General features: G+C 40.6%; 7 protein-coding genes, 1 long non-coding RNA gene and 1 other non-coding gene across 20 annotated transcripts in view; 5 read left to right on the top strand and 4 right to left on the bottom strand.

Moving 5' to 3' along the window:
* Window positions 1-71612: 71612 nt before the first annotated feature.
* Window positions 71613-76995, top strand: LOC114710380 (olfactory receptor 2T6-like). Of its 2 annotated transcripts, XM_028894511.1 has the most exons (2): window positions 71613-72518; window positions 76984-76995. In XM_028894511.1, exons 1-2 carry the CDS (start codon window positions 71613-71615, stop codon window positions 76993-76995), a joined length of 918 nt encoding a protein of 305 aa, XP_028750344.1. The 2 variants fall into 2 exon arrangements, with proteins under 2 accessions (XP_028750344.1, XP_028750343.1); XM_028894510.1 differs by lacking the exon at window positions 76984-76995 and having other exon boundaries at window positions 71613-72563.
* Window positions 76996-107288: 30293 nt separating this feature from the next.
* Psmd6 (proteasome 26S subunit, non-ATPase 6) lies at window positions 107289-116942 on the top strand. The gene is made up of 8 exons (XM_028894505.2): window positions 107289-107508; window positions 108004-108209; window positions 110953-111098; window positions 111302-111521; window positions 111643-111751; window positions 114408-114576; window positions 116525-116602; window positions 116737-116942. The coding sequence occupies exons 1-8, from the start codon at window positions 107364-107366 to the stop codon at window positions 116831-116833; spliced, it is 1170 nt and encodes a 389-aa protein (XP_028750338.1). The 5' UTR covers window positions 107289-107363; the 3' UTR covers window positions 116834-116942.
* Window positions 116943-122717: 5775 nt separating this feature from the next.
* Atxn7 (ataxin 7) lies at window positions 122718-285267 on the bottom strand. Of its 6 annotated transcripts, XM_028894492.2 has the most exons (15): window positions 285214-285267; window positions 247365-247453; window positions 224153-224287; window positions 223070-223363; window positions 222768-222836; window positions 171324-171428; window positions 141128-141380; window positions 138501-138760; window positions 137966-138048; window positions 136770-137017; window positions 134975-135173; window positions 134534-134655; window positions 129211-130186; window positions 128386-128452; window positions 122718-126745 (listed from the first exon to the last, which is right to left on the bottom strand). In XM_028894492.2, the coding sequence occupies exons 4-15, from the start codon at window positions 223350-223352 to the stop codon at window positions 126636-126638; spliced, it is 2775 nt and encodes a 924-aa protein (XP_028750325.1). In that variant the 5' UTR covers window positions 223353-223363; window positions 224153-224287; window positions 247365-247453; window positions 285214-285267; the 3' UTR covers window positions 122718-126635. The 6 variants fall into 6 exon arrangements, with proteins under 6 accessions (XP_028750325.1, XP_028750322.1, XP_028750323.1 ...); XM_028894489.2 differs by lacking the exon at window positions 224153-224287; XM_028894490.2 differs by lacking the exons at window positions 224153-224287; window positions 247365-247453; window positions 285214-285267 and adding an exon at window positions 223681-223766.
* LOC119088547 lies at window positions 266859-270928 on the top strand. Its single transcript, XR_005092213.1, has 2 exons — window positions 266859-267547; window positions 268829-270928. It is a non-coding gene; the product is annotated as an uncharacterized LOC119088547 (long non-coding RNA).
* Thoc7 (THO complex 7) lies at window positions 284700-300893 on the top strand. Of its 6 annotated transcripts, none has more exons than XM_028894500.2 (8): window positions 284700-284901; window positions 294456-294573; window positions 295208-295335; window positions 295597-295683; window positions 298460-298517; window positions 299533-299599; window positions 299701-299770; window positions 300574-300893. In XM_028894500.2, the coding sequence occupies exons 1-8, from the start codon at window positions 284853-284855 to the stop codon at window positions 300639-300641; spliced, it is 645 nt and encodes a 214-aa protein (XP_028750333.1). In that variant the 5' UTR covers window positions 284700-284852; the 3' UTR covers window positions 300642-300893. The 6 variants fall into 6 exon arrangements, with proteins under 6 accessions (XP_028750333.1, XP_028750335.1, XP_028750336.1 ...); XM_028894502.2 differs by lacking the exon at window positions 284700-284901 and adding an exon at window positions 285445-285578; XM_028894498.2 differs by lacking the exon at window positions 284700-284901 and adding an exon at window positions 285751-285905.
* Window positions 300894-300994: 101 nt separating this feature from the next.
* C9H3orf49 (chromosome 9 C3orf49 homolog) lies at window positions 300995-315650 on the bottom strand. The gene is made up of 5 exons (XM_028894506.2): window positions 315526-315650; window positions 312535-312857; window positions 305798-305922; window positions 301946-302059; window positions 300995-301573 (listed from the first exon to the last, which is right to left on the bottom strand). Exons 1-5 carry the CDS (start codon window positions 315648-315650, stop codon window positions 301376-301378), a joined length of 885 nt encoding a protein of 294 aa, XP_028750339.1. The 3' UTR covers window positions 300995-301375.
* A 2744-nt stretch (window positions 315651-318394) lies between these two features.
* On the top strand, window positions 318395-400104 carry LOC114710375 (cadherin-related family member 3-like). Its single transcript, XM_028894507.2, has 18 exons — window positions 318395-318847; window positions 328273-328469; window positions 331275-331446; window positions 336149-336237; window positions 366140-366234; window positions 369466-369573; window positions 370250-370446; window positions 372431-372608; window positions 376166-376328; window positions 378437-378539; window positions 382275-382373; window positions 388167-388399; window positions 393031-393202; window positions 394715-394956; window positions 395965-396164; window positions 398329-398348; window positions 399441-399508; window positions 400063-400104. The coding sequence occupies exons 1-18, from the start codon at window positions 318805-318807 to the stop codon at window positions 400102-400104; spliced, it is 2421 nt and encodes an 806-aa protein (XP_028750340.2). The 5' UTR covers window positions 318395-318804.
* On the bottom strand, window positions 369141-369244 carry LOC114710382. The gene has a single exon (XR_003737049.1). It is a non-coding gene; the product is annotated as a U6 spliceosomal RNA (small nuclear RNA).
* Window positions 400105-485763: 85659 nt separating the features above from the next.
* The window catches only part of Sntn (sentan, cilia apical structure protein), a 12348-nt gene continuing 1963 nt past the window's right edge, over window positions 485764-496148 (bottom strand). Inside the window, 3 exon segments of the mRNA XM_028894509.2 lie at window positions 485764-487006; window positions 489372-489511; window positions 494872-494906. Of these exon segments, the coding sequence (XP_028750342.1) occupies window positions 486848-487006; window positions 489372-489511; window positions 494872-494906 (334 nt within the window). The 3' untranslated portion in view covers window positions 485764-486847.

Raw genomic sequence — 496148 nt, 5'->3', positions numbered from 1 at the left:
ATATCCTATAATGACTTCACTTTTTCATTCAGCTGTTTATTTGTGTTCTTATTCATATTTTGAATATATTCATAATCACCATTTTTATTATTTTTTTTTACTGAAAATTTTTTACACAATGTATTTAGATCACGGTTTTCCATCACTGACATTTCTCAAGTGGTCAAGAATCTGAGAATTGATAGGTCAAGGGTCTAGGGAACCCAAATTCTACTGTTCTGCTGCGGGAACGTAGCAATAAAAAAGACTCCTAAGGCGTTCTTCTAGTTTACTCATAGCTTAAAAACAAAACCCCAATAATAGTATGGGACATAGTGAGGACAGTGTCTCACTCAGCCATCATTAGAGAAGCTTCCTCCTGCACTAGATGAGAACAAATACAGAGACTCACAGCCAGAAAATGTACAGAGAGTGAGAGACCTTTGAACACTCAGTCCTAAATAGGATGTCTCCATCTAATCCACGCCCTGCCTCAGGGTTCAGGGAACCCTGCAGAAGAGAAAGAGGGAAGATATTATGAGTCAGAGGTGGTGGATGATACACAATGAGACAAAATCCATATGAACTCACAGAGCCTGAGGCAGAAGGCACAGGGCCTACATAGTTCTAAGCCAGATCAGGTCCCAGCACTGAGTATGAAGTGTGCATGAGCTCTCATCCCTAACCAAGAAACTGACTCCTGTTGACAACCATTTGCAAAGAAAAAAAAATTAGTTTTATCCAACAGAGTCTCACTGGTTATATAAACCACACAAAGGCGGGTCCCATGCCCCAAAGTAGGTGGCCAACACAGAACTCACTCAATGGTATTATGGGAGATTTTTTTTCTCATATTGCTTTGTGTAGGCATTGTTTAGTGGTCTTTTACTTATATATTATGGTTATTAATTTTGTGTTTATATGTTTGTGTATATGTGGGTGTGTGAGTGTGAGTTTCTTGTGCTTCTCATTTTCTTTATTCTGGTTTGTTTTATTGTCTGTTTCTTTTCTTTTTAAACTTAAATAGACTTGTTTTATTTAGAAATTATTTCCTTTATTCTTCACATCTCTTAAATGATAAATGTTTCTTTTTAAATTTTTCATGGTTAAGCCACAAACTTCCCTTTCTTGTTCACCCCCAAGATCGCACTTACTAGTGACATCACAATATAAAACATTTACAAACATAGTCACAAAATCTTACAAATTCAAACATTAAAAGTTCAGTATCTTTTAAAAACTCAAAAGCCTCTTTTAAAATCTAAAGTCTCTCAACTGTGAGCTCCTATAAAATCAAAAATATTTTAAATACTTTCTTGGTTTTTTGGGTTTTGTGTGTGTGTGTGTGTGTGTCATTGAAAATAGGTTTCTTTTCATTCAATATATTGTGATTGTGGTTACCCCCACCCCAGGTTCATATCCTTTCTTGCTCTCTCTCTCTCTCTCTCTCTCTCTCTCTCTCTCTCTCTCTCTCTCTCTCTCTCTCTCTCTCTCATTAGAACACAAGTATTTAAGAAAGGAAGAAAGAAAAGCAGGCAGGCAGGCAGAAAGAAGAAGGAAGAAAGGAAGGAAGAAAATAAAGAAGGAAGGAAGGAAAAGAAAGGAGGAAAGAAAGAAAGAAATGTCCAGACAAAGCATTATTAGACAAAAAAAAAAAAAACCTTCAAAAATACCATGAAGTTCTTTTTGTATTGGGGCCTGGCCTTAAGAGTTGTTTGTATGCCCAGTGAGACTTGAGAAAACTAATTTTTCATTTGTGCTGAGCAGTTATCAGTTTGAGAAGCTTCTGGGTTGGGGATGGAAGCATGTGTCCACTTCCACTCCCAGCACTGAGATCCCATCAGGCTGAGGCTTATGGAGGCCCTGTGCATGCTGCCAGTCTCTGTGAGTGCATATTGGCACTGGGCCTATAGTGTTTAGAGGGCTTTATTTCCTTAGCATTTTCTATCTGCTCTTGTCCTTACAACTTTTCCTCTTCCTTTTTTCCTGAGCCATGGGAGGAAAGAATTGATGGAGACATACCATGTAGGACTGAATTTTCCAAGTTCTCCCACTCTCCTTGTCCAGCTGTAGGCCTCTGTATTTGTTCCCATTAACTGTGGGATGAAGCTCCTCTGATAATGGCTGAGCAAGGCACTGATCTACGAGTATAGCAGAATGTCATCAGAAGTCATTTTATTACTACATTCCTTTAGTGGAGCAGTAATATTTGGTTTTCTCCTAATTCGCTGGCCTATCTATTCTCAAGTTCTTAGCAACCCTATCAGTTTCAAGAATGAGTTCCACTCATGGAGTGGGCCTTAAATCCGATCAGATATTGGTTAGTTAGTTCCTCAAGCTTTGTGCCACTATTGCACTGTGCATCTTGCATGCAGATCGCCATTGTACATCAGAGGGTTTGTGTTTACCTTTCTTCTTTAGTAGTGTTCAGAGTATCAACAATATTCTGAACACCAGTCAGTAGGGGTGAAGGCAATAGGTAGGCACCAGCTCAACCTGTCTATGTTCAGTGAGTTGTGTGGGTGTTGTCTTCAGTGATAGGGCTTTACCATCAGTTTGCAGAAGGCAACCAATAGTCTTGGCAACAGCCTAGGTTATTTGGGGGTTCTCATGGAACCCCTTGGGTCAACAACTGGCTTAGATAGAACTCATTCACAGAACTGGAGTGTTCATTTGTTGATGAGAGATGTCCAGCTGGGGCTCCATCTTTTCTGTTACTTGGATATTCCATTTAGATCACCTTTATATTTGTTAATATAAAGCTTCTATTGTGCTAGACTTCCATACAACCCCTCAAATGGACCTTGGCTTTGGTTGCCTCTCCTCATATTCCCTCCCTTCCCCTCCCCCCGTCTTTCCTCCCCTTTTCCATTTGGTCTTCCAATTACAGTACCCCATCTACCCACAACTATTTATTCTATTTCCTCTTACTATGGTGAGCCAATCCTCCTAAAGTTTCTTACTTTATATTTAACTGCAGTGATTATATAAACTGCAGCCTGCTTATAGAAAGACTTAACAGCTAGTATCCATATGTAAGCGAATGCATACCATACTTGTCTTTTGGGGTCTGGGTTACCTCACTTGGGATGATTTTTTTCTAACTCCATTCATTTACTTGTGGATTTCATGATTTCATTTTTAAAAGCTGAATAGTATTCCATTGCATAAATACACCACATTCTCTTCATTCATTCATCTACTATTTCACTTTGTCCAATTTCTGGCTATTATGAATAGAGAAGCAGTGAATATGGCTGAGCAAGTGTCTCTGAAATAGGATGTAGAGTTCTTTGGATACATGCCCTAGAATGGTACAGCTAGTCGTTGAGGTAGATTCACAGCCTCCTGAGAAATCACCACACTATTTCCACAGTAGCTATATAAGTTTGCACCCTGACAATTCATCAGCAATGAATGAATTCCCCTTATTCCATACCCTCGCCAACATGAGCTGTCATTTGGTTTGTTCATCTTAGCCATTATGACTGATGTAAGATGAAATCTCAAAGTCGTACTGTTCTGCATTTCCCTAGTGAACTCCCTATCAGATGTTCCCTGGCTCTTACAATCTTTCCTCCTGCTCTCCTGCATAGTTCACTGAGTCCTGTGTATTTCCCACCTCTGCATGGTTTATTCCTATTTTTACTTCTCTCTTTAAAGACTTGACTTTATTTTTTTAAAACTACAATTTTTCTATGACTGTCTATATCCTTTCTTTTTTCTTAAGCCTACACACATTGTTAAACACATTGTAACCTATTTAGAGATTTTTTTTTTTCCATCTGGACCTCTTTACTGCGTATCTCTAGTCTTTTTTGACTGCATGAGCCTTTAAACTACTAAGCAGCTTGGCTAAGATGTCCCCTATAGCATGAGTGGCTAGTTCTGCTCATTGAGAACCAAGCCTAAAGCTCATAGCCTGGTTGGAGATATGTGACTGGGAACTGCATTCAACCACCCAGAGCTCTAGAATGCCAATGGTTGCCAATGCTTGTGCTGCAGCAAGCATTTTTCACTTAGCTTTTTTTTGTTTTGTTTTTAACTTAATGTACTGGCTGCTTAAGGGCTTGCTGTAAGGCAGAAACTCTTATGGGAGCCATGTCCAGGTTTCTGTTTTCAGCTTTCTCAGGCCCTGCATGGAAATATGGGCCCATGTTGGAATACCAATATATAATTGGTGTTTTTTTTTTAACCATTTACTCTTTGGGGGCCCCCATTCAGCTCCCAAATAAACACACAGTGACTTATTCTTACTTATAAATGCCAGGCCTTAGCTTGGCTTATTTCTAGCTGGCTTTTTTAAAATTATACCATCTACCTTTTGCCTTTTGGATTTTACCTTTCTCTATTCTATATTTCTTTCCTTCCTTCTTACTTCATGTAATTTTTTATTACACAAGTCTTTTACTTGCTTGATTTATTCATGTCCTCTTTAAGGTCCTTGAACTTATTCATGAGAAGGGTTAGGCACTAATCTCATGAAAATATTCATCTACTACAAACAATATACAGATGAAATATAATATGTAAAATACTAATATCATTAATCATATAATAAATTATAAGTCTAAAAATTGTATGAAATTACAAGACTGCATAGTCAATGAAATCTCATGTAAAAATTATAAAACTGGAGTTTTCATACTATGTTACTTAAAAGACTAGAAAACTATAGAATAACCAAATTGGTGTGTCACTAGCTTACAAGCAGAAAAATAAAATGAGTGGCAGAGCCCAGAACTAAATCAACCAACTGATGTTCCACAGAAATCTGAAGAATACAAAATGAGGAAAGAACAGATTCTCCCATAAATGTTATTGAGAAATCAGGCTATCAATAGGCAAAAGAATGAAAGTAGATCCCTATCTCTTACCATGTACAAAGTCCTTTTTTGTATAAAAGAATACTCAAAGAGAAGAGCCCAAGCTACCAAGCTTGCATAATAAATGATAAGGGAAGTGCCACAAGACACCATGGAATATCTTTTGTTAAGATGCTTACATAATAATTTAAACATAAATTGTCAAAAATGAAACCCAATTAATAGTAGTGCTTCAAACTAAAATAACTTTGCCACAGCAAGGTAAAAACAAAATATAGAGACAAACCAAAAATACATATAACATTCTCAAGCCAGATATGTGATAATGAGTTAAAACCTAGAATGTATAAAGACATTAACTAAATAGGATAAACAATTTAATTTAAAAGTGAGCAAGTGACATAAGTAGCCATTTTTCAAAAGAACATATACAAATGACCATAAGATACATGAAGAACACTAAAAATTATTAGCAATAAAGGAAATGCAAATCAAAACCATAATTATCTATCTTAACAATAATGGCCACAGTCATAAAATAGAAATTAACAAATGTTAAGTGAAGATGCTGAGAAATAAGAGCTCTGAATATATCTGATGAGAATGTAAGTTGCTACAGTCATTATGGAAAACAGTATGGGGGTTCCAGAAAAGAAACATATATTGAAATAATATGACACTCTGGATGTATGTTCAGAGAAATTAAATCAAGATATCAATGACATAGTTGTCCTACTGTGTGAATTGTAACAATATTTAACTGGAAAAGTTAAAGTTAAACATTGAAGAATAAAGTTAATGGTCATATAAAGTAATGTATATAGAATATGTAGAATCCATTCCGTTCATAATGGAATACTATTTGGCCTTCAAAAATGAGTTATAACTGTATCATTTAACATCACGTGGATGATATGGTAAGCATTACTTCAAGGGAAATAAAGCAGACTTCAAAAACAAATGCTAAGAAATCTAACCTGTGTGTGTGTGTGTGTGTGTGTGTGTGTGTGTGTGTGTGTGTGTGTGTTTTACAGTTGATCTTATGTGAGCTTAACACCAAATAGCAGTACTAAAGGTTGTGGAGTATAAAAGGGAAGCAGACTTTGTAGATTGTGTGTAAGGCTCAGGGAACATCTTAAAACAGATGTTTTAGTAAATGTTGGACCCCAGCGATGGGGAGAAGGGTTATGAATTCCTGTCTTCTAAGCACGACATGGCCATTGCAATCATTAATTTATAATAGCTGTGGTTGCCTCTACTGGGTCCCCACAAGGCTGGACCTCTCAATTTTCAGTAACAGATTACTTACCCTCTCTGAGGAGCTATTGGCTGTTGACAGATGCTGAAAAGTCACTATCTTTAATTGCATATCCACTGGTGAACCCAGCATGTTTCAATCAATAATTCCACACCTATGCATACACAAATAAAATAAAACAAAGATACATCAAAAGGGATAAGAACTCTTGGGACGGAGGGGTTAATATGATTGGAGGGCGATAGGAGCAAGGATAAGGATAATAAAAATGTATAAAATACACATATAAAACTGTTAGAGAATAAATTTAAAAAAAATAAAAATAAAAACTTCTTTGAGAGTTATGTCAGTAAAATGGCAATTGCCAAGAATGCAACTGACAGCAAATGATGGTGAAGATGTGATAAAAGGGGGATATGTGTATACTGTTGGTGGAATAAACTGGTACAACCACTGTGGAAATCAAAGTGGAGATTTCACTAAGTACTAAAAATTGAATACATATACCACCCATGGGCATATATCTAAAGGGGCCTAAACACTATGTCAGAGACATCTACACAGCCATATCAATTGCTCTCCTATTCACAGTGGCCAGAAAGTAGAATCAGCCTTGATGACTATCACCTGATGAACAGCGTCATACAAAACTGTTCTAAGAACCAAGAAAACTGTATCGTGGGGCATTCATCTGTGGCCCCCTGCAAAAAACCATCCCAGCTGAACTTGCTGACTGTTTATGCCTTCTCATGGAGGGGCAAAGAAGGTCAAGAGACCCTCACTTGAGTATCCAGCTGCTCTCTCTTACCTGTTTTTGTAACCAATTACATGTGGCCTTGGGGAAGAGCATATAGACAGAGGAAGACTAGGGAAGGAGGACGCTGTTGATGTAGCTACAGAGACGCCCTTATGCCTGCTGGGTAAGGCTTTTCAGGTGTGATTGGCTCGGGGGGGGGGGCATCAACACCCCTGTAAGCAACCCCCACATGTGCTCTGTAAAGAAGCCCAACAAATGTACTGGTTCCTTCAAAGTGGACTAACAAAGTCCCCCCAAGTGCCAGCCTTGAGGAGATTTCTATCAGGGTCCAGAACAGATGCTACAAGTGGCTAAGGATTATAATCTGAGGGACATCAAATGAATCTAAGCACACTGAGTTCTTTAGTATTCTTCTAAGTCGATTCTATCTACACAGTTGCAGCCCGTCCTCACATTGAGCTCCTCTCTGTGCCCAGTTTTCCTGTCCTCATAGTTTTAGTGAGCTCTTATGCTTTTGACCTGATCTTCATCATCTTCCTTTGTCCTCCATCTATATCCTTGCAGGCTCCTTACCCCTGGCCCTGATAAACTCTACAAGAGATCTGCTTTACCCTCTACTGAACCTCTGTCTTTCTGTCTTCTCTCTGCCCATGTGATCCTGTGTCTGCTGTTCCTGCCTTACCCTTCCCTCTTCCTCTCCTCTCTCTGGCCACGTGGTTCTGTGTCCGCCTGTGGAATTCTGCTCCATTCCTTACTGCACCTGGTTATGCAAAATGCCCTATTGTCCTCAGTCAATCTCTGCCTTGCCCTCAGGCCCAAAGGAAGGGGATGGTCTGAGCTTCATTTGCACAAGAAACAAAGCTATGCATCTATATCCTGCTTGTCTCCTAGCCTGGGGAAGGAGTAGTTAGTACCAAGTGGAACAGTGTCTGAGAAGCTTATCTGTTTGCCAAATGGTCTATAGTATTTGGGCACACAAGAATTTCATAGCAGAAAACAGCTGAAATATTAAAAACTGGATAACACCAAATATTCCATAGTAAATGACTTGCCTTTTGACAGACCCTTGGCTGGTCAAAGTATAGCTTTAATACACAGTTGAATCTCCATAATATATTCTTGTGGGCCTGTAAGAGTGAACTTTGAAATTTTGCCTCAGTTTGCCTTGGGACCTTAGGAGAATGGGCAGACATTGCTAAAGTCTACCTTTGGGTTACCTCACTCAAAATCACATCGGCATTCTATTTTTTGGGTCTTGTTTAGGCAGCCAAGGACTGTGGGCAAGGCAGGAAAACTCTAGCTACATATGTGTTACATGTGATTTTAGGTAAATATAAAATAATGTTTCCTTAGAGCTTTTTAAACATCGTTAGTGTTATATCCCTCTTTCCTCCTTCCTCTCCAATTAAAGTACTCCTCCCCACTCTTCCCATCCTCTACTTCATATCACTTGTATCTTCTTATTTCTCTCTCTAGGGCCTTTCACTCCCCATGATCCTCTTTTGCTTTCCTGGTTTCTGTGATTACTCTAATTCTCTCCCAGCTTCATGTCTATTATCGTTATTACTATATCATTATTATTATTTTCAACCCAATGAGTTCAGTAATGCTGTGATGTGTGAATGAGTGTGAGGCTATCTGCTGGGGTACTGGAAACCTACCAGAAATCACTAATGTGATTAGTAAACTCCAAGGAGCCTTGTTTATACCTGAACTATGCATTTTTATTTAAAAAACTAGTCAACATGTCATTGTAAAGCATTATATCAGCATATTCATAATATTAACTGTGCTCTTATCTGTATACTTGAAATATTTTAAGAAAATTAAGAAGTTATTTTATTAAATTATTCTGTTTATAAGGTATGTAAACATAATTTAATTGTTGATATTAATAAAAATACAAAATTGTACTATTAGATTGTCAGTCTTGAAGAATACCCAAAGTAAATCTGCATAAATGTCCAATGACCCTTCATGAACTCACATCATGGAATATCTTCTCTAAGCATATTGAAAGGAAGTAGATTTTACTAAATGTGCTTTATGTGTACCAGATTAATTATCACAATGAATATATGAATAACATTTTGAATTGAACACTTGTTTTTCATGTGCCTAATTGCTTTTAAATTTCTTAGTTTAAATTATTGTATAATATCATGACTTTGTTTTAGGGCAACAGAGTTAAGTTAGAAGTTATGATGTAACTAGCAATCAATGCATACAAAGCAGAGGCTGTCTAGCAGACAATTAGTTTGATATTTAGTTCATAGAATAGTAACTATTGCTATGAGACTCATTTCTCTGCTTACTGCAACTGCATCAAATGCAACTTTGTATGTTTTGAATTTGCTAGTAAAGGGTCCATATTGTTTCAAGACAATTCACTACAGTTTCTTTAATATATTGAGGATCCAATTAACCACAAGTCATAAGGGGAAAAATAAAGTTTTAACTCTTGATAATTGGGAAGCTATTTAGCAAGGCTCCCTGGGACCTCAGTGTTATCAAACTCATTAAAAGTTTTCTTCCACAATCCCCAAAGCATGACTTAATGGGTCTCTGAAAAAAATACTCTTATTAAGAACTCTCTGTTCCATAACTCATGCAGGGACATACATTTTCCTTTGATTGGTGCCTTACTGCCTTTGTTAGTGAACATCCCTAATCCCATGTGTGTAAAACTTAAAAATTAATTTAAATTTCTGGTTACTGAAGAAATCGTTTTATGTATTAGATATTCTTAGCATTTTTGTTTAGTATAAATTAACTTGTTATGTGGGCCCTTGTTTTAATGCCCTCGACTCATGAATGTATTTTTAAGGGAAATATTAAAATGTTTTAATTACTAAAGAATTAATAATTACTTTAATTATTGTAAAAATTTTTACAACACATCTTTACAACACACTCTGAGTCAGGTAATTTGATGATTCAGTACTTTTGCGCTAGATTTTTTTGGCATTTTTGTGGGTCATATGAATGTTACAATTAATTTTTTTCAACTTATTTACAAAGTTGCATTAGAGTTCTTTATATTTAATATATTTTAATATTAACTTATACAATTTTACATACACATATAAGGCATTTAAATCAACTGCTGAATATAATTCCATAAAAAAATAAAGTAAATATCTAAAAGAGAAAAATTAAGTGGACTAAGAGTACAAAATACACATAATATATTAGAAATATTTTATTTTATAAAAATTAATGAAAGGTATGTTTTGGATCATAAGCATGTGTATACATGATAGGCAATCTGAAGAAAATCTTGGAAAAACCAAGAGGAAGAAAGTAAATCCTAAAATTAATTTCTCTTATGAGCAGAAGTTAGTGTTTATATGCATACAGTATACAATAGGAACAATGCTATCATGATTAATTATTTGCTGTATTATTTATAATAGGTACCAAGGAGTCCCCACTCCATTCACTTATAAAAATAGGACTTTACATTTTCTTTATTATAATTAAAAAATATCTTTTTTGACATTAAATAGTGTTTCTCATAAATTATGGGTAAGGAAATTCAAGTGAGAAATGATGAGTTTTTCAAACTACAGAAACCCATTATTTCATTTGATGGAAAACTTTTTGTCAATACTTCTCTCTATTATGGTATTGTATTCCCTAAGTTGTCATGAATGCCTTCTATTGTCACTCATGCCTTTTATTGTCTACTGCTCATAACCAACTTTTCCCCTCATACTTTCACGTTTTCCTACACAGAGATTTTCTTTGTTTTTATTTAAAATTAAAATACAATTACACAATTTCTCTTTTCCCTTTCCTCCCTTCAGTACCATCCATGGATAACCTGTACTGCTTCCTCTCAAAATCGTGGCTTCTTTCTCTGTAGTAACACACACACACATATATATGCATGTATATATGTATATACATGTATATGTAACAGTGACGTGTGTGGATAAATATGTCAATAAAACATGTTCTATCTGTCTTGTATCATTGTGTGTATATGATTTCAAGACCACTTCATATCAGAGGGCTCATCCCTGGAGAGGAATGTTTCTCCCACTCTCCACATTCCTTAGTTACCTGTATTCTTTGTCTAGGAGTGGAGCCCTGTGAGACTTGACCTTTCCATGTTAGCATGTCTATTGTTATTCTCCAGGTCTTCTTTTGGCAGCCACATTCCTTGTTGAGGTGTCATGGAGAAAGCTTCCCTGTCATTTTTAGGAGACACAATCTCACAGCAGCTTTCCTGGTCCTCTAGCTCCTACAATTTTTCTTCCCCCTCTTCTGTGATAATCTCTGATCCTTAGATGCAGGAGTTGTTTTATATATGGATCCTTTAAGCCTGAACACCCCACGATTCTCTGTATTTTGAATAGTTGTTGTTTAGTGTAATGGCCTTCTGTTGAAAAGAGAAGCTACTTTGATGACAGGTGAAAGCTATACTTACTTGTGGGTGTAAGGGTAGGTTTTAGAAGGCAGTTAGGGTAGGCTGGTCTAGTAGAGGATACGTGTTCTTGTCTAGAATCTGTGACCTCACTAGCCCCAGATGGTTGGCTAGGTTTCTAGTATCAGGCATGATTTCCTCTTGTTGAATGTGCCTTGAGTCTAACTATAGGAGATGTTGGTCACCACCAAGATCTGAGCCCCACTATTGCACTCTTGGGCTATCATGCCATAGTCATTGTGGTCATACTATCACAGCTGGGCAGGTAGGGCTATTGGTTCCTATCTGCCCTTGGAAAGTTGCATAGCATCTTCTTCTACTATGAAACTAATCTTCAGGGAGGATACTTTCAGGTTAGGTCTAGCTCACATCTTTCCAAACTTGTTTTTGAATTTCATGATGTCTTAAAAATAGGGCCTTACCTTCAACCTCTGGGAGGCAACCAAAGGCAACATCAATAGCCTATCATATTTTAACAGTCTCTTGGACAACTCTGACCAACATTTTGTAAGGGGGCTTCTCATGCGTGGTGTTGGGGGTTTTGTTAGATGGTCTGTGGCTTTTGGGGAGGGGGAAATCATTGCCAGCCCAAATGGGAAACTTCATTGAACTCTATGTATATGTATACACATAGAATTACATGTATAGTATGTAATTTAGATAAATGAATTAAATAATATGATTTCTCATGACTTTTTCCTATATCCTTGGTTAGTCTACCCTCAGTCCTTGCTCTCTTGTCATGGTCTCCCCCCCTAACCTCAGTTAAACTCCGACTTTATACACTTCCCCCTCCCAAACCATTTGTATCCCTTCTCTAGTGATCCTCATCCCACCGTAGTCCCCTTTACCTCCCCTGACCTGTGGTTACTCTAGGCTGTATACTCACATCAGAAAATCTGTGGCTAAGAACCACAAATGAGAGAGAACGTGTAATTTGCCTTTCCGCATCTGGTTTACTGCACCCCATGTAGTATCTTCTAGTTCCTGCTGCAAAATGTGCAGGACCAGGCAGGGCTAAAAATCTAATGCACAATTAGATTTTTATTGGGAATGAATTATTTATAGATCACTTTTATATGGATAGATAGCTAAAACATGGAATACAATTTATTTTATTGCAATCTATTAACTTCCTATAATCAAGTTTTTATAGTTTTAAGTGTATGGATTTTTTACCTACCTGGTTAAATTGATTCTTCTTTTTATATTTATTGTAAAGGTGATATATTTTTTTCATATATATGTCATATTTATATCTACAGATATAGGTACAATGCTTACTTATGAGTCAAAATGTCAAAACTTTTGAATCAAAAGCCCCAATAAAGAGACAACAATTAACAGACTGAATTAGAAAACAAGACGCATCTTTTTGCATCAGTGATAAACATCATATTAGGGTAAAGAATGGGAAAGGTATAACAACAACAACAAAGAAACCAAAGAGGACACCATCATCCAAGGTGGGTGTTTATGAATTCAAGCACTAATTTAACTCTCACCATGTGTAAATGACTACTTTCCTACTCTCTTCTACTCCTTGATGTTACCTTATAAGGCCTAAAGGAGACAGGCTCTTTTTGCACTTCATCAAGCCAAGCATGCCTGCATAGCATTTTATTTAGCCCTAGCTAGCTAAGATTCTGTACCTTCTTATCCTGCTCCTAGGATTCCTGGTGTGGCAACACATACTTAACTGGATAGTTGGGACTCCTCAGACACCAACCATGCCTCCTTCCTGCCATACACTGGGGAAGCTCTGTGTCACTACAAGATCAGTTGTCCATCCCTGTCTTGTCCTCTTGTCCACCCCAACTCCCCTTCCAGGATAATGGCTTTGATGGCCCTAACAATCTAAAAGGACAGGGGAAACCTTTAACATGTAAGAAAAGGAGATATCCCCCCTGGGATGCACAAATCACACCCCCTGCCATGCATGGAATGGGGGTAGTGTTGGTCTGGCCCAGGAAATCTGCTCTCTTAGCCTCCTACCATCCTCAACAAACCCCAGGCATTCCTGAACAGACTATTATGACTGCCTGGGGCCAGGCTTAATGTAGCTCAAGGACTCTGACTGATCCTCAGATGAACATTAAGTAAGTGCACAGTAGGGACAGCACTTCGTTTCTTCTGTCTTCCCGTTCATAGCAGATTAAGTAACACAGTCTAACCCAGCAGCTGCCATTGCTTAAGAAAATGGGCTATCCCTGCGTTAATTTCATATTCAAAGGACATAAAGGACATCTGCTAACAGCAGCCCTTACGGACTTACAAGCCTTTATTTCTGTGTATGTGAGAAGACACACCACATGCCATGGTGCTATGAACCCATGAGTCAGGGAAGGGGTTCAGGCTTTGGAGTCAGTGGTTCTCAACCTCCCCAATGTTGCAACCATTTGTTCCTCATGTGTGGTGACCCCAACCATAAAATTATTTTCATTGCTACTTCCTAACTGTAATTTTTCTACTGTTACGAATCATAATGTAAACATTGGTGTTTTCCAATGGTCTTAGGAGACCCCCATGAAAGGGTTGTTTGACCGCCCCCCCCGGGTCACAACCCACAGGTTGAGAAAGCACTGCCCTAGAGGCTGACTTCTAGTTGCCCAGCTTACAGGCCCCACAATTCCAGGTGAGTTTCTGAGATGTTCAGTCTGTTTCCTCCTTAGAGAAAGGACATCATGGCCTTGCCTATTTTATAAGATTGGTATGAGGGTCAAAGGAACTGATGTACTTACTGCTTTGCCATGGCAAACAACTCTTTAAAGTCTCAGTGATAATATTTATTCTATTTTATTATGATTATACAAAGGTCAGGAAGAGGAAGAAAATACAATAGAACAGAGAAGAGGGAGAGGGGAGAGAACCATGAAAGGAGGGTGTCATGAAACCAAGGGGAAGGATGCCAGGAAGGAGGGAAACCACAGAAAAGGCCACTCAGAGGCCAGATGCTTCTGACAAGACAAAAAGCCATTTTCAGCCCATCATGACCAGTGAGGGTGGAGGGAGAAGGGGGAAGATAAGCCTTTAGCTTGGAAGGAAAGGATTACAGTCAGATTGCCCTAGTCACCTTCCTTTAGCAGTCTCAGTGGTCCATCTGAAAACCCACATACCCAACCTGAGAAAACTGTGCTTTTCTTTCATAAAGGAAGGGGTGCTATCTCATAAGATGAAGTAAAAGAAAGAATGGAAGTTAGTTTAGCAGAAATTTTGAAGTAAACAGTTTTGATGTGCACAAGAGAGGCTGGGGAGGGCTGAGAGAGACAACACCCAAGGATCCCAGAATGGATGTTCCAAGCACTACACCAGCTCCAGTGAGGACAGTCATGAACAGCCAGGACTTAATTCTTTTCCTTTCTGTGTTTCTACCCTTCCTGGGCCAGAAAACAATGCTGATACCATAGTCTATGTCTGTGGGCAGAGCATTCAACAAGTATTTAAAGAGTGAAATCAAACAAAGTTGATTTGGAACATAGAACTTTTTAAAAGCTGTGCTAGACACTGGGGACAGGTATTTAGCAAGGGATGATGTAATGCTTAATTTTCATTGTCAGCTTGACTGGATCACTATGGAAAAACATCTCTGGGGATGTCTGTGATTGTGTTTCCAGAAAAGTTCAGCTGTAGAGGGAAGACCCATCCTGTATGTGGGCGACACTATCCACCCATAAGTTGAAGTCCTAAATGGAATTAAAAAGGAAAGGCAGATGAGCATTGTTATGCCCAGATCTCAGGGACCCACAAAAGACCACCACGGAGACTGAATCCCATATGGAAAAGCAAAGAGCCTTTATTTCAAGCTTGGAGGTTGGTCTCTATGTCTGTCTGATGCGGTGGTGAGAGCAGAGGACCCAGAGCCCAGGCAGGGTGGGGTTTTTATCATAGCAGAGGTTGGGGTGAGGAGAATTCCAGGGTTCAGGACTCTGATTAGCTGACATTTGTCTATGGGTATAGGGAATGTTTGGAAAGTTTTTTCTCCTTAGATGCAGGCCCTCTCTGGGTGGAGTCAGCTTATGGCTTTCCTGGGTCCAGGTGTTGCCTGCCAGTAAGCCTGTCACAGAAGCTGTGTCTGGGCCTCTAAGTCTACCATGGCAGCTGTGTGGTCAAGTTGTTTTGGGCCCCCACAAGCATCACAGCACTCGCCTCTCTGTCTCCTGACTGAAGGTGCAGCATGACAAACTGCTTAATACTCATGCTACCATGTGTTCTCCACCGTGATGGAGTGCACTGCCAAACTGTGAGCCAAAACAAACTCTTCCAAACAAATAAAAATAAGACCACAGATGAGCCCCAATACTGTTTGCAGGGAATCATGGAACTGGAGCTGTTAGCTGCCTTGAGACCATGTTTCGTAGGTTTTTCAGGTGAGAGTCCATGGCCCCTGGGGCACTGCGTAACTTTTAGTTCCTGAGAAACTGAGGCACACCCTCAGGCAGTGGAGCAATCAGGCCACCTGTGCATCTCCACATTCCCCAGCAGTCAGCAAAGCATAGAAGTCTGGCAGAACAAAAATTCTTCTGTTAATCTGTGCACCCAGTATGGCTTGCACATGTCATTGTGTCTGACAACTACAGCTGTATTCTTCCTGGCAAACTGCCATTATATCCTGATAAGGCTATAAAGGGCCTGATTGCTTACAATAAACTGGTCTCAGCCTCAGTCTTGCTGAGACTCCTCAGAACCAACCTGGTTTTAGTTCCCACTCACCTCATCTGGTTCAGTAGGTGGTGGCACTTGCAGGTGGCACTTGAACAGAAAACTGAAACATGGGAATTAAAACAAAATTAAGGTAAAGACCTCCTGGTTGTGGTGCATGCACAAGTGTAATAAGGCAGGAGATGAATTCATAGAAGGTAATATGGGACAGACAGGGTCGAAGGAGGGACATTTGTTTACAGAAGTTCTGTGAACTTTGTTGCTGGAAGGAGTTAATGTAGGATACCATCAACTGATGAAATTTCTGGAGTTCATTAGTGGACTTCAGCCTTTTTTCCCTGAAGAGGGGTCTCTGAATCATAGAACTTGGTCCCAGTTAGGAAGAGCAATTCAGGGAGAATTAGATACAAGAGAAACAGTGAAAAATCCTAGTAATGCTTTTCAGCTTTGGAAAGAAGTAAAAACAGTAACTGATAAAACTGATGTAGATAAAATTAAAAATGAAAGAGATCAGAAAGTAACACTAGGAACAGAAAAAAAAAATAGCACCCTAGAATATATGCTCTAGTGTCTCTCTCTGTGATAAAGTTGACTGTTTCCTCTTCTGTGTGCTGATTTTACCCCTCCACCTCCTGCTCCGATTCCCTCCATTCCTAACCTCTTATAGTGCTTAATATAAAGGACTGCTTCAATACTAGATCTTTACATCCTAAAAATTGTAAAAGATTTGCCCTTAGTGTACCTTCTCTTAACTTATATAAACAAATGAAAAGATGTTATTGGAAAATTTTGCCTCAGGGAATGTCAAATTGCCCAACTTTGTGTCAAAAATCTGCTGCTGCTGCTGAACAGGATAAAGTTAGGCGGAAGAGTCAAAGTAAGAATGCTGGGAAGAAGGGCAGAGTCTGGAGTAGCCAACCAGATGCAGAGAGAGCAGGAGATGAACATGCCATGCTAATAAAGGTACCATCACATGGCAGAACATAAATAAGAAATATGGGTTAACTTAAAGTGTAAGAGCTGGTTAGTAATAAGCCTGAGCTATTGGCCAATCATTTATAATTTATATAAGCCTCTGAGTTGAGCCAGTTATTCGGGAAGTGGCTGCCAGGTATTTCGGAGCAGGAGGGCAGGAAAGAAATGTCTGATTACACATGGCGCTCCACCATGGGGCCAAAATTTCCAGACAAAGCTTAAAAAAAGGTTCCAGATACACAAGAATGGAGTCAATCATGGCTTCTTGGTAGCTGCCTTTTCTCAGGTAGGCTCTTTTTCTGGCAGTGAGCATAGGCATGGCTCCTTTAAGAGACAGCTTACTAGCTCAGGGCTAGTGTCAAAAAATGGCAAGACTCTTTTGAGAGGCTTTGGTACTGAACACTTGGATGGGGTTTGTGAGCAGCAGGCAGAGTGCTGCTCAGTGGCAGCATGGACCCAGAAGCTTCTCAGAGTTGGGGTGGTGAACATGGCTCTTGCCAGTGCCTCTTCCATGAAGGTGAACTCTTAGGGAACAAAGTAGGGTAGAACCAGCTGTCAGGGTGGAGGCAGAGGTCCTAGGCATGCCACTTACCAGTTTAAAGACTCATGTGGTCAGAAAAAGTTAGAGATCTACAGTAAAGCCAGATTCAGATTTGGAAAAAAAAAATCTCGAAATGATTTGCAATGGGTTTAAAAATATACATAGGTTTGGGAGAGAGAAGAGATTATATACAGTCTTAGATGAAAAAATACAGTTTTAAAATAATAAAAAGTTATAATTAATATAAGAAAAACTATATACAATAAGTACAAGTATACATAATATATACAGCCAAGAATTACATTAATAATGTCCAGTCCATTAACATTTGGCAAATTCAGAGAAATTGCTTCATTATTTATTCTATTTTGGTGAGTCCAAGGGTAATGAAGACTACTGGGGTCCAGCCTCTCTATGGCCTTCTCCCAGAGTTCCAGAAGAGATGCTATCAGTGGCAGATTAATTAAGCTGAGGGATTCTCAAATAAATCTATATACATGAAATCTTTAGTTCGTTCATTTTATTCTTCTGAGTCAGTTCTCTCTATACACAGTTTTAATTCTGTTCTCATACTTAGCTCATCTGCCCCTTCCTCTCCTGTCTTCTAGTTGTTCTATCTAAGTTCCTTCCATCTTTGTTCTCTTCCTCTCTCCCCAGTCCAGTTTAAATACACATACAATCTGCAATTCTCTGGCTCCACCACTTTCTGCTTAGATGGGGCAAGTCTGTTCAGTGGCTAGGAAGCCTGCACCATAGCTTGATGTACCTGGTATGTAAAAAAGCTCTTTAGTTCTGAGTTAATTGTTAAAATGGAAGTCTAAAGATACTATTAAGGCTCTGAGAGAAAGGATGGTTAAGTTTAATTTGAACAAGAAATAAAACATTATACCTAACATCCACCTGACCTTGGCATTTTTCTCTGGATGGATATTTACATTATTTTAAGAGACTAACAGATGATCTGGAATGTTTATCTGTCTGCAGTAATTACTTGGAATTTTGAAAAATCTTAGACAAAATGCATTTGTCTGGAGATGACCCTGGCCCCAGATACTTGCTAATGAAAATAGTTACAGAAGACAGATATCTGAGTCTAATGCTAAAAAGGGAAGCTATATGACTGTTGTCAATACAGTTGGGGCAAGTATCCAAATACCTTAATTGTATGGGGAAAAATTGTGCCCAATAAATGATCAAACACACTGTAAAAAGTTCTAAGGAATAACGATCAGTTGGGAAAACTATAATAGCAAACATAAACTCATTGCAGTAAACAGAAGATATATACAATATCTAAATAACACCAATATTCTTTGAGCCTTGGCTTCCTCTGGAAAAAGTCTTTGATTCCTTCAGGATTCTTTGTCATAGTAAGTTGAATTCCTACATATTTCTCTGGCCCACAGCACAAAGTGTTGTACCTAATTCACTTTCTATCCTGTCTTATATTATCAATGGAAAACTATCTTTTGATGTCTTTCAAACTTATGAACTTTACACCTCTTTAGTTTCTTTTCTGAATTTGTTAACAAGAAAAACTGTAACTATCTAGTCTTCAACTCCCTCAGAGACCCAAGGAAAAAATAATATTAACTGAGTAAGCAGGAAGCGCAAGCAAGTGACTTCCAAAAAATGTGAGAAGTGACAGAAACAGCTGGCTGCCTGGACAGTCACTCACAGTTCCTCTGCAGTGTTGGGACATCCATCTTTGGTCTACAGGCCAAGCATATCTGACAGGCTCATCTGTGAAGCAGGATTTTCTACAGTGCTGTCCTACCTTGTCTTGGCAAAGTTTGTCAGTCCTTTCTTTTGTGTCCTGCTTTTCCCATTTGGACTGCATACTGTCAGCAGTCAAGGGAAGGGCACTTTCTTGCTCAGCAGCTAACATTTGCCACAAAGAAAGAAAACTCCATAATGAGTTTCTTCAGTGCCCATCATCTTCTCTGAAGTAGACTGATGCTGCCAGAAGCAGACATGTCTCACTATCATTAAAAAAAAGAATCTATGTTTTTAAAACATCTTAAATGTTTTATTTATTTTTGTTTTTTATTTTTATTTTTCTGTATTGATTTTATTTCTTTTTTTTCATTTTTCTTTATTAAGAAATTTCTACTCATTCTACATACCACCCAAAGATTCCTCCCTCCTCTCTCCTCCCACCCTCTAGCCCTTTCTCCCTAGCCACCCCACATCCCCACATCCCCCAAATCAAGGTCTCCTATAGGGAGTCAACAGAGCCTGACACACTGAGCCTAGGCAGATCCAACCCCTCCCCACTGTACCAAGGCTGCGCAAGGCATCATACCACAGTCACTGGGCTCCCAAAAGCCTGCCCATGCACCAGGGATGGATCCCTATCCCCCTGCCAGTTGCCCCCCAAACAGTTCAAGCCAAACAACTGTTCCCCTGCTCCACATCCTCTCCAACATAAGCTGTCTTCAGTGTTTTTGATCTTAGCCATTCTGACACGTATAAGATGGTATCTCAGAGTTGTTTTGATTTGCATTTCCCTTATGACTAAGGATGTTGAGCAATTCCTGAAATTCTTAAATGTCTTTCAGCCATTTGAGATTCTTCTGTAAAGCTCTGTAGCCCATTTTTTAAATTAGATTGTTCAGTATTTTGAAGTCTAGCTTTTTGAGTTCTTTATATATTTTGGAGATCAGCCTTATGTCAGATGTGGGGTTGGTGAAGATCTTTTTGCATTCTGTAGGTTGTCATTTTGCCTTATTGACCATGTCCTTTCCTCTACAAAAGCTTCTCAGTTTTAGGAGGTCCCGCTTATTAATTGTTGCTCTCAGTGCCTGTGCTACTGGTATTATATTTAGGAAGTGGTCTCCTGTGCCGATGCGTTCAAGACTACTTCCTACTTTCTCTTGAATGTTTTATATTATAATCTATATTCTATAGATCTCTGAAGTATTTGAAGACAACCTATCTAAAATATATCTCTGTTTGATCTTGAAAACATACCTAACATGACTACAAGTTTGATTGTAATGACTGACTACTAACTTTCATTTCTTTTTTTTTTTTTTTTTTTTGGTTTTTTCGAGACAGGGTTTCTCTGTGTAGCTTTGCTCCTTTCCTGGAACTCACTTGGTAGCCTAGGCTGGCCTTGAACTCACAAAGATCCACCTGGCTCTGCCTCCTGAGTGCTGGGATTAAAAGCGTGCGCCACCACCGCCCAGCGGTTTCTTTATATCCTAATTAGTTGATAATAATAACTTTCAAGGACTATACATTTGTGTTACTTTGTTAAATGAGCTGTATCAGTACAATACCTTGAACAAGAGTAGAAATATATATAAAGTATATTCTAACAAAATTAATCTCAAATTTGTATCAATATATACAAATGCAATCCAATGTAAAATATTTAAAACTAGTAGTTTCTTTTTAAAAGTAGATTCAATAATCTACCTTTTTATTTTACATCTATATTCCTGGTTTTTTCTTTTCAGAGTAGATTCCATAATCTATTCTTTTATCATATCATATCTGTATCCATCTTTTTCTTTTAAAAACAAGAAGCCTGAACCTAATCTCCTTTGTTTAGCTTTTTCCTGACCATTACCAATAACAACTTATAACCAACCATCCTAAACAATGACAATTATCTATAACTCATTAAACAACCAAAAACCACCCACCCCACCTCTTGGGAAAGTAGGCATTGTGTCCTTAAAATTACTTCCTGCTGTCTGGAGGTAAAGAAATCTTTAGGAGATCCCAAAGAGAGAAATTTGGGGTTAATTGTCAAGTCCTGGGAGAGGGAGCTATATCATTTGTTTTCCAATCTCTGCATAATGGAAAAGTACAGGGCTTGTCTCAAGCCGGGGCTCGAGTATCCTGTGAGGCTGGATCATCTCAGCTAGCCATCTCGAAACTGTTCTGAGCAGTTTATAGTCAAAGCTGATCTTTGGGTAGTGTTTGTCAGCTTAATGATGTTATTACAGTCCATGTGGAATCATCATTGTGGACTCCTATCATCTTTTTGGAGACTTCAGAGATTGCATTAGGTCAGATTATTTCTTTTCTTGGTAATTGTTTCCTGATAGTACTTCCTTCTTCTTTGGATGCTTATTTGTTGAAAGGAAGGTCTTTCAATTCTTAAGATGGTTGTTTTTATTTTCCTGAAAAGATAAAAACAAATCCTTCCCCAACTCTAACTTTGGGGAGTTTTCAAATCTAATCTTTACAAATTTTGATTTGTGATTTCTCCTTAATTTTTGTTTTATTTTCTAAAGCTGTTCTATCATCCAGAGCAGTATGTTTTTTTTACAAAAGGCATTAGATTCTGTAATTGCTCTGGGAAGGAGTTTCCTCTATGATGACAGGAAATGACTGAACTGAATTTGAAATGGGGGTCTACAAGAGACCCCTCAGGGAGTTTCCTGATGGCAAAGGCAAAGGATTGCCTTGCTTATTCCTTGTTGATCTACATTTGTGAGTCCAATGTCTACCATTTCCATACCTTCACATAATCCAGAAGGGAGAGACATTTTGTTGGAATTATTTCTTTAAAATACATTGTTTCTAGGAACACTCTGTTTACACTCTCTTTTTAGGTGACCTTGTTTACCACAATTGAAACCTTTGACATTTCAATTTTGGTTCAAACTTCTGGAAATCACTTCTCCTACCCAAGCATCTTCATGACCATGAGATTCAATATTGATTCTATCTCAGATCCATTCCTCCAAGGATGCTGATCCTGCCTTTAATGGCCCAATTATACTTTTTTATTGTGCATTAGCATTTTCAAAAGCCAGAGATTCAATTGTTATTTCTCTAGCTTCTGATTTTGGTATCACTCTATTTATTGCTGAAGTCAATCTTTGCAAGAAAACAATGAAGGTTTCTTTTGGGCCCTATATAACTTTTGTGAATGACTCAATTTTCTTTCCTACTTCTTCAATTCTGTCCCAAGCATTCAAGGCTGCTGTGTGGCATAAAGCCAGAGTGTGATCATCATATAAAGACTGTCTTTGTATATAAGTATATTTGCCCTCTCTAAGAAATAGATCTTGGAATATTTCAAAACCTCTAGCCCTACTTTGTTGTTCAATAGTCCTAGCCTCATCTTTACACCAGGTCCTCCATTGTAATTGGGGACCAGACTCCTAGAGTGCTGTAACCAATTCTCTCCAGTCTTAAGGGATAATTCTATTATAAGTTGACCAGGAGTTTAACATCTGCTTCACAAAAGGTGAAAGCATGCTACCATATGAGACTATTTTTTCCTTGAATCTCTTCAAATCTAAATTTGCGTATGAGTCCATTCAGTTCTTACACAGTCTTTGGGATATCTATCATTTGGCAGATCCTGTAAAGTTACTGGATAAATTAAGGTTGGCTGTTGGAAAGCCTTAGGCTGTTTCTCTGTAACCTTATAATGCAATGCTGAAACTGGTTCTCCCTTAAGTTCTTCTGTCTGGGTCTGAATATCTCTATGATCTGTTTTAATAAGTTTTTCTAAGACTTGTATCTTGGCATTCATATTAACCAACTTTTTAGGGATAAAACAAGAATGATCAAACCAATAATGTTTATAATTGACATCATATAAATCCCATGTAAGTTAATTATCCTCTCATTTAATTGTTCCATGTTCAAACCATCTAGCATATTATCAAACAGAGACCAAACTCCTTCCATTGTAATGGTATTTCCCATTTTTTAATATGGGAAAACTCTCTGACTTTTTAAAACTAATCCCCCACCTTTAAGAAATCCCATTTGACTTACCAAATCTGCTGACAATAATGATTCAAATAATGGCAAGTGAGGCAGCCACCTCATGTGGCTGCAGCTAGAGGAGGGGCTCCAGTGAAAGCCACAACCCACCAGGACAGACAAGAAGTGAACGAGTCAGTTGTCTCACTGGCTGTGTGAAATGTGTGAAAGCTGCTAATTCTTGTAGCTTTTGAAGCTCAAAAGTCTATGGAGTTTGCTGAAGATAGGCTGTAACATAAACCTAGCCAGCAGGGAAGGGATTCTGACCCAAGTAGGGTGGAGACTCTGGCCATATGCAGCTCCAGCCTGAGCCAGTGGCTACAAAGCCACAAGACAAGCTGCTTTTTCATGAATTTGTGCCCCAAAAATTGGATGCCAGATATTGATAGAATCCTAATTGGTCATAATAAAAACCTGGAGCCAGATATCAGAGTGAAATCTGAAAGATCAGAGAAATAGAGCAAGCCAGTCACCACCTCTTACCTTACCAACTCCTTAGGCTGAAAGAACAAGAGTTCCTGTCCCTTCCCACCTTATATTTCTTTCTCTGCCCAGTCATATCACTTCCTGTCTCAACCTTTATAGTGCTTGGATTAAAGATGTGTGATCCCAGGTGCTGGAATTAAAAGTGTGTGTTACCACTGCCTGACCTCTATGGCTGGCCCTATCCTCTGATCTTCAGGCAAGCTATATTTCTTAGGTTACAAATATATCACCACATATTATCTTTAAAAGTTTATGTATTTTCAGAGCAGTGGCACCAGATACCAATGAAAATGGATGACCCAGGTGATCCAGCATCTCAAAATGCCTCTGTTATAGTCTCCTCAGAATTCTTCATCCAGAACAGCTTTGAGGCTGCTGACTGAGATGATCCAGCCTCACATAATACTCCAGTCAGGACTTGACCATAATCTTGAGTTTTCTCAGGGTCCTCCAAAGATTACCAGTTCCCCCAATCAACAAGAAGTAGTCTAGAAAACTACCCACATTCCCAAAAAATGGGTCATGAGGTATTTATTATCATTTAAAAGGGGTTGATTATAAATTGTCATTGGTAATGGTCAGGAAAAAAGCTGAGTGAAGGAAATTAGATTCAGGGATCTCATTCTAAAAAGAAAAAGGGGGATATAAAAATGATAGGATAAAAGGGAAGATTATTGGATCTTCTTTAGTCCAAAAAACAGCTATTAAATATTTTACACTGGTGTGGATTTTGGTTTACTGATACAAATTTAAAGTTATTTTGTTATACTGTATATATATTTCTACTCTTGTTTAAAGTATTTTGTTTATGTACCTCATTTTAAAATGTAATGTATAATGAAGAAATACAGATTAATAGTCATCTATAAGAGTCACATAAGAATATCATATGCGGATCTAGCAGCCAGAAAAGGAGGAGGACTCCAGGGTCAGCCACCCACCTACACAGCCAGCCATGGAGTAAGAGTAAGATTTACAGGTAGACAGGCCCAGTGGTGAAGACAAGCAGACGCAGGTAGGCCTGTGGCGGTGGCCCGCGGAGTAGACCGACCCAGCGGCGGCCTGCAGAAGTAAATGGGCCCGTTGGCGGAGACAAGCAAACGCAGGTAGGACCACGGAGGCGGCCCGCAGAGGTAGACGGGCCCGGCGGCGGCGGCCGACAGGGACATTCAGGCCCGGCGGCAGCCGGCAGAGACATTCAGGCCCAGCGGTGGTCCACAGAGGTAGACAGGCCCCGCAGTGGAGACAAGCAGACGCAGGTAGGCCTGTGGCAGCAGCCTGCGTAGGTAGACGGGTCCGGCCGCAGCCGACAGGGACATTCAGGCCCCGCGGCAGCCGACAGGGACATTCAGGCCCGGCGGCAGCCGGCAGAGACATTCAGGCCCAGCGGCGGTCCACAGAGGTAGACAGGCCATGTGGCGGAGACAAGCAGATGCAGGTAGGCCTGTGGCAGTGGACCGCAGAGGTAGACAGGCCCAGGGATGGAGACAAGTAGACGCAGCTTGGAACAGGGACACCCCTAACCCCAACACCTGGGGAAGAAGCTATCTCCATGGGTCAGAACCAGAATGAATCTGAACACTCCATCTGAGGACAACCCAGGGCCCAACTGCTGATCCTGTGAAACCCAACAACTTGGAGGTATTGGTGAGACTACCCTGCTCAGCTGAAACCCATCTGGGAGAGGATTCAGATGCCTACAGTTTGAAGTCTGAAGAAACAAGATCAGCTGAGGAGTTGACAAATGAACAAAATGTGACCTGGGAACACAGAAGAAGGCGCTACCCAGCCACCAAACCAGATCACCAGAATCATAAGTATATATTTCACCGACTGAAATCAGCTGCCCCTGAAGAAACAGCCCAATAGCACCAATTTAACCAAGAACCCCTACTAAACCAAGACTAAAAATTAGAACAAGAGAGGCACTCTCAGACACAGACACCACTAGCACCGCACAGAGGAAGAGATGAGTAGACGCCAGTGCAAAAATACAGGCAACAACATCAAGACCTATATGGCAACATCAGAACCTAGTGATTCTACACCTGCAAGATCTAAACATACCATGACAGAAGAAACAGAAGAAACCAACCCTAAAAATGACTTTAAGAAGATGATAGAGGCCCTTAAAGAAGAAATAAAACATGCCCTCAAAGAGGAAATAAAAACTTTCCTTAAAGAGGAAATGAAAAACTACCTTAAAGAGGAAATAAAAACTTTCCTTAAAGAGGAAATGAAAAACTACCTTAAAGAGGAAATAAAAACTTTCTTTAAAGAGGAAATGAAAAACTACCTTAAAAAGGAAATAAAAACTTCCCTTAAAGAGGAAATGAAAAACTCCATTAAAGAGGAAATAAAAAACTCCCTTAAAGAAATGGAAGAAAAAAAACAAACAAAAAATGGGAAGAAATCAAATCAAGCCAAGAAAAAGCAATTAGACAGATGAAAGAAACATTCCAAGATCTGAAAAATGAATTTGAGACAATAAAGAAAACACATGCTGAGGAAATGCTGGAAATAGAAATCCTGACTAAACGAACAGGAACTACAGAAACAAGCATAACCAACCGATTGCAAGAGATGGAACAGAGAATCTCTGACACTGAAGACACAATAGAGAAAATAGATTCGTCAGTCAAAGAAAACACTAAAGACAAAAAAGTCGTAACACAAAACATCCAGGAAATTTGGGACACCATGAAAAGACCAAACCTAAGAATAATAGGGATAGAAGAAGGAGAAGAATACCAACTCAAAGGCACAGAAAATATATTCAACAAAATCATAGAAGAAAACTTTCCTAACCTAAAGAAAGAAATACCTATGAAGGAAGATACAAGAAACTTACAGAACACCGAATAGGCTGGATCCAAAAAAAAAAAGTCCCCTCGCCACATAATAATCAAAACACTAAACACACAGAACAAAGAAAAAATATTAAGAGCCACAAAGGAAAAAGACCAAGTAACATATAAAGGCAAACCCATCAGAATAACACCAGACTACTCAATAGAGACTATGAAAGCTAGAAGATCATGGGCAAATCTTATGCAGACACTAAGAGACCACTGATGCCAACCCAGACTATTATACCCAGTAAAACTCTCAATCACCATAGGCGGAGTAAACAAAATATTCCAGGATAAAACCAGATTTAATCAATACCTGTCCACAAACCCAGCCCTACAGAAAGCACTAGAAGGGAAAATCCAACCCAAAGAAGCTAAACACATCCATGAAAAATCAAGCAATAGATAATTCCACACCAACATACACCACAGAAAGACAACACAACACAACCACAAAAAACAACAGGAATTAACAATCACTGGTCATTAATACCCATCAATATCAATGGTCTCAACTCACCTATAAAAAGCCACAGGCTAACAGAATGGATAAGAAAACAGGACCCATCCATCTGCTGCATACAAGAAACACACCTTAACTTCAAAGACAGACACTACCTCCGAGTAAAGGGCTTGGAAAAGGCTTTCCAAGCAAATGGACCTAAGAAACAAGCTGGTGTAGCTATCCTAATATCTAATAAAATAGACTTCAAACTAAAATCAATCAAAAGAGACCAGGATGGACATTACATATTTATCACGGGAAAAATCCACCAAGATGAAGTCTCGATTCTAAACATTTATGCTCCAAATACAAAAGCACCCACATTCATTAAAGAAACACTACTAAAGTTTAAAACGCACATCAAACCCCACACATTAGTAGTGGGAGATTTTAACACACTACTCTCACCAAAAGATAGATCTACCAGACTGAAACTTAACAAAGAAATAAAGGACCTAACAGATGTTATGACTCAAATAGACCTAATAAATATCTACAGAATATTCCATCCTAACACAAAAGAATATACCTTCTTCTCAGCATCCCATGGAACCTTCTCAAAAATTGACCACATGCTTGGACACAAAACAAATCTCAACAGATACAAAAAAATTGGAATGACCTCCTGTATCTTATCAGACCACCATGCCTTAAAGTTAGACCTCAACAACAACAAAAATTATAGAAAACCCACAAACTCATGGAAACTGAATAATGCCCACCTGAAATATCAATGGGTCAAGGAAGAAATAAAGAAAGAAATTAAAGAGTTCCTAGAATTCAATGAAAATGAAAGTACAACATAGCCAAACTTATGGGACACTATGAAAGCAGTGCTAAGAGGAAAATTCATTGCTCTAAATGCACACATAAAGAAGATGGAGCAATCCCATACCAATAAATTAACAACACAACTGAATGCTCTAGAACAAAAAGAAACAAACTCACCCAGGAGAAATAGATGCCATTAAATAATCAAATTGAGGGCTGAAATCAACGAAATAGAAAACAAGAGAACAATACAAAAAATCAATGAAACAAAGAGTTGGTTCTTTGAAAAAAATCAACAAGATAGACAAACCCCTAGCCAAATTAACCAAAAGGCAAAGAGAGAGCACCCAAATTCACAAAATCAGAAATGAAAAGGGAGACATAACAACAGACAACGAGGAAATCCAGAGAATCATCAGATCATACTTCAAAAACCTGTACTCCACAAAAATGGAAAACCAGGAAGAAATGGACAATTTTCTGGATAAATACCACATACCAAAATTAAATCAAGACCAGATAAACCATTTAAATAGACCAATAACCCCTAAAGAAATAGAAACAGTCATCAAAAGTCTCCCAACCAAAAAAAAAGCCCAGCACCAGATGGTTTCAGTGCAGAATTCTACCAGACTTTCAAAGAAGAACTAATACCAATCCTCTTCAAAGTGTTCCACACAATAGAAACAGAAGGAACACTACCAAACTCTTTTTATGAGGCTACAATTACCCTCATACCCAAACCACACAAAGATGCAACAAAGAAAGAGAACTACAGACCAATCTCCCTCATGAACATTGATGCAAAAATACTCAACAAAATATTGGCAAACCAAATCCAAGAATACATCAAAACAATCATCCATCACGACCAAGTAGGATTCATCCCAGGGATGCAAGGATGGTTCAACATACGAAAATCAGTCAATGTAATACACCATATAAACAAACTGAAAGAAAAAAACCACATGATCATCTCCTTAGATGCTGAAAAAGCCTTTGACAAAATCCAACACCCCTTCATGATATAGAAAGATCAGGAATACAAGGAACATTTCTAAACATAATAAAAGCAATTTATAGCAAGCCAACAGCAAACATCAAATTAAATGGAGAGAAACTCAAAGCGATACCACTAAATTCAGGAACAAGACAAGGCTGTCCACTCTCCCCATATTTATTCAATATAGTACTAGAAGTTCTAGCTAGAGCAATAAGACAACAAAAGGAGATCAAAGGGATACAAAGTGGCAAGGAAGAAGTCAAACTTTCACTATTTGCAGATGATATGATAGTATACATAAGTGACCCCAAAAACTCTACCAGGGAACTCCTACAGCTGATAAACTCCTTCAGTAAAGTGGCAGGATACAAGATCAACTCAAAAAAATCAGTAGCCCTCCTATACACAAATGATAAAAGGGCTGAGAAAGAAGTCAGTGAAACATCACCCTTTACAATAGCCACAAATAATATAAAATACCTTGGGATAACACTAACTAAACAAGTGAAGGAACCTTTTTGATAAGAATTTTAAATCTCTAAAGAAAGAAATTGAAGAAGATATCAGAAAATGGAAGGATCTCCCATGCTCATGGATAGGTAGGATTAACATAGTAAAAATGGCAATCTTACCAAAAACAATCTACAGATTGAATGCAATCCCCATCAAAATCCCAACACAATTCTTCACAGACTTGGAAAAAAAATACTCAACATTATATGGAAAAACAAAAGACCCAGGATAGCTAAAAGAATCCTATATGATAAAGCAACCCTTGGAGGTATCACCACCCCTGACCTCAAACTCTACTATAAAGCTATAGTAATAAAAACAGCTTGGTACTGGTATAAAAACCGACATACGGACCAATGGAATCGAATTGAAGACCCTGACACTAATCCATGCACTTATGAACACCTGGTTTTTGACAAAGGAGCCAAAACTATACAATGGAAAAAAGAAAGTATCTTCAACAAATGGTGCTGGCATAACTGGATGTCAATATGTAAAAGATTACAAATAGATCCATATCTGTCACCATGCACAAAACTCAAGTCCAAGTGGATCAAAGACCTAAACATAAATCCAGTTACACTAAACTTAATAGAAAAGAAAATAGGAAGTACTCTTGAACGCATTGGCACCGGAGACCTTTTCCTAAATAAAACACCAACAGCACAGACCCTGAGCACAACAATTAATAAATGGGACCTCTCGAAACTTAGAAGCTTTTGCAGGGCAAAAGACACAGTCAATAAGACAAAAAAGACAGCCAACAGAATGGGAAAAGATCTTCACCAACCCCACATCTGACAGAGGATTGATCTCCACAATATATAAAGAACTCAAGAAACTAGACATCAAAGTACTGAACAGTCCAATTAAAAAAAATGGACTAAAGAGCTAAACAGAGAATTCACAAAACAAGAACTACAAATGGCTGAAAGACATTTAAAGAAATGCTCAACATCCTTAATCATCAGAGAAATGCAAATCAAAATGACTCTGAGATACCACCTTATACCTGTTAGAATGGCTATGATCAAAAACACCAATGACAACTAATGTTGGAGAGAATGTGGAGCAAAGGGAACACTCCTCCACTGTTGGTGGGAATGTAAACTTGTACAACCACTGTGGAAATCAGTATCTCGGTTTCTCAGAAAATTAGGAATCGAACTACCTCAAGACCCAGCCATCCCACTCTTTGGCATATACCCAAGGAATGCTGATTCATACCATAAAGATACATGCTCAGCTATGTTCATAGCAGCACTATTTGTAATAGCCAGAACCTGGAAACAACCTAGATGCCCATCAATGGACGAATGGATGAAAAAAATGTGGTACATATACACAATGGAGTACTACTCAGCAGAGAAAAACAATGAAAGCATGAAATTTGCAGGCAAATGGATGGAACTAGAAAAAATCATCCTGAGTGAGGTAACCCAAACCCAGAAAAACAATTATCGTATGTACTCACTCATAGGTGGATTCTAGATATAAAATAAAGAACAATCAGACCACAACCCATAGAACCATAGAGGCTATATATATAGCATGGAGGTCCCTAGGATGACTGTGGCTTATAATAAATTTCAGTTTTACTCAATTATTGGAAAAAAAAAATGCCAAGCGAATGGAAACACATGAACTATGAACCAAAGGCTGAGGGGCCCCCAGCTGGATCAGGCCCTCTGAATAGGTGAGACAGTTGATTGGCTTGATCAGTTTGGGAGGCAACTAGGCAGTGGGACCAAGTCCTGTGCTCATTGCATGAGTTGGCTGTTTGAAACCTGGAGCTTATGCAGGGACACTTGGCTCAGTCTGGGAGGAAGGGACTGGACCTCCCTGGACTGAGTCTACCAGGTTGATCGCAGTCCTCGGGGGAGGACTTATCCTGGAGGAGGTGGGAATGGAGGGTAGGCTGGGGGTAAGGGGAGGGGGTGGGAGGGGAGAGAATAGGGGAACCCATGGCTGATATGTAGAACTGAATGATATTGTAAAATTATATATATATATAAAATTATATATATAAAGAATTAAATGAAAACACAGGTTGAGAATATCAGACAATACTTGATCCATTGTAAATATAAAAAAGAATGTCACATGCATCAAATATCACATGCATGAAATATCACATGCATCAAAGAAATTTTGTATAGAGTTTTTCTTTATGGCAAAAGTTAGCCATGTGTGCAAATAAACTGCCTTACCTCAATTGCTGACATTTACTGTCCAAATTGGACCAGCAGTACACAGGAAAGGTGACTGGTGAACTTTGCCAAGACAAAGTAGGACAATCCTTCAAATTTCCATGCTTCACAGGAAAGTCTGTCACATATGCTAGGCCTATAGGTCAGAGTTGGATACCCCAACATTGTAGAGGAACCTAGAGTGACTGTCCAGGCAGCCAGATGTCCCTGTCATTAGGTAACATTTCACCCTTCTGGGGTCTTTGATGGAGTTAAAGGCTAAAGAGTTAAACTTATAGTTTTCTTTAGTTAAAATAGAAAGCAAATTAGGTATAAAACTTTAGACTCACCAAGATAGGATAGATGATTGAGTATTTTGTCTTTATTTGCCCAATATAAATAGACTGGATATTTTAACTGTGATTCTTACTTAATAACTATTTTTGTTGTATGTAATTTTACTATGTTAAAATTAAAACCTTTTTTATTAAACAAAAGGGGGAAAATGCTGTGGAATAATCCTTTTGTATAGTGAAGATTTGTCATTGTGATGGTTGAATAAAGAAGCTGACTGGCCCATAGCTGAACAGGATAAAATTAGGCAGAAAAGCCAAACTGAAAATGGTAGGAAGAAGAAGGGCAGAGTCTGTAGTAGCCAGTCAGATGCAGAGAGCAGGAGATGAACACATCATGCCAATAAAGGTACCACCATGTGGCAGAGGGTAAATAAGAAATATAGGTTAACTTAAAATGTAAAAGCTAGCTAGTAATAAGCCTGTGTCATTGGCCTAGCATTTCTAATTTATTTAAGCCTCTTAGTCAATTATTTGGGAAGCAGCTGCCAGATATTTAGGAATAGGCAGGTGGGAAAGAAATGTTCATTTGCAGACCTAGGTTAAAAAAATCCCACACCACAAATGCAACCTTTATTTGATGTTTTTAAGGGGAATTCTGATCTTTCATCTCCTAGGGAATGGACTGAGCCTGAACATATAGAATTATAGTAAGTGGAAAATGAGTGTAGGAATGAATGCTCACTGTCAGTGCATCTCAAATTCCTATGCTGTTGCTTCATCATTAGTTATCACTTCTTCCAACACCCCACAGAGTTGCTCTGAAATAAGGTGGCAAGATACATCTAGGATGAGATACTCGCCTATCAGTCCAAAAAAGGTTATCGCTCCATATTGGCTTATAGTTGCTGAATTGATAATTCTTGAGAGTTCTCATGCAAAGTAATTATTTGGACAAGAGCTTATAAAAGTTTTTATTCTTTTATGTATGTATTTTTTTAGGTATGAGTGCTCTGTCTGCACATATGCCTGCATTCCAGAAGAGAACATCAGATTTCATTATAGATGGCTGTGAGCCACTATGTGGTTGCTCAGGATTGAACTCAGGACCTCTTGAATAGCAGCCAGTGCTCTTAACCACTGAGCCATCTCTCCAGCCCAAAATTTTTATTCTTTATAAGAAAAAAACAGGATTTTTTGTTAAATACCTCAGATAAGTTAGCAATGGCTTTTCCTGTATATTCTTTTCCAATTGATAGTCATTTCCTTGCAAGCAAGCTTATTGATTTTGCATCCTAACGTGCTATTTTATTTCCTGGAAGTACCAGGCTTCAGCCAATACCCTCTGCATAAGTCATATTTGTAGATGGCACAAAAGATGGTAGGATGCCCTTGTTTCTAGAGATGCTTCACTGATTTTAATCACCCAGCTGTTTCTGCACAACAGATGGAATTACATCACCTTTCGATGTTACCCTCAACCTCAAAACATATATTCTGATTCACAACATGCAGTCCGGGCAGTGCAGAGTCTAAAAACAGCATGGATCACTTCATCAGGGACCTCTGGTCATGATTTGTTACAGCTAATTCAACAGGAATTGCAGACATGGGAAAACCCAGTTTGTTTTGGCTATATTGGATCACATTCTAATCTTCTAGGACCTTGGTCTGAAGATAATGGCAAAGGTAGAATCCCTTTTAACACTGTCTCTTCTCCTAGGAACTAACAACCTAAAAGAAACATGAGAATCTTTTGCACACTTTCATCAAAATGCTTCAACATTAAAAAAAACATGTTTTACTAACTAAAGAGCAAGCTCCTTTGATAGTTAAGGAATGACTTTCATGTATAAAAATTAATATCATGCCTCTTCCTTCCTATGCCATAACTCCCCAAAGAATATTGACAAATCATATTTGGCACATGGATGTTACTCATGTCCTAGTTTGGGAAAGTTAAAATATGGTCATGTCATTGTGGACACCTATTCATTGCTCATTTTCACTGTTCCCCTATCAGCAGATAGGGTGTTATCACCTTTTTACTCAGCTTTTGCTGTTTTAGGTCCCTGTGAAATATTAAAAACTGACAATGCTCCTACATATACTGCCAAGTCTTTTCAGGAATTTTGCCAGCAGTATGCTATAAGCCACATCACAGGCATTCCATATAACCCTCAGGGTCAATATTTTTGGAAAGAGCTAGTGGACAACTTAAATATTATTTAAAAATAAAGGAAGGGGGAAGGGTAGCATGGCTACTCCTCACAATACTTATCTTCTATTTTATATGCTTAAAAATTTTTAATTTGGGCAAGGATGGTTTTACTGCTGCAGAACATTTTGCCCCTCCAAAACAACTCAAGGTCACAGTTCTCTGAAGAGATGTTATGTCTGGTCAATGGAATGGCCCAGGTACTACAAGGTGCTGAAAAGCCAGCGTGGAGAGGTGAAAGACAGACTTGAGTTGTGGAAGATGGATGAAGAGGTTCCAAAGCATCTGCAGAGGCTACACCTGAAGAGAAGGAAGAGAATGGGGTGACATCAAGCCATGAAGAACAGAGTCTGCCTATGAACACTGGCTCAGATGAAGAAACTAGTGACTGAAGGAAAAGATTTAGTAAAATCTTGGGGGAAGGATCTGGCTGTAGAATTGCTATTTCTTGCTATGTTTTCTTTGCTGAATGCATCTGTTACTGCTGAGATATACTGGACTTATGTGTCGGATACTCTTGTGCTTCACATTGTTAACTGGGAAGAGAACAAAATTCCTGTTTATGTCAATTATTTTCAGACTTTGAGTGCCCCTACTGCTGATAATATTGCTTCCCAGACAAATATGGTCACTTAACAGTTTAAGTATTGATGTGCAAGCTTTGCATGATGAAATATTAACTGTTCAACATTCAAAGTAAAATGGATTGCCCTCCTCCATTGCTGTACAAAACCTTGCAAAGAATTTTGGTTATTTATTTTTCTGTCTCTAATTGTGGTCCATAAGAATGTCTCTGGGAAATTTGTTATTGGTTATACTGGGAAGCATAATAATTTTAAGATTAATTTGCTACTCCAGGTCTGTTTTGAAGATTGACTTGCATGGCCTGAAATTAAAAAACAAAGAGGGAAAAACTGCAAGGGATCATGGAGTTGGCCTGGTCTAACTGCTTTGAGAGGTATGCATCATACGATTTTCAGGTGAGAGCCTGTGGCTCCTCTGACAATGTGTGTCTTTCAGTTCCTGAGAAACCAAGACACTCCCTCAGGCATTGGAGCATTCAGGGCACCTGTGTGTCTCTGCATTCTCTAGAAGTCAGCAAATCATATAGACATTTGGCAGAGAAATTAGTCCTAGAGATTAATCTTGTGTGCTCTGGATGGGTTGCAAACGTCATTGTATCCTGGTACCTACAATTGTTCTCTTTCTGGCAACCACCTTTATGTTCCTTTTTCTGATAAGGGTATAAAAGTCTAATTGATTGCAATAAACTTATCTTAGCCTCAGTCTTGCTGAGACTTCTCCAACACAACCTGGTTTTAATTTCCACCAACCATATCAGGAGAACCTGGTTCAGTAAGTGCTTTCTCTTACAACTGTAATAATAGGGTTATATAAAGAATGAAAGTGTTCCATTCTCAACAGTAGACAGGCCACTTGGGCAAAAATTAAGCAAATGTTGTAGTTAACAGGCTCATAAGTCTAATGGACCTAATGGAAATCTATAGAACATTCCACCTAAACAATAAAGAACACACATTCTCCTCAGCAGTCCATGTAACTTTCTCCAAAATTAATTACATATTGGAACACAAAGCAAATCTCAACCAGCATAGGAAAATAAGATAATATCCTGTATTCTATGTGTCCACAATGGAGGAAAGTTAGATATCAACATATTGGAAAGGAAACAAGTCCTGGAAGCTGAGTAACACACAATTAAATGACAGTTGGTCACAGAAGAACTGAAGTAGAAAATTTAAAAATTCCTTGAACTAAATGAAAATAAAAACACAATATATCAAAATACATGAGACATAATGAAGGCGCCCCTAGTGGGAAAATTTTTAGTGTTAAAAGTCAACATAAAATATTTTAGGAGAGTAATGATTTTAATGAATAAGTTATGGTTTTAAGGTTTTGGAAAAGCAAGAACATTCAAAATCCCCAAACAGTAGATAAGGAGAGAGAAACAAAATCAGGGCTGCAATTAATTAAATAGGAATGAAGACAATTATATAAAGAAAACAAAGAGAGGTTCTTTGAAAGGATAAACAAGAATAATAAGCCCATACCCAATCAATGAAAAAGAGAGAAAACACAAATTATTAAAATTATAAATGAAAAGGGAGATGTCAAGCAGATACTAATTAAATTCAAAGAAGTATAAGGACATACTTTGAAAATCCCTGTTCAATGAAAATGGAAGCTTAAAAGAAATGGATAAATGTCTAGATGCATAGCATTCCAAAATTAAACCAAAACAGTGCAAATAATTGACCAGAAATAAGATTTAATCTGTAACAAATGCTCTTGCAACAAATAAAAGCCCAGAACTTTAAAAAATAACTAAAACTAATACTACTAAAATCATCTCATAAAATTAAAAAAGAAAAGGTTTCCAAATTCCTTTTATAAAGGTAATACCTTATACTTGCAAAAAAATACTGTTTATAAGTATTACTTTGGTACCAAAAGAAGATAAAGATATAACAGAAAGCTACATATTGATCTTGATAAATCTACATAGATATATTCTCAATAAAATGCTTCCAAAGAAAATTTAATATCACAACAAAAGATTATTCATCATGACCAAGTTGGTTTTATTTAAGAGATGCAGGATGGTTCAACATACAAAAACCAATAAATGATTCCCATCACATAAATAGACTCAAAGACAGAACTTGCCAGGCGGTGGTGGCACATGTCTTTAAGAAAAACTCAGTTCCCAACTTAGACCAGGAACAAAATGAGAATATCTACCAGTCTCTCAAATATAATTTGACATAGAGCCTTAATTCTTACCTAGATCAATAAAACACAAAGAAGAAGAAAATAACATGGATAACAGTAGAAAGAGAAGTCAAAGTACTACTATTTGTGAATGGTGTCATTTATCTACATAAGAGACTCTAAAACCCACTAAAAGAATCTTAGAGCTGATAAATGTTTTCAGCAAAGTGGCAAAATACAAAATTAACACAAAGAGCCCAGTAAATATTGTCTTTGTGTTCTATTGCTATGGAGAGATACCATGGCATGGCAACTCTGAGGAAAAAAAAGATTTTGAGACTTGCTTACAGTTTCAGAGGTTTAGTGCATTATCATCATGGCATGGAGCATGGCTGAATGCAGGCAGACATGGTGTTTGAGAAGTAACTGAGAATTCTACATCTGGAACCATGGGCAGCAGGAAAAAATAGCAAGCCACTCGCTGGGCCTGGCTTGGGATTCTGAAACCTCAAAGACCACCCCCAATGACACACTTTCTCCAACAAGGATACATCTAATCCTTCTCAAATAGTGCCACTCCTTAATGACCAAGTTTTCAAATCTGTGACCCTACAGGACCACCACCACATTCCACTCCCTGGCTCCCATAGGCTTGTATCCATTTCATAATGCAAAAAAAAAAAAAAAAAATGCATTCAGTCCAACTTCAAAAGTCTCCAGTTTATAACCATCTCAATACTGTTCAAAAGTCTGAAGGTCAAAGTATCTTCTGAGACTCATTGCAATCTGTTACCTCTATAAAATCAAGATCAAAAAGCAGATCACATACTTCCAACAAACCATGACATATAATATACATTACTATTCCAAAATGGAGGAAATGGAGCATAGTAAGGAAATACTGGACAAAAGCAAGATGGAAAACCATCAGTGTAAACTCCAAATTCTGCATCTCCGTATCTAATGTCAAAGCACTCCAACTCATTTTAGCTTTGTTGACTGCAACACGCTTCTTTCTTTTGGGCTTGCTCCACTTCCTGTTAGCAGCTCTCCTTGACAAGTATCCCACAGCTTGACTATCTTCAACATTTTGGGATTTCCAAGGCAATCCAGGCTTACCTTCACTGCTTCACACAATAGCCTCTCTAGGCCTCCATACAAGAACACCCTGACACATGCCTGGCCTTAGTGGATTTCTTTAGCCATGGAGGTAGATTCCATAACCCCTTTCTTCTACCCTTGACTCTAAAGTCAGAATCATGTGGTTGAAACTTCCTACTTCTTCTGTTTTCTGGGGCCGGACCTTGGGCCCTTGTTCAAATACATTTTTATCAGCTTTCTGTTTGTAATGGTTTCCTTCACTACTTAAGTTTATCTTTAATTTCTTTTCATAAGTTGAAAGCTTATCTGGGCAGGATCTTTCCCTGAGGTCACCACTCCCTTTATCTACTTAGCATCAGGCTTTCCTTTAAAGTTTTTATCTCCTTGGGCACTGGACTTGAATCCATTACATTTCCTGGTGCCCCTTTTCTCCTCAAACTGTACATTATGTATTTTCCCTTGCTCAGCTTTCTCCTTTTCATTATAAATCTGCCTAAGAGGTTCTAGTACTAGAGGTACTAATAACCATGTGATACAGTCAATAGGATAGTTTTGACAACATCTCTGCCAATGTCATTAATCCAAAAGTCATCAATTTAGCCTCAGACATATTTTTCAGACAAGAGCAAAAAGCAGCCTCAATATTTGCCAAAAAATTACAGGAATTGCTTCTAGGCCACTTACTAATGTTCTTATCCTCTAAAACCTCTTGATCCATCCAGGCTCCCACATTCCACATTGCTCTCAGCACCATTATCCTCCCTGCTTCTACTAGTATGGCCCATTAAACCTATCTTAAAGTATCTGGCCAATTTTCTAGTCTCAAGTCCCAAACTCTTTCATAGTACCCCAACAAACAGCATGAGGTTGTGGCAATACCTCACTCCTGGCACCAATTTCTGTCTTACCCAGTGTTCTACTGATATGAAAAGACACCATAGCCACAGCAACTCTTAGAAAGAAAGGCATTTAATGGTGCTTGTTTACAGTTTAAGAAGTTTACTTCATTGTCATCATGGTAGGGAACCTGGTCACATGCAGGCAAATGTGGTGTTGGAGAAATAGCTGAGAGTTCTACATCTGGATCTTCAGGCAGTAGAAAGAGGGAGCCACTGGGCCTTGCTCGGGCTTCTGAAACTGCAAAGCCCACACCTAATGGCATATTTTCTCCAACAAGGACATACCTCCTAATTCTTCTCAAGTAAAACCACTCCTTAATGAGCAAGCATTCAAATATATGAACTATAGAAGCCTTCCTTATTCAAACCACCATAGACAGACATACTAAAAAGGAAGACAATCCCATTCACAGTACACACACACACACACACACACACACACACACACACACACACACCTTGGAATAAACCTAACTGCTGGTAGCCATGTCAGAGGAGCAGCAGGTGGCAATTGAAGTTCAAGGTGTCAGCCAATCAAGAGGAAACTCTCTGATGGGTGAATCTTGGATGGGCAAGGTCCCAAGACCCCAGACCCCAGAATGTCTTTTGCTTCTGCTGTGCCTTTACATGTTTGGTGCTACTATCTTTCTCTAGTATCTGGCATGGTGTGAATGGGTATGGGGAGATGCCCACTACCTGTAATGTAGTATGTTTATCTCATGGAAACATCTCATTCTACTGGGATTTTACCTGTGGACTATTGTTAAGATGATTTCTTCCTAAGCTGTACTGTCTGAATGATAATAATGTTAGTTTAAATAGAGTTTTGATTATTACAAATATAAACAAGGAAGTGTCACACTGCTATAAAAAAACACATGAGTTTATATTGAGGAGCCATATAGATTGTTGCTTAGGTTAATGATTAAGAAAAACAATTGAGTACCAGCTAGCCCAACTAGTTTAAAAATTTTTTACCTTAATGTTGAGAGATGTGTTCACAGGTTTCAGAGTGTATTGTAGCTGAAACAAATCTTTGAAAACAACTTAAAGTTAGACTAAGTTGTTTTTTGTCAAATTGCTTTGAGGTGAAAAACCCAAGAAGATAATCTAAAGTTTTAGAAAGGCACAGAGTTGAAGGCAGAACTCTTTAAGGTCAGGGAACAAGAACAAATCAACCCAATTATTATTAGCTGATATACTTTTCTTGCTAGCATTGGTTAATGGTCAAAGGTTATGATCAATTCCTTGTACCTGTTTTTGCCCACTACCTGTAATGTAGTGTGTCTCAGTGTATCAATATATCTCCTGATATAATAAACTATTGATGAGTAGGTATGCATCCCAAAGATTTAAAGTAAAGTAGAGCTAACTGATTCTTTTTCATATATAAAAGTTTAGGTTTGTGATTCCTTTAAGATTCTTTTAAGACCACCTTTAAAGATAAGTAATAAAGTAATTGGCCCTTTCTTTGTAACTGCAAAATGCAGCCTGCCAGTAAAAGATCTGATTGAGAAGAATACCTTGCTTGCCCACACAGTTGATCTATAATGAGTTGCTTAGGTGTGAATGTACATGGATTCTTAGGATAATTTGTTTTTCAACTGTAATAAGTAAAACATTTAATCATGCAATGGATATGGAAAACATGCTGCATTTTACTGTTTGTTTTGTATTCATTGTAATCATTCACTTGAAAAACAATGTAAGCAATTGTAATTTTTATATTGCCTAAAACATTTTGCTGGGGTATATAAGCTGTGAGGGAAAAAAATAGAGATAGAGTTAGGGAAGGTTAAAATGGTCTAAAAGGAAAATATCAAGAATGAGAGTTAAAAGGAACTAGAAGGAAAACAACAAGAATAAAGATAGAGCTAGAAGGAAAACATCATGAATGAGAGGAGGAAATCACCAGGAAAATAAAGAATAGAGAATACAAAAGAAGAATAAAGAAAAGGGCTGAAGAAAACCATCAAGAGAGTGTGTGGGTGTCTTTTTCCCTTAACTCCCTCAGATAAGAAAGTCACCTCAGATAAACCCATTTGCTGACTCTGGACTCCTTCCAAGCCCTCTACTGCAGAAGGCTGACCCCCCATGCAGCGATACCTAACCAGGAAAACAAGAGAGATTTTTTAATGAAAACTTTAAATCACTGAAGAAAGAAATTGAGGAAGAAAACAGAAGTTAGAAATACTACCCAGGGTCATAGTTTGGAAGACTTAATCTTATGAAAATGGCTATCCTATCAAAAACAACCTACAGATTGCATTCAATCCTGTGCAAAATATTGGGACCTTTTTTTCACAGATATAGAAAAAAAACAAGGAATAGGAGACCATGGCAAATGAAGACCACATGAGAAAAGGAAGAAACAAAGTGCTAAAGAGGCCCACAGAAATCCACAAAGATAACCCCACAAAAGACTGCTGGCAATGGCCGAGTGACAGCCGGGACTGACCTACTCTGGTGATGGGATGGCCAAACACCCTAATAGTTGTGCCAGAAACCCCATCCAAGGACTGAGGAATCTGGATGCAGACATCCACAGCTAGGCCCCTGGTGGAGCGCCGGGAGTCTAATTAGCGAGAAAGAGGAGGGTTTATATAAGCGAGAATTGTTGAAACCAAGGTTGGATAAAGCACAGGGACAAATAGCCAAACGAATGGAAACACATGAACTATGAACCAAAGGCTGAGGGGCCCCCAACTGGATCAGACCCTCTGAATAGGTAAGACAGTCGATTGGCTTGATCTGCTTGGGAGGCATCTAGACAGTGGTACCAGGTCCTGGGCTCATTGCATGAGTTATCTGTTTGAAACCTGGGACTTATGCAGGGACGCTTGGCTCAATCTGGGAGGAGGGGACTGGACCTGCCTGGACTGAGTCTACCAGGTTGATCTCAGTCCTCAGGGGAGGCTTTGCCCTGGAGGAGATGGGAATGGGGGGTGTGCTGGGGGGAAGGGGAGGGGGACATGAAGGGGGAGAACAAGGGAATCTGTGGCTGTTATGTAGAACTGAATGGTATTGTAAAATAAAATAAAAGGAAAAAAAAAAACACTAAAATGTGTGAGAGCCTGAACACCACTGAGTATTAGAAAACCAATTGGTATGATCTTTGTAGAAAAGCCTATTTCTCCAACTTTCAGCATTCCTGTTATACATATACAAAATGGAAAATTATTCAGCTTAATAGAAAAATACTTTTTTTTATTTTTAGGTAATGAACATTTAGAAATGTTCAGGTAAATTAATAGAACTGGAAAATTTATCATCCAGGCTCCAAAACACAGAAGACCCATGTCCTCTTTTTGAGCTGGCTCTGAGTCTTGTGTTTTATTTTTTTATAACTTGGAGTATATCTGGAATTAGGAAACTGAAAAGGGGCCATTTGCAAGCCTCAATTAAGGGTGTATTGGGGCATAATAGAAAATATGTGAAATAAAAATAAAGAGTAGTATTATAAGAATAAATAATTAGGGCAGAAGGGACAAAGACACAACAATAACAATGAAAATTATGAGCCTGAATCCTTGATGAACACTGGTGGGAAAAAATTCTTAATAAAATATTTGTAAACAAAATTTAAGAATATGTCAAAAAGCTTATTATCATGAAGGTTATTTGCAAATGCTTTGCTTCTGTATACATGAGACCCTAAACTTTAGGGCCTAAAGGTACCAGAAAATTCTCAAAACTGTTAAACACTTTCAGCAAAGTGTCAGGATACCAAGATGATATACAATACCATGAAGGTGGCTTCATTCAAGGGATGTGAGAATAGTCTGACATATGAAGATGTATAAATACAACATACCATATAAATGGACTCAAGGACAGAAATCACCTGATCATCTTAAGAGATAAAGAAAATTCTTGTGACAAAAATCTAATACCTCATCCCAATAAAAGCTCCAAAGAAAATAGAAGAAAATGAATAAAGCATAACAAAAGCTATACACGGCAAACCTGTTGTGGTGGTTTGAATAAGAATGATCCCCACAAGCTATTGCATACTTGGTCATCATGGTGTAGCATTATTTGAAAGGATCAGGAGATGTGGCCCTGTATACTAGGGGGCATTGTATTTTGGAAGTATGTAAATTTGGTTTTAGTTATGTGGGATTTCAGTTAAGAGAGTGCAGTAAGTCCCTTAAGAAACTTTGGGGGGAATACAGCTTCACAAAAAAAAAAAAAAAAAAAAAAAAAAAGCCTAATAAATTGATTCAATGTAAGTTTTCTATGACATTGAGGCCTTCAGCATGAAAATCTGAATGTTTGGTGGTTCCTGTGTATTTTTCTGGGTAGCCAAGCAGAAGTTAGAGTGTAAGACAGTGGGAATGATCTAACAGCCATAACCTGGGAGAATGTGGTGATTTCAATAGAATGGCTCACTCTGGCTCATAGATTTGACTTCTTGAATGACTGGAAGTGCAACTATTTGAAAGAATTAGAAGGTGTGGCCTTGTTGGAGAAAGCGTGTCACTGGGAGTGGGCTTTGAGATTTCAAACAGCCCATTCCAGGCCCAGGGTCTCTCTCTTCCTGCTGTGTGCAGATTCAGATGTAGAACTCTCAGCTACTTCTCCAGTACCATGTCTGACTGAGTGCCACCATGCTCCCTGCCATGATGACAATGAACTAAACCTCTGGAAATGTAAGCAACTCCAGTTAAATGCTTTCTTTTATAAGAGTTGTCATGGTTACAGTATCTCTTCAGAGCAATAGTAACCTTAATGGAGACACCTATAGTCACCATTATACAAAATGATAGAAATATAAGTCATAGCCACAAAATACTTTCTCTACTTTTTGAATATAGTGCTGTAGGTCTTGCCTAGGTCAAAACAAAAAAAAGTACAAAATAGCAAAGGAAGAAATCAAAGCACACTTTTTTGCAAATGCTTTGCTTCTCTGCATGAAACTAAGGGCCTAAAGGTCCAGAAAATTTTCAAAACTGAAAAACACTTTCAGCAAAGTGCCAGGATACTAAGGTGAGATGCAGTGATCTGTAAGTAGCCTTTATGCCAATACCAATCACATTCAATAACCTTCCAAATCATAAAATGCTTTGGAGCAAATGTAACAACAGCCATGAAATACCTCCACAGTGAAACTTTAAGACACCAAAAGAAAGAAATTGAAGAACACACTAGAGAATAGGAAGACCTCCCATGTCTATGGAGCATCAGAGTCAATGTTGTGAAAATGATTATGCTCTCAAGTGCAATCTACATTTCCAATACACAACCTGTCAAGATGCCAATGGAATTCTCTACAGAAATAGCAAAAACAGTCAGACAAATAATTCCAGAACAAAATGAATAAAGCTGGAGGTATCACCAATCATGATGTCAAGTTATATTTTAGACCAAAAGTGACAAAAAAAATCACATGATCCTGACACAAAAAGTAGACACATAGATCAATGGACTATAATATAGAATTCAAACTCATCTACCTGGATTCACATGATTTTTGATCCAGATGACTAAACCATAATTTGGAGAAATGGCATCTTCTTCATCCAAAATGCTAGAAAAACTAAATATCCACATGATGCTAGACCCATATCTCTCATCGTGTATTTAAAAAAAAAAAATGTCAGCAAGGCAGTGGTGGTGCATGCCTTTAATCCCAGCACTTGGGAAGTAGAGCCAGGCAGATCTCTGTGAGTTTGAGGCCAGCCTGGTCTACAGAGCGAGAGCCAGAACAGACACCAAAACTACACAGAGAAACCCTGTCTCAAAAAAAAAAAAAAATGTCAAGTCAAAATGTACCAACATTCACATAAATCCTAAAAGCCTGAAACTTTTAGATGAAAATACCTTAAAGCATATTCATGGGAAAGAACTTTTTTTCTTTAGAGCATCTAACTTTTTTTTTTTTATTAAGAGATCTTCTATTCATTTTACATACCAACCAAGATTCCTCTGTCCTCCCTACTCCGACCCCCAACCCACTGCCATTCCCACCTCCTCCAAGGCAAGGTCTCCCTTGGGGAGTCAGCAGAGCCTGGTACATTCAGTTGAGGTAGGTCCAAGGCCCTCCTCCCTGCACCAAGTCTTCTCAAAGTGTCTTCACTATAGGCACTAGGCTCCAAAAGGCTGACTCATGCCCTAGGGACAGGTCTCTATCCCACTACCTGGGGGCCCCCTATACAGTTCAAGCTTATCCAGAGGACCTAGTCCAGCACCATGGGGGCTCTTCAGCTATTGGTCCACAGTTCATGCATTTCCACTAGTTTAGCTAGTTGTCTCTGTACTTTTTCCAGTCATGATCTCGATATTCCTTGCTCAGAGTCTCTCTCTCTCTCTCTCTCTCTCTCTCTCTCTCTCTCTCTCTCTCTCTCTCTCTCTCTCTCTCCCTCCCTCCCTCCCTCCCTCCCTCCCTCCCTCCCTCCCTCCCTCTCTCTCTCTCTCTCTCTCTCTCTCTCTCTCTATCTATCTATCTATCTATCTCTCTCTCTCATCGATTGGACTCCTGGAGCTCCACCTGGAACCCAGCTTTGGATCTCTGCATCTGCTCCAATAAGTCACTGGAAGAGGGTTCTATGATGACTGTTAGGGTTTTCAGCCATCTGATCACCAGAGTAGGCCAGCTCGGGCACCCTCTCCACCATTGCCAGTAGTCTATGTTGGAGTCATTTTTCTGGTTTCCTGGGAACCTCCCTAGCACTCTGCTTCTCCTTGTTCCCATGATGTCTTCATTTATCATGTTATATACTTCCTTGCTCTCCCACTCTGTTCTGGTTCCAGCTTGAACCTCCGGCTCCCCTAAGCTCTCTTCCCTCCATCCCTTGCCCTCCATTAGCCCCTCACCCCCAGTTTGCTAATGTAGATCTTATCCATTTCTCCATCACTGGGCAATCCATGCATCCTTCCTAGGGTCCTCCTTACCAGCTAGCCTTCCTGGAGCTATGGGTTGCAGTCTGGTTATCCTTTGCTTTGTATCTAGTATTCACTTATGAGTGAGTACATACCATGTTTGTCCTTCTGAGTCTGGGTTACCTCACTCAGGACGATATTTTCTAGTTCCATCCATTTGCTTGCAAATTTCGTGATGTCATTGTTTTTCTCTGCTGAGTAGTACTCCATTGTGTATATCTACCACATTTTCTTTATTGATTCTTCAGTTGACAGGCATCTAGGTTGTTTCCAGGTTGTTTCTGGCTATTGCAAATAATGCTGCTATGAACATAGTTGAGCTTGTGTCCTTGTGGTATGATTGAGCACTCTTTGGGTATATACACAAGAGTGGTATAGCTGGGTCTTGAGGAAGATTGATTCCCAATTTTCTGAGAAACTGCCATACTGATTTCCAAAGTGGCTGTACAAGTTTGCATTCCCACAAACAGTGGAGGAGTGTTCCCTTTGCTCCATATCCTCTCCAACATAAGCTGTCTTCAGTGTTTTTGATCTTAGCCATTCTGACAGGTGCAAGATGGTATCTCAGAGTCATTTTGATTTGCATTTCCCTGATGACTAAGGATGTTGAGCAATTCCTTAAATGTCTTTCAACCATTTGAGATTCTTCTGTTGAGAATTCTCTGTTTAGCTCTGTAGCCTATTTTTTAAATTGGACTGTTAGGTATTTAGATGTCTAGTTTCTTGAGTCCTTTATATATTCTGGAGATCAACCCTCTGCCAGATGTGAGGTTGGTGAAGATCTTTTCCCATTCTGTAGGCTATCGTTTAGTCTTATTGACCATGTTCTTTGCCCTACAAAAGCTTTTTAGTTTCAAGAGGTCCCATATATTAATTGTTGCTCTCAGTGTCTGTACTACTGGTGTTATATTTAGGAAGTGATCTCTGGTGCCAATGCATTCAAGAGTACTTTCTACTTTCTCTTCTATCAGGTTCAGAGAAACTGGATTTATGTTGAGGTCTTTGTTATGCATGGTGACAGATATTGATCGATTTGCAATCTTCTACATTTTATCCAGTTATGCCAGCACCATTTGTTGAAGATGCTTTCTTTTTTTCATTGTACAGTTTCGGCTTTTTGTCAAAAATTAGGTGTTCATATGTGTGCAGATTAATGTCAGGGTCTTCAATTTGATTCCAGTGGTCCATATGTCAGTACCAAGCTGTTTTTATTACTGTAGCTCTATAGTAGAGCTTGAAGTCAGGGACCATGATGCTTCCAGAGGTTGCTTTATTGTATAAGATTCTTTGAGGTATCCTGGGATTTTTGTTTTTCCATATGAAGTTGAGTATTGTTCTTTCCAGGTCTGTGAATAATTGTGTTGGGATTTTGATGAAGATTGCATTGAATCTGTAGATTGCTTTTGGTAATATTACCATTTTTACTATGTTAATCCTACCTATCCATGAGCATGGGAGATCCTTCCATTTTCTGATATCTTCTTCAATTTCTTTCTTCAGAGACTTAAAGTTCTTGTCATACATGTCCTTCACTTGCTTAGTTAGTGTTACCCCAAGGTAGTTTATGTTATTTGTGGCTCTTGTGAAGGGTTATGTTTCTCTGATTTCTTTCTCAGCCCTTTTATCTTTTGCATATAGGAGGGCTACCGATTTTTTAAAATAAATCTTGTATCCTGCCACATTACTGAAGGTGTTTATCAGCTATAGGAGTTCCCTGGCAGAATTTTTGGGGTCACTTATGTACACTATCATATCATCTGCAAATAGTGAAAGTTTGACTTCTTCCTTTCCTATTTCTATCCCTTTGATCTCCTTTTGTTGTCTTATTGCTCTAGCTAGAACTTCAAGTATTATACTGAATAAATATGGGGAGAGTGGACACCTTGACTTGTGTCTGATTTTTTTTTTGTTTTTTTGTTTTTTTGTTTTTCGAGACAGGGTTTCTCTGCATAGCTTTGCGCCTTTCCTGGAGCTCACTTGGTAGCCCAGGCTGGCCTCGAACTCACAGAGATCCGCCTGGCTCTGCCTCCCGAGTGCTGGGATTAAAGGCGTGCGCCACCACCGCCCGGCTAGACTTGTGTCTGATTTTAGTGGAATCACTTTGAGTTTCTCTCCATTTAATTTGATGTTAGCTGTTGTCTTGCTGTAAATTGCCTTTGTTATGTTTAGGTGTGTTCCTTGTATTCCTGATCTTTCTAAGACCTTTATCATGAAGGGGTGTTGGATTTTGTTAAATTCTTTTTCAGCATCTAATGAGATGATCATGTGTTTTTTTTTCTTTCAGTTTGTTTATATGGTGTATTACATTGACAAATTTTCATATATTGAACCACCCTTGCATCTCTGGGATGAAGCCTACTTGATCATGGTGGATAATTTTTTTATGTGCTCTTGGATTTGGTTTGTCAATATTTTATTGAGTATTTTTGAAACAATGTTCATGAGGGAGACTCATCTGTAATTCTCTTTCTTTGTTGCATCTTTGTGCGGTTTGGGTATCAGGATAAATGTAGCCTCATAAAAAGAGTTTGGCAATGTTCCTTCTATTTCTATTGTGTGGAACAATTTGAAAAATATTGGTATTAACTCTTCTTTAAAATTCTGGTAGAATTCTACACTGAAACCATCTGGTCCTGGATTTTTTTTGGTTGGGAGAATTTTAATGACTGTTTATATTTCATTGGGGGTCATTGGCCTATTTAAATAGTTTATCTGGTCTTGATTTAACTTTGGTATGTGGTATTTATCCAGAAAATTGTTAATTTCCTTCAGATTTTCCAATTTTGTGGAGTACAGGTTTTTGAAATATGACCTGACAGTTCTCTGGATTTCTTCATTGTCTGTTGTTACATCTCTCCTTTCATTTCTGATTTTGTTGATTTGGATGCCCTGTCTCTGCCTTTTGGTTAATCTGAATTATTAACCAAAGGCCTTATCTATCTTCTTGATTTTTTTGATAGAATCAACTCTATGTTTTATTGATACATTGTATCGTTCTGTTTCTTTTCCATTGATTTCAGCCCTCAATTTGATTATTTCCTGGTGTCAATTCCTCCTGGGTGATTTTGCTTTGTTTTGTTCTAGAGCTTTCAGGTGTGTTGTTAAGTCACTAGTGTGATATTTCTCCATCTTCTTTATGTGGGTATTTAGTGCTATGAATTTTCCTCTTAGCACTACTTTCTTAGTGTCCTATAAGCTTGGGTATGTTGTATTTTCATTGAATTCTAGGAAATCTTTAATCCCTTTCTTTATTTCTTTCTTGACCCATTGGTGATTCATTTGGGCATTGTTCAGTTTCCATGAGATTGTAGGCTTTCTGTAAATTTTGTTGTTGTTGAAATCTAACTTTAAGCCATGGTGGTCTGAAAAAATACAGAAAGTTATTCCAATTTTTTTGTATCTGTTGAGATTTGTTTTGTGACCAAGCATGTGTTCAATTTCAGAGAAGTTTCCATGGGGTGCTAAGAAGAAGGTATATTTCTTTGTGTTAGGGTGGAATGTTCTGTAGATATCTACTAAGTCTATCTGATTCATAACTTCTGTTAGGTCCCTTATTTCTCTGTTAAGTTTCAGTCTGGCAGATCTATCCAGTGGTGAGAGTGGGGTGTTGGAAACTCCCACTATTAGTGTGTGGGGTTTGATGTGCAATTTAGGCTTTAGTGATGTTTCTTTTACAAGTGTGGGTGTCCTTGGATTTGGGGCATAAATGTTCAGAAATGAGAATTCATCTTGGTGAATTTTCCCTGTGATACGTATGCAATGAATGTCCTTCCTGATCTCTTTTGATTGATTTTAGTTTGAAGTTTATTTTATTAGATATTAGGATAGCTATTCCAGCTTGCTTCTTAAGTCTATTTGATTGGAAAGTCTTTTCCCAGTCTTTTACTATGAGGTAGTGTCTGTCTTCAAAGTTGAGGTGTGTTTCTTGTATGCAGCAGAAGGATGGATCCCTGTTTTTGTGTCCATTCTGTCAGCCTGTGTCTTTTTATAGGTGAATTGAGACCATTGATATTAATGGATATTAATGATCAGTGATTGCTAATTCCTGTTATTTTTTGTTGGTAGTGTTGTGTGTTTCTCTTCTTTGGTATTTGTTGGTGTGGGATTATCTATTGCCTATATTTTCATGGTAGTATCTAACTTCCTTACATTGGATTTTTCCTTCTAGTGCTGGATTTGTGGATAGGTATTGGTTAAATCTGGTTTTATCATGGAATTTTTTTTACTCCATCCATGGCAATTGAGAGTTTTGCTGGATATAATAGTCTGGGTTGGCATCCATGGTCTCTTAGTGTCTGCATAACATCTGTCCAGGACCTTATGGCTTTTAGAGTCTCCATTGAGAAATCAGGTGTTATTCTTATGGGTCTGCCTTTATATATTACTTGGCCTTTTTCCTTTGCAGCTCTTAATATTTTTTCTTTATTCTGTATGTTTAGTTGTTTGATTATTATGTGGTGAGGGGTCTTTGTTTTGGATCCAGTCTATTTGGTGTTCTGTAAGCTTCTTGTACCTTCATAGGCATTTCCTTCTCTAAGTTGGGAAAGTTTTCTTCTAAAATTTTGTTGAATATATTTTCTGTGCCTTTGAGTTGGTATTCTTCTCCTTCTTTTATCCCTATTATTCTTAGGTTTGTTCTTTTCATGGTATCCCAAATTTCCTGGATGCTTGTGTTATGCTTTTTTTTTTTTTGCTTAGTGTTTTCTTTGACTGATGAAATCTATTTCTGCTATTGTATCTTCAATGCCAGAGATCTGCTCTTCCATCTCTTGCATTCTGTTGGTTATGCTTGCATCTGTAGTTCCTGTTCATTTACTCAGATTTTCCATTCCCAGCCTTCCCTCAGTTTGTGTCTTTTTTATTGCCTCTATTTCAGTTTTCAAATCTTGGACTTTTTCATTCATCTGTTTAATTGCTTTTTCTTGGTTTTCTTTAAGGGATTTATTGATTTCTTCCAATTTTTTTATTTGTCTTTTCTTTGAATTCTTTAAGGGTAGTTTTCACTTCCTCTTTAAAGGCTTTTATCATCTTCTTAAAGTCATTTTTAATGTCTATTTCTTCTGCTTCTTCTGTTTTGGGATGTTCAGGTCTTGCTGATTTAGCACCACTAGGTTCTGATGGTGCCATATTGGTCTTTATGTTGTTGACTGTATTTTTGCACCGGCATCTACCCATTTCTTCCTCCACTCCATGCAAGTGCTGTCTGTCTGAGGGAGCCTCTTTTGGTCTGATTGATACTCTTGGTCTATTGGTAGCTCTTAGTCAAATCCAGGCTCTTGGTCCAATCAGTGCTGATGGATTCTGTGTCTCAGGGAGTAGATCTTAGTCCAATGGGCACCAGTGGGCTCTGTCTCAGGGAGGGCTATTCCCAATCAGCACAGGGTGAGACCTGTTTTCTGTTCCCAATTGGTACAAGATCGGCTTATGTCTTCTGTTTTCACTGATGTCACAGGGGGCTGTTTTCTTGGTGAGGGGGCAGGGGAAGGGGCATCTGGCCAGTCCCTGGGACTCCAATGGCTTGGACAGGGGCATAGGATGTGCCCCCAGGGCCTAGGGACTAGGGACCTGGTCTGCCCAATCCAGAGATGGGGTCTTACCTCTTCCTAATTGGTGTAGGGTGGCAGGAAAGAACTTTATAAAAAGAACTCCAGTTGCTTAGGATATTGTGTTCATAAATAATAAATAAGTTTGCATAAAATTAGAAAATTATAGATGTAAAGAAAGCAATTTATTGAGTGAAAAGACACCTAAGGGGTAGAAGAAAATTTTTGCTGACAATACATTCAACAGAGGATTCTTATCCAAATTGAAATAAATAAATGAATGAATCTCATGACTCAATCAATAATGGGCATTTGAAATGAACAGAGATTTCCCAAAAAGTAAAGTAGAAATGGCTAGTAAGGATGTGAAAGTTTGTGATGTCACTAGCCGTCAGAGTGGCACAAACGGCATTCACCTTGAGATTTTATCTTACCCTGTTAAAACTGTAATCATCATGAATATGGATAACAGTGAATATTTGAGAGGAAACAGAGAACATAAAACTTTTGTATGCTGCTGGAAGAAATGTTAATTAGTCTGTCCTGAGATATCATAATCCATATCTCAAAGGTGGAAGTAAAGAACTTTGAAGAACCCAAGAAAATTTATAAGATATAAAAAGCAAAATAATGAACACAAAGTATTCACAACTTCTTTGACAGAGAAGAAACTTTACAAGTCAGAGGAGGGGAACATAATGTTTTCACAATAATGAGAGAAAATAAAAGATAATCCTGCCAACAGAGACTATAATGCCCAGAAATTTATTTTTTAAATAATAGGATAAAGGTTGGGTAAATATCTTATCCAAACAAAGCCTGAAAAAAGGTACCTCCATCTTATCTGTCATTTAAAAATGTTTACATTTATAAGACCTAAAGAAAGACACATCAAAGAAAACACAGAAATGTACAAAATTCACTAGTAAGAGAACAGACAAAATCAGAATGTAATATTTCAAACATTAGTTATGCACCATTCATATCTTTTTCTATAAAGAAAACAACAATAGTAACTACTTTCATTTGTTAAGAGATAAGCAATATAAGGTTTAAAGATATCAAAAATTCAAAAATCTCAGGAAGATTGTAATGCAATTGTAAACAGTATATTTTAAAATTATTAATGCTTTGAGAAATTTGTACAATGTATCATAATCATATTCACCCTTAATTCCTCCCAGATCTACCTCCTCCTCTCTACTCCTCCCTTTGTGGGTTTTTTTTAAGTAGACTGTTTTTCAGCAGATTCCCTGGTCCTTTGGCTCTTACAATCCTCACCCCCCCACGTTCGGCAATGTTCCCTGAGTCTTAGGTGTAGAGTTTCTTGTAAATGTGTTAGTTAGGGGCAGACACTCTCAAGGTCAGCTCATTTCTATATCTGAACATTTGTGGCTTTCTGTAGTGATATCATTCTGCTGCCAAAAGAAGTTATTTAGATGAGGGGTGAGGACCACACATACTTGTGGGTATAAGAATAATTATTTACAATGTCGTTAGAAATGGTACTGTTTAGGAATGTGGCAGTGGAAGGTTCTCTCTAGGTTCTGTGGCATCACCAACCACAGGTTGTGGGCTAAGTTTGCAGTCCAACCATAACCTCCCTCCTGTTGAGTGGGCCTCGAGTGTAATTAGGTGACTACTGGTTACCCCCAGGATGTTAGTGTCACTACTGCACCTTTCAGAGTATCTTGCCATGCTAGTCATCACAGGCTGAAATCCCATGAGGAGGCTCTCATGTCTGTGAAGTATTGGACTTGCTAGTAAGGTGAGAGCAAGCAGGTGAAAAGCAAAATTTTCTTCTTCCAAGTCCTTGTATAGGATTCCAGCAGAAGGTATGGTCCATATTAGACCTGGATTAAAGATCTGGACTGAAGGTGTGTCTTTCTACCTTGAAGATCTGAATTAGAGGTAGATCTTCCCTGTTCAAATTAAACAGAAATCCCTCAAAGGCATACCCTCTATTTTGAGGTTTTAGTTAATTCCAGATGTAGTCAATTTGACAACCAAGAATAGCCATCACACCCAACTAAAAACAAAAACAAGGACCAGAGAGACTGTAGAGTTATACAAGAACGTCAAAGAATAACTAATAACAATGTACTCAAAGTATTCAATAAAAGTAAAAGAAAGGAAGTTTTCCAAATATTTTTAATGAAGTCTCAGTATTACCATGATACCAAATCAGATAAAGATACCACAAAAGAGAGAAAATTATAGACCAAATTCCTGATGAACATATATGCAAAATTATCAATAAAATACAAACCAAATTCAGTATGACATCAACAATTTCATTCTTCATGACTAAGTTGATTTTATTCTAATGATTCAGGAATCGATCAACATACATAAATCAGTAAAGGTAATTCATCATAAGAGTAGACTCAAAGATAGAAAATACATGGTTATATCAGTAGATGTAGAAAACATCTTTGACAAAATCTAGAACCTCTTCATGATAAATATCATGGAAAGAACAGGGATAGAGGCAATATATAGAAAGGCTATGTACAACAAACCTATTGGTAACATTTTGCTAATTGGAGAAAAATTCAAAATATTTCCACTTAGATCAGGAACAAGAATGTCCACTCTCTCCACTTCAATTCAATATAATCCTTAAAGTCTTATCTAGAGCAATACCACAAGAGAAGAGACTATAAAGAATATAAAGGGAAAAGAAGAAGAATGAGTTGCCACCAAAAGTCTCTTAGAACTCAAAAGAGACGTTACAGGGTACAAAATTAACATGTGAATAAATAACTTTCATGACAAACATACAGAAAAAGGAGACAATTTTACTCACAACAAACACACACACACACACACACACACACACACACACACACACACACACACACACACACACTTCCTAGGAATAACTCTAACCAAGACAATAAAAGACCTCTACAATGAAAATTTTAAGACTCTCAAGAAAGAAGACAACAAAATATGGGAGAATGCCCCATGGTCATGGATTGGAAGAGTTAATGTAAAACTGGCCATATTACTAAAAGAAATTTACTGATTCAATGCAGCTTCATTCAAAGCACTAGAAGCCTTTTCACAGACAGAAAATGCAATCTAAAAGTATATACAGAGACCCAAAAAAATCAGGGCAAAGTAAGCCTCGACAAAAAGAATATTGCAGAAAGTATCACCATACTTGATTCAAATTGTACTAAGGTAAGCTATGGTAATAAAACAATTTGGTACTAGTATAAAAACAGACACATAACATAAATCAATGGACTAGGTATGTGCAAACTACTCTTATAAATGTACTTTTAAGCCTGTCATCTGGATGATTTTCTTCTTCAACACTTTCTTATTTAACAAGTTCAGTCACCACTTTTAGCAGATACAACTTAAGAATTTTTGCTCAGTCAGTTTCTCACAACCTGATTTATTCATAACTTTGTGCATGCTCAGTTGAAGTTGTAATTGAATAATCACATCTTTGTTCTAATATGTGTTTGCATACAGGTGTGTATATGTATATATACTTATATATTTTACATAATTGTAGGTAAACATAAAATTATGATTCCCTATGGCTTTTTCAAATACCCTTAGTGTTACTTATCACTCTCCCCTCCCTCTGTATTGTCCTCCACCCACAGCCCCAGTTAAAGCCCCCCTCATTTTTCATTTCCTTCTTCATAATACTGGTATCCTGCTATTACCCTCTGTAAGGCTCCCCCCCATTTTCCACCCCATGGTGCTCTTTACTTTTGGCTTCTACACTTACTCCAATTTATATGCACACATGTGAAATTCTCAATGAATCATATTGCATCAAAAGAAGAAATCCACTTAAAACATCTTGGAACTAGAGCAATTATCAGTAATCAAGCAATTTCCAGATTCAGTTTCCTCATCTATGACCTCTAGTTCAAGAAAATATAAACTTTCTTGTATTCTGAATTAAACAATTTGTTTAATACATAATATTTTATGATTTCCAAATGAACCTCTCTATTTCTTGCTGTTTACTTCATTATCTTGATTCTATTATAGTTTGCATTCTACTATTCATTTCCTAAAATTTTCTTTTCAGTATTAGATTATAGGGAGTATGGCTTAGTTGGTGAGTGCTGTGAGTGCTTGCTTAATATGCCTAAAGTCCTGGATTCCAGTTCCAGAACTGCATAAAGTTGGGCATGTTGGCACATCTCTGTGATACAGTACATGGGAGATAGATATGGGAGGGTAAGAGTTCAGGCACTTTCTCTGCCCCCTACTGGTAATCCTTCTTATAGCTGCGATTTCCCCACTTTGGGGTAACCACCTACTTACTGTTGAACTAGTATATTTTAAAAGTGCCCCTTGATCTATGATATTATTGTTTTATTATTACAAAAACTATCAAACTGCTACCATGTTAGAATATCTTTCCCAGTCCATTGACACTTATATTTAGCTTCAGAATAAATTATCTCTTATTACCCTGTGGTGATATTTTATTTGTGCTAAAATGTGATATTTTATTTGTATGTTAATAAATAAGTTTGCCTGGAGATCAGAGGTCGGTGGTGGTAGCACATGCCCTTAATCCAATCACATGGCAGGCAGGGTCTTTGTGTGGTCAAGGACACAGCTAAGCATGGTGACACACACCTTTAATCCCAGTACCAACCATAGAGACCTGGAAGTCTATATAGACAGGCAGTGATGAGTAAGTGATGTGGCTGGGCTTACAGCCAATGAGAAGGCAGAACAGAAAGGCAATAAAGGAACAGGTTAGACAGGAAGAAGCTCTCTTGGGAAGCTACAGCGAAGGTGGTAGGCTAAGGCTAGTTGTGGCTATTCGCTATTTCTCTCATCCCTTCGGCTATTACCCCTGTATTTGACTCTGTGTTTCTTATTTAATAAGACTGTTTAGAAATGTGTATACATTACCCTTTATGTGAAAGCTGTTAGTTTTTGTGTAGACACTGTGAACCCTCTGTGGTTATCATTAGTTTTTTAATTCAAACACTGACTCTCTGGATTTCTTCTTGAGGTCCAAGGGGAAAGAAAATTTCTGGCATATGAAGATTCTCCTGACACATTTCTTAAACACATTTACTTCTGCAAAGGTTTCTCTTTATTCAGTGGGACACACAGAAGGTACAACTTTTCTGTGTACAGGTCTTCACTTTGAACAGTAAGTGCTCCAGTTTCCACCTCATTTCTTACATCACCTCCATTTAAAGGCTTCCTGCCAGGCTACTGAGCCAGTAGCCTGGAAAACACTACAGGAAAAAGGGAACATCCACCATTTCTTCTTTTGACCAAAATCTCTGAACTTTAAAGATCTCTGAATCACTGAATGGTAAATAGGAAAAAAATTATTTGCTAAAAATCCTTTATGGCTTACTATGTGATCCATTTTGAAGAAATTAAAATAAAATTGAGTGCACTAAATTCAACCCAGAAGAGGAATCATCTCTGCTTGGTATGAAGACAGCAGAGTCTGTTCCAGGCCACCTTACCCCCTCTTATCTCCACATATTACTATGGCTCCTTTTAGTTTCAGCTGTCCAGGACCTGTAAGGTTATTTACTTATGAGTCTCAAGATCATCCTTCATCCCTCCAGGAGGGAGTGTCTCAATTTCAAAGAAATTATTGTATAGCATCCCCCTTAGCCACCTTCTTCTCTATCTCTGCCTTCCCATTCCTGTTCAAACCTTTACACTGCAGAATCCCCCTCTTGGTTTCCATGGTACCTATGTTCTATTATCCCCCTCTATATTGTTTTAGGTTTTTGTTGCTGTGATAAAACACCATGCCAAAAACCACTTGTGAAGGAAAGGGTGTATTTCAACTTATAGTTCATATTACATTCTATCACTGAAAGAAGTCAGGACAGGAATTTGAGGCAGGAACTCAAAGAGGAACATTGCTGACTGGCCTTTTCCTGGTGGTTTGCTCAGCCTGTTTTCTTATATGGCCCAGGACTACCTTCTCTTGCTTGTGTTAAGTTGACAAAACACTAACCATCACACCTTTCTCTAAGGAATTCTCCACACCAAGGGCCCCTTGCTAGTTTCCTGGCTTCTCCAGACACTCCAGGTCAAACATGTGGACCTAAAGAGTCAGTTCTGGGATCTACATAAGAGAGATAGTGTGCAATATTTGTTTTTCTGGGCCTGGATTATTTCACTCAGTATAATTCTTTTCAGTACCATCCATTTACTTCCAAATTTCATAATCCCACTTTTCTTTATAGTTGGATAAAATTCCACCATATATATGTACTACATGATTACCCATTCATCAGTTGATGGACAACCAGATAATATTCCTAAAATCCATAGGTTATTAAACAAACATACTAGTCCTAGATGTGGCATATCTCCTTATAGTTCCTGCTTCAGGATGTTAAGAGTGCCCCTAAGGGCCCTAAATCAGTGAAGTTCTTTTCATTTCTCTTGGTTGACCATGAGAACTGGTTGCTAAAACTCTATTGCTGAAGACATGACACACCTTAATTGCAAGAAATATGGAAACCAAGCTGGAACTGAACCAGAAACTTGTTCACTGCAGGCTAGCTTTTACAGCACCAGAAAATGTTGTGTAGCATCCTGAACTTTAAAAAAAGAAAGAAAGCATCGGTGGTCTTACACAGCAATAAACACTGTGAACTCCAATGCCAACTCCCAAGCCAAGATGTGCCCCTTGATGCAATAGTGTATAACTGCTGTTGAGGTGACCAATTGCTCTCTGACTGTCTCGAGGCCCCTTGCCTAGTGTAGTTGGAAGTTTTCCTGTGTCCCTCCCAATCCTGCAGTCACTTGGACCCAAATAAACACACAGAGGCTAATATTAATTACAAACTGTTTGGCCATGGCCTATGGCTCAAGCTTCTTGCTAGCTAGCTCTTATACTTAACTCAGCCTGTTTTTATTAATCTATATGTTGCTATGTGTTCCATGGCTTTACCTGTGTGTCATTACATGCTGCTCCCTGGAAGACGGGATGGTGTCACTTCAGCCTCTCCTTTCCTCTTCCTCTATCTCCAGTTGGAATGTACTGCCTAACCTTATTCTGCCTCACCATTGGCCAAACAGCTTTATTTATCAACCAATCAGAGCAACACATATTCACAACATACAGAAAGACATCCTACAGCACTTCCCCTTTTCTGTCTAATCAAAAAGGAAGGTTATAACTTTAACCTAATAAAATTACATATATAAACTGGACATGCAGGACCCATAGGAACTGAATTGTAATGGGTAGTCATTCCAGCTTGGATCTGGAAGTTCCAACCCCCATTGAGACTCTGACAACTGTCATGCCTACAAGGTGGGGCCAGGGGAGGCACCTGGGTACCAGAGACCTGGATTGGCGAGTGCGCTCTCTTGGTTCCTGGACCCTGGACGCTGGAGGTAGACAGAGCAGAGTTCTCCAGAGAACACCACTGGACTGCATGTGCACGCCTTTCCAAGACCCTGTAACCTATCCCTTCACTTGTAAGTTACTTCATAAAATAAACCTCCCTTTTAACTACGTGGAGTGGCCTTAATAATTTCACCAATATCTGGCACCCAACGTGGGGCAAATTCCAAAGCTCCCACGATCAGCTTCCTCCCTGGCTGGCTGACAGGAACTTGAAGCTGCAGGGTACCTCCTGCAGAGCTCCGTAAAACCAGGAAAAACCTACATGGTTCCATTCCTGAAAAGGAGCTAATCCTGTCTCAGTTCCACAAGTTTAGCCCCCAGACCCGCCAAACCACTGTGAGTGAGGCATTCCTCCTCCTCCTTGAATGCCAGCTCCCCCCCCAGTCCGAGGTTTCCACAGTTTCACCTAGTTAAAATAGACAAGGCACTGTCCCTGGTGGCAGCTTCACAAAATAAACCTCCCTTTTAACTACATGGAGTGGCCTTAATAATTTCACCAATACTGAACTTTGCAAAGCAAGATGGTCCTTCAAGTTCCTGCTTCACAGAAGAAACTGCCAGACATTCATTCTATAGGACACAGAGAGAAGCAACTGAGAGACTCTAGACATATAGACTGAAGATGGATGCCCCAACATTGCAGAGGAACTTTGGGTGACTGTCCATGAAGCCAGCTGTCTCTGTCATTCTAGATTTTTGGGAGTTGCTTACAATGCACTTCCTCTGTACTTAGGTAATATTATATCCTTTGTGGTCTTTGATGTAGTTGAAGACTAGATAGTTATAATTGTAATTTTTCTTTGTTATGATAAAAGATAAATTGGATATGAAACTTTAGACTCACAAATATAGGATAGATAGAATATTTTCTTTAATTTTGCCAAATACAAGTAGACTAGATATTGTAACTGTAATTCTTGCTTGATAACTGTTCCATTATATGTAATTTTACTATGTTAAAGTTAAAATCTTCCTTTTTGATTAGACAGAAAAGGGGAAATGCCATGGGATAATGCTTTTGCACACTGGTTTAATAAAGCACTGATTGGCCAGTAGCCAGACAGGATGTATAAGTAGGGCAAGCAGACAAGGAGAATTCTGGGAAGAGGAAGGGTTGAGTCAGGAGTCACCAGCCAAACACAGAGGAGGCAAGATGACAAGGCAGAACTGAGAAAAAGGTAACAAGCCATATGGCTAAACATAGATAAGAATTATGGGTTAATTTAAGTGTAAGAGCCAGTCAGTAATAAGCCTGAGCTAATGGCCAAGCAGTTATAACTAATACAAGCTTCTGAGTGATTATTTTGTAAGTGGGCCACAGGATTGTGGGGGCCTGATGGGACGAGAGAAAAACCTCTGACTACAGCCTGGTACTGTAAAACCAATAAAAAAAATGCTGGGGGAAGTAATAGGCCCTAGGGGAAAACTAAGTACTGATGGCTAGTTAAATTGACTTAATATCAAACTACTTTCTAAATATCTATGTTTATTCCTATAGACAAATATTACTCTCCTTGTTGATCACAGAAGTCTCTCTCTCTCTCCAGTTAACAGAAATAAATGCAGAGATTCACAGATGTTCAAGGTGCTAAGTACAAGTAATGGTGCTCAGCCCTAAACAAGGCCATCCCTTTTAGGGCTCAGAGAACATTGCAGAAACCAGGTAGGGACAGAAAGAATGTAGTAGCCAGAAAACAGGAAGGAAGGCTGAAAAAGCCACCATCTGGGCATGAAATAGCCCTGAACACATGCACTCACATCAGATGTTGTTTCCTTCATGGCCCTGCACAAGACTGGCCCTGTCAACAATCAGTGATGAATAGGGGATACAATCATAGAGCCCTACTGTTCCCTGCAGTCTACTGATACATTCTGAGAAATGGGGAGGCATTGTTGTATACCCACTGCCAACCCCACTAGGTTCCAGTGAATAACTCCAACCCAATTCTTACCTGGTTGAGCCTGGTTAAACTCAGTGGGTCACCAAACAAGTATGCATTAATACTGGAGAAAATAGTTTATAAGGAGAGAGTGTTTCCATGAGTGGCAGGAAGATGGGAGAGGGTGGCGTGAGAGTAATTGGAGTGCCTTATGTACATGTATGTAATGGCAAAGAATAAACAGTAAAAGTTATAAAAAATAGTTCAGACTACAGTGGTAAAAGTGATAATTATGAAGATATTGCTACAGCCATTTTAGTAGTCTTACACATAAATAAATAATGTATACCTATTGCATACATAGCCACACACCAGAAGAGTAGAACCTAACTAAAGAAATAGAAAATCTCCTGTACATTATTGAGGATGCTGTAAATGTACCTTGAAGTTCATTTGGCCTGGTTATTTCTGTCTCTTGACCACATCTTGGGAATTTTTCTGAAGATGAAAAACTGTTTATAGGTATTTCTGCAGTTATTCATAACTGCTGCCCATAATGGCTCATAGAGGAACCATGGTAAATAGATTTTAAAGACTACATTTTATATCATTTACTTCAAGGCTGTTAAACTAAAATTATAAAAGTGCAAGACTGTTTATAATGCATTTTGAAATTAACAAATTGATTAGACATATTTAATTATATGGCTTAGCGACGATGTAGCATCCTTTTAAAAGCACATATCCCAAAATAACACTGGATTTGTGGTTGGTAGAATGGCATAGTATTAATTATGATCACTTTTACCCAAAACCTGTAAATCTTCCATCTCTAGAGAGAAAATGGGTGAGTACTGTAAACTTTTCCAGCAGCTCATTTCAATTATAGCAACAAGAAATTACTCTAAAATGACCTACTACCTTAAAAAAAGGAAAAATGGCTTTGTAGGCCTGAAGAGATGACTTAGGAGTTAAGAGCACTGGCTGCTCTTCCAGAAGTCATACATTCACTTCCCAGCATCACTGGCACAGCTCACAACTGCATGCAGTCCCTGGGATCTGATGCCCTCTTCTGGTGTATAGATGTACATGCAGGATGAGATATCTATATGCATAAAATACATAAACAAAAATCTTTTTTAAAATGACTTTGTAAAATTGTGTATTCTTTATTAAATGAGAACTCTCAATCTAGGTTAAAATAGGGTTTTGTTTTTAACAATTTGATTTTCAGTTGCATACTTAAAAGTGTTCAACAGCAATACTTTCCATAAATTGAATTGTTGCTTTAGTTCAACTATTAAGCAAAATCTTGCCTTGAGCTGTTTTCTTCTCAGATTTCTCTTTGTCTCTGCTGCATTGATGAAAATTGGCTGACCATTCTCAAAGGATAAAACACAAATGTCCAATAAACATGAAAACAATGTTCCACCTCACTAGCCATCAGAGAAATGCAGACTGAAAATACACTGAGATTCCATCTATTTCCAGCCAGAAAGGCATTCATTAAGAGAACAAAAGAAATGGCTGGAGAGTTGGCTCAGTCCTGAGTTCAATTCCCAGCAACCACATGGTGGCTCACAACCATCTATAATGTCATATATGCAGGAGCATATGCAAATAGAGTACTCATATACAGAGAGAGAGAGAGAGAGAGAGAGAGAGAGAGAGAGAGAGAGAGAGAGAGAGAGAGAGAGAGAGAGAAATGAAGGAAGAAAGGAAGGAAGGAAGGAAGGAAGGAAGGAAGGAAGGAAGGAAGGGAGGGAGGAAGGAAGGAAGGAAGGAAGGAAGGAAATGACAAGAGCTAGTTAGGACATGGATACAGGGACTTACACTCTTCTGATGAGAGTGTCAACTAGTCTAGCCATTACGTTAGTCAGTATGGAAGTTCCTCAAAATGCTAAAAATTGTCCTGCTGTGTCACCTAGCTCTTCCTCTCTCGGGTGTGTAGCTGAAGGATTAAGCTGTCACAGAGATACCGACACATCAGTGTTTACCATAGTGCTATGCACAAAGCTACAGAATCAACCTTGGTGTTCTGTAGCAGAGTCACAGGTCATGAAAGTATGGTATACACATAAGAAAGATTGTTTTCACCTGTAAAGAATGAAATTGTGCCATTTGCAGGGAAATGGACACAACTGGAAATAATCATACAAAAAGTCGAATATTATGTTGTCTCTCAATTGTGGGTCCTAGGATTTACATACACACAAAATCTTATGTGAATAGATGACATGAAATTGGAAACTGTCTAAGGGAGCAAAGGGGCCTCGTGAGTGGGAGCAGGAGCAGGGAGGCTATTGTGGTATGAGGGGTGGGCATGGGGGGTGAGCATGAATTGCATCATACACTTGCTTGAAAATAGCCCCATATCACCCATCTAAGGTTTGTAAAAATCTTTACTTATTTGTATTTAGTTAATGAATGATAGTAATTGGGAAGCTACTTCATAGAAGAGAAAAATGGGAGCGCTAGAATTCTGAATGTAAAGTGCCTAATTGAGTGAGTACATGAACTGCTTCCTTTCTTTGGCAACATTCCAAATATTACTAAGTTAGACTCTAGAGATATGAGGGACATAAGGATCCTGGTGATGAAACATTCTCTCAACAGTTATCCTCAAGCTGTTAATTAAAAGTGAAGTTCTCTTCAAAGATGGCCCGTTCTCTGCTTGCTATCTGGCATTGGGAGTGAAGGGTCTGCTTTCAGGCTGGGCCAGTTTAATTGATACCCTCTGGATTCTTAGACATTTTTCCTATGAGAAATCTCAGGCTTGTTATGATGTCCTTTTCTAAGTTATTTAAACTTTCCCTTCCTTGGTTGCCTAGTGCTGAGTGCTCCAACTTTGTGTAGTGATCAAGTGGAAAGCCAATGGCTCAGGTAAGTGGCCATCTTCACAGGTTCTAAGTAACTGTCCTTCCTTGATGCTCTGTGCTTTTCAGCCTGGATATCCACTAGAGAGAGAGAGAGAGAGAGAGAGAGAGAGAGAGAGAGAGAGAGAGAGAGAGAGAGAGAGAGAGAGATGAGCACAGAAAACAAAACTCGTTTTCCTCTTCAATTTCTAAAATCATATCTCTTTTGAAGGTTGTTGTAACTGATTTTGGCTTTAACTAATATTCCTCTTTCTAGCTATGTTAAACTTATAAGTGATCCATGTCACCATCTTCCACTTTCATCCTGAAGGCAAGAAGGTCACACATCTATCTTGGATCATGTCTAAGTAGAACTATAGATAAGGGAGATTCCCCATTTGGGACCACTCACATAACTTGTAGTTTTTGAAGTGACACAAACTTTCTATAAGAATGACACACAGGGACACTGGATAGGACTGGGAAGTGAAGTCTTTTCTGGTGCTGTAATAAGGATGCTCACCTTACAGAGACTGGGTCAGAAACAGACAAAACATATCCAGCAGTACAAAGATAATTATTTATCTGGGTTTAGTACAATAAAAACTTCAGTCAAAAGTCTAGTTCTCAAACACAGAAATAGATTTCTTAGCTCACTCGGAGATACATTTCTGATAGGAGTGAAATTCTTACAGTCAGCAGTAGACTATAAGAGTCAAAAGATGGGAAAGATTGCAAATGTTCCGCAGCTTTACATACCAAATGAAGCACTTGCCTGTCTGTGAAACAAACCTGACTTCACTACACAGTGCCTGGACTGGACATAGGATGGACTACCCTGCAGGCATTGTGATACTGAAAATTGGCTATAATGGGGACATATTTTACTTATGACTTTGATGGTTCATTCAAGACACACCATGAAACAGGCTTGGAGCATAGGCACACTCCCACTGTGATGTGGTTTATGTATATATGTATGATATGAACATATCCATTATAGGGAGATTGGTCAGATGCCATCAGTCACACTGTATTGAAACTACAGGCTTAACGTACTCAATTGAGTTAGAAGAGAGCAAATGATCTGCACATTTTTATTTCCTCTAATTGCTGGTGTCATCTTCCTTTCTGTTCTCAAGGTCTCTCTCTTTCAGACTCATGTTAGCCCTTTTTGTGATGTTAGATCATAGAGAAGAACAAGGTAAATACATCTTCGGGCTTTTGTTCTCTCACTTAAGAGTACCAAGTTTGGGGTAGAAAATGATTGCCTATAACATCATTAAACTTTAGAAGTGATCAATGTATTGACTAGCTAATGGCTGTGGGTACAAAGACCATTTATAGAAGACTACATTCACAAATATAACACATTTGAAGATGTATAAATGCGGAATAAGTAACCCAGGACATCAACATGACTTGTAGAAGAAAGATAAAGACATACTGAGGACAAGGGCAATGGGGATTCCTCTTGGACAGAGTTAGAGCACCATAAAGTAGAAAGGGTCTGCATGGCCTCTATAGAGCAGCAGTCTAGTTTTACTAGGTTTCAAGACATAAAATATATAGTTATTAGCATACAGCTAAGTAAACTACCTAGTTTATTTAATATTTTTACATATATCTCTGGCTTTATGCTATGTTCTTTATGTTTAAGAATAAATTCCTAAAAGTGGTTGAAACACAGATGATCTTCTAATAACTTCAACACATTTTGCCAAATACTCCCACAAAATTGTTTGTTTAAATTCACAGTAGTAGCACATGGTATCACCTACATCCTCACCTTGAAGCTTATAAATGATGCTGTGATCACACACACACACACACACACACACACACAACACACACAAACAAACAAACAAACATGTATATGTTCTTTTACCATTTTGCTATCAGTGCAGAGAAATATTTTGTTAATAGTTTGGCAATGTGAAAATTGTTGGCATATATACACACACATAAATATTCTGCTGTTAAAATAGTATACCTTTTGCTAGAGAGATTCAAACAGTACACAAAATTGTCTTTAAATACATATTTTTACTCATATTTTTGAGCCACTTAGTCTAAAGATTTCATTGTTTAAAAGTCTTATTCTACATCTTGAAGCTTCAATTTTTGTTTCCATGTACATATTGTAAATTCTATCATTTGAACTCTTATGTATGTGAAAAAAAATCCATTATGGGGATTTCGTCTAGTTTCTTTGGCGGTTTTGATAATTATTTCTAGAGTTTCTTTTCTGTCCAGTTGTTCAACCCCTATTGTTTTGTTGTGTTCTGTGTATTGTAGTCATGTTTTTAGATCCACCCAGAAAAACAACCACCAATGGTCATTCTTCAGATTGCAATTTAGATGAATTTTGTAAACACTTCCTAGAAGAATTTCTGTTGGAGTTTAAGACTGCAATTCTATTAACTTTATAATTTCCTTCAAGTTTTAGTAAATGTACCAGCTATTTCAGTTTGTATTGTTACTGCATAGATGTTTTCTGTTGATATGTCATTGATACAATTAAAGCAAGCTTATTGGCATATGACGGGGCATGTGAAGCAGCTATGTATCCCAAAGAGACTTCCTGAAGTGTATATATATAAAGAGAAGTCAAGATCTGGAATTGCTCAAACAGATGGGGAGAGAGGGAGTCTGTTCTGGGCAGAGTTCCTCAGTCAAGTTGTTTCCTAAGAGCCAAATGTTAGTGATTGAAAGCCCTGGAGAGCCAGAGCCCTGTCCAGGTCTCTTACCAACCTGTGAACTACACTCAGGATGTTTTCTTTAGCCAACAATTAATGCAGAATGTTCTAAGGGAATTGAGAAGCCAATGGGCATTTATGAAAAAGTGTGTATATGTGTGGTTATTGATGAACTGCTGATGTTAGATAACATTCATATGTAAGTGAGATGGGTTTATAGTTACGGATGTTATAAATAAATAAAAATTACACTTTTCTGCATGAATAATTTTGGAATATTTTACTCTTAGAAGAATTTCATTTCTTTATTAGTGTGTAGTAATTATATCAAGAGCTTAATTATAACCATGTTATAAACATGGTTGTTATAAACATGGTTATAACATAATTTGATCACATCCACAATCCTTATATTAATGCTCCCTTCCTCCCCCCCCCTTTCCTGTTGGGTCCTCTCTCTCCTCTTCCATAGCCTCCCTCTGCTTTCTTTTTCTTCACCCTACTCTATTCCACATCAGAAGAAGGAAGCATTCAGTGCTTGCCCTCCTGAGTCTAGATTGTTTCATTTAACATGGTTTGCATTTCCATCTCTGTTTCCTGAAAATAGTGTGATTCCATTCTTTTTTATAGCTGAATGCAACTCCACTGTGGGAGCTAGGAAATGTCTCTCTGCAGTAGACCACTTTGTCAGGTCTTGGTTTTCTGGACCCAGAACTGATAAAAATGGATGTTTCTTTCCATACACCACATTCTCTATCTATTCAACCACTGATTGGCACCGAGGTCGATTCTGTGGCTTTGCTCCTGTAGCTGGTGGAGTGGAAGCACAGGTAGGTATATTGTTATCATGCACTGGCTCTGATCCCTTCAGGTATAGACAGAGCAATGGTGTTGCTGGCTCACTCAGTCATCTGCTCTGTCCTGTGAGGAGCTTCCAGAATGACTTCCATGGTGGCGACACTAATTTAGGACAGGTAACTTTCCTCCTGTGCCTTGCCAGCTGCTTATTTTTTTAATTTTTAGTTTTTCTTGGTGGTAGTCATTTTGAATAGGATGAAATGGATCTCAGTGTAATATCATTGTGTTTCCCTGATGGCTAAAGATGTTAAATATTTTAAAGATGTATTCATTGACCCTTTTTACTTCTTCTGGAAACTGTTTGGCTCATTTGATGATTTATTGAATAGATTTGGGTTTGGGTGTTTGCTTGTCTGAGTTCTGTGTTTGTCTCTATGTTACTAGATGGTAAGTGAAGAGCTTGCTAAGCCTTTCTGTCTCTAAGCTGTCTTCACTGCATTGTTTCCTCTGCTGTGCAGGGTTTTTAATGTGATGTGGTATGATTTGTTTTGAGTTGCCATAGTCTGGATTACTGGAGTCCTGGGAACCCCAAGCCTGTACCTAATATTGAAGAGTTTTCTCTGTTTTCTTAAGGTAGCTTGAAACTTCCAGGTTCTTATACTGAAGTCTTTAATCCATTTTTAGTTGATTTTTTTAAATGAGATGAGAAAAAAAATTCTAACTTCAATTTTAGGGGTGTTATTAGTTGCTTTCTCAAGTAGAAAATTTGAAGGTCCATAGTTATACTTTAAAAAATTCCCATGTCTTCCATATTTATAGATACTAGTTAACATTTTTAGATTTATTTATATATGCATGTTTATACATTGTACGTATATCTAACATGCCTATTATATATACATATGCTAATAAACACATAAAATTAGCCTCATTGGAATTTCCAAATATATCCATATAAACTTAACATATTTACTTCAATAAATATGTTGCTCTTGTCTTATCTGTGGCTCAACTGTTTATTTTTATTTTTAAATAATTTTCTTCCAACTATTATTAGCATGGAGAAATATGGGTGAATTTTATCTCTGTTTCAAAGAAACATGTTTTTATTTAATTCATTTTGTGTAAGGATGTTCCTTTTCTAGAATGGATATGATGGATGCTAATGTGATAAATGACTGATTTAAGAAAGACTCTGGAGGGCAAGGCCAACTCACGCCTGTGAACTATCAGTGGAGTCCTTGGAGCCTTAGTAAGTCTCAGAGACAGGCGATAGAGGGAGGGAGAAGCCCTCCCTACTCACCCCCTACCCCACCCCTTTACCCCACCCAAGCCCCCACAGGACCTGAAGGTGAAGCATCCAGGGAGGTCAAGTAGCAGGCCCTTCACCCAGTGCCTGGGGTGTGGCAGTGTGAGTGAAAACGCTGGTGGGATAGGCCAGTAGTAGCTGGCTTTCAGGAGCCACACAGGTGGCTTGTCTGGTCTAACACACTCCTACCCAACCACTCCTGTATCTCAGGGTCTGCTTCTAGTCCTGCCCTATATACTCTGACCCTTTATAGGAGATGTAGGTGGCACATCTTCTCTGTCACACAGGTCTGATCCCATGGCAACCCATAGTGAGTATCAGGCAGGGATGCAGGTCCAGACTCTCTTCAGTGACTTTAGATGAGGTCTGTGTAGTGGTAAACATGGTCCCCTCAAATGCCACATGGCCCTGCACAGCCCACCATCAATTTCAGAATACATAGGCATTTAACTTAGAGTCTATGGGTGTCTGTTGCATATTTTTAGTTTAAGATTAGTTTTAGAATTTCATATATGAGTATATATGAATTTATTTATATAATTTACATAATTTCTACCTTTTTGTTCCTCGCCCTCCAACTTCTACTATGCCTCTAACTCCCTCTCAAACTCATTAGGACATATTCAGCATTTGTTATATGCATTTTGGGTACAGACTGATAGGTGGATGTGTGGATGTGCAGTGTCATAACAACATTTTTAAAAATTACCATTGTCATTTTGCAACTCCCCCTCGTGTGTGTGTGTGTGTGTGTGTGTGTGTGTGTGTGTGTGTGTGTGATGAGAACATCAGTTATTTTCCAGTTACTTTGAAATACACAATATGCTATTACTCACTATGGTTGTCCTGACATATGTGAATGTATTCATATATTCATATATATATATACATATATATGTGTGTACTTTGTATAAAAGGTGACAATCTTCACACCCTGAACCCTCTCCTTGCCCTTGCTATCTACTAGATCTCTCTATTCTGAACTTCTAGGATGTCAATTTTATATTCTGCATATGAGAAAAAGCCTGTGATATTTATTATTTCATGTGAGTTACTTAATGTCATTTCAATATAGTTATATCTGAGCTGTATTCTGGTGTGTGTGTATATATGTATCCTTACCTACTCATTCATATTTGGACAGCTATGTGGCTTCCATTCAGTGACTGCTGCACTGTGGGAGTTAGTGCTGCCATCAGTATGGGAAGGCAGCCATCAGCACTTGTTATTTTGTCTTTTTGACAATAACCATTAGCTGGCAGTGATACTGATTCATGATTTTGATTTGAATTTCCCTGATTATTAGTGATACTGAGCAGTGGTGCTGGGATAAAATCCAGAGCCACATGCATGCTAGGTGTTACAGTTAGGATATAAAATAGTCCCAACAAACTCATATTAAATATTTGGACTCTAGCTATTTGCAGCAGTGGGCTTTGTAGAATTTTTGCAAGGTGAATATATCTGGGAATCAGGCCATGAGGTGTATAGTCTAGCCCATTTTTCTGTCCCATCTCTGTTTCTTGATCTGCCCAGATGTGAATAAGTGCTTTCTGTCACAGCTGTATGCGGCAACCTACAGCCAAGCCTTCCCTGCATGAGAGCTGCACCCTCCAACATGTGCCCAAATAAGTCTTTCCTTTAAGCTGCTTCCTGTCAGTGACAAGTTCACAGCAAGGATAGAGGTAGGTATGTGTTCTGCAACCCAGGTCTCTGCAAGTCAGGTGTGATTTGCCCTACACAATGGTCTCAACCCTACACAAAGAACTCCATGTGGGCCAGGGGTGTAGTGGTGCACATCCTTGATCACAGCACTCAGGAGACAGAGGCAAGTAGATCTCTATGAGTTCAAGTGTAGCCTTATCTACATAGTGAGTTTCAGGACAGCCAGGGCTACATAGTGAGACCCAGTCTCAAAAGAAGAAGGAAGAGGAAAAAGAAGGAGGAAGAAAGAAGGAGGAGAAGGAGAAGAAGGAGAAGGAGAAAAGAAGATGAAGAAGAAGAAGAAGAAGAAGAAGAAGAAGAAGAAGAAGAAGAAGAAGAAGAAGAAGTAGAAAAAGAAGAAGAAGAAGAAGAAGAAGAAGAAGAAGAAGAAGAAGAAGAAGAAGAAGAAGAAGAAGAAGAAGAAGAAGAAGAAGAAGAAGAAGAAGAAGAAGAAGAAGAAACAGTACAAATGTTGAGAAGGGAGGATTTCCTAAAATATCGGGATAACCATGTTAAATGTTATGTAATTTCTTAAAATCGAACTGCAGTTCATTACACTGGTAATACTTAAAAAATTAATTTGAGCTCCTTACTCTGGCCCCCTTACTTTGAGAAACTGACTACCAATCCCTTGCTGTCCCTTTCCCTGTTTTATGTCTGTGTAATGTGGTGCTGAAGATAGTACCCAGGGCTTCACATATACTAAGCCCTACGACTGGGCTCGGCCCTCAACTCCTCCCCCACAGTCAGTTCGCCTCCTGAGTTGGCTTTTGATTCCTCCATAGACTGAGTTCTGTTATGCTTTACAACATACAGTTGTCTTCTGTAATAAAAGCCCAACTCAAAGTCTACTAGTGGTCATTTTATGTCCATTCCATGATAATGTTCTCCCACTAGCTCTTATTAGCGCTATCCAAATGCATTTCCCCTCCTCTGTTACTTCTATCAGTGTTTGTCTTCCAAGAAAATATTAACACAAATGAAACACACTCCTTGTCATCTACAACATTGTCACCAAAATTTATGCACAGGTGTCACTGTATAGACAGAATATGGCTGTAAATTAACGAGAAATTGAATAATGATCATGGTCAGTTATGAATGATATTGTTATCCAATTCACTACAGCTTATTAGTTTTCAGCAGAGTCCACACATTATGGTTATTTCTAGTGGAATTGGTAAGTTTTAATATTTTTTAAAGCATTATCACATTTTTTATCTAGCATGGATGAGGGGGTATCCTGGCATGGATGTAGGCATCGGAAGAGAGCTTGCAGGAGTCAGCTCTCTCCTTCCATCATGAGTCCGGGGCTCAAACTCAGGTCATCAAGCTTGGTGATGAGCACCTCCATCTGCTGATCCATCTTTATGTCTAGCCTGTGATTGACAAATTTTAAAACTGGGAAGAAAATTCACAATCTGATCAAATATCATTTTGATTATGTGGTTGTATATATGAATTTAAAATATCAATTGTTTTGCTGTTCAATATACATTTTAAGTAATTAGGCTGTGCTCCAAGAAAAGGAGCCTCTCTGAGACCCAGATACTATGCAATGAAAATGAAACTTTATTGTATTAACTACTCTTTGTCAAATATCCACTCAATTTTGGGAAACAGACTTTTGGATTACTCTCCAACAAGAAGAAACGGCCAAAAGCAAAGCTGCAATTGACTTCCCAGAAAGCGCTTGACATTAGACAGATGAGTCTCCCTTAAGGATCTCATTCATAGATTTGTAATGACTCCTCTTACCTTCATGATTACAATAACTCCTGCTTCTCTCTTAATGCTTCCAGCTCAGGAATAGACATATGGATGGAAACAAAACTTTTCCCAGTGACTTCACCTTCGTGGGGCTCTTTACTCACAACAAATCCTCAGGATTCCTTTTCAGTGTTATCTGTGCCACATTCTTCATGGCCATAATGGCTAATGGAGTCATGATCTTTCTCATTCACATAGATCCTCACCTCCACACCCCCATGTATTTCCTCCTCAGCCACCTCTCCTTCATCGACATGATGTATATCTCCACTATTGTGCCTAAGATACTGATTGATTACCTTGTGGGCAAAGGGACCATCTCCTTTGCTGCCTGTACAGCGCAGTACTTTCTCTACATGGGCTTTGTAGGGGCTGAGTTCTTCCTGCTGGGACTTATGGCCTATGACCGATACGTGGCCATCTGCAACCCACTCCGTTATCCTGTCCTCATGAGTCGGAGGGTCTGCTGGTTTATTTTGACCAGCTCTTGGTTTGGTGGTGCTTTGGACAGTTTTCTCCTCACTCCCATCACCATGAGTCTCCCGTTCTGTGCATCCCACAAGATCAACCACTTTTTCTGCGAGGCTCCCACGATGCTGAGGCTGGCCTGTGGTGACAAAGCCGTATATGAAATGGTGATGTACATCTGCTGTGTTGTGATGCTGTTGGTCCCCTTCTCTGTGGTGATCACATCCTATGCACGGATACTTGTCACAGTACATCAGATAAAGTCAGAAGAAGGGAGGAAGAAGGCTTTTGCCACTTGCTCATCACATGTGATTGTCGTGACTTTATTTTATGGGGCTGCTTTGTACACCTATATGCTTCCCCAATCCTACCACACCCCACTCAAAGATAAAATCTTCTCAGCCTTTTACACTATCCTCACCCCCTTACTAAATCCTGTTATTTACAGTCTGAGGAACAGAGATGTGGCAGGTGCTTTGAAGAGAGTGATAGCAAGACATAGAGGGACTTGCAGTGTGGAGAGGAAATAATTACAAGAAGCTAAAATTCCTGTGCCTATCTGGGATAAATCATGGATAATGTGGATATGCTACAGTGATTTCAAAAGCCAGTTCCATAAAATAATGCATCATCAGTGTTTACATCAAAGATAAGGAGCTGTGACCACATTTCACTCGTAAATGATGCTAACTTCACATCAGTATCACTTATTTTCAACTCTTTTGTTTCCATTGGCTTTAATTCACTCTTAGGAATTTTTTTTTTTTCTTGGTTTTTCGAGACAGGGTTTCTCTGTGTAGCTTTGCGCCTTTCCTGGAACTCGCATTGTAGACCAGGCTGGCCTTGAACTCACAGAGATCTGCCTGCCTCTGCCTCCCGAGTGCTGGGATTAAAGGCGTGCGCCACCACCACCTGGCTTAGGAAAGTTCTTATTGAAATTTATGTACATAGAGGTCCAAAAGTGTGTGGTTAATGTTACATATCAACCATCAGTGACCTTATAAGAACCTGTGAACTTAAAGGCATTGTTTAAACTATTCAATGATATATTTTATGAAACTCTTATGAATGTCAAAATTTAAAGGACAATAACACATTACTATAAATCTCCACAGGGCATACCTACAGATACTCAACAATAGAATTTATAAAATCCAGACATTCCTTTCTGGAATAGCAATCGAAAAAATTCTCCTTTATCTAAGCTTGAAGGTGGAAAAAAGGAACCATATTAATATAGCAATTCAAAGACCAAGTTATCACAGAGCAAGTGTCCTATTGTATTTCCTGCTCATTATATTGGGGTATGTAGCAACATATAGTTGAGAAAGAAGTAGCTCATGCAAGAGAAAATTCGACAAGTCTACAAACGTCCCAGGTTCTTTTCCAAATCATTGTGATTCAGTGTAGATGTTAGAGATCAGAGGGACAATGCCATCTTCTTTCCGCATCCAGAAAAAGGCTGTTTTCTTCTCCACAGGCTTTTTCACTGGATACATATAAGGAGGAAAAAGGTTAACTCAGCTTTGTATTTGTAAGTCACAACTAGAAAATCCCTTTTGGAGATAATCTAATATCATTTCTGTTTTAGGAAATTAAAAACTGGTAAAAATATTTAGAGTGGACACAGTCATAAAAACCACACACACCCCTTCTTGGACCGACTCTGTGTGGTACAGTGCCAGGCTTCGTACCTCTGCCTATTGGACAAAATCCAAGCTGTGTCTAGTGATGTCCCACTACTCTGATAATAGTGTGTAGATTGAACAGAGCCAGACTCTTGTTGTACTGAAATGTTGCTGTGTATTAGACACAAAATAGTCAAACTGAGTGGTCTTCTCAGAGTTCTCAAACTGAGCAATTTTCTCAGAGTTCTGTGCTGGGCTACCAGCTGACTCAGGAGAAAGACCCAGTCCTGTTTGCCTGTGCAGTTTACCACCTTTAAGAAGAGAAGCAGCCTCTCTGAGACTCCATCGGGAGAATTTTGTGTACTTTAAACATGTGAGGCTAGCTCAGAACATACCATATGTTGGAATGCAAAGTTGACTAGCCATTATGGAAGTCAGAATGGAGGTTTCTCAAAAAACAAAAACAAAAACAAAAAAAACAGGAGATGTACTATATGACCCATCTATACTCTGTTGGGTGAACACCCACTTGCTGGTGTAATACTTGTATACTAGTTTATTGTGGCACTGTTCACAGCAGTTAAGCTACAGAGCCACCCAGCATCCACAACAGAGGAACGGATGAGAAAAACATGACATACACACACAATGGGGTTTTTTGTTTGTTTGTTTGTTTTTTGTTTTGTTTTGTTTTGTTTTTTTACTCACTAAGAAGAATGACATTGTATTGGTTTTGGGAAAATGGGTGCAACCTGAGATAACCATACTAAGTGAACCAAAGGCAGTCATAGAAAAAGAAATATATGCTTTTCTCATTTTCTCATTTGTAGTTTCTAGATTATTTACTGATACATAAAATCATATGCATGCATACACATACACACATATGTAAAAATTGCCACTGGAATGTGATTTCCAATCTAGGAAATGACATTCGAAAGGCCTAATAAATGAGGAAGGATTGAGGGGACTAATGCATGATAGCTGTGTATCCATTTCTAGTATATGCTTTTATTAGGTAGGGTTTCCCCCCAATGAAGTGTGTGTGTGTGTGTGTGTGTGTGTGTGTGTGTGTGTGTGTGTGTGTGTGTTATTATATAAAGAGAGGTCATTAACTGGCTTTGGTTATTGGGGCTGATAGCCCAAAGTAACAGAAAATTATTTTAAAAATAGATGATTCAGGCTGGTTTTCCTCCCTCTCCTCTTAGGCATTGGCCTCTTTGCCAAGGGCCACATATTGTTGGGGGCTGTTTCATAGGTATCTCAAGGAATTAGCTCTGCTAAAAGACACCAAAAATAAAAACTAGGAACTACAGGATTGTCTGTCTTTACAGCTACTTCTGCTGTGGGACTATCAGTGGGGACCATTACAAGAACTAGCGGGACTCCCACTAGTGCAGAAGGCAATGACCGTGAACAATGCCACTCTGGGGAGTAAGATCACCATATCCAGCCCCCACTTTACAGCACCAGGAGAAAATCAGTATACAAGATGGAGCCAGTCCAGATATGCACAGGAGATGTAACTTCTTCCCAGGGCTACCCCAAGTAGAGACCAGTATCTATATAAAAGCTAAGCCAGTTTTTCTAGAAACTATGCAAGTCTAATATTATATTTTAGCTAATAAGTCACTAGAAGCTTTTGTCAAATAATTGTAGAAGTTTATGGACTAGGGTGGACCTGGACATGACAAAAGTTTGTTCATAAAACCAGGCTTGGGCTTATGAGTATTTAGTTGAAGACCGTGTAGCTAGTATTTATTGAACATGAAAAGTAATAAGAAAAAGATGAAGTAAATTTTAGCTTCCCACATTGGAGATATGGTGGTATAATAATTGGTAATCCATGTTCTAAATTAGCTTCTATACTGGTTGCTAATGCACTGTCTTTGTACAGAGGGGAGATAAGTGGTTTGTTTTAAGAGAATAAAACATTCTACCCCAAATGTTTCTTGTCATATTTCAAGTTTTTCAGATGCTGCAGACCTCTGAGGACAGAAATGGCTCTGAACAACTGTCTTTTCATAATAAGAAATTCACATCTGCATTAGTACAGCAAATAAAGACTGTTGTCTCTTACCTGGTATCACCACCTCCTCTCCTGTATAGCAAGGGTATGCCATGGCCACACTGACATTACGAGAGGGCTGCTACCTGGACATCTATCTGCACAGTGACAACTCTTTCTTACTGTACACATTCTCCCCAGACCTCCATCACCCATCTTCTTCATCCAGAGACTTGGGGCATCCCTTTGCTCAAATCTGCATGGAGTTAAATGACCATTTCACCTGTCCTTAGGTTTCACAGTCCCAGGTCTCCGTCTTGTAATAGAGCATGCATACTTTTTTTTTAACTCTTGTCTATTGTCAGTTTATTTCATGAACCAAAAGTTTTTAATCCTCAAAGAAAAAATAGTTCATGTAAAACATAAATGCCCTGCAGTGTATTTCTGTGAGATCTGCAGGTCCCTTCTTACCAGAGCAAACAGCCTATTGAACCAAGGCTGTTAGAGAGAATTGTCTTTTCTAATTGAGATGACTAGTTGGTTATTTGTCTTTGTGGTACTTCATCCTCCATTGTAAGTCTCAACCCCTAAAAGTTCTCTCAAAGGACTATGTAGTTTAAGTGGTTATCGCTGTGAGAAACTAAATGGAATTTTAGATTAGCCCATTTCTCCTCTCGGTCATCATGCAAGAACTTTCACTCCTTTGTAGACCCCTGTGAGGATCTGACATGTCAGGCACTTACTCCTCTGTGAGCCTTTTGGCTGTGTCTGAATGAGACTTATTTCAGTGTCTAGGATGGTGAAAATCTTAGGATTTTGTGCTCCTAGTAAAAAGAAATTAGTGAAATGTGTAATTTGTATTCATAGAAGAATCACTCAAGAATGGAGAAAGAGTATTTAAGGATGTTATATATGTGTTTGCAGCCTTTTACTAAGTATCTCCCTCATGCTGACCCCTAATAACTAGGGGAGAATGGAAGGATTGTAACCTGGCAATGACATAAGAATGCAGAACTCTAGAACACCAACCCAATGTAAGACGAAGCAGAGAGCAAACCAAAGATATCAAATGCTTAATTGGCTCTAGGGCCTTAGCATTTAACCAGACTGTAACTTCTTGGAGATCTTCTTATTCCCCTGAAGGACTGTGTTAATTCACATTACCTACTGCAAGATATATTTCCAATTGATTTTATGGTTGTATGCACAGGAAATCTATATTTCTCACTCACATATTCCCATGATAAGTATCAAGAGCCTGACTGTAGCATGAATTTTAACAGTTCTTATTAATAAAATCAAACCCAGGGCCAGTTATTGGGGTGAAATGCTGGTTGGCAGAGAGACAGAACAAGCCACAGCTAACCTCACCTCGCTAGATCCTTAGCTTGTCTTGTTTCCTCAGACTGGAAGCCTCTGTGTCCTCATATCCGAATGGCTCTCAGCTGAACTGTGCTGCTAGAAGCCTGGAAGCTTAACCAGCCAAATACTTCTAGTTTCTGGTCCTCATGCCTTATATACTTTTCTGCTTTCTACCACCACTCCCTGGGATTAAGGGCTTGCTTTCTGGGATTAAAGGCATGATGAATCATTATGCCTGTCAGTATCCTTGAACACATGGATTTCTGCCTCTGGAATGCTAGGATTAAAGGTGTGTGCTACCACTGCCTATCCTGTATGATTAATATTGTGGCTGCTCTGTCTCTGACCACAGATAAGATTATTAGCATGCACAATATTTGGGGGAATACGACACCACACCTGACATTGTCAATAGGTGTTTACATGTGAATCCTTTCTCTCTCCTTTCATGTATATTCCTTCCAACACACATGTGAACACACCTCCAGATAACATATAGGGTTGTTTTCGTCTTGACTCATCACTATTGGTGGTCAAGGGAAACCATAATGGAGAAAATGTAGATCAGGTGTTGAAGACTCTACATAAGATTAAAATCATTTTATAGTGTTCTTGTAGAGTTTTTTAATGCTTAGTTTTAAGTTATAATTTTTCTAAGATCATAAATAATTGAGTATGAACCTCCTTTTCAATTTGGGGGAAAATATTCTTGTTTGTTTAGAAGTTTTCTCAAGATGCCAAATCCTTGCCACTTAGGACCAATGGGACAGTACTCCTTTCTGTCCAGGAGTCTTGGTCCCCCCATTCCTCTGAGATTGACCAACTCTCATAGAAGAGAGCCAATAATGGCTCAAAGAGGAATATTTCTGATGACCTTACTCAGGGCAGTATGATAAGGAATGTTCTCTGTGTTGTCTCATGAAACTTTATGCATCAACATTGACCTGTAGGTTGCAGGATATACAGCACATCGTCCAACTTTACCCAGCTTCTGAATTCCTCTCTTCAAGGTGCTTGGTTTCACTAACTATAAGATAAAATAATTCAAGCTCCAATCGTTTTTAATTTTTTTAAAGATTTATTTATTTTTATTTTACATTTATGTGCTGTTGGTTGTTTTTTGGCTCTTTTCTCTTTTGGGGGGCCCACCACCCAGCTCCCAAATAAGTATACATGAAGGCCTATTCTTAATTATGAATGCCTGGACTTAGTATAGCTTGTTGCTAGCCAGCTTTCCTTAACTTAACCTATCTGTCTTTTGTCTCTGGGCTTTTCCTGTTCTCTTATTTTTATAAATCTTACTCTTACTCCATGTCTCGCTGTGTAGCTGGGTGGCTGGTCTCTAATGTCCTCCTCCTTCTCTGGTTCTTTCTTCCTTTTCCCATACTTCTCCTTCTAGTTATCGTCTCTGCCTGCCAGCCCCACCTATTTCTCTCTCCTTCCTCACTATTGACCATTCAGTTCTTTACTAGATCATCAGGTGTTTTATACAGGCACAGTAACACAGCTTCACAGAGTTAAACAAATGCAGCATAAACAAAAGTCACACACCTTAAAATAATATTCTACAACATTTCCCCCATTTTGTCTAAATAAAAAGAAAGATTTTTAACATTAACATAGTATAACTACATACAACAAAAACAGTTATCAAATAAGAAATAATTTACAATATTCAATCCATTTACATTTAGCAAATTCAGAGAAAGCACTCTACCATCCATCCATCTTAGTGACTCCAAAGATTTATACATAATCTACTTTCTATCATAACTAAGGAAAACTATAATTATAACTATCTTGTCTTCATATCTTTCAAAGACACAGAAGGATGTAATATTATATTATCTAACAACAGAGACATTTGGTTGCCTGGACAGTCACCCAAAGTTCCTCTGCAATGTTGGGGCATCCATCTTCAGCCTATAGGCCTAGAGTATCTGGCAGATTTTTCTATGAAGCAGAAAATTTGGACTGTTCTGCATTGTTTTGGCAAAGTTCATCAGTCACTTTCCTTTGTGTCCTGCAGAATGTCTGGTAGTAGTTACTTCTGTGAAGTATAAACCCTGAAAGACCATCCTGCCCTGTTCTGGCAAAGTTCAGTGGTCATTTTCCTGTGGGTCCTGCATGTCCAGTCTGCACAGCATGCAGTCAAGCAGTCAAGACAAAAGCAGTTTCTTTGCCAAGTGGCTAGCCTTGCCACAAAGAAAGCAAATTCCAATAGGGGTTCTTCAATGCCCATCATCTCTGAAGCAAATTGGTACTGCCAGGAACAGATGTGTCACATTATAATGAAAAGCCCTAAATTAGCAAAACATTTTAAATGCCATATTGTGTAGGTCTTTGAAGTGCTTGAAAACTATTTACTATGTAAAATATATCTCTTTATGATCTTGAAAGCACACCTAATGTATCTACGAATTTGATCCTCATAAATGACTAACTACTAACCTATGCTTCTTGATTGTCCTGTATAGTTTATAATAATAGCTTTCAAAAACTAGAACTTTATCTTCCATTTTTAAATGAGCTGATTAGGTATAATACCTTAACCAAGAGTAGAAACATATATACACTATGTTACAACAAAAATAACCTTGAATTTGTATCAATATACAACAATTCTTTAAACAAGAGTAAAAACATATATACAGTGTAAAAAAAACTTTAAATTTGTATCAATATACTATATCCACCTAAATGATAACAAACATCCATAAACCCATCAAATAACCAAAAACCACCTACACCCCCCAACTTTTGGGAATGTGGGTGTAGTTTTCTCTAAAGTGCTTCCTGCTGTCTGTGGATGAAGTATCTTTAGGGTCTCAGAGAGAAAATTTTGAGATAATGACCAAGTCCTGGGAAGACCAGCAGTAACCTTTGCTGACAGATATCACCTGTCAAGTTTCAGGAGGTCTTGCCTGATCAAACCTGATTCATATTAACCCTGAAGGAATCCACAGCCTCTCATCTCCTGTGGGAACAAAACTATAAAGCATTTTTTATTTCCTTTTGGACTTTTTAAAAGCTAAAGCATTCCTAAAGTATATAGGCTGATTTATTTCAACAGTCCCTCTTTCAATTCCAGGTCTCTTTGCAGCTGTCCTTTGCTTTTCAATAATCAAAAAATTCAAAATCAACACAATAACATACAAGATGCAGACTCCCTGTATATTTCCCATCTTATATGGTTTTCTTCTTTTATTTTAGTTTTACTCTTTCTTTAAAGGCTTTATTTTTGAACTATGTATTTCTTTCTATGACTGTTTATGCCAATATTCTTTACATCTTAAGCCTATGCACATTGTAAAACACACTGGAACCTGTTTAGAGATTTTTTTCCATCTTGACTTCTTTTACTGCATATCTTTTAGCCTTTTTGACCATGTGAGCAAACCTTTAAACTGGTTTAAAGTCTATGCCTGGATCCTCTATAGACAGCTCTCAGCTGGCTCTGCCTGCTTCTCAGGTCATGAATATCAAGTGTGAAACTTGAAGCCGGTCAGAGGTTTGTCTGACCAGGAACTTCATTCAACATTCCTAGAGTACTAGAATGTCAATGCTTGCACTGTAGCAGGCAACTTTTCTGAGTTTTTTTTCCCTACTTAACATACTGTCTTCTCAAGGGCTTGTGAGCAGGCAGAAACTCTTAAAGAAGAGTTTTTTTTCCTAAGTGTTTTCAGTCACTATGTAAATTTTGAGCACCATGTTAGGCACCCAAATGTTGGTTGGTTTTGCTCTTTTGGAGGGCCTGCCACCCAAATCCCAAATAAATACGCATGGAGGCTTAGTTTTAATTATAAATGCCCAGCCTTAGCTTAGCTTATTGCTAGCCAGCTTTCCTTAACTTAACCTATCTGTCTTTTGTCTCTGGGCTTTTCCTGCTCTTACTTCTATAAATCTTATTCTTACTCCATGACTTGCTGTGTAGCTGGGTGGCTGGTCTCTGTCTATCCTGTCTGCCTGCCAGCCACACCTATTTCTCTCTCCTTCCTCACTATTGACCATTCAGTTCTTTACTAGATCATCAGGTCTTTTACATCGGCAAAGTAACACAGCTTCATAGAGTTAAACAAATGCAGCATAAACAAAAGTAATACACCTTAGACTAATATTCTAAAGCACTTTGGGTGTTTTGACTGCATGTTTGTCAATGCACCATGTACATGCTGTGCCCAAACAGGCCAGAAGAGGGAATTAGATCCCCAGAACTGGTGTTATAGTGCTGGGAACTGGACCCTGTTCCTTTAGAAGTGCATTAAGTTCTGTTAATCATTGAGCCTTCTCTCCAGCTCCTCAAGTTCCAATATAAAGATTACCAAAGGTACTATATTATTTAATTTGGGGTAATAATTCCTTATAAGTCACTTGATATCCATCTTTATATGTCAGGGAAAGGAGGTATCTGTATGTTTTCCACGGGGGTTCCACTTTCCCTTTATCATTGGTATTGGGGAAATGAATATTTTTTTACTATGATGTATCCATTACATTTTAGTGAATTTTATATTACTATTGTGTATGTGTGTGCATGAACGTGTACATGCATGCATGTGTGTGCCTGTGTGAGAGAGGGAGGCAGGAGAGATCTATTTGCTCTCATCATTCTCTGGATGCAGAAAAAGAGAGTAGAAATGACTGCACCCATGCCTGTGTAGTCCTAAGTTAAAGAGCCAGGATAGGAACGGAAACACATGGCCCCAGTAATAAGGTTATCCATTACTCAGCTTTTATCAGACATCATTAATTACTCTCCGAAGGTATCCCATGATTTCTATAAACACTTAAGCTTCTTTGAGCCTATATAAACCCTATAGACTATCTGCAGTGTAAGATAGTGGCAGTGACCCATAAATCAAGAATGGAATCACTATACTAAGATAATGGATTTTATTACAATCATTATCTGGAAAGCACATGGAAAGCCCTGATGCTTTTGGACAGGTCACATATTCTGAAAGTTGGTACACACTACTTAGGATACCCGGTGAATCTCTGCCAATACTATGACCCTCCTAAGCACATGCCCCAACGCTTGTAAAAAAAAAAGGGGAGGGGATATCCCTTCATGGTTTTTGAAAATTATTAAATATACATTTATCATAGAAAGTGATGCATTTCATAGTGACATTTTTGTTTATGTACATCAATTACCACATTTTGACCATAGTCACTCTGTTAACTCTTTCCAAGTCCACTGTCCCTCTCTCTCTGGTCCTCTTGTTTTTCCAAAGTCTCCCTCTTTGATTTTTATGCCAACATCGTTCTCTAAAATAAGAATAGTAACTTAATTTCCTTTTTAATGTTTAATATTGTGTCCATTATAGGTAATTATGTCCATATAGGTAATGTTTACTTCAGAGGAAGAGAATCTTACCAACTGATACTTGATTCAAAAGGGAATATAGAATTGTCAGACATGGGTTAATGATTGTATGCTGAGGTGACCTGGTAAGGTTTATGTCATATATCTAGATAAATATCCAGTAGTCCAGTATAATTCTCAGTGACAAATCTTTCTTTCTTTCTTTCTTTCTTTCTTTCTTTCTTTCTTTCTTTCTTTCTTTCTTTCTTCCTTCCTTCCTTCCTTCCTTCCTTCCTTCCTTCCTTTCTTTCTTTCTTTCTTTCTTTCTTTCTTTCTTTCTTTCTTTCTTTCGACAGGGTTTCTCTGTGTAGCTTTGGCATCTTTCCTGAAACTCACTCTGTAGCCCAAGCTGACCTTGAACTCACAAAGATCTGCCTGCCTCTGCCTCCCAAGTGCTGGGATTAAAGGTATGCACCACCACCGCCTGGCTGATAATTTTTTTATTAGTGTATACTTATATTGCTGGATGTGGCAGCACATGCCTTTAATTCCAGCATTTGGAAAGTGGAGGCAAGTGGATCTCTGTGAGCATGAGGCCAGTCTGATCTACACGGTGAGTTCCAGCTAGGGCTATGTGGAGAGACCTGCCAGGGACCAGCCTCAGCAGTTTCAGGGGGTCTGAAAGGATGGGATACCTGGAAGGCACAATAACAACTCAGAGATAATGTTCGTGCAAGCTGACAGGGCACTTCGGGCTTCTGCAGTTGCTAAGTTTCCTTTGCTTCCCTGGCTCCTCTTAGGGTCTCTTAGTTTCTCTTAGCTTCTCTTAGCTTTTGCTACAGCTTCTTTAGCTTCTGCTTTTGCCCTGGTGACCTCAGTTTCTTATTGTCATAAGCAAGAGGGAACAGAAAGGAAAGGGGAAATCACCCAATACAAAATATTCTCATGATTCCAAAGGTTATTCTTAGAAAATCTCCAATATATTCTTCATCATCTTTTACTAAACACAGGAACTATCCTAGACTTAACACCAAAGCAAGCATAATCTATTTTTATTATTAGTGATTATACAATCTTTTGAGCACTTGACCCAAAAGCTAGAAACATGCAATTTTGAAAAAAAAAAAAAGGTAAAAATAAGAACAATAGTCGGGCTGGAGAGATGGTTCAGTGGTTAAGAGCACAGACTGCTCTTCCAGAGGTCCTGAGTTCAATTCCCAGCAACCACATGGTGGCTCACAACCATCTGTAATGAGATCTGGTGCCTTCTTCTGTCCTGCAGTCATACATGCTGTATACATAATAAATAAATAAATAAATAAATAAATAAATAAATAAATAAATAAATAAATAAATCTTTAAAAAAAAGAACCATGGTCAGTGTACCAGACAGTCATTTCCTTCTCACACAGCCTGCTCCGACCTCAAGACCCCTGTAGCCACCTAAGTTCCTCCTCAGCCCTCTGCAAACACCAAGCCCCATGACTGGTGGGCCACAATGACCTCAGACAAGAATCTGTCCCTGCAAATCAGCAACTTCTGTCCTTCTATATCCAACAATTCCAAGGAACATTGATCTAATTTTTAGAGCTTCTGTGAAAGTAAGCTCACCTTTCTTGGCAGCTCTTTTCAACCTAGGAACCCAGTAAAACTTACAGCAATCTCTCCATCAATTGTCACATTATCTCCACACCCCTTCAGGAGGAATAAAAGATATCTGAATTAAAGTTGCCATCTCCCTTTCTTGGAAGAGGCCACTATTTTCCTCCTATTGTAGGTTCCAACACTTTAGTTTGACATCCCATCTGTATGTTACTCCACCCACAGTCTTCAGCCAATACCCTTTAGGGTCTCAAGTTTTACACAATGTCCTTGAAATATCCTCGGAAACTGAATTATTCGTCATGGCCAATTTAAGTCCAGTGTGTTGATACACATCATACCATGTGCTGTAGTTGACCACACATTCGGTACAGTTTATCCAAGCCTGAAAAGCTTCCCCAGGCTGCAGGTTCTTTTCCATGAACTGCATAACTGCCTCAACCCCAGTCTGAGTGAGAGATGCTGGAGGTAGACCAAGCAGAGTTCTCTAGAGAACACCACTGGACTATGCTACACTTTTCCCACAGCATCTCTGTATAATTTCTGTGAAATTTACTTCATTCCTTTCCTGCATCACAGAAATCACCATTGATCTAGGAACACAGGACATGAAGATCAGATAGAAGAAAAAGACTAGCATTACAAGAAGTATTTATATGGAGGAGGGCATGACATGTGCACACCATAAAGCATGACCTTGGGACATGTAGGCATTTCTGCCTTGGCCCTCTAGAGGCATGCTAAGCAGAACATCTGGAGGGGATCAAATGGAGGGCAGGTGGTCCACAATATTGGGTCCCCTTTTCTCCAATCTCTGCTGGCAGCATGTCAGTCATCTTATATGCCATCGCCAGCAGAGACCCTGTCTCAAAAAATAATTATTATTATATCATTTTCCGCTCCCTCTTTCCTTCCAATACCTCTAATGACCCTCCAAATGCTTCCTCTCAAATTCATGGACAATTTTTCTTTTTTTTTCTTTCTTTTTTTAATATATATATATATATATATATATATATATATATATATTATTTTACAATACCATTCAGTTCTACATATCAGCCATGTGTTCCCCTATTCTCCCCCCTCCCCCCCCCCCCCCTTACCCCCAGCCTACCCTCCATTCCCACCTCCTCCAGGATAAGTCCTCCCCTGAGGACTGCGATCAACCTGGTAGACTCAGTCCAGGCAGGTCCAGTCCCTTCCTCGCAGACTGAGCCAAGTGTCCCTGCATAAGTTTCAGGTTTCAAACAGCCAACTCATGCAATGAGCACAGGACTTGGTCCCACTGCCTAGTTGCCTCCCAAACTGATCAAGCCAATCAACTGTCTCAGCTGGGGGCCCCTCAGCCTTTGGTTCATAGTTCATGTGTTCCATTCATTTGGCTATTTTTTTTCAATAATTGAGTAAAACTGAAATTTATTATAAGCCACAGTCATCCTAGGGACCTCCATGCTATATATATAGCCTCTATGGTTCTATGGGTTGTGGTCTGATTGTTCTTTATTTTATATCTAGAATCCACCTATGAGTGAGTACATACCATAACTGTCTTTCTGGGTTTGGGTTACCTCACTCAGGATGATTTTTTCTAGTTCCATCCATTTGCCTGCAAATTTCATGCTTTCATTGTTTTTCTCTGCTGAGTAGTACTCCATTGTGTATATGTACCACATTTTTTTCATCCATTCGTCCATTGATGGGCATCTAGGTTGTTTCCAGGTTCTGGCTATTACAAATAGTGCTGCTATGAACATAGCTGAGCATGTATCTTTATGGTATGAATCAGCATTCCTTGGGTATATGCCAAAGAGTGGGATGGCTGGGTCTTGAGGTAGTTCGATTCCTAATTTTCTGAGAAACCGAGATACTGATTTCCACAGTGGTTGTACAAGTTTACATTCCCACCAACAATGGAGCACTGTTCCCTTTGCTCCACATCCTCTCCAACATTGGTTGTCATTGGTGTTTTTGATCGTAGCCATTCTAACAAGTGTAAGGTGGTATCTCAGAGTCGTTTTGATCTGCATTTCTCTGATGATTAAGGATGTTGAGCATTTCTTTAAATGTCTTTCAGCCATTTGTAGTTCTTGTTTTGTGAATTCTCTGTTTAGCTCTTTAACCCATTTTTTAATTGGACTGTTCAGTACTTTGATGTCTAGTTTCTTGAGTTCTTTATATATTGTGGAGATCAATCCTCTGTCAGATGTGGGGTTGGTAAAGATCTTTTCCCAATCTGTTGGCTGTCTTTTTGTCTTATTGACTGTGTCTTTTGCCCTGCAAAAGCTTCTCAGTTTCGAGAGGTCCCATTTATTAATTGTTGTGCTCAGGGTCTGTGCTGTTGGTGTTTTATTTAGGAAATGGTCTCCGGTGCCAATGCGTTCAAGAGTGCTTCCTATTTTCTTTATTGTTGTTACATATTTATTATATTGTGGAATGACTCAGCCCTAACAGGCCTGAGGGCCAGCCAGCCCAAACCAGTAGTGAGAGCATCCACATAACATACTTCCTGAGAGCCAACCTGGGTCTGCTTTGAATCAAAGAATTAAGCCCTGTTATTTATCATATATTCAGTCACATTCCAAACTACCAGGAATCTTAGTCAAGGGGAATGAGATAACTGATATCATCATTTTAACAGTGGCTGTAGATTTATTAGAACAAGCTAGAGCACTACACAAGCAATTTCATTTGTCACCACAGAGCCTGCACAAATTGCTCCCAGAATTGCCAATTTCTCAATGCAAACATCTATCTAGGACCTGAGCTGCTTGTACACCACTTGCCCCCTTAGGGCCCCTCCAAAGAGAAGGGGTAAATCCCTGTGGCTTACTGCCCAATGTTATATGGCAAATGGATTTTACTCTTTATGCACCCTTTGGCAATTTAAGATATGTACATGTAATAGTACATACCTGCTTGGACATTGTATATGTCTTGACCTTGCCTGAAGAGAAGGCTGCTAATGTTTTTAAGGCACCCAAGTCAGCAATGCTAGTCATGGGAGGGCCTTGAGCCATTAAGGCTGACAATGGCCCTGCTTACGTGTCACAGTAGTTTAATGATTTTGTGAGTTCATGGAAAATGTCCCATACCATGGGAATTCCATATAATCCACAGGGACAGGCTATTGTAGAGAGAAATAATAGACCCCTTAAAGAGCTCTTGACAAAAATAATTTCCTCAGAAGCCAAGAGAGATTCCAACCTGGCTCTGGTGGAAGTCCTTTTTCATATTAATTTCCTCAGTTTTGGTGACAAGGGATTAAGCCCTGCTTACAAACTTTGGGCTTACCTGCCTTAGGAGACACTATTGCCCATGGCACATTGGAGGGATCTCATCACCCTTCAGTGGCAACCCCCTGCTCCCTTATTAACCTGTGGGCAAGGGTATGTTTGTATTTTTCCTCAGACTACCACTACACTGATACCCTCCAGAGATCCATGTGTCCAGCAAAGGACCAAGAGACTTTGGCCAAAGAAGACGTTTCAGAGGGGTAATGTATGCTATTTTAACCCTTTATAGTGTTATTTGCCCTGCTACTGTGGCATTACTATGGGGCTTGTTATTACTGGTATGTAACTCTAGATATCAAGCAATTTGCTTCACCCCCTAAAAGATGCTAATGCATCATCAGAAAGACTTGGCACAATGCATATAAGGGATCTTGGTCAGATAAGTTCCTTAATTACTCCATATTACTTTGGGAAGAAATACATCAACTAAATATGACTAGGGTCCCACCCATGTCCTTGGAGATTGAAATTTTGATTAATGTCTGGAATAATATTAAAAGACTCTTTGATCCCTCCCAGAAGATCCTCACATATGTCTTGCATGTCAGAATTGTACCTTTAATCCTCCTCTTGTTCAAATGTCTTCTACAACAGGTTCACCAACAGAAGGTGGCCACAAAGGCAACCCTACAGGTTTTATTGGCTTTCATACACCCAGAACAAAGTCCTCCTAGAGAGGTAATGTATACATGGCTCACTGAGATACAGAAGGCTACAGCCTAAAGCCCTCCACCCAGACAGCTCTTCAGGATTGACACTGGAGAGGGCTAGTAGTCAAAGACAGGTAAAAAAAAAAAAACTTGTTTGGCAGGCCAACCTAAGGCAGACACAGTCCATTATGCTGAGCTCACTTGAGGTGGGGTCAACAAGGTTAGGGCAATGCACTCTAACTCCCACTGAGCATGTCCCATAAAATAATAAAAACGGCGTGGGTATGTAGGATTACTCAGCCCTAACAAGCCTGAGGGCCAGCCAGCACAAACTGGTAATGAGAGCATGCGCATAACCTTGGTCTGCCTGAGAGCCTTGACAACAATATCCCAGTGCTTGTGGGAGATGACCTGGGCCAATGAGGGGAAGTCATATCACATCAATAGATGCCTATGCAACAGACCCCTCCCTGGTCAAGGTGGAGGGTATATAAGGCTTGCCCCTTCTGGAATAAATTGAGCTTGTTGTTCATGACCTGACTCCTGGTGTCTGTGTCATTGATGCCATACCTTCTCCCCTAGGGGAGCCATTAGGACACAGCAACATTATATATGCTAATAAATACAATTTGCTTAGTCAATTTAGTGTTGCTTTTATGTAAATGTTTTCAGGCTGACCATTAGTGTTGATTCACATGCGCAAATACATGAACACATGCATGCATATGCGCATACTAACAGCTTATAGCTCTTCATCTAGGGGTAGGGCCCTATAAGATTTGCCACTTCTACATCAACTTATCTGTTGGTACTAATGTTGCTCAGGTTTTGTTTAGGCAGCCATATTGTTGATGTTTCATAAGACAGTGCCCCTGTCTTTATAGGAGATGTAATCTTGAAGAAGACTTCCTGGTCCTCTGCCTCTTACAGTCTTAGTACCCCCTCTTCCACAGTATTCACTGAGCTTTAAATATGTATGTTATATAGTAGGTGTATCAAGCCAGGATGAGCATCCCATGGTCAGTTGTTCTCTGCATTTTGACCATTTGTGGTTTCTTGTAATTGTCTCTGTGTGCTGCAAAGAGAAACTTCTTTGGTGAGGGGGTAAGAGGATAAGGGTAAATGTTTGCAATGTAGTTAGGAATCATGCTTGTCTAGTAAAGTGCCAGATGTAAGTTCTCCTCTAAGATATATGACCTCGCTAGCCATAGGTTTTTGACTAGATTTCCAGTATAAGACATGGTTTTCTTCCTGCTGAACAATTGGACAGTTGTAGATGACCACAAAGATGCCATTAGGACACCTTTAAAGATATCTTGCTATGGTTCATAGGCATTCACTTTCCCAGTATCTGCCATCACCCAGATCATATGCTCACATCTGAAGATTTGGAGCCAGGACCCACAGATGAGAGAGAACACGTGGCATTTGTCTTTCTGGGTCTGGGTTAACTCATTCAATTATAATATTTTCTAGTTCCATCCATTTACCTGAAAATGTCATGATTTCATTTTTCTTTATTGCTAAATAGTAGCCCACTGGGTATATGTACACATGTTCATTATCCATTCACCAGTTAGAGGACATCTAGGCTGTTTTCATGTCCTAGTTATTATGAACCGCGCAGCAATGAACACAGCTGAGAGAGTGTGCCTGTGGAGTGGTATGCCCAGGCTTTTGTACACATGCCAAAATTGGAGTGTTACAGCTGGTTCATACAGTAGATTTGCTTTTAGCTTTTTGAGACTTCTCCACACTGATTCCCAAAGTAGCTGAACCAGTTTGGATTCCCACCAAACAATGGTTGAGGGGTCCTCATTCTGCACATCCTCTCCAGCATTTGTTGTCATTTGTTTTGCTGAACTTAGTAATTTTGTCCAGGGTGAAGTGAAATCTCAAAGTAGTTTTAATTTGTATTTTCCTAATTTCTAAGGATGATGAACACTTTCTGATATATTTCTTAGCCATTTTTATTTGTGTTGTTGAGAACTCTTTGTTAAGATCCATAACCCATTATTTATTTAGTTATTCTTTTCTCATATGTTACATCCTGATCCCAGTTTCCCCTCCCTCCACTCCTCCCAGTACCTTCCCACAATTCCACTCTCCCCTAGATCCACTCTCCCAGGGATATCCACCACACATGACACAACAAGTTGCAATAGAATTAGGTGCATACCCTTATCAAGGCTGGATGAGGCAACCCAGTAGAAGTAAAAGGGTCCCCAAAGTAGGCAAAAGAATCAGAGACAACCTCCAGTCCCACTGTTAGAAGTCGGATAAGAACACCAAGTTACACAACCATAACATATAAGCAGAGGACCTAGCTTAGACCCATACAGGCTCCCCAATTGTCGCTTCAGTCTCTGTGAACCACTATGAGCCCTGCTTAGCTGATTCTGTGGACTGTGTTCTTGTGGTGTCCTGGACCCCTCTGGCTCCTACAATTCTTCCTCCCCCTCTTCTGAGGAATTCCCCAAACTCAACCTATTGTTTGGCTGTGTGTCATTCTGCATCTGCTCCCATTAGTTGCTGGATGAAGCCCCTCTGATGACGATTATGCTAAGCTCAAGTCTATGGTATAGAAGAGTAATATTAAGAATCATTTCATTGCCTTTTTCCAGTCATGTTTGGGTCTATCCTGTATCTCTGGGCTATTCAGCTTCCAGTTCCTGGCCATCCAGGCTGTGTCAGGTGTGGGCTTCCTCTTGTGGTGTGGCCCACAGGTTGGACCAGTCATTGGTTGGCCACCCCCACAAGTTCTCTGCCACTGTTACTCCAGCATGTCTTGCAGGCAGAACCCAGTCCCACCACTGGAAACCTTGCCTGGTTACAGAAGATGGCTGGTTCAGGCTTTATATACCCCATAACTGGGAGTCTTTGCTAGGCTTACTCTTATAGATTCCAGGGTGTTCCCATTGCACTAGGTTGCCATATCACTCCCCAAATGCCCCCCAATTACAGCTGTCTCTCCCAGTACTCTCACCCTTCATGCCTTCTCCCACCCCCTTACCTGATCCCTCCTGTTCCCATCAGCCCACAGTCCACCCACAATATCTATTCTATTTCCCCTTCCCAGGGAGATTCAAGCCTCCCACATTGAGCCTTTATTTTTACCTAGCCTCTCTGGGTCTATGGATTATAGTATGGTTATCCTTTACTTTACAGCTAATATTCACTTATAAGTGAGTACATACCATGTTTGTCTTTCTGGGTCTGTGTTACCTCATTCGAGATGATCTTTTTTAGCTTCATGCATTTTCCAGTAAATTTCATGATGTCATTGCTTTTAACAGCTAAATAATACTCCATTGTGTAAATGTACCACACTTTCTCCTTTCTTCAATTGAGAAACATCTGGGTTGTTTTCAGGTTATGGTTATTATGAATGAAGCTGAAATTAACATAGTTGAGCAAGTATCCTTGTGGTAGGAAGGAGTATCCTTTGGTATGTGCCCAGGAGTGGCATGGCTGTTTCTTGGGTGTAGATGGATTCCCAATTTTTGAGGAACCACCATATTGATTTCCAAAGTGGCTGTACAATGCACTTTCATAAGCAATGGATGAGTGTTCCCTTACTCCACACCCTCACGACATGAGCTGTCACTTTTGTTTTTGATCTTAGCCATTCTAACAGGTGTAAAATGGAATCTCAAAGTTGTTCTTATTTGCATTTCCCTGATGGCTAAGGATGTTGAACATTTCTTCAAGTGTTTTTCAGCCATTTGAGATTCCTCTGTTAAAAATTCTCTATTTAGATCTGTAGCCCATTTTTAAATTGGATTATTTGGTTTGTTGGTGTTTGGTTTCCTAAGTTTTTTATGTGTTTTGGAAATCAGCCCTCTGTTGGATGTGGGGTTGGTGAAAATCTTTTCCCTTTCTGTAGGCTCTTGTATTGTCCTATTGATGGTGTTCATTGCCTTACAGAAGCTTTTCAATTTCATGAGGTCTCCTTTATAAATGTCCATTTCAGTGACTCTGCTATTGATGTTCTGTTCTCCTGTGCCAATGTGTTCAAGGCTATTTCCAACTTTTTCTTCTGTCATGTTCAGTGTATCTGGATTTATGAAGTCTTTGACCCACTTGAACTTGAGTATTGTGCAGAGTGATAGATATGGATCTTTTTGGACTCTTCTATGTGCTGACATCCAGTTAGACCAGCATCATTTGTTGAAGATGTTTTCTCTTTTCCATTGTATATTTTTGGCTACTTTATCAAAAATCAGGTATCCATGGGTGTGTGGATTTAAGTCTGGGTCTTCGATTCAATTACATTGATCAACAAGTCTGTTTTTATGCCAATATCATCTGGTTTTTATTATTATTACTCTGCAGCACAACTTGAAATCAGGGATGGTGATACCTCTGGAAGTACTTTTATTGTGCAGGATTGTTTTAGCTATTCTGAAGTTTTTGTTTTTCCATATGAAATTGAGTATTGTTCTTTTAAAGTTTATAAAAAAAATTGTGTTGGAATTTTGATGGGGATTGCATTGAATCTGTAGATTGCTTTTGGTAAGACGTTCAATTTTACTGTTAATCCTACTGATTCATGAGAATGGGAGATCTTTCCATCTTCTGATATCTTTTTCAATTTCTTTCTTCAAATACTTGAAGTTCTTTGTAATATAGGTCTTTCACTGACTTGGTTAGAGTTACTCTTTAAGATATTTTGTATTATTTGAGGTTATTGTGAAGGGTGTTGTTTCCCTGATTACTTTCTCAACTCATTTGTCTTTTGTATATAGGAGGGTTACTGATTTTTTTTTAAGTTATTCTTGTTTCCAGCCACTTCACTGAAGATGTTTAGCAACTGTATGAGTTCCCTAGTAGAACTTTGAGGTTGCTATGTATGCTATCATATCATCTGTGAATAGTGATACTTTGACTTCTTCCTTTCCATTTTGTATCCCCTTGACTCCTTTTGTTGTCTTAAGGCTCTAGCTAGAACTTCAAGTACTATATTGAATAGATATGGAAAGAATGGACAGCCTTGACCTGTGGGATTGCTTTGAGTTTCTCTCCATTTGATTTGATATTTGTTGGCTGTTGGCTTGCTATATATTGCCTTTATTGTATTTAATTATGCCCCTTATATCCCTGATCACTCCAAAACTTTTATCATGAGGGGGTGTTGGATTTTGTCAAAAGCTAATGAAATGATCATGTGGTTTTTCTTTTCCTTTCAGTTTGTTTCTGATATAGATATGGATCTTTTTGTAATTTATGTAATCTATGGTAGATTACATTGACAGATTTTCATATGTTGAACCATCCGTGCATCTCTAGGATGAAGCCTACTTGATAATGGTGGATTTTTTTATGTGTTCTTCAATTTGGTCTGGAAGTATTTTATTGCATATTTTTTCTTTAATTTTTATGAGGGAAATTGGTCTGTAATTCTCTGTCTTTGTTGAATCTGTGTGGTTTTGGTGTCAGGGTGACTGGCCTCATAAAATGGTTTTGACAATGTTCCTTCTGTTTCTATTTTGCATAATAATTTGAGGAGTATTGTCCCATAAGTTTGGGTATGTTGTGCATTCATTTTCATTGAATTCTAGGAAGTCTTTAATTTCTTTCTTTATCTCTGTCTTGACTCAGTAGTCATTCAGTAGAGAATTATTCAGTTTACATGAGTTAATAGGCTTTCTTTTGTTTCTGTTATTGTTGAAATCTAGCTTTGATCCATGGTGGTTTGATAGGATGTGGGGGATTATTTCAATTCCTATTCTTGAATGTATTGAGACTTCCTATGTGTGTGAGTGCATGGCCAACTTTGGAGAAAGTTATATGGGGTGCTGAGAAGAAGGTGTCTTCTTTTGTGTTTGAGTGAAATGTTCTGTAGATATCTGTCAGGTCCATTGGTTTCATAACATCTATTTGCTCCAGTATTTCTCTGTTTAGTTTTTGTCTGAATGATATGTCTGTTGATGAGAGTGGAGTATTGAAGTGTATGAGGGTCAATGTGTGATTCAAGCTTTAGTAATATTTCTTTTACAAATGTGGGTGCCCTTGCATTTGGGGCATAGATATTAAGAATAAAATGTCATCTTCATGGATTTTACCTTAATATTTTAGTTAATTCTTAAATATTTCATATTCTTTGATGCTATTGTCATTTGGAGGGTGACCATGACCTCTCATTTATCTTCTGATAGTATGTGGAAAGGCTACTGACTTTTGTAAGTGAATTTTATATCCTGCCACTTTGCTGACCTCATTGGTAATTTCTAATTTTCTTGTGGAAATGTTAGAATCTCTTACACATAATATGGTATCATCAGCAAATAAGAATAATTTGAATCCTTGTTTTTCCATTTTTGCTCCTTTAATTTCCTTCTCTTGCCTTATTACTCCATATGGTACTTTGAGTAAATTATTGAAAAGGAAGGGGATAAAGGACAGTCCTGTCTCATTACTGATTCTAATGGAATTGTTTCAAGTTTTTCTCCATTTAAGGTTATGTTGACTGTGGATTTCCTACATATAGTCTTTATTATGTTGAGACAGGCTTTGCTTTCAGTTCAACTTTGTAACTATATATTGAAATGTACTCCCTGACTTTTTCTCTAGCAGTTTCAGGGTATCATATCTTTATTCTTTTTAAGATTTTAATTAATTAATTTATTTTTTATGCACATTGGTGTTTTGCCTGCATGAATGTCTGTGTGAGGGTTTCAGGTCTCCTGGAACTGGAGTTATGGACAGTTGTGAGCTGCCATATGGGGGGGTGGGAATTGAACCCAGGTCCTCTGGAAGAGCAGCTTGTACTCCTAACTACTCAGCCATCTCTCCAGGCCCTTAGTGTATCACATCTTATACTGAATTCACTGACTCATTTGATGTTAAGGTTTGTGCAGGGTGAGATATAGGGATTTGTTTCATTCTTCTTCATGGTTTCATTCCATTGATGTCCAGGAATCCCTTCACCATTTGTTGAAGGTGCTGTATTTTCCTCAGTGTTTCACTTCTTCATTAAAAATTGAGTGTCTGTGGTCATGTGTACTTATGTATGCATCTTCTATTCTATCTCATTAACTTATGTCTGCTTTTACACCAGCACCATGCTGGTTTAATTACTATGGCTCCACAAAGTATTCTTTTTACTTGAGATTGTTTTGTCTATCTTCGGTCTTTTGTGTTTCCATATAAACTTGAAGATTCTCAAAAATTACTAAAGGGCAGCCTTAATAATATTCTTCCCAGGGGCCCAGAAAAGAGGCTATGAACAGCTAGAATTATTTTCGGGAATACATTAAGTACACTAAGCTCTTTTGCCCATCTACTTTATTCCTTTGAGATAAAATTCTGTCTACACAGCTTCAGTTCTGCTCTCATGCCTAGCTCCTTCCTTGCCTGATTTGTCTTTATATTTATCTGCTGTCCTCTCTAAGTTCTATCTTAATTCTCTCATCTTAGTTCTGCCCCATGTACGGTCCCATCCATCTAATTCTTTCCTATCTAAGCTCCTCTTCCATCTCCTTTCTCATCTTGTTCCTTCTCATCTTGTTCTTCCCCATCTGGTTCTTCCTCATCTTCCTAATAGTACTCTCTTCTAAACCTTCAATTTAGTTCTTCCCCATCTCAGTTTGCTCCTCTCCAGTTCTTACCCATCTAGTTCCTCCATTCTCTTTTCTCTTCTCCCTCTAGTCCTCCTAAGTCTCTGAGGTTTACAGTTATATATCCATGCAATAATAATGCTCTGGTTAAAGCAAGGTCACCCGGCTTGAATTCCCTCAGGGTAAAAAGGAGGGACAATAAGATCCACACAAAAGAGCAGTAATTGACAGCCATCATCTGTAACCCAAAAGGGAAGTGACTACCAGGGAATAGAATCAACTGAGGGTTAAATTCAGTTAGTATCTGAGCAAGGGAGATTTTATGTGCTCAACTATATTCTTAGAAGTGGTTAGTTAAAGTGCTAGGAGTCTATCAATGACAAATGAAAATAAAACTGCCTTATTTTCCTTTGATTCCTTATCTGTCCAAGTTATCTTAGCTACTGTAGTTTCTAGTATGGCAGGGGAGTGAACTCAGTGGCTGGGCAACCTGAGTCAGCTTGATGTACCTATAAGTAGAAACCCTTTAGTTCTGAGTTAATAGTTAAAGGTAGATCTAAAACTAGAGATAAGACTTTGGAAAGGGAGAAAAGTTAAGCTTAATTAACATATCTGTCAGGCCTTCTCAAGCAGATAGTCTAGATGCTTAAGTCTGTTCTTAGAGAGTACAGTGGTATTTCTGATGAGATACTTTTGTCGGTCCAGAGATGGTCCTGGCCAAATGCTGCTAGTGACAATAATGATAGAAAGGCCTGAAAGTAGGGATCCTGGCTGTGTTACTGCACAGAAGGTTATCTAAATATTCCATTAGTAGAGGCAAAATTGTGCTCAATAAACGATGGAAAAGCTACAATAGCACACAAGAAATTCATGGTAGGAAATGGTTAATAACCAAAAGCCAATATCACAAAGGCTCCTTGAGCCTAGCTTGACCTCTGGAAGGCTCTTGGCTTCTTCCAGGAATTAGCTTTTCATAATCAGTTGAAATCCTACTTCATATATTTTTGCAGCTTACAGCAAAAAATTTATTTCAAGGTCTGTGAAGATGATTCCTTGAATCTAATTGGCATTGTATTGAATCTCTAGATACAATATAACCTAATGTAGCAAGGCCACTTTTACAATATTGATTATCCTAATCCATGAACATGGGAGGTCTTTTCATATTCTAGTGTCTTCCTCAATTTCTTGAGTGTCTTCAGGTTTTTATTGTAGAAGTTTGTCATAGGTTGGGCAGTGGTGGCACACGCCTTTAATCTCAGCACTCAGGAGGCAGAGGCAGGCAGATCTCTATGAGTTCGAGGCCAGCCTGGTCTACAGAGAGAGATCCAGGACAGCCACCAAAACTACACAGAGAAACCCTGTCTTCAAAAAACCAAACAAAAAAAAAAGGAAGTTTGTCATAGAACTCTTCATTTCCTCAGTTACATTTATGCCCAGGGGTTTGTTTTTTGTTTGTTTTTTTGAGGGGTCTTTGTAAGTGTGTGTGTTGTTTATTGTCGTGGGACAGTTTCACTTATGTTTTTCATTATGTTTTCTTTAATATTTAGGAAGGCTGCTAATTTTGGTGTGAACTTTGGTGCTTTGAGTGAGAGTGGTTCACATAGAACTTTATGTTGGTGGAACTGTTTGGGAAGGATTAGGAGGTGTAGCTGTATTCGAGGAGGTGTGTCACAGGGGTGGACATCCAGGCTTCAACAGCATCCTCTCATCCCCACTGCATTCTCTGCTTCCTGCTGCAGATCAAAAAGTGAATTCTCAGTTTTTCTTGTCGCTCTGCCATCATGGACTCCAACCCTCTGGAATCCTAACCCCACTTCAACACTTTTCTTTTATAAGTTGCCTTGGTCATGGTGTTTTCTATAGCAATAGAAAAGTCACTAAGACACTATATCCTGACACTTCGCTGAAGGTGTTTGTTAGCTCTAAGAGATTTTGGTGGAGTCTCTAGGATCTTTTATGTATAGGACATATCATCTGCAAAATAGGGTCCTTTCACTCTTTTTCCCCCAATTTGTATCCCTTTTATTTCCTTCTTTTCTCTTAAGGTTCTGTCTAATGCTTTAAGTACATTGATCAGTAATGGAGAGAGTGGACATCTTTGTCTTGTTCCTGATCTTATTGGGAATGCTTTGAGTTCACCTCCAATTAGTATGCTGTTGGCTGTGTTTGTGTTATACAGCTTTTATAATGCTGAGATTTAATGGATGCAGTATTCCTGTATTGTATACTATCTCAAATCAGATGCCCTGGTCTTCCAGATCTTACAAATTTCCATCCCTCTTCCAGGATGTTATTGAGTTTTCTGTGTGTGGGCTGTTTTGTAGATGTATCAAAAGGGGTTGGGCACCACAGTCAGTTTTGTTCCCTGCATTTTGTCCTGCTATGTTTTTCTGTAATGTTCTGATGCTTCAAAAGACGCTTCTTTGATGAAAAGTAAAAGCTACACTTCTTTTAGATCTTTTGTATTATGGAAAGATTTTCTTTCTTATTCAACCATGACAGATAAATTTGCTGGGTATTGTAGTCTAAGTTGGCATCCCTGCTCTTTGGGAACTCGAAGTGCCTTGCTCCAGACTCTTCTGCTATTTAAATTTTCCATTGAGAAATCAGCTGCATTCTAATGGGTTTTCCTTTGTATGTGATTATTTTTTCTGTTTTTTTTTTTATTTAGTACCTTATCTTTGTTCTGTATATTTAGTGTTTTAACCGTAATATTTCTGTTTTCTTTGGCATCACTCAGGCATTAATAGTCTTTTTAAAGTTCATTGAGCTATTTTTGCATTTGTTCTTTAAATTACTTAAATTGTTTTATGATTTTTTATTGCTATTTTAAATTCTGTGTTCTGAAGTTCATTTATATAATCCTCATTGGAAAACTGTCTCCATGCTGCAAGCAGGTTTGAGTGTATACATATTGTCTTGGTCACTTATGCTGTGTTTTGGGGATGTGACCCGGGCATCTGATCTCCTTCCTTTGCCTGTGTTTGTGTATCTGATATGAGAATCCAGCCTGCCTCAGGCTGGCCTGGGAAGGAGTGGCATGATGAGAACTAGGCCCCTGGGTGTGGAGATGGTGTGAGGGCCTGGAGGGAGCACAGCCTGTATTCTTCAGTTCTGTTTGCAAGTATTTTATTGAGAATGTTTGCATCTCTATTCAATAGTTGATAATTTTTTTCTTTATTGGATCTTTATCTGGTTTTGGTATCAGGATAATACTGACTTTACAAAAGGAATTTCAGTGTTCCTGTCTTATTTTGTGGAAAAATTTAGACTATTTGTATTAGTCTTTGAAGGTCTGCTAGAATTCTGCAATGTATTCAAGAGGGCCTGGGCTTCTTTTGGTTGGAAATTTTTTAATTGTTTATTCTATCTCATTGGTTGGAATGGATAGGAAAGAGAGGGTACATGTGGAAGGCGTTATAGGTGAATATAGCCAAAATACATTGTATGAAATTCTAAAAAAAATAAAGTATTATTTTAAAAATAAAATTGAAGACAATATGAGAAGATGCATGCTCACTGACTGGCAAAATTAATAATGTAAAAATATCTATATTACTAAAAATAATTTATAGTTTCCATGCAATTTCCCTCAATACTTTTTGATATGAAAATATATTTTGTTATCAAGTTTTGAGAATATTTACAAAAGTGGGTTGTGATAAAATATACTAAGCAGTGTCATTATACACTACTTTGAATGAAAATTATCATGTTCCCAAGAACCAATTACTTCTTATGCAAGACAACTTGGCTTTAAAACAAAGACAAAAGGCTATGTGGGTCAAACAGTGGAGTAGCTACTCAACTCCAGGTTACCTGGCCCTGCCTTTGCACTATCTTTCTCCTTAGACAGCACAGGGCTTCCACAAAAAGAGTGTAATTAAGTTCATGGCTTATAAAGTTTGATTATAGAAGTACAGCAAATGAACAGTCACTGCAGTGAGTTTTCACCTCACACTGCAAAGCAACAATGTTGCTGAGGGATGCAGAACTGTTCTGTCTTGTACATGTTGGTCAAGCAGACCTTGTAGAAATCGAGGGAAGTCATTACCTATCACAGGGAAAGTCCATTCATAGAAGTTTCATAAAATTACTCTTCACAACTGCTGTATGAGAACAATTACAGAGATATGTGCAAAGTCACCTGGCACCACTCACAGATGTACAGTGCGTCATCATTGGCTGGGACAGGTAAAAGGGGTATAGGCCTGGGTTCAAATCCATGTTTGGACTCTATGAACAGCTGACCTTATGCCTCAGTTTCTTTAAACTTTCTTGGCCATGTGGCTACTGTGAGGACAGTTTAAAGCATAAGAACTTACAACACAGAGACAGCCCATAATGTCTGTTTCCTCTGGGACATTTTTAATTTTCTGCAGCTCCCTGCAGCTGCTTTTTCACCTATGAAAGCACCATCAGTCTTGGTTTGCTCACACATGAGACCGTTTCCTCTTAGCTCTCTCTGAATCAGTGTTAACTGGCAATACTGACATTCCAGTTTGTCAGAGATGCTCACACATGCCCCTCTTCATGGTCACACTGAGGAAGGGAAGCAGGAATTTATTATGATCTCAATTCTACAGATTGAGAAATTTAAATGCTTAGAAAAACTGTCACTTGTCTGGCCCAACAGACCTAAAAAATAAAGAAGCCAAGACTTGGGTTTTCTGACTCCAAATTTCTACTCTTATTGCAGTAAAGGAATAAAACAAGAATAAAACCTACTCTTGGCAACTTCTGAGCAATGAAGAAACAAAAGATTCTATATTTCTTAGGAGAAGGTGGTCCTGGATCTTTACTTTTCTTTGGGTAAAGCACAAATTGAATCCTTCAATATTGTAATGACATTCCTAATAGAAAAAAAAATTAAAATATAAGCAGAAATACCAAGGACCATACATAACCAAAGTCATCCTAACAAGAAACTATAGAGATATTTTATTTGTACTGAAATGTGATTTTATTTGTATGTTGATAAATAAAGTTGCCTGGGGGTCAGAGCTAATAGCAAGCCATAGCAGAGCTGGGCAGTCGTGGCACACACCTTTAATCCTTGCACTTGGTAGGCAGAGTTAGGTAGATCTCTGTGTGGTCAAGGATACAGCCAGCATTGGAGACACACGCCTTTAATCTCAATACCAACCATAGAAGACCTGGAGGTTTGTACAGACAGGCAGTGACGAGGCAGTCATGTGGTTGGGTTTACAACCAATAAGAAGGCAGAACAGAAAGTCTATATAAAGACAAACACTCAGAAAGTAGTTATCTCTTGGCTGCAGAGGATTGCTGAAGCAGGAAGGGTAAGGCTCTTAGCTCTGACCTCTTGGGCTTTTATCTTTACATTGGCTCTGTGTTTCTTATTTAATAAGATGGTTACTTCTAAAAGAAACAGCAATATCAAAAATATCACCATGTCTGATCACAAGCTATTCTACAAACACATAGTAATAAAAATAGATTCTAGCATTTAAAATATATTGTGGTGATATTTTGATGTACCGTAATAAAATTTACCTGAAGATCAGAGGACAGAACAAGCCACTAGATTAAACATAGAGGCCGGGCAATGGTGGTACACACCTTTAATCCTAGCACTCAGGAAGCAGAGATCCATCTGGAGTTAAAAGCCACCCTAGACTATATGAGATTGACTCAGTCTAGGAGAGAAACAGAGGCAGGCAGTGGTGGCCCACACCTTTAGTCCCAGTACTTGGGAATCACATGCCTTTAATCCCAGCACTTGAGATTTCATGCCTCGGCTATCAGTATTTGGGAAGCACACACGCCCTTAATCCCAGCACTAGGAAGGAGGTGCTATGGCTGGCAGAGGAAGGCGTATGAGGCGTGAGGAGCCGGGAAGCAGAGCCTTTTGGGCAGAAGCCCTGTCTCACTGGAGCCCTTTTCGGCTGGACGCCTTTCTGTTGAGGACTCAGAGACTTTCAGTCAAAGGACTGGTGGAGTTGGTGAGGTGAGAAGTAGCTGTGGCTTGTTCCTTTGTCTCTCTGATCTTTCAACATTTGCTCCAATATCTGGCTCTGGATTTTTTTATTAAAAGATCTATTAGATTTCGTGTTACAATATATGTAAACTAATGGTCTGAAGTGGAGAACCCCAAAGTAAAATCACATAGTTACAGCCACCTATATTTTGACAAAGGTGTCAAAAGCATTTATTTGAAACAGAAGTAGCCTCTTTTAAAAATTGTTCTTGGAAAATTGGAGGTAGCCCTTTATAAAGAATGAAACTAGACCCGGATCTCACACACTAAACAAAATCAATTAAAATGTATCCAAGCAGCGAACATAAATCCTGAAGTTTAGAAACTGCTAGAGGGAAGATAAAGGGAAATCACTGAACATAGGCAAGGACTTTCAGAAAATTCATCCAAGAAGACAAGTCACACTCCCCCAAACTGACAAATATGATTGCATAAACTTGAGAAGATTCTGTTCACCAAAGAAAACCATTAGTAAAGTGAGGAGACAGCCTACCAAATGAGAAAAAAAATGGTTCCTAACAGTGTTAAGACAGGAAATTAGCATCCAGAATTGAAAAGAACTATAAATATCAAATGCCAAAAAACAAATGACAAGTTCATCAACCAAGCCCTTAGGTGCTGATGGCATGGGCTATCTTGCTCTGTAAGGGTCTGTCCTTCTGTGGGAAGATTGACAATCATCAGCTGGTCCTTGAGGTTTGCGGTCCTGTACTAGGAAGCAAGGAGAATTGGGACTGTGCAGTGGGGAAACATTAGGGGCAATCAGCAGGATCTGAACTTGCTAACAGTGGCTCCATCACTAAGACACTTACTTATCTTTTACACACACTGAACATATGCAAATGAACCTTACTCCAGCATATTTACTCATTTTGATCATTTTTCTAACTCTAGCAAAATGTAAGCATATAATAACTCCATTATAAATAAGCTTGCATAACAAACATGTAGGCATGTGATTATACACATCAGCTCCTAACATCTCAGGAATCAAATCATTAACCTCAGGCTAAAGAAACAGCTCAATTGGTAAAGAGATGGCCTTAAAAGTACAACAACCTGAGTTTGGTCTCCAGAACCCACATATGAAAGTAGGGCATGAAGGCACACACTTCTAAGCTCAACGCAGATGAAGCAGAAACAAGCAGGGTCCTGCTGCTTGCTGGCCTACCTGGCTTAACCTAATTGGTGATCTCCAGTCCAGTGAGAGACTGTCTCAGGAAACATGGTGGCTGGTTCCTGAGGAACAACAAGCATGTGAGGTTGACTTCCAGCCTCCATATTCACATGTGTTGGCATATCCGTGCACCCAAATGAACATGTACACACACACACACACACACACACACACACACACATGCTAAATACTTTGGTAAATTAATTATGCATCAATAAAATGTTGAGATATTGGAAAAAATTCTTTATTTTAACAGAATTAAATATATAGAACATCTCATATACAATATAATATATCTCATAAATATATTCCTCTTAAAACGTATATGCTATGTAACTCATAAGAATATGGCAGAGGCAGTAGAGGTACAGGGAGACATTTTTCAGGACTCACACGCACCAGTTCAGCTATTATTGAAGCTGTAAATTCAGAAGGAGAAACTTGTACCCACCAAAATTTTCAGAGCTCCAGCCTCTAGACTAGGAAGGACTCCGTATACCTTCAGTATTTATAGAAATCTGAGATGCTTCATTTTTCTTTCATATTTGAGTTAGATTTTTATCCTGCAGACTCATGTCTGTCTTGTGCAGGGAACTTAGAGTATTACAAAAAAAATAATTTACAAAGAGTGCTACACAATATTACTGGTTGTCTCTCAGAAGATTGAAATATCCATTTAAAAGACAGTGTAATTAGCCCTAAAGGATGCCTAGCTCAGGGCACATGGGTCACACAGGCCAGCACCAATAAGCTTGCAAAATCTCAGACAGTTCTGCCCCTTGCCAGCCCTGTGACTTCCAGTGCCTGCTCTTCTTCCTGACTCATTTCCTAGTCTTTTTAATGGGAAATTGTAACTAAAGTTAACTGAACATAACAGCAAATGGCTGTTAAAATTATGTTTATTTAGGGGCATTAGTGGTTTTTTTTTTTTTTTTTTTTTTGAGACAGGGTTTCTCTGTGTAGCTTTGCGCCTTTCCTGGAACTCACTCTGTAGCCCAGGCTGGCCTCGAACTCGCAGAGATCTGCCTGGCTCTGCCTCCCGAGTGCTGGGATTAAAGGCGTGCACCACCACCGCCCGGCTATTGTTATTTTTATAAAGTTAACTCAAGGAACTGACATACCAACTGACGAATATGTCTTCAGTCTATATATTAAAACAAACCCAGGAAATAAGGTGTTGAATATTTCCCTTACCATTTTTAGGGATACATCTCCCCTCCACATATGCAGGGAAGACTGACAGAAAGTGTCTTAGATTCTCCACATCAGGCTAGGGCCTGCCTGTTGTTGGGAACTGCTAGTCTCTCCTCTTTATCTGGAACCACATCCTGTAAAATTAAACCCAGCTGCTATTTTCACCCATAGTTCTTTTGAATACCAGGAGATACCAAATACTCGCTAGACAGGTACATGTTCAGACAGAGAAAGCCCTCGATTAATTGGGGGGGAGGGTCATATATCTGATTTTAGTGTAAACAGATGGTGGAACACTATCAACTAGCAACAGTAAAAAAAAATTTACAAAAGCAAAGACTTGGTGAAGTTGCCTGTTGGGTACACTTGGGGACTCATGCTTAGATGTCAACTCAGAACAGAAGGATGAGGACCCCAAAGCTCACAAAGAGAGAGGTCAACCAAGGAGATGAGAAGCTCTTTTTAGATATCATGTGTGCACTTAGTGTGGGTGACCTCATTAACAAAGAAGAGCTGGTTAGTGAAGAACATGTCAATAGGTGGAGTCAGGTTGGAGTGGACAGTCAGGGTGAAGAAGACAGACAACCAAGCAGATTGTCTCCATCATCTCACAGGGATCTGTAGCAAGCTTGGTTGTCAGTCACCAGCTCACAAACAATGACACAGAGGCTTCTTATTAGTTATGAAAGCTTGGCCTTAGCTTAGGCTTGTCCCACTAGCTCTTATAACTTAAATTAACCCATTTATGTTAATCTACATTTTGCCTCATGGCTTTTTACCTTTCTTTCATTCTGTACATCTGACTCCCTCCATGTCTTGGCATCTCCCACATTCCTAGATTCATCTCTTTCCTTTCTCTCTGCCTGGAAGTTCTGCCTATACCTCCTGTCTAGCGATTGGACATTCACTTCTTTACTAAACCAATCACAGTAACTTATCTTCATACAGTGTACAAATATCCCACAATAGGGTCCCTGGAGCGTGGACTGTTGTGCTCCATGTAGAATGTGTGGAACATGCTTTGATATTGATAGATTCTTTGGGTTTGTCTGCTTCTGTTAGCCACCATTCTCTAGGTATCACAGTATTTTTAGCTTCATTCTGGGTCTTTCTGCCAAACAAGAAACCAAAGTGTTTTAGGATAAAGTTGAGAAAACTATGAATGGCCGTGAATAATCATGGCTTCTTGCTAGAGAGAGGTCACACTATTAGGACCTCTGCATGGAGGCAATGCTTTTGGTAACTACTCTATTGTAGTTTGGATATGAAATGCTCTATAAAAGCTCATGTTTTAAAAGGCTTGAGTCCCAGCCACTGGTGACATTGAGAAGTGATTGACTTACAGGGGTACTGTCCATCAATTTGTTAACGCCTTGAGTTGTAGTTGAATGGGCTACTAGAGGGTGCAGGTGTATGGAGTCACTGGGGGTTTTCTTTTGAAGGTATACCCTTATCACAGGCCAGAGTAAACATTTTCGGTTCCTTACCCCCTCAGGTATTTAATCATGGTGACAGACGTGACCAGCTCATACACCTTGGAAGAATTGGGTCCATTCAGGTCTCCATCACTAATGCAGGTGTTGTGGGGAAGGGTGACCATGTCCCATGCCACAGAGCTCTTCTGAGAGCAGGTAGGGGCTATAAGACACACTGTAATGGAAAGGACTTTCTCCCTGATCTCCTGTTCCCTTATGTCTGTGAACTTCAGACTTATACACAAGATGCATATGAGAAAGAAAGGTGCTGTGGGATGGTCTGTATGTCAAATCTGTTGCTCTGATTGGTCAATAAATAAAACACTGATTGGCCAGTGGCCAGGCAGGAAGTAGGTGGGACAGGGAGAGAGGAGAATTCTGGGAAGCAGAAGGCTGAGGTAGAGAGACACTACTAGCCACTACCATGACCAGCAGCATGTGAAGCCGCCGGTAAGCCACCAGCCACGTGGCAAGGTATAGATGTATGGAAATGGATTAATTTAAGCTATAAGAACAGTTAGCAAGAAGCCTGCCACGGCCATACAGTTTGTATGCAATATGTCTCTGTGTTTACTTGGTTGGGTCTGAGCGGCTGTGGAACTTGCAGGGGACAGAGATTTGTCCTAACTGTGGGCAAGGCAGGAAAACTCTAGGTACAGAAAGGCTCACTGAAAGTTGATGTTTTTGGGTAGACAGCATTTTTAGACAGATTTTTTGTTGTTGTTGAGTCAGGGTCTCACTATGCTGCCCTGGAATACACTATGAAGAGCAGGCTGACCTCAAATTTACAGAGATTTTCCTGTCTCTGCCTCCCAGTTACTAGGAGTAAAGGCATCCATAAGAATGCCCAGGAAGGTGGCACCCAGGCAGGGAGATCCGGATCTGTCCCTGGTGCATGGGCAGGCTTCTGGAACCCGGTGCCTGTGGTGTGACACCTTGCACAGCCTTGGTGTAGTGGGGAGGGGCTTGGACCTGCCTAAGCTCAGTGTGCGGGGCTCTGCTGACTCCCCATGGGAGATCTCAATTTGGGGGATGTGGGGATGTGGGGTGGCTTGGGAAAGAGGGCTGGGGGTGGGAGGAGGGGGAGTCTGTGGATAGCATGTGGAATGAGTAGAAAATTTCTTAATAAAGAAAAATGAAAAACAAAAAAAATCTAAAAAAAAAAAATGCCCAGGAAGAGTGATCTTTATGGAAAGTGGATCTTGAATTTCTTTGCTAAAGGCGTGGCCATTCACTGTGTGTTTCTTGGAACTAACAGTCCAGTCTTCATAAGCATCTTTGCTTATGAGTAGATTCTGGACACCATTTTATTCACATACCATGTATAGTATGAACCCAATCTTTGCACGATCCTTATAGTTACAAAGAGGCTTGATATAAAGCTCCAGTTCCTCTGGACCTATACACATTCGTGAAAGTCTTAGGATGACCTCCACAGTACCTCTTTTGTGGGGATTGAGGATCAGTTTCCATATAAAGTTATAACATCCTGGTAGCATAAAATAGACTGCCCCTTAGCACCAATTTCAGCAAATCTTTGGATTCTACTTTCACAAAAGTCAAGCATATGGTAACCATCACAAAGAGCATGACCCTTGGATCCACACATCCTTCATGGGACATCATGCCTCAGGACCCAGAAGAGTTTAAGGCCAGCATAAGAAGTCTTCAGCTACACAAAGTATTCAGTTTGAGTCCAAAGATAAACTTTGTTGTGAACCCAGAGTTTACATTAATTAGAAAAAAACCTGGGGTTAAGAGATGGAACCAACAACTTGTTGATAGAGAGTAATCACAGAGAGTCATAGGGTGTCTATGAGACTATAGAGGGATGCACAGGAAATAGTGGGGAGGGACTGTGAGTCTTTTTTGGTTTCGATGTACAGGAACTCAGACCGCGCCAGGTGCTCCCGCCAGTGTCCACGAGGGGACGCTGCAGGCGGCGGAGTCAGAGAGGCAACCGGAAGTCAGGCTGGCGGCTACAGGCGCCTTCCGACTCCTCCTGCTTCCGCTGTTGGTGCCGGACGGCGGGCGCTCTGTTCCTGTGTTTGCTCCTCGGTCGTCGCCATGCCGCTGGAAAACCTGGAGGAAGAGGGTCTGCCCAAGAACCCCGACCTGCGCATTGCGCAGCTGCGTTTCCTGCTCAGCCTGCCCGAGCACCGCGGGAACGCGGCGGTGCGCGAGGAGCTGATGGCGGCCGTCCGGGAAAACAGTGAGGCCCGGGAGCGCCGAGTCAGCGGCCTAGGCCGGGGCGGTCCGGGGGGCCTGGCTGGGCGTCTCCCGTTGGGGCTTTTCGGGGAACCCTGGGGCGCCCTCCTAGTGCCGAGGGGGCCCTGCCTCAGTGGTTCGTTCCTGCTGCGGGCTGCTCAGGGCAAGCCTCTGGTGCTTGTCGAGGTTAGGCTCCCAGCAAAGGCTCCGCGGGTTTTGTTTGACAGTTTGTCGGTGTTGCGCTCCCTGTCAAGGGACAAGTGGGGTCTGTCCCTAGCAGTACATGTCGAATATGTGTGCTGTCCCGTTTGGAACAGGAGCTGGATAGAGCGTGCTTAGGAGCGATCGGCCTTCAAGCAGGCCTCTCACTTGCAAAGCCTTAGCAGTGCTATGCCAGGCCCACAGTTGGTAGGCGTCTGCTGGCTGACCTTTGGTGGGATGGGAAGAAGCAGGCGGGCACTCATATGCGGCCTCATGATGCACGATTTGTGGCTTTTAGATATGGCTCCTTATTATGAGGCCTTGTGCAAATCCCTGGACTGGCAGGTGGACGGGGATCTCCTCAGTAAAATGAAGAAGGCAAATGAAGAGGAGTTGAAACGCTTGGATGAGGAGCTGGAGGATGCAGAGAAGAATCTGGGAGAGAGTGAAATTCGAGACGCAATGATGGCCAAAGCGGAGTACCTCTGTCAGATAGGGGACAAGGTCAGTCTCTGGAGGTATAGACTGATGTTGGGGACCAGCGCAGATGGGTAATAGTTCACTGAATAAATGAACTTTTTTGTTGTTTTTTCAAGACAGGGTTTGTCTGTGTAGCTCTGGCTGTGCTGGAACTCACTCTATAGACCAGGCTGGCCATGAACTGACAGAGATCCACCTGCCTCTGCCTCCTGAGTGCTTAAAGGAGTGGGCCACCACCGCCTGGCAACCCTTTTTAAAAGGATAATCATGTTTACCTGTACTAAAGAGTCAGTATAAAGACAGTATATACATGATAATGTTGCAGCACACGATTCCCTGCAATCACCAGTAGCCAGGTGTACATTACTTCTCATTTCTGTGTCGTTAAAAACAGGTGCACATGGGCCTGGAGGTGTGGCTCCGTGGTTTAAGAGTGTGTACTGTCTGGCAGAGGACATGAGTTTAGTTCCTAGCACCCACATCAAGAGGTTCGCAGCTCCAGCTCCAGGGGATCTGATGCCTTTAGCCTCCGAGGGCACCTGCACTCGTGTGCACCCCCCCCCCCCCAGACAGACAGAAACAGACTTGAAAATAATAAAAATAAATCTCCAAAACAAAACAAGTGCACAACCAGAGGTTTGGGTCACTCCTTTTACAACACTGGGGTCATTAGCAGTAGTTCACCTGTTTGGTTGGGAAGCATTTTATCGTATATTTTAAAAGGTGTACAGTAGGGGAATGGGGAGATGGCTCAGGTTGAGAGCATTGGTTGCTCTCACAGACAACCTAGGTTTGATTCCCAGCATCCACAGGACAGCTTGCAGCCCACTTTACTTCCAGTTCAGGAAACCCCACACCATCCTCTGAACACCGCTGGCATCAACCAGGCAAGCACAGTGTACAGATATGCATATAGGCAAAACACTCATACACATAAATCTAAAAACTTCACTGATATTTTCCATCCGAGGATCTCTGACAATAGATGCTGCAGTCTGACTTTTTCTTATTCTATACCTTGAGAGAGAAGCTTTCTCAGTGTGCAGTTATTCACATGTGTATGCATGTCTTGTAGAAAATGAGTAGTAAACACTTTTTATGTCCTTGAGACCACAGTTTGTTCCAGGAGCCCTCGTCATCCTTTCATCTATGACTGCATTTGAGAGAACTCTGTTAACCTTCTGGTTCACTGCCGCCTCACCCACTGTGGAGCAGGTCGTCTGTTGTTACAGAACACACACTGTTTCAGTTGCCTTTGCTTTAAGCAGCTGTAAAAGCTGACTATCTTAAACAGGTTGCTGTAGTGAACAACGTGTTCACATGTCTTCTCGTGATTAAAGGCTAGTGTTGCTTTAGGATGCTGATTAGTCAGTGAGGAGAAATTGCTGGCATAGTGAGCATTTATTTTCCTATGTTTGGCCAGTTAGTCTACATAATCCTAGTGTTGGATCCACTCTTTTAGTATTTAGATGTAGAGTGACATGGTTCCAATATTTAAAAATAGTGTGAGTTCTTGGATAAGTTTTCTTGGGCTGTGTTTCTAGCTTGAGTATCATTATTTACTGCACCTTCAATTTTCTTGGGTAAAATAGGATGTGTTTCTGCCTAATGCTGATTAAAGAGAGAGGCAGAGAGTTTAGAATTGTACTTGCTTAAAGGAAGGGCTTAACTTAGAAGCTATTGAATTTAAATTGAAAACATCTGTTTTTTAAGTTTAGTACTTGTTCATTTTAAAAACTTGGAAATACAGACAAAATTAAAAACATTGTGTGGTTTTGTTTCAAAGATTAATCAGTATTATATGTGAATGAGAGACTTGAAGGTTTTGATTCAGGTCTTGAATTTAATCAAGATTATGGGTGAGGCAGCATCAGGCGATTATGATTGTATACTGATGCTATATTCCTTCCATGTTGATGATTCAGCAGCATCCTCTCAAGACAAAGGTCAGTTTCTATTTTGACTTTAAATGTTTACTGGCTGCAGTGGCGTTTCTTGTTTATCACCCGTGGTTTGAGTGGTGCTGAGTTTGGTGCAGATGTGTCAGTGGGGTCCCTTTAGCACAGTCCCCTTGTCCTTTTAACGCCATCTTCTCATGCTCACCTTCCTTTTTGATATGAGGTGGCATAAACTCACTGCTATTTTAATTCACTCTGCAAACTTGCAGTTGTTTCTCCCCAAATCCTGTTCCCTAGTGAGGAACAGAATTACCTATCCATGTCTGGGTACTAGGTACACTGCTGCTGTTCTGACAATCCCTTTTATACATTTATAAAGCATGACTAATAACTGAAACAGACTAGCTAGTCATGCTCTGAAAAACACCAGGTATAAACATCTGATTTTATCAGTGTTTTTGTAAAGAGCAGGAACATTTTATTTCAGTTGAGATGAACTTGCATATGCATGGATGCAATGGTATTTAATATAATCAGTGATATGTCTCTTCTTAAAATGATTAATAATTTATAGTGAACTTATTTTGAAGTAGTGTAATTGTTAAAGACAGAAACACAACAGTACCATTGTGTATTCCCTGTGCTTTTCATGTCATTCTCAGAGTGAAGTAGCCCTGGGCATTGTCTATACTTTGTACAGCTGAAGGAACCCCCTGGTCCTTCCTTCAAGTACAGCAGTGACGCTTTCACTACCGTATTATTTCACCTCTGCTTCCTAGTTTACCCAGCCACTCTTGCAGGAAAATCCGGGAAGCTGATGGCATTGCTAAATTGTGTACTTTTCTCCCCTTTGGTCTTGAATTTGACAGGAGGGAGCTCTGACAGCCTTTCGCAAGACATATGATAAGACTGTGGCCCTGGGTCACCGACTAGATATTGTATTTTATCTCCTAAGGATCGGCCTCTTTTATATGGATAATGACCTCATCACTCGAAACACAGAAAAGGCCAAAAGGTACTTTTAGCAGTGGGTATGACCTGGAGGTAATGGGCTGTTAATAAGTCAGTAGGCCTAAGCTTACCCATTTTGTTTTGTTTACAGTTACGGAGTTTGGTCAAATAGTTGACATTTATGGAAATACTTCAATTAAAATTTTTTTCTTTAAAACAAAAGCTTTAAGAATTAACATTATCTGTTTCATTTGTGTTATTTGCTAGCCTAATAGAAGAAGGTGGAGACTGGGACAGGAGAAATAGGCTGAAAGTGTACCAAGGTCTATACTGTGTGGCTATCCGTGACTTCAAACAGGCTGCAGAGCTCTTTCTTGATACGGTTTCTACATTTACATCCTATGAGCTCATGGACTATAAGACATTTGTGACTTACACTGTTTACGTCAGTATGATTGCGTTAGAAAGACCAGATCTCAGGGAAAAGGTAAAGAATGAAACCATAATACCTATAAACACTGTTTCATGCTTTCCTAATTTAAAAACACAGAAATCATTAAAATGTGTTTATTGGTTTTATCTTTTGCTTTTTTTTTTTTAATACCCAGGTCATTAAAGGAGCAGAGATTCTTGAAGTGTTACACAGTCTTCCAGCAGTTCGGCAGTATCTGTTTTCTCTCTATGAATGCCGTTACTCAGTTTTCTTTCAATCATTAGGTAAGGATTGATTATCGTCTTTATCTTCTGATCCTGTGGGTAAATAAGCAAAGCTGGATTTTTCACATCTAAGAGATAACTGCAGGTCTTCTCATTTTCTGCCTGTTTTGCTTAGAGGAATGTCAGCAAACTTGATGTGTATTTATGTATCTCCAAATGTAAGAACCATTGTGTGTGTGTGTGCTGTGTGCACATTTGTGCCAAGTGCCATGTACGAAAGTCAAGACAACTTTCAGGAGTTGCTTCCCTTCCACTGTGTGGGTCCTGGGCATTGAACTCAGGTCATGAGGCTTGGTAGTAGATGTCTTTACCTGCTACACTAGCTCACTGGTCTGATTTTTGTGTTTTTAAAGTGGCATTTAAAACAATCGAAAAAGACTGCATGACAAAGAGCTATGTGTTTGGCAAAGCCCAAAACTGTTGTCTGCCCTGTGATATGGGAGTTTGCCTGACCTGAGGTTTAGTCTTGAGGAATAAAGCAACTATGAACAGATAGTCTAGTATTGGGTGTGGTGAAGGATGGAGGGATTTGGCGTCCCTTGAGACCAAGATTAGTCGTCACTCCAGTCAAGGATTCTTTTTTCCTTTTTTAAATAATAGCTAGGTCTGTGGATTGAAAGCATCATCTGTGGACAGTTCTTATGTTTCTTCCCAGCTCATTTACAGAGCCCCGTGGATACCAGTTTGCTTCTTTTGGGGACTGTACTCCCTCCTGGCCATTTGGTTTGCTACTGGTGACTAAATTACTAAGATGATAAAGGCATCCTCCTCAAATGCTTTCCCTGAAACTGTTCATGACAAATGCTGCTGCTGTTTTATAGGGAAGTGTGTTCTTTCTAGTGAAACTAAATTGATGACTTTGGTAGCTTTTGGATGTTAGGGCTTCAGTCTTTCCCACTCACTCTGTTCTTCACCTTTTATTCAAGTAGTTTTGAATGAAAGATTTTAGGTTTAATAAATTTGTACACTTCTCAGGTGTATTAAATGCAGAAAACAATAAAGTTCTTATTTTTCATTTGCACTCATGAACCATATAAAGCTTGTTGAGTTTTGTGAGATTAATTCTTAAATAATCATAGACTAATGTGTTTACACTTCAGCTGCAAAGGCAGGGAGTGTGCTTTTGAGATCCCGTAGACGTAAGTGACTCTCATGGACCGAGTGCAGAGTGTTCAACTGACTGGAGTTCTTTAGAGCTCCTCCCTGAGCATGCATGTGCCTCGGTTTACTGTCTGATAGACAGTTTCTGAGGTCAGCGTAGCCTGTAAAGTCGTCTGGTTTTGAACATGCAGGTAGCACTGCTGTGCCACTTCTTAGGTGGAGTCAAAGAAATCAAGTGAGTGTTAATTTAACACCTGGACCATGCTGCCTGCCCCTAGAAAACTGGTGCCACTTTGTGAGCATAGCATTTATACTTCTCTCATTTTATAGTATTTGAAAGAGCCCATCTCCACATTTTAATAAAATTTTAGGCAACTTGAGAGAAAAAAAGGAATTTTATTGGTCCTATGTACCTTACTGTTGGTGAGAGTGTACCACCATCTTAGTGCTGCTCCTTGTCATCATCCTGTCTTACTGGACAGAGGACCATCCTTCAGTTTTCAGTTTTGTTCACTTGGTTAACATACTCTTTTCTTTGGACCTTCCTTTCAGTGACTGACTGCTTTTGTTGCCCCTGCCTTGCCTCTGTCCTCTTTTAGAAACTATATCTGGATGGCTGTGTGCCCCAGATTCCTGGTTCTAGTCCTCAGCCTTCATCAAATACTAGACCCATGCCTGACCCCTCCTTGATATCTTTAAAGGCTTGTCTGATGGGCACATCCACTTGAACAGTGCCACAGTGTATTTGAACCTCATTCTTTACCCTCTAAAAAACATTAACTGCCAAACAGACTACACCCAAAATTGTTGCTTTTCCTGGGATTTTCAACTTGTTCATACCAAATTCCCTTATTCACCTTGTCTCTACCCTCCTACATTATTGCAGTCTTTTTTTTTTTTAATTTCTGAACTTAGTCACATCTTTCCTGCCTTGGGACTAATGGTTACTAACGCTGCTGTCTAATAATGGTCTCTACTAAGTTTCTCAGTTCTTACCTGTCTATTGCCCCAGACGAGGGCTTTGTAATCCTGCAGCCACTGCCATTTTCTTTATATGACTTACTAATTTTGTGTCATCACTGGGGATCCAGAGCAGAAGGATTTTAGTAAGGTAATTTATATTCCTGAGGCTTGCCCATTAGTATCCTGTGTATACTTAACAAAATTTCAGTTTTGTTATTAACTTACTCTGTTACATAAGCCTCATAATTTATAATTTGTCCTCAAACTCTACATTTCTTATAATAGTTTTCATCACCATAGTTTTGTGACTTCATAAAAATGTCTTTTTGGTTTTTGTCTTTCATTTTTTACTGTCCCTGCTGTTTCTGTTATAATTATACATGAAACTACTGAATTTTGCTTGAATACGTAAAAAAGTTCCCCAATGGGTATGCCATAATCTGGTGATAGTGCAGTAGGTATGTCTTCGGTGCTGCCCATCCATTGTTGGATGGTGTGAAAGGACAGTGATACATACTGGACTCAGAGCTATTGGACTTCCAATTTCTTAGGTGAGAAGGAGACTTGTAATTTGTCATCTTATTTCTTGTAGCGATCGTGGAACAGGAAATGAAAAAGGATTGGCTTTTTGCGCCTCATTACCGATACTACGTAAGGGAAATGAGAATTCATGCATACAGCCAGCTGCTGGAATCATATAGGTCTTTAACCCTTGGCTATATGGCAGAAGCATTTGGTGTGGGTGTGGAATTCATTGACCAGTAAGTTTAACATGTTTATGCATAAAAGCTGTCTTTTAATGTGTGGTTTTCTACATTTTCTGAATTTGTACTGCTTCTCTCAGTTTTATGGAAGAAAACAGAGTGAAGACTTTCTGAAGTATTATTTTAACAGTGGCATCTGTCTATGTGTCCATGTCCTTGGGATATAGTTTCTAGTGAGATGAGAGAAGCAAGGCATGGAAAGTGCTATGAGTAATTTCACAGTTTTACCAGGGTTGCAGAGGATCACACTGCACTGTGCTCACAGTGCTGCCCAGATCTTGTTTTGTATTTTGTATTTAGTGGCATTTCCTCTGATAATGTTGGAGTTAGGTTGTTGACAAAATGTGGGACTGGAATCATTGATTCATCAAATACTGAGCTGTTCATGTTTGGTGCTATTGTGGATCTCTTAATAATGCACCTTCATTCAAGTAAACACATCAGTACTGGAGTGTAGCTAGCATAGCGGGAACTGTCTGCTTCAGATATGACATGCCTAAAGAGAGAAAGTCTGCTCTGACTTGAGAAATGTCAGCCATGTGAAGATCTCCACATGTAGAAAAGGAAAAAGAACAAACACAGCTTAAAGATGGGAGCAAGTTGTACCATAGTTGTGGAATAACAATCGACTGTGGTCTTACAGTTTAAGGTATAGAGCTTAGATTTTTGAATCTGTGCTATGGGATACCATAGGAGGGTTTTTACATGAGAGCAACATGGTTCCATCCTTTATCTTCAAACAGTGAGGGGACCTAGAGAGCAACTGGCTATCAAATAGCACACAGAAAATGTTAGTGTGGTTGAAGATGTGCTAGGTGTTGATGTTGATTGTTCATAGTCTACAATGAAAAAGTGATAGCACCTTTCATTTAAACCTCACTATTCTCTTGTGTGGCATATATTTTTTAATTATAGTTTAAGAAAATTAAATTCTAAATAGTACAGTGAATTTTCTCTTGTTACACTTTCTGAACCCAAATAACTTCCAGGCAAATTTCAGACGTCAACAGATGTCTCTAAGATATTACTACGCCTTCTTTGGGGTAAAGTCTGTCTTCAGCGAGATGTGTAGACCTTAAATAACTCAAAGCCCCTGTGGAGTGCTTCACTCATTTTAGCTTTTCAGATCTCCCTCACCAGCATAAAGGGTGGTTGCCCACATTTTTCTTTTTCTTTTTTTTTTTCCACTTCTTTAAGAACCTGCTTTGGTGTCCAGGTGTGACTGCCACTGCAGGTTGTCAGGTGTGTGTCTCATGGCTGGTGGAAGGAGTGGCTTGTGAAAGGTTCATGAACCAAGGACTAGACCTGCCTTCTGATTTTACTCTGCAACTAAACTACTGTGGCCTTGGTCAGTTTTTCTTTCTTCCTGTCTTTGGCGGGTCAGTCTTTTTCTGTAGCCCTGGCTAGCGAGGGACTCATGAGAGCAGCTATCCTGCTGCCGTATCCTGAAAGGTGAGGTTACACTGTCTCCCCCTTTAGTGTCTTTAAAGCCTTCTCTAGGAATAAGGGGACAGTATGACACTCAACCCAGATGCTTACAGGTGACACACTGAAGTGACCATGCTTTAAGAGCTGTTGTCGTATTCTTTAAATTGTGTTGAGAAGTGGGGGCAAAGCAGGCTTTGTTTTTCATTTGTGTTCTCAGCATAACCTGGATTTTTTGGGAAGGAATAAGCTGCTTTTCCAGTCCAGGCAGCTGTTGCATTTTGGGCCAGGGTTTGCTGGTTCTGTAAGTTTATTCCTGTCTGAAGTTTTGCTCTGAGCACTCCACCTTGTGGTATTTTATTCTAGTGATGATTCAAGTCCTCAACAAGTCAGGGATGTCGTGCTGTCTATGCGGCAGTTGAAGCTGGAGGAGAGTGAGATCTTGCCTGTAAGACAGAGTTCAGTTCTTCTGACTCTTCTTGGAAACTAATGGGGAATTGTTTTTCTTTTTCTGAATCAGGGAACTGTCCAGGTTTATTGCTGCTGGAAGACTACACTGCAAAATCGATAAAGTAAATGAAATAGTAGAAACCAACAGGTATTCTTATTTTCATCATTTCCTGTTGCTGAGACTGGGGGAGTTTAAGTGCCTGTGTATACAAGTAGGTAGCTCTTGTCATGGAGTCATGTGGCTGCTAAATAATTCATTTTTTCCCTTAACTTTATTTATAGACCGGATAGCAAGAACTGGCAATACCAAGAAACCATCAAGAAAGGAGACTTGCTGCTAAACAGGGTTCAGAAATTGTCCAGAGTAATTAACATGTAAAACTATTTAAAAATGTATTCCCTTACAGATGTTACTTGAAGCTTTCAAAAATTTCTTCACTTTGTGCCCACTTCAACAGCATCAAATAAATATGCCATTGTTTCTTTAATTTTTGTTTTCTTAAACATACATGTCTTTAGTACTGGGTCTACTTATGCCATCTGAATTATTAATAAAAAGTGTTCTTAGACTTTTGCCTACCACAATAGAAAGGCTATAGTCAGACTTACTCGCTACAACTCTGCCTTCTTTATTAGTAAATTAGGGAGGTAACACAAGCCCATTATCTCTTGGTTTTAGATACTTTTAACCACAACTCACCAGTAATTCCCACTTAGAATATAAAATGGAAATTTCTCTTGACACAGTCTTGTTTTAAAAAAGTGGTGCCCCTCTCTAAGAAGCTGGCATGAACTTGATTCTAGAATATGACTTACCTGAACAGATAAAGTCCTGTAGAAATATTAGCAAAATGAATCTTTTGGTTTTTTTTTTAAATAGCACAGTGAGCGTGAAGTAATCAAAATTGTGCCTTATCTTCTAAGATACGAAAGCATATAAAGGGGATACAGGTTGTGAAGCGAGCTCTCTTCTGTGCGTTACTTGAGTGTAAGAACATGCAAATTGCTGCCTGCCTAAGGGAGTGGGGAGACAATGGGGACACTGGACAAAGGGTGACCAGGTTGGACTGAGTGTTTTGCTCTGTCACTGCATTCAGTTGGAAGTACTCACCAGGGAGAGGCAGCAAGATTAGTAAAGGTAGAGTAAGGCAGGGGACGGGTATAATGGGCCAAAGGAGATCCCTTAAGTTAACGATGAATATCACCCTAAAGAGTCTTGATGGAGGCCAATTACGAGTTTTACCATAAAAGGCAAGGGAGGAAGAGGGAGAGAAGAGGTTTCTGGTGCTTTAAGAACACATTCATTCGGGCTGGAGAGATGGCTTAGAGGTTAAGAGCAATGGCTGTTCTTCCAGAGGTCCTGAGTTCAATTCCCAGCAACCACATGGTGGATCACAACCATCTATAATGAGATCTGGTGCCCTCTTCTGGCCTGCAGACATACATGCAGACAGAACACTGTAGCTGTATACATGATAAATAAATAAATCTTTAAAAAAAAAACACATTCATTCATAGGAATGACCAATTAATGTATTAATGAAGATACAACATCTCACCCAACTGAAAATAAAATTCAGCATTTCTCCATTAAAAAAAAAAAAAAAAACTCTACAGGAATTAATGAGATGGAAAATCAGAGACCCACATTGTAAAAGAGGTACTCCATGCCAAAATGTTAGAAGCATGATCTTCAAAGTCAAGACCATGTCCTCAGAAGGAATGGCCACTGATATGAAGTAAGGGTAACATGGCCAGAGTTGTACTTAAAAGTTCTTGGAGGTGCTGTGGTGGGCAGGAAGGAGGCTTGTTGGATATGCCTGAAGTATTTAAAAATACCAAGTCAAGGATTTCTAAAAGTGCTTATCTTGATAACTTTGATAAATTGCTTATTAGACTTTTTGTCAAGATTAAGTATAAAATCTGTTTAGAAATGAAAGAATTGAGTCACTGGGTGCAGTTTCTGTAAGAACTTACTCTGTTCCTCAGCCCTAAATGGGATGTCTCCAATAATTCCCTCCCTGCCCAGGGAACTCCTTGGGAAAGCAGGCAATGTATGAGCCAGAGGGGATGGAGAACACCAAGAAAACAAGGCCCTCTGAATCAACACAATTAAAGCTCATGAAGTCACCGACAGACAGCATGCTCAGGACTTGCACAGGTCCTCTGCATATACATTATGGTTTCCAGTTTAGTGTTTTTATGGAATGCATGAGCATGCAGTGGGTCTCTGATTCTTGTGCCTTCTTGGGCTTTTTTTCTTCTGTTGTTTTGTCCAATTCTGATGTGTGTGTTTTGTTCTTTTACATTTTGTTATCCCTTAGAAACCTGTTTTCTAATGAGAGACAGAAAGGCAGTGATCAGGGAGGAGGGGAGAAGAGGTAGGGGAAACCCTAATGAAGATGTATTAGGTGAGGAGAAAAAAAAAATGTATATCCAGGAAAAGGAAAAAGAGAACGTACCAGGTTCTTTTAAAATTAGTATAATTTGTTTTTTTAAGTCACGTTTTTCCAGCTTGCACGTGGAATCAGTTTGGCCCGTTGTGGTCACAATTGGCTTTCAAGGTCAGACAATGCCCTGCCCACATTGTTCTTACTTAAAATGTGCTCAGTTTTACTTTTACCCAGTAGCAGCAGAAATAATCCAACCTTCAGGGGAAGAAGTCAGTGCTTTTCTTTTTTTTTCATAAAAAGTAATAAATGTTCATTGAGAAAGAAATCCAAGCACTTAAAAGTAGAACTACTTGGGCTGGAGAGATGGCTCAGAGGTTAAGAGCACAGGCTGCACTTTCATAGATCCTGAGTTCAATTCCCAGCACCCACATGGTGGCTCACAACCATCTATAATGAGAGCTGATGCCCTCTTCTGGCATGCGGGCATACATCAGGCAGAACACTGTATACTTAATAAATAAATAAATCTTTAAAAAAAAAGTTCAAGGACATTGTTAGTTACACAGGAAGTTTGAGGCCAATCTGGGCTTCATGATTTAAAAAAAAAAAAACTACTTTAAAACTATCTTCTGAATAGAACAATGTAGGAATAGTTCTCTGTAAAATAATAAAAACAGCATTGTAATTATTTTGTGTTCACAATCTGCATATAACATTTATAATACAAAATTGGAGGCCTTATTATATAGTTTAAGATTAATTATTCCAAGTAAACCCTCCAAATGTCAGCTTAGAGCTGAAAATAAAACAAGAATTCAACATTTTTTTTAAAGATTTTTATTCATGTGTATGGATGTATGCACATCTGTGGAATGTATGCCATGTGTATGTGGGTTGTATTCAGGAGGCCAGTAGTAACTGTTGGATTCCCCTGGAATTGGAGTTACAGGAAGTTGTAAGTTCTGGAAACCAAACTTGGGTCCTCTCAAGAATAGTAAATGCTATTATCCTTGACAGAGCCATCTAGCTCCCAACATCTCTGAAATATGGCTATAAGATGTGGGAGAAACTGCTCCCTGTGTACTGTCAATCTATACCCAGAAAAATCAACTGTGATCCTACTTTGGCATCTATAGAAAGTGGGCTCTAATCATGTTCCTCCTGAGGTTTATTTTACACTCAAACCTCAAAGTCAGATACTTATAGAACCATGCTTCTGTGAAGAATGTTAACACAGGCCGCTGCTACACTAGCATTATTACTGAACCAAGTCATCTAGACCAATGTCATGAAACTGACTTAAAAGTTTGCAACAAATGTAAATCTGTTATTAAGATTACACAGACTGGTCATTTCCAGCTTTGATATTCTGTCTCTTGGCCTTTTGATTTTAAAACATGCCACTGAAGGGAATTTCCCAGCTCATGGCCCTATGTCCCATGGAAAACTAAAACAGAAAGCAAGGGAGGCTTCCTGATGCCACAAAGTTGCATACTGGTTACCTGTAAGTTTCACTGGGCCATTTAGATATATTCTAAGGAGAGAAAAAAAGTATGGCCACCATCTAAACACTAATAGTTTTCAGGCAACCACACCTAGTCACATTAACCTTGAACTCAGAGTTCTATGTGTTCTTCATATTCAGATTCTAGATGCAAAATAATGGCCCCTTCTGGCAAATGAGTTTGTTTTCTCTGTACTGCACCTGTGAAGCTGCAAATCAGCAGCTTGTATCAGAAAAATTAGCCAAATAATTCTTAACTCTCACCTATGCTTGCTTTAATTTATAGAGTTTGCTTTTTCTATCTTACTTAAGGGTCCTTTACAGAATAGAAAAGAAGGAAAAAATAAGTAAATAGTAAACTGGTGCAGAGCTAAAACAATGTAGCTCTTTTTTAATACTGGTGAATGTTGAAATATGTGGCATATCAAAGTATGGTTTTAAGAACGAAAGAATACACCTTCCACACATACTACTGCGTATTTGTCCAGGTACAGTCAGCTACTTCCTTGACACAGCTGTTTCACAGCTCCATTCAGACAGCAGCCCCCCGAGTGACGCTCCTATCACAGCTTCCTTCTCTGTCCCAGGTTGCACATTTCCCTTAAAGCTCATCACTTGGTAGGTTTGGCCAATCTAGAAATCCTGTGAACATGTAACTAGACCTCAAGGTCTCTGAAATTATTTCCAGAATTATTTCTCCTCCTGCCCTTGGCAGTTTAGAGACCCAGCAGCACATACCTATCTCACTGCAGCAGGCTTGCAGTTCATGCTGGCCCTCGGAGTCTGTCCTGTCCTGTGTGCCTCCCACCCCCAATTCTCTCTCCAGTAGTTACCGGAGTAAACTAGAAGTGATGGAGATAGTTTTAAGGCAAAAATATTAATAGTGTTTGAGTCTCCTGAAAAATTCTCCTTTGACTGATGGGGAATCATGACACTAAGAGATTCTAGAAGTATCCACTTTGGTCCATGAGCTTTGGCTGTATTAAATGAGGATAACAAGGTCCAGTAACTAGCTTTATAAGATCAATGTCTTAAACTGCTTACAGCAACAAGAACATCAAGACCTTAGAAGAAAGATTGGAGGAAGAGGTTTTTTTTTTTTTTTTTTTTAAATTTCTCTGTGTGTAAGAACACATGTATGTATACATGCTGTGGTGCATGTATAGTTAGTAGATAGCTTGGAGAAGTCTGTTAATTTACAATGTATATCATGGGGATCAAACTCAGGTCTTCAGGATTGGCAGCAGGTACCTGTACCTACTGAGCCACCTTGCTGCCCCAGGAACCACCTTCCGATTAGGAGTTGGAAGAGTGAAAGAGACTGACAAGTGCAGTAAACAGGGAAGTAAGAGTCCAGCATGCCTTTGACTTCCGCGCTGCTCTAGAGACCCAAGGGGCCAGCTGCACAGACCCAGCAAGTGTCTCTGGGTTTTAGTGGTTACCTCTAAATCAGTGTCAACTTGCTCCTTATGTTCCTGAGGACAAAGGCTCATGACAGCCAACAATGACAGCTCCATCAGCAGCACCTCCTGTCCAGCAAGTTTCATGAATAATCTCCCACGTTTTCTCACACCTTTGTCCTGTTAGCTCCTTCACAGAGTGCATTTCTGCATTTCCACCTGTCAAATCCCATAGGACAAGATCCCAAAACTGCTAACTCTACCCTTGAGATTTTTTTTTTTTTTGCCATCCAGGGTCAAGTTACCTTCAAAAGAAAGGCAGTAGCCAAAGTAAGTAATTGGGTAGTTGAGCCTCTTTGATGGTCTAGAGACCCTCGGTGAGAGGATTTATCCACAGGGAGATTTGTCACTCATCATCTCACTAACCAGCCCGAGAAGGAACTGGAAAGCTGACAAGGCAGTGAAGGGTTGGTACAGTTTGGCTAGTTCATGTACAATATAAGTGTTTTTCTAAATGAGTGGTTTCTTTTATTTTAAGCAACAAAATTTAGAATGACTATCTATACAATTATATTGTACTCTGAATAAAACAAAAATGAATGTGTATGGCTAGTAATGGGGGAGGGCACAAAAAATATATCAAAGAAGAGACTATGTGAGCTCCAAATTTAAAACCTCCCTAGCAGGTAAAAATCTAACACAAACTTAAGTACATGCATCAAATTCACAACGGAGCAAGTTTAAGTAGAATGTTGTCTCTGCACTACTGACTTCATCTCCTTCAGGGTCCAACACTGTCTGCTTACACAGGGATTAACGTCATCTAAGGCAAAGCAGTGTGAGGTCTCTAGAGAATTCACCTGTCCTGTACGAGGGCTGTAGCAAAGATGTCTGATGTAAAGCTCATGGGAAAGGTACTAAGTGAGAGGGCTTAGTACCACAACAAGGCAGAAACATGTAAAATAGTTCATGCAGCCAACCTTATTTATTGAGAAGTCCTAATTTTATTGCCCATTTAATAACATGTTTGTTCAACAAACTAATTTCTCATAAAGCAAAGCACAACTTTTCTTATAAATAGTATAAATTATTTTATTTACAGAAACTTGTTACAAAACAAATAGACTATATATTTCTTCTCTTTTAAATATCCAAAGTAATTTTCTATCCCTTGACGTTTGTTCATTTCTATACAGCAGCCAACACAAAGTCCAGCTGAGATGCTCTTGATTATGTGTACACATTTATCAAACTATTCACACATTTTAACACAGGAGGATTGCTTTTATAACCAAGCTTAAAAAAAAAAAAAAAAAGCAGAATTCTTTCAAGGCCCTGCATTCACACTGACAATATGTAGTGCTCATTTCAGTGATCTGAAAAGGTAAAATGTTTTACAATAAGATGTAAAAATGATTATTTTCTTTTAAACAATGAAACTTTTAACAATCATTTTTCAAAGCCTAACTTTTCCCCGGCCTGGGACAGAATGGAGACAGACGTTAAGAAACCCCTTGGCAACAGAACTCTTACAGGAGACAGCTGCCTTTATAAGTTACATTGTTTTTCAAATTAAACATTTTGTCAATGTTCTCAGAGGTACTTCTTGTATTTTCTTAATACAAAATATTTTAAATATCCTATCTTAAACTCTTATTTCATGAGTAACAAAACAGCTGCTGGCTGACAACAGTTTATAACCCTTGGTGGCACTGGGCAGTCCATTGCCAGGTAGATGACTGTGAACCCAAATGTCTTAATTTTAAAACCCCTTATAAAAAATTACCAGCCTTGATGGCTTTTAACTTCTCCCCTAAAACTTTAGAAATAATATTTAGGTGGAAAAGCAAACTCCAGAAGTTCAACTCAGCATTCAAGTCTTTAAAGAGAATCTGTCTGAGCTTCAACTAGGTTCAGGCACTTTCAGTTTTGTTTCGTTTTGTTTTCCCATTAGTTTAAACCACATCACATACTAATAACACAAGTGTGCTCAGAGTGTTACACACACACACACACACACACACACACACACACACACACACACATACACACACACACACACAACTAAAAGAAAAGCAGTGTGTCACTTAGTTCCATGTAGTCTATCTGGAAATCAGGCAACTGAGAGAAGCTACGCCCAATTCATCTGCATGAATCCACTCCAGAGACACTAAAAAGGACAGAGACTTTCACAGAACAGAGGCATCCCTTAACTGTAAAGGAAGCGGTTTCTAAACTATTGGCTTGGCAGTGAACCACTTCAAATTATAAAAAGGTATTTATTTTTATTAATTAATAAATAAATACTAGATGATCTCAATTGTACCAAAACAGGATATCAGAAAAAAAGACCTGTGCAAAAATACATATTTAAATATGTACAATTCATTTTTAACAAAATATGTCTTCTGAAATAGGGATACTTCCATATTTATAATAGAACAAGAAATTCCAAAATAAAGATACAAAAGTAGTTTTTTTTTTTTAATAATTCTTTGTTCATCATTGCAGCACTTTTTTTTTTTAAAGTTTAAGAAACTGCAGAAACTGTCAAGAATTCTATTGGAAAGAATATAAAAATTATCTTAGTTTTAAATTGACACCGAAGTCTGTCTAGAAACAATCCAAGTACTGCAAATTTGGTTTTTGCAAGTTAATCTAATTCAAAAAATATTTGTACTCCCATATTTTAAGTGGTCTTAACTGTTCATCATCATAAAAAGTAGTTGTCAGAGAAAATAAAATATCTGAACAGTCTAAACTTTAGTAGCACTGTTTAGAATATGTCTGTTTGTGGCAGGCAGAATCCAAAATGGCTTTTCCTAATCCCGAGGCTCTGTGTTACCTGGAGATATAATGAAGTTCAATTAAAACCCCAGTCTAAGAAATCAAATGATAATACTCACTAATCTAAGTCTCTACTTTATTCTGAATAAACTTCCAATTGTGGCTCCTATTCACATCTTTCGGAACAACATGACCTGTCTATAAATTCCATCATTAAAAGCAACTTAATTTATAACCATCAAGTCCCCTTGGCTCTGAGAATAAATTCTACCCACACCCCATTGCACTTGTCACCAAGTAATTACTATGTAACTGAGCCCCTCCTACCTCCTCCTCCACCACTGGGATGAACAACAGACTGGTCCCTCCTACCCTGACCACACTGGTCATCCATGTTCTCTCCTTATAGCTCTCTTCTAGCGTCATCTTTAAAACATTCACTGACTGATTGCATAATAAGTGAATAAGATTCTGTTTTCCCTCCCTTAAAAAATTCAACATTTTACATTAATTTATAGTTAAAGTATCTGCATAAAGTCTTTGTGTTCTTACAGAGTAAGAGTAAGTGTAGCAATTCACATTATGAGGCTGGTAACCAAGTATTTATTCATTCTACCTGTTGTTGACTGAAATTCCCTGAAACTCAAGTTTGTTACCTAAGAACTGTAGGGAAAGGATGCACTGACTGGACTCTGCCCAGACACCGGCCAGGACAAGGAGAAGAGCCCCGGGGACTGTACTCTTTTGGCCACTCTACTGTACTCTCCTAAGCCAGAAGACTTGGTTGTCTGTGCAGGAGCTGTGGTACTGGCCCTAGATCCTCCCCAAATTCACTGGTAGACAACTTTTCAAGCAATGTTAAACATTCTTTGGGAATGGGGTACTGAAAAATCGTAAGAGGGATTTACATCTCACTGAAGGAAGAGGGCTATCACTATCACGAGGAAGGAGGGTGTGCGTGAGTCAACACTGCTGACCCTCACAAGCTGCTCCCTCCCCGGGCACACCCAAGGCTCTCTGACCACCCTTCCTTGTGTCTGCTTCTTGGCCCACTTGCATCCACATCAAATCTCTAGTGGCCTGAAGGGGGCTGTGACACACACAAGGACGGCAGTCCTGAAAGCAGACACCTACACTTCTCCAAACATTTCTGAAAGAGGAAATGGGAGTAATGCCTTGGAAATATTTAAGGACATCATAATAACTTTAAAAAGGCAAATCTTAAAAAGCAGACTGAGTAAGACAATCAGCCCACTCTGACACACTGTTCAACATGAATGCATTGAGAAGAGAAGTCCGTGTCTTTGGAAATCCTGTAAGGTTTGCCCCACTTCATGATTTTTTTCACCTCCCCAAATCCGGTGTCCCAGCTGGTTTTTCATCACCAAAACTAGTTTTCCTTGTCTCTCCATCTTCCTTTTCTTCATTGTTCTTTATTTCTCTCCTTTTATCACACATGCTTTTGTACCATGAAAACTAAGCTTCTGAGATACTTTCAACTTAATATCCGGTTATGAGCAGCTTCAAACCAGTTCTTAAGTTTGAAGAACTTGACAAGCTTCTTATCCCACGTTACCTGGAAAGGGCTTGGCCACTATGTCATGATGTATTGACCAACATCAGTATTCTATCCTGAACACTGCTGTACAAAATCTAAAGCCAGATATCCTCTAGGAGGCTAGTCAGGATGCAACTCGCTCCCCTTTCTTTGGAAGGCCTCCAGTCTCCAGTTAAAGTGCCTACCTCCTGGAGAGTGACCTACAGGTGAGAATGTGTTCAAAACAATTCTGGCAGAGAAAGGAGGAAGAGACAGAATGCTCTTGCCAAAACATTCTTTTGCCCAGCCAGTCTACTTCAAGAGTGGCTCCACGATATGCTGTAAATTAAAAACAAAATGGAAAAAACAAAACACAAACAAAAACTTCTCACAGATTGGTAGCAAGCAGTCCAGACCACTTTAACACTGATGAAGCAATCCGGTGGCTGAACTTGATCCAGTGTCCTTTGTGAGTTCTCACGGCTACAGACACAGCTTCAGGAAATCCTTGTCAAACAGCCACAGGTTACCCTGGAGCCCACACGAGTTTACAAAGAGACTCAAAGGCATCGTGGGGTCCAGAGTGCAGAGTAGAGGTGTAACTTGTCTTCAAAAATGTCTGGATTATTCCTTCCAGTGGTACTGTCAGCTGTCAGGGACGTGCCTTTGGCTTTCAAAAAAGAGAGAGTGAGAAAATAATAAGTAATTGGCTAAATGCTGTGCTCCCAATTCTACACCAAGAGACCTCACACTGAAGCTCCACTGACCTGCTGGGGCCAGGGAGAGCCCTCACAGGGCCGGCCTCAAGCTTTGTAAAGACTTCCTTCGGAAAACCGGCAACAAGAGGTGGCTGCCTGGGTTTCCAGCTCTCAAGTTTACCTTCTAGTCTAAGTGTTTTGAAATTTGTACCTTTAACGGCATTCTAGGATATTAATTTGGAACAGAACAAGTGCTAACACACAGGTGTGGCAGTTTACACCAAGGCACTGCCCACAGCACTGGGAAGAAACTCTGCCCTTCCCATGGGGTAAAATAAGGCCTATTGGCCAAGAACAGACTGAGGGAGGGGGCACTACTACTCATTGCCATGTCTTGGGCTTCCCATATCCCTTCTGTGTTCAAAGACCAGCCAGCCCAAGCAACACCATTTTAAAAGCCGTCTCCTCAGGAAACAACAAGATGGCGTTTCTACTTTTCTAGAAACAGTGTTTGTTTTCAGACAAAATCTCTCTGTGTAGCCCTGGCTGTCCTAGAACTTAGTATGTAGAACAGGCTGGCCTTGAACTCAGAACTGCCTGCCTCTGTCTCCCAAGTGCTGCGATTTAAGATGCATGTCACCGTGCCCACTTCTAGAGACAGCATCCTTTAAAGTGCTTTTAAGCCATGTGTTCCTCTGAGATTTTTATGCAGCTTTTTAGATCCCTCCCAGTCAGATAAAACACTATGTAAAGTTCACATATTACCTCTGATTGCAAGCCACAGAGTCTCCACAATTTGTGAAGTATAATTAAAAATAAAAGACAAAAGCATCTCAACAGAGAAAATCTATACCATAAACTTGAGCTGCAATTGATTTTAAGAATCCAAACTTGAACTGTCTGGATCTTCCTAGTAAACAACCCCCAACCCCATATGGGAAAATTAACTGGTAGAGCATAAACCAAATTGTCCAAGATATGTAGGCTGTAGTAGACTTTTAAAAAGGGGGTGGAGGAGCAAATTTCACACCCAAGCCTAGCTCTGCAATTTCTCTTTAAACTGGTCCCATGTTGGTGGGTCCATACTCCACTCCCAGATCTCCCATAAGCATTGTTAAGTCCCTGCTGCCTCCAACACCCACCTCTACCTCCACCTCTCCATCTGTTACTTGTGGGGAAGAGGAAGGTCTATACAAGCCCAACGGTTTAAATGAAGACTGTGCTCTATGCTGCAAACGTGGAGTTGATCTTACAACCTCTCCTGTAGAGATATCACCCCACAGGATCCACGCTCAGAGGGGGTTTAGGGGTAACTATATTTTTTCTTGCTGAGTTTGTACTTCGGCCACATGAACTATATGAATAACCACAACATAAGCAAAAGCAAAGTTCACATTTGCCCAAGTACTCCTACTCTGAAAGGCCAAACTTAAGCAGCTACTTTGAATTTAAATAGGTATCTCCCCCATTAATTTTGACACTGTCAATTCACACAAATACTGGAGCAAAGTAAATTACAATAGGAAATGCCTTGGCATTTTTCTGAAATAACCCTAAGTACTTAAGTTCTGAGGATGAGGAAAAGGGAAAATAACATAAAAGAGAGCCTCACTTTTTAAGTCAGGGCTCTGGGGTGCTGCTGCTGCAATTCCTGTTCGTAAGCAAGGAGAGAAGATATCCTGATGAATGAAATAACAAGATGAGAGATGAGCTGAAGTTGGGGCAAAAGAAGCTGGAAGAAAGAACTACATGAGCGACAGTCAGAAGAAACCAACAAGAAGGCTGGGGAACAGACAAGACACAACACAAGCAAGGCACGACTACTATGCACCCAGTGAGCTGCCTCCTAGTGATGGGCTGCACAGTACAGGTCCTCTGAACGTCTCACCTGGACAGGTTTCGGTCTTCAGCTGTGCCAACCCTGAATCTTATTTCCCACCTCCCTTGAAAGCAGGGAGGAGAAAATATGGGTGCAATTTAACTAGAATATTTGAAATTGCTCAAGATGAAAAACATTTCAAGCTCTTTTTTTTTTAAGGTTTAAAGTAATCGCTTACTAGAGTCAGTTGGTTTCAGCCTGGCTTTTTTCCTGGGAACATATTAGAACCACTGCACAGATTGAAAATGCTCCTTGCTCCCTTCACTAACAACATCAGGACACCAGCTCTGTGTCCTTTGCGGTCATGCCTGACGCTTTCTTCAGGTCCTGAAGGCACATTTGCTTTATCTACTCACTAACATCTTTGAAAGGTACTAGACATTCTGTAGAGATGTTTCCCTTCAGATGGACATAGACTTTCCTTGGTTAAAGATTACCACGAAAGCTGGACATCCATTATGGGCAAACCAACCAACCCAAGCATAGTTTTCAAAGCTGGCAAAAGACCCCAACAAAGAGGCAGGAGACACCTCCAGAAGGTCAGAGTCCATGTCCTACCTGATGGAGGAGGGAATTGTTCGTCAGTCCCTGGGCCCCTGGGATGGCGCCTGTGTGTTTCACGTGGACGTTGTTCATGGGTGGCAACCTGGCAACCTTTGGAGGTTTGCTGCCACTGTTGCTGACGTTGCTAGAGCCCGGAGAGCATTTTCTTTTCTTTCCTATGAGTTTGTCTAGAGGAGTGTGCGAGTGTGAAAAACTGCCCTGTGAGTTGACAGGCAGTTCACTGGACTGATGAATGAATGGGCCAAGGGAAAGAGTGGAGTCGCTGCTATTCACCATTACACTCATCCTCTTGATGGATTCTGCAGAGCTCACACCAGGGGGACCCCGTCCTGCCTGCTCATGCCGCAGGCTCACCGAGAGGGCTTTATTTGTCACACAGTTGAGGCCGATGCTGTGGGTTGATGTTGCTGCAGACAGGTATGGAGTCCCAGAGTGAGCCACACAGTTTTTCCTAAAAGAGTCCACGGAATGAGAAGAGGAGGAGGATGACGAGGAGGATGACGAATGAACTAACAGTGGGGAATTGCTTTTGCGTTTCTTTCCTGAGCCACCACTGGTACTGCTACTGGCATTGTGACAGTTACTGCTGTTAGCAGAAGACTCCTTGGGCCTTACAGACTTGCTAGGTTTCAATTTTTGAGGTTTTCTGGACAGAGGGGAGGAGGGGACTGAAGAGAGGCTGGAGGGTGTGGAGGGAGATGAGGATGAAGCAGATACTTGTCTGGATTGCATACTGCACACAGGATCCATTGCTCCAGAAACAGCAGGCTGTGCATTTAGAGTGGTTCCATGAGCTGGTACCGATTTGCTATTTGGGGAGATGCAGGTGGATGACAGCAGAATTGGGGATGTAGAGACAGTGGTTGCTGCAAAATAGCTGATCCCACCTTGTGATGTCGGCACAGAATTTGTCCGGTGTGGAATACGGGCAGAAACAGGTGATGTGCTACAGGGCACCGGTGGGATTTTCCTGTAAAAAGGAGATACCATGGGCAATAATTAACAAAGCTGGCCATGGATGGTTACAGATGGGCACCCCATTATCTTTGGCACTGAGAAACATACCCTCATCAAAGATCAATCCAAAACACAAACCCAATCCTGATGTATCTTTCCTTCCAATTCTTTATGCTTCCTGGAGTTCTGGAAACACACTGTGTATGCCTCACTCCTGTTACAATTCTAGCTTCATACCTCCACTGCTGATCTTTCTTACACCCCAAGCACATGCCATAATGCAAGAACTCCTGCATGTCCTCTGTCTGGGCCACGGCAGTTAGCTCTGGTCTCTGCTCATCACTTTAGTTTCAACTCATCACACTTTCTTAAGAAGTCTGCCCTGGGGGTTGGGGATATGGCTCAGTGGTTAAGAACACTGGATGCTCTTCAATTCCCAGTACCCACATGGCAACTCACAACTGTCTGTAATCCAGCCCCAAGTTATTTGACACCTTTATACAAACATGCAGGTAAAACCAGGTGATAGATTTTTGTGAGACTGGAGGTGACTTGAATATGTGACTACAAATCACTTACTCTCTTGCAGATGTTGTAACCTACAGCTTATATACCATTTTATCCATATAGTATTCAAACACTGAGGAAATTCAAGCAAGGATGAGTTAGTTAAGCAATAGGCAGGTGTGACTACTGGCCAGGACACTGCATAGGGGACTTTGTTTGGGTGGTATGAAGAACTATTATTATGTTTGTAATGTCTGGGCAAAGTACTGAGTAGGGGATGAGAGATGTTTGGAGAGTCAAACACAAGACACCCCCCTTTTATTTTAGCACTGAGTTTTGAAAATGTGACAGCATAAAAGAAAACCTAATGAGCCTGATAGCAGCAATAAAATTCAGGTGGTAACAGCTGGACATAAAGGTCCTGACAAAAGAGGAAGCTGGAAGATGACAACTGCTTGAACCAAGGGATGAGGCCATTTGGTCAAATGAGACCTGCACCTATTCAAAACAATACAATGGGCCAGCAGAGACTCTGTCCAGACCATCCTACCTTAGCCTGGATGCAGGGACCCTGGCTGATCCAGTGATGCGGCCTGAAATGCTGCCATGTGAATTCACTGCTAGCTCGAGGAATGAATGACTGTGTTTCTAAATCCCACACTGCACGTGGGCTTCTCCACTCAGCAGCACATTACAAGCACTTATGGAGCTTAAGCCACAACCATACTTACCACACAGGAAATCTCAGCATGAGCACACAGACATCAGCCAGTTCTCAAATCTCTCTAGCAGAGCCCAAGGTGAAGCCCACAGTGAGAAGCCTGGCTCTATCCTTGTGAAACTCACTGATATTACCTAAGAGATCTGCCAGAAACGTGAATTCCCAGGCCTCAGCCCAGACAACCTCAGCAGAATCTGTCTCTGAACAAGGTACCCAGGCAAGTTCTTGAGTGTAGGTTGCTCACTGGATGCAGTACCTGACTATGGCCACTGGGTGGCTCGTGAGGCTGAAACTTAAAGACTGGCTGCCTGAAAACAAACCCCAAGAAAAGATTTCTTCCATAGGCAATACGTGAACCTCTTGGAACGATATAACTGCTTCCTCTTTTAAAATATCTAATGAGCTAGATAAAGGTATAAAAGAAAATAATAAAAAGAGTACTATATGTGGAAATAGAAAGGTAGGAGATGGGGGAACTATAAAATATCTTTGGGTGACATCTGTCCCCTGCCCTTTCAGATCAGGGGCAGGTTTCAGAGAGCACAGGAGCTTGAGATGGTCTTGAGATCCAGAGAAAGGGCTGGTGGAATTCCACTACTGTTCAGAGCACCCAGGAGCTACGGAGGATTCATTTTAGGCTCACACTCTGTCTCTGACGCCCAAATTTATTACAACAACAGAAGCATAAGGCTACGAGAGTACTGCTCAGACGGGGTCTTCTCAAAGGAAAGCGCTTCACTGAGCCAGTGTGACAGGCCCAGGACACTGTGACAGTACCCTGCAGTGTCTCACAGAGGCCCGTGAGCAGTTCCCTGGGTGAGAAGTGCTAAGCTCCCCCAGTATATTAAGGGCCATGAGAAAAGGTTGGCCAGAAATCAACTTACAGCGCTTTGGCTGCAGGAAGCATTTCTAGAACACTTATGGCTGGGTCCCAATCCACATCCCTATCCACCTCAAGTTAGCTCATCACTGAACCACACATATTTCTCATTGCTGTACTGACTTTTAAAAACAAGTCATGACGGTAGGATGTATGTAGCTCACTGGGTAGAATGCTTACTGAGCATACATTCAGCTATGGGTTCGATCCACAACACCACATAAAACCAGGCATGGTGTGCCTGCAAGGCCAGCACCCAAAAGGTAGAGACTAGAAGATCAGAGTTCAAGGTCAACTTTAGCTTCATAGCAATACTGAGGCCAGCCTGGGATAAAAAAAGTAGCTACTGTGAATGAATAAACCAGAGTTCATGTTAATGGATAGGAGGAATAAGTAATGAGGTGGTCATCCTTGACAGATCCTGCCAGAGCAGAAGGGCTCAATCTCAGAAATCTGCCCTTTCAGAACTCATGGCTCCTGTCCACACAAACCACTAGGAACTGAAACCTACTCCATTGCTGGCTGCAGATCACTTACTGATCCAGGAAGATTAGCAGTGTGAGCAAGTGTGCTGTCCCTCAAAACGGAGGAAGTATAGGAAGAAGGGGAGAGCCACGCTGGCTGCCCTCAGCCTACTCACCGCTGCTCCATCTGAGTCCTACCAACGTCATGGAGACAGACTTTCTGACTAGAGTTGAAGGCCCCAACCAGCTGTAGCTGACTACCAGGAAACCAAGCCATGAGGGCAAATGGCCTATCATCCATTCAAAAGATGCTAGCCAATGATACCCGCATGGTGAACCCTGGATGGGCAGGGGATGACTTGAGAGTCCCCTGTAATAAAATATCCCACTGAACACAAGTTTTCCCAAATATTCTTCTAAAAGACATCCCAAAATCAAAGGAGCTTTGGAAATGTTCTTCAGTACAAAGATATCTCCAGCGCTGACAGTTGCGGCACTTAGTGCTGCATATGAAAGTAAGCTTGCTTGACATGCTGAATTAAAGATTTTTTTTTTTTGGTCAAGAATCCCTTATTTTTCTTATAAGCTTTTTAGTAAATATTAGCACACACACTACTACACAAGATTTTTCAAGGGTGGGATGACACAGCTAAGTAAATGAAGTGCTTAGCTATCCTGAGGACTCTGTTCCATCCCATCACGACAAAAAACAACAACTCCCGATGTAAAGCTACAGATCCAAGCTTGCTGTGGAATGTCTGTCCGTACGCTTGTGAATGTGCTGCTCTTATTGAATAATTAATAAGCTGTTTTGGCCTATGGCAAGAAAGCTTACAGCCAGGTGGGAAATCCAAGAGAGGCACAGAGAGAAGAGGGCAGATTTGAGAGAGATGTGATCCAGCCATCCAAGAAGGAAGATGTGAAAGTACCAGTAAGCTACAAAGTCATATGGCAAGACACAGATTAGTAGGAATGGGTTGAATTAAGTTGAAAGAGCTAGCTAATATACGCTGGATCTATAGGCCACACAGTTTATAATTAATATAAGCTTCTGTGTAATTATCTTAGAAGTGGCTGTGGGACCGGGAAACTTCGTCTACACAAGCTCGCGACTCCTCTACTTAAACCAGCTCCCCTCTGCACCCAGCAGCTCCAGTGCTGCCTGGCCCTGCTCGTCTCGTGGGCCTTGTCTTGTCATGTACTCACGCTCTTGCTGTTTCTCAAGGCATCACCTTTTCTGACCAGGGACCTTCACACAGAGGTCTCTCCTCTGGAGAGCAACACTGCTCAGGCCCTAGTGACAGCTCTTCCCGACCCACAGTCTATTGTTTTCCCATAGAAGCTCTGTTTGGAAACAAACTGCCACCCAGCAGTCCCACCACTAACCTGTCCACCTGCTTAATTAACTAAAAAAGAGGAAAAAGGGATAATCATCATCATGTAGCAAAGACTTGTACAAATTCAATAGTTAGCAGTCCCCAGCATACAGCTAGCTCCCAGTAGGTGTAGTGGTGACTGTTTCTTCCAGTATCTCTCTGACAAGCTGTAATCTCTACTGTTTACTCATTTTTGTGTCCCTACCGACATGACGAGGTCCTTACGTGTGGGAGTCCTTCTACTTGGAGCCCAGAACAAGACGTGGTTGCTGAGAGTGAATGAATATATGAAAGAGCAGTACTTCCTTCCTACAGCTAGCTAATGGCAGAGTCTTCAAAACAGAACTGAGGTCACCAAGAAAATGCAGCCCTGGGACAGGTCACCTCACCACCACCACCACAAGGCACTTACTTCCATAGCTGCGCATTCAAATGCTTCTCTACCATGAGGTTAAGGGCACAGCGAAGCCGGTTCCACCTGGAGTCAAACACGTAGTAACCTCTTCCAATCTGCCGGCTCCCAAATGTGCAAAACTGAAAGAGAGCAGAGTGTCCCTGCATGTCACCTCTGCTGCCAGCACAGGGGCCAGGGGTCTTTCACATTTAAGAAAGAAACAAGACACCACAGAAAAAAGACAGCTGATATGCCTTGAGTACCAGAAGCTATGAGACATGAGAGCAGCAATGCCTAGCACTAAATTTTGAGGGAGAAAAATATGAGGGGCCCAGGATAAGTACATCCCACTCTAAGGTGCTCCATGGACAGCCCTGGCCAGGGCTCGGCCACCACCGCTCAGTGCCCTGTCTATCTATGCTGCACTAGGGAGGCCACCACAGTGGATGCAGAACTTACCGATGCTGGCTGAGGATGATGACCTGAATAATGACAGTCCAGTTTTTCAACAGACTCTTCTTTGTCATCGCCTTCCCCCTCCTCACTAGACAACCGAGAAACTGGCTCAGTGGCAGGCAAGGGAGGGTGTGGAGACTCGTGGCCTGGAGGAGGGTCAATGGGGGTACTCCCGCTTTGCTGAGCAGGGCAGCCTGGAGGCCTGAATGAGGAAACAGCACAGCACGGCTCAGAACAGAAGCACAAGCTGGTCATCAGCATCCTTAACTCAGACACATATCTAAAACCACAGAGGACAGAGGAGAGGAAGCAGGTCCACCAGCCCTGAGGCAGCATGCTCTGTGTGTGTGTGTGTGTGTGTGTGTGTGTGTGTATGTGTGTGTTTGTGTGTGTGTCCGTCCGTCTCGGGGGGGTGGAGGTGGGGTAGGGGGTGAGGGCAGGTGGGCATGTGAAGCAAGTCCATCAGCTCTAGGGCAGCATGCTGACTCTGTGTGGGGTGGGGCTTTCCTTAGCATCTCAGTTCTAAGGTTAGTGTCTGGCAGATACAGCCAAAGGCAGCTGTAACTGTTCTTCCCCTGGGGCCATCGGGGTCCAAGCCCTTCTTCCACTCTCCCTAAAGAACAGGGACACATGTGAAACCTAAGAGGATTCTTTCATTGCTACTCTTCACATTTTCAAAGTATTTTTAACAATATCTGATTGTAATTGGAAAGTACTCTAGTATAACCTAAAGGGACAGAAGGAGAGGAAGACGGAAGTCTCATCACTGCTTCCCAGAGGTCAGCCTAGACATCATTACTCAAGGGTAATGATATTTCTTCCTACATCTAGGATAGCCTAGTGGTTTCTAGGCAAATCTTACTTCAGATGAAAAATCTTCATTGAGAAGATGCCAAAGAAAGAAGACGTAAGGAATTTTGGTCTGAGGCCTGACTATTCTTGGAAGCCTCCACTGACTTCTCTACACCTTGTTTCTAACCACAGGGCTCATGCTGGGCTGCTCTGACTTGGCCAAGTGTACACTTAGGTTATCTAGAGGAAGATGTGTCTACCTTAACGGAGTCATCCCAAGGACCAGATACAAGAGGGAAAAAATTCAGCAGCAGTAGCCAGGGGCTGGCACACCAGCAGAAGCCCTGTGGCCAACTGCTAAAGCACACACTACATCCTCACACCTCAGCCCTCCCCCGCCCCTTCTCTGGAAAAGGGTCCAAAGTCCTGTACTTCAACTTCGTTAAACAAGCACACATACATACCGCCATCACTGTCTGAGTTATGAACACAGTAAATTCTTATTAAATCACTCTGACCCACTGCTTTCTAGGCTGCTAAAATGCCTACTTGATGCTGAAGACAAAGTCCCACATGAGTGAATGAAAATCCATGTTGATAAACAGATGCTATTAACGCTATATGCTTGTCCACAAGATTTCTCACTACTTTAATTTGCAAAGAAAACCTAAGAAATAAATGGCCAAAGCCACCTGAAACATTCCTACTAGGAACCGGAAGGCAAGACCCCATCTCAGCTCTGCTTATCAGTTTCAAGAGACCAGGCACAGGACCACCGCAGGGCAGGCACTTCTAACTTTACACTAGTGTTTGCATTTAGACCTAGGAGCCCTTGTCAAAATTTATTGAAGACTTCAACAGTTTTTACAGTAAAACCCAATTTAAAAAATGCCAACTCCCACTGTGACAGTGGTGTAGACTTCTTGATGGCACAGCTGTGCAGGAGATGGAGAGGTACATAGGACACAGGGTGTTTAGACATCCGTTCCCTGAAGGCTTGGCTTACCTTGGAAGACTAGGGGTATGAGGTTTCGGTTTACTAGCTACGAAAGGCTTTGCTTCTGAAGAAAAGTGTGGCTCCTGTGGCGTCCGAGGAGGGATGGGATGCGGGTCCCTGAGAGGATGTGGTGGTTGCTGAGAGTCTGGATGGCGAATCAATTCCTTTTCCCTGGTTTTGTTTTTGTGCTCGGCCAGTAACACATCAAATCGTTTTCTTCTACCCTGAACAGCTCTCCGCTGGGTTAAGGAATGTGTCTACAACAGACACACGCAAACAAAAACAACAAACACAGAAACCGAGGAATTTCAATAAAAAGTTTAATATGCTGTATATTCCAAGCATAACCCTGTAAAAAAGCATGCTATAGCTTCCAAAGATGAGATGTCTCCACATTTTCTAAACGGAAATCTCTTCAGAGAAGCTGGAATCACACACTCTAGCTTTAACCGCACCAACTGGGCATGCTGTGCCTCCTGCGGAGGAGAGGAGCGGCCCTCCCCATGTCACCGGGACAGGCACGCATGCTTTGTGCCATTAAAGCAGCTCACGGGCTCTTAGGGACTTCATTACATGTACAGCATTTTTTGAGTAACTGAGGACAAAAATTAAACACGGCTGCTTGTCTCTACTAACGAATTAAGGAATGGAGAGAGGGGCTCATAGGATCGTCAAGACAGTCTGGGGCAGCCAAGAAAGGCTGAGAGAAAGAGAAGAACGCCAGGCAGAAAGGGAAGAACTGTGAACAAGAGACAAAGCGCAGTAGCCACCACAGACACACAATGGCATCTGGCTCTCATGAGTCCAGTCAGTAGTTCAGAGACAGGAGATAGGCACACAGAGGATGTGGCAGTTCTGGCTTTAAAAAGGTGACTAATACAAGCCAACTCTTGATCACATCTTACAAGAAAACATCACATTATCAAATGCACTCGGTCCTCCATGTGTATGCTGTGGTACTCACACACAAAAATGTACTCAAAAATAAATGAAACGTTTAAGAAAAATAAAAGCAAAGCCTCTCACACTGGTACAGAGTCATGGTAACTCACATAGCATTTTATTAAACTGGGATTTTTTTTTTTTTTGTCACAAGTAATTCATACAACCCAGGGAGCCAGAGAACACTGGCTCCCTATGGGTAAGAGAGCAGTGGGAAAGTTATGGTACTAACAGCCCTGACTTCAGCTACAGAAAGCACCTACCTTGCAAGTCAAAGACCTGGTGCAGGGCTTCTTGGTATCCAGATCAATGACCCCACAGTGGATGTCAGGATCAAACTCTCTTTCTGCCAGGAGCACACAAACGTTATTGCAGTAGGTGTACCAAACCCATCCTTCATTGTTTAAATAAGAGGAAATCTCAAGGCAGACAAACTAAAGCAGTAGGAAGTGCCATGTTATTAATGAATACACTGCAGATGAGGTTTGAGCATTGTAATGACATTATTATCCTCACTGAAAGGCTACAACTACTCCCAGATGCCTGAAAAAACATTTACTTATTTTGCATAAGAATATTTATATTCAGAAAAATCTTGAGGAACAAATTTTCATTACAGCACACAAGTGTGTGCACACACAAGCAAGCATGCTCTTTAAAACTAAGAGTAAAGATGGGTCCACCCTGAAGGACTCTCTCCCCATGGCTCAAGCTGACCAGCTTTAAGAAGGCCTTTCATTTACAGCCTGTGCACACCCAACTTTCTATATACAGCTTAAGAGAGAGCTGTAATGTTACCTGATAATCTCTTATTTAAAAACTTCCTGTTATTAGAACCGTCTTCCAATTTCTTTTCCAGAGTGGGCGTTGCAGGCAGCCCTTTGCCATTCAGAATCTGTCCAGGTGAAGGCAAGGTTGGCTTTGGTATTGAGGGACAGTTAAGGCCAGGCTTGACTGCAGAGCTCACAGGAGCAGGACAGGCTGGCCCCACTGTGGATTTCAGTAGTGTGCCATCCATCTTCGGATGTGTCCTTTCCACCTTCACAGAGGGCGCCATGCTGTTGTAGGGGAAGTGAGAACCAATCAACAAGTGTCCTGTTCACTCCAAAGGGATGGAAGCAGAGCCTAGCTCTACCTGAGTATGCACAGGTCTGGGAATGCCCTTGTACATTTTGTTTGAACCTCTAAGAAAGGTGAATGGTGAAGTTCACAGCTCTTTTGACAAAAAGCCCAGTGGATAAAACTGACCTGTTTCAGAAACATTTTCCCATGGGCTGACCAATGTGGAACTCAGACCTAAGAGTCAATGCAGTTCCTTTTCTTTTTTTCTTGTTTTGGTTTAACAAGTGTTCATTTACTGATTAGTGGGAATACAGTCCATCAGAACACATGGCATGCACTTGGGAGAGATCGGATCAACTGCACCGCAGTACTTCAGTGAACCTGCTAGTCAATGCAGATGCTGCAGGCACAACATGAATGCAGCATTCTAGAAAGGACCAAGATGACACCACAGAATCCAAGAGAATACCTCACAAGAACTCTCACTTTAACAAAGGGAATTATTAAAACAAACACGACTGAGTACATGTCACTCAAGTCTGAAGCAACTGTTTCTGCCAACAAGGAGGAGTGCTGACTCAGCACATGGTGCTACCAATCGGGTTCCCCAGTCCCTGAGCTCAGGCTCCTAGGACGTGAGCTTAGGGTAGACATACCTCGCAAGTGGTGGGTGAACAGGAAGACCTGTGCCACTAACAATTTCTCTTACGTTCCAAGTGACACTGTCACTTTGTTTCTTGGTAAAAATGATGTCAACAAATCCTAATGGTTCACACGGTCCCCCTTCTAAGCCTTCACATGACAATGGAAGTTTGGTAAGTGCAGGCAAACTCTGGTGGAGTCTGGACTCTAATAGCCATTAAGCTGGCAAGTGACTTAAACACTGCCCTGCTATTTTTTGTTTGTTTGTTTGTTTTTTGGCTTTCAGACAGCGATAGAAGTGAAAGGCAAATTTCCCATGCTCATTCTCAATGAGTTGAGGTTGGGGGCTCAGCCACAAGGATAAACAGCGGTGGAGAGCTGTATGTGTGGTAGCCTGGCTGCAACAAAGCTATTGCCAACTGTTCTGGCCTCTCTCAGCTGGCAAGATTCTTGAGTAACAGCAGGTAATGAACTGTTTTCGGAGATAACCAAGGGTATCAGATATTGGGAATGAATGTATGGCATACCCTCCCAAAGGAAAGCAGCCAAAGAAAGGCTACTTGCCACCAGGCTGAGAGATATCACGACAGAGCAAGATGTTTCTGTCAGTGTATACTGCTGCTCCTTCAAGTGGCCTCAAGGAAGCTCCCAGGCCCAGACCCACTCCGGAAGCTTGTCAAAGCCACAGCAGGCAAGTGAGAACTACTTCCAGTCTTTCCTCCTCAAGCCGGCAGGAAACTGTTTTGTTTAAGACCACTGGAGGGTACTTCATTTTTTCTTACCTCTACTATTAGCACCAGAGGCAGCAGAAATGTCATTGGCCACTCACTTACTGTCTCCAACCGCTAAATGTACAAAAGTCAGGTGCCTGGTGTGGTGGTATTCTAATTGTACTGAAATGTGATTTTGATTGTATGTTAATAAATAAAGTTGCCAGGGGGTCAGAGCTATTAGAGCCATAGACAGAGTGTGGCGGTGGTGGCGCACGCCTTTAATCCCATAGATCTCTGTGTGTTCAGGGATACAGCCAGCATTGGAGATATATGCCTTTAAGACCTAGGGGGCTGTACATTCAGACAGTGACAAGGCAGTCACGTGTTTGGGTTTACAACCAATGAGAAGGCAGAATGACTGGAAAATCGACTTACACACAGGGAAATAGCTCTCTTTCGAGAAGCTGGGACACAGCAGGAGGAAGGGTGAGATTTTAGCTCTGAGCTCTGACCTCTCGGCTTTCTCTTTTACATTGTTTTTGTGTTTCTTATTTAATAAGACGGTTGGTTACATCTACAGCCTGGCAGATCCTAAATACCTCCAACCCCCCAGTGGCTGACGCCACAGACTCACTTTCACCAGGAAGGAACAGAAGCAGGATTTGATCCCAGAGCTATATGACTTAAAGGCCTTCTGATATAGAGCATCTCAACCTGTGCTTCCTTTTCCCATGTGAAAAAAGGGATAGCAATACATAATTCCACAGGGGCGTTATAGTCAATATATGATATCACAAATACAACTCACACAGGAAAAGATCAATAAATATTACCAGCCATATTATTATTGTGATAACTAACTTGAATAGCTTCCAACACAAGGTAGGGAAACAGAAACAGTTAACAGTGTCCTTGCCCCCTCCCCCAAGTGAACTCTTTACGATGACTCACAGGCACCCCTGGATGGCGCCTACACAGGATTCATCCTAGCAGCCAAGCCGTACTTACACTCTACCGTGGGGGACTTTAGTCTGTTGCATGGGATGCATGGGCCTGATGTTCCCCCTGAGCTGCAGTTTCTCTTTGGGTAATTTGAGTAACTTGGAGCTTGACGAGGATGTGCAAAGGACCCCTCCACTGGAAGACCGGCTGTTTCCACTGGCACTGCTGCCTTTGCTTTTGGACAGAGAAGGGAAGAGGGAAAATACTGAAGTGTGAGGAACAGTCAAGGAAGGCTTGCTAGATGAGCTATGTCTTCTTTCTGAAACAGAAACCAAAGACAAAAAAAAAAAAAAGAAAGAGAGAAAGAAAGAGCATGTTTCAGGTAAGCCTCAAATGGAGAGCTGAGCCAATTCTTTGAAATCAACACATTTATATCAAAACATAAGTCATCAAGTAAAGCATGCTAAATCCAGCAGAGGTTTTTGTTTTGTTTTGTTTTTCAAGACAGTTTCTTTCTTTTTTTCCCCCTAAAGACAGGGTTTCTCTGTAGCCCTGGCTGTCCTGGAACTCCCTCTGTAGACCAGACTGGTCTTGAACTCAGAGATCCCTGGCCTCTGCCTCCCGAGTGCTGGGAGGGCACCACCACCACCTGTCAAAACCAGCAGTTGAAGAAAGCTCTTCTTATGCAGGCCCCACAGCCTACTTAGGACAGTCCCTCTGTTTCCAATGTATATTAACATAAAAGGCTTACCATGTTAACCCATTTGGAAATCGAACAATCATTCTAAACATGAGCAGAACGTCTTGTGGGTCTCGGACACAGCAATTCACACTGATAGGAAACTATCTGCTCACCTGCAAAACTCTGTTAACTGACACTGACTGGTGTACCTTCATCCTTTCTAGCACTCACAATAACTCTGATTCTCAGAAAAGGAAACTGTAAAAAACTCACCCACCAAGCAACCTATGACACCAAACAAGAATGTTTCTAGGACCATCTTATCGCTCCCTAAGAATATGTTAAACTTTTCCAGTCAATCTTTTCAAACCCCTCCCACCTTTTTAAAAATAATCTCACGACTACAGATGGCATAACTCTGCTTCACACCACTAAGATGCCAAAGACTAAAGACAAAAATATCATAAAGAGCTACGCCTGTTTCTTTTTCTTCTTTTGAAACCAGGAAGTAATTTATGAGTAAGTACAGTCTACAAAGGTGTAACTGAGAATAAATCTACCTACCTGAATATAAGTTTTTCTGAGAGTAGATGGAAACTACTGTAAATCAAGAGCTACTGAAAATGCTACCATAAGAACACAGTTAGTCATTTGATAATGCTGTTTGAGGACCCTGTGGTAGTTTAGTAGCAGCCTTTAACTCAGAATTTAAAACCACGGTGTCTTAATTTAAGGATTTTTACAAGATATGCGAACCATCAAATTAACAATATGGAAAGCCGTAGAGATACTTAAAACACTGTGTTGGAATCAGTGACTACAAGCATCATTTAAATAGCTAATTTCCAAATCTTCTTGTCTCAGTGAACCTATGACTTCCAAAGGGCTAGTGGCTCTGTAGTCTTTTTTTTCTTTATTTGAGGCAGGGTTTCTCTACCTTGAACACAGGATCTGTCTGCTTCTGCCTTCCAAGTGCTGGGATTAAAGGCGTGTGCCACCACTGCCTGGCTAGTTCTGTAGTTTTTACCAAGTACTTCAGGGCCAGGTTCCCATCAAGACAAATGATGCTAACAACCAGAAAAAATGCAAATTCTCCAGACCAATGCCATGGACGCTACAACTGAGTAAAGAGGCTAAACCGAGAGCCAACTGCTCTCACCCCCACTCCTGCCCCATGAGACTTACGTGTGCAAGGAGGAACATAAGCTCAGTTTAACACTTTCTCCTCTTTGGTACCTAGGCTGTTTTGTTCTGAATTTAGTTTTCTTAGCTTGGAATGGTGGTGCCTGGTCCCTCCACAGAAGGCTGAGGAAGGCTGAAAGCCAGCCTAGGCTGATGACTAGACCAGTACTAACTGCACAATGCCCCACCACATACAGACTCAGACAGACAAACAGCTGTGAATGCGCATATACACACATTAAAAACAAGGAAATGCAGTTCGGCTGCAGCCACGGCTCAGGTTCTAAGTTCAACTCCTAGCATTGCAAATCTATTTAATTTTTAAAAAGTCAGAGACCAGTCAAATTTAGCCCTTCTCTTCTGTTATTCCAAAATGCTCTGAGCATGTACCCAAGCTTCAGCATTTTTCAGCAACAAGTGTCAAGATATATTAATAGTTTTGCCACCTGCCCAAGATAGCACGCATTTCCAGGAGCCCTGTCTCTTACCCAAAAAATAGGCAAATGGATGGAACTAGAAAATATCATCCTGAGTGAGGTAACCCAAACCCAGAAGAACAAACATGGTATGTACTCACTCATAAGTGGATACTAGATATAAAGCAAAGAACAATCAGACTGCAACCCACAGAACCAGGGAGGCTACTTAGCAGGGGGGACCCTAGGATGAGGCAGGAATTCTTAAAAGTTCTTATTAATAAAATCAAACCCGAGGCAAGTTATTGGGGTCCATGCTGGTAGATCAGAGAGACAGAAGCCACGGCTATCTCACCTTGCCAATTCCTCAGCTGGTCCTGTTTCCTCAGACTGGAGGCCTCTGAGTCCTCATCCGGAATGGGTCTCAGCTGAATTACTGCTCAAAAGCCTGAATGCTTAACCAGCCAAAAGTTTAACCAGCCAAATGCTTCTAGTTTCTCGTCCTCACGCCTTATATATCTTTCTCTTTCTACCACCACTCCCTGGGATTAAAGGCTGGCTTTCTGGGATTAAAGGCGTGTGTCACCATGCTTGGCTATTTCCAATGTGGCCTTGAACTCACAGAGATCCAGAGGGATTTCTATCTCTGGAATGCTAGGATTAAAGGTGTGAGTGCCACCATTTTCTAGCCTTTGTATCTAGTGGCTGTCTGTTCTCTGACCCCAGATAAATTTATTAAAGTACACAATATTTTGGGGAACACAATACCACCCCAAATAAGTTTTGGTTTTACTCAATTACTGGGCAAGCCTTAATCAAACATATTAGGGTAAGAATTTATACTGTATCAAGGGGCTGGAGGGATGGCTCAGCAGTTAAGAGCACTGCTTGTTCTTCCAGAGGTCCTGAGTTCAATTCCCAGAAACCACATGGTGGCTCACAACTACCTGTAATGAGATCTGTTGCCCTCTTCTGGTCTGCAAGTGTATATGCAGATAGAGCACTGTATACATAATAAATAAATAAATAAATCTTTAAAAAAAGATTTTATACTGTATCAAACTGATAATAGAAAAATAAATAAATACATAAAATGGGGGGAAATAAGTAAATAAATATTAATTTAAAAAAAAGAAATGCTGGAAATGAAAAATACAGTGGAAAGCATTACTATGGACTTAACCAGGAAAAAAAGATGACATTTAAACGATAAAGAAAAAAACTAGACGTCAACTAGGATGAGCTGACCACACATCTAAAACATCTGGACATAAACAAGAGATCACCCCCGAGAGTCCATGAAAGCACTACAGAAATGAAAGACGAAGTCATCGACTTCCTAACACAAAAGTATTTAGAGCCTAAATAGACATGATCATAGAATAAACTCTCCCACAAAATACTATGTAAGATGTTAAAAATCACAAAAGCAAACAAACAGCCAGCACCAAGGGGAAAATGCCAACAAAGGCAAACACTCCAAAACAATATCCTACCTCTCATAAGCAGCTCCCAAACTCTCTGCAGGAGGCAAGAGGCTTCTTTCTTTTTCAAAGATGTAGTTTTAAATGTTTGTTTATGTTTGGATGTGTATGCCACGTGTGTGCAGATGCCTGCAAAGTGACACGTGGTTGTGAACTACCCAACATGGATGCTGGGGTGATACTTGGCCTCTAGAAGAACAGCAAGAGCACTCAACTGCTGAGCCATCTCTCTTGCCCCTTATGCAATATATTTCCAAATTTGAAAAAGAGTACTGCCAATTGAATTTGCTATACAGCTAAACTTTGAAACTGAAGGAGAAATACATGTACTTCAAGACAAGCTAAAGCAACTCATGACTAGCAAGTTAACAATGCAACAGATAACTGAAAAGAATACTGTACATACAAAAGGACAATGTCAATAATGAAACAGGAGAAAAATAAATTTTATTAGAGGAATTGATGGAAAGAGAGTAGTAAAAGAAGGGAATCCACCATGTTAAATACAAGTGTGGTATGTCACAGAACTAGGGAAAAAAAACCTTAAAATTCGTACAGAAGCACAAATGATCCCACAGAGGAATCCTATGCAGAAAACAATGTTGGAGGTATCACAACACATGAATTCAAGTTTAACTACAGAGCTACAGGAACAAAACCAGTATGGCACTGGCACAGACAGACGTACAGATCAATGAGAAAGAAAAGAGGACACAGAAATATGACCATACAGCCACAGCCACCATACAGCCACAGCCACCTAACCTTTGAAAAAGGTGTCAAAAATATCCACTGGGAAAATAAAGGCATGAAAACTCCATAGACACATGTGAAACAATGAAACCAGATCACAGCTCTTACCTCTTACAAAAATCAATTCAAAATGGATCAAAGACCTTAAATGTAATATTTTAAACTCTGAAAACTGCTACAAGAAAATGTAGGTAAAACACTGCAAGGTATAGGCAAGGACCTTCTGACAGGGATTCCTACAGGGAGGAAGCAACAGAGAACTGGTAATGGAATTGCCTAAGACTTCAATACTTCTGTGTAACACTGGAGCAACGTAAAGAGATTGTCTAGACAATGGGAAATACTTGCCAATCACATATCAGAGAGGATTATTAACATCTAGAAATGTATGAAGAACTTCAAAATTTAGATACCGATGAAAGCAGCTCGTCATTAAATAAACAATGAAGACCAAGGACTGTACACATAGTTCTCCAATGATAAAATACAACTAGCAGATAAATACTTGGAAAAGCACCCAACATCTTGGGCCCTCAAGGAAATGCAATTTATAATGCTTTAAGCTTCAGTTTTTTTTACCCTAGTCTGAATGGCTGCCAAGAAAACAAAGGAGATGTAGCTCAAAGCCTAGCATGTATTGGAAGCCCAGAATCTCAGGAAATGGGTATAGTGGAGAATACCTATAATCCCAGCACTGGAGAGGTTGATCAAGTCCAGCCTGGGATACATGAGATTTTAACTCAAACAAATAAAATGAAAAGACAACAAATGCTGACAAGGACATGGGAGAAAAGGAATCCGTACACACAGAGAGTATAAACTGTGAGAGTCACTATGGAAATCAGGAAGTTTCTCAAATCACTGAGAATAAAACTACCACATGACTCTGCTATGACCACTCCAGGGTATATGCATGAAAGGTTCTAAGTCAGCCTACCATATTCCTCTGCACACTGTGAATATTACTCATTGGTTAATAAAGAAGCTGACTGGCCTATAGCAAGGCAGAATAAAGTTAGGTGGGACAATCAAATTGGGGATACTGGGATGAAGAGGGGTAGAGGCAGAGAGAGGAAGATGGGCATGCCATACTGAGAAAGGGTACCAATCCACATGGCAAAGTATAGTAAAGAAATGAGATAATTTAAGTGTAAGAGTTAGCTAGTAATAAGCCTGAGCTATCAGCTGAGCATTTATAATTAATATAAGCCTCTGTGTGGTAATTTGGAAGCAGCTGCTGGGATGGGAAAACTCTGCCTACACATCTATGTTTATTATTTAATTATTCACAACAGCCAAGATATAAAACTAGTACTGATTAACGGACAATGAAAATGCAGTACATACACACAGTTCAATTTTGTTCAACTATGAAAATTAAAATTGTGATGTTTGTAGGAAATGGAGCACTGTGTTTCCTCTCATTGGTAGAATGTAGACTCAAAATGCACATACACACAAAGTAGGAAGGACCATGAGAGGGGAAGAAATCTACAGGAATGAGGAAGGAGAAACAAGAGAGGTAATGGAATGTATCATGAAAACAGAAGGGGAAGAGCACTTCAGGGAAGAAGGAGAAACAACATGGTGCCGTGAAGATGTATGGGGAGAGACGGGGGAGGGGGCACAAACCCCCCAAAGTATAATGATGTAAGTATGAAAATATCACAATAAATCAACTTCTTTGTATGCTACTTTAAAAAGCTTATTAAAAAAATTAAACACCAGCTAAAAAGATACCTGCGCTCTCTCAGACTGTGATGTATCTGGTTTGAAGCATGTCCGGGGCACTCAGACTTCCACAAGCTTCCCTGTGTGATAATATGTGCAGCCTAGTCTGACAGCCTGTGCTAGACTAGGCTAAAGCGTCAAAAACCATTAACCATGGCTAAATGAGTTAAAATCTGCACAGGCTAAGGATATATGCCATATGGCACTATATACAGGGTTTATGAAATAGGGCTCACTGCTACTGCAAATCTTTAGTATTTTCCAAACTTCTATGAAAAGCAACTTTTTATCCTTCTTACCAAAGCCACATAAAATACAGGTATTGTTGTTGTGGATTTAGATTTGTGTAGGAATGTTCTGCCCACACATGTGTATGTGTGTCACATGCATGCCCAGTACCAGTGGAAGTCAGAAGAGGGCATCAAATCCCCTGGAACTGGAGTTATGAACCTAGGTCCTCTGCAAGAGCAACAAAGTGCTCTCAACCCCAAGTCATCTCTCAGGCCTGTTCTGTTGTGTGTTTTTAAAATCAACATTTTTGTGTAAGTTAATTTCAATTTTGCCACTTTCTCCTCCCCCTTTAACGAACTGCTCCTGAGGGCATGCATTGCTGGTATCTTACGATGACTGTTCGTAAGTGTTTCAGGACACTTAGCATTCTTTTAATCACAGCAGTGCCTATCTGCTGTGGACAACTTAACTTTTCCCACCTCATCATTTCCAAACGGGCTCCAGGGTGAAGTAACATGACTCTCAGCTGACAGCTACTTTCCAAAGCAATATGTCCTCGAAGCAGTAATTTGAATGAGCTTGTCATATGTGACATTAAAGCAGCTGCCTGTGGCAGTCTACACGTGCTTTCTGTTGCTGGGATAAAACACTGACTGAAAACAATGTGGTAAAGAAAGAGTTCACTTGGTTTACAGGTCACAGACTATCAAGGGAAGCTATACAAGAATTCAAGACAGGAACCTGGAGGCAGAAACTAAAACAGAGACCATGGAGGAAGAACACTCGCTTCTTTTGGCTTGCTCAGCCAACTTTCCTAATGCCCAGGTTTATCTGCCCAGGGTTGGCACTGCTCATAGTGGGCTGGGCCCCCTGTATCAACCAGCAATCAAGAAAATGCCCCCAGACATGCCCACAGGTGAATCAAATGGAGGCCAATTAGTCAAATGAAGTTCCCTCCTCCCAAGTGTGGTAGTTTGAAAGAGAAACATCATCTCATCTGGGGTATTTGAATACTTGGTCCCAGTTGATGGTGCTGTTTGAGGGAGTTTTGGGGGTGTGTCCTAGCTTGAAGGAAGTATGTAACTGGTGGTGGTGGGGTGTCTTGGGAGCTTAAGGCCTCACCCCTGCTTGCAGTTTTGCCTCTGCTTAGTGCTTGCAGTTCAAGATGTGGGCTCTTAGCTACTGCCCCAGATGCCATGCCTCCACCCCACTCTCATGGACTCTTAGCCATATGGAACCAACCAGAAGTGAAAATAAACTCTCTGTTTGCTTTTGTGTTTCAAGACAGGGTTTCTCTATGTAGCCCTGGGTGTTCTGGAACTCACTCTGTAGACCAGGCTGGCCTTGAACTCAAATAGCTCCACCTGCCTCTGCCTCTTGAGTGCTGGGATAAAAGGTGTGTGCCACCACACCCAGCTCAAAACAAGCTCTTTCTTAGGTTGCCTCTGGTCATAGTGTTTCATCATAGCAAGAGTAAAGTAATGTACCAGGTCTATCAACTTGACAGCTGACGCTCTAACTGTAGACCACACAAAGACAAGATGCTTGTCTACCTGTTCAATGAACACACTGAAGGAATGACACCAGGTCTGTGGTACAGAAGAGAAAACTCCCTAGAATTGTGAAATTTTTTAATATGCTGAATATCAGATTTTCAAACAGGTGTCTCATAGCAAATGTATACAATTCAGGTCCCCAATTGAGTTAAGTCAACTTACCTTTATTTTTTTATTTCTTCTTCTTTACAATTTCATTATGGTGCTATAGTGATATCCACTCAGGAACACAGTGCTTGAATTCTTAATGTGCACTGTTTCTAAACTAAAATGCTCATATTAGGTATATTTAATGTATTCTTGACTTACAATGTCATCTTTCTACTTTTTAAAATAAGATTGCTAGCTATCATGTGCAATGTACTTTCTCTTAAGATCAAATGATTAGATAAAATGACCCATCCACTTAAATAAAATCATTTCGAGCATATTGCTTGTTTTGAGAATGTAAATTTATTCCAAAGCCATTAATACACTATGGAATAATTTGGCCATAAAAAATTTTTGCATTTGCTATATACGTAATATATATGAGGTGATAAAGTTTTTGGTCAGAGGTGTCTAGAGCACAACCTCCCCCAAACAATACACTATTGCCATTGCTCTTGGTTGCTCACCACAACTCAATGGTAAAACCCATTGCAGAAGACACCACATACTTTGACTATAGGACATGGAAAAATCGTTTTGGTACTGAAGAGGAGTCATAGTTCTGGATGTTGCTATGCAGGCTTCTGGGAAAAACTTGTCATCAACAGTCTTACCTAGCTATGAATCCCATCAGCTACAGAATGACTAGCACAGTAAGGTATAGCGGGTAACCAATCACCCTCCTAAGGCCAAAACCACAGGAGGAAATGCATACCTGGTTCTCTTAAGTCTGGAGTAAGAACCTACGGTTGGGGAGCTCAGAGGGTTAGGGGAGAAGGATCTACTACTTTTATTTTGATAAGTGGACAGTGTACGAAAGTGCTCTCTAAATCAATATCTCTATGTGGGAGGCCAGCTCCCACATTTTAAAAGGGTTCCTCTGAGGAGGAGAGAGGGATAAGAAACTTTTAGAAAGATAGCAAAGAGGAGAAAGACAGAAGCACAGGGCAGCTTCGGGAGGACCTGGATCAAAACCCAACGGCCCCTTTTGCCTCTTCAAAAGGGATTTTTATAACAATGCCAAAGGACGGGAGGTGGAGGGAGACCTTCCCCTTGCTAGATCAAAGCACACCACACAGCTGAGTGTAGACCCTTGCAAACACCTGGTAACCACATCCGTGGCCAAATCATCCCCTTATGCAGCCCTGCAAGGGTAAAGCAAGCTCAGATTCTGGGACCCTGAGTAAATTCTCACTGGGAAACCTCTGTGGGTCTCTACATCTATGCTCACAAACTAGTGTAGCTCTCAGGCCTCATCAGAGAAACTTCTAGCCATGAACAGAGGTTGACACAGACACAGCTGAGAAAACTGTAGAGAATAAGTGTCTATAGAATGCTGGCCACAATAGAACATCTATATCATATTTCTTTTCAAGGCTCATGGATCATCCAGGCTGAGGAAGGTGGGGAGACTATCAGACACAGAGGTTGGGAGGAACAGACCAAAACAGTGTCACATGGATGTGACAAGACCACAAGCATTCATGAATCAGCTGTGGTTGCCTGTACAAGATATGCACAAGATCAAGCCAGACAGCATTCTAGCATGAGGGGGAGGAGAAGGCGCAGAAACTGAGTCACTACTGATAGCTGATGGCTTCTGGAGGAGGAAGAGCAAGGTCTTCTTAAGAGTGTGGTCCCTGGTAAGTCCTCCATTTAAGTGCTACTGGATGGCCCCATACCAGTTTAAGCACAGCACAAACTGGAACCAGTGGGCCATTATAAAAAGGGAGTTGAACACAAAGTTGGGAAGAAGTGGGGAAGTGGATCTGGGAAGCATTACCAGGAGGAATTAGGGTGAATATGACCAAAATAATTATATGCACGCATGAAACTCTAAAAAATTAAAAATATTTTAAGAGAAGAAATAGGGGGTGGGTGTAGAAAGCTACACATGGCTGAACTAGCCACACAGAAATATATAAAATGCACACACCTCCAATACCCAACATGCATGCACTTCGGCTCACCATGGATATCATGGACTGTACCATCAATATCTGGTATTACATCTTTCTGTCCATCTTTATCACCTCCTCTACCACTTCTCAGCAATTTACAAACGGTGACCCTTTTCTACACCTATGCCACAGGGAAATGCCAGGTCTTTTTGGCGTCAAACTATGCCGCCATGCCATTTTCAGATCTATCTTTTCTCATCCTAGAAGGGTCTGCGTGCTGTGCTATAACCTCATGTAGCTTTTATTGCATAATTTGTACAATGCAGTAATGTTTATAATGTATGTTGGGTTAGAGCATAACTTTTGGCTTGTTCTTTCAGCTTCCTACTGTCCTTGTTTTCTTTAGTTAACATCTTTTCTTGCCTATTAACTCTAAATAAGCATTACAGCAGTGGTTCTCAACCTCCTTAATGCTGTGACCCTTTCATACAGTTCCTTATGTTGTGACCCGAAGGATAAAATTATTTCGTTGCTACTGCACAACTATAACTTTGCTACTGTTAGGAACTGTAATGTAAATATCTGTTTTCCAATCGTCTTAGATGACCCCTGTGAAAGGGTTGCTCGACCCTCAGAGCGGTCTAGACCTACAGGTTGAGAACCACTGCATTAGAAAATCAAGACCCAAGATTTCTAATACTTTAGAGGGTGTGCAGGATGTGTAATTTGTGTCTGTATCACGTGTGTGTGTGCTCCCGCGAGCACAAATGTGGCAGGTACATGTACAGACGTTAGAGGAGACCCAAGGGCAGCACTCGAGAAAAGTCGTCTTTGCTGCTGTGCACCTATGCCAGGGTGACGGGCCTGCTAGGCTCCAGCGTTTCCTCTTAGGATTACAGACTTATCTACAGTGTCCAGAGTTATGCAGGTTCTTGGAATCTGAACTCAGGACCTTACTCTGTCAACAATCACTCTATCCAGAACTAGATTTACAATGTGAAAAGTCTGCAGGTATGTATTTCTCAACAATCCTAATTCTTTCTTATTAAAAAAAAAAATCATGGAATTTTAATTTACTGAAAAAACTGAGCCAGGCACTGGTAGCAGTGCACGTCTTTAGTCCCAGCACTCAGCAGGCAAAGGCGGCAGAGCTCTGTGTCTGTGGGCCAGCCTGGGCTATAGAGTGAGTTCCATGACAGCCATAGCTACACAGAAATAGTGTCTTAAAAAAGAAAGAAAGAAAGAAGGAAGGAAGGAAGGAAGGAAGGAAGGAAGGAAGGAAGGAAGGAAGGAAGGAAGGAAGGAAAGAAAGAAAGAAAGAAAGAAAGAAAGAAAGAAAGAAAGAAAGAAAGAAAGAAAGAAAGAAAGAAAGAAAGATAGGTAGACACACACTGTGTCATTGTGCATGACTTAGATAAAGGCAGAAAATACCAGCTCAAATATTTGTTATGTTATGCTCAAATACGAATTCAGCTGTTTCTTCACATGAGGAACTGGCACCTTACTCTGTGAAGAACAGCATCTGGCTTTCTCCTCAAGAGAAACTAAACTTAATTAGGTTTGCATTAGACTCCTCTAATCTTTCACAATATCTCCTTATTTTCATCAGATTTTAAGCTGAGCATATAGTTTTGTTTTTAATAAAGTTGTTCAGAGATCAAGTAAGATATGCCATGGTTAGGGTAGAGTCAGTTAGGTAGACAGAGCAGTGGTGGGTGCTGAGCATAACTAGCATGTGTTCTGCTGAGGAGTCCAAGGTAAGTTTTCAAAGCACTCCTCTTTCTACCATCCAGCTCCAGGCCAGAGCAAGCACACTTTGTTCCTGGAGGTACTATGAACAGCTCTACCAAGAGAAAGCCGTGCCCACCGTAGGCAGACAAACACAGCCACAGAGTGAGGGATAAACGGGTAGTAGGAGTAAGGGAGAGGAGACAGAGAGCAAGGGAGGTGAGAAAAAGAGAGATTAGGACACCCTCTATCAACACAGGTGTGACATGACTGGGGAGGGGGATATGAGGGCCAGAGCAGGGAGGGTAAGAGGGAGGGAGTGCTTCCTCTAGTTTCCAAATAAGAGTACTGAGTTTATAATTCTGAATTCATGCTCAGTTGTCGTCCCTGCGCGCGCGCCCCCCCCCCCCCCCCGGCCAATTATAAGTTTTAACACCCAGGTATAAATCAAAAGGAGTAAAGCAAATAATTACACCTTTTAATATTATAAATACTGCTTTGAAAACAAACATATATATATATATATACCAAGTATTTTTTAAGGTAGTTTACAAGTCCTTAAATTTTGACAATTTTTTTTCAATACTGAACAGAGTAGACATGATTATTAAACACATAACACTTTTTACAAAATGAATCTGGGCTCAGTGACCACCACATAAGGACCCCCCTTCAGACATCCAGAATCTACATAAACTGGGTGCAGCCCCATGCATCTGCAATCCATCAGTAGGATGGTGGGACGACCTCAGCTTACAACGGGCAGGTAGCTTGGCTTTTACATAGTGGCAAACAGAGGCGAGGACCTAGGACGGGCACCGGACCTCCACACTTCTGCTATGGCACATGGATGCTCCACACTCAAGCACATACACAGATACATACCATATACATATACTACCCTCCTGCCCCACACAGAGAGAGAGGAGAGGGAGAGAAAAGAGGGGGAGAAAGATCTAAAGAATCTATTTAGAGTTCTAGTCTCAATTTATACATCCAAAATACAGCAGGTATACCACCATTCGTGACCATTCTATTAATTTGTCCTTTTCTCAATGAACACGATGCAAAAAAGGATAAGTGCTTAGAAAAGCCCCTTTAGCATGGGATTCTGTTCTTATATCTTTTATTAAATGTTTGATTATTCTTTTATAATCTAAGCAACTAACTGGTGACCATATCTCACCACCACCAGCAGCAATTTGTGCCAAGCACAAGCACACTATGGGATTAACAGGGCCTGTCTCAGTCCTGACCAATTTTCTCATCCAGCAGTAAAATGTCTCAGGCTAGAAAGGGTCCATAGTGGAAAAAAGTTTTAAAAATAGCATCTCTCGAATACTATATAGTACTGCCACAGTGTACTGCAGACTATAGTATACTCCAGACTACACAGTGTACCCCATACTAACAGCCCGTTCCCCACGACCTCACGGCTGACAGGAGGGCTACAGGCTCCTGTTACCCAGGATCCACAGACAGTAACAAACCAGCCATCCCTAATGTAGGAGAGATCAAAACGGGAACTCTGCATTTGGTTGTAGCAAATGTGGGTTTTACGAAGCTCCTCTGCTCAACTTGGTGGCAGGATCCACCATGCTAACGTCTCTTCAGACAGCAGTTTAGGGGAAACTTAGAACTCATCCAAAAATAAATAAATTCACAACAAAATGTTTATTCAAGCTAATTTCATTTTATAATTTTAAAAGTTGGCTTATTTTCCTGACAGGACTCAAGTGAAACTCAGGAAAAAATGGAGGTAGAACAGCAGAAGGTGGTCATGGTACACATTCAGCTTATCAACAAACCTATGACTTTCCTTTAAGTGAAACTCACATTTCAAGACACTGCCAGAAAAGGCTAAACAGTGTGCATTTGGCATCAAGCAATATAAACTTTCATATAGTCTCTGAAAGCCTCATTCCAAGAACATTCCAACAACACTCTCCATTAAAGCAAAGACTTAATCATCAGCCTTATATGTGGTCATAGCATATAAAGTACATGTAAAACACAGATTCCTGCCAGGCATAACATGCAGCAATACATTTTATTGAAAGCTTGGTTTGGAATCTCTCTTTCATTCATAAGATGTCTTCACTGACTTATTCTAATCACTTATGTCCAGGTTGAAAATGCCACGTTACTAATGGTGCTCTTCCTCAACCCCAATTGTCAGACTCTACTTTCAACCTGCCAAAGGCCGCGAACAAAAACATCAATTGTATCATCTGTCCTTCCTTGCGATCGTGACCTCCTAAGGAACATCCAAGAAAAAGACCTGCAAAGAGGGGCACATCGAGACTTACATTCCCAGCAGTCCTCACTACACATCGACTCTGCACTACACCAGTGTTTCCCCTAAAGTTGTCATTAACATTCGAGTCATGCTTCACAACTTTCCTAACTCTCTACACTTGGTTTATTATCTACTGTGTTAAGTAAATGTAGTAACTGACTAGGGAATGACTGCTTCAGCACTGTTCTAAGCAATACCTATCAAGCAACGGCATAGGTTTAATGTAGGAGTCCATATTTATTTTAAGAATAAATCTCAGCATGGACTGACCACTCAGGAACATTTCTATTTAACAGTGTCACAGCACTTTACAGGTACCAGCTTTTCCTCTCATCTTTTTAGAAGCACTCCTCCCATGCACTTGACCAGCAAGCACAGCTCTATCTGCTCCAGCCACGGTTATCACAGGTTCATTTCGGTTCTTGAGCTGCTTTCTCTTTGATTCCGTTTCTTTAGGTTCTCCTGGCACATGACAAGATGCTCGAGAGAAAGTCTGACACAGTCTAATTGCTGAAAGGGAAGCCACTGGTGGGACTGTCTGTGGAACATTCAAATTCTAAGTTGGGGAATCCAGAGCTGATCTCTGGCATGCAGTGCATCAAAGGACAACTAGCCAGGGCTGGGGCTGGGAGGCACTTCACAGCATGTGTTTAGGTGGGTTACAAATGGCACTGGAAAACACTGGGAAAGAAAAATCTTTACCACAAAGCCCTTGGCATCATTTCCACTAGAGAGATTTAACTGAAAGGGATGATTTCAATACTGGCTGCCCTAACAAATTAGTCTCCAACTGCTACCTCTGCCAAAGCATTTTCCTGTCCTCTAACGTAGAGGTGCTTTTTAAATTAAAACGTAAGTGGCAAGTGCAGAAAAGAGAGTCATTTAAAGCACTTGGGCCACTTGAAACAACTTTTCACCAAAGGTCTATAATCAAATTATCAAGCTCCTCAAGTCAGTGCTTTATGACGGAAATAAAGGCCTCACTAAAGAATCCGGGCCTCTTGGCATTTCCACATCTCTGGGCAGGGCTCACACTGCAGCACACCATTCACACTGCCGCATGAAAGAGAACAGATCACAAAGGGCAGATTACAAGGGAGAATGACTCCACTGGTGGGGGAAGGGACAAGCGTGAACGGACTGTCAATAATGTTGCTAAGAAAGGAGCAGGAATATGGCAACCTCAAATAATCCTCCTGCCAGGAATGCTTCCCAGAGGACTGTCCTTTAGCTGTGCTCTCAAGTATGTGAGAAATATGAAAGCCTTATGGAACATCTAGGGGTAGTTCTCCTTTGCCTGATTAACTTGTAGCGTTCTGAAAGCATTTGTAAAATCACTTTTAAAAGGTACCCAATACATCACCAGAAATGACAGAGTACTGAATGTTATCAGCCCTCATCATTGTGACTAGGAGCAGCACCTCTTCTCCCTCAGGGCTGTCATGAGACACCATTTTGGAAGGAAAACTGAATGAACGCTCAAAGGCCAGCTGGGCTCCCCAGGGCATCCTATGTATAGTTCTGCAATCCGGCCACGGACTCAGACTTGTACTTGAGGGCTACTATCATCTCAGACACACTACAGAGAAAGGGCATGGTCGGAAAAAGCTGCTAGAGCTTAAACAAAACCCAACTGTTAAAATGTTTATGTCACCACTGTGATCTAGGTGTCACTATTTCTGATTGCATCCACTGTCAGTCCATGAATACCAAGCTGGCTGACACTTCTATTTTGCCAACAACAGTCATAGGGACTTCCCTCTCTTTGCTGTCCTCAGGAAACTAGGTATTATCCAAAGGATGTTGACAGAGTGCAGCCACCAATCACTGTGCCGGAAGTCGATATGACCTCACATCATCTCGGATATCCTATCACATTACTCCCTTGCAATGCTCCAGTTCTCAGGTATCAATATACGACAAGAAGAGGGAAAAGCAAAATACAAGAGGTGACACTCCAAAATCCATCCATCTCTAGGTACAACTATCTGTTGAGGGGAAATTTATCACCCTATAAATTCACCAGTTTGCCATTAAAATCTTAGCTGTCAGCTTATTATATAGGTATGATTGAAATACAAAAATAAAACTAAAGAAAATAATGAGCCAGAGGTAGTGATTCACACCTGTCATCCCTGTACTTGGGAAGCTGAGGCCAGAGAAGCGCCAAGTGGACTACAGCATTAACTTTAGGTTTACAAGTGACGAGAAAACATTCAAAACAACACAGCCAATTACAGACTTGATTTGTTGTCATTGCTTTTTAAAGGTGGAACTTTTGGGTAGAACCCCCAGCCAGTCTCATCTACCAGGTCAAGGAGGAGGCTCAACACCCAGAAGCAACAGACTCGGAGCAGCACCTGCTGAGTGCTGTGCTCAGTCTGTCTCAGAACCATAATTCTGCACCCTTATTATTTCATCTTATTCTGGACAGAGGACAGCAAACTTAACTAAAACAGGGCGACAGCAAACCTCAGTGAGGACGGTGGCTAGCAGGCCCCGCCTCCACACACCTGTCAGTCAGGAGTGAGGCAGGCAGGGTGCCTCTTTGTGGACAGTTTGTCCAACTCTCTTCTCTACAGAGAAAAGTGTCTGCTCTACCTGCAAGTGAAAAGCACCAGTGACCACAAAAACAAAACCAAAAACACCAACACTAAAGCTGGCAATTTTTAGAAAAATCATTTCACCAGTATTCTGATTAAAGATCTATTTCCATTTAAAATCCAAAAACTGGGGAGCTGTTTGTTTTAACCGGAACTGAAACCATCCAGTCAAGCACATTATCGAAGAAGGCATGAAATTTGAACCCAGTAAAAACTAAAGAACTTGGTTGTCATTTTACTCCGGCCCAAAGACAGAAGGAATGAGATAATTAGTTTAGTTCTGCTGGTGCTGCAACAATACAAAAAAAAAAAAAAAAAAAAAAAAAAAAAAAAAAAAAAAAATCAATAATTTGAGTAGAAAACCATAATGAAATACACACAATTTCAGCTGCTGAGTGACTTCCCAAGGTTATTTTGAAGTTGCTGTTCTTCACACAGTGTTCTATTTAAAATTTGACTGTGGATTTAAAGTATCGGACAAAACAACTTTCAAACACATTCTACAGGAAACACTGTGAGCTGTCATGAAACCTCACTCACCGCAAGATTAAAAAACAACAAAACAGTCAAAGGGTGTTACAAGGCCCTTCCATTTTTAGGGAGTACTCCACGCTTTCTCCCTGTTCTGAAATCCCAGAGCTGTTTGATGCAAACCTCAGCATTTTCTAAGAGTTAATAGCAAACTCAACTCCTGCCTGCATCTGAACTTTGGCCAGATCACTCAAATGACATTTCAGAATGGCTCCTGTGGACAGCTTGCAGCAGCTAATCCCTCTGGCTGAGATTAGCACTGACCCCCCCCCCCCCCCACACACACACACACAACCAGCACTGCAGAACTCCCTCCCTCCTGCACTCCAGCAGCCGAGCCCTCCCCTCCAGGCCTGTTAGCAGGACAGGACAAACCCAGAAGGAAAAGAGGCCTTCATAAACTCTTCCAGACTCAGCTGGGCTCTAGGCGAGTTAGCAAAGTCCTAACCTATCTTCCACAGGCTTATTCAAACCAGGCCCCAGGCCAAACCCAGCTTCTGAAAACTGCCAGGAAAAACTCACCCAGCGGAGCTCTCTGCTTCTGTGCAGAGGAAGGGCTCCTCCCAAGAGGCTTCTTGCTACCTTCCATTCAGAGCTGGCTCTGCTTCATTGCACACTTGTTACTGCAAGCCTGCATCATGATTTGAGTCGGCCCACCAACTCCAAATATGCTCCATGTTTGAGCTTATGTAACATTTGCTACTACTGTAAAAAGCACTTGAATTACAAAGGTCCTGGCAGATCAACAGAAAAACAGGGGGTGGAGTCTAATTTCATCTAATATGGTCATACAAAGCATGCCGGGCTGGTATAAATTAATTTCTCTATTATCAGTGGTTCTCAACTTTCCTAATGCTGTGACCCTTTAATATAGCTTAGCTCCTCATGTTGTGGTAACCCCAACTATAAAATTATTTTCGTTGCTTCATAACTGTAATTTTGCTATTGTTATGAATCATAATGTAAATTTCTGATGTGCAGGACATCAGTTATATGACCCACAGGTTGAGAACCACTCTTCTGTATTAAAGGACAGACAGTTTGTCAGAATTGAATAGGGAATTTAGAAATCTGCCTGCTACAATGTGAATTACCCCAGTTGTTTTCTAAATACCTGTAGATAAGCAATGCTACCGTAGGGTTTACTAAAATAAAAGTAGGACTGATTTAAAACCTGAGTCATTAGGGTATTTCTATAAACATTAGTAGCCTTTCTCCATGTTTTGTTTCTCTACACTAGCTACACTCACTAACGGTCAAGAATATTAAGCAAACTTTTTTAAAGCCAGCTTTTCCTTCCTGAATCAAGTAACAACAATCTGGACTTGTTTTTGATACATCTTTTCACAATCTGCCCAATATCATACATGCTTATTGTGTGGTTAAGCATCCAATCCCTGGAAAGCCAAAGGGGAGAGAACTTCTGCTCTCGATACAACTGCTCTCCGTGGCTCCTTGTCAGCAGGTGACGCTGGCATGGCTGTCCCCTACCTCAGCGCTGTGACCATCTCCACAAACTACCCCTTCCTGTCACCGACAAACCTCAAGTTCAACAGACCTGAGAAAAACTGCCAGCTGACATGAGTTTTAGGGAATAATGAATGGCTCAGACACTTGGTGGGTCAGAATGAACACTTTAAATGTGAGAAGGGAGGGAGGGGAGATGACAGGATCCCTGCATGAGTGAGTGAGTGAGTGAGTGAGTGAGTGAGTGAGTGAGTGTGTGTGTGTGTGTGTGTGTGTGTGTGTGTGTGAGAGAGAGAGAGAGAGAGAGAGAGAGAGAGAGAGAGAGAGAGAGAGAGAGAGAGAGAGACGTTACCGTGAGTACCAGAAATAAGTTCTCAATTAACACAAAAACAGAACTGACACACTGCTTTACATTTACAGCAAGCATTCAGATTCCAACGAGTTTGCAATTACAATTCCCATTCACTAGTGCATTGCTGGCAATCTACCCTCCATGTCTCACAGGTATAATCACAAACTCAAAACTACAGTAGCCCTAAAAACACTAGAGAAGAAGAGCAGGCTTTTAAGTACAAGATAAGGAAGGACACTACTCCTGAAATCCTTTAAAATTAACTAGCATAAGCAAAGATTTCAAGTGGGGGCATCTTGGTTCACACACTGTAGTCTCAGTTCTTGGGTGACTGAAGAAGTATCTCTGGGACTCTAGGGTAGCCTGGGCTACATAGCAAGTTTCAGGCAAAAGTGGACTACTAAGTGAGACCCTACTTAGTAATAATAGTTAACAGTGAAGGTTTCAGGCTAATCTGTTGGATTTCTTAAACTAGAAGAGAAGCAAATTCTATCATTTATGATCTAAATGCAACAGTTCTTAGTTTGGTCCACGGTGACTCACGTGCCCACCTCAGGGGACGGTGGAAGGGTCTCTGGGACAAGGGGCCTTTCTTAAGCTAAGCCACAGTTCCACTGCACCCGTGGGATCAGCCTCCAGTGCCCGTTTGTGCAAGTGTTTGACTATCTTGTTTTATTTCAATTTATTTTAAATTTTATTACCAAAAAATCACATACCCTAATTAATCAGACCCAGAGACTGCACAACTCAGCAAAATTCTATACAGTTACAGTGGCCACTTGTGACAGAAGCCACGGAGCTTCACACTGTGTTCCATACATTCACTACTGAATATATCCTATGCATTGCCACCAAAAACGAAAACTCCATGAGAGTCAGAATTAGAAAGACAACTGTCTTTCTATCCATCTTCATTTTAAGCAAGCATTCACTCTGCATTCCTAACATTTGGTCTTTCTGGCTCTTTTCTACTTGTTATACAATATCCACAGATACACTTGTTTACATATAAACACTTATTTATTAGACTGTAAGGGAGAACATATGGGCCTTTTTCTTTCTAAGATTCTAAGACCTCATTTAATATTCTAAGTTTAAAGTCTATCCATTTCCCAGCAAATTTTGTGATTTCATTTTTCTTCAGAGTTGAATAGTATTCCGTTTTATTTAAACACACCACATTTTCATTATCCACTCATCTGCGGATGGACGACTAGACTGGCTGCATCTCCTTGCCGTGGTGAATAAAGCAGCAGTAAACATGGAGATGCACTATACTATCTCTACACAGGGCATGAAGTTCTCTGTGTGCGCTCAGGAGTAAAATAGTGGGCTCATATGGTAGGGGATTTTGGTTTGTTTTGTTGTTGTTTTTAATTTGGAGAAATCTCCAAACTGACTTGTACAATGGCTATATTAATTTACACACTCACCAACAGTATATAAGGATTTCTTTCTCTCCAAATCTTTTTCAACATTTTTGTTATTTTTCAACATTATTGATGACAGCCATTCTGACTGGGGTGAAGTGGTATCTTCCGAGTAGTTTTAATCTGCATTTCCCTAATGGCTAGAAACAATGAACAATTTAAGAACCGTCACTGTCCACTTGTGTGTATTTCTTGTGTACTTTTTTAACATTCCCTTCTGTAAATAGGGACAGTGCTAGTAAGGAAAAATCCTGAAAACAGTAACTCTGTAAGTGCTCTGAGACTAACTCAGGGTACTGTGCACAGCCTGGGGAGGTCTCTATAGCCTGCCCACTGTCTGCTTTATTTTGAGACAGTCCTGCTAATGATGAGGCTGGCCCTGAAACCCGTGACCTCCTACTTCAGCCTATAGGGCAGCTGCGATGTAGGCATGTTCATGGATAAGAGGAATAATTTGAAATTGTTTTTTTTAACTATGTTAGAGAAAATATGAGTGATAGTGAAGGCCAAGAAAAATGTAATTTTGTACACTGAGAACGTATACATAAATACAAAAACTAAGAATAAAGATCAGATTTCAGATTAAACATTACTCAGTGCTCTGAAGAGAATCTTGTTTAAGCTGGTCCTGGCTTTATTTTTCTTGGAAAACATTATTATTTTGTTTAAATAATTTCCCAAGAGTATACACAAAGTTTTTTCTTTGTTTTTGTTTTGGTTGTGGCTTACTTTTTTCCTATGAAAATAATTAAGGAAACTTATTAAAAAGACAAAAATATCATTTTAATAAGAATAAATAACACCCTTACCTTACAGACCAAAAATCCTGTACCTGCCATAGTATGAATGATATACACATAACCATTTTACTGAGGCGAAGAGTCATGAGTGGCCCTGCTGGTGTGGAAGGGTGATCTGGAAGGCCCAGCAGCCAGAGGGCAGTGCTGGCTTGGGAAGAAGGCACCGAGACCAGCCAGAGAACTTCCAACTGTATGGCCTAGGGAGAGAGGATCCCGGCTTCACCGGCATCATGCCTCCTCCTCCTCCAGGTGGGGAGTAAACCAGTGCAGTACCAAGTACACAGCAGGCATCCAGTGAGTCTTATCTATTATTGATGACAACTGAGGGGAAAATACAGGGTGGACAGCATTTGAAGAGACAGAATTAGAGTAACATACAAGTCTGTACTACAGAAATTAGTCTATTCTTCACAAACCTGGACATTTCCTAAAAAGCACCCCTAAAAGCCAGAAGTGCCACCCTATGTTCTGCAGGGCACCAAACAAGCTGCTGGCAGTTATGAAATACTGTGTTCCGGTCACTGGTGTAGGCAGTTCTTCATCTTACAAGAACACAAGCCTCCACTAACTCCTCCGTCTCAGCAGGCCAGGCCGGTTATAATTGCCTTAATTGGCACTTAAAGCAGCTTTAACATTCCTTAGCTGCTGCCAAGGAGCACTTGAAAGGGGAAGAAAGTATTTTCAAACTTGGAAATACCAAGTAATTCATTCAGCCGCGAGCCTGAAAGACTGCTATCTTAGAACCAGGTTAGCTTCACCAGGAAATGCAGCCATGCCATCATGACGTGCTCATTAGGAGAGCTGGGAAATGAAGTTTATATGAGACAATTAACCTTGGGGGCCGATCCTACAGAGTAGCTTTGCTCTGGCTTACGTCTTCTGATCTTTCTGGGCTAAATCAATATTTCATGTATACAAGGCAGACACCATACATTACTCTCATGGCCTGATTCCCAAAGATGTGTGTGAACCATCATCTGATCCCTAAGCTTTGCTTATCAATTCATAGACAAACATGAACGCTATTAAAAGGCAATCAATTACACCAAATGCAAAGAGGGTGTGAGCCCAGAAAAGTGGTGATACATTTTCCTTGGTCTTCCATTAATCCGGCCGAGCACTCTATCCTTAAGAGACTACACATTCTGCAGGGGAGAATCTTGAACTGAGAGGACTTTCTTCCCTAAGGTAAAAGCCATACAGAATGAACAGAAATTTCTCACAGATGCCAGAAAAATTATTTTGGTTTGAGTATTTCAAAGTCACTCATTTGAAGTATCTCTCTGCCTTACGTGACTAAATATTGCCTAGACTTAAGAGGCATTCTACTACACTAGCAGGGAGAAAGTACATGGGCTGAGAAATTTTCTTCAATCTCAGAATACAATTAAACATGTGAGTGTGAGTGTGTGTAAGAAAAAGTAAGTAGAAACTCAGCCAATAAGTCCATCACCTCCTTCTAGTGGGATCAATATTCTCTGTGGCTAGTACAGTCCTAACAGCTCTCCATCTTTTCATAAAGCCATCGAGCAGCAGTTAGCGCTCGCTCCTCTCTCTCTCTCTCTCTCTCTCTCTCTCTCTCTCTCTCTCTCTCTCTCTCTCTCTCTCTCTCTCTCGTACACGTATGTGTGCATATTTCTTTTATGAGGCAGGGTTTCACTCTCTCTCAGGCAGCCCTTGAACTCATTACGTATCTTATCTTTCCCAGACCTCCAACGTGAAACAATCCTCCTGCTTCTGCATCATGGGTGCTGGGATTGTAGGTGTACACCATCACTCACGGTTGAGTATATATATTTAATACGCCCAGGAAAACATCTTTAAAGAAGGCTGTTTAACAATTTCTAGTATGAAAACTCATCCAGCTACGTAAACAAATGTCCACGACACTGACCTCACTTCCTTTCCCACATTGCTCCTACTCCGTCCACAAGGACACCTCTCTGCTCCAGCTACCACAATCCTAATCTAAATCGTTGTTCTCATCCATCTTTAAACCTAGCCATGCAAAACAACATACTAACTGGTTTCTCTGGTTCCCTCGGTGGCCCCCATGTCCACCAAAACTAGAGCTGACACTTTTCAACAGTCCTCTAGTGACAATGCATGAGCACCGTTCAATTGGATCGCTCCCATACCTTACAGGAACCACTGCATCAACTGACCTGGTCTCCCTTTTCCAAGTTCAATCCAGACCCCTTTCCTCTTGGTACACTGTTCTGTTTCCTCATGAGCCATTCTGCCAAGCCTACTTCCATCCTGAACCTTTTTTTTTTTTTTGAGCTGAGGATCAAACCCAGGGCCTTGTGCTTGGTAGGCAAGCACTCTACCACTGAGCTAAATCCCATCCCCCACCCCCCATCCTGTTGCTGTTTCCATTGCATCAAACCCTCTTCCTCTAGATCTCCAATGACTGGCTTTAACTCCTTACAGAAGCTGCCTCTCACTAGTAAAGGAGCCCAGCTACTCCTCCTCACATGATTCCCATGAAACACTCCTGCAAAAACTCTAGCTTTGCCTTGTTGTCCTCTTTATCTCTACATCCCCTAAACAAATACAGACTGCATGATATCAGTTACTCTTCTGCTAACAGCACATAGAAATCCCTGGCATTTAACTGGAACAAAACAAATATTTGTTAAACATAAATGTCATGGATGATTTAATATCTTCTAAAACAAATCCTAAAGACACAGATATTAATAGAAGCAGGTATGGATAGGAGGAAAAAAAAATCAATCCATTTTCTAACTAGAAATGAAAATGCTCCTTCAAAACATCAGTGTGGAGTTCTCTGATCACATAACAGAAAAAAAAAAAGACAAAATGATGTTATCTAGAACAAGAACATTCTTTTCTTTGATGCTACTGAACTTGTAAGTTTTAATTAGCACTATTTGGCTTGTGGTAAAGAAAAATGTGAATTTATTTTACAACATGTAATTAGGCTACAAAGAGCGTGGGAGGAACTGTCCTCTTTGACTGACTTCCACAGACATGAAGTAGAGCATAGAAGGTTCACCCTGATGCCACTCCTGCTAAGATGTATCTTTCTGCTTAGCACCTTGGCCCTCCCACTGCTGGGGAAAGACCTGGCACACGTTTCTTCTGCTCTGCAGTTGTAACAGTTTATCTATTAACTGTAGAAAGAAAGAAAGTAGTAAGTTCTCTCAAGAGCTACAGGGCCTTTTCTATAAAAAAGGGACCTTGGCTTTGGCTCACTGCCATGACTCTGGGTTAAATACATAGGCAGGCAATAGCCAGAAGAGAAGCGCAGTGACTGTTGAATCCAACAACTTTCAAGTACTAAAGGGTCTGTCTCTGATCTAACAGGTTTATAATGCTGATCCAGCTACTCTAAGCAAACTTAGAAAATTTACCTGGAGACTAAACATCTGTCGCTAATCACATAGTCCAGTACATGTAGAATTCATTTTATCTTCTTGGGTTTTTCTTTTAACTCTAACCATCCATATTACATGCAAAAATAAATAAATAAATAAATAAATAAATAAAAGGTAGCTTGGTGTATTTTATCTGTGCAAATGAAACTCAATTTAGGACTTTGAGCTATAAGCCAGGAATAAAACAGAAAATGGAATAATATATGCAAAAATGCTTTGGAAATCATCAAGTACTATTAAAAATAATCAGCAATCTGTGGAAATTAGATGTTTTAATTAATACCAATCTTAAAAAATATTAGTTATCAACAAAATTTCAAAGTAAAAAAAATACCATACTATCGTACCATAATTCATTGGCAAAATTTTTCCCACACTTAAAACATTTTTTTCCTCATTCAAAAAGTCACCAAAATATTCAAATAAAATAAAAACACCCTAAGTCAGTCATCATTTCTTGTGTCTAAGTCAATCAGATCAGAGGGCCTGTTCTAGATTCAATAGCAAACTCTCTCTGAAGCAAAGTAACCCAGTCACATGACAGCAAATGCTGGTCACAAACGCCTGTCCATTTTATCAACAATGAAACCAGGTCTAGTACAACAGATCAGGGAAAGAATCATTTAACTCTATATTAACATTCTTTGAAATCAATTAATTAGCACAATCACCAAGAGTGATTTCTCCTAAGTAAGTTACCCATACTCTGATGAAAATGACTTTTTTTTTTTTTTGGTTTTTCGAGACAGGGTTTCTCTGTGTAGCTTTGCGCCTTTCCTGGAGCTCACTTGGTAGCCCAGGCTGGCCTCGAACTCACAGAGATCCACCTGGCTCTGCCTCCCGAGTGCTGGGATTAAAGGCGTGCGCCACCAACGCCCGGCTGAAAATGACATTTTGTTGAATGTAATTTATGCTGGCACCCACAAAATACAGATCACCCAATTCATGAAGTGCAAGATTCATCATCAAGAGGAAGGAGCTGTAAGGTGATAGCAGTGCTCATATCAATGCTGACAGTTTGTGGCTGTCATTTGTGAGCAGAGGTCTGACACAGGCTTGAGTTTCACACTAAGGCCTGACCAATGGATTCACATGCCACTTACAGTATGAGCAAGAGATGGATGACAAAGGTATTGGCATGTGAGCCTTCTGCATAGCAACAACAGAGTCCAGCATTCTGCTTCCCAAGTCTGTTATTTCCCAGGGGTAAACTCCTAAATCAAAGGAAATAAAATCCAATAGCTTAAGCTGGTGTTTCCCAAAACATGGACTATACTTCACTCCTAACATTATTAATATTAAATCATAAGTAAAGCAAACACACTTTCCAAACCTCTTCTAATTCTGTGGCTAAACCACACACGGTAGTATGTGCATAACTGTTTTACTCCGAGCCATTCAGGTCTCAGGTTCAGAGCCAACACTGGCAGACCATCAACGAAGACTAAATATTCTTTACCTTACACTGTCATCCTTTATGATAAACAACACTAGCCTTTTCCATGTTTCCCTTAGAGTTTTCTTTGTAAGTGATTTATACAAATAAAAACTGATTTAAAGAAAAGAAGTAGGTGAAATCAAGTCAGTAAATAAGTCAAATTTCATCGGCTAGAGTCTGATTAATATTGGGAATGACTGGCTTAGTCACAAGTTACTACCATGCCCTAGAAAATCAAGTGGATCCAAAGGGTTAATGAGTGGATCAGCCTAACCAATCTAATGCAAAATGCTCCAAAGGCTGACATTTGATCAGGGTTTCAATTAATTATAGAGATTCTAAATATGGTACCTGTCCAGGATGAATCAGTATCTCTCATCTATTTCTCTTACATAAGATCACTCCTATGTCTGTATAAAAAGTCATAGTGTGTGTTGGGGAGGGCGAGTCAAGGTTCTCTTCCTAAACAAAAATGGTGAACAGAAGAGCACAGGGCAGTGGGGCCTCCCCAGGGACTCTGTGCAATCGCAGGCCGGCGACAAGTCCTCTCTAGCTATACTCCATTGCCACCTGTGCAGATCCAGAGACAAGTGATGTGGCAAGACCACAGTTATCCAGTAACACATGGTCAGCAAACCCATCACTAACTCACTAAGATTCCCATTTCAAAAGAATGGCACGTTCGGCTTTAGAGAAAGTTACCATCTTAGTCCTCATTCATGTTTACAGTTTCAGCAGCAATTAATGTGATGCTACCAGCCATGACACAAAGACCTCAAACAGGTTTTTAAAAACAGGGCCTCCTTTCTCGGCAGCACTGCTGGTGTCAACAAGTCAGTAGGTGTGCACCAGTCCCTGTGCTAGACCCCTGAGCACTGTAACATTCCAAGAGTGAATAGTGTCTGTGAAAGCAGGGAGCATTGGCCAACATGCGAATCTCAAGCAGCCAAGGGAGCTCTGCACTGCCAGTTCCTGGGGTCTGCTCCTGGAGATCCCAATGTGGTAAGTCTGAAGTGGGTTTTGGAAAGTGGTCTAGTCAGAACGCTCTCTTGATTCAGATGCAGAACAGGTGCTTTGAATCCACTTACTCAAATTATATCTTTAAAATCTGATATTAACCATAAGAAACATCCTGTACTTAAAAATACTGAGTAACTAATTGAAGATAAACATGAAGAATGCTGGAGTATTTCAAAACATCACAGCAATATCAAGAAAACATATATTACTATTAGTATACAGTTTCAAGAAAGAAAACAGGTTATACTGCGAGAGCCTGGGAACACTACAGTGACACCAGCCGTCACCGTCACTAGTCAAGTATTTCCTCCAAATGCAACTTGCTGGCAAAAAACATGTGGCCACTTCTCTAAGCAACAATGTGCTGCCCACCAATCTCCTCAACACCCATATCACCGATGTAAGTAACTTACAAGTGGCACCATGGCATCCTTTCCTGTCCTGGCATCAGCTGTTTTCACTGAACTACCTGTAGGATTTCGCAGCAACTGCCTGCTTGTTCCTACAAGTCATAGGTCAATACCAGCAACACATGAATTCACAGAAAATTACTAACACGTTTTTGTCAAAAGATACACTCACTCCATAGGCAGGTATGAGATTTTCTAAGACAAGCTCTGACTCCCAATGCTGAAATCTCCAGGAATCCAAAGCACTCAACACAGTCAAGTAAGTAAGTAAGATTCATCACACCTGCAAGTGAGAATCGCTGGGAGATCACAGGAATGCTCATGCCGAAGCTGCCTTCCCACAGCCAGGGCAAAGTCAGATTCTTTTAATGACTTCCTTGACCACACAATGATGTGAAAACAATACACCTTCAGTAGAAGCTGTAGTTTGAATTGTGAATTCTGACCATTTTCCAGGCCTGATCCTGAGTGACAGCAATAGCCTATAGCTCCCAGCCAGCCACAATCTCAAGGGAAAAGTTTCTCTTGGCTACAAAATCGCTTACCTAGGTTTGTTCGAAGGATTAAAATGCATCTCCAACACCCAGTATTTTCAACTTACAGTGGCTTACTAGTATGTAGTCCCACCATTAGTTAAGAGCATCAGTACTGTAATAAATGATTGGCTACTTGGCAAGATTCTGATTTTGAAAAAATTTTGTATTTACCAACTATAGAAAGAGAATGCAAGAATAGTCCTCCTGGAATTTCATCAAAAAGGAAAGGGAGAAGGGAGGAGGTAAGACTGGTTTGCAAAAATAGTTTACCTTCCACAAGTCCCACACACACAAGAAGTGACAGGGCAGCGCCAAGAGTGGTTCTCCTTGGCCCTAGGGCCCTGGGAACCCCCATCCAGGGAACACGATGGCGGCCCTCCTCTACTTCACAATGCCTGGTGCCTGCCCCTGCTGCCTCATCTGCCTTCCTAACTCCACCAACACTCCGCCACTGCTGACTCAGAGAAAGGCCTCCAGGACACTCCTCCTCTGCCAGGACCTCTCTTCTCCTAACCTGTAATATTTCCCTGGCCACTAGAGGGACCTCAGCCTCCCGCTCAGGATCTTCGTTGTCACTCTGCACTCGAGATTGACAGAGACAAAGGCAGACATGGGAAGATTAAATCTGTGCATAATATTGGCATTAAAATAATGGCTTTAAAAATACTTATATGTTGCTTCCTTGGTGCTCTGACAGTTCCCTACACTAAGCCTGCATCCCTAGACAGGAAACACACTAGGTAAAGTAGTCCTAGAAGATGACCGAGAATCCAAGAATTTTAAGCCTAAAAAAGTCCTGCAGGAAACAGCATGTTTACAGTTTCCCTAGTGCTTCCTTCTAATCCAGTCTACCCATCAGTTCCCAGAAGCATCACTAAGTCAGATTCTGGTTCTGAGGATCTGCAACAGGTCTCCACTAACACATAGAAAAGGCCTGCGAGTTGCTCCCAGCCTACTTTTGTACAGGGCTCATCCACAAATGGGTACAGCAGTTCTGGCCAATGAGAACTGTCTAGCACATTCCAGACAGCCTGGATGTTCTTGGCGCAGAGCTTCCTCATGTCACTCTGAAACCAGCCTGGACCCACCAAATATGGTTGTTCAGTACATAAGCTGTGCGGCTGCCTGTGGGTGCCTTGTTAGTCTCATCCAAACACTTCCAGTTTCAGGGGCTTAAAGGCCATTACAAACTACATTTCCAAAACAGGCTTATAGAGCAAGTTTAAAAACGGAAAATATTAAACCTATAGACAGACAGCAAAGGATTTTCCTTTTCACATCCTCATGTGAAGGCTATTTTCTCTAAGAAGACTCTCAGTCCTTCACTATACTGGCTGGCAATGTGTTCTGCCTTATTCTTAGGCCCCGGGCTGTTTTAGCTCTAGACTAGACACAGACCTTCTTGTGTCTGGAGCTGGACCTCTGTCCACTCTGCTGACCCCACCCCTGCCCTTGGACCTGTGGTGTACTAAGCACTGCTGGTGGCACTCTGCAGTCCCAGCAGGAGCCTGAGGTTGCCACTACTTTCTGGACTGTAAAAAGCAAACTAAGGCTGGGTCATTTGCTCAAGGCAAAGAAAGAACCTGTTGTTCTCACACGTTTAAACTGAAGTCCAATCTAGTCCAGGCTTCAAAGGCCTACGTCCAAATATTGGGCACCTGGCTGGCTTTCTTTTCCAATGTCAGTCTTCTGTGTGGTAGTGCACACCTTTAATCCCAGCAATTGGGAGGCAGAGGTAGGCAGATCTCTATGAGTTCAAGGCCAGCCTGGTCTACAAAGCGAGTTCCAGGACAGCCAGGGATACAAAGATCCTTGTCTTAAAACACCAAAAAGCAAACTAACCACCAACCAAATGAACAAAAACACCTACTAAATTCACAACCAAGGACTCAAGAAAGAAACCTTTAACAATATTGGTGTAAAGTTTCAAGATACTTTCTCCTCAGATTTCAGGAAAAGCCAGAAAATGTAGATCAGAAAATAAAAATAGAAAATTCAGAAATCACCCAACACGATAGCTTTCAGCTCTTTCTATGAATTGGAATGCCTATTTCCTGTGAGGAAAGATGCAGATATTCTCCCCATACAATCACTGGCCTTCAGTCACGCATGCGGCTTTACCTTTCCCTCCTGATGATTTTCATGATGCAGCACTTACCATAATGAGATTGAAATGCCTGCGGTTTGACAACTTGGTTGCAGTCATTACACACCACCAAGTAGAAATCATCATGTGCCGGACAGAGACCAAATATTGGCATATCTGCAACAAAGAAACAGCCATCACTCACTTATCTGTTAGGCCTGTAAACACTAGGAGGAACACTAGTTTCCAAAGGCAATGCCTCATTACAGTAAAGAGTACATGGACCATTTAGGAGCCTATCACAAATGAGAAAGAAATCAAACCAGGCTAAGGCCTTTACAAAGGGCTGAAATATGATGCACCAAAAGTTATTTCAAGGTGTAAATAGAGCTATTAAAAGGTACACAATGAATACATTAACACAATAAAATGATTAAAGGTGAACTCTACCATGATTGAGGAACAATTTGCAAGAATATGAAATGTGATTAGTAATTCACAAAACTATAGTAAGGTTTTTATTTGCTTAAATATGTACTCTGTTCCAGTCAGCTGATCCCAAGTCCTATGGAGCAAATAAGAAAGGTGCAGAGATACCACCAGAGAGTGAAACTATCCTTTTCTCCACCGTGCCATATGAAGAAAAATTTTTTACTTCTTTTTAGGGACCAATAACATCTTACATCCTGATTCCACCAGACTGACTTGGGTACAAACACATTAATTTGATTTTTCAGAACAGGGCAGACAAGTTTTATTTTGTTTTTAAACAACAGTGAAAACCAAACTATGTGCATATACATGAAAATGCAAAGTAATTTCATTTCCTGTAAATATGGCTAAATATAAAAAGCTTTAACCGTTAGATATTGTTAATAACAATCTACGAATCTGCTCAAAGTTTAGATCCAGAATCTAAACTTTTTTTTTATTATTTTATTTTACAATACTATTCAGTTCTACATAATAGCCACAGATTCCCTTGTTTTCTCCCTTCCTGTCCCCCTCCCCTTCCCCCCAGCCCACCCCCCATTGTCACCTCCTCCAGATCAAGGTCTCCCCTGAGGACTGGGATCAACCTGATAGACTCAGTCCAGGCAGGTCCAGTCCCCTCCTCCCAGATTGAGCCAAGTGTCCCTGCATAAGTCCCAGGTTTCAAACATGGGACTAACTCATGCAACGAGCCCAGGACCTGGTACTACTGCCTAGATGCCTCCCAAACAGATCAAGTCAATCGACTGTCTTACCTATTCAGAGGGCCTGATCCAGTTGGGGGCCCCTCAGCCTTTGGTTCATAGTTCATGTGTTTCCATTTGTTTGGCTATTTGTCCCTGTGCTTTATCTAACCTTGGTTTCAACAATTCTTGATCATATAAACCCCCCTCTTTCTCACTAATTAGACTCCCAGCGCTCCACCCGGGGCCTAGCCCTGGATGTCTGCATCCAGATTCCTCAGTCCTTGGATGGGGTTTCTGGCCCAACTATTAGGGTGTTTGGCCATCCCATCACCAGAGTAGGTCAGTCCCGGCTGTCTCTCTACCATTGCCTTGTTTCGTTTTTTGAGACAGGGTTTCTCCATGTAGTTTTGGTGCCTGTCCTGTATCTAGCTCTGTAGACCAGGCTAGCCTGGAACTCAAAGAGATTCACCTGGCTCTGCCTCCTGAGTGCTGGGATTAAAGGCATGCTCCACTGCCACCCGGCTAAACTTTTAAAATACTTCAAAATTACCAATTATAAGCAAGTATTTCAATGAGTGGATAAATAGCACATTTTAACTTGGCAAATATTTTAGCAGATCAAAATAAAGAAGGCAGGAAAGAACGAAGTCTGGGGATGTAGCTCAGTGGTAGAATGCTTGCCTAGCCTGAGCAAGGCCACACAAAATAAGTAACTAGTAAAAGAGTAAGTGGGAAGCTAAACAGCCTCTTTTTTCATTCCTATAGATTTAATTTCACTTTCCGTGCATAATGAATGGTATTGGCATGAAAAGAAAAAGCAGTAAGAGATGTCAGAAAATGATGTCTAAGATACCAAACTGGTGATCTAGTCTTCACAAGTGGTCATCACTAACACTTTCCTGACAGTGTCTATTATACTGAATTGCACGTAACAGCCATCAATCTGAAATGAACTGAGGACATCATGCTTCTGGGATGCAGGCACCATCACTGAGTAGTTTGTCCTGATTTCTCATTTTATCTGGACAGCTACTTACACAGGTTCCACTATGTCACTACTCCAGAAAGAGGAGACTGAGTCAGGCAGTGGTGAACACTTCATCTAAAGCCAATAGCAGGGAAGCAATACTAATACATACATTGGTTGGAACTTGGTCTCTTAAGACCAGAGAATGATTCCTAGGCATTCTAGATTCTAACAACAACCTGGAGTGTCAGAGCCAAACACCTTTGATTATACAAACTGAGTAGATAATGTAAGGAACTTGTAGCACACTGTTATTTCCATGACTAACCTTAAATAAATGAAAAGTAAGAACTAAACAAGGTACTATTTTCTTTAAAAGCATGCTTACTTTAGGGTAAACATAGTATATATTCGAGTAGGGTAAAGTTATAGTCCATGGAATTATGTACATATAATATGCTATTTTTCTTTTTCAAGACAGGGTTTTTCTGTGTAACAGCCCTGGCTATTCTAGAACTCACTTTGTAGTCCAGGCTGGCCTCAAACTCACAGAAATCTACCTGCCTCTATCTCTTGAATGATGGGATTAAATGTGTGTGCCACCATGCCCAGTTATAATATACTACTTTTCTAAGGCTATTGTTTGACATAGAAGTTGCATTACATCCCTGTGATAAGTATCCTAATAGGGATACTAATGAGAAAAATTCCAATTACTAGAGTGGCATGAATTTCATGTTCTGTGTTACAAAGTATAAAATGTCTTTAAATATCAAATTAATAGTTTAATTAATGAAAACAAGCCAGTTAACCTTATTTAATAAACAAAAGTTAAACAGCATTTAAGAATGGTTGCAACTTCCTTTTAGCCTGTGATGAGCTGGTCTGTCGTTTCTTCCTGTGCTCAGTGATAGGCAACGTTCTGTGATACACATTCGTCAGGTAAGCACAGCAGCAGGAAATGATGGAACCCTGCACTCAGGAGGCTGAAGCAGTGGATGAGTGTGAAGCCAGCTTGGAACATAATAGTGCTACACAGCAAAGTGCTGTCTCAACAACCCAAATCAAATGCGTTTATATACACATTCAGACACTTCTGGTGGCTAACTCTCTACCCCTTTAAAACAAAGGCAATTTGAAAAACTAGGGCAGAGTGTAGTACAGTGGTAGAGTGCCTGCCTAAAATGCATGATGCTCTGAGAACAATACCCAGGGCTAGGAGAAGGAAGGAAGGAAGGAAGGAAGGAAGGAAGGAAGGAAGGAAGGAAGGAAGGAAGGAAGGAAGGAAGAACTAAAGAGAGAAAATGTATAGATCCTTGCAAGTAACAGTGACTGATAGTGCCACAGGACCTTTATGGAGAACACAGTGTCGTTGTCTTTAACCTGGTTTCCATCACCCTTTCAAAACCAGCGAAATGGAGAGGAGTTATTCTGTAAGGAATCTATATTTATGCTAAAATTTCAATTTCCTCAAAAATGTAAGATCACTTGAGATTTAAAACGACAATATGAGAGCCATAATCATAGTTGACTTTTAGTGACTGACACTATTTGCTATGACCTGTGCCAAGCACTTTTTTATAAGGCTTATCACATTTTTTTCCTTCTCTTTTGTTCAGAGCCTATTTTATTATAACCTTTATTAATTGTATATATTAAGATTCACTCTACTGTTTCCACACAGGCATCAATCATGTCCATCCACTTTTCGACTCTCACTCTCACCTCCCACTGCCCTATTCCATTTACATTGGAAAAGAATCCTACAATAGAATACTCTTTTGACTTCAGGAGAAATGAACCTGTCTAGCACCACCCAGTGAAAAAGCATGGCAGCAGGTCTGAGGCTTGCACGCTGTAAGTGCCTCCTTAGCCACCAGTCACACCGTGTCTGGCTGGGCAGCATGTGCATACGTACACTGGCACAGTGGAGACCATGTGAAACGCTGAGTCCCACTACAGACCACCCTGGGAAACCCAGTTCCTATTCCAAAATCTAAACAACTTTAGTTTTAATTTTGTAAATTATTTGCTTTTAGATAGTCATATCTGGATATAAGCTAGAGAACACAAAATAATTTAAATAAAATGTCTTTGGGGTAGGTTCTATAACCATTTTCTATACTAAGACATTCCAGAGTCCTTAGCAACAGGAACAGAGTGTAGAATGTTGTGGCAACCAAAAGAAACGAAGTGATTTATGAGAGAGGCAGTATGTATGTATATATACATACACATATTTAAATATACAAATATGTAATATAAACACAAATATATATTATGTAATAATATATATTTAAATAATACATATATTTAAAGCATAAACTTCACAATCAACCCACCTACAAATTAACATATGGGTTCTGTCAAAAAGGAGAAGTTTGACTTACAGCAGAAAAAATTATTTAACAAAAATGAAGTTTCTACTGACTTAAAGTTTACAAAATACACTTTGGACATCATACATTAATTCATCAACTGGGTACTTAAAATAATGAAAAGCTTTGAAATTGTACTTGAGTTCATGAATATGAACTAATTTAAAATGAATAAATGCAGTTCTGGTAAGCCCTAAATTTTCCTCAAGATTTAGGTTAAATAAACGAGGACTGGCCCAGCACCTATATCTAGACTATCACTTACTTTGGGGACCCTTCCACTGTCTCCGTGAGAACGAAGGCCATGTCAGAGGCTAGCCCTCTAGTTGTAGAGAATGTACAGAGTTAGCTCTGGTGTTGGTACGTGGGAACGAAGGCCGTGTCAGAGGCTAGCCCTCCGGCTGTAGAGAATGTACTGAGTTAGCTCTGGTGTTGTCACCTTCACTTTGAGAACTTTGACAACAGAAATTCAGGTGTTGTAAGAAACCATTTAATCTTTTCAGGATCCTGAGTATCTCCCTTCTCACACACAACCCAAACTTCTATACATCAATGGCTCCCATCTTCAGCCCAGACTACTCCCAAGCTCTGTCTAAATCAGTGGTTCTCAACCTTCCTAATGCTGTGACACTTTAATATAGTTCTTCATGTTGTGGTGACCCCAACCATAAAATTATTTCATTGCTACTTCATAACTGTAATTTTCTACTGTTATGAACCATAATGTAAATATCTGATATGCGACCTCTGTGAAGGGGTCATTCAACCTCCACCCCCCACTCCCCGCTCCAAAAGGTCGTGACCAACAGGTCTAGATTCTGTTTCCACCATGTACCAGATGCTATCCTCTAGCTACATACATCTCACACAAAACAATCAGGTACAAGAGAACCCATTGTTGACTCAGCCCTAGTTTTGTTTCCAATTATCTCCCCAATTCTGGGTAAATACTATTTATTCTTCAATGGCTGAAATTTAAAACTTAGGTGCTAAGTCTCAGCATGTGTGAGGACCTCGGTTCAACACCCAGTAGGTCAACAACAGCAATGACAAACCCCAGGTACCTACCATCTTTGAATTTTCCCACCTAGGCTACCTGTAGATTCCTGATCCATTCTAAAACCTTGTCATGGCTCTCCAAGGCCACTGGTGCAGGGCTACTGCAGCACCATTCCCTGCCTGTCTGGACTCTGAAGAAGTCTCCCAAGTAGCTACCAGAATGCCCTTTAAAAGCTTCCATTAGGTCACAGTGGCATTTACAAATCAAAGTCTGAGCCCTTATTAGCTCCTGAGGTGTGCTTAGGTGCCCTTTTCCCATTCTTCCTCTGTCTCCCCCACCCCCAATCCCTTACCCTCCTGCTTGGTTCCCCCTGCTTCAGGCACACTGACATCCTGTCCAGGGCTGGTGCTGCACTTGCTCCTTATGAATGCCTGGCAGTTTCTCACACATCAAGTCTCAGCTTCAGTGTCACGTCTTCAAAGGGCGACTCCCCCTTTCCAATAATCTACTCTATGACTGGGACTTCAGCAACGTGCCTAAGAGTGTGGGCTGCTATCACTCTGAATCTTGGTTTCCTAAAGACAGATGTGACTGTGGGCAATTTCTCTAACTTCCTTGAAGATCTTCGCTCGTCGAGAACTGATGACCACTGTGTCTTTTACACTGAATACCCACAAGGGAGACACATAAAGAGAGTGAACAGCAACACTTGAAGGACACCTGGCCCCTGAAGTGCTCACTCAGTGTTTTCCCTGTCTGTGGTAGAGTCCCGCACTACTGTTGAAGTGGTCAGGAAACTAAAGCACAAGCTAGGAGATGACAGACCCAGGATTTGAACTCAGGCCTACTAGTCTCACAACTCCAGTACTCTTGCACAATCACCCCTCAACATGTAACCAGCCATCTACCGTACATCTTTTAGTCTTCTCTAGAAGACACAATTTAGCTGTTTTTCCTCTGTCCTGGTAACATGTTTAACAAGAGCTATGAATACTTTAGCAATCTGAATAGCAGCTGTTCTCAAGTGACGCCATCTTAAGCTATGAGGTTCCAATTATGCCTTTATGTTATTTAGCATCTGGTGTGAGTAAACATTCAGGTTTGGTAGTCCTCTTTGAACACACAATCCCACCATCTAAAAGCAGTTTCTAATTTTCAAATCTGCATACAGGAAATCCTCTTTGCCAGTTTTCCGGTGTAGTGATACCTAAGGGCAACTCTGAAGTCCAACTATTCGGATTAAAATCTCCAGCTTCTCTACTGGAAACAGAGAACAGTTAAAGCACTTAACCTCTGTAAACCTGTAAATTGCAGCTACTCAGAAGGCTGAGGCAGGAGGATCACAAGTTTGAGATCAACTGGGCAGCACAGGGAGACTTCCACCACAAAAACCCAGGTTTATTTAACCCCCATGAACCTCAGTGTCCTTGACATAAAACAGACTTCAAAGGATCTGAATTTCATCTTACTGTGAGGATTAAACAGAGTAATCTGTGGAGATCACTGAGGGCTGAGCTCGAAAACCACTAGAAACAGCACATCCCAGCTCTCAGGACACTGACACATACCAAAGAGCAATGGCTATTTACAACATGAGCTGACCCTAGAGGGTTCCAGAGATCCCATTCCGGACCACACACATGCCCTAGAGGCCATTCGGGGACACCAGGGGAGATCTGTGGAGGCTCCTCTACACTGCAATTCAGGGAGACTCTAAGCCTTTCAGCAGGGCAGCCACATTCTAGAGAAGGTAGCTCAAGCATGAGTGTGCATCAGCTAGGGGAGGAGGGAGGGTGGTCACCAAGAAGACAGAGGCAGATGAAAGAATGCAGAGCCAGCTCCTCAGCTCTCTCCTTTCTCCATGCAGCTACTTCAGATGCACAGCCTGGTAACAGGAACGGGAAGACTAGAGTGTATTATAACAACTGAACACTGAGGGCTAAGACACAACCTCTACAGCCACGTTAGATGTGGTCAGATCCTAGCCCTACGACTTTCCTAGCCTATACCTAACAGAACCCACCTCAGTCATGAGAAGACATGAGAATAAAACACTCAGGACACTGCCTGCCACACAGTAAGTGCTACAGAAGATTGGAACGTTTTTTCATCTTCCTCATGGCTGTCCTTTGGTCTTTGAGCTAAGCGGTTATGCTGACCTGGGCCCATTCTTCTCCCCAGGAACAGGAATGAGATTCTAAAATCATAAATAGCACTTGGCCCAATTAAACCTCCTACTGGATCGCTAATGCAGTCATTATGAAAACTAGGGCTCGGAAAGCCTTATAATGCCTGCAGCCTTGGCTGGCACACCTACCTCTCCCTTTGGCATTGTGGTGTTCTGAGGTTCCCAGAACCACTTCAGGGCCTGCCTTCGCTAATGTGGTTTCCTCCACGTGGAACGCTTTGCCTGGACAGCTCCAGAACTCAGCTTGTCCTTCACTAGATGACTCTTCCCTCACCGCCTACTTGAGGTAAGCACTTATTTTTTCAGACAAGTCTCTCTGTTATTCATTAGCTATTTGTGTTTGGGCTATTGCCTTGTCTGAAATAGAAATACTAGGAGGTCAGAGCTCAATGCTTGACACACAGGAGGTCTTTAACAACTGAAACTAGTCTCTGAAGTTAGCCTGCCTAAGCTCAAATCCAACCATGTCACATAAAAGGAGTGTGAGGTTGGGCCGTAAAGTACCCTGTGAAAAGGGAGACAACGGTAAGGGGGAGTTTAGAGAAGAGACAGTACGTGTACACACACACACACATATACCCCACAGGCCTCACGACTGTCTGTCTAGATCATGTGCAGGTGTGCCATGCTGACTACTGCTTTTATTGGGAGTAGAATATACCAACAGATACTCACAGTCTCGGTTTACCTGAAGCCACCAGCCCTTAGGCACACATTTAAGTATCATGGCAAGAATTTATATGTATCATTCATCATTAAAGCACTGTCTGGGTACTGGGGATTTATTTGCAAAGGAACCTCAAAAAGTTTGTCTGAGCTTTGATATATAAAAAGTAATCAGTCTGTAATTACTGAGTACTTCCTGCATACCAAGTACAATGTCAAATATTAAATAATATTATTTGACTTCTTGGGAATGACACCCCATTTCAGAAAAACGTAAGCATGACACAGAAGGGTTGCCTGATTTTAGTCACAGAACCAGCAAGCTGAGAGCTCAGATTTGAAAGTAAATGCTGTCTCTACTGCTCCCTGAGGTTCTCGTCTTTCCCAAGGGATTTCTGCTCTTTATCAAGCTTCAAGTCATCCAAGGTGTTCCCATATAGCAGCAAGTTCTGTGGGTCCTTCTGGATTATAGACTCTCACTGTTCAAAGTTTCCTAGGACTCACATTTATAGCTCCATCCATATTGGAGGTATTTCCAAATAACCTAAGGACTATAGAAACAGGTCTCTCTCAACAGCCTGAAGTGTGACGAGACTCAGCACTAGCTGTTTTCTTCTTTCAAACAGGAACTCTCAATAAAAGGCAACTAGAAAACTGTAATGTCTAGAAAGTTTTTAATTGCTGTTAAATACCACTGGAGTCTTAACCAGGAAAACATAAAACAGAACTTTATTTTTACCCATTAGGAACATCTCTGAGCATGCCTCAAATTCATATCACCTACTCTGACCATTAAAAGGAACTCTACCTGTTTATACCTAATGTTAAAGTTGAATAAAAGAACCAACCAGACCGAAAGACCAATGAGCAACCTGCCAAACTAATTATGGTCTGGTATAAAGATCAGTCTAAAAAAATTAGTGCGTGTGTGCATGTGCAAAATGATGTTTCACATAGAAAACAACCAATAAAAAACACCATAGAACCAAAAAGCTTACATAACAAACTACTGTAGAAAGAACACTCCATGATAGACAATGATCTCCCCAGAAGATATGTATTATGAATGATCAATACTTTACTGGTCGAGGAAGCCCAGAGACAGCCCTTCCCCCTGCAAAATAACAACAACAATACTCAGACTATCATCATTCCTCTTGTGCCAACCATAACTAGATGGTAAATCCTATTGCTAAAGACACTGCACTAAAGTTGTAGGACACAGAGAAATCAAACTGGAACCAAGACTTTTCACCCCTGACAGCTAGCTTTCATTGTGCTGCGATGTGCTATCCTGGCTACCAGGGGAGAAAATACTGTGGGATATCTTTCTGTATGCTGTGAATATGTGTTGTTCCCACTGACTAACAAAGCTGCACTGGCCTGTGGCAGGGCAGAATGGAGCCAGGCAGAAAATCCAAAAGGGTTAGGGAAAGAAGAAAGATGGAGTTGGGGGAGACTGCTCTGAGCCGCTGCCAGGAGCAGCAAGATGTGAGAGAACAGGTAATGCCATGAGGCCATGTGACAAAACAGATTAATAGGAATGGGTTGAATTAAGTTGTAAGAGCTAGCTAGTAAGAAGCCTGAGTCACAGACCAAACAGTTTGTAATTAATATAAGCCTCTGTGCATTTTTCTTGGGACCAAGCGGCTGCAGGACCCGGAAGGACAGAGGAAACTTCTGGCTACATCTGGTGTTCCAATGTGGGGCAAGAATTTCCACCTAAAACCTGAGAAAGCTTTAAAAAGAGTTCTAAAATGGAGCCAAGAGCAGCTCTCTAGTTTGTGCCTCTCATGGGGCCTTGGCACACAGACGCTGAAGCGTTTGAGCTTGAGCACAGCATTGTGGATTCCCACCATGATACACAGAGGCCTCTCCAAACCGTGCAGTGCACTGAGTGGAGAGTTCAGCTTTTGCTAGTATAGACAAAAGGAAGGGTTTCTGGGCTACACACTGCTTGATAGAGGCATAGACCCACTGCTTCCCAGAGTTGGCGGTGAGCATGGCTCTCAGAGCTGGTGGTGAATGTACCTTTAACATGTTGAGAAGCTGAACAGGGTGCAGCTTAGCAATTTAAAATCTCTCCTGGTCAGAAAAGGATTATAGATACACAATAAGGTAGATTCAGATGGAATTAACCTCTAAAAGGTTTACAGTGTATGTAAAATTGTACATAGGCTTGGAAGAGAAAGGAAAATAAGTATAGGCAGTTATATAAAGAAATAGTTTTAAAAGATAAAGTCTTTAAAGAAACAGTAAAAGTAATATAAAAGTTAAGCCACATAGGATGGAAAATACAGAGTCTGGATGATGTACATTATTGTGTTTTCTTTGAATTTTTTGACTGTTAATGAGCTAAATGCAGAAAGACATTTGACTGTAAAGGCTGCTAAGTTAATCCAATATATATTTTAAAGGTATTTTGAGTTCAAACTTTGGGTCTAAGGATATGCTGCTTTGGAAAAGAGGTTCTGCTTTTGTTTCCACAGAAGATGAGAGCCTGTGGATTGAGAAAAGACACTAATGATCTTACCAAGAGCTGTTATGATACTAACCTGCCAATCATGGCATAATAGTACCATGACTAATAGGGATAATCAACCACTAACTGATTAAATCTGAAGATTATTCCATAGGAGAGAATTCATGTCTGACACTATAAATCTGGTCAAAAGTCCATGGCTCAGGGAGTCATAGACAGGAGGAAGAAAGAACCTGTGGTTCTGTTAAATGATCAGGTTGTACAACTGCCTTCTAAATAGCTGTTTTTGTACCTACATATCGGTGCTGCCCTCAACCTCGGCCAAAGAAGCTACTTTTTGCAGTGCGCACTGGTTCATGAAGACTCATCACTGGTCACAATACTGAGAACAGGTAACTATGCTATGTTCAGCCATATCAACCCCACCTGCAAAGGCTCAAGGAACATCAGAGAAAGGAGGCAAATAATGTAGGAGCAGGAGTGTGGGAAGAGTGCTGTGACATACTGTCTTCTGGACCTGGTAACTCATGAACTCACAAAAGCAAGGGTCATATAGAGAAGATCAGTCCACTTGAAACTCCAGACTGGAGAGAGGAGGCTAACAAGACCCCACCACTAGCTGGAGCTACTGTCAGCTGAGAGCTACTGGGTGAGGCAGAGCCATTTTTCCTTGGGGGTTTGGCAGCTGGTAGGTTGTCTCTATTCCAGTGAATGCCTCCATACCCGTAAGCACAAGAGCAGCGGGAACTGGATTCAATGGATTAAAAGAAGACATGAAGTTGGGAAGAGGGATGTTAGAGCACAGGAGGAGAAGGAAGGGGGAGTGGGGGATGGATAGGATCAAAATACATTTATATACATTTGTGAAATTTTCAAAGAACCAGGTAAAATCATCTACTTCAAACACACCTATGTGATATTTACTAATCAACTATAAACAGCAAACATTCTAAGATATATTTTTGTTTTTTAAGAATTTAGCCGGGCGGTGGTGGCATACACACCTTTAATCCCAGCACTCAGGAGGCAGAGCCAGGCGGATCTCTGTGAGTTCGAAGCCAGCCTGGTCTACAGAGCGAGATTTAGGACAGGCACCAAAACTACACAGAGAAACCATGTCTCAAAAAACAAAACAAACAAACAAACAACAACAAAAAATTTCCTACATACACACCACGCATTTTGACCATCTTGACCCCAACTCTTGTTCCTCAACTCTCTCCAGTTTCATTCCCTCCCTCCCTCCAACAACTCTGTGTCCTCCTTCTGTTTTTAATTATCGGGCAAGGAGTCCAATCTGTGCCGCCCACTCACTCATAGGTGTGTGACGATCCACTTGAGCCTTGGTGGTTCTGCCAGGGCCACACTAAGTAAACGGCCTCGCCCTTCCTCAGAAGCCATCAACTGCCTGTAGCTCCTCGGTTAGGGGTGGGGGCTCATGACCCCCTCCCCCATGCTGGAATGCTGACTGGCCTGATCCTGTGCAGGTGATCAGCTGCTGTGAGTGTTCAGGAGAACAGTGGTCCTGTCATGTCCAGAAGACATTGCTCACCCCAGTCCTCCCTCTGGCCCTCAACAGTCTTTCCACGTTCCTCTTCCATGAGCATCCCTGAGCCTTGGAGTAGATAAGGATGTTTTCGTCCTATCTAGGGCTAAGTACTTCACTGACACTCGGCACTTCGACAAGTTTCTGTGCTAACTGCTACCCTCTGCTCAAAGAAACTTCTCTATTGAGGTCTGAAAGCTGAGCTGCAAATCTCATCCCAGTGACACCCCACAAGTCTGAAGTGCTTCTGTTGTCACTACTGAACTGACAGCTCCTGCAGCTGGAGAGCGACAGGTGTGAAAGCCCTGGGGATTTGGGTTCAGAAAGGCTGTAACAGTTACCAACACAATCCACATGCACGGCTGTAACAGTTACCAACACAATCCACATGCACGGCTGTAACAGTTACCAACACAATCCACATGCACAGCTGTAACAGTTACCAACACAATCCACATGCACGGCTGTAACAGTTACCAACACAATCCACATGCACGGCTGTAACAGTTACCAACACAATCCACATGCACGGCTGTAACAGTTACCAACACAATCCACATGCACGGCTATTCATGTATCTCTTACATGTTTCCTCAAAATACTGCCAGCAAAGTCATGCCCTACAAATCAGAAATGAAGCTTTTAATAGCATGTGTCCCAACTATGAATGTAGATACCAAAATCCTTATGGAATTCTTTGCATCATAACCATTAAAAGTACCCTATGTTAAACTCACAGAATATGGGTTCTAAGAATCAACTGCCCAACTCTAACCTCAAGGTACACTATTTCTGCAATTGAAAAATCATGATAACAGTAGGTACTTTAGTTAAGTTGTTAGAGTAAATAAAATAATTCACATAAAATGCTTGCCTGTCTAAACAGTAAGTAGGGAGTAAATCAGAGCTCAATAAAAATGGCATTTATTGTTATCATTACTGTCACTGTGGTTAGTTCTACTGTCATGATTAAGTAAGAACACCATTTCTCCTCTTGTTGAAAAGGCAGCTATAGCTAGAAGTTTTTCTGTGTCCCACCTGGTCCACAGACACTCAAATCCAAGTAAACACACAGAGGCTTATATTAATTAAAACAGCTCAGCCATTATCTCAGGCTAACTACTAACTAGCTCTTACATTTAAACTCAGCCCTTTTCTGTTAATCTGTCACCACATGTTCTGTGGCTTTACCTGTGTGCCACTACATGCTGCTCCCTGGACGGTGGGCTGGCATCTCCTGACTCAGCCGCCTTCTTCCCAGAATTCTCCTTGTCTGTTTATCCTGCCTCTACTTCCTGCCTGGCTACTGGCCAATCAGCATTTTATTTATCAGCCAATAAAAGCAACACATTCACTGCATACAGAACATCTCACAGTGCCTTCCCTTTTCTGTCTATCAAAAAGGAAGGGTTTAACTTTACCATAGTAAAATTACATATAACAAAACAGTTATCAAGCAAGAATTAGTTACAATATCTAGTCTATTTATATTTGGCAAATTTAAAGAAAATTTTCTATTTATCCTATATATGTGAGTCTATGTTTCTATATCTAACTTATCTTTTATCATAACTAAGGAAAATTATAACTATCTAGCCTTCAACTACATCAAAGACCTCAGAAGGATATATTACCTAAGTAAACAGGAAGAGCATTGTAAGCAACTTTCAAAACTCTGAAAATGACAGAGACAGCTGCCTGCCTGGACAGTCATCCAAAGTTCCTCTGCAGCACGGGGACATCCATCTTCAGCCCACAGGCCTAGTCTGTCAGTCATTTTTTTCTTTGTGTCTTGTACAATGTCTGGCAGTTTTTAATGCGAAGCAGGAACCTGAAGGACCATTTTGCCTTGCAAAGTTTAGTGGTCACCTTCCTATGGGTCCTGCATGTTCAGTCAATATAACATTGTCAAGCCTCTGTGTGTTCACTTGAGTCTGAGTGGCTGTGGACTGGGTGGGACACAGAAAAACTTCTAGCTACAAATGGCTACAATGGCTCAAGTTTCCACCTTAGACCTGAAATACTTAATAAGCAATTCTAAACAGAGCCAAAAACAGGTTCCTGCTTCATGTCTCCTGTTGGCGGCAACATGTGGGTTTGAGCTACTCTATGGCAGGTTTCTGGGCTACACGCTGCTTTGATAGAGGAATAGACCCACTGCCTCCCAGAGTCCTGTGGTGAACATGGTTCCCCTAAAGCTGGCGGTAAACGTAGTTCCACCATGTTGGAAAGCTGAGGTGGGTGGAGCCAGCAGCCACAGTTGCCATTTTGGTCCTAGTAATGCTGCAGTTTAAAACAACAGGTTCGCAATAAGGCAGATTCAGATGGAACAGTTTACAATGTGTGTAAAAATGTACGCACACTTGGAAGAGAGAGAAAAAGGAATAAATGGAGTTATATAAAGAAATAGATAGTTTTAAAAAAATCAAAGTCTTTAAAGAGACAGTAAAGGTAATATAAAAAACAAGCCATGTAAAGATTGATATTAGACAGAGAATCTGGATTGTATTGTCTTTGAGATTTTTAACTGCATTAAGACATTTGGTTGTAAAAGCTGCTGAGCTAAATCAATATGTATATTTTTAAAGATATCTTGATTTCAAAACTATGTCTAAGGATACGTTGTTTTGGAAAAGAGGCTCTGCATTTGTTTCCACAAAAGATGAGAACCTTCGGATTGCTTCCAGGCTAGTAAGGTTTGATCAGCTAAGACTCCCTGAAAGATCTCCAATGATACCATGGCCCAGATCATCCAACAACCAAATTAACATCAAGGCAGCTGGCTGTTTCTGTCGATTCACATTTTTTTGGAAGCCGCTTGTTTGCACTTCCTGTTTTACTAGGTAATATTATTTCCTTCTTGGGTCTCTATGGTTGGTACTGGGATTAAAGGCATGTGTCACCATGCCTGGCTGTGTCCTTGACCACACAGAAACTCTGCCTGCCTTGTGATGGGATTAAGGGTGTGTGCTACCACCACCTGATTCTGTTTATGGCTGACTATGACCTCTGATCCCCAGGCAAACTTTACTTATTAACATACAAATAAAATATCACATTTCAGCACAAATAAAATATCACCACATGCAGACATTATTATTGCATCACCACATCTACCAAGGTTCTTCCATGTGGGATCCAGAAAACACAGCCTCTCATACAACTAAGAGTACTCACTATAGGGTAGAACTAGCCATTTATCTAGTATGGCTAACCTCCTATACATCATATACTTAAAAGAACTAAAACTATATTGTATATATTATCTGGATACAATGGAATTAAACTAGAAATCAATAGTGGATCTATGAACTTTCAAAAACATAAAAATTACTCAAAAAAATAAAAAGATATCTCAAATAACCCATTAGTCAAACAGAAAGCCACAAGAGAAATTAAACAAATCAAAAAATCTGAAATGAATGCAGAAAACATAGCATTTAATTCATGGACATAACAACAGGGATGCTGGGAAGAGGCAAGCAAACCAGCTCATGCTTTCATGCAGAACAACAAGAAAGTTATGAATGAGTTATCTAAGCCAATGTGTTTCTTATTTAATAAGACGGTTGGTTACATCTATATCTGGCGCCCAACGTGGTGGTAATCTAATTGTACTGAAATGTGATTTTGATTGTATGTTAATAAATAAAGTTGCCCGGGGGTCAGAGCTATTAGAGCCATAGCAAGAGTGTGGCGGTGGTGGTACACGCCTTTAATCCCATAGATATCTGTGTGTTCAGGGATATAGCCAGCATTGGAGACATATGCCTTTAAGACCTAGGGGGCTGTACATTCAGACAGTGACGAGGCAGTCACGTGTTTGGGTTTGCAACCAATGAGAAGGCAGAACAAAATACTTTAAATAGACGAACCGACAGGAAATAGAGCTCTCCTTTGGGAAGCTGGGACACCGCAGGCGGAAGGGTGAGATTTTAGCTCTGAGCTCTGACCTCTCGGCTTTCTCTTTTGCATTATTTCTGTGTTTCTTATTTAATAAGACGGTTGGTTACATCTATAGTTTTCTTTTTGTTTCATCCCATTCTGTAGTGCTGCGTTTATTTGTTTAGAGTCTCACTGTGTAGCCCAGGCTGTCCTGGAACTCCTAATCCTCCAACTAGTCACTAGAGTTCTGGGATTTTGAGCCTGTACCACCATGCCTAGCTTAAATCTTAAAATTTAATAACAAATTATATTGAAACTATGCAGAAATAATTTAAGTGTAGTTATCAATAGAATTCAAAGGGAGAGCCGATAAAATAAAAAGCTAGTTTTTTTTTTTTTTTTTACAAAATCAGTAAAACTGGGTTTAGTCCAGGAATGCAGGAAAAGCTAGTGAGTGACTGAGAACTAGCAATGTAATCCGTGGTGTTACCAGACTACAAAACTTTGTGATTGTTATCAATTGACATAAAAAATCTTGATGAAATTCAATAGTTGTTCATTTAAAAAAATCGGAAAAGGGGTAACTAAGAATAGAGAAAATTTCCTGATTTTGATGGAGAAGAATCCCAAAAGCATCCAGCTAGGATATTACTTAGTAGAGAAAAGATGAAACCCTCCTAAAATCAGACACAAAGGAGCATCCCTCCACTCAGGGCTTTTACTAAAGCAGTGTTAGAATCTTAGCCACATAAACAAGAATGAATACTAGAAAGGAAGAAATATACTTGCCCCCTTTTGCAGGTAATATAATAGTCCATGTTTAAAAAAAAATTCAAAAAAGTCCTAGAACTTAAGAGTTTAACAGGATTCACAGGGGGAAAAAGATACAAAACATACAAAAAGTCAGGCCAGGCATGACTGTCACACTTGTAAATCTCAGCACTAAGAAGTAGGCTTTGAGATCTGGATTCAAACCATGTAACTTTGTTTATGTTACATTGTGTCCAATACAATGAGAACCTTTTTGGGGTAGGAAGCAGAGCTAGTCAATTGTCTTCTGATAGATTAGCAATGACAATATGAAAGTAGAAATTAGTTGGCTAACCTTCACTTAGCCAAGCATGTTAACAAGCACACTGTTTTAGCATTCAGTAGGGAACTACCATATTATTAACATGCTGAGTTAGAGCTGAATATCATTCAGGAGTCTTGAGTGTAATAAACACACTGAACTGCTTTAAAGGTATTAGCTCATATTAGCAAAATCCCTTAGGAAAAGGACCAGAAACAACCCAAAAGAAGCACAGACAACGCAACATGTAGTAAAGTCCTTGCACTGGGGTCCACACTCCTCCGTCAGAAGGAAAACACACCTGTGTTTTCTATGTGAACAGTCACAAAGAGAACTAAGGTGCATCTGGTCCTACGTTCACTTCAGAATGAAGCCTTGTGTTTCAGGTGTATTTCATGGACAACAGCCATTTTATCATCTGTACAGTCTCAGGCTCCAAAATGAACTTTTAAAAATACTCCCTGATGATTTATATACATACTTGAAAAGCACAGAACAGCAGGTTAGGGATCAAACAATTGCCTCGCAGGCCACAAGGCACAAGGTTCAAAGCCAGCACAGGCCAAAAAACATACAAAAAAACCCAGCAAACAATCTAGAATAAAACCTGAGCAATACAATACTGAAAATTCTTCACATCACGGTCTTCTATGTATTTCCACAATCTATCCATCCACCATGTATATATCAGGGCAAAACATCACTTCTTGGGATAGGGTCCATTAGGTGACAGTGTCTCCTCCTGCACGTAATCCCTTCATCACCAATCTATTTGCCTCATTTAGTTTGCTAGTGTACTGCTGAAGATTTCTGTCCTAGTATTCTCAAGGGACACTGGTCTCCAGCTCTTGGCTCTTCTCTGTCTGCCAGGTTTTGCTACCAAGATAACTGGCTTCATAGAGTCAACTGAAAGTATTGTCTCCTTTCGCACTTATAAAAACCTCTGTGTAGCACTGCTGCTGACTCTTGTACACTTAGAGACTTCACCAGGAAAGCCACCCAGGCCTGGGCTTCTCCTGAGACATCCTGTCACTGATGCAAACTTCCTAGCCCTTCTTCAGGCTCTGCGGGAGTTTGGCAGCCCTTCCATGCGGTTTATCCTGCTCAGCAGGACTGTCTCCTCAAGAAGGCTCCACTCCTGCACAGGCAGCAGCCACAGCGCCCTCCCATTCCTGACTGTATACCACAGCACAGGCAAGTCTAGTCAAAGCCTCACCCTCTTACTGAGCTTGTCCAAGGACCACTTTCGGCTTCAATGATTTTTCTACTGTTTCTCTATTTTTACTCATTTATTTCCACTCTGATCTACACACCTTTTTCCTTCTGCTTGCTGTAGGTTTAGTGGTGAAATGTTGTTGTTGATCTGAGCTTCCTTGTTTAATAAAGTTGCATATGCTTCCATAAAATTTTCCCTTAAACAATCACTATTTTGGTTATATTTTTGTTTTACTATGTTGTATTTCAATTTCACTACTCTCAAAAAATGTTTTCTAATTTCTCAAATTGCTTGTCTGACCCACTGCTCATTTAGAAATATGTTTAACTTCCACATACTTATACATTTTGCCTATTTCTTCTTTTTATTAATGTCTGTTGTAATTACACTATGGTTATAGAATACACTCTATATATATGAATTTCAGTCCTTCACAATTACGGAGGGGTGTTTGACTGCAGCCTATCATGACCCTGGAGAGCAATGCATATGAACTTAAGGGTGTATACTATGGTGTTGCGGTTTGGGTCTAGTTATAATGTTACTCAAGTCTTCCACATTCTCTATCTAGTTGTATATGTTCTTTACAGTATAGGGTTAAAGTCTCCAACTATGATTGATAGATTGTCTATTTCTTCTTCTGGAGTCGGTTTTTGTTTTTTGTATTTGCTTTGTGTATTTGGAGCTATGCTATAAGACTTATATCTTTATTCTATTTGTTTTGTTTTTTTCAGACAGGATTTCTTTGTGTAGCCATGGCTGTCCTAGAACTTACTCTGTAGACCAGGCTGGCCCCAAACTCAGACATCTGCCTGCCTTGGCCTCCCAAGTGCTGGGGTTAAAGGTGTGCACCATCACAGCATGGCTAAAACCTTGTTTCTTAAGTTAACCTTTTCCTCATGAAAAGACCCATTCCTGGCTGCATCTCTACAGTTGTTTACAACAGGAAGTCAGTCTTGTCTGGAGTCAGTGTGCCTCTGGGGCTGATTCTCCAAGTGCCACTGTGAGTCTCCTGCAGCTCTCTGTCTTTCCAAGTGTCCCTTACACATACCAAAACTATTTTATCATTCTATGTTTAAAACCCACTGTCCAATTTGTCTTTTATTAGTGTTTGCTCCACTTATACTGAATGTTTTCTGGGGAGCTAGGATTCCCGCCTACCATTTTGTGACTGGCTTTCTATGTGCATTGTATCTGTTGTTGATGGGGTACTCTCTTCTTCTATACCATCTTTTATGGAAATTCTTCCAGCACTAAGAATGAAGATATAAATTTTTCTTAATGTTATTCTCTGGTCACTGCAGCTAATGTCTTAACATCAAATAAACTAATTTAAATGAAAGTCATCTTACTTTACCCAAGAAGCAAAACGAAGAAAATTTTAAGACAATGATTTTTACTTTAAAACTCCAAAAGCAAAGCTCAACAAGTATGGCCAAAGCTTCTCAGAAGCTTCTGTGCAATAAAGGAAGACAGCAGCAAACGGGAGACATATTTGGAAACTACACTATGACAAGGGATTAGTATCCACAACACACAAGAATTCAAATATTCAACAAGCTCTGCAATAAAGAAGTGGGCAAAAGAGCTGGCATGTCTCAAAAGGAGACATGTGAACCGTCCACAAGTACATGAACATCAACATTCCCTACTCATCGGAGAGATGCAAGGCAAAGTCACAGGAGACAGCATCTCACTCCAGATATAATGACTACAATAAAAATTGCAACAACAACAAAAATGCAGATAAGGATACAGAAAAAGGGGAACTATCATACACTATGTGGGAATGCAAATTAGTACAGCCATTACATAAACAAAAATACAGAATGGAAGTTTCTTTAAAAATCTGAGAACAGAACCACTTAGAACAGCGTTTCTCAACCTTCCTAATGCTTCAGCCCTTTACCCTTTAATACAGTTCCTCATGTTGTGGTGACTCCCAAACATAAAATCATTTTTGTTGCTACTTCATAACTGTGATTTTGTTACCATTATGAATTGCAATGTAAATATCTGTGTTTTCCAATGGTCTCAGGCGACCACTGAAAGGGTTGTTTGACCGGAGGTTGAGAACCACTGCACTAGATGTTCAAGCCACTTCACTGCTGGGTGCACACTGCAAGGACAGGATATCAATATAAAGAGAGACCTGTACTCCATGTAGATCATGGCATTGTTCACAACAGTCAAGACAGGTGCAACTAAGGTGTCCATTTAGGAACGGACAAAGAAAACTTGGTGTAAGTACAAAACGAAGTATTAATCATCCATAAAAATGAACAAGTCTTTTGTGGGACATGTATGGAATGGAGGACATTGTGTTAAAATTGCCAGGCACAGGAAAACATGTCAAATTTCTCATATGTGGAATTGGAGAGAACAGTGGTCATACACACCAGGGCACAAGGAAAATGAAGGGCAGGCTACTTAATGGGTTTAAAAAGAATTCCTGAAAGATTTCATCCAGAAAAACAATTTGATATCCTAAAAGTTAAAAAAACAAAATAAAAACCGAACCCACTTCACCAGTGTATCCAATGTGACAGTGTGGCTTTGCGCTCTACTGTCACTCTGCTTTTCATTGCCTTTTGTTGAAGCTGGACTGTCCTAGGGCATGGTGACGGGAGCGTGACAAAGTGATCTCCAGTCAGTCCCTGTCCAAGTCTGGTATTCCGTGCTGAGCCCCAGTGACTGTGTAGTTTTTCTTTATTTATCACCTTTGCGTGTATGTGTATGTGTGTGCATTTGGGCACACCACTGTGTATCTGTGTGCGCAGTTAGAGGATTTGCAGAGCCCACTTATCTCCTTGTGGGTTCCAAGAACTGCATTCAGATCACCAAGCTTGTATGGTAACTGTCTTTACCTGCTGAGCCATCTTACCAGCCCTTTATTTAGAAGAGTTCCATTATGCAGCCCCAACTGGCCTAAAATGAGAAATCCTTCTGCTTCCCTCTCCTGAGTATTATAAGTGTGTGCCATCATGTCTAGCTTGGAACATGACCTTTGTACAAGCATAATTCTGACCAAGAAGGCCAAGCACAGAGATGGTCTTAAAACCCTTTGAGCCAAATGAGTCTCTCAGCTTTTGCAAAGGGGCAGGTAGTTTATGACTTCTCCTTGACCTTTACTTTGGTCTTGCAGAGCCTCAAGGTCAGATACAGATAAGAGATAGGGCCTTCACAGGTCTTTCCTAGAAGTGTACAGCCATACATGAACCTAAGGTATTCAAGATTCTTTTAAAAATGTGTAGGTACTCTTCGGAGGCCCAGGTGACATTCCATTTCTTAAGGTTTGCTTCCTATTCACCATCTCCCGCCCCACCCCAAGTCATGTTTTGTTAGCTACAGCTGGTATTTTTAGCTCAGGCCACTGTAATGGGAAATAATAGTTGGGGTTGTTTGTTTTTCTAAACAAATGCTGTTGGGACAGAGCATAGAATGAATTCTGAGCCAGGCCAAAAAAAAAAAAAAAGAAGAAGAAGAAAAAAAAAAAAAGACAAGTCTTGGGTTGGAGTCTTTGGGGGGAGCTACCAGATAATCCTAAGTGACAACTCTCTAGGAAATAACTTTGGGGTCTCCAAGCTAACTGTGCCCTCTGGCAGGTATTATTCCGGTTAATGTCACTATCAACATTCAAAGCTATTGGTTTTCAAAGTTATGTAGTGGAAAAACTGAAGCTGAGTTCAAACAGCATACAGTTTTCGTATTTACAGAGATTCAGTTTTTTTTTTTCCCCCTCAAATATTTATCAGATCTTGCAAGACTGCAAGATTAATTTTCAGGCTTCTGAAAATGCTGATTGTGACTAGTATTGTATTATTATTGCTTTTACAGAGGGACAAATTTTTAGAGGTCTTTCCTCTACCAGTCAGAAACACTCAACAGAGGCATGTTAAGAGTGGATAATTTCATCACATATTTTAAGTACTGCTGAGACCACAGTGTACCAAGAAAGTGTTCCCAGTGCAGACCAACAATAGAAAGGCTGGTCTGGAGTGTCTGCAGCAGCACCTAGAGAGGCACAGGTAGCTTAGGCTGGGAACAGCACTGAGAAGGGATTCAGATATTGAGGAGGACTGCTGCCATGATTTGGTAATGGCCTGGATACAAGGTGGTGAGGTCAACGGTGCCTGGTTTCCCTTCCTGCAGAACAGGATGGAAGAGTAGGTCTAGTTTCTGAGAGAGAGAGAGAGAGAGAGAGAGAGAGAGAGAGAGAGAGAGAGAGAGAGAGAGAGAGAGAGAGAGGAGAGACAGAGAGACAAAGAGAAAGAGACAGAGAGAGAGACAGACAGAGACAGACAGAGAACACCACCTGGAAGAATGCCAGGACTGAGGATGAAGAGCATATACTCAGAATGAGTTCTAGAGACCATGGCATAGCCCAGAAGAAACCAAGGATACCATCATCTTGAGATTCTTCTCTAACTTTAGGCAAATGCTTTTTAAGTCTGGTCCTAAAATTGCATCTTCTATCTGCAAACAAGTAAAAGGCCTGTATGTTAATTGTCAATCATCCAAAGTCAACCAGGAATTAGACTATGATCCCTAGAGTACTGGGGACTGTGCGTAAATGCCTGAGCCTTGATCACACTTGAGTAACCTAGTTTTCCCCAGAGGCAGCTGTATTGGAAGAGAAGTCATAATAAGAATAAAAATAAACCCCTGAATCTGAAAGACTGCTATAGTCACACACATGTCAATTTAATGTTCTCTTGATGCCTCACTCCCCATCCCCATCTCCCATAAATACTACCTCAGAGCTAACAGCACTTAGATTCAGACTGCAGGAAATAGGCAGGGCAATTCTAGGTCCCTGGAAAACGTGGCTTCTTTAGTTCTAATACTGACTCCTTTGAATATTCTCAGACCTTTTTAGTTCAGTATATTCTTTAGTCCACACTTTATGGAGATGTCTGTCTGGCCTGGAACTTAGATGCAAGAGACTTATACAGAACACAGAAGAAAGGAAAGGGGACCTTAAGCTGCTGCCTTAAGTATTATTTCTACTTCCATTCTCCCTACCTTCCATACTCCTGACTCCCATTGCAACATTGCAAAGTTTCATTTTCTTTCTTCTTCCTTTCTTCCTTCCTTCCTCCCTCCCTCCCTCTCTTTCTTTTTCTTTTTCTTTTTTTGTTGTTGAAATTATTATGTGCTGTCTGTTACCAACAGGAAACACTTCAATTGCAAATTTTGTTGTGTTTAAATCACTTGCTCATTTCTGCTTCACAGGCTAGCAGAATTAATGGGAAATACCCCCCTTAGACAGTCTGATGCAGTTGTATCTGTTTTACCTCTTCACACTCTGCAGTTTCAACTGATCAACATACCTCAACAAGGTACTCAAAGATCGTTTGCCACAGCCAAATTACAAGCAGATGGGTTGGCTGATAACATCCAAATAGCCACATTTAAGACTGGCATCTCAACTCAAAGGCCTAGTTCTCCCCAAATTTGTTTATTTTGATTGTTTTTGAAGGAACCAGACAAACATTTAAAACACAATATAACAACAGTAGCCCTTGTATCAAACATCTATTAAGCACTTAATGGACCAGTGAGACTGATGATGTTACAGAATCCTCACAGCGACATTGTGGTACAGGCACTCAACCTGACCCAAATGGACAAATGGGGAAACAGACACTGTAGAGAACATGCTTATGATCACACTGCAGGAATGGGGTGAAGCCGGTCTTAAAGGTCACACCTGGCTGAACCAGATCTCAGCAAGTTCAAAGATTGGTCCCTACAGAAAGGAAAGCTGCTTCTGTTATAAACTGGGTAAGATAGTTGTCTGTGGAAAACTATTTCATTTGTTATTTTATACAGAATACTGCTTAAAATGTAATATGGGCCGGGCGGTGGTGGCGCACGCCTTTAATCCCAGCACTCGGGAGGCAGAGGCAGGCGGATCTCCGTGAGTTCGAGGCCAGCCTGGGCTACCAAGTGAGTTCCAGGAAAAGGCGCAAAGCTACACAGAGAAACCCTGTCTCGAAAAACCAAAAAAAAAAAAAAATGTAATATGGACTAATTTACCCCAATCACTTTAGATTACATTGTATAAAAATTATATTTAATTGGGCTGAGGGTACAGCTTAGAAGTAAAGTATGTATTATATATCAGACCCAATGTTTAATCCTTAGCATCCAAAAAAAGAAAAAAGTGTTCAATGGTATTTGCAGAGAGAGGAAATGGGATCCATACATCTTCAAGTAAGGTACAAAGCAGCCAAATATTTTATGAAAAATTAACATTATAATACACTTTCCCAGGGGAAATTTAAAACACAAGGAGCAGAGAAGGAGAGATGAAGGAGATGGAGAAGAGGAAGGGAAGGAGAGATAAAGGAAGAGGGGAGAAGAGGTAGAGAAAGGGAGGGGGAGAGGAAGGGGAAGAAATCATAATACATGCTAATATAAACAAAAACAAATTAATTTCCCACTAAGCTTTTGATCTGTTATTTTAATTAACAGACTTCTGTCCTCCCTTGTTTCAGGAAAAAATGAAATAACAAAAAGCAGCCTATACTGCCTTACTTATTTATGCCCAAGCTTATCAGTGATGCCGCGGCCTTATTTCCGTAAACCCTTGGTTAATTAACGTGCACCCCATCTCTGGCAGCTGCCTAAGCAAGTGAGGAGCACAAATAATGACATTGGCTGGGCAGGACACTGCACATTTCTTTTAGACTTCCTACCATGTGCTACAGAGAACACAGACCATGGTCATTCCAACGAGCTGATGACTGAACTAAAAAGAAAAACTAACCAAGCCCTGAATCTGGGCTGAACAGAAACAGGCTTATACAAAGAACCCCGAGCTCTGTCCAGGACAGACTTCCCTCGTGCTATCATCTGAGACAAATATTGACCTAGAACCTCCACTGTCAATCTCTATGCGCCTACATCAAACTGAATGTGACAGTCACATAGGAGATTACCGGGAGCCTGAATTTTCCATCTGAAATCACAAAATCTCTCATCTACACTCTGAACTTCAAATAGAGTCACTGTAAGTCACCTAACAACAAACAAATGAGGTTCATGGCACTCTCTGTGTGACTAATAATTTGCATGTCTACTTTATTTTGGGTTTTTTTCCTTTTCTTTCTTTCTCTCTCTCTCTTTTTTTTTTTTTTTTTTTTTTGGTTTTTCAAGACAGGGTTTCTCTGTTTAACCTTAGATGTTCTAAAACTTGCTCTGTAGAAGAGGCTGGCCTCAAACTATGAGAGATCCACCTGCCTCTGCTTCTCAAGTGGTAGGATTAAAGGCACATGCTGCCACAGCCCTGGCTCATTTGTTCTTTCAAGACGGGGTCTCACTCTATAGTTCTGACTGTCCTGGAAATTGCTCTATGGACCAGACTGACATTGAACTCAGAGATCCACCTGCCTCTGCCTCCTGAGCGCTAGGATTAAAGGTGCATGCTACTATACCTAGCATGCATGTCTTAATTTTAACCGTGTAATCCACAACTCACAATGGTTTGGTTGGCAAGTCCTTAAAATAAACCTTGAAAACTTCTCATACCAAGGCTGAAATTAAAAATGACTGTTTCTAACACGTGAAGTGTAATAAGGCTATGAACATAAAAGCATAAAGTATACATAATGGCTGTGTTTTATTGGCCTTACTGTATGAATAAAAAGAAAAACAAAGCACAAAAAAATTTCTAAACTTCATATAATTAATACTAGAATACTAGGACAAAAAATGTTTATATTTAAAGAGAAATTTATAGGAACTAACATAAAATAAAGGAACAGCAAACAATATTCCATAGCACCATGCACGCTATTCAAAGTACACACTCAACATGAAGCAACGGTGGTAAGAAAAATTCTGCCTTCATAGAACTTCACTCTGGTTGACTCATACCTCTTATTCCAAGTGTATTTCAAAATGACATGCACAGAATGACTAGTAAGAGAAGCACTGCACAGCCTACATAAGCTCCCAGCACTTACGGCACAGTCCTGCTGTATAAACCCTGGAAAATATCACCAATAATATCAAGACTTCTACTAGTTTGCATTGTATATGCATCGCAGAGTAAGCAGAAGTCCTTAAGTGGTTAAATGTCCATATCCATATGCTGCTTCAAGTATAAAACAGTAACCTCTGGGGTCGAGGGCAATGCTGGTACCACTCCTGGTAAACTCAACTGTCCTCAGCCATGTGAGTGAGCACACAAAACTAAGAGCATCACCACAGGGCACACTATAACACAAGCTGTTCAGGTCTGAGGCTTTCTGTGAGAAATTGTGCTGACTCCTAGCAGAAAGGAAAGGCAGGACATCCTCTGCCCATAAAGAGCTTAAATCCAGTCACAAAAAGACAAATATTTTTTAAAAAATCACATATTCTTTAATGTCAAAGCTGCCATTAGGTATAAACATCAGCTTCAGAAAACTTAAAAGTGCCCTCCAAATTGGTAATAGAGAAAAACTGGGCATCCTGGATAAACCACCACTCAGTTCAGAGCTGCTACCCATGACCACTGAAACTGAGACCAAGAAGATGGACTTTCCCTGAAGCCACCCAAAAGAATCCTGTTTCTGTGGTACTGCAAGAGACCAGAGGCCCCAGCTTTCCCAGAATGGGGCTGCTAATTAGGTAGGACCTTGGCCTCTTTAAGCAACAGAACTGACACCTACCCACGCATTCCAACATTGACTATCTCATGCCCAACGCTTCTATACACTTGGGCTTTACATACATTAAAGTTGTGGTTCTCAAGCTGAGGTCATTTTTATCGCTACTTCCAGGGAGCACTAGTAATTTTAAGTTGTCACAACTAGAATCAAGTGGTGGGAGGCAGAAGGGTGCTAAGCACCCTACAATATACAAAACACTCTCCCAATGCCTCAGTGGTAAGGTCAAGAAATGCCTCGTTTCCTCGTTCCTTAGGAAGGAGACCCTATTGGAATGATGTACACATTTGAAGAAATTGTTCCCCAAAGTCAAAGGAAAGGAATGCATTCTACAGTCTAGAAATCTGATGCAACAAACTCAAGCTTCCTGCAGAACTCTTGGTGATCACAGGAATACAGAAAAGTAAAAACCTGAGTCACCACAAATATGCTTTTTGTCTGCCAGTATATATCCAGAATTTTTCTCTTTCTGCCTCTTACAAAGGACACTCCTCCCCTCAATCTAATTTTGATCTCTGAAAAGAGGAATAAATTGGATAACTGATGTAGCATCCTATGCTCAGAGTGGTCTATAAGCATTACAAAAACATCCTCTGCCTACTGGATCCTAGACCTAAGTGATTCTGTCCCTCACAGCATTCTCTTCCCTAAGTGGCAAAGACCAGAGCACTGGGTGTTAAGGGGCAAGATTCAAAATCAGTCTCTCAGCAGCGAGAATGGAGAGGCAGTGGCAGGTGGAGAGGCTGCCAGTGGCAACAGGTATAAAAGGACAGACACAGTTTTCAGACTTCCCCCTTTCCCATTCCTGAAGGAGTTAGTCTTCAGCCTTTCAAGGCAAACACAGTGTGGGCAATTCCTTGTAAATGAGTTAGGACAGCTGATGGTTCTGAAACAAAGATGAGCATCAGTGGTCCCTCAAAGGCAAAAAATAAAAAAAATTAATGAATAGCCAGCAACTTCTGATCTGCTACACACACACACACACACACACACACACACACACACACACACACACACCCCAAACAAACAAACAAACAAACAAAAAAAATCCCCAAAACAAACAAAAAAAAATCACCTCAGTGTCACACCTTAAATACCACATCAGCTATCAGAAGCCAGTGACCTGGCCACTCCCTCAATAGGAGCTCTCCAAGGCAGCCATCACCTTTCTGTGCACTCATCAGAAACCCTGCAACCCTCTCCTGTCTCAACAGGTTCATGTCAACTCCTAGTAGAGAATACCATTTCGTCTAGAAGGGAAACAGGCACTACCAGTTACCAAATCTTGTTAGCATTTTCAGGTTCACTCATCAAGGACTTTCTTGAGGAAGACCAAAACACCTTCTGCCTTTGAGACAGTGAAAACACAGAGGCTTGCAGAGTGCAAGAAAAGCATCAATAATAAGGTAGGAAAGACTTTCCTAGGCTCTATGCAGATTACAGCGCATATATCCTAGGATACAATGACGCTCAGAGGAAGATCATACTGTAACTAGGAAGCAGGTAATTTTCTTACAGTTGAGGGCGAGTCAAGAGAAAGGAGAAGGAAGAAGGGAATGTATCTAAGGTAAGGAAAGTGACTGCCTGGGAACAGCACACCCTAGAGAGAAAAGCTAAGATGACAGGAGGTTGTGTCAAATAAAACACTGTCCACCAGCCACAAAAAGTGTCATGAGCCTCGCCCAAGGGGAACAAGAATCAGTGAGTCACTTAAGTAGGAACAAAAGACTATTAGACTAGTGTTTTACAAGACTGCTTTGGCCACTGCGGAGACCCTACTGTCTACTCCTTATTCCCATTATTTTACAGTTCAGTTCCAAAATTGCAGGCAGAATTAAACATGTTTATTTGGAATGGCACATACCTAACGTGATGCCGCTATGACTTCCCCCACCACCCCATTAAAAGGTCAGTTTCTCAGGCAGGCCCTCAATGCTAAGGATCAGAGCTGTAGCCTCATACAGTGTAAGTGTTCTACTCCCAGCAACCTTGAATGTAGCCAGAATACTGCACACATACGTAGAGAAAAATGGCAAGAAACGATGCTTTGAAAACATCAGTTAATCAAAACAAAAAAAATTATAAACCAGGGAAGGTTTTAAAATGATAGCTTGAGCATGGGAACATGGACAACAATAAAAATGCCACTTTTATTACAAAAAAATGATAGAGGCTGGTAATTACCCTTTACACAGGCTGTATTTCTATATGCTGTGGCATACCCTAATAGGTCATGAAGGGCTCTGAAAATCTCACAGAACCATAGTCCTTCTACATAAAAATGTATCTATGCAAATTTAGGGGTTTTTTTGTTTTGTTTTGTTTTTGTTTTTCAGGACAGGGTTTCTCTGTGTAGTTTTGGAGCCTGTCCTAGAACTTGCTCTGTTGACCAGGCTGGCCTCGAACTCACAGAGATCTGCCTGTCTCCTGAGTGCTGAATTTAGATAATATTTCATATTGCCCCATTATTTAAATAGCATGCTTGAAAACCTCTGATTTTAAAGCAACTATTCTTCACCATATGAAAGATTAAGGCTTTCCCCTTTGACACAGGTTTATCAAAGTCATAATTTATGCCTGTCACCTAAGTCATCTATATGACATAAGGGACATTAACATACAGGAAACTTAAAATGAACTCCTGAGGAATTAAAAGGGCAGTGGAACAATCTACAGAGGAGATGGCAGAAAAAGAAAAGAAAACAAAACAAAAAATACTGTCGAAATAGCTGAAGGCAGAGCAAAGAGAAGCAAGGAGACTATGAGGACGTCTTCTCTGAAAAGAAGAAAAGGGGGAACAACATGGCATAGCAGCTTGTGATCTCAGCCCTGGGGAGGCTGAAGCAGGAGGGAGGATCAGGATTTGAGGTCGGCAAGATGTCTCAAAATAATCTCCCAAAAAGGAGTGGTAGGGGGAATAAGGAACAGGAACACCGAGTCAGATGCTCAGAGCAAGGCCTTTCAGCTTGAATTTCTGCAACCAAGAAAGTCTATGATTGACCTCCACCACCCCAGAGGCTCCTGCCAGGCACTCTGTAAGCAGATTCCACCTGTAGCTACCATCTAAGACACATGAGTTTGGCTAAGCTCCAACTCTGAGCAACCAAGTTTCATCCGTAAAAGTTAGCTGCGGCCGGGCAGTGGTGGCGCATGCCTTTAATCCCAGCACTCGGGAGGCAGAAGCAGGAGGATCTCAGTGAGTTCAAGACCAGCGTGGTCTACAGAGCGAGTTCTAGGATAGTCAGCTATACAAAAACCCTGTCTTGAAAAAAACAAAAATAATAATAAAATAAAATACAAAGTAAAACTGTTTCTTAACGTGGGCTGCTAAATTTTCTTGAAATTAAGCATAGAGCCAGCTAGCAATTGGAAGGCTAAGACAAGAGGAACTCTCCATGTTCATGGACAGTCTGGATCACATATATGAATCTAGGTCACCCTGGGCTGCTGAACAGGAGCCTGTCTGAAAAACAAAACACAATGGGAAGGAGGGACCAGACAAACAGAAAGTAAAGAAGGGAAACAAGCACTTCCTTCTCGACATCATCAGCATTATTTGAGAACCATATTTATAAGACATACTTCTCTTGTTTTTTTTAAAAAAGGGGGTGGGGATTGATTTAGTCACAACTTTTTCAAAACCATTAATTGCTATCAAAGGCTACAGAGAAAATAATGCCAGATTTGGGAAGAAGTGGGCTCTCTTAATCACCTTTGAAGTGCTTACAAGTAGATTCACTGACCACACCCATCATGAACGCACTGTATACACTTTGCTGGCATGGACTCTACAGCCACAAGCTGGCCTGACCTTGAAACAACTCTAACGCCTTGTGCCAGTCATCACACACACACACACACACACACACACACACACACACACACACACACGCAACACCACGGTGATGCAACATGGCCAAGGCAAAACTAAACTGCATTAAATTAATATATATTTATACAGTCTCCTTTTCATTATTGCTTGCATATATGAGAGATACTACCTTCAGGGTAAGCAAAAATGGGAAAAAAGTACCAAAAGTCAGATCAAATATCAACATCAATCAGACTACGGCTTAGTTCCAAAGACATAAACTAGGAATTGTAATCTCAAAAGGAAGGCTCCTGAAAAATGACAAACTGCAGTGGCCTCTGAGTCACTCCTAAGAGGCAGCACTCAAGTGTTTATTTACCTCCAAGTGAGAGCCTGCCCCAGGTGGTTGACCTGCATGTTACTTCCATGATGGTTTAGAAATTTGTCAATTGTTTCATATATCTTAACTAAATAAACTATTATATACCTTAACGAAATAAACTATTGGAGTTTACTTTCTGAGAGTTAACCATTTATTCACCACCCATTATATAAAAGATGTGCACAACAGATCTTAAGTCAATCTTTCCATGGCATCATTCTCAGTCCAACACAATCAGGTTACTGCTCCATCTAAAAGCAGAAGACAACCCTAACTCCGTGCTACAATGTGGCTATTGCTGCTGCTCCAACAACTCAGCAGCTCCCTTTAATCTCCAGCGGCTGTCTAAAGGGTGCCTGAGACACTCACCAAAAAGTGAATGCCAACAGTTTTGAGTCGGCCAGATCAGAACTACAACTCTGCCTCCTAGAGACTGCAACTGACAAGTCATCTGACCCGAGTTTCAACTTCTCCTTAAAATGAAGGTAAGTGCCTGCTGGAACCATGCCGTGAGGCTGTCCCCGTGACACTGTTCACACTAAGCATGCAAATGCTCACTGCTGGGAGGATCAGCACTATTATGACTTGCTACTCAGGTCCTGACCGAAGCATCTTTCCACTAAAATGGATACACTGGGGCCCAACAAGCCTAAGAGCACCAAGGACTTGCTGCCAGCCTGATGAACTGAAGTGCATCAGTATGTCCCTGGGATCCACAAGGTAGTGGGAGAAAATTGCCCTCTAACGGCCAGTTAGGTGCCTTTATACATCCCATCCCCCCCCCCATCCTACTCATACACACAACAGAATAAATTGTAATAAAATATTTTTAAATGGGTACTGTATGGCTATCAGGATTTGTCATGTTTTCATAATTCTTAAATGCCATCCATCAAAATCCTGTATTTAAGAAGTGTCTCTTCACATTTATAAGAAGGAGGAAGAAAAGATCTTTGTGAAATGTCTGGACTTACATGAATTAAACCTTGTTTTATTGGTTTCCCTGGCATAACTGCCAGTATATGAGAATAACATGATTCATGAACAGATTATAAACTCACTAACAGATTATCTTCAGCAACAACCATCAGCTTCTAAGAAACCATCTACTAATACAAGATCTTTAGAAGAACAGTTTTCTGCAGCTGGTCGCTGACAATGAAAAGCTTAATAGACCAAGATAGAGGGAACAAAAGGGTGGCCTAGAAAACCTACAGCAGCTCTGAGTCAAGCTCTGCTCCAGCAGTTCATCAGAGCAGAGAGAAAACAGCCAAGAAACTGGACTAACGGCAAAGGCAGAAAATAACCCATTCAGAGGCTATAGAAAAAAGTTTATTTTGGGAAAGAAAATTCCAGTGATAGAAGACTTGTCACTTACTTATATAAGTAAATATCATTTATCCCTAAATTTAAAAAAAAAATGTTTTTTGTTTGCTTGAGACAGGGATTCTCTGTGTAGCCCTGGCTGTCCTGGAACTAGTTCTGCAGACCAGGCTGTCTTGAACTCAGAGATTCGCCTGCCTTTGCCTCCCCAGTGAAGGTCTACAGTCATGTGCCACCACTGCCTGATTTCTCTTTCTTCACAGCATATTGCTACTCAACCAAAATACAAGGTGCTAGAACACTGGAACAGAGACAGACAATGATCTTCCAAACCATAGCCAACAAGGGGACAGAATGCTACCCCACTGGATGATATCTATGTCCTTCAGGAAGGCTGGTGTTAATGGGGGATGGTCACTGTTTTTATGCCCCTCTAGACAATTCTGCAAGTTTACCTACGACCTACATAAAAATGTCAGAGTTTATATCCCAGAGTTGTCCATATCAGCTGTTCTGTTTTACACTGGCATGAGACAGTAATGACTTTTGGTTAGTATTACACAGCGAGGCGACACCTAACCTAAGCACAACAGTCTGTAAACAAGTGGGATGTGAAGCAGGAGAAGCACCGGCCGCAATCAGAAAGGACAGACTGTGAGGGTTTCAAGTGGGAAGAGTCCTGTTGTGAGAGAGGAACCAGGACACCACTGTGCTGACGGTCACAGGAAGGAATGGAAGTGATAAGGTTAAACAAATCGGCAGGTCCAGTCCAGGCAGGCCATGGGCTAGGAAAAATACTTGTTCCAGTGGCCTACAGTTGCCCTCTGCTTTCCAATAGTCTCCTAATTCTTCCATCCCTACCCTCTTCTATGGCTCTCTGGCCCACTCCAGCCCCCTGCCTGGACTTCAAACCCACTAACCAGGCCCTCTCCCACCAGTCTTTTAACCTGAGATTCTGAAATCCACATGGCTTACACCCTCATGATATGTATTTCTCTTAAATAAAAGTTTGTTTATTCTGTATTACATTTCTTGATTTGCACATGTTAAATCTACCTTACCTTTCTGAGATGAAGCCCAGTTGATTATGAGGTATGATCTTAACATGTTCCTCAATTTGGTTTACAAGTATTTTGTTGAGAATTTTTGCACGTATGTCAAAGAAATTGGTCTCTGGTTTCTTTTTCTGTTGTGCCCTTACCTGCTTTTGAAATCAAAACACTTGCTTTGAATTGATTTGGTAGTGTTCCTTTTATTGTGTGGCTGTAACAGTAGTGAGTCTGTCTGGTCTTGGGCTTTTCTTTGAGAGGAGACTTTGATTACAGCTTCAATCTCATTGTGACACAAGGGTGAGAAGAAAAAAAAACATTCTCAGCATTTTAAAAGGCAGCACCCACACTTTACCTTTCTCCTTCTAAATGTATCCCCTAACATGTACCTTCTGCTTTGTTTTTAACTGTTGCATATCTCTGTCATTAGAGTAGACATTTCCTAAAAACTGGTATTTTCCTGAAAACCAGAACAGGTGCACAGTAAAATATAGAGGAAATGAATGAATAAACACACAAGCTTAAATCATTCAATGATTTTGCCAGGTGAAAACAATCCATTTTTGATTGTATGAACACAGTTCATCATCTTACTTAGCTTATCAATACCTAGAAACACAGGCATTACACATGAGCTAGGCCACATGCCTCCAACCTGCTTTCCACCTCAGACTCCTAACTCAGCTCCACACTGACCAGTCATTCTTCCAACTCACTCATTCAGCACATTCACATCCACTCAGACCCACCCCCTGCCCCACAGCATCATCTTCCTGATCGGCAGAAACGCCTCAAGCCTAGAGCGGCTAACTCTCCCACTGCCTCCTCTAGGATGACTCTGGGACGGACTCTGCTCCCCAACCCAAGCACTCCAACAGCAGTTGACCACAACACGCTGAGATTCCTGGTTTTCTGGGCCCACATTCTCACTACTGGGAAATCCTTCTAAGTACATGTGGAAGCCTCACAAGGATGCATAACTGCCTGTTTAGCTGGGTATCTCCCTGTAAAGACACTGTGAAAAAAAAAAAAGACAAACAAAATTTCTCCTCCTCCCCACTCTCAATTCCAACCTCTCCCTTCTACAGAAGCGACACCAAACCATCTTCTACAATTGCGTATTGCTACCTGCAACTGAATTCACTGACTTTTCTTGCCATTACAAGGGTAGGTGGAAGGGTGGGGGTGGAATTTGATTATGTCCAAACATTACCTTCTTGTGGCTCCTCTGAGACTCATGTCCCTTGCCAACTCAAGGGTACCCTTATAGTTATCTATTCTCTCGTGGGTTCAACTATTCCTCACTTCTGCATCATTCACATTGGCTGCCAAATATCTGACAGTAACCAAGTTAAACTAAAATGAAGTAACTCTCCCCTTCATTCCCTTAGGCACTATACCCATCTCCTGCTAGAGTTTCATTTCTCCGTTCCTTTTCAAAGCAAATTCTGAGATATCCACACTTCCCTCTCCACTTCTGCTTTAACTCTTAGAGCCTCACAACCAGGTATGTATGTGCCTTCCTGACTCTAAGGAAGGTCATTTATCAACCTACCACCAAAGCCAGAGATCATTTCTCTAACATAATTCTGCTCTACACAATACCTGCTGGGCACCACAGTCAACATGTTTTTTTTTCTTTTCACAGTTTTCACATCACCACACTCATCTGATTTCCCCATCATCTCAGTGGAGATTTTTCCCTCATTCACCCTTCAGTGTGAATTGACCAGAAGCACAATCCTTGCCCCTAACTGATTCTCTACAGATACCTACTGGGACAAACTTAGCTTGCTTATAGTCTGTCAATTGATGATGCAGACGTGACCAAAGAGTTCTGCTGTATGGGACTTCATCAAGTTCCAAACTATATATTCAGGGGCCAACTCATAGCTGTACATGGATGCCCAATCAATGCATCAAACAATGTAGTCAGTCCATCAGATCTCCAACTCAGACCTTAGCATGAGCTCCACCCTATCTGAGCTCATTAACTGTGCCCTTCAATGGCTCAAGCCAAGTCCTAACTATCTCTCTCACCCACCACTAATTCTTCATTGATTCATGTGAATGCCAAGTTCCAATTATATCTTGAACCTCTCTGAATGTCTACTGCCATCACCAAACCTTAGCCCACCATCACATCTGATAGCACAGTCACTCCACCCCACAACCCACAAACAATCTCACAGTGACTGTCATGCAGCACAGATTAGATCAGTCCATTCTCCTACAAGTGGATTCCCGTTACACTTATAATCCACCTGAATTCCTTACCTGGGCTTCTGTGGTCTGATCCATCCTCTCTGTCAGACTCCTCCTCGATGACCATTCAAAGATAATCTCCTCCTGGATAACCCTTCTTTCTCATCACTATCCCTAGCTCAAATACTAAATCCCCAAGAAAGTCTCCCTTCATCATATTAACTCAAATTCACTTATTAGCATTCTTAATTGATTGTGAAGCACTTAGTCCATAAAAATGTGTATTTATTGTGTTTCAGGAGAGCAAGCACTCTTTTTTCCCCCCGAGACAGGGTTTCTCTGTGTAGCTTTGCATCTTTCCTGGAACTCACTCTGTAGCCCAGGCTGGCCTTGAACTCACAGAGATCCACCTGGCTCTGCCTCCTGAGTGCTGGGATTAAAGGCGTGCGCCACCACCGCCTTGCTGAGAGCAAGCACTCTTTACCCAGTCTCCTACACCTATCAGAAAACCTGGCCCTTACAGTCTGTAACTCTCTATATACACACCTGCTGATTGGTTTAGCTAACCTGGGAATTTCAACTATGCCTTCACAGTGGGTCTGTAATTCTATCTTCAGCCTCTAGCCCATGTAAGATCCAGATGATTTGCTTTTCAAATGTCTTAGGGATGAAAGCTAAAGGCATGAAATAAGGCAGAGGTGGAAGAACGTGCTCAAGGCAGTCCTCACACTGCTAAAGCACCTACAACATCCTGGAAGAAAGATTTGCACTGTTAGGAATCTAACACCAAGTCTGTGGCCTGCCCACCAATAAGAACCCAAAGTAAGCTGGGGGTGCTGATGCACACCTTTAATTCCAGCACTTGGGAGGCAAAGACAGGCAGATCTCTGTTGAGTTCGAGGCCAGCCTGTTCTACAAGGCAAGTTCCAGGACAGACAGACAGGGCTCTGTTGCAGAGAGAAACCATGTCTCAAAAAAGAATCCAAAGCAGTTACAAGACTGTCTTCAATCAACTGTGAATGGCACTAAATCCAAATCCTGTAATGACAATTTAAAACTGGCCCAGACTTAGAGACAAAAATCACACAATCATCCCAATGGATGCAAAAAAGGCCTGTGAAAACACCCAACATGCCTTCATGGTAAAAGTAGGAGAGTGAAGGGCTAGAGGGAACATAGCTCAACACAGTAACAGAATGTATGTAACAGAATGTATGTAACAGAAACCCAGAGCCAACATCATCCCACAGTAACGAGACGAGGATGCCCACTGTCAACGCTCCTTTTCATGAATGCACACACATCTGCTTGAAGCACTAGCTGGAGCAATAAGGCAAGCAATGGAAATTAAAGGGATACAAATAGGGAAAAAGTCCAACCATCCCTATTTGCAAATGCCATGATACTACAGAGATCCCCAAAAGTCTACCAGTATAAACAATAAACAAATTTGGCCATGGGTCAGGATACAGAATCAACTTGCCCACATCACTGGCTTTTCTACACACCAACAACAAACAGAGAAGATGATGGACAGACTCTCTCACACAATAGTCTCAAAGAAAACAAAATATCTAAGATAAACCTGATCAAGGATGTGAAAGACCTCTAAAATGAAACCTTAAACCTCTGAAGAGATAAAGTGAAAATGGAAAGACACAAAAAAGTGGAAAGAGGGCGGCAGTGGAGCACACCTTTAATCCCAGCACTCGGGAGGCAGAGCCAAGCAGATCTCTGCAAAGTTTGAGGCCAGCCTGGTCTACAGAGAGAGTTCTAGGACAGGAGAATCAGGACTATTACACAGAGAAACCCTGTCTCAATACCCCCCAAAAAAGTAAGATTTTGGGTTTGAGGATTTAGCTCAGTGGTAGAGCACTTGCCTAGAAAGTGCAAGGCCCTAGGTTCAGTCCTCAGCCCGAGGGGGGGAGGGGTGGGAGAGTGGAAAGATATCCCATGCTCATGGATCAACATTGTGAAAAATGACCATTCTACTGAAAGCTATTCACAGATTCAATGAATCATAATCCAAATTCTCACCTCATTCTTCACAGAACCAAACCTGGATAGTCAAAACCCAGGCAAAAAGGAGAGTGCTGGAGGGATGACAATCCCAGACCTTAACACACACTGCAGAGCCACAGTGATAGACACAGCATGACACTGGCACAAAGACAGGTGTGTACATCAATGAAACAAAACTGAAGACTCCAAACACTGAACATCTGACAAAGACGCCAAACACATATGCTAGAGAAAGCATCTTCAGCAAATGGTGCTGGGAAAGCCAGATGCCCAGTTACACATACTCTAACACCTTGCACAGAAACTAACTCCAAATGGATCAAAGACCTAAATCTGAAACACTGAAACTGCTAGAAGAAAACATAGGCAGTACCCTATAGGATGTAAGTGTAGGAAAGGACTTCCTGAATAAAACTCCATTTGCACAAGAATTAAGGCCAACACCTAACAAGTGGGGCTTCATAAAACTAAAAAGCTTCTTCACAGCTGAAAAAACAATTATGTGAAGAGGAATGAGAAAGAATCTTCATCAGTTGTAAATCTGACAGGGAACATCTAGAATATATAATAAACTCAAAAACCAAGAGTGAAAAACAAAAGACCCAATCAAAAATGGGCCCGAATAGAGAGTTCTCAAAAGAAAAAGGAAAAAAAAATGGCTAAGAGCCATCTCAAACTGTTCATCATTCCTAACAATTAGGGAAATGTAAATCGATACAACTTTGAGATTTCATCTTATACAAGTCTGAATGGCCACAAACAACAGAACAGCCAACAAGTGGTAGAGGGCGCAGGGAAAAGGGGACCCTCACTGACTGTTCGCATGGTTTCTAACTGTTGCAGAGCAAGGAAATCTCACATTTGAGAATTCTCAGAAAGCTAAAACTCAATATGCCCTATACCCAGCCACACCACTCACTTGGCACATGCACAAAGGACTCCACATCCTACTCCAGACACTTGCTCAGCTATGTTCACTGCTGCTCTATCCACAATAGCCAGGAAACGGAAACAACCCAATGTCCGACAAGCAACAATTAGAGAATGAAATGTGATCTGTATGTACTGTGGAATACTACTCAGCTCTAAAGATAACGACATCATGAACTTATGAAGGTAAATGTATGGGACTAGAAAAGATGATATTGAGTAGGGTCGCCCAGGCCCAGGAAGAGAAATGCTGCATGTTATCTCTCATTAGAGGCAACTAGCTCCCACCTTTCAGATGTGAATACCCAGCCTGGAGTAACTGCAGAAACCAGGAAAGTAAAACAGAACCATTGCCCCAGAGGACTTCTGGGGAGCAATAAAGAGGGGAATACCAAGACACAAGTAATCTGATCATGGATATGGGCAAGAGGCTGTTCTTCAGGGAGGGAGAAGGAGGTAATGCCCAAGGAGTTGGAGAGAGCAGAGAGGAATAGCAGGATACAAGTGATCTGACAGGAGACACAGAAAGAGGGGCTCTTCAGGGAGGAGAGAGGAGGATACAGAAGAGATGAATAACAACGAGGGGTGTCTGAAAACCTGAAAGTAATAATACCAGTAACTATTTACCTAAAAATGTGTAACATGTAACTCTGTATGTTTTCATGAACTTTACTCATCTCAGTAACAATTGTCCCTTCAAGAACCAAAGACCATCTAACAAAAACCTCACTACCAGACATGAGAAATCCTCTTTGGTAGTGTTGGCCAGGGCTGTCCAAGAGACTCCTAAATCATAGAGCCTATTGCTATTGCCCCTGTTCCTCCAAAAGTGGAAGTTCAGTCTCTTTGCTGAAGAAACCATGCACTTCTGAAACAGGACCGGGGACCATGAGCCAGAACTGACCTGAAAGCCTCCCTGAGGACTAGTTGTCATGGTACCTAGATGCACCATCCAAGTTTCCAAAGGAGAGAGGCAACTAACAATCCTACCCTTTAGTGGGTAGCCATTTCAACCTTGATCTGGAAGTTCCAACCCCCGTTGAGGCTTCAGTAACTATCACGCCTACAAGGCGGGGCCAAGAGAGGACCCTGAAGACCCGAGATCCGGATGCAGGGGCTCTCTTGGTTCCTGGACCCTGGACGCTGGAGGTAGACCGAGCAGAGTTCTCCAGAGAACACCGCCGGATTGCAACACACATTTCCCAAACCCTGTAACCTATCCCTTCACTTGTAACTTACCCCACTAAATAAACCTCCCTTTTAACTACATGGAGTGGCCTTAATAATTTCACCAATACTACCCAGTTATGATGTCTATCATCTATGAACCACAACAACAACCAGCATGACACAACAGTGTTAAGGGTGAAGTAGTGTCACACGTGCTGCGGCTGTAACCAACGACCTGTTCAACAAGAGGGAAACCATGACTAGTACTAGAAACCTAACTAACTACTCAGTGCTAGTGAAGCCATGAATACTGGAGAATCTGCAACCACTACTAAATCAATATACTCTCCAACAACAATCTAAAGACGGGTCTTCATACCCTAAGATAAAGGTAGTTTTCATCCTTCAGCAAGGAAATGTCTCTTTGCAACAGACTACTATAAGAAAACCACAATCAAAATGCAGAGTTGTGGAGCCCAGTCCCAATAAATACACCTACAAAACACTCCTGCATCTAAGGCTCAGAGATGGCAGAGTTGGGGAAGGTTTTAAGAACCAGAAGAGCAAGGAGTTTACTGTGGGCTTGTGCCTCCTAATAATGTCAGAAGCCAAGGCCATAAAGTCTCACCAGCATGACTGCCTAGGCATGAGCGGATCAAAGATGATAACAATGGATATGCCAAAAGAGATGAAAAACTTAGGAGGCCTCAACCTTACAAAGAACTACAGGCAACTGAGGAATGCTGGAAGAAATATCTTCCCCAGGGAAGAGCACACCAATTGGTTATCCAATATCAAATCGTTAGCCCTGAAAACATACATACAATTAATATTATATGGGCTGAGCAGGCTATATTTAGGAATATATATGTACATACATATATGCACGCCTAACAAATTAATGAAAAAAGAGGCCATAAATTTAAAAGAGAGAAAAGAGAAATATAAGGGAGGATTTGGAGGGAAGAAAGGGAGGGAAGAAATGTTCTAATTAAGACAGACCTGAGCCAGGTGGTGGTGGTACACACCTTTAATCCCAGCACTCCAAGAGGCTGAGGTAGGTGGATCTCTATGAGCTCCGGGCCAGCCTGGTCTACAGAGTTCTGGATAACCAGCCCCTACACAAAGAACAGACCTCTGCAATGACCATGTGTTACTTTATATAATTATAGTGATATTTTTATTCATTATGATAAGACTCTTTATATAGTTCTAAAAAGAATAGGGTAACTTAAATGGAGAACTACTAGAAATAAAATGGAAATTTCCAAGAATTGAGAAGGTAATTTTCTAATTTCCCTCATTAGGCAGAAAACCCCAGATTATCTCTCCGTATATAAAATCACATAAATAGCGTTCTCATTTCTCTCTCTGACCATTTTCCAATGCAGTGTGGATGACTTATTTTGTTGCCTATAGTTAATCTTTTTCTGCCCATAAAATGGGGTTTGGATAGCATTCCAGGAAGAAGTCTAAATGTGTACAAACTAACGGCTCCCCCCAAAAGAGTATGTGCAAATCTGTACAAACAGAAAAAAATAAACACTCATACTGGGTTTCCCTCTGCAGTCAGAGTGAAAAGAGACTGCTACAGGTGGGAGAAACCTCACCTCCCACTTTTTCTTTCCTATCATGCAAGGAAGCATGAAACTTAGGCTCACTTGCTGCACTCTGGCCAGTAACCTAAGACTGCTGGTTCCCTCACAATGCTTACATCTTGTCTGTGAAAACTGGCATTTCACTTTCTGTTGCTCCTTGATAGCACCTCAGGACACTTAACTGAAGGCAGTGTTTTCCTTACTAACAACTTGCACAGTGTCACTTAGTGCTCCCAACTAGCAGGTATAATCGTATCTATTTACATGTAGTCAACCGAGACTAGGTAATGCAATGTAACTTTCTTCAAATCATTCCCCTGCTAGAGCTAAGATCTGAACGTAGATTTAACTCTGGAATGGAAGTTCCCAATACTACCTCTTTAAAGCTAATTTTTGTAAATATGCCATATGGTGTGTCTTTCATCTATAGTATGTAATAATTGCACACACTCCCTGAATACATTTTGAAGACAAGGATTCAGCACCGTGGTTCTCAAACATTACAGATTCTGATCTCTGGGAAGTCCATGTGGAAATGAACTAAATTAAGACAAGACAGTTATGAGTGTTTCCTAAAGCTAAGCATTTCCCAAATTATAGGGCTATCCTTTAGCCCAAAGTGATGTTGTTCATCTCATGATGGTGATACATATATGATGGTGATGCCTATACATGAATGATGTTAACTATGCCGGGGGTTCTCCACACATCTCTGAAACATCCTTGTTTAAAATATAAAGCCCAAGAGTCATAAGTTTTTCTACTCAAGTACAAACAAAACAAAGCAAGACAAAAACCTCCAGTTTTCACTAGAGCCCAGGATTACAGAAAATAACCAATAAAGCCTAGATCAGAAATGGTTGCTGACTTGGTTTTATTCTACCTGGTAATGATTGTTAGTATCTCCTTACCATACACAAGAGAAAAAGCATTCCATGCTTCCAAAGTCTTTATTACAAAGAGGAGTGAGAATGTTGAACCTAGTTACACATTATTAGTGCCTAAATCATTCTTTTCTTTCCTTTGCTCATTTATAATAATACTCGCTCCACAAGATGACTAAAAATGTAACCTTCTGCCTTTCTCTCAAAAGTAGAGTAACTCCAACTGTTAAGTCTACTAACAGCTTCTTTTTTTCCTTAGAACTTCAATCAAAATATACTTTAATAATCACAGGGGCACATTTATTAAAACTACTGCCATAAAGTTTGAATATCAATGTGATTAAAAGCAATCTTGCACTGAGCGGCTGTTAAAGAGTGAAATTTCACTTCTCCAAAATCCTTTAAAAGAAAGGATTTTTTTTTAATGGTACAAATCCCAGATGATTATATTTACTATCTGCTACAACCTTAGCCTTCATTTAATCTCTCTTAAAAGCCGATCATTTCTAAAGCACACAGTTCACACACCTCAGCTCATGGAGGAAATGGCTCTGGCGGCCCAGAAAGACTTGTGTGGCTCTATTTTGTTTTGGGTTTTGTTTGTTCATTTGGCTTTTTAGTAAGGTTCCTATTTCTCAACCACATTAGGAAAACAAAGTTACAGTGACCTGCTCATGCTCCTGATAAGCAAGTGCACATGTGAAATGGTCTCAGCACAGCAGGGTGGCTAAGCATACAGGCTAGGGGACAGGCATACCCAGGTTTCAAGGCTACATGCTTTGAGATTTTCGTGAATTACTTCATAGTTCTGAAACTCTTCTCGTCTGTAAAATGGGAGACAATGGTGGTGGATGGCACATTAACTGTGATGACTATACCATTGAACATATTCACAGCCGGGCGGGGGTGGCACACGCCTTTAATCCCAGCACTCGGAGGCAGAGCCAGGCAGATCTCTGTGAGTTCAAGGCTAGCCTGGTCTACAGAGTGAGATCCAGGACAGGCACCAAAACTACACAGAGAAACTCTGTCTCGAACAAACAAAACAAAACAATTCACTAAACTTGACCTGTTCTCATGTACATGGGAACATTGTGAGATGCGCAGGAAGGCGATTCTTATGAAAAAGAAATGTTGGGGGTGGGGGGGCGAATATGAACAAAGTACAATGGTGTGTATGTATGAAAACGTCATGAGGTCCATTATTTACTATGCTAACTTTAAAAAAAAACATATTGGAAAGAGCAAAGAAAATAGTGACTGTAGAAAAGCAAAAATAAGATCCTACATCATATGTACGTCATATGCTACAATGATTTGTACATCCTTATTCTTTCTTCTTGAGATAGTTCACAAGAACCTGTGAAAACTGGAGTGCAGCTCTCAGCAGGTAGCTATCCATGGTTTCCATGAACCAAGTCACCGAAGCTTGGGAATTCAGCAAAACTCTGGTTTCTTTAAATCAACTAAAGGACAGAAGAGACTCTAAATAGTTGAAGTGAAAAAGTTTCACAAAACCTCTCGCCTCCTTTCCTGAATATTTACAGGCTATCATAGCAACTTAACAGAATCCAAGCACCAGTGTCACAGCCACCATTCCTGGAAACCAGAATAATAAAGTTCTGCTGCTCTCCATGTGAACTGATCTAGGAAAGTATCTCAGAAAGCAACAATCAATGGCAAAAGTAGACAAGAGTCCGGGCTGGGCGAGAGTTCAGATGGCTTCCTTAAATCACTTGTGTGGTTATTTTTATTAGTGAGCTAATCAGAATAAAGTGATTTGAAAAAATAAATAAATAATTTTCAAGTAGACCAGATATGGCTGGGTGTGGTGGCACACACCTTTAATCCCAGCGCTTGGGAAGCAATGGCAGGATTCTTTGAGTTCAAGGACATTCTGATTTATATCCTGCTGGGCCAGTCAAGGATATGGAGAGACTCTGCCTAAAAATATTTTTTTCTAATTAAAAAACTAGATAAGACAAGGAACCTTCTAAAGCACAGCCTTTTTCCTCTCAATATATTTCCTTCTAATTCAGGCTCCTCCAACAGTAAATAAGCTTTTGGTTCAGGAACATGGCTTCTCTTCCTCAACACAGAATGTCTAAGGAATATGTCAACCATGCTCAGTGGAAGTGGTTCCTTTTCATCAACCACGGAACTTACAAGGTCAGTCATCTCCTATGGTGACCAGACAGTAAAGAGCTGAGATGGTAAGTTGTGTGGCCTTGACTGCTTCCCTCTTAACACTGTATGGAGAAAGCAGCCACAGAATGTAAGTAAATGAGTGCCTGTGGCCATGTCCCAACACAATTTTCCCTAAGGACATTGATACACAAATTTCATGTCATTGTTACATATCATGATGCCATCTTTGAGTTTTTTTTTTCCGTTTGGCAACATAAAAAGCCACGGGTAGTCTCTGACCTCAGACTGTAGTTTGTTAGAATATCTATCGTGCTTAGAGGCAGGAAGGAAGCCTGCAGAAGGAGTGCCTGTCTGGATCTCTTGAGGGTCCTTCTCCCATGGCGGAGGGTGCAGTCTACAGCTGCAGGGCGCACGTGGATGCTGCCCATCCTGAAGGTAGCTGCTCTCACTAATCCTGCAGCACTGGAGCTCGACTGCAGGCAGAGCCTGACTCTACAGACACTCCACAGCAGACAGCCAAGCATTCCTCCACAGAACATCTGCACATAACAAGCCTCCAGATGTTCAAAGGCAAAGAATGCAGACTTAATGATACCTTAAGAGACTTGGTTTAAATCCCCACTTCACATGCTAATAGACTGTAAGGACTGTCACCAGCAGGGACCCGCAACTGGGGGGGGGGGGATGCCTCAAAACAAAAGCATAATGTACAGAACAGCTCCATCTATAGAATATAAGGTGAAGCCTAAGCAATAAGACAAAAACACGAAATGATCACTATGATGACTAGTGAGTGATACGCTTCAAAATAATTCACTGTGGGGCAGAGATGAAGCAAAACTGGGCCATGACTCATTAGCCACTGAAGTGCTGTGATGGTTACAAGAAAGCTCACTAAAATAATTTCTGTTTTTCTATGTTTCAAATCACACATAAGAAAAGCTTGGTCGTGGAGACCAGATATGAGAATCATTAAAGAAAAATAAGAAGTATTTCAGGAAAAGGATTTTATGGCTATAATGTAGTACCTTTAAGAGTACTACAAATAAACACCTATCCATTTTCAATTAACTAATCACAAACCATTTTTCCCTACTAGAAAAGGAAAAGGGTGTGTGATGGACAGTTTTTGTCAACTTGACATGAGCTAAAGTCATCTGGGAGGTGGGAACCTCAATTAAAGAAATGCCTCCTTAGGACCAGGCTGTAGGCAAGCCCATAGAACATTTTCTTAATTAGTGATCCATGGGGGAGGGTCCAGCCCATTGTGAATAGTGACATCCTTGGGCTGGCGGTACTAAGTTCTATAATGAGGCAGAGTAGCCCTGGTATTGGCTCATGTCTTTAATCCCAGCAATTGGAAAGCAGAGGCAGGAGGATCTCTGAGTTCCAGGCCAGTCTGGTGTACAGAGTTCCAGGACAGCCAGGGCCATACAGAGAAACCCTGTCTTAAAAAAACCAAAACCAAAACCAACCAACAACAAAAAAACCCCAAAACAAAACAAAACAAAACAACCCAAAAAATAAACCAAACAAAAAACAGTTGAGCAAGCCATGAGGAACAAGCAGGGCCTCTGTATCAGCCCTGCCTCCAGGTTCCTGTCCTGCTTGAGTTCCTGTCCTGACTTCCTTTGATGAATTGTGATGTGGAAGTGTAAGCCAAATAATCCCTTTCCTCCTCAAGTTGCTTTGGTCATGGTGTTCGACCATAGCAATAGTAACCCTAGCTAGGACAGGGTGGTACTGCTGAGTTATCATGTCTGTGATGAGACTATCTGTTGGGGAATATTACTATTTTAAGGTGCATTACTTTTGCTTATGTTGCATTTAACTCTGTGAAGCTGTGTTACTGTGCCCGTCTAAAACACCTGATAGTCTAATAAAGAGCTGAACGGCCAATAGCAAGGCAGGAGAAAGAATAGTCAGGGCTGGCAGGTAGAGAATAATTAGGATAGGAGCTTTAAGAACAAGAAAGAAGGGAGAAATCAAGGAGCTAAAGGAGGAGGACTCCAGTGGTCAGGCACCCAGCTACACAGGAAGCCACGGAGTAAGAGTAAGATTTACAGAAGTAAAAGAATGGGGAAGCCCAGAGACAAAAGGGTAGACAGTGATAATTCAAAGTTTAAGAAAAGCTGGCTAGAAACTAAGCCAAGCTAAGGCAAGGCATTCATAAGTAAGAATAAGCTTTTGGGAGCTGGGTGGCAGGCCCCTCGAAAGGAGCCAAAATACCCCCAACAATCGCTATCCACCTCACTAGCTTCAAAACACAACACATCTAACTGCCCAGAGTACCTGCTGACCTCTTTCCATTCTGCTCAACAGCATCCCTATTACAAGTGAGGATATCATTCTGGATTGCTAGAATCTCCCATGCCTAAATATCACAACTAAGAAGTAGCATATGACTTTACCCTTTCTGGAAACTGTAAGTGGGCACTAAATTCAGGGAAAAGGAACACCAAGCACTGAAAACCTCTGGTCTCCCCTGGAGCCAAATCACAGTGTCCTACACATACCCCCACTCCCATGCCTGAATATGGAATATAGGTATCTTCTCTTTATAGAGTTGCAATACAATGGAAAGTCAGTCATCTGAACCAGTTACTCTATAGAGAGGTTCAGTCCAATCTTCCTACTTGTTCCATATATTTAACTTTTTAGCAAATGTTTACTGAACCCAACAGTGCCACGAAGCCTTCATCTGCTCCCAGGAATGCACACAATAAAGAAGAGCCATCACATAATACGTATTTTCAAAGAGTGACAGAGAACAAGAAAAAAAAAAAAAAAAAAAAAAAAAAAAAAGCTCAGAGTGGCTTGGTATCATACAAATGGACTTCAGTGAAGCTGCAGATGACTTCCCAAAGCAAAGAAAATGTCCCAGCATCATTGTGGACTCCCACCATGACATAATCTATTTGTGAAAGTCTGCTATGAAATTCAAGTATTTAACATTTTTATCCTTTAAATTTCCCTATTGGTGTAGGCATTAATATCAAATTCCTAGTCAGTTATTCACATTTTAATGCCACCTAAAGTTTTGTTAAGTTTTATAAATGAAAAATTAGTGAAAATTTTAAAGTAGAATTTCAATTTAAGCCTTTCGGTGATGGAGCACACCTTTAATCCCAGCACTAAGGTGGCAGAGGCAGGAGGATCTCCATGAGTTAAAGGCCAGCCTGGTCCACAGAGTGAGTTCTAGGACAGCCAGGGCTACACAGAGAAACCTATCTCATAAAACTAAAACAGAAACAAAAACAAACAAAAAAGAATTTCAATTTAAAACTTTAAGGGAAAAAGGTAATATATCTTTCGAGTTCAGTCATTTAAACCTTAGCTCACCAAAACCCACTGTGCCATCAACTAATATTGTAACTTATAGAAAGAATGAGCCACAGGTTGATCTCTGAAAGGTAACTAGAGGAACTAACACATCATCCTAACATTCGCCAACTGTGCTACAAGGAAGACAGAACATGACATATTAGTCAAAGCAGAAATAATGCTATTTCCAACTAACTTCTTCGTTCCAAGCTTCCTCCACAGCATCAGTCTTTGGGCAGTTACACCAAGCACAAACTGAATAAAGCAAGTTACAAAGGAAAAGAGAAAAAACACAAAAGCATCTAACTTTACAGTTCTGAACTTTGGCACTGAGAATCCAGGAACCGTAGGAACACACATTATTTTGTATACACTTTCGTGAGAACTTTGATCCTTGGAAGCCCATTCAAGGGTCCTAAGATAAAAAGATGCCCTAGATAAAGGACAAATTGCAGAGTCAGTTCTAACATCAGGAGTTGAAAGGATCAAAAGAAGTCACTGTGCAACAAGTGATTTTATGCTACCTAATTTATTTTCACCCTCTACAATAACCTTGGGAAATAGGCATTATCTCTTTCCCAAATACAAAAAGTTATTTTCGGAGATGAAACAACTCTTTTCATACCCTATGTTTGCTATTTGCCAACTATCTGGCTCATAATCACAAACTAAAGAATTAAGGAATCAGGTATAGATCCTAAAGATCTTCCATAATAGAGAGATTCTCACTGTTAAGTGTTTCATTAATACGGTCAATTTATCTACATATTTCTCCTCAATTTAACTTCATTGATAAAAGGAATTTATATAGATTTAATTCCACAACATCATTTACTGGTAGGAGACAATCTTAAGACAATGGTAAAAGTCCTGACATTATCAAGAGAAGATACAGGTCTAGTCCATGTTTTGTTTTATTTTTTCTTGTTTTGAAGGGTTGTGTTGGGTGTGTTTGGATACATATATGTATGTGAGGGAAAAGTTAACTTCAGATGTCAGTCCTCTGGAGTCATCCACCTTGGTTTTTCATTTGTTTGTTTTTGGTTTTTCAAGACAGGGTTTCTCTGGGTAGCCCTGGCTGTCTTAGAACTCACTCTGTAGACCAGGCCAGCCTCGAACTCAAGAGATCCACCTGCCTCTGCCTCCCAAGTGCTGGGATTAAAGGCCTGTGCCACTACCATCTAGCTCACCTTGTCTTTTTGAAACATGCTTTCTCACTAACCTGGAGCGCACCAAGTGGACCAGACTGGCTGGACAGGAAGCCCCAGGGATCCACCTCTCCCCTCCCCCATCCAGCAGTAGGATTAAAAGCATGCACCAACAGGCTAGCTTTTGGTGGGGAGTGGTGGGTAATGCAAATTCCAGGAATCAAACTCAGGTCCTCTCAGCCTTCCACAGTGAGCACTTTACCAACATAACTATTTCCCTGGCCTTTTTTTAAAAGTCAAGGGAGCCTCAATCTTTCATCGTTTGGACTTTTCAATCACAAATGAAGAACTGCCAGAATTAAAATTTCAGTCTTTACGCAAAATATGCAAGCTTAAGTTCCAGCCAACCTGACAGCTGAAGCATCTTTCAAATTGAGAGAGCAGCTTTTAAAAGGTGTTAAACTGAGTACATACCTTTAATCCCAACACTCTGGAACCCTGGAGGCAGAGGCTGGGAGATATAAGTTTCAGGCCAGCTGATGATCTACATAGTGTTACAGAACAGTCAAGAGTTTCACAGGGGGACTCTGCCAAAAAACAAACAACAAAAACCACCCAAACCAACCTCTAAAAAACCGATAATACAACCAGGTTCCTGACCCTCTTTGGCCTTCTATAGGTAGACATGAGATCTTAGAGCTTTAGGACTGTATTTCCATTACAAGATGTGAAACGGAACAAAAGTGGGCTCAGCCACTCAATTCTGTTGCGTCTCAGAGATCAAGGCAGTCAGGGAAAGCATCCGTCATGTTCAAGGGAATCACCTACAATCGGCATCCTATGTTAGAGACTTAGAAGGCATTTAAGGGAAATACATCCACACCATGAATGAAAAGCAGAGCAAGAGTGACAGGTCCTTAGAGTTCTACTCTACCGCTTCCTACAAGGGTTGCCACCTAGTGATTTTAATTTTTCAAGCCCAGGCACACTGCCAAGTCGACACTAGAACCGGACTAACAACTGACTTTCCTATTGCAACATCACCAACTCGTCCTGTGCTTTCCCTCTCCCCCACCTCAAACAGCAGTCCTCGCTGAAAATCAGCCACTTTGTTCTACCATCCCTTCCACCTGGTAGCACCAGTGCTACTCTTCTTGGCAATACCGACAGACCATGTGGCCAGCTGAAAAAGCCAAACCAGGGAAAAGGAAGAAAAGATAAGAGCTAAAACCTGCAGCAACTGTGAGCCAGTTCTGCATTTAGAAATCCAACTGCCAAAGTTCTACTTCTTGGGCCCTGAACAAAAACTCTGCCAAAATAAACGGCTACAGGTGAGAAATCAAATTGCACGGGTATATGTAAACTCAGTACTCTATATCCCAAACTTGACTCAAGGCCATGACCTTTCTCACCACCCAGTGCCCAGGTAAGCATTAGGATTCATAGAAAAAGGGTACTCTCAAGGTCGGATTTAATCCAGCTACCTAACCTGACTTTCACTGGCAGCATACCTTTACCCACCTAAAGCAGCCTTCTACCAAACAGCTTAAGATAGTAGAAAATTCCAGATTTCTGTCCCCTCACCTAGCAGGGCCAGTAATCACACAATTCCTACCGAGTGCACTCTTAGTTGTGATGATCTTTTGGCAGCATCCTAAACTTTCGCTTTAAATCCCACACAAACAAGAAAACAGGGAGATAAAATACTTTTATTTTTCAAGTTCAAATGCCCAGGTGTGGTGGCCCATGCCTTTAGTTCCAGCACCTGGGAGGCAGAGGCAGGCAGATCTCTGAGTTCGAGGCCAACCTGGTCTAAAAAGCACATTCCAGGATAGCCAAGGCCACAGAGAAACCCTCTCTCAAAAAAAACCAAAATAAAATAATAATAATGTTCAAAATTCCTCTTTGCCTTAAGAAACCCAGGGCTGGTCAGGTTTTCTTCTCAAATATGTGTGGAACTACTTTTCAAGACTGAGAACTCTTTCCTCCCAGGTTGTTTTCCGTAACAAGGTCTGAACTGAAGGGATCTAGGTTAAACTCCTTGCAGGTTCCCTATGTTCACCACTTTGAACTGCAGTTCTGGCTGCACCCAGGTTTCCGGAGAGGATCCAGTTCGCTCCCCGTTACAGAGAGCCCCTAGAAACCAGACTTTCCCAAATGCTGTCCACCCCCTTCTCTCCTCTTCAGCAGCATCCTCAATGTGGCAAACAGGAAAGGTGGGCTGAAGCAACAAGAAAAGTTCCCCAGGGTTGGGTACAAACTCCACCAGGGGGACTGGACTCACCTTCCCGACAGAGCCCCATGACTTCGCGGTTTTTCCCAAACTCCTTGAAACTTTCATCCAATTCGGGCCCTAGGAGATATACACACACAGGAGGAGGGGAGAGGCAGGTCAGTGGCCAGGAGTGTGACGCACGCTCACGCACGCACAGGGTAGGTGTGGGCACCTCAGCGTTCCACACCCAGCGAAAGATAGCATCTCTGACCCCCGAGGGGGCGGGTCACAGGACACGGCGCGGGGGAGGGGAGCAGGGCCAGAGAGGGGGAGGCGGGGGGCGTGGGGAACGGGGAGGCGTGGACACTCACCATCCTTCCCAGGAAGTTTGGAAGCTTCCACCCACAGATTCCACGACTGTCCCAGCATCGCTTCGGGACTGGGCAGGGGCCTGCGCTCCCCCACCGTCGCCATGGCGGCGGCCGAGGTGCTGGCGGCCCCGGAGCCGCCGTCCTCCGGCCGTGGGCGCCGCGGCGGCGGGTGCAGCCGCTGGGGCTGCAGAGGCTGTGGCTGCTGCTGCTGCCGGGCGGCCGCTGCTCCGCCCGCCGCGCGGCGCGGCTCCCCCCTGACGTCATCCGCGGCCCGCTCCGACATTCTTTCCGCTCCTACAATGTAACAAAAAGGGGGAAAAGAGTGGCGCGGGGGCCGCTTTTAAGGAGGCGCCGCAGAGTTCCGGCGGCGTGCGCGGCCCGCAGGCCGGTGCTGCTGACAGCCCCCGGGCCCCCGCCGCCGCCCCCGCCCGGGCGCAAAGTCCGCGGCGCAGCTGGCTTTCGCTTTCGCCTCCAGCGGCCCTCGTCGGGCGCCGGCTGCGGCCGCCACTGCGGCGCTGGCTGCCCGGCCCTGCCCGCCTCGGGAGGCCGGCGCCCCGACCCACCCTGCCACAGCCTCAGGCCCGCCCGCGCCCCGGCCCGCGTTTGCCCACCCTGCGGCCGCTCGCATCCCGGCCCGGCCGGCAACCCCGCTCCTTCCTTCCGTCCGCGCGTCCGTCCGAGCGGCGGCGCCCGGCCGGCTCCCTTAAGCGGAGGCGCCTCCTGTCGCCTCCTCCCCCTCGCCGGTCCCTCCCTCTCTGCTCGCTCTGGCGAAGTTTGCACGTCAAGCCCCCGGAGTGGAGCCAGGGCGAAGTCGGAAACGCAGCCACCTATGGAAGAGCCGGCCGATCAGCCCCGGCGCAGCGACTAATGCGTCGCCGAGGCCCTCCCTCCGGAGCCTCGGGCACCGGCACTTCGCTCTGAGCTCGCAGGCAGCTGCACAGTAGCTGGAGCATGATTGAGAAGCCGCCACTGTGCGGACGCCCAGCAACTAAGGAGCCACCGGCAGGTGTGAAAATGCCACCCAGGTGTCAGCCCAGGTGTCTGCCTCAAGCCCCTACTGCAAGGGAAGCAGCCCACGTGTACCTCAGTGCCCACAACTGAAGGTCACACTGTGTGTCCTGGGAACTTAAATTTCTTCTCCAGCAAGAAGGGGCCCACGAAATCGGTGTATCACTTTAACTTGAGTTGTTAGTCTCTTACTATTTATGGTTGTATTTCCTAGGATGAGATGAGAACCCATGGCTTAGGGAATATACAAAAGACAACTAACTGTGTTTGGTCAGATTTTAATCACCAAGTTAGGCACTAGCACATAAATTTAACACCCTCCCCTCAATATGCACATACACAACTTTTGCATAAGTGATGGGCTGAAGATCATTAAACAACTAAAGCATTCTTAGCAGTGGGCCACAAGGAGCCTATAGTAAATGTTGCTATTATTGCTGTGATCATCATGTTTCACGTCTCAGTAAAGGAGCACTCTTCTAACCTGTTCAAAGCCTCTTGCTTACAGATGTTTTCAAAGACTAGGTGAGGAGAAGGTGAGCTTTCCTGTATTTGCTGTTACTACTACTTGTTTTTCTTTAGTCGCAAATATCTAGTAAGAGAGGTGTCCAACTTCTCTGTTGAAGAAGTGTCTAACTTACAAAAACCTTTAAAATGTTTAAACGAGAGCAAAAGAGAGTACAGGACAGGCATGGTGGCACACGCCTTTAATCCCAGTCCTCAGGAGGCAAAGGCTGGGGATCTCTGAGTTTGAGACCAGCCTGGTCTACAGAGTGAGTTCCAGGAGAGCCAGGACTACACAGGGATACCCGTCTTGGAAAAACAAAACAAACAAAAAACAATAAAAAAAGGGAGTACAGAAATGTTTTCACAATACATTAAAATCAAGACTCAGTGAAAAGGTTTTGATTCAGATGCAAATTGGAAAGCTTGAAGTGTGTGTTGTGGTATGTGCCCAGAGTCCCCAGTTTCTTGGGAGGCAGAGTAACTGCAGCATAGTAGTAGTTCCAGACAAGACTGAGAAACACAGTAAGAACTTGTCTTAAGTAAATAAAGCATAAACCCAATTTCTGGTTAGACACGTTTGGAAATTAATATGTAGTACTTTTTACCTGGATTGCACACACATAAATCCCAAAAGGAATCTGATGAGTGCTCATCAAAGACAGTTGCTCCTTGAACCCTCAGGCTCTACACCTACAGACTCAACTAGCTGCAGGTTGAAAATACAGTTTTGATAGTTTTTAAATTGTATCCATACTGAACACATACAGTTTTTTAAAAACTTCCCTAAATACAATGTTACAACTGCTTACATAGAATCTACAATTTAGTGAGTAATCCAGAGATGATCTGATCTATATGGAAGGATGTGTGTTGTTTACGTGCCTTTTTATAGAAGGGACTTGAGCGCTTGTCAATTTGGGTATCTGTGGTGATCCTGGAACCTAATGCCAAGGCATAGTTGTAACCAAAACTGATTGAGATGACTGGAAGATTTTTAAATTAAAAAAAAATTATGAGTTTTAACCTCCTATATAAAAGTATGCACGAGTGAAGGACAAGGTTAAAAATACATGTTATGTTACTAATTCAACATAGCTTGTGTGTCTCCAGTGCAGATGCTCAAAGTTTTCATTAATCACTGAAACATTTGCATGATTATTTCCCAAGATACAATACCTACAATTTATTTATTACCTTTAATTTTGTAATTCCACATTTAAGATAAATTAAAATGTGAATTCCTTGGAACTGCTCACATAAAGCAAAGCTTAGGAGCACAATTATTTAAATACCAAGACCATAGCTGTGCTATACTAAGAAAAAAAACCTCTCAGGTACCACAAGGAGCTGACATCTTGAGTACAAATGCTCTGATTGCTGAAAGTACAGGGTGAGAATGAAGATAAAAGGAAGAATGGCGACAATGCTTGATGCTTCTGCTTTCACAATGGTAACTCCCAACCAATGAGGATCAATATGGCAATTTACAGGACTTCAGCTTCTCATTTCTGCTTGATAATTCTTTTGTTTTCAAAGTTAACATATACAAAAGCAGAACAGAACTTAAAATTGTAAGTACTAAATTTCAGCATCATGCTAGTTATTAAGAAGCGTTATAATAGCTTTGAACACCTACAAGGTACAAGGGATATGCCATGGGTTCTCTAGTGCATTCACAGTTGTATAAGGTCAAAGTTGTGTTATCTATAACTGAGAAAGAGGCTAAGTGTGGTGGCACACACCTTTGACCCTAGCACCGGAGAGACAGAGGCAAGTGGATCTCTGTGAGCTCAAGGCCAGTCTGATCTACACAGTGAGTTCCAGAACAGCTAGAGCTACATAATAGAGATAACTTCTCAAAAAATGAATAAACGAAACAAAACAAAAAACCCAAACTAACAAGAGAAGAGAGGCGGGATTCCAAAGCTAGTCTTCTTAGTGCTGGATTGGTATTAGCTCTTCTACTCACAAATATGTAACCTTGAGCAAGTTACCTAGTTTCCCAGGATGTCAGCTTTCTAGTCTGTAAAATGGAGATAAAGCCAGGCTTCTGAGGACTACAGGAAAAGATCCTTTGAAAGCACTTGGTATCAAGCTTAAATGCTGTAAGTGACTTGCATCAGACTGAGCAATTCAGTTGACTCCTTATCAAATGACATTTCCTACCAAATGAAAGAGGATGGAGAGACATGCAGTTCCTGGCATTTCTACCCATCAAAAGCCCCAATATTTTCTAGAAAGAGTCAGGTGTTCTCCACAGCTGTTTTAGGTCTCCTAATTACTAGTTTGAAGGAGTCACCAATGAAAGCAAATAGAAAGTTCAGAGAGTAAGAAAGTGTGCCTGCTATTCAGATATTGGCAAGGTTTTTAAAGTAGTCCTTATACAAAGAACACTGTTTGTGAACAACAATACAATAGAAATCCAGATACTTACTTTTTCCTGTCAGGAAAGAAACGATGAACTTGTTTCTAAATATTGCACCCTCCATACCCACTCCCAAACTATAAAGAAAATGACCCATACAACTCATACACATTTAATGTATTGTTACGATATGCTAGTGTGTTTTATACAAAATCAGTACTTCAAGTACTTTAGTACCTATCTATACCTTAAATGATACATATTTTAATAAGGTTTGAATAAGGAGGTTGCAATTCTCCAAGCAGTTCCTGAGTGCTTACTACCTGTTAGGCACTCTACTAGGCATCAGGGTAAAACAAACAAACAAAAAGTAATGTCATAGAATACAGGAAAAAATAAAAAATTAAGCATTTATTAAAATGCCTATATTAAAAGCTGCCCATACCAATCAGAACGAATGCAGCTTAGAAAATGACTGAACAAGGGGCTCAGCAGTGAAAGCACTGACTCTTGCAGAGGACCTGGGTTCAATTCCCAGCACCCACATGGAAGCTCAAGGTCAGGTGTGCATATTGGAGAAATTATTTTGGCCACTCCACGTAGTTAAAAGGATATTTATTTAATGGCGAAACTCACAAATTAAGTAATGGGTAGGTCGCAGGGTCTGGGGAAGGTGTAATGCAGTCCAACGGTGTTCTCCGGAGCTCTACACAGTCAATCTGCACTGGTCAGCGTCCCGGCACGAGAGAGCGCCCAGAGCGAGCGCTGGCCCATCCAGCTCTCGGGTCCCCAGGCGCCTCCCCTCGCCCCGCCTCGTAGGCGTGACAGTTGCCAGAGTCTCAATGGGGGTTGGAACTTCCAGAACCAAGTTGGAATGGCTACCCACTACATCTCCCCCTTTTTGTCTAAATAAGAAGGTTCTAAACTAATACAAGACTATATACAAAGGAATAGTTATCAAATATTGTCCAGAAATAATGAGAGATAATGACCTAGATAAGATGTAACTACAACCAATGCAAACAATATCAAGCAAGAAACACATACTAAAATCCAGAGAAGTATAGAGCATAGGTAAACAGCATATTATAAAGATCATTCAAAGGTGTCCTATCCTAAAGAACCTGAACCTAATACTTAATAAGTTCTATCTAAGATATTATATATACTAAGTTGTAACTATAACTGCTAGTCTTCAATCCCATCAAAGACCTGAGAAGGAATATAACGGTACCTGAGAAATGGAAGACGGATGCAAGCAACTTTCGGGAATCTTGCAAGAGTAGACCAAGACAGCTGGCAGCCTGGACAGTCACCTAATGTTTCTCAGCATTGTTGGTGCATTCAAATTGGCTACAGGCCTAGAGTATCTGACAGACCATTTTCAGAAGCAGGATTTCTGAAAGACCATCTTACCCTGTCTTGGCAGAGTACAGTGGTCGCTTTCCTTGTGTCCCGCTTGTCCAGAAAGGAGAGCATTGCATTTGTACTGTCAGCCATCAAGGCAAGGGCAGTTCTTTGCCCAGTAGGCCATTTTGTGCCAAAAAGACAAACTTCCAAATGGAAATGTCTTAGAAGCCCAACATTCTCTCGGGATCAATTGGTGCAGCCAGGAGCAGTTGTGTCTCACGTCAACAGAATTCTAAGTTATTTAAATGCCATGTTCTCTAGGTCTATGAAGTGTTTGAAGATTACCTGCCCATCTAACCTATGTATCTGTAAATCTGGATAACCTAACTAACGTAACTATAGAGATGACATAGGCGACTATAAATCTATAAATCTTATCTATCAAAATAACCTAAGGACTAAGGCTTCACGTAAATAAGGTAAACAGTCTATAAGCAAATGTATGGTGAAGAACGATGACTTCAAAATTGTGACAATACACAAGATATTTATAACAGAGGTAGGAATATATAGTGCGATATGCAATATGACAATAATATTAAATATATATCAATATACCGAATATCCTAAACAGAAGTAGAACATATATAAAGTATGACAGATATAAATTTACATTTGTATCAATATAAAAATGTTTCAAATAAGAGTAGAAATATATGTACATTATAACAAATATAGTTTTGTATTTGTATCAATATACAAATTATCTTAAACAGGAGTATAAAAATAGTCTACATTTGTATCAACATATAAGATTCTAGGGTTCGTGCCCCACGTTGGGCGCCAGATATTGGAGAAATTATTTTGGCCACTCCACGTAGTTAAAAGGATATTTATTTAATGGCGAAACTCACAAATTAAGTAATGGGTAGGTCGCAGGGTCTGGGGAAGGTGTAATGCAGTCCAACGGTGTTCTCCGGAGCTCTACACAGTCAATCTGCACTGGTCAGCGTCCCGGCACGAGAGAGCGCCCAGAGCGAGCGCTGGCCCATCCAGCTCTCGGGTCCCCAGGCGCCTCCCCTCGCCCCGCCTCGTAGGCGTGACAGTTGCCAGAGTCTCAATGGGGGTTGGAACTTCCAGAACCAAGTTGGAATGGCTACCCACTACATGTGCATATGCCCTCTTCTGGCTTCTGTGGGCACCAGGGTCAAATATGTATATATGTAAAAAATATATCTTATTTTTTCTTTAAGAAAAAAAAAGAAATACCCAATTCTTACCATTTCATCTCTTCAAAGATGCATGAAGAACAAAAAGTCAGGCTCTTCACTATCCAAACAAGGGGCATCCCTGGAGGTGCTGGGCTAATGAGGTCTCTTTACCAGAAGATTCTTTTCCCAGTATATTTACCCAGGACATGATTCATTAAAGGTGTCACAATGAACAATAAAACAGAAGCAGAAGTTCATCTGCCTACCTTTTATATTAGTATATTGTAAAAAAGAGTCTGAGACTGCCAGAACATCCTAAAACTGTTAAATGTGTAGCTCTGATTGGTTAAGAAAACTCCAGCTACAAATGGCGCCCAATGGGTTGGCAAGAGTTTCCACCTAAAACCTGAGAAAGAAGATTCCAAAACGGAGCTAAAAACAGCTTCCTTGTTGTCTCTCTCAAGTTAGTGGCAGCCTGTGGGTTTGAGCTACTCTATGGAGGGTTCATGGAATGCGAGCTTGACTGGCAGTATGGTGGGAATGAGGCGTCTACAAGTGGCACATTGCGCTGTGTGGTGAATTTAGTCTTTGCTAGTACAAAAACAAAAAGAGGTTTCTGGGCTACACACTGCTTTGATAGAAGCATAGACCCACTGTTTCTAAGAGTTGATGGCTCCCAGAACTGGCGGTAAACCACCACCATGTTGGGAAGCTGAGGTGGGTGGAGCCATTAGCCAAAGCTGCTATTTTAGCCCTAGTAATGCTAGATTCACAATAAGACAGATTCAGATGGAACAAGACTTTAAATGCTTTACAATGTGTGTAAAAATGTATGTAGGCTTGGAAGAGAGAGGAAAAAGGAATATATACAGTTATATAAAGAAATAGTTTTTAAAAATAAAGTCTTTAAACAGACAGTAAAGGTGGTATAAAAAATAAGCCACATAAAGATGGATATTACACAGAGAATCTGGATTGTGTTGTCTTTGGGATTTTTAACTGCAGGAAAACATTTGATAGTAAAAGCTGTTGAGTTATACCAATATGTATAATTTAAAGGTAACTTGACTTCAAAATTTGGATCTAAGGATATGTTGCTTTGGAAAGGAGGCTCTGCTTTTGTTTCCACAGAAAGCCAGAGACTATAGATTTGTTGCAGATTAAGATACATCAGGTTTGACCAGCCAAGACCCCCTGAAAGGTCTCCAATGTCACCATGGCCCAGATGATCCAACATACAGAATGGTTTCAAGGCAACTGGCTCAGACAATACACCCTCATGGACTACTCCCTAAAATTTTCTTTGTGTCCCCATAAGATACAGTGCCCCCCTCCAGCAGGAAGTAGTAAGAGAAGCTACGCCCAAATTCCCAAATATACCAAGTTGACTTTGGAGATGGAATTGGCTCACACCTTCTCTAAACCCAAACATATTGCTAAAAAAAAAAAAAAAAAAGGATGAGAGATTCTTTTGTCCCATATCAGAAGAGCCCTCTGGTGTGAGACAGAGAAAAACCAATATTTTTATTTAAATCAGGTTGATCATAAATGTGATCTCTTTCTAAAGAAGAAAAGGGGATATGATGTAAATATGATAGGATGAAAGGATAGATTATTGAATCTACTTTTAAAGAGCAACTTGTTTAAAATGTTTTACATTGCTATGAATTTTAGTCTATTGATACAAGTTTAAACTTAATTTTGCTATACTGTATATATATTTCTATTCTCATTTGAGGTAATATGTTTATGTAACTCATTAAGATTGTAATGGATAACTAAGAAATACAGATTAATAATTAGTCTTATATGATAGTCAAACTAATAGTTTTGTTGTTTTCTAGGTATACATAGCTGTAATTCAATTAGATAGGTAATCTTCAAACACTTCAAAGACCTATAGAATATGGCATTTAAAATGTTTTAAAAATTTACACTTTCTGGACAATGAAACATGTCTGCTCCTGGCAGCACTGATTTACTTCAGAGAAGGAGGATGGGCATCAAAGACACTCCATATGGAGTTTATCTTCACCTTGGCAAAAATAGTCATTTGGGCAAGAAACTGTTCTTGCCTGGACTGCTTGAAAAAATGTATCCACTGGTCATGCACATAGGAAGGTAACCACTGAACTTTGCTTGGCAAAATGGTCCTTCAGGTTCCTGCTTCCCAGAGAAAACTGCCAGACATTCTACAGGACACAGAGAAAAGTGACTGAGAGACTCTAGGCCTGTGGGCTCAAGACAGATGCCCCAACATTACAAAGGAACTCTGGATAACTGTCCAGGCTGCCAGCTGTCTCTGTCTACTCTTGCAAGACTCCCGAAAGTTGCTTACATCTGTCTCCCACTTCTCAGGTAATATTTTATCCTTCTGAGGTCTTTGATGTTGCTGAAGACTAGATAGTTATAATTTTCCTTAGTTTTGATAAAAGATAAGTTAGATATGAAACCTTAGACTCACAAATATAGGATAGATAGGATATCTTCTTTAATTCTGCCAAATACAAACAGACTAGATATTATAAATAGACTAGATATTGTAACTGTAACTCTTGCTTGATAATTGTTTTGCTATATGTAATGTAATTTTACTATGTGAAAGTTAAAAACCTTCCTTTTTGGAAAAAAAGAAAGAAAAGGGGAAGTGCTGTGGATATCGCTCTGTATAAATAAAATGCTGATTGGCCAGAAGTATAGACGGGACAAGCAGAGAAGAGAATTCTGGGAATAGGAAGGCTGAGGCAGAGAGACGCTGCCAGCCGCTATGATGAGAAGCAACATGTTAAGGTACCGATAAACCATGAGCTACATGGCTACTTACAGATGAATAGAAATGGGTTAATTTAAGATATAAGAACAGTTAGCAAGAAGCCTGCCACAGCCATGCAGTTTGTAAGCAATATCTGTGTTTACTTGGTTGGGTCTGAGCGGCTACAGGACTGGCAGGTGAGAGAGATTTGTCCTGACCGTGGGCCAGGCAGGAAAACTCTAGCTACATAAAACCCAAGAGCCTACACAAGCATTTTTATTTTGGGGAAAACCACTAGTCCCAATACAATGTTTTAATAAACGTGGAAACTAGTAAGTTAAGTATATTTATGTGTGTGAATTACAGGGTTGGTAACAGAGATTCTCTTTACCAACTTCAAAGGATTCAAGTTATTTGAGGAACAAGCAAATCAGATTTGCTGAATTAGGAATGTGTTGACTTTTTTTTAAATTCCACTAAAATTTGCAGGGCCTTTTCTTGTTCCTCTAGCAAGACTCTCTCCCTTCTGTCTTCACCTAAGTGTCTGGGCTCTGCTCTCTCTGAGGGTCTCAGGCCTTTCCTTCACTGTGGTCTCTCTATTATGAGTGCATGAGTATCTAGGAGAGGAAAAATGGTGAGTAAACTGAACTCACAGCTGAGTAGCCGGAACTGCTGAAAATCAAGTAGAAACTTAGAAATAGTAAGGAAAATTACAACAGTAGAGACCTAAAGATGATTATCTTTTTGAAGACTTAACCTGTATACAAACTCATTCTATGAAATGTATTGCTTACTACTGTTCAAAGCCTTTGCTTACTTTTCTTCTTTTTCTTTCTTTCTTTCTTTTTTTTTTTTTTTTTTTTTTTTTTTTTTTGGTTTTTCGAGACAGGGTTTCTCTGTGTAGTTTTGGTGCCTGTCCTGGAACTCACTCTGTAGACCAAGCTAACCTTGAACTCAGAAATCTACCTACCTCTGCCTCCTGAGTGCTAGGATTAAAGGTGTGTGCCACCACTGCCCGGCTGACCTTGTATTTTTAGGTGGTTTTGCTGAAGTGCTTTACTTAACATCAGTCCTTGCTCTTGCACTCTGAGCGGCTCCCCCCAGACTACAGAAATAAATAAACACTTCTATCACTCATGGATCTCTCCAGACTGCCCTGCTTCAACTCTGCCACTTCTGTATATTCAGTTCCTTCCCACAAGAATTCTAGATCCCACGCCAAGATTATACCTCAAGAGCTTCTCGTGTGTTCCAGCTTTCTGATCCTGTCTCTGTTCATACAGGTCACCCTATCTAAAATATCCACACCCCCACACCCTAGCTAAAACTCTACCAGCCAATCAAGTGTATCCTGAAGTTTCATTTCTTGAAGAAAATCTGCCCTGATCTTCCCACTACACACGTGGGAAATCATCCCTACCATTAAATCAGAAAACTTCATAGCCAGGGTCAACGGTACATGCTCTGAATTCACAGGAGCAATGAGATCAATACTTCAGTGTTCCAGGGATGGAAAGTGTGTCTCTGAATAAGGCCGGCACTTGAACCTGTAACTTCCTTCCTCAAACTCAAATATGTAAACTGGTCCCCACGTCAGTCGGAGCTGAACTCTTAAATGGTCCAGGTGTGTTAGTACAAGATGGACAGGATAGCACAAACGTTCCTTCCCTCTTTCCTCGACAAAGCTCAGGTATTCAGCCTGCAGAGAGCAAGGCACTCTGCCTTTCCATTTTTCCTTTGCACCTTGATCCAGCAACTTCTCTGGGTTTGTATTGCTTCTGAAGAAACAAATTGTTAAACAACACTTGCATTCCCTTTTCTCCCTCACAGTAGTCAGTCTTTCCTTAAGCAGAAATAAAGGGACTGCAGATGAGCAGTTTTAGGTTATTTTTCAGTAGTGTGTGTTTGAAGACCTGTGCATGACTGTGGGTCCCTGGTTTTCCCTTCTGGTAAGTGTGCACACTCTTAAGTACACCACACACACACACACACACACACACAAATTCTCATATAAAAAGTGAGGCTGGAGTAAAAAAGGGGGAACTGGGGACTCATCATTCCTCTCCACATTCTATTCTTTCCCTTGTTTTATATATTTTAAATTTTTTATCGGTGGTTTCTGCTGGAGTATCCACTGCAGATAAGCACTGGAGGGGTCCTGTTGCAAATCACCCTCTGGAGCGATGGAAGGATCTTTCTACTAGCACTTGGAGGAGACCCGATCTGGTGTTGGTGTGGGCCCAGGGTTCTGTTTATGTCTTCCCTCAGGACAATGAGGTTCCTCTTTGGATTCCTGAGTGCTTTTGTACCCCGTGGCTGCTGCTGAAACCCAACATGGCAGAAACCTATTGGGCCTTTGTGAAAAACTCTCCACTTACGATGCCAATGGGGATTGAGAGCCCAATATGGCCAGCTTTGGCAAGCATTAACGTAAGCTTAGGAACTGTAGCCATGCTTTTGGATTCTCTAGAAGGTAATGTATGGTAACTGCTTTTTCAAGTATGTTTGAGAAAGTGTCACCCATACACCTTGGAGATTAAGGATAACCCTGAAGGTCACTGACCTCCATTTGTTAACAGTAGCATGCCAGCTAAGCCTTTTCATTTTCACAATCCTCTTCAAGCTGGTGTAGTACCTACTTTTCAGGAGTGGTTCTGTGCAACATTTATTGGCCTCCTGAAATTCATTTAGCCCCACTTTGAAGATACCTTAAAATTTATGAGCCTGAATGTAGCCATTATAAGAACATTAGTTATGCTCCTTCTGAGCTGCCTATTTTTTCTTTATGGTTCTAAGTTGTTCTTTTGCAGAGCTGCCAGCCTAAGTCATGCTGGGATCAAGAAAAATGGGCCTTGGCAGTTCGTGTTCATGGAGTTGTATCCATGCCAGTGGATGTCCACATGCTCCAGAAGAGAATTTGACATTGCTGCTGCCGTTGTTGCTGTTACAGCAGTGGCGGCCACCACTGCTACTGTTTCTGGGATTACCATTTCATAATTGCTTACTACAGCTAGCACAGTGGAGACCCTGGCAGCAAAAGTAGCTACCACAGTTAGTTAATCTTTCATTCTATTTGGCATGATAAATTTAATTCAGTAGTTATATACATTTCAATTGGCTTTGAAAATTATAAATTGATAAACTCAAGTTCCATTTGCTTTTGGTATACCATCTTACAAGGACTCCAGTTTGCAGTAAGGCTCGTTAAGGAAGGGAATGGCTCAGTTGCCTTTAGCCTACTGACTATGGGTGGGATAGGACCTCTGTTGGTCTTTTCTGTGTCGAACACACAGATTTCAAGCCCAGTGCCACCTTGAGATCTTTGGCAGCAATTAACTCTGCAGCTCATACACGATTGAGCCTGTATGATAATGAGTATTCAGAGATGGGTAATGCCTGGGGGGGTGCTCACCAACCTAAGACAGAGCACCTGTGTGGCCTGGGCAGGTGTCCCCATGACGGGTAAGGTGACCTGCTGATGTCCCACGGAATCTAAGTCAGAAGCTCATTTTTTAGTAAAAGGGGGACCTATAGGTCCCTGGACCCCGTTTTGAGTAACTGTTGCCTTGCTTGCAGACCTTGACCTTGATATCCTTCCTATGCTAATTTCCTGCCGGGTTCCACCCTCCTGAATGCTTAAGGGAAGTTCCTTGTCTGTGTATCCTGCATCATGGGCATTAACAGCTTAGATGCAAGATTGTAAAACATCGGTAGCGAATTTCTGCCCTCTGGGGTTCTCCCATTTAAAAAAAAAAAAGAAAGAAAGAAAGAAATGGTCTTACACTTGATCACCTAGCTAGTACCAGTTTGGAAAAAAAAAAAAAAAAAGACAGAAATTTAATGCCTATGCTTCCTTTAAAAAAAAAAAAAAAAAAAAAAAAAAAAAAAAGTGAGGCCATAGGCCATAGGCCAGATATGGTAGTGCACGCCTTTAATCCCAGCACTCAGAAGGCACAGGCAGGTGGATTCCTGTGAATTCCAAGACAACCAGGGCTACATAATGAGACCCTGGAGAGGGAAGAGAAAGAGAAGGGTTTTGGGGGAAAGAGGAGGGGAGGGATGGGAGGAGAGGAAGAAAATAAATCATATGAGAGTACCAATAATCCAAATGCTTTTCCAGAGGAACTACTCGTCCCTAACCTTCCATGCCAGAAATACAGAATCTTTGCACTCCTAAGGAAGGCCATTCAATTGTAAGTGTTATCATCAACAGCTGAGAGCAAAGACTGATGAAAAAGAACCTGGAGACTGACTCTTTGAATGCCCACCCCTGCACACCCTAACCACTACATGAAGGATTTTACGAGCAGAAAGGGGAACTGAAAGCCAGAGGAAAAATCTGCCTTTCAATGAGTTCCAAAACTTCTTGCCTCTCTCCAGAGAACAAGCCTTCCTCACAAAACATGAGCATTTTCCAAATGGCTTCTGTGACACTGGCAGCAGAGCAGCAATCATAAATGTGCCAGATTCCGACACAAGTGTTTCTTGGAGAGAACCAGATACCTTGGATTCCACTGAAAGTAAGTTCTTGTGATTCAAATCATCCTGAAGAAATCGAAAGATGAAGTGCCCACAGAATGGTTTTTATCCTTGGGGTTTGATGCAGTTTGTTTTTATCTTATTTATTTATTTATTTGGTTTTGAGACAGGGTTTCTCTGTGTAGCCCTGGCGGTCCTGAATCTCACTCTGTAGCCCAGGCTGGCCTTGAACTCAAAGATCTGCCTGCCTCTGCTTCCAAGTGCTAATATTAAAGATGTGTGCCACCACTGCCCAGCAGTGTTTTTTATTTTTGTTTTTCTTTTTATCAATAGTTCATCTGCTAAGCGGCTTGTATCTAAAATATGTAACAATTATAAAATGGCAGTGGTGCAAGTACACCTGCACTCCACACACCTACACACACACACACACACACACACACACACACACACACACAATTTAAAATTGGAGTACACCTGCACTCCACACACCTACACAAACACACACACACACACACAATTTAAAATTAGAGTATACCTGCACTACACACACCTACACAAACACAGACACACACACACAATTTAAAATTAAAGTACATCTGTACTACACACACATACACAAACACACACACAATTTAAAAAACTAAAAAAAATATAAACAGAGTCTGAACCCATCAGGACAGCTATACTTAAAGAAAAAAAAAAGATAACCACTCACAAAAGAATTCCATGCATGGGGGTAGGAATATAAAATCTTACAGCCACTTTGGGAAATAATATGAAAGTTACTCAAAAGGTTAAACAAAATTACCACGACCCAGCAATTCTGCTTCCAGGTGTGTAACAAAAGAATTTAAAGCACAGACTCAAACAGGCATTTAAAACCCAATGTTTACTATCAGCACTATTTGTAATAGCCAAGGTATGGGAACAACCAAGCTGTCCTTAATGGTTAATAAGCAGCTAAACAAATTGTATTCTCTCCATACAGCTCTCAACACATAGCTGAGCCTCCCAATGCGAGCACTGGTGAGATAGCTCATGAGAGAGGCACCTGCTTGCAAAGCCTGACAGCCCAGTTAGTTCCCCTAGATCCCTGCGTGGTGAAAGCAGACACCAGCTCTTGCAAGTTGCCCTGTCATCTCCGACATGTGTCGAGGCAAGTACTCTTGTACAAACACACACACACACACACACACACACACACACACACACACACACACACACGTATTTTTCTAAGTTTAAATTAGAAAAAACAAATATAACATTATATCTAGTGAAAAACACCAGACACTAAAAGTTACTGTATTGTTCTGGGTATGAACCCTCAGAGTCTTAAGTGCTAAAGACTTGGCTTCTGGTGCCTCAGCGCTCTTGCAGCCCACCCATCACTTCACAGCCGAATGGACAGGATGGAGGCTCTAACTGGTGTGAGTGGCTCCTGAGGTGGGTAGCTCTCTGGGAACATTTACCTGTCTCTGTCATACTTCCTGGATTCTGTATCGTGAGCAACTTTGCTCTACAATGCTATCCAGCCAACACAGTGTTCTGTACCAGCACAGACCCCTAAACAATGGACCCATAAAGCCATGGAATTAAAACCACCTCCAAAATCATGAAAAAAAATAAACCTTCCCTCCATTGAAGTTATTTTTCTGAGTATTTGTCACAGCGACAGAACACTAACATAATCATAATCATTATTATTATAAGATTCCATTTGCTCATATGTGAATTATTCGGAACAAACCAATCCATGGAGACAGAAGGAGAGCCAGTGGCTTCCAGGGGCCTGAAGAAGGGACATGAGGAGTCACAGAGGATGTCTCCTTTGGAGAGGCTCACAGTGTTGTGGAACTAGAGATAGTGGATGGCTGCACAAGAATGTGATTAGACTAAAAAGCAAAACAAAACATGAACTATGCATTTTAAATGGGGAATTCAATAGTTTGAACTGTACCCCACAAGGTTTTTTTTTTTAAGCCAACATTTAAATTTGGAAAATTTCACAAAAAAATTATGATTGAAATAGTTGTGCAGAATTGTCACAACAGCTAAGGGCTGGAGGGAGTGCCTGTCCTGGAGCTCATCTCTGACACTGCCTGCCTTAGGGGCAGGAAGGGACATAGTGTCTACACCAGTGCTTCTAAACCTTCCTAATGCTGCAACCCTTTAATACAGTTCTTCGTGTTGAGGTGACCCTAACCATAAAACTATTCTGTTGCTACTTCATAGTTGTAATTGTGTTACTGTTATGAATCATAATGTAATATCTGTGTTTTCCAATGGTCTTAGGTGACCCTGTGATAGGTTTGTTCCACCCCCAGAGGGATCTCAACCCCCAGGTTGAGAAGCAATGGTCTACAGGAGCTGATTGCTGTCTGGAGCCTGTTACATGAACAGGCTTACAAAGGGTCGGAATCCCTTCCTGCTTAGAGATTAAGAGGCTTCTGCTCTTCCATAGGCACTACATAGTTTCACAGCCATCAGTAACTCAATTCCAAGGGATCTTTCGCCCTCTTCTGGCCTGCATAGATACTACATGCACATGGTAGACAGACATACACGCAGGTAAAACACCCATACACACAAAACAGTAAAATAATTTTAAAAAGGCTTAGAAAAGTGCTGAAACATAGTGCTTAGTAAATGTTGGAAATTTTTATGTTTTATTTATGATTTTTTATGATACCTCATACTGTTTGTTTGTTTGTTTTTGTTTTTCAAACAGGACCTCATGAAGCACACGGTAGCCTCAAACTCACTATGCTGTCAAAGACGCCCTTGCATTTCTGATATCACTGCTTCCACCTCAAACATGCAGGGATTACAGGCATCGGCCATCATGACCCAGCTCCTTGTCCTCTTTCTAACAGAGGTCTGGAAATTTTACTTTTCAACTTTTTGTTGTTGATTTTACAAATAAAAGTGCAGCATGTGATACTGAAGTCCAACAGAAAGAAGTGAAAAGATAACCAAGACAAGAATTTTAACACACTGTGCAGAATGTCACCTGCAACACAGGTGAGAGTGAATGAGGACAGGCCCATGCAGAGAACAGTCAGGTGACTCCAGACTTAAGAAAACAGGGTAACAAACTTACACTTAAAGGGACTTCATAGAGTATTTATATTTAAACAATAAACATTTATAGTCAGACTCTTCCAAAAGCTACTTTATAAAAGGAGAAACTAAATTTGAAGCTCTGCTGAGGAACAGCAATAGCATGGTTTCATAAAATCAGAAGCCCTTTTCTGCCCTGAGACACAGCTTTTAACTTGTACTGTTCCCAAAGACCTTTCTTCCTTTCGTTTCTCGTCCCTTGTGCCGCAATGCTTTCCAGCAGCAGAACCGACTGAAGGCCCCGGCCCAGCAGTCAGTGTCCTTCACGACTCAACTCAGCCTTCTCACCTCCTTACCCCATCCCCTTTTACAAACTCTATTCAGCGGACCCAACTATATCGAGGATATAAACTATTCATCCATGAAAGATTTTGTAAATACTATTGTCTTTTTATTTTTACATTTTTAGTTTTTTTCCTGTGTCTTTATGTGTATGTGTGGTGTACACAGGTCTGTGGCCTTGAAGGCCGCAGGCTGATGTTAGGTGTCTTATTCCGTCACTGTCCACTCTGGTGTTTTCAGATATGGTTTCTCACTAATAGTGGACTCACCATTCAGCTAAGACTTCCTAGTCAGCAAAGCCTGGAATCTGCCTGTCTAGACCGCAGCACTAGAGCCCAGGCACACAGTGCTTTACCTGGCTTTCTGCATGCTTGCTGGGGATCCTGACTGAGGTCCCTGCTTTACAACTGGTCCATCTCCCCAGTCCTACTATCATCTTTTACTCATTCATTCATTCCTTTATTTATTTATTTATTTATTTATTTATTTATTTATTTATTTAGGATTGTAGTAAAACTCACCATTTTAACCATTTTAAAATGTACAATTTAGGGGCTGGAGAGATGTCTCAGGAGTCAAGAGCACTGACTGTTCTTCCAGAGGACTCAGGTTCTATTCCCTGCACCCACGTGGCAACTCAAAACTGTAACTCCAGGATCCAACACCCTCACACAGACATACATACAGGCAAAACACCAATAAAATAAAAATAAATAAAAATTTAAAATGTATAATTTAAGGCATTTTATTATATTCACAATGTGGTGCAACCCACATCATGAAGTTCCACAATATTTAGCACCCACAAGGAAACCCCAAGCCCATTAAGACATTCCAAGCTTCCTGTCCTATCTCTGCGGATATGACTATTAAGATATCTCATGTAATAATATATAGCCTTTAGTTCTGGCTTTCTTCATCTAGCACAACTTTTCAAGCTATCAGTGTTGAAGTATGTGTCAGTATTTTGTTCCTCTTAGGACTAAATAATACAGTAGTTCCCTTTGGTCCATAGTTTCACTTTCTATGGATTCAATTACTAGCGGACAACCTCTGTCTGCAAATAAATGGAAAATTCCAGAAGTAAACAACTTAAAAGTTTTAAATTGTGTACTATTCTGAGGGATGTGGTGAAATGCCAGATCATCCCTCAACAGCATGCTCAGGGTGAGAATCACCCCTTCATTCAATGGATCCACATTGTATATACTATTTGCCTGCTAGTTCTACAACTGAGATATCGAGCTATTGTGCACAGCAGAATTTCACAACATAATTTAGTCTGACTCCAATAATTTTCTTTTCTTACATAAGCCATTACTGTTTTACAAATCACTGAGGAATGCCTTATGGCCTAGATTTTATCCCTTATCATTTTTGGAGGTTTAGCAACCCTGTTGTCCTTTGCCTAAGCCACTACAGTAGCCTCTGTATAACCAGAGTCACTGTTTTTACCTTGCCGTTTGTAGCCTATCTCTATACTGCAATAGCCCCAGTGATTCTATTAACAGAGAACTGATATTTGTCCTGTACTTCTCTTGGAATAAAAGCTGAAGCCCATCTAAGGGCTTGACTCTTTCTGTTACCTGCCTGCCTTCCTGCACTCCCACTCTCTCCCAAGTGCTCACTCACTCGGAGCTGCCTCTTCTGTCGTCCTACACTGTCTATGCATCTTCTGCCTTCATTCTTCATTAGCTGCATCATCCCCTCAGAGAGCTCAGCAGCTTACCCTTTCAGCATTAATGGCAAGTGTCACCTTCTCAGGGCCCTACCTGCTCACTGCAGTTGAAGTCAGGCCCCACCTCTTACAATGCTCAACAGCCTCCTAATCCTGCCGTACTCTTTATTCTTTCTAAATAGCCATCATTTAACACAAGAAATACTGTGTTTACTTATGTTTGCTGTTTTCTATCATTTCCCTTCCACTGAAAGGTAAAGTATAATATGGCCATTATAGAAACAAGATAAGAGGGTTCTCAAAAACATTTAAAAACAAAATTACCACATTCCTCAGCAAGATGAAAACCCAGCAGGAAAACACTAAAGCTTGCACTCCCTGTCCAGCCTCTGGGGTGATGGAACCAGGTGGGTAGCCCCTCCCCTGCAGCTCCATCCCATGCCTGTAGCTTTCCTCAGCAGACAGCCCATGGTCCTGACATGACCAGCATTCTGGGATCTCCACTGAAATGTGGTCTTTATCTTCAAAGCTTCATGCAGTAGACTCCCAGGGTCTTCTTGCAGGAGATTGCCAGCCCTCAGCATCTCTCAGAAACTATGGTACTGGGACTCCATGGCCCTCTCCAATCTTGTCTCTTCCATGCATGCATAACACTGCAGAGCTCTGCTGCTAGTTAGGATGGAGCCTAGCCATGCTGAGCAGAACTGCATTAGCCTTCAAGCTGAGCCAGACCTGCATCAGCCTTCGTGTACTAGCCCTGGGAAGACACTTCCCTGCAGGTTGTTTTCAAACGAAAACCCTGTCTACAGCATCCTCAGTTGGGCTGTCTCCTTCAAATGAATTTGCATTTTCACAAGATGGATCCTTCACTGAATAGTACTGCCCTCAAGGCACCTTTCCTATTACTGCAGTGCAGCATTGTTTTTAATGGTACTAATCTCTTTAATGAATACAACTATTTTCAAACTGCCTGGTCCATTCACTATAAACTGACCCCCACTGTTTTTCTTGCCAAACTGCAGAGTTTGCATCATTCTGTTCCACCTGTTGCTCTCCCTCATTGTAAATCTAGATTGAGTACTGAGCACAGTCTGAATGTTATCCTATCTTCAAATTTCCTCTGTCAAACAAATTATTCCATTACTTTTCAAGTCAGCCTCATACAAGTGTTTAGAACACAAGCATAGTAAGTCAGATTCTTTGCCATAACATAAAATGTTCTACCCAGGGTCCTCTTTCCTTTCTGAAACCTCACGAACCATTGCTGTGGGATGGTCTGTATGTCAAATTGCTCTGATTGGTCAATAAATAAAACACTGATTGGCCAGTGGCCAGGCAGCAAGTATAGGTGGGACTAACAGAGAGGAGAATTGAGAGAACAGGAAGGTGGAGGGAGACACTGCCAGCCGCCACCAGGACAAGCAGCATGTGAAGATGCCAGTAAGCCATGATCCACGTGGCAAGGTATAGATTTATGGAAATGGATTAATTTAAGCTATAAGAATAGTTAGCAAGAAGCCTGCCACAGCCATACAGTTTGTAAGCAATATAAGTCTCTGTGTTTACTTGGTTGGGTCTGAGCGGCTGTGGGCCTGGCGGGTGACAGAGATTTGTCCTGACTGTGGGCCAGGCAGGAAAACTCTAGCTACAAACCATCCTGCCACTGTCTGCATTTCTCTCTGCATTCTGGTCTTCCAAGTTCCCACCAAAGTGGCCCATTGATCTCTGCCACATCATTTTAAGAATGATGTTTTGTTTTGTTTCCCAGCTTCTAGTTTCAGGGATATAGTCCACTGCAACAGGGAAGGGATGGTGGCAGAATCATGAAGCACTGGTCACAGATTCCATGCCCAAGAATCTCTGCAGCGCTGGGCGGTGGTGGCGCACGCCTTTAATCCCAGCACTCGGGAGGCAGAGGCAGGCGGATCTCTGTGAGTTCGAGGCCAGCCTGGGCTACCAAGTGAGTTCCAGGAAAAGGCGCAAAGCTACACAGAGAAACCCTGTCTCGAAAAACCCAAAAAAAAAAAAAAAAAAAAAAAAAAAAAGAATCTCTGCAGCTAGCTTCTTTGCCCTCGGGATGCTATTGCATATGCTGTGAATGGGTCTTCATCCTCATTTAACCCAGACACAGAGTCTCCCTCACAGCCATGCCCAGAGGTTTATCTACTCATTGATTCCGGATCCTGTCAAAATGAGAATGTTAGCCACCACATATGTAGTGAATTAACGTGGAAATAGAAAGAAGTAAGTCACAGTAAATATCTAACTTATTTCTGGAACCTAAAGAATGCTGAACTCAACAAACGATGGTGATTTTCAGACACTTGAAGTTAGGAGTAATGTAGATTACAGAATACAAAATCTTGGATAAATAAGAATAAGTTCAAGAGCCGGGCGGTGGTGGCGCGCGCCTTTAATCCCAGCACTCGGGAGGCAGAGCCAGGCGGATCTCTGTGAGTTTGAGGCCAGCCTGGGCTACCAAGTGAGTTCCAGGAAAGGCGCAAAGCTACACAGAGAAACCCTGTCTCGAAAAAACCAAAAAAAAAAAAAAAAAAAGAATAAGTTCAAGAAAATGATTCTATAATGTAAGGATTATAATTGATACATACCTGAAATGTATTTACTCATTTCACTGTATGTAATTCAAAGCAATATACAGTGTATAAAAATACATGTAACTTTTATTTATTGGTTAAATTGTGAATTCAATTAAGAGGCCCTTGTATTCTTTTGGATTATCAAGTCATCTCTAGTGCCCGAAAGAGAGCACAGCACATCAACTGCCCCCTCTGTAAATACTGCCCGAGAGAAAGGGACTGGGGTTATGACACTTCAGACTGGCTTTGGACTTGACAGTTCTCACAGTTCCACTGGCCCACATAGCTCTGTTTTCTGTTTGCCCAGTATACTTCTGAGTGTGTGACTCTTCTTTCCTGTCACTCGTTAGTGATTTCCTGGTAGTGTCATATAATGCTTCCATCAGTATAGCATTCCAAAGTGTAGTCCATGGATATTAGTTGCTACCCTCCTCTTCGTTCTCAAAAGATAATCTCTCTGACACAGTAGAATTGGGAAACATCTCTGCATTAGGAGCTTTTTTGGCTTTTTTCAAATGTTTTTTTTTTTCATCTCTGATCCCACTATTGCCAAGTAGCTGGCCACCATACAGGAAAAGCCCTGTCCCCCGTCCCCACCCTTTTTTTTAGTATCTGCCCAATATTTCACAGTGAATATCATACATTGTGATGGCTCTGATGATGCTCACTGAATGATTCTACTCATGTCTGCGCCTTCAACATAGAACTAGCATATTAAAAGGTGTATTGTATAAAGCATGAGTTTCATGACTGACCAGATCCTTGTTCTTTTAAATACAGAACTGCAGCATTCCTGAAGCTCACACTGGTTTGGTAATAGTGAAAGTGTTATCTTCGCAGATGAATGTGCATGTTGTATAAAATGTTCCCCATTTTTGCTACAGTTGCTTAGGACCTAATTAAAGCATGCATTTGTTGACTAAGTATATGCTGATCTATTTTTGAGGCTGAAATTTCTTTAGTCCTTCCTGTTGTAGAATATTACTTTAAGGTGTGTTACTTTTGTTTATGCTGCATTTGTTTAACTCTGGGAAGCTGTTACTGGGCTGGTCTTAAATACATGATGGTCTAATAAAGAACTGATTGGCCAATGGCAAGGGTAGGCAGGGCTGGCAGACAGAGAGAATATATAGAGGAAGAAATCTGGGAGTAGAAAAGATCAAGGAACTAGATAAAGAAAAGGAGGAGGATACCAGGGGCCAGCCACCCAGCCACCCTGCCACCCAGCCAGGCACAGAGTAAGAATGACAGTAAGATTACAGAAGTAAGGAAAGGAAAACATTCAGAGGCAAAAGTTAAACGGGATAATTTAAAGTTAAGAAAAGCTTGCTAACAACAAGCCAAGCTAAGGCTAGGCATTTATAATTAATAAGCCTCTGTGAGTGATTTATTTGGGAGCTGGGTGGCAGGCACCCCAAAAGAGTTAAAAAAAAAAAAAAAAAAAAAAACCAGCACCTTCCTGTTTGAATTCTGTTCAGTTTTGTTCTCCAATGACTCATCTTAAACTGACTTTTAACTTGTAATCCCCTCCTCCCCAGGCCATTTTCTTCAAGGGTAGATGGAAAGGTGGTATTTTATCACTAATCTAAATTCTTCCAGGGGTCCCAGAGAGATCAAACACCAGGTAATGGTATTTGCCACAGAGTCTGATGCCCTGCGTTAGATTCCTAGACCCACAAGATAGAAGAGAAATCCTCTGACCTCCATTTGCATCCATGTGTATACACACACTCACACACAAGACAGACAGATGGACACACAAAGAGACATACCATAAATAAATATAATAAAAAAATGTACCCACTAGAAGCTCTTCCAGGAATTCTTACCTTTTTTCAGATTCTGTGAAACTTAGCCATCTTCTCCTCAAATACATTTGCACAATGTCGTACAAAGCTATTCTGACTGTGACTACTATAACTGCTTAAGAATTCCAGAGTTCCCTGTCAGCCTGGAAAGGCACCAGGCACCCCCAGTGTGCCTAACTCTTCTATCTTTACCAGTTTTGCTCAGGGTTTTCCCTATCTCAGTATCTGTCTACACTGTGTGATGAGAGAGAGAATGAACTGGAGGAGCCGGCTACTGGGGAAAAAACCACAAGAGCATGCTGGACAACATCCTATGGAAAGAGCGGGCCTTGCTTAGGAGAGAGCTGGGAATCCTGTCTCTAAGAATTCCCGAAATAGGCTGGGTGGTGGTGGCACACGCCTTTAATCCCAGCACTAGGGAGGCAAAGGCAGAAGGATCCCCAGGTTCAAGGCCAGCCTGATCTACAGAGTGAGTTTCAGGACAACCAGGGATACACAGAGAAATCCTGTCTTGAAAAACAAAAAGAAAGAGAGAAAGAGAGAGAGAGAGAGAGAGAGAGAGAGAGAGAGAGAGAGAAAGGAAGGAAGGAAAGGAAAGGAAAGGAAAGGAAAGGAAAGGAAAGAAAGAAAGAAAGAAAGAAAGAAAGAAAGAAAGAAAGAAAGAAAGAAAGAAAGAAAGAAAGAAAGAAAGAAAGAAAGAAAGAAAGAAAGAAAAGAAAGAAAAACAGGCAGGGCATGGTGGTGGTGGTGGTGGTGGTGGTGGTGGTGCATGCCTATAATTCCAGCAGGAGGCAGGCAGAGACAGCCAGATCTCTGTGGGTTCCAGAACAGCCAGAGAAACATTGAGAGACTTCATTCAAAACAAAAAAACCAAACAAATTCCTGAAGCCTTAACAGATGTATGGGGAGGCCCTGTTCAGTCGTTTCTGAGCTCAGGGGCAAACACCCAGCAGCACTGTGCTCCTTCTAGTCATTGTCACTAAACACTAAGGAGTTCATGTCTTTAAAGTTATGCTTAAAGGGAAAGACCCCTCACAGATACTTAAGTCATAAGAATTAGCACCCATGTAACACTCAAATCTATTAGTACTGGAAGTAATATACTCGGCTATGCTACGTCAAAATAGTCAGTTACCTTTTCTTTGGAGCGTAGGCCAAAAATCCTAATCGATTTACCAGTGAATCTTCATCTGCTGGGATTGTGGAAGTACTTCCTTCTTAATTCTGTTAAAAAAAATTAAAAATATATGAGGAATGAAATAGTAGACACAAAGCTAATCTGAAATCTATAAATCTTTTTTTTGTTCTTGTAATTTTTTTCTTTTTTTCTGGAGCTGGGGACTGAACCCACGGCCTTGCGCTTGCTGAGCTAAATCCCCAACCCCGTCCCCCCTTTTTTAAGACAGGGTTTCTCTGTGTGTGTAGTCCTGGCTGTCCTGGAACTCACACTGTAGACCAGGCTAGCCTCAAACTCACAGAGATGCACTTGCCTCTGCTTCCTAAGTGCTGAGATTAAAGGTGTGTACAACCACTGCCCAGCAGAAATCGATAACCTTAGTAGTTGCCACGAGTTCTAATTTTGAAGTATCAAACTGCTAAAATTCAAGGCACCTTACCAATTCATCAAAAAATGCAATTCATTTTTATTATGAACTTAATTCACTATATTTACAGTAAACTAGGAAGAATAGACTATTCAATATGTCCACAGAGACAACCTCTTTGGGCTTATAAATCATTGTGTGAAATTTCCACTAATGAGTTTCCACTTAATTTTTAAAACTGCTATTTGAAAGTCTGTTCTTATGAAACCTGTCAAATCATAGCTTTAAAATAACAGGAATACACACCAAATATCTGGAATGCTTACTCTGCCCTTTACACAGCATATAAGAGTAATACAGCTTTAAAACAAGAAAGAAAAACTCAATTAATTCACCTTCCTAAAAAGCCCAAGATTTGGGCAATGGTGGTGCACACTTTTAATCCCAACACTGTGGAAGGAGAGGCAGAACTCTCTGTGAGCTCTAGGCCAGCCTCATCTACAGAGAGAGTTCTAGGACAGCCAGGGCTATACAGAGAAACCCTGTCTTAGGGAGGCACAGGCACAAGGAAATTATGCCCTCCATTATCTTCCTGTATATGTATGTATTACAGGAAGAATGGAGGGGGTACTTAATTTGGGGGGAAGCAGTGAGGTAAGGAATCAAAGGATTGAAGATTAACAAACTAAAGTTACAATTAAGATGGTATTCAACCTATGAGAGCAGGAGACAGAAGGAGCAAATACAGGCAAAGACATAGCTGTGGGACACATACTGTCAAGTTATAAACACAGGCACATGATAAAAGGGCTGAGAAAGAAGTCAGAGAAACATCACCCTTTACAATAGCCACAAATAATATAAAATACCTTGGGATAACACTAACTAAACAAGTGAAGGACCTTTTTGATAAGAACTTTAAATCTCTAAAGAAAGAAATTGAAGAAGATATCAGAAAATGGAAGGATCTCCCATGCTCATGGATAGGTAGGATTAACATACTAAAAATGGCAATCTTACCAAAAGCAATCTACAGACTCAATGCAATCCCCATCAAAATCCTAACACAATTCTTCACAGACTTGGAAAGAAAAATACTCAACTTCATATGGAAAAACAAAAGACCCAGGATAGCTAAAAGAATCCTATACGATAAAGCAACCTTTGGAGGCATCACCATCCCTGACCTCAAACTCTACTATAGAGCTATAGTAATAAAAACAGCTTGGTACTGGTATAAAAACCGACATACGGACCAATGGAATCGAATTGAAGACCCTGACATTAATCCATGCACATATGAACACCTGGTTTTTGACAAAGGAGCCAAAACCATACAATGGAAAAAAGAAAGTATCTTCAACAAATGGTGCTGGCATAAGTGGATCTCAATATGTAAAAGATTACAAATAGATCCATATCTGTCACCATGCACAAAACTCAAGTCCAAGTGGATCAAAGACCTGAACATAAATCCAGTTACACTAAACTTAATAGAAAAGAAAGTAGGAAGCACTCTTGAACGCATTGGCACCGGAGACCATTTCCTAAATAAAACACCAACAGCACAGACCCTGAGCACAACAATTAATAAATGGGACCTCTCAAAATTGAGAAGCTTTTGCAGGGCAAAAGACACAGTCAATAAGACAAAAAGACAGCCAACAGAATGGGAAAAGATCTTCACCAACCCCACATCTGACAGAAGATTGATCTCCACAGTATATAAAGGACTCAAGAAACTAGACATCAAAATACTGAACAGTCCAATTAAAAAATGGGCTAAAGAGCTAAACAGAGAATTCATAAAACAAGAACTACAAATGGCTGAAAGACATTTAAAGAAATGCTCAACATCCTTAATCATCAGAGAAAAGCAAATCAAAACGACTCTGAGATACCACCTTACACCTGTCAGAATGGCTACGATCAAAAACACCAATGACAATCAATGTTAGAGAGGATGTGGAGCAAAGGGAACACTCCTCCATTGTCGGTGGGAATGTAAACTTGTACAACCACTGTGGAAATCAGTATGGCGGTTTCTCAGAAAATTAGGAATCGAACTACCTCAAGACCCAGCCATCCCACTCTTGGGCATATACCCAAGGAATGCTGATTCATACCATAAAGATACATGCTCAGCTATGTTCATAGCAGCACTATTTGTAATAGCCAGAACCTGGAAACAACCTAGATGCCCATCAACGGAACAATGGATGGAAAAAAATGTGGTACATATACATAATGGAGTACTACTCAGCAGAGAAAAACAATGAAAGCATGAAATTTGCAGGCAAGTGGATGGAACTAGAAAAAATCATTCTGAGTGAAGTAACCCAAACCCAGAAAGACAGTCATGGTATGTACTCACTTATAAGTGGATTCTAGTTATAAAATAAAGAACAATCAGACCACAACCCATAGAACCATGGAGGCTATATATATATATATATATATATATATATATATATATATATATATATATATATATAGCATGGAGGTCCCTAGGATGACTGTGGCTTATAATAAATTTCGGTTTTACTCAATTATTGAAAAAAAAAATAGCCAAATGAATGGAAACACATGAACTATGAACCAAAGGCTGAGGGGCCCCCAGCTGGATCAGGCCCTCTGAATAGGTGAGACAGTTGATTGGCTTGATCAGTTTGGGAGGCAACTAGGCAGTGGGACTGAGTCCTGTGCTCATTGCATGAGTTGGCTGTTTGAAACCTGGAGCTTATGCAGGGACACTTGGCTCAGTCTGGGAGGAAGGGACTGGACCTGCCTGGACTGAGTCTACCAGGTTGATCGCAGTCCTCGGGGAGGCTTTGCCCTGGAGGAGGTGGGAATGGGGGGTAGTCTGGGGGTAAGGGGAGGGGGTGGGAGGGGGGAGAACAGGGGAACCCGTGGCTGATATGTAGAACTGAATGGTATTGTGAAATAAAATAAAAGGAAAAAAAAAAAAAAAGACAAAGCTGGCAAGATGGCTCACCAAGGAAAGAAAAAGTATAAAAAAACAAAAACACAGGCACTCCAGTGATGGTGGTGCATGCCTTTAATCCCAGCATTCGAGAGGCAGAGGCTCAACTCTGTGAGTTGGAGGCCTGCCTGGTCCACATAGTGAGTTTCAGGAAAGCCAGAGCTACACAGTGAGACACAGGCAGGCAGGTTGATTTCTCACGGAAAATCCACTATGAATGCACTTCCTCTTACCACAGCCTCCACTGGCCACATGCAAGGGCAGTGGTGAGAATACTGTTTGATCAGCTTTTATTTCCACATGCTTCAAAATGGTAACACACACATTCCCACGACATGAGATCCTAATACACTATCCCAGAATGTTAATCACTAAAATTCTATGTCATACTTTGATCACTTACTCCTAATCATCTTTATAGCTTTTAAATTAGTCTTGAGTTGTATTCCTCTCCCTCCCTTTAGCTTTGGTCTCACAAAATGCTACATAGGAATGTTGAAGGACCTTCCTATCTTTATAGGCCAGATGCCCCCCTCCCCAGATTTATAACTCTTTGCCAGTCTTCTATCTTTTAAAACTTTTCTGATACTGTTACTACGCTGTCTTACTTTTAGTAAAAGCTTCTACCTCCTTCAACGTCTGTCTTGAGTCAAAATTGTTTTCTTTGCATTGTAAGCATTTTACAGGTATGCAAAAATCTTTACTCACAGTTATCTACAAAGGACTACAACAGACATGGTCAATACAGGTGTTAAGTTGGAAGCAGACCTTCTCCTCTCCTCTTTCCTTCGGAACAAACTAGAGTTGGTACATCCACTCTCACTAGGACCTTAAGTCACCAGGCAAAGCCATTTCTCAGTTTTCCAGTATGATACTCCAGCTATTTCCAAAGCATCCAAGGAAGTCACCAGCTCTTAGATGTGACGAAATCTTCTCTGAGATAAGTTTGGTTTTAAATTAATTCACCATTTATTAGTCAATATCTTTTAAAAATGTTTTACAGGAAACCTATCTTTACAGAAAAATGGTAGTGGTGTTTACTAACATAATCATTTTAAAATAGTAACTTCCTTGCTTAGAAAAGGGTCAGGGATCTTTAGTGGGAAAAACATTTTTACTTGTCTGAATTCTCTCATCTGGCCCACAACAGCTCTGTTCAAAGTGCTGGCACTATGATCTCATTTACTAGAGAGGAGGCAGATGGAGACAGGTCAACATTTGCTCAGGATTGTTCAGTAGAGCAATGGTATAGAGTTGGAACTAGAATCCAGGCCTTGGGTGTTGGTTCATTTCCATTCCAGCACACCAAACTGCCTTAGCATCAACTTAATTTTGTTCTCCCAAAAGAAACAGTATAGCCAGGCGGTGGTGGTGCATGCCTTTAATCCCAGCACTCAGGAGGCAGAGGCAGGTGGATCTTGGTAAGTTCGAGGCCAGCCTGGTCTACAAAAGGAGTTCCAGGACACCCAGAGCTAAACGGTGGAAACCTGTCTCAAAATAAAATGAAACAGTGTAAACAATGGGCTAAAAAGATTTTCTTAGGACCAAAACCTTCAAACCTTTATTTACTCAATACCTACTTATATAGTAAGTGCTTAATTTTTAAAGATTATTTTATAAAAAGGTTTGTTAGAAGTAGGAGAGGAGAAACTACTAAATATGGACATCATGTTTTTTTTCCCCAAAATCCTGAGAAACACAGGCTTCAATTTATTACTTCCCATGGTGCTTCCTCATCTCGAAACCCTCTTCTCTAATCAGCCATCATATTTGTTTTCGGGGTTCCAAATTCCTTGTCACAACCCAAACTAGACATAGGCCTCAACTCAGAAATACAACCTCCTCTCCTTAGAAACAGGAACTGGGAAAAATGGGTCTAGTTTAGTTTAGGCTGAGATAGCCCATGTGCTCACTAGACCACAGGAAAGGGGCAGGTCAGTAAAGAGAGGACCAAAGAATAAATATGCTGGTCAGAATGAATCTGGCCTGAGAGGTCTCTGCCTGGCTTTCCTGTCCACAGCATAGTGCCCAGTCCTTCAATTCCACAGCTCCCAACACTCCCACCTCAACCATGCAAGACTCCCTCCTTAAGTACGTTTGGTTTTTGGTAACTACAACAGCAACAACAAAATCTTGCCTAAGAAAGCAACAGATTTTATACTAATAATAAGGCAGATACAAGTAGCACGTTACAAAACAAACAGATACCGCAGAATGCCCAAGTCTTCAGAAATCCACCCTCATTCACTTTAAACAGAGAGAAGTGCTCATGCTGCTACCTAGGCAGTGTTACATTGACTCTCACGGGGAAAATGGCTTATTTTCTGGGACTACCATGGGTGTGTCCTCTTCCAGATGCTGAGAGTGCTGTTGCAACTTTACCCACACAGTCTGGATTACTTCTCGTTATGTGATACAGTCTGTCAAAAATCACACAACTACTGTCAAAGGAAGAAACAGCAAGTGATAGCAAGACCGTGCTGGTTTGAAACATTAACAGCACAAGCTTTCTTTCTGTTTCTTTTCTCTTTTCTTTTCCTTTTTTTTTTTTTGGTTTTTCCAGATAGGGTTTCTCTGTGTAGCTTTGTGCCTTTCCTGGAACTCACTTGTTAGTCCAGGTTGGCCTCGAACTCAGAGATCCGCCTGGCTCTGCCTCCTGAGTGCTGGGATTAAAGGAGTGCGCCACCTCGGCCTGGCTCTTCCTGTTTCTTAAAGCTTCTTGACCTTTTAGCAAAGCCCCAGTGTCGGAGGTGGCAGAGACAGGCTGCACAGGGGCCCCGGATGCTCAACCAGGATTCCGACCTGATCCTTTCAAAACCTGGAGCTGGAAAGAGTGAAAGCTCAGCAGCTGCCTCCGAGAATCTCTCTTCCACACAGGAAACATGGAAAGCCAAGAGGTTTTCTGAGATTGACCTACACGTTCGAGCAGAAGTGCTGATGGTGTTCTCCTGCCTGTCTCTAGCGAAAGCATGGTATTCTGTGGCACACTAGTAGTGCCCCCTAATGGCCAGGTTTGTACTTTCTCTCTACCCTTTGATCCTACAAACACACAGCCCACATGGTTTATTGTCCTTGTTGATGGGTTTTGTTTGTTTTTTGGGTTTTTTTTTTTGTATCTTTCATGGTGATCTTGAGGGAAAAAAGTACAGATTTGTTGCTAACATTTAAACAGGGAAGATTCGCACACAACTTATGTTGGAAAGTCCAAACATCTGGGTCTAGAAGCCAGCCCTCCTCCAGGGGTTAACTGACTGACACTGTACCATGGGCAAGAGCAATGGGCACACACTTTGCAAAGCACTCACCTGGCTGCCATGTCCATTTCTTTCTTAAGCCTGTTGCCTGTAGGAAGCTATGATCTGTACCTCCAGGGCCTGAAATGTTTTTTCTAAGCATCTTTAAGATTAGGCTACATGTCAGCCGAGGCACATCCATAGGCAGGTACATCCCAATAACTATGGACTAACACAGTGCCCAACTTGCTTCCTTCTGACTTCAGTGGCAATTATTGTCACCCCAACTGGTTATTTCTTGGAAGACCAAAGTTGAAAACTGAGACATATACTTGGCACAACCTAAAGATCCCCATCTTCAAAGGCCAAGCAGAGAGCATGAATTACTGACTGGGCCTTGAGGACTCCTCTCTAATCACCCCACTGGCCACTAAGTGTAGAAACAGACTCATGTAAAGAGTGCCAAGGCCAACTCTAAGGGAGGATGCCAGCAGCTCTGGTCTAGCCCCAGGTACGTTTCAGTTCCTGTAGTCTGTTCTATGGCCTTCTCCACCCACATTTTGACTCACTTTGTTTGGACTTTAGGTCTTTTGAGACAGGACCATACACTATAGCCCAGACAAGGCTGAATGACTTAGAGACCTTCCTGCCTTGTCCTCACCACTACCGGCATCACAGGCATTATGATCACTTGTTATTGAAGGAGTCTCATTTCCTGACAGCTTCTAAACAGCTACACGAAATTCAATTGCTCTCCATTTTCCAATTGATCTTCACACATGTGCACAGCTCCTGGGCTTGCACACATATTTGCACTTTACAGGTGATGAGAACAACCATCAGAGATATTGTTTCCCTCCTCATAACATTTGTTGTATTTATAACTTGAAAGATTTAATAATTATTGAATACCTTAGTATACATGTTGTACTGATAGGTTAAATAGTTTTCATTTGTGAAATGAGGTTTTTTTCTTCTTAAATGTGTAATTTCTTTTATTGGTAAACATGTAATAAGTTAATATTTTTCTTAAATGGCTAATTTCTCTTATGTTGATAAAAAGCTAAGAGGAAAAGAGATGAGTTATTACAACTGAATGTTCCCTATCATTCACTCATGCCATAAATATATACATGATTTAATAAACACAGCTTTCTTTAAAATTTCCATCTATACATGAATATACACATATATCTGCATATACATATATGTGCCTATATACACACATGCAGTTACACACACTTAGGAGGCAACAGGTCTTCTAAGTATCTGTCCAAGAAAATTGGCTTATTTATTGTTAAAAAAAAAGTGTTATGTATGTTGTTTGTTTTTGATCTGTCACTTAGTGAATGTCATTAATGTAATTTTCCACAAAATCAAACAAATGAATGTACATAAACATTTCACAGTGACTGGCAGATAGTTGATGGCCGGTGTTTGTTTCCTTTCCCCATCCGACAGCTCTTCAAATACAGACATCATGCTGCTTGGGGAAAATAACAGGGGCACAGGATGACTTCATTACAAAGGTAGTTTCCTGCCTTGAAAGAAAGCTGTCTGAAATGTCAGAAGCCAGAGTTTTTCCCATTCATAAGAATCGTTGCTGACCACCTTTGGGATCATGAATTCTGGACAAGATGAACCAGTACTCAGCCTCTCCTTCACTGCCAATGAGCTGCAGACAGGCTGGCTCTAGAGAGATGTCAGTTTGGCCATATGGTCTTATCATTTGTAGCCAAATATTAATGTGCCCTCCTACAGATCCTAGAATACTTCCTATATTTTGTAAGACAACAGAGAGACATCTGGGGGAGATTTGTTCCTTCTGAGGCTGTTTGAACACAGACCTCACCTAATCATGGGATTCCATGTCTTATTCACAAGCACATTCAAAGAATTTTACATACATTATTTTATAGTGACATTCACACTAATTACACTGAGCAATTCCATGACACAAGAGTTACATTAAGCAATTAATGCAACTATTTTTATCACCATTCATTTAAGTATCATTATATAAACAAAATTCTCTCCTTTGAAGATTGTCCAAGATGAAATGAAACATAATGGTCAAACTTTATATATACATACATAATTAAACCATATGTCTAATTAAATATGCTTTTGGACTTTTAATTCCTGCTCTGTCGATCCTAATACATGCTGTGAGCAGTGCAAACTTTCCCTGGAGTCCCTTTCCCCTTAACTTTAGGTGTCATCTCTAACAGCCAGCCAAACAGCTAACACTATGGTTGCAATGGGCCCACATACTTGACTTTACATGCTAGTCAAATGTGGCACTGCAGAGTTTGGAGTACTCTAGCTAGAAAAAAAAAATCAAATGCTGGGTTACAACTTTTAAAATTTTTCCTTTTAAAAGTTAATCATAAATGGTCTTTTAAAAATGAAATTCTTCTTAAATGTTGAAAGAAAAGTCAATTTTAAACAATGTTATACAACATTATCAAAACAACAAAATGACAAGTTTGGAAATTAGCTTTGTGTCAGGCAGGCATTTGGGCGCGCGGGTAATGAATGGGTGCAGGCAGGGCATAAGAGCCAGCACAGGGCAACATCTGCATCTAGACTGTCAAAGTGACTACTTGACAATACGAGTGTTAAAACCACAAAACTGCAGAGAGGGAGGTCACTGTCAAGTTCTAAGTTTTGGACTGTGCTATACATAGATAATACCCAAGCCTATTTAAAATTTTTGTTATCTGACTTTCTGAACCTAAATGGACTGATTATCTTGACAGAGATAAGAAAGAAGTAGAAACAGAATACAAGCCTGGTTCTGGCTGTCAGATTTACTGTTAGTGACAATGTCAGTAATCCAGAACTCTTTGGCAGCCAATGTGGACGTTTCACAAAGAAGCTAGCAACACATTGTATAAAAAATAATAAAAAGTTTAAAGAGTTTTTTTGTATTTTAAACTATATAAGATCTTCCCATTAAAAACAGAGAGCCATGAATAGCATACTTTAAATATGAGTTTAAAATAAGAACATATTTGTGGTTTCTGTGTGCTACTCAAGATGCCACTAAGCCTATGATTATATGTCATTTTAAAGATATATTATTAGATTTACATGATTTCCATATGATTTTTGTGTAGACGTGAGGATAGCTTCACTAATTCAAGCCTGACCAAATTAATAAAAATTTTCTACAATGTGACAATAAAAATTGAGGCAAAGATTATTGCAGAAGCTATTTGATGCCATTTAAACAAATTTGGTGTAAATTTGTTGGAATTTATAACTGATAGGAACCACAATGCTCTATGATGACAACACTAATATAACCCCTGGTTCTTGCCTCTCATCCCTAGCCAGGCTCATCCCTGTTCCTAAAGACTCCAAGTAGAAAGCAGGGTTAACGACACTTCCTAAGCACCTTCCTGCTTGCCCCTCTCTACTGTGATGCAACATGACCTACATCCCAGTGCCCACTGAGACTCCGTGGGAGGGGAAAAGAGAGTTCTTCCTTTCTCTTGTCCTCTGATTAACTAGGACAGCAAATACCACTCAAGGGACCGCTACTGGGCAGGAGCGAAGGAGAAAGTCATGCCAGTAGGAAATTCCACAGAAGGTCATTTGGGAATGCTGTGTTCTTGGGTTCTGCAAACTCACTGTCACGGCTTTAAGACAACAGCCAAGGAAGAACTGCCCCACTTCCCATCAGAATCAGCCTAGAACCCAAAGTGATTTGATTTACTTCAGGCTCTCAGCAACATGAAATTAAACTGGAATTATCAACTCTTATCCTGGACATAAATTTCTTTAAACTTAATTTTAGAACTTTAAATTTACAAAAAAAAAAAAAAAAAAGTTACAAAGATTCTATGGCATGTTCTTATAGACCCCACATCCAATTTCTCCTGGTAACTTCTTCTCTAATTTTTTTTACATTCATTTCTTTCTTTATTGGGGGAGAGGCCAGCATCAGGACCACATTCGGCAACTGGAGGACATTTTGAGGCAGGTGGTGCTCTTCTGCCATGCTGGTCCCCAAGATTAAACTCAGGCCTTCAGGCTCCATGCCACTGAGCCATCTGACTGTCCACTCCTCTTATAAGTTCTTATATAAATATGGTACATTTGTCATAGCTAATGATGTAATACCAACAGGCTAAATTTTATTTATTTTCTTTCAGCTTTTTAAGGCCTGTGTGATAAATAAAAACTATATATACTTACCATGTGATCAGGTTCCAATTCATGTACATGAGCTATGATTAAAATGGAACTAAGGACCATAGCCATCACCTCCCCTGTTCACCACTTCTTGGTAATGTCACATACACGCTACTAATTGCAGTCACTGTGCCTTTCAACCACAGCCCCTCAGGACGTAATGTGTCCATTAGAGTACAAACCTGTGAGAACAGAACTCTTCAAATGCTTGCACCAGTCTCCCCATTCCCTCTCCATCACTCTCAGAACCTGACAACTGTCATGTTACAGTTTCTGTGTGCCCAGTTTTCTTAGATTCAACATTAAATGAAATTAGACAATACTTGTCTTTCTGTGCCTGAATTATTATTATTATTTGCACATAAAATAAAAATATATTAAAAAAAGAACAATTGTCAAGTAAGGATTACATTTACAATGTCCAGTCCATTTGTATTTGGCAGAGAAATAATACAGAGAATAATACATAAGAAAAACTTCTGTATTATCTATCCTATCTTGGCAAGTTCAAAGTTTTATACCTAAATTATTTTCTATCTTAACTTGTATTACCAATCTAAAAATTTTTTTTGATGTTAAAACACTTTCTTTGATAAACAAGCTTTTATGTCCCTCAACCTCATAACTTTTATATCTCTTTTGTAAGTTTTTTTTTTTTTTGATTCATGGCATGTACCATGAATCTCATGTATAGTGCTGTGAATTATTAAAAGAATTGATGAAAATATATATACGTATCAATTGCCAGAATCCTGTGATCAGTAGCTGACAGTCTCTCAAACTTACTAACATGTTTTTCTTTCTAGTTAATATAGCCCTGTTGAACTAGAGGTCGGGATGCAAGCTCAGTGGGCGAGTGCTTGCCTACAGGTTCAAGTCCTGGTTTTGTTCCCTAGCATAAATAAATAACAATAAATGTAAAATTCGAGGAATGGTATCAATGTTTTTTAATTAATTATTTATTTTTGATTATACTCATGATATTAATTACATTTGTGGTATTCATTGGTTCCATTCGCTGAATTATTTCACTCTTATACTATTCTCTAGGTTTATCCATGTTGTTGGGAGGGGAAGGAGTCCCTTTAAAGGCAGACTAGTATTCCATTGTATACATACACCAAACATTCTCTTAACCACTCATCCACTGATGGATATTTAGGTTGATTCCTAATTTACCTCTTCTGAATAATGTTTCAGTGAACATGAATATTGGTGAAATTAAGGCCACTCCACGTAGTTAAAAGGAAGATTTATTTAGTGGGTAACTTACAAAAAAGGGAAAGGTAGGTTGTGGGATCTGGGGAAGGTGTATCACAGTCCAGCGGTGTTCTCTGGAGCTCTGCTCAGTCCATCTCCACTGTCTAGAGTCCAGGAACAGAGCGAGCTGGCCCATCCAGATCTTGGGTCTTCAGGGTCCTCCCTTGACCCCACCTTATAGGCGTGACAGTTGCCAAAGCCTCAATGGGGGTTGGAACTTCCAGATCAAAGCTGGAATGGCTGCCCACTACACATGGGAGTGCAGATGATTCCATGACATTCTTTTTTGTTGTTGTTCCTTAGGCTATATACTCAGTAGTAAGATTACCAGACTGTATAGTAGTATTATTTTTAACTGGGGAACTTCTGTACTGTTTTCCATTCATGGCTGCACTAACTTGACATTCCTGGTGAGAGTGTGAAAAAGTTCCTTTCCCCATCCTCATCAACAGTTGTTACTTTTTCTCTTTCTGGTGACAGCCATCTCACAGATGTGTAAGAATAACTTATGCAGTTTGAATTTGCATTTGACTAGCAACAGTGGGCACTTTTCACCTCTTAACCATTTGTATGTCTTTTTTTTTTTTTTTTTGAGAATGTACATCCAGCCTCTTTCCTATTTTTAAAATTGGACTATTTTGTTCTCTTCCGACTCAACTGAGTTCCTTATACTTTGGCTATCAGTCCCTTTTCAAATATACGGTTTGTTTTTCTTCTCTTCCTTGGATTGTCTCTTCACTATCAATTGTGTCTTTAGTCGTACAAAAAATATTTTACTTTGATACAAGCTCATCTGTTTATTTTTTGCTTTTATTGCAGGGCAATTTTGAAGTCATAGTTTAAGAAATGCCTGCTTAGGATAATATCAAAACTGTCTTCCCTCCATTTCCATCCTGAGCTCCTTGGAAGGAAGTCACTATATACAGCTCATACTTAAGGGACAGGTAGTTATAGTTTCCCTCCTCAAGGGGAGATTTGCATAAATCATTTGAAATTCTTGCAGTGCTTTTATATGAAAGATTTGTCCAGTGTGCTCTTTGTCATATGTGGATCCTAGCTTTAGATTTTTAGATGTGTGTGTTTAATTTGGAACATCTATACAGTTTAGGAAGCCAGAAAGGGCCCATGAGAAAAGGGGGGAGGGTCTGAAGGGGTGAGGCGATATGAAGGTAGTGGGGAGGAATGTTAGGGGTTAAAGGTTTAAAAGCAGATATGGGGGTGACAGGACAGGGAAACCCACTCCTTCGTAAGCTATTTAAAAACTGTAAGTTTAAAAGGAGCTGAACACAGGCACCCTCTGTCTGGGAAGCAACCATCACTGGTATTTCCCAGACATAAACCCTGCATAAGACAATACCAACCTCCCAGGCAAGATGTGCCATTGGTGCAATGGGGATTGTACAGGTAGCTGACCACTTTTGGACTGGACCTAAGGTCTCCTCATAGGAGAGAATTCATGCATCACTGTACGCCCGGTCAAAAGCCCATGGTTAGAGCGCCATGGGCCCTAGGGGGAACCTGCTACTTTTGTCTTTTTAAATGAACATGCAATCAAACTGCCTTCTAAAGGTTTATGTTTATACATTGTGGTAGTTTGAATGTAACTGGCCCCTGTAAGTTCATAGGGAGTGGCACTGTTAGGAGCTGCGGCCTTGCTGAAGTAGGTGTGGTCTTGTTGGAGGAAGTGTGTCATTGTGGGGGTGGGCTTTGAGGTCTCCTATGCTCAATCTAGGAGGACAGTTCACTTCCTGTTGTCTGTGGATCAAGATTTAGGACTCTCAGCTCTTTCTCCAGTATCATGTCTGCCTGCATGCCACCATGTCCTGCCATGAAGATAATGGACTAAACCTCTGAAATTGTAAGCCCCCCTCCCCACTTAAATGTTTTCCTTTACAAGAGTTACTGTGGTCATGGTGTCTCTTCACAGCAACAGAAACCTTAAGACACACACGCACGCACGCACGCACGCACGCACGCACGCACGCACATAGCTTAGTGTTGTCCTCAGCAATGGCCAGAGACACTTCTTCAATGGTCAGCAACTAACACAGGAAGACATAACCAGTCACAGTGCAGGGAATAAGTAACTACTGAGTACTGAGCCCTAACTGGACAACCATCTCAATCCTTCCTCCCCAGGCTCAAGAAACAGTGAGGGAGTTGAAAGAATGAAAGAGGCAGAGGATGGAGCAAAACACTGTGACATACTGTCCCTGTAATCATGAATTCACAATAGCTATGGTTCCCTGTAACCAGCCAACAGTCAGCATTCCAATGGACAGCAAGAATTTGACTTGCTGTGCTCCCGATACAAAAACAGAAGAAGGTATAAAGGGGGAAAGAAGGCCCACTGGGATTGATTGAGGCTGGTGAAGGTGTATAGTAAAACAACACTGTTTTACATATATGAAATGGTCAAATGACTAACAAAATGTATTCCATCTTTCTATCTATCTATCTATCTATCTATCTATCTATCTATCTATCTATCTATCTATCTATCTGAGACAGAATTTCTCCATGTACCCCTGGCTGTCCTGGAACTTGTTCTGTAGTTGAGGCTGGCCTCAAACTCAGAGATCTGCCTATCTCTGCCTCCCAAATGCTGGGATTAAAGGTGTGTGCCATTACCACTCAGTAAAATACTCTGTTTTTAAAACTAGAGAGAGAGAGAGAGAGAGAGAGAGAGAGAGAGAGAGAGATTCTTTCCCATTTCTCTATCTATATACTTTTTTTCTATCAATATGGACTTGTGGGTATTTGTGTTACTTTATAAAATTTCTATTACATATATTAGTCTATTTTATATGTACAGTATATATTTATTTGTATTTGTTTTATATTTTAGGTTATAATCAAATAGTATGTTTTTTAGTTGCTCAACTGGCCCCAGCTTAATATGGCTCAGGGATAGAACACTTGCACAACATGAGCAATACCTAGAATTCAACTCTCTAACACCACTAAATACACAAACTAGCCAGCTCTAGCTTTATCCACTGAGCTCTTTCAGTTGGCTCTACGTCCTTCTCACACAACCCACGAGGGACTGTGGAGGCTGTGTGGAGGCAGTGGGGTACACATGTGCACAGTCAGCACTCTCTTATTTCTGGCACTGAAAGATCAGCCATGTCTAGTATATTTCTTTGGAAAGAGGTGTTAAGAAGTCAACATCTGCATTCTGGTGTGCTGCCTCAGCAGGTCAAGGGGCTTCTTGCCAAGCCTCAGGATCTGAGATCAATCACAGGACCCACAGGCAGAAAGAACCAACCCCATAAATTCCCCTCCCACTGCCATATACATGTCATATGTATACACGCACACATGTACACACACACTCGTGTACACACACACACACACACACAAATGTAATTTACCATTATAAAAAAGAAATCGATATTTAAGCAGTAAGTTTAACAGACCTTAAATGTTTCTATGTGAGTCACCTACCACCAGAGGAGTAAAACTTACACAAACTACTTCTGTAGTCAAAAATTACCACTGCCTTCTGAGCATCTTTTCTCCGGAGCATACCACAAGTGGATGCTGGGAACCAGACTATCATTGACTGGCTACCTTTCAGATTTCAAATGACTGAAAAGGCAACAATTAAATTCTTCAGGAGTTGTTTGTTTTTCTCTGTTCCTGTTTGTTAGAAGTCTCTCATGAAATGCTACCTGTTTGCTGTGCAGAGCTACCAGGAGTCCTTCTTCTTATTACTATTATGTGATAATTCCTCTGTGGCAACATGCAATGACTTGAGCTAAAGAAAAACACAAATATTACCCAGATACAGTTTGAAATACATGCGTAGTTTCCTATTGAGGTTTGTGTGTTTTAATGTCACTGTTTTTTTTTTTTTAATTGAAAATAAACTAATCAAACAAATACAAAGTCCAAGTCTGAAGCTTTTTAGACTCTGGGGGCCTGGTGTGAGATAACTAGATTGCTGGAGATGAGCAGATTGCCCAGATCAGCATTTCAATCAGGCAGCAGACACTGGGCAACTCCTTGCCTCAGATTACAGCCATTTGTCTGTGGTAAATGGCCTATACCACGACTTTTAATTTCTGAAATAGAAAATGGCCTGGGGCCAGCCTTAATACTTTTCTCTGCCTTTTCTTACCTAACTGGAATACAATTAATGTTCAACAAACATTTACTGAGCTTCTGCTATATATTGACACACTAGACCTCATACCGCCAATTAATCTAATAGCTAACAGCTAATCCCCATTCTCTCTCCCAGCAGAGCTGTTGAGTCAGTAAGTCAATCCTTTAACAAAGCTGTGTACACAAAATGCTTCTGAGAAGCATATGGATTTATGTCAGGTCTACAGTGGCCTGATATCATCTTAGGGAAGTTCATGACTTCTCAGGTAGGACGTGTGAAAGAAGTCCTCCCATACAATGTTAGAGGACCTTCATGCTGTCCATTTCATACTTAGGTAACACTAATATTGCCCCCCTAAGGCCTCTCTGACTTTTTTGCATGGTCAATTTTACTATCTTTGTATATCCTAAAACATTACTTTTCAAAAAAAAAAATGTCATTTCCTATGCCTCAGTCAAGTTGTCTGCAGACAATGTGAATTAATTTAAGAACTATGAGCCAGAACCGAAGTGGCAGTTAGCACTGCCTGAAAGCTGATCCAAGAGGCATTTTATGTGTTGCATAAGCTGAAAGGTAAACATTTCCAGGTGAAAAGCTAGAGAGATGTAGCCAGTGCAAGGTTGCTGACCATCAGGTCAGGCAAACTACTTTCACAGAAAAACAGTAAGAGCAGAATTACCACAAACAGCTTAACATAACCGATGACTGACCTCCAACGCTGAGCCCTTTTCACTGTGTGCCAAAGTAGACTGAAGCAAATGTGTCGTTGCTAGACACATAAGCCACAAGGACTAGGTATACTTCAGGTCCTGAAAGGTACTCAAGACTTCTTGCTTTCAAAATGTTTTCAGTATATAGAAATAGCAGGATGTCTCAAAAGAGATTAGGGGAAGGAACAACTCCCTAGCTTAGCCGGCAGGACGTCTAACTTCTAGCCCCTCATTGGTAACTCTCAGTCCTGTGGAATACTCTCTTTACAATGGACATCTGCACTAAAATATGCTGACAGAGGCCCAGCTAACTTCCCCAAGAATCAGAGGTAGCCTACCTCTTCACACAGATGGAGTTAATATCATACCCCCATTCCCTAAAACTCTACAGCCTGCTCACTAGCCAGCAAGGATTCTTATGTTTTAAAGACTTCCTCCCTTAGGAGGAGGGAGAGATGGCTCAGTGGTTAAGAGCCTAAAGGACCAGGGTTCAATTCCCAACAGCAAAGTGGTGATTCACAGCCATATTTAACTGCGGTTCCAGGGGACCCACCACCCTCTCTAGCCTCTGCAGGCACCAGGCAGGCACATGTTACACAGATATACATGCAGGTGAAACACCTATACACATAAAATAATAAAATAAAATAACAGGTTAAAGACTTTCTACTTCAGAGCTTACTCCTGAGACAATTATAAAAAGGCATAACTAAGAATAATCAGGTTTTGGAATTAGCTATGTGACTTCAAGCCAAGTCATTTCAAGTAATTGATTAGATAAAGCAAATAAAGCAGTGTCTGGCACATACTAAGCAGTCAATTAGTGACAGACATTCTCATCAGTATCCCCTGTCTGCAGAACACATAAAGTTAAATATGAACGGAGCGGGAACTGGTGAGTGTTGAGGAACACTTTTCCTCTGCAGTTCTCCACCATGCAAATGGTTGGCACTGAGGAGACAGATGTCAAACAGAGACAGGAATCCTGCTCTTCTGCTGTTTACACTCTAGTACACTGGTTCTCAACCTGTGGGTCATGACCCCTTTGGGGGTGGACTGATGCTTTCACAGGGGTTGCCTAAGACCATCAGAAAACAGATACTTGCATTACAATTCATAACAGTAGCGAAATTATAGCCATGAAGTAGCAACAAAAATAATTTTATGGTTGGAGTCACCACAACATGAGGAACTGTATTAAGGGGTCACAGCATCAGGATGGTTGAGAACCACTGCTCTAGTAAAAGACAGTCGTGAAACCTTTAAATACATTGAAAAGGGGCTTCAAAGGAGACAGGCAGGGTGCCTGTAGACCCTGAGTTTTAGAGTAAGTAATAAGATCATTAGCTTTTGTTAGGAAGGCTTGTATGAAGAGATGGCATTTAATGTGGGACCAACCACAAAGCAGAAGCTTTGTTAGAGATTTGGGGCAACAAGCGCATGAGGCAAAAGAACCCTAAAGAGAAAAGACTTAGCATGATATGTGATGAAGTAGAAAGCAGGGGCCAGGAACATCAATCTAGGATAAAGGCTCTGGATGCCATCCAGCCCCAGTACAATGGGAAGACACCAAAAGACTGGCTGCCCATAGTGGAAAAGGAGAGAAAGACCTCATGACCCCAGGTACCTGCTGCGGGCTATTTAATGCTAGTTTATCATTTCTATCCCGGAGCGCAGCAGCTGAAGACTTCTGGGAAATACTTGTGAGCTGTCTTAGAGCATCTTTAGGGAAGACAAGACTAAAACAGTTCTCCTTCTTTCTAACCCCCAGCTGATGCTTCATTCAAGTATCTATCTCTCTTACAGCTGGGCAAGGACCTCACTATTTGCTTTCAATTTCTGGAGAACAGAAAGTGGAAAAACATCTTCTCATCTCTTAGAGTCCAATGTTCATCAAAATTTTAGATTAAAACACTTTTTTTGATAAGCTAAAAATCTTTTCTTATATTTCTAGACAAACAGAGTAAAATTTTCATGCAAATGTATTCCACTTCAAATCCATATGAAGGAATAATATGAAATGATTTATAAGTCCCACTTTTACATCTTAACCATAACAACAGCAAAACAACTTCACCAATGTGTCATGAAAATTCTGTACTTCACATTTTAACATAAATCACTTATACAGTGAATATGAGTCTCTTTTATTTAGTTATTTATTGGAGGCAGCATTTCACTATGTTGTAGCTCTGACTGGCCTGAAACTCACTACCTACACCAGGTTGGCCTTGAGCTCACAGAGATCCCTCTGCCTTTGTCTCCAGGCATGCACCACCTTTAACAAATATAAATATTTGAAAAATTTTAGTTTAACTCTAGCAAGAACAAAATGTATCCCCCAAATGTCTCTCAGTAGTTTTCCAATTCTCCTGAGAATTATTCAGATTTGTTTGTTGACTAATTATGCTGGTAAGGTGAAGGCACTTGCTGCTGAGCCCGACCATATGAATAATTCAATCCCTAGATGTTCTCTGACCTATGTATACTGTGACACTACATACACACATACTCTATATAGATAAATTAATTAATTAATTAATAGAATTAAAATGTGATACTTTAAAAAGCAGTTTGGACTATTTATATTCAAAAATGGAACTGAGTCATAATCAATAGGTCACATACTCTAAGTTTATTTGCATTTTTCCTTAAGGAAGCAGATGAGGTAAAATGATAAAAATGATTACTGAGAAGGGAATATGTGCCTAGCGATTATGTCTGATCCTCTTTATGCTCCCAGAACAGTTCTTACCATTGTGGATGTTCTCTGCACTGCAAGAGACTGACTTCTACAGTTTAACCCATTACTTGCTGCCGAGCTACAGGAGCACTTGGCCAATAGGAAGGAGAGGGAGAAGGAGGAGGAAGAAGAGCCAGCAGGAGTGCTTGCCCTTCTGCTCCTTTCTGCTCGGGACTGCTGTTCCTGACACAGGCTAATCCACCAGCACTGCAGCTCCTATATAAGGACCCCACTCTACGGCTACAACTCCAAGAAGCTGTCTGGCTGTCTGGGAGCCTAATCTATGTGCCACTTCCCTCTGCTGGTTCCTCAGGTCTGAGGAGTCAAGGAAGGCAGGAGGGCAAGCTACCTTGTACTGCCAGGCAGCTGCTCACCGCCATTCCTTTTTGCTCAGCTTTATCTTCCACAAATCTTCTCCAGCACCAAAGCAGATAGATGAAGAGGCTGAGAAAAGCCTGCTGTGCTGAGCTCAGCTTGTCTCTTCCACAGTTCTGAGTAGATCTGGACATTCCTTTTGCAAAGGAGAGGGTAAGTACAAGAAATCTACTCTGAGCTCTTCTCAGAACTTTTCCTCTTACCATGTCAACTGGGTATAGGGCTATATAGTAACTGAAATTACCTGGGAGTCTCTACAAACTCTAGCTTACTGGAACTTGGCACAAATAACCTGGAGGTGATTGTATTTCAGAATATTAAGGCATTCTTTTGAAGGAGAGCTGATTTAAAGAATTCTTCTATGGAATTGATAAGAATTGATGAGGCTTTTGTCAAAAAGCCCCCCCTCCCCCGGCCAGAATGACTTCAAATGTCTCCCTCTGCAACCAGTAGGTGGGTCCGGGCTAGCCGAGTTGCTTCGATAAAGATGCAGGCAGGTAGTCTTCAGTGTGCAGGAAAAATGTGCCACTACACTACATGTGCGCCAAAGCTGGCCAATGAGTCATTCAACTTCGTTTCCATCCTGGAGGAGAAGCTGCTCTCATGGACTTGGAGGTCAGGCCTGGCAGGCAGTCTGAGAGGCAGCAGGATTAACAGAATATGTTCATCCTATAGTATCCGTTTTTATAAGTCCGTGCCCTTAACTCTAAGCAACTGTTTTAACGGTTATTTTATTGGGAATCAAGAAGGTGAGTAGATACACATCAAATCTTAATATTATCATCTGAGTAAGAAAAGTATGAGTTACTTCTGTTTTTTTCTGTGTATCTATGAAATTTACTGAATTTCTATAAACACATGATTTTTGTAATCAGAAAAAAGCTTAAATAAAAACTTCTGTGAGCACTGAGGTTTTCAACAAGAACTAAACTTACTTAATTCTTTTGGAAATCAAAACTCCAAGTTACTTGTTTAGCTGTTGCATTATTTTGTTTTTAAGTTAACTAATTAATGAATTTGTTTGTGTCATGTGTATGAGTGTTTTGTCTGTCTGTATGCCTGGGCACCATGTGCATGCCTGGTGCCTGAGGTGGCTAGAAAAGGGCATCACACCCTCTGGGACAGTTACAGAGTTGTGAGCTGTCATGTGAGTGCATGGGTCCTTCCTCCAGTGCTGCAAATTGAGCCTGAGCCATCTCTTAAGCCCCCTTTTACTACTTTCTGTGTATAATCATTTTATGAACTTTGATGTTTAATTAAAAAAACACTCAAAATAATAATGCTACACTGCCTGTAACATGTAAATATTTTTCAGGTTTATATTACAACCTTAACTGAGATAATTTAGAACCTTTAAAGGCAAAGTTCACTAATTTTAAGATTGTGAAGTACTGCTAAGACAAAGAACAGGAACATAACTGCTTTTCTCTGCAGGGTACCATGATGGCATAGCATATGAAATGAAGTAGACAAGAGATTGGCGATGAACAGACCAGAGGTTTCTCCACAACGAATGTTAGCCAGTAAAGCCTTCCCAGCCTACAGTGGAACTGGCACTTGCTGCCTTCCCTATGGAAAAGAAAGCTAACTGTTGTTGGCTGATAGCTAAACAGACATACTAAGAATCCTGCCAACTACCAGATCATGACTGCTGTTTACTATGACAAGTGACTTTCCAATTTGGTGCCATTTACAGTACTGGACTATCTCTTCCGGGAGCTAACCTTTCTCATCATCTGTAATAGCTGAACATGTGTCATTCACTATCTTACAGTGTTGAAATATGTTAATAGGAATCTTGGTGCCATAAACACATTTACTGGCTTCAGGAAGCTAGTAAATTCAAACAAGTGGTCCCTCTAAACTGTGCTAATGGAATGGCAAATGGTCTTTTCTAACTTCGATCTACAAGTGATTTATAGTTATAACTACTAGAACTATAATAATCAACAGACTAGGAAGGTGAAGGTACAGATAATAAAGCCTTGAGTATCTCTTATTAAAGGGACCACAAAGAGCTATGAAGGCAAGCACTAAAATGCCTTTGTATTCAATCTGCCAAAACAGAAAGATACTAGTGAACACAGGAGAAGAAAAAGCATGTATTTTCCATTGTAGAACTTTGCTAACATTCTTTTCAGAATTAAATTTAAGGATTCTATGATTTGAAAACATCTTTAAAAACCATGAGACAAACTAAAAATGCAAAAAAAAAATTTTTTTCAAAAAAAAAAAAAAGCTTTTTTTCACTGGTGCCTAACAGAACATGGCTCCAGGGTGTAAAAACCTGTGCCTGAAACAAACTAGGAAAAGATAGCTTCAAAGACTAGCATTAAGTGCTAAAATAAGATTTTACAACCTGAGATGTCTCTGTTGGCAAAGATCTAACTAAACAAGACCCCTACATACTACTTTTACAGACCAGTTTCTAGTTCAGATTACAATGAAATTTTAAAAGCAATGGGAATGGAAGAGCCAAACAGACAACCCTACTGTTAACAGAAACGCTCTGAAAGCCTTAGGTAAACGAGGGTCAAGCGCACTGCACCGCCTCTCCAAACTTCTTGTGGTGGCAAAGCTGAATGCTCAAGAACAGTGAGGGCCATTTAAAAGAAGAGTCCAGGGCCTGAGAGGGCATGCGACTACACCACAAGGTGGTAATTACACAGTGAACACGTAAAAAAAAGTCCAGACTCAGGGGCTCCAAGAGGTACTTCAAAACCAGCTAATAATCATGGCCAGGGACAGGAAAGTAAGTTCTCAAATGGCTACAGGAGGGGCGGGGGTGGAATAAAGACACTGGGCAGGAAAAAGCTGCCACCAATTACCACAGTGACTACTAGATACTATTATTCCATACTGCCCTGTTTGAATATTTGTCGCCTCCAAATTCATTTGCTGAAATCCTGAACTCTCAGGACTGCTGTTGGAAGCTGCTATTAGGAGGTGTAATACTTGGAGAGTGCAGGAGGGTTGAGTCCTTAGGGATGGTGCAAGAGTTGTTAGAGTCAATGCAAGGGAGCTCAGTCGCCCCTTTCACAGCGTAAGCATGAAACCAGGGGGTGTATCTTGAAGCAAGAAGCCTTCCTCACCCAGCCCTTACTATGTGGACCTCTTGATCTTGGATTCCCCAGGCTGCAGAGCTATGCATGACTTAAAAAAAAGTTTCTGTTTACAAACTACTCAGTCCAACATACTTGGTTCTAGCAGCCCAAATGGACTAACACCAACAGCAGTGTCCCCACAATCAGACGGGGACCTCTAGTAAAGAAGGCCAAACATTAGTCTACCCACTTAGAGAAAACCAGCGCCAACAGTTCATCAGTTAGCTCTACAATCACCTTTACCAAGCCTGGTCATCAAGCTGACTACCACTTCCAACAGTCTTGGGTTGAAGGGGAAATTGTTCTTTCTACCATATCATCAGCTGACAAACAGAGAACACTGGCTTTTTCCTGCCTTCTTAGGATCAGGAAACACAGAAAAATACTCATGAAAATACTACAAATAAAATCACACTGAATGTGAACAGTATTTGAAATGTGGTTTCACTTGCATCTGTAAAAACTATTTATAACTGCAAGTTGTTCCTTCAGCTTATGACCTGTAGAGAAAAATGTCTAAAACATTAGTAACATTGCAATGAAAGCGGGTAGACCACAGAACAGAAAACAACTGCAGGACAGTTTAGAGACTGGATTTATTTAATTGGGTCTTGACAAAATCTCTATGCATCTGGTAAGAATGTAACAGTGAGGCTGCTACCAATGTTGTTAGAAAACATCAGTTTTGTTGTCTCAAAAGAGGAGGAGGAGCAGGAGGAAGAGTAATAAGGGAAAGGCTAAAATTAATGCTCATGTGTAATATCATTCATCTTGCAAGTAGAGGCCTTGAGTTCAACCCTCACCACAGTAAAACCTTAGCAACAGTTAAAAGTAAAGGAAACTGGGGAAATGCAAGACCTGGGAAAGAGAGTTTTACCACTTAGATGGTAAGCACAGATAAACTAACATGTAGTAGCAACACTTCCCAAACGGGGTGTGAGAGTCTTTGGAGAAACATGGATGGGGCAGGAGCTCACCACTCCCGCCCCTAGAGAAGGAGGTGTTGGTAGTTCACGACTTCTGGGAAAGGGAAAATCAGTTTCTTTTCAGAGTGTGTCCCTGGTAGTTTGACTACACTTCAGTGGATGGCCCCACACCTAAGACTATATGGACTTGGTGGATTATTTAAAAAAAAAGACAGGAGTTAAGAGGGGTAGCCGGAATGAGGGTGATCTGGGAGGAATTAGGAGGTAGAGCGAGAAAATAAATATGATTAAAATACATTGTATGCATTATGAAATTCTCAAAAATAATAGTATATTAAAAATATGACAACTCCTCCTAAAAAAACAATTTGGAGATATATGGACTTGGGAAAAGGGTCAATTAAGGAGCATTCAAGTATTAAAAATACTAGATGTGACAGACAATACTAACGCAATTCACTCCTGGTGGTCTAACTTAAGATAACTAACTACATGTCTGGTGGTTTACCTGCCCCACACCTTTTCCTACTGCTGGGGAATGGCAACTCTCCCACTGCATACCATCTCAGTGAGTCAATAACCAAGGCACCTGTACAACCCAGACTGGGCCTAATACACACTCTCCAAGGGCAATGGCATTAAAAACTATTGGAAAGGTTACTAGTTCACGGTCCTGAGAAGATGTCCCTATACTCCTGCTACCTGGGTTCCCAAAGCTACTCAAGGTCTTGTCAACTCTGACGCCTACTTCTCCAGCACCAGCATCAACATGGAAGCTGGTACCATCTCCTTCTCCTTTACATTCAGGCAGTCAGATTTCATTTCTACTGCTTACAACCAAAAACCTTTTCCTGATTAGCTATAATTTTGAATCTAGGAGTTCATTTTCTTAAGAGACTTGAGGGATCAGTTTTAATTTGACTGGCAAAAACCTAATACTTTTATGGTAAGATAGGACTATATCACTGAGTCCAAAATTCATGCAAAATTTTAAGGTGTTAGGTTTTTTTGAGATCTTTGAAAAGATCTTCTCTTTTCCCTCTCCCATGTGAGTATTTATTGATAAGGTTAGGAAGTGCTGGTATAGGGCTCAACCAACCATAATATATAGATAGGACTTGCAACTAACTAGATAAATGTGAGCAAATGCTGTGGGAGGGTCTGTATGTCAAATGCTCTGATTGGTCAATAAATAAAACACTGGTTGGCCAGTGGCCAGGCAGGAAGTATAGGCGGGACGAACAGAAAGGAGAATTGAGAGAACAGGAAGGTGGGAGGAGTCACTGCCAGCCACTGCCATGACAAGCAGCATGTGAAGATGCTGGTAAGCCACGAGCCAGGTATAGGCAAGGTATAGATTTATAGAAATGGATTAATTTACGCTATAAGAACAGTTAGCAAGAAGCCTGCCACAGCCATACAGTTTGTAAGCAAAATAAGTCTCTGTGTTTACTTGGTTGGGTCTGAGCGGCTGTGGGACTGGCGGGTGACAGAGATTTGTCCTGACTGTGGGACAGGCAGGAAAACTCTAGCTACAAGCAAATACTATTTAACCCCCAAAAGACCCTTTCCACACCTGTGTAATGTGATACGATCTACCTCATATGGGTATTACCCCTGCCTCAAGAGTTAGCACTGAGAAAGAAGCATGCAGCACTGTTCTCAGAAGCAGTGTTCCAGCAGTCACAGCATAAAGGCAAACAGGCAGTCAACTCCTCCCCCACAGATGACTAAGTCTGCTCTGCCTGTTTGTGGTCCTGCTCAATAAAACTGCACCATCTACTCTAACCCTTGGGACTTGCTCTGACCAGATCTGGCAGAGTGACACTGTGTGACTCTCAGATCTAGTCTTCAAAAAGCCTTTAACTCTTGCCTTCTTGGAACATGGTGTCTCTCTGCTTGGAAACCTGATCCCCCTGCTGGAAGATGAGAACCCACGAAGCTAAGAGGAGAATAGTCAGATGAAGAGTTCCAAGCTAGCAGACGACAAGGGCTGCATAAATCATGTCAGAGAAAGTCATCAGTGCAAGAACTGCACTGCCCTAAGCAGAAAAGCTAAAATGGGGTGGGGTGGGGCAGATGACTCGGCAGTTGAAGGGGGCATCTTGTTCTTCCTAAGGACCCGAATTTGGTCACCAGCACCAAGAGAGCAGCTCACCTATAGCTCCAGGGAATGTATCCAATGACCTATGCTCTCCCTTCGCTTGTACTCATATAAACACAGGTACACAAATAAAATATCTTAAGTGTCTTAAAAAAATAAAATAAAGTGATTGTTGTTTCAAGCCACAGTGTTTTGAAGTAGTTTGTTAGTAGGCAATACATGATTGATAGCTATGCTTCATTTATTATCATGTTGCAATATCTTATATTCCAAACATTTACTAAAATTTCCTATAATAACTTGTTAAATTTGTTACAAAGAGTAACTATACCACAGCCAAATGTAGCCACATTTAACTCTTCATGACTATGTCAAGATTAATTCCATATAAACACTACACTGTATCTCAGGGGAAAAAAAATTGGGTCCCACTCTCAAGCAAAGGTAACAAGTGATACAAAAGTAAAAATTTGACCACTGTTAAGACAGGTACAAACATAGCTGAGTTAAATTGAAAATAAGTGGCTAATAAAACAAAGAAAACTTCACTTAACACCTAAAAATCAGCCCACATTCTCTTCTTTGCCAGCACCAGCATTTTCTTTTTAAAGATTTCAAAGATGGTGAAATTCTCAAAAGTTCAGCAGACATGGCAAAATGCAAACAGTTACATAAAGTCACCGTGCATTCAACAAATTTATGAAGTAGCAATTCCATGCTAGTGAGTTATTAACCCTAAACACTTCTTTGTTTGTTTGTTTTTGCATAGTGTCCACAAAGAGAGTGAGATTAGAAAACACACAGGTCTTGTTCAAATATCTGGTCTGGTTAATATGGCGAATGTGCCCAGAAAGGCTTCTACCCAAATGCAAGTCTGTATCTGCAAGAGACACTGGCAACTAGCTCCATTATTACTAACCAATACTGCTGATAATTACTCCACCCCTATCCTTCAATGGCTTCTTCCTGATCAGCTGCTGCTAAGTATGTAGCACTCTGCTAAGCCTTATCTCATACTTCAACCTTCTCAACAATTTTGAAGTGCTAGTCTCTTGTTTTACAGATGAAGAAGGGGAGGCCTCCCTGGATGAAGTGGCAGAGTAAGCAGGAAAACACATGCTTTTCACTGCTCCACTCAGGCTACCTCTATGAGAAAAACTCTTTGAGACGACATAGGAATTCAGGCTAAAATAAGACACAGCATATTAGCTTTAGCAATGGAAAAGTCTGTATGTATGTTTAGAGCAAGTTCCTTTTAGCCCTGTATACATTCTCTTTCCCTATTGAAGGAGTCTAGAAAATATTAGTTATACAGAAAACCCCCTTAAAGCTACGTGCATGAGGAAGTATATATATTTAATTGATTCATTACAACATAGTAGAATTAGTTATTACAGGGAATGAGAGCTCATTTAGTAACAAATAGGAAATGTTTTCAATTATTGTGCCTATTCTCTAATACTTTTATCATTTTCCCCTTGATTATAGAGGGAGCATAAGCTAGCTGAAATAAATAAACATGCAAAAGGTCATCCAAGATCTTACTACATCAAGTTGACAAGTTCCTGTTGGTTCAGAATCCATTTCCACAGCTATGTGTTTACAGGGTTTTGTTCACCTCTGAAAACTCCATTATACATACTCTCCTGCAATGCTATTTTCATCTAAATACGATTCATACTAATAAATGTTGACCCACGCCCTTCCTAAAGACTACACAGTACTTCACTCTACAAATGGGCCCTAATGTTCTTTACTAGAGGTATATTTAGAATACATTTTATGTTCTGATGCTCAAAATACATGGAAGGGGGTAGTCTGAAGCATATGTCTATGCATAATTGAGCAATTGTTTCCATCATTTCCCAGATGTATACTTAATATTTTCTTAATGGTTTGGGATTTGCATTTTCTAAATCATCATCCAAAATATACACCAAGTTTAGTTTTTTTTTTTTTCTTTTTTGCGGGGAGGGAGAAGGGGAGTCTCACTATGTATCCCTGGACCTCTATGTAAATGATCTGGCCTCAAACTCAGAGATCCGCCTGCCTCCAACCCTACCTGTCTTCCCAGTGCTGGGACTAAAGGCATTAGCCACTTTGCTTGGCTTCAAATTTAATTTTTTAAAACAAGAAAACTCCTAAATGCCAAGAGTAAAATATCTTTCATTTAGATACTATCTTTTATCTAGACAATACCTATATAAAAAGGAAACAAAATTTTAGATTGCATTCTATCACTAAATATGTAAAATACCAACTCACCTCTCTGACACTGTGTTAGGGTTATGCGTTCACAGGAGGAAATTCTAAAATTCCTTATACCATTGAGTTAGTATCTTGTAGCTTTAAAAAGTTAAGCTCTAAAACATACTAGCTTCAAAACAAGTAAATCAGTAAATAATGTTGAAAGATAGAAAAAGCAAAAAAAAACCACAACAACCAGAGCAGTTTACCATGTCACCAAATCTGCATCCGGTACAAAAGAGAACGGGTCAAAGGGAGTGAAAAGGAGACACTGAAAGAAGCTGTTCTCATGTCCAGTGAGATGACTTAGTGGACTTGTCACCAAGTCTGGTGACCTGAGTTCGATTCCCAATATCCACATGACGGAAGGAGAAACTGACTCTCACATTGACTCTGACTTATGCACATATTAAATAAATGAATGAATGAATGAATACACAAATAAAATTTAATTATGCTATCCTCAGAGCATCATGGACTGTCAGATAAATTACACACAGACACATGTATCTACATGTTGGGTACATGCCAATCTGGAGCTAATCTCCAGGGAGTAGAAGACAAGAGGAGTGTTTGTGTACTGTATTTAACCATATATACCATGTGGAAAAGATGAAGGGAGCCAGGTTACAGATTTCCTTAAGGTAAGGCAGGGTCTAGTTAGTAGGTTGGGGGGCCATGTTGACTACTTTCCCTTCAGGGTAAAGGAGGGCAACAGGAACACTCTAAGACAGCAGCCAAAGGAGGGATTCTCTTCAAGGCCATCACACAGGACGGATTTCAATCACCAAGCTTTGCAGAAAATGGGCAGGGTGACAACTTTAGCAAATATAATTAATTAGTGACACATAGTAACATACTAAGACAGAAGTGCCACAAATGACTAGAGGTCTATCCTATTGGGAATACTGCATTACATCAAGATGTCATACCAAAAGCACAAAATCCATGGGTAGCAAACAGCAGTGAATATACCTGTGTTGTAGAATGTGGCTGGGTGATGTTACTAATCTATAATAGTTTTCTTTTATTTCCTGGGGAAAGGGCTGGGATGGGGTCTCAGGTGGTTCAGGCTAGCTTCCAGCTTACTTTCTAGTTGAAGATGCCCTTGATTCTCCTGCCCCCATCTCCCACGTGCAAGGATTACAGGTATGTATCACTACCACACCTAACTGAATCTAGGAATGTGCAAGTGACAGTCCACAAGGCAATTCCCATGGCAATTCAAATTATGAATGGCTTTTATATTTTTAAATACTTGAAAAGAACTACCTTGTGGCATATAAAAACTTGTAAAATTCAGATGCTTGTGTCTATAAATAAAGTTTTACTGTAACAAAGCCACAGCCATTCATTTCTAACTATAATGGTGGGGTTTGAGTAAGTAGAGAAAACTAGACAGATGGCATAGTTCAATATATTCACCCTCTGATCCTTCACAGACGCTGTTCTCAACCATGAAACCAACTAACTTGTAAACAAATTACAACTCAAAATTTGTGAGGTTTTCTTGGTTTGGCCAAAAACATAGCCAGAATTTTGACATAACCTTCCATTCTCACAGAGAGTAACTCTGTGCCACAAACAATAAACAAGTGTTGATAGGCCCTATAGATGCTGGAGTGCCAAGCATGGTAATAACATGTGAAAGGACTTCCTGAATTGAAAGTAGGATGATGGGGCTACAAAGATGTGGGTAAAGGTGTTTGCCATCAGCCTAACATTCTTGAGTTTGATGCTTCGGAGAACCAATTTCTGCTAGTTATCCTCTGATCTCCACATGCACACCACAGCATGCTCACATACACACACAGACACACACACACACACACACACACACACACACACACACACACTTGTACACAAAATAATAATTAAAAAATTCATTAAAAGAAAAGATAGTTTGGTATGTCAATGAGAAAATGGGGATGATCAAGGATGTCTTTTGAAAGGGAATCTGATTATCTTTTCTAAAGATGAGAATTTAGTTATTTTCAAAATGTCTACCATCCTCAGGGCACTTAGGGCTCTAGGAAAGAGCAAGCTCTTTTGCATCTGTTAGCCTATTTAATAACCATCTTAACCATTTAAAAATTCTGGTCCATACTGGCCCAAGGTAAACAAACCAGAGATTCTGAGAGTCAAACCCCAATTCAAGGCTAAAGCTAACACTGATAATTATTACCCAACCCAAAATCATTGACATGAATGATCTCCATGATGGAGAGGAAAAGCCAAAGGCCACAGAAACAGTCAAAGGAAGTTTATTTTAAAAGCTAAAGCATCCTTTGTTTGTTTTGTTCTGAAACAGAGTCTCTCTACATAGCCCTGGCTGTCCTGTAACTCACTGTGTAGACCAGGCTGGCCTAGAGATCCTCCTGCCTCTGTTTCTTCCTCTAGAGCTAGGATTAAAGGCATGTACCACCATGACAGGTCCACTAAGGCATTCTAGAAATGTCATCCATACCATCTCAATTTTTTTTTTATTCATAATGTCCCTGCTTCCTTCAACATTTAACTTTTTTTTACCTATAAAGAAAAATCAGCATAGATACTATGGTAATTTGAATGTATTTGGCCCCCATAATCTCATAAGGAGTGGCACTATTAGGAGGTATGGCTTTGTTGGAGTGGTTATGGCCTTCTTGGAGGAAATGTATCACTGTGGGGGTGGGCTTTGATGTTTCCTATGCTCAGGCTACTACCAGTGAATCAGCTTACTTCCTGTTTCCTGCAAGATGTAGCACCCTCAGCTCCAGCACCACATCTGCCTGCACGGGACCATGCTCCCTGTCATGGTGACAATGGACTGAACCTCTGACACTGTAAGAGAGCCATCTCAATTAAATGTTTTCTTTATAAGTGTTGCTGTGGTCATGGTGTCTGTTCACAGCAATAGAAACCCTAACTAAGACAGATACCCAAGTCACAAGGTCTTTTAAAGAACATAGAGAGTTGGAAGTGCAACCAGTGATACACCAACTGCTTGTCATGTGTGAGATTCTGAATTCAATTCACACCACAGTTGGGAGAGAGGGGCACACTGGGCAACTAAAGTTACAGGTGTACCTTCTAACCAAAATGGAGGAGGTGATGACACACTTTTTAGGAATGATGAACTAGAAAACATGTTTTCATTTCTTAACTTAGCTTTTTTTTCATTTAAACTACAAATGAAAAACAAACGTAAAAAAAAAAAATCTCACTCACAAAAAAGCATCTCCTTGTTCTCTTCCTGTGCACCAGCTACCGCTTCTGTTTTGCCAAATGCAGCATTTCCAACCTCCCCCATAAGTGTCTATAATATGAGGATCACTTACTCCCCTTCCATTTTCGAAAACTTTATTTTTAAAAAGCATTTTACACGATAATATCTAAGCTGTATGGAAATTAAATGCATATTATTAACATATCCCACATTGTACAGATTTACTCAGAAATGTTTTAATGGTTTTGTAAACTAATCTTGTGGGCTAATCAGTGGGCTTAGAACTTCATGCAGAGAACTCCTAGCCATTAGAACACCTCTACTAGGTAGGCAACATCCAAAATGAAGTAAGAAGGCCAGCAAGAAAGGAGACACAGAAGCAGAAATCAAGCTTCAACTTCATTCTGTTTTCAATCAGAAGCTGTGTTTTTCTCACCAGGTTCTGTGCTGAACAAAGCACAAATACACTTCCTTAGCATCATTATCCCCCAGACAAATTGCTACAGAGAAGTAAAAGAGTTGAGTTAAAAGAACCATTTAGTTTAAAGGCTGGCGTCAAGAGTAACTCTGCTTATTCAACTGCAGTTTACCTAGGACAAACTTTTAGATATGATAAAGCCAGTCACAGTGAAGCGAGAATCAGCTGGCTTGCTGTGTGTGTGTGTGTGTGTACATAATTTACCAACTAACTACCAAAGCTTTGCACCTTATACACCACACAATCAGATCGACAACCACTTTTGAAGGGACTGAGCATAAGGATCTAAGTTTTTGATTTTGGTCTTAGAAACAATTCCTCATGGATGTCAGAAAAAGGCTAACATTGCTAGAGGGAATACAAACGTGCAGCCACTATGGAACTCAGCGTGTTAGCACCTCTAAAGGCTAGAAACAAATTTACCTCATGACCCAGCTATACCACTCCTGGACTTCATACCCTACTCCAGAGCACTCATTCATGTTTGCTGCTGCTCTACTCACAACAGCAGAAAAGTAGAAGCAGCCTAGGTGCCCATCAATGAATGAATGGACAGTGAAAATGTAGGTAGTATATTTACACAATATAATTCTATTCAGCCGTAAAGAAAAATGAATTTTGCTCAACATCCTTAATCATCAGAGAAATGCAAATCAAAACGACTCTGAGATACCACCTTACACCTGTCAGAATGGCTACGATCAAAAACACCAATGACAATCAATGTTGGAGAGGATGTGGAGCAAAGGGAACACTCCTCCACTGTTGGTGGGAATGTAAACTTGTACAACCACTGTGGAAATCAGTATGGCGGTTTCTCAGAGAATTAGGAATCGAACTACCTCAAGACCCAGCCATCCCACTCTCAGGCATATACCCAAGGAATGCTGATTCATACCATAAAGATACATGCTCAGCTATGTTCATAGCAGCACTATTTGTAATAGCCAGAACCTGGAAACAACCTAGATGCCCATCAATGGAAGAATGGATGGAAAAAAATGTGGTACATATACACAATGGAGTACTACTCAGCAGAGAAAAACAATGAAAGCATGAAATTTGCAGGCAAATGGATGGAACTAGAAAAAATCATCCTGAGTGAGGTAACCCAAACCCAGAAAGACAGTCATGGTATGTACTCACTCATAAGTGGATTCTAGATATAAAATAAAGAACAATCAGACCACAACCCATAGAACCATGGAGGCTATATATATAGCATGGAGGTCCCTAGGACGACTGTGGCTTATAATAAATTTCAGTTTTACTCAATTATTGAAAAAAAAATAGCCAAATGAATGGAAACACATGAACTATGAACCAAAGGCTGAGGGGCCCCCAGCTGGATCAGGCCCTCTGAATAGGTGAGACAGTTGATTGGCTTGATCAGTTTGGGAGGCAACTAGGCAGTGGGACCAAGTCCTGTGCTCATTGCATGAGTTGGCTGTTTGAAACCTGGAGCTTATGCAGGGACACTTGGCTCAGTCTGGGAGGAAGGGACTGGACCTGCCTGGACTGAGTCTACCAGGTTGATTGCAGTCCTTGGGGGAGGATTTGCCCTGGAGGAGGTGGGAATGGGGGGTGGGCTGGGGAGGGAGTGGGAGGGGGGAGAATAGGGGAACCCGTGACTGATATGTAGAACTAAATAGTATTGTAAAATAAAATAAAAGTAAAAATAAAAAAATTCAACAATCTAAAAAAAAAAAAAAACAATCAAATGTGCTAAACATGAAAAAAAAAAAAGATAAATGAATTTTGAATTTTGCAGGTAAATGGATGAAGCTAGAAGTAATTATTTTGACTGAGAGCCCCAGACTGTGAAAGACAAATGCCACACATTTGTTCTCTCTCCTATGTGGATGCTAGCTTTGAATCTTTAGATATATGTACTTAAACTGCAGTACCCATGGAAGGCAGGAAACAGTACAGGGACATGAAAGGGGCAAGGTTTCAAGGCAAGGGGCTAGAACAATGGTGGAATGAAGGGAGAAAGGGGAATAATGGAAAAAGAAAGACTAATTGGGTTGGGACATGGGAAGCCAAGGTAGAGAGGGAAGGATAACACTGAAGACCTTTGTAGAGGCTTCCTAAGATGCACATATACACATAAAGGAGGTTTAAACAGAGTCACCCGGTAACAGGCAAGGGGAGTGGGAAGGGACAACATCCCCAGATATCCCAGGGTATCAAATAAAAAACCCAGAGCCAGGAATGAGTCACCTTTTCCTGAGCTATTGGTCCATGAGTTCCTATAGACTCAACCCCCAAATTACAGGCTATTACCACTGTTCTAGATCATCCTTCAGAAGTTGATGGTGAGACCCTATTGCTGAAGACACCAAATGCCTGACACCACATAGATCATAGAAAAATCTAGCTGGTAATGACCTGGAAGCCGCATCTCTACTTGCCAGTTTTCATAGTGGTAAAAGGTTTTATGTATGCTACAGGGGGAGAAAAGTCTTCAACAGCCTAGCCCAGCTGTAAGGTACTTCTTTTTGCAGTAGATGGTGATTAATACAGAGACCTAAAACCAATCGATGCGCAAATGCTCCCATGTCTAAACGGGACAGCTATACCACTCCTGCACCCCAAAGCTTAGGAAACAAGGAAGGATGTGGTGAAAAGACTGTAGGAGCCACAGGGAGTACAAGATCAAGCCCATTAAAATCCCAAGATGGATGGGGAGAAGCTTATGAAGTCGCACCTCTAGGTGAGGAACTGTTGGCAACTGATAGCTGCTGTGAGAGGGAGCCAGTTTTCTTCAGAGATGGAAGTCCAGAGAGGCTACTCATGCTCAGTAAGTAGTCCCACACTCAAGTACACACAGGTAGAACAAAATGGACCAAGTTATTTTAAAAGAGGGGGGTGGAGGGCAGGAGAGATGGCTCAGTGGATAAGAACAATGGCTGCTTTTCTAGGGGACCCACATTTGACTCCCAGCACCCACATGGTATCCCATCAACACCTGTAACTCCAGTCCCAGGGGATCGGATACCCTCTTCTGGCCTCTATGGGCATTAGGCATATTCATGGTTTACAGACATACATGAAGCCAAACATTTACACACATGTGGTACAAATAAGTAAATATTAAGAGAGAGTACATGAAGTTGGAGGAAAAGGGGGGATGTTGGAAAGCAGGGGTGTGGATTTGATCAAAACACATATACACATATAGGGCTCAGCAGTTAAGAGCACTTGTTGCTCTTGCAAAGGACCTGGGTTCAATTCCCAGTATCCACATGGTGGTTCACAACTATCTGTCATTCCAGTTCCCAGGTATCCAATGGCCTCTCCTGACCTCCACAGGCACCACGCCCACGTGTGGTTGTAGCAGTGGAAACCCTGACCAACACACTGAGGGTAGCGACCAAACCATCGGGTCTCTCACTATTCTTTGTATTTTCAAAAGGCAAATATTAAATTAACTCCTCAACTAATACCTCATAATCTCAAAAATGGAGGAACTAAGGAAACCACTAAAACTGTGGTTGACAAGTCCAAGTCAGCTTCTTGGTAGCTTAAAACACATTACTTCCCAGTTCTCTGTTTCTGCCTGTCAAAATTTCCCTTTAAAAAACAAAAAGAAAAGAAAGAGAAGAAACATGAGCTTGAGTCCAGACTACTTTAACATTAGCATATGAAAAGATCATTTCTAAAATTCATTGCTAACTGTTCTCTCAATGTATATCATATAAGAGGAATTCTCAGATGCTCAACTCATAGATTCCTGTCAATGCTATAATGAATTAAATTATATGGTTTGAAGAAAATACCAGCGACTTCAAACGGCTCAGTTTATTTCCTACCACTCAGTCTCCTATCACCTGAGCCAAGAATGTTCAGGAATGTTTATTTTCAAGTGTTACTTATGGTTTTATTACTTTAAAAAGTTTCTAGCCCTGGCTAACAAAATTGTGAGCAATCAAATAAACTTAGGAAAGTGTTTGGCTATGGTTCATCTGTTAAAACCTGACAGTGTCTCATGGAACCTTAAATCATAGAGGGCAGTGCAATTTTCTTATGAAAACATTAACAACAATTTGACATCACTAGATACTGTTTCTTTCTTTCTCTCTTTCTTTTTTTGTTTGTTTATTTTTTGAGACAGGGTTTCTCTGTGTAGTTTTGGTGCCTGTCCTGGATCTCACTCTGTAGACCAGGCAGGCCTCGAACTCACGGAGATCCACCTGGCTCTGCCTCCCAAGTGCTGGGATTAAAGGCATGTGCCACCACCGCCCGGCTGGATACTGTTTCTTAGTCAGCAAAATGCTGGTAAGGTCAAGAATTTTTTTTTTTTTTTTTAAAGCATCCTTTCACTACCTGCCAGTTTCCTTTGAAACAAGAAATCTCCCCAAAATGCTGGGGCACCTACGCAGCCCTACTGACCCAAAACTCCATATTTAGACCCAGACTGGTCTCAACTCACAGTCCCACCAGCCCAGATGGGATTAAAGGCATGGCTACCACTGCCCTGATGAATTTAAGATTACCCCAGGCGGTGGTGGCGCACGCCTTTAATCCCAGCACTGGGGAGACAGAGACAGGCGGATATCTGTGTGTTCAAGCCCAGCCTGGTCTACAGAGCGAGATCCAGGACAGGCTCTAAAACTGCACAGAGAAACCCTGTCTCTGAAAAAAAAAGGAAAAGGAGGGAGGGGGGAGGGAGGGAAGGGAGGGGGAGGGAGGGGAGGGAGGGGGAAGGGGGGAAGAGAGAGAGAGAGAAAGGAAGGAAGAAAGAAAATGAACAGGTCCAAAGTCCAAGTTATGAACAGCTTATAGGCCAATACTATTTCAAAAAGTCAGGGATGGCAGCTTCAGCATTTAGAAGAGATCAGTTATGCTTGTGACAAAAGTCAGTAATGTATTTGACATACATAGTTCTGCCTAGAGGTTAAAACCCCTTCACTATCATATATAGTGATCCCAAGTCTCTGCTAAAGAACTGAGGGAACACAGGGCAGATGCACCGACCCCACTTCAGAAAAGAACTCGGAACAACCAAATTGACACCCACACAACTGCGTTATGCAGGATCAGAAGATGCAAGGGCCTTGGGATCACGAAAACTGGAAAACAACGAAAACCTGGGTTCCAGAGTCGAACATGCATAGGAGTGTTAACTCTACCTATCCTGTTGGAGGTCAAATCAACCTCCAACAATACCAGGGCTTGTCTCTCACCACTTACGTGGTTCCATTTAGGAGACACTCATCAAAGTTGAATCGGTGATTTTTCTGCAGAGATGACAATAAACGTGCAGTGTGCTCCGGAAATGGGCCCTCTACATCCCAAGCAACATTTTTAGTGAACAGCGCCACCTCCCCCAACACCTTCTACTTTCAACTTCCCTTTAAGAAGCATTTTTTGAAAAGCAAAGATAATATGGAAATGAAGGCACCCCATCTGGAGTCCAGCAGCGCGGGAGAACTGGGTGAGGGGCGAGGGCCGCGGGGACTGAGCTCCTGGTCCTGAGCAAAGTCCTCCCAAAGGTCGCCAAGTTTCTTCTCCCCCCCCCACCCCCCACTTTCCCAGCACCTGCCAGAACGCAGGAGGGGAGGGTGGCTTGCCGCGCCCAACCGAGGGACCCCGGTTCGAGACCAGCCGCGACGCGCGTGGGCGCCCACTCGGCTGCAGTCGCCGCGGCCCCGTGCCACCGCAGCGAGCGACCCCCCGCGGCCGTGGGGCGGCGGTCCCTGGGAGCGGCGGGCGCGGGGCCCGCGAGCGCGCGCAGCCCGGAGCTCACCTGGCGGCTGGCCGCGGCCTCCAGGGCGGCCTGTGGGCGCGGGCCGGGCCGGGCGGGACGGCGTGGGGCGCGGGCCGAGCCGCCGCCGGCCGCCCGCCCGCCCGCCCGCCTCGCCCTTCACCCGCCGGCCGCTCCGCGCCCCGGGAGAGCAGCGAGCGCGGGCAGCGCGGGTCCCGCGGCGGCGGCGGCGGCGCGGCGCGGCTCAGGAGTCGGAGAGGGCGGCCGCGGGCGCCGCCGCCTCCTCCTCCATGACTGTTTACCCGGCTGCATTGTGGGAGTTTGACCTCCGCCGCCAACCGCCGCCTCAGCTCGCGCCGCCGCCGCCGCCGCCGCCGCCGCGCACGCCATGGGAGCCGTGACTGACGGTGAGGCCGCCGCGGGGTGCGGGGACGCGGGGCAGCGCCGGGATCCCGGCCGGCGGGGGTGGGGGCTCCCGGGGCGGCGCGCGGCGGGGAGCGGCGCGGGGCCGCTGGCGGAGCCCGGGGGGGCCCGGGAGATGCAGTGCGCCGAGGGGGCCGCCTGGGGGGCTTCGCAGGCCGGGCTGGGGCGGGCCCGCAGGCCCGGCGCTGGGCCCCCGGCAGCGCTGGAGCTCGGGGTGAGGTGGAGCGAGGACCCAGAGCTGGGCACTGCCTCCCAGAGGAGCAGGGGCGTGTGGAGGGCCGGCCGGGAAGTGTACCTGGGCGACCTGCAAGGTAAAGCGCCCGGCGGCGGCATGAGGCCGGGCTCGGAGCGGCGGCTCGGACCGCCGCCGCCGAAGGAGGGCGGGGTGCGAGGGGGCTTCGGGGGCCGGGAGGAATTGGGGTGCTGGGCTGTGCACGGTTGTTGTCCCTGGACCGAGAGCTGAAATAAGAGGACGCCGGGAAAGTGGGCAGATGCGATGGGCAGCTGGAGCAAGAACTGGCTCTGGTACCTACTTTGGTAGAAAGGTTTCTGTGGCTTGGGGCTGTTCCCAGTGGAGAAACTGAGGACAGCCAAAGGCCCAAATTTGAGGACTGGTGGAGGAAATGTCTAGGTGGGGATGAATAGAGGAATTTTACCCTTATTTCATTCCGGTTCCGTTTATTCAGTAGGCATGTACCTTACTTCCAGTCACTGCTTTACTTACGGTTTGCAGCCCAGAACCAACAGGCAAAGCCGCCGTTTCCTCTCCGTTTGCAGTTTGGTGTGGCTGTAAGCGTTCAATAGGCCTGGCTGGCGGGTGACGGTATGTTTATTGTGTGTCTCGGCGCTGGCTCTTTCTGGGTCCGTCCCCCCTCCCCCTTCACCCGTTCCCCCGAGCAGCCCACCCTGCACGCGTGGGTCCTGGGGACTGAACTGAGGTTGTTGTCCATCCGTTTCCACTGGTGACTGGAAAACTTGAAAAGACTTCCTTCCCCGCTTCCTTTGGAGGATAAATAGGCACATTAGGGCAGAAATTACAAGTGACCAACCACTTGTACAAGTCCCAAAATGCTGAAAGAAATTAAACATGTCAGGTACTAATTAGCTAGAACTTAGAAAAAGTTAAGCACCATGATTTTTTAAGGTCAGGGAAAGCCATTGGAAGGTTTTTTGATTTGGTTTGGTTTGGGGTTTGGATTTTTTGAGATAGGCTGGCCTGGAACTCAGAGATCCCCACCCCTCTGTTTCTGCCTCCTGAGTGCTGGGACTAAAGGTACTTGCCACCACATCAGGCCAAGTTTTAAACATTAGTGTGATGTGATCAGATCTGCTTCTACTTAATTAATTGAAGTATTTGCGATGCTGAGGGCAGAACCCATGCTCCTATCATTAGGAAAGTGGCTTCCACCATCATCCTGCTCTAAGTCCTCAGCCCCAGCTTTGCATTTAAAAAGCACAGGAGAAGGGGATTGCTGAAATCACTCTCCCCTTCATTAACATTTATATAGTACTTAGTACTCATAGCATGGGTCAAGCAGTGTTGTAAGTATCCCCGTTTTATAGATGAAGCTGGTACCCAAAGAAATTAAGAAGCTTGTTCAGAGTTGCAGCGGTCTAAGTTCCAGAACCTGAGCTTGTATATTAACTGTGAGTGAGTGAGTGAGTGTGTGTGTGTGTGTGTGTGTGTGTGTGTGTGTTTGTGTTGCCTGCATGTATGCTTGTGTACCACATGAGTCTGGTGTCTGGAGTCCAGAAGAGTGTCCAGCCTTGTAGGGCTGAAAGTACATGGTTGTGAGCTGGTGTGGAGCTGGGAGGTGAACTCGTATCCCTGGAAGAACAGCCAGTGCTCTTAACTGTTGAGGCATCTCTGCCTGGCCAGTGTGCTCTGATCGCAGCTCCTGCTGCAGTGGTGCTAGAAAGGTAATGGGGCCAGCACTCCAACTAAGGGAATTGAATAAGTGAGCAGAGTCATGTGGAATGTCAGGACTGGTCAGGACTGGTCGGATGTGGTGGGATGTCAAAGATGATCGATCTCGTGTATCTGACCTGCATGATTTTGTGCCTTGCTCCAAAGGAGTGATGGATTTGTTGGGTGAGAGAAGGGAAGGAACAATGAGTTATAAATCTACAACTTCAGCCCCCTAATCCTTAGAGGGCACAGGAACCCCACTTTACAACTGCCGGCTTCTGGCCTTGTACCTAGCTTCTTTGAGCATCAGTTTTGTTCTCTGTAAATTAAGATACTAATAAAATCTACCTCGGAGTGCTGTTTTGGAAATAATCAAACACATGCTATATGCAGTAAATAGCTCTACATGCAGAAGTTAACTTTCCTAGCCTTTTCTTCACTCCCCATGGAGAACTGTATCTGTACTGATTGTCCTCCCTGTCTTGTTTTGGGGGAAGAAAACTGAATTGAGTAAGTACTAAGTAAGCAGTCAACCAGTATGAAGTGCTAGGTACAGAAGGAAATTAGAGAGTGGGGAGGTCCTAGAAGATAGATATCAGGTGCGTTGTGTGTGTGTGTATGTGTGTGTGTGTGTATGCTGGTCGGATTGAACTAAGGCCCCTTTGCGTCGAGTAAGCTACATCCCCAGCACTGTGCTGTATAGATGAGGAAATGGGGTGAGGGGGTCCTGGGGAGTTAGTGGCTTAGTAGGGCAGCTCGTTTTTGGTTTGGCCAACTGAAAACGAGTTAAGATATGTCACTGTTAATTTAAATTATTCTAACAGCTTATATGTTGTAGGTGATACTTTAAAGTGTGTTAAATTGTGTTAGAACCCTTTTTGTAGTACAGAGAACATTAAGTAGATATTGATATCTAGAGCAACAGATGGGAAGTGAGAAAATAGGTAAGATGTGATTCTGTGTTTCATTTAATAGAGCTGTTTGACTTTAACAGCTTTCATAGACATATACATATTAAATTTAAAATGATTTTAAAGTGCTCATAGACAATATGACAGAATAATGGAACTATACAATAATGTAATTGTATACACTTTCCAGTGAAGGCAAAGATGACACGTGTCATCTGTAAATGGACAATGATAGCACAGACTTTATGGGGTCACTTCAAGGATACGGTGTGATAATTCATGGAAGCACTTTGAAATTGAATGGCTGTTTATTAACTAAGCCAGTACACTTCCCGGTGAGCGGAGACGGATGGGAGTAAACATTGTAGAAGTGTTTGCTACTACAGCATCCACTTCAAGTGATCCAGCGCTCAGCACCTTTGTTCACCAGTGCCAAGACATTCATCCCGCTTGCTCCATTGGCTGTGGACTGGTTCAACTAGTCAATCATTTCTTTTTAGCTAAGATAGTTTTTTGAAACAGAATTGGAGTTTTATCCTTAAAGTATGCAGTTGACAATCCTGCTTTAGCTTGCAATACTGGGATTGTAGGCATGGCTGGCTTAAAAATTGTTTAAATTAATTTTGGTTTTGCCATCAACAGTTTGTTTAAACAGGACTTAAGTATCTCAGATGAGAGTCCAACTACCTTGGTTACTCATTCTGTCTCCCTTTATGTACAGTCTTGGTATGTTGACCTTAAAAATCATCCTAATGATTTTAAACTCATGAAGGGTGGGGACAGGGGTTCTGACATGAGGAATGCAACAAATGGGCATATGTAATTCACCTTAATAACTCCTGAATGGTGGTAATATAATGATAAATCTAGTAGGAATTTATGTAAACATTATCTTTGTATGATCATAGTTCCTCCTCATTTACTATCAGTAAAATAGTTTCTAAATTGCTTTTGCTTATTTGTTTTTATAGAATGGGCTCCAAGGCCTGGTGGGATTAGTACAAGCAACCAGATTACTTACAGAAGGCTTCAATCATGGTAATTTAGGAAGTGAAAATGTTTTAGGAGCCCAGAGGTGGTGGTGCACACCTTTCTTGGGCACTCTGGAGGTAGGCAGGAGGATCTCTGAGGCCGGCCTGGTTTGCCAGCCAGGACTACACACAGAGAAACCCTATCTAAAAAAAAAAAAAAGTTTTAGATATGTTCAGTATAGACCTAAACGATTAGGTGTTGCTAAAAATAAAAATGCTCATGCCATACATGTTAAGAAACTAAGGAGAAGCTATTCTCAAGCCTTTCTCTTTGTTAGAGTATACACTACAAGGCATATGTCGTAGCAGTAATTTTTGTCTAGTTTTCTAGGCAGTAACTGTCCATAAAACATTAAGAAAGGAATGTTGTGACCTTGCTTTAAGTTTGAGACAAGCAATCATAACTGGGCAAAATTTTAAATACATAGCATGTATCTACATAGACAAATATCTGTATAACTGTCTTCATATACTCCTGTAAAGTTTTAGGACATTGAAAGTTGTGAGTTAAAAAAAAATTTTTTTTTCAACTTTATCCTGGCATGATCAGACACCGGACGGCCTGGGAATTGAACCCGGATCCTCTGGAACAGCAGTCAGTGATCTTAACTGCTGAGCCATCTATCTCCTCTGGGTTAAAAATTTAACAAGAAAAGGATAGTGTGTTTTGGGCATTTTCCTATGGACAGGCATTATTTTCTTTCACTTTTGTTTTCAAGATGCTTCTTACCAGTCCTACAAACTACATAGTTTATTCTTAGTTTACAGAAGTTGCAAGTTGATCTCATATGCAAACTTTAGGTAGGTACACAACTAAAACCATTGTCTCCAAGTTTCGACTTTTGGCCCAGAGCTTTAAAAAATGTGCTTAAAGAGGAATAGGGCTGAAGTGCAAGGAGGGTCTGAGACTGCGTAGATAAGAAGCCTCTACAGTGCCAGACTAGTTTCCCCACTCAATCCCACCTGCTCAGTCCTAACCTGCCTTCTGAAACCTGTGATTCTCCTTTTAGGCCAAGTAGTTCCTAACTGCATGTGGCCTGCTAACCTCCTGACTAGCCTTCTTGCTTATGGGCTTTTCCCAGTTGCCTTGCTTCTGCCAGATAGCTCTGCCCATGCATCTACCAACAAATACCAGCCTCTCACAATGTAACCTGCATATTACCATTTGTATTGTTGGATTGCATTGTCTTCCTCATCTAGTCTTTAAGGTTCTGATGTACCTATTCCCCCAACTCTGCTAGAGCTCACAGCTTTCTACCTACCTGTTGGGGAGGCATGAAATGGAAAGACTTTATTAGCATTCTTTCTTGTAGAACAGAATAGCTCCCAGATTTTGAGTACTCTTCAGGTACTCAAATCAAACTATATGTTTCTCCATCTTCTAGTCTGTCCTCCATTTTTTTATTGGCCCCTCTCTTGATAACCCCCTTTATTTGTTCTTTTATATCATTCCAGGGTGTCTATGCAAATACATGCATATGTAAATATACCTTCATTTTTATTTGAATAACGGCGTACTATACATTCTTTGTCTTGTATCTTAATTTATCTCTATATCAAAAAGTACTTCCTCATTCTTTGTTTCCAGCTTAATAATACTCCATCCTGTTCTTATACCAAAGTTCAGCTTGTTCACCCACTTATAGACATTTGGGATGTTTTTCATTTATTATTAAAATGTTAACAGTGTGTAAATGACATTCTTTAGTTTAACTATATCTGATACTGCCTAATGAAACCTATATTAGAAATTTTGAGAAGTATTAATAAAGAGCCACTCAAATCCCACCCCGTCAGATTGCCCCCAACTCATCAGTAATGTGTACTCTTTTAGCTACCACAGCCACCTCAATGTGTGTGTTGATGTGGATGATATTTCTGCACTGAGAGTGAAAGACTTCCTACCCTCAGAATTTACACTTATATCTTGTGTACAAGTTTTGCTCACACCTTTTGTACAAGTACTTGTTGCTATGACAATGAAAATAAGGGCCGCTAGTCTTTGTTAGTGTTTAATAGGAGCAGTGCTCTTTAGAAGGCCTCTGTATGCATCACAAACCCAATTTTAAAATACGGAAGTCAGGCTAGGCATGGCATCATCACTCCTTTTATTCCAACACTCCAGAGGCAGAGATTGAGTGATCTCTGTGAGTTCAAGACCAGCCAAATGAGTTCCAGGACAACCAAGACTACATAGAGAGAGACTCTGTCTCAAAAAAAAAAAAAAATCTTGAAGCCTATCATTGGTACCTCACCTATAACTGCAATTAGGAGGCCAAGGCAGGAGTGAGTTGCAGGCTGGCTGAACTACATACTTTCAGGGCAGCCTGAGCTGTGGAGGAAAGTCAAGTTGTGGGGAGCTGTTGATTTGGTTTATTTGGCTTGTGAATGTTTTCCAAATTGGAGTACTGCATTCATATGTAAAGATGCATAGGTCTTAAAGTGTGCACCTGGGATGACCACAACACATAGTTTAAATTGTTTTAGTTACTGGCTTAAGATATCAGTTGTGGTGGTAGCTCCTGTCTGTTTCCTATTGCATTTACGTTTGACATCCCAGGTCTCTAAAGTAGGAAGCCCCAGCATCCAGGAAGAAGGGGAGAACTGGGAAGAATAGAGAGGAGAGAAAGCATCTGAACAGCACTGTTACCTCCAGATTCCTGAACAAAATGGTTGCTCCTCTTGTCCTATTTAAGCAGTCAAAAAGTTGTCGTGCATGTTAGCACACACTTTCAGATTTATTTTTTAATTCTTCATGTGTGTGCTTGTGCATGAGCTTGTGCACCCGTGTGTTCATGAATACAAGTGCTGGAGGAGTCAGGGAGTGATAGAGCCCTGGAGCTAGGGTGACAGGTGGTTGCAAACCGTCAGACTTGAGTGCTGAGAACTGAATGCTACTCCTCCAGAAGAGCAATACTCATTCTTAACCACTGAGCTCTCCAGTCCCAAGGTGGCCTTTACTACCAGCACTTGACAGAAGCAGACTGCTGTCTCTCATGTGCTGGGAGTTTGAGGCCAATAAGGTCTACATAGCAAGTTTCAGGAGAGCCAGGACTACAAAGTGAGACCTTGTCTCAAAATGTGTGTGTATATGTGTTTGTACGAGTTTGCACACGCAAGCACTTACAGTCAAAAATGTATTATTCTGTATTTTAACCTCTTTTTTGGTTTTTCGAACAGAGTTTCTCTATGTAACAGTTCTGGCTGTCGTGGAACTCACTTTGTAGACCAGGCTGACCTTGAACTCACAAAGATCTGCCTGCCTTTGCCTCCTGAGTGCTAGAATTAAAGGCATGCGGCACCACTGCCAGACCATTTTAATCTTTTAAAGGACTATTATCTGGGTCTCTTCAAATAACATTGTTTGGTGATTAAAGCTTGAAAACTTTACTATTTTTGAGAAATAAAGTTAAATAATCAGATGAATCTGTAGCTTGAACAGCCTTTCAGAGAAACCCATTCTAAAAGTGTCTACCTAAGGATGTCCTACACTGGGCCCATCTCCACTTCACCTGTGCTTACAAGTACTTGTGCCTATACACACAAGAGCTCTTGTCAAAGACTTTGCTGTTGATTCATGCAGGCTCTCCAGAAATTATTCATACTTTAAATTTGTATTCAAAATATAATGCATTTAATTAAAAAGAAAATGAAAACCCAGAAAACAAACAAAAAAATAATAAAATGGTATCTAAGAAAATAATTTTCATCTCTGTAGTCCCCTTATCAGAAACAGTCATGAATGTCATCCATTACCAGTGAATCCTTCCAGTGATAATTTCTGCATGCATGAATACATGTCTGCACATACTTTTTTTTACATTTCCTTACACATTAGACAGCAGCATACTCTGCTTCTCTTTAATTATCTAAAGAGGTTGTTTGGGTTTTGCATTTTCAGTCTTTGTACTATAAACAACACTGCTAAAAACATCTTACATATGTTGTGCATGATGGTGTACACCTATAACTCCAGCCTCTGCCAGAGGTTCACAATAAGCTGTATAGCTGCAGAGATAGCTCCTATCTCAAAACCCAAAAGGAAAAAAAAATTCTATGCTTGTGGGGCAGAAGCTGTGTCCATTTCAAGCATTGTTGATTATGTCCATGTCCCTGCGTGTTTAACAATGTGTGTAGGTACACTTTCTGAACATCTTGCCAATAGTTTTGTTACCAAGTTATGATATAGCTGGCATATAAGATCTGGTATATGGAAATGATTTTTTCCCATTTCCATTTGTCTTTCTGATTACGGCCCAGCATTATTTGGTCCCAGTAAGAACTCTAGCTCAGAACTACCACACAAGCTGGTGTGGACCCCAGTTTGTTCCTCCACCATTTGCGTTACTTTTGTATTCTATTTTCTCTTTGCGCTAGGGCACAGATGAGACATGGAAGTCAGGTGTAGTGGCGTACTCCTGTCATCCTGTCTGTCACATGGATGGCAGAGACTGCACAGTGAAGTCCAGGCCAGCCTGCCTGTGCTGCCTCAAACAAGAACATGACCTTTTTCTCTGACCTGTCCTCCCTTTTCTAACGTGATGATGCACACTAGGAACCTCCCTGTCTGTTCTTCTGTCAGTGCCTCTCACTTAGAGATTCGTGCAGTCCTGGCTACCATTGGTTTGGACAGGTTTTTTCAAAAGTAGTTCTCTTGTCAGTTACTGGCTTAGCTTTTCTGTTGTACTGAAAATTTCAACAACCCATAGAATGCCAATTCTGGGGCAGAGTTTCACCTGTGACCTCATCCCTTAGAACAGTGCCAGACATGCCATAGACAATCACTTTTCTTTGAGGGAAAAAAAAAGACTTTTTTAATTGTGGCAAGATGCAAATAAATTTACCAATTTTACCTTCTTGCTTTTAAGTGTCAGCCCAGCTGGTGGCATTAAATATACTTGTATTTCAATAATTTCCTTTAGAATGATCGAATGAGTAGTGATACTGGTTGTCGAAAATTACTCAGAAGGAAATGTTGTTTTAATTCTCACTTATCCTTTTTTCCTCTAGACGAAGTCATACGGAAGCGTCTTCTGATTGATGGAGATGGTGCTGGGGATGATCGGAGAATTAATCTCCTTGTGAAAAGCTTCATTAAATGGTGCAACTCTGGATCCCAAGAGGAAGGGTACTTTTTCCACTGCTCTTTCTGTACCAGTGTCCTGGGGGAGTTTTATCAAGGCCATGTTAAGTAGTTCTGTTCACCTTCTCTGGCCAGTGCAGCCACTTCTTGGTTGATCAAAAGCATTCTTTTATGTGCAGAAAGCTCAGTAGTCAAAGAAGAAATAAAGATTAAACTCAGGCTTAATAGTTTGATTGCTTTTCACAAATCAATATTTGCTTAGTATCTCTAAGTGAAGGTTTCTCTTTTGTTAATAAATAAGTTAATAATATATAAGTTGCTGCAAAATGATTACATATCAATTTTATGAAGTTTTTTTTCTGCATTTACTTTCAGCTTAAATGACTGTATAGAGGAGGAAAGTTGTGAGGCCAGAATTCTGAAGAAAACTCCTAATCACAGTATTGTTAAGGGTGATTGAAATAGTTCACACAGGTCACTTGGCCTGAGCCTGTATCGAGGAGAGCAGTTGTTTCATCTTGCCTTTGTAAGCAGAGCAGGGTGTAGGTTCAAGAACACCATAGCTGACAAAGCAAATGGCAAGGGCAGGTGTTCTAAGCAACTTTAATACAGTAAATAATTGTCAGAACTTGGTTTCATTTAGATTACAGTTTTTTTTATTCTCTTTCTTTTTCATTAGATATAGCCAGTACCAACGTATGCTGAGCACTCTGTCTCAATGTGAATTTTCAATGGGCAAAACTTTGCTGGTATATGATATGAATCTCAGAGAAATGGAAAATTATGAAAAAATATACAAAGAAATAGGTAAATAATCTTTCTTTGTATAATTGTATTTTTGTGGTTTGAAGGAAAAGCTGTCTGATAATATCTGCATTATAGTAAAACTGTCTAGGTAGTTACAGTGGTAAGAAAGGATCTGGTAAATGGCCGCTGCCACAGTGTCAGGTATTAATAAAGGAGCACTATGTGTTGTAGAATGTCAGTGTCTGTTGTGGTATCTGTGGAACTTGTACTTAAAAGCACAGATTATTATAATTACCTTCTTAAAACTACCTTTTTGTATAGAATGTAGTATTGCGGGAGCACATGAAAAAATTGCTGAGTGTAAAAAGCAAATTCTTCAAGCAAAACGAATACGGAAAAATCGACAAGGTGAGAATGATTTGAAGGATTTTGTGCAGATATTTTATTCCCGAGTACAATTTCCATGAAGTTTTTAATATTGAAAAGTAAAATCTGCAGTGTGAATCAGTTTATAAACAATGACTCAATTATATTTAATTCTTAAAACTGTTACTCAAAATAGAAAAGGCAAGGTATGCTGAAAAAGATTTCATTTTGCTAAGTTTATTGGTTGCCCAAGTATTTCTGAGACTTTTTTCCTATCTTCAGATCCTTTTTCCTAAGCAGTGTTACAGTTAATCCACAAAGGTGAGCTCTGCAGCACATTGAGGTGTTTATTTAATGAAACTACTTTCTTTCTTTCTTTCTTTTTTTTTTTTTTTTTTTTTTTTTTTTTGGTTTTTCAGTTTTTGGAGACAGGGTTTCTCTGTGTAGTTTTGGAGCCTGTCCTGGATCTTGCTCTGTAGACCAGGTTGGCCTCAAACTCACAGAGATCCATCTGGCTCTACCTCCCAAGTGCTGGGATTAAAGGTGTGTGCCACCACTGCCCGGCTGAAGCTACTTTCAAAAAATGGAAAAGAATTTAAACATTTTGTTAAGCACAAAGCAAGAACATTATCTACAAAATTACCTAGTAGAAAAGTTCAAGTTTAGGGGACAGAAAGTTGGCCCATTAGACAAAAGCACTTGCCACCACCTATGGCCACCTGAGTTTGAGCCCCGAGGTCCACGTGGTAGAAGGAGAGAGCTGAGTCCCTCTCTGTGTCACACCATCCCACATACATAGATACACTGGAGTAAAGTAAAATAAATGTAAATAGTTTAAAGATAGATTAAAGTTTAGTTTTATTCTAATCTCTTGTCTTTTAAAGTTAGAATCGTTTTCATCTGGTTCATAAAATATTTGAAAATAATTTTAATTTTTTATATGTGTCTATGTACACATGAGTGCAGGTGCCAGAAGTGGCCATCTTATCTCTGGAGTTGAGGCAGTTGTGAGCTGCACATGAACTGAGAACTGAATTTGGGTGAAATAATAGTATATGCTTTTAACTGCTAAGCTGTCTTTCTAACCTCAGAAATTATTTTTGATGGCAGGAACATTGATCCTCCCGTTATATAAGTTGGAAGAAGTAAAAATAAAGAGCAGTGTTTAAACTGTCCGTGGTGGTACATACTTGAAATCTCATCACTTGGCTAAGGCAAGAGGATTACAAATTCTAGATAAGTCTGGGTCTAGTGGAAACTTAACGGTAGGTAGGTAGATAGATAGATAGATAGATAGATAGATAGATAGATAGATAGATAGATAGATAGAGACACATACATACATACATACATACATACATACATACATACATAGATGGATGATAACCATAACTATGATAGCATTGTGAAAAACTAAATGGAAATAGAAAATATTGTTAGTTATTTGGTGATGGTGAGGTTTTGTGGCTTAGATTCTTCATTTCTGTTTTATTTTATACTGAAAATATATTGTTTTATAATGCAAAAAGATTATTTAGAATAAAATCAGTTTTACTGAATTAATATGCTGTGTTCCAAAACAATGAGTTGCATGTTTTAGTGAGCTAATCAGTCAGTATTTTACTACCATCACCAGTACACTCCCTTTTCTTTTCCTGAGACAGAGTTTGTCTGGGTAGCTCTGGCTGTCCTGGAACTCACTCTGTAGACCAGGCTGGTCTCAAACTCAGAGATCCTCCTACGTCTGCCTCCCATGTGCTGGGACTTGAGTTGTGCACCACCACTGGCTGGCTTTTAATCCCCCCTTTGAAGAAGTGGTTTTTGCATCTAGTTATAGGATGTGTGGTGAAGTTTCCGTGGCTAATTTATAGCAAATATACAAATACAAAGCTATAGCAAATAACTTACAAAATAACATCAATTCTAAGTGATTTAAAATGTTTGTGCATTGTTTGGACAAGTTTTAAAATTAATTTATAATTTTATAATAAAGGTTAGCAGAAGCTACATGATTTAATGTACAGATTTCAGTGGAGCAGAAATAATAACATGAATTTTAAATCACTTCAGCTTCTGAAATTTCTAACATAAGAATAATCTAGATACTAGATCTTAGTGGTTTTCATCCTTTCTAACACTAACACTGTGACCCTTGTGTTTTGGTACCCCCAACCATAAATTTATTTCATTGCCATTCGTAACTGTAATTTTGCTAGTTATGAATTGTAGTGTAAAAATACCTGATATGCCACCCGAGAAGGGGTTGAGACCCATAGGTTGAGCATCACTGGTCTAAAAGGATGTATTTTCCTCGGTGTTTTTTCTGTTTGTGTTTGTTTGTTTGGATGAGGGTGGTGAAAAACAGTTAATAAGATCCTTTCCAAGCCAGTCATTCAGTGGTGATATCAAGTTCATTTATACTGCTTCCAACCTCTTATATTTTGTCACATGAATGGAAAACCAGAAGTGAGAGATGAAATCCTTGTTTGGAGCACTGTTAAGTCATGTATGATTGTGATCATGATTGAATTAAGGGAATTGCCAGTGCTCTCCATCACCATCGCCTTTTATTTCATTTACTTATTTATTTATTAGTTTTTTGAGACAGGTTTTCTATGTAACATCCCTGGCTGTCCTGGAATGTGCTTTGTAGACCAGGCTAGCCTTGAACTAACATAGGTCCACTGGTCTCTGCCTCCCCTGTGCTTATGCCACCTCGCCTGGCTCATTATTATCATGTCTTTACTTAGGAAAGTGAATATTTTTCATTTATGCATTTTGTTTTGATTAATTTGGCAAATATTTTCATGTCTTTCAGAATATGATGCTTTGGCAAAAGTGATTCAGCATCATCCAGACAGGCATGAGACCTTAAAGTAAGTTTAGAGCATCATAGGGAGCTGCTTCTCCAGAACTGTTGAAGATCTACTCTGCACATTTCATTTTCAGAGAAGCACACAGCATCCATCAGAAGGAAGGGCCGGTCATATTTTCAGTGTTACATATTCTTAGGCCGCTTGACTAGATTCTCGTCTCTCTCCAGTGTCACTAGCTCAGAGGAAATGGATATGCGTACTCTATACTAGTGCTATAACAGAAGACTGAATACCAGTACAAACTATGCTAGATACACATTTTTATAACAGCTCAAGACAAACAGTAAAAAAGACATTTAAAGAATTTCAGTTTATGAAACATATACAATGAAAATTAGAAACTCTCTCTCAAATGTTATGTACTAATACTGTATATTATTTAGAGATATAAATAGATGTATCTAAAAGAAATTACAATGATACTTGGGGTATCTGAGTGGGAAGTAGAGCAGAGAAATAGGTGTGAGACAGAAAAGACTGGGAGTCAGGTTCATGGCTGAGTTGTTCTTTCTTTACCAAAATAAAAACTGAAGTTGGTGTGCAAAATATATCTGTTCATGGGTTTTATTCTATATAACTATATTTTTATGTCATATTAAAATTTGTATCTAAAAGTATAGTTGCAATAAATACAGTACAGTTTAGGAGATCAGAAATCATTCTCAGTTTCTAAAATCTTACCACAGGAGTTAGACTCCTTATTCTTTTCTTTTTTTACTTTTACGTGTTATGGATGCTGTGTCTGCATGCGTGTCTATGAACCACTTGCATGCCTGATGTCCGTAGTGGCCAAAAGAGGGTGTCAGATCCCTGTGACTAGAATTACAGACAGTTGAGAACCACCATGTGGGTGCTGAGAGTAGAACCTGGGTCCTCTGAAAGAGAAGCAGGTGCTCTAACTGCTGAGTCATCTCTCAAAACCCTTTTCAGAGTATTATTTAGTGGCCCAAATAGTATATAAGTTCTCTTCCCTTAAATAGCAAAATATAACATTGTGTTGTTGTTTCCCCCACAGGGAGCTAGAGGCTCTGGGCAAAGAATTGGAGCATCTCTCACATATTAAAGAAAGTGTTGAAGATAAGGTATTTGAATATATCCATTATCGTGTGTGTGTGTGTGTGTGTGTGTGTGTGTGTGTGTGTATGTAAACCAACTTATATAAGTTGTTTCCTTCTTAACACAGCTGGAATTGAGACGGAAACAATTCCATGTTCTTCTTAGTACCATCCACGAACTTCAACAAACATTGGAGAGTAAGTAAAACACCATTTCAAAATTATTTCCTATGAAGATTTTAAATGATCAGGGTATGTGTCTTTAGAAGAATGCTTTGCCTAAAGAGTCTTCCTCCAGAGTCTAGTGGTATAGCTGGATGGCGTTAGAAAACGCTCCTTTGTCAACCTTCTGGATGCATGCAGAAGAGCGGTAACGTTGTAGTCTGTGCTTCGCATACGTGTCTAGTAAGAAAACCTAAGGGGTGATGAGGAGTGTTTCCTGGCCAAGGTACTGCAAGCCATCAGTATGTTAGACTGCCTACATGGCTAGCAAGTAGGGTACGCCAAGATTTTTGAAGACTTGATCTTTCTTGTGACTATAACCAACTGGAATTTTCTGTGTTCCCTGATGTCTGATTATTTTCTTAAAAAATCAGGCTAAGACCTAGATTTTGTTTTGTTTGTTTTTAATGGAATTTATCACACAAATTTTATATCCTCAGTAATAAGTAAGAATAACTGAATCAGCCTTTTAAAACGGTATCACATTTGTGTGTGTGTGTTTTGGGGAGAGGGTTGCATGCATAGTTGTGGCGTGGGTGTAGAGGAGAGGACAGTGTAGAAGTGAATTCTCCTCTTCCCTTGTGGGTCCCAGGAGCTGCCCGAGTCCTAGGCTCAGCAGGGCGGGTGTGCCTGCTGTTACTGTTGAGCCGTTCACAGCCTCGCTTGTCACTCACCATCTTTGCTTTAAATGTAGCTGCTAATGCGAAATACAACTGTGCATGCGTGCACTGGGCGTAAAATCTAGGCGACGTTGAATGAGGGTTTATATCTTCTTACAGATGATGACAAGCTGTCAGAAGTGGATGAAGCTCAAGAGAGTACCATGGAAGCAGACCCTAAACCGTAGACATCAACAGGCTGACTGTCGCCATTGGCAGGGTGGTGGAAAGCCGCACGGCTTACTGGGCTCAGCTTGTTGTCGTTGTGAGATACTTCAGCTTTGTGAAATGCTTTGCTTTTCAATGTTAATTCATGTCTCACTCATATTTCTCCACACAAAGAGAATGTGTTTGGTGTATGTGTATTTTTTAAATGCATTTTTATCCTTCAAGGTAGAGTTCAACATCTGAAAATATTTAATAAAATGTCTCAAGCTGGATCATTGTGCTTATTTAAAACTAGGTAGCTAGTAACAGTTGCCTTATAAAATCAGCCGGGGACTCTAAGATTGCATCTGGGATACACATGAGGAACCACTTTTGGAAATGTAGTCCTTGAGCAGGCTTTAGGGGGCCATAATCAATACGTGTGCTATGTGTTTGTTGTAGGGACAGTTTCCACACTGTTGGGAATTGCTGGTGTATGAGATCAATCCATCTGCATTGCTTTTCTGCTTATTTTTCTGTTAGTGCTTGAGAAATGTGGTTAGTAATGTCTCCTCTCCACCCTGTTCTTCAGGAGTCATTTTTAAAGTACTTATTTTTGTGCCTGTGTTCACGATACATATGTTCACGTGCTGGTGTGTGGGGGAGTGCACTGCTGGAGCATAAGTCAGGTTCAGATGTTGGCCTCGGCTCTTGCTGCTTGTCTTCCACCTTGTTGAGGCAGCCTCTGTTTGCTCCTGGGCTGTGCACTTGGGCCTCAGAAGCAGCAGCAGGTGCATGGGAAGCATGCACTCCTCAGCTTGAACTTCCTAGTGGTTCTCTTGGAAAGCCTTTGGAACTGCTTCGAAGTCTGAAGGATCTCAGCCCCTAGAAACTCACAGTGCTGAAGCTCAGCATGTCTTTGGGCCAGAAGCTTCATGGATTTGTCAGTCACTCTTTCTATGAGGTCATCCACCTATGATGGATACAAAGAAAGGAAACTGCTAGAAGCAAAGGCAAGGTTGTTTTCCCAAGAGTGCCAAAGTAGTATTCTAATTCAGCTCATAGCAAACAGAGCTTGAAAACAGATTTACACACAGGGGTTAAGGCGACCTCATTCCTTATCAAGCCTGTGTGTGCCTCATTTTAATGGAATTCTCTTAATATTTATTAGACAGTGTCATCCCAGGTCCCCTTAACACTCCCTTAGCCACTCTCAGAAGCCCCCCACTGGCAGTATTTCCTAATGGTGATTGTTAATTATGTCCTGCTCCATGCTGTCTTACAGGGCAAGCGGTTGAGTTAAGCCTGCTCTCTGGTGCCTCTGAAACAGAAAAGAAGTCTTTGCCTGCATTTGAAGTTTTCCCACTGTCAGGTCTGGTTTCTGGAGGATATCTTCCATGCTCTGTTTCTTCTTTTTAAGTGCTGGAAAGTGTAGTCTCTTTTTTGATGAATATGGTACCTATTGTCAAAATGCAAAACATCCCATTAGGAAATAACTGTCAGTTCTACACTGGCAATCAGCATGCACCCTCGGACATTCTATCACAAAGTGGTTGTGTGCCAGGTAACACAGAGGTGTATTCATATTCTCTGTGCCCCATGTCTTTCTTTTGTGCCCAGAGCTCTCTTTGAAGAGTTCTGTGGGGTGCAAAGAAATGAGACTGGTGGGCTCCGGAAGGATAGACAGTGTCAGGAAAAAAGCAGGTCATCGGAAAAGACAAGAAGAGTTGGCTCTGGCTGCTAAGCACAGGGAGTGCTGGGCTGGTGTAGGCCAGTGCACAGAGAGCTCATTACATTGCATCCAATTGTTCCTTGGCTCTCATGTCTCTCAGTCTCCTTATTTTCATGGCAGTCCAGACATAAAGAAGCCCTGGATTCTTCTGCCTAGGTCGGGCATATTTTCCTTGTCCCTGCCTTCCTATTACAAGTGCCTATGGGAAACCATTCCTGGATGCTGAGACTTGCTGACTGCATTCTCCATTCCCTTGTGCATGACAATCAGCTGCACAGAGAGCAGATTGTGGGATCACATTTAGGTCCTACCCTTTGAAAGAAAGATGTGCAGAACCTGCCAGCTTGCCCATACTGAACTTTCCCAGATCCATCTAAAAAGTGTGTAGGCCCAGGCTAGCCTAGAACTCACCCTGTACCCCAGTCTGGCCTCAATTCAAGACCCTCTGCCTTTGTCTCCTGAGTGTACCACTCTGTCATGCTAAAATCCCACTCTTCTCATACCCAGCTAATTTTTTTCTACTAAGCATCATCTATCTTAATTGGTGGTTACTAAGTATTCCTGTGCTTGCTCAGGATGACTGTTGCAAAGTTGGGTGCTGAGGAAGGTTTTGTAAACCAGGATGAATGAGGAGGCGTGGCCCAGAGAGAACAGGCCTTCTGTGGAGGGCACCTCTTTGCAATCCCTACTAGTTTCCCTAAGGCATTGTGTTTCTGAAACTTCCAATTTTTGAAAAGTTGGAAACCTGCATTTTTATTTGAAATGTCCTGCTTTTGCAATTTGGACAAGTAATTCATACATAATTTGGGGAGCATTGTGAGAGCTAGCTTGTATAGCAGTTGACAGCCCCTGATTTAATGTCTTTTGGTATGCAGGAATCCTTAATTATAGCTAGCATTTTCCATCCTCTCATCAGTGCCATTTATACCCTGAGAAGACTGTGTCATGAATAATGATCTTACTGTCCTGAAGTTTAGATTGTTGTTGCCTTTCCCAGTTAGCTCTGTAGCTCACCAGGAGTTGGACTGGTCTATGGGATGAGACTAGGGGATCAAGTTTCACTTTTCCCATATGCATATCCATTTGACCCCCTGCCATTCTACAAGATTGTCCTTACCCACTGCTCTACAGTATTTGGTAAGTTCACCCTCTTTTGGACTGTAATTTCCATAAAAGCAAGACAACGTCCATCAGCTCTTCCCTGTAGTCCCCAAACCAGAAGTTGCCTAGAATAGAGTAGAAGCACAATAGTTGCCTGGCAACCCTACAGCAGAACTCAAAATTGCTTTTATGCATGGACAGTGATAGTCTAGAGTACTGCTGGTTGGAAACTTCTGCCCTTCTGGAAGGGTAGAAATGTTTGTGCTTTTCAGTACAAAAAGACACAAGTTACATGCAGTTTTGAGTACTTAAGTAGCTAGTCATTTTTTTTTTTTGGGGGGGGGAGTGTTGTTTGAGACAGTATAGACAGCTGTCCTGCTCTGTGGACCATGCTGGCCTCCAATTCAAGATCTGCCAGCCTCTGCCTCCTTAGTGCTGAGATTAAAGCCATGTGCCACCACCGCCACCCAGCCTGAGAAAGTACACATTTAATTCCATCTAATTTAAATTAATATAGTCATAGGTAGCTATGTACACAGTATTTAAGAATGTGGTTCGGGAGGGGGAGGAAGCTGGCTCATCAGTAGAAGACATGCTTGTTAGGTGTGAGGCCTGAATTCAATTCCTAGAACTATGATAAAAGAAAAGAAAGAGAGAATATGAATAAGAATCCTCAGCCTTTATTAGAAATCTGATTTTCCCACTCGTTTTTACAAATTAGCAAACTCCTAGAGTTATCCCTAAAAAAGGTATTACTACCTTACAGAATTGTAATGATTTTCTGTGTTGAAAATTTTAAGCACTTAGAACAGCCTGGAACTGAGTGCCAGTGTTAAATAAGTGGTTATTATAATGATAATAGTTCAGGGTTCTGTTTTTAAAATAGTCTAAACAACTAGGAAGGGAGAAACCCAGAGTCTCTGCTACTCAGGAAACTGAGGCAGGGGGGGTTGTTGGATTTGGAGAATTTGAAACCAGCTAGAGCAACAAAATGAGATCCTGTCTCAAACCATCTAAACAACAACAAAAAAAACGAAACCAAGCTGGTTGTGGTGGCACATACCTTTAATCCCAGCACTCAGAAGGCAAAAGGCAGACAGATCTCTTAAGTTTGAGACCAGCCAGGACTGTATAGTGAGAGTCTAGAAGTAAATAATAACTTTAAAAAAAAGCTGGATCAGCAGCTGAAGGTACCACCAAGCCTGAGGACCTGAGTTAGAGCTCCCAAGACCTACATGGTGAAGGAGAGAGCCAACCAAGCTGTTCTCAGGCCTCCACACACATATTGTGGTCTGTGCACCCCTCCCCTCACAGAATAAACAAATGCAATAAAAATAAAATAAAGGTATCTTTGGTTTAGACTCAAGATTGCCTACAAAGTTTATACTTGAAAATCAAGCCACTAAGCTACAAAATCACTAAATATATCACAGGGACTTGGGGGGATAGTTCAGTAGGTAAAGTGCTTGCTTGCTGTGTATATATGAGGCCCAGAACTCAATCCTGAGAACCCAAGTTTAAAAAAAATCCAAGCATGGTGGTGCACTCTCATAATCCCAGCTCTGGGAAAACAGACACAGGCAGGTGTCTGAGGCTTGGTGGCCAGACAGCCTTGACTAATCCCTGTGCTCAGACCAAATCTCAGAGCAAAATGAGCAGTTTCTGAAGTAGACAGCAGAGGTTGTCCTCTGGCTCCCAGATGTACACATGCATATGCACACCAACATGTTAGAGCATTCCATATATGGAAAAAACAAAAACAAAACAAAAAACCCCTCAATGCTTTAAGTTTACAAATTTGAATTTATTCTAGGCTACATTCAGTTTGTCTGCAGGCTGGACATACCTGGATCATCTAGACATGATAATGTCTTATGTTGTAAATGTAGCCATTTGAATTAATTCACTTTTGATTTTAGATTAAAATTAAATAACACTAATTCAGTTACTTACGTACACTAGCCACATTTCACTCTCAAACGGCATATGTGACTAATAGCTACTTTATCAGATGAATGATGATGCCTTTTTGAAGTTGTTGGGCAACACCACCCTCCATATAGCATCTGGATCGACCAGATTCCTAGTGTGTGACTTCAACTTTTGAGCAATTCAATGAGTCTGCAACAAAGCTCCAGACTAATGTAGGCCAAGCTGTGGAAAGGGGCTGAACAGTTGAGTCAGAAGTAAAAAAATCTGATATGGAAAAATACCTTCCTTGTGCCTTAAATTCTTGGTTGGAGGACACAAGCAGCAGATGTACAGGGTTACAGTGGGCGAGTGAAGCTAAAAGAGGACTTGGTTTTTGGCAAGCTCCAGAGAAACCGATTTATGTAGCATGGCAAGTTGAAGCTAGCACCTTACCTTCTGCAGCCCTGAAGGAAGGGAAGTCACAGATAACCGTTTGGTGGTTCTTCTTGCTCGGAGGAGCCGGGTTCCTGTGGTTACCTCTTCTGCCTCTGCTTCTACAACATCAAGCTGTATAGTTGCTTGAAGAGGAGAAGGAAGAAGAAAGAACATATGAGGATAGCAATTGCAAACATGGTCTTGTGGGAAAATGCAGTGATGTGCTGCTATACTGCCTTAGAAACTTTTCTGGTGTTAGACTGCTTACTGCACACAGTTGCCTCTCAGTGGTCATAGTCTCGCCATGGTGATGACCTCTTCTGGACGCTTTACTTTGCCCTGTGTGGTTTTCACTTTGGCCGTGATGGAGTTAGGAAAAGGGACCTTCAACTAGGAGAGTTAAATTAGTGTAACGAAGCAAGTTTTACTTGTTCTCCAGAAATGCAACCAAGACTCAGTCACTCACATACCATCAAAATGGATGACCCATGTCTAGGAGCCTTTTCTGAAACATTTTTAAAGGGATTTTTTTATGTTTATAAGATTTTATGTTTTTCTTTTTTTTTTTTTTAAGTGTTTTATGTTTTGCCTGAATGTATGCAAGTACACCAAATGTGTAGTGCCTACAGAGACCAGAAAATGGTATCAGATTCCCGTGTGGGTACTAAGAACTGCTCTGCAAAACAGCAAATGCTCTTAACCACTGAACCATCTCGCTAGTTCCAACTGGGAGCATTCTTAATTATTTTCTTCTGTGAAATCAAACTCAACTCAGTAGACATTGTAAAGGCAAATTTACAATGCTACCATAGGGCCAGTGAGAAAGACTGAGTTCAATCCCCAGGATTGAATCCCCATGGCGGAAAGAGAGAACCAGCTCCCACAAGTTGTCCTCTGACCTCCACATGAAAACTTACACACACACACACACACACACACATTTCTAAAAGATATATGCACTCATAGAGGTCAGAGAGGGTATCATATCTGCTGGGCTGCAGCTACAGGCAGTTGAGAGCCTACCAACATAAGTGTTGGAAACTGGCTCATAAACCATGGAACCATCTTTCTAGTTCCACAATGAATAGGGGCTGGAAAGGGGGCTCAGTGGTTAGAAACACTGTCTCTTCTTCCAGAGGATTTGGGTTCAATTCCCAGTACCCACATGGCAGCTCATAACCATCTCTGGTTCCGGGGGATCTGATGCCCTCTTCTGGTCTCTGCAGGTACCAGGCACACACACAGTGTACTGACATATATGCAAGCAAAACATCCATATGCACAAAATAAAATACATAACTATAAAAATGTAATAAAATAATAAAGTTATACCATGCGACTCCTAGGTAAGATGGCCAACTAGGACCTGTATCGGTGTGACTTGGTGAAAGAGGATAGCTGGAATATGAAACTGGATTAAGAAATCCACAAAAGACAGCCAAAGTGCACTGAAAATGACTGGTAATATACCAGAAAGGACTAAGTCGAGCTGAACACAGGCTCCAGCTCCAGATGCCACTGGGAGAGAGGGAGGGAAGCAGAAGTGTCATTCCAAAGCTAACCTGGGCAATCCTGCTGAACGGAGATGGGCAGTCCTCCTCAAGACAGGCCTGCAGCCTCACAAGCAGAAAAACAGGTTTTGTTGAGACAGGTTTCCTTTATCAACAAGTGAGCAGTTGAGTGAGAGGAATTCTATTTTTTCCCCACTCTGTCTGATTCCAAGGAATCATTGTTTAAAATCGAATTACCCTGGGGCTCTGAGAAGAGCCTAAACTTAACCTCCACATCCTTAAGAATTAGAAGTAACCCTGGGAGGCAGTTGTGGAGAGCAGGAGGACAAGATGTTGACAAACTGAAAAGCCAAGTAATCTGAGCAGAGAGCTTGGCTCAGGCAGTGCAGTTAACAAGGAAAGGTAGTCAGTCAATCCCCAGCGGTAGCCCTGAACCCACAGTCAGCAGGCAGATGAAGTTCTGGACCCACATATCTGCCATACTCAACATTTAAACCCAGCTTAAGATATATGAAACCCTGTCTCAAAAGTAAATAAATAGACAAAAATTTAAAAATCACTAGCTGATTGGTTATAAACCAATAACAAAATTTCCAAAGAAGAAATGAAGGAAAAATTCCCATTCACAATTGCTTCAAATGAATGAACAAACAACAAAACCAACAATTAATATCTAAGAGTTAAACTGAGTGGAAGATTTCTACAGTAAAAGCCTTCAAACACTAAAGAATGGATTGAAGAATTTACTTTCCACACTGTAATAGGATTCTCCAGGGCAGCAGTTCTCAACCTGTGGGTCATGACCCCATCAGATATTCTGCATATCAGATATTCACATTACAATTCGTAACAGTAGTAAAATTACAGTTATGAAGGAAGGAGCAATGAAATAATTTTATGGTGGGGGGTTACTACAACATGAGGAACTGTATTAAAGGGTTGAGTATTAGGAAGGTTGAGGACCACTGCTCTAGAAAAACAGAACTGATAGAATAATATATACAGGGGTGAGGGTTTTATTAGTGTCTCACAGAGTGTGGTCCAGCTAGTCCAGCACTGACTGTCCACTAACAGAAAGTCGAAGAATCTGGTTGTTCTGTCCACAAGGCTGAATGTCTCAGCTAGTCTTGAAGTGTACACTAGAATCCTGAAGACAGACTAATGCCAGTGAAGGAATGGACTTGCCAGCCATAGTAAGAGAGTAGGTAAGAGAGAGAAGGGGAGGGGGAGGGAGTTTCCTTCTTAGGTCTTTTATAGAGGTTACCACAAAAAGGTATGGCCCAGAGTAAAGGTGCATCTTCCCACCTCAAAAGATTTAGATTAAAAGGGGGTCTTCCGCCGGGCGGTGGTGGCGCACGCCTTTAATCCCAGCACGCGGGAGGCAGAGCCAGGCGGATCTCTGTGAGTTCGAGGCCAGCCTGGGCTACCAAGTGAGCTCCAGGAAAGGCGCAAAGCTACACAGAGAAACCCTGTCTCGAAAAACCAAAAAAAAAAAAAGGGGGTCTTCCCACTTCAAATGATTTAATTAAGAAGAAACTTCTTACAGGAGCACCCAGCTACTTGGGTTTTAGTTCACTTCAGAGGTTGACAATCAAGAATAACCATCACACAGGCTTATGAATTTTTAGAATTAATATTCTGAAAATGCACCTATTACCAAAAATCATCTATAGATTCAACAAAATTTCGACCAAAATTCTGATTGCATTCTTCACAGAGAGGGCAAAACCATCCTATAATTCATATGGAAGCACAAATAACCCCAAGTAGCATAGCTGAGCAGGAAGAAAGAGCCAGAGTCATCCCATTGCCTGTCTCAATCTTCACTACAGAGCCATAGTGACAAAACCAGTGTAGCACTGGCGCGTGCGCAAGCGCGCGCGCGCGCACGCACACACACACACACACACAGAGGATCAGAAATGCACGCACGTAACTATAGCCACCTAACATTTAACAAAAGTGTCAAAAACAACCACCCAAAACCAGCAAGCCTCATCAACAAAACTGGATTTCTACATTCAAAACAATGAAACTGAATCTGTAGCTCTCCCCATACACAACAGAACAGTTCAAAGGTCATGTAAGATCCCAAACCCTGAAACTGTGGCAGGAAAACGTGTGCAAAACATTTCAAGCTATTGGCATAGAGAAGGTCTTCCTGAATACAACTCTGATAGTGTGGGAGAATAATACAAAAACTGTCAAATGAGTTTGCATGACATTAAAAGGTTTAATTAAAATTAATGAGGATGGAATAGAAACTCGCTTAGTACAAGGACAAAATCATCAGTAACACAAAGCAAGAGAGTAGCAGCCACTTCACCCCAAGCTAAAACACATGCTTCTAACTAAACAATATGTGGTCAGGGTTTGAGTACCATGCTTGTCTGGCTGAAGACTAACAAGCATGAGAGACTATCGGCTCCTAGGCAAGAAGTAGAACTGAGGCTGAGAGCCACAAGTTGGCTTTCCAAATCTGACAATTATTTTAAAAATGTGTGAAGGTCATCTTTTGAGAGAGAGAATCATTTAAAAGCTTCTCATTTTGATTTATATCTTTATAAAAAAACACACTGCCCATCTGATTTGACAACACTGAGCAACATTCCCAACTTTAGTGGTAAAATCATTAAGTAGCACTTTCTGTAGATGACTGGCCATGCACAGACGTTCACTTAGCTTCGTCAAACTTCTACACTTGGTTCTTTGCTGTGCCCCTCAATATTCCATTGCTCCTTATTTCTGTTGACTGTAAGAAGTTAAGACAGTGAGTACATCCTTAGACTATGAAATCTGTGGTACCACGTCTATATTTTTTCAATGGGCATGTGTTTTAATTTAACTGATGCTAATTTTTATCCAGAGCAAATTTGTTGAACACTTACTCCTTTGTGCTGTGCATATATAAATTTCTTTCCATATCCATTAGTTGAATTGACTTAAGATGAGATTAACAAAAAATGGCCTGTGAGGTAGGTAGCTCTTGGCTTATATCTGTAAATAAACTTAAATTGAAACACTGTTTTGTGTGTGTGTGTGTGTGTGTGTGTGTGTGTGTGTGTGTGTGTGTGTGTGTAAATATTACAGTGAAACCATTTCATTATAAGGTAACCACAAAAGAAGGATCTTTTTTCCTTGGTAGGCAAAACAAAAGTGCTTTCAATTGAAAACCAGCATCATAAATACCATTAAAGTGGATGTGGCATAAAAATAAATCTAGGGCTAGGAAGAGAGCTGTCTGTAAAATGCTTGCTGTGAGGATGCCAGTTCAGGCCCCACAGCCCTTGTGAAAAATACAGAGAGGCTCAAACACGTGCATCTCTGTGGCTCTGCCACCAGCCACCCTAGCTTCAGTGAGCCCCTGTCTCAAAACATAAAGCAGTATATGGCACTTGAAGAGAATTCTTAGCAGAAAGACTGACTATCCCAACCAAGACGAGAACAGTGCATGGATTAGCAGAGATTTCTGATGCAGCTCAGTGGTAGAGACTTGCGTTCTCTGTATCCTGATGGACTTTTCCAGTAGTGTGATAGGATATTTTCTCTGAGCCCACCAACATTATGTTACAGGTGGGGGGACTCATCCCCCTCCCCCACACACACAGGGATTACTGGAAGTTAATGGTTGCTGGGAGATTGGAGTGCCATTTTCTTCAAAGGCATAGCCACTAATACATTGTCCAAATAAACTTCCACCCATGCTCATGCAAACAACCCTAATTAAATTCAGTCTCTCTCTCTCTCTCTCTCTCTCTCTCTCTCTCTCTCTCTCTCTCACACACACACACACACACACACACACACACACACACACACACAAAGACATGAAAATAGGAAGGGAGCTTGTGGGAAGTGGGGAAGGGGTTTTAGCAGGAGAGAAGTAGTGATGAAAGAGGATGTGGGGTAAAGCAATCACCCCAAACATAAGCATTCGATGAAGTTGTCAAAGAATAAAAATAAATAAGGTTTTTAAGTTATATAAATGATGGGTCTGGAGAGATGTCTCAGTGGTTAAAGGCACCGGCTGCCTTTCAGAGGACCTGAGTTCAATTCTCAGCACACATATGATGGCTCACAACTATCTCTAAGTCAGATAACTGCAGATTTGATGCCCTCTTTTGGTCTCTGTGGAACATCCAGCAAGCATGTGGAACACAGACATATGCAGGCAAAATAAAATATATGCATAAAATTTAAAAATAGATAAACAAAATCAAGCCTCCTTTATGTCTTGCCAAATTATAGATTTCATTCCCCCAATTCTCCGTGCAGCCTCTGCTGTTGGAACTGGCCATTTGGAAGGCTGTGTTGTACTTCCTATAGATGGAAAACAAGAATCCCACCATAGTTTCATTTTCTAGTGTATGTGTGTGTGTGTGTGTGTGTGTGTGTGTGTGTGTGTCCACAGTTATGCACATGTCTGCATGTACATTCAAATTAAAAGTGAGTTTAGAAGCAGGGCAGTGGTGATCCGGCCTTTAATTCTAGCAGACAGATCTCTGTGAGTTCCAGGCCTGCTTACAGAGCAAGTTGCAGGATAGCCAGGTCTACAAAAAAAAAAAAAACCTGTCTTGAAAACAAACCATAACAAATGGACAAAGTGAGTTTAGAACAACTTGATAACTTATTAACCAGACTCAGGGAAACCTTAAAGACAATCTATTTTTTCTCAAATTTTATACATATATTAAATTGTATACATATATTAATGAGCCAACTGAGGGGGCTCCCAGTAGAGTATAGAGTTTGACTCAGTTGACCTAGGTGTAGCCAAAGATTTTGCATTTTAGACAAGCTCCTCAGAATTGCCATTCCTAGAGGAGAAGGTTAAGTTTTTGACACTCTAACAAAATGCCTGAGATAATTAACCTGTGAAGAAAAACAGTTCTTTTGGTTCAGGTCTTAGATTGTCAAGCCCATGACCCAACAGACCCAATGCTTTTAGGCCTCTGTTAGGGGTAACAAACAGCAACAGTGGGTAGTGTGTAATCGAGCAAAGCCACACTTTATGATCAGGAAGTCAAGGAGGAAGACAATGAGTTTGGTTGGATCTTACATTCCTCTTGCTAGGGCATGTTTCCAATGACTTAGGGAAATCCCCATCAACCCTACTTCCTGATAACAACACCCAAAGAGACAAGCCAATGCAAGTGTCTTTGGGGACATTCAACATCTAAATTTCAGTCCCTACTCATTTTACTGTTCCTCTTGGCTACTTAATATTAAATTGCCATTGGTTACCATTCTGTGAGAGCTTTCTCATCTTCGGCTTTGTAAACAACCTGGGAGATGGAAGCTCCTTGACAAGTTTAGGCAACAGGCCTTGTGTGTTGGAGAGGGTGGCTTCCGTCTGCGCTGCAGGGCTCTCTCTGCCAGCACGGGCTGACTGGCCTCCACACTTGCAGGACAGCATTTTCCCAAAAGCACTCTTCATTTTCTTCATCAGGTTTCTTTTCTGATTATTTTGATTTTCATGAAACTCCAAGTCACTTTCACTCAATGATTCCTCTTTGGGGACCAACATGTTTTGTTTAGCTAAGTTGGTAGACACAGTTCTATGCCATCTAAACAAAATGTAAACAAACTGCATTAATGATATAAAAAAAATTGAGGGCCAGAGACATGGCTCAATCAGTAAAGAGCTTGCTGTGCAGGTATGGGGACCTAAGTTCGGGTCCCTAGAACATACATAAAATGTTTGGTGGGCATGGAGACAGGAAGGTCACCAGGGCTGGCTGAGCAGTCAGCCTAGTGGAAGAACAGCACGTTCCAGGATATGAGAGACCTTGTCTCAAGGGCATAAGGCAGAGAGCCACAGAGTAAGACAATTGATATCCTCCTCTGCCCTCTGTACTAGCACACACAGGCACACACACCTACACACACACACACACACACACACACACACACACACACACACACACACACACACAACTACTCACAGATTCTCCCATTGGCTGCTATTCATTCCTCCAAGGATATCATCTAAATGGAACCATGCAGTGGGAAGCATCCCAAGCTTCCAGCATTTGTCTCTGCTTTATTTTATTTTATCTTATTTTATTTTTATTGGTGCTGGGGGTAGAATGCACAACCTTGGAATGCTAAACAAGTATTGTACTAATAAGCCCTCCCTCAGCTCTAGGACGTACATGTTTGTTATAGAATTCTGTGGAGCCAGTGCTTCCCCTCTTTTCATTGCTGAGTGGTACACCACAATATGGATATACCATGCTGTGTTCATAACCATCCACCCATAGAAGAACATTTGAATTGTTTCCATTTGGGAGCTATTATGAACAAAACTATAAACATTAGGGTACAAGCTTTTCTGCGTACATAAATCTTCATTTCCTCAGCATGAAAACCAGCTATAGTATGACATGATTGTAGTGCTACACTGTACGATAGCATGTTTATATGTTATACGTGTTTCTAACTTGGATTAAAAGAAATTAATGACCATTAAAATGTTCTTCATATACTATCTAATGTATCTCAGGTACCACCATGAGGGTGTTTTTACTTTCCAGCAAAACATTGCTCCCACGTGGGTATAGATCTCTCAGCATCAGAGACAATCGTCATCGGGAGAGATTCTAGTGGGCATGTGCTCACTGGAGGTTGATGGTGTCGATCTCAGAACCATACCTTTGGACTGAACACCCTTGGGCATGTTATTTAATTCTTACAAGTTTTAGTTTTCTCATTTGAAAATGGGTGTACTCTTAAGAGAAATCTGAAAATAGAAGGAAATAATTTGTATGTTTGGATCCTAATAAAGCCTTCAATATGTGACAGGCTTTATTAGCCTATGGATAAAATGAGGAAACACATTCTAGAGGTAAAAGGAAGGCATCCTCATGGGCTGAACTCCTTCTCTCCAGGAGAAAGGCCACAGAAGGAAATAGGCACGTTCTGGGGTCACCATTCACCCCGAGTCCTAATGGTTGTGCAGAGCTGTTTCAGTAAAGGGTCCCGAGGAAGAGGCTCCATTTCCTTTCTTACCCAATGATAACTTGTCAGCCAGGATCAACCTTCTGTGGACCCTCTGAGACTTAGTAACTTTAATGTTTTAATAACTTATACTGCCATGAATATATCCATAGCCACTCACATACAATAGAAACACATTTCAGGACATTAATGGATCCCGAAGGCCCTCTGTGTAGCTGCTCAGGTTAAGACAAATACTTTGCTTTAAGCAGGCAGTGGTGGCACAAATCTTTTCCCCTCAGCACACAGGACACTAATGTGGGAGGACTGAGCACAAAGCCAGCCTGGGCTGTTACAGAGCCACCATCCTCAGAAACAGCAAATAAACACTCACGTCGTGTCTGAGTTACAAACCATGGTTAGAGAAGGTAGCTTATTCCAGGACCTAGGAAAAGAATGCCTGTAGTGTCTGTAACAGAGAGGAACTTTCCTTTTCAAGTTTTTTGCTTGCTTTTGTTCTTGTTTGTTCGTAATGAATTTATTTGCCCACATTGTTTCCTCCTTAAACCCTGATTTCTTTGGGGAAGTGAACAGCCAGCCCTACAATATTTTACTTTATACATGCAAGTGTAGAAACATGACCTGTGACACCCCAGCACCTCAGATAAACACCTCATCTGCATTTCTCAGAGCTGTGGCTTATGGGTCTACTACAGAAGGTGCCCAAAGACAATGGAAACTGAACTGCCAAACTGAAATTCAAAATGAAAATGTGGCACTATTGTTCTTTATGGTTTTGTCATTGGCAATTTTGATGTTTTACTGAAGAGAGTTCAATGGTAAAATGGGGTTAAGACACATTTCAACAATGAAAGTTGCTTTAGCAGGGAACAGAAAGCATTGATCATGGTTGTACACAGATTTCATTAATATATTTTCAGAATTGCATATTCATTGGTGTGGGATGTGAGAAGACTAAAATACTGATATTGAAAAGGTATCAACTTAATACTGACATTAATCTCATAAGACACATTAAAACTCAAATTCAGGTGGAAAGTAAAGCTTTTTCTTTGTTAAAATTGAGGCACTAATAACTGCAAAACATGATTTCAACAGCACTCTAGATCCTGAGCCAATGCAGCACCTCCTCCTTCCTAGAACACATACAGTCTGGATTTTTAAATTATACTGCTTAAATGGAGACAGCACCTTCTACGGTCATCATAATGAATCTTATATAACGAAAGACCCCAAAAGTAACCATGGGAAAGGAAGCGAGTCCTGGTCACTTACCTTTCTATCCCCTTCCCTTTGAATGAGCCATTTTTCCTTTTGGGTTGCTGAATTCTGCGGTACTGGCCAATCTTCCCATAGGCAAGCTTTAGGGGTTCAGGTCGGCACAACTGAGGGTACTCCATTCTGTCAGTTCCACCTCTGATAACCACTTTGGAGTTTTTTAGCTCTTGAGCTAAGAACTTCTAAACAAAATCATCCCATGACAGAGAGCACTGCCTAATTTTTGGATGTTTGGAGCAAAATACATAGGAAAATTTTGGAATCTCCTCCTTCTCCAGGTGTGGGACTGGCCATAATTTACTTCAGAGGCCTCCAGTGATGCATGTAACAGAACTGTGGGGAATTCCACAGTACCTTGTGAAATACTACACAGAGAAGGCACATTCAGAATAAAAAGTCACAGCATAATTGATAATCATACTAGATATTCTTGTGTGAGGAAGAGACTGGATCTTGAGCTTTTCTGTTAGACCTGTCAGCAAAGGAATGTTGTTCCATAGGACACGCACGAAGAGGCAAGCTGTTGTTTGGCTGTCTCTGGGGTCACTGAAAAGGTGATTTCATTACATCTTGAATTTCTGTTGAAGACGCTTAAAGCTCAAGGTTTAAAAAGTTCAGTACCGGCACCACCTGCACATTCTTTCTGCATTTATTTCATGGATAAGGGCAAATCGCACCTAGGTGAGAATCCACCACAAGGTGGCAGCAGACACTAGGCTATAGATTGGATGGCCCTCGGAGTTACTGAGTTCAACAGGATTGGATGCTTAAAAGGAAAGCCTCTGGAAAGCCAATGAAAGTAAACATAATTTACTCTGCTTCCTGTGTTTGTAGCCATCAGTAATTTATATTATTTAAATGCATAGCATTTAGTTGGGGGTCTTATTCAAATGCTGATTTCAATACAGTACATTTGAGATGAGACCCAATATACAAGTCTCACAGATTCTCAGGTGGTGCTGATAATTTTGGTACATGAGATTTTGTATGTTTCAGTATCTTGGAGAAGAGCTTCAGATGAAGCAAGGGCCTGGTGCTATGACTTAGGGTTGAGCACATGCTTAACACCCCTGAGACTGGGTTCAAAACTCAGCACACACACACACACACACACACACACACACACACACACACACACCAGAAATAAAAAGTTTATCATGGAGGTGCTAAGATGGAGTGAGTGTTCAGACAGGACCTCTGAACTGCTGCTCCAGCCTGGTGGTGTGACCTGACTCAGGTCACCTCACCTGTGTGTACTTATTTTCTCATCTCTCAAAGAGGAATGCTACGTGTGCCATCAATGCTCTATAGTGAGATTCAAAGTAGAAACTCTGCCCTAGCAAGAAATGGACCTTAGGGAACATGCTGGACGTCTCAGGATGCAGATGACCTCTGGCTCACACTGGAGGGGCCTGCACTACACTGTGATTGAGCTGCTTGGTCCCTTGGAGCCTTTTCCAGTCTGCTTTTCCTTTAGGTGAAAATTATAGGTATTAGAATGAACAGATACATAAATTTGCAATTCCTTCAAGCAGGATTTTTCACACAGTGATTGGTGTTGCATCTTTATTCTGTTGGATTCAATCAAATATGTGGTCGGCTGTGGCTAAATTTTATGTCAGGAAGAAAGAGGTTATTTTATTCATGTGAATGTGTGTTCATGTTTGCACGTGTCTCTCTGTGGGTAAATCTGCCTGTGTGAAATAGGCCAAAACATGTGAGGCTGTCACTTCCTGTAGGTCACAGAACAATCCTGAAGCATATAATCTGGCTAAAAAAATGTCCAGAGAAGAAGAACTAGGATACACACATATATTAGTTTTGAAGTCAGGCTCAAAGTCTGGTTCAAACACAGCATCCCTTGCTCTCAACATTATCCGTCTGTTGAACACACATGAGATTGCATAATCCTATTTCAGTTACCATGGCAACAGTTGACTCCTATAGAGATAGCAATTGATTGAAATCTCTAAATCAGAGATTGCGAACATGACTCCCTGCAGGAGCCTGGAATGCATTTGTGAGAAGCAATGGTATGTGGTAGGGAGGGGTAGGAACTCTGGCAAACTGTAAAGTATTGGGACAATCAAATGTTACTGAACCACACATTTGTTGAGCTTTGTGAGTATAAAAATATGATTCACAGCCTGTAGTTAGCTTGGAGGTCACCACTCTGCTGTCTTTTCCAGGTATTTTTGTGCTAACTCTCCAAGCAGCCAGGTCTTGTGAAGGGGCCCCAAAACTGCTAGACCACACAGCAGCCATGACAGGCTTAGGGGCCTAGACACAGCTTTTGTGACAGGCTTACTGGCAGGCAACACCCAGATCCAGGAAAAGCCTTGAGCTGATACCACCCAGGGATCTACCCAGGAATGAGGAAGTACCTAACATCCTAAACATTGCAACCATTAGATAAGGTGGCCTGATGTCCTTGAGTCTAGCACACACCTATTTTTTGTTTTATAGATACCCCTAGACATATGTTAGCCAGTCAGGGTCCTGGACCCTGGAAATCCCCTCACCTGAACCTCTGCTATGATAAAAACTCTGCCCCACCTGAGCTCAGGGCTCTCTGCTCTCACTGCTGTGTTGGACACTCAGAGGGACCAAGCTCTGGAGCTTGAAATAAAGGCTCTTTGCTTTTACATGTGGAATTTGGTTTCTGTGGTGGTCTGTTGGGGTCCCTGCGATCTGGGCATAACAGTCTTTGCCACTGATACTCTCAGATCTGGTCCTCCTACTGCCCAGGTTTCAACTTGGACTCATAACATCCAGATGGCTCTTGGCCACTTTCAGGCTGTTTTTGCATTTTACCTCTAATCTGGTCTGCTTAGCAACTTGCAAGTCCTCTGCAAATCCTGTAAACTGAGACTCTGGCTCTTGATTTTAAGCCTGGGTGTAATGAACACACCAAGCAAAACAGGACGATGTGGAGCGGGGTCACTAGTAAATGATATCCTTTCAAATCTTAATGAGCCAAGTGAGCTCATTTCTGAAAAGCCCTACTAATGCTAGCCACCCCCACCTTCACCACAAACACCCATCTCCACCCCAGACCCCTGAATCAGAGTTTGTTTTCCACCACGCTTAAATCCCTTTGCTGGAGCTTTAGCGCTAAGCGGAGAGGTGTTGCTTTACAGATCACGGAAGTGTGTACATGGTGCCTAGAGACAGTGGTCTCATAAGGAGATCTGCACCAACAGTGTGGACACCTTAGAAGTCAGCCAGGAAGGGTTGGAACACAGTGTCTGAAGCCACCGGAGCCCTGAGTCAACCATGCTTTCTGCCCATTTCCTCCTTGTATTGCTTGCTGCCTCAGGTTAGTGCTTCTGACTTTGGACTCCCACTAATGAAGCAACAGTTGGATTGTCTTCCACTGAGCTCCTTGTCGCATGTTCTAGCACTTTCTTGGGGTTGGTCTTGTGAACTCAGATGCTCCATGGTTGTACCTCATTGCACAACCTACCTTTCTATCAATGCTTTCATACATGCCGTTTACAAAGGGGAATAGGGCAAGCTCTCTGGGAGACAATGGCCATTTCTACTAGGGTCTGAAATCTGGAACCTCAGAGGTGAACGCCCATGGAAGGCTTACCTATAAAAATGCACAGTGATTAAAAAAAAAATTATGGGCCTCATTTGTAATATCAAGAACTAGGAGAAATATTGTCGGTAGTGTAACGACATTGGTGCATGGGAGGCCCTGGTGGGTTGGGCCAAGGTGAGGGAGGGATGGTGATGGGTGAGGGAGACCGCCACGCAGATGCAGCGGCAGGTGGAAGGTTACTTAGACCGTGCAGACACAGCATCCACCCACGTGGAGAGTTTATTTTTCAGGGAGCGTAGAGGGGATAGAAGGAGGGAGAGAGAGAGAGAGAAAGAGAGAGAGAGAGAGAGAGAGAGAGAGAGAGAGAGAGAGAGAGAGAGAGAGAGAGAGAGAGAGAGAGAGAGAGAAAGGGAAAGCAGAGGTGTGCACACATCATGGTGAGAAAGGGAGGAAGGAGAGGAGAAGGGAAGGGTTTTTTTTTTAAGGAGGCTTTTATGTAAATGAGGTCAGGATGCTGACAAGGAGACAATCAAAATGGCTGTGTTCATCCCACAGTGTCAGAGCAAGGTACTCTGATGCACAGGCAGATGGTTGGAAGTGTGAATTCCAGAATATCTCTTTTAAATGTCTATTTGATTCATAATGAGGTAGGCATAGAAAGTCCTGGAAACACATATACTAAGAATTTAGTAGTGATTATTTTTTAGGTTACAGGTAGAAGTGGTAGAGTTGGAAAAATGGGGAAGAATATGTAGGTGATTTAAGTTTTACTTTCCTTTATATATATTTTTTATTTAATTAAAGTAACAAAAGTTCTATTTTGCATGAAAAAAGCATGTAACATGTCTTAGTAATACTTTAAAATATTGATTCATGTTGGAATGTTATTTAAGTAGTTTGGATCAAGTAAAATCACCTTTAATTTTTACCTCTTTTAAAAAGGACTTTCAACAATGTGGTTACTAGGAAACTTAAAATTACATGTTGGATAGACTTTTAATTCTAAAGTCTTTACATGAATTTCTCTCTCTTTTTTTTTCTTTCTTTTTTTTTCTTTTTTCTTTTTTTTAAGAAAGGGTCTCACTGAGTGGCCCTGGAAAGTCTGAAATTTACTCTGTAGGGTGGCCTTGAATTTACTGACATCCACCTGCCTCTGCATCCTGCATGCTGGATTAAAGGTGTGCACTGTCAACTTTTGCTGACCTATGCATATCTGTCTGCAAGACCTGGGATTTTGAGGACCTTAATGAATGGGGTGGATAACAGTCTAATGCTGTTGACAACTTGCTTCAGTTTCAGTGTATTTTTATACATGAATGAAATAAAGAAAGCATGATACAAGGAAGGTTGTTTGAGTTCACAAAAACATGGTCAGGAAAACATGTGAATAAAAGCCAGTAAGTACATACTCAGTATTGACAGAGCAATCCTTTCCAGAACTTTCTCAGGAAAAACTAATTTAAACATAATTCCCTGGCATGTACTATAGGTTATGGAAAAGGCATGTACTGGGAAAGCATGGAAGCAAGGCAGAAGGCCGTGTCCAGATCCAGGGCACACTGACCAGACTGGGTCCCATAGCTGTGTTCCCACCTCCAACAAGAATAAACATGTCCTATAAATTGAAGATAAATTCAGTTGTAAACACAGAAGTCATGAAATCACACCCAAGAACAATCCAGGGAACAAAATGCACCTGAGGTAAAAGGCCCTCTGCTTTTTTCCTCAGCCTCTCTCACAGTTAGTCCCCCATGGGTCATTCTTTTAAGTAAGTTCCATGGATACAGCCTCTGTTTTGATTTTTGAAACAAGATCTCATTGCAGCCCAAACTGCCCTGCAGCACATGGTCCTCTGGCCTCAGCCTCTCGGCTAGCACAATAACCTTGTGTCACTGTTCCCTTCCTGGCAGAACTTTTTTGAAGTGTATAGAATACTGTGCTTGAATCCAGTGCTCTTTTGGTAAACACACACACACACACACACACACACACACACACACACACACACATCTGATAAAATATTTTCTACATGAATTTTCATATTTTGAAAAGCCTGTGTTTCTAAATTCCCGTAGAGCAGGGCCTTCGTGCCCACATGAGCTGAGCAGCAGCCACTCCTGTTACACAGGGGTCACTGTCAGTTTTCTGCAGTGCTCGCCAGTCTCTGATATCTGGCAAGGAATGGAGCTGCTTTTCTGACCTGTTTTGCCATGAAACCAGGTTCTTGATTTTTGACACAAAATGTATTAAAGAAAAAGTTAAAAACCAATTGCTTCTTCACTGCAATGGCCAGCGAGGCATTATTAGATGCAAAAATAAGCAACTAGCTACATGGCTCAACCTGTAGAATTGAACCATAAAATCTGACCCAATTAAATGACATGTAGTTACAAGCTTTCAGATACAGTCAATGTCACATAAAATCTACATAATTAGTGAGGAAGAATCACTTCATTTACTTTGTTATTCATTCAGTTAACAAGTATTGACTGAGTATATACTGTGGGCAGACACTGTTCTTGGACCTGGGAACACAGCAAATGCCTGTCTCAGATCCTTGAAGCTTGTATTTGAGGTGGAATTGCAAGAGACAGTGCTCACAGTGTGGCCAGATCACTATTTGTCCAGAGAAGACTTCAGGCACAGTGACTCTTTATGATAGACATAAAGGAAATGAGTGAGCTGTAGACATCCTGGAAGGATGCGTTTTGAACTTGCTTAGTATGTATGAGGAACAGGGAAGTTCATATGGCTGGAACAGAGTGAACAGAGCCAGGGGAATCAAATGTGAGGTCAGACAGACAAAGCAAGGACTACCCTGTGGGTTTTACATTTTTATTTCATCCTTTTGTGAGTGTTTGGTTAGAATATAACCTCTGATGTATGCCAGGCTGGCTGGACTGCTAGCTTCCGGGATTCTCTTGCCTCTGCCTCTCACCTCACTTTAGGAATGCTGAGACAGACAGGAGCACACACAGCTGGCTTTAAATTAGATTCTAGAGAACAGAACTCACGTCTTCATGTTGGTGCAAGTGCCTGGCCCACTGAGCCGTCTTCCTCGCCCTCCCTGCCACCTGAGCTTTAGGGGCCAGCAGAAGAACTCGACCTTTGCTGATGGCCGACCCCGGAAAGGCAGTGATGTTGCCTGACCTGGGCTTTGGCACACTGCCATCTCTGCTGTGGGGAGCACAGGCATGTACATTACACTCATCAATATTTTCTTACATAATGTAAATAATGTCTGTGTTCATTTTCTTTTGTTGCTGTCCTAGTTTGTCAAACATCATGTATTTGTGGTTAGATGTCTGACATGTCTCACAGGGCTAAAATGAAAATTTTCAGAGTTGTGATCCTCCAGGAGTCTTCAGGATAGGTTCATGTCTTTGCCCTTTCTGGCCTCTAGAGGCTGTTCATATTTCTTGTCTCTGTTATAAAAGCCATCAGTGACTTATCTTTCTCCCTGTTCACATTTTTTTTCTGTCTTTTGCTTCCTTATTATACTTTAAGAATCCTTAAGATGGACGGGTCCATGGATGTAATCCAAGACAGCTTCTTCCCTAAGAACTTCAGCTTAATCACAATTTCAAGGTCCATTGTGCCATGAAGAGTATATTATGTTGTGGGGACTAGGAACTAGGTATTTTGGCTAGGACAAAGGGGCCATTCTGTCACAAGTTCCAAATGTTACTAAATAACCCCCACCCCTACCCCCATTGCCAGCATACACAAGTCTCTAGAGTGCATATTTTAATCACAGAGAAAAAGTTCTAAACCAGGCTTTGAAATATAGAGAGGGAAATCTGTGGACAAAACTGTGGTTTGGAATTTTTCAGAAAGCTCTTGAGCAGAGAGATCGAACATGTCCTGAAGCATGTACCTGCAAGTAGAGGAGGTAGAGGAGAGAGCATTCTGAAACTGATGGCTGCAGAGAGCTCGGAACCTTTAGAAACACATTCCGAACTTGCAAGAGTCAGGAAAGAGGCCTCTTTGGAGTGCAGGCATATGAACGCTGGAGGACTCTGCCAAGCACAAAGGGACAGCTGTGGGCAGATGGAAGCTGCATCTCTGCACACCGAAATAGTAAAATCTAAAATGGAGTTTGTACACACTGAGGACATCTGCCTAGAGCCTCTTCCCTGAGTGCAGCATCCTTCCCTTCTTAGTAACTCGGAGTGGGAATGGAGAACAGATGGAGATGTAATTCTTAAGTTCCCTAACACCTGGCTTACCTCAGCATCCACACTTGGCCAAGTAAACTAAAGTGGTAAATTTGTTTACTTATCACCCCTTATTTAACTTGTGAGCAAAATTGATTTCTCTTGTCTTCTAAGTGAATTATTCTTAAAATAATCCTTCTCTTTATTTGTAAGCTCTTATCATTTGTAAATAAGGATCTTTGATTTTTTTTTCTCTGTGTCTACTTTATCTCTTTTCCTTGTCTTATGACTCTAGCTCGGACTTCAGTTACAATATTGAATAGGAGTGGAAAAAGTGAATGTCCCTATCTTATTCTTGCTTTCAGTGGAAATGCTTTGATGTTTTCCACTTAGTATGATGCTGACTGTGGGTTTATTCTGTATTGCCTTCATTATATTGAGATATGTCCCAGTAGTCCTAGATTTTCTAGAACTTTGATTATGAGATATATTGGATTTTGTCAGAGGCCTTATCTGCCTCCAATGAGATGATCATGTGATTTCTTTGAGCCCATTTATGTGATTATTACATTTATTGATTTGTATTTGTCAAAACACACTGCCTCTCTTTTGATGCATTCTTGAATTTGGCTTGCAGGTATTTTGTTGAGAATTTTTGCTCCTACGTTCATTGGAGAGACTGGGCTCTAATTTAATTTTTTTGTTGGGACATTATCTGGCTTTGGTATTATGGCAATACCGATTTCACAAAAAGAATTTGGAAGTATTCTTTCTGTTTTTATTTTATGGATTCTTTGAGGAGTACTGACGTTAGTCTTTCCTTGAGGTTCTAGTAGAATTTTGCACTGAATCCCTCTTGTCCTGGGATTTTTTTTAAAACTCAGATGATGTTTAATTGCTGTTTCTATTTGCTTGGTTGCTATGGGTCTACTTAAATTATTTACTTCGTCTTGATTTCACAATAATAGGTCATATACATATAGAAAGTTACCCATTTCTTTCTTTTTTAAATTTTTATTTATTGATTTTACATACCAACCACAGATTCCCCCTCTCACATCCCTCCTTACCCCCAAGTTTCCTTCTCCTCCCCTCCTCTAACAGGGTAAGTTCTCCCATCAGGGGACAGCTAAGCTTGGTACATTCAGTTGAGGCAGGACCAAGCCCCTCCCCGATTTATCAGGGTGAGCAAGGCGTCCAACTATAGGTAATGGGATCCAGAAAGCTGACTCATGCACCATGGATAGATCCTGATCACACTGCCAGGGGCCCCTGAAACAGACAAAGCTACACAACTGTCTCCCATATGCAGAGAGCCTAGTCCAGTCCCATGCAGGTTCCACAGCTGTCAGTCTAAAGTTCCTGAGTTCCCATGAGCTTGGTTCAGTAGTCTCTGTAGATTTCCCCATTATGATCTTGATCCCCCCCTTGCTCATAGAATCCCTCTTCTCTCTCTTTGACTGGACTCTCAGAGCTCAGCCTGGTGCATGGCTGTGGATCTCTGCACCTGCTTCCATCAGTTACTGGATGAAGGTTCTATGATGACAGTTAGGGTATTCACCAATTTGATTACCAGGTTAGTCCAGTTCAGGCACCCTCTCCACATTGCTAGTAGTCTAATCTGGGGTCATTCTTGTGGATTCATGGGAATTTCCCTAGCACCAGGTTTCTCCCTAACCCCTTAATGTCTCCCTTTATCAAGATATCTCTTTCATTGCTCTCCCACTCTGTCCCTCCCCCAGCTTGACCATCCGGTTCCCTCATGTTTTTATTCCCCATCCCCTACCCTCTATTGCTCCCCTCATCCCCTTCCCTCTATTGTCCCTCCCCCCCAGTTTACTCATCAGGATTTCCTCTGTTTTCCTTGTCCCAAGGTGATCAGTAAGTCCCTCAGGTCCTCCTTGTTTTCTAGCTTCTCTGGAGGATTGTAATCTGATTATCCTTTGATTTACATCTAGTATCCACTTATGAGTGAGAACATACCATGTTTGCCCTTCTGAGTCTGGGTTACCTCACTCAGGATATTTCCTAGTTCCTTTCAGCTTAGTGGAGTATGGATTTTAAAAGTATGTCCTTTATATTCTATGACATTTTTTACTGTCTGTTATCTTTCCCTTTTCATTTCTAGTTTTATTAATTTGGGTCTTCTCTTTCTTTCTTTTGGTTAAATTTGTCTAAAGTTTTGTTACTCTTGTTAATATTTTTAAAGAACAAACTTCATTTCATTGATACTTTGTATTGTTTTATTTTTTCATTTCTATTTCATTAATTTCAGTGTTAATTTTAATTATCTCTTCCTGTTTACAATTTTTGGATGTTTTTCTTGCTTTTTAAATGACTTCAGGTGCATTATTAAGTTATTAATTTGAGATCTCTCTAATATTTTACGTAGGGACATAATGCTGTAAGCTTTCCCCTTAGGGTGACTTCATTGTTCTCACAGATTTCAGTGTGTTTTGTCCCATTCTGGTTTTTAAATTTTTAAAATTTCCTTCTTTTTCCTTCTCTGACTCATTATCATGTTGTTTAGTTTGTACACTTTCTGTATATTCTATTGTTTATAAAGCTTTATTGTATTGTGGTCAGATAGAATGCAGAGTGTTATTTCAGTTTTCCTCTTTTTTTTTTTTTTTTTTTTTTTTTTTTTTTTTTTTTTTTTTTGAGACTTGCTTTCTGTCCTAATATGTGGTTGATTTTGGAGAAAGTTTCATGGAATGATGAGAAGAAAGTGTTCTCTTTAATGTTTAAGTGGAATGTTTTGTAGATGTTTATTAGATCCATTTAATTTATAATATCATGGGCACTTCTAGGTTTGGGAAAGTTTCTTCTTCGATTGTACTGAAAATACTCTCTATGCCTTTGTTATGGTATTGGTCACCTGTACCCATAACTCAAAAATTGGGTCTTTTTATGGTGTTCCCAAACTCTCCCATGTTATGTTTATATATTTATTTAAACATTCTCATAGGTTTTTACTGAGCCATCCATTTCCTCTACTTTTTCTTGTAGCCCCACTTTCTGTTTTTGACATGATCTAGTCTGTTGGGGAGGCTTTCCAGTAGTTTTTAATTTGGCTTATTGAGTTTTTATTTCCCAGCATCATTTCAGTTTAACTTTTCTTCAGCAATTCTATGTCTTTTTTAAATTAAATTTTTATATCTTGGATTGACTCCCTTATTTAATTCAGCTCTTTTTTGAGGAATGTTCTTTGCATTATTTGTTCATAGTTATAATTATTTTTTGAAAGATCTTCCAGGCCATTTCCCATAGAATTTATTACTATGGGGTTAGTAACTTTTGTTGGGACATGTTGTCTTGTTTTCATCTCTTTTGCTTCTGTATCAGGACTCGTGCATCTGAAGTAGTGTGCTAGTTGCTTATTTCTTTTTGCACAAATAATCTTTCCTATTACCAAGTAGACACATGCAATGTTCAGGACTTCCTCTGAGCATTTGAGACCTTGTTTTCTTATGTGGAACTTGTGTTGAGGATTCCAGGTTCTATCCCTAGACTTTTGAGGGTCCTCTGCTCTCTGCCTGAACAGTATTCAAAGGACAGCACATTCCTTGCTGGTCTTCTCCTCTACTGCCTTCTGATGTGGTCTGTAAGACTAGCGTTCTGCGTGGAGTGAGCTCTGTGCAATCCAAGGCTGGGGACAGGAGATATAGGGGAGTTAGGTGTGTAACCAGGAGGTCCGTGGGAGGGATGAGGCTCCTTGGGTAGTCAGGCTGGGGTCTGCAAGGTGGGCTGTGCTACCTGTATGAGGTGCATGGCTCTAACTTGTCTTCAGGTACCAGGAGCTGGTATTTATGGTGGGTGGTGCTATTTGTATGTGGCGCACAGGTCTCCAGAGTTCTCTGGTGGTGTCATGGGCTGAGGTGGGCAGTGATACTTGTGAGGTGTGGTGGCTCCATGATGTCTTCAGGGGGTGGGCCTGAAATGATCATTTTAAGAGTGGAGGGGCAGTGGTTTCTGTTCTCAGGGTGCCAACTTACTATTTTCATTTTTCAAAGTTATGAGAGTCTAGCCAGAGTCTACCTTAACTAAAGACAAGAGTCAGTTGAAATTAAGGAGAAAAAACAAAGAAAAAAGGAAAATGAGAATCAAAGTAGACAACTTCAGTAAGGTATGTAGTAGCCAGTTGCTCTGAATGCATTGTGAATTTTAGTGTTAAGTAATTTCTCAACACTACTTGGTAGATGATACTCACAGCAAACAATGCCATTTGGGGAACTATTTTTACCAGCCTTCCACACAGTGTCTAATAAAATATATAATGAATTGTTGTAAGATGAGATTTACAACTGTCATGACTATGAATGGGGAAATCTGTATTAAGAATAATGACCAATGATCCACATAGCTTCTCTCTTAAATGGTGGTGATTGGATGTCCATGAGGTTAAGACAAAGGCATTTCTTATGAAGTGACAATAGTTGGTCTCCAGCTTTAGAAAATAATGAGTGTTTGCCTAAGTGTCCATATGGCTAGTGACCTGCAAGGCTGGGACCTGAGTCAAAGTGTTTGTGAAATTCAAAAGTGCCCCTTTAATCAGTTCCCCTTCTTCACCCTCAGAGCTACTGTTATCTCTTTGTAGGTAGATGCATTTCCCATATTTGATGTTCTGGGCTTTTGATTTTCCAACTTTTTATTCCTCCCCAATTTACTCCAATTCACAAAATAATTTCAACCATATAAGAGCATAGGATATGAATCTGGCAATTTTGGGTTAAAATTCTAGCTCTGCCATTGGTTAACTGTGACACATAAGGCCATTCTTGTGCTGTTAACTGTCTTCAGCATAAAACAGAACTGACAGTAGTTGTCTCAAGCTAACATGTTAGTTCGTGAGTAACAGAGGCCCCAGATCCTCAACAATCCTACCAACCCAACTCAACTCATTATCAAGAATCCCAAGTCAAAAAAAAAAAAAAATGTACTCTGTATGCATTGTGCTTTTCCTCTGTGGCTTCAAATACGAAAGATGTTGGGAAGCCTCACAGAAGTCTTTATAAAGTATAGTTTTGTGTTTTCTCTAAGGTGTTCGAGCTGCTCCGACTTTTTTTGTGGAGAATGCTAGCTCCCTCCTGGAAAACGCCTCTGATCACACACTGGTTGCCATGGTCACTGTGTCTCTCTCACCTCATACTTCTCTGGTTGGAGATCCTGTTATTCTTAATGCCAGCCCCGTGGTGCATCCTTTTGTGCTGGTTCATAGATTCTCACATCGGTGGGATGTAAGTATGGAGGCAGGTAGTATTAGTACACCTTAAGAGAGCTAAATGAGACCATCTTCTCTGTAGTACTTTCTACTGCTTATGTAATTTGTGTGTGTGTGTGTGTGTGTGTGTGTGTGTGTGTGTGTGTGTGTGTGTGTTGTTTGTTTCAGCCTTTTTATTTTCTGAGACAGGGTTTCTCTCTCTGTGTAGCCCCTGGCTGCCCTGGAATTCACTCTATAGACCAGGCTGGCCTTGAACTCACAGAGATCCTCCTGCCTCTGCCTCCCAAGTGCTGGGATTAAAGGTATACATCACCACATCTGGCTAGTTTTAGCCTTTTGAGATTATATAGTTTAAGGTGGCCTTGAACCCCTGATCCTCCTTTCTTGCCATTCCAAATCCAGGCATTATAGGTCCTCTTGCATGCTTTTAATGAATTTAACATTCTACTTTTTGGGACCCTATGATGTGTCAAATATTCTCAGAATCCGTGAGAATAACAAGGAGCACCAGTTTTGCAGGTACTTATTAAAGCTCTAGTCAGATGCAAGGTAATGCCTCCTTCTCACTGCATCTACTTGTTTGTAGGAATACATGCCAATTAAGTGTATACACACAAATATGAAATTGTCAATATTACCTGAGCAATGAAATACAAATTCTCAGATAGTGAGAGTACCAAACAAGGACATAGGATATAGTCAGGGTTCCCTTCAAGTAGAATTATATGAAAAGCAGTCTGTAGAATGGGCAGGAATTGAATAAATGAGGGAGAGAATGTTATAGGTCATGTCCAAAGGTGATATAGGAAGAAGGATCTTGATAAAGAGAAGGGACTAAAGGACCAGTGTGACCAGATCTGAACAGGGAGTGTGGTGGGAAGTCTGACTGCCAAGGAGATGAAGGACAGAGCTTGTAGGGTCTGAGAGATGTGCTAGGAAATGCTATTTATTATTTTGATCTAATAAAGCTAATTCTCCTAATGGGTGATGTTCAGATAGTCATATTGCTCATTATAAGAGCTTTGGGGTCCCTAAGATCAGGGTTACTCAAATATGCTGTAAAGCTATTGGATGCATAGCATTCACCTGGTCCCTTTGCATTGCCCCGGAGACGACAAGAGGATTCAGTGTAACACACCTTCAGACACAGTTGAACTGCCCTAGGCTGCTTTGGCCCCAGGCTGTGCTTCTCTCTCCCTCCAGGCACTCAGTACAGTTACTGGCAGAAGCATCTTCCATCAGGGAGAAAGAAAGCAAGAACCTTGCCCATGTCCACATTTAAAGACTCTCATCTACTCATAGGCTATTGACTGAAGCAAGTCACATGTCCAAACCAAAGGAACTACAAAGTCACATGGCAATGGCATGAGTACAGGAAAGAGCAAAGCATGAGAAACATAAAAACTGTGGAGTGTGCCAGAAAAGAGACATCATCTGCTAATACTCTAAAAGGATCAGCTAAGGTGCAATGGGCACATATTCTAGGACAATGGTTCTCAACCTTCCTAATGCTTCGACCCTTTAATACAGTTCCTCGTGTTATGGTGACCCCAACCATAGAATTATTTTCATTGCTACTTCATGACTGTAATTTTGATAATGTTATGAATTGTATTATAAATTCTGATGTGCAGGGTATCTGATATTTGACCCCTGTGAAAGAGTTGTTTGACTCCCAATGGGTCACAATCCACAGGTTGAGAACCACTGTTCTAGAGGGACAAGGAAGGTATTTAATAGGACCTGGGGTATCCTTACCAAGCCTTGGCATTGTCAACCTTTAAAATTTGATTCCACTATGAATTTGGTATAAAATGCTATCTTGCACTTGTTCTCCATTCAGCTTCTATTATAAGCCCAACCAGCAAAATGGTACCAAGACTGTATGTAATCTTGCTGATCACCATTTCCTGTTGTTATAATCATGAGGTAAACTGAGAAACCTACTTTTCCTCCGTGGCTCCTCTGGTTATGAGCAATATGAACCTGGGTAAATTACTTTGATGTTTCTGGTTGTTTTTTTTTTTTTCTGTAAAATGAGATGAACAGTAATCATATTACCTCACTCAGGTTGCTGATAAAACAATTCTGTGAGATAGTGTATGTAAAGTTCCATGCTGCTGCTTAGCCTGTTATAAACAGTTGATACCTAGTATTTGTTCTATATAAATATACTTATAATTCAATACTCCACTATGTTACAATTATTAAAAAACAAGAAATGTGGCCACATAATTAAAATGATATCCTCACTATGTGTGGAAATATACCCCTTTAATCCCAGTACTAAGGACTGAGGATATAGAATCACAACTTTGAGCTTGTCTGCATACATGATGAGGCCTTTGGTGTTGGAACAAAATCAAATTGTCAAGTGTGGTGGCTCACAGTTGTAATCCTAGAATCTGAGAGGCTGAGACAGAAGGATTGCTATGAATTTAAAGCCATCTTGTTTTAGAAATCGAGATATAGGTCTACCTGGGCTATTGTATGAGACTATGTCTCAACAAACTAGCTAAACAACCAACTACTAAAACAAAAAGACCAAATCTAAACCAAAAAATACAGTATCATAGACTAGCACTAGATAGCATTAAAATCAGTTTGATGGTGAAATAACTCCATAGTATAAATCATGCCTGCAAATGAAGATCCACCTTTACTATTGCACAGTAGAAGAGGGCACCCTCCATCTTAATTTACATCTATGTCTTTATCCTTTACAGGGCTTTACATCTATGTCTTCATCCTTTCTTCTTTGCTCTCTATATGAAGTCAATCATTTGATCCTCCTTTATTGTGCTTTTTTTTACAATTTTAGTTAATTATCACTGGAGTACCCAAGCTGGACTTTGAGGTGGTAGCACTCTATTCCTTGACAATATATGCCAAAGACAGCCATGAGGCAACAGCATCACATACCATTTTTGTTCAGATTGAAGATGTGAATGAGCCACCTACTTTCACTGGATCACTTGCTCAGGAAGATCAAGGTACTAGGGGTCTGTTTTGGAGAAAAGAAGCCCTGTGGATGTAGATATAGGTCCTATGTCTTATGTGCTTTTATGGTACCTTGGCTATAAAACAAAAGGGGAATAATAATTGGCAACGGTTATGCTGGTGTGATGGCTCAGCAGGTATTTGTGATGTAAGCCTGATGATCAGGATTTGACCTGGGAACCCACGGTAGAATTAGAGAATCGACTCCTGAAAGTATTCTCCTGAACTCCACACACATTATGACATATGCATGCTCCCCTACACACACACACACACACACACACACACACACACACACACACACACACACATTAAATAGCTGATGTGTACTGGGCCACGACTGTATACAAATACCATCCCGAAATCTTTAAGTGGATTGTTTTGTTTAATGCTCACAACACTGGAGGTAAGTTCTTCATTCCCTTAGTTCCACCACACAGAAAATAGACTTAGGTGAAGTGACTTGCTCAGTACTGAAAACCATCCATGTATTTGATCACAGTGTACTAAAATCAATATCTTAAATGTGTCTAGTTGTTAAATTAAAAGTGTTGCCGGGCGGTGGTGGCGCACGCCTTTAATCCCAGCACTCGGGAGGCAGAGCCAGGCGGATCTCTGTGAGTTCGAGGCCAGCCTGGGCTACCAAGTGAGTTCCAGGAAAGGCGCAAAACTACACAGAGAAACCCTGTCTCGAAAAACCAAAAAAAAAAAAAAAACCAAAAAAACAAAACAAAAAAAAAAAGTGTCATGAGGTCTGTGGTAATGGTATTTTTCGCTCCTTGCTCTCTTACAATGTAGGTATCTCTTTCTGTCACTCTTTCTCATTCTATGAAGTCAAATATTTAATTCCTACTTGTGGAAAAAATCCATACTGTTCAACTAAAATATAAAATGGTTCAGATGTAGGCATGCCTACTAACTGGACTTGGTTACTTGTCTTGTGTCAATGAAGTCAGTCTCTTCATTGCTCACTTAGATGAAAACTATTCCCCACAGGTTCATGTTTCAACAATCATCCCTAGGAGGTGGCACTGTTTTGGGAGGTCATGAATGTTTGGGAGGTGGAGCATTACTGGAGGAAGCAGATCACTTGAGGCCTTAAGGTTTACTTCCCATCTGTGGTTGATATATTGTGCACCCCAATAAACTTTTCTGGGGTCAGAGAACAAAACATCCACCATATTAAACATAGATTTAGGCAGTGGTAGCACACGCCTTTAATCCTAGCATTCAGGAGGCAGATATCCATCTGGATCTCTGTGAGTTCAAAGCCACACTGGAAACAGCCAGGCATGGTGACACACACCTTTAATCCCAGGAAGTAATGGCAGGAAGCAGAAAGGTATGTAAGGCGTGAGGACCAGGAACTAGATCTTGTTAAGCTTTTAGGCTTTTTAGCAGCAGTTCAGCTGAGATCCATTCGGATGAGGACTCAGAGGCTTCCAGTTTGAGGAAACAGGATCCGCTGAGAAGTTGGCAAGGTAAAGTTATCTGTGGCTTGTTCTGCTTCTCTGACCTTTCAAAATTCACCCCAATACCTGGATTCTGGGTTTTTTTTTTTTTTTATTAATAAGACCATTTAAGATTCGTGCGATACCCATCTACTTTGTTTTCTGTTCTGTGGGGAAATAAGGAGGTAAGGTGTTCTTGCTGCACAGTTCCACTGATACGGAGTCCCAGCTACCATCCTTTTCCCCATGATATACTTTATCCTCTCAAAATATCAGCTAAACAAATCCATCCACCTCTAAGTAGCCTGTTGTCAGGAATTTAGTCATAGCAAGGAGAAAGTAACTAACAAAATCATTGATTCAACTGAGATGTCAATCCTGCTTTGATGTAAGTCTAAGTTAGAGTTATTATTGATGTGATAAAACACCATGACCAAAAAGTAATTTGGGGAGTGTGGTGGTTTGAAAGAAAATGGTCCCCAAAGGGAGCGGCACTCTTGGGAGGTATGGTCTTGTTGGAATGGGGGCCAAGGAATGGAATATGGTAGTTTGAATGTAACGGGCCCCCATAATCTCATAGAGAGTGGCACTATTAGGAGGTGTGGCCTTGTTAAAGTAGGTGTTGTGGTGATATTTTTTTTCTGTGTACCTCAATAAAGTTTATCTGAGGATCAGAAGAAAAAGCCAGCCACTATAGTAAACATAGAGGTCAGGCAATGGTAGCACATACCTTAAATCCTATCACTCGGAAGGCAGAGATCCGTCTGGATCTCTGTGAGTTCAAGGCCACACTGGGAACAGTGCCAGGTGTGGTGGCACATGCCTTAAATCCCAGCACTAACCATAAAGGCCTGGAGGTCTGTACAGACAGACAGGAAGTAACAGAGCTGGGCAGGAAGAGGAAGTAAGACGGCAGAACAGAAAGACATATGGGTATAGTTATACAGGAAGTAGGTCTCTTTGGCTGAGAATCTCCAAGTGGTGAGAATGTGGCTGGCTTCTTTTAGCTTTTCTGATCTCTCGGTTTTAACCCCAATATCTAGCTCTGTTTTTTTTTTTTTTTTAAGACCATTTAGCAATTTGTCAACAAAGTGTGGCCTTATTGGAGGAAATGTGTCACTGTGGGGTTGGGCTTTGAGGTTTCGTTTGCTCAAGCTACACCCAGTGAGATAGACCACTTCCTATTGTCTGCATATCAACATGTAAAATTCTCAGCTTCTTTTCTAGCACCATGTCTGCCTGTTGCTGCCATGACCCACCATGACAATAATGGACTAAATTTCTGAATGCAAGCCACACCACTAACTGCTTTCCTTTATAAGAGTTCCCGTGGTCATGGCGTCTCTTCACAGCAATAGAAACCCTAACTAAGACAGGGAGTTAAAAGTTTATTTAGCTTACACTTCTGCATTGTAGTTCATCATTAAAGGAAGGTAGGACAGGAACTCAAACAGGGCAGTAACTTGGAGGCAGGAGCTGAAGCAGAGGCCGTGAAGGGGTGTGGCTCTGTTTCTTTTTCCTTAGGATCATTGGCTGCATTGGACCACAGGGGTGGAGAGAACAGAAGTGGGCAACAGGGTTCAGGATGGGTAGGGATACAACAGAGACAGCCCTCCAGGAGATGACTTCAGTGAATCAGCTCAACTTTATTCCATTGTATAGCAAATATATAGGATTGGGGAGCCTGGAGACAAACCCTAATTTATATTAAGTGGCATGCTCCTATCACAAGGCTTCCTATGTAGCAGTAGGGTCCTACAGCACAGCTCCTAGCACAAATCTTCTAGCAGGAGACCATGTGCCAAGGGTCAAGCTAAAGATAAATCAGACATCTGGCTTAGAGACAGCTTTCAGATCAGGTCAGTCATTTGGGCCCAGGGATATTCTCCAGATAAGGGCAGGTAGAGGCAGGCAGTTTCTCTGGGGAGGGAGGGAGTGTCCATGTTGCGACACTGTTGGGAAAAGCTGCTGGGCCATGAGAGACTGCAACCTTGACTAGCCAGCAATGCCTTCCAACAGAGGGGTGCTGCTTGCTCAACATGGTTTGTTCAGCTTCCTTTCTTATAGAACCCAGGACTACCAGCTCAAGCATAGCAACACATAGCACTCTCCCATCAATCACTAATTAAGAAAATGCCTTAAGGCCGGATCTTATGGAGGCTTTTTTTTTTTTCAATTGAGGTTCCCTCCTCTCAGATAAATTTAGCTTGTGTCAAGTCAATATAATCCTATCCAGTACAATGCCTATGATATTTGGAAGTGCCAAATAATGTGTGGACACAATTAGTGCTCTATGGATATCAATATCCCTCTTTCTTTTCCCCAAACACATGAAGTCTTTGGTAGATTCAAGGTTGAATCATGCTCATTTGACTTCTCAAACAGTGAGCCAGGTGCCAGAGTGCTTGTGGGTAAGCACAAGGATTACCAACAGGTAACCACAAGGGTTGTCTGTTGAAAGTGTAGGCCTATGTGGCCATGGTCCAAGTAGGCCTTGAAGACCTCCCTGGTATCCAGAAGTACTGCCTTTCTCACAAAATGGAGCAGCAATAAGTATGGATGTTCTTCTCTGGATTCAAGAGTCTCACATTTCCCAGCTTTATTAATTCCCCCAAAGACTCGTACATTTGCAAGCTTGCAGTTATTACTATTATCTTAAAATGTAGCAGGTGGGCATGTGGCTCAGAGATAGAACATGTGCTTAACATGTGTGAGGCCCTAGCTTTCTCCACAATATATATGGGAATAGGGAAAACTTAAGAAGAAAACAAATACTGAAAAAACGTTGATGTGTTGGCTCTGTAGCCTTGGGCTTGTTAGTACTTTTTAAATCACAATAAAACTAGAATGATAAAAATCACCAACAATGTTAAGTGCTTAGCTATTAATAAGTATTAAAATTGTTTAATATTGTTATTTAAAAATTTTAAATCTCCTTGTATGCATGAATGATGATAGACAATACAGTACTGTCTGTAATCATTATTGTTACTACTGGATTAACTGGAATCACTGTATAAAGCATCTATCTGTACTGAGTAAGTACAGTACTTTAAGATTTTAATCTTTATTATCATATATTTATTATGTATAATAATTTTATTATGACATCTTCATACTTGTACATGATATATTTTGATCACCTTTATGCCCTGTTATGCTTTATTCACACAATGAATGAACTGTTTGGGGAGTTAGTACTCAGAGACTCAGAGAATCATGCCTATTGTACTTTTTTGGGCAGTTACTGAGATTTACATCACAGAAGACACTGCCCCTGGCACCATCATTTATAAAGCAGCGGCCAAGGACCCAGAGGATGCTGTGTTGGAGGTAATTTGTGTTTTGGAATAAAGATTATCAATGCCTGGTAGTCTGTACATTATTATATTTAAATATAAAGACATAAAAACAATCAAGTTATTTATACTTTTTAATTAAGTCCCAAACTCACCTTTGACTTATCAGGATATTTCAGGTGAAATGACTGAAGTTATCTAGGTAATTGTTTCTATTCTATTACATCCAGTTCTGTGTAGGCAGACCCAGCCTAACTCTCAGGTACTTTTAAAGAAAAGATGTTGAGATATTTCATTTCATTTTTAGGGATCTTGGCTGCACATACTGTAGAGAGACAAACCCAGCTTTCTGAGATTACTGTGTATTTCAGAACCTTAGGTCTTATCCTCAGACTTCTTAACACCCCAGAGGGAAGAGAGGTGGAACCTCAAGGCTTCAGATTAACTTCTGACTTTACCAGTGGAGATCACTTACCACTTCTGCTTTGCTAGTTCAACTGCAGAGTTGTGGAAATGCCACATGCCTGCTTTATCTTCTCTTGTGTGGCTCTCTCATTGTAATCAAACATCATAAAGGATTTTAAAGTAGTTTTTAAAATGTGAAACATTTTGTAAATGGCAGGATTTATAATACTGTTTTAATTTTTGATACCATATGAAATCATTATGGCATTAAGCCAGGATGTTTTTGACTAACGGGTTGATAGGCAAGAATAACATGTTTTAAATTTTTAATGTTGTATCTTTTTTTCAAAGTAGCTAAAAATGAGAGGCTTGTTCATGTTGATACCGTATTTTCAACATTTGCAAATAACTGGATTCTTCTTCAAGGCAACTGATTCTTAGAAAATTTTATTTATGCAGTAGATGGCCACTCACATCTGGCACAGTGTCCACCTGGCTTTTAAAATTACAATGGAACACTATGGTTGTCAAGATCCCCCACACACATTTGTCTCTTCCTCCTCCCAAGCACAATGCCACCTCCAGGATGGGACTAGAAAGGTCACAGTTTGCTTTACAACATGCAATTAAACAACCTAATCATGCATATTGCTCCAAATTAACATGTTCCAGATTATAGTATTAAATCCAGTACCTAGCAACTGCAGCTACACAGAAATCAGCTAGTAAGCAGCAATTCAGGGTTCTTCATGATAGCTCCCCACAATGTTGACATTTTAGTATAGAAAATATGTGACAGTCCAATAGGTTTTAGTTGCGACTCTAACATGCAATCCAAATGTCTTACTAGCCAATTAACACAAGTAATTAATTTCAAATGATGGACTCCCAGTTGCTTGCTCATACGATTAAACACTTCTGGTCCTGGCCCTATATTTTTCTTAGAAGAGGACTGATTCCTGGAACACATTTGGAAAGCCCATGTAATGTTCTTTGTGAATTTTACCAAACATGGAATGACATTTCAGTAGTGATATAGGCTGTGGAAACTTCGATTTAGACACACTCCTACACACATCCTCTGACACAGTAGATTAGACCAGATGTGTTATTTAAATACTGTGACTGGATAGTTCATTTGTTTGAACATTTATATTGACTCAGAGATAAACTTACTCTAATGTGGAGAAGAGTCTGTCACTCTTCTGAGGCCTGAGAGATAATGTTGATGACATAAATAACTGTATCATGATAGGCATATATTTTTATTATTAAATCACCATGATATCATTAAAGTAGACAATACCATTTGCTGTGCTATAACCTAGTGAATCAATAGCAAAAGCATCATGTCTTTAATTCATAGACAAAGGCATTTGTTTAAATAGGAAGTTGTAGAGTTAATTCAACTCCATGCCCAGCTGTCTCTAAATCTTATTGTTTCCTAGCTCACTAACCGTTCCCAAAGTGTATTTCAAAAGTCATGAGTTCTATCATATGCACAATGAGAGAAATGAAAAATCACATGTGTTGTTTTGTTGTTTTTGCTCTTTTGGGGGCCCACCACCCATTTCCCAAATAAATCACACAGGGAGGCTTAGTTATAAGGGTCCAGCCTTAGCTTGGCTTGTTTCTTTCTTTTTTTTTTTCTTTAAAAGTTTTTTTTTTTTATTTTACATACTAACCACAGTTCTCCCTCCTTTCCCTCTTCCCTCTCCTCTCCCCCTCCCCCCTCATCCACTTCTCAGAGAGGGATAAGGCCTCTCATGGGGAGACAACAAAGTTTGGCATATTAAGTTGAGGCAGGACCAAGTCCCTCCCCACTGTGTCAAGGCTGAACAAGATATCCCTCCAGAGGTAATGGACCAGTTCATGCACTAGGGATAAATCCTGGTCCCACTGCCAGAGGCCCCACCAACTGCCCAAGTCACACAACTGTTGCCTACATTCAGAGGGCCTAGTTCAGTCATATGTAGGTTCCCCAGCTATCAGTCCAGAGTCCATGAGCTCCCATTAGCTCTGGTCAGCTGTCTCTGTAGGTTTCCCCATCATGAACTTGACCCTCCTTGCTCCTATAATCTCTCCCTGCTTCCTTCAACTGGATTTCAGGAGCTCAGTCCAGTGCTTGGCTGTGGATCTCTGTATCTGCTTCCATCAGTTATTGGATGAAGTTTCTATAATTACAATTAGGGAAGTCATCAATCTGATTACAGGGGAATGCCAGTTCAGGCACATTATCTACTATTGCTTGGAGTTTTAACTGGGGTCATTCTTGTGGGTTCCTGGGAATTTCCCTAGCATCAGGTTTCTCCCTAACCCTATAATGACTCTCTCTATCAGGCTATCTCTTTCCTTGCTCTCCCTCTCTGTTCCTCCCCCAACTCAACCATCCTGTTCCCTCATGTTCTCATGCCTCTCCCCTCCCCAAGCACTCCCAGTTTACCCAGGAGATCTTTTCTATTTTGCCTTCCTAGGGCAATCCATGCATGTCCCTCTTAGTGTCCTCCTTGTTACCTAGCTTTTCTAGGGTTGCGGTTTGTAGCCTGGTTATCCTTTGTTTTATGTCTAATATTCATTTATGAGTGAGAACATACCATATTTGTCTTTCTGGGTCTGGATTACCTCACTCAGGATGTTTTTTTCTAGTTCTATCCACTTGCCCTCAAATTTCATGATGTTATTGTTTTTCACAACAATACTCCATTATGTAAATGTACTACATTTTCTTTTTTTTCTACTCTTGACTTTTTTTTAAATTTAATTTTATTTTATTTTACAATACAATTCAGCTCCACATATCAGCCACGGATTCCCTTGTTCTCCACCCTCCTGCCCCCTTCTCTTCCCCCCAGCCTACCTCCCATTCCCACCTCCTCCAGGGCAAAGCCTCCCCCAAGGACTGAGATCAATCTGGTAGACTCAGTCCAGGCAGGTCTAGTCCCCTCCTCCCAGGCTGAGACAAGTGACCCTGCATAAGCCCTAGGTTTCAAACAGCCAACTCATGCAATGAGGTCAGGACAGGACCCCAAGAAAGACACGGGGATCACCCAATGAGAAATGGATGAGATCTACATGAACAGCCTGGACATGAGTGGGGGTAATGAAGGGCGAGGGTTGAGGGAAAGAGAGCTTGGGGGAGCAGGAGGTACCACATTTTCTTTATTCATTCTCCCATTGAGGGGCATCTAGGTTGTTTCCATATTCTGGCTATTATGAATAATGGTGCTATGAACATAGTTGAGCAAGTGTCCTTGTGGTATGATTGTGCATCTTTTGGGTATATGCCCAAGAGTGGTATTTCTGGGTCTTGAGGTAGATTGATTCCCACTTTTCTAAGGAACTGCCATACTGATTTCCAAAGTGGCTGTACAAGCTTGCACTCCTACCAACAGTGGAGGAGTGTTCCCCTTGCTCCATGTCCTCTCCAACATAAGCTGTCATCAATGTTTTTAATCTTAGCCATTCTGTCAGGTATAAGATGGTATCTCAGAGTTGTTTTGTTTTGCATTTCCCTGATGACTAAGGATGTTGAGCAATTCCTTAAATGTCTTTCAGTCATTAGAGATTCTTCTGTTGAGAATCCTCTGTTTAGACCTGTACCCCATTTTTAAAATTGGATTATTTGGTATTTTGGTAACTAATTTTTTGAGTCCTTTATATATTTTGGATAATAACCCTCTATCAGATGTAGAATTGGTAAATATCTTTTCCCATTCTGTAGGCTGCTGCTTTGTCCAAATGATGGTGTCCTTTGCCTTACAGAAGCTTTTCAGGTTCATGAGGTCTCATTTATTAATTTTGATTTTAGTGCCTGCACCATTGACGTTCTGTTCAGAATATTGTCTCCTGTGCCAATGTGTTCAAGGCTGTTCCCCACTTTATCTTCTTCTCTCAGGTTCAGTATAATTGGATTTATGTTGAGGTCTTTGATCCACTTGGACTTGAGTTTTGTGCATGACAATAGATATGGATCTATTTGCATTCTTCTACGTGTTGACATCCAGTTATGCCAGCATCATTTGTTAAAGATGCTTTCTTTTTTCCATTGTACAATTTTGGCTTCTTTGTCAAAAATCAGGTGTTCATAGATGTGTGGATTAATGTCATAGTCTTCAAGCTTGCCTTGTTTCTTGTTAATTTTTCTTAACTTTAAATTATCCTATGTATCTTTTGCCCCTGTCTATTTCTGTATACCTTTTCCTTTTTTCTTACTGTGTCTGGCTGTGGTGCTGGTGGCTGAGTGGGTGGCCAAGAAGTTCTTTCTCCTTGTAGTCATTCTTTCTTTTTCTTCCCAGATTTCTCCTCCTATTTATTCTCTCTGCCTGCCTGTCCCGCCTATCCTTTCTCCTGCCTGGCTATTGGCCATTCAGCTCTTTATTAGTCCATTAGGTGTTTTAGACAGTTTTAGATAGTAACACAGCTTCACAGAGTTAAACAAATGCAACATAAAAGAATGCAACACATCTTTGAATTGTTAAACAAATGTTCCACAGCATAAACAAATGTAACACATCTTAAATTAATATTCTACAATACACATGACCTCAGGATCTTAGAAATGTCAACTACATATCTTTTTTAAATTTATAATGTACTGTATATTAAATGCTCATAGAGTTGTCTAATAGAGGCTTGTTTGCTTAATAAGTTTTGTTTTAATTATTTGTCATTAGTACTTATAAATGTATCATCTGTTAACATGTTGCAATGTTTAATTAGCATTTCATTAAGTACAAAGTTTATATTAGGTCTTAGTCTAAAAATAATGTGACCTATTACTGGCATCATTATAATGATGAAAGATGAGAGAGAGGATGTTGTTTATAGACCAAATGTTAATGTCCTGAGGCTGGGTTTCATCAACATTCAGGCTACCTGAACCTCAGGACCTGACTTCTTCCTGCTGTGCCACTATTACCCAGGGTATATATTAAGGATATCTGACATTATGGTGCAATAGATATTCTCAGACACAGAAATTGTGAGCCTAATCATCTTTATAACAAAGAAAATCTGAACAAAAAGAAAATCAACATTTTTCTTGGGCTCACCCAGGCACACTGCTACCCTAAGACCTGGAAGGACTAGGAAATCCATTTTATCACACCTTAGCTCAGCCCACCTGGAACAGAAGGTCAAAGTCTGCCGGAAGACTCATAGTAATTATTAGAGGCTGAGTGAATTCACATGAGAATGAAAAACCGGGAGCAGTCTTAGTTAGGAATACACTTTCATGGATTTTAAATCAAGGAACTCCACTGGATTTTCACAGAGCATACCCCAAAAAGAGCACCTGTGTGTCTAGCAGAGTGAAAAAGGATCTCAAAACAAACGAACAAACAAACAAAAATCTCAAGCCCTTTCTTGTCCATTCAAAGCTTATCTCTCCATTTGAGAGAAAGGAGATTTTGATGGAGTTTTTCCCATCTGGAATATACATACATAATTTTATATGTATGTACAGGAATATATATGCACATACTTCTAGACATATTCGTATATATATAAAGTGATACAGTATTATTTATAGCTGCATGTAGATTAGTTGAAATGTATATTGGAAACTCAGAGGAAACAACCGAAAAATCTTGTAACTGATATATTATGGGAGAAAATAAAATAATGCAAAATACTCAGTGAGAACAATAAGGGAGAAAAAGAACAATTATAACGCATGGAAAACAATTATGACAATTTTAGATATTAATTAAAGTAACAAAAATTCAAAGAAACTGTCATGGTGAATTAAGAGATTGGAGGCTCAACCATGTGTTGTCTACATGAAACTTATTTTAAATATAAAAACTCACATTGGTTAAAAGGAAAAAGATAGAGAAACGATACATCCCTCTAAACCAAGCCAGGTAAAGATGTACTAATAAAGCAATGTTCATTAGAACAAGCCAAGGATGTCTTGATTTCATCAGGGGGTGATTAAATGTTGCCATAGAGAACCCTACTCTCTTCATGTATCACATTCACAAGGCTGGGGGTGTCAGATGATGATGTTGTTGGCTTTCACTTGAGACTGAAAATACTCCTCTCTGTGGTGATTATTTAGATGCCTCACTGGTTTTCCCCAGCTCTACCTCGATAGTCCACATCACACACCATCCTCACCACACAGACCTCCCCACCTCAGCCCATGAGACCTTATCTTTCCCAGTAACACAGTAGTGGTAGTACTACTTTTAGGAATCAGCATGTATCTTTCTTGGCTATTATCTCAAAATTTAGTTGAAAGTCTGAGCACACTGTCACAATTCCATTCTGCTTTAAGCAAAATCTTTTTTTAAAGAACAATATAAATGCTTTGAAATAAGAAATGGGGAATAGAATATCTTATTCAACATTTATTGGGTCATTGCCCTTCTTAGTGGTGAAATAAATGTATGACCCAAAAGGAAACTCTCTAATGCGTCTTGCCTAGTGTGCTTATGGGAACAGTCAATGAGCATTGGGTGAAATAGGTCCACGCTCTCAAATGATAACAGATGAGAATGAGTGGAGAGCAGAAAGAATGACATTGGAATGTGTCGCAAGCAAGAAGGTAGATAAGATGCATGTAGTTAGTATAACAAAAGTTATATTTTATTATGCTGAGGGTCATCATACTATGTTCACACTCTAAATTTCTAACTACCATCTTAAGCCTATTACCTATCTCCCCAAGGTTGTTCATCTGTGCAACAACATCTTAGCTGAAGGTTAAATCCTATCTCAAACGAAAGTCTCTGTTTTGAGAGTCAGGATCCTGGGAGAGACGCTCCAGCCATAGGACAGATCAAGGTGGCATCTCTCTAGATATGCAGAGCAGAGCATTGCTCTTGGTCTCTGCTTATGGACCGTCCAATGGGCATCATGGGGTCTAGGACTGTATCTGCTTATCTCGAGTGAGTGATGTCATTGAGTTCCGGCTATAGTGCAGCTTTGGGTATAGTGGGGCTCCTGACTAAGCTATTTTTACGTGTCTAAAAGGCACTTTACTATGCTCATTACTGACTGTGATAGGGCTTTTCCCATAAATACGATTCAACTAGCTCAAGGACTAAGCCTCAACTAAGTCTCAGGACATAGATATTAGGATATGTGATGGTGTTCTGTATACTTTTATTTTCTTTCAGATATTAGGAAGTACTGTTGAACCTGAGTTCTAATGACTTACTGGAGAGACTTTTTTGTTTTGTTTTTGTTTTTTTGAGACAGGGTTTCTCTGTGTAGCTTTGCGCCTTTCCTGGAGCTCACTTGGTAGCCCAGGCTGGCCTCGAACTCACAGAGATCTGCCTGGCTCTGCCTCCCGAGTGCTGGGATTAAAGGCGTGCGCCACTAATGCCTGGCTGACTTACTGGAGAGACTTAAAAGTCCCAAATAGGCAATAATTTCTGAAAATTTCATTATAGTCATTGAAACAGAAAGAGCCATACCATTCTGTGATTGATTAAAAAGTCTCCTTCTATGGCTTCATTATTTTTGTCTCTTTGCTAACTGTGATGACTCAATGTAACCTGCAGATTATATGCGGAAATAAACAATATTTTCTGTTCAGTGAAGTGCATTGACTGAAAGCTGACAATGATCAGATTTTTAAGGGGAAGTGATATTTGGAAATTTTAAGGGGCATAATTAGTGATGGGATCATCAAAAGACTCAACAATTATACTGTAGCCAAGCTTTTAATTATGGGTCTGAAGATTTTAATTACATACTTCTATTTTATAACACAGTTGTAAAATAAACATTAAAGGCAAGAAAAAAGATGAGTCTGTTGCATTAGAAACTAGAATATGTAAATTTTTGCTTTATGATTCTTCTATGAATGCATTATTCTAACACATAATAATTTTGGGGAAGAAAGAGACCCATATCCTTTGAATAGCACCTACATTTTCTATTTTTCTGTTTCATCAATAGGGGAAAACATACATCAAATAGGTCAAATGTAGTCACCTGGTAGAAGTATGAGATCATGTCATTTCCATTCATGCATTTCCATCAAAATTGGTAAGCAGGAGCTTCTTTCTTACATGGATCTTAGACATTTGGAGAATATATTAGGACTCTTATGGTTGCAATTCATAGAAAACTTGACACAAATAAGATCTGTGGCTGCAACCCCTGGAATGGCCAGATGTACAGATCGAGTTTCCAGCACAGTGACTTCAAGTTTGCATGTAACAGGGTGATGCTCACTCCAGAATCGATGAACTTGGTTGCCCTGTCCTCTTTAGAAATAGCTGATAGATGGCAGGTTGTGGTGGCATGTATCTCAATCCTAGCACTTTGGAAACAGAGGCAGGCAAGTCTCTGAAGTTTCAGGATGGCTAGAACTACACAGGAAAATCTTGTCTCAGAAAAATAAAAGAAAGAAAGAGAGAAAGGAAGGAAGGGAGGGAGGGAGGGAGAGAGGGAGGGAGGGAGGAAAAGGAAATTAATGGTAGGAACTGAAGCCTAAGAGCCTGCTAACAGGGACTGACTTGTAGAAGCTTCCTCCCCAAGATCTCAGGACATCACCATGGTTCCAAATCGCCGAGGAACTCATCATTTACCAATTGATGTGGCAAGACAGAATGCTATATTTGATTGGCTGAGGCCTGGGTCACATGCTTTACCTTGTGATTTGTGGGAATTCAACTGGAAAGCCACCAGGACTGAAAATGAGGGAGGCTGATTTAGCAAAGAGCTCATATGGGAAGTAATGAAATGAAGGCACTCCTGTCTGAACCAAAAGATCCTCATTATGGTGAGGTTTTCTTCAGAACTTTCAGGATTGGCTGGCAATATAAGCTCAAGTTTATTCCAAATACTCCACTCTGTCTCCACAAGCCTCTTCTGAGTTCCAGATCCCTCCTCTACATTTACTGGCCTGTGACTCTGCATGGCTCTGGGCAGAATACCTTTGGGAGCACCAGTCCCAGCCTCCTATGTTATACTTATGGCCACAAATGCACCAAGATACATCACACCCCGAGCTTATAGCCTGCCAAAACTAGCATAACACTATTAGGGCCAGGTTCTGTGCTGCTAGTGACTTTCAGTGGTTGGGATGGACTTGTGGTTCAAGATAGCTGCAACCAGATCCAGGTGTTGCTACCTGGGATGGAAGTCTGATATTTTGAGGCTATATATCTTCCCTTGGCTTTGGAGCTATTTCAGATGCTCCACTGGCCATCTAAAGATGGACAGGATCTTTTCAGGGTTAGATTCACCACCCCAGCATTAAGTTCCAGGGTCTTACTTCTAGCAAGAGCGGTCTTAAACCATGCTTTGCTGCTCAAGGTTTGGATTGTGTTGGGTTGCAGTCCTTTGTGGCCTAGGATGATGTTAAGTTCTGTCATACCTGAGTCTCACAGTTGCAATGTCCTGCTGTCTTAGAAATACGATGGGGTCCAAGATGCCAGTAGCACTGACTAAATGTAAGGTCAAAACACAAGTCTGTCCCACTGAGGCACAAATATTTGCTTATTCCCCTCTGTGAGCCACTGAGGCCTGATGGATGGTGGAAATAGTTCTTTGACCATCGCTGTGATGGGCCTGGTGCTGGGTGTGATGTCTAAGTCCTGAACTCCTCTCTCCTTCTCAAAGCCCCTTCCCCACAGCTGGCTGTTTGGAGTAGAGGAGGGGTAAGTAGACCAACCCTTGAACTTCCTACTTTCGATGATCTTTTCCGTTAGCTATACTGGACGCAGGTTCATGGCCCCTCCCCTGGTGTCTTTTGGCTCTCATAGAGAGAGTCTGCTGTGTCTGTGCAGAGTGTGAGAGGGACTTAGTGGTCATCTTGTTCTCTTTTTGAGGTTTTTTTTTGGGGGGGGGGTTGATCCACCCATTGGCAGTCATCAAATCTTGCTTTATTTTGCTCTGTATAGAAAACTTCATTTAAAATTTTAAATTTTCAAATTCTCCATTATTTCTGTGTTGAGACATATTATTAAAATCACTTTTAAGATCTGGTCACAGTGGCTCAAGTCTGTGATTTCACTGATTTACTGGAGTATCTGGAATTCAAAACTAGTCTGGACCATGTTAACAAGACCCTGCCTCAAAAGAAAAAAGAATGAAACACGGGAGAGCCCGCACGAAAACAACCTCCGAACTGTTGCTTACTCTTCAGAAATGGTTAAAGGATAGAAATGATTTGAAACTTTCATCTTTTAGTCCGTGGCACTGCATCACAGAGAAATCATTTTTTTCTGCCTTTTCATTGCCCTAACTACATATTGTCAATTGAAAAACGCCTTTCATGAAGTTACAAGCTCCATAAAAGCAGAGATTAAGTGCATCTTGTTGATAACAGTACCTTGGCGTGCTTAAACAAAGTATCAGAAAAGGCCTTTAAATTAAATGTTTTCCAATGTTTTGATATCAACCATAAATTTCAAAACTCTTGAAAAGATATTTACTGCAGAACACAGTTAAGACACTTCTGAATTCTCTTCAAGTTGTATTGCACAGGTGGCTATGAAATGCCTGCTCTGAATGTGCTGGTCTAGTGGCGGGACAGTACAACTGAGTACAATATTTATAAGACTTCTAAATCCATGAGCTTCACAGTCTAGTGAAGAAAACTGACAACAATCAAACAGCAAATACATTCTATCTATAATAAGTGCTACGGGGATGTGGCAAAGGGAAAAGTAGCAGAAGTGGAGGCAATGGTGGATGTGATTGTATAATGGTGTCCGTGCGCACCCGTGCACCAGGAAGAAAGCTTGGGTAGAGTATTTAGGACAAAGGTAGCAGAAGTCCCAAAGCAGCAGCTTAGCATTGCTCAGACAATAGAAACACACCAATGTGACTGTCAAGTGAGGGGTGAGTGAAAGAATGATGGGATGCAACTAGGAATCAGTTTACAGGAGCCCTTTAAAATACAAGAAAAGATGCCGTATTTTCTGATTGGTTTGGGACTTTGTTTGCATGGGGGGATATATAGTATAATATACGTAAGAAATAACAAGAAAGCTTCCGTGTGAATAAAAAAGAAAGATACACACTCTACAAAGTGTAACCAGAGCTGTAACACAGAGAAACCCTGTCTTGAAAAACCCCAATATAATACAAGTGTGAGGACCATTTGAGGTGAAAGCAATAATAGTCACGGGGAGAAAGGATGAGGACTTAACCTAGGATATTGATAGTTGAAGTAGTTGGAAATTATTTAATTTATGTATTTTCCCAATGTTTTACTATGAAAATTTTGAACATACAGAAAATTTCAAAGCTTGAAAGACTTATTATCAATATCCCCACCATGCAGCATTGTCCACCCAATCATAGCTTTTCTGTCTATATGTCCATCTGTCTACCTTTTCTTCATTCTCTTGTTTCCCTTAGACAGGTCAAGTCTCTGGAGCAATGCAAGGACTCAGCACTGAGCTTCTTTACTTACTGGTTAAGTGTGTGTGTGTGTGTGTGTGTGTGTATGGTGTGCAGTGCATGTGTTAGAGGTTAGAGAACAATTTCTAGACATTATCTCATTCTTCCACATGGGTTTCAGGAATCAAACTTCGGTTGATACACTTTGTGGCAAGCATATTTATCCACTGAGCCACCTGAGAAGCCTGCTTCCCCCTTTTTATTGGGTGAAATACCTCATTATTCAAATGGTACTACCTACATTTAGGGTGGGTCTTCCACTATCAGGTAACCCAGTCTGGAAACTCCATCACAGACATGGCCAGGTATTGTTTCCATGGCAATTCTAAATGCCAAACTGATAGTCAAGATTAACTTGACTATCTCACCAATTAATTTTGCTCAGTGGAGTAGGGGGAGTGAAGGTGTGACTAGGAACACACTAAGGGAAGAACGTAGGAGCAACCAGAAGGAACAATTTTCAAATAATTTTCCCTAAGAGGTAGAGTAGAGAAATGGGACAGTAGCTGGGGGAAGAGGTGGAGCCATGAGAAACTTTTCATTTTGGAAAAATGAGAACTATTATTATGTTCTATGCTGAAGGAGATAATCCAGGAAAGGGGAGAGAAAAATAATAATTCAAGCGAGGATAATTGCTAGAGTAGGGGCAGTGGCAGAGGACAAAAGCATCCAGGCAGGGGAGAAGGAGCTGTATAGAAAATATGGCCAAAGGGCACAGGTACAAAATTTTCCTAAATGTTAGCGGCATTTTCTTTTTCTTGCTAACTTATGAATTAGTTATTGGGTGCAAGACAATCTTCTAGAGAAAATCCACACTCAAGGAAGAAGACAGAGCTCCATGTTACTCCGAGGTAGTCCAGCAGCAGAAGGAGCCGCTGCAAAGAGAAGGATCTAAGCCATTCCACAGAGAATTAGCTTACAGTTTTACAAATGATAATAATTAAAATAGACAGTGTTCTATTTTGATTTGTGAAATCCTTCAGAACTCCTTCCATTTTCCTCAGCAAAGTAGGTGAAAAGGCCAGAGACAGAAGGTGGAGAGAGAGATGTGGTGCTAGGAAATGCTGGAACTTTGAGGACAGTAGAGAAGACATCCACATAAGGGATAATTCTTGATGTTAACAGAGAAAAGGAAAGATAAAAGGAACATTCAGAGAAGAGGGAGATCTCCTGACACAAGATTGAATTCTCAAGGGTACACTGGAGAGTTCTGGTGGGTAAATTGTATTGAACAATTGTTCTGGTCCTGAGGGTTAAATTGGTGACTGATGCATGTGACGCATACATGACTTGATGATCACTTGAGTGTAGATAGATGTAGAGTCTGTACTGATTGATGCTTGTGCTTTGAATGGATTCTTGGAAAATTTAGATTTAAATTTTAGCTAGCCATTGAGAAAAGAATCAGGGAAACCATATTGTTTGGAGCAGGAAGTGTTTTGGGAACTCCTTCAGAACTGCTTTTGTAGATGTTAAGAGAGAGAAGATGTAGGGGGAGGGACGAACAAGTATTCCAAGGGTTACTATGTAGGAATCTATAATTTAGGATTAATCATAGGAAAATGGATATTTGGCAGTGATTTGCCTGTACAAACCAACACCAATAAGATAAAATAAAATTAACAAAAGTATTTTGATGCTTACTTGGACAGTGCCTATCTACATAAATCTGTTCACTTATGAAAAAGAAGCCCAATGCCAAGCAACATAATATACTGTCATTGGGATAAAATACCATGACCAAAAGCAACTTAAGGAAGAATGGCTTTACTGTAGCTTATGGTTCCAGGAGTTTAGAACCCTCCCTGTGAGGAAGGAATGGCATGGTGGCAAGAACAGGGAGCTGGCTGATCACATTTTATCCACACATAGAAAGTAGGTCAAGGATCTAAAGTCCTAAATCCTCAGTGATGCTCTACCTCCTAAAGATTCCATAACCCCCTTTAAGCAGTGTTACTAACCTGGGACAATGTATTCAAATACATGAGCCTATGGGAGACATTTATCATTCATCTCATATTATACATAGTAAAGGAATGACTTGCTTATGCCTCATTGACATGTGGTGGTGTAGACATATCAATACTCTTGCAATATTGATTGCTGTGTTTGCATTTTCATTTCACAGAGATAGGCACTGGCCTTGTTCTTCATTCATGTCAGACTGTCCAGAAATGTTTTACAAAAATCACTGGAAAATTAATTTTTAAGTTGTACCCAGTACTTAATGACACTTTAGAAATTTGTTTCCTTGTGATACAAAGATATTAGGGAATGGAGTAGAGGGGGAGAATGGAGTCACATAATAAAGTATTTTCAGAAAGTTCTGATATGTGATGAAATATTTAGTTTAAGACTATAATAGCCAAACAAATTTGAGAATGGAAACAATTATCTGAATTATTCAAGCTAAAACACAATTTTGCTTGAAATAACTATGTGATTGGGGTAAAGTGATTTTAGGAAAAGCTTTAATTATCTAGAAAAATGTCTTTAATTCTCAACATGAAAGGCAGATGATTGGAGAAAACCATAATCATGTTCTTAATACATTTTTGGCTCAGTATTTACTTCACAATTGCACATCTTGCAACATCCTCCACGAGATGGCAGTTTGTGACACACTATAACCAGCAGTTGCACCATTGCTTGATGTCATTTTATAATAAGCAATAAATACCAAACAGTTGTACAATAAGTTATTACCGGTTAGTCTTATCAATTGCAAATGTATAGATTCTGTTGATGTTTTCTATGAATTAAGGCTTTTATCTTATAAAGATACAGTTACCTAACTGCGACTATTTTCAGGATATGCAAAGTGAAGGAAAATGAAGATTTGGTAACGATTTAGTCACATAGTAATTATAAAGGTGTAATAGTAATTTAAGTCTGTTCATGCAAGGCAGATGAAGATCCACTGTCAATTGGCCCATTTAAAGTCAACACTGCAAGGGAGGTCCAAGAAGATGAGACAAAGAAAATATTCAACACCCATTAAAACATGTATTGAAGACTGTATGGGTCCAGCCCTTCATAACCTTTTCCCAGAGTTCTAGAAGAGACAGAGATGCTACCAGTGTTGAAAATTAATCTGAGGGATGTTGAATGAATCTAAGCACACTGAGCTCTTTAGTCCATTCACTTTATTCTTCTAAGTCAAAATCTATCTACACAGTTTCATTTCTGTTCTCATACTTAGTTCCTCTTTGTCCCTTCTTCTATTATCCTCTTATTGTCCTATCTTAGTTCTTTTCATCTTCATCCTTTCAAGTCCAAAATTCTCCCCGTGTTGTCAGGGTACTGGTATACATACACTTACAAGCAGCAATACTTTGACAATGCAACGCGAGGCTTTCAGGGTTGTAAAGAGAGGTGAAAAGATCCACACAAAGGGCAGTGATTGTCAGCTTCATTTACAACCCAAAGATGAGTGACTAAAGGAGGTGGGGTCAGCTAAGTGCTAAAATCAGTTAAAAGATCTAAAAAGAGAATTCATGTGCTCAAACTATAAGTTCTTAAAAGTGGTTAGGTAAAATGTTAGGAGTTTTATGATCCTATAAGTCATGAGTGAAATAAAACTGCCCTTTTTTCCTTTGGAGCCGTATCTCTCTCAGTTTATCTTGGCTGAGCTGTTTTCTGGCAGGGTAGGGAAAGTGTACTTGTAGCTAGGTAGCCTGTGTCACAGCTTGATGTACCTTGTATGTAAAAGCCCTTTTGTTCTGAGTTAATTGGGGGACTTGGGCTATGGGGGAAAGGAGAGTTTAAGCTTAATTTGCACAAGAACAAAGCTTTGCACCTAACATCTGCCTGGCCTTGGTGGTTGTCAGAAGACTAGCAGGTGGTCTGGAAGCTTATTTATCTGTAGTCTGTCCTTGGATGTTTGAGAAGTATCTAGATAAAGTGCTTTTGTCCAGAGATGACCTGGCTGGATATTTGCTAATGGAGATAATTACAGAAGCCAGACTTCTGAGTGCAAATATAAACAGGAGGAACAAAAGACTGAAAAAAGGAGATCTTGACTGTGTGGCTGTTGTCAACATACTTGGGGGATGTTATCCAAATACTCCAATTGTGTAGAAGAAAACTGTGCCCAAAGAATGATCAACCATACTGTTAGAAGTTCTTGGGAAAAGAATCACATGGGAAAGCTACAATAGCACACAGGAAATTCACTTCAGGAAACAGCTAATACATTCAAAAGCCAGTATCACCAAGACTCCTTGAGTTTTGGCTTTATCCTCTGGAAGAGCCCTGCTTTTCCAGGTATTAGCTTTTGCCATTGTCAGCTGAATTCCTACTTCATATTTCTGTGGCTCACAGCAAACATGATACTCACTTTGGGGAGAATTTATTTCATTATTTTAAGATATCCTTGAAGACATTTTTTTGGACAAATAAGAAATAGTATGATAATTCAATAATTGCAATAATAAGATAAAGTGGGATGCTTTCAACAAATATAGATGCTAGATATCTTTCTGATACCAATGAAATCCAAATCTCTGGCAGTGGGCACAGGCATAGGTACTGTGAAAGTCTCCCTCGGCATTCTAATGGCACCTTATACATCATCATTCCCTGACTGTTTTGTGATGTCTTTTCACTTCCTGGCAGGAGGCATCACTAATTGAATATAACAGTCCTTCCACTTGGGCTCAACCTTTTCTCTGTTCAGTGCTTCAGGTGTCCCTGTCTTAGTTATTTTCTGTCGCTATGACAAAAGCGACTTAAGGGAGGAAGGGTTTATTTCACCTTATAGTTTCAGGTTTTCATTCATCATGGCAGGGAAGTCAAGAGAAGAGTAAATGCATGCATGCTGCCTTTCATCTCCCCTTCTCCATTTATATAGCCCAGGACCCCCTGCACAGAGAATGGTACCATCCACAGTGGGTAGATCTTTCCACACCAATCAATAAAATCAAGGCATGTTCAGAGGCTCATCTCTCATGTGAATCCTAGATTCTGACAAGTTGACAAATAACACTAATTTTTACAGTTAAAAACAATTTAGAGTTTAAATAAAACTTTTCCCTTTGTAGTTACAGGAGAACATGGGACAGAATTAAATATTAATCACATATAAACTAATTGGTTTCAAAATATAATTGCTAACCCTACTTCCTAGTAGGATTTCGGCTTCTGTAACAAAGGAAGTTTCAAAGACTGTAGTGGACTGTAACTGTGCTCTTCCTGATGTCTTTGGGCAAATTTCACCTCTTCTTCCTTGGATGGGACAGTCCCAAGCATGCTGGGGAAGAATGAGGCTGGATTGCCTCTGAAGGACTCTGAGATGGCACTTTGGCTTGGGTTCCTCTCCCTTTCCTTTTGCTTCAGTTTTCTAGCAGTGCTAAATCACTTGTATACTCATTCCCATATTAGGATCTGTTTCTGGGGAACCCCTAAGATATACACCAAAACCAGAGACTACTAGGTCAAAATATCAAACCAGACACACTATATAATACGGCGTCTCTGATTTAGCTAGTTACTAGGATAATACATGGCAAGCACACAGAAGCATCAGGAAGAAGCAGGATCTTATGTAATTTAGTGCACATTGGAAAACTATTGCTTTTGTTTATAAAGGGAGTATACTTCAGAGGAAACAAAATGATGCCTGTAAAACCCCAAGACTTTCAGGTGTAACATGGATCCCCTGTTTCAGAAAATGCTCAGGGCAGATGGTCAAGGAGGCACACTTCTTCAGCTGCCATGCTCAGTAGACTGAGGCAAGAAGATACCAAGTTCAAGGCTAGTCTGCTGAAATCACATCTGTATTGATGCTCCTTCAGAAATATTTCCCTGGGTTAGCCTACCAAATGAGACATAGTTCATCCAAACATCAGCACATTCTAATTTTACAGAGTCTATATTAGAATTTGGACTTTCTACTTTCTGGCTGTGTGTCTCTAGGCAAGTCTTATAATTTCTCTGTAATTTAGTTTCTTTAACTATAAAACAATTATTAATGGTACCTATCTCGAGGTTATAATGAAGATTAAACTAGATTATACATATGAAAGGTTAGCTTAGAATGTCTAATATGTGGCCTGGGGGCAGCATGGATCCCAGCAAACATGTGACTGAGGCCCAACACATTTGTTGAGCACACTGTTGTGTCACCAGCAGGCTGACATCATTGATCACTTGGCAAAGGCTACTCCACAAACATTAGCTAATGTCAACACTGTTTCAGGAAAACAATAATCTTGATTTTCCTCCTTCTCTAGTCTCTTATTTTCATTGTTTGAGACTCTCACATAATTATATCTGTTTTGATGGAATCCATCACCACTCCCTTCTCTCTAATTCCCTCACATCCCTCCACTGCTTTCCCTCCCAACTTCATAATACTCTTTTTCTTTCAATGAAAATAGATCTTATACAATATATTATGATTATAGTTCCCCCTCCGCCTACTCCTCTCAGCTCCTACCTACCTCCCATCCCATCTAGATCCACACCCTTTCTGTCTCTTGTTTAAAAAAACAGACATCCAGGAATAATAATAAAATAAAATGAGACAAATAAAAAACAAACTAATTGAAATATAACAAAAATATCAAAAAAGAAAAAGAGCCAAAGAAAAAGCACAAGAAACACATAGAGATGTGTGCACGTACACACACACACACACACATTCACAGATATGAGAATCCCATAAAAGCCCCAAACTGGAAGTCATAATATATATGCAAAGGACCTGTAGGTAGAAACAACAAGAAATCCCTGACTTAATGTTATAAGACAGCACTCGAAAAAAACCTTCAACTTAAAGAGGTTAACCATACCCAAGAAAAAAGGAATAAACAATATCAGACAAGCAAATCAGAAGAAGGGAAAAACCCACACTACAATAATAAAATAAAAGAAATCAACAAATACTGTTTATTGATATAACTCTCAACATCAAGGGTGCCAATTCCCCAATAAAAAGACACAGACTAAAAGAATGGATGTGAAAACATGATCCATCCTTCTGATGCCTCCAAGAAACATAACTTAACATCAATGATAGACATCAGCATAGGGAAAAAAAGAAAGAAAAAATATTCCAAGCAAATGGACCTAAGAAGCAAGCTGATGTAGCCATTTTAATATCTGACAAAATAGACTTCAAACCAAAACTAGTCAGAAGATTTAGGGAAGATAACTATATACTCATCCAAGGAAAAATCCATGAAGAAGACATTGCAATTAACATCCATGCACAAAACAGAAGGGCAACAAAGTTCATAAAAGAAACATTATTATAGCTTAAATCACATATTGACTCTTGCACAATGATAGTTGGAGACTTCAATACCCCACTATGTAGACAGATCATCCAGTCAAAACTAAACAGAGAAATGCTGCCACTAGCAGACATTATAAACCAAATGGATCTAACAGATATTGACAGAACATTTTCCCAAAATATGAAAGAATATACTGTCTTCTCTGCATCTCATGGAACTTTCTCCAAAATCGACCATATACTTGAACACAAAGTAAAAAGTCTCAACAGATACAAGAAAACTGAAATAACACTCTGCACCATATCTGACCATCATGAATTAAAGCTGGATATCAACAATAACAGAAACAACAGAAATATTATAAACTCATGGAAACTGAACAACTCATTATTGAATAAAAAATGGGTCAAGACAGAAATAAAAGACTTTTAGGAATTAAACAGAAATGAAAACACAGCTTAAGTTTCCCAAACTTTTGGGGCACACTGAAGATTGTTCTAATAGGCAAGTTCATAACACCAAAAGCCTACATTTAAAACTTGGAGCTGGGCAGTGGTGGCATACACAGTTAATCTCAGCACTTAGAAGATAGAGGCAGGTGAATCTCTGAGTTGGAGGCCAGCTTGGTTTACAGAATGAGTTTCAGGACACCCAGGGTTACACAAAGAAACTCTGTTTCAAAAAATACAAAGCAAGACAAACCCAAAACAAAACAAAACACAAAAAACTTGGAGAGATCTCATATTAGTAAATTAATGGTACACCTAAACAATCTAGAGTAAAAGGAAGAAATAACCTCCCAAAGGAGTAGATGGCAAGCAATAATCAAACTCCAGGATAAAACAGAAAAAAATAATAGAAGGAATCAATGAAACAAAAAGCTGATTTTTTGAGAAAATAAAACCTTTAACCAAGTTAACTGAAAGGTGGGGAGAGAAGATCCAAATTTACAAAATTAAAAGGGGGACATAACAACAGATACTGAGGAAATCCAGAGAATCATAAGAACATACTTTAAAAACCTGTACTTCACCAAATTGGAAAATCTAAAAGAAATGGATAACTTTCTTGATATATATCACCTACCAACGTTAAATCAAGATCAGATAAGTAATTTAAACAGACATACCCTCCAGTGAAATAGAAGCAGTTAAATTCTCCCCAACAACAAAAACAATAAAGCCCAGGGCTAGATGGTTTTAGCACAGAATTCTACTAGAATTTCAATGAAAAGTTAATGCCAATCCTCCTTAAACTATTCCACAAAATAGAAACAGAAGAAACCTTGTCCAATTCTTTTTATGAGGCCACTGTTACTCTGACACCTAAAGCATATAAAGACTCAACAAAGATTGAGAAGTACAGAGCAATTTCTCATATGAACATAGATGCAAAAATACTCAATAAGATACTTGTAAATTGAATCCAAGAACACACACCAAAAAAAAAAAAGAAAAAAAAAATCCACCATGATCAAGATGCAGGGATACAGGGATGCAGGGATAGCTCAACACAAGTAAATTGATAAATGTAATTCATCCATATAAACAAATGGAAAGAAACCCCCCACACACACAAGATCATCTCATTAGATGCAGAAAAAGCCTTTGACAAAATCTAACACCCTTTCATGATAAAAGTCCTAGAGTTACTAGGAATAAAAGGACATGCCACAACATTATAAAGGCAGCTTACAGTAAACCCACAGCCAACTTAAATGGAGAGAAACACAAAGTAATTCCACTAAAATCAGGAACAGGACAAGGATATCCACACTCTCCCTACCTATTCTTTAGTACTTGAAGTCTTAGCTAGAGCAATAAGACAACTGAAAGAGATCAAGGAAAGAAATCAAAGTTCTTTGTTTGCAGATGATATGACGGTATACATAAATGACCCTAAAACTTCCTCCGGGAAATTCCAACACTTCAGCAAAGTAGCTGGATACAAAATTAACAAACAAAAATACATAGTCCTCCTATATTCAATTTGGCAAACAAAATCAGAAAGAAATTAGGAAAATGGCACTTTCACATAGCCGTAAAAACATAAAATATCTTGGGGTAACTCTAAACAAGCAAGTGAAATTTATGATTAAAAACTTCCAAGTTTTTGAAGAAATTGAAGAAGACATCAGAAGATGAAAAGATCTTTCATACTCATGAAACTGATCAGTAGGATTAATGTAGTAAAAATGGCCATCCTACCAAAAGTAATCTACAGATTCAATGCAATCCTCATGAAAATTTCAACACAATTCTTCACAGACTTTGAAAGGACAATGTTCAGCTTCGTATGGAAACACAAAAAGCCAGTATAGATAAAACACTCTTGAGTGAGTAAAACAATAACAGGTAAGACAAAAACTGCTGGAGGAATCACCATCCCTGGTTTCAGGTTGTACTACAGAGCTATAGTAATAAAAACAATGTGATAATGTTACAAAAACTGACATATTGATCAATGGAATCAAATTGACCCAGACATAAATCTACATATCTGTGGACACCTGATTTTTTTGATAAGAAGCTGGAAATACACACTAGAAAAAAAAGGATATTCAACAAATGGTGTTGGTCAAACTGGATGGCTGCATGTAGATGAATGCAAATAGATCTTTACTGATCACCCTGCACAAAACTAAACTCCAAATGGATCAACATAAGGCCAGATATATGGCCTTTATAGAAGAGAAAGTGAGGAATAATCTTGAACTCATTGGAACTGGAGAAGACTTTCTGAACAGAATACCATTAGCACAGGCACTAAGAACAACAATTAACAAATGGGACCTCATAAAACTGAAAAGCTTCTATATGTCATAGGACACTGTCATTCAAACAAAGCAGCAGCTTACAGAATGGGGAAAGATTTTTATCAACTATATATCTGATAGAGAGCTAATATCCAAAATAAATAAAGAACTAAAAAAACTGGACTTCATGGAAACAAATAAACAAATTATTAAAATGGGGTATAGATCTAAACTGAGAACTACTGAAAGCAGAAACAAATTGTTCACACTTAAAGAAATGTTCAATATCCTTAGCCATCAGAGAAATGCAAATCAAAACTACTTTGAGATTTCACCTTATTTACACCAATAAGAATGGCTAAGATCAATAACATAAATGAAAGCTCTTACTGGTAAAGATGTGGGGTAAGGGGAATAGTCATTCATTGTTGGTGGGAGAGCAAACTTGTATAACCACTATGGAAATCAGTCTGGTGGTTCATCAGAAAGATCGGAATCAATCTACCTCAAGAGCCAGCTACACCCTTTTGGATCTCTCTCTCTCTCTCTCTCTCTCTCTCTCTCTCTCTCTCTCTCTCTCTCTCTCTCTCTCCACACACACACACACTCCTTCAACCATGTTTATTGCTGTTCTATTCACAATAGCCAGAAATTGGAAACAACTTAGATGTCCATCAAATGGATGAATGGATAAAGAAAATGTGGTACATTTATATAATGGAATATTACTCAGCCATTAAATTACTCAGCCATTAAATAAAATAAAAATTGCAGTAAATTGATGGAACTAGAAAAAAAAATCATTCTGAGTGAGATGAATCAGACTCAGAAAGACAAATACAGTATCCATTTGCTTATGTGTGGATTTTAGCTGTTAAATCATTGATATTTAATATACAGTCTGTACAGCTACAGAGGTTAGGTAGAAAAGTAAGGGACTAGGGATAGGGATGGATCTCCCTAGGAAGGGGAATAAAATAGACAGTTATGGATGGATGGGTGTGTGGACTGGAATGGGAGGAGCAAACAGGGAGTTGGTGGAAAGAGTGGGGAGAGGGAGGCAATGTGGGGAGTAATAGCTAAAACTAAGGGTCGTTTGTGGTATCATATGGAATTCTAATACAGTAGAAGCCTCCTATAATATACACATATACAAAGGTGATCCAATGAAATTGCCAAATAACTGGGAGACAAAGCTCCAACTGGACAAATCTTGTCACCAAATGAAGCTTCCAGTACTGGGACTGGGTTACATCTCATTGAGTTACTGACCGAATGGGTTCCATGGGAACCCCCAGATAATCCAGGCTACTGCCAAAGCTATTGGTGCCTCTCCACAAACTGGTGGTAGGGTGTTATTGCTGAAGACAATACCTACACGACTCATTGCACGTGGAGAAGTCAAGCTTATGCCTACATAGACTCTTCATCCTTTATAGACTAGTGTTCATGGCACTGGAAGGTGCTCTGCATGCTACTAAAGGAGAAAGGTAAACACCAACACAACCACAGACCTTTTTCAATCTATAAAAGTGACTTCCCTTCAAAATACACTGGGGCAACAGTGGCACAAAGCTTGTGGGAATAACTAACCAATATCTAATTTGAGTTAAGGTCTACTCCATGAGATGAAGTCCATACCCAATGTTGCTTGGGTAGCTAAGAACCTGAGAATAGATAGGTCAGGGACTGAAGGGGAAAACCAAATACTACTATTCTGCTAAAGGATCATAGGAATAAAATGACTCCTAAAGACAGTTTGCTATGTTCATAGATGGCTTTGCCCAGTCATTATCAGAGAGTCTTCCACCTGCAGCAGATGTGGACAAATACAGGGACCCATAGGGAGACAATATGCAGAGAATGAGAAACCTTGGAACATTCAGTCCTAAAAGGGGTGTCTCCATCAAATCCTTCCCCTCAGAGCTCAGAGAATCCTAGAGAAGAGGAGTCAGAAAGAGTCTAAGAGCCAGAGGGCATGGAGGGCACCAAGGAATCAAGGCCTTTTAGACACAACAGGGCTGGTGCCTATAAGAACCCACGTAGACTATGGCAACATGCACAGGTCCTGCGTGGGTCTGTACCAGGTTGGGTACTAGAGCTGAAAGAAGTGAACACATGCCCCAATCCCTAACCCAGAAGCTGTCTCTAATTGATAGCTTCTTGCAACTGAAAAATCAGTTTTCTTTTCCCAAGGGAGTCTCACTGGGGGAAACAAACCACTCTTAAAGGTGAGCTTAAGGCTGGAAGTAGATGGCCAACAGACAACACACTTTTTCTTTCTTTTTTTTTTTCCTCTTTGTTTGTTTATTTTTTGTTTTTATATCTCAAAGTTTTCCCTCCCTCCCCTCTTCCCGGGTCCTCCCCACTCTCCACCTTCACCCCCCCTCCCATCCACTCTTCCTCCACTGTTTTTCTTTAGATACAGGCAGGCTTCCCATGGATATCAGCCAGCCTTGGCCTGTCAAGTTGCAGTGAGACTAGGCACCTCTTCTTCTATTAAGGCTGGATGAGCAATTCTGTAGGAGAAATGGGTCTCAAAAGCAGGCAACAGAGTCAGAGACAGTCCCTGCTCCCACTGCTAGGGAGCACGTGAAGACCAAGTTACACAACTGTAAAATATATACGGAGGGCCTAGGTCAGACCCATGCAGGCTCCCTGGTTATCGGTTCAGTCTCTGTAAGGCCAGGCTAGTTTGTTCTGTGGGTTTTCTTGTGGTGCCCTTGACAACACTGGGTCCTACAATCCTTCCTCTCCTCTTCTGCAGGACTCCCGGGAGGTTTACCTCATGGTTGGCTATGTGATAAGTTTTTGCACCTCAATAAGCCTCTCTGCCAATGCAGCAATCCAAATCAAACCAAATCAGACCGAATTAGAAAAGCCCCAGTTTAATGGGTAAAGAATTTCTGGGTGATTCCCGGTCCCTCAGGGAGGAGACCATGATGAGAGACTGGAAGAACCATGTGTCTGTTTTCTGGGTGCAGCTTATATACCCTGTGGGAGTGGTCTTGAGCCCCTCTGGGGGAGGAGCTGTGTTTGCCGGGCTTTGAAGGAGTGAATTTGGGGAAGAGCTATGTTGGGCGGCTTTGAAGGGGTGGGTTTAGGGAAAGATGTGGGGAGGGAAGTTCAGGTGGATCTTTCACCAGAACATTCCAAACTCTTTGGGTATAGGATGCCAGTGTGCCAGGGGATGACGAGGAGCTCCCCCCACCTAAACACTGCCAGCCCCTGTATCTGTTTCCATCAGTTGCTAGGTAAAGCCTCTTTGATGACAGTTGGTCTAGACATCAATCTATGCATATATCATTAAATTTAATAAGAAACCATTTCATTGACCTTTATTTTGCCATTCATGTTTGGTTCTATCCTAGGTTTCTGGGGTATCCAGCTTTGGATGCTGGCCCTCAGGGATCAGCTCCCATGCAGGGTATGGGTCTCCAGCTGGGCCAGTCAATAGTTGGTCACTCCCACAATTTCTGTGCTGTCTTTACCTCAGCAGTCTTTTTTTTTTTTCTTTTTAAAGATTTATTTATTTATTATGTATACAGTGCTCTGCTTGCACGAATGCCTGCAGGCCAGAAGAGGGCACCAGATCTCATTACGGATGCTTGTGAGCCACCATGTAGTTCTGGGAATTGTACTCAGGACCTCTGGAAGAGCAGCCAGTGCTTTTAACCACTGAGCTATCTTTCCACCCCACCCCGGCCGCCAGCACATCTTGTAGGCAGGACAGATTGCAGGAAAGATCAATTAAGGATGATGGTTATGGCTGGGTGGTTTGTGGGGTTGTGTGTTTTTGTTTTTGTTTTTGTCTTTTAACCTTAGGTTTTGAGTTAAAACATTTTTAGATGTTTAAGGGGGAACAGCCTCATAAAAGGGTCCTTGTGCTTGCCTTCCAGGGAGGCGGTCCTGAGCAGGTGAACACAGCATTTGTGCCTATGGTCTATGCAGACTGCACCTTCTCTTCCCCAGCCTTTGCTCGTGGCTTCTTACTACTTCCCCTTACTTTGCTAATTTCTATAGTTAAGTTGGTTTTATTTGAATGATTCATGTTTAGGGGAAAAAAGAAAAACACCCTTAAGTTTTTGTTTCAACTCCTCCTACAAATAAAAACAATAAATGAAGTGACAGATGTGAAAAAAAAAAGATTTATTTATTTATTATGCATACAGGGCTCTGCTTGCACATATGCCTGCAGGCCAGAAGAGGGCACCAGAACTCATTATGGATGCTTGTGAGCCACCATGTAGTTCCTGGGAATTGTACTCAGGACCTCTGGAAGAGCAGCCAGTGCTCTTAACCACTGAGCTATCTCTCTAGTTCCCTCCCCCTCCCCCCCCAGAACATCTTGTAGGCAGGACAGATTGTAGGTTGAAAGGTTTGTGGTTGGGTTAGTGTCCCAGTTCCTCCCCTGGAAGTCTTGTCTGGTTATAGGAGATGGCCAGTTCAGGCTCCATTATCCTCTATTGCTAGGAGTCTTAGCTAGGGTCACCCTCATGGATTCCTGGGAGTTCCCACTGCACTAGGTTTCTAGCTCATCCCAGAGATTTCCCCCAGAGTCTAGTTGTCTCTCTCAGTACTATCTCACCCTATCCTCCTTCAACCTGATCCCTCCTGTTCCCATCCCTACCCCCTCTTCCCGCCCCTTCCCCATCTATTTCCCCTTCACAGTGAGATTCATGTATCCCTTCTTCCTCAACCCTCCTTGTTATTTAGCTTTTCTGGGTCTGTGGGTTATATCATGATTCTCCTTTACTTTATGGCTCATATTCACTTACAAGTGAGTACCTACCATGTTTATCTTTCTGGGTCTGGGTTATTTTACTCAGAATGATCTTTTCTAGTTCCTTTCATTTGTCAGCGTATTTCCTTAGTCAGTGATTCCACTTAGTGCTGACAGCATGTTTATAGATATAGGGCCATCTACTAGAGCATGGGCAGCTTATCAGGGACTCCATTCCTAGAAAAAAATGTAACTCTCTCCCTCTCTCAGCAGCCATCATTTGCCCAAAGCTCCTCAGAAAGGGAGGAGGTCCTCCACTATCCATGCCAGGATTTTCACTGGCTTGGTACTTGCAAGTCTTATGCATGCAGTTTCAGCTTCTCTAAATTTGTGTGTGCATTGATGTTGTTGTGTCTAGAGTATACGGTTTCTCTGCAATCCTCCACTACCTATGGCTCTTTAACCTTTCTGCCCCCTTTTCCATGGTGATTTCTGAACTTTGGGAGGATGTAGATGTCCTATTTAGGGCCAAGCACTTGAACACTAGTTCTCTGAACGTTGACCAGTTGTGAATCTCTGTATTAATCACCTACCAGAAAAAAAAAAATAAAAGCTTCTCTGATGAAGGTTGAGAGCTGCAGTAATCTATTGGTATATAGATAAGTACATAGGAGATAGTTTAATATACTATGCCCATTTAGCAGAACAACAGAAGTAAATTGTCTCCTAGGTCTATGACACACCCAGCTTTAAGATTTTGGCCTAGCTCATAGGCATAAATTCCATCTAGGGATGCTAGCCTTAAAACCAATCAGAAAGTGGTTGGTTGCTCCCATAACATTTGTGCCCTGATTGCATCAATGGGCATATCTTTCCAATGTAATTATTACTGTAGCTCACAGCATCCACAACTGGGTAATATTATTAGTTACTTTTCTCCTCTAGAGCCTGACTGGTACCTTCCATCACTATAAAAGCTAGCCGGTAGGGATGAATCTTCCAGGTAGGTACCATCTTGATTTCTCCATGTCCTGTGACTAAAGTGTGTGGTGTCTCTAGTAATAAAGTCTTTCCATTGAGTTCTTCATGGCAATAAAGAGCAAGGAAAACAGTTTTGGAGTTCTGCAGGATCTCTCACTGATCAACATCTTGAAAACACATAACCCACACCTGAAGCTGAGATTTTTATTTAATAGTCTATGTTGTCTGGGAAAAGAATTGCTGCACCCCATTACAACCAGTGTGTGTGTGTGTGTGTGTGTGTGTGTGTGTGTGTGTGTGTGTGTGTGTCTGTTAGGAAGCTTCTATAGTGGTAGGTTTCATTGTGGCTTTCAAAAGTAGTGTTAGTTATCCTTCCCCATAACCACTCCTTTATCTTACCTTTCCACTCCCACTCCAACTAATTCCTTTTTGCTTCCTTATTTGCCTCTTCCCCTGCTTACTGCCTATGTTCTATCTACTCACACAGCTATTGTTATTGTTATTTGACTGAAACTCAAGGAATGAAGAGATCCAGCCATAGCTCCTGTGACCTGCTCTTGAGCCATCAAAGCCTCTAACTCTCTCAACTTTGGGTCATTTCTAATTCCCTAGCTACCCAGAGAACAAACAATCATGACCAAGCATTCAAAGGGGATAAAGTGGCTTCTGAATGAGTGCATTCAGGTAGACTGAAGGCTTGCTCCTCTGCTCTGCATCTCTTCAGGCCCTGGAGTCTCTCCTCATCCCTTGGAATCTGAGAATGGGGGAACCAGGGCTACTTTGATGGCCAAATAGTTCTCCACATATTTATGCCAATTACAGACAAAATGCTAATAAAACAGCTCCAGGGAAATGAATATAATTTGCCTAGCCCCAGAGAATTAATTTCTCGTCTCTTAGACTGCATTCCTGTTCAGGGCATTCTCCTTTTAGGTGGCTTTCCTAGTGATCGCCCTGGCTGCTTAGCAACCACCATTTCCAGCCTTCCCTGAACACAAAACGAGTCGCTCATCTTAGCACCATAAGATGCTTTGTGAAGAGTACTTTATTTTGTGGAAAATCAACTGTACAAAAACATGACTTTCCAATATTGATTGTTTGAAAAAATGTTGACACTCATGTCATACTTAAATTAAATTTGAAATTGCAAATTTTGAGTAGATACAAACAGAAATGTGGGTGTCTTTTAAAAAATTATGTGTATTTGTATATAGGCAGACAATGTTGGTGAGCCTCTTAGATCATTTAATTTCAAGCCATCCACTGTTGTTCCCTTATAAATCAGGCATCATTATCCCCATGTTTGCCCTAAAAGGAAGTATGTGATGGATTTGCCTGACATTCTTGAATGCTAATATTCTACATTGTTCTAAAGAAGCAGCAGCAATCAGCTCAATCTTATTTAGATGGGTAGGCATGGAAGGTATGAACTGAAATTAGTCAGAATATGGTGATTCATCAGAAAATCAATCAATGTAAAGGTCACTAATTTCTCCAAATGATTTTTAGTCTGCTTTGCAGTCCTTCTGGGTTTAATTTTCTCTACTAAACCATCCCCAAGTATACACAATTATTAAGTCAGAAGCACTTGCTGTAATTAATTCTTGATATTAAGCCTCTTGTGGACTTCTTTTCTCCTGGCTTTTTCTGTGAGTTGATTCTCACCTGTATTAGAACCCTGACCTCATCTGCTCTGTTGGCCAGGAACTTGTCTTAGGGATGCAGGTCAAGACAAGACACTGGAATTTTCCAAGCCTTGGATTTCATGTTTGTGAAATGGGATGACATCAACACCTATGTCTTAGGATGCTGAGACTCCAATGTCAATATACTTGGAGTACTTAGTAAAACAGCTGAAAGGAAGGGAGATGAGGTAAAAAGTCATTGAGGCTATGGGAAACTTGATGAGACACTGTCTGTACCTGAACAGACAAAATCTAATGAGTGGATGCTGAGGGTGTTCGATTTCCTTCTTCCCATAGATCCTTGATTCACTTCCAGCCCCCAAAGCCAGTGCTCACCATCCATACAGATCATCTCAGTGTTCATTAAACACTTGGTGTGGGTTTCTGATTGAACTCCATTTTCTTTACTTTTAGCTTTGAGTGGGGTGTTATAAGAAATACAGAATGTAGAGACCAGAAAAGATTTTTTGTTAGCATTTAAGAGCATGTTGTCTGATCTGAAGTTAGTTGAATATAATACAGTTTCATCATCATCATCATCATCATCATCATCATCATCAAAATCATCATCATCATCACCACCACCAGCAGCAGCCAACTGCTACTGCTACCACCAACATTTTCTGAGCATCTCTGACATGGGACTTGTGGCTGATGAGTCAGTCACACAGAGTATGCAAAGATTTCAGGCTTAGTTCTTAGAGGTTAAGGAACCTCATCAGGGAATCAGTTGTGTCTCTGTAATATTTTGTTTTTGTTTTCTATCCAACAAACAGTACTTCATTTCCCCGGAGAGATCAAGCTTCATCATTGACAGCACTGGGGCGATTTCCACAGCTTCAGATTTGGATTTTGAGAGGGGCATGAGAAGGTAATGTTGTGCTGGGTTTTCTCTGGAAATGCTGGTCCTTTGGCTTATAGTTCCCCTTTTGAAAACATTTTTCCTTCTCTGATCTTAATGTGCTCCTCACATGAAGTCACTCGATACTCATTTGTAATTGTACTGTTGCTGCTTTGGATGTCTGTGAGGACCCTCTTCACTTGCTTTCATCATGGTGAAGCATGAAGACTATTTTGGTAGTTTTATTTGTACCCTGCCACAGAAGTGTGCAGGTTACCTCTCCAGATACCTGTAATGCAGAATTGCTTTCTACTGTAGTAATCAGCATTCTTGAGAAGTTAACACATGGCCACTTTGTTATTTCCTCTGCATCAGCTAAGTGGGCTCCCACTGGTTCAAGTTAGCATTTTTATTTTTATAATGATTTAATGGCTACCTATTTCAGTTATATATTTTGAATCAAAGTGCTTCATAGGAGAAGGAAGTGAACTCTGAAGGCATTCCAATAAACTTTCCCCTGTCTTTCATAAGTGAGTCTTTGCAAAGTTGAGAATGGAAAGTATCCTGAACGGCTTCCTGTACAGCAAAGGCCCAGCCAACACTAGCTGACCATAGCTCATACATCAGATCCCACTGAAGGAGACTCAGATCCACAAATGGACTATCAAGATGAACATCGGTCTCAGGGCCAAGGACATAGCTCAGTGGTTAGAATGCTTCCCTAGCATACATGGGACCTTGGGTTTTGATTCCTAGCACTGCATCAACCAGATGGGTCTACACATGTAATCTCACCACCTCCAGGCAGGAGGAGACAGGAAGGTCAAAGTTTCAAAATAATCTTTGAATACATAGTGAGTTCAAGGCTAGCCTAGGTTACACGAGACTGTCTTAAACCAAAGCCCCAAAGAAAATACTCTCAATATTTATGTCTTATGATTTGTTAGCAAATACAAATTAAAGTTTGGGAAAGAAACATTTTTCTGGGTAAGTGAAAATGAAAGACCTTTTCTTCTTATCTCTGAAATCAGAGAAACAGAGAGTAGAAAATTGAAGCTGATTGCAGAATGAGAGTATTAATGGTTGATTGGCCAAGATGGCCATCTATTCCCATATCTGTGTGGTCACACCCTCCCTCCCTTCTTTTCTCCTTCCCTCCCCTTTCCTCCCCCTTCCTTCCTTCTCCTCTCCCTCCACCCTTCCCTCTTTCCTCCCTTCTTTTCCCTGATACACATTTGCTTGGGTTGCTGAGTTGACCTTTACTGAAATAAGGGAAATTTTGATAAAAACTGATTTTTATCAATTCTCTCTCTCTCTCTCTCTCTCTCTCTCTCTCTCTCTCTCTCTCTTCTCTCTCTCTCTCTCTCTCACACACACACACACACACACACAATCTTTACTTTGTGTATGTGTGTGAAGTGTGGCAGGGCACACATGCCATGGTGTACCTGGGGAAGTCTGAGCACAGCATTGTGAAGTTACTTCTCCCCTTCTATCCTTACTTGAGTTCTAGGGGTCAAGCTCAGGTAGAGGCAGGCAATTTACCTGTAGAACCACCTCACTAACACTAATATAATTTTCTAATTGTTAATTCTTAAAATGTAAAAATTCAAAATCCTTTTCTTGAAAGGAGGTATAGGGCTATGAGATCACTTGTTTGAATCCTTATGAAAGTATTAGGAAGGATCATCATGGCTTCACTCTCTATCATCATCATCCAGCCATGAAAACATTAGGAAGAATCATCATGGCTTCACTCTCTATCATCATCCAGCCATGAAAGTATTAGGAAGGATCCTCATGGTATCATTCTCTGTCATCATCCAGACATGAAAGCATTAGGGGGGATCATCATGGCTTCACTCTCTATCATCATCCAGCCATGAAAGTATTAGGGGGGATCACCATGGCTTCACTCTCTATCATCATCCAGCCACACCAAAACAAAATCTGAATTTGAGTTATAGTGCTATGAATATTGTCCATACTGTATCCCCATTGTTGTAGTTAAGACTTCTCAGAATTATATTATTATTATTTTGAGGCAGTGTCTCACTGTGTATCCTTAGCTGGCCTGGAACTCCCTATGTAGACCAGACTTCCCTTTAACTTGCAGAGAACAACTCGCCTTTACCTCTCAAATGCTGGAATTAAGGACATGTGCTACCATTCTTGGCTAGAAATATTTTTAAAATGTCTATTTGTTTAGGTAAAATAGCTTTTTGCTTTTTGCTAATACTTTTTTCATAAGCCATCAACTTCTTGAAAGACAAATTATGAAATAAGAAATTGAGAAGTGGTTACACATTGGTGTGGAGAGGAGAGGGAATCTTGGCATCAATTTTGGTATATCAAGGTAAAATAGATTTTTTTCCTGAAAAAGAAAGTAACTCTCTCAATTGGCCTGGAACTAGAGTTTGTTGGGTTCAAATCTGAACACACTGGGAAAGTTAGGAGCTATGATTGCAAGGAGGGTCACAGTCTAGGGATGAGAGCAGTTGTCATTAATAAGGAAAATTTCATTTTCTTCATTTCATTACAGTCATTCCTCAAACCCCCACATATCTTTGGGAAATAAAAACTTGTTAATTGTGTAACAATCCTAATGTTTCTTACAGCAATTAGTTTTTTTTTTGGGGGGGGGTCTTCTTTTTTTTATTTGTGTGTTTAAGTCTCCCTATAGACTTGAACTCTCTCTCCTCCTGCCTGGAGATGTCATCCTGGATGACAGGATGATGTGTCCCTGACCACACTGGGGCACTCCTAACATTTTAACCTCGACATCTGTTAGTCTTTAATAAAAGAAATCAATGTCTAAAGGGCACAAACCCATAGCTATGAATGATTTGTTTGCTACAAAATGCTAAGGAATTTCCATAACCACCTCCCCCTCCACCTATTTATAGGGAATAACAAACTTTAAAAAAGTCTTTTTTTTTTTTTTTAAACACTTCATGAATTTGTGTGTCATCCTTGTGCAGGGCCCATGCTAACCTCTGTATTGTTTCAGTTTTAGTGTATGTACCGCCAAAGCCAGCACTTGGCAAACTTTAAAAGTTCCTGCTTCTCCTGTCAGGTGATTTGATCCATTTGTTTCTTTACAAAGTGTTAGCCATTTCCAGCTGCTGAAACACCTGGCCTGACTGACATCTTAACTAAAGGGATCAATTGCTGTAGCTGGTCAGTTAAGTCTGCTAGGTTTTGCTTCTGGGGAAGCCTGCTATTTATCATTTAGCTGTGTTTTTGTGACTGTGTCTCCAGTTTTTCACTGATCATTAAAGTGGTTGATCCTGGAGGACTCTTTGTTACTGGAAATCTGAAGATTTTCCTCATCAACGTCAACAATAAAGACCCCACTCTTGCCTGCAGGTAAGGAAATACAGCATATTATTTGATTTGACCTTGAAAACATGGTCTTTCCTTCCTTCTTTTTCTTCTTTTTAGCTGAGGACAATAAGCAAGCATTGTATAAACAACCACATAAGATAAAAGAATCCAAAGAAAAGTCTTACTTAAAAACTAAAAGCAAAAATAGTTTTAAAGTATAAACTATATTGAAATTGCAATAAAACGAGGTGTTATTCATGCAGTACATCCTTAATGTCCGACTTTTTCTGGCTTAGCACTTGTTTCTCTTAAGGGAGATTCTAGTCAATGTTATAACCAGGGAATTTATAAAAGCATTTTGAGGGTCAGCAGCTACACAGCATGCACACAGGTTCTAGAGCAAAAGAAGCTTGTGGTCTAATCCTCTCTCAGCCACTTTCTGAAAGTTACTTTATTTCTTGAGTTCTCAGTTTTCACATCTATAAAATGGAGACAGACATGGTCCTTACTTCCTAGGGAAGTGCCTGCTGGCAAGAGTGCGAATCCTATGATAGGTCTTAGGATTTTATGTAAACTGTAGCTAAGTGATCAGTAAGTAGCTTAGATACTTCTGTCATGTCAGCAGTCTATTCAATCTGCTACACCGTTACCAACACACGGTACCGAAATGACAGCATGTGATGAGTGCCACGCTAATAACATTTCCTGTTAAAATCAGCTTCTTCAACACTGAAAACAGGATCTTGAGAGTTACCTCCACAAATTCAACTCTGCATCATAAAGTCAACATCACACTGGACGAAGAAATTCCAATTGGGAAGATGATTGCAATGTGCCAGGCAGCTGATGAAGATAACTTGGGAGGTTTAACCTTTGAACTGGAGACAGTGGATAATTATTTTGCAGTAGACAAAGGTAGGTTGAGAACTGTGCTGCCCTAAGTAATTGTATTTCTATTATCTACACACCCAGTTTCTGGAGGGGAGGTAGAAAGACTAAAACCTCACCATGAAACATCTCTTGGACACTTTGGAAATGTCTGCTGAGTAATTCTACAGGGTCAACAACCTACTTACTCTCTCTGCTTATCTGTGTCTCTTCATGACTGTTATGAATATTATTAACTCTGTACTTTATATGCCCATTTATTTATTTATTTATTTATTTATTTATTTATTTATTTATTTTATTTTTTTGGTTTTTCGAGACAGGGTTTCTCTGTGTAGCTTTGCGCCTTTTCCTGGAACTCACTTGGTAGCCCAGGCTGGCCTTGAACTCACAGAGATCCACCTGCCTCTGCCTCCCGAGTGCTGGGATTAAAGGCGTGCGCCACCACCGCCCGGCTGTACTTTATATGCCCTTTTAGCACAAATTCTTAGACCTAAGTCAACTCCATTCTACTTTAGGGTCAAATGTTTGTGAGGGAGAACCTGATTTGACTAGTTAGAGCTAGTCTTTCCTTCCTTATCCAATCAGGCTTGGGGATGGGGTGAAAAATATGTGGTGTTTAAAGCCAGAGTTGCTGAGCGGAGAAGAAGAGTGTTGGGTTATGATTAGCACATACAGAAGTTAGCCATTGAAGCAGATATTGTCATTGTCCTACTCACATCAGCTCAGGGCAGTATCTGCTTGATGTATCGCTTGGGATCGGCAGCTTCATTTCCTTTTTTCTCCCCCAAGTCCCAGGCTGGACTTGGAGAAAGTCTGCTACTCAGGACTTGGTGTAGAAATCCTTCAGCTATTTTCTCTGCCATAGAACAATTCCCAGTATGAACTACTCCGGCTCACAGAATTCCTCAGTGAGATGAGGCTATTGTGGCAACGGTACTGGTTGATGATGCTCTTTTATTGGGACTGTTTTTTCTCTGCTCCTCTTTCCAACATCACATTGCCCTGGATTGCCTCCCAAATAACCTGCTTACACTCACAGTCTGATCTCAGATTCCTCCTGATCTCTTTTTCGGGGTGCTTCTTTTCCAGTTAACTGCTAAGCATCTTCACAGAGCCACTAGTGATTTTTTTTTTTTAAATACTCAAATTGGGTCATATTTATTCTCTGTGAAAAAATCTTCTCAATTCACTTTTTGCACTTGAAATTTGGCCCAGATTTCTTACCTTATCATGGAGGTTTTGTTTCTGTGACCCTTGCCTTGTTCTCAACCACCCCTGCCACCCTCCCCCCCACCGCCCCACACCCCCTCCCCCCGCATCCCCCATGCCACCCAGATTCTTCCTTCCTTTGCCTGTGAGCCAGCAGGTAGGCTGTCTGCCTTGAGACTGCTCCCTTGCATGTTCTAAGCACCTGACCATTAGATATTATTATCTGTAAAAAATCATATTATAGCACTCATTTCCATAATAACACCATTTGAACTTTTTTGTTTTTCTGCACATGTTGAGCTCTGTCTCCCAGCTTTGAATATAAATTCCATAAATATGGAGATTTTATGTCATCATGCTGAATATAGTAGCTACCATGCTTCCTGCTACATAGATGACACTCGGAAAATGTTTGTTGGATTTAAGTGATGGTTGAGTAATAGCAGTCATGTCCAGCAGTGTCTCCATCTATGGTTCTCTGTGGGAATCATCTTCCATTTACTGACATTTTCTTCTGCTATGTAATCTTCAAGTCCTAGAATGAGAATTTCTTCTAGAGATCTTCTCTAGTCTCCTAAGCCAAAACAAGTTTGTTATCCTGTCATTAACATAATATGATCAATAGCATATTTCAGTGATAAATAATGTAACAGTATGCATACACTTTGAGTCAGCCCCTTAGTTCTAGTGGACAGGGCATGATTTTTACTTTCTCTTTTCTGTAGCTGCACATGTAATGAAGTACTTTTGAAAATGACAACCTGGTCCATTCTGAGCAGGATGTGCTGTTTCATTGCAGAGAAAGGGGCTGTGGTTACGACTACCCGCCTCGATGTGGAGAAAGCTGGGTTTGCAAGTGTTCTGTCCTTCTCCATCAAGGCATGTGATGATGACCAGAGGTGTGCAATGATTCCAGTGACTGCCTATATTCATGGCATTAATGACAACGCGCCCTTCTGTGATCAGTATCTGATTAGGTAAGCAGGCAGCAGGTGAACAAGAAGTCAGAGAAGGCAGGGAGAAGGAAGGACTGTCAGATTTATTGGCTAACTCTGACATACAGTTGATCCTCAAGTTGAATCTTGGTTACTCAGAAATGTTCCTCACAAATGCCTACTGATCCTGTTCATGACTGGAAGTTGAGTTTCTTTCTTTTTTCTTATTTGGTTTTTTCGAGACGGTTTCTCTGTGTAGTTTTGGTGCCTGCCCTGGATCTCGCTCTGTAGACTATGCTGTACTTGAACTCACAGAGATCTGCCTGGCTTTGCCTCCCGAGTGCTGGGATTAAAGGCATGCACCACCACCGCCCCGCAGAAAGTTGAGTTTCTAAGATCTGCAAGTGAGATCTGAGATTATAGTGACTCTACTCTTATCATCATTAACTGAAGCCCTTTAGTTTTGCTTTGTAAAATGGGATATCAATAGAACTTTTTGAAGAATGGTTGTAAAGAATTAATGGGTTGACTTTTGGTAATGTTTCAGCACAGTGCTGAGCAGATGCTATTTCATTATGGTTCTTATTATACGCCTGTTAGTATTACCAGAAACCCTCCTTACCACTGAGTAGGTTTCTAGTTAAAGATTTTGTTCCTGGGACAAGAGAATGTCTCAATAAAATGCATTCCTTGCAAGCACAAGGACCTGAGTTCAGTGCCTATGACACACATAAAAATACCAGATAGGGTAGCAAGTTCTCAGCACTGGGGAAGTGGAGACAGGCAAGTCCCTGAGGCCCATTGGCCAGGCAGTCTAGCTTTCTTAGTAAGTTCAAGACCAGTGAGAGACTCTGTTAAAAAAAAAAAAAAAAAAAAAAAAAAGAGCAAGATCCAAACAAAATGGTGGACAGTCTGTGTGCTGTGTGGAATAATATTCGAGGTTGTCCTCTGGCCTTCACATGCTTGGACACACATGTGCATGAGTACACACATGGACCTGCATACCCACACACACCTTCATACACAGCACAAACACACAGAGTTTTGTCCTTGGTTCATACCAAACATTGTATAATTTTCTAAGTGAGAGGATAGTAGATCTCCATATTCAAATCACTGTAAATGGAAGAAAAAATGATCTGACAGTGTGGGCAAATCCTGATGTGAAATATTTCATGCAGGGTGAGGATTTGTTGCCAAGTAAGTGATGAAAAAAATCTGAGTTTTAGAACTTTGGGATTTTGATATGGCGATAAGAGGTTTTTATTGTTTCCCATGTGGTTTTTCTGTTCTTCCTTCTCCCCCACTCATCCAGCCATCTGCCTGAGAACCCGCTTTTTTTGTTTCTACTATTACCCCTCTCCTTCCTTAAGACCTGCTCTCATGCCTCCCATGACCTATACCTACCTACACTCACTCTCCCATATAAGAATCAGAAGCTAGGAGCTTCAAATGAGGGAGAATATTTGTCTTTTTGAGACTGGAATACCTCACTTAACATAATAATTTTCACATCAATCTATTTTCCTGAAATTTACATAATTTTATTTTTATTTACAACTGAATAAAATTCCACCATGCATATGTACTACATTTTTACTATTCATCCATTAGTTGATGGACAGTGAGGCTGCTTTCATTTTTAGCTATTGTGATGAGAGCAGCCATAAATCTGGATGTGCAAGTATTTCTGTGGTAGGATATAGAGATCTTTGGGTGTGTGCTCAGAGGTGGTACGGCTAAGTCACATAGTGGTTATATTTTCAAATTTTGAGGAGCTTCTACACTTCTTTTCACAGTAGCTATACCAGTTTACCCTCCCACCAGCAGTGCCCAATGAGTCCTCTTTTTCTCACATTCTCCCCAGCATTTGTTATCATTGTTTTCCTTTGGTATGCTCTTTCTGACTGTGGTGAGATGGAATCTCAAAGCAGTTTTAATTTCATTCCCCTGGTGGACAAGATGTTTAACAGTTCATAGGCAATATATTGGCCATTTGTGCTTCTTCTGTTGAGAACTGTCGGTTCAACTCATTAGCGCATTTACTGATTGGCAAGAGTGTTTACACTATTTTTTCAGTTATATATTCTAGATATAACCTCCTGTCTGACGTATAGCTGGTCAAGACTGACCCCCACCCTGCAGGTTGTTTGCTTTGCTGATGATTTTCTCTGCTGTGCAGAGGATTTTTAATTTCACGTAAAACCCATCTGTCACTTTCATGGGTGGATTCCAGTTCTGTTGGGGTCATACTTAGAAAGTTCTTGTTTGAGCCTCTGTGAGTCTCTTTACATAAGGAAAACTGTCCCTGTGTTCCTTAAACATTACTCCTGAAGAAGGAAACTTAGCCTTGCTCCTTCCCCATGTGGACCTGTTTGGTCCTAGTTACAATTCTCCAGTGGAGATAAGAGCAGTATCTAACTTATTTCATTGTTATAAAGAACAAATACAATCTACATTTGGAATCTATTTAGTACAGAAATTCGCCAATATTTTCTCCTTCTGCTAACTCCCGTTTATTCTCGCAGGAGGATCATAGTTAGGCAGCCAAGCATCTCCTCCAGGCTGTGCCCTGCTGCAGCTCTGCTCTGCCTGTTTGCTGTGATGGGATTCTATCTTATCAGGGTCATACAACAACAGCAACAAAAAACTTGTAAAGCAGCAACAAAAAATTAAACAGCTAAAAACCCCACAGAACAAAATGCCAAAGGACATGTCCTAAAGCCCTTGGTGCCATGTTTCAGCTGTGGGGAGAAGATCGTGTGGCTTCTGTGGGAGTCAGGGAAGCTTCCTGAAGAAAGAGAACTAGATCTGTCATTGCAGGTCCATAGTATTTAGAAGCTAAAGACTGATCACATGGGGCAGTGAGATCCAAGATGGATAGATGCATAGAAAGGTGAATAAATCTATTGTGATTGTAGAATGGCAAGGACCATCTGTCTCTTTGTCACGTGTTCCTTTCTCATAGCTTTGATTTGCCCAACAGAACAACTTAAGGGAGGAAAGATGGATTTGGGCTCACAGTTCAAATACATCATGACATGGAAGGCATAGAGGAGCATTACAGTTCATGGAAAGGAAAGCATGTGGCCTAGGCTGTTCACATGTGGACAGGGAAGTGGTGGGCAAGGCAGGAACGAGGGGTGGAGTTTCACTTTCCACGGCCTGTCTCTAGTAAACTGCATTTTCCAGCTAGACCCTATGTCCTAAAGCCTCCAAGAACAGTGCCACCAGCAGGGCACCTAGTGTTTGAAACATAAATCTGTGGAGACAATTTTAGAGTCAGACCATATCCACCATCCAGATGTTCCAGAGTACAGTAATCCCAGAGAATGAACTGATTCCTAACGGAGCTTTCTCCAAGGATGTGGTGGCCTTGATCAATTTTTCTTTCCCAAAGAAATGTCCAGCTGGGTACAGAAAGGAACTTTCTAGGAAATGGCCATCTAAATGATGTTCTAAGGAGGGTCTGCCTGATGCAGGGTAAATAGGGCACACATGTAGACTTTATCAAAACTAGTGGATGTTTACAGAGAAAAAAATCACCTTGTAAGAGAATGACCACCTAAACTGATTTTTCCTCTTGAACAATTAAACAGGTACACGGGCAAGGAGGAGATTGCAAAAGACACAATCATTGCAAAGCTCACATGCCATGACCTTGACAAGCCTCCTGACACAGTTCATTATGCTCCAAGCTCTGGCCCAGTAGGTTCTGGACAACTATTTGAACAAGTGCCAAATGCTGACAATTTCATCCAGGTGAGCCCCGGGGGCTATCATTCCAGGGAGCTTTCCCAAGAAAATGGGGTAAGGTGTGGTCAATTGGAACTGTTCTAGAAGGGTAACAAAGTGGGGAGTCCTGATGCAGTAGAGGAGAATTCTGAGCTCTTCTGCTGTCTTGCCAGAAGGCACTTGGGCAAGTTCTTAATTATCTTGTTCCTGCCATCATTTTATCCATTTTCTAATGAGCGCACAGTAATTCACTTCCTATTTAGCTGGGAGAATCAGAAGCTATACCACATGCTGATTTCCTTAGAGTCAAGTCTCTATGGCAGCAGGTGTGACAATGGCTTGCTCTCCTGGCACTGGAAGGCACTGATGTCAGCTCCTCTTCTAGAGTCAGACTTTCTATTGGCAGAGTAGGAAGACTATAGATTTTTTTTCTTTCTCTACACATAATTCTGCCTGTTCTTAACTCCCAATTTCCATGGCTTTTATTTCAGTGTGCCAATGTGTGATAACTTTGGTAGTTCCTTGTTCCCCCATCACTCAAGCTACCTATTCCTGCACTTAGCCAGAAATATATGACCGAGAAACCTATAGATGAGCCCCTCATTTTCCTGATCCTAACCCCAAATTTTCTTATCAAAGTCCACAGCTACAAGGTAAGTTCTTGCATGCACATGAAGTTTGGAAACTTGGGCACAGAACTTACTGGGTTGATATTCATTTTGCAATACAAACCCAAACTGTCATCTTTAAAATGGAGTTTGGATAAAGATGGAGGATTTTTAAGCAGTATTCTAAGACTCGAGCATTCACACAGGCTTGATCTGTAGCTGAATGAATGCCTTTATCCATCATCTACCTCTAAATGACTTCTGTGTCTGCATGTTTATCACATAGGTATAAATGCCATTTATTATCTCCTGACATCGTAACAGTGCAGCTTGCATGCCATAATGAAAACATTTAATTTACATTTACAACTATTTAGTTGTTGATCCTGTTAGATTGCAAGATTTACACATGTTTCTAAGTGGTTATCATTTGTGGACTAAAATTTGCTATAGTGCTTGGTTCACAGAGGACACTAAGTATAACTTCCTGAATGGTGAATGAGCCATATGCTGAATTTTGAAAAGAGAAGCTCTTTCTGAACTTGGGAATTCTTGGTGCCATATTGATTCATTTATTTTTGCCAAACAGAGATCCGTGCTAATGCACTACACTAGATATTTTCAAGCTTCTGATATGGGACCATCTTATTGTTAGAGCCCTAATGCCTATAGCTTTAACTGAAACCTAATTAGTACTCAGAAATACTTTGAAGTGATATAATAGGAATAGCTTACATTTTATTTATTGGTGTATTTTATGTATATTAGCGCTTTGTCTGCATGTACATTTGCACACTAGAAGAGGAAAGCAAATCCTCTGGGACTACAGGTAGATGCTTTACCTATAGCAACACAATTAGCATGCAATGTAGGTTATGATCTGTATTTTCTTCTATGCTGGAATGTTTCCTCCAAAAGTAAGCTACTCTGGAAGGGAAACTGTGGCATCCTACTGTTCCACCAAAATGCTCAAAAAAAAAAAAAAAAAAAAAACTCACCTATATGTATCAGATTCACACATTCTGAGATGTCATCCCTAGGAAATAAAAATGGCCATATGAACTTTTCCAGACTGACTTTTAAAAAATAACAACTTTATTTTATGTGCATTGGCATGAAGATGACTGATCCTAGGGAACTGGAGTTACAGACAGCTGCGAGCTGCCATGTGGGTGCTGGGAATTGAACCCAGGTCCTCTGGAAGAGCAGTCAGTGCTCTTAGCCTCTGAGCTACCTCTGCAGCACCCAGACTGACTTTTAAAAGCATGTACAATAAAAATTCTGGGCCAGTTAGGAGACTCATTGGGTGAAGGCACCTGCCTGCCAATTTGAATTCCATCCCAAGTATCTGCAATATGGAAAGAATGGACTCCTTCAAGTTGTCCTTTGATTGCCATACATAAACTATAGCACATGCCTGCACACACACACACACACACACACACACACACACACACACACACTCACACAAAAAAAAACAGATTAAAAAATTTTTAATTTTTTTCTGAAATAATGTTGTTTTATAAGGTTACCAAAGAACTGGATTATGAAAACCCAGAGGTGGTTGCAGCAGGACACATTTATGAAATGATGATTTCAGTATTTGATGACCTACATCCATCTCATACAGGTAATCATGATAGACTTTTCAAACTGGTCAATGTGTTACAAAAATTCATCATATTGGGAGAATGAGATAGACTGATGGAAGTTTCCATCCCTGGGAAAACTTTGCACCTCTTAGTAGCACTTTAAGTAATATACAGTTCTTATATCCTGGTCTGGCTAGAGATGTTGGCATTGGAAAAAGTGAGGGGTGTGGGTTCCAGTTCTGATTTTATGTATATGTATATGTATATGTGTATGTGTATGTATATGTATATGAATATATTTGTGTAATTCTTTAGGCTAAATAATACCAAAAATCCCTGGAAAGAACTTGGTATCAAGGCAACATGTAGCTCAAACATAGGTAATTGGATGTTTTAAAAAACATTTTACTTGAATGATATTGTGTGACATAAAGTTATTATTGATGCAAATAATGAGCCACTTGCCAAGTTCTATAGCTCATCAACTTGGTGAATGTGCTGGGCATGGCTACTGCTCTCTTCACACAAGGTCATACCATTTTGTGCCAGCCTATGGTAAATGAGCCTTTGGGACAGTGGGCTTCAGACTGCTTGGTTATAAAATTCTTGGCTCTGTAGATTTAATACTTGTAGTTTTGCTGATAGTGAACTAATATTCTTTGGGGGTGCATGTTTGAATTTGGTGCTAAGGATTTAGGCAGAGCAATTAGGAAGTGCTGTGCTAAGTGAACTGCCTGGTGCCTATTTTTTGTTACTCTTGTACAAATGAAAACATACATCAAGTTTCCCAAGGGATTGGTACTTGTTTAATCAATAGTTCTAGTCTTTATTTATTTGTTTGTTTTTGATATAGAGATTTTTCTGAGAAGAGATATTCTCAGAATTTTCAAGTTACATCTGCCATTAACACTGTATCTCTCATACCTGAAAATCACTGTGATAAAGTGGCACTGAAGAGTACTGAAAAACCAAAAGTTGTGGAAGAAAACTCAAGTTTAATAGGAGAAAGGCGTTGTCTGACAGGGAAGAACCTAGGATAAGGGTGACAGTTGGGTTTCTTCTCTTGTAAGAACTCTGAATCTCTGCTGATGGTTGTCTTGATCATTGGGTTGAGATGGATTCTGAGGTTGCATCTGAGACAAATAAGGAAGAGTTATTGTCTTTCACAGATGTAGAAGGATGGAATTATAGAAGATTCTTGTTTTTCAACCAAATGAAACTTAACAGTGAACTGTAATCAATACACCCAGGATGCATTCAATCCTTGATTCACTGATATAAGAATTTCAGTGGAGTTGCTATGATTGAAGAGACATGCTCCCCACAGTGTTTGAGTACTTGATTTCCAGATGGTGACATTGTTTTGGGAGGTCATGGAACTTCTTAAAAGTGGCTCTTGCTGGAGGAAGTGAGTCATTAGGGGTGGGTCATGACATTCATATCTTGATCCTACTTCCTGCTGTCTTTCTGTTTCCTGATCTGCTGAGACATGAGCAAATGTCCCTCACTTCCTCCTGCATACCTTTCCAGCTTTAACCAAGAGTCAAAATCCTTTCTCCATTAAGTATCTTCTTTATTCCAGCGATCAGAAATGTTACTAATACAGAGACTACGTTTAAATGGTGATTTATAGATTTATCCAGCTACCTGGAAAAATGCTATGTTAGGGTCAGGAACCAAGGCATGGCATTTTACCCAGAAGTATTTCTGACTTTTCTTTAATGGTATTGGTAGAACATCATGAAGAAATCTGTCATACAGCCTAAGAGACCTTTTAGGTACATGCTTTTTTTCTCATAGCTAAATAACTTCCCCATCTCACCGGATTTGAACCTTTCTTGAACAGGAAAGAGATAAAACATCTTTTTCAGTAACATATCCTCTCTGGTCTTCACACCCTAATATATTCACAGTAATTGCTCATAAAATATGCTTGCAACATTGCACATTTAGTTCCTTCTGTTTTTATAGGCCAGCTAATTCACACGATTTGGAGTCTTTAAGGATGCCATAAAAATCATAGTATGGCAGAGCTGTAGTGGCACCTGCTTTTGCAACATGTAAGTGGATTTATTGAAAGAAATGTCCAGGTTTAAAGTAAACCACTTGTTTTTGTAGACTATCACTCTTTAAACTTTCTTTGGGATCAGGGATACTGTTGAAATTGTGATGAAAGTTGGAGATATTATCCTTGAAGTGCATATAATAGCATATGCTGGAAGGTGAAGCATGCCATAGAATCTCTGGAATCAAGGTCATGTAGATCTCAGGTTAAATTTTACTATTTGACCTACATTGCACAGAGTTTTAGGAGAGGTGACATATGAGAATTCTTTTGTCCATGAGTGCTAGAGATAACCACCTAAAGGAGATCTCCATACAAGACAAGTCTGGGGAAGATGCACCTGGAGATGCTCAACACTCGCAGAGCAGGAACCTCAAGAAGTCTTGCCATAAAAGCCTCTTAATTTTTATTTAATTTAGGACTTTGTGTTTGGCACATTAATATCTCAGAGATGATATTAACCAATATAGCTTGTTCTGGCATCTACTCCTTGAGTTTTTTCCTTTGTTGCATTGGACCATGAACTTTCTTCTGTTCATCTCAGTCTCTTTCCTGTAAAACTGGGGTAGTAATACCAATGTCCCATTTAGTGTTTTGTATACTACATTATAATCTTAACTTAAAATTTCCCTGATTTCAAGTTGTTTCCTCTTATGTTTTAATACCACAATATTTCTTTTCAACAACTCTCTAATAGGATACCTTAGCTTGTTAGCCCCAAATACAGAGTTCCTTCTTTTACATGCAATGTGCAAAAATTACAATAAATCCTTTATTATTTTTTACTGTACTTAATTATTTGATTATATATGTGTGTCAGGGTGTAGGGTATGCCATAATGTGCATGTTGAGGTCAGATACAACTTACTGGCATAGGTTCCCTCCTTCCACCATTTGAGTCTTGGAGAACGAACTCAAGTCAGTAAGCTTAGGATCAGGCATCATTACCTACTGACCAATCTGGCTGGCCAATAGTAACTGCTTTTGTCACCTTTTATCATTTGAAAATCTTTCTTGATTATGATCTCCCTTGACTTTAAATCCACACTGTGATGTAGGAGATCAACACTGACTTGATTGACTGATGAGGAAACTGACTTTCCTAGAATTTGTATTAATTCCAAGCATTAAACATGGGTTTTCTGAGACTCTTTCCATTTCACCTTCTAGGTTTTAAAGCATAGTGCTGTATAATGTATTATACAGCTCTATGTAGAATGTATTAGGTATAATTATAGTATTAAATATTTATGTTATAATTACATATTTTCTACAAGAGCATTTATGTTTACTAGGGGACAATAAATGTGGCAGTAAGGGTGGAATGCGGCCAGTCACACTGCTTCCACACTCAGGTAGTAGAGACTGAACAGGAAGTGGGGCCAGGCTGTAAAACCTTAAGGCTCACTCCCCAGTGACCCACTTCCTTCAAGGAAAATCCTCCACCTAAAGTGTCTACAACCTTCCCAAACAGAAGAAAGTCCCATCAGTTGGGAACTAAGTATTTAAACACACGAGTCTGTGGGGACATTTCACATTCAAACACCACTGGTCCCCTGAGAACACACATTGTGGGAACACCAATCATTTGAAAGTATGAGACTCCTATGCCAGCTTCATAATCCTTTGCCAATTCTGTAGTTGATGACATGTTTCAGTTTGTAGAATAAAACAACAAAAAGTATTAATTTACTGTCCAATTTTACAGTGACTGTGACTATTCTTGTGGAGATTGCTCCTGACAATGATTTCAGCCCCAAATTTCAAGTCTCACATTATGCATTTTCAGTTGCAGAAACATCAGGAGGTAAGAATGTTCTCATTTCTTTAACATTAAAGTGTCCACAAGGATACACTTACCAGGTCTCTACTGAGTGACCAGTGGAACAGGAGCAGGAATATTTACAGAATCGAAGTAGATGTAGGAGTCTGTGGGCATCAGAGCTTCTGGGAAATGTTTACTTTCTCTGGTGATATTCTCAGAGTATCATCCTGGTGATGTACCAAAGGCTACCTTGAGATTTGATGTCAGTTTTAGGTTTTGTTTCTGTGGTGGGCAAATGCACATTATTGACTTTACTTCATTTCTCACTCTTTTTGCCTCAAAACTATGATCAAGTGTCAGCAAGTAGGGACAATGTGGTTGTTATCCATACAACACAAATTTCATGAACAACTGGGGTCAAAGATTTAGGCTAAAGTCAGTATTATGGCTAAGGTTCTGTCTATCAGTTCTAAATTAGATATGAGTTAGGACATACTGGTTAGTCTCGTTCTATTTGGAAAATAGTGCAGTGGTAATAGTTGTGCCTCTGTCATCTAAGACAAGAACAACAGTTCATTTCTCAGTAACTCTGGCTACTGAATCCCCCAGGCTTGACTGCAAGGGATAGAACTGACTGTGCCCTGAAATCAAGTCAAACTGCTTTGTAAGCGCCCCATGTTGTAGCATGAAGACCACATGTGCAGGGTCAAAGGAAGCAGGCTTCAAACATGTCTCTGTACCATGAGTTAACAATCTTGGTGTAACTCACATCCCTATGTATCTTTGAGGGTTTAATTTTGTTGTAAATTCATAAGACTTAATTTTTATAGTATAAAATATTTGGAGTAGTAAATTTCACTAATTTCTTAATAAATAAAATTAATTACTTCCTAAAATATAAACATCCCAAATAAACTGCCTATGCTGTTTTGGTATAGAGATACCAGTACTTACTTACCAGAAAGGGTATCTTGGTTTATTTAAGGGTAAGGTTTTCATTTGTCCGAAGTACTCCAGAAAAAGAGCCAGGCCATTATTCTTTTAAAACTTCACCCCTTCATTCAGTTTCTGCACTTGAATAGAAAAATCACTAGTTCCTTTAAAATGTTGTCTTTTGGATCAGGCCACAGAAAACTTCTGAAATATCTAAAAATATTTGGCTTGGTAAAGAGTTTTCTTGAGATTTGGAACAATCATTCACCACTTTGTGTTTGAAGACATGCCTCAGCAAACTTCTCTAGAGGTTTGGAAAAAAGCTCGGGACCTAGGCTCTTGGAAGGAGCTGCTGCTGGCAGTAACCAACCAAGGGGGGGGGGGCAGCTCGCAGGCACACTGCACACAGCACCTTTGAAGTGCTGCCGTCATCTGAGAGACTAAATAATAGCTTCCAAGCCCCAGTTCTCATCTCCTGGCTTTGATGTCCCTGAGCAGATGGCATTCTTTTCTTCAGCTCAGTCCAGTAATGCTCTGCAGAAAACTGCATGACTCCTCCTCGTGTGTGTGTGTGTGTGTGTGTGTGTGTGTGTGTGTGTGTGTGTGTGTGTGTGAATGTTGTTAGGGATTCAAACACAGGGTTTCCAGAGCTTTGGGCAAACAAATTGTAGTCCAAGTCCTGTGTTTTTGAGTTCCCATCTGTAAAGTAAGGATAACAGTTACATCATAGAGCTGAGATGAGGCTTGTGTGTATGGCTGACATTCCATGTACCATGACCACAGTACATGTTAGTTGTTACATATCAGGAATCTTGAATTATATGTCTGTGTGGAAGTATGCACACGGGTGTGGGTGATCACAGAAGCCAGAGGTGCTAGATTCCCTCAGAGCTAGAGTTTATAGGCAGCTGGAAGCCATCAACCACAAGTTTTGGCAACTGAATTTGGACCCTTTGCAACAGCACTATGTGCTCCTAACTGCTGAGCCATCTTTCCAGTCACTAGGCTGGATTCTTTTCCCACTGCCAACGGTAGCGATACTGCTGATGTCTCCCAAGTGTGGGCAGTTTTCAATGTGCTAGAACATATTCCTTCCTTTTTCTCTCTCTTTTTCTCTAAAACAAAAGCCAAAAAAATACCCCTTGGTCTTTGTTATAGGTTAAAGGTGGAAAGGCAACATTGGTAGGTTGGAGCCAAGGGGCACCAGAAAGTCACACCACGCAAGAGAACTAATTGGGGGAAGGGAAGGAAGAGAGCAGAGACGGGCAGAGAAAAGAGAAAGGGAAGTGGGAGGAGCTTGCCTTTATAAGTGCATGTGCACAGGGAGTGGCCATAGATGATGACATGTTCTGTCAGGACCCTGAGCAGGCCAGTGTAAATGCCTGAGTACTGACAAGTGCATGTGCACAGGGGGTGCTCTTAGTGGCTGCAGTTGAAGGCTCTGAGGGCAGGTCAGCATAAGTTCCTGAATGCTATCATTCCTCCCTTTTGTTTATTATAAAAAGGTGAGAAATGGGAAGGTTGGCAGATGAGATGGGAATGAGGGCGCTGACCTGGGGAAGTTGGCAACTTTGGAGGAAACTGAGAAAGCTGCCATGCGGGCCATGTCCTGGGATAGCTTTCTGTTTCACTTCATTGTCCAGGCTGTGTGGGACTGTCTGGCACTGCTTGGACCTGGCAAGATGCTTAAAGCGGAAGATAATGTTAAGTTTAGGAGGAAATTTTTTAGGTCTTGGTAATTGAGGAAGGGGAGTCTCAAGACCAGGGAAAGGTGGATAAATTTAGGCTGTTGATTGACAGTACTTATCTGGAGCGCCTCTGACTTGTTTGAGATGGATCCAAGTTGACTCCCCGGAGCATTACAAGCATAATGCCTGAATGATAACAGTCTCCCCTCTTAGAGCACACAACTTGAATGGGATTGAGTTGTTGGGATTATTGCTTGTTTTTTTTGTTTTGTTTTTTTATATATGATGTATATCTTTATTTTTTATCATATTTTTTATTTATTTTATAATACTATTCAGTTCTACATAATAGCCACAGATTCCCTTGTTCTCTCCCTTCCTGCCCCCTCCCCTTCCCCCCAGCCCATCCCCCATTCCCACCTCCTCCAGATCAAGGTCTCCCCCGAGGACTGGGATCGACCTGATAGACTCAGTCCAGGCAGGTCCAGTCCCCTCCTCCCAGATTGAGCCAAGCGTCCCTGCATAAGTCCCAGGTTTCAAACAGCTAACTCATGCAACGAGCCCAGGACCTGGTACCACTGCCTAGATGCCTCCCAAACAGATCAAGCCAATCGACTGTCTCACCTATTCAGAGGGCCTGATCCAGTTGGGGGCCCCTCAGCCTTTGGTTCATAGTTCATGTGTTTCCATTCATTTGGTTATTTGTCCCTGTGCTTTATCCAACCTTGGTTTCAACAATTCTCGCTCATATAAATGTTTTTTTGTTTTGTGTCACAGTTGTCTTGAATAATTTTCTTTCTTTTATTTTTATAATATAATTAATTACGTCATTTCTCTTTTCCCTTTCTCGCCAAACTCTCTTATATATTTTTTCTTGCTCTCTTTCAAATTCATGGCCTGTTTTTTTAATTGCTGTTACATACATACATACATACATACATACATACATACATACATACACACACATTGAGATATTTACAGAAGAGGCAAAACCTCCACACTATCCTTGCAGTGTCCTTAGGAGGACATTGAAAATGTCCAAGTACTCTGAACACAAACTCCCCTCAGAATATCAGATGCTAGGTCTATAGACTCTGAGGATGTTTAAATACCGCATTAAGGAGCTGGGCATGGTGGGACTCGCCTGTAGTCCCAGCCCTTGGGAGGCAGAGGCAGGTGGACCTCTGGGAATTTGAGGCCAGCCTGCTTTCCACAGAGAGTTTCAGGCCAGCTCAAAACAAAACAAAAACCTACATTAATAGAATTTTTTCTCCATGTTGAGTTGATTAGCACAGAGGACTTAAATATGTCTAGCAGATTACATGAAAATCATAATTATGGAGCTCTATAACATTTAAAGTAAAAAAAATTGATGATATGTGACTAACTAAAATCTATGGAGGGAAGTAGGTGTAGGCAAAAGAACTCCTTTATCAGTAGTGACTTAGAAGAAACACGGAAATTGAATCAGCTGGGTTGCAGGTCACAAGGGAAAGTGCATTCCTTTTTTAGTACATTTTGATGAGGTTTGGCAGCATTCAGAGCTCCATAATTACTCTATTTAAAATTCAGCTAAAGATGCTCAAGATAACACTTAGACTTTATTGAAAGGTTAATTTTACACCTTCAGAAGAATACTCTTCCCATTGTATTTAAGCAGGTGTTAAATGTGGAAATGATCCCATCATTTTCCATGTCTGTAAGACAGTGATCAGTTTTATTGTATATGTTTCTACATGACCATGTATCCATTGCAATAACCTTTTCTTAAAAATGATGGTCTCACTCAATCAGTAGATGCTTTCCCTTCTGGAACTGGCATAATAAGAAATCTTCTTTTCCATGAATGTGCTTCTTCTGTTGTTGATATCATAGCTATGTTCACGGTCTGCTTAATAATTCATTACGAGAGATGAATCTTGATTAAAGGAGGATGCCAGATAAGGAAATAGCCTTTGAGGTTAAAAGTGATGGGGATGGCACATGAAATGCTTTCTTCTTCATCACTGCTCAGTGGAAACACCCATACATCTCTTGGTGAACTAGATAATTATGTATCAGAGCTTATGATTTAAGTATAAAATGATTGAAGAGAGACCTATAATAACTGTAATCTACTGCCATAAGTATGCTATGTAATGAACCCCATAAAAGTTAGAGTAACATAGCAATAAGCATTTTTTCCAGCTCACACATCTGAGAATTGGACTATCTTTCTGGTCTTGCTCAAACTTGTGAGAGTCAGCTAGTTTTCAGTGCTCTGTCCTGGTTTGGTTAGGATGACTGGGGTAAGGTACTTTGGGCCTTCTCTCATCCTTTCATCCTTAGGCTAAACTGAGTATGTTTCTCCGAGTGAAGAAAGAGGTATAGTCACAACTAGAGTCACTTTCTTTTCTTTCTTTTTTTTAAAAGATTTATTTATTTATTAAATATACAGCATGTATGACTGCAGGCCAGAAGGGGGCACCAGATCTCATTACAGATGGTTGTGAGCCACCATGTGGTTGCTGGGAATTGAACTCAGAACCTCTGGAAGAACAATCAGTGCTCTTAACCTCTGAGCCATCTCTAGAGTCACTTTCATAGAGCATTTTAACAATCAGGAATGGGGGCTTGATATGTGGCAAGAGAGCGGCAATCAAATCTCTCAAATGCTTCTTATACTGTTGCCTGCACCAGGTTCACTAAAATCTCATTGATCAAAGCAAGTCACAAGCCAGAGTGCTAGGGTTGCCTGCATGGCTAGTAATGTGAGCACAGAAAGGGCAAAGAATTTGGGCACATGAGTTTAACCAATGTTAAATGGTCATTTTTCTGAGAGATCATATGTGAATACTAACTGGAAATATTGTGGGGCTATTTTAAATTTGGCTGTAGAATTAGTAGACCCAGACTTGAGCCTGACTCTACCACAACTATGTCTGTGGCCTTGGGAGAGTTAACATAATGCTAAGATGAAGCTAATTATTAATATTATAAAGTTACTTTAAATTGTTTCATTTGAGTGAAACCAGTGGTCTAAAGTGGCTGAGAATTCTCTGTAAATCTATTTGCCATCATGTGGAGTGTTACTTTTCAAACAGTCATTATTACCCAAAAGGATTTATGTTATCACTTGGGAAAATTCAGGTTATCATTTGGAAAAAATAAACATGGTAAACCTTCATAGTAATGTATGTACATGAGAAAAATAAACATTGTAAAACATTGGCAGCCTTCTACAAAGTTGGACAAGTGACGGCCATTGATGAGGACCACCCACCAAATTGTCTGACATACAAGATAATCAATGGAGACATCCAGGCTGTACAAAGGTTCTGGATTGACCCTCTTTCTGGAGTGATTGAACTCACCAGTCAGCCAGACTATGAGTCAGTGAGGCAATATAACCTCACAGTGCAAGCTGTGGATTGTGACAGAGCCCATCCACGAACTGCAGTGACCACGGTAAGTTGAAACATGCAGATTTTCTGTCTATATGACTGAGCAATGTATTAAGTTCTAATTTATCATATTGGGGTGATCAGGTCATAATAGTAGTAGGGAATGGAGAAACTTGTGAATTTCTCCTACTTCTCAAGTGTTCCATAACTTTTGCATGAATTTACCTTTGGAAGTCTGAACAGGGAAGGAGGAACTGGCTAACTTCTCTCTCTGGTGTGAATGTATTCTCAAAAGCATACGTGAATCATTTTTGATAACAAAGACATGAGGAAGTTGGTACTTACTTTAATGTGAAATAGGCAGTATTCTACTCACTTCCACCATACAGATGAGGAGACTGAGGCACAGAGTTTAGAAAATGTACCCAGGGTTAATATAAGATGCACAGTTCTAGCATTAAATCCAGGCTGCCTCTACCGCAAGACAATGTTTGTAATGCCATGTGCATCCTTTTTGTATTGAGATAAAGGAATCTGTGTGTCTCTAAATTATTTTAGCAAGGTCAAGACTCTTGAGGGACATCAGGAATATATGATGTTTTATTTATTTTAGGGTACATGTTATTAATGGAGCTAAAGCTTTGTTATTGCACAACAACCCTTTTTTGAGTGAGTGTGTCACTGTGAGGAAAATATGAGACCTATTCACATTAATTAGAAGGACTTTCAGAGTGCTGAGGGTGCAGCCTTGAGGCTAGAATTATGAGGGTTCCCAGTCTTAGGATGATGCTCACGAGAGTGATTTTTAACATGAGGTATCTTGGCCAGTTTTCTTATAGAAACTTATAAATTCTTCACATAGTATAGGATGACACAACTTGCAATTACCATTCATGTTTTATGATGAAAAGGGAAAGTATATTTAATATACACAGAAACTCCAAGTAACTTTCTTCTCATAAAAAGAATTTATGTTTTGCTGGAAGATAAAGAAGAACTTGCTCATTCTTTTTTCCTCTTAGTGGATATTTATTAAATGTTTATGTACAGAATCATGGGTTACAAAAGTGTAAGACATTGTCACAATATGCCTTTGGGGAGCTCAATATATCAAGTGCCAAAATGATCATGCTAATGAATTTGACTTTTCAGTATGAAAAAGATCTTCAATCTCCAGAATTGAGGGGTCCATCCTCATCATTATCACCACCATCACCCTCATATAATTTTTATTAAGAACCAATACAAATCAAGTGTTATATATGATAAGCTCTAATTATATAATTCATTCTCAATCTCACATTGCAAGCTAGTTTTGAACACCCACCCCCCTTTTAAACACAAGGAAGCATTTTATTTACAAGGCTTGGTCGCTGTAGAACCTATTTGAAGTTACTCAGCTCAAAGAGACAGGATGAAGTCTGGGAACTTTTCCCCTGTCATATGCCCCAAATCCTTTCTTGAGTCCTTCAGACAATCTCTCCTCTCCACTTCTCACCCATCTATTGCTAACATCCTGACTGTGCCCCCATTGCCTGTACTTGGTCTGATAAAGCAGGCTGCTTTCTAGAACCATGTCTCGGCTTATGGCCACGAAGTTCACCAGAATGACTCTTGAAAAAGGTCCACTGCCTGTCCTATGACCACTCCACATCACACTGGACCAAGCTCCAGCATCATTCCCAAGGTCCACAGTGTTTGAATAATCTGGGTCTGGCTACATTTAGCTTCTGTTCTTACTCAATCCAACCACTCAATTTTCTTTCTGTATTTTCAATACATCAAAACTAATGCTTAACCTCTAGGACTCACATTATCAATCTAATAATATTGATGAGTTTTAGTGGGTAAATGATCTAAGAAGGAAGGGCAAATTAACTCTACAGACGGCAGCACAGAAAGGGGGTCTGGGGGGCTTTGTGAGAAAATTGGGAAACAGAAGATTGGCAGCAAAGAATCTGCCCCAGTTATGTAACATTGCTGTGACTAGACACCTGGCAGGAAGCAACTTAAATGTGTGTGTGTGTGTGTGTGTGTGTGTGTGTGTGTGTGTGTGTGTGTGTGTGTGTAGGATGTTCTCTGTTAAGAAGGGACACAATCCAGCCAAGCAGGAAAGGCATGCAACAGGAGCACGAGGCAGCTGGTGACACCACAGCTACAGTCAGGAAGCAGAGAGACGACAGGGAGCGAGGCTGGACCAGAAATCTCCAAGGTCTGCCTCCAGTGACGCACTTCCTCTGGTGATGCTTTGCTTCCTAAAGATGCCACAGAACTTTCCAAAAACAGTGCCATCTGCTTCTGGGGACCGAGTTTTCAAACACAGTCTATGGGGACAGTCTACGTCCAACCCATGACAAGATTGTTTACACAAACCAGAATCACACCAAACACCATGTCTTTTGACAATATGTACTTGCATAAGGACGTTATTCAAATACACAGGAGCAGTAGGAACTGGAAGAGTGTGTCAACAAAGAAAGTCTGCCACATATTGTCAATTGCTATACAGCATTACTAAATATATTATTAATCCATATGCCACTTATTGTTTGATTCTCCTGTAGACTATGAGCTGTAGTAATTCAGAGACTTGGTTTGGTTCACAGTCTTAGTGTCAGTGTGTAGGTCAGATGCTTGGTGTGTAGTAAGCATTCTGTCCAATAATAGTCAGCAAATGGATGATTTTACCTTCTCAATGGCCATAGGAAGGGAAGGAAAAGCAATGTAACTTGTACCAAATGAAAGACGTAATGAGTGGCAAGCTTAGGATTTTAATGAAGATTCCTGGTTCAAGTCCAAGTCTATTTCCGTTATATCACAGAAATCACACTAATCTGTTTACTTAATGTTGAAAATACCCTGCACTTATAATATCAGGCATGGATTCCCTTTTACAAAGTGGGCCTTAAGTGCCATGGTTAGAGAGGTCATAGACCCTAGAGGAGAACCTACTCTTTTCCTAACCCAATAAAATTTCTAACGGCTTTCTAAGTACTTACATCCATTGATAGGTGTGACTTTCAGCTTTCATCAAGGAAGCTTCTCTTTGCAGCAGGAAGAGGCTACCATGGAGATCTACAACTAGCCCAAATTGAGAGAATTAGTGGTTATGGGGTATCAGGCTCCATTTGGTACATCTACAGTGCAACCCTTACACCTAAAGCTCAGGGAGCATCACAGAAGAGGGGTGACAATACCCTAAGAGCCAGAGGACCAGGACACCTGCTACTAGATGTTGTCTTATAGACATGGCATAGAAGCTGTACCCAGGACATCTCAAAAATGTGGCTAACTAAGCCAAACCTCATAATGACAACACCAGTTCACATGCCAATGTGGATGGGGGAAATTTCACAAGGCCCCAGCCCTAGATGAAGAGTTACTGCCAGTCAATATCTGCTGAGAGAAGGAATATTCATTTTTCTCCTAACCAAATAGTACGCCTTAAATACATGTATGTAAGAGGGACACTAGGGGTTCAGTAGGTTGTACAGGTGCACATATACTTACATATGTACATATATGTGTGACATTAGTAATTATAAAAGAGGTCCTGAGCTTGAAGGGGAGCATGGGAAGAGTTAGAGGGGTAAAGGGAGGGGTGGGAGTTATTATGCAAATACAGTACACATACATAAAATTCTCAAAAAAACCTAAAAATAATTAAATTAAGATTAAATAAAAATTAACAAAAAACTCAGGCCAATAAGATGGCTCAGCAGGTAAAGCCACCTGCCACCAAGCTTGACAATCTGGTTTGATCCCTGTGCACCCACATGGTGGAAGGAGAGACCAACTTCTGAAAGTTGACATCTGACATTACACGTATAGTGCTGTAGTATGCATACGCTCACAAACATATGTACACAAAATAAATAATTTAGATGTAATTTAAAAAATTTTCACATATTCAATACAGCATTTAACTGTATTCAACCTACAGAGAAGTAACATCAAGAAATGCAGGATTTCTTCCAAGAACTTAATTATGTTATTAAAACATTCCATCAAACATTTTTGAAAAGAGAATTCTTGCAGATGTAGACACACCAGGGATTCTTCTGCTAATGTTATTGGGAAAACTATTAGTCATTGGAGAGGTGGGCAGATAGCCTTTCAAGGCTGACTGGAATTTGATCACTGACATTTTCAAATCCTTGATATTTCGATCTTTTCCCTTGGAAATCACAGCTTCTTGGTTTATGGTAATTTAATTAGGAAAAAGTTGATAATAGCCCTCATTAAGGTCAGATATACATCCTACTTGAGAAAACAGTACAGAAGAGGTTCTTAATTAAGTTAAGGGAAGCACTTTCTGGGTGTGTCTGCCACTGAACATGGACAGTTTAGAGAGTCCAGGGCACTTCAGCTTCAAAGACAGCACTCTTCAGCATTGCCTTTTTAATCATATATATATAACTGTGCTTTCCATGAAGGTCCATCTGATGAGTCCAAAATTCTTCCTAAAGGGGACATAGACTATCTTAACTGACCCAAGAATAATAAACCACTGACTAGTGATTGACAGCCATAATCCATATCTACAAGAACATGTCTGCAAACTCAGAAAAACTTAGACTTTTTATTTAATAATTCTGGATGATGTGCCCCCCAACCAGATGCTCATTTCTGATTTTGTTTATAAATAGTCTTATGATGTGGATGTGATATTTCTTTTCCCTTCATCACTGACAGGTCACTGTTGACATTGAAGATGAGAATGATGAAGCACCCGTCTGCATACCCTATCTATATAAGGCAGTCATCTCTGATGATGTTGTTGCTGGGACAAACGTCAATGGCCTCAAATTAAACTGTCATGACAGAGATTCACATGATTTTGAGATGCGCTTTGAAATGGCTTCTGGTGGATACTTTATTTCTTTTAATCACAAGTACATGTCAAGATGACATTAGCTATACAATGTCAGACATGATATGTAACACTGCAAGTGACTGTTGATAAAGGCTACACTATTTCATAGCTACAGTATCTTGTTTCCTCATGGCACCCTTTCATGTCTACAGATATGACTCAATTGTTGCTGTGACTTCTGAGCTTGGGGAAATGCTATAGGTTTTAGTACAAGAAATTAAGTTTGTTATCCATGGAGCTAGCTGAAAACAGAATCCATCTTTCCACCTGATGATGCTGTTACAAGCTCACAAGGCGAGATGGTTTTGATTGATTATTGTTGGATCTACACAGATTCACATAAACATTACAGTCACCAACTTGTCATCTATAGGGGATCTTCCTTTATTTGAGACCACATGTACCAGGCATTGTTCTTAAAAATTATTACACAGAACTATTTAAGAGAGATATGGAATGTATTCATGGCACTCATTATTCAACTTGGTACCATCAACACATAAAATCACAAACCAAGAGAAAGTATACACAGGAAAGCATTGTCTTGACATCCATCTTAACCATGGCAATACAACCATTTCATGTGTCTCAGACCTGCTGCTGCTCCTCTGAAAGGATGAGAGTATGGACATACTATTTAATTATGAAGACTAGTTTGATATTTGCAACCATTACTAGGTTCATCTTGTTTATAATAGTGTCTTCTAGGCCCTGGATAGGACATAACTTCTTGAGGACATAATTGGTCCTATGGTCTGACTGGCTCATTAGATATTAGTCTAGACCAGTGGTTCTCAACCTCCCTAATGCTGTAACCATTTAATACAGTCCCTCATGTTGTGGTGATCCCAAACATAAAACTTTTTAGTTGCTACTTCATAATAACTGTAATTTTGCTACTGTTATGAATTATAATATAAATATCTGTGCTTTCCAATGGTCTTAGGTGACATTTGTGAAAGTGTCATTTGACCCCAAAAGGGGTCATGACCCACAGGTTGAGAATCACTGGTCTAGTCCAGGTTGAATGTGACAATCAAATAAAGGAAGAGGAAAAAATTAGGCAGAATAATCAGATAGTAGCATGAGGTTTGCTGGCCACATGTGGGGGTTAGAATCATGATCTTAACTTTTAAAGACATTTTTGTTCTTTTCTTTTCTTTTTGTTCTTTTTTGAGACAGTGTCTTTTGTAGATCAGGATAGCCTTGAACTCTCTATGTAGCCAAGGATGACCTTGAACTCTTGATTCTCTTGCTTTTCCCTTCCAAGTGCTAGGATTGTAGGCTTATCCTAACATGCCTAGTTTAAAATACTTTTCCCCTATACATATTAATTATTTGATTTCAACTTTATTATAAGCTATTTATAGATATGGAAATTTATAGTATAACACAAATTTTAATCTATGTACTCATTCTGTGTTTTGATTTCATTTAAAGGTAGCTCGAGACCATCTGATGTATTATAAAATAATTCTAACTTTCCCATTATTCCTTTTAAAGGAAATGAAAACCTTCATTTCCAATTAGACCCAAGTCGGGGTACAAATACTCCAAAATTAATCGTGAAGAATCCTTTCAACTTTGAATCTGGAGCTGAACTGCAGCAGCAATACCATCTTGTGGTACATGTAATCGATGACAATCTGAAATCTGGCAAAGCCGTCAAGCCCAAGACAGGAACTGCTGTCATAGATATTTACGTGAGAAGAATCAGCCCATCACCTCCTCCAACCAGTTCTGAAGTAAAGAGTTACAGAATTTAATTTGGATCTCTATGTTGTAAATATTTTACTGCAAAGTCAAATATCAGCCAGAAATCCTAAAAGAATGACCAGGCCATCACTGTCCCTTATATGCCTTTAGACTCTTGCACTAACCCAAACAACACTAGACTCTCTTGGACACTGTGCATCTGTGAATAAACACTGTGTGCACAAGAATTAGTGAAAATTACATGTACATATGTAAAGGACCACTAAACTGCCTATAGAGGTCTCCTAAACTGCTGGCTGAATAATATGAAGGTCTTGCTCCATAGAAAGAAGCACTATTCAGTGAATTATAGCTATTAAAAACCTCTACAAATGGACACTTTAAAATGACTATGCCATCATAATAATGGACACCTACGGTGTGCCAGGCATTGCACTGCATGCCTTATGGCCACCATTTCATCTCATTTTCAGTACAACTCTACAACATTTAGCAGACCTTTTAGTATTTTATCCTTTACTAAGCAGATATGGGAAAGCTCTGCTGAATTATCAGCCAGCCAAGGATGAAAGCTCCTGCTCAGTAGACTTTAGGGTGTATTTTATTGTTTTGTGGCCTTTAAAATATAAATCCAAAAGTTTTTTTCCTTGTGTATTTGATTTTCAAGAATGTACTATTACCTCAAGCTACACAAGGGCGTAGATAATAGGGACATGCAAGCCTAAAAAGGCCCTCATATATCATCCAGCTCAACCTCTGAATTTTATCGATCAAAGGACTCAGGTGGAAAGAAAGACACAACTAGCTTTGGATCACAGAGCAGCCATTCCATGCAGGTCTCTTCTCTACATTATTAACTTGGTGGCTCTTGTGTGTCATCATGTTTCCCACTGTTACCTGCATACTTAGGAAATATGGATGAGCACGGATCCCACCACCTGTTAAGATGGAGGTTCTATACAGATGCTATGCCGTGTAAACAGATGTGTTTTGAAAACAGGGACTAACACTCTGTCTGCTTTGAAATAATTTTCTAGCAAAGAAAAGGTCTGACCATTGTGTACACAGCTATCAACACGTACAAAAACAGTGACTGGTACATCCCTTTTATCCTCACTCTGATGGCTGTTTTCTTTGTTGGATTGTTTTCCTGGATGTGTTTTTTACTTTGGAGATATGGAAACATAAAAAGCTGCTCTCAGAAATTGGCCAAAGACGACTCCAAGCTGAAACCCAAGTATGTGATTTTTCTCTAAGCTTTTGATATAAAAAATTAATTAAAGCTTGCTAATCTTAGCTCTCAGTGATTCGTCTAAGTGTGCATTAGAGAGACAAAATAGTAGGGATACAAAACTCAGTGATCTCTTTTACCAGAGATTCCAAACCCACTCTATCCCTGAACTAGTTGGGAGGCATTCTTTAGTAAAGGGCGATGTTTTAGGAGACACAGTCTCGAAGCAAACTACCTGACTCCTGCTTCTTTTACCTCCGTTTCCACAATGATCTCTGAACATCAGGTGCAGGAGCTGCACTGTAGATGTATCAGTTGGAAAAGGAGCTCACAATTCTGCATTTTGATTGGTTGTGGTTTTCCTTCTGTGTTGCAGAGATGTTTCCTTGGTGAGTAGTGAGGACTTCACTTATCTATGGGTATAAGATCAAGTATTTAGATATCATTAGTGATTATACTGGCTCACTAAAGTGTGGGCTTGTGAGCTGAACAAGGACATGCCAGTGTGAAGGGGAGTGGTGCAGAAGTTCAGGAGGCCTCAGCCTTATGCAAAGAAGTACAGACAACTAAGGAATGCTGAGTGCAGTAGAATTATTCCTTCAGGAAAGGCAGACCAATTGGTTATCCAGCACCAAATGATTAGCCCTGAAAACATGCATACAACTATTATTATACATATGGAACAGGTTGTATAATACACACACACACACACACACACACACACACACACACACAATGCAATTAATGAAAAAGAGGCCATGAATTTGAAAGAGAGCAAGGAGGCATATATGAGTGGGTTTGGAGAGAGGAAAAAGGAAAGAAGAAATTATACAATTATATTATAATTAAAGGAAAATTAAAAAGCCAGGAACAGATGTTAGTTTGGTGGTATTTATGAGATGGAGGCAGGAACTACATAGTATATTTGAGGCCAGCCTTAGCCTCAATGCTGAGACCTTGTCAAACACACACACAAACCAAAACCAAAACCAAGCAAGGAAACAGGTCGGTATAGACACGGCTTAGAAATTAAGAGCACTGGCTGCTCTTGCAGAGAACTGGAGTTTAGTTTTTAGCACCAACTTTGGGTGATTTACAATTTCTTGTAACTCCAGTTCCAAAGAATCTGATTCTAGCCCTCATGGGAACCTGCCCACCAATTAAAAATAAAATAATAAATCTTAAAAAACCAAACTACCAAATAAAAACAAGAACAAGAACAAAAACAAAAACAAAATCTAACCCAAACTGAATAGCAACAATAAATTACTAGGCAATACTGTAGAATATACTATCTGTGAGAATTTTTAAAAAACAAATAAATTTGTGAAAAAAACAGACACCTCATATTATTTTGAGGCAAAGTGGTTTCATGGGCAGATGTTTTACAATCACCAGGAATTAATTTAGAGACTGGTAGGTGATAAGTGTCAGTTTCGTCTCCACACAATTGATTGGTTTTAAAGCTCATTGAGGCCAAAGAAATGGATAGAAGACACACCTGCTTTTGTGGTCATTGATCAATACAGTTCTTCAGGGTAGAGAATGCCATAGCTTCAAAGTGGAGTAGGAACTAGGTTTAGAGGCACAGGCCTATAACCGCAGGTCCTTGGTAGGATGAGGCAGGAGGACTGCAGATTCAAACCAGCATGAGTTGGAGCATTTATATCAAAAGGAAAAGGAAAAGGCAAAGGAAGGATGGGGATGAGAGTTACTGGCTGAGTGTTTGACTGGCATGTTCAAGGCTCTGGATTCAATCTCAGTAACACACACACACACACACACACACACACACACATATACACCACACACATATACCACACACACACACACACACCACACACACACATATACACCACACACATATAACACACACACACACACACACACACACCACACCACACACACACACCACACACACACATATACACCATTGAACTTCCATGCAGGGTCACACACATACTTTAGAACTTGTATTTTTTGTTAACCACACAGGATTTTTAAAAATGGTGCGGTAAAGCAGATGAAAATGGCCAGTGGAAGCTACATCATTGCTTCTTTTCAAAAATCAGCTGTGATAAGAGTCACATGTTAACTATCGAATGAAATTATTTTCAACATACACTGTCATAGTTTAACTGATGTTTTATCAAATTTTCTTTTTATACAGAGGAATGAAGTATGTTGTAGGTAAGATATGATTTACTAATTACTCTTGAATTATGTAATTTAAAAATTACATGTATTTATTTTAATACAATATTTTCTTGACTTTTTGAGAATTTCTTGAAATGTATTTTGATTATAGTCACCTCCATTCTTTCTCACTGGCCTAAAATGCATTCAGAAAGCAATTGTTTATTTATAACGGTTGTGTGGCTCTTGCACTCATGGCCATACCTTGCCAAGCTGGTGGCTGTTGTAGCTCACAGGGTCACAGCTGGGGATGCTGGTGACAGTTTGTTACCCCCAACAGCTTTCATGGCACTCTGGGCTACTGTGGATTTTATGTAGTAGGGAGGCTTCGCGATGGTTAATAGCAACTTGAGTTCTCCCCGTCCTGTGACCAATGTGTATGGTGTCTTCAGCAATGAGTATCACCATCAAGTTTTAGTAGGCAACCAAGGGCAGTGACAAGGAGCCCATATTTTTGGGGAGAGCTCCAGGACACTCCAACTAATAACTTGAAGAGAAGTATCCTATATTTGTTGTTGAGCTTTTTTTTCAAGACAGGGTTTCTCTGTGTAGCCCTGACTCTCCTGGAACTTGATCCATAGACCAGACTGGCCTTGAACTCACAGAGATCCTCCTGCCTCTGCCTCCCAAGTGCTGGGATTAAAGACACGTGTCACCACCATGCGGTGGTGCTGGGCTCTTCACTTGGCAATCGGTGTAACCCAATTAAATTATTTTATATGAATATATCTGTATCTAAATGAACCTTATGAATACTAGGTTTTTATATGCCATTTTCAAACATCGTTAGTGTTGTTTTAAAGTATGGACTGTATCACAGATTTGCTTGTCATCCTTGTAGAAGGGCCACGCTGGTCACTTCAGCGTTAGTGTGTGTATTTTAATTTTTAACTTTGTGGGAGGATACAGAAAAGCTAGTGGGAGTTGAACTTTCCCTTTCCACCCTGTGGGCACCAATCTTAGGTTGCCACGCTTATCAGCAAGCACCCCAACCCTTAGTCATCTTGCCAGTCCAAACTGTCTTTTAAAAATGCCACCCACTACATACTTGCCATTTAGTTATTCATAACTTTATGTTTTAAATAGGAGACAGGAGTCAAAAAGAAAAAAATGTTATCACAGAAACCAGAAATAAAAAACTGGAAGTACTAACAGTGAGTACACTTTTGTCCATTTTTGTTGCATATTAAAAAGTTTTTCTTTCTAAGGTGAAATCCATGCAAACTTCATAGGAAGGAAATAAAATCATTTTAGTTCATCATTTTTGCTGAATTAGTATGTGTTACAAAGCAAGGATTTCAGATTAAATTCAAATTAAATTGTAGAAACTTGGTGAGGGCAAAATTTACCTAAAATATATGTGTATATAGCAAAAATGACTATAGACAAATGTAGATCTAGCATTATTTAATACTACTTAGAATTTAAAACTGTATTTGAAATTATTATTCATGTGACAGACCTGGGGAAATTCCTCTACCTTAGAGTCTTTAGAAGATGGTAAATCTACACCCAGAGAAGGCAAACCAGTTCCAACTGGCCAAGGCATAATCACCCAACAATCCACATAAATACACCAGGGAAAGCTGGCTCTCGGACCCTCAGCACAGCAGAGAACAAGACAGGGCGCCTTTGGATTTGTTCCCTGCCTCCTGTGCACTCTGGACATTCCTACGAGAGTCCTGGCTGGCCATGGCCTATTTCACAGGCTGGCTCCCTCTCAGTGTTCCACTCTCTGCCTTTTCTGTAAGGAGGCTGACGCCACCCAATCTTCTGAATTAGTTTTCTAGTGTTTCCCTAACTGAATACTTTGGATTGGATGGCTTAAACAACAGAGATTCATTAGTCAGAGTCCTAGTGTCGAGATGCCCATGGTTCTGCTGAGGTTCTTTGGACTTGAGGACAGTCTGTTGTCTGTACCCTCATTTGCTCTTATAATATTGATCATATTGGGCTAATATCCATAACTTCATTTTACTTCACTACCTCTTTAAAATATTTCCAAATGTAGTGACATTCTGAGGTACTGGAGAGTCAGGAAGCTGGCATACAGATTTAGAAGGAAGGTACAGTGTGACCTATAACACATCTCATACAAGATTCCCATGAGAAGTGTCTGAGTTAACAGAGGTCAGGGCAGGCCTACCATCGCAGGGCAGATTGTTGAGAGAGGTAAAACTGACAGAAAGTTTTAGTCCCTACACTGCTAATCTTCTACAGAATAAAAAGATGGGAGAACTTATAAGAAATGATGTCCTAGACTTATTTCTGTTGATGTAATAAAATATCCTGACAAAAATTCCACTTGCAGAAGAAAGTTTATTTTCTCTTACAAGTTCCTTGCAAGTGGCAGGAACTTGGAGCAGCTAGTCACATCACAGTCAGCAGCAGAGAGAAATAAATGTATGGAGGCTTAGGATTCAGCTAGTTCCCCTCCCCCCCCCTTAACTGTCTGGACCCCCAAACCAGGGAATGGTGCCACACACTTTCAGGCCGGGCCTTCCCACATCAAAAAACATACTTAAGACACCCCTCCAAGACAGCTTACAGTCCAACCTGATCTAGATAGCCCTCTACTGAGACTCTTTCCAGGTGATTCTAGGCTATATCAACTTGATAAAAATTAGAACTAACCATCACAAATAATTTGCTTAAAGTATTCACCACACGACAAAAGCAATTTTATCAAGTTGACTTTATTACTAATGTGGACATTTTTTTTTTTAAAGGAAACCACTGTATATGAGACTGTGTTTGATGGAGAAGCCATTGATCCAGGTATGATGCTTTTGTATCTTTTGAATTAAATCCAGTTAGTGGATTTAGATACTCAAAACTATGAATGGATTGATTGTTCACTATACTTTGCAGAATAACAATGCTGGAGAAACTTACTCTAGGGCTAAGAAGGGATCAGATAAAAAAAATGCCTGGAGGACATCACCCTTACTCAGTCCTACCAAATTATTGCCACCTAGAGGTAGGCCAGGAATTTAGAATTTTTAGGCAAAAGGAACTGGACATCTACCTTATTATATATGAAATATGCATCTTTTAAATTTGGGTAACAACTTTAACTCCATTTAAAATAAATAAATAAAATATTTTTATTCCTGATTATATATTTCTGGGTACCAAACCACCCCAAAAGTTACTAACTTAGGATAATAACCATCTTATTATAACTTATACTTTAGTGTATCAGGAATGTGATTAACTATTGCCTGGGCAGTTCTTTATCTTTAAGTGGATAAGTGATGTCTCTCCAGTACTGTTATCCTAGCAGCCTGTCTGATGTGGTGGGTCCAAAGTAGTGATACTCACAGCTTGACATCATGGGAAGACATTTGCAGGGTGGGTGTAGTTGGGTCCTCTGGCCTCTTCATGTAATTTCTCTGTCAGGATTAGCTGGGTACTGGGCATGGTAGCTTGGATTTCTAGATAGAGTTCCAGGGACCTTGTCACCTTTTGAGACTCAGGCCTAGAAATCACATGACATCACTTCTGCTGGTCTATTGACTAAGCCACCAATGTCTACCCAGGTTCTAAGCAAGTGGCATTTCAAACCTTTTCAAGGGTCAAGCTCAAACACTGTCTTAGCTATCTTTATTAGCCTCCATATCTATAGTCCTATGGGTCATAGATTCGCAACTCTTATTCTACCATTTATCTGTTATGAATCCTGGAGTTGCAAATCAGACCATACCTTCATTTTATAAAATGATGCACAAGCTTTTCTTTTCCATGCACTTCATTCCTAAGGGAAGAAAGAGAACTCAGGAATGCTTAGAGGCTCAAGACAAGCCACAGATCTGGAATTAGAATCCCAAGGCTTTGAAGTTGATGTAATCAACCTTTTCATGTGATCTTGGAGGAAGCATTTAACATTCCAGAGTCTCCCTTTTCACAGCTGAAAAATGGGTATGATACAGGCTTTGCCTGTCTCATGAGGATTACTGTACAATTTAAACACAACTATAATATATATAATTCTTATATATAATATATATAAGAATTACTTTGTCAAATGTCATATAACATGAGACATTAGTTACACCAGACTCACTAGTACTACAGAATCTTGTGATATTGCTCTGTAATTTACCCCCTGCCAGCTCTGAATGTCTTGACATGAAATTAGTGATGTTTTATTGCTAACTTCCAGGTTTTCCCCAAATAAAGTAACCATTTAAAATATTTTATTAATTGAAAACATATCACTCACCCATTGTACGTTAAATAGGCTCCTAGGAATTTCAGTTTTCAGTAAATCATTAAAAGTGTATGTGTGTTGTTGGTTGTTTTGCTGTTTTGGGGAGCCTGCCACCCAGCTCCCAAATAAATCACACACAGAGTCTTGTTATAACTTATAAATGCCTGGCCTTAGTTTGGCTTGTTTCTTGCCAGCTTTTTGTAACTTTAAATTATCCCGTCTACCTTTTACCTCTGGGCTTTTTCCTTTTCTTACTTCTGTAATCTTACTTTCACTGGTTGGCTGTGTGGCTATGTGGCTGGCCCCTAGCATCCTCTCTCTCTTTGTCCTTCTTCTCCTCCCAGATCTCTCCTTCTATATATTCTCTCTGCCTGCCAGCCCCACCTATCCTTTTTCCTGCCTTGCTATCAGCCATTCAGCTCTTCATTAGACCATCAGGTGTTTTAGACAAGCAAAGTAACACAGCTTCACAGAGTTAAACAAAGGCAGCATAAACAAAAGTAACACATTTCAAAATAATATTCCCCAACATATGTGACCAAAAACAGAGTACTTCCTGATGCTAAATGTCACTTGCTATTCTTATTTTTCACAACAATGAAGGTTGCATTTGATTTCCAGATTCCTATGATGGGAATACCATCACTGTCCCCTTTTAATCAGGATTGAGTCAGAGGCTCAGAGAATGGGTCACAGTCATATGGCTTTCTTTACTTTCAAAGGCAGGGAGGAAAAGAGTTGATATGACTCTTCAGGGCAGAGACTGGATCTTAAGAAGCAGTAAGGCAAAAGCAGATGAGAAGGGTACAAGAGCAGTAGGTGACTATTAAGTGCCTATAAGCAGGTGATGTCTTTTACCAGACTTCCTAGCATGAGAATAGGAGAGCAGCTTGTGAGACTTCAGGCCCTCTCCTTGTCTCCTCTATTGTCACTATTGTTGCTATTTTCTATAGCTTGGATTGAACCTGAGATGTTGCACACACTAGGCAAGTGGCCCATCACTGTGGGATCTTGCATGGACTAGGCAAGTGGCCCATCACTGTGGCATCTTGCATGGACTAGGCAAGTGGCCCATCACTGTGGGACATTTCACACACTAGGCAAGTGGTCCATCACTGAGCTATAATCCCAGCCCATTACTTTATCGTTATTATTGGAAACAATTAAAATTTTTCTTGCCATTTTTTTTTTTGGTTTCCTCAAAAATAGAACTATGTATACATTTAATCAATATACCATGTGCCAGGCTTGTAGGTGCTTTATAAACATAATCTCTTTCATTTTTATCATGTTAAATATTCACAATTCATAATTAATAATTCATAAAATTATGTTTTTTACTAAAAACCACTTTAATCACTTTGTGTTTGTGTATGTGTATTTTCCTCAATTGCTCTCTTACTTTTGAGACAAAGTCTCCCACTGACCTGGACTTCACTGATTTAGCTAGAGTGGGTGGCCAGTGAACTCCAGGAACCTGCTTGTTTTTCCATCCCACTGCACCCCACTGGAGTTATAGGTGTGTTCCTCTGTGCCCAAATTATCACTACTTTTTTCTAAGAAAAGTTCAAACATTTCATGCATCTAACTCACTTTAAATAAATTCACCCCCTTCTCATTTCTAGCTTCTCCCCTCTCCATCTCCCAACACATTTTCTTCCCAACTTAATGTACTTGTTTTTTAAATAAACAAAACACCAAAACAACAACAACAGCAGCAACAACTCACTGAGTCTACCTAGTGTTGCTTGTGTGTGTCTAGGGCCGTCTACTGGAGCCTGGGCAGCTTCTCAGCAGCCACACCCACCAAGAAAACTGGCTGTCCCAACCCCAGCACCCAGTTAGTAACAGACCCTCCCACGGACACACTGAAATTATGACTGGCTTGATCTTGCATGTAGTCACAGCCACTTAGCTTGTTTTGAACCCTACCGTAGATGCACAACTTAGGTATCCTTTTCAATTTCCAATGTAAACGGTTGGATAAGGGTATAGTGTGTGTGGGGGGCAGGGTTCAGTGAAGAATGCTATCCATATGCACATTAGAGGAAGAACCATCCTTCAATGAATGAATTTTGAGGAGCTGGCTCAACATAGTACAGCTTTACAGGACACTGATATTAACCTACATGTGTTGTTTCATATCATTTTTTACTAAATGTTCAGTAGGACCTAGAATATGAGGTATAAAGTCCAGTTTGTTTTTGGATTCAAATAAACAGATTACAACACAACTTCTTTCTTACCTTTGGCTGTTAGTTTTAAAGATCTGTAGTCCCTTACAGGTGGTTTAACATTGTCAATTAACAAATGTGTGCCTTAGTCTCCTCATTTCTAATATGTAAGCCCCTCTCCAGCACATTAGGTGTCTTTGTCATGAAAACATTGCAGATACTCCCTAAGTACTTCTACTATCTGACAAGACTACAGGAATCATTTTTCTACTATTGTTAATTTTTTATCTAGCCATCTCATAAACAGCCATGATATTCTTCTTTCAAACCTTACCTCCACATTCTTTTTCCAATATTTCATTATTATTTCTATAAAGATTGGTTAATAAATCCTCAGATTAATTAAGGAACCTGCAGAGGGGGAGGACTTGGTGACAGTTTTGAGTTTTTCTTTTTTTAACCACTAAAAAGTAATTAGAGGCTCACAAAACTGTCAAAAACCAGTACAGAATTACAGCATACCTATCTGTTACCAAGGTTCTCCTAAAGCAGTGGTCCTCAACCTACCTGGTGCTTCAACCCTTTAATATAGTTCCTCATGTTGTGGTGACCCCCCCCCATAAAATTATTTTCATTACTACTTCATAACTAATTTTGCTACTGTTATGAATCACAGTGTAAGTATCTTATATAAAGGATATCTGATATGTGACTCTGTGAAAGAGTCATTTGACCCCCAAAAGGGTCATGACCCACAGGTTGTGGGAACCACTGTCCTAAAGGGAATATCTTTGATAATTACAATACATTGTCCAAAGCAAGAACCTGGCATTGGCACGATACAATCAATTGGACCAGAGGCTTCAGACTCCATCTTTTTTTGCATGTTCTAAAAATACACCTCTTTATGGAGAGCCAGTCATCTTTGGAGATTAATGTAACTGCTGAATGTATCGGTATATAGTACTGTTCTTCCCACCAAGAATTCACTAGAAGGTGCAGATTTTTAAATACATGTGAAGTCACAAGCTGCCTACTTTTGCTTCTGTTTTCTTTTCTCTTGGTAAAGAAAGCAAGACTTGAGAAGGCAACTAGCCACTCTCTGGACTGCACAGCATGTGTTTAATAAACCCTTGGTGTAAGCCTGTCGTAACTCCTTTTCTCTGTGTTGTGTGCTTTCTTTCCCTCAGTCTCTGGGAATGTGTATGCCTACAACAGCCGGACAGGTGCAAGAAAGTGGAAGGCACTCATTGAGCACCAGGAGGAGTCCTTTGGAAGCACATATTCCCTCTCCGAGGCCCGTCCCTTCAAGGAGTCAACATCCTTGAAAATTCCTGTGCAGCAGCAGTTCCTCTGAGTGACGGCATTTTTGTGGATGTGACTGGCATGGCTGCCTAAGTTAAGGCTGTACACCTGAGGTCAGCAGCTCTGTTGGTGATTACAGCTTTCCAAGATCAGCTAGTCCAGACAGAGGGTGACAAGAGGTGTCGGCTGTGAGTCTCCAGCTATGTTGTGCTGAAAACTAGAAACTAGATCTGCTTACATCTGTGTCATACCTTGCTATGTAGAGTATGGCTCTTTTAGATCTCACATGGTTTATCTCACTGCTGGAGTCCAGCACCTGCTTGGCACAGAGTAGGACTCCATTCCTATTTGGTAAATAAAAGAATTTGAATATCTGAATTTAGACCTCTTGCCACTGGTCACTTATTCCACCGTGACTTAGAGAACAGAAATGGCAGTCATCTTCAGGGAAGGTAATTTGGTTTTTTTTTTTTTTTTTCATTTCATTTCTTGTAGTCATAAAAAATGTAGGATTTTACAGAAGCACAATTGATCTTGCTTTTAATTTTCTTTTTATAGGTCTATGGAGGATGACCACCTGAAGACTTTACTTATTAATGACTTGCTAAGGAAATGCCAGTGTCAAGCTTTTTGAAATCTGTATACATAGACAGCTTTTTAAATCTCTATGGGCTTTCTAGTGACCTCTGGTCTGGATCCCAGTAGACCCGAGAGCAGGACACAAGCACTGTTGAGAGGCTGTGTCAACATCCCACAAGGAAACTGGCTTGGGATAGTTTTACTCATAATTAATCTTAACCAAAGTAATATATACACCATGAGCAATAAACTAATATTTGAATCTGAAGATATCAGGCACTTGAATGACCACAAGTGCTTTAGTGTTCATCTCTGTTTGCACAAGTTCAAGGGTTGGGAGACATGATCTCCCAAGAGCAAATACTTGAAATGTAGCGGGATGATTTCTTACTTATATCTGCCTTGAGAGAAGATTCATAAGAGGTGTTGTAGTATGGAGGGTAACAATGACTTTGAAGTGTGACAAGTCCTTTAGTCACTCTGAAGTCCAATATTTCTTGTAGAAAACATACATAGTAATCACAGATTTGTTTTTTTTTTAATTTAGGTGTGTGTTCATGTGTATTTTGTAGGCATAGATGCATGTCAGGTATGTGTGCATATGTGTGGAGGTCAGGAGTTAATGTCAGATGTCTTCTCCAATACTCCACTTAAAATTTTTTTAAAAGACCATTATATAGCTATAACTGTCCTGAAATTCACTATATAGGCCAGACTGGCCTTGAACTCACAGAGATCAGTCTGCCTTTGCCTCCTGAGTGCTGGAATTCAAGGCACATGTAACTATGCCTAGTTTTCCATCTTGTTTTTGAGACAGGCTCTCTCACTAAACCAGGAGCTCACTGATTTGGCCAGGCTGAATGGCCTGCTGTCGCCAGGGATCTTCCTGTCTCAGGTGCCTCAGCACTGGGATTACAGTCATGCACTGCTCTCCTTAGAGTTGCCCATGGCTGCTGGAGATTTCTGTATTTGTGTGGCAAACACTGACCAAGTAATCCACATCCCCAGCCTTCACTGCTTTACTTCAGTCTCAGTTGAGTCGTGAGAAGAAGCCCCAAGCAGCTCAGAGTCGTCCTGTGGCAGCACTTTCTAACCTGTAAACAGAATACGGAGGGGGTCAGTACGGAGTTCTGGGCTATGTAAGTTGGAACCAGATGCTAATTAGCTTACCAATGTCTGCGAAAGGAGCAGTCTGCTTCTTTCCAGATGGCAGGATAATTCTCCTTCAGGGGAGAGACCAAGGATTGTCTGGGAAACTGCTCTTCCCTCTCCAGCAAGGCTCTCTTAGGATCAATTATGATTTGATGAATAGAGGCTCCTGAGTCTCCATCTGCCACCACCTGGGTTTTCAGAGAAAAGCACAAACACTTAGAAACTTTCTTTTCAAAGTGTAGATTGGATCAATTTGTATTGGATTTGCCTGTGCCAAAACAAAACAAAACAAAATGTTTAGTTGGTATTTGTTATCAACACAAACAGGCTTGTTTCAACTTGTTTGGTAGTTTAGAATCCAGTTGCAGACCTGCCAGCCAAAGAGGCCTGGAAGGGAAACAGTCTAGCAACAGTGGAACACTTGGCCTCAGGCCCTGTAGTGGAATCATTGTGTCTTTGTCAGCTTGCCTCCAAACCACACTCATTTCTGATGTCGCTATGTGTCCAATTTAATAATAATTATTTTATCAGTTTCCTGAAGTGCCCTTGACACTACCACAAACTGAGCAACTTAAAGAATCAGAGGTGTTTGTATCCCTGCACTGTTCTGGAAGCTTCGATGCTGTGTGTGGTTGTTAACAGGGCAGATGTTCATGGGAGTTCCTGGGGAAGAAGCACTCTTGTCTCTTCCAGTCTCTGATGGCTGCAGCCCTGGACTTCAGGTGCACCACTCTATGTGTCAGCTACATAGTTAACCTTTTCCTTTATGTGTCTGTCAAACTTCCTCCTGCTGCACAGCTACTTGTCATTGTTCAGGATGCAATTTTTATCTTGCCCTTTCTATTTCATGCTGATACAGCACCTGCTTTGGGGTGTGGGCTTGGATAACCATGATAAAAGAATGTTTGCATTGAGATTCATGTTCACAGAATCCAGAAGATAGGACATGAGCATGCCATTTTGGAAGTTTGCCATTTAATCTGCTATGGGGATTTTAAAATACTTAGTGTGATTGTTAGACCTATTGTCTAATGCCTAGAAACCAAGTATTTGGAAGATGAAACACAATGATCACCATGAGTTTGAGGCCAGCCTTGTCTACAGAGTGAGTTCTAGGCCACTATAGGTTATAAAGTAGAACCCTGACTCAAAAGAACATCCACTTACCCAGTGTGTATGTGATAAAATAATGTAATTTTTATGATAGACAATAAGACAATTTTAGTTTCATTGAGTGCCTACTCTATGCCAAGAATTTTTCATTGGTAAAAATGCAAATATCATTGATTTGGCAATTTCACTGTTTATACAATAAATATAAGCTAGATACAATAAAATATACTTATACAATAACTACAGGATTTATTTGGATGATTTCTAAAATAGCATTGTTTAGAGAGAATAGCGATAATAATCAAAGTATTCATTACTACAGGGCTTGGGCGGGAAGTCACACACTGTCCATGTTATAGTATGGATGATATAGCAAAAGAACCAGGCATGGATTGGTAGTAAGCAGTAGAACTGGCAAATTATGGAATTTTAGAATATAAATAATCTGTGTGTATCATGGTTGGCATACACATACACATCAGAGAGAAGTGAGAAGTCTGGAACTATTACTAAATGATCCCCTGAGAACATTCGCAGGGAAGGGAAAGGCAGAGTGTATGGAACTGCTGCTGTCATGATATCATGGAAATTGACCTTGTAGACATGCTATTTTTATTTATTTAATGTAATTAATAGAGGTTATATAGTGATGATAATTTAGGGCATTATTTTCTTTCTAAAATCTGTCTGTCTCTGTCTGTCTGTCATTCTCTTGTGTGTGTGTGTGTGTGTGTGTGTGTGTGTAGGCCTGTGTGCAGGCCACGTGTTCCATGGCACATGATGAGGAAATCAGAGGACAGCTTTAGCCATTGGCATTTCTCTTCCACCTTGTTGGGGACAGGGTCCCTTGTTCGATCTGTGTAGGCCAGGGATTCTGTCTCCACCTCTCATCTCGCTGCAGGAATGCTGGGACTGCAGACATGCTGCCATACTCACACTGTGCAGCCAGTATTTTACCCACTGAGACATCTTCCTAGCCCAAGTATTATTTTCTTTTTAAAGATAATTTGTTTCTGGGGTTCCAGGATCTTCTGAGGTCCAGTGGTCTTCTTTCAAATTATACAAGTTATAGCTTCAAGTCCCTCCAGTGTTTGGGGTATTTTCTTCCTCAATTATATAACCACTGTTGATTTTTTTTATCCTTTTTTTCTTAGCAAATGAATTCTTTCTATTTTCAGATTTAGTGTCTAAATCTTTTCTCCATCTTCCCATGGTTTCCAGCTCCTCCAGTCTCTGTTTCACTGTTACAGACTTCCTTCATGGCCCGCTAAATTCAGACCTCACCAGTGACAGCCTCAGCTTCAGCTCACCTGCTCATTTTTAGTTTTGTTTTGTTTTGCTTTTTGAGACAGGATTTCTCTGTGTAACAGCCCTGGCTGTCCTGGAACTCACTCTATAGACCAGGCTGGCCTCAAACTCACAGAGATCTGCTAGCCTCTGCCTCTCAAGTGCTGGGATTAAAGACATGTGCTACCACCACCTGGCAAATGCTGACTTTTTTTAAGCTTTAAACTCACATTTTGAAGAAGAAAGAAGAAGGAGGAAGGGGAGGAGGACGATGAGAAGAAGAAGAGTTCTGTACTTGTGTTTGAACACACACGGGGACAAGGAGTGCACATTATGCATGCATCTGAGCCTCTGGGTATCTGTCTGTTGAAGTTGTTATCTGCCTTTTTAAAAACAGTTCCATGTCAGAAGAGGTCTATTCTGAATATTTTATTTGCTCCTCCTTAGGGTTCTTGCCTCCCTTTGGGAGAGCCTCTTGGACTTCCTATTTTCTGTCTGTTTTAGGGCTGAGGTGCAGATGCCATGGGTCTCCCTGAGGTGAGAACACAGGCAATGATGGGAGCTGATAGTCTAGTGAGGCAGGCCACCAGCTCTGTCACGACAGTTGATCTTCCTTTGGTCTCTCAGTTCCAATAGTAAGGAACATTGTCCTTAAATACTTTCAATGTATTTCATTTAAATGGCATTGTCCTCTATCTTGTCTGGTCTTTGATTGTCTTTGGCATCAGGGAGACACAGAATCCCTTTGTTGGTTCATGTCCAATTCTCTGTTGTGAAGGGGAGGCCCAGTGAACTTCTTATCCCTGAGAGAAAGTCTATTTGTATTCAAGCTCCAGGGTGTCCTGTGCTGGTCCTTTGGTACACTTCTTGTCCAGGAAGGGAAAATCTGCCAACTTTTCAATGACTCCATCAGGTCCCTGCCCACGAACCATCGGCATCCTCTTTGACCCCATGCAGCCTAGGGCACAACTCAAACCCACCTGCAGATATACAAGTCCAATCAGAATAATAAGCAAATGTACCCACCAGAGGCTCACCTGGGCCAGTCCCCCTGCAGCCTTCCTTCATCCTTGTGAGCTGTAACAACATAGTCAGAATCACTGGTCTTATGCAACAATAACTAATTCATGTAGAAGGAAAGGCGAGGTGAAGTCTTCCTATAGTGCTTTCTATATTTAAAATTACATACAAAAAAAGTGCAATTAAAATTTGGGCCCAAAGAAAATATTTAACATGGGAGGAGCTATCTGCTATAAATTTTACTAAGATGCATTTGTAGGATCTGGGTAAAAAGGGATTCATAGACTATATTTTGTTTGATGCTAGGAGCTATGACTTGCAGGAAGTTCTGCCATATAGGGCCTGGCCCAAGGGAAGAGACTAACAAATAAATAACCCTTGACCTGTTTCTAGGTAAATTCTGTCTTTTAGGCTGCTAAGGGGTGAATTATTCCCCATAGAGTATTCCTGCGCTGATCTTGTGTGTCCTTAGTTGTCATATGGACTGGCACTCAGTTCTGCCTTCTTCTCTGGGTAGCAGCAGTAATAATTCATATTACTTTACTGAAACAGAAATCTAATTGATAAGACACAACATGTGCTTAAAAATCAAAAGCCACATTCCCACTCATGAAGAAATCTCCTTGAATCACACAGTCTCAGAAGTTGATGACAGAGAGGCTTTGGGACACATGCATAAGAGACTGCTTTCAATTCTACCACCTAATACTCCAGATCCAGCATTATACCATTTCATCTGTAATAAACAAATGATCCCTTTTGGATTAAAATTACCTAGGAATGTATTTGACAGCATTTCATCTATGAGCTTATCATCTCAGATGTCTGTGCTGGCTTTAAATACAGTTTTATTGTCTGCTTGATCTGTCTCTAATGTAGCTATTACTACACTTGACCATATGGCCAGCCCAGATATTTCCCAAACAAATTTAGTTTGTTTCTGTTGCAGTGAACAGTAGCATTAGTTATACCCATCTGGGCTGGAGGGATGGCTTGGTGGAGAGGACTGAGGTTCAATTCCCAGTACCCACATGTCAGCTAAGAACTGTTCTGGGGATCTGATGCTGTCTTCTGGTCCTGCATGTTCTGCATGAATGTGGTGCTTAGATACACATGCAGGCACACTCATACAAATAAAAAGAAAGAACATCTCAAAAAAAAATCAAGGATACTCATCTGTTTGACTTGGGGATAAAAACTAAACTGAGCTCTTTATATCTTTCATCCTTTTAATTTTAAAAAGTAAGTATGGAATGCTCTTTATCAACTGGTAAGCAGAAATACTTGACCACAGTGCTGGAAAACTGTCACTAGTTGCATTTATGTTAATAACTAGCTCCTGGAACTGTTACTGCTATTAGCTGTGTGCTTTCCAGCTCCTTGTTCAACACTGGATCTTCAAACACTTCCTTTCTGTCACCTTCATTCTCCCTTTTCCGCACATATTAGATTGTAATCAAACTCTGAGAAATAATGTAAATATGGGAATAAGCCTTCTCCTTACCTGGCTTCTCCAAAGTCAAAGCTAGCGAGGCTTAGAGATGAAGGATTGGTGGGATCTCAAAGCCTCATTCATCATGGCCTTTCCTGGTTAGGGCTGTCAAAGATGAAAAGTGCGTTGATGGCACAAATAAAACTAATAGGGAAAACCCCAAAGCTGCTGTGTAAGAAACGCCAGTCTGCTCCACAGATCTGAACTCCGTTATTTACTTGTTATCATTTCCTTCATGTACCAACTTCATGCTTGACATATGATGGGCACTTGATTGGTGCATGTAGAATAAGCAAAGCAAGGCGGTGCAGTTCCTCATCAGAGGCTGAAAGGATGATTCTATGGTTTGAATTAAAAAAACCTCTCCACGGGCTCATGTGTTTGAACACTTGGTCCCCAGAAGATGGCACTGTTTGGGGAGACTGTGTAAGTTCTGATGTGGGAGGCAGGTTGGTCATTGGGAGAGGGCCTTTGAATGTTAGCCCAGCCCACCCTGGCTGGAGCTATGTACTTCCCAGTCAGTAGTCAAGTGAGAAGCTGTTGCCATGAGCTCCTGTGACTACAGGCCAATCTGCTCCAGCCACTATTCCTTCCTTACACTCTCTGAAACTGTGACCACTAGGTATTTTGTCAGAGTGATGAGAAAAGCAGTTGATAGAGTGGCTTGAATGTTGCTCTTGGACTTCTTTAAGACCCAGTTAGTTTTCATGTCTCACCATGATACTGAAATGATAGCCTTTATTTTTTGGCCTATGTTTCTAATGTGGAGTTGCCAAATGCCTGACAGATGTTCCGCACCTACTTCATGGCAGACATTACTAATGGATTGTAGCATGCCTTTTCACTGGGAATGGAGTACCTGTGGTACTCATGGAGATGTATAATCTTGACTGCTTTCAAGGAGAGGTTTGCTTTCAAGGGACAAGGAGTAGAGTTAACTGAGAGTCCAGTTGTTAACACATGGGGGTCAACTTCAGCTGCACTGTAGCTTCCAGCTGAAAGTCATGCCTTTTCTGGGGTAGTCCTCCCCACGATGGTCTGGGCCAGGGTGGTGACTGTAAGAGGGCATTTATAAAGACCCAAATGCCTAGGCCACTCGTAGTCAGCTCTTTGTGGAAACACTGGCTCCAGTGCTCTCCCAGAGGGCGGAGGCTTTGTTAGGCTCACACTGTATTCACACCCAATCCCATCTAATCCTAACTCTCCTCCTTCCTTTTCATATGTGTTGATTTTTAATAACTATCTCATATGTTAACCTCCAACTCCAGGTGCCTTGAGAAAACCCAAGCTAGAAGTTCCTGCCAAGAGACTGGAGCTGGCAGGTAGAAGTAGCTTTCTTTCCTTGGATGCTTATGTTGCATGGTCAAATCAAGGAAAGTGACTCTGTTTTGGCCTGCTGACTGTGGAAGGGATGTATCAGTTACCTGGGTCTCTCTATAACAACAACAAAACACACACACACACACACACACAAATGCCTGTCTTCAAAGCATCTAAGTCACTTCCTCCATTGTCCCACACAGGATTTCTCCATTTTGGCACTGTTGACATTGGGCAGAATGAGCCTGCCTTGTCCTATGCACTTCCAGACAGCTGCCAGTATTCCCAGCATCTCCTACTACATGCCAACCACACCCCATGTACACCTTGCCAGATATCTTCCAGAGAGGGAAAGTATCTGCCCAGTTGAGACCATTGGCTTAAGAGATCTGCCTGAGGAGGCAGTTTCCAGGAAAAGGAAACCAAACTCTCAGAATGCTTTGAAATTCTCCCTTTTTTTTTTTCATGGGCTGTTTTGAGATCTTTCCTTGGAAGGGGAGCATAGTTCCTTGAATTGATCATCAAGCAGACAGAAAATCTGATTATGCTTTGAACACTGTCTCCCAGTTAACAGGTGGAATTTCTACAGAGGCTGCTGGCAGCTGTTTGAAATCTGAGAGCCAGCGTTTTGACTCGTGTGACCCACTCTTGGTCCTTGGGAAGGGTGTCTCACCCCCACACAACTGCATGAGGGTGGTGGCATCTGCTTTCCTAACTAGGAGAGGCTGCATTTCTCTTCTGACAAGAGCACTGGGAACTGGACTTCTGTGTTTAGGACTAATTTGAACTTGAAGGAAAAACTGAGTTTCTTGGGAACTTCTGAAAACAATTAGCATTTACAGTTTGTTGGGATGTTTGAAATCAAATGAGTTAATGCAAGTGTACACTGACCTGGTCACTTCAAGGGTTCCTTTGATACCTTATTTTATTTATTTTTATGTTTTATTACATTTCTTTCTTTCTTTCCTTCTTTCTTTCTTTCTTTCCTTCTTTCTTTCTTTCTTTCTTTCTTTCTTTCTTTCTTTCTTTCTTTCTTTCTTTCTTTCTTTCTTTCTTCGTGTGTGTGTGTGTGTGTGTGTGTGTGTGTGTGTGTGTGTGTGTGTGTAGGTCAGAGGAAAATTTGGGAGTCAGTTCTCTCTTTCCTTCCAACTTTTGGATTTTGGGAAGGACACTTACATGTCTGGCTTGCAAGTGCCTTTATCCACTGAGCCATCTCTTTGGCCCTCTTGGCTCTTGGATAACTTTTTATATAAAGAATGAATATCCACTGAAGAGTATTCAAAATCATAGATGGCTGGCTGTGGCAGCATACCCTGGTGATCCCAGCACTTGAAGGGGCAGAGGCAGGAGGTACCAGACTGGCCTACATGAAACCCTGCCTCAAAAAACCAAGGGCTGGGGCTGGGATGTAGCTCAGCTGGTTGAGTGCTTGCCTAGAATGCATGGAGCCTGGGTTTGATTCCTGTGTCTCACATGATGAATGGAGAGAACTGACTCCACATGTATGTGCATATGCAGGCATGCCCATGAATTCATGCACACATGTACACAATAAATGAATAAAAATAATTTTTAAAAACCAGGGGTTGAGACTACAACCCATAGTTCCAGAGAAGCTAGCTAACAAGGAGGACCCTAAGAGGGATGCATGGATCTCCTTGGGAAGGGGAAATAGATGAGATCTCCATGAACAAACTGAGGGTGAGAGGGGGCAAGAGAGGGTAGGGGATGGGGGATGAGAACATAAGGGAACGAGATGTTCAAGCTGGAACAGGGATGTAGTGGGAGAGGAAGGAAAGAGATATCATGATAGATGGAGATATCATGGGAATAGGGAGAAACAGGGTGCTAGAGAAGTTCCCAGGAATTCACAAGGATGACCCCAGCTTAGACTACTAGCAATAGTGGAGATGGTACCTGAACTGGCCTACTCCGGCAATCAGATTGGTAAATACATTAACTGTCATCATAGAGCCTTCATCCAGTAACTGATGGAAGCAGATGCAGAGATCCATAGCCAAGCACCAAGCCGAGCTCCAGGAGTCCAGTCGATGAGCAAGGGACATCAAGGTCATGATGGGGAAACATACAGAGACAACCAAACCAAACTAGTGTGAACTCATGAACTGTGGACCAATAGCTGTGGAGCCCCCATGGGACTGGACCAAGCTCCCTGATAGGCCATAGGCGAGGCTGTTGTTTAGCTTGAACTGTTTAAAAGGCTTCTTGGCAGTGAGATCAGGATCTGTTCCTGGTACATGAGCAGGTTTTTTGGAGCCCAGTGCCTATGGTGAGACCTGCCTTAACTGAATGGACCAGGCTCTGCTAACTCCCTATGGGAGGCCTTGCCTTGGAGGAGGTGGGTTGGAAGGGAAGGTTAGTGGGGGGAGGAGAGAGGAGAGGAGGATTTGTGGTTGGTATGTAAAATGAATAGAAAATTTCTTAATAATAAAAAAAAATAGAAAAGAAAAAACCAGGGGTTGAGGATGTGGCTCAGTGGTAACACATTGGTATAGCTCGTAGAAGGTTGAATCACTAGACCCCAATAAGAAGTAAAAGTAAAAACAAAATAATATAAAAAAGAAAAAAATTATAGATCCACCAGAAGTAGAAGAATTAAAAATATTTATATTATTCCAACTTATTACTAAATAGTCAATATTTTGAGAACTAGCTGTTTGAAGTTTCCTTCTATATGCTAAAATTATTCTTTGTGATATAAATCAGATCATATTGAAATAGTTTTCAACTCTCTTTGGCTCTCTGTGCATAGAATTAGCAATATTCTTGGGTTTGGCATATTCTCTCTCTCTCTCTCTCTCTCTCTCTCTCTCTCTCTCTCTCTCTCTCTCTCTCTCTCTCTCCCACCTCTGAATAACTTCATTCTGACATCTGAAAGGGATATCTCAGAAAGCAAGAGTTGCTGCCTGTGTTCTTGGCTGACAACCCATCATATTCCCTTAGTCCTGGGTATAGAACACTAGCTACAATGAACTTTGATGATTCTCCTGGAAAAATTGAAGACGGCCCTGGGAGAAAATCTCTCCTGATCATATAATAGCTATACTAGAGCTTAGAGCCTTGAAATAGCATCTGCAGAGTCTGGCTCCTGGGCTGTTAACACCGCTTACATCGCTTCAATCAATCTACAGGATTTACAAGGTAATAGAAAATGTTTCCCATAAAATCAAACTTTTTTTTTATCTGCCAAAGTAAGTTTTTAATAAAAATGCTCGGGGCTGATCTTTGAAAACATGTTTTTCTCAAGAATAGTGGATTGACCTGAGGGAGGCTTTTAAGGAATTTCTGGAAGGTTCTAGGGCAATATGGTCTGATTTGCATGTTGGTAATTAGTAACTAGAAGTGATCTATCCATAATTAGTCCTATGACCTTGAACCAATCACTTCCTTTCTCTAGACTTTCTGTGGGAGTCCACAGAGGTTTCCTACTGAGATCTGAGTTTGCTTTCCACAGCAAGGCTGCATAAGGGGATGGACTGACCACATGCATGGTTACCAGGTGTCTGGAAGGGTCTGAACTCGGCTGTTCAAGGGGAAGGTCTTTTGTTCCACCCCTTGGCATTCCTTTAAATAGCCCTTTAGCAGAGACAGAAGGGGCTGGTGGGTTTTGACCCAGGCCCTTCCAAGGCTATCCTGTGTTTCTATGTCTCTCCTCTCTGTATATCTATCTAAATATTTCCCACTTCTCCCAGCCCAAGAGCACCCTGGCGGAAAAAGTGGGAGCAGGTTTCCCACAATGTTCACTTTCCTTAGTACAAGTATATACGCATGTATGCATGTATGTATGTATGTATGTATGTATGTATGTATGTATGTATGTATTTGTAGCTGGAGTTTTCTCCAGTCCTGCTTGATCCACAGTCAGGACAAATCTCTCTTACCCTCCAGTCCCACAGCTGCTTAGACCCAACCAAGTAAACACATAGAGACTTATAGTTAAAACCTTCCTTTAAAAAAAAAAAAAAAAGAGTCGGGCGGTGGTGGCGCACGCCTTTAATCCCAGCACTCAGGAGGCAGAGGCAGGTGGATCTCTGTGAGTTCGAGGCCAGCCTGGGCTACCAAGTGAGTTCCAGGAAAGGCGCAAAGCTACACAAGAGAAACCCTGTCTCGAAAAAAAAAAAAAAACCAAAACAAAACAAAACAAAAAAAAAAAGAAAAGAAAAGGGGAAGTGATGTGGATTATTGCTCTGTATAAATAAAATGCTGATTGGCCAGTAGCCAGGCAGAAAGTATAGGCAGGACAAAGAGAGAGGAGAATTCTGGGAAGTGGAAGGCTGAGGCAGAGAGACACTGACAGCTGCCACATGACAAGGGAGCTGTAAGGTACCAGTAAGCCATGAGCCACATGGCAAAGTATAGATTAATAGAAATGGGCTAATTTAAGATATAAGAACAGTTAACAAGAAGCCTGAGCCATTAGGCCAAACAGTTTAAATAATATAAGTGTCTGTGTGTTTATTTTGTAAGTGGGCTGTCAGACTGCAGGGGCTTGGTGGGAGCTGGAGAGAAGCTCTCCACCAGCTACATTTATTTACAAAATGGATCTCCCTGTGTAGCCTAAGGTGGCCTTGAATTTGTAATACTTTTGCCTCAGCCTCTTGAGTGCCAGAATTACAGGTGTACACTGCCATACCTGGGTCTAATATTGTTTATAAAAATCACAATGTGGCAGGATTCAATCCATGCTCTTCCTGACTAAAGTGCTCAGTGCTGCTTGTCTGGGTTGGATGCTTAGGTTTTTTTTCCAAATTGACACAAGCTAGAGTCATCTGGGAAGAAGAAACATCACTTGAGAAAGTGCCTCCACCATACTGGTCTGTAGGCAAGTCTGTGGGAGCATTTCCTTCCTTGTGCTAAAGGAGGGCCTAGTCCGCTGCAGGCAGTACTGTGCCTGGGAGGGTGGTCTACATTACGTCAGAAAGGGAGCTGAACACACCTGGGAGAGCAGATCAGTAAGCAGCGGTCCTTCCTGGCCTCTGTTTCTGTTCCTGCCTTGAGTTCCTGCTCTGACTTCCCTTCATGATGGACTGTAAGTTGTAAGATGAAATAAGCCCTCTCCTCCCTAAATTGCTTTTGGTCATGTTGTTTATCACAACAATAGAAGGCAAACTAGGAGAGATTGGGTTGGAAAGTGATGATAATCTGTGTTCCAGGTCTTTTTTCAGTTTCCATGTCTTACATCATTATGCTTACAAATAAGCCCAAGAACCCCTTTCCACCATCCTTCTTGTTAACTATGCTCATCCTTTACAGTCCAGCAAACCTTGACATCCTGCTCACAGTCACCCAAATATTCATATCTACTCTTTTCTCTTTTTCTTTCTTTCCTAGCATTGCCATGTAAGCATAACTATTAACTAGGGAAGACTCTCATGAAGCAAAATGGCGGAAATTTGGGGTTAGCATGAAGACTTGGAATTGGAGTATATGATCATCTCAGGAGGAACTAATGAAGGAAATTATCATTTTGGAATCAGTTGTAATCCTGATCCTCTCCCAGAAAATTAAGCATCTTTGTGTGGCTCATTGCAAGACTCATATATTATGAAGACATTGCTCTTTGCACATATGAACTGGATGTCTATTCCATAGACTCATTGCAAGACTCATATATTATGAAGACATTGCTCTTTGCACATATGAACTGGATGTCTATTCCATAGACCTGCAGACATTTCCTGTCATGGACCATAGAGACATCAAGTTCAATTGTTGTCTTTATAGCATTTAGCAGCTGTGACACTATATTTTGGAAGAGAATATAGGAAGAATATACACTGTAGCTGCACTTCAAACCTTTATTCATGGATACTGTCAATTGGGCTCTATGTAATTTCATGTGTCATGGGATAGTATTACTGCTTTTCTTTTAACAATTTCAAAATATGAAAATCATATGTTGCTTGTGGGCCAGATCCAGCTTACTTGAATGTTTTGTCATCCTCTAGTTTACCCTGTGTAGTCAGAAGTTTTGTCTGGTCCTGCCTGGCACTGCATTCCTGCAGTCACTTATAAAATGATCACTCAGAAGCTTATATTAATTATAACTGCTTGTCCATTAGCTCAGGCTTATTACTGACTAGCTCTTACACTTAAATTAACCCATAATTCTTATCTATGCTTAGCCACATGGCTTGGTACCTTTTCTCAGTTCTGCCTTGTCATCTTGCTACCTCTGTGTCTGGCTGACATCACCTAACTCAGCTTTCCTCTTCCCAGAATCCTCCTATTCTGCTTATCCTGCCTATACTTCCTGCCTGGCTACTGGCAAATCAGTGTTTTATTAAACCAGTGTGCAAGAGCATTATCCTTCAGAATTTACCTTTTTTTTTTTTTTTTTTTTTTTTTTTTTTTTTTTGGTTTTTCGAGACAGGGTTTCTCTGTGTAGCTTTGCGCCTTTCCTGGAACTCACTTGGTAGCCCAGGCTGGCCTCGAACTCACAAAGATCCGCCTGCCTCTGCCTCCCGAGTGCTGGGATTAAAGGCGTGCGCCACCACCGCCCGGCTATTTTTTTTTTTTTTTTTGGAAGAATTTACCTTTTTTAAATTAAATTAAATTAAAAAGGAAGGTTTTAACTTTAACATGGTAAAATTACATATAACAGTTAGCAAGCAACAATTACAGTTATAATGTCTAGTCTATTTGTATTTGGCAAAATTAAAGAGAATATTCTATCTATCCTATATTTGTGAGTCTAAAATATTATATCTAATTTATCTTTTATAATAATCAAGGAAAATTATAACTATTTAGTCTTCAACTACATCAAAGACCCCAGAAGGATATAATAATACCTAAGTAAATAGGAAATGCATTGTAAACAACTTCCAAAAATCTGGAATGACAGAGAAAGCTGGCTGCCTGGACAGTTACCTGAAGTTCCTCTGCAATGTTGGGGCATCCATTTTTAGCCCACAGGCCTAGTCTCTCAGTCACTTTTTCCTGTGTCCTGTAGAATGTCTGGCAGACTCCTTTGCAAAGCAGGAACCTAAAGGACCATCTCATCTTGTTTTGGCAAAATTTAGTGGTCATTTTTCCATAGGTCCTGCATGTCCAGTCCATACTACATTTTGTCAAGCAGTCCAGGAAAGAACAGTTTCTTGCCTAAATGGCTAACTTTTGCCATAAGGAAAGCAAACTCCATATGGAGTTTCTTTGATGCCCATCATCTTCTTCGAAGTAAATTAGTGCGGCCAGGAGCAGATATGTCTCACTGTCTAGAAAGTGTAAGTTTTTAAAAACATTTTAAATGCCATATTCCATAGGTCTCTGAAGTGTTTGAAGATTACCTACCTATCTGAAATATATCTCTGCATATCTAGAAAACCTAATTAACATGACTATAAGTTTGACTATTATAGATGACTATTAATTTGTATTTTTAAATTATATATTACAATTTTAAATGAGTTGCATAAACATAATACATTAAACAAGAGTAGAAATATATATATATATATATATATATATATATATATACATGTATACAGTATAGTAAAATTAACTTTAAATTTGCATCAATAAATTAAAATCCATAGCATTGTAAAACATTTCAAACAAGTTGTTGCTCTTTAAAGGTAGACTAAATAATCTACCCTCTTTTCCTATCATATCTATAGTATCATCCTGTTTCTTCTTTAAAAAGAGATTGCATTTATAATAAACCTTCTCTAAATAAAAATAAACATTCATAAACAATATTTTGGGAGTTTGGGGGTAGCTTCTCATACTTCTTCCTGCTGGTTAGGGGCACTGCAATCTTATGGGGATCCTGAGAAAATTAAGAATTATGGTCAAGTCCTGACTGGAGTAGTCTGTGAGGCTGCATTGTCTGAGCCAGTTGCCTTGAAGCTGTTCTGGATGTTAGAGTATCTGGAGACCTCTCAAGGGGTCTTCCTTGATCAAACCACATTAGCCTGTAATCAATCCACAGGTTCTCATCTTCTGTGGAAACAAAAAAAGGAAGCTCTTTTCCAAAGCAATGTATCCTTAGACACAAATTTTGAAGTCAAGATACCTTATATATATATATATATATATATATAATATTTATATATAATATATATATATTATATTGGTTTAACTCAGAAGCCTTTACAATCAAATGTCTTTCTGCAGTTAAAAATCCCAAAGACAATATAATCCAGATTATCTGTGTAATTTCCATTTTTACATAGCTTAACTTTTATATTACTTTTACTGTCTATTTAAAGACTTTATTTTTTAAGACTATCTATTTCTTTATATAACTGTCTATCCTCCTTTTCCTCTTTCTCCCAAGCCTGCATACATTTTTATACATATTCTAAACTGTTTAGAGTTTTATTCCATCTGAATGTGTCTTATTATGAATTTATAATCCTTCTCTGACCATAAGAGATTTTAAACTGTTAAACTGCATGGCTAGGACCAATGTGGCAGCCTTGGCTGCTGATTCTGCCCACCTCAACTTCCCAACATGGCAGAGGTACATCTATGGCCAACTCTGGGAAGCAGCGTGTCTATGCCTCCAACAAGCAGAGTGTAGGCCAGAAACCACTTTTTTTTTGTACCAGTAAAAGCTAAATCCTCCATGCAGTGTGCTGTGCATGGCTTTGGAGATGCCTCTGTGTACCATGGCAGGAATCCGTCATGCTGTAGGTCAAGCCCACATGCCTGAAACTCAAGCCATGCTGTAACTCAAGCTGGTGTGCCAAGGTGTCTCTCACATGAGAGACACAACTAGGAAGCTGCTCTTGGCTCTGTTTTAGAAACATTTTTTAAAGCTTTCTCAGGTTTTAGGTGGAAATTCTTACCAAACATTTGGGTGTCACATGTAGTGGAGTGTTTCTCTGGTCTCACCCTGGCCCCAAGATCTCACAGCCACTTATAAAACAATCATTCAGAGGCTTAATATTAATTATCAGTTGCATGACCTATGACAGGCTTTTTGCTAGCTATCTCTTACAACTTGACCCATTTCTATTAATCTGTAAGTTGCCATGTGACTGTGGCTTACTGGTATTTTCATATCTTGCTTCTCTGCCTTTCTTCTTCCTATCTCTCTCTTCAATTTTCCACCTAGCTATAACCAGCCCTGCCATGGCCAAATGACTTTATTTATCAACCAATCAGAGTAGCACATATTCACAGCATACAGAAAGACATCCCACAGCACTTCCCCTTTTCTGTCTAATCAAAAAGGACTGTACCAAGCACTGTTAACAAATGGGCCTGGAAGGAACCCTCACAGAGCTTTCCTGAAATTCTTCAGGTTATCTGAGCTGTAACACTTACACAAGTACACACACACACACACACACACACACACACACACACACACACATACACACAAGTCTATATTCAAAACCACGAGGAGATCCTGAGTTTGAGCAGTCTTTCTTGTCGGATACAGTATGACAAATGCCACTGTGAATTTCTAAGATGTGATAACAGGAGATAGACTTGCAAGGACAAACTTACGTAAGATCTCTTCAGAACACAGAACACTCGCTGCATCTGAGATAGGAAACCCCCTTCTTTTCATTAGGAAAATGAAGTCACTTATACAGTGACCTAGTTGCATGATTTAATCTGTACCTGAGTCTTCATTCTCCATCTCCCAGTGACCAGACATTATAGTAGAGTGACCTACACTATTTTAAAATGTTGATTGTGTGTATTTGCTGTACACATCACAGGACATTTTCATACAAGTAAGCACTGTACATTGAGCCAACCCCCCCATGTCCTTTTACCTTAACTTTTCTTCCACATTCCTCCCCAAACCAACATGGTCAGGTTCTTCTACATATTCCTTAGTCTGTTAGCCTTCTCCATTCCCATTCTCATTTGTCAGATAGCTTTCTTCATCCATCTTCTTTTATTTCTCTCCTATGATGAAAAACTCAGGGTTCAAAGTGACAGTGTGGTCTGGCAACCTGTCACACTTGCAAAAGAAACTCATGCAAAGTATTGGATGTGACCCTCTTGCTACCTCACAATGGAGATGTGCTCAAAGAAACAATACAATTGGAAAACTAAGAAATACTCAAACATCCTGTGAATGTGGGCTCCCTGGCACCTCAAAGTGGAAACATATCCGAAGAGACAGAGGAAAAGGAACAAGTTATAAACATCCTTTCCCCTCCACATCTACCATGTTGACCGATGTCAAAGCAGTGTCGTGCTCTCCTGTTTCAGAACCAAAAAAGAAAGAGAAAAATGACAAATGGCACAGGGTATGATACTAAAACAGCAAAAACCAAAGCAAGCCCCGAGGCTCCCTAGGAGACAGAAGGCAGTGTGCAAAGCTAGCAGACAGGAAGGAGGGCAGTGATGGGTCCAGGCGCCCCAGGACTGACAGGTGTTTTTGAGGACACCTCATTTGTCACTCTGACTAATCTCATCAGTGAAAACACTCTGAAGACTGTGAAAGAAATGGTTTCCATGAACATGACCAAAAACTAGGACAGAAGTATCAGGTTATTTTGGGAGGCAGGGATCTACCAAGTGCAAAGAGTGGCAAATGCCTAGCTCACTGCTCTCATCCCTATGATTAAGCTAAAAATCCCTGCCTAGGAATGGAACAGCATCCCTGATTCTCTAATCTCCAAGAGAACTGGCCGTGCAGACCTTTGGTGTTCTCAAGTTGCTAATGACACACCATGTTCACACACATAGCTAGCTCATGATGGGCAGAAGTAACCGAGCTGCCAAAGCACAGAAGCTTGCAAATGGAATCAGTATCACAGCTGCAATCCACAGGCAGAACATCCCAGGGTTTATGCACAAAATCGTAGAGTGTCTGGTTGTTGTTGAGTCTGATTGTATCTTGGATGCTGGGTTTGAAGAGGAATGAAAACAAATTATTAAAGAATTTTGCCAACACACAGTCATACTATCATTTTTCTTCCACACAAATGGTAGAAATTTGAAGGTGGTGTGAGAAATTCTCTGAAAATGGAGCTTGTTATATAAGATTCTTGATGATGATAAAGCCACACACATGTACACACACTCACACACACACTGCTTTCACATTCCTTAAAAACTGAAAGAAGGGTCTCTGCACCATGAATGAGGAGAACTTTGACTCTCTGTGAAGCACATTTGTCTGTCTTGGCGATGCATGGAAGGCAGAATCCAAATAAGTAAAAAACTATGTTCTTCCATTTCTGCAACTTAGATTCAGGGATATCTGTACAGACACCACTGAGAGAGAGCATGACATACCTGGAGAGGACTGGACTATTCAGTATGACCCTCCAGATGGCCCTAAGAAATACTCATTGTGTGGGTAGAACAGTCAGGGGCCTGAATGGAAGAGTACACCTATATCATTCTGTGTAGAGGTGAGTTGGGTTTCCTTCCCTACTTTAAGCTACCCACCATGGTTCCATTGAATCAGTTTGACTTTCCTTGGCCAGGAATTCCTGACATTCAGTCTCATATGGAAAAATCGAGAAGTGCTTAAGTCAGAGCAAGAAGCATATAATTGGTGTGTGTATGAGTGAGTGAGTGAGTGAGTGAGTGAGTGTGTGTGTGTGTGTGTGTGTGCGCGCACACCTCCCATTTTCTGAAGTACATTTTTGATGTGAAGGACTTAAATTTGCCTCAGGAGTTGCTTGAGGCTGCAGGGTGCCTCCTTTAGTTTGTTCTGTGTGTGAGCTGCAGTAAGGTCAAGCACACAGAGAGGAGGTGCTGGTGGCTTCGGCAACCAGAAAACTAAAAAAGTGAAGTCCATCGCTGTAGAATATAAGTTCTGAGATCACTTCTGGGTTTGAAAACCTACCAAAAGCTACTAGTTCCTTAGCTTAAAATCCCACTAATTCCCACACTGGAAATCTATACCCTGAAAAACTTCTCTGCCAAGAAACCCCGTATAAACCCCGTCTCCTGCTCAGTTCCCTGATGCTTCTCACCTGAGCAGAGGCAGCCACCCTCTTGCGTTGGGGGAGCCTTTCCCCTCAGAGGTGGAGCACTTACAGTCTCACAGCAGGAAGGGAATATTCTTCCACCTGAAGGAACTTTCCCTACTGTTTACCTGACTTTCTTTACAAAAAAACTTTTGTGTCTTTTATAATCCTTTTGGTCTTTTATTCAGGATGATATTTTAATTTAAAACATTTTAAAATTTAAAACAAATTGTGTTGTTTTAATGGGTTCTTTTGCATCTCTCCTCTCTGGCATGTGGAGAGTTCTGTGGTTGAATTTCTAGGCAGCTCTAAGTGACTTATAGTGAACAGGTGAGGGTGACGTACAGCAAAACAGAACAACAACCCCAACCATGCCCATGCAGTCTCCCTTGGGGCTATTTCCTCTGAATTGAAACATTCCCCTTCTGAGGGAGCAGAGGGGTCTAAGCCTGGGAAGTAAATAGAACTCTAAGGTTCTTCCCCAAGATTAAGTGAGAAGGAAGGGCTCTCCATCCAGACGAGCTGCCGCAAGGTGTCCAGGGAGCTCCAGGGATTCAGCTTTTGTGATTCTTAACCTTGCTGGGGAATGCTTTTAGATGAAGCAGCTGCCTTGAGTTATCCCTGCTGCAGTAACTCCTCAATAGTGTTCCAGAAGGTAGCCCCAATAAGCACATTGGTGTTGCATTCCTTTATGTTGCATTTGTTTAACACTGTGAAGCTGTGTTACTGTACCTGCCTAAAACACCTGATTGGTCTAATAAAGAGATGAATGGCCAATAGCTAGGAAGGAGAAAGTGTAGGTGGGGCTGGCAGGCAGAGGGAATAAATAGAAGGAGAAAAAGAAGAAAAGATCAAGGAGCAGGATGAGGAGGAGGACTCCCGGAGCCAGCCACCCAGCTACACAGCAAGCCACGGAGCAGGAAGTAAAGAAAGGTATTCAGGATAAAGATATAAGCCCAGAGACTAAAGGTGGACAGGATTGTTTAGCTGGGAAGCTCCACCTCAGCCCTCTCCTCCCTCTCCAAACCCTGCCCCTCAGGAAGCCCACCAAACATCGGCTCCTCCCTGGGGCTGCTTAAGACTGAGCCCACAGGGTATTTAAGCTCCATTCCATAGACCTGTCACGTGATTTCTTCTTCCCTCAAGATTACTCAGGAATGCTTTGCTCATTAAACCTGGACTTTTAATTCAGTTTGATTTGGCTTACTGTGTTGGTGGAGAAACCTAACACCAGGGATCCAAAAGTACTTATTAGGCATAATTTAAGTTAAGAAAAGCTGGCAAGAAATAAGCCAAGCTAAGGCCAGGCATTCATAAGAAAGAATAAGTCTCCATGTATTTATTTGGGAGCTGGGTGCCATGGTGGGCCCCCAAAGAGCCAAAACAATAAAGAGCCAAAGAATAAAAACAACAATTGCATTTTGGCTCATCAAAGTAGACTTGGGTGGAGTCACTTCTTTGGCCAGTGCCCTGCCTAGAAGGAGTGGATGAGGGCTCACATTTCCCTGGAAAGTCACAGAACACCATTACTGAAATCTTTGGATAGAGGTTAGTGTTTTGATGGCATAAATACATAATTCTCCTAATGGAGATTCCCCCCCCCCCCGCCACAACACACTTTTCACTTTGTACCTAGCAAGAAGGATCTTGTGAGACCTGGGTTTTTGTTTTTTAATTCTAATAGAGTTCATTCATTAGTAAATATTTAAAAGAACTGAAAGAGACTGCTAATGGACAGTAAGTAACCTTGTTCTACAAATACTGTGGATCTGTGAGGAGGGTGGAAGATGAATTCTCACCGAGAGCACAGCCTAGAATTGAATAGAAAAAGAATTACAATTCTATTAGCCATATTTCATACACTCAGAGCACGTAGCTTGCCCAAGGCTCGGGCAGAGGACTCTGTACATTTGTTCTCATTAAATCTTCACAGATTACCAGATAGGAGGCATCTTTGGCCCCATTTGCCAGGTGAGAATATTGAAGTTTAAGAAGTTGTTAAAGGCAGAGACCTGAATGGTTGATTGTGCAGTATAGGAAATCCAAGAGCCCAGAAACAAGACATTTGTGTGCTTCAAGGAACCACGGTCTTCACAAAGAAAACAGTCAAGAAACTTCAACACAGACATGAAGTTCATGTGCTTTTGTAAGGAGGGGACCATTCAGAATATGTTTGGAAATAATGCCTTTTTCACTGTTCTTTACTGTATAATTACTGAGTCTAACATATGCCAAGCTTTAGAGTAGGAGCAGGGGGTAGGATTAGAAAATGGTTCCTGCTCTTGCAGGGCATAGGATGTAGTATGGGAAATGGATGGAGAAATTAGGATGGTGATATCAGGAAAATGACTCCAGCACTGTAAGGGGACATGAGTGTGCAATGCCAGAGTGGGAACGCCCAGAAAGAAAGCAGAGCTTTCCTGAGGATGAAGTGTTTCCATTTATTTCAGCATTATGGAAGAGAATTGACAGATAAAAATCATACCTGTTCAAAGTGTGCAATGTGATATTTTGATATCCATAAACCTTGTGAAATCACAACCATATAGAAGCTCTTTATTAACCACTGCTTCATAGAGTTATCTTGCTTTTCATAGTGAAAAACTTACCTAATCTGCTATAGGTTTCAAGTACACAGAATGCTATTATCAACTATAACCCCCATTTGTACCCTGAATTATAACTGAAAGTTTCTAACCTTAGACCACCATTTTCCCATCCCCCCACCCCTATTTTGATATACATCCATTTTTCTACTGTTTTTGAGTTCGGATTTTTAAAATGGAATGAGATTATGTGATTTTTGTGTTCTTTTCTCAGCTTATCTCATTTAGCATAATGTTCTCCAGACTAATCTAGGTATTTGTAAATGGCTTGATTTCCCACTTTGGAAAGTTGGATAATATTCCACTGCACACACATGTGCATATATGCCTCCCCAATGCACATGCATGCGCATATGCAGACACACACATACACACAAATGTTCTTTATTTGTTTATCAATTGACAGGTTATTTCCATGTCTTGTTTACCATGAATGAAGTTGTAGTTAACACAAAAACAAAGATACTATTTAGATATTCTTGATATATTTGTGTGCGTATATATGTATGTGTGCATATATGCATAAGACATTTCAATATGCCCAATTCCATGCTAAACACCTTGAATCTTGAATAAAGTTTTTAATTATTTATCTATAACTCTGAATTATATTACCATTATCATTGTACTTTACAGATGGGAAAAATAAGGCATAGAGATGTTTAATAGCATATTTAAGGAAATAGACATTACTGTAAACCAGACTTTCAGATTTCAAATATCTCACTTTCAATCTATGTTTCCAACCCCCATGTGAAAGTGTTTAGAGGAGGAAGGCCTAAGACTTTACCTTCCTAAACAGTCTAGTTCTGCTCCACCTCAGTAAATGACACTGCAGTGCTCTTATTTGCTCAAACAACCTGGGTTTCATCCATACATCTTCATTTATAGCCAACAAAGATGCCACCAAAGTCATCCAAATTCCTTTCTTATTTTACCTGAGGCAGCCAGGCCACCACCTTCTCCTGAACACTGCAGCAACTTCCCAGTAGTTCCTCCCATCTCCAGTCTTATTCCTCCAGTAACCCTCCATCTACTCCATGCTGAAGCGATCTTATTAAGCTGCAAGTCATGCTTCTACCTCCAATGCCCAAATAAGCCCCATCTACTGTGGAGCACTTAGTGTGAGTCAGACATTCCTTAGTGGATCTTACACATATTATTTGTATATTAATTATTTTACATGGGATTAGTTTATACCAGATTCTGGGCAGAAGTTGTGGCAGGCAATCTTTTCTATCTCTCTCTCTAAAAAAATGTCACTTTAAAGCTTACGTTCAGTTAAGTTTTAGTGTGACTTTTGAAAAGCATAAACATCAGGTCCAACCTGGTTTTATCTGATCATTTCTTGTGCCCTGAATATTCCAAAGAGAATTTCCTACAATTGATGACTCATTAATAGCTTCTAATACCACATTTCTTACCAAAGTCCTGCAAGTTCTGTCCTTGCTTCTCATTACATATCATTCTTTCTTTAATTTTTATTTTATATGTATTGGTGTTTTGCTGTGGGTGTCAGGTCCCCTAGAACTGGAATTGCAGATAATTGTGAGCTGCTTTATGGGTGCTGGGAATTGAACTCAGGTCCTCTGGAAGAGCAGTCAGTCCTCTTAACCACTGAGTCATATCTCCAGCCCCACATGCCGTGATTTCTAAGACTTTCTAATTTTCTCTCCACAGAAGAGCTGGGAAGAAAAGTACAAACCCCAGTCTCCACCTCTCTCCCTCCTTCCCTTTCCCTGTGCTTGCACAGAAATGCATATACACACACTTCCAGAGCTTTCAGATGCATCTCAGCTGCTCTTTATTACCTCTATCTTCAACTCATTAAACATTTATTGTGCTTCTTTAGTGATGTTACTTGTGATTGCTTGGATATTTCCCTCTGTCTAGCCTCTCCAGAAACATTCATCTTTATACTTACCAAGATCAATAAGCTCAACATTTAGGGATTTGAAATTAAACATTGGTCTATAGTTCGCACATTAAAAAAGATTCACCTTCAACAAAGGTGGAATTTAATTTCATTTGGTTGGGATGATAGGTTGGAGGAGAGCTGGAAATACTTTGGAAATTACTTTTTGGCTAATCTTCTGCAGGGAGGATGACTATTCACTAGGGCTGTGTTGCAGGTAGGAAGCTTCTGAAATGAAGACAAGTAGAGCCATTCATCCCGAGCGACTCACAAGCAATCATGCCGCTTCCAGCATTCAATTAGATCTGCCACCACTTTGATCTAGCAAAGGAATTTGTTATTTCCCTGATCTGTTCAGCGCTGTGTCATTTCCAATCCACAGGCTGGGACACTGGTTGGCAACATCATGTCAAAGTGGAGCACAACTTAACTGACAGCCTGGCAGAGGCCTGGGGGAAGACAAGGGGTCGTTTTATGCCTTTGTGATTAGTCAGAGGCACTCTATGCATAGAGTACCCAGGCTTCACTCTGGGGCTGCCACAAGACATTGTGACCTTGGGCCATGTAACCTCCCTTTTTCAGGTTCTGACATGAATAATATAGGACAGGAGGTATGCATACCTGGTAACACTGGCCCTGCCCATCATTGATCCATCGTTGCGGTCTCTTCTGTAAGGCAGCCTGAAAAATTGTCAAATATGTGTGAACTCTTCCTGTGAGCTGAGTTCTTCCTCAGGCTGGCACCAGGCTTTGATCTTTTCCTTATCCTAGCATGGAGAAATTTTATTCTTTGTTGTCCATTTTTATATAGTTTGATAAACATAGTATCCAAGTATCTCTTTACATTATCTCCTCTGCTGTCAGAACCATTACACTGTGTGAGAACATTAACTGTGTATAAAACATTTGGAGTTAATTGTGTCTACAATAAATGCTCACTGCATGCTTTTACGATCACCTGTGTTGACTGTGCCAGCCTATTAAGTATTTGTCTGACTTTCTACAATAGTTCTGAATTTACCCTGGTACGTGGCGTACTCTTAGATATAACTGAATGAGTACATGAATAAACTGGACAGAAGAAAAGACACAACTGCACTAAAAATCAGGAACGAATAATAAGCCAATATTTTTCATGAGGCAAAGTAGCATGATGTACTTCACTAACTCTCTCATTCCTCAGATAAATTCCAGATGGTCACTTTTTGCTGCCACATTTTACACATGAGGCAGCTGAAGTCCAGGGGTGTGAAACCATCAACCAAGGCCACTGGATGATGGGGTTAGCATCTTGTGTACTGAGGCTTGTCTGGTTTCAGGGCTAGACTATTTACAAACAGTCTGTATGTCTTTCAGGGTCTTTCAGTCCCCTTTCCTTTTTCATTTTCAGGCTAATCCACATTAAGATGTCTCGTGTATGTGCTTCCCTTCACTGTCAAGCTTGTGTTTGGCTGTGGAGGAATGGCAGAAAGAATGCTGGTGGTAGGTGGGGTGGGGGTACCTGCTCAGGTGCGATAGTAAAAGTAGATGTCTTGGGCCTGCGTGCAATGCACATGTCCACAGTCACCTTTGGAGAAAGGGTACCAACTGTTTCAGGTGGTGCATGCAGGCTAGATACTATATCAGATGCTTGCTTTCTTTCTTTCTTTCTTTCTTTCTTTCTTTCTTTCTTTCTTTCTTTCTTTCTTTCTTTCTTTCTTCCTTCCTTCCTTCCTTCCTTCCTTCCTTCCTTCCTTCCTTCCTTCCTTCCTTTCTTTCTTTCTTTCCTTCCTTCCTTCCTTCTTTCCTTCCTTCCTTCCTTCTTCCCTCCCTCCCTCCCTCCCTCCCCCCTCCTTCCTTTCTTTCTTTTTTTCTTAAAAGTGCAACATCAATGATAAAAAGACAATGACTGCAATATGGCCTCTGGCAGTTCTAACAAGTTAGGCTTGACTGCCTCCTCAATGTGCTGGTCAACATGATGAAAAATGGAAATGCTTACTCAATGTGGCCACATTGGAAGAGAAACAGGTAAGGGTTATGCCATGACCCTGAAATTCATTTTGGGATACCGACATAGCATGAATTCTAACAGAATGCAGAGGTATATGTAATCAGACAGTAACAGTCCTGGGTAAGGTCAAGCCATCTTGTCTCAATTCTAGTTCTGCAAAGAACATCATCAATATTTATTTATATTTTTATTGCACCAACATTTTTTACTTCTTGCTTTCTTTCAATATTCTAAACATTGTATGAATGTTATAAACTGATTAATCTTTGACACTCAGGGGTGTATAGGTCACAAACCTATATACATTGTTGTATAGATTACACTATATACATTACAATCACATTGTATACATTATAAACTGGTACCTCATCTTTGCCTGCTTTTTTTCCTGGCTCCTCTCAACCTCTGGCTATCATTTCTTTTGTCTTTTTTATTAGTTATCTCTTAACAATATATTCTAACTCCTGTGAAATAGTGACTAAAAGTATTAACCTCAGATGTCTTGAGGTTTAAGAAAAGGCCAGGCAGTAAATAAACTAAGTTCTCTGGAACATTCAAACTCCCTGTGAGTGTGCCTTTGCATGGTATGGGAAAGAAATCATGAACTTAGAAACAAAGTCCACAGATCACGTGAGGGTCAGGTGATAAAGTACACAAGCTTGTGACTATTGCCAAGTTTCATCCCAAGGACTGCCTAGTGACCATTTGCAAAACCCATGAGTTCATATATGCTGAGGATGGCTCTCTTGTACCTTTTCCCTGCCTGATATATGTTAAGTCCTCATGTCATACTTGGAATAGACTGAGGGATGTAACAGAGGCCAAAGACTGCCCATCCCCAGTGAGTCAGTGGAGAACAATGTAATACCCAAAGTTAACCTGTAAGTACCACATGCCCAATGACCAGGCGACCTGCTGGAATGCCTCATGGGAAAATGCAGTGGCTGTATGGATTTGTCCTTAAATGGCTCTGCTACACGCTTGTTGGGGGAGGGGCACTCATCTGGGAATTCCAGGGAGTGTCCCTGACCAAAGTCCACCTTAAATTTTGGCTCAAAATGGTGGAATTGTTTTTTGTTTGATGAATCTTAGGATTAACAACATTAGTAAGGCAATTAATTGCAAAAATAGTGTCATTTGCTCTTCCTGAGGAGAGGAAAGGCCTGAACAAAGATGGCCACTGGAAAGTGAAGGCCTCCTGATTCTCAGTAGCAGTGGTTGGTGAGCTGCAGAGGGTCTCAGCCGCTGCCTCATCAAGCACTCAGCTTCCACAAGTCAAACAGCTCCCCCATCATTCCCTTCCACCACAGGCCCAGAAACAGTAGAGCCAGCTGAGCATGAACTGTAACCTCTGAGTCTCTGAACCAAAACAAACCCTTCCTATTACCATTCTGTCATCTGTTAGAGTGGTGGCCTTGCAGAAGCAGGTGGGAGGAGCCCACACTGAAACCCTCAAAGGGCTGCAGCCCTTCCAGTGAGGCACACAGACCTTCAAATCAAGTCTGTTTTTCTCTGAAGAAGGGCGAATCAAGGAAAGTAATCGCATTATTATTCTGGGCTTTGCAGAGCCCCTTTATGCTTATCCCTGAGCTACCTCAAGGGATCCCACCCCAAACAGTTTCTTCCTCTTGAGTTGGTGAAGAGGGGGAAAAAGCCAAAGCTCGCCTTAACACTGCAGCTCTACCTGGAGCAGATACACTTGAAACTGCAAATGTCACTGATAGCAGATGTTTTGGAAATCATTCTTTATATATATATATATATATATATATATATATATATATATATACACACACAAATTTTTTAATTAATTTTTTTTCATTTTACATACTAATCACAATTCCTGCTCCCTCTCCTTTTCCTGCTCTCCTCCCCCCTCCATCTACTCCTCAGAGGGGGTAAGGCCTCCCTTGGGGAGTCAACAAAGTCTGGCATACCAAGTTGAGGCAGGACCAAGCCCCATGCATCAAGGCTGAGCACTATATCCCACTATAGGGAATGGTCTCTAAAAGGCTAGTTCATATACCTGGGCTAAGTCCTGGTCTCACTGCCAGGGACCCTACAAACAGATCAAGCCACATAATGGTCAGACATTCAGAGGGCCCAGTTTGGTCCCATGCAGGCTCCCCAGCTGTCAGTCCAGAGTCCATGAACTCCTATTAGCTTGGGTCAGCTATTTCTGTGGTTTTCCACATCATGATCTTGACCCCTGTTGCTCATATGATTCCTCCTTCCTCTCTTCAACAGAACTCTAGGAGCTCAGCCCAGTGCTTAGCTATGGATCTCTGCATCTACTTCCATCAGTCACTGGATGAATGTTCTATGATGACAATTAGGGTAGTCATCAATTTGATTACAGGGGAAGGCCAGTTCAGGCACCCTCTCCACTACTGCTAGTAGCCTTAGAAGGGGTCATCCTGTGGATTCATGGGAGTTTCCCTGGCACCATGTTTCTCTTTAACCCCATAATAGTTCCCTCTATGAAGATAACTCTTTCATTGCTCTCCCTCTCCGTTCCTCTCTGTCCATTCCCCAACTCGGTCATCCCTCATGTTCCCATACCCTATCCCTCCCTTCTACCCCCTTCCCAGTTTACCCAGAAGATCTTAACTATTTCCCCTTCCTGGGGTGATCCACACATGTCACTCTTAGAGTCTTTCTTTTTACTTAGCTTCTGTGGGGTTGTGGATTGTAGCCTGGTTATTCTTTGCATCACATCTAATATCCACTTATGAGTGAGTATGTACCATGTTGTCTTTCTGGGTCTGGGTTACTTTACCCAGGGTGATTTTTGTCTAGTTCCACCCATTTGCCTACAAATTTTATGATGTCATTATTTTTTAACCACTGAGTAATACCCCATTGTTTAAATGTACCATATTTTAAAAAATCCATTCTTTGGTTGAGGGGCATCTAGGTTTTTCCAGGTTCTGGCTATTATAAATAATGTTGCTATGAACATAGCTGAGCAAGTGTCCTTGTGGTATGCTTGAGCATATTTTTGGTATATGCACAAGAGTGGTATTGCTGGGTCTTAAGGTAGATTGATTCCCATTTTTCTGAGAAACCACCATACTGATTTCCAGAATGGTTGTACCAGTTTGCATTCCCACCAACAGTGGAAGAATTGTTGAAGTTCCCCTTGCTCCACATCCTCTCCAACATAAGCTGTCATCGGTGTTTTTTATCTTAGTCATTTTGACAGGTGTAAGATGATATTGCAGAGTCATTTTGATATGCATATCCCTGATGGCTAAGGATGTTGAGCAATTTCTTAAATGTCGTTCAGTCATTTGAAATTCTTCTGTTGAGAATTCTCTGTTTAGATCTGTAACTCATTTTTTAACTTGATTGTTCGATATTTTGATGCCTAGTTTCTTGAGTTCTTTATATATTTTGGAGATCATCCCTCTGTCAGGTGTGGGGTTAGTGAAGATCTTTTCCCATTCTGCAGGCTGCCATTTTGTCTTACTGACCACGTCCTTTGCCTTATAAAAGTGTCTCAGTTTCAGGAGGTCCCATTTATTAATTGTTGCTCTCAGTGTCTGTGCTACTGGTATTATATTTAGGAAGTAGTCTTCTGTGCTAATGTATTCAAGGCTACTTCCCACTTTTTCTTCTATCAGGTTCAGTATAACTGGATTAATGTTAAGGTCTTTGATCCATTTTGACTTGAGTTTTGTGCATGGTGATAGGTATGTATCTATTTGCATTCTTCTACATGATGACATCCAGTTATGCCAGCACCATTTGTTGAAGATGCTTTCTTTTTTCTATTGTACAATTTTGGCTTCTTTGTCTAAAATCATATGTTCATAGGTATGTGGATTAATGTCAGGTCTTCAATTCAATTCCATTGATCCACATGTCTGTGCCAATACCAAGCTGCTTTTATTACTATAACTCTATAGTAAAGCTTGAAGTCAGGGATGGTGATACCTCCAAAATTCCTTTATTGTACAGGATTGTTTTGTCTATCCTGAGTTTTTTGTTTTTCCATAAGAAGTTGAGTACTGTTCTTTCCAGGTCTGTGAAGAATTGTATTTGGATTTTGGTGGGGATTGCACTGAATCTGTAGATTACTTTTGGTAAGATTGTTGTTTTTACTGTGTTGATTCTACCTATTCAAGAGCATATGAGATACTTACATTTTCTAATATCTCTAATATGAATTTCAAATGGTCTTATTAATAAAAAAAAAAACACAGGAGCCAGGTATTGGGGTAAATTCTGAAAGATCAGAGAAGCAGAACAAGCCACAGCTAACCTCACCTTAACAACTCCTCATTGGATCCTGTTTCCACAAATCTTCAGACTGAAAGCTTCTGAGTCCTCACCCAAATGGATCTCAGCTGAACTGCTGCTAAAGGCCTAAAAGCTTAATAGCCTCTAGTTCTTGGTCCTCGTGCCTTTTATACTTCTCTGCTTCCTGCCATCACTTCCTGGGATTAAAGGCATGTGTTTTTCCCAAGTAAGACATGAGAGCTCAAACCTGGGATTAAAGGTGTATGTCATCATGCTTGGCTGTTTCCAGTGTGGCCTTGTTGAACTCACAGAGATCTGGAAGGATCTCTGCCTCTGGAATGCTAGGATTAAAGGCGTGTGCTACCACTGCTTAACCTCTACGTTAAATATAGTGGCTGTTCTGTTCTCTGACCCCCAGATAAGTTTATTGGGGCACACAATATATCAGCCACATATCTTCTTCTATTTCTTTTTTCAAAGACTTAAAGTTCTTGCCATATAGGTCTTTAACTTGTTTGGTTAGAGTTACCCCCAAGATATTTTATGTTATTTGTGGCTATTGTTAAGGGTGATGTTTCTCTGATTTCTTTCTCAGTCCAGTTATTATTTGTATATAGGAGGGCTACTGATTTTTTTGAGTTAATCTTGTATCTTGCCACATTACTGAAGGAGTTTATCAGCTGTAGGAGTTTCCTGGTAGAATTTTTGGGGTCACTTTTGTATACTATCTTATCATCTGCAATACCAAACGTCTGACTTCTTCCTTTCCAATTTGTATCCACTTGATCTTCTTTTGTTATCTTATTGCTCTAGCTAGAACTTCAAATACTACATTGAATAGATATGGGGATGGTGGACAGCCTTGTTTTGTTCCTAATTTTAGTGGAATTGCTTTGAATTTCTCTCCATTTAGTTTGATGTTGGCTGTTGCTTGTTGTATATTGCTTTTACTTATATTATGTTTAGGTATGTTCCTTGTATTCCTGACCTTTCAAAGACCTTTATCATAAAGGGGTGTTGTATTTTATCAAAGACTTTTTCAGCATCTAATGAGATGATCATGTGCTGTTTTTCTTTCAGTTTGTTTATATGGTGGATTACGCTGACAGATTTTCATATGTTGAGCCCTCCATGAATCTCTGGGATAAAAACTTCTGGATCATGGTGGATGCTTTTTGTTTTGTTTTTTTGATGTGTTCTTGGATTTGGTTTGCCAATATTTTATTGAACTTTTGCATCAATGTTTGTAGCTGGAGTTATCTCCAGTCCCGCCCAGAAGCCACTCAAACTCAAATAAACACACAGACAGTTATATTATTTAAACTGTTTGGCCTAATGGCTCAGGCTTCTTGCTGTCTAGTTTTTATATCTTAAATTAACCCATTTCTATAAATCTATACCTTGTCATGTGGCCCGTGCCTTACCAGTACTTTACATCCTGCTCACCACAGCGGTTGCTGGCACCGTCTCTCTCACTCAGCCTTCTTCCCCCCAGCATTCTGCTCTCCTTGTCCTGCCTACACCATCCTTCCTACCTGGCTACTGGCCAATCAGTGGTTTTCTTGAGACAGGGTTTCTTTGTGTAGCTTTGTCCCTTTCCTGGAACTCACTCTGTAGCTCAGGTTGACCTCGAACTCACAGAGGTCCATCTGACTCTGCCTCCCAAGTGCTGGGATTAAAGGTGTGCGCCATCACCGCCTGGCTCCAATAAGCATTTTATTTATCAATCAACCATAGCAACATATATTCACATCATACAGGACATTCCACAGCAAATGTTCATGATGGAAATTGGTCTTTAATTCTCTTTCTTAGTTGCACCTTTGTATGGTTTGAGTATCAGGGTAACTATAGCCTCAGAAAAAGAGTTTGGCAATGTTCCTTTTGTTTCTGTTGTGTGAAACAATTTGAGGAGTGTTGGTATTAGCTCTTCTTTGAAATTCTGGTAGAATTTTGTGCTAAAGCCAGCTGGCCCTTGGATTTTTTTGGGTTGGAATATTTTTGATAACTGCTTGTATTTCCTTAGGGATCATAGGTCTATTTAAATTGTTTATCTGGTCTTGATTTAATTTTGGTATGTGGTACCTATCAAGAAAATTGTCCATTTCTTTTACATTTTCCAATTTTGTGTACAGGTTTTCAAAGTATGACCTAATGATTCTCTGGATTTCCTCAGTGTCTGTTGTTATGTCTCCCTTTTTATTTCTTATTTTGTTAATTTAGATATTCTGTCTCTGCTGTTTGATTAGTTTGGATAAGAGTTTGTCTATCTTGTTTATTTTTTGGAAGAACCAACTCTTTGTTTTATTGATTCTTTGTATTGTTCTCTTTCTTTCTATTTTATTGATTTCAGCCCTCAACTTGATTATTTCCTGTCATCTACTCCTCTTGGGTGAGTTTGCTTATTTTTGTTCTAGAGCTTTCAGGTATGCTGGTGAGTTGCTAGTGTGAGATTTCTCCGCATTTTTATGTAGGCACTTAGTGCCATGAACTTTCCTCTTAGCACTGCTTTCATAGTGTCCCATAAGTTTTGATATGTTAGGCATTCATTTTCATTGAATTCTAGGAAGTCTTTAATTTCTTTATTTCTTCCTTGACCTAGTGGCAATTCAGTTGACCATTGTTCAGTTTTCATGTGTTTGTAGGCTTTCTGAAATTTGTGTTGTTGAATTCTAACTTTAAGCCTTGGTGATGCAATAAAATACAGGGGATTATTCCATTTTTTTGTATCTATTGAGATTTGCTTTGTTACCAAGTATGTGGTCAGTTTTAGAGAAGGTTACATGAGGTACTGAGAAGGAGGTATATTCTTTTGTGTTTGGGTGAAATGTTTTATAGATGTCTGTTAAGTCCATTTGTGTGATAATATCTGTTAGTTCCTTTATTTCTCTGTTAAGTTTCTGTCTGGCAGACCTGTCAATTGGTGAGAATGGGGTGCTGAAGTCTCCTACTATTAGTATTGTGTAGGGGGTTGAAGTGTGACTTAAGCTTTAGTAATATTTCTTTTACAAAAGTGGGTACCCTTTTATTTGGGTCATAGATGCTCAGAATTAAGACTTCATCATGACAGATTTTTCTTGTGATGAATATGAAATGTCCTGCTCCATCTCTTTTGATTAATTTTAGTTTGAAATCTATTTTGTTAGATATTAGGATAGCTACACCAGCTTGTTTGTTAGATCCATTTGATTGGAAAATCATTACTCTGAGGAAATACCTGTCTTTGATGTTGAGGTGTGTTTCCTGTATGCAGCAGAAGGATGGATCCTATTTTTGTATCCATTCTGCTAGCCTGTGTCTTTTTATAGGTGAATTGAGTCCACTGATATTAAGAGATATTAATAATCAGTGATTGTTAATTCCTGTTACTTTTGGTTTTGTTGTTATTGGTGGTAGTGTGTGTATGTGTTTCCCTTCTTTGAGATTTACTGTGTGAGGTTATCAATTGCCTGTGTTTTGGTAGGTGCAACTAACTTTCTTGGGTTGGAGTTTTCCTTCTACTACTTTCTGTAGGGCTGGATTTGTGGATAGGTATTGTTTAAATCTGGTTTTGCCATGGAATATCTTGTTTACTCCATCTATGGTGATTGAGAGTTTTGCTGGATATAATAGTCTGGGTTGGCATCCATGGTCTCTTAGTGTGTGCAGAATGTCTATCCTGGACCTTCTGGCTTTCAGAGTCTCCATTGAGAAGTCCAGTGCTATTCTGATGGGTCTGACTTTGTATGTTACTTGGCCTTTTTCCTTTGCAGCTCTTAATATTCTTTCTTTATTCTGTATGTTTAATGGTTTGATTATTATGTGGCAAGGGAACTTTTTTTTTTAGGGGATCCAGTCTGCTTGGTGTTCTGTAAGCTTCTTGTATCTTCATAGGCATTTTCTTCTTTAGGTTGGGAAAGTTTTCTTTTATGATTTTGCTAAGTATATTTTCTGTGCCTTTGAGCTGGAATTTTCCTTATTCTATCCCTATTATTCTTAGGTTTGGTCTTTTCATGCTGTCCCAGATTTCCTGGATTTCTTGTGTTAAATTTGTTGGATGTGACATTTTCTTTGGTTGATGAATTTATTTCCTCTACAGTATTTTCAACAGCTGAGCTGAGATTCTCTCTTCCATCTCTTGCGTTCTGTTGGTTATGCTTGATTTGTAGTTCCTGTTCCAGTCACTGGGGTTGTGATTGGGGGGAGGGGAACACGATGTGCCTCTGGGGCCTAGGGTCCAGCCAGCTCAGACACTCACCTCTTCCTCCAATTGGTTCAGGTAGGGCCTGTGGATCTGGGGTTCGCTAATGCCATGGGAAGGCAATGTTCTGTGGGAGGGTGCTGCTGTCCAGTTGCTGAGGATGTGGTAGGTGGGAGGGGGAGGGATGCAGATGGGGCCTGTCCTGTAAGTCATTCTTATTGCTAATTCTTTTTCATGTCCCAAAGCTTACCAATCTTAAATAATGGGCATGTTCTTCAGAGTTTGGATCTTGGCTATGTGAAACAGAATAATTGTCTTCAGTGATATCTTATTCCTTATTCCTGCAATATGTGAATACACTCTTATGTGGTAAAAATACCTGTGCAGATAGGATTAAGTGATTTCTGTCTTAAGAGACCAGGAACAATCACAGGGTGGGTTAAGTAGTATGAGAAGGAGACAGGAAGGCCAGCACCAGAGATAGGGATGTGGTTGTGCTACTTAGATTTTTCAACTCTGTGACAGACTGTTCAAGAAAACAGCCCCCCAAAGCAGATAGTCATTTTGGCTCATGATTTCAAAGAGTTCAGTATGTGTTTGTCTGGGTCACTATGTGCCATGGAAAGACAGACCACGTGCACACACACACACACACACACACACACACACACACACACACACACGGAGACAGGGACAGAGACACAGAGATAGCGAGACAGAGAGAGATTAGACATATCCCTAGTGAACTATTTCCTCCCATCATGGCTCACCTTCTAACAGTCCATTCATCTTATAATCAATGAGTTAATCCAATGGTAGCAGTTCAGGATTAAGCCTTCAATACACCTTGGGATATGTGTGTGGGGGGGGGGGGGCAGGTTAAGCGCCTCATATCCAGACTGTAATTCTTACATGATAAGAATGTAAGAATGATAAAAGAAAATTGGCTAGATGGAGGCCTTTTCAGGGAGTGGGTCACGAACTATGCAATCCTTAGAAGCTAGAAAGAGATAGACAGACTCCTCCTTTAAGCTCCCAGAAGTCACACAGCTGTGCCCACAGCTCAACTTTAACCCTGTGAAGACCATTTCTGACATCTGACTTATAGGAACTGTGAGATGGGATAACAAATCAGAGTGTCAAACTACTAAGACTGATTATTATTATTATTATTATTATTATTATTATTATTATTGCAGGAAGAATATGAAGCATACACACAGGCCTCTGACCACTTCCTGAGTGTGTTCACCCTCTTAGGACCTCATAACTTAGATTCCTCCTTGTACACTAATGACACTGAGATTTCATCTTCAGGCTTGACCTCTTGTGAGAACAGCCACAGGGACCGAGTTTGCCTCTCCTCCTTGCCCTTTCCTAACTTCTAGTCCTTTCTGCTTCTCTTACTTTATTCATGTCATACTTAATTTCAATAACATTCTTATAATCATTGCTTTTAATTATTTGTGTGAAATTTCATATAATTCACCTTAATTGGAGTTTGTTACCATAGAATTTATAATCATTTTAGGAGTCACATTGTTTTAGTATTTCCTGTTTCTTGTGTTTCTGCATTGATACTTGTGCATATGGAATTAGGTCATTGATTGGATTTATAAAATATATCCATTGTTTTTCAGTTGAAGTATTTATAGTGTTCAAATAGGACTAGATTACAGTACTATTAAGATGTTACACGGGCCAGGGAGAGTTGCCTCCCCCTTGTTCCCCACCTCTGGGTAAGGTGGGAGAGCTGACTCCTAGGTCATGAGGGTTGTAGAGCTGGCCCTGCCCCTAACAGGCTGCAGGACTCAAGAGAGCAGGTCCTGCACCGCCCCTGGGCAGCACAGTAGAGCTGATCCTGCTGGAAGGGGCTCGGGTGAGCCTGCCTGAGGTGGTGAGAGTGGGAGAGCTGGCCCCACGTCCCTTGTCTGTCATGTGGTGGCAAGAGATAGGGAAAGATGACCCCCCCACCTGTGGTAGGTGAGAGAGCTGCCCCTGCCCCTGAGCAATTGAGGCACTCAGGAAAGCAGTCCCTGCACTTTGCCTGGGCAGTACAGTAGAGCTGGTTCTGGTAGTGTAAGTGCTGGTGAATCAGCCCCAAAGGCATGGGAACAGGAGAACCAGCCCTGCCCCTTGCTGTTTACTGCACAGGGTGAACTAGCTGGGGTGGTGCTGGAGAGCTAGCTTACCACAGTGGTAAGGATGAGGGAAAGCTGATGGACTGACCAACACAGCAACCATCCAGGCCCAGATCCATGGCTATGAGTTGGCTCATCTGAACATCCACCACATCTATGATCTGCTGGAGCATGTAAAGGGGAGGGTCCTGTAGACCCAAAGCTGCAGGATCTCCATGACACAGGACAACAGAATATCCAAGAGGAGTCCCAGTGAGGGCCCAGTGTCGATAGTGTAGCAGAAACTAGAGGCCTCTGACACTTGCAATGAACACTTGCAAGTAAAGATATATGGACTAAAGGGTAAACTGTGTGACTCACTGTATCACGCTTCAGCTTCTACTATGAGATTTTTTCTTTTTCATTTCTTTTAAATTTTATTTTGTTTTATCTTGGGAGGGGTTGCAAGGGCAGAGGGTGGATGTGAAGGAATTGGGAGATGAGTGGGATCAAGATGCACAATATAAAATATACAAAGAATCAATAAAAAGTTAAACAACAAAAACAAAAAAAAGCAACAACAACAAAAAACAAAACAAAATAGCAACAAAAATGTCACTTGTCTCTAGTTGACTGGGGTATAATCCAGTAGTAAGATATAATTCAAGTAAGTATAATTCAAGTCTGCTCTACAGTACTACTCTGAGAGTAGAATACCATCTATAGAAGCAACATCAATATACCCGCTATGAAAATACAGCATTAGTCCAAACAATGGCCTCTTCACCTCCAATACTTTGTGGTTGGGGCGATATAGGAATATAGATGGCACCGTGTGCACTAGGGTATTTGTTGCTGAGGGGCAAATGGAGAGTTGGTCTGAGGATGATGGAGGGAAAAATAGATAAAGGCAAAGTGAATTGAAGAGAGGACATCAAAGACAAGAGAGTAGAGGTTGCTCTGATCGGAGGTAGAATAAAAAGAAAAAAGGTAAAGAAATGCCAACAGACAACCTGAAACAATCACTGCACTTCGGGGCCTGAGGCAGAGAGACCCACAATGCCAGACAGCCTGTGTTCCTTGGGGAAGCCTGTCAAAATGAAAAGGAAAACATAAGAGAACACAGGGAACACTACATTGAGATGACTATTTAAGTGAAGAATCTATAACTCCTTTCTTGTTGTGTCTGGATCTGGTTTGTGTCCACTGTAGTGCTAGAGCCATAAGAAGCAGTTGGAAGTGCCCTGCCTTCTCTTTGAGAAGTATCAGTTTTAATTCTTTAAAGATCTGGTAGAATTCTGCGGTATATCCACCTGGGCCTGGGCTTTTGGGGGTGGGAATTTTTAAAAATTACTGGTTCAGTCTCATTGCTTGCAAGCTGGTGAGAAATAATGAATTTTAGATGCCTAACCACCTAACATAGAGTTAAATTTCAGGATTGATAAACTTTTAGACAATTAATCAATGAAAGAGAGAGAAGATATATTAATAAAATTAGAGCTGAAAGTAGAGATGTGTGCCAGTGAGATCTTGGGGCTGGGTGACTGTAGGACCACACTTCAAAAACTTATTCCACTAAATTAGAAAATCTAAAAGAAATGGATGATTTTCTTAATTCACATGGCTTACCAAAGTTAAACCAAGAAGAGATAAAATGTAAACAGATTAATCACAAACAATGTGATTGAAACAAGGACAGGTCAGTGCTTGGGGTGTTCCACATGTTTCAGCAGCTTCTGGAAAGCTGTGGATTCAGGACAGGACCAGATTTGACTTTGAGTTATTAGTCACAGGCACGGGGAAGTTCCACACCTCCCAGCTTACAAAGCAGATCCATGAGAGTAACAACTGATTCTTTGACAGCCATGAAAGCTTGTGGCATAACTTGAAATGAGGGATGGTGCTGCCTCCAACAGTGTTTTTATTAGTCAGGATGGTTTGGGCTATCCTGGGTCTTTTGTGTTCCACACAAACTTTGTGATCTTTGTTTTCAATTTCTATACAGAACTGTATTGGAATTTTGGTGGGGATTGCTTTGAATCTGTAGGTCGTTTCTTGGTAGGATGGACATTTTTACAGTTTTAATCCTATCAGTCCATGAGCGTGGGAGGTCTTTCTTCTACTATCTTCTTCATTTTCTGTCTTTGGTATCTTAAAGTTTTCATTGTCCAAGCCTTTTGCTTCCTTTGTTAAATTTATTCCAAGATATTTCTTGAGGCTGTTATGGGTAGGATTGTTTCCATGATTTTATTCTTTTTTAAAATTTTTATAAATTTGATTATAAAATCTTGAACATAAATGAAAACATCACACCCCCAAATTAACCAGACCCAAAGACTATACAACTCGATGAACTTATATACAGTTACAAAACACATTTGGTGTCTTTGTTGTTGGTATATAAAGGACTACTGATTTAGTGTGATGATTTTGTATTCTGCCACTGTTCTAAAGGCATCTATCAGTTGTATGAGATTTCTGGAGAAGTCTTTAGAATATTTGATGTGTCTTTTGGGGTGGGTCTTTTATGCAAATGACAATGCTTTGATACCAAGAGCCATGGCATAATATAGCAGATGGCAACTAATATTCAAGAGGTCAACCCACCAGATAAATAATTCTCTGATAGGGGAACCCCAATAGGCATGGACCACGGGGCCACAGCCTCTGTATACCATTTGCTTCTGTCTGCAATTTTCTCATGTGCTACTACAATTTTTCTCTAAATAGCTATTGGAAATTTTTCCTACACCCTTATGGTACTTTGTTCTCCTCATGAATATATATTCCATCTATTAGGTATATTTGTATCTGTGAATTTTCTGGAAGATGATTTCTCCTTAAGCTGTATAATTTTAATGAATAAAAATGTTTTCATAACTAGGCCTGTTGTTCCACAAGAACTCTGAGATACTTAAAATCTGTTTTATATCATAGCTCAGGCTAACACAGGGAAGTAACAGTATTTTCAGCTACTAAGAGAGCTTTTACACCATTGGCTGATTTAGAGCCTCAAAGTATCTTTAGATTAGACTAGATGCCTTGCTAGTGGGATTTAAGATAAACTTTCCCAAGAAATACAGTCCAGTTCACAAGGACGGAATTGCCAGCTGTCCAGTTTGTTGAACCAAGGTTATAGGTACAAAGCAGCTTTATCATGGTCCCAGCCCCTCTCTTGCTAGCCTGGTTGTTATCTAGGACAGCGATTAACTCTGTGCACAAACTCTCAACCTCAGTTTCATGATATGACACTCAAAGTTCAACCAACTAACTTCTTCATGATGGATCCTGAAATTGTGTGAATGACAGGATGTGATTCACTGAGGTCTAGAGATGAAACAGTTTTCATTCAAAGAAACTACGGGAAAAGTTTTTCCAAGCAGCCAGGACTACAGAGTATAATCTGACTTCATAGCCCTAAAAAGAGCTGCAAGTTTCCTTTTTTATGGTCTAGAGCTATACACAGCTTAGGATTTGTGCCTTGGAGAGTGCTAATAAAGTTTAGCTGTGCTTCTCTCTCTTTGTAAACATTTCAGTCCAAGAGAAACTGACACCTTTATGATTGATATTCATGAACTGTTAGCCTAAAATGTTAGTTACACTTAAGAAATACAGGACAGTACATGATTTTATTATTTCTTCTTAGACCCCCCAGTAGTTTAGCCCTTTATAACTCCCTGGAAATTCCTTCATAGGCTATCTCCTTAATAAGATAACAGGTTGATTGTCTCCTTATTTATAGCTGCAGCTAAGAAATTACAGCTCTGCCAATTAAGATGTTGAGATTTATTACTTGTATGTTTTTGGGATGGCTCTGCTCTTATCATTTACTGGAATGTGACCTTAAAATGTAACTCCTATATTCAGCGTGAAAAAAATCTATTGGGTATTATATGCTGTAAGGACAAAGAGAGGAAGATTCACCATGAGAAAATAAAGGAAGTGACCGTCAGATCATGTATGTTCCTTCCTATACCCCTCAGATAGAAAAGTTTAGTTTCCTCCAACACCATGGACTTTCTACAAACCCTGTGCTGTCTAGATGCTGGAACTCCAGGATGGCAATACTTTGACTTCTTCCTTTCCGACTTGTAGCCCCTTTATCTTCTTCTCCTGTCTTATTGCTCTAGCTAAGATGTAAGCACTATTCCCCCCATTTATCATGATAGTCACTGGATTGGCTGGATGGCTGACTAACGAGCTCCAGGAATCCCCCGTCTCTACTGCTGCACCCCCAGTGCTGAGGTGTTGCTCACTCCCTTCCAGAGCCCAGCACTCACTAATTCTTGATGATCTTCCTTCTTTTCAGAAGCGTCCTGTCTTTGTGACTGTTTTCCTTTTCAGCCCCAACACTTTCTTAGTCTCTGTTAACAATGAATCTTATTAAAGATTTTTATTTTTAAGCCTGGAGACATTGTTTTTGCTTTCATTCTAGGAGAATACTTTTGCTTATGCAGAATCTGGGTCTTCAGCTTTTGCTAGCAACCCCTTTAAAGTATTCCATTCTTTTCTGGTTCCCGTAGTTCTGAGTAAGAAGTTTTCAAAGCTTTGTATTTCAGTTCTTTGTATGCAATGTGTTGTTTTTCATTTTCATTCAAATCATTTTACTTTTCACATGCAGGTTGGACAATTTTCCTAGTATTAAAAGACATCTTCACACTGGAGTCTGAATTATATAGGGCTCCCTAGTGTCTATAGATTTCTAGGTGCCATATTTTTAATTAACTACAGATAAGTCAGTGATTGCAGTGACTAAATAAAGTTCTACCTCGTTATATATGAAACCATTTTTTTTTTTTTGGTGAAGCACACACAGTCTTCAATTATCTCAAATATGTTCCCATCTCCATAAGTGATATGCACATGTACCTCTGCAATAGTGGTTATTCTTATTAGCCTGTGTAACAAGGCTTTATTTATTTATTTCTGGGAAACTAGGCCAAAGTGCTTATCAATTCACTGAAAATTTGGGGATGTTATCCAGCTCCCCAGAATTAGTGAATGTCATTAACTCTAATTTAAATCCAGTTTTCATGGAAGGTGGCCATACTTTAAAACATTGCCATCTACTCAGATCTGAGACTTAACCACATAGTTTAAAGTGATGACTTAGAAGAAGGTAATTTGTACAAGGTCTTCAACATAAATCCGATTTCTCAGTTATTTTAGTAACTAAGTTTTAAAAATCCCTAGAAGATATAGGATAAAATATTAGTTATTAATATCTAAAAGATCTGTGTTCAAGTTCATGCTGGTTCTTAGCTGGGTTACTTCAGGAAAATTACCTTGTCATTCTGATCTCAAATTTTCCCATATTAAAAATGATTTCTCTATTGATACAAATAACACTTATTATTATAAAACATATATAAAATATGAAATTAGAAAATAGACATAAAATCAGTTGTAGTTTTAGCCCTAGTGACAATTACAGTTATTGTTTTATGTTTGGAGGACACTAAACATTTAAATAGAACTCACTGGAGCTCCATATAAAATACAGTTCTGACTTAGCGCCTCTAACAGGCCCAGGGAGCCGTGCTTGCCTTTGCAGTGCTTGGCCCAGCATGGTTGGGACTTGACCAGTAGCTGCCAGTGGCTCAGCTTTTGCCTCATTTCCAAGTTTGCACTATCAGGGGAGTCAAATACACACTCTTCAGCAATCACACAGATATCCCTTCTAGTCAGTCACCTCTGGCGTTAGTTCGTGCTAACAGTCTCCTGTCCGTGCACACCTGAGACCTTCCCCTCAGTCACTGTCCAACTCCCACTGTTCAGTCTGTCAAAAGCATGAAGTGGTTGCTGACTCTTGTTCAGTACACTCCGAATAGTCTCTGTGTTCTCTCTTCAGGGTGCTTTCCGTTACTCCCGCATACTGTTCTCCATGCCTCTCTCTCTTTGCCTCCATTCATTTTTTCATATGCTATCATCTGGATATTCTGTAGTCTGTAGTTTCACCTCCCATCCCCTTTCCCTCAGCAATGCACTAAGGCAAACGTGTCAGGAAGTAGATTTCACATGGCTGCCAACATTGTCTTATATACCCTCCCTTGCCTAGTTAGCTGTTGCCCTGATTGATGGTCAGCACTTCAGCTTCTATTTGCTTGTCTATAAAACAGATATGCTAGCACCCATTTTACAAAATTACAGAATAATTTTAAGAATAAAATAAAAAGAGCTTTGCATATTCTAGCAGGATTCGCAGCACAGGGTAGAACTCTAAAATCTTCATGCTGCCCTGAGTCAAACAATCAGGGAGCTTCATCCAAAGGGGCTGCCATCTCCACTCTCCACAATCCTCCTTGGCTCTGGGTATCTTGTAGGTTCCTCGGTTTCCTCACTGGGGTCAAAAGAATTCCTGTGCCCAGAGCAGCTGTTATTGCTCAAGTTTTGCAGCTGTTTCTACAGCTAAGTGCTTCTCAGACAGAACCCGGCAATGAGTAAACAAAACCTCAATAGAATCTGCTCTTGTTGACATGGCAACCTGACTACCAGCTGCAGGGCTGTCAGGCTGCACATTGAGATTTTACCATCTGTACCTGATTAACAATTCTCAGCTGAACAGGGAGAGAGACAGTGATGGGTTTGTAAAAGAACTAAATTCTAGGGGCTTCTCCAGCAACCCAACCAATATAGGCAAGCCCCTCTTTGAAGATAATCTTAGGGTTGTTTTACTCCCTGTCTCTATAGCTGCTTATCTCAAGGTGTGAGTCACATCTGCTTGCAGACCTTTTGTCTTCAGCTTCCCACCTGACTGACTTTCAAAAGCATCCCAAGCATATACTTGCAAGCAGTGAATAGGAAAATGCAACAGGAGAACACCAGTGGGCAGACCCACTGTGACCTGAGACAGAAATCACAGGAAGAGGGAACAGGAGAACAGCAGTGGGCAGACCCACTGTGATTGGAGACAGAAGTCACAGAAAGATGGAACAGGAGAACAGCAGTGCGCAGACCCACTGTGATTGGAGACACAAGTCACAGGAAGATGGAACAGGAGGACAACAGTGGGCAGACTCACTGTGATTGGAGACACAAGTCACAGAAAGATGGAACAGGAGAACAGCAGTGGGCAGACTCACTGTGATTGGAGACAGAAGACTTCTTCTTTATTTTTTTAATTTTATTTATTTTATTTTACAATACCATTCAGTTCTACATATCAGCCATGGGTTCCCCTGTTCTCCCCCTTCCCACCCCCTCCCCTTACTTCCAGCACACCCCCCATTCCCACCTCCTCCAGGACAAGTCCTCCCCCGAGGACTGTGATCAACCTGGTAGACTCAGTCCAGGCAGGTCCAGTCCCTTCCTCCCAGACTGAGCCAAGTGTCCCTGCATAAGCTCCAGGTTTCAAACAGCCAACTCATGCAATGAGCACAGGACTTGGTCCCACTGCCTAGTTCCCTCCCAAACTGATCAAGTCAATCAACTGTCTCACCTATTCAGAGGGCCTGATCCAGCTGGGGGCCCCTCAGCCTTTGGTTCATAGTTCATGTGTTTCCATTCATTTGGCTATTTTTTTTTCAATAATTGAGTAAAACCGAAATTTATTATAAGCCACAGTCGTCCTAGGGACCTCCATGCTATATATATAGCCTCCATGGTTCTATGGGTTGTGGTCTGATTGTTCTTTATTTTATATCTAGAATCCACTTATGAGTGAGTATATACCATGACTGTCTTTCTGGGTTTGGGTTACCTCACTCGGGATGATTTTTTCTAGTTCCATCCATTTGCAAATTTCATGCTTTCATTGTTTTTCTCTGCTGAATAGTACTCCATTGTATATATGTACCACATTTTTTTCATCCATTCTTCCGTTGACGGGCATCTAGGTTGTTTCCACGTTCTGGCTATTACAAATAGTGCTGCTATGAACATAGCTGAGCATGTATCTTTATGGTATGAATCAGCATTCCTTGGGTATATGCCCAAGAGTGGGATGGCTGGGTCTTGAGGTAGTTCGATTCCTAATTTGACAGAAGACTTCTTAAGGAGTAACTCATTACCCTGGGGCCGGAGAGAAGTCTCTGGGATGTAAGTCATAACCAACACAGGCAATGTTGGGACTTTGCTCTCTGAAGAAATGGATTCATTCTCCCCTTTTTATTGCTTCAACTTTAGTAAAAGGATCTGATTTCTTTGCTGAAGGTCTGGGCACACAATTGTCTGAGAAGATAGCTTTTATTTTATTTTATTTTTTGGCCTTTTGGCTAAGATCAGGTAGAGTCTCAGGGTGACTATAGTGTTTGCCCCCTGTTGCTATAACAAATGGCCTGAGATAACTTATAGAGAAATGTTTATTTTGCTCTAAGTTTGGAGGTCACTGTGTGTGAATGGCTCATTTTGCTCTATACTGTAGCAAGTGGTACAACATGGTGGGAACAGAGTACATAACTGAGGAAAACTGCTAAGCCCATCTACCACAATGGGCGTGCATCTCCTACAATCCCTTTAATGACATACTCCATTGACCTGTGAACCTCTGATAAGGCCCCTTGTCCTAAAGATCCACAACATTCTGATGTACAGCCACCTTGAGGACAACACATAGGACTTGGGGGGACATTTAACATCCAAACTATGGAAATAATGAAGGTTTCATTGCAGTGCCCCAGACTCCCTGACAGAGGGGTCAAAGGCAGTGAAGCCTGTGTACCACCCACCATCCTGATGTGGGGGCTTGTCCTGTCCACATGAGGTCATCCCTAATAAAAGGCCCTAAAAAGGCTTCCGGGAGCCTTGGAAGTTAACATCCACCATGTAGAAGAGACAGAAGAAAAATTCGCCTGAATTTCATATTTTCAAAATCATTAAATTTAAACTTTTCATGAAGTCCAAGTAAGTTAATAAATATAATCATAGAGTTAAACCAAGAAGACTGGAAAGGTAAAATAGCTATGTTTTTTATAACATGGTTTGGAGAATGTTTTCATATTCTATTAGAATAGGAACTTGGCTCTGAAAGGCATGGACCATGCTGGAAACTTCTTCATCCCCAAGGCTTGGATGTCGAAGCCTGGGTTCAGTCCTGGGCTGGATGTGAGTGTGGTCAGGCCATGGTTCAGTTACCTTCATTGAAGGAACTCTTACTGCTTTCTGTTTCGAACTTAGGAGTCGATACCACATTTTACTGTATAGCAGGGCAGTCTTCTGAGATGGTAATTTGAGCATTTTCTTCTTGTCCCCTGCCTTGACTCGGGGTGAGGAAGATGGACTTCAAGTCAAGAACAGGAGACATAGAGGAGGAGAGTATTCACTTCTCAGAAGTGTTTGTTTTTTTAAATTCCAAAACCTTCATTTCCTGGTACCCAGTGGTCTTAGTTTACTCATGACTTTTTGGTTTTAGTTCTAAAACCCCACATCCTGGGAAACTCCTAGGTCCTCAACAGTCTGGAATGGGAAATGGTAGCACTCTGAGGATTTGATAAACCAATGAGTGAATGGAAGGCTTTTTGTCCTTCATATGAGGTCTCTTTGAAGCCAAATACAGAGCCCAGGTTGCTTAGCCCTTGTATGTGTGCCAAGTAGAGACCACTGTCTATGGCTTGTGTGCTGGGATGTTTGTTAAAAAGTTAAGTAAGGAATGTTCAGGGGCATGTGAAAGTTTTTTTATAAAAGTTGATTTTTTAGAGCCCATACATAGTGTCATTGAAACATAGCCACACTCATTTTGTGCATTTGTCTGTGGCTGTTTTTGTAGCATGTGGACTCAGTTGGACCGTAAGAGGTTGCAAGACCATGGCATACAGCAGCAGAATGCCAAGCAGACTTGGGATGCTGCCTCTCTGCCTTAGAATGATTTTTGTTCTCACCTGAACCTAGAGCTTCTCAGTGACCAGAGGCTACTGCTAGCTGTGCGACCCTGGTGCTGAGGTGGGGAGTCAGGGGACCTTTTCTGTCTTCTGGGTACCTTGAAATTCTCCTGGATTGTAAAAAGACTCTGAGAGGTAGGACAGCTATGGTGGTCAAGATCTTCTCAGCCTGGTGGGGATAAGGTTTGGATTTGTATACACACTGAGCTTATTGGAAACACATAGTGATTCCATATGCATTTGGCCACTGAAGGTTCTATGGCCACAGTGAGCACACATATAATGCAGGAAGTGCTGTCTCAACTGTGAGAACTGCCAGTCAGGTGGTTCACTTCATACTAAGGGAGGGACAGTCACAGTCTGCAGGCTGAACTCTCCTCCACCCCCTCAAGCCCCAGCAAACTTGGTGCCTAAATACATTTTTAATGTGTGGGGCAGGCAAAACCTTCTCTCTTCTAGCACTTTATAACTTGTTATAGTCTGTCTGACCTGGATAATTTACAGGCTTGTATAAATGTTTGTTACTAAACCTGAACCTTAACAGCCAAATGAAAACATATTCTTCAGTTAAAGGATTCAGATAGCATGTTAGTCTGTGTCCAAATTTTAATGAAGCTTCTAAAATCAGTACTCTGTTAAAAATGCTTAGAGCAACTGTGTACCTAGTAGTGTCTAATTTATGAGTCCTCACAGGCATGCTGTAGAAGATATTACTGGGCAGATGGATAAAGTGAATTGCAAGATGTCAAGAAACTAACTCAAGTCATGTAACTACTGTTTTATCCTCTTCAGTCTTCTGAGCCCCTAGCAGGATGCAAGTGCCTGGAAAACATTTTCTTTCTCATTTTGATGAGTTAGAATTGTGGACAGTGAAAGAGGTCACCAAGGTCAGATGACAGTAGAGTAAGATAAGTGGCTTGAATATGCTGCAAAGGAACAGGTAGTAAGAAGAATAACCGCCTGCCGACAGTGGACAATGGTAATGGACTAGGGTCATTTCTTGCCATACCAACGAGGACAGCTATGACTGGTCAGACAATGGGCTGGGGTTGGGGCATCAGCACTGTGGAATGAGGTTGTGGTTAATTTTGATTGGTCAAGCTCAGTTATAACTGCTACTAAAGTGCCCCACATACTTTATGTAGACTTGAAACCCCACAAGGTTGGATGCTTCTAATAATCTTCTTCAAATGGAAGCCTTCATTTTTATGCTATTCTTAAGGACATTCTTGGACAGTCTTTCACTGTAGACAGTCCTTGATAGGACTGATAAAACCTGTTCCTCACTGGGTCTCTGGATCATGGTCTTCTCTCCATATCCATTCCCACAGAGCAACAAACCCAATCCAAGGAAGTTGGCTGGGAGTCTCTTCTATCATAGCTTGTTTAAGTAGGGAAGGGGTAAAACATCAGCCTCACTATCTTATATTATTCTGGAGGTAGATACTGGGATTTTCACTATCTTGTTTAAATTATCCTGGCTGGTGAGAGCTCAACATAAGTCCTCAATGGGCATGGGAGGAGACATCACTTGACCATCCAAGATAGAGGGTGGTGATACACGGAGAGCCTGGAATTATCATCAAGGAGACAGCCAAGAGCATCCCAGCATGGGCACAGTAACATTCCTGTTTCTCCCTTGCTTCTTCGTCATCTGGTCCTGCTTGGTTATTGAATATTGATGGCTGTATTTAATTCACTTTACTAAGTTCACTTTCTTCCACAGAAAGAGTTTGGGGTTCTTGTCGAGCTTTGAAGTTTTTGTCTGAAGAGTGGTAAAAGTGGGCCTCCAGGAAGTGAAAGCCTGTGGAGCTCTCTGGGTCCAGTTGCTGTGTTCATGTATGCATATCCGTGGCTAAATTGGTCAGGATGTTCAGTGGCGTTCAGGGTTCTCACTCTCAGTTTGGTGTAATTAACAGGTTTTATTACTGTTTTTATACTGTCTATGAAACACTGAGTATGTAATTATGGCACACTATACACAAATCTTGATTTTATTGAATCCCTCTATGTATTGTGTTGGGAGCACCATCTTACCCAAGAGAATCACTGAACAAGTGAGTAAATGCAGGTTTTTTTCCCTTATGAGTACAACAAGTAATTAAAATGTTGTATTTATCCTACCATTAGGTCAAAGGTGATGGTGAGAACTTGAAATGTTTTATGAAGGTGAATGGTTTTGGTTTAAAAAAATGTTTGGCTTCTGTCTAGGCATGATTAGAGAGGAAACCTGCACTTTGAGAGTGTCCAGTTCTCCACTGGCTACCTCATACAGGCCTCCTTAGGCAGAAGGAAGTATTTGTTCTTTATAGGAATTTGTTGAGTAGTGTGTGATGGGGGCCAGTGGTGGTTAGGTTCCAGAAGAGGTGGTCCTTTGGCTAAAGTTTTACAGAAAAGCCAGCTCCTCTATCCTTGAGAGCCTAGGGAGACATTCCGGTTCCACCGGAGAATAACCATCCCTGGAAACTGTCAAATGTCTCTGATTCCCAGTAGAGTCCTCTGAGGGTACCAAAGGACAGAGAAAAGGTTACTACTATAAGGGGCCAAGTCTCTCAACTTTACGGGTAGGGATGACCATGCACCAGAGGACAGAGAGCAAGTTGTCACCCTAACCAAGTACCGTTGGCTCTGAGCCTGTACAAGACTCACTGAAGGTGCTGAGCTTTGAGAAGTGGAAGGGGAGAGCTGAAGCTCCCTGCTTCCTAAAAGGGCCACCAAACATGGTGGGTTAGTCATGGGCAGTGGGAGAATTTACCCACGGCAGAACAGAGTGGACACGAGACACTGCAAGGAAGCCTCAGCAGGGCAGTATCAGAACTGCCAACCCTGAGGTGCTAGGTATTCTGGTTTTTATTTGGATTCTACCATGCAAATGAGGGCAGTTCTGGTCGCTCAATGTTTGAGTCCGGGCTGAGGCTGGGCACACAGACAGCAATTCTGAGGTACAAGGTCATGGTTAAATTTGATTGGCTGTGCTCAACCTTGTGACTGCTACAGTGCTCCTCAGACTAAAGCTAACTGGAGACTTCTGGCCAGCCTGGACACAGCCCAGTTTGTTCTTGGAAGTCTCTGTTTTCACACTGTTATCAGGGACAGTTCTTGGTTCAGGCTTGCACTGTGGAAAGTCTCAGGCCGGGACCTGTTTTGGTTTTGGTCCCTCAATCTCTGCCTTCCTAAACACTGTTTTCCAGAAGAATAGCAGGTCCCTGGAACTACTCACCTCTCCTTCTTTCTCCGTGCTTGCATTTCTGAATACCATCAATCACAGGGCTGTGGCAGACTCTTGCTTACAGAAAAAGTAGTGAGCCTTTCGCCTTGATCCTTTCCTAGTTATACACAGCTGGAGTTCCCACCCTTCATCTCCGAAGGAACACAGATAAATCCTGCTTCATTAATTTCTTCGGAGCCTGGGGAAAGTTAGCAAAAGAAATGCATCATTTTGAATAATCAGCTTTCTAACTAGACATTTCCTCATGTATAAGAAAGTACCTGGGTCTCAGGTCCCTGGCTGGCCCTCTAATTTATACACATGAAAGTCTGTGTCATGAAGACTCCATTTGGCAACATTCCCAGCAATCCAAGGAGGTGGGAGCTGAGGATTAATTTCTAGCCCTGTTCCTAGGCCCATTATTGAACAGACTTCAAAATCCAATTAGAAATTATAATTCAGACTAACACTTCCCCTGTTCTCACTGCACACAGGGACTTGATGAGAAGATTTACCTGGGAGGTATTTGCATTTATTGCCTCTTGTTTTCATGAGGCCAAATACTTGTAATTGTTATTTAAAGATTCCTTTACTGAATTCTTACTCTGCTGCTCTGCGAGTATTAGAATCGAGTTGGGAAGGGGGGCTGGCTTTCTATGGGGGAAGAGAGAAAGTTCTCCAAGCACCTGAAGCAATGTGAAAGCTGCGTATTGCTTGGTGTTCATTTTAGTACAACAGTAAAGTCTCAGACTTTCAAAAAAGGAACTACTTTCCCCTCTGCCTATAAAAAGTAAACAGCAATTTGAAAATTATTAATTGGATCATTTAAATACAAAAATAAAATTCTTATAATCCACCATGCAGTTATTGCAACCTCTCATATATTTGGCATATGCGTGCACAAGCATTATCCTGGTTGTAGACTGATTTATTTTCGTCTTTCAGCCACCTCAGGAGACAAAGATTAATTTATCCACATTTTCTAGATGATGTGGAATTCTAGACTTAGCTAAGCAGTCTGACAGAAGATTTTTCAGCTCAGATTTCTTCATGTCCTTGGGGTTATGTTTCCATGGAGGGATGCAGTAACATGATGTCATGTTAATGACTGCGCATTTTATGTTTACCTTAGTTATGCTATGTTCTTTCTTTTCTACTTAACAAATCTTATGCACACTTATTTCTCTGTTTCTAAATTATTTCAAACAACATTTTAACTTGTGGCTGACGAGTTGGTTGCATCTTTAGAAAATGGAATATTTGTGTTTCATTTCACATCAGACTCAAAAGATGGGATAAAAGATTTCTTTAATTATAAAGAACAGTTCAAGAAAATGTTGGGCCATTGACATTTCACTGGGAATGGAAGGGACTCCCTCCACTGAGGGATGTGGCAGTTAGTTAATAGTTTCTGGGAGAAAGATCTCATTTTCGTCAATGGTATAACAACTGAAAAGTAGCCCATGTGCTAGTGGAGAAGTTCCCAGTCAGGTTTATGCAGGCAACCCCAGTCAACCCCACTGACTCACATGCAAAGGCATCAAAACGGGAGGAAGGCTTCCTGGGAAAAAGATCACCAATGAAGGGGGGGGGGGCAAGACTGGGTAGTGGGAACGAAAATGACTAAAATTCATTATATACAGGTATGAGATTATGAATAATTTAAAAAAGAAAACACATGGTAGCCACTCCACTGAAGCAAAGTGTTATCCTCCTGGTCTGACATGGCCAGACATGACCATCAGCCCCCATGAAGCAGAGATAACTTTGGCCCTGACTTGACAATGATGTAAGCAACATAATTAAGTGACGCTTAAGTCTGTGATAATGGAAAGGAAGTCTAGGTGTTGGAAGATGCTAGAGTATGTAGAAGACAGAAGGTAAACTGAAGGTAGAATGCCTTAATGCAACTTTCCTGAAGTTATTACCCATGACAAAGGGTTTTTTTTTCAGTGATGCCACTTTTCTCGAGTCACCCACACTCCCGTAAATTTATATGTGCTCTTGTAAGAAAGCCATAGAAGCTCATTGGTTCACCATGTTGTGCTTAGAAGGTAACTTCTCTTTGGTCTGTCATTAGGACCCTATCTGAGGTGAACATAGATTAACAAAACACCCCCCAAGCTGAGTTTGAATCCTTTTCTAGCTTTTTACAACTCTTTCACCTGGGAGAATGACCTAACCTCTTAGAGAGACTTTATACAATGGATCTGGTGCTGGAGTTCTGACCCAGGATCTTGTACATGGTTGGCAAGCCCCATCACTGAGCTATATTCCTAGCTAGCAGAGATAGTTTCTGAGTTGAGGATTGTTAAAGGATTAAATGGAAGAATTGCCACAGGCATATATAGCAAATGCCAAGAAAATATTAGATATTGTTAGATATGAGGAAATAGAAAAAGATTTCAAAACATGCAATACCAGAACCCGACTCTAAGCAACTCATCTATTTGCACACTTGAATTTCTACCCTCAGCCTTGTCTTTCTAGGAGAAGTTTATTCTCATTGGCAGCTAATGAGGAGTTGCTTTTATTCTTAGACATGGCTTGGGTGAATTTAACTAACTTGAAATTGAGTTCAGAAATGAAAATGTCTTCCTTCCTCTCAGCCTTTTTTTCTCTTTGTTATTCAATCACTAACAAGAGGTTTGGAGTATGAGCCTGCATATTTGAAGAGGAAGAAATCTGATTTCCATACCTGTATTTCTGTCTCAAAGGAAAAGAGCTGGAGTAATTGTTAAGCAGAAATGGTGGACAAAGCCTCCTCAAGAGTCCTGGCTAGATGCAGATTAAGCCACCTCTCATATAAAGCCAAGGTTGTTAAAGAGCCAGAGGGAAATATGCCAAATGTTCTCAATTGCAAATCTGTACGAAATCCTTGCTGTGTGCTCAGGTTGTTGGGGTCTGAAGGATAGCGCCAGACCATAACCTTTATCAGAAGGTATGAGAAGGGAAAGGGCCCCTCACCCAGGGCTCTGATTAAAGAATCCCGGCATAACTACCAGCTGCTCAAGGCCTTTCTCTCATCCCAGTTATGAACCTGTAATTTCCTAGGAATCTCACCACAAACTGCATTTTCAGGAAAAAGACATGTACCTATTGTGTGACCCCAGTGGCTCCTGATTTCAATCTATAAGACTATGATTGTATTCAAGGCCTCTCTAGGGCCACCTCACATGTCAAAAACAGAAGATGAAAAAATAGAGGGGGGTTCTTAGCAATTAAAAAAAAATTTTTTTTGAATTTGTTCTTTTTTAATTAAAAAAAAAATGTATATGGGTGTTTTGCCTGCATATAAGTTTCCATACCATGTGTCTATACAGTGCTCATGGAGGCCAGTAGAGGGCATTGAATCTCCTGGAAGTAGAGTTATAGTCATTAGTTGCCTTGTGGGTTCTGGGAATCTAACCCAAGTTCTCTGGAAGAATACTCGGTGCTCTTAACTGCAGAGCCATTTTTATAGCCCCAGCAATCTTTTTTGTAAGTAATGTTTTTATTTATTCTCTGAAAATTTTGTACACTTATACAATGATCTTGATCACATACACATTCCCCTGCCCAAGTACTTCCCAGATCTCCTCCAACAAATTTCTCTCACAACTTCATGTATCTATCTATCTATCTATCTATCTATCTATCTATCTATCTATCTATCATCTATCTATCTATCTATCTATCTATCTATCTATCTATCTATCTATCACCCACTGAGTATAATTAGTGCTGTTCATATTGGCATGGGTGTTGGGCCATCAACTAGGACATTGGAGCCTACCAGTGGCCATCCATGAAAAGAAAAATGACTCTCACTTTCTCCAATATCTATAAATTGCCAATAGTAAGAGTGGAGCCTCAGTAATCTCTCCTGACTCCATGATGAATTTTTAACTGGTGCAGGTAACCAGAGCTGATGTGAGTTAATTTGTGCAACAGTCATGCCATGTCCAGAAGATAGCACTTCATAGCTCTCCTCCCCATCCTCTTTCCATCTCATCTTCCAATCTTCTACTTGAGACTCTCCTCCTCATCCTCTTTCCATCTCATCTTCCAGTCTTCTACTTGAGATTGGAAAAGGGGCAGATTGATATGGTGTTCCTTCTGTGACTGAACACTCATGGTTGCTTATTCTCAGCACTTTGAACAGTTATGAGTTTCTTCCTTAACCAATACTTACTATAATGAAAAGATTTTCTAAGCACAGTTGAGAGCACTTTGGGTCTGTAAATATAAACATAACTATATGGAAGGCAGTTTGATGACATGACCACTTAGAAAAACCTTGATCCTCCCCTTGGGACTATGCTCTCCCTAGCTATGGACTTTGACCATTTTATAGTACTAGAATGAATTCCCTCTTACAGAGCATTCTTGCCATGATTGCATCTTGACTAGCAGGTCAGTATGTTGTGGAACAATCCTTTTCTATACTATGAATATGTGTTACTCTTATTCATTAATAAAAAGCTGACAGACCAGTAGGGGGCAGGAAGTTAGGCAGGAAAGCCAAACTCAGAATGCTGGGAAGGAAAAGGGCAGAATCAGGAGTCACCAGCCAGAGGCAGAGGAAGCAAGATGAGAATGCTGTACTGAGAAAAGGTACAAAGCCACATGACTAAGCATAGATAAGAATTATGGGTTAATTTTAGTGTAAGAGCTAGTTAGTAATAAGCCTGAGTCATCAGCTGAGCATTTATAATTAATATAAACCTCTGAGTAGTAATTTGGGAAGAGACTGCTCAGTATAATCAGGCATATGGGACAGAAAGCTCCACCTCCATTTACATCAGTATTGTGGCATACAGGGTCCAGTGCTGGATAAAACTGTTTCATTTTTTTCTCACCCAGAAACTGGCATAGTACCTTATAGAACTATGAAAAGTAGCCCCTGGGAATACAGTTTTCTGTTCTTTTAGGAACCTTTTGATATGTAGGTTGAGAGCTGTGGCAGGGTCCTGTGCTGTTGTTCCCTTTGGGGGAGGGGGGTCAAGTAGGTGCAGAGTCAATGACACAGACTCTGGGAGAATGTTGAAACAACAAGCTCAGTTTATGCAGGAAGAGGCCAGCTTTATATATCCTTCGCCCCTCCCCAGGGGAAGTTCTGATAGATATGCATCTGCTGGTGTGACATGCTGCCTCTCATTGGTCCAGGCCATCTCAGATCATGTCTCAGCTGCTGTTGCTAAAGCCCTTAGGCAGACCTAGGTTGGTTCTCAAAAAGTATCTTATTACTGGTTTGGGCTGGCTAGCCCTCAGGCCTGTTAGGGCTTAGTCATCCCACAGATAGCCATAAGAATGGTACATATGGCTAATGCTAAGACAGTGTTCTCACTCTCCTTTGAGGAATCCACACTTCAGCGTATCTTTCTTTCTTCTGACCACTGTTCTTTATTTTAGTCCTTCTTGTTTATGCTTTTATTAAGATATCTTTAATATAAATGCTGAACTCTACATTTCTGCATCAAAGCCATGAACTTCAATTTGGACTCAGTTGAGGTCTCTTACCATATAGGGAACCCCCTCAGTCTATTGAGGGTGACAAAATGAATCTGTGTCTTTGTCCATTTACCATTGACAGATAAATAATACAGTTGGCTCCAAGAAATGCTAGAGCAGCCATCCTGGCCAATTGAAGTATAGATTCCCAGGGTTGAAGAGAGGATACCCCACACTTTGAGGTGGTTAAGGACAGCAAGAATCTTTTCATATGCTTATGATCCATTTGTATGTCTTGTGTGGCCAAATGCTCCATTTTCTAATTAGAAACTTGTGGTCTTACTACCCACACTTTGGGGGTTCTTCATATATTCCAAATACAAGTTCTAGGTCAGGTTGTGCTGGGAGTACTTTCCATAGCTTGCAGTGCTACCTTTCCTGTTTTTCAAAGAGCAAAACTGTTAAATTTTGAGAGAGTCCAACTTATTAATTTTGAAAAATACACATTTGAGAAACACAATTTGAAGATCAGGTTCTTCAGCAATCTGTGGGTAGTCTAAAAGAGTGTTGTAACTTGCACATGTCCCCGGAGAGTTAAGATGTTGGGAAGTCAAGATATTTTGAAGTAGGGATATGAGGAGGCAATTAGGATTAAATGAGGTGGGGGAAAAGAGGGAGTGATTTGAGGTAGTATGCTTGCTTTGCCTCTTCCTGTGATGGCCTCGCCAATGTTATGCTGAGACAAGGCCCATGCCAAGCAGATATTGATACCATGCTTGGATTTGCCAGTTTAGAACTGGGTGCAGAATAAATATCCATTCTTTATAAATGATCCAGTCTCAGGTATTCAGTTATAGCAACAGAAAATGGACAGAGACAATGAGTATTTCAAGAAGCAGAAAGCCATGAAGAAGAAGAAGGAGGAGGAGGAGGAGGAGGAGGAGGAGGAGGAGGAGGAGGAAGAGGAGGAGGAGAAGGAGAAGAAAAAGAAAACCAAGAAGCAATATGTGGGCAATACAAAATGTGCTAAATATTAGACAAACAACTGGCCATCGAAACTCTGCTCGGAACAGTTGCAGTGCACTATGGATGATATGTACCAGGGTTGCCAGATAAAACACTGATTGGTTGATGAAACTTGAATTAATTTTTTGTATGGTGATTTTCAAAATATTTTATGGGACATATTTGTACAAAAATAAGTACTTGCTGTATATTAGTAATTCTAGTTTTAGTGGGTAACCCACATTTCTATTTGGCGGTAAGGACTAGTGTTAATACTTCTAGGGAAGGAGAGGCACCTATAAAAATTGTAGATACATAAATGTGTGTGTAGTATAATAGATAGTCAGGATGTGGAGATCTGGGTCATTTGCCCTTTTGTCCCATCCCCCACAATGCCTATGGAAGCCTTTTATCTCCCAGCCACCTGAGAAAGCTGAGATTCATGTAGCAAATACAGCTATTATTGCTGGAATGTTTGCCAGATGTCATTAGTGTGTCCCTGTCATTCTGTTTTCCTATTCCTCTCACCAGTTCCATGAGGCTGGGATTTTCACTGTACAAGTAATCTAAAGCTGGGCGAGTTGATAGGACTTTCTTTTCCATCCAGTTGTGCTAAGAGCAGAATTCATTCCCACTTCACATACTTCGAGAGCTGCGATGCTTCAGTTGTTTCTGAGCCCAGAGGACCGGCTGTAGGTTTGCAGGAGTACACATATAAGGTCATTCGCTAGAGTCAGGCTTTAATTCTCCTGAACTCTTGTATCTGAACTCTGTGATCCAGGAGCTACTGTATTTCCTAACTTGCTTAGCCTAGAATGAAGACACATTGTTCGTCAGGAGCCAGTCCTGGTATGGGAAGGGAATCAGGAGAATAAGCTTAGTCCTATTTCCTTGATCTGGTAGAGCTCAAGCAAACTAGAATCAAGGGTAGCAAGTCAGAATTGGGAGTTTTATTCAGAAAAACGGAAAAGTAGCAAGTCCTAGCTGCTATTCCCACACTGGAAAAAGCACAGACGTTGGAAGACATATCTTATATCCACTTTCCATTTGCAGTTGTCAGACTGGGCAACTTATGTCTGACCATCACCTTCCGATTGTCAAGCACTGTTTGACAGAAGTACTTGAGATGTGGTTCTGACATTTTATATGGAACATATTTGAAAAGTCCTTGGAAGCACAATGCTAAGCTTGATAGCTACTATCATGCCACCACCAACAATACATCATTAATACCACTACCGCCAATAGTACCACCATTAATTACCACTACCACCAAGCAACATCATCATTGCCTTCACCACCACCACCATAATTACCACCACCACTATACTACCAATACTATCATTACCACTATCACCACCAATAACAATACCATTATTACCACCACCATCAACAACACCATACCACCACCACCATTACCACCACCACCACCAATTATTATTATTATTATTATTATTATTATTATTATTATTATTATTATTAAGAAACTAGAAATATTGGTCTAGCTTATCCCACATCTCTGTCTATATTTTTACTCTCTCTATTTATTAAACACTTACCAATTTGTGTCAGACCCTTGGTGAAAAGAAAAAGAAGAAACTCAGAGTCTATTGAGGCAAACCAAAACAAGCTAGGTCATAAGTCTAGGGAGAGACTCAGGCTATTGGAGTGCAGGGGAATAGTACTTCAAGCTTCAACTGGTTCAAGCCACAGGAGTAATCTAGAGGTACAGGAGCAATTTGGTTTCATGAATTTCCTCCATCAGACTAGGGCTTGGTTTTCATGCAATCTTACCAGGAGTGTGCCTCTCTGTGTTTCTAAGCCCAGGTTGCTTTCATACCTGGGCAGCTCTTTCTGAAGAAACTTTGTATTGACTTGAGAACTCCACTGGGAGAGAGGGCCTTAAAAAAGGCTTTGTGGGCATGCACATGCATGTGCACACTTTGTGTGTGTGTGTGTGTGTGTGTGTGTGTGTGTGTGTGTGTGTGTGATGTGTGTATTCATGTGTAAGTACCATGTAAGTAAGTCAGAGGATAACCTCAGGTGTCTTTTCTTGTCTTTCAACTTGCTTGAGACAGTGTCTCTTGTTTGTTGCCTGTATATGGCAGGAGAGCTGGCAAATGAGCATCTAGGGCAGTGGTTCTCAACCTTTCTATGTTAGAATTCTTTAATACAGTTCTTCATGTGGTGACCCCCAACCATAAAATTATTTCATTGTTGGGGCTGGAGAGATGGCTCAGAGGTTAAGAGCACTGACTGCTCTTCCAGAGGTCCTGAGTTCAATTCCCAGTAACCACATGGTGGCTCACAACCATCTGTAATGAGATCTGGTGCCCTCTTCTGGCCTGCAGTCATACATGTTGTATAATAAATAGATAAATCTTTAAAAAAAAAAAAAAATTATTTCATTGCCATGGGAGGCCAGCTCCCACTTTTTCTCAGGATACTCTTAAGGAGAGAGGGATAAGAAATATTTAGGCCATGGTAAATGAAGACCACATGAGAAGGGGAGGAAGCAGAGAGCTAGAGAGGCCCACGGAGATCCACAAAGATACCCCCGCAAAAGACTGCTGGCAATGGTCGAGAGACGGCAGGAACTGACCTACTCTGGTAATGGGATAGCCAGACACCCTGATAGTTGTGCCATAAACCCCATCCAAGGACTGAGGAATCTGGATGCAGACATTCACGGCTGGGCCCCTGGTGGAGCACTAGGAGTCTAATTAGTGAGAAAGAAGAGGGTTTATATGAGCGAGAATTGTTGAAGCCAAGGTTGGATAAAGCACAGGGACAAATAACCAAATGAATGGAAGCACAGGATCTATGAACCAAAGGCTGAGGGGCCCCCAACTGGATCAGGCCCCCTGAATGGGTGAGACAGTCATTTGGCTTGATCTGTTTGGGAGGCAGCTGTGCGTTGGTGCCAGGTCCTGGGCTCGTTGCATGAGTTGGCTGTTTGAATCTTGGGACTTATTCAGGGACACTTGGCTTGGTCTGGGAGGGGGGGAATGGACCTGCCTGGATTGAGTCTACTAGGTCGATCCTGGTCCTCAGGGGAGACCTTGATCTGGAGGAGGTGGGAATGGGGGGGTGTGCTGGGGGGAGGAGGAGGGGGGCGAGAGGGGGAGAACAGGGGAATCTGTGGCTATTATGTGGAACTGAATGGTGTTGTAAAATTAAAAAAAAAAGATGCTTAGAAGATAACAAAAAAAATATTTAGGTAGAAAGTTAGTGTGGAGAAAAGACAGACACAGGATAGTTTCAGGAGGGCCTAGATCAATATCCACCAGTCCCTTCTGTCTCTTCAAAAGGGCTTCTTATAGGAATGCCAAGGGGTGGGGCAAAAGACCTCCCTGCTGTGGGATGTCTTTCTGTATGCTGTGAATATGTATTGCTCTGATTGGTTGATAAATAAAGCTGCATTGACCTATGTCAAGGCAGCTTAGAGGCAGGTGGAAATCCAAGAAGATAGACAGGGAGAGAAAGGAGAGGCAGAGAGACACCAGTCTGCTGCCCAAGGAACAACATGCCAGTAGACTGGTAAGCCATGGAACTAAACTCCCCCACCCCCGCCAGCCCAGCCAAATGCAGACCCTTCCAAACACCTGGTAACCACACACATAATCAAGCCATCCCTTAATGCAGCCCTGCTGAGTGAAGCAAGCTCAGATCTCACTAGGGAACCTCTGTGGGCCCACACACATTGCTTCATCTAACTGTAATTTTGCTACTGTTATGAATTGTAGTGTAAATATTTGATATACAGAATATCTGATATGTGACCTCCAAATAGATCAAGACCCACAGGTTGAGAACTGCTGCTGATCTAGGGAGTCTCCTGTCTCTGTTGCCCATTTTGCTGTAAGAAGTCTGGGATTATAAATTTGTGCTACTCTGTCTAGCCTTACATGTACCCTAGAATTCATTCTTTGGTCCTTATGCTTGTGCAGGAAATAGCATCTGAGATATCTCCCGAGACAAGCCCGAGAAAGTCTTTACTTAACAGTAAAGTTACATACTCAGCACTGATTCTTTGACCTGGATTTGAAGCAAGTCTACTCCTGAACATATCCCTGTGATTTTGGTTAAGCACTCTTTCAAGTGGCATGGTAAGACCACTCTGGTGATTTGAATAAGAGTGGCCCTTATAGGTTCACATATTTGAATCATCAAGGTTCATATATTTGAGTCATCATATAGGTTCATATATTTGAGTCATCAAGAAGTGGCACTATTTGAAAAGGATTAGGAGATATGGCCTTGTTTGAGGAGGTGTGCCACCCAGGGTGGGCTTTGAGGTTTCAAAAGTCCATGCCAGGCCCAGTACCTCTCTCCTCCTGCTGCTTGAGGATCCAGATATAAAACTTTCAGCTACTTCTCCAGCACTGTGTCTGCCTGCATGCTACCATGCTCCCTGCTGTGATGATAATGAACTAAACACCTGAAACTGTAAGCAAGCCCCAATTAAATGCTTTCCTTCATAAAAGTTGTTATGGTCATGGTGTCTCTTCATAGCAATAAAACACTGACCAAGACAGAAGTTGCTAGAACAAATGGGGTGTTGCTGTGACAGGCCTGACCATGCTTCTTGTTAGTAGAATGTGGACTTTGGGTGTTTGGATTAGGAAAACCATGGAAGACAGTGGTGATGAGAACAATGTAGGTTATGAAGGCTCAACTCAGGATGTTTTAGAGGAGAAGAATATTAGCAAGTGATCTAGAGACTGTTCTTATGATATTTTATTGAAGATATGGCTGATTTTGTGCCCTTGTCCCAGTACTCTGCTTATGACTAAACTGAAGAGTTTTGGATCAAAGGTGTTGGCAGAGGAGATTTCAAAACAACCTAGTATTGACTGTTGCATGATTATTATTGGCCCCTCTTATGAAAATCTATAATGGCAAGGAGCAAGCTGAGAAAGAAAAATACAAAATGTCCATTTTGAGGAGAAAGCAGCACCATGAAGCATAATGGAGCTGTATCCATGCTCAAGGAAATGAAAACTTTAAAGAAAAGCTTAAGCAGTAAAGGAAACCATCAATCACATAAAGCTGATGCAGATATAAGTGACAGAAGGGGCCAGGTTCCAGCCCCAGCAAGCAACAGATATTGGCAGCGTTAGCCACATGGTTCTGGCTTTAGAGTTAAGGATAGAAGAAAGGAGTTATGGAATCTCCCTCTGTGACTAAAGAAAGCAGTTGAGGCCAGGTGTGTGTCAGGGGTGTCCCTGCATAGAGGCCTAGAGAGGCCATGGTGGGAAGCTGTGAAGTTGAAGCCTGGATTGCCTTGGAGACCCCAAGATGTTGGAGAGGCTAAAGCTGTGGGATACCTGCAGAGAAAAGCTGCTGACAGGGAGTGGAAGCAGCCCAGGGGAAAGAAGTGTGAAGCTGAAAGGACTTGGAGATCTGAAGAGCATTTTGACATCATACATGAGATGAAGAGTTTGGAGTCTGCCCAGCTGGTTTTCAATCTTGCTTTGTTTGTTCCGCACTATGCTCTCTTTCTGTGGAGGTCCTTTTTCCCTGTCAGCCTGTTGGCCATGGAGGTAGAGAAGAGAAAGAGGCAGATGGTGCAGCAGAAAGCTTTGTTCACATCCCATGAGCATGGACAGAGGGGGCCTCCAGGAGGCAGACTTTGGAGAATCGGCTCAATTTTATTTCAGAGTATAAGGAATATATAGGATTGGGGTGCCTGGGAACAAACCCTAATTTGCTTTAAGTAGCATGCTCCTGTCATAGGCTTAATATGTGGCAGTAGGGTCCTATAGCAGAGCTCCTAAGCACAGGTTTTCTTAGCAGGGATCTGTGCCAAAGGTCAAACTAAAGATCTATCAGGCATCTGGTTTAGAGACAGCTTTCAGATAAGGACCTCCAGGCCCAGGGACATTCTCCAGATAAGTGCAGGTAGATATCAGGAAGCTTTGCTGGAGAGAGGGAGCTTCATGTTGCCAAGCTATTGAAATAAGCTGCCAGGCCATGGCAGACCTCTAACTAGCCAGCAATGAATTCCAACATCTTTTCTCCCACATCTTTTCTCTCTTTTGGAATGGTAATTATATTCTGTGCCACTGTATGTTAGAAGTATGTGATCTGCCTTTTTATTTTGATTTTGCCAGGGTTTACAGTTAACACAATTCTGAGTCGCAGAAGAGACTTTGAACTTTGAACTTTTTTTTTTTTTTTAAAGATTTATTTATTTATTGTGTATACAGCATGTATGATGGCAGGCCAGAAGAGGGCACCAGATCTCATTATAGATGGTAGTGAGCCACCATGTGGTTGCTGGGAATTGAACTCAGGACCTCTGGAAGAACAGTCAGTGCTCTTAACCTCTGAGCCATCTCTCCAGCCCGAACTTTGAACTTTTAAACAGTGGTGGGACTGTGATAGACTATGGGGACTTTGGAAGTTGGACTGGATGCACTTTTGCATTATGATATGGATACAAGCCTGAGGGCCAAGTAGTGGAATGTGTGGTTTGAATAAGAATGGCCTCCATAGGCTCATACATTTGAATGCTTAGTCATTAGAGAATAGCTCTATTTTAAAAGGATTAGGAGATGTGGCCTTTTTTGAAGAAGTGTGTCACTTGTGGTAGTCTTTTAGATTCCAAAAGCACAAATCACACTTAGTGTCTCTTTCTTTCTGATGTCGGCGGATTCAGATGTAAAACTTTCAGCTACATTTCCAGCACCATGTCTACCCACATGTGTCCATGTTCCCTGCTATGATGATAAACTGAAACTATAAACAAGTCAAATTAATGCTTTCTTTTTTATAAGAGTTGTCATGCCTATGTCTTTTCACAGCAATAGAACACTGACCAAGATAACCACCCTAATGCAAATGGACCACCTATTCTATTTCAAAAGGAAACAGGTATGACTACAGGAAGGGGAACTAAACACTAGGTAAGGCAAACAGTTGTGTGTTTTTAGGACAATGAAAGGGAGCCAAATAAGAAGCTTCTAAAATGAGGATTGCAGTTAAAATATGAATGGGTTAAGCTATGAATTCCAGTTAGGCTATGAATGTTTTTATATTATTATTATTATTATTATTTTAGAATTAAAAAAAGGAAAGAAGTAATGCATGCTGGAAGAGGTATAGAGACAAGGAGATGAAATGATGCAGTAATATTTTTCAGAGAATTTTTTTTAATGCTGTTACTTACATTGCTTCTTTCAGCCTTTCTTGGTCCATTTAGGTAGGAGAGTAGACTCCAGTTTCCTCACTGGAGGTGCTGACATGCATGGCTACTTTAGAAGTGGTACCAAGAGCTTTCCACTACTGCCAGCTGCATAGTATTCATCACTAGTTGCTGCTTATCTTTCACTGTGAGCACTTTGAAAATGATCTCTTTGTTGTGTGTCCACAGTCAGCCTGTTTGCAGGTGTGGACTGTGTCATATGAAGCCCTTTACTTGTACAACTCATACAGTTGGGGGTAAAGTGTGGTGGATTTGGGTTCCTCAAAACCAGATGTGTTTTGGGCAGAGTCCTACCTCATCCTCCCCAAGCATGCTGAAAGGGAATGTCAAATAACAGTTACATGAATCTCTCAGCATGTGGGCTAAGAGTAAGTTAGAGAAAGAAATGAATTTCAGGCAGTTTGTCATCAGAAAACTATCCAATCTATCCCCTTCATGGCCTGTAATACAAAGGAGGCTTCCACAGAAAGCATTATTTTACCTGCACCATTCCATCCTCCTAATGGTGTTTACCTTGCAACACACTTCTCATAATTTCTTCTCCTTTGCAGCTGCACCCTCTTGTTGGCACCCTCACTTGTGCCAGGAGTACAACCAGTTCAAATATACAAACTTTATTGGAAGAATATGACTCTATGAATTATTCTCAGAAATGAGATGTTTAATACTTAGTTATAGAACTAAATATCATATTGAGAAATATCACTAGAGACTGAATAGATGATTCTACACAAGTATAGCCATGCTTTGTACAATGATGGCTTGGTAATGACAGCATGCATAACAGTAGCTATATGTAGCAGGTTATACCATCTAGACAGGTATAGTCTATGACTATTGTACAGAGATAAAGTCACCTAACTGCTGTGGAATAATACTTCCGTTCACTGTGTGAATATATATCGCTATGACTGGTTTAATATACAAGCTGGCTGGCCAATAGCTGAACAGAATAAATTCAGCTTGGAAAATCAAATTGAGAATGATGGGATGAGGAAGGGTGGAGTCAGAGAAGTTATAGATACAGGAGACTCAAGATGGGCACAATGTTCTGAGAAAAGGTATCAAGCCACACAACAAAGTATAGATAAGAAATATGGGTTAACTTAAATGTAAGCGTTAGTAACAAGTCTGAGCTATTGGCTGAGCATTTACAATTAATGTAAGCCTCAATGTATTTATTTGGAAGCTGCTGATGGGACAGAAACTTCCACTACAAACAACAATGCATCTTTTAGGACGTATCAGCAGAGTTAAGCAAAGTATATGTGTATGTGTTATTTAGAAAGTCAAAGTTGAGCTTTATGATAGTAACAAAGAGGCCACAGGTTCCATCTGTCCATATTTCCTCTTCCTTATTAATTATATATTCATTGCCTCCCCATCCTGTTATCTATAAGGGTATTGGATTAATCCAACCAAAAGCTGGAAGTTCAGGTTGTGAATTGATGTCAGTCTTCCAGGACCCAAAGAGTGAGGAAATCTAGAGATAAACCAAGAGCGAGCACAATGCCTTCTTCCATTCCCAGTATTCATTTTAACTCTCTGCAATGACAGTCATTAGCCAAATCCAGTGTAAATGTACAACTTCCAGGTTCTGTGTTACCCCATCCCCATGCCCCTCACAACTTTCAGCAAGAGTTATTTTTCCCATTCCCAAGTGTGCTGAGTTTTTTTCCTCAATTCTTTTTCACTTCTCATTTTATATCTTACTCTTATACAGTCATTCCAGGGTTCTAGAACAGAGTTCTGGGGACTAGACAATTTCTGATTCACTTCTCACAGATTAGGAGGCCACACACTCCAAGGCCCATGTGATGGCAGATGTTGTAGCTAGTGAAGACCCTCTTCTTGGTTTTTAGACACCCTCCTTTCAGGTCCTATCTTCATGCTTTGAGAGAGAATTCATCCCTTTCTTGCTCCTTTATAAAAAGGCACCAAAGCTTTGATCAGCCATCTACCCTCATGACCTAAGATACCCAGCTCTTAATGCCATCATCTTATTGATGCAAGGGGTTAAGGTTAGGATTTGAAAGGATATGAATATTCAATTTACTCCTCTTCTTCTATAATTTATACTTAGGTTGATTTTCCTAAAGGCAAGCCCTAAATTAAAATTTGTTTGTGAAGATGATCTGATGAGGAAGAGTTCCCACATGAGGATGTATGGAAGAAAAGACATTTGAGAGAAAGGAGCAGACTGAGGTGTGACTCAAGGCTGTAGTGGAGCTTTAGGGTCAGTGTGCATCTGACCTCATAGTTGGCCCACAGGGGAAAGGGGCAGATGAAAATGGACTCCCGAAAAAGTCAGTGGTGAAGGACTTCAGCTTTTGGATTTGTTCAAATCCAGTTCTACAGGATTTGGCAGCATGTAATCAGAGGCCAACAAAGCAATGTAGGTGCTAACTATTGAGTGCAGATGCTAATTGCAGTCTGATGTGAACAAAAGTAGTAAAGAGGTTGAAAGGATGATATCAAAGCCCCTGTAGATCTTTTATTATACATATCTTTCCTTTTTCACTACTAGCTTCTCAAGGATGAAGACTGGATTCCTTGTTTTAAACGTGCATATATCTTCATAGCATTGACTTCTGACACCAGGGTTGGTTTTGTGGGAGTGTGGAATGTGTCATTGCTTATAAATTGGAAGACCCTGATGGCTTAGAATTGCTATCACCATTGTGAATTTATTGTTGTACAAAAAAACCCCCTACAATTTAGGTTTGCATCAAACCCAATAAAATATGTAGTTAGTCTCCTCTAGCATAGGCTCTGGCACAAAGCATGCATTTGGTTTATTTTTATTGAATGAATAATTTAATATCTGAGATTTACTGGGGTGTTCATAAACATATGGTGAATGACTGTGTATTGGAGGAACTGCTCTTCTTGGGTCTCTGCATTTGAGAAGAAAGAAGTTGGAATTAGAGCCTGCTCTCTATTTTACTATCCACCCCCTACACTCTAGCCATCTCTCCCGCATTTTCATGAGGAATGTGTAGAACCTGTCTATTTTGATACTTTGTTTATTTTTCTTTTCATATGACATGCAAATTTCTTGGCACCAGATAGCACCATTTTTATTTTCCCCACCAAATGATTAAATTTACTTTCAAATGATTTTCTTTGAGAAATAGACAATGGGGAAAATTAGATGAACAGGTTGGTGCTCAGAGCTGGCTCTGATGTGACTATGATGGGGGTAGGCATGTCAATATAGAAGACATTTGTCTGGGATCTAGGGAGGAAGCAGTGATGGCTTCGCTAAGAACAGTAAAGTTGACCTCTCTAGCAGAGCAACCGTAGACATGTCTTAGAATCTTAGAGTTTGGTGGAGCTGTAGGTATGTCCTAGACCAGAGGTCACAAAAATATAGCTCACATGAAAATATAGAATGTCTATGGTGATATTTTATTTGTGCTCTAATAAATAAAGCTTTCCTGAAAATCAGAAGGAGAGCTAGCCACTAGTTAACCATAAAGGTCTAGAGGTTTGTACAGACAGGTAGGAAGTGTTAGAGCTGGGCGGAGAGAAAAAGTGATAAGGCTGGGTGGAGAGAGGAGCTCGCTCTCTTTTAGGAGGATTTCGTAGCAGTAAAAGCTAGTGACTTGCTACTCTGCCTCTCTGATCTGCAGCATTTACCCTAATATCTGGCTCCGGGTTTTTCATTAATAAGACTGTTTAGTAATTCATGTTACAAATGTCATCTGATAAATGTCTACAAATAAATCTTTATTAGGGCACAGTGGTCCTTTGAGAATTGTCTACAGATGTTTTGGGAATATAGTAAAAGAGTGGAAAAGTTGTGACAAGGACTACATGGCCTTATATAAGCCCAAAATACTTAGTATCTGGTTACTTATAGTCTGTTGATCAATGACTGTAATGAGAAACTTCAGCAGTTTGTCATGAAACACCCTTAGTTCTTCAGGCTGCTCTGTGCGAACAGGATTCTCTGGTCAGTGCATTTCAAAAGCATACTGTCTTCCCTGCCCTCTGGAGCTTCACATATTTGTTACACCACTGTTGAGAGTAACCGTCCACAGTCCATCCATAACCACTGCAGGGTCTGCATGTTATAAGTTCTTGTGGTTTTTGTACAAGGTGTTCAGCCTATTCTTTGTTTTTGTTTCTTCCACTCCCAGCAGGTTCCTGCCAGGCTCTCAATGATGCCATTATTTAGTTTTGTTACCTTGTTTTTTCCTACTCATTTTTTTGGATCATAGACAAAATGCTGCATCATCTGGATAAATGGGAAAGAAAAAAGAAACACCTTAAAGCCAGACTGAGCAAGGAATGTGCTGTTCCCACCACAGAAATTCTCTTTTCATTTGCTTTTTATGTCATAATGAAACCCATGTCATTGCTCTTCATTCTTATGGATCCCCCTTTCCTACTGCCCTACCCCACCCTCGGCTGCTCCCCTTGCTGGTTCCCTTCCTCCCACCCCTAAAAATCTCCCACTTTCCTTTAGGGTCACATGTAGTTTATTAACTTTGAGAGTTTCGTATGTAAACTCAACGTAGTTGGTTCTCTTCTCTTCTTCCCTCTCCCCAGCTTCTCTATCCCACTATGGCCGCAGCAACCTTGTATCTCCTTAGGTTCTTATCTTTAAAACCTATTGAGTCTAATTCTTCCCATGTATTCATAGATATGGGTTTATCTTTGGGAGCAGGGTTGACCTATCAGAGGCCACACCCTTAAAAAAAACAGACTCTGCCTCCTCCAGAAGCCATCAAATGTTAATAGCTCCTCATCTAGGGGTAGGACAAGTCCTTCCCCCTATGTGTTATAGTATCAGCTGGCTTGATCTTGTGCAAGTGTTATGTAGGCAACCACAGATGTCATGAGTTCATGGGCACAGTAGTCCTATCATGTCACTTGTTTTGCTCCAGTCCTCTTCAGACCTTTGTTTTTTACATTCTTTCACCTCCTTTTCTATGATGGTCCTAAAGCACTCCACAGAAACTTATTCTTTCCACTTTGGTTAGTCACGAGTCTCTATATCAACTGATGTCCACAATGATACTTTTCTGATGAGGTCTAAGAGCTGTAATAATCTGTGGATGTGGAATTAGAGGGCAGTTTAATACTGTGTTCATTTGGTGTAATAAAGTAGTAGGTTGACCACTGGAGCCTATGAACTCCCCTGATATAGGGTCTTAGCCAGATTTCAGGCATGCATTTAATCCTGTAGTGCAGCCTTTAAATCCAATAATAAAGTGGTTGGTTACCCCCATAGCTTTCCTGCCGCTGTTGCACTCATGTGCATATCTCGCTAGGCTTGTTATTATTATAACTTACATTGTTCATTGCTGAGTAAGATTGTTGATAATGTTTCTCTCTCAGCACCCTGCATAGCACCTTCAGGTTCTCTTAAAGCTATCTAACAAGAAGGGAGCTTCCAACTCAATACAAATTTGATTTCTACATGTTCTTTACCCAAAATGTGTGATGTATTCAGCAATATGATCTTATCATATATTTCAGGAGGGCAAACACAGGTATTTTCTTAGAATAGCTTATATTGTTTTAGGTGTCTCCAGGACATGCATGACCAACAATTTGAGGGGAAATATCTCACTTTTGGCAATTTACTTTTCATTTGGAAACCCTTGGCTTTTTGGAGGAGCATTATCCTCTGTGTAGTTTAACTCCAATTTATTTAATCTTATAAAATAGGTTTTCATATGGTTTTTTTACTTTTTCTACAGCAAAATAAAATTCCACCATCTATATGTATAACATTTTCATTATTCACTTCTCAGTTGATGGATAGATACCTTCCTTTCTTCCCCTAACAGTCTCTGTATTAGTTACTTTTCTGTTGCTGTGATAAAAATATCCAACAAATGTTAACTTAGGGAAGAAAGGCTTTATTTTGGCTCACAGCTCTGGGGGATAGAGTTTGTCATTTGGGGAAGGTATGGCAACAGTTGGGGACAATCTAGTGGCAGGAGCAAGAAACTGGTTAATCACATTTTCATCCACATAGGGAAACAGAGAGAACAGGCAATGGAATGAGGCTGCAGACTCTCAAAGCCTGACCCAAATGATGTACTTCCTCCAGCAAGACTCTACTGCTAAAAAGTGCTATACCCTACCCAAATAGTGGCACCAGCTCAGGGTCATGTGCTCAAATACTGAGCCTATGGGAGACATTTATCATTTAGACCACAAGAGTCCTCTTTCTTCTTTCATGAACTATATGTGAGTGCACGTGTGTGTACACACACACACACACACACACACACACACACACACACACACAGAGAGAGAGAGAGAGAGAGAGAGAGAGAGAGAGAGAGAGAGAGAGATAAATCCTAAATCTAGGTTCTGTATCTAGATTTAGTATGAGAGAAAATATATGATACTTCTGTTGTTCTGAGTATGTCTTATTACACTTAACATAATCTCCAAATTTTTTCATTTCCTAAAAATGTCATGATTTCATCTTTCTTCAAGGCTGAATAAAATTCCATTTTGTATATGTACCACATTTTCTTAACACATTTGTCTGCTGATGGACATCTAGGTTGGTTCCACATTTTAGCTGTTATGAATAGAACAGCAATGAACATGGAATGTATCTCTCCTCATGGCACTTCTTCAATGACATAATTTCCAGTGTGTGTTTAGTCTGCTCTTAATCATCAAAGATACCTGTTGCAAGGTACAGCTGCAAGGTTCTGTGCTTCATGAGGCCTTTGTTTTGGGGTACAGGTACCACACAGTTTCTGTACAAGGTCCTTGGCCAAAATGAAGGCAGTTTCCTTCAGTCTTTTCTTCTGTCAAGCTTTACTCTGGACTGTAACAGCCAGTTTATTGCCACGATTCATTCTTCCTCCTTCTCCAACACTTAGCACATAACCAGTTCCCCTTTGCAATTTTCCATGCAGTATCTCACGTTGCCTATTATTTGGAAATCTTCAGTTGCTTCAACTCTATTTAGAATTGGGCTAAATATCTCCTGAGTGTTGCTATAGTTGTGAGCAAATCCTCTCTTGCCCATTGAATTTGTGATTGAGCTTAGCCCCACAATGCAAACTGTTCTTTACCACTGTAAACAAAACAACAATCTGTCTTACCTAATTTATCAGGTGTTTAGTACAAATCCTGTTTCATCAGGGCCTGTTCCTTCAATCTAATCCTGAACAAGCCTGTGAGAGATAAAGATTCTTGAGTGGCTGGAAGTTACACATCTCATCTCCCACCTGGTAGTCAATCTCACTACAATAAGTCTAAAGAAGAGATAATTGATAAAGGCAAAGATTTAATAACTAATTCCTTGACACTCACCTTCAAACCCACTAGGCCCTCCTGCCCACCGATCATCCAGAAGTCCAGCCCTCTTGCCCTCACCACTCCTGTTCCTGCTTTCCCACATCAGCTCTTTCTTCTTTGAAGAGATGGTTGTCTTCTCTGTTTCATGGTCCCTGATTACGTATCTCCCAAAGGACTCCAAGGAGTACCTGGAATTTCCACTAAGCAGATTTTCCTGGATGTTAGGAGTACTTTTTGAATTTATATGATGTATAAAATACTGTTTGCAGTGCTAAGTGTCAGTGGGAAAGTTTTCTCAGTTTGGTCTTCAATCTAAAACAGACTGTTGTCAAGGATTTAGATGTAGGAGGTCTATTATGTGGCAATATTAGAACCACAAGCTGAAGAAGATGGGGACTTGAATCAAGGAAAGCAGAAAGAGCAGTCCTGATATCTCAGTGAGCAGGCTGTTGTCACAGACACCTGGGAGATCAGTCTCACTGGAGATCTTCTGAGAAGCAATGAGAGTCTTACCTCATAATTATAAGGTACGGAGGCAAGAGGAATTGCCAGTTGACTCCTTGATCCATGGAGAGCAGTCCTGGAGAATTCGCACTTCTCTCACCCCTGCTATGGCATGAACTTCTTGGGTTCCAGAGAAGAACAGATGTCTGCATTTGAAGTAAGTTGTTAATGTGCTAAAAATAACCTACTGTGGTTTCATGTCACTTCAAGTGTGCTGAGAAGATATGGTATGGGCATTAACACCATTGTATAACCCAGTGACATTCAAAATATCTAACAACTTGGATGGCATGAATATAGATTAATCTGAATAGGTGTTAACTGTTAACATATGGTATAGACATGCAAAGGAATATAAGATAACAAACTAAAGACACACAGGAGAATCAGAATCTCAATCCTCATGCTGGGATTCTCCAAAAAAAATGTCATTTCTAAGTTTACAAACTATGTCATAGCTTTTGAATTATACCAAATCATCTCTGAACAGTTAGAAATCTGAGAAAACACCACCATCAAGTTGGTTTTATGTGTGACCTTGGGGCAAAGGCAAAGTCAGCTGCTTCTCCAAGACTCATTGCTTGTCTTCAGTTTAACTTCAAAAGAGTTCCAAGAGCCAAGAAATCCCAGTTCATTCCTGGATGATGACTCTAAAGATTAGAAATAACTTCCAGTTTTTAACCTCTCTTTCCACTGGGATTTCATTGAAAAGCTGAGTGGAGAAAAATGTAGAAAAGGCCACTCTTGAGTGATGAGCTCTGTTATTGTGCAATTTAATGTCTTCACCATCACCACTCACGTTTCTGGAGGAGGAATCAAACTTGCTTTGAAGAACAAAGTATTGGAGAAATCAAAGATCCTTAAGAAATCCTCTGGTTCTTCCTTTTGCACTTTTAATTTCATTATTGATTTTCACTAAGCCCTGCAGAGTTCCCCTGTGTACCATAGCTTTCTCTTTCTCAAAGAGAGGCTTGGATACAGTCGCTAGTTTCAGGCATTTACAGACCATTAGAGATATAGCAGCCTTACAAACAAGCAAGCACCCATTTTGTTCCTGATGGTGGAAGGTCCAGAGATTTCCTAGGAACAACCTGTCCTGACTGAGTTGCAGATATATCTGAGATCATGTGTATCACTGAGGGAAAAGACCAAGAAACAGGATTGAGCAGCAGGTGAGGTGGCTTAGCTAAACACAGATAATCGCATTTTGAAATGGCATTATCTTATAAATAAAAACATGTACTGAGAACATGGTTGGGTTGTCTAAATACCTCAAATCATTAGAAACAGACTCCCCCCCCCATTCAAACACTCATATTGCTTTTCTCTCAGAGGTTCCCTGTTGGCAGCTGGCTTTGGGCTCTGGGCAACTCTCAGCCTAGGAGATTTTCCACCCTGTGAGGACTTCATTGCTTCCTTAACTACCAGGAGGCTTTATTCTCTGAGTCTGTTTAAATAAAGGCATTTTATCACAGTCTATTTATTTATTTATTTATTTATTTATTTATTTATTTATTTGTGTGTGTATATGTGTTTTGGCGGGGAGGTGTAAAGTCATATGCACTCAGGTGTCAGGGAAAGCACATGGAGGTCAGAGGACCACACATGGGGATCAGGTCTCTCCTTTAACTATGTGGGCCCTAGAAACCAAATTTAGGTTATTAGGCCTGGCAGCAAGTGCCTTTATCTTCTGAACCATCTCATTGGCCCAAGTTCTTTGTAAGACCACCTCTCACTTTGTAGCCTGTCCTGGCCTGGAACTCACAATCCTGTTGCTTTAGTCTCTTCAATGCTGGGTTATAGTATGCACCCCTCATCATTCGTTTTTCTCTGTCTGATCTTAAGAATATTCAATCTAGTTGCTGATTCTGAGCTGGGAATGACATTCTAGCCTCCTTCCCATATCAGCCTCTCTATGGCATCACCTGGCAATACCATCATCTTGCAAATACTTTCTCTTTCCAATAATTCTGTAGTACTTTTTTCTCTTAGCTGTGGCCTTCTTCATACCATTTGCATTTTCTTTAAAAGAAACCATGGGCAACAGATGACATATATTTTAAAAACTAGATTTCCTCCCTAAACAAATGAATCTCCGGGAAGCTAAATGGAACACCACAGCAAAGAGGCTAGGTGAATGTTATGTTGTTATTGCATTCACACACACACACACACACACACACACACACACACACTGCCTCATGATTCTTTTGGTTCCTGTGAAACACTGTTTTTCTTCTCCTCATTTTGGTTTTAGAGAAAATAGTCTTGTAGTTCAAATTGAATTGTGAATAATGGGCAGAATTTCCCATTTTCACTCATGGTACCATAGAAAGAAATGACATGTAATAAGCCTGAGTTGGTTTTGGCCCATCATCTAGTGCACTGTGGCCCTTAAGAAGCCATTTACACTTCCTTAGTAAAGAAGAGATGGCAATATCTGTCTTTTGAAGGTGTGTCAGGAATCAAGCAAAAGACCACACAGCAATACTAGAGTGTACTAGGTGTTCAGTAAGGAGCATTTATTAATTAAAGTAACAATAATCTAGGCATTAAGTAAATTTATCTCTTGCAGTCTCATAACAACTTTCAAAGAAAATGCATTTGAAAATATGTGAGGCTCACTCAGAGAAGTGGAGAACTTTGTCCAAACCACATAGCTCTGGGTAGCAGATCTTGGAGCAGAATCTACCTCCCCTTTTCTGCCTGCTTTTCTAGAGGCATAGCTCTTCCACATACACATTCTAACTAAAAACCAAAAGTTGCTTCCAGCTAGGTGTATTTCGCATTTTGTCATTAAATAAGTATGACAATGTTTCAAGGGTCACTACTCTTTAGATTTAGAATTGTGGTTAGAGGGTTGAGCTCTTATCATAGGAATCCATGGTGTTTTCAAGAAAAGGACTTTTAAAATGCAACACTGATGGAAAAGACTCAGAATCCCAGAGACTTCCAGAAAACATATTCACAACTCTACTTGATACATGTGAATTATGATTATAAAAGCTTTATCCTGTCCCAGTTCAAAGAGAAATATTAATTCATGGTCATTGGATTGAAACTGCAGAAAAGAGGAAACACACAATGAATATCACAGACACAAATTCTTTAGGTCCCTCTGTCCTTTGTTGTATTCAGTAAACTGGTCTTCATAAGGCCTTTCATTAGCTCTACTAGTGCCAAAGTTCAGCTGATTATCAGGGCTTCCACTGGTCTTCTTCCAGCCTTCTTCTTCTCTACTTATGCATGACTATTTAAAGCACAGGTCTTAATCTTCTACTTGGACCCACTTTCAGATACTAAAATAAAGAAAATTAGGGGTTCCAGGATTGCGTATGTTCCTGTCATGCTTAGAAAATTGCAAGGGTGTCACAGCCCTTGTGGAGGAGTGTCTTGGCTATAATTAATCATGGGAAAACTTCCCAGGGAGGCTCAGGTTGGTTTCCTTTATACAATGACAATGAACAAAGGTTTCACTGGTGAAAATGAATGAAATTGTTCCATCAAGAAACTTGGTTGAGGTCATAGCTGGGAAATGAACAGAGTGGTCTTTCTAGTACAAACTATGGATTTTCTTCTAGAAAGTCTTATAATTTCCTCAGCCAATCCTCTTCTTCTTACCTTTTCTCTTCCTTCTTTGAGATCCTGCTTTAAATTGCTGTCTGAGGAATTGACTCCTAAGGCGTCTGTTCAGTTGGCATGTGACTTGTCTCCCTGACCCTACACAATAATAGGACCAGGAACACTTCCTACTTATCCTTATCTAATTGAATTCTATTTCTGAGGACTGGTTTTGGGGCTACAAAGATGCTATTTAGTAAGTAATAATCATGTTTTACTAGGCTCTTGTATGAAGAACAAGAAAAAAACTAGTGAAGAGATTGAGACAGATAGATGATAGATGATAGATAGATGAATGATAGATAAATGACAGATAGATAGATAAATAGATAATAGATAGATGATAGATTGATAATAAATAGATAACAGATAGATGATGGATTGATGATAGATAAATAAGTGGTAGATAGATAGATGCTAGCTAGATAGAAAGAGATAGATATATAGATGACAGACTGATGGTAGATAAATAGATTATAGAGAAATAGATGACAGATGGATAGATGACAGATAAATAGATGATAGATAGATGTATGATAGAGATACACACAGAGACAGAGGAAGAAAATGCAGATAATCAGAATGTGGAGAAAAGAGTGAAAAGGGAAACCTCAATTTTCCTTTCTATTTTTGCTTCCAGTGTTTGTGGTCTTTCATTGCATTCTCTGCCCCTTCATTTTGTTCTAGGCCCTTGTTCCTCAATAAATTCACCCATTTTTTCCTTTGTTTATATGGATAATGATAGTGGATATTATTCCTTGAAACTGAAGGAATCCAAGACTGATCTGTGCCACAGACCCACCTATGATGGTCAGCAACATTTTCGATGTGGCACCTTTTAAACATGTATGTCATGCTCCTGGGACTAGATTAAAGAAGTGGAACTTCCTCAATTATCCGAACATCATATCCCTTGATTTATCTGTCATCGATGCTTCAACATACACATGCTATTGCTCTGTTTTCAGTCTTTGCATCAGACAAAAATAGATTCTGTAATTGATAGCGCCCTCAGAGGAGTGTGGCTTTCCATCTGGGATAGAAATCTGAAAAGTCTTACTGGGAGCCCAGAGTGCTGGAACGACTCCAAGATTCTTCATCACACCACTGGCCAGGCTCTCATATTTCTTTTCCTGAAAGGTGTGAATTTGACCTTTTGATTGGTCATCAAGATTGCCATATTCAGCTACTTGTGACTGAGACACAAAGGGCTTTGCAGAAGGACAGCCCACAGGATTCTATTTGAGGAATGCCAAATGGTTCTCCAGGGCCCAGCTGGTTCTTCAGTCTCTTGCACAGTGCCTGAAATGTGCACAGCTATTTTTGTTGAATTATAATATTATTGCTCACAATGAAATCTAATATTAAAGCAGAGAACTCTTACACCTGCTAGTTGTGTAGCTTAGGGAAAGATCAAAACTTTTGTGCTTCAGTTTCCTTATCCTTGAGGCAGTGGTAACAGTGTCCATGCTACCGGCTTCTTTCAACGTTAAAGGAGTTACTCTTTCTCAAGCCCTAGAATAACACCATGCCATCCCTGTGCGTATCCAAAAGAGACAAATAGAGGGCTGAATATGAAGAAATATATTATGTACATGTATGAAAAACCATTATTTTATGTAGTTAATACACTCTAATTTTTACTAGCAATCAATAGGCTTACCCACTTCTAAAGCTGACAAACCGTAACAGTGACAAGGCCAGTAAGAAATCAGTGGTGCAATAGTGGCATTTATATCTTGGAGGTAACCAATAGCTGTCTAATTGGACTTAAAACCTGCTTAATAGGAAGGAATTCATGCCTGGATTGTAACCCAACTACCTGGATAGTGAGGTCATGAACCTTAGAGGAGAAGCTACTACTGCCATTTTATAAACCAATATAATTTTTAACTACATTCTGAAAACTTATTTTATACCCACAGATAAGTGTAACTCTCACCCCTCAGGAAAAAGCATGTTTTTTTTTTTTTTTTTTTTTTTTTTTTTTTTTTTTTTTAAATGATGGAGATTATTTAAAAAAAGCTAGCACTGGTAAAAACACAGAGAACAACAGACAATGGGGTTCCCAAACTCAACCAACACATGTATAACACAATCTCTACACCCTTCGGGAATATTACAGGGGAAGGGGAAGGAAGATTGTAAGGGACAGAGGACGAGGATGTCTGCTGTGAGACAGTCTTCTACTTGTGACAGGGAAGCTGTAGCCATGAAATCTCAAGAATATGGTTGCAAAACAACACTTGGACAATGGTAACACCAGTTGACATACCAACGTGGATCACAAGTCCACACCTTCAGATAAAGTGCTGTAGGCAGGCAGGCAATCAATGGCTACTGAGATGGAGGAATCATTCTTCTCCAGGAGTGAGCTCTTGATAGGTTTCCAGTCCCAAGTGGTCAGTCCTAAACATATATACAAGCTACTTTAAATGGACTCTGCACATACATGTTTGTGTGTGTGTGTGTGTGTGTGTGTGTGTGTGTGTGTGTGTGTGTGTAAAACCATAATAATTAAAAGAGAAGAGATAGATAATTTGAGAAGCAGTGGGGATACAGAATGAGTTGTCGGGGAGAAGGAGGGGTAGAAACGATGTAAATACAGTATTAATATTTGAGATTCTCAAAAATTAAGAAATTAAATTTAAAAAATACATGGAATTTTTAACCAAAGCTGTATTCCAGTCAAAACTCCAAATTGTAGAAAACAAATTATAGGAAAAAAAGCCCTTTCATTTTTGAGAATAAATTGGTTAAAGAAAAACATTTTCTATTTTTCTCTTCTCCTTAATTCTAAACAAATAGCTTAAAAGCAGGAAGAATTTGAAAGCTGGACACAAAGAAATGAATTTTCTTTTCTTCTTTTGTTAGATAATTGAATTTGAATGTTCTGGTTGAACACACCTACCTCCTGTTAAAATCTTGAGAGAGTGAACAAGTTTGAAGGTTTTCTTTATGTAGCCTAAGGTTTTAGGCTGAAATGTGAGGTTTGGGAAGGAGAGAGCCAGGGACTGGGATTTGATGGATTCAGTCCATCACTGGAAGAGACTGTGCCTCACTGGGCTCGAGGGTTTGGTCCATCATTGGAAGGGGCTGCACCTCACTGGGCTAAAGGGTGTTAAAGGTGCTATCTCTTTTGAAAGGGTTTTCATGTTATATGTGTTTGATCCTGGCAGTGTTGGTCTGTGGAGAATATGGAATATGAGAAAAAGATTCAGGAAGTTATAATAACTTTAAAATGAATAAATGTATTTTATCTGTCTAAAAAAGATTTATTTCACACTTAACTGACACATCTGTTTGTTTGGGATTCTTTTCTCACCCAGCCCCTCTCATGACCCAGGTTGGTAGAGCAGCCTCCTTGGGACTTTTCCTAGTTGTTAGCCCGGGGCCCAGAGAACTAGAAGCCCAAGCTGACAAACCTACCTGGAACGAGATCATATCAGTCTGTTTTAGATTATGCTGGCTGTGGTAGTTTGCATGTAACTGGCCCTATAATCTCATAGGGAGGGGCACTATTAGGAGGTGTGGCTTTGTTGGAGTATGTATGGCCTTATTTGAGGAAGTGTGTCACTGTGAGGGTGGCCTTTGAGGTTTCCTATGATTGGAATACTGCCCAGTGAGTCAGTTGACTTCCTGTTGCCTGCAAAATGTAGCACTCTCAGTTTCAGCACCATATCTGCCTGCATGCTGCCATGCTTCCCATCATAATGATAACGTACTGAACCTCTGAAACTGTAAGTGAGCCACCCCAACTAAATGTTTTCTTTATAAGAGTTACTGTGGTCTTGGTGTCTATTCACAGCAATGAGAACCCTAACTAAGACACTGGCTAAAGCCTAGACATACTTGCCTGTCAGGCAGCAGAGAGACACACTTCTACCAGGCATTTTGCAGAATGGTCAAGAATAAGCCCAGCAAAAAACTGCAACATCGTCCCTAAGGGACTTGCTAGCTACTGACTTCTGGGAGACAAATACTGCCGCTCTTCCTCTGTGCCTTTCTCTAAGGATCAGGTGGTAGCACACGTGTGGTAAATGCCAGGTACTGAGCGCTGTGGCGTGTAGCCGTGATCACAACACAAGGACACCCCTCTCCTTCCCTGCACTGCGATTCTGACCTGGATGGGTCCCTTGGATGATCCTCAGCCATCATGTGACTGGAAGTGCATGATTAGTCCTCTCTAAAGATGGAAGAAAAAGGCATGTGTGAGGACACATGGTCAAGGAAGGCTGTGTTTTGCCTGCTGCCCAGTGACCTTTCTGAGGGAACCTGAATACCTCATCTACCAAGCTGACCCCTTGCAGGCCTCACTCCTTAGGCATGAATAAAAGTTTTTTATGAAAACCCATCTTAGGGATTCAGGTATGATGTATGTGTGTGTTTGTGTGTGTGAATACTTATGTTAAAGTTCATGTGTGTAATTTCAAGGCAGGAATATGGGAGGTAGCCATAGAAATGTGTGGGTCTTTGGAGTATGACCACTTTAGAACATAATGTTAAAGTGTATTAGAACATGTTGATTAAAAAACAGTCAAATTCCACATACAGTGTGTGTATGTGTGTGTGTGTGTGTGTGTGTGTGTGTGTGTGTGTGTGTATAGTCTTATGTATCACAGTCAAGACTTGCCTTGAACTCTTGATCCTTCTTTGCTCAAGTGCTGGAATTATAAGTGTGCATTACAATGCCTGGTAGGTTTTCGCAAGTCATGTTTATTTAGCCATAATTCACAATCACATACAATGTACTTCATCCACTTTAGTGTAAAGTTTTAAGAGTTTGACAAATGCATTTATTCATTCATATAACTACCACCACCAGCAGCAAGATAGGGACTGCTGCCTTCCATTTAAAATCTCCCATGTGTCTGTTTGTAAACAGTCTCAGTTCTAACTCAGATCCTGGGAACCACCCAGCATTTCTTTTTTTCTTATAGGTCAGGAAGGTCTGATTTTTTTTTTTCTTTTATAGATCAGGAAGGGTCTGATCTTTGAAGATAGATCTCGTAATAAACTCTGCTAGCATTGTGTAAGCCTTACCTTATTTATAATTATCATGTGTTTTAAACCAATTAACTAGTTGTTCAGAGCTGGGAAAATGGTTCATTGGTGAAGCACTAGCCAGACAAGCACGAGGTCTGAGTTTGATCCCTGGACCCACCTACAAAAGCCAAGGGGGTGGGGAATCTCAGCACTGGGGAATCACTGAACAGCCAGCCAAGTGGAGCCTCCCAGTGAGCCCCAGGCCAGCGAAAGCTAAAAAATCAAGGTAGACAGCACTTGGGGAACAACATTGGAGAGTGGCTTCTGATTTCCATATGTATATGTACAGTTGCCTTCACACAAGTACACACACGCAAACACACACACACACACACACACACACACAAATTATTGTTGTATATCTAGTTCTTTTGGAATTATGTAAATATGAGCAAGGGAAGAGGTTATCTGGCCATTTGTTACTGTATTTTTAACAATGTTACTAAGTAAATGCTCACAAATACCATTGTATGATCAATGAATGAATGATTCTACATTCAGTACAAAAAAATCTCTAAGTTACTACTCACACATCAAAAATGGCATCCAATTAACTTATCATGTTGAAAATTATATTATTTGGGCATTTCTAAAAAGTGTTGAACTGTTTGGAGTTACACTGAGTGAATGTCACCAGTGTGAATCATCCCACATTCATCACACATCAGAAAGGAACATCTTTCGTCATGTGGCACTTGCTTTTGTGATTATTTTGTCCATTCACATATTTAAAGTTGTTCATTTTGTAATTTTCACACTCAATATATTTTGTAGCAGATTCGACACGATGGCAAGGCTCAGGAGCAGGATCACGAAGTCCTCGAAATCCAGCTTGTTTTCTGTGTGTTCATCCAGCTCAGAAAGGATGTCTTGGTACTTTGGCTTGCTTTCTTCTCCCTGAGAATAAAGAATAATTGAGTCTATCATGTTCCTAAACTTTGTATTGAGAGGTGGTAATGAATACTAAGTATGTTATTAACAGTATAGCATGCGCAGTGCCATCACACAAAATCTTTCATGACGTGTCTTTGAGAATCCATACAGTGGTCTTACTGTGGGTGAACCATCAGTACTTGTCTCAAAGTTAGCAGCTTTTGCTGTAAAGCCAAGATTTGAGGTCTTATCAGCCTGATTCCAGAACCACACTTTTAACTAGTAAGTTATTCTGCCTTTATTGAGACACAGAACTTCCTATGTTTTCAGATTTTCAATATATAATCTCTTTAACTATAGGCAGTACCTTTTATGCATTCTCTGGACAGTGAGATTATTCTGAATTACAGAATAAAATGTGCTAGAAGAAAGCACATTGCTTTGTGTGATAGTTCAGCATTTAGTCTGATTGTCAATCATATGCAAGCTCATAGCTGTCATACACAGATTGCAGAAAACCATCTGAACAGCATATAAATGGAGAGAATTTTCAGTTTCAAACATTTCAAACAACAGCTGGAAGGTTTGACATTAAGCAAAAAAAAAGTCATTTTGAGTCAATGTGATACAGAGCTGGTGTGTGCATTCAGTTTAACCACAAATGCTTATCCATGAAATGGCTGCAAAAATCCCAGGAATGCTTGAGACATTTTTGGAATGAAGATATATTTCTTTTACAGTCTAAACCATCCTTTTTTCTCTAGGCTGGCTGTCCCCACAGGTCGTATCTTCAGCTAGAGCCAAAAGAGCTCTTGACCCATTTGCAAAAAGAAAGCAGAGTTATACTTGGAAAGGGTCAGAGTTCAATAAAAAGGCTTTCCTTTTGGTACTTCCCAGTTTTCCCAAAGGTCATGGAAGCATGTAGGTCTGTCTTCTCCCTCTGTCCTGCCAGGGAACTGGCTAAGCACTAGTTACTCAAGGTTTAACCAATCACCTTCTTTTAGTATCTTCTTGACAGTGTTTCTTGGTGCTAGTTTTGTTATATCTTACTGGTGGTTAAATGTTAAGACTGGGCATTGTGTTTAGGCTTATAAGGAAGGTAATGCTCTCTTTAGGACTTTGGCTTAGCAAAAAGGTGCCACATAGTTTACCAGAGGGCTCCACAGAGAGTTTAGAGTGGCGATTCTCAACCTGTGGGTCATGACCTCTTTAGGGGACAAATGAACCTTTCACAGGGGTCGTCTAAGATTATCAGAAAACACAGCTATTTATATTACAATTAATAATGGTAGCAAAATTACAGTTATGAAATAGCAATGAAAATAATTTTACGGCAAGGGATACAACATGAGGAAATATATTAAAGGGTCACAGCATTAGGAAGGTTAACACAGTGTGCATTTAGAAGTAAGAAGACAACCTCAGGTGTTCATCCTCATCTTCCACCTTGTCTGAATCAGGGTCTCTTGTACACCAGGCTAGCTGGCCAGAGAGCTTCCTGGGATTCTCCTGTCTCCACCTCCCATCTTACTCCAGGAGTGCTGGGATTACATATGTGTGCTGTTCTCCCTGCATTTATATGGGTTCTGGGAATTCAAAGTCAGGTCCTCATGCTTGTTTTACTTACCGAGCCATCTCTCAAGATCCCTCCCATCTTTTTTTTTCTTTTGGTATATTATACCATGCATGCACACTTGTACACACACATACTCATATGCATGAGAGACACTTTGATCGTATCTTATATGACTTAGTATACTAAACTAATATATATATATATTGCATTTCTGTAATATGTATTATATATATTACTCACAGAATTCTATTCTATTCTATTCTCTTCTATTATATATATACTACTTACAGAAATGCAATAGTCATCTATATCTCAGAGCATACTAGGAACTTATAGACAACTCTTATACTTTTTTGTTCTGTGAGTAAATATTGGTGGTTTAGGCTTAGAAGTAGCCTTCTTTGTTTCTTATAAGATTTCCGTAGGTCAGTATTGCTCAAAGTATGAGCATGTGCATATGACATCAGGTTAGCCAACTGTAGAAGGCATTAGAAAAATTTAAGAAAATAATAAGTGACTCTTGCTCACATCTCAAATATCTGTATTTTAATGTTCAGAATCCCTTCTTTGGTTTCTTACCCCAAGAGGGTCCCAGTGTTCTACTGTTCTGCTACATCCTCTACTCAGCTGAAATTGCAGCTGTGGGCCACGGTGCCCACACGTTAGCTTGTTCATCAAGTAAATCAGACAACTTACATACAGGAGATATTCAATAAATGTTTGCTGATTGAAATAATTGGATGGCATCCTGGGACTGGAATTCTTTGCTGTTCGGTGTGAGCCTTGTTTATGCATGCTGGTGAATTCTCTTACCTCTGTGAAATTCCTAAATTGGGTTTGTAGCAGATTCTTGGCAGTGGCTTTCTCAAGTTTACCATCAGGGTCGGAAGAGTTTCTGAAAATCAGAGCGACAGTAGCAATGGCTTTTTCGAGATCTGAGCCTTTCTTCAAAGCTGTGAGAGAAGAAATATTGAGTGAAGAATCAGAAGAAGAGTGGTGCTTTGTGCAGACAAGGGGCTGTGTCTTCCAAGGGAACTGGGGAAATAAGTATGGAATGTGATTTTCAGTGTGACCCAGTGTGTGGCCATGTTATGATTCGGCGTTATCTGATCCTATGTCTTTAAGGATTCCTTTCATAGCATTTGAGTTAGAGTTGGGTTGAGATTTGACTCCTGCTTGCCATGTGTCCCTGGGAAAGCCCCTCACTTCATGAAGCCTTGGTTTTCTGAGATGTAATTTCATTCAATTCTTCAACAAATATTTACCAAGCACCTACTGCATGTCGAGCTTAGCTTTTGGTATTAAAGATACCTCACCTAAAGACTTCAAGTCCTACTCTTATGCAGTTTCTATTTTGTGTTAGATGTGGTGTCACTTTATATGTGAGTATGATAAAGGGGAATGACATCAGAGTAATCTGTGGCTAATGACATCCACAACACATCTTTTTCTCAAACACTGTAATGTTCTGGTTAGTTTCTCTAATTTAGGATCCTTGGTGGGGAAGGCAGTGCTAGTTCCTTCCTTCCTGGGGGCAGCACCCATTGCACACAGAGAGCTTCAAAAGGAACCATTTGAACCTTAGTCACCAATCCACCTAGAAAGGATAAGACAATCACACCTTACAGCTATGGCATGTTTACCTTTCTCTTCAACTAGACAACACTCTTCATGAAGCCAAAAGACACATCTTTGTTTTTCTCCCTACATTCCCAATGTCTGCTGTGTAGTAGGGCTAGTCAGTGCTGTTGAGTAAATGGCTAAGAGGAAAAGGCAAAAATCTCACAGCGTTCAGCCCAAGCAATGTGCAACTGTCATGGATTGAAAGAATGTTCAGGTAGAGCAAGGCTCAGAACACTGAGGTGACAAGATTAGATGTGATCTCTGCTCATATACATGTTATGATTTACTAGAGAAATAAATATTAATAAAGAGAATACATATGAATATACATATATATTTGGATTTCATATATTTAATAATTTGAAAAACATCTATTTTTTTCTATCTTTCCAGTATTTGGCTTTGGCACTATTTTTAATGTAGCCACTTTTGGTAGGTATTAGTAATATCTCAGTATGCCTTTTATTTGTGTTTCTATGACTAATGATGCTCAGCTGTCTCTAACTCCAGTTCCAGGGCATCTAACATCTTCTTCTGTCCTCCACAGGCATCAGACATACACATGGTATACAGATAAATGCAGGAAAAAGCCCATTCACATCAAAATTAAAAAAAAAAAAGAAAAGGGAAAAAACATAAGGCAGAGAAAAAAAAAACCTTAATTTAAGATCCAAACTTAGAGGAAAAACAGGCAGAACACTCCAAGATCTTGGCATAGACGAGAACTTTGGTTTTTTTTTTTTTTTTTTTTTTTTTTTTTTAAAAGACAGGCTCTCGGTGTACCCCTGACTGCTTTGGAACTCATTCTGTAGATCAGACTGGCTTTGAACTCAGAGATCAACCTGCTTTTGCCTCTCTAGTGTTGGGATTAAAGGTGTGGACCACTATTCCCAGCTGAAAATTTTCTGAAATTGAGTACAAGAGCACAGCAAATAAGCGTAAAAATTGTCAAACTGGACTAGGTGACAGGAAAACACTGTGCAGCAACAGAAACAATCGCCAAAGAAATGTGCTGTCCTACAGAACCGAGGAGAGTTTATGTCTGACAGGTGAGAACCTGGAAGACCTTCAAATTCAACTTAAAAAGTCAGCCAATGAGTAAGTGGACTAATGGATTGAATAGCAATGCTCAAGGAAGAAATGCAAATGACCAAGAAATATTGGTCATAGTCCAGCATACTAAAAAAGTAAGAAATCCTAAAAAAGTAAATAATCAGTTGAGTGTGTGTGTGTGTGTGTGTGTATGTGTGCATGTGGGTGTGAGAAAGAGAATGTGTAAATATGTGAGTGTGTGTTTATGTGAGAATGAGTGTGTGAGTGAGAGTGTGTGTGCATGTGGGAATTTTTCAGATCTCTGGTCTGTTTCTTGAGCCTATGATCTTTGCCTTTGCTGACACTATACCGTCTTGGTTGCCATAACTATAAACAAAATCTCACCAGTGAGGAGAATAAAGTGGCTCTTGTTGCTTCATCCTTTGCCAATATTGTTTTGATTATTTTAGGCTATTATTTGGTTATTCTTGGGCCTTTTCTTTCCAAATAAAGTTTAGGATAATCTTGTCTATCTTCAGAAACGTTGCTGAAATTTAATACAGATTGCACTAGAGACCAATGGGAGGCAAACTAATGTTTTTATTTTGACAACCATTGCCAATCTGGGTTGACTTTTCAAATCCACGAGCACAAGGCTTCTCCCTGACTCTGTCATTTCATCAGTGAAGAACAGACAGGATTTTGCTGGTGTCAGGCTACTGGTAAATGGGGAGCTGGCATTGGAAATGCCAGACACATGAGCCAATGTACCCAGGGAACTGTTTGCTCATTTTGCTTCCTGTTGAATCTGTAACACTTTGGATGGTTCCAAACGCAAGTAGGAATCTTGCAAAAATTTGTTGAGTGAATGGCTGTAAAACTCATTTTAACCTCTTCCTCCTTGGCCTCCTTTTCAGTTTCAGATTCTCAATTTTATGCATTTGTGATTTGTGCTTTCTGCTTGTAGCTTCTGCTTACCCAGATCTGACAGGCCATCTTCCCCAGGAAAATGCCTTTCTATTATTAGCTCTTTCTTACCCCATTCCTAGCCATCTCTTTCCTTGATCCCTGCTACTTCCAGGAACCCATATGTTTATCTCTTCAAGTGTCTAACATTAAGTACTGGGGGATGGGCATATTTCTTATAACTCCCGATCTGTCTGTCCATATGTGTGTGCATGCACATGTGCAGTGGTGCTTTCTCTCAGCTTGCTCCATTTTTTAAAAATAATTTTAACCTTACATTTAAAATGCTCAAGAATGAATTCTATATAAACACAGTCTTGTTTGGAAGAAGCAGTTGCCTGGATGAAACACATTATTTCTTTAGAAAAAATACATGGATAATTTTAACTGATAGATTAATTCATCAATAATCAAGAATAACTGGATATGGTGTAGGGAGAGCTCCTCTGCTGAGCCTGAGACTGTTCTTGGAGGACAGGAGTTGGTGGTACTCTGCTGGATGTGCCTGCCTGGTGAGGAAGAAGTAATTCCCTGGCTCTGACTGAGTTTGTTAATAATGATGGGCACCTTCCATTGTTACTACACATATTTCAGGTGCCTTTCAAACATAATCCTATTTAATGCTTCCTCAAACCCTCAGGGGTGGGTAATATTTGTGTCTTAGTTTTATACATTAAAAACTTGTGCTTGGAGAGATTAAGAATAGTAAAGTCACACTGCTGAGAGATGAGGACTGAAAGGCTTAAGGGTTTGTCTGAAAGCTGACAGAAATGTCAGCTACTTTGGGATATGTCTGTGTGAGGTCATCCATGATAGTTGTGAAGCTAGGCATTTCCAGCCCTGGTGAAGGGCAAGTCTGGCTGTTCTCTGAAGTGGGACTCCATCTGGGCTATCCAACTTCTCATTCATATCCTACTTCTCTTAAAAGACAGCATGCATCTTTCTCCCAACTGTAAAATAGCATATGTTCATGGTAAAAACAGAACTAGAAATATTTAAAATAAGAAAAGATAACAAAGACTTGTTTGTCCTACCACGACTGATGATATTTTCCTGAGGCTTTTTCATGTCCTGTCTTTACAGTTTGTTCCTTCCCTTAATAAACCAGCAGGTTACCTCTTATAGATTTGTGAATTAATATGGGAAGCATATTGGAAGGGGCCTGTGGGGTTAGAAAAGCAAAGGTTGTTGTTTTGGCGTCTTTTATTGGCTTTCTTGTCTTTGGGATTTGGGATGTTGATGTCTGAAAGGCAGCTCTTCTAGACTGCTTCATGTTACCCTCTTCTCTTTGGTAGCCCATTGAAATGAATTTTGAACTTTGCGAAGTTCATTCTTATGCATGCATCTCACAGGTATGTAAAATCCAGCATTCATCCTGGGCCAGCACAGTGAATGACTTCGAACAACATTGACTTCTTGGAGGTCCCAGCAGTGAACACTCTTCCCAGGGAGAGGATGTGACTCAACTCACTCAGTGTCAACCCTTGGAGGGAGGTTCAGATTATAGGAGAGGAAGCTGAGACATGGAGAGATTAAGAAACTTACCCAAAGTCAGAAAACAGAACTGGCTCTTTTCTCGAATGCTCACTGTCTCTAAGTGCTGCTTTTCAGGCAGCTGTATTCTTCAGGACTCTTTCCTAAACCCTCAGAAGGGGCAACAGGTCCCTCTGATGTCCTTCCCTTATTCCCTGAACACAGATAGCATCTCTTTAACTCTCACACTCGAAACTCCGTATTATCTCAGTTATCTCTTAGATCACCATTGCCCAAAGAAATACACTGCAAACCACAATCCTAATTTAAAACTTTCTTAGAGACAAATTTAAAAGACTAGAAAGAAAAGAGCCAAAGTGATTTTAATAATATATATTACTCAATTCAATATATTAAAATTTTCAAAAGATAGTTAATACTAAGTTCATAAGAGATTTTATACTCCTTATTTATTAGTTTCTTTCAGTTTTAAAATCTCTATTCAAATTAATCACCCCACCAGTCCTCAGTAGCTCCCTGTGGCTGACGCACACCATGTGGGATAGCTCAGGTTCAGGCTGTATGCCTTCTGAGAGCAGTGACAGCATTGTAATTACTTTCACAAACTTTCTTAGGTCCCGGTATACTGTGGGTCTCAGAATACATGCAATATGTGTGCTAAACTGGACTGACAACTTCAGTCATTTTTCACATGTGTCTCCTGTTTTTCCCTAAAGCATGGAACACTAAACAAGTCCTGATATAGTAATTACAAGTTAGTAACATAGAAATACCATCCTCAACACTGTGAGGTGTAAGAATCACCTCATTTTAGAATTTTTCTTCATATAAGTGACTTTTGCGAGTGAAAACATGGAGTCTTGTGGAACAGACACCATGGGCCCAAGCCCATAATGATAGTGTAGGCAGTAATGACAGTTACTAGGACCCTATTCCATATTCCCCAAGCCAACAATTCCCCTAATACTCTCCTACCTTGCTGATAAATACACATATGTACTTACCCTACATTGCTGCTCCCTAAACACTCCAAGTGTATAAATACAAATAACATAGAGAGAGAAAGAGTTTTATAAGCATTCATGCTTATCCAGAAGTTTCTCACATCTCAGGCATTCTTGATCCTATTAATTTTAACTGTTGGCCTGCTGTTATGGAGCAGAAGGGACACACATATTTCAACCATTCCATGCCTTACCTTTTATTGAAGCCAGTTGTTTAGATATTGAAACACTGCAAACAAAATAAAAGAAACTGATTTTTCAGAGTTTGGACACTGATCTCTGCATAAAGTGACACATGATTTAAAATGATTGTTTTTAGTAGATGTCCTTTGACCCTTCTATTGGGGCATTGTGGTAGTTTGAATGTAATTAACCCCCATGAGCTCATAGGGAGTGGCATTATTAGGAAGTGTGGCTCTGTTGAAGTGAGTGTGGCCTTATTGGAGGAGTTGTGTCACTGTGGGGACAGGCGTTGAGGTCTCCTATGCTCAAACTATACCTAGTACAGTTCACTTCCTGTTGCCTGTGGGATCAATATGTAAGACTCTCAGTTCCTTCTCCAGCACCGTGTCTACACTGATGATAATGGGCTAACCCTTGAACTGTAAGCCACCTCAATTAAATGTTTTTCCTTTGTAAGAGTTGCTTTTAATAATAATAATAGAAACCCTAACTAAGACAGGCATTCTTGCGTCTACTTCCATAGTTGCCATAAAACACTATGTAGACTGTGGTTGGCTGTAGCCCACATATCCACATAGTCCTGGTTCTTATAAAGCCCTGTGACTTAAGTTCCTTCAACTTGGAAAGGGACAAAGGAGAACACCTTACTGTGAGCTTCTCTGTGCCTTGGGAAGATGGGAGGCCACAGTACTAGCACTGGGAAGCCACTTGTAGGTGGCAGGCCTTCCATCATTCCACGTTCCTACATGGCTGTGAGGAGTGAAGCTGTCACAGACCTGGAACTCAGATGAAAGCTGGAAAAATAACTTCTTGTTTATAGAACAGTTATAGAATGCTAACTCTTTAAGTATGCTTGCTCTAGCTATTTGGCCTACCTACCTAATTCAGGAGTGAGGTAGGTGCATTGGTGGGTAGTAGAGACATATTCTCTTAAATGCAAAAACAGATATCAAAAGGTAATGCAGCACAGATAAACAGAAGTACATACAAAGAGAAAAGAAGGGCTAACCTTGTCTATGATCAGGGTAAAGGAATGAGCCGACGGAATCAGTAAAGGGAAAGAGGAATACTTCCAGCATAGGGAACACTGCAATGAGGCCCTGAAGTAAGAGAAAACACAGCTTGATAGAGGAACTCAAACATGGCACATAGTTGGAAAAGAGAAAGGAAATAGTGAGGGAAGGGAAGGCTGTAGTCAAGGATTAGGACCAGAAAACACTGAGATTTAGACCCCTATAAAGTGAAGAGGGTGGGGACTACGTGTCAGATAAGCATTTGGGCTGATCTG

Source organism: Peromyscus leucopus, chromosome 9 (genome assembly GCF_004664715.2).
Source record: "Peromyscus leucopus breed LL Stock chromosome 9, UCI_PerLeu_2.1, whole genome shotgun sequence".
NCBI lineage: Eukaryota > Metazoa > Chordata > Mammalia > Rodentia > Cricetidae > Peromyscus > Peromyscus leucopus.
The sequence above is the reverse complement of the archived record's forward strand: the minus strand, read 5'-3'. Positions and strand labels throughout refer to the sequence as shown.

Excerpts from the sequence above, each read along its gene's own strand:
- LOC114710380 (XM_028894510.1), top strand. The coding sequence starts at position 71,613 with ATGGATGGAAACAAAACTTTTCCCAGTGACTTCACCTTCGTGGGGCTC.
- Psmd6 (XM_028894505.2), top strand. The coding sequence starts at position 107,364 with ATGCCGCTGGAAAACCTGGAGGAAGAGGGTCTGCCCAAGAACCCCGAC. Across the intron at positions 108,210-110,952 it reads TCTGTCAGATAGGGGACAAG|GAGGGAGCTCTGACAGCCTT; the intron begins GTCAGTCTCTGG and ends TGAATTTGACAG. Across the intron at positions 111,522-111,642 it reads GACCAGATCTCAGGGAAAAG|GTCATTAAAGGAGCAGAGAT; the intron begins GTAAAGAATGAA and ends TTTAATACCCAG.
- Atxn7 (XM_028894492.2), bottom strand. The coding sequence starts at position 223,352 with ATGTCGGAGCGGGCCGCGGATGACGTCAGGGGGGAGCCGCGCCGCGCG. Across the intron at positions 137,018-137,965 it reads CCAGGTCTTTGACTTGCAAG|ACACATTCCTTAACCCAGCG; the intron begins GTAGGTGCTTTC and ends TGTCTGTTGTAG. Across the intron at positions 126,746-128,385 it reads CCAGAGCCCTGACTTAAAAA|CCAAAGGCACGTCCCTGACA; the intron begins GTGAGGCTCTCT and ends CTTTTTTGAAAG.
- Thoc7 (XM_028894500.2), top strand. The coding sequence starts at position 284,853 with ATGGAAATGAAGGCACCCCATCTGGAGTCCAGCAGCGCGGGAGAACTG. Across the intron at positions 295,336-295,596 it reads AAAAATATACAAAGAAATAG|AATGTAGTATTGCGGGAGCA; the intron begins GTAAATAATCTT and ends CTTTTTGTATAG. Across the intron at positions 299,771-300,573 it reads ACTTCAACAAACATTGGAGA|ATGATGACAAGCTGTCAGAA; the intron begins GTAAGTAAAACA and ends ATCTTCTTACAG.
- C9H3orf49 (XM_028894506.2), bottom strand. The coding sequence starts at position 315,650 with ATGGAGTACCCTCAGTTGTGCCGACCTGAACCCCTAAAGCTTGCCTAT. Across the intron at positions 312,858-315,525 it reads AAAGGGAAGGGGATAGAAAG|ATGGCATAGAACTGTGTCTA; the intron begins GTAAGTGACCAG and ends CATTTTGTTTAG. Across the intron at positions 301,574-301,945 it reads TGGGAAAACTTCAAATGCAG|GTGGATGACCTCATAGAAAG; the intron begins GCAAAGACTTCT and ends TATCCATCATAG.
- LOC114710375 (XM_028894507.2), top strand. The coding sequence starts at position 318,805 with ATGCTTTCTGCCCATTTCCTCCTTGTATTGCTTGCTGCCTCAG. Across the intron at positions 393,203-394,714 it reads GCGCTTTGAAATGGCTTCTG|GAAATGAAAACCTTCATTTC; the intron begins GTGGATACTTTA and ends TTCCTTTTAAAG. Across the intron at positions 398,349-399,440 it reads AGGAATGAAGTATGTTGTAG|GAGACAGGAGTCAAAAAGAA; the intron begins GTAAGATATGAT and ends TGTTTTAAATAG.